Below are 543373 nucleotides of genomic sequence, written 5' to 3' on the forward strand. Positions count from 1 at the left end.
AGAGTACTCCTTCATGAAAGTGAATTAATAATTAAATGGAAGATGTCCAATGCTTTATCACAATTTATGTCCATACTTTTGTAAGAAGAGGGGCATTAGTTTATTTTAAAGAAAAAAAGGGTAGCTTAACACTGTTTAGGAGCTTTAAGATGAGAAACAAAGCCTCCACAGAATGCAGTCCCAGTTCCAAAATAATAATTCCTTCCACAGCACATTTTGAAGACGTGTTTATTTTTAAATGTAGATAATGATACATCTTTCATAGCGTACAGACTTCCTGCTTAACTGTCAATTATTACAACTGGAATATTAGTTACTTTCATACAAATAGCTAAATATATTGACAAAGAAAAATGAAGTCCTAAAAAGAAATTACTGAACATCTGCTATTGTGAATGAGTTTATCATCCGTGACTATACTCAGACTGTGTCAATACAAACTTTCAGGCACAGCATACTCCCTGGAGATGGTTCCTTTTTATCTGCACAATAACTGCATTCGTAATTAAATATATGGATTCTTAAAATTTTGATTGTCTAGTTCTGCAAATGGTTCATAAAACAGAAGGTTAAGAATGACCAAATCTGATGTTTATGCTGACAATCAATTTGATTAATACCATATGTTGGGGTTTTACACCTTTTTCCTTTTATAAGTGTTCTTAGCATTCTGATATAAACTAAATGAAAGAGAAAGCTTATTTGAAAGTATAAATTACTATGAGTTCCAACCTACTACAACATGAGCAACAAGAAGATAGCACATCCCAATGGTACAGGATACAATCATCATGGGGAAACCTAACCTGAAAGAACAAGAAAATAAAGATTAACAAGGCTACAATAGTCTGCTCTCCAACCAATTTACAAAAAGGAAATTTAACTTATCCTACACATTCCAAGTGACAAATATGCTTACAGCAATGCCAAAAGCATAGATGTACTGAGCATATGACAGTCTAATATTCAAGATTATATTTCTATTTTCAGCCTATTTTAGAGGTACAAGGTCAAAATTCACATAATTTCATAGTTTTCAGGATATCTCTTCCAATGTACACTGTCTCAGAATCTGGTGTGCTTTGTTGTTTTATTGTTGTGTGTTTTTTCTTCAAATTCAACATGCAACATACCAACAAAATAGTGATTCTTACAAATTATGCATCATTAGAATAGATTTTCAAAGGTGTATCACTTCAGATTAGTTGTGTAATGCTGGTATGGCACTTTGTAACTTAATATGGACAAAACTCTTTAAATGGTTTCCCTGTTGATCTGTCAGCTATCATTCTTCTGACATACATACCTCTCAAGAAGTCTAACAGACTTGAGTACTAACAGACTGTTGGAAATCAACCCCAGGCACCTGTAAAAATGTTAAAACTCTGCTATTCTATTAAAACAACTATTTCTTTTTCCCCACAGAATAAGATTTTATAGCTTTCTTTAGACTGACAAACAGAGACAGCAGAGACAGACAAGTGGAAAGGATGTTGTGGAGTTGGCCAAGTCCTGCTCTCCTAAATTTGTAGGTCTTTCAGCTGTGTGAAAAGAAAGAAGTTTTCTGAAACTCAAAAGCATTATTGTATGATACTTGGGATCTGTGAAGAACCACTGCTGTGATCACACTCATTTCTTTATACTACTAAAATCACAAGGAGAACTGAGATGAGAAATGGTCATGCCACTAATGACCCTCCTTATATACTTTCTTTTGTCAAGTTCAGACAAGAGTTTCCATAAAACTCTGTGGAAAGTATTACAGAAACATGGTTGATAGAAAGAGGACATGAGAGAGAAGTTTTAGCTCTGGTCCCATGGTAAGAAAAAACTATTAGAAGGTCACAGTATTTGAGAAACTGGGTACGTGACAGAAGAATAGAATATAGTGGATGGGAAAGCAGAGCAAATAGCAAACAAGTAACCATAAGAAGGTGAAAGAAATAGCATTTGCGCAAATATAACTTAGGCAATTAGAAGCCAATGATGAGCTTAGCTTTTGTAATATGTATGAAGCTAATTAGTAACCTTTATAAGCACAAAGCCTGCAGCAATAAAGTTGGATAAGCCATGATCAATTCTGTGGTCGTGTAAATTGATATCCCGTCGTCTACAACAAAACTCAGCAAAGCATGGCAAGGGTCTCTGAAGTACAGCATTTCATTTATTCTTTTCCTTAAACTAAGACCAACTTACTCCATGTGGCTATATTAACTGTGCCTTTTTGCCTTACTTATTAGGAGCCCTTAGGAAGGTTCCTCAAGCCTGTTGCCCTCTAACAAAGCACTAACAAAGATGCCCATTTTTGTAGCAGACAGGAGGACACCATTCTCTGAGTTTGGTTGAATGAATAGCTCCTTCCTTTAGGAATCTACAGCTAGAAGGGACCATTTGGGGCATTAAGTCTGGTCCCCACTTCCTCAGACTATGAAACCACCTGCATAAAATGAAAATCAAACTTCTCAATCTGTCATTGATGTCTGGTTTCTGCCTGCAGCTGTAACATTACTCTAAACCTTGAGATCCTCAAGAGACAGTTTCCTTCATTGGTGTTTTTCTGAAAAGCTGACTGGCAGAAGCATAGATGAGACCAGCAGATCGGAAGTGCTATCACCTTTAACAATCATTGGTTCGAGTTACTAACAAGGGAATTTTACCAGGGGTGAAAGTCACTGCTAACACAAAAATAATCAGCTCTACTATAAAGTTTGCAGAATAACTAGGAAATTAATAACACAAACACTCTAAAAAATACATTGAAATTATTTAGGAAAGAACAAGTTTGTCCATAATGGCCACTCTTCATGGCTACTCTTGGCCCAGCATCAAAGTGAGCCAATCTCACATACTGGTAGAAATACATGGAAACCAAGAACAAAAGGAAATCCTTGCAAGATAGGAAATGTACAAAGAGAAAACTGACAGGGCTGACAGATCATCTCATTTCTGTCTCCTTGACATTCATTGGAAGAAGTTGGACTGTCTCCATGTGTCCAAAAGTGTTCCTGTGTCCATCACCCAAAATTGCCTGCAAGATCTGCCCAGAAGGACAGCTCCCACCATGCCTGGCTCCAGAGGTTTTCTCCTTCCTCTCTCTTGGGTTTTGGACCTGGTATGCTGGCCTCTTCCACAATTTTGGTATCGGGCATCATTATTGCTGTTCTGGCTCCAAAGACATTAATGTTAAGCTGCTATTTGAACTTGGGAAAAGAGAAAGCGAGAGTAGAGAGAAGGGCCAGCCGTGTCCAACAGGTGAATGGTGAAAGGAGAGAAAAATTATTAGAAAGGGTCACAGAATTGTCACAACTTTCAAATATTTCCTGTAAAGTCTGAAATGTGTTTAGAGGATTTATTTTTCTTCTTTTTGTTCATATGAACATGCATAATACTGCAGAGAAGTGTTATTTTTTTTCCAGTCTGACTGGTCAGGTCCTTGCTTTTGAACGACTAGTTTCTTGAAAGAGCCGAATCACTATTCAGTCACTAAACTATGATAGAGCTGATAATATTGTAAAACAGCTGAGCTGAAGCATCTCCTGAAGTTATTTTAATTTAAAAAGAATGGCAAAAAGTTAATTGGCTGGCTAGCAAACTGCTTCTCAGACTCTTTGCTTTTTTCTCTCAGCAAATCTGATCTGTAGCATTTCCTAATCTCACTTAGACAAAAGTGTCCTAATAGGACAAAAAAAGTAAAATCAGCAACAACTACAAAAATAAAATAGAGTGGCTAAAAAAACCTGCTACATCCTACAGTATATCTAATGAATGCTCTTCACAGCTCTGTCTGTATGACAGGCTGGTGAGCCGGAGATTGCTACAACTCTCATAAAAACACTGGCTGTTGTTTGACAGAAAACATAAATCTATTGACCTCACAGTTAGCAAACAATGAGTTGTCACTGGGAGGAGCGGGGACAGAGCAGATCTTAATCTGTATTAATGCAACCTAACAAATCTCCCTGGAGAATGGACAGTAGTTCAGCAGCAAATGGCAATACGTCTTTGTGAAGACTGGCAAGGGGAGGGAAGGACCCAGAAAGACTGAAAGTCTAATTGACCACTGAAAACAAAACAAAAAAGCTCTCTCGAGCTTGGAGGAACTGCATGAAAGAGAATGGATTAATTATACAAGGCCACATACAGGAACTATGATCATACCCCCACCATCACAGTGCCGGTCAGATGTGTAGCTGGAGCCAGAAACAGACAGTTTATGGAGGAACCTCATTTCACTTAGTGTGGATGTTTGCACAGGGCACAACTGGGAAACTGTTATTCTCATTGCATGGACAATTACCCCTCAACTTGAGGTCTGAATTTCAGACATGCTGGCCTGAGCACTAATGTAATCGGATCAAATTCAATGTGGAATTTGTGTACCAGAGAGAGAGGAGATAAACTCAGTCAGTAAGTATTAGTTACTGCAGAGTTAGTCAATTACTTGAGTTGGTTCAGTGCCCTGTTATGCTATTTACACTAACCATTGCTCCCAAGGAACATAAAATTCATGTCTCAGGCCACATACAACACAATGTATAGCTGCAAATGTTTTCTTTAGTTAAATATTAAGTCTAAGAATTCATTTTAAACAATGAAAAATTACTTCCAGGAACTCTAATTTCCAGCATACTTCTTGGAGTCAAAAAGTACCATGTCATTCAGTTGCTCCTGTCCAGCAGAAAGGATCAGTAGAGTTTAGAAGTCATAGAAACCTTTCTTGTACTAAAACTTCAGATTCATAAGAAACAGTAAGGATATTTGGCATAAAAATACATTTTTGTGTCCTGCACTGGGCAGGCTTTCCTTGCCTCTCCCTCTCTGCAGACAGGGATATACACATAGCTGGCATGGTTTAAAAGGTACATCCTGACTCTCCACAGCCAGCTGAGGGAGTTTTTACCACTGCAGAGAGGAAGCAAGGTCAGATACAAGGAGGGGAAGGATGGGTGGATCTAGCATTCACCCCACTTTTCCCCTCCACCTCTTCATGATAGAAGCTTACATGTAAAACTGCTATCTAAATGAAATCGACCAGCTTAAATATACACAAAAAACAGATGTTAGCTCTGTGTGAGATAGAGTATTTCTAGTGAGAGCCCCGGGGATTTGTCTTGGACAAAGTTTTACTTATTAATAACTTCAGCGAACAAGTAACAAAGAGCTTGCAAATCGTCCCAGCACAGGACTAATGTCAGACTCCGTGTAGACCAGAATTCAGCATGTTCTTAACAAATCAAAATGAGAATTTGAAATTAAGAAAATGAAACTCTGTGAAGGTAAGTGTGAAATATGTATTAGAAGTCAACCGTGGGCACAAGAACAGCAAGGAAAGTGAAGCTTTTCACTGGAAGTGACCTAAATATTTCTAATTCTGCCTCACTGCAAGATTTCTGGCCCTGTATTTACTTAGAGAAAAGAAAACCTGTGTATGATTATGCTGGGAATAAATTCCATTTTTAATAAGTTTCTACAGAAGTGAATATTACAGTTTTCTTAGGTTATAAGTTATCCAATATTATTTGCTAAATAATAATAGTGAAGCCTTTGGGGTTGGAATTGAGTTTTCTTGGACAAACTGATCTCCTACGTTACCTTAAAGTTCTATTTTGTGATGCTTCAAGAGCCAGTAAGACCCAGTATTACAAGACCCAGGTTCAGTGCCCTGTTCTGCCTGATTTGGGACATGAAATATAAGATGTTCTCATGCATGCAAACCTTGCCTATAGGCACTGCCTTCACAGACAGCTCATAACTTGCACAGCCTGTACATCCATGGGGAAATCTGTGGAAGGAGCACACCTCCAAGGAAATGGGGAACCTTCAGTGGATTCTCAGTGGAAAAGCAACAGCAGAAATCTCCCAAGACCAAACCACCTGCAGTGAAAGAACTTTGGTGGTAGACAGGGGTAAGAGTTAAAAAGAGTTAAAGCTAATTTCTACTCCTATTTGTGTTTGCAATTTAATGCACAGTTTAAATTCAACTGATGGAGTTTGAATCAGGCTTAAAATTTTGCTTTTCTTGCTTCATCTCAGTTTCATACTATAAGTTATGTAGAAGGTATAATGTCAGCTTTGCAGAAAAGGACACAGGGTTCATAGTGGACACCAAGTTGAACATGAGCCAGTTATGTGTCTTTACAGCAAAGAAGGCTAATGGTATCTTGGGCTGCATTAGGAAAAGTATTGCCATCAGATCAAGGGAGGTGATCCTTCCCTCTATTCAGCACGGATGTGGCTACGCCTGGAGTGCTGCATCCAATTCTGGGATTGCCAGTACAAGAGGCATGGGCATAATGGAGAGAGTCCAGTGAAGGGCCACAAAGATGATGATTAAGGGACCGGAGTATCAGTAACACAAGGGAAGGCGTGGGATCTGGGACTGTGCAGCCCGGAGAAGAGAAAGCTCAGAGAGAAACTCATCAATGTGTTTAAGTTCTTGAAAGGATGGTGTAAAGAATACAGTGCCAGGCCCTCTTCAGTGATGCCCAGTAAAAGGACCAGAGACAGTGGGTACAAACTGAAACACCAGAAGTTCTGTCTGGACATCAGGAAACACTTTTTTACTGTATTGTTGACAAAGCACTGGCACAGGTTGCCCAGGGAGATTGCGGAGTCTCCATCCTTGGAAGTATTCAAAAGTCACGTGGATGTGGGTCTGGGAAATAGGCTCTAGGTCATCCTGTTTGAGAGGGACCTCCAGAAGTCCCTTTCAACCTCAGTCAGTCAGTGATTCTCACTCACCTACTTGTTCCTCTGTTATTCAACACAGGATAAGTAAGTACCATCTGCACACCTGAAGACTGACATCTCACCAGAAAATATTTAACAAAGAACAAAAGACATATAATTCTTCTCAATCTTGGACAGTCTCTCATTGTATGCAGTACTTTGCTCTGGAATTATGATAATCATAAGCTCATTTTAAAAGAACATCTAAAAGTTTATGAAAACAGCCTCAAAAAAGAGACGTGGGTGTGGGTATAGTTAGGACATACATAAGGTTAGTTCTGAATGAAAGTTACACGTTTTAATGAAGTTACACCTTTTAATTGAATTTGCAAAGTAGTGTTCTTTTCAACAAAAGGACATAACCGCAGTACTCATCCTATTTCTTTTCCTTTCTTTCAGTGCAGAGTACCTTATGAGTCTCCTATCATTTCAGTTGTATTAACATTTCCATCATTCCTAGTCTTTGACATACTGATCCATTTCTTCTGAAAGGAAAATATGGACTATAATAACAGCTTAAAGGAAACATATTCAAAATGTTTATCACATGCCCATGACTCCTTCAAATCCAGACACCTGTTGTAGCTCAGAAACAGGTGGCTAAAACTAAAGTGATCATTAATTTAACATTAAATTGCTCTGAATTTCATATAGTCTGTAATTACATAAAAATTACAGTGTGGTTACCTGCTAGTTACCATACACAGGAGTTCCTGTGTCATTTAAATCACAGAACAAAACCTATAATTCTATTTTCTTCTGCTTGCTGAAATTATAATAATTTCTCATGATATTCTATCTCTTTTGAGTCTATGCCAAGATTTCCCATAGAATTACTGCCAGGAATGAAACTTAAGATAGGGAAAATCATATCCTGAGTGAGAAAACATAAAGGTTAGATTGTGCCTCCTACAGTCTAGAACATCCTCCTAAAGGTGTTTTGCTGTAACCTCAACATACTTACATGCAGAACAAGCAATGGGCCTTTCCTTGGTCTCCCAAAATTCTGATTACCAAAAGAAAAAAAGTGCAGGGAACTACAGGCCTGTCAGCCTGACTTCAGTGTCAGGGAAGGTCACGGAGCAGATCATCTTGAATGCCATCACACAGCACTTGCAGGACAACCAGGACAAGCAAGGGCAGGTTTATTAAAGGCAAGTCCTGCTTAACCAACCTCATCTCCTTCTATGACAAGGTGACACGCTTAGTGGATGAGCAAAAGGGTATGGATGTTTTTTGCCTGGACTTTAGTAGAGCCTGTGACACTGCTTCCCACAACATTCTCCTGGAGAAACTGGCTGCTCATGGCTTAGACAGATGCACTGTTTCTTGGGCAAAAAAATGGCTGGATGTCCAAGTTCAGAGAGTGGTGGTCAATGAAGTTACATGCAGCTGGTGGCCAGTCACTAGTGATGTTCTCCAGGGCTCAGTACTGGGGTTAGTCCTGTTTAATATCTTTACCAATGATCTGGAGGTGGGGATTGAGTGCACTCTCAGTTTGTAGATGGCACCAAGCTGGGCAGGAGTGTTGATCTGCTGCAGGATAGGAAAGCTTTGCAGAGGGATCTGGACAGGCTGGATTGATGGGCCGAGGCCAATTGTATGGGGTTCAACAAGGCAAAGTACCATGTCCTGTACTTGGGTCACAACAACCCCATGCATTTCTATAAGCTTGGGAAAGAGTGACTGGAAAGCTGCCCTATCAAAAAGAACCTGGGGGTGCTGGCAGACAGCCACTGAACATGAGCCAGCAGTGTACCCAGGTGGCCAAGAAGTCCAGTGGCATCCAGGCTTGTATCAGAAATAGTGTGGCCAGAAGGACTAGGGAAGTGACTGGAAGTGCCCTGTACTCAGCACTGGTGAGGCCACATCTTGAGTGTCCAGTTCTGGGTCTCTCACTTCAAAAAAGACATTGAGGTGCTGAAGCACGTGTAGAGAAGGGCAACAGAGCTGGTGAAGGGTTTAGTGACAAAGTCCTATGAGGAGCGGAGAAGGGAGCTGGGGATGTTTAGCCTGGAGAAAAGGAGGCTCGGGGGGACCTTATCACTCTCTGCAACCACCTGAAAGGAGGTTGTGTCAAGGTGGGGGTCAGCCTCTTCTCCCAAGTAACTAGAGACAGAACAAGAGGAAATGGCCTCAAGTTGCACCAGGGCAGGATCAGGTTTGATATTCAAAAAAATTTCTTCACTTCAAGGGTGGTTAGGCATTGGAACAGGCTGCTCAGGGAAGTGTGGATTCACTATCCCTGGAGGTAGACTCTGCAGTGTTAGGCTAATGGTTGGATTTGATAATATTAAGGGTCTATTACAACATAAATAATTCTAAAATTCTATGATCATCAGGGAACCATCTTCTATATAGACAGAGTAGTTCACTTCATACCCTACTAAAGTAGAACATGCCATGATAAAGTGCGGCATAAAGATTCAGGATGATCTGTTAGTGATTTTTCTATTTTATCAACCCTTCATGTCATCCTTGGATCTCTTGTCATATCTTAGCAATGTATTTGTTCTCCACATCCTCTAGGCAGACTCCAAAACAAGTTTAGTCCTCAACTTGTTGCTTTGTTATGAAACCTTCATGCCATTATAAAGTCTAGGAAATGCAAATATATGTAATTGGTTCAGCTTCTTGGGAAAGCCATACTTATTCCTCTCCCACATATCTGTGTAGTGAGATGTAGTTGTGAGTCTGAGTTTAAGAAGATTAAAATAATTATGGCCAACTAGAAGAGAAAATCAATGAAGTATGTCTTCTCTCACAGTACTTGTTTTCATTAACTGTTTGAATGGTTCTGATACAAATATTCTACTAATGAGACAGATTTATACAAAACTGTATAAGGTTTACTGTGCAAAAAATGAATACATTAGGACTGCTGAAATAGGTTTTGCAATGTTTACAGTTATAGTTTCTGCATTTTATGAAACATTTAACATATTGTAAACTCACTTCTGACAATCATATGCTTTTTTGCCTTGCAAAAAGCAAATTTGAGGCTTAAGGACATTTTCATTAAAATACCTTTTTATAGCTCAAATCTCTCTGCTATAGAAATGTCTCATAAAATAAAATGTTTTGTGTATTTTTGAAACAAACTGTATCCACAAATTTTTAGACTAAACTGTATTTCTATGTAGTCTAAACAAATCAAAGGTAATGGATATGGCAGAAATTAACTGTGATTTATTTTAGTTCCAAAATGTTTCAAATTAAATAACCTTGTCAGACTCTATATTATCTTGCATTTTCTCATGAATTCAGGAATGGAAGTTGCCTGAATGTTACTTCCATTAATGCCCTTAATCCCTACCCTCACAAATGGTATCTTGGGGCACTTTTCTTAGGTTTTATTTTCTTCCAAATGTACTCTTTCATTTTGATTAAAGCACAAGATAAAAGGAAATTACATTTTTACAGAAGAGACTAATCAGTCAATTCTTTAATAATTTCATCAGAGCACTCTCAACTATTTTAAAAGCCCTGGACTTTGCTAAAAAGCTAGATGTTGTATAAGAAAGAGTATGTTCCACCCTGTTCCCCTTTTCTCTTTCTCTCCACTTCGAGATTCCCATTCACGTGCCACACAATGTGATGTTAGAGAGCTCACGTACAGCAGTTCACCAGGACAAAGGAGCAATGCAATTGCATTTTGAATCAAGAAGTAGAAGGATGTTTCTTGTGCACTAATGATGATTTTTCATTATGAACTCAGCAGATGCCTACTGCTAAAAGGCTGTTGATGATGTAAGGCCAGTAAACTTTTCACCACAAACCACATGCTATAGGCCACACAGTCTAAGCGAAGAGCAGAGTGGAGATTTTCATTCCAGCAGTGTGTACTTGAAGGGTTCTCTCCCACCCACCATGAAATGTCAATCAAAGGCAAATAAGGGGGCAGATGGAGCCTCAAAGCCTTCACTGCCATCACGGTGAACTACACTGTACAGGTCTTCCTCCCAGAAAAGCCACAGATATGAGCTCACTACAAGGAAAACTTCTATAAACTACAGGTCTAATTTTAAGTGCACTAGCAAACTAAGATTAAATAAAGTGAATGCTACTCTAAGTGTATCCATTCCACAGCATGTTAAAGTTCCCAGATACAAAGCACTAAAAAAATAAGTAATATATTAATATATCCCTCTGGATTGTCACAGATATATACCAACATTTCCAATGAGATGAAAGACAATCATAGAATAGCCTGGGTTGGAAGAGACCTTAAAGACCATCCAGTTACAACACCTTCCACTAGAACAGGCTGCTCAGAGTTCCATCCAACCTGGACTTGAACACTTTCAGGGATGGGGCATCCATACCTTCTCTGGGCAACCTGTTCCAGTGCGTCACCATCCTCACAGTAAACAATTTCTTCCTTATATCTTATCTAAAGATACTCTCTTTCAATTTGAAGTCACTACCCCTTGTCCTGCCACTACATGTTCTTGTAAATAGTCTTTTCCCACCTGTCTTGTAGGCTCTCTTCAGGTACTGGAAAGCCACAACTAGATTACGCTGAGGAGACTTAACAGATGGACAAAATAGAAAAAATATAGTATAGAGAGGCAGGTAAGTACCACTAACAGGATGTTTTAATGTGGGCTTAACTACATAGCCAGCTCACAGATGTTGCAAGTCAATCAGAATCATCACTGTCTAACTGTTACAGATGTCACTCAGGCCTGCCTTGGGAATAGGAGTTAGAGTGACTGAAATGAGGGAAAACCAAGAATAAAATAATTAGATTTTTTTTTTTAAATTATGAAGATAATTAACTATGTTCATATTTCCCCCAAATGGGTGAAAACTAAGATGGTTGCTACACTAGTTTCTCCTTCCCTCCTCCTATCTCCACCTCTGCAGTGGAAAAGATGGATTGCTACTCCAGGAACACAAGCATGGAGTATAAACCCATATGGGCATTTTTTCATGGGCCTACACTGAACTGGTAACAGAACACAAGAGTGTCATAGAAATTTGCCAGCAAGTGAGTTATGTAGAGATCATCTGGGCCAACCATTTACACTCAGGCTACATGCACCCTAGTCTTTGTCCTTTTTCTGTTTTAGTCTTTTGAACAATTAAACAGTTGGTTTAAGTGTCATCAAGTAATTCTGTACCATCCTTAATCCCACCACAGAAACACACTATTAACTTTCTTAAATAGCAGTATTATTTTTTCAGATATGTTTAAGACATTTTCTATTTTAGTTTATTTCTCTGAATTTGGCCTTTCCAGCGAAGGTCAATACACTTTTGAATTTCCTGTCTTAGATACAGAAGGTACAGTGATGCATTTTAATGCATTTCAGCTGTAGCATTATGAAACAAAATCTGAAACAAAACCATGGTATTAATATCCTTACAGTGCCAGAGATGGAATATGAGTATTTCTTCACTGGAATAATTAGATGAGGTTTTTTTTCCCTTTTGTCTTTAGAAATTCTATTCTTTAAATAATTTCCATAGTACTAGGAAAGCAATTTACCTGTATGACACTTGGTTTTGAATCTCTAATAGTTTTTGTTTAGCCTTCATTATCAGCAAATAGTAATGGAAATAATAACTGGCTTAACAACAAATGAACCCAGAAAAAGACACAAATATTTTTTAAATTGTTTAGTAACATTTAGTAATATATGTCAAACAGTACTACAAAGACAAAAAAACATAAACATGAAAAACCTCCAACCCAGCACTGGCCTTCAAACTTTCCTAGAATGAATACTTTCCTTTTTCTTTAGTGACTTTTTCAAGGTTCGTAGAATAAAATTGACATGTTGCAATAAAAAAACCCCAACAACTCAAACAAACAAACCCCCCTCAAAAAAACTCCAAAACCCAAAAAACCTTATCTATTTTTCAGGAACAAGTTTGGTATCTGCTCCCATAAAAGTGGGTTTTAATCACTATCAATTTAAAACCACTATCATTACCTAAGCATTATAATTTTAGCCTATTAAATTGCTTTATATCTGTTTTAAAATTTAGAGTAGCCCTTTTTAAGTAACCTTCATCGAAGATAAACAACTACAAGTGTTGAACAGGAAGTTATTATTCAAAGGGTTTACTAGTGCTGTTTACATTAAAGCAATACCCTGAGTGTAAATATAATCAGGAAGATAATTATTTTTTTTAAGTTGTCAAAATTCACTGCTAAATTCAAGCAGTAAAAAGCAAAGAATACAGTAAATACTACTACATCTGTTATGTGACAAATAATATCTAGTTTACACAAGAAGATAAGAATCTATTTACTATTGCATTAAAAGCACTACTTCCTTCAAGCAGATCTAATTTCAAATGCATTCCAATGAAAATAACGTAAACAGTAAATCCTCCTTTCTTCTGATTGTATTGGGAGACATCAGAATAGTCTGTCTGACACATTATCTAGTAACAGAGGGGAAAATCACTTTGCCAGTTCTATTAAAAATATCAAATTATTTGAGAAAATGAAATGCTCTGTAAAACCATGATTATGATGTAACTCCAAATATCTGTATGATGCTTTGGCAGGCAAACATGAAGCATGTAATAAAACAAGCTCAAGCTGAGAACTAATATTTTCTCTTAAGAACACTTGTTAGTCAACATACATATAGCAAATGTGTATAAGCTTCATACTGACAATGTACTCTTGAGTTTCCCAGACTTATGTCTCTTTCTGCCATCTAGTTTACCTTTTTGTTTGGATCTCCTCCAAACTGTTTTGTAAAACAGTGTTTAGAGATACATAATTTCTCCAAGTAAGTATTCTCAATCCAGCATTTTCTGTCTAGTTCTGGTAATTGCCAAAATACCTTATTTAATTAGAAAATTACTTTCTAATTTCAGTAATATTTGAATAAGACTCTTGTTCAGCAACTATAGTGACTGTCTAATCAAATTTAGCATGTTATAATTAACTGGAAACTTGGCAACTGATGAATCTGAATGAAGCTGAAAAAAGTAGGAATTTTTTGGAAAACAAAGCCGATTTGTATCAGCACATAAGACATTACATGTAAGAATTCAAATATGTGTTGATCAATACAAACAACTTTGTACGAAATTTATATCATCTCCCAGGTGGAATAGAAACTGAAACTGAGTTCAGGAAGTTTGTTTTTTTATCTTCCCGAGTCAAATTACAAAGAGTGTGGAAATGAGCAAGCACTTCATCAATTCTTCTCTTCTTACAATCATCTCTACTTGGCTGAACTTGTTCCCTTCCCAAGTTCCCTTTCCTCTCTTCTCCCACCAACTCACTTATCCCCAGCTTATGACACACATTTTGTCAGAACAGGACTATCTTCCACCCAATTTGTTTAGGAGCTCAAACCCTGTTTCTGGGCATATAACTGAAATGAATTACCTTCTAGGAGCTGTTCCTTCACATTAACTGCAATGACAGCCAAGTGTGGAAATAAAGATATCAACACTGTAGAATGGAAAAGTGAGGTGAGATAAATCTTTCTGTTACTGACAAGAAGCTCCATGAACACAAGAAAATAGTGAAACCCTATTTTGTACCAATTTGTGTCTTAAGCTTGATTGACTTTCTGTCTAAGTAGAAATCTTACTACTGTAACTTATAATGATGCTCACCTGCATGGATTTTTTCAATGTGTAAAGAAGTATAGCCTCAGACTGCTCTTTCTTTCAGAGGAAATATTAATAGGGTTTCTTTTCCTCTTCCCAGCCACTGACTTTGATGACATTTCAGAGATTTTAATTATATTTGAGAAATGAAGCCCCCTTTACCCACCATTCTCCCCCCTCTCAAAAGTGTTTGAAGTTGATAAGCATATTCAGAAGTTATTAGGTGGAAAACACAACGACATATTCACAGCAAGATGATTGCACAGGAAAGCAGATGAAAAGTTAGGCTTTGATGGAAAGAGAGGAACAAAAAGCTTTTCAAAGGCATTCTTTTCTGAAACATACTTGTTACAAGGAGATAACTTGATATAACTCAGGAAGGATTAGACAGAAATACCTAGTTTTGCATGCGCTTACATTATATATAGTTCTAGTCTCAGAGTGCTCTGTATTATCAGAGTGCTCATAGGTGTGCAAAGATAACAGGGAAGACAAAGAAATGTGGATTTAAAATTCAGAATGAACTAGCATACATTTTGATTTGAAATTTCATGTAATCCCTAAGGAGTTGTTAAATTAAATAGAAAAACTAGAATTCCATTATTAAGTTATAAAAAAAGAAAAATTATTATCACAATTTCATTTTAAATTTCAAGATGATTTAATTAGTGTGCTGCTGTTGACACCTCCATGTTATATATCTCAGACTTTAATAAGGAATAGAAAAGTGAAATTCCACTTACCAAAATATTGTAAAACAGCGGTATGACTTAATGAATGATCTCTAACAAAATGCAAATGTAATGAGCTTTTTAATCAGTTTACTACTCGGATGTATATTTATTGAACATGAAAACATTACTAAAGTAGGGAATAACATATGATTATGGCTCAAACTGATAATACTTCTGCATGCAGTTTGTATTCTGAACTGTTACATATTCTGAATACTGTTCAGAAATCTCACAAAGCCAAAAATTAATATTCCAGCAGTGCATCTCTTAACTGAAAACTCCAATTATTCTTACAATGGAGAATAATATCTACCAAAATACAAAGAACAAGTGAACTGCTTGTACGCATTGGTTAAAATTATTAAAGATGAAAAATGTATTTGAAGACTTTTTCTAAATGCAACTACATTATTAGTTTGCACCAAATATACTGTGCTCTGATAGATACAGTGGAAATAAACAACTTGTACAAATGTCCCTGAAGTAATTTATTTAATGATAAGCTTCAGCACATATTTAGTATTTCAAATTTTTCTATGCATTGACATACTAATTGCTTGCACTTCAGAATATACACTAACTAAATATACTTTGCGTCAGAAGAATGTACTCACTAGATTTGCTATACAATATTGAAAACGTGGGATAATCTTAGTAACCCTTTAAGTGAAATGCTTATTCTGCAGTCTAAAGAGAACAACAAGAGAACACCAAAGTCCATGTAAACATGTGAAGCGATTGCAGATTTAACCATTGGCTTTTTGAATGTCAGTATACCAGACATAAAGCGCTTTTTTCTTGGTATGTATGTACATACATTTGTGGCAGGGAAAGGAAATTATTTTATGCTGTAAGTCAAAAAGCCCTGCAGGGGCAATGAAAAAGATACACATTACCTTCTGCCTATTTCTCCTTGTAAAGAGCATAAATCTTGTGCAATGCTCACAGCATCTGGTGGGATCAGCTCTACAATCTAATGCAGGTCATGTAGTTCTCCTCCGTGTTAGTGTGTGTGTGTGAGTGTGTGTATATACATATATATATACATATATATAAAAATAGAATTTTCCTCAACTAAGCTGTAATGTAAACTACTACAACCAAGAGGAGATTTCATTTCAAGCCTCAGCTTGGCTCTCAATCCATTTTTTTTTCAATTCTGTCAGGGACAGAAACTTTAAAAATCCTTTATAATAACAGAGCATTTCATTTTATTGCCAACAAAATCACTCTTACTGCAGAACCCTCCACTGACCTCTTAAGTGAAACTAGAAGCAATGCTCCTCCCAGCAGTCACTGGTTTTGCCATGGCTGCCTGTACTACTCTTGGCTTTGGAGGCCACTTTATCTTCCAGCTCTTCACTGATCTCTCTTCACACTGTGTCTTCTTGCCCAAGAGATGTTGTCCTTGATCCTCTTCTCCCACTTCTCCCACCTCTCATCTCTGGATGATTTCACCACAGACTACATGAAACTCAGCAATGTCCCCTCTGGCAACAATTCACTGATCCTGTTCCCTCCAATTAATCTAAACTTACTCTCTTCAAATCAAAGTTCACTGCACTCCTCTGCAAGGTCTTTACTGATGTCTAGCTATCAATTTACATGACAGCCAGCACCATTCTCTTTTTTCCCCCCCTGTAAATCTTTCCATTTATTTCCTTTCTGCATAGCACTTTCATTGTACTCTTTACCCTCACATGTCATTTATCAGTTTGGACTCACACTTCAAGCTTCATCTAAAGCACTTGTAGATTAGCCCTGTGTGTAAATGTTCTTTCCTGACCATTCACATAACTAAAACACTAACTTATGACTCTTCAGCTTCTCAATGTCGTTTTCTTTGACTTCAAGAAATACTAAGCTCCAAAAGTTCAATCATTGCAGGATTGTCTTTGCATCTCTCCACTAGTTCTCTTCTTACAAAAGCAGAAGCTTTGTCAACTTCTGTAGACTAGCATCTCACTGTTTATTCACAATGCAATGTTTTCAGCTGCATCTTGGTGTCAGCCTTCATCACAATTTGTTATTTTTCAAGTTGGTGCCTTACGCCCATAATGCTTCCTAACACTGATAGGGAACCCCTAAACTGCCTGTAAAGTCATCTTGTCAGTATTCTGCCACTTCATTTTGTCCTGGCATAACTACACGGACATCTACTTTGTGGTTCCATATTATATTTCTTTGTGTTTCTCTCTCAGTTGGACTAATGTCACCTAACGTGGGGTGTCCAGAACTGAGGCACTCTGAAATAGGCAGAAGTCTGTCCAACTATCAGAAAGAGATAGGCACACAAATGAGCAGTGAGGTCCTTATCTATCTTCAGATCAATTTGCACATTTTTCCCCTATAGTTAGTAAGTCTCATAAAAGAGTTTGCTTCTTTCTACAAACGCGCTTGTTATGTCTGTAAAATGTAGCAATATCTGTGCTCTAAAGAGTACAAGCACAGGATGACAGTGCAGTTCTCACACATACAGACACAAATTGCAAAACGTCAATTATTCATGACTGAGGTGAAGCCATCTGCAGGGCCAAGCAGAACTCATTTCAAAGCATAGTAAAGAGAATAAAAAAAGATTTCCAGATATCCAATGTATGTAAAAGACTTTATGTATGAGGAGATAAGAAGAAGGTATAAAAAGAGCTACAGCTCAATATGATCAATAGCAAATGAAGAGCAGAAAGAAAACTGTTCCAGCATGGGATCCCCCATTTCTGACCAGTGTCACTACTCATCTGTACATCCTTCCTCACCTTTTTTAGAGAAAGAGATCTGTTTTTCTGTTTGTCATTCACAAATTTTTTCTTGCACATCTCCATAATGATTTGTCGTGTATTATCTTTTGCTATATAACTGGGTGTTGTGGTTTAGGAATTATACTCCCCAATTCAGTGCCTCCATCAAGACTTTCCAAACCACACACTGCTCGATCACTCCCTCCCTGCTGCAGCAGATTGGAGAGGAGATATGGAGGAACAAAAGGCAAAGATCATGGGTTGACATAAGACCAATTTACTGGAAACAGCAATGACATAAGAAAACTAACAGTAACACCAATAATATAAATAACAAAAGTGTACAAAAGAGAGGGTGATTTACTTGCAAATTGCTCACTGCAGAGCCCTACTCAACCCAATTGCAGCCATGTTTTCTTGACTAGAAGTAATCCCTCCTCCCTGGAAGAGAGTCCCTTCCCCCAACTCACAGCAATGAGGCCTTAGCCAGACCCACTCTCAGCTACTGCAAAGTTACTGGCCAAAACCAGGACACTGGGATAAATAAATTACTATTCTAAGGAATCATAGAATCATAGAATCGATTGGGTTGGAAAAGACCTCCGAGATCATCGAGTCCAACCCTTGGTCCAAATCCAGTCCATTTACTAGATCATGGCACTCAGTGCCACGTCCAATCTGCGTTTAAAAATCTCCAGGGATGGCGAATCCACCACCTCTCTGGGCAGCCCATTCCAATGCCTGATTACTCTCTCTGTAAAGAATTTTCTCCTGATATCCAACTTAAATTTCCCCTGGCGGAGCTTAAGCCCGTGCCCCCTTGTCCTATTGCTGAGTGCCTGAGAGAAGAGACCAACCCCCACCTGGCTAGAACTGCCCTTCAGGTAGTTATAGACGGTGATGAGGTCACCTCTGAGCCTCCTCTTCTCCAGGCTAAACAACCCCAGCTCCCTCAGCCTCTCCCCATAGGACTTATGCTCCAGTCCCTTCACCAGCCTTGTTGCTCTTCTCTGGACCCGCTCCAGCACCTCAATATCCTTTCTGAACTGAGGGGCCCAGAGCTGAACACAATACTCAAGGTGTGGCCTCACCAACGCAGAGTACAGGGGAAGGATCACTTCCCTGCTCCTGCTGGCCACGCTGTTTTTGATACAGGACAAGATCCCATTGGCCTTCTTGGCCACCTGGGCACACTGTTGGCTCATGTTGAGCTTCCTGTCAATTAGTACCCCCAGGTCCCTTCCTGCCTGGCTGCTTTCCAGCCACTCTGTGCCCAGCCTGTAGCGCTGCAGGGGGTTGTTGTGGCCAAAGTGCAGGACCCGGCACTTGGCTTTATTGAACTTCATCCCATTGGAATCAGCCCATCTCTCAAGTCTATCCAGATCCCTCTGCAGAGCCCTCCTGCCTTCCAGTAGGTCAACACTCCCTCCCAATTTGGTATCATCAGCAAATTTGCTGATGATGGACTCAATCCCCTCATCTAAATCATCAATAAAGATGTTAAACAGGACTGGACCCAACACAGACCCCTGGGGAACACCACTGGTGACCGGCTGCCAGCTGGATGCAGCTCCATTCACCAGCACTCTCTGGGCCCGACCCTCCAGCCAGCTCCTAATCCAGGAGAGGGTACACTTGTCCAAGCCATGGGCTACCAGCTTTTCTAGGAGTATATTATGGGAGACAATGTCAAAGGCCTTGCTGAAGTCTAGATAGACCACATCCACAGCCTTCCCCTCATCCACCAAGAGGAGATGAGTTTTCTGTTCCAACTTTCCAAAAGAGTAATGAGGCCTTAGCCAGACCCACTCTCAGCTACTGTAAAGTTACTGGTCAAAACCAGGACACTGGGATAAATAAATTACTATTCTAAGGAGATGAGTTTTCTGTTCCAACTTTCCAATTCAATACAGTTACCGATATTTTTGTGCTAACCCAACATCCATCCAGATACAGTATGACATCTATGATAATCTTCTATTTATATTGACCACATGGGAAGTACAGGGCAGGTTAAACACCTCACCTTGGCAGCCTAAATTAGCCTTCTCTTTGTATTCATTATTACTGAACAACCTTATATCCATGACTACAAGTTGGCTGGAGAGGTACCATGTTTTTGGTCAGTGCTTTTACTCTGTCTTGCCTTTTAACTGTACTGGGCCTTGGCAATAACTGTGGTAACAGCAAGTACATGACTCAGCACAACAAATCTCGGTGGAGTAGGCAGCTTGGGGCTGAGAATATGCAATCCTCATGAAACTACCTGCACAATAACTGTGCCTTTTACTAGCATGGCATAAACCAAATGAAGTGCTTACAAGAAGAAACACACCAGACTTCACAAACTGAAAACTCAATTAGTATCAAAAGAACAATGAAATATTCTGCAAGACTGAAAGATTTGGCCTTGACATTTTAAGTTCACAAACCTGGCAATCGAGCAACTTAGCTACTAAACGTCATGCCAGCCTCAGGAACTGATAGATAGCTCTTGCAGTCCGGGAATATGATCTTCTACTACACAAATTTATACACCTGCAACTTCTATGGTAATGTATGTTTCTGTGAATTCCATTTGAATTAAACAAGCATTGAAAGAAAAAAATGCAGTATCAGCAACCAACAGATGCAGATGTTGCTAAATTAACCAGGTCATTTTGCTCCCAAAGCTAGACAAAAGGCCCAAGAGCTATTTGCTGTTCTAGAAGAAGCCTTGCAATCACCTATTTGCAAGGTACAGCTCCATCTGGAAGAAGATAATTTCTTACATTAGAATTCTTGTATTACATCCTGGCTTACACCACATTACTGAACCATCTCACAAGCTCTGTACATAATCCAAAAGTGCCTACTGTGACAGCACACAGTTTGAATGTTTGCATTAAGCAAAAATGTGCCCTTTCTCAGGAAGAGATAAAACAAATGTACAAGAGATTCTGGAAATATCATTAAAATGCATAGAAAATATTTTTCCTTGTTCAACACTATCATTAGCAGGACTCGTGTTTTCTCCATACATGCCTAACCTTTAAAGAGACATGAGCAACAGCAGAGTTTACCAAAACTGTCCCAGTTCTGCCCTCCCCCAAAATATTTGAAGAATGCCCAACTGAGACATATCACACCACCAAAGTATACTTTTCAACAACCACAGTCCTCACTGTTTTGTTTTTAAAAATGAGACAGGATCAGCCTTTGCCATAACAACGACAAAACAAAAGCAGTTCAGCCTCTGATATTCCCACCTAACTCAGAAACAAGGTTAAGAGCAATGATGTGGACCTCAGCACAATGAATGAATTGGGGATCCCTCATCCAGAGCATCCACCTCTGTGCTTCAGCCAGTCCAGCTCATGGGCCATTGTCCCCATCATTTATCAGTCCAGTTAGAGTCTGAGGCTTACTGGGAATGGTAACAGCTGTTTCTTAAACACCTGTTTAACACTTAAATACTTAACTCTGCCACCTCCCACACCAAGAGCTCATGAAAACAACAGGTATTCTGTCAGTCTGAGGATTTGTTCTGTTTTCTCTGAAGGTGCTTAGAGTGTAGGCATGTGGTCAGTTTGGGTTTTCCAGTGTTTGGAACAGAGGCTTGATGGTTTTCCATATTCTGCTGTGGTTGCTTTTAGTGATGGGATTTTATTTTTTACAGCAAAATAGCTTTCTTGGGGTGCATGTCACCAGTTACACTACAGATCAGAGTGCAATGTCGATGGTGTGGACAAGGCTGAGCTAGTATTAATTCTGCAAGCACAGGTACCAGCATCAATCTAGTCCCAGCATCATGGAGCCCAGTGCATTCTGCTTCATTAGCCATGTAATTATGATTACATTGCTACAACTCCTCAAGGTCAGGAACATCTGTGTTACACCAAAGTTCCCTGACATGTCCCAGACAGTGGTATGCAGCTCCAGACTCATCTACCTAAACTCAGATGCCTATTATGTAGACATCTCATGGAAGATGGCTAAGTTCTCACTGCAGTCAGTGGAAATCCAGTCAATACAACAAATAGAATCTGCAGAGCTGTCTGTATTATCCTGCTCTGATACCTGTGTTTGCTAAGATATGGAGAATTTTAGAGACAGAAAAAAATCTTGAGGAGGAAGAGATTTTTTTTTTAGTTGTTTAAATAGACCGATAAAGTTAAACTTCAGGGTACTTACACCAATTTACCCAATTTTTCAATAGTTAAATCGTGCTCTCCTTCCACTGTGAGTTTGCATAAAGATGCAACAAGCACAGGAGACCTCTTTGTAAAAAATCACCTTTTTATGGCAGAGAAATTGAAAGATAAACCAGACCAATATACTCTCTCCCATTGCCACCACACAGAAGTGCCCCTATTATTATCTAAGACTTACTTGCAAAGTAATCTCATTCATCACTCATCTCTAGAATAAAGAACCCTTTTAACCCTTTTAAACTTAGATATTTGGACTCCTCTTTAAGCAAGGATGTCTTTATTTTATAATTCTACATAGTTCCAATCTTAACCACTTTGGCATTACACTTTCTGAATCAAATGATCATGAAAAATAATATTTAAAAAATATTTAAATCTTTTTTTGATAAATTCTCTTCTATAATAAAAGTTAAAAAATATTTAATTTCTTGCTAGCAAAATAGTCTTGTTTTATTTCTAGCTAATGAACTATAAATATAGACTTTCCCTTTAATTAGATACAATGTTTTAAGAAATGAGATTCCAAACTGAAATAATAAAACAAAGTCGATATATTAATGTCTCCATTGCATTATCTATGGATATTTCCTCATTTAAAGCTGGTCATGTAAGCAGAAGTTATTGTTAGAGATTCTAGAAAGAACAGATGTTTTCCTTTCAGATTACCATTTTTGTAACCCAAAATAACACAGCAGCTAGACAGCAAAACACACTTTGTGGACACTAGTATGTGGAAACCTTTCCAGCTGAAGCAAATTTTAAGGAAATTTTTAAAAAACAAACATCGTAAATTATATATGCAAAACTGCAAATTCTAGGGATACTTGTTAAGAGTCAGCACTAGCAGGTGCAACAATGACATACAAAGAAACTACTACATGATGAAAGAAAATTCTCCTCTTATTGACTAAAAGTTTCCTTTTCTTACAGAACATTTTAAGAGGCTATTTGTAGAGGCTACAAAGCTGAAATATTGCTGCAAGAATCATTAGACAATTTTTATGCAAAAGCCACCAAACGAAATATCTCACTGATGCGGCCAGCACACTGTGTAGGGAACAACATTTTTAAAATCCATGTACTTATATTTTTGGTCCCAGTCTAGCAAAGTACTTAAACCATCTGTATATTTTTGATTTTATGGACTATTCCCATGCTTAAAATTAGGCATATTAGTGGACAGCCATGGGATCTGGTATTTTTCTTATTTTTGTGAATCAATATGAATTTGAGTTATGAAGACAAATGACGTCATGCAATCTATATGACTAAGGTTATGAGAACAGAAGAAAAGACTTCAGATTTACCTTTCAGTTAGCAGAGCTTGTGTTGAGTGGACTTGCTGGTAATTTTGAATTCTTCCAATTTGAGCTTCAGACTTTTTTTCATCAATTTTCAAAATTTATGGAAATATTTCTAGTTGTCCTGGGTTTAATAACAGCAAATTTCATCATAGTCACACTCCTGTAAACCTTAACTATCTGTAACAAGTCTTGGCAGTAGTAAAAGTAAAGAAAAATCATAGTTTACATCATAAAGACCCCGAGAAATAATTGGATAGCACTTGATTTACTATTATTGCACAAAAAAACCTGTTTTATAACTTCTATGAATTCTGTTGTTTATGAAAGATATTAGTATATACATAGCAATGTATATTTTGAAATGCTTTTCTTTCAAAATAGTCTCATTTTCAATAGGAATTTATTTCTGCTAACAGAAAAATTTCAGCTGCTTTCAATCAAATAAGTTATACATAAATAATCATATTTAATGATGAAATCTGTGAACAATAGGTTCCTATCTGGGGTTTAACTACCTAGAGGATCCTAATCTAAGGAAAACTATAGACCTATAGATTCCTAAAGACTATAGATTCTTTAGGAATCTAAGAAAGGATGTAGCAAGCCAGACACAGAAAAATTCAAAGGGAAAGTCAGGATAAACTGTGTAAGATTATTATGAATCTCATTGAGAAGAATTCTTCTGGGACCCCAGTGTCTCCATGAGCTATAAACATAAACAGCTGATCTTGCATTTCTTATGCAGCAAAAATTCACCCTAGTCAATAAAACTTTGAGGTTTCCATTTCAACAATTCAACGATTACACTTGAAGATTGTACTGATTGTGTCTATCAACAACAAATGGTTCTTACCAAAGTTATTCTCATTGAGTTTGAATTTTGCAGTAGGTATGCAGCATGAGCTTTTTATTTTAATAAATAATAAATTATAAATGCAGAACTGAAATAAAAATCTGTCTGTTATGTGACAACAAAAGTGTGAAAATATATTCAGAATTTTCCCTGGAATGAGAATTTTAGGGTGACGCAAACACAGCTTTTGCTATGGGTTATTTCCAACAGACTGAATAACTGACTGGTAAAGAATTGTAAGTTGTTAACTAAACATACTTTACATCTGCGAATGCCAAAACAAATCAGTGTCCCTCCAGTTTTGTCTCCTAAATACACTGGACAAATGATACCTGCTTCCTGCATATATATTTTGTTATGTAAAGTGAAATACAATGACTGACACTGGCTACCTAAATTTCCATGCACAACCTTCACTCAGAATGCACTAATAAGGCACAGCAGAAGAATCCCTTTCAAGACCCCGTATTCCCAGGGAATCAGAACTTGGTCAGCATATGGCTACACTTCACTGTGAACTGCCCTTTTATGTTCATTCCAGGGTGGGGAAAAAAAAGTGTTTTTTCTGCCTGGAGTTAAAAAAATGGTACCCCCGAGGGGGTGGTGTCTCTCTTGGTGTTGACCCAATCAGTGCTCCTGCAAAATTAAAACATATCACACTAGACTGGAAAAGAAGGATGATGAGGTAGTTGAGGAGGAGAGTGGTCATGTTCTAAAGCCACGAGGAGAAGGGGCAGGAGCCCCGCTGGGGGACCACGGCCCCCCAGCCCCCAGCTGGCAGTTGCAGAAACTCGGAAACAGTGTTAAACTGGACCGAGGTCTGTAACTGAGAAGCTGGGAGTCTTTCTCCATTGTGAGTGGGTAGCAGGAGCAGTGGCAGAGCAGCAGTGAACAAAGAATTGTGGCAGAAAGCCGAGAGATAAGAGGGAAGCAGCAAAGAGGGCATGCAGCAACGCAGAGAGATATCCTGCAAGGAGAGAGAGAGAGCTGGTGACAGAGCAGAGAAAGCTCAACAAAGACAGTTTTGGGGGTAAGAACTGAACCAAAAAACCCCCCAAACCCCTTTTGAGACACCTCCTAGAGAGGAGGGGTGGTGGACTCCCACTTGAGGGGAGTTTTGGAATGCAGCAGTACCGGAGAGAGGAGCTGAGAAGCTCAAAATGTCCTGGAAGCTGGACCGGGATGGCCAGACGGAATGCAGAGGGGGGTGACCTTGGCTTCCCCGCTGCTGCTGCCAAGATGGCAGTCTGAGACAGAGCACAGGAACTCTGGTAGAACTCTTGAGGCAAAGGCTTTCAACTGAAAGCTGCCCGAGATGTTCTGACTCAAGGGTAAACCCCCTGAGGAAAGGGATCATCACAAAGACCCCTACACTTCATGATATGACATGGTGAAGCCAGCCTGTCCCTGCAACTGCAGTCCACGTAAGAGAAACCTTCACTTGGAGTCAAAGGACTGAGAGGGGTGAGAGGAGACCCCCTTGTGTGTAATGGAAAAAGATCCAGCTACAGCTGCTGCATGGAAGAAGAGACACTGCTGCTCATAAGTGGAAAGGATCTTTTCCTTCTTCCCTTCTGGACTTTTATTGGAGGGAGAAGAGATTTGATCCAATGTAAATACTGATTTATCATAGGAGAGATAGTTAAGATTGTATATATAATGAACAATAATATTTATTTGTGTAGTGATTGTAATATAATTCCCTTCCCCCCATACTGAGTCTTGTGTTTTGTCTGGAAAACCCATCTCACACTAGGGTGAGTTGTGGGAGGGGGGCTTGGACTTGGGAATTGATTTTTGGGGTCTCAAACTACCACAGGAGGGAAAGTGTAAATGGGGAGAAAGCAATACAAGAGAAAGAGAGCCACCCAGTCCTGCTGAAACCATGGTCCCATCCCATCCTCACCCTGCATGCCTAAGGACAGAGCCCTTACCTCTGTCCTCTGCTCACCAGTGCATCTGGCTCTGCCACATGACATCTGATATGAAAAAATCATAACAAGACCATCATCAGCCCCAAAACAGCACGTGGTTGGCTGAAGAATGAGGTTACCATTTAGAGTCCCTTTCATTTCTGTATCCAGATGAATCATAGATTTTAATCTGGCTTGGTCAGATCCCCCTGAAAAGTCCTGACCACTGACCTAATAGCTGCTCGGTCGTTGCCTCTGCCATCCTTGTTATTCTCACACATCTGCATGGGAGAGGAAAAGCCTACATGCTACTGGGCAGGAAATAACAAGGGAAGAGATATAAACAGAGGGACAGAAAAAGACAAGAAAAAAGAGTAGAGTGCAAAATGAATGTAGATGAATGTGCTGCAGTATCTTAAATTTTCAGTGTATATATTTTTTCAGTGTACATAGTTTCATTGCTCTGTTTCTGTCCTAGTTATCGATTATTTTCTCTTTTGCATTTTCATTTGAAGAACTTTTGCACAATATCAGTGTATGCCTGATGAGAAACTTATGCTGGGAGTCAACTCCAGATTCAGGCACATGTAGATGGGAAGTGTACATGAAAGAGTTTCTTTATTCAAGTTCCATAGTGGAAGGTGGAAAATCTAGGCAATACAGTAAGCAGCATGTACAACAGATGTGTCTACTGCAGGTTGAGACAAATCATACATTAGATTCCTTTGATTCTGAGGAATGATGCTGCAGTCAGTTGCCTGTATGAAGGCACGCAGCACCATTGGAGATGTGAAGACTGTCCCACTCAACTTCCACCTGCCATTTCAGGATGGCATGGTTCTTTGTATCTCATGTCGTATCTATCAGACTGATGATGTCCTGGATACAGGACTAGATAACTATGTGTGGCTAGGCCTTACATCCCCACCAGGAGCTTAGATGGGAGCTTAGAAAATTAGCTGTTATCAAATCATGTATTGTAATTGAAGCTTAAACCCATATTCTGGTAAACTACTGTACTGAGAATCAAGATACTTTTGTTACATGAAAAAGTATATAGTCAGAATAAACTTACAGTCAGAATAAAAATTGTATTAAAATAGTGTATTCATTCACTCTTTTGTTCTACATTTTTCTGGACTAAAAATAACAGAAAAGTTTGTGCTCGAATTGGTCAATAATATTTGACGATTACATTAGGATGTTTTGAAGACTAAATTACTTCAAAATTTATGTGGGTTTAATCTACTTGTTTTTCAACTGAAGTGTTAATTAAAAACTTGAAATATTAACTTTTTAATTAAATACACTATATTAATGTAGAATTACTCTCAGTTACTGTGGCTTTCATAGACATACCAATATTGATGCATAAATTCCACTAAAATTGATCAAGATAAATTAACAGTTTTACCCTTTAGCTCTCATGAATTAGGAAGTAGTAAAATTAATGTCATGTATCAGTATTCTTTTGTATATGTGCTATGGGGCAGCTTTTATTTAAGAGCTGATCAATATTAACTATATCTCTATCTGCATTACCTAAGGTACAATCTGCATTATTTAGCTTTAAGATGCAACGGCATAGGGTTGGTTTTAGTCAGCTTCAAGAAGGTAATTCTCTCCATCTCAGGACATCCTTTAAAGATGTCAGGACAAGTCTTCCCTTTCCTCTCCACTGAATGTAGAAGGAATACAAATTAATAGGCTGAATTAAATGGATGAACTCAGATGCGATGGATGAGTCACATTTCAAGTCAAGTATCCAAAAAGCCACTAATGAGGCTAAGCTCCTTTTAAAATAATATCATATAATTCATACTTATGAATTTAGGTATGCAGGCTTTTGTGCTGTGTCTTATGAATCCATATATATCAGACAGAACAGCCTGCAGACACTGCTTATGTTGGGAAATCATCTGATTTTCAATTACACTTCAAACTGCCATGGTCCCAAGGGCACCCACAGACCACACTGTCCCTATGCAACCTCCCTGGAGTTACCCTCCACTCATGGCCCACGATCCCACTTCACCCCTCTCCAGGGCTCCTCCAACCAGACGTTCTTAATGTCAGAAAACCATCTTGCAAATAAGACAGCAGTGTATTTTAGCGAACAGTGAAAATTTTTTAATAGTCATCTGTATTAAAAAAAAGAAATTTAATTATTTTTCTACAGTAAAATAGTTCAGAAATTAGCTGCTTTTCTGAAATTTCTACTTTTTTTTTGAAATTTCTACATAATCAAAAAACTTAGAAATTTAAAAACCTATAATTCTACCCCACCTGCAACAGTAATTATGACAAGCACTGGCTTATCATGCTTTTCTTAATTATTTCAATAATGGTTGTTTATTGTATTTATTAATAGAATCCTACTCGCTGTCTCAAAACTTACAGAAAAGTTGACCACTCATTTTGAATTTGTTTCTATCTCTTCCTATCTGAATAGTCATAGAAATTAATATTTTTATGGCAGTTTATTCTGTGCATACAAGTGTGTCAATTATTTTTAACCTCTTAACTAAGAGAAGACATTTTATCTGTCACTGAACTTCTGAGTTTGACATCAGTTAAAGTTCTCCCATTAAAAAGGAGTTATTAGAGTAACACAAAGGTTTACACAATCAATCTGTCAAAAAATGTTACTGCAAAACCTTCAAAAAGAAAACCTTTCTTGTCAAACAGGTACAATCTGTAGGTGACAGGCTACAAAATTACAGACCCACAAATAAGAGCAATTTAAAAAAAAAAAACCCTGCACTTAAGTAATAAAATATGACAGACTATGTACTATAGAAGAGAATACTACTATGTTTCTTATCATATTAGCACCTAGACCAAATAATCCATATAGTGATAGGTCTAAAAATGAGACATAATCTAAACTGCTTTTGTTCTCATAAAGTTTATTTATGAAAATGTAGAAAGTACTATATTTTATTAATATACTAATGACCATATGCTGTTTGCAATAATCAGTGGAAATAGAGCATGGAAATATCACTATCAATAACAATCCAAAGTCTTCTAAATTTAAATAAAAGAGACCATTGATTACAATGAGCTCTCACTGAAGCAGCAAGAGCAGAGGAAAAGACCTGTATTTGACTGTTCTCCCAGACACTGCAAATAGCCTCTACTATAAACACTCTTCATTGATACATTACATTTAAGAAATACAAAAGAATTCTTTGGGGTTTTTTGGAATTTTTTAAAATTTAGTGGGTTTTGCCCTTTGCTGTTTTGGAGTGGTCTCAATTTTCTCTTCTCTCTCCCTAGTTGGATCATTCATAGCTATATTGCTCACCTTCTTTCTTTAACATTTCATTTATCACTATCTCTACAGACAAACCTATACTCTTGTTGAGAAAAGTATACTTTTCATTCTTAAAAAGCTCCTCATTACCCCAGGAGAAGCAAAAATGTAATCCAGTAGATTTCAAAGAGAATCCTCTTCAAGACACATTAGGTCTTGGTCACAATGAAACAAATCAGTAAACAAAGTTTCCATGAATAGAAGGGAGAGCAATCAAATTAACTTTTTCAAACAGTTCAGCCAGCATCTCAGTAAGTTGATTTTTCACAGCTATTTAACAAACTAAATAAGAGTGTTTCAACACTCAAGAGGGCACGGTCTCAAGACAAGAGGGCATGGTCTCAAGTTGTGCCAGGGGAGGTTTAGGTTAGATATTAGAAAGAATTTCTTTACAGAGAGGGTGATCAGACATTGGAATGGGCTGCCCAGGGAAGTAGTGGATTCTCCGTCCCTGGAAATTTTTAAAAAGAGACTGGATGTGGCACTCAGTCCCATAGCCTGGTAACCACGATGGTAGTGGACCAAGGTTTGGACTTGATGATCTCAGACGTCCCTTCCAACCCAGCTGATTCTATGATTCTATGAACACAACTTCTGAATTTGCTTTTCAAAAGGCAAGGAAGACAGCAACTTAGAACCTCTTAGGAAGGCCCAGGAGGAATTAAACAAAAAGGGTAAGATCAAGAGAAGCATATGTAGAAGCCACTGTCTTTCTGACAGAGAAATTGGTAAACAAAAAATTCTTAAACATGTAAAAGCAATTAAATACAAACAGCTGTGAAGCTAGTGTAAAAAGACAAAAAACCCTTCCAGCAAGTCCTGTTCCATGCACAAGTCAATACACAGAAAACTTGTAATATTTAGCAGGATTATTATTAGCTCATATTTTTCTTCTTCATAGATTGGCTACTCGCACTGGCCTAAACGGCCGTCTGACCTGACCACCAGAGCAACAGAAAACACAGCTCTTATACTTTGCAACCCCACAGCCAACCTCAGTATGATTAACTACTTTTGAACCAGGTACCACCCAAGACCAAGTAACAAGACACCAACAGCCAAATGGTTTAGTTGTCTGTGGGCATATCTTTTAACCTACAGGACGGTATTGCCTATAAGGCCTCAACAAGGATGGATTTCTTCACTGAAAGTCATAGGGAGAGGAAAGGGCTTCGTACATCACCAAAACACTTATTTAGTGTTGCATCAAACACAGGAAATGAATGAGTCCTAGACTAACAAATACCATGGAAAGAAAACAACTTGTACCCTTATCACAGGCAAAACAAGATTATCTCCTGCCACAGTGAATTTCCAGTGAAAAAGAAAGCCAGTTTTGACCAGTCGAACCCTGATGGTCACAGTGAGAAGGGGAGAGGTACGACATCTGATGTGATTTCATCACAGAAACACATCACAGAAGTAATTTGCACATTTCAGGAAACTATACTTGTTAAGAGCATGGACTTTTTTTTTAAGGTAGCCATTCCATTTCTTATCACGTTTTACCTCTGTAATTTAAAATCCATCAGAAGCTTTCCCCATTTGTGGCAAACATCTCCTTTCTATAAATATTTTCTAAAAAAATGAACTAAAATTAAGACTCTGCATTGTTAGACTTTTTTACCCCTTGTATAACATACAGCTACTACATAACATCCAGGCCAATTGGGCACCACATCTGTCAAAAGCAGACCCTTTCCTTTTCCATGTACTACATATAATAATATGGTAACAAAAAGAAATCCAAGCCAGTTGTTAGCTCCAAAACATGGTAGGAGAAGTCAGCAAAGACTATTTCAGTCCTACTTCTCTTCTCGCCAGAAATATACCTCTAATCCTAGCTAGCAAAACAAGTTGTCAATAAGAGATGACCAGGATCATCAGTGAGTGGAGTCACTTGAGAGACTGTAGACACTCCTCTCTTCTCACACCAACTTACTCATGGTCCAGGTAAGGCACCATTAAACCTTTCATTTAAAGTTCTGCAATAAAACACAAGCGCTAGACCCCAATGGCAGCAGAGACGTGGACACAATAACTCCTGACACATGGCCCACACTCTCACTAGCACTGCTGACATTGATGAATGATCTTGGAAAATAATGCACTGACCTCTTTTAACTGCTCTCTGATTTAACAGGTTCCATTAAAAAAAAAGATTAAATCACAGTCATACAAAACTAACAGCATAATGGTATATATGACCTCCAGTTTGCACCTTTTAGCATTTAACAAAAGCATATTTACCTCAATGTAAAAGCAGAAAGGCTGCAAATTAACTCTTGCCTTCATGCTGCATAAGTTTAATCCACTATAGAGCCTAACTATTTTCACTCCTGAAGCCCTAGAACTGCATAACACCTATTTGAATCATATCTTCTATCTAATCGTGAAATTCTGTGCATTTAGATACAGTACCACTTGAGCTAGTTTTACAGGATCTGATGGAAATTAAATGCAGTAAAATGAAAAATGAGGTAATTTACTTGCTTTTCAAAAGCTTGGTAGAAAGGTGAATATTCTCAGCTATGATTTCAGTCCATACTAATAGTGTGAAATACGAATCCTCATGGCCAAACATGTCAGCAAAGAAAGAGGTTTTTATTTAAACTCCATCATCTCTCAGTGAAACACTGTTTCATGCAAATTTTTCTAGTAATTAATTTTTTAAGTTTTTACATTACTTTTTAAAGAGACACTGAAGAACCACTATACTGTTCTTTGGAGCAGACATTCTGATTTTCAAATCCGCCTTTCAGCACAGATCATAATCTGCTACTAAAATCCTGGACTTTGGAGATACTTCAAGAACTTTTTCATAAAAATACTATTCTGTTCATTTTAAAATAAAATTATTTTTGTGAAAGTTTCACAAAGCACTTCCCAAAACCTATTTATCTCACCTACCCATATGTAGTAAAACTTCTCTTTCGTCCTCTTTAGATTATTAAAGAAATGCAAAAATATTTGAGCAGTCTAAACAAAAAGCTACAAAAAAATAATACCTTTCTTACTACGATATTCACTCATAATGATCATCATAACTCTGTAACTTGAAAGTTACAGAAAGAGAAACTTATTTTAGAAAATTTGTACATCTTCATCACATGCAAAAAGTCAGCTACGGAAACAACAGCATTAAACTAGAGTCTACAGAAATACAAGATTTTAAATATTTCACAAATGTCAAGCCAAGGCAAGAATGAGCTTGCCTTTCACAGATATAGTTTAAATCTCCATTCCAGAAAAGATCATTTTTTATTCAAAACCACTCTAATAAAAAGACAATAAATGAGATCTCTTAAGTATGTTAAAATACAAACCCACAGAGTGCGCTGACTGTGGTTTAGCTACAGGAATCATTCCATCTCGATGCACATCTCATTTGATTCACGTTTCAATATTCAACTATATGTAAAAAAATCATTAAATTTAACACAAAGGCAGTAGAGTAGATGGTGAAGAAGTATACAGGTGAAGAATGAGAAGTTAGTTGTTGATAGCAGTGCAAAAAGCTTTGCTCTAAGAACGTGAGCAGTGTGAGTCTAATCAGGCTATGTTCTAGCCAAGTACCAGCTTCACTCTGAAATAAGACCTGGGTGCATGACGGCCTCTCTCATCCTTCCTTCTCTCTTCACTTCTTCTTCCCCTATCCCCACCCTGCTCCTATAAGAAAGAAATGCAGATAGGAATACTAGATCAGAAATATAGCACATACCAACCCATTAATCAAACTGGAAGATTCAGGGTCAAGAACCCAGGGGGGACAAACCATATTACATCACATCTGCACCACTGACCTTTAAGTCACTTCTAGTATAGCCAAGGGGTTTTTTTAGAACTCAAAAAAATTAAAATTTTATTCTTCATTCTAGCTTTGCAGTTGGCCTATCATTTCACAATATGAATCAGAGAAGTTCATAAGAGTTGTCTGTGAAACCAGTTTCAGAGTTTGTTTGCTATAAGCAGACATAAGTCAAAGTTCACGATTGGAATGCATCTTTTTCTGTTTGCAAGGAGCCTGGTGATAGGTTCTGGTAATGGGGGTAACATAGAGTAGTGAAGAAGACAGAACACGAAGAAATTAGTCATTAACTGTGTTGGAATTTAAGGAAAGCCTATACATATTTGTAAGTTGATAATATTGGCCAGAAGTTGGCTAAGCAGATGAATATATTGTTCTATTATTAAAAATGTGATAACATTTCTTCAAAATACTTTAAAGCAGTGTCTGTTAGGAGAAGCCAAACATTGGTTTATGTCTTTGCCTTTTCTACTCTTGGAAAAAAAAGGACTAGTGTTTTCAAAACGGACTGCATGAAAGCTATCCCTTCATGTTTCCAGAATGCTTCAGCATAGCTCCCAATTTCTTTAATCTAAATTTTCCCTTCCTGTTCTCTAGCTTCCCCTTGCCATCTGTCCTGAACATGAAGTAAAATTAGAAAATGTTGGTTAGAATAGACATGAAAGGGATTCATTTTGCCAGACATTACCTGTGTAGGAGTTCCAGGCTCCCTCTGTACTCAGTACAGCTATATGTACATAGAGAAAAATCCATCCTGTGTATTTTAAATACAGAGTTTGGAAAGTAATACTGTCCAGGTGTACTTAGGCAAATTTGTTCAATGTAGATTAACATTGTAAAATACTATAGATTAATATTAAGTCTTAAAAGATTGCTCCTATCCCAACAGGTTATATCAGCTTAATGACTTCTACAGCACAGATGTAATAGGGGAGTATTTTACGCCTAATTCTTCCCTCCATACTGGATGCAATTATGTTTTCTAGAATAAACTACAATCAATATCCTGCCTTTCATCTTAACAAAAAAATTAAATTGTCATCAGATTTCAGTGTAATCCGAAACAGTCGTTCACTCTATGCTCTATTTTTATGTGTCTATTTGTTTCCTTTAATTAATTTAATGGCATGTAATGTCAGTAAACTAAAAATATCTACAAGAATCAGATGGATACCCTTATGCATATTATGTACACATATAATATTGCAAAAGAGGAAAAAAGGCATACCTGGAAATACACCAGAAATATGAAGAGTAAGAATCTATGCAACATTTAGGGAAGAGCCTTTAGAATAACATTCATTACTCACTTGCATGAAGACCAACATTCTTTAGAACATGTCCTGTATTCCTACTGAACTTAAACATTCAAATTTAGGAATTTCTGAATACTTCAAAGATTCTGAGTTCCAAAGAACCACTGAGTTGCAAAAAAACCTCAACCTTTTGCACAGATTGTCATCATCCCACTCGGTAAATTTTCCCCAGTTTACACCTTCTTGAAATCCATACAAGTAAAGTTTTGGAGAGTCAGTACATATGTAAAATAGCAGATTTTGGAATGCAAGGGGTGGTTTGGATTGTTCTCTATTTTTTCATAACCATTTATATCAGGAGATAGTCTGGATTTCATGTCTAATATTTTATATTCATAGGAGTCTAGAAACAGTAGCTTTATAGTAGTGGAACAGAAAGATATTCTGAAGTCCTACAAGGCAGTTCAGAAACTCTGTATCAGACATACTAAATGGCAAGCAACACTTCAGAATTTAGAATAAGAATATTTTTCAGCATCAATAAAGTTGATATGGCTCTTAAATTTATATGGTTTGTGTTTACTCTTCAGTTTGTTGCCTTTTTTTTTGCCTCTGAAAAACTGAATCTTTCTGTCTGATAGTAATTCCATAGTCAAGTATCTTGATGATATGGGGTTACAATGATTTTATTCACTTGAGGTACTAGCATTCATGCTTTGCTACTACTGTCCCATACTCAAAATTTACGTCAATAACATTTTAATTCAATTTCTTTGTATGTTTCATGGATACATACACGAATGAACTGTACAATTTATAATCACTTTTAAACCAACCTGGAAATCTTCAGCATGAAAGACTCAAAACTGAGGACTGTATGAGACAGTGTTCAATTAACAATGTTTTGAACAGGAAGTATTTTACAAAATGAACATTGTACTTTTTTTCTATTTATACCTTGAGCTATATAAATTTGTTGCATATGTCCCATTTTACTATTATTTGTTTCCTTGCTCGAAACCTTATCTAATTAACTGATGTCAATATTTTGTAGTCAGATCTATTATCTGAGAACTAGGTGGGGCATATTTAGGGTTTTGGTTTTTTTAATTATTCAAATAATTTAAATAAGGTCAACACAGAGGATCAAATAAGAAGACCTACATATGAGGCTGAATCAAAATCCCATTTCAAATGGATATTTCCAGGGGTTTTTTTTCTTATATTGGCACCATTTTGAATACTAATATTACCCCAACAGCTGAACAAAGTTGCACTGGAATTACTAGGCTATAATCTCACATTGGTTGGAAAGGTAGAAGGCAGGTCCACCATCCTGCAGAACTTGGACAAACCGAAGCACTGGAACAGACAGAATCTTATAAAATTCAACAAGAATAAATGCCAAATTGCTGCCTAGGGTGAAGAAGAGTCCCCGGAACAACAGCATCTGGAGACAGAGCAACCAGGGAACAGCACAGCAAGAAAGGTTCTGATGTGGTGATCTTCATGTGAGCCTGCGGGAAGCCCAGCAGCAAAGGTAGCCAACCACCTGTGGCTGCATGGAAAAGGGAATGGGCCTTAGATCTAGGGAAGGGATTGTTCCCTTCTATGTAGTGGGTTTCTGTGGATAAGTTTTGATAGTGGGGGGGGAGGGGCTACAGTGGTGACTTCTGTTAGAAGCTGCCAGAAGCTTCCTCTGTCTGGTGTAACCAATGCCAGCTGGCTCCAGGACATGCTTCTTGCTGCTGGCCAAGGCTGAGCCAATCAAGAGTGGTAGTAATGCCTCTGTGATAACATATTTAAGAACAGAAGCCATTGCACAGAAAGAATTCCAGCCAGGGAAGAGAGGAGTGAGAACATGGGAACAACAATGCAGACACCAAGGTCAGTGCAGAAGGAGGGGCAGGAGGTGCTCCAGGCACCGGAGCTGAGGCCCCTGCAGCCCGTGGTGCAGACCATGGTGGAGCAGCTGTGCCCCTGCAGCCCATGGAGGACCATTGGGGTGCAGAGACCCACCTGCAGCCCATGGAGGAGCCCATGCTGGAGAAGGTGAATATCCGAAGGAGGCTGTGACCCTGTGGATGGCCCAAGACGGAGCAGGGTCCTGCCAGGGACCTGAAGCCCATGGAGAGAGGAGCCCACACTACAGCAGGTTTTTCCTGGGTAGGACTTGTGGCCCCTGGGGGGGACCCACCTTGGTATAGCTCATTTGAATTGGACTGCCCTCCATGGAGAAGTGACCCACGGGACAGCATTTTGGGAAGAACTGCCCGAGGGATGGGCTCATGACGGAGAGGTCCATCAAGGACTGTCTCCCATGGGAGGGACCCCAAAGGAGCAGGGGAAGGACTCCTCTCCCGGAGCAGCACAGCAGAAACAACAACTGACTGTAACCCCCATTTTCTGTCCCCCTGCACCACTGGGGGAGGGAGGGAAGAGAGGGGAGGAGGGAGAACATGAAAGGAAGGAGGAGAGGGGGGAAGGTGTTTTTAAGATTATTTTACTTCTCACTCTTTTGCTCTGATCCTATTTGTAATAAATTTAATTAATATCCCCACTTTGAGACTTTTGCCTGTGATGGTGATCAGTAAGTGGCCTCTCTTAGCTCTTATCTCAACTCATCAATCCTTAGCTGTTTTTTTTTTCTCCTCTGTCCAGTTGCAGAGGGGAGTGAGAGAGCTACTGTAGTGAATACCTGGCATCCAGCCAGGGCCAACCCACTACAACCTGTTAGACTATATCCAGACACTGTGTTCAGTTTGGGGTCCTCTAAAATAGGAAAGACATGGACCAGCTGGAGGTACCTCACAGAGGATCACCAAGGCAGTGGGGGGTGCTGCATTTGGCCCATGAGGAGAAGCTGGGGGAGGAAGGCTGGGTCAACCTGGAGAAGAGGCAGCTGCAGGGGCACTTAGCAATGTGCCAAGCACCTGCAAGGGGTGACTGAGAAGCTGAAGCTGTGCTCTTTGTGGTGGTGTGTGGCAGGACAGTGAGAGAAAACCGGCACAAGTTAAAACAAGAGAGGAGAAACATTTTCCCCACAGAGAAGGCCAGGCAGGGGAGCAGGTTGCCCTAAGAGGGTGTGCTGTTTCTATGCAGCCCATAGCTGACACTGCTTTGAACCCAAGATAGGATAAAAGATCTCCTAAAGTCCATTCCAACCTGAATCTTTCAATGATTTATCTTTGATCCTATGATAAGATACTACTTCCATAAGCCTATCCCACAATATTAAAGTGATATATGTCTGGAGGATCAGTGCTTCCCATGGAGCCAAATGAAACTCTGGATCGTTGCAACTACATTTTAAATGCCCTTTTTCAAAATCTTGCAGGACAAAACATGTACATTTCACAGAATTTAAAAGATAAAATCACAATAAAATATTAATACCTGAATCAAATAGCCTTATTTTAAGATGAGTGAGATGACGAGTATTTAAATCCCATCATTCTTCACTGGAAACTAATTTGCTAATCCAAAAGACTTCACAGCAATAAGAGAAGAAAAAAGTAATACTTGTATGTCCACAGGCCAAACAATTCAAAGTTAAGCTTTACTTAGAAGACAGGAACATTTTAAGCTCCATGAAAACTTCCCAGTGCAGATAAATCATGTTTAAAGTTGGAAAATAAATATCCTCTTACTTTAGGGCTCAAAATACTACTTTTCTCCCTTTTTCCTGAAAATAGAAAAGGTAAATCCACATTCAATTACATTTCCACTTACACTGTTTGTTGACTTTGAATAAAATCAAAACGAACATTAAAAATTCCAAACCACCCTTAACTCAAGAAGTATTCTTAAAATGGTGTGCACTGCACTGTTTCAGGAATACCTATTGCCATGCAATTTCAATCAAGCTATGCAAGTATTTAAAATAAGCAGCATTCACTGTATTCAACTGCCACAGATGTCGACATAATGTTTGTTTGAGAGCAGTTGAATCAGCTAGGTCAACACTGACACCTTAAAATATGGCACTGATTGCTGGTGGATATCCCAGAGAAAACCGCCATTCTTCTTAAAAAAACCAGATTAGAACCTAATAATTAAAGACGAATACATACTGAACTACCTTTCTTGCTCTGTTGAGTAAACAGCTGAAAGTTGTTTATAGCTTTGCCCTTTCTAGCGTAATAGTAAACAGGATGTTAAAATCTAGATCACATTTGTGAAATGCAGTTCCCCAAGTCTGATAATTAGAGATTTTCATATGTAATTGCATTTGAAATTTAGGATTAAAATGAGCTATTAAAAAACCCTTATATTTTTCTTACACATGTAAAGAAATCAAAATAAAGATAAAAACAAGCTTTATTAAACCTAAGAGATCCAGATTTTTAAAGATAGAAATTTTCTGAAGAAAAAGTTGTGAAAGGCTAAAACTTGCTCATGTGTTAATGCATGTTTTTTGAGAGTGCTTTGTCAAGTGCTGCATTTGCACTTATTTTAAAAGAAGAAATCTGTTATCATGTCAAGTATTAATATTTAAACCATGACCAGTTAGTCTTCCTTATTGATCAGAAAAGTAGTTGGAAGTGCGATTGAGATAACTTTAGTATCATGATCATTAAAACTTTACTCAGCAGTTCACTGAATCTTCCTCAGTTACTTCGAACAGCCCCAAATTCTACCTTCTGGAGCTGCACAGTTGATCAGAAAGCTCACAGGTGAATTGTGTTCAGGTGTTTGGATACCACATTGCTCAACCAAAGTCTCCATCACCAAAATTCATACCCAAAATGCAGGGTTGGTTTTATTCTGGTCAGAATAAGCCTTAGAAGAGCAACAGCATATTTGTGGCACAGAGTGGTGTTAATAGCAAGAAAATAGGAGAAAAAGTCACTAAATTATCAGGAATTAAAAGGAGACAGCTGTTTAAACACATAATCCAGTAGAGACATTTAAATGGCTTTACAAGTCCCAATGTTTTTTTAAAAAACAGTTATTTTCAATAAATTGTGTAAACGGGATACACAGATGGTAGCAAAGAACGTGACATTTGTCCTCCCACATCCATGAATGACAGTTCGTATGGGAAGCACTGTTTCACAGTCTTTATGTCCGAATGCTCTCAAGCATGGATAAATAGGATATCCTGCTGAAAATATTTTTGCTGTGAATACCCCCCAAAACTAATTCTATGACAAAACCAAATTCTTTCCTAAGATATTATCAGGAACCAATATTTTTTGACACTTCCAAATTATTGTTACTCCCAGAGAAGACAGAGAATATTAGTTCCTCTCTGCAGACGGCATATGAAGGGAGAGCAATGAGAGAAAAACACAAAACCTGAAAATATGCACAGTGCCTTCAGGAACATGCCCAGCTGACCTTAGAGCTGTACTCTAAATTAGGATTTTAGGCTCATACCCTGGTCCTCTGGGCAGACTAATTTCCTCATGTATCAAGTCATCTCTCCCATATTCTTATCCCTTTACATAGAGTTATCCAATCCATCCTTCCCTTACCAATATATCCGGCACCACGACAGAGTCACAGTCAGTCAAAATTTGCTTGAAATAAAATTAGAGTATTTCCCATAATACTCACTTTATTTTTTTTGTCAGATAGAAAAAAAGAATAACAGATAAATGATGAACCTATCACATTATGTATCATGGACACAGAGGGGTGATTGGTACTGAATTGCAGTAAGATGAAGGAACATAACTTATTTTATATTTGAAGTACTATGTATCTTTATAAGCTTATAAATGCCATTCTTACAGAGAAAATTAAAATCAAGCTGTCAAATTTATTAGCAAGTAGAAAAAAGATAATTAAGGCCCCTACAGCAATGAGAACTTGTTATGATATGGAGCTGGAAAAAAAATTTTCATTGGTAACAAGAAGACTTCTATGCATTGTTTTCATATTCCACAGGGTGATCTGACCTAGTAGAATACCATATTGCAACAAACTCAGACATATGTTAGTAAAAATTAAAAAAATTGTCATGAAATGAAGCATCTAGATTAGCAGAGACATCTGCAATGCTATTTATTTTTTCTTATTCCTTGAGAAAAACAAAGCCCTGTAGGTTATTCTATAGTCTTAATTGATATTAAAATCATTATGTTAACCTCCAGAAGTCATCCAGGCAACAAGACTGTAATGGCCTTATCTGACCATTTGCCAAGTGAAAGGGTTCTGTCCTAAATTTGGGTGTTTCCTTTATGTTAAGCTCTTATTTATGTTTAATGTTTCTTTGATAACTAGACTAAAATCATAATAGGCATATTATCTTTCCCTGCCTTCTGCTTACTCATATATGCTGCCTCTGAGCAATTATCTTCATATTATTAACACATCTGATGTTTTCTACAGGGTCAAGACTACAAAAAAAGTTGTGCTTTTCTCCAGAGGCATAACAATCATTTGTTTCCTCTGATGTTTGCTCTGATGTTTGCTTGTTCTGATGCTTACCCTTGACCACGTACAGCAAATATCCCACTGCTTTCTATCTCCTTTTCCAAACTCCACTGATTCACAATTCCTTCCATTTCTGCCACTTAAATATTTGTCTTTGTGTCCACAGTGTAGGAAAACTAAAAGAATTTGAGGGGAGAACAGATATACTCACACTCATGTAAGTAAAATGAAAACTGAAAGAGACTTGCATTTAACAGTGAGTAGCAAATTGAACAGGAATTTGAGACTGCCTAGTTTAATAAAGAAAAGATAAATAGCTCTACAGTTTGTATTAAATCTTATCTTTTTTAAATGTGAAAAAATAAGAAGACTGTGCCTGGAATGTCATGTTCAGCTCTGCTTTATGAATTACTAGAAGGATAATGAAATATTAGGGTACATCTAAGATTTTCTTTTTCAGGAGGAAAGATTAGAACACATAAATACAGTTTGGTGATGAAGTTTACAAGGTGGAAAAAGAGCGTAATTTGGCTGGACTAATTACAAAAATGCAAGAGCATCTTTAAGTTAATTGCTATTCTGAGCTTGATCTTCCTAGGAGTCTCAATTTTCTTTTTGTCATAATCTATTTTTCTTTACTTTTGAATTTGAATTATTCCAAATGAATCATCCAGTGGCAGTCATTCATTATCTGCCTTCAGATTTCTGGGGCTGGTTAAAAGCTGAATCCCTAAGCGGCTGAGCTTGGAAGGCACCACTGGGGATCACAAGAACTTTGGGGAGCGCTAGTGACTGGTCTCCAGCAGGACTTTGTGCTGCTGGTCATAGCACTGATAGCTTCTGCCTTCTCCACATTCTTTGTCGGCATGTCATTTTCTGATCAGTGAGGCTCACATGTCCCCTATTCTTCCTTTTGCTGCTGATTTACCAGTAGAAGATCCTTTTAGTTTCCCTACCACCATGTCTAACAGATTTAAAGGTAAAAAGACTTTCACGGTGTAAGTCTGTTACAGTATGGTATATTCTAAGGGGCACGTGAATCTTTTTATTTCGGTGGAACATAATGAAAAAAACTCACAAGGTCCAGAAACAGCAAGTTGAATTCATAGCAACCGAGAGATCTTTTCTCATAGGCAATAGTGCTCTTCCTCTTGGGAGCACTGTTCAGACAGAAATGATTTTTACATGTGTTGATGGGTAATGTCTCTTATACCTTCATTTTTCCCCTCCCTTACTTTGTCTTGCCAAAGTACAGCTATCATACTCTACCCTATACTCCGTACTGAAGTTTGTTGTGGGAGTTGGGAGCTCATTGAAGTGTGCTGTACAAGGGCTTCTTAAGCCAGAGTTAAGACAATTATAGAATAAAGCATAAGAGTTCCTTGACATGTGGACTGGTGTCTTTGTCCAGCCTGACAAGAATTTATAATGAACAGCACCCCCAAATGGGTCATGACACCAGTCATGTCCAGCAGTCTGGGAGATAAGTGCACTCAGGTCCTAGAGCAGATAGGACTCTTGATCTAGGGAAAGAAGCAATTAGATGTTGTTTTGAAGGGGGAGCTTCCCCAGGAGGCTAGAGAGATTTTTGAAAGACTGTAGCATTCATGGTCATGCAGTCACGTGTCCCCCTAGCACAAGATTTCTTCTGATGAAGGCACTCCAGAGAGAAGTACATCAAGCTTGTAAGACCACAGCATTTCCTGTACAGAAATTTGAGAGGGACAGAACACTACCAGCACAGGTTGCAATAAAGATATCTTAGCAAAAGTCAGTCAAGAGAGGGTCATCATCTCCCAACACACATAATATCCATGATTTTTCTCTGGTGGCTCAAAAGGTTTTGCAAGATGAGAGAGTAACAATGTGTGTCTATACTGGGAGAAGCGCTGCAGAGGACCCTCAATGGGTATGTGAAACCCATTGAGTCATCCTGGGCAAACAGGGAAGAAATGCAGAAAATTCACTTAATGCTTTGAGACATCCTTCATAAATAAAAGTAAGAAAGATCAAAATCCTCAAAGGATATGTGTAATACCTCTTAACGTCAAAAGAAGCGTCAAAAAAATAGTGAATTTGGAGACATCTGACTGAAACAAATATTTTCTAACACAAACAGTGAAGGAGCTCATGATCTGCCTGCTCGGTGATTGAGAGGCAGCCAGCAAAAGTGGGCTCATCTTCTTTCTTCTAATTAACATCCATTGCTATCTTCCTGAGACCACTATGGATTCAGTTCTCACATCTTTATTCACAATGTCTACAGCATTTCCATGTAATCGTTTCCACTAAAAGCAATTTCAGAACATCTGTGTACTGTCATCAGTCTTCCCAAAGAAGAAACAGTAAACAGTTCTGAAGAGACTAGCCAGGCTTTACATCCTTGTTCCTTCAGTCACTGCCACAGAAGCCTTAAGAACATTTCATTACAAAATCTAAATAGGAGAGACATTGTTAATGCTACATACAAGTTAAATCCCCAAATGACAAGCTAAACATCTGTGAAATAGAAACAGAACAATCCACAAGTCCATTATTGCTGTATCATAATCTTTTTTTGTGCAAGGGGTTGACTTCCAAGAAGTTTGTTAGCTATCACTATGTACCACATAAGACTGCCTTTCTAAAACGTCATCAGAGGACTGTGGGTGAAGATATATGAGTAGCACATGCTCATAGCAAGAATTTTAGCAACAGTAGTTCAGAGTACTTCTCTTTTTAGGGTTACCATTGGATCAGCTCCAGACAATAGTGTATGACCACTCATATTAATAATACAGGTTTGAAGGCTTTGAGATAAATAATATAGAGGAAGGCTGATAAAGCCGAGAAACTAAAACAAACAATGTAAAGAAAAAAGGAGGAAAAAAAATTTGTGTGAACTCAACAGTATCCTTTGTCCTAAATATGCTGAAAAATAAGCAAGAAATTATGTTTTAGTTAAATCAACTACATTTTAAAATTGAACTTCATGGTTAGTACTCTGTTTGCTAGTTTCCACTTACAGCTTTCAACCACAGTCTCAAAAACTGGAGTTTGAAAAAATATTAACCTGTTGTATGCATTAAGTACACCATGTGCCTTAAAAATTTGCTGATGAATGATCTGCAAATAAAATCCCATTATTAAACAACAGCTATCAATTATTAAATAATTAATAATTAAGCAAAAACTTGAGCCATTACTATCTGCTCAGCACACTTTCACTCATAGTTGCTTAGCAGCTGCTCAAAAGAATTGCTTTTAGATAAATAGGTTTACTCACAGGATCATGAAATAAAAATTGACTCAGTCTAAATTAGGACATTCCAGTTTTGCTTGATGATAGAACACCCACAAAAATGTGCAGATAAGAAAATAGGTTTAAACTGTATTTAGCAGTAAAGCAACAATTTACTATTGATACAAAGCTGAAGATTGAGGGCGATCAAAGCAGGAATTTCTGAGGCTTTATTTCTCCTGGAGTTACACTATGCTCTCACCACCTTCATGCATTCTATCAACATTACCTGAAAATACAGTAATCTGACCTCCACCTGCACTTCAGTCGCCAAAACCAAATTAGGAACACAAGTCTGTTTTGTAGACCCTTTCTCCAAATTTTTCCCCTTAGAAGATTCATGGTTTGCCTAGAGAAAAAACCCATCAGATTTAAGGTGAGGAGTTTAAAATTGTACCTGAAAAACTCCATGAAAGAGAAGCCATAACCATGCTGTTCAGCAATTCCCGCACAAACAACATTTGCAGATGCTCCAATCAGTGTTCCATTACCTGCAGTTCAGAAAACAAATACCAGTTTATAGTTGTGCTCTGTTTCTTACTCTTCCTCTGTTTATTCTGTGCTAAAGTCTTAAGATGCTAGAAATGAGAAATCAATTTCTTTTGTATAGACTTGGAAAGAAACTTACTGACAATATCTCCACATCCTATAAATAGCTTCATGCCTTGAAATATAAAGCTGGTATTAATCCCTGATTCTACATAAGCCAGAAAAATAGGGAAGGAACATAACACCAAAGGAGTTGTCAAAATGACACCAGAGACTTGCATTCAGATAAACTTCTTGATTTTTAGTTTTGCATACAAGAAGGTACCATCTGATGAGTTGGAAAGAAAAGATGAGATAGTTTGAGGATGCTAAGAAAAATTGATGCCTTTTTTGTTTATACAAACTTGACATTGATAAATTAGTGCCTTTTTTATAGACAAACTAACAAATTCATGAGATTTATTTGGGGGTTTTTTTTACAGAAATTTAGAACAAAATAAGTGAGACAATGGAGGGGAATGGATCGGTTTGAATCTCTCTGCTAAGGCAAAAGGATTACGAACTTTGCTTACCTAATCACTATGGTGCTTTAATATATAATGGAACATAATTTCATTCAGTAAACTTCACCAAATTATTGTATACAAGTCCCCATAAGAGAGGAACACACCAAAAAAAATAATTTGCCACATTTACAATGTGCATCTATCCTCTTGGAAGAATGATACACCTCTCTTCTCCTAAGCCTTTTCCAGTAATTAATTTATTTCTGTGTTTCCTTTAAACTTTCAAGAATCTAGCAATGTAGAGAAGTCAGTTATTCAGAGCTCAGAAAGACTGACCCATTTTTCTATATCTTTGCTATGAGTCATACCTCAGACTTAAGACATGCTGCAGAATTGACTTCTACAAAGCAGATGGCTTCAGCAAATGTTTCTGATCTAAGGCACGACTCAGGAAGTGATAGTGACTCCTCCATTCTGCTGATTGATATTTTGAACAAAGGAGGTAACAATCTAGGAGATTTTTTTTTTATATTGCGACAAGTCATCTCTTTTGCCATACATCACTACATTAACAATCCATTATTCTAAGCACAAGCCTTCCTTTGCTCCCATTGGCATACAGTTACTCTTCTCACTTTGGTTCTGTTAAAAATTTCAGCTCCGTGGAAACTCTTCTGGTCTAACTTTGAGAGAAATAGATGCAATTAATGTCCCAGTTAATTGTTTTGACTTAGTAAATGCTTCAGGTCACTCAGAGATCAGTTTACTGAAGAGTATCTCAGAATAAAGGCAGAAGTATTATTGCCCCAAGTATTTGCACATGGTACCCATACGGCCTTCTGCACCTGAAAATGCACACAAAATGAGTAGTTGTCCAAAAATATTCTTAAAAAATAATAGAAAACTCTTAAATTCTAATAAAATGACGTGCTATAGTTCAGATATTTTTGATTTGTCATTCTAGGGACAAAGAAACAACTTTAAGAAAAAACCTAGACTCCCAAAAGTTACTCAGGACTTTATTATTATTATTATTATTATTATTATTATTATTATTATCATTATTATTTTTAGTTGATTTCCTGAGAGCCAAAGCTTTCCAATAAAAGGCCGCAGTATGGCCAAGATTTTTCCAACTGACTCTGAAGAGAAAGCATGACTCTTATTTACTCCAAGTTGACCAATTATCAACACAAAATAGGAAGCAAACTGAGATTTTCATCCTAGAGTAGAGATCTAAATAAGGGTATCTGTTGTCTCAGCTGAGTGACCTTAGCAACACCTATTAAGAACAAGAGACTGGTTTTATTTTCTCAGCAGCAGCCTAAAACAGCTCTTGAGCAGATGCCACTACGGAAGAAGAAAGAAGCTGAAAATTTCTTGAGATGAGAAAAGCCTTCCACTCCACTCCCTGCAATCCCAAATAGACATTTTATTCCATATATTTAATTGACCCTTTATTTTTTTATTCCTATTTATTTCTGTTCTACCAGGAGCTATGCTAGGTGAGGTGCTTCCTAGTTGCTGTGTTTTTAAGACTTTGACATTGCAAAGGATCTGGAGCTCAGTGCAGAGGTCTTGTCTGTCTATGAGGAATTCTGCTGATGTTGGTGAAACTGCACATCAATACAAGGGTGTATCCTTAGTGATCATAAAAGCAGTATGATCATTCTTGTGAGACATCAAGGACTATTCGTGAGCTCGGCTTCTTATCATACACAGTGAATCACCCCCACACACATGCACATGTGCTTCAGGTGTGCAGAAAAAAGGATGACTAAGCTTACTAGAGGAACAGAAACCTTTAAAAAACAGTGTCTAGCACTGGTCATTAGGAATGGCACAGCTCGTTTCCCTTGCCCTCTCTTTGTCTCAAAGTGTATCTTAATTATTTTAATGTGTGATCAAAAATATTAAATTGAACGTGGAACAACAGTGCTCCTGGTAGTTACTAGCATGAGAAAGCCAAGCCACAAAGCATGTGGCTTAATGCAAAAACAGAACGAACAAATGCAGCTGATGTTATTAGAGGAGTCAGGTAGGAACACTTTAGGAATTTTCAATTCCAAAGTAATCACTAGTCTACAGCCTCCAAACATTTCATAAGAGGTTTCTGCTCTATGTGTAGCAAAATCAGTCATCACTCTCAGACTATTATTACTGTAGACAAGGAATATAGCTCTGGCTTCAAATTAAAGAAAGGGAACCGAAACTGCACTCGTCCCATGGCTGTGAGTAGATACAGTTGAGATCTCCGATCAGCATGCACTCTCCCATACTGTGTATGAGCTATAGTAATACCTTCACATAATGAAGTATTATGGAAAGAGTTTCTACTTCAGCAGTGAATTGATTTCCCCAAGTAGATTTCACTTGAGAAGAAGTCGTCACCTTAAATGTTATCTGAGAGGAGCAGCATTTCTTTTTCATTTGTTTGGAGCGTGTGTGCAGTTTAATTAGGTACCGGCTCAGCAGGCTTCAAAGAACAACACTGAAATTAACAACAGAGGCAAACTTTTGTTTCGCCTCCCAAGAACATCTGTCTCCACAGCACAGGTTTAAGTCAGTAGTGAAACAGCAACACTGTGACCTCAGAATCACGCAAAACTAAAGACTAGGTTAATGTACACAGAAATCTACACATGTTAGATTCATTCAAATTGATGCAAATTAAGAATAAGCATTTTTTAGGACTTTACCCAATCTTGACTTCATCTTCACATCATCTGCAATCTTAAGAATAATTCAGCTTAGAAAGACTCCTCCTTGCTTGTTTGTATTATCAAAACAAAATAACACATGGGTGAAACAATAATATTGCAATAACCAATCTGTTTTGATGACTCCTGTTGTAACTTTTTGTTGACTCCTACTGTAACTCATCCTTTATTGCAAAGCAGATGGTTATTAAGAACCTGGTTTCACCACAATGAATTATATGTTATTTTTGTAATATCAATGGCTTGTGATACATATGAGGTAAGCAACACATTTTATCCTGAATATCTATTCTGCCTTTTATTCTTGACAGACTATGAGCACTGATGTCAATACTAACTATGTTTAATAATTTATAAGCATGAAATCAAGAGATATCTTTTTCTTAATGAAAAAAATAATAATTCTCACTTTGAAGTGTGGTCATAGAATGACCACACATGCTGCTGCCTAAGCTACAGAGAAGAAAATGACAGAGGAATCCTCACAGATCATATGCATTTTTCCATGGAACTGCTCTAGCTTTGCTCAATCATTGCAGAAACACAATAGGAGGTTCTGCTTCTGTCTAGAAAAGGTGATATAAAAGTTTCTTTCTGGTATTTCTCAAGGTAAATTACTTCAAATATATTTAGGGAATGTGAAATCAATTGCAAGTATAAGGCAGCATTCAACAGTTTTAGTTAAGAATAAATCTATCAAGAAATATCTAAGCCTCACACACAAAAACGTGCCTTTGCATCCCCAGCTAACTTAGAACTACAAGCAGGAAGATGTTGACAAGGTTTGATAAGGTGATTTGATACCTGCACTATCCACCAGCCCTGCCTCTTCTAGCCTTCTGCTTCCACTTGTAGCTACTTCTTTGCAACCCAGTGCTCAGCTATTACCCTCTACTGCATCACTACTTCAGAGACTGCCAAACGCAAACCCAAAGCCTGCACACGACACAGAATGCATTTCCCTTGGGCCCAGACAGCCTCTCTCCCAGTACCCAGAGTTTACCCAAGTCGCTATAACCTGCAATGCACTGAAAATCAATGCTAGGAGAACCAATGAGGCTTACTGAAGAAAAGGGCAGGGAAATCAGATTAGAATCATACAATAAAAGGGAGAGAGTTTGCAGCAATAACTTGCTTCCTCTCACTTTAAGCCTCATTCTCAGCTGTTTATTTTTACTTGTCAGCAGCACATTTATTATATCTAAATATTGTTAGTTCTCAGAAGTCCCTTTGGTATTGCCTCTGTCAAGAGCAAGCCTAACCCTTGTGTTTGCTGCATTAATATGTTTGCCTGGAGAATCACCTCAAAGTGCCTGGCAGGATTAGTATTTATTGCTCAAAGCACTGAGAAATCAAAGGGAAGGGATTATCACTAATAAAGCTGTTTAACCTAGTGTGAGCAGCCTTCATAAACAGTAACTTTCTTGAATATAAAGGAGATAATACCTTGGGTAACAGCAAGCAAAAAAGTGGATGGCTTACAGAAAAGTTTTGGTTTGCTGTGAGAATCACAGACCGCTTCCCTTCCACACGCTCTGATGGCAGAGAACAAGCTATACCTGTGCTCAGCTGGGAGACTTTCTGCATTTTCTCCTCCCTGTATCTCTGGCCAGCTAGCTTAGAAGCAAAAAGACTACCCTATTTTCATGCCAACAAAAGCCCTGAAAAGAGCTTTTCCCTGGCCTTTGGAAAATATCTGTGACAGGCCCAGTTTTACATAGCACAGCTGTTCTCACTGCTCTGTCCAGACAAGTGTTCTCTTTCTGAAACCAGGAGTTTGCTATAGTCATGAACAATTTTAGGGTGAGGATTCTCAGCCCTGCTTTTTGTCGTAATCAAGCCATCTCATTACAGCATCATAGCAAAACTTACTGAAGGAAGCCAACTCCTTCCTTCCAATCAATTTTTAAAAGAAAATTCTATGCAATCTCCCATCATTAAATAAAGGTAGAATGATGTGACTGGCTTCCTTTCCATAGCATTTGCCATTTCTCTACTTAAAGCATAGACTGAGCAAATGGAGCAAGTCTGCCAAAGCGAACACTGACCAGTTCTGGTTTTGATTAGCCTTACAGGAGACAGCCTTCATAGCCTTCACAAATTTTCAGTTTCACAGAAAAGTAATCCAGATTTGCCTCATTAAAAAAAAGCCATTTATATTCATCTGTTAAATGTCCACAAGTCTTTAATATGTTCTAATAATATGCAAGTCTTGAATATCTTAATATTTTTTATATGTTAAAATTAACAAGCCCTGGATAATCAAACTTTGCAGTCAATAAAGAACAGAATCAAGACCAATTAAACCATTAGCAGTCCCTAGAAGTCCCAGTCAGGACACAGGCATGGATGAACTCATTCCATACTGTTATTCATGATAGCCTGCAGTCTTAGGATACCAGTATCGTTTTCTTTTGCTGATTTGGAAACTTTTTGAATGGTATGTTTCTACATAAATGCATAAACGTGTACATTATAAAAAAAAAAGATTAAAGAATGCAAATGAAAATTTTGGGTTAACTTACCCAAAAAGTTCATTGAACTGCATTCAACACAATGCTTTTAATGAAGTGAAATTTACCATTTTTTATCACCACTACAACATCACCAGCAAGAGTGGTGTTAGTTAGATAGTTACTGGAAGTATTGCACTAGTCAATGCTCATTGCTTCTTTTTTGCTATGAGAGGAAAAGGTGAAATTTAAATTTTTCATTTTTCTAGCAGAAGTGTGAAATAAATAAGGTGAGTTGTTGAACATCCTGCACTTGTTACTTTAATGACATGAATAAATCAATAAGCTTCTATCAAATCCAGACATCTGTAAAAGATACGTAAGACCTGAGGTGATCACTAAAGCCCCTTCTCAAAGTCAACCTACCCAGGACAAGTGTAAAACAAACTAGTACAATGATGGATAATACAGCAGTATACTCTGACATGCCATTCCCCCACGCCCTGAGACACATATTCAAATAGGTTCCATTTAAAGCTTTTAATGCTGCACACAAGTCCCAGTTTGCACATATTTTATCTCGGACTTTTAGATTCAGAGACTAAAACTATGTCAACTCACATTCACAGCTTTGCCACTTGTGACACTATTAGAGAGCAAATATTGAAAAATTGTTTTATGTGTAGAAACCTGGCATAAAAGTACATTATCCAACTTTATCATGACTTACTTTGAAGTTAAGCAGCACAGAAAAAATATTCCTAAAATAAAAAAATGTGTCCCTCCATTAAGTTATTTTCAAATATCTAGCTACTCTAAATTCAGATTCTACCTTGAATCACATTGACTTTCAGTCAGAGCCTACCTGTTATGTTTTGCTATAGTTCAAGTGCCTTGTTTAAAACAGTTTCACAACTTCTGCTTCTCTTCACAACACCAATGCTTTAGGTGTGCTAACTGCAACTGTGCTGGAGAGATTTATTAATATATACATAAATAATATCTGGAGCATGATTATAACTTTCCTTAGTGTCATACAGAATGTCTGATTCCTCAATATAAATCAATATGAATATTGCAAACCAAGATTTTTTTTCACCTCAAGGTGCAGAAGAGAGGTACCTGGAAAGCATCTGCAGAAGAAGGAAAGTAGATGGTCCAGTATTATCTTCTGCACTTAAGTGTTTTGAAGCTTGCAATAGTTTCCCTGCCTTGTTCTGTCTGATAGCCCAAGTGTTACCTTCTAACTGAATATACCTCTTCTGCTGACAGCTATTCAGAGTCTGTGTTCTCATACTGCAGCAACTCACCAATACAACATAATGAGATCGTCTGTTCCACATAATTCTGAAAGCAGAAGTGGCCAAGGCTTCTGGAAAGAATTTTCTGTCATTTATGATAAAGAAATGTACAAAGGAAGTAAAGAAAATTAAACACATCTCCACATATACTGTGTGGGAGCTTCCAATGCTAGCTCTGATCACTAGCCTATCTCTACTTTGGAGAACGTTACAGCTTGCAGTTATTTTACACAGATTTAAAACCATTAATAGAAGTGTTTCAAATTTATCAGTAATGCTAGCACTATAATCAAGTGATTTTGATGTTTGTTATAATTTTTTTCTAAATTAGTATCACATATAGATCTCTTTATTTGCATTTTAAAATATAAGATTTACCATCCAAACTATAAATCCTCATCAGTACAGCTGAAACAGGATCTCTTAGCTCATATACTAAATATTTCATGCTTAATGACATATGTACATCTATATATGCATGTCTGCCAAGGTAACTCTTTCTAAGCTTAGAAAAATGTCCTTGCTGAGAAAAATCTACTAGTTTCAGTATGGGGGTTATTTCCCATATTAATTCAGTGTTTTAAACCCAAACAGGTCTTTGATATTGCCTTCATACAGACAAACATAAGTCTGTCAAATGAACACACTCAGTTTTAGCTGGTTTTACATTTTAAGTTCACAACTTTCTTCTGTATATCTTCCATGTCAAAGAGGATAATCTTTGGTAATCTTAAACATTAAAGAACATCCTTCAGCTGCAGCGACTCTGGTAACTAGCCTGGATCTCACACCAAGGACTTTTCAGCACTGCTGGGCTTTAAGAAGCTCACGCTGTAAAAGCATGAAGATAGCTCAGAGTTTCAATGTCATGAGGGAGCTAAGGAAAGCAGCAGCTGGATTTTTATAGAACGTTACAGATTCTGACTGTTACAGAAAACAGCAAGAGGACAGTTTGGGCTCTCAAGTATAAATAGAGTGAAAAGATTCCTCATGCTTATATCCGATGACGCTGTTTTTCAGATTACAACAAAACTCAAAAACTTTCAGCTAACATATGAATGACTTTTTTGTTAAGAATAAGCATGTAGTACTGCCATTTAATGGACAGCAATCACAGTTAAATCATTCTCATCATTGCAAACATCACAGAAACAATGCAAAGTATACTCAGAAAGTAAACTAGACATCAGTGGAAGACATCCAAAACACATGCTTCTAGATGTGTACAATTTAGAGACATAATGCTGTTAAAGATTGCCCTGAGGTCTTTAAGGAAAAACTTTGAGAGATTTCCTAAATTTCCTTATTTAATTTGCCTGCCTTTCAAAGTCAAGAGCAATGAGGTCCCTTTCCTTTTGAAAGATTGTTCTAATTCCTTATAACACCACCCTTTGATTTGGATTGAGTTTTATATTCATGAAAAAAATACCTAAATCAGGACTATCTCACCCATAAGACAGGAAACTAAGCCCTGGGATTTCTGGTCATTAAAAGACTCCTTTAGAAACAACAGCAACTTTCAACATCCATGTCCTGATTAAAATCAAGCTCAGGTATGTAGATTGCCTCCACCAAATGATTTTCCTACAGTTTCAATTACACATTTTATACAACAGTTAAATTCAAAACCAAAGATGAACAGTGCTCCTCTTAAATAATGGCTGTATTTTTATACCATTTTTTATAGATTTCTTTAATCTTTCAACTTGAAAAGTGTTATACAAACTTCATCTATTGTAACTATAAAAGAACTTCAAAGTAGCTACATTTTTTCATAATATTAATTATCATATATTTAATACATTTTATGGTTTATTGAAGGATATCACTTTTTCCTCATATTGCAAAGAAAGAGGGTTTGTTTATGAATATAAACAATATTTCTAGCTTTATACCTTTAGTGTGTCTGAAGCTTTAAAACTTCAGTTTTAAAGTTTAGGATTTTATTGAGCAGAATCAGCAGGGAATAATGAATCAGTGACACTCGACTGTGCAAGGCCCCATCTGCACCAGGGACCTAAGGAGGGGTGCTGAGAGGCAGAATAGCTACAGCAGTGGACCACTGAGAGAAATCCCACTGTTTAGCTACACTGTGGGATAGCTGTAATAGCTGTAATTAGCACATGTCCTGTGGATAATGAATTTTACTCACACCTGTGTTTTGACCCTGTAAGGTTAGAAGAAAAGTTCCAGCAATCCTCTCTTCCTACCTCCTGTCTTGATGCAGAGCCTATAGACAAGTCATGGGGACAGAACAGCACAGCTGTATGCATCCTAGAGAGTGCCTATTTCTGCAGAATTGTGAAAATGATGACTTTCAGGTGTTGTCCTTCAAGAAAATACACAGAGAAGGAAAATAGAGCAAAAACTATACACTGTAGAAAATACTCCCTCTGGACCATAGAACAGGGTTTGCAGTAGTTTTTGCACTTTTCTATGCTAGCACCTGAGATCTCAGAAGGTACGCACTTCCAAATTTAATTTGATTTTTTTTTTCAAAAGCATACTGTTTATAAATCAAAGAAAGAGATAAAAAGCCAATTAAATGCCAGCTCTTTAAATGTCAAATGTAGAAAAACCCTTCAAATAATATTTTAGCTATAACCTCTTCAGCTCAGTACATAATCTAGTTCTACACAATTGAACAATCTTAACAGGTGAATTTCTGTCTGTACACTTACTCAATTTAGGTTGAATCCTTATTTCATGCTATTTTAAAACTCATGAGTCAATAGAAAAAGTGCAATTAAAGTTCCTCTTGTTCTGAAATTGCTGTAGCTAGCAACCTTCATTTGCTCTCCAGAATTTCAGGGCACCATTCCCTAGACATTATTGGAAGGTCTACATAACATTCAGTCTCCGAAGTGTCATAATTCTATCATGTACTAAAATAGGAAGCATTAATGAACGAAGCTTTATCCAGTGTCCTCTCGTGCAAAAGAAATACAGATACAGATTCATCAGAAAACCACAGAAGTTCCTTCCTTGTTTGTTTCCTTTAGTACCTTTTAGATTTCCTATTTTCTTTCTCTTCATTGTCAAAATGTAATTGAAATACTGGCATATCACACATAAAAAAACCTCACGAGCAACACAAGTTTTCAAGATACTTAGTCAGCCTGGCCACTAATGCCCAGACAGATGTGAATTAATAGGGTTGTTCAGCATTCAGAAGATTTGACCAATCAAAGGGCCTAAAAGTCTGAATGCATTTGACCTGTCTTTGGGAACACCTCTCAGTCACATGAGCGGCTCCAATGTGCTCAACAGAGAGCATCTGGCAGTTTCAGTGGATGAATAAACATCTTGAACATTCTAGTATCTCCATCATCAAACAGGGAGGCTGGGGTAAACAAAAATCTAAATTTCTAGAACCAGATCCCCCGGAAAATTATTATGTTTATTTCTTAACCTTGTAAGATTGACCTGACCTGAACAAGAAAACTTCTGCCAAAGACAACAGGCAAACTCCAAGGAATATCCAAAGAGTTCAAAACTGTGACTCTCACCAGGAACTGCTCACAGTTATCACTGTGCTCGGCTTCCTTGATTAAGAGTCAGAATTTTTCATCCCTTCTCACCTTCAGAGACACATTTTACAGAACAAGGAGCACCTACATGGTATTCCATTAGTCCTTGTGTCTGAGCCCAATGCCATGAAAGACAGAAATTTAACAGCAGCAGCTCTCTTTAGGGAGACAATGACAACAATGTGGCAGTTATACCATCAAAGGTCTTTTCATCTTATTTGAAACTGACTCCATCCTTCCAGGACAACAGCTAAAGCAATGAAGGAAAATTACTGTCTTTTCTCATCCTATTATCTACCAAACCTGTAGCAGCCTGTGCACTTTGTGACAATAGGAGAAAAGTAATTGCAACCACTGGAAATTTTTTAGGAGAAAATGCCGCGTGGCATTTTCCAAGACAGACGCTAATGCTGACACTCCTTTTACAGATACATAAGCAGTGTTTACCCTCAACTCCAGAAATGGTATCAAATTACCAGAAAATAAGCACTGCATTATGTAGGAAACAGCTAGCCCTAAAATATGTAGTTATAATGTGTTGTTATTACATCAGACTCTTCTACAAGATGTCTTGTTTATCCAAGTTCCTTTGGTTGCATAAACAGTGATAAGACCCAATTTTTGCCCTGAGCGCCAGGCAGCAATGATATCATTTCCATCTACTCCTTCCACAGTGGGATTAGTCTTCCTTGAGGATTCTTTCACATTACTTCAGGGCTGATAAGAATTCTCTTTTGGAAATAGTTTTTAAAAGCTATCAACACTTCCTTTTTAGGAAAAATAAAAGCCCCTTTTCCCCTACTTTTCAGGGCTACATCTTCTAAATCTAAAGCTTTTCCACACTTTTTATTCTCCAACAATAAGCTCCTGTCCATTAGCTTTTGTTTTGACAATGGAAAATCAGAAGCATATTAAATTTCAGTCTAACACAGCAAATGCTCAGCTTTATCCTAATAGATCACAGTCTGGAGAGTTTAAGCTTTTGCTGATAATGATATAACTTTTTATGCAAATATTTGTATGGAGCATACCTAGTCACCTCCTATGGATCTCTAATATCTTTAATTCAAATAATTCTCATGGTAATGTTTACATTTTTACTTTTGTCTCATACTGCATACACACAGAAGTCTCTTAAAATCCAGGCACCCCTTCAACAAATCAAATTAAGGGAATCTGGGTTAAGATGATAACAGATATTGGAGGAATATCAGTTGAGACTTGTTAAGGCTCCAAGGCTGGTGAAGTGCCTCCCACTGAGAATATGTCAGCGGAATCTGGCTAACTTTATGCTCCTTATGCTTTTTTTTTAATCTGAAAATTTAACAAAATGATAGTATGTTCAGTGATCAACAAATTCACAGAAACATAGTGTCATTTAGGTTGCAAAAGACCTCTAAGAATTTTGAGTCCAATCAAAATGCGAAGAAAGACAATATTTTTATGGCAAACATCTATATAAAGATATGCTGATTATTCAAATAACTGGTTTTAAAGAGGAACAGATTAAAGTCACAATATAATGATGAGTATTGATAAGCACAAAGAGATATTCCTCAAATGAATAACTGTGGTTTGGTATAAATTGTCCTGGAATTGTAACATGCTCTTAAAATTCAATCTGTAAATTATATCACTATAATCTTTGTTAGGTATTAAGGTCACTTGTACTAGCAATCACTTAGCTAAATAAACAAACCAGAACTTGTATTATACCCCAAACTGGTTTCAGTTTTAATTCCTGAAAATCAAGGAAACTGTTTGGAGGGGTATGGAGGGGAAGAAGGCATGGATCCAGGGTGATACAACATTTTATCCATTTTAACTTTATATAAACTAACTACCTAAATATTTAGAGATCAAAACACAGCCCAACACAATGCAATTAGCATTAAAATTCTAAGTAGTAAAAAAAATAATACTAACTTTATTTCTCATTAAAAACTTATACACTTTAATTGTACTTAGTGAACTTGCTATTTGGAAATGTTGAGTTGTAACACCTTCATAAACCATTAGCAGAATGTAAAAAAAACCCTGCAAATATTAATTTAAAAATTGTTATAACAATTAGAGAGGAAATCCTGGGCCTATAACACATAAATGCCGTATTTTTAATTAAAAAACCCCAACATGATGAAACCAACTAATGCACTGACAGTACACAAAACCCCAGTTTACACAAAGATGAGTGCTAGAAGAATGGTTGTTAATTTCATTATTAGAACTGCATTTCCCAAAGACTTCAAAAGGACTTTGCTTTGAATGAGGAGTGAAAAAGGTTAGAAAATGGATACTCAAATCATTTCCGTAAGCCAGCCAGAAAACCTCTCAGTAACTTCAGCAGACTTTAAAGCAAGCATTCAGATCTCAGCTATTATATAGTTTCTGCATCTTTTCAATGAGCAATGATGGCTGTAAATGTATCTTTGTCTTTTCTCTTCACAAAAGATCAGAACCCTATAAGCACCATCTGGACTGCTTTTTTGTGTGTCTGTAGATTATGCAGATATAGACTCCAAAAACAGACTGCAAAAATCCTATTGTAGCAGCAGTAACTGGGATCCTTATCAAGGAGTGCTTTGAAGTCAAAAGGAGCTGGATCAGGCACTCCATATGCTTTGCACAGTAAAATGACTGAACCTATTGTGCCAGTTTATCCATGTCATAGTTGCATAGCTATTACCTTATGTCAGCTTTCTCACATAAACTCTTACCTCCAAGGCACGCACCCATGGCCAATGAGAAGATTAATGGTTTCATAGGTAGGTTAACATCTGGATCTTTACTCAGGTTGAGAAGTACAGGAATCTGTAGTTTAAGAAGAAAAGAGGGAGAGAATCAGGAGACATTATCCAACCACCAACACAATATAAATAAAGTTCATTAAAGGAAACAGCTTAAACTACCAGTAATTCCAAAGACTAACTTGGGGGGGAGGAGTTGTTGGAGTTTTTTTCAGGAGGGTTTTTGTAGTTGATGTTGTTTTTCTTTATTAGTATCTTTGCATCATATGCTTGATCTAAACTCACTTTTCCCCACTGATTGTGCTAGTCCCACAAGCTAAGAAGAAGGTATCAACATTAAGCCAAGCCTAGCACAAGTACTGCTACCAAAACTGAGGCTGTCTTAAGATTTTGAGTGCCTTCCATTAGATCCTTCTAGTTCTACAGGGAACTGACAGCAACTATAAATCAATTCCCCTTTCATTTCTTGCTGGAGAGGGTGGTAAAAGATGCCCAAACCTTCAGTCAAAATGGCTGTAGATCATGTGTCACTAACCAAAATAATTCTGAATCCTTGTTATAATCAAAAGTATTTGATGTGTTAGGGAGAAAAGGAGAAAGGTCCATGTGGCAGGCTTCTAAATTCATAAGTAGATATGAGTTATTTTACTTCTTATTCTAACATTATATTTACCAGAGAATGTAGATTTAGTTCACCGTAAAATATTTGCAAGTGGTTTAAAGCCAGCCAGCAACTAAGCACCATGCAGCTTCCATCTTGTACTCCCCCAACCACCTTAGGTGGGGAGGAGAATCAGAAAAAAAAACCATTAAATCTTGTGGATTGAGATGAAAAACAGCTTAATAATTGAAAAAAAAAGAAAATATAATAATAATTAATTATAATAATAGTAAACAATTATTATAATAACCATATTAACAATAGTAATTAAAAAGGGAGATGCAGAAAGAGAAAGGAATGAGACCCAAGACAAATAAGTGCTGCACAATACAATTGCTCACTACCTGCTGACTGATACCCAGCCCGCCTCCTGGCAGCAATCAGTGACACCTCGTCAATCTCCACAGTTGTCATACTGAGCATGACATTCTATGGTATGGAATATCCCTTTGGCCAGTTGGGGGTCAATTGTCCTGCCTATCCCCCCTCACCCACCCCCCAGCTTTTTGTGCACTTGCTCCCTGTCAGAGTAGGGGAAACTGAACCGTCCTTCACTTGGAATAAGCACTACTTAACAACAACCAAAACATCAGTGTGTTATCAACATTATTGTTATAGTAAATCCAAAGCACAACACTGAAGCAGCTATTACTAAGAAGAAAACTAATTCTATGCCAGCCAAAGCCAGAAGAGCAAGTTTTATGAATTTCATTTAAACGCTTTAGCAAACAAAATAAAATAAACTTCCTGAAAAGTGAAATGAGGTTTGCAGAGAGACATAATAGACTTCATTAGGCAACTGGTATAGAGCCCAAAAATACAGCAGGCAGGCTTTCTAGTAGCACCAGATCTCAGCCAGTAACATCCTTCAAAGTTAAACAACTTTCACCTTAGTTGGGAAAAACTGGTTTGAGTTCAAGGTAATTTTGTAACCACTTGATTTGAAAGAAAAGTGTAATTAGTACCTATAGAGAGAAGATTATTAGCAAGGGGAGAGATGACAATGTTATTCTCCTGTTTTTAACATGTACAGAAGCCCATGGAACCAAAAGGGAAAGAGAAAGAGTAAGTAAATGTGGAATAGCAAGAGATCAAGCAGGAAGAGATTTGTGGAAATAAACTGTGATATACCTTGAAATTAATGCCTTCTAAGAGTCCAGGAGTTTCAGTAGTGAATAGACTTATGACTTTTAATCCTCTAATTTGTCTTTTTAATGTATTTCACAGGTCCCCCTCAAGGGGTATGATCTCAGAGATGGAACAGCTGCTTCCTGGAAAATCCTTTCACTTTGATAGCTGAATGATGCTCACCTTTATTGACTGCGCATGTTCTTTTGGTATGGAGCAATATATAGGCTTTATAAAGAATTCCAACCCTTTACCCATTCCTCCCACTGATGGTGTTACTCATCCCTCTTAAATCCTTTAATTGATCAACCCTGATAAGTTAATGTCTAAACAAGTATTCTTGAATTTTACATTGCCTGAAGATGTCTATTTCTATTTTAAGGCCTAAAGAAGGCTCAGCGTGCCCAACAACTTGTCTGGGTTTTTTTCCATGAAACAGTAATGAAAGATGACATTTCTCCCCACAAACTTTATTTCTCCTGAACCATCACTGCTCAAACATGACATGCAATCCAAAATGAAGTTATATTTATTTCAAAGCAATTTTGTGTTTCAACATCTAAAAAAACAATTAACAACAAATACTAAAATCACAGGATATGTCATCTTGCTCAACTAATTAAAGAATTTTCCCCTACTATATAATTTTAAGCAGAGAACCAAATCAAACTATTTAGTTTCTCAGATTTATTTGCAAGTATCCTGATGTACTATAGTAACTTACTTGTTGCAGGACACAATCCCCAACTGTGCAGACTAGCAACACCTTTTTAATTTAGACTCCTCCTTGTGTATGTCCCAAGCTGCATAGAGAAGGTGACTACGCAGAGGAGATTAAAATGATAAACCATTTTCTTGCTGTTGAGGTCAGTCTTAAAGCTGTTGCCAGACAGCTCCGAAGTGCAGAGCAAGTAATGCCATTTTCACACCTGACCAATGAGAGCTTTCAGAAAGCAGAGCCCTCAAAGAGCAGCACTGTGAAGGACAGGGGAAGCAATATGCTAAACAGATATCCTAGACATAAAGTCTGGAAGGTAATTCCCTGCTAGGGAATTTGCAGCCACATGTGCATAATAGTACCATCAGAAAATCTGGTTCTCTAATGAAGGAATTCGGCATCAGGAGCTCTCAGTGTCCTGTAAATGTCTATTGACTGAAGACACAGAAACCCTCTTGAAGAAAATCACTGAACAAAGGTTTCAACTCACTGTGTGTTCTTTCAAAGATACATTGCAATATATCAAGAGAAAGTGCACTTGTGTACTGTGTTTGAATCTCCATTTCCTAATTTTTTTCTTTAAACCCAACAAAGTATTTTAGGAGCCCAAATATGCACTTAATCCACATTGGTTTTTTGTTCTCTCTTTGCCATAACATTGCTTTCCTTCCACTTGGAAATACTGTGAATTCTTTTTGAAAGACTTCGTAATAATCATCTGTAAAAATTATCATCAGTGATGTTATGCTCCTAAGTGCATCAACAGGCAGTAGGGCTAGATCAAGAATCTCTGCTCCCATGAATGTACATTTCTCCAGTAAGGGACAAACACTGAAACTTGCCTTGGCAATATACATTTGTGTGCACTTAAATTTGAACATTTACCCTGTCTAAAGGAATTAATCTCTACCAGTGCATAACAGCTACAAGATATAAAGGGAATGGAAGTCACTTTTAACAGGGATATATCCTTTGTAAATATAAGGTACTTATAACAAGGAATGCTGCACCATAAGTTTCAGTTTTGAATAGCCAGATGAAAGGTCAACACAAAACATTCAATGCCCATTTGCAGTGTCTCAGATAGAAATATTTAATTAATCCATAATGTATACTAATTTTTTGCCAGCATTATGGAATCTCCTGTGTAGCAACTTCATGCCACAGGTCTCCAAAAGTCACTGGCATCTAATTCTTTTGATCTAAAAGTAGGTATAATGAAAAGAGTTCGTCCATCCCAAGAATTTTCCTGCTCAAAAAAAAAAAAAAAAATTAAGAAAATGCATCTAATCATCAAGAACTCTTGAAGACGTTGCAAAGCAATTAAAGCCAATGGACATTTCTCATTGGTTCAGTGTTTGCATTTTATATAGATAAGGGTCGTGCACAGGGTCACAAACCTGCCGTTCTGTTTTCTCCCAAAATTACCTTTAACACTTTTTGCCACATTCATTCACGCAATTATGTGTTAGACAACATTTCTGCACTATTAGAATCTCAAAACTCAGTTTAATCTACTGCTTTAATTAATCCAAGCACTAAAAACAGAAATGCAAAATATAAAAGGGTTAGAAGGAATCTTTTCACTGTAGGTTTCAATAGTTTTGAAAACATTAATTATTTCTACAACTTTTTCCAATTCAGGTCGTAACAATAGCTAGGATACTTTGCAAATGGGGATATGGTTGGCTGTGATACATGCAAATATCTTTCTCATATTGATTTAACTTATTTGGGATGCAGATTTTTTCATGGTCTTATGAAGTGCTACCTCTCAACAGAGAGGAAGCCTCATGTTTCCTTCATTATTCCCTTTTCAGAGTATGTAAACAGCAACCTTATCAATACTAGAAGGAGAAAAATAATGTCTTACCAGGAAAATATTGTCTTATTCACTTTTTTTCAATAGTCTTACCACAATACATCTCTGTTTGACTAGCTTCTTGAAAACTTGATAATTTTGCTGGAAAGTTTGATATTGAAACATGTGTCAGTGCAACTTGATTGGCAAGATTTAGGTAAAATGAGTGATGTAGCTCAATAGAGCAAAGCCAAATTCCCTCACTCACGCTTTGGAAGACTATCTTCCTCCAGGAAGATAGTTTTCTTTAAAACTTTCTTTCTTTCTTTTTCTTTAAAACAGAAAACTGCAACTGTAAGAAATAATGATTGTACTTGAAAAAAGGAGAGTGTCCTCAAACACTTGATACAGAAAGGAGATAGCCATTAATCTTGATTCTATATCAGGTATCATGTGTATGATATACATAACATATGAGCTGATCAACAAAAACAGTGCTAGTTCTACAGATGTTGGCACATTTGTCTATACAAATATCCTGATCAAAATCAACCTTTGTGAAGAAAATGTTTGTTTATACTACATACCATGGAAGTACATAGGGTATGTTACAAACATAAAAAGAATAAAAATGGAAATGTATGTATTTTTATCTTTCACACCATTTAATCTTAAATCAGTATTACAAGCTTCTAAAAATGGAACAAGATTTTGTTACTGTTATAAATTATCCACCTTCCCTAGAAAATATAATTTATTAGTAATTAATTCAGAATAAAAAATATGATTCTACAGGACAGTGTATTTCTCTGTATCCTGCTCAGCTCTCTAACATCCTGAAAATTTAAGCTAGATGAAACAATCAAAAAGAAAGGAAGCTCAATTTTAACTTTAAATGAATATCATGAAAAAGAGAAAACTACAACATTTTAGACCGGAATTATGTACAGCAATTACTACAAGGTCATTTCATAAAATACTGTTCGTTTTCTCATAAAAATCTTTGCTTTTATATGGTGGTACGCAGTCCTTTTTTGTAAAAGGAGACTGATGGTGAAGTTTGTACATCTCAGTTCTGTTGTCTCCCCAACAGAGACATTTCACACCTTGCTGTCACAGACTCTTTTCCAAGACTCCGAAATACCAAGGAAAAAGTTGAATCAAGACCTTTATCCTATTCACTTATCCTTATGATAAAACCTTGTCATGAGAATGGCATTCCATCAGTCAAGAAGATGAAGAAGAACCTATAAAGACCTTCTGAAATACAAGCAGAAATTCTGATTTATCTTTACTAGCTGGACCCTAGATCTGCAGAGAGGAGACCGAAGAGGAGTCTATTAGAGTCTACTATTAGAGTCTACTCTTTTAGAGAGCCTCTCCTCCTGGGCTGATGGCAGACTCATAGAGAGTGAAGCCTTTTCAGCTATTTCTGCTTCCCAAACATAACACTTGTACAAGTAATCACACTCACCCTCCTTGTGCAAGACTAACTTAAACAAGTTACAAGGTCCTATACCTGCACAGTGCAGTAGAAGGCATCAGGACAAGGGGGGCTCAAAAAAGCTGATTAATATTCAAGGATCATCTCCTCCAAGTTCAGGAGCACATCCTGACACAGAGGAAATCAGGCAAAAATTCCAGGAGGCCTACATGAATGAAAAAGGAGCTCCTGGACAAACTCAAACACAAAAAAAGAAACCCAAGGGTGGAAGCAAGGATAGGCAAATACAGAGAGATTGTACAAGCAGCCAGGGATCAGATCAGGAAAACTAAAGCCCTGACAGAATTAAATCTGGCCAGGGACACCAAGGGCAACAGTAAAAGCTGCTATAGGTACATCAGTGATAAAGAGAAAACTAGGGAAAATTTGGGCCCTTTCCAGAAGGAAATAGGAGACCTGTTTATCCAGGTCATGGAAATCACTGAGGTACTCAACAACTTTTCTGCCTTGATCTTCACCAGCAAGTGTTCCAGCCACGCTGCTCAAGCAGCGGAAGGCAAAGGTAGGGACTGGGAGAATTAAGAACCACCCACTGTAGGAAAAAATTGCTTGATACCATCTAAGGAACTAGAAGATGGCCAAGTCCATGGGATCTGATGAAATGTATCTGCAGCTCCTGAGAGAACTGGCCAAAGAAGTGACTAAGGCACTATCCTTAGAATTTGAGAAGTCATGGCAGTGCAGTGAAGTTCCCACTGATTTTAAAAGGGGAAACATAAGCCCCATTTTAAAAAAGGGAAAGAAAGGAGATCTGGAGAACTACAGGCGAGTCAGTCTCACCTTGGAACCTGGCAAGGTCATGGAGCAAATCCTCCTGGAACGTATGCTAAGGCAAAGGGAAAACAAGGAAGTGACTGATGACATCCAACATGGCTTCACTAACTGCAAATGGTGCTTGGCAGATTTGGTGGCCTTCTCCCAAATTGAAGAGGTGTCGATTTGATGAACAGACCACTTGGTGGATAAGGATTTGACTGGATTGTCACACTTAAAGAGTTGTGGTCAATGGCTCAATGTCCAAGTGGAATCCACTGACAAGTGTCATTCCTCAGGGGTCAGTATTGGGACTGGTGCTATTTAACATCTTTGTCAGCAACACGTACAAAGTGTTCAAGACCAGGTTAGACAAGTCTTTGAGTGACTTGGTCTAGTGGAAGGTGTCCCTGCCCATGGCTGGAGGGTTGGAACTAGATGGTCTTTAAGGTCCCTTCCAACCCAAACCATTCCACACTTCTATGATATTGCCCATTTTGTCTATTTGTGCAAAATCACAATGAAACAGCAATTCACACTTTTATTTTAGGGATTTGTTGCTTCTCTACAACATGATACTTCTCAACACATTCTTTGCTAAGAACTGCATGTGGCAAAGATGTCTGCTGTGAAAACTGCAGAGAATATGCATTCATGGAAAACAAACCATTCATAGCTTTCCAAATTGTTTGTTATTGCTCTGTCTCTGCTGATAGCTACAGCCCAGTCTTACACTTTTATCAAGTGGTGAAATAAAAGACGTCATAGAAAACTCTGGTAGGGCAGAAGGCAAGGAAGATTCAAAAATAAAGCTGGCACTAAGAACAGGAAATACATTAGAAACATTCAGCACTGCAAGTGAAAACTGTCTGATACTTTAGAGGCAATAAAGAGCGCGCCCAAAATGACTTTCTAACAAAGACCTGTCAGAGATTAAGTAACCTTGTCAACCAAATGGTTAACAGAAATTGTTTGTTACACTATATTGAAGAAATAGTATTTAAACTCGGCTAAAATGAGGATTTACTGTGCTTGTATTTTTACTTCTGGTAACAAAAGAAAAATATAAACAGATGGCTCCAGCATATATAGCTGATAAAACATATCAATTAAACTAAGGAGCATACTGGTAATGAAATCATGTCACCTAGAGTTCTAAGGGTAGAAATTCGTGGCTATTTAAATGACAATACTAGGAAAACCCAGGCCTTAAAAATTTATAAGTCTACCTCTCAAGGAATGTCCCTGTGAATTTAGCCTGTTATAAAAGGAGGAGAAATATCGGAGGTTTAATAGAATGACATATTGAGCATCAATACATCACTCACCACATTTATTCTGCAGACAAATGAAGCTGGATATGCAACATGAAAAAAAGAACCCTTGTCATTCAAAAATTAAAATGTGTGAAACATAATAACTGAGCTCCTGATTTATGAATTTTTTATGTACAGAACATTTTCTGGGTGGTTTTAAGAAACTCCCAGATGTATCTATATGTATTAGATTTGCAGCTGGCAACACAGATTAGATTTGCTGTTGGCAACATAGCCTTTTACATACAGAGTTCACAGAGTTTACCACAAAATATTTCTCAAACTCAAAATCTGGGACACTGAAACTGTAAAAGGACCATTTGTATCAGCTGAACATTCACAAGTCCATAGGGCCTGATGGGATTCATCTCAGAGTACTGAAGTTATGGTAGAACCCCTCTTGGTCTTCTACCAGAGGTCTTGGGAATCTGGGTAAGTCCCTGCTGACTCACAAGCTTGCCGGTGTTATTCCAGTCTACAGAAAGGGCATGAAAGGAAGAAACAGAGAACTACAGAACCTCAGCTCCTGGAAAAAATATAGAGATTATTATACTGGGTACTATTGAAAGGCATTCAAAGAACAATGCAATCATGAGGCAGAGTCAACGTGTTCATAAAGGGAAGTCTTGTTTAACTACTTTGATATCCTTCTATGATAAAGTCATCCACTTAGTGGATGAAGGGAAGGTAAGAAATGCAGTTTTTCTGGATTCTAGTAAAGCTTTTGATACTGTCCCTCATAGCATACTTCTGGACAAGTTGTCCAGGTGTGGGACAAGCAAGTTCACAGTGCACTGGGTGAAGAAAAGGCTGAAGGACAGAGCCTAAAGGCTTACAGTGAATGGGGTTACATCTGACTGGTGACAGGACAACAGCGATGTTCCTCAGTCTTCAGTTCTAGGGCCAGTTCTGTTCAAAATATTTATCAGTGATCTGGATGCAGGGGTTGAATGCACCATTAGCAAGTCTGCTGATGACATTGAACTGAGAGGTGCTGTTGACTCTCTTGAGGGACAGGAAGTTCTACAGGGGGATCTAGATAGATTGGAATATTGGGCTACGATTAATGGGATCAAATTTAACAAGTCCAAATTCCAGATTCTGCACCTAGGATGGAGTAGTGCCAGACACAAGTATAAACTGAGAGAGGAGTAGCTGGAGAGCAGCCATGCAGAAAGGGATTTGGGGGTGCTGGTTAGCATGATCAAGCTCACTGTGACACAGGAGGAAGCCTTGGGAGCTGAGAGGGAAAACCGCATCCTGGGGTACACCAAACAGCACAACCAGTCATTCAAAGTAGGCAAATATCCTGATGTATTCAGCATTGGTATGGCCTCACTTGGAGTGCTTGTGTGCAGTTCTGGGCCCCACAATGCAAGAAGGATGTGAAAGTCCTTGAATGCGTCCAGAGGAGGGCAACAAAGCTGGTGACAAGGTTGGAAGGCATATGCTGAGAGGAGCAGTTGAGGACTTAGGGTTGTTCTAGTTTGGAGGGAAGGAGGTTGAGAGGTGACCCAACTGGCCTCTACAGCATTCTGAGGAGGGGAAGTGGAGAGGGAGATGCTGAGCTCTTTTCCCTTGGATCCAGTGACAGGACAGATAGGAATGGCTCACAGCTGCATCAGGGAAGGTTCAAACTGAATATTAGGAAACATTTCTTTACTGAGAGAGTGGTCGAACCTGGAACAGGCTTCCTAGAGAGATGGTCAGTGCCCCAAGCCTGTCAGTGTTTAAGAGTCTTTTGGACAATGCCCTTAACAACATGCTTTAACTCTTGGTCAGTCCTGAATTGGTCAGATGGTTAAACTAGATGATTGTTGTAGGTCCCTTCCAACTGAAATAGTCTGTTGTATAATTCTAAAAGGCTTTGCTGTAGTACATTTTTTACACGGTGACAAGAAATTATTAATTTCCCTATCATTTGAAGATAGCTATCACAATTGCCAGTCATGCTTATGCAAAGAAGTGCAATAAACACTCACTCATAAAAACATCTATTTAATTAGAAGGTTGGATCTTCACTTTTCAATCTTAAAGGGAAGGGAAAAGTCCTGGGATTACAGTTCAGGCAATTTTCAATCCCCTCATCTTATTTTGGAGCAGTTCATGATCTTTGCATGCAGGATAAATTATATGAAACAAGCAATTAGAAGATATTCTGAAGAATTATGGCAAGACAGAAACAGTAAAAGTACTCAACCTATGACGAGCTAAGTGCCCTCAGAAACTCATTCCAATGTTTCATGTAAGCAATTATTTTTCTACAGCATCCTCTGCAGCAAAAAATACTTGCTGTGTTCTGACCTCATTGCAGAGATTTCAGTTTAGCAACTTCTGTACATGAATTCCATATGGTACTGACATTTTTAGTAGTGGGGTTACACCAGATTTACTCTTGTCTAGAGCAAAGACGAATTTGACCAACAACAGTGTTGCAGTGAAAAGGTATTTTCAGGGTAAGGTGTTTCAAATATAAACTGATCTTATTTTTGTCATTTCAGAATTTTTTAGTAAGAGAGAAGCCTTCTCTATGACGTTGGTGCTGAAGACTGCTGAAAATCATCAATATGGTCACTGTTTAAACACATGAATATTTTGCACTTTAAAATATATCCATCTTAAAATAACCCAAAATATTTATGTTTTGTTCTTAAGACTGCAGATAATGTGTTGTATTCTAGGATAAGAAATAATCTTAATTTGTCTACTTAGATACTTAGAGACTATTGAAAATGCCTAGAATTTCTTCTAGGAAACCATTTTCCTTATCTGTTTTCATTTAATTCATAAAATAGTTTATTTCCTAGAATTCTTGGTAATGCTGGCTCAGATATACACCTATTCTAATTCTCTTTTTAAAATACTGATCTACATCCTGTTAAGGTAAATTAACTACCTGTTAAGCCACAAATTTTAACGCTGTCAAATCTGAAACTTTAAATGAAGCAGTTAACTTTATCCAAACACAGACAAAGTGAAATTTTTAGTGTCAAGGTCCATTAATTGGGTGTTCACATTTTTTTCATTTTTATTTTTTATCTCTATACAAAAGAAGTCATTATGAATTTGATTATCTTGTTAGTACAAACACAGAAACTCAGAGGAAATTTTGGACAACCATACATTAAGTTGATTTTTTTCAAGGAAAATTTGGACAGCCCCACTTAAATCCTGATTATCTTTTTTTCAAGGAAACACAGTATCACACTTACAGAGCTATCTGCAGGTTTTTCTGTTTTTCTTCCCTTCACCTATGCACCTAAGTCAAGGCTCAGGCTCTAATGGAATTTCATATTTCTTCCCTTTCTCAGGGAGTTCCTCAGTCAAAACACTCTACGTATCAATTGTATGGGTTACTCCTACATAAGCAAGTAATGTGGTGTAACAGGAGCTGAGCCTCTTCACATCTATGGTGCCTTCAGCCCAGGGGGATCATTCACATCACATAGAAGAGCCTTACTCCTGTCCATTCTTGCTCCATTTCTGAGTTATTACCCTGATTTTTTACAGTGCATCCCCTCTCCCTGTTCCAATTCTGGACAACATGTACTGCACAGTGTTGTAGGGGATGAACCGAAGACCTTATCTAACAACACAAAGGCAGTGTTGGGGTCATCCCATGAATGCACTGAAGCCTGTTTTCCTTGAACCTTCCCATCCGTGAAGGAACAAAACAGTATAACTTTCCAGACGCCCTTGCCATCACAGTAGTTTTTTCCACAGTCAAGTGGACGCTCACAACCAGAAGAACTGGGATGGCAAGGTTGCCTCATTCCTGGAATATGGTAAAAAAGTCATGGTATGTTCACCTTTCTAATGCAGAAAAGACATCATTGGTGTCCTTGACTGTGACCTACCACCAGGCCTTTCATCATCTCTGCATGATACTTAAGGAATTCATGTACAAGTCAAACAAGATGTCACCCTGTGAGACTGATTTCCCTTAACTCCTCCTGGTCATTGGCAAATCCACTATAGGCAGAGGTCTGTGAGGCCATCCGCCAAACACTCTTTCTTCAGTCAGAGCATACAGCTGATATCTATTAAACCATCCAGATATTTTATATCTCTGGGTTCAAAAAAATTGAAGGAACTTGATGCGTTCCACATCCCTATGCAGTACCTGGTCCATCAAGCCTATTACTAATGAAAAACACAATAGAGACTGACCCATTGTCATGACATTTGTTCACCACTGAAGGAGATTTATGGAGATCTGGAGGGATTCGTACTTCTGATTTTCATTATTATAAGTGCAGGTTCCTCTATGAACCTAGAACCTTTAGCCAGGAAAGGACAGAATCATTCATGGCTACATCATAGCAGGTGCCCCATTACTCCTGTATCACTAGGGAATGTCAAACCAAACTCACATATAAAAGTCCCTGATTAGTGAAAAGTCATTCTACAAAAGGGCTACGTTCCATACATTTAATACCACTCATCAGAATTTCATAACTTTGACACACATACTGACAAATAGCCTTTCAAAACCAAATACTGCTTATTTTAACAGTAGGAACAAAGTGCCAAAGAAACAAAAAGAATTTTAAATGAAAGTTTATACAATCTTACGTAAGAACTTGGGACTTAGTTACTTAGGAATTTTCTGTAAGTATTTTCTAATGTAGAATGATAAAGACTGAAGGGCAAGCCTATTCACTGAACTAGATGAATCTAGGCCTCACCTTCAGTTTGCCACATAATACATTAATGTCTTAACTCTTCAGCTACTGACTGCTTTTACATAGGTGAGAATATGCCTGCATTTTTCTTCCTGTCTCTTATCTCTGCCTATTAAAAAAAAAAAAAAAAAAAAAAAAAAAGAAAAAAATCATAGCAGTCTCTTAGGTTCATGTCAGAACAGACTGAGAAAGATATAAATTTGAAATGTTTAAAACATTGGTAAATATTCTTTCCTTTCTGTCAGCATTTCTCACCCTCAAAGATACAAAAGAAATGGTCTTCAGGCATCCTAAAGGATTCCTGCATTTCTGTCTCATTCCCCAAAACACACCTGAAAACCCTTTAAAAGAGGGTTCCTTTCAAAATGCATGGAAGACCCTTTGTTCGATGTGCATGTAGATGCTGTTTGGTATTGCTCCAAGCCAATTTTCATAGACTAGCTGGATAAGAGGGAAAATCTCCTACACTAAGATTTCTGTATTACTGCTTGAGAGTCCTTAGGCATGTGCTGGGAGGTGACTCATCCTGAACCAGTCTTTCCCTTCGTGCCTGTTGCTTGCGGTCTGTTGTTGTTAAATCAATATGATTTTACAGGAAACACCATGATAATCAAAGCAAAATGCCATATTAATATGTATTTATAGAGCAGTTGCAAATCTGCCCAATTTGTCATATGCTCTATAAGCAATGTCTTAAACCTTGACACAGGTTAAGGGTGGACATGACCATTCAACAATGGAAGAAAAAGATACAGGAAAAGTATACTTAGCTGAGAATGAGCTGCAACAATGAAACATTCCTACAGAATGAATGGATTATCTCACTTTAAACAGAGAACTTCATTGAATAAACCTATCTGAGCATGCCCTAATTTGTTATAATTTGATAATTTTCTGATATTAAAGCTCAGCTTCTGACAAGCATTTGCTATGCTCAACATAATTTGCTGTTTTTTAAACTAATTACATTAGTAAGGTAGCAATAAAAGCTTCAGGTGTTAAAAAAGCATTAGCATAACTACACAGCACAGAGAGGGAAAAGATTGACAGCAGAGGATGGATAGTTTGCATCAAAAAGACAAATTTACTTTTCAACAACTCATGTAGATATAAAAGGGAAAGTGCAAAAATGCAGCCAAAACAGTGCCTCTAGTCCCACAGCTAACTGCAGCGGCTGGCAGCAATGGCCAGCTGGATACCTTAAGAGTATGAGTAAGTTCCTAATAACAAAAAAAGCAGAAAGAGCAAATGGTAAGCAGTAAGCTCAGTCCCTTGCCAGCATCAGAAGGAGCATGTGCAGTACTGCACAGACCCTACCATTGTAGCCGTGAAGGGGATATTGTCAATCACAGAAGAGGCCAAAGCAGACACCCAGAGCACTAAAATGATGGCCACTGCCAAACGCTGGTCCTCAGGAACCACCTGGAGTTGAGAGAGAGAGAGAAAATTATAACTTTGAGATCAGTGTTGCTCTGTGTCCCCCCATGTGGCATAATTGCACATTCATCACAGTTTTAATATATCGACACTTATTATTCCTTTAGGCTCTGAGATGGGATAGGTTTTCTTAGAGAAAATGCATTTAGTAACGCAATTACTGTTCTTTTTCCAAGAAACTCTGAACAAATAAAAATACAAAGATTGATATTTCCAATACTCAAATTTCATACAAGAAATACACTGTGCAACTGTGAATTTTGACCTTCAACTGTTCATACTTTTTTTACGTTTGTATTTTTGGAGTTTTTAGACTAGAGAAAAAGCTTCCCTATTGCATTTATGGCTATATTTATTGTGGCTGTGGACATATATATATATATCTCTTAAATATCATCCATACCAAAATATGACATGCTTTCTTGATATTGCTGATGCAGGAATGTCATCATAAACATTAATTCAAAATCAAACTATTATTCATTACTCTATTGAACTAAAATGATTTTCCTGGCCTGTTAAAAAATTATTAATATTTTGAACTCCCAAATCTTCTTTCACGAAGCCTAGCCATGACAATATTTTGAACACACCTTTATTAACAAAGCTGTCTGCTCTCCTATATAGTCTATTAAGTGCAGATGAGCCAAAGCCTAAAAAAAAGAAAGACATTGATATCAATTAGTGAAGTACATGATGTAGTTACAATCTTTTTCAGTGGATGTAAGAAAATGCAGCAATTCCTTTCCATTTACAAGATATTGATATTCAACTCATGTAGCTTCTACAGCAACTTTGTAATTGGAGGCAAGAAAAGACACAGTAAAAATTGTTAGCTGGTTTTGTGGAAGTGGGTTGGTTGTACTGAAAAAAATGGTAGGATTACTTAAAAGCATGGGACACAGGATGAGAGAATGGCTGAAATTTAAAGATGACATTATTCATTAGATACATGTTTTCTGAATACCTGAACACAACTGATTTTAAAACGTCTTTCCAAAACCACAATACAGGTAGAAATACATCATTGGTTTAAAAGATCAGATAAAATCAGGCATCTTGTGCTCAGTCTCAGATGAAGAAGCAGGAAAACAAATTATGTTTCTGTTATACAGATTTTTCAGACCTGTCAAAAAAAAAGCAGCAACAAAAGCCAACCAACCAAACAAATAAAACCAACAGAAACTACCCAAAAACAGTACCCATCTGCTAAAACCAGGAGAGAGATCTTGGGTGAATGGAAATTGGCACAGAGGCAGCAGTGCCTGAAAAGCAGGAAATACAGCTTTCCAGTGCCCAGGTTAGGCACCTGAACCAAGGTGGTAAGGCCTGTAAACACTGGACCCCAGGACAGCCTGGAGCAGAGTGCTCTGTCCTTCTTGTGAGAACAATTTCCATTTGTACAGGATACTGAGATAGCATCCCATACAACCACAGTTGCTACCAGGGATGAAAAGACACAGGAGGACTCCAACTCAGTGGTGCCGACTCTGATTTCTCCTTGGGCAGACAGAGTACAAACTGAGTCTTCACACCCAAGGACAATGACCTATTCCCTTAACCCACACGGTAAAAGGCTGATTTTTAACTCATGAGACCTAGCCTTTAATTCACTCTGGTTTTGTTTTCTTTTCTTACAGGTGAGCAGAATGAAGAACTATTTTCAGCTTGAATAAGGTGTATCTATTTTATGACTTCTCAGTTTCTCAGGGGAGAAGATAACATCATTTTTGGTTCAGCCTAGACTGAGCTGGTTGGCTTGCTTTCGTTTTTTTTTCTGTCAAGTAAAAGAATCATTCAGCTGCAGTGCCTAACTTACTGACTGCATTCCGTCACAGAGCTGCTGAAGTTAGCACTCACACAACACAACTCCACATAACCCCCACATGTGGTGGTCAGATAGAGCCCCACAGAGATATCAGTGATAAAAAAAAGCATTCAACTCACATGCTGTCAAATTCCATGACAAAGATGGACAAATACCCTAACAGGCACCAAGTGGTGTGGTATACAACACTGTAAAGTCAGTTACTATGGTGCTTTCATTCAGACTGGCAACTCCTGTACCTGCAGCCCGATTGGACTTCAGCTGAACACTTGCAGTTTGTATGTCACCACATAAATTTGGCCCAGAAATATTATTTGGTTTAACAATACACTGAAAAATAAAAGGTTTATCTACAATTAAAGACACAGCATGCAGAAAACAAGCAACAAAACTTTTAAATACATACACATACCCTTTACATTAAAAAAGGACATTTTTTCACTAACTTCCCAGAAGAAAGTTTCCTGAGAAATTAATTCTTGTTGGTAATTTTAAGTTACCATTTTCTTCCTAAGCTATCTGTGTTGCTTTATTAACTTGAAGGTTATGACAGTGACTTTTAAAATGTATGTAAAAGTAATATTCTTAGTGAATGGCAATAGTTTTTCTACAACTGTTTTGTGTTCACACTTCAAAATAAACTTTTTAACACGTAGTTATCATCAATTATAGCCCAGAGTTACATTCAGTTAATATTGCTGCCTTATTAATTATCTATTAACAGAACATATTACTTTTCAGTAACATTCAAAATTTCTTCTGGAACTCAGAAAAAGAGATGTTCAGAAAAGATGGAAGAGAGTGATGAACACACACATCACTCCTGCAAGTCAGTCTGCAGGTAGCCCATCTCTAAAGAGATGATGACAATACTAATCACATAACCAATTTTAGGATGTCTCTATGATTTCCAGGCCAATCTCCTGCAGGCAACTAAATGAAAGGCAGCAATTAGCACCCTACTACTGGCCTCCCCTGCATGTAAAATGCACAGAGAGTCTTCTAGATATTCCTGTGTCTTCTAAGAGAAATAAGTATTTTTGCACTGATTGGTGTCTTCGGGCAAAATTGGTGTATTCAGTTCAAAATAGAGTTTTACTGCCATTATAAAACAAATTTTAATATATGCAAAAAATTTACATTAATCCCTCTTGTGGACAGTATGTCATGATGACTGTTGTAAATAAACTCTGTCTGAAGGGACTAAGGTAAAATGTCAATCTCTACTATAAAAGTGAACAAAGAATCACTGTAATCCTGAGAGGCATAGGAATTTATGCTACAGAGACAGAAGAAGCAGGATTTTGTAGCCTGTAACAGCCACTTATGGACAAAGACTAAAAAGACAGTTGTAAAGATTAATTACGCAAAGGACACAATAGAAAACATGAGAGTTGCAAAGGATTTCCATTTTTCATTGTAAAAGAGGCACTACACTGGATGAGCCCCCAAAGGCAGAACCACCATGAGTTCCTGTTGCTCAGGAACTCAAATCACATTTTCCAAAATTACTTTCAGCCTAAGTCCCACACAGGTTTTTAAATGTGCCTTGTAACAGAAAAGGGAACACTTATAGCAGTAGGAAACAGCCTCAGACTGGGAACCATCCAAGCCGAAGGATCACCAAGGGTGAACAATATGAGCTCACAACTGCTAAATGCCTAGATCATGAAAGATTTCCTATACTTCACAAATATCTTTGTTTTGACTTGTTTCTTCTTGACATTGGTAACTTAAGGAAAAGAAAAATACCTTGGCAAGGACTGTCATGTACTAATCCAAAGAGCAACAGATTCAGATCAAAATTGGCAGTGATGACACATAGAACATTTTTATCATTCATTATGGGGAAGAATTTAATGTCTCCCTGTTTTTTTTCTTGATTATCTCTACAAATTTCTTTCATGACCTTAGAATAACAGTAGAATAACTACTGTTGTTCTAGACAGCCAGGAAAAATATTCTTTCATTAGCAAACTATTCACTGGTGACCTGAGAAGCCATAAAAATGAAGTTCAGTGAATCACAACAGTTGTATAAAAAATCTTGCAGTAAATGGCAAATAACTTCCTGCATGTTTTATGACGTTATTGTGCAGTCACACAGCACTCAAATCAAAACCATTCAATCCAAGTTAAAACAATAAATACCTCAGGGAACGCAACTAATAAACTCTTATAGTAGCAGCAGACAAAATAAATATGACTTCAGTATGGATTCCCTATAAGAGCTAGAAAATGCAAGGGTATATAGAGTCTGTTAAAACAGACAACTAAAAATTGCTGTACTAATGGGCATACAATAAATCAACATTTCCTCAATTTTATATCTAGTAGCTCACAAACAAGCCTGATAATGATAATCAGTTTCCATTCATCTTCTTGGTGGTTACCAGATTTTGAATTCCAGTTTGGCAATAATTAGAGTTAGTTGGATTGGGTTTTGTTTCTATTTGCTTCAAATATTGTCCCTTTTACTGCTGGTGGTTTTTTTTTTTTTCACTAGATCCCAATTTACAAATTCTTGATATCTTTCCCATTATTGGGAGGGGAGCGGGGAGAAAAGAGATTATGTGAGCAAATTTGTTCTCATGGGCTTTTCCCAAGGCTAATCACTCAGACAATTCACTAGCTATGGGCTTGTCAGTAGTCACCGTGGTTTTGTTAGTCATGTTTCTACAACATTATTACATCATTTAAACCCAGTTAATAACAACTGAAAAATAGTCAGCCTTTTGGAGGCCTAATTGACAAGTTAATGAGAATAGTCACTGAAAAAATTATTCAAATATATGGGGTAAAAATAACTCCTCAGGGTATACAAAATTATCAAGTAGGGAATAAAATGGGATACAAACATGGATGGACTGTTGTCAAGCAGATAAGCAAAAAAACTACACAGTAAAATATCCAGGCATTTTAAGAGCTGAATATCTTTTTAAATTAGCATTTCAAACTGAAATTCACTGAAATTGTGTCAGGGGAGGTTTAGGTCAGGTATTAGAAAAAGGTTCTTCACCCAGAGGGTGGATGAGGACTGGAACAGGTTCTGCAGAGAAGTGGTCACAGCACCAAGCCTGACAGAATTCAAGAAGCATTTGGACAACGCACTCAGGCTCATAGTGTGACTCCTGGGGATGGTCCTGTGCACAGTTAAAGGGTTGGATTTGATGATCCTTGTGGGTCCCTTCCAACTCATCATATTCTGTGATTCTGTGATCTTAGGCCATTTGGTAGCCAGCATGTAGCACACAACATTAGGCACAGTTTTCAACTCCAGTTAAATCTTGATCTGTTATTTTTCCTATCACTTGTATAAATGATTGCAAAACAAACACATAAATTCATATAAAACATCTGCATATATAGACCACTGACAAACCCAGAAACTAAAATTCAATTTATATGAAAATCATTGTGTCAGATATATTTAGCAAATGCAGAATAAGTAGAGAGAGAGAGACCAAGTTTATCGTGAAATATTAAATATCATAGAGGTCCAATCAACTTTGACCACATTCCTCTCTGTAGTACCTGCAATCTGAAATTCCTCTCTGTCCTACCCTAACTATACTTGATCAACAATATTACAGAGAGATTGAAAAAGCAGGAGGCCTCTGCCCAGGAACATAATTCACATTTGAAATTATTTGTAACTCTTCAGGTTTTAGAATCAGAGAATATTACCTCCATGAGAACAAACAATGCTGCAAAGAAAAGGAGGGTTGCCCACTCAACTCTGTTCAATATCATCTCAAAATCATGGATGTCTGCTAGCACTAGCAGCCAAATGGCTCCCAACATGGCAATCCAGCCTGCATGAGAGAAAGAGAGAACAAAACTTTACACTTCACAAACTTGTAATGTGCTACCAACATATAAATTACAGTATTGTCAAAGTTTTTGCCACACTTTTTTCTCTGACTCTGGAACAGGGAACGTTTACAGATACCACACAATGAATGGTTTCTGCTTTCAAATTAAACTAAAATATAAAAAAAAAAAGGTAAATAAGGTAGAGTTGGGTTACCCCAATAATCAATGGCTTTGAATAACAGAGAAACCTTTAGGTGTTTAGGAATACTGAAGGATTCTGCAGCTTCTGAAAGGGGACTGCATCCTTGGCTTCCTGCTCTAGAAGATAAACAGAAAAGTTAAGTGTCCTTAGAACCGATGAGGGACCTAGAGCAAAAGGGACTCTCTTCAGACAGGATCTCTCTATACATCCTGAAGTGTTTAATAATACGCATATTTAGGTAACTCAATGAGAGAAAATACAAATCAAATGCACATTCAGCCAGAGAACAGCGAATCTCCTGTCCGAGCAAGGCCCACTTTCTCTCTGCACAGTTAAAATGCCTTCTAGAGCTGTTTGATCCCTCTGGTATATTTATCTTAAAAAACAGAACGGGATTTCAGACAGGAAACAAAAGCAGGTTGGGTGGGTTTTTTCCTCAGAATTATGCTCTTCTTTCTGCCTTTCTTATCTATTTTTTCCCTAAATAGCAGATTTATTTTTTCATACAAATTAATAAGATACATAATTTAAGGGGTTTTATAATGGCATAGATATAATGCCTTCTACCTTTTCAAGTTACTGCTCTTTTTGTTGTGAGTGTTTCATGCACCTCACCCTATTTGATATATTCATAGTCAGAAAGTGATGGATTCACAGAATTGCAGAAAAAGTGAGGAAGAAGAATCCTTGCTGGCAAAGGACTTTATCTCGCAAACTTATAATCAAATACCAAATGTGACATAGGGAGAATAGGCCCCTGCTACTAAGTAGATAGAGGAATAAAGTGAGCCGTCTCCAAAAGCCTTCAACAGCTGTAAGGAAATTCAGAGCCATAGACTGATTCATAAAATTTTAGGCCATTCAGCTTACATCTTATGCATAAGTGGTTTTCCATTAAGTTAAAATAAGAACATACATTTTAAAATTAAGATATATTCCACTTAAATACTATCTAAATATAAAAGAAATAAAGACACCAAAGGTTCAGGAAGCTGTAAACATTAACTATTTTCAAAAAAAATCCTATACAGTGTCACATCGTGTTCACTAATCAAAGAATGCATTATACTCTCTCAAGTACATTTTAGGAGTTTTCAGTGACACACTACACTCTTTAAATGAGAATTTCAGGTTAAGTGTGATCAGTAAGGATCAGTGCAGGCAACTAGACCTGAACTATTTGAAACCATCTGAAAACTGAAACCAGCAGCACAGGAGTGAGTCACTGTGGCTGGTCATTTTGGTGAGGAGAGCTAAACCAGCTAGTTTGACACTATCTCCGGCTGTCATGTGTACAGACTTTGCAAAAACAGTTGCAAATGACAGGGACAGGAGTGCTTCCAGAGTTCCCAAAGCAGCAGACGAAAGTGAGAACTATCAGTTTCTGTCTACCATGTCTCTTTGATAGCAAAGTTGATTTGCTGTTTTATGAAACAAAGGGAATCTGTTCATGAAAATTAAATAGCTATTTGCTCTGAACACAAAGAAAGGGGTTATGGAAATGCAATGCCTAGTTTTCTTCTGATTGTTGTCTTGGCTGATTTCTGAATTCCAGTAAAGAACAGTGGGCTCAACTCTGTCTTAAATAAATAAAGAGGATGGCAATTCCTGTTAGTGGAATACTGCAAGGGGAAGTAGGTATGTGCAGATTTGAAGTTAAGTAGTAGAATTTTACTGCTATTTTATAAAAGTGTGACATTACATTTTCTCACACATATTTTGTATATAAGTACAATGACATGAAGAATTAAAGAATTACTCAATAGTTCTACAGCCATCTGTGGTAATATCTTGGTATTTTTTCTATGCTTCTATCTCCAATGAAAAAAAATCATCTTGAACAAGCTATATGTAGATAACAATTAATCACTAAAATTAATGAAATATAATTGAATTGCAGGAGAGGTGGACGGAGCCAGGCATTTTCTGGCACCATGAGTGTTACCAGCATGCATTAGCTTCATGCAAGCAGCTTTGCATGAGGAACAGCAGCAGGCTTTACAATATTGTTCTCTGGGGTTACAGAGGGAGGTGTCCTCCTGCAGCACTTCAACAAGTACAGCCCTCCAGAGGGAAGTTCAAACACATCAGCTGCCAGTTCTGGCTGTCCAGAGCTTATTTCAGTCTACACACATGGTCTGTTCAGAGTGCATTTGCTCTCCTTGCTGTGTGTGCAAAGAGGAGATACAGTCACTCATCTCTCTGAGGGAGTGTAGAGGAGAGGAGGAGGAGGAGGAAGTCTCTTGAGGAACCTGGGGGACTTCATGCGAGATTTTTCTTCACAAGACTGTTTAGTACCACAGTTGGACTTCAAGCATCCCACAGCTGGACAAGAGTAAAGCCTTCTTCTGAAGCCTGGAGGCCACAGTAGTTCACGTGTGCTATGATTGCTTGGTTACCTGCTCTCAGCTGAACTGCTTGTCAAAGTAAGCTACAAAATTAGGGACAGCATGCCTTTGTAAGTTGGCAGGTTTGCTAAAGCTATTCCAGGGCCTTTCTAAGTATGTTCATGACAGTGAACATACTGTATCGGTGTTCTATGCATTTGGGTAGCTTTGCATTTGTCCTGGATCCAATCTGAAGCATTTTTCTTCACTTTGAAGAACTGAAAGTACTAGACTGCATTAAAGATTGGTCATTTCCTTCTAACTTCCTGGGTCACAAAAGAGAGCCATGAGGAAGAGAAACAGAAATGATTTTTAAAAATAACTTCTCATTACTATAGTGAAAGCAAAGCCCATTTACAGTTCCACAGACCGCTTTCTTTACTGCCTTTTAGTGCCCTGGTTTCACAAAAATTGATTTACTGGAAATAGAACTTGGAGAGAAACTGAATCTAAATTCCATTTCTACCTGTTGAAGAGGGTGACAGTTTCTATTTATTTTAGGAAAAAGAAAATGAAATTTTATTGTAAAAGGCACCTTGCAAATTTATAATCCATTCTTCATAAGAAAAGATTTCCATGTCTTCTGCTTGGTGCCAGAAAAAAAGTACAGTGGAAATAGCTTGAGTGCTTTGCTGTCCTCATATTCAGTAGGAAAAACCACCTTTGGAACAATAAATAGCTCATGATCAACAGAACACAATTGCAATCCTACTCAAAAACCCCTTATTTTAAAATAATCAAGCAGAAGAACTTGCAAACATAAAACAATCTAATAGAATCAAATAGAAATCTAGAATTTGGAGGTAGGCAGGAGAAAGAGAAAGAAATGAAAGAAAAATTACTGTGCAATTTGTAGGCCTTTCAAATGCTCATTAAGAATAATTTCTATTCCTCAGCAAAAGTAATTTTGTCTGACTTACTGCCAGCTGAAAAGCATAACAAGCTTCCTCCAAACAAAGTGAAAATGTGGACTCTGTAAGTTCACCTTACATGCACAGAATTTGGGGTAATGTATTTATGAACACTGAGGGTACTTTTTCTTTTCTTGACTTTTCCGGAATATTTCACTTTTTTGGAAACTGAAATGACACTTGAGACATTTGCACTGAAAACCAAAGTCACTCAGTGAGATCATTGCATGATCAGTGCTGGCCTGGGCAAAACAGCATGCTGTTCAAGACGGTGCAGGATAATACCTTTGGTAGGAAGAGATAAAACTGTAAAAATCCAGAGTGGGAAGCAACTGGGTGCCAAATAGTCCTGCAGAAAAGACTCAAGAAATGCAGACAATCACAACTGAACCTAATGGTCCACTGAAATACAGAACCAGGACTAAGAATAATAAATTCTGTGAAGCAACCTCTGTTCTCCTCATCCCTGGTAAGCTCTGAGAATATATACTGTAAGATGCATACCCATTAAGAAACCTAAGGCAGAGAAGTAAGCACAGTCTGAAAAGTTGACTTTTGAGGAAAAAGTTAAAGAATCCAGGATATTTAGCTCAAAGATAAGATGATTAAAAGGGTCCTGGTAAGTCTTTAGGTGAATGCCAGGCTGCTCCGAAGGGCAGAGAGCAACCTGTTTGTGGCAAGCAGTAGTGGGTAGGACAAGACAGAGTGAGAAGGAGCTGTAACAGCAGCAAGGAAGATTCAGGCAAAACAATATTCAGCGTCAAATATTTATAGTGGCTTAGAAATAAGTGGAGTGTTTTGGTTTTTTTAAATCAGCTTGACCAGCTTCTGCCAAATGAAAATATAATGCTCCTCTCTGCAAACAATGGGAGGGGAGGGATACACTGATTTTTTCTACATTTGTCCCTGAGAAAAGTATGATTTTCATTTTCTGTACTCTTTAAAATTTTATATTTGTCAAAAAAGCCACAGCCACTTTTTGTGAACTGCAAAAACCATTTTAAGTCCACAATGGTTTACAGGCTTAAGAGCTAAAACATATTTGGCACTTACCTTTGAATAATTATTTACACAGCATGGTAATGAATATATGAGTAACATCTATAACTGTGTCCCAACAGCTTAGTCAGAAGATACCTAATTAGCTCCACAACCCCTCAAAATGTAGCCTAAGGATGTATGCCAGTTCTGAATATACCATGGTGTAATTGTGATGTTATGCAAAGTATATGCTCAATCATTCTCTTTTAAAAGCATATAAAAATATTGAGGTGAAAAAGTTAAATCAAAGACATATTTCCAGTAGTGCTTGCTCTACTCAAAAAATATGTATCATCTGGAGTTCTGAATGTAAAAGAAAATGTTCCGTATTTTGGTTTATTTTATCAAGCATCCCTGAAAACATGCATTTTGAAATTTTGCTGAATGTTTAGAAGTAGTACTTGCTGTCCACAGATGAGCACTGTTTTATCTTTATTATTCTTTTTTTTTTAATAAACTTAGCTTCTCACAAAGCAACTTCCTAGTCTTTTGAGCAGCCTCTTTTCACAGGCTTAGCTTCATAGAAATCATTTTCTGTTCTGTGTTATTTTTAGCACCACAGTTTAAGGCTGCTCCTTGGAGACAGAACTGTGATGGTGACAGAACTGTGATGATGACAGTCTAAGACTTGCACCACACCAGTAAATGCTTGGTACAAGAGTAATAAAAGAATACATAAAAAATTAGTGGAAACTATAACCCCATGCAAGGTAAAAGAAGCAGAAACCTATTCTGCAATTGCAGCAATAAAAAACAGAAGTGTAGCATAAAACAAGAAGGCACAGGACTGGCTGCTCTGTAATCCCAGATCAGCACATGTGGTGCGTTAGGAAGGGATGCTCTGGAGTTTGTTGCATAGCTGTAATATTATGAAGTCAGAGTGCAGAAATCATATTCACCATTGTATTGTAATGTCAAGACCTAACTTCATTAAGTCTTCAAACACAATTTCATAGATAAGATAGAATGGCATTCAAAATAGAGCACTGTAAGAAAGAAACCCTGGGTTAGAGATTGCTGTTAGCTAGGCACTGCATCTACAGGGAAGATGTACTGACAGATGTATACCTGTGTATACCGCACCAACCCATGAGTCTAAGAAAGTACAGAATTATCTCGGTAAAGGTCACTACAAACAAACACACTCTATTGCCACAGATTGTTGACTCTTTGAACCTAAAATAGAGAAGCTGAAAATATCAAGATAAAGGAAAGGTCAGCTTTTCTAGAAGTGAGTAATAAAGATCGAAGGCTGCGATGGCAGACACAAATGATACTGGTTCTTAATTTTTCTCAAGTGTACAGGCAGCTGCATGGACAGGGGATATTCTCCATACATAACTACATGTTTATAAAGAAAACTGAGCTATTTCAAGGCAGATTTTTTTGAAAACTACCCTAAAATAAATTAAAACTGTAAGGACCATGAAAAGCAGATTTCTCTTATTTTCAGAAGCAAAGTGTTCTGCTGACAGGGATGAGTAACTAACATCTGGACCAGTCTTTCTAAATCCAAGTCAATGCTGACTGCACTGATTTAGCTCCATTCCAACATTTTCATTAGATTAATTGTCAAATTTACTTTTAACTCTTATTCATGTACACTATATCAGGAATCTATTCAACATGACTGTGAATCAAAGATGTACGAAATCTCTCAAACACAATTATGTCCATTCTCATTTTAAAACAACAATTCGCACCTTCACAGAGCAATCAAGTCTCTATACTACATACTCAGAGGCCAGAAGGTCAGTCCCATGCAGAGTTGTTCTGGACCTCAGTGTAGAAGTGCTAGCCAACCTAAACCAACATCACTGCATGCCAGAACAGTGAACAGTAAACAAATGAAGCACAAGCAGGGAGTTCAAGAGCACTGAACGAGGGCAGATATATCTAACTACACTGACAATAGGAGCTGATACCACCTGGGGGAAAGGGCTGCAGAGCAGCCCCTGCAAGCACAACTGCAAGGACCCAGAAGAGTCTCCAGAAAGGGTTGAGGACTTTCAAAGAGGACTACCTAAACCCATGTGTTACACTCTGGTCCAGAAGCTACTTGCTTTTACCAGCTGTACACTTTAATTTTGGACTTCAAGAGATTTTATCCACATGAACCCTTGCAAAGTCTTTGATTCTTTGATACCTTGAGTTCACATCGAGAGAAAAACTACATATTTTTCTCTAAGAGATTTCTTTTAATTTGGTGAGAAAAAAGGTGTTTTGTCAAGAAGGGTCTTATAGACATAACATGCAAACCAAGGAAAAGCATTTCACTATAACAGTACAAAGAACTCAATTCACAGAAGCACTGCACTTAATAGCAAACTATAAACTATTACTAGACAACCACCGACCCAAACTTAAGTGAATTACCACAATTTGACTACAGACAACAGGTGTTTAAATTTCCCACAGGAGTAAAGGAAGAGAGATTAAAAGGAGAAAGAATAAAAAGAGAAAGAGAGGAAACATATTTACCACTCTGGAGGTCACATATTGACAGGTCAGGAGGGCAGAGGCCAAGAGGATGATGGAGACCATGTGCATGTCTATTTATAGACTCTGGCTATTGTGGCCATTCCCTCTAAGCAGGACCTTTGGTTCACTGCCACTCACTGTCCCCCTAGCCAAAGTGAGGGGTGCCACAGCCAATTGGAGGCTCCAGGGGGTGTGTTGTGGGCAGGCCACCAGGCAGACCTTATTGACAACCCAGCCACATGGCTTTCTCTACCATGTGCTCTGCATGGACTCGGCCATGTTGGCTCCAGGCCCAGACCTAGCCCTTCCCTCACCCCTCACCCCCCTGCCCCGGTGGTTTATTTGACCCATCAAACAATCCAGTGAGATATGAATCCAGTCTCTGACACCGTGGCTCTAATCTTACTATGTCTTAGTACATTAGGCTGAATGGTCTTGCAGATGCTACAATTCATTGCTCTATTTACCACTGTCAGATCAGGAAGTAAAGAAACTACTTTAGTAACAGAAAGCAGCATCATAGCTTTGTGTAGATGGAATGTTAATGGAAAACAGTAAGGAAAGAATGAAATTGCCACAGATAAGAGTCCACAGGGTGAATAACTGCAGTTAAAAGGGATACATAAGATAATAAAGAGCAAAGGTTTATCAGTAACTCAAAAGTGGTTAGTGACCACAGAATCACAGAATATGATGAGTTGGAAGGGACCCACAAGGATCATCAAGTCCACCTCTTAGCCCTGCACAGGACCATCCCCAAAAATCACACCATGTCCCTGAGAGTATTGTCCAAACACTTCTTGAAATCTGTCAGGCTTGGTACTGTGACCACTTCCCTGCAGAGCCTGTTCCAGTGCCCAGTCACCCTCTGGATGAAGAATCTTTTTCTAATACTTACCCTAAACATAAAATAAAAGAAAAAGGAGCTCTGCATAACATGGCCTACCAAACAAAGAGAAGTCAGTTTAAATTAAATGTAAACAATTATTTTCCCACTTTTCCAGTATTTCAGTCACCATTTTAAAATGTTTCAATAATGCACGATACAGCTAGTTACCATAAACTGCAAAAAGAGAGCTTCAGACCCTCAAAAGTAGCTGCAGACTAAGTCTAAAGTCAGAAGATAAACCAAGTGAATTTAGAGGACAAGAGGAAGTTTTGCAAGAGAAATTAGATTTAACTACATAAAAAATTGTCATCAAACAAGATAAACTTTGTCTGTAAATATTGAGGGATTTTAGATTTAGAGTAAGAATGATGTGGAAAATTTTAGTCTTGGATGTTTACTTGACAGATGTGGCATCGAGTGCTGGTTATAGAACTTGTCCTGCTACCCAGAAAGGTCTTAGTGATCATGTTAGCTAAATGAATAAAACTATAATTTTTTCTAAGTTCCTAAGTTTGAGATTTTTGCTAACACTGCTTTAATCATACCAAAGCTGAAACCTAGCTGAATTACAGCTGTTGATCAGCTCTACTGATTATTGATCAGCCCCAAAGATTATTTTATGGGCAGATGAAGGAAATTAGCTTGAATATTGATATCTAAAGGATCACAGACATCTTTGTCACCAAAGACACCAGAATGGACTTAGACTGTAGCATTAAGATATTAACCCCTCTGCAGAAACAAAAAAATCCAAGACAGCTCCCTCAGGCAAGCAAACGGCAGTCCTAAATTATGGAAGAATTCAGTGAGTCCAAAAAGTCTCTCCCTGTCTCCTTGCTTAAATAATTCATCAAAGGAACATGAGAAAAGCCATGGATGGTAACACAATAGGTTCACCTATGCAAGAGTAATGCCTTCAACAGGGAAAATGGTGGCAATAAGGTGGGAATTAATATGCAAATAAGACAAAAACACAGTTGTATTTCTCCTGGCATACTGTCCCAGCTTCCAGCAGTCTGCAGACAAAATAGAGACAGTATCTTTTCTCTGAAACAGGCAACATCTCTTTTCCCTTGGTCTTGAAGCTTGTTCCTTGAATATGAGAGCAACAGAATCTGCTGCAACCATATAAAAGGAGGAGATGACCTTCCCCTTTAACGGAAACTACTGAGCCTGGACCTGGAAAAGAGATGTCCAGAGGTGGAAGGGAGAAAGAGCAAGGGCATCTGCACAGAGCAGGCTGCCCACCTTGCATGCAGAGATCACTGAGAGGGGCAGACAAAAGCAGGGCCACAGAGGCAATGGATCCCTCTTCATGGATACTAGAAGGAACTGCACATAATTCATAGCCACTCAACTACTCATTTAACTGACTGAAATCAAACAAAGAGGAAGGATCTGCCCCACAGAAGGAGAAGGAATTGGGCTACAGATTGATTTTGGTATTCTTTCTGGCCCAGTCACTTTGAGCATCCCCCATTAAAACAAACAAACAAACAAACAGCAACGACAACAAAAAGTAGCTTAAATTTCAACAAAATTTTGCTTTATATTACTTTTAAAATCTTTTGTCTCTTTTGGGGGATCTCAATATAGTTCAAAGCTAGACATACCTGCCTAACAGTTAAAGTCAAAACTGGAGTCTGGTAGAATCCTCAAAGGGGCTTTACTTTCATCCTTTGTCATCTTTTCTCAGATGTTTTATCAATGCTCTATCAATAGAGTTCCATAGGGCCAAAAGAAAGCTCTCTAGAAATCTGAAGATTTGCAGTATCTGTTTATTTAAAGTCTCAGTACTAATTTTTTAATAACACAGATATTTCATAGAATTAGACTAAGTAAATTGATGAACAGGTACAAGAAAACTGAACAAGAAAGAGTTCTGCATTTTAAAAGGCAGCTAAGTATGGAAGTTTTATTATTTAAATTAAATGTCAGTACCTTCAAATTATATTAATGATTCAAAGTTCATAATGAAAAAATTGTATCAATGCGGGGGACTGATAAAGAATTCTAAAATCTTTCTAATTCACTCTACCAAATGCAATTTAAAGTTATTAAATTTCCAACACTTCACCCTCTATAAATCATTATTCTAGTAGAAAGTTAAACACTGAACTAGAATCTACTTTCATTGTTATGAGAAAAACATGTTGAACAAATTTACCCGAACCAACAGAGCAAAGATTTAGTGTATATTAGGAAATTCATTTCCATGCACTGGAGAACTAAAATCCAGAGACTCAGAGTGGTACTACTTCAGTAATGATAAATAAGTGACAGCTATCACCAAGATAGTGGAACTGGGGAATCAACAATAAGAATCCATAAACCTGTAAATTAATGGAACTTGTAAACTTCTCAGTAGAAGTTTACGGGTTTCATTAAATGTTAGTAGAAATTATGTGTATGCTTTAGTAACACTTATTCATTAATCTAACAGTTTGCCATGAATGCAGAACAGGGAGAAATTATACAGAACACATACAGTCCTATTTACTTTCAAGGTTGTTACTCAGCTACTGAATAACAGAAACCCATGCTGCCAAACATTCCATTTGTTTTCATTTATTTTACTGGCATAACATAGGACAAAAAATGATCACTAGTTGTTATGTTTCTTCTAGCATTGACTCCAACTGCTTTGCAGTTTTGAAAAAATATCTTACCAAGAGCATATGCAAGCAGGGCTGTTTGATCTTTACTGACTCTCTGTGGCTTTTCAAAAGTACTTAGAGATGTTAGGTTTAATTCAAGAAATCCTTTATGGTTCAGTGCCACTTATCTGAGGCAGAAAAGTAGGGGTATAAATTGGTTTCTTAAATTGTCGATGTGAGAGCCTTATGTTCTCAGCCACCATGATTTCAAATGCCCTCAAATATCTTCAATTTCTGCATTTTCCTATACCTTATTAATACAGCACTTTTGCTGTTATAATATGTCAGTACCCCTTTTAACTTCTTAACAGCCAATAATCTTTATGGGCTAACATTGCCCATTTCCATGACAAATAGTCTGTCAGCAGCAGATGTGGAAGGTCTTGTTTACAACCTGATTACCATTGTAGAGCTCTAACTGGCTGTGTATTTTGCACAGAAAAAATAAATGTCAATATATTGCCTGTGTATATGAATATCCAGTCAATGATTTATTGATTATGAGCTATTCCTCTTCAAGACTGTTCCATCTTTCAGCCACTGAGGTGGATGTACCTAGTGGGGAAATTCAGATTGCATGAAGAACATAAATCTGAAATTCCATAACTTTGAAGTGCTTAGCAGCCAAGCAGACAAAAAGATCAACTTTTTATTGGTCAATGCACAGGTAGGTTTTATTACTGTCCTTCAGTTAAATGTGAGATTTGATTTGGTTCTCTTTTCAGGATATGCAGATCTTGTCCTCATACACATATACAACTATCTGTATAAAAACTTCCGCATATGTCTATATATAGAAAGTATGCATACAACTACTTTTATTTCACACAAATACAGTGTCTTCCTGGTTTTATGTTGGCAAGTGATTTATTATGGTGATAAAGTATTGGAGACCAGAAGCTACACAAAGAGCTCTCTATACATAAGTATTAATTATAATACTTAATACACTTAATAAGCTCTTTATACTTCTTTGTTCTTCCATGAAGTGATTATTTCCTGATCTCTCTAATGCATCTTGGTCATTCACTCAAATGTACAGTGCAATGATGCCAAGGTCAAATTTGCTCATTCAGTAATGTTTAGCCAGCTTATTAGTATCAGAAGGTCTGGAAAATGAAGTCATGAGCACTCTATGTTATTCATCCTGGGGTAACTGGGATGTGACTGCATTTTGAAAACCTTTTGAGAAACTGAATTTGAAAACCTGTTCTGAGAAATTACCGTTCTGATTAACCTGGTGGAATTGTGAGGCCAGAAACATATGAAAAATGGCTTTCTGAAAAGATCTAGAAGGCCCAGACTCAGAAAAATACATCTGTGCTTTTTTCAGAGAGGTTGCTTCTTTTACTTACATAGAATAAAACTATGAAACTTACCAAGATCTAGGTAGATCCCTGGAACAAATGAGTTGAGAAAAAACATAAGGATAACACATCCCAGCACAGTCAGGCATTTGATAAGGAGAATTTTGTCTGTTATTCTGTGCTGTAGACAGACAGAAAGGAAAATAAAATTAATAACTGCTTTAAAGAAGGAGCTATCTATTATGCACAGAGTTCACAAAAGCATGTGTGAAGTGCAAACTCCTAATCCTGTATTGTATACTCCTCTTCAGTATAAAATAACAGAACTACTTAAATAGTTTTTGCAAGTATGCATCTTATGCATACCTATGAAAAACAAATATGTGCCCCAATGTATTTTAAGAGATACAAGTATCTAGCACCTGCTGTATACATTCAGTTGTGTTCAGCCACCCCCAATCACAACCTCATTTCACTAGAAATGCAATTCCTACCTCAGAAGGCATTCTAAGCACTCTGTGGTATCATGGCCCTGCACAAAACCATCCTTTTTTTGTGTGTGTTTTGAAAACCTATAAACTACCCTAGAGGTCAAATCTTTCATGCCCCCTGTACAACTCTTACAGACATGCCAAGCCCATCATCGCTATGGAGTTTCTACACCTCTGTGGCCAGCTTCTGCTTCCCTGTGCTAATCCTCTTGTGGCCTCAACTGTCAGACTCAGTGCTTCCCATTGTGTCTCTACTTCTGTGCTCTGATCTCACTTTCATCACCAACCCAGGGAATCACCTTCTCCCAGACTGAGTTCCTCCACTGTTTAGAGTTTAAAGCTCTGCTAAAATCTCTGTGCTTTTAAAAAATTGTCTCTTATGCAATGCCTTGAAAAAGGTGTAAAACTTTGTAAGAAAATCTGTTGGTTTTGCTGTGGTTTGGTATGACACCTAGGACGGGGGTCTCCCAGTCAAGGACTTGAGCTCTCAGAAACAGGTCTGGATTCATTAGTGATGCCAGTGATGTAGAGAGATTGTGACATTTACACAGTTAAAGTTAGGAGACATTAATCCCACTGCAGAGTTTACATCTCCTCAGTTTCATCATAAAGACTTAGGTGATATGAATGTGTGCTCAGCCAAAAGAACAGGATTTATCCAAGTCATTTATCCCTTCTCGAATAATAAAAGCAGTAATGTCACACACAGTGTAGTAAATTAGAGTCAGCACTGAGTACATTAGGAGGAGTGTAGTCTATCATCATTCATCATCACCTTAAACAACCTATTGACACTTTCTGAACCTTTCTGGACACAGATGAAAAATTTAAGAAAACAGTGATGAATCATTTATTGATTCCTTAAGTTTTATTTTTCTAAGGAACAAAAGTATAAAACCTAACAAAACCTCACTAGCAACAACCTTGTCCCACTGAGAAGCCAGCCCACCCTGCCCGCCAACTTTTCTGCTACCATGAGAGTTATTAAATTTCCATTAGATTCAAAGCACTATCTCTATATAAAGGCATAACTTCATTTACGTGAATACTGAGAAAAACTGCCATCTACTTACTTTTTTCTGAAGTTCCTGAATATTTGTTTCCCAGTTTTTATCTTCTTGTGAAATTTGTCTGAAAGAAAATGACACCTGCTTTTTTCCAGAGTGCCAAGAGTGTTGGAATAAATCCCTCTTATAACATATACATCACCTCTTTCCTTATGGAGTTACTCATATTACAAAGGAGTCACAGCCTTCCTACAACCAGCATCAAAATTCCCATGAGCATTCAGTTAAGACTCCACTCTGTAACAAGCTCCACTAATACACAAACCCTTCTGTTCATGGAGAGCCACAGGCTGGGAAAGAGCTAGACTCCAGGGTATGGACCTTAGCATAGGATCTGGCTATCTGCAATATGTAGTTCCCTTAGTAGTTTCAGGAGCTGATGTGTGTCACTTTGCAGTAAAACAAGGGTCATGTGCTAACATTAACAAGTCAGAACACATATGTTTCGCATTTGCATTTTATAATGAAGTTTTTTAAGATCCAAATAACTTCATTGCGTTATCAGCATAGTCAAGCCCTCCAGCAAAAAGCCTTGGGGTTTGCAGTTCAGGAGCACTGTTGTTAATGCTAATGAATTTTCACATTGCTGTAAATGTGCTGTGCTGGAGGAATCCCGATTTTCAAGATTGAATACAAAATTTTTATTTATATTTCAGAAGTGTCTTCTTTAGAGTATTGTAAAGTCTAATAATCTGCTACAACCTTTTGAAAAGGAGGCAATTTTAACAGCCTTTTTTATCCTTAAGTATTAATACTGTCACTCAATTCAAAGTACACAATATCATAAAAAATAATGTAAACTATCTTATTACTGGAATAGTTTAAAAAATAATATTTACATTTTCTTGCTCATATTAACATGTTTATTAATTAAAAGTAATTATTACAGTTTCACTTTAGTCAATTCATATGCACGATATTTATCACTGCTATTCTCAGTAATCGAATTCCATGGCATAACACCTGGTTTTATCAGAATGTAAACAAAACAAGGTTATAATTTTTATTAGTCCTAGTTCATATAGTCTTCTTTTCTATACATAAACAGATAATTATATCCACACTCAAGTGCACACTAAAAATTTGATTATGAAATAATTTTAAAACACAGCAATTCACTGGTGACGTTTTTCAAACTCAACCATTCATTAAAGAACACTTGAATTTTTCAGTAAAAAAAAACAAATTACAACATTTTACTGCACTGAAGCCACAACTGCAGAGAAAAGTGTAATGACATACTTGTGATCTTTTTAAACCAAAATCTACCTGAAAATTCTAAGTCTTTAAATTGGGGTTACATTGATATATATTTTCTGGGCCTTACACATCGGTTTTGTCCTAAAATACTTTGGGTTTTACTGAGGCTGAAGGTGGCTTCATATCTGCCCCAACATCCATATGACCAAGACAGCTAAGAATATAGGTCTCATCCCAGTGAGGATGCCTGGTCAGATATTACTGAAGTTACTAGGTATGAGCCCTGGGCTGGTCGAAGCAAACAGAAATGTTACCCCTGATGTTAGCAAAGCCACACTATCATTGCTGGCTGTAGACTGAGATAAGCAGGAGATAAGCATTCGTTGCCAATGCAACGAATGGCCTGTGCCTGCAGCTTGTCCCCTCCGAGGATTGGAGTAGGAGAGGTGGGACATGTTTGCCCTTGCTTACCTGTGAAATGTCCTCAGCTTTTTCCTCAGGAGCATCTCCAGAGTCAGCACCTTCTGCATCAAGAGGCATTTCACAGCAGTCTCCTCTCTGCTGGCTGGGTTAATGCGCAGTGCAGTCAGTCTCCAAACATAGATCTCGTGTTTCAACTCTGAAAAGAAATAAAATTCCTTCAATGTATGAGACCAGAGATGCACGAAATATGTGCCATGTGCCCCGGACTCAAAGCTGTTTCCCAAAAATTTTCCACTTAGGAAGCTGTTTTGTCATTTTTTTTGTAGAGCTAAAGGGAATGAAAAATAAATACAAATTTTTAAAAATTTTAAATAAATTAATCACTAAGTCCTTTCTCAAAAAGAATAAGTATTGTCTTCAAATGTCTGCAAATGCCTTCAACAAGCTTTAGGATTAAAATCGTAGCACATTCATTTTTCATCAGAAAATAAACTGTCAGTATACATTAACATACTGCTAGCAAGATACTAGTTCACTTTGTAGTTAGGCATTACAGCAAAAGCTCCTTCACTGCATTCAGAAAAGACAGCATGCTTGTATGTTCATACAAGCAATTTTATCGATGTAAGGCAAAAGTGAAATTTGGCAGTGTCTAAAGGAATATTGTTTAATAATATTTTATTGGTTTCCTAAGAGGATCTAATTCTTCGGCACTGAAAATATGTGTTAACACAGCTACCATCACCTTTGTGCTGACCTGGATGGTCTCTGATCCTGGGTAAGTTCAGGCAGACTGATTAACACTTTGAAATCAGACTCCAAAATCTTGTTGGGATTTTCAGTCCTTTTTGATTATTTTTTTTCACAGAATGATCAAAAAACATGCATTCATGTTCAAAAGAATGTTAAACTGGGCAGGCTGAAAAAAAAGCTTTAAATTTTACAGGAAATCACTAAAGAAACAAAAGCAGAATATTCATTCAGAAACTGTCTGCACAAGTGCTTCCTGTTGAAGCAAGAAGATGTTTCCTCACCCTTCTTTTCTATTCCACTCAAATTTCATGTTGTTGAAGACAATGTGTCAAGAATTCAAGGCTTTATATTTTAAGATCCATATTCAATCAGCAAATTGCTGTTATCCTAAAATATCACAGAATCAAGCAGGTTGGAAGAGACCTCTGAGATCATCAAGTCCAACACCGCTGTGGTTACTAGACCATGGCACTAAGTGCCACATCCAGTCTTACCTTAGAAACCTCCAGGGACAGTGAATCCACCACTTCCCTGGGCAGCCCATTCCAATGGCTGATTATTCTCTCCGTAAGAAATTTTTCCTAATGTTCAACCTAAACCTCCCCTGGCACAGCTTAAGACCATACCCTCTTGTCCTACTGCTGGTTGACTGGGAGAAGATGGATGTGGAAGTCATGTAAACAAACTATAGGTGTTATTTATAAAAAAAATAAATGGTGTAATAACAAGACAAATTTAAACATGTTTTGATGTAGGCAGTGATGTTAATATTTTCTGCTGCAAATCCCTAGTGGTTCATGGTATCTGTTATCAAAACGAGTACTAAATATGTTTAATTCCCCACCTTCATGACTAAGTATTTATAATGATAATACAGAGTGAATCATGTAAAGATTGACCATGAGAAGGAATTATACCTGACAGAGCTCAAACATTTAAAAGCAAAAGTGTGCCCAGAGTCTGCATAGTTGAAAAAAAAAAAGGTATCTGAACAAGAATTAACTTACATTTTGTATGGTACGTATCTATAGATGAGCACACATCAGTCAAAGTGGTAATGTTTGCCTAAGTTTTACAGTGCAAGAGCAGAAATATAAATTCACAGTATTGAAAACCCAATGACTATCCTAGGTTATTAAACAACTACTGCTCAGCTTCTTCCCAGAAGAGATTAATAGCTGAACCACAGATATCAAAAAGGTACAGAATCTACCACTTTCCTTCATAATATGTTTGGTGATCCTTGACAGGAGCATAATCTGACACAAAATTATATTAAAACATGGATAGGTCCTGCTTATCAAAGGATCTATGTCACTGTGTGGAGATGCTCTCCTGTCACCATTTACTTTTGCATCAACATTTGTGACACACACAAATATATAAGCAGTAATTTTCCACTCTCTCCCAGAGGAAAAAAAAGTCCTTTCTGTACCTCTTTCTTATGTTGTTTTTGAGTCAGTTGGACTATAGCTTTGAAACTGTCCTCAGTCCAAGAGAAAAAGTGTAGTTTTGTCTTTTTCTCTGTCAAACACTCATGAAGCATGATCATCCAGTTTGCTATTCTGCTTCCCTATAGCTTGTCTTTGCTGCAACAACTTTTCTGATGACATCTGTTCATCCTGCCATAGCATTTCTCCCCATCCTTTCCAAGTGAAATTTCACCAAGGGTTTTGCTGATAAAAGGAAGTTGAGTCATTCACCATCTCACTGAGGTGCAAATCCCCAACAATTATTTTCATATAAAGTATCTTTATCTTCTCTCCTTTAGAAAGAGGCAGCTATCATCACTGTATCTGTGCCACAAAAAACCAGATGGAGTAGAAAGCAGCATGACTTGGCATTGGAAATTCCTGTTCCACATCTGAAGTGCCCTGGGGCTAATCTCTAAATTGAGCGACATTGGCCTGGTGCTTCCTGGTCTGTGTTAAAAACTATACTTGTGGCATATATACATGGCTTTGATCATGCCTTTATGTACACTATGCTTGATTTTTTAGTCATTAGTTTTCTAAACATCCCGAGTATGTGAACAACTGACCTTCTATGGAATTTACTTCAGCGCAGACTATACTTTGAAAATGAGAACAGTTGATACATCTTTTATGCTACAATTCCTGTTGCAGTAATAATTTGTGAAGAGATTTTCTAGGTCATTCCATGGAATGTTTCTCATATTTCTCTTTCATGCACACTCTTATTGTAATAGCTCATTGTGGCATCAGGCGATACATATTTATTAGCAGTAGTTTTTGATTTGAAGGAAATATAATGCAGTATCTTGAAGTCAGCATCAACACTGAACATGGATAAAATCCTCTGAGTCCTCTTGCTATACTTTTCCCATTTTATGTCTGCAAAACCACTTAGGCAGCAACCCCCAGAGTTTTGGAACATCTGATATTTTATGACATACTATGTTACACATGGACAAGGGCCTAATGTAGCTACAGAGTCTTATCAATCGCTTTGAAATTATGGCTAAAACAGCACAAGGGCAGTATTTGGTTGCCACTGAATAGGAAGGTCTCACACCCTGTTTATCCATGTCCTGGATAAACAAGTTCCCGTACTCTCCTTGTATGAGAACTAATCATAGAATCATAGAATTCAATGGGGTTGGAAAAGACCTCCGAGGTCTACATGGTCATGTTAAGGGTGAGCTCTCTCCACTTGTCCAACAAAGCCAATCTGCAGTATTTTCACAGGGTTAGCTTTATGGTGGAACAGCCTACTATCAAATTTATCCTACCACTGCTAGGTCTGTTGCTAGTAACTGAAATGGTACATGTGTAGCATGGCACTTTATCATTAGAGCAGCTAAATTAACTGCAATTGCAGTAGCAGTAGTCAAAGTCATAGAAGTAAAGCTAAGTTTAGTATGCAGTGTTTGGAGTACAAGAAGACAGGAGAGATGCAGCTCAGTCAGCACACTCAGCCCATTATGATACTAAAATCTTTGTGGATATGTTACATTCATAAAGCTCACAGAGCACCACAGCAATATACCTAGCATTATTATTTCACAAAAATTATTTCTTTTATTCTTTTCTGTCTCTTTTTTTTTCCCACAGAAAATCCATTTACAACTAGAAAATAATATTTTTTGGCTTAGTTACAGGATCAAATAAAGGATCATCAGACATGTAAACTCTATGCTGCAAATCTGTTCTGGTTTTGTCATTTAACATATTTTGCCATGGAGACCACAAATATGACATCCTGAATCCATTGAAATTAATGGAGTTTGAGCTGCTGATCTGGACTATGACATTTTAGAAAATATTTTCTGCATTTTCAAAAATATTAAATTTAATTTAAAAACACATATTATTTCTGAAGTCTGACAATCAATAGTCAGATTTATGTTCACTCGAGTAATCACACATTCCCTCCCACCTGACTGCCAATAACAAAGAAGACATCCTCAAAAACTGAGTGTAATTAATTTCTAATCTCAGAATCTGAAAAGGCCAGTTTTGTTAATTGAATATACTCAGAAGAGCGTGACCAACCTTGATGAGATGATAAGAATTATCATTAAACAGCAAGTTTTAACTTGCACGTGCATAAATACATTAACTATCCTTTTGCAAGCAACACAAGTTTACACTGCTGGGTTGTGACTAATAACATGCTAAGCATGTTCCTCTACATGTTTTGGTTAGTTTTTTTCTCCACATGCTACTGTGGCCGAACTATTTTCAGTAAAGCAATTATTTTTCTTAGATAACTTCTCAGAATAAGAATATTTCTGTTTAAATGTTAACTGCAAAGCAAATTAATATCATGAATTCTAGTTTAATCTAGTAATAGTAATATCTATAACTTTTAGTAATTTTTAAATCCCTGGTATTATGTAATCAATCCTCTAAGCATTATTAGACTGTAAGTGTCATTTTCGTTTTAAAAGTGCAGAAACCAAATCCAAAAGGTGAAACCCAAGAATAGAAAAAATTCACCTCGAGGGATATTTCAGCTCAATAGCTCATGCCTCTCTTCTAGAGGCAGCACCCCTCAACAGACACAAGAGTAAGGCTCTAATTCGGGGAGAAGGGCAAGGGGGGGAGGCAGCGAAAAATCCTGAACTGAAATGTTCTTCTCTTTATTCCTTTGCATAGTCCAGTTCATCAATAGTGGATAAAGGTAAGCAGAGCATAAACATTGCAAGGACTTCAAAACTACAACAAAACATGCTTTGCCTTATTTAGCTAAATACTTGCAATGGAATGCAAGAAATCTGCACAGTGGTGCATAAAGCAACACAGGACATTTATTTAAGCTTTTCAATTCAGTTCAACATCTGGGGCCCCATGTGGCAATGAAGGTATCTAATGCCAGCTCTGTTACCCAGCATGGGATTGCATCCATTGCACAGGAATTACAGGATGCCCTCACCTCTGCAGCAGAGCAGTTGGAGCCTGGGCAGAAAATTGCAAAGCTCGGAGGGTGCCACACACCTAAGTCACCTCCCAGGAGTCATCCTCTGGGCAAGCTGGGGCAGGCTGCAGCAGGCCCAGGATTAGGCTGTTCAGAAAGCTGCCATACAGCAAGTATCCTTCTCCTTCAAAAAAACAACTGGAGTTTTATCCTCACTGTGCTTCGAGTTTCCCTCTGTAATTTTATCTGCTGAAAGAAGGTACAACAAGGCCTACCCTCGCATCTTATAAGGCAATAGTCAATTTAACGCATCTATGATGGTCACATAAGACTCAGATGGAATAATCCACAGATATTAAAGAGGGTTAGACTTCTCATAACATTCCAGGATGGTTGATAAAGACACACATCGGTTTTGTCCCTGAATGACAGGTGGGATCTCCCTCTCTCAGGGGATATGGGCTCGAGTAAATCAGATTGACAGCCACAAACTTATGTCAGTCCTTGTGGTTTTGTCCTTAGTTTCATCTACTGCAATTCCCTGTCTTTTAACAGCAGGAATCTGAATGTATTTAGGTTCCATGTGTGCTCATTAGCACTTGCTTAACTGCCCCTGTTGCCCACACAGAAGCAGCCCTGCAGCGTTTAACATCCTGCTTTGCAGATGCTGCTGAGCTCTTTGGTCTGGAAGTCAGCTTAAAGAAGACAGAGATCCTCCATCAACCTGCACCTCAGGAAGTCCCCCATCATCCCCACATCACCATTGACCAATCAGAGCTCAAATCAGTCCAACAGTTTAATTACCTCGGTAGCCTCATCTCCTCAGATGGTAAGATCGACGGAGAGATAGACAACAGGTTAGCTAAGGCATATAGTGCTTTTGGAAAACTCCACAAAAGAGTATGGCGTAATAAACATTTGAAGAAAAGCACCAAGATCAGTGTTTACAGAGCCATAGTGTTGTCTACTCTCTTATATGGCTCCGAATCATGGGTCATCTACCGCCACCACCTGCGTCTCCTAGAACGCTTCCATCAACGCTGCCTCCGCACAATCCTAAACATCCACTGGTCAGACTATGTGACCAACACATCTGTTCTAGAGCAAGCAGCAGTCACAAGTATTGAGGCCATGTTGATGAGAACGCAGCTGCGATGGGCAGGGCACGTCTCCAGGATGAAGGACCACCGCCTCCCTAAGATCTTGTTTTATGGTGAACTTGCCACTGGCTGCCACAAGAGAGGAGCCCCGAAGAAAAGATATAAGGACTCCCTGAAACAACATCTCAGCCTCGGCCATATTGATCATCATAACTGGTCTACTCTGGCCTCAAATCGGGAGGCCTGGAGACACACCATCTATAACGCAGCTGTCTCCTTTGAGAACACACGCAGGATCACTCTTGAGGAAAAAAGGCAACGCAGAAAGAACAGTATATTGCAGAATACACCATCTAAGGAGTCTTTCTGCTGTGCCTTTTGCAATCGGATTTGTCTGTCACGTATTGGCCTCATAAGCCACCAGCGTGCCTGTAGCAAATGTGGATAGAGCCTTCCCAAATCTTCGTTCACGAAGCCTAGCCGTGATGATAAATGTGCTCACAGTGCTCTGTTCTGTTACACTGAGAATGGCACAGGGTCATGGGAAGTCAAGAGTCAAGTATTTTGAGCATTCATTTATCTAAAATTCCACTGCAGTTTGTTTCAGAAAATTTTCCTCAGGTGTGAAATCTAGAAAAATAATTCTGGTTTACTCACTATCAAAAGATTTTAATTCAGACTGCCAGACTTAAGAATGAAAATCAATTTTGCTGATATTTTCCATTAAAGTACAAGTCTCAATTAAAAAAAATCTCCAACTCACTATACTCTGCTCAAAAGTCAATAGATACAATCCAGTTATAAAACATTTCCACAAAGCATGACTACTTCTGATGTCTTTTCAATACCAGGAAAAGCAGAAGTGGTGCCAGATGGTATTAGTGAGAAAAAGAATCATGAAAAGATACAGCCACAAGAGGACAACTCTCTTTTAGATTATTCCAAAAGATAGTGCCTCCTCTAATGCTTTTAATAGGACAAAGTGAGGACCAAAATAATGAAGCACACTTCAGAGTAATAATAACTTTCATCAATGGTTTAAATGTAAAAATGGTGACTAATATGTTCAACATATTTTGATAAATAAAAATGGCAGGAGTAATTAATAACCTGTCAAGATTACAATTGTATTTCAAACATCATCCCAGTGAAATATTTCTACAACAAACAGATACAGACCTAGTGTTAACCAAAAGAGTTCTTTTAAGCTCTGTATATTAGAAAGATCTTATGAACTTTGGAGCCATCACAATAAAGTGAAAAAATTTGTCATAGCTTCGCCAAAACACTGTTAGTGGGAAGGCTGGGTCTTTCCAACCGGTGTATATCTGTACAATTGTTTCACAGTTGAGGTTCCTGTACAAAAACAGAGGGGCATAAGTGCTGTAAAAGAAACAGGAGGTATCACTGTCTAATTTTTTACCTCCCATCAGTGTTTCTTCTGTACTCATTCCTTCCATGAAAAATGTGTGTAATAAATTGTGAAGTGCTGCTCTGTTGATTCAAAATGACACTATATTATACTTTCTGCATAAGACAGGTAAAGTAATATTCCAGCTGCCTTCCTGTGATGGCTACATTATCGATGCACTAAGCAAATAGTAAGAGATTGTCATATTCTCCTTGTTCTGCAATGTCAGAATACTATTTTTATCATCCGAAGACAAGAAAAGACAGATCAATGTTTTTCTCTTTCCAAGGGGAATACTCCATTAGCTCTAAAGCAATTCAAAGAATATATATAGGAATTTAAGCATAAAATTATCTAAAATATTTAAAATATAGAAAGTTTCAATGTGTGGCAAGTAAAAAACTACACTTATTTTCATCATTGAGAGAGCTATTGAAGGTGCAAATAATAAAAGACAGCTTTTAGTTTACATTTTCGAACATAAAGGCATGGCCCTGGTGGATCCTGATATGTTATCTGAAAAGAAGTATACAAAATGTCAGAAGGCACATTAAGACTGCCTAGTTCCTTTGAGACTTAAAGTCTTACAGTCCTTTCAAATTAAAGATACAATATGTGCCAGAAAGTTGTTATATTAGATACCAATATAATTAATAAGAAAGCTGAATCTTTTAGTTTAGCAGGCTAACATCCACAGTAGGAGAGTGAGAATGTTAACTATTCGCTAATCATTTTTAATATATACAACTGGATTGCAGAGAAGGGGGGGAAGTAAAAAAAACCCAGCCCACATTTTACTTCCATATAATTCTTCAAAATTTAAAAATGCTTCTCTTTATTCCAATGAAATTAGCACCCTGAGCAAAGACAGCAGAGTGCAGTGCATATTGCAAAACTGCCACTCAGATTGAGCTGAATGCTTGAAAACATCTTGAAATATTCCTTTCTTTGGGCGTTATTCTCTTCAAAATCTGCTTACTGGTTTCCTCACTTGAACCAGCTTCCAAGTGAGTACAGCCCACTACTTTCAACATCATATTAAATACCAATAATGTTTTACTGGTAGTTATTGAAGTACCTCCATAGGTACAGACACACCTCAGGACTGAGATTTGTCAACGTACTTAATTCAGCTACATAATTGATATACCTCTCACTGATTCCAGATGGTCCCTGCAGTTACAAATATGTAACTAACTAAAAGAGGACTAAGGACTGTTCTCTGACCCCGAGCAGCATATGTACTGATGCCACATAACACCTTATCCTGGGTTCTCTCTGTGTCCCTGCAGTGTTTTTGTGGCCCTGGACATTACTATTCTTTTATGTGGGCTTTTTTCAGTTCAGAGTGTCTGAAGCAGTATTGGGTTTTCTTGCAAGTCATCACAGTAGTTCTTCCCCAGCAGTAAACCTAAGGGTTTCACATCACACTGCAGGGTATAGTGTGAGGACATAGCATGCACCACCACTGCTAGAGAATGCAGAGGCCACCCAGATACCCTATTCCCTACGATAACAACAAAGCTCTTAACTCATTAACTAGAGCCACCTGTCCCAGGGAACCATTCCCCCAGGCAGGCACAGCAGAGCTATGACAGGCAAGAGGGTTCACAAGGACAAAATAATAATGACTGGGGCTATACCACCTATATACCAGGCTATAGCACTGGGCTATACCATCTCTTCAGCTATAACCACAGTTGATGATACCTGTGCTTGATCAATCACCTGCAGCACAAAGCACTACAGCAGACATTTGTAATCACTATGGCACACAGAGGGGAAAACTCACCAGACATTATTGTTAAATGAGTTTTTCAGTTTTGCCTTTTTTCTCTCCTGACCATCCTCCTAGCTCTGCCGCTGTTTGCACAGATTCCCACAAAATGAGTCCTGATGCAAGCAGTACGTATTTTAAATTCAGGAACAATGCCTGGACATCTTTCAGGCAGCAGAGTCCTGTCAATCGAACAACTGACAACCCTTAATTATCATTGCCCTACTTCTTTCCTCTTCTAGATTTCTACATTTTCAGTGCATTTGGTACTTCTTTTTTCCCTTCCTCCTCTCCCTTTTCTTCTCTTTGAGAAGCATCTGTAAGGCTCCACATGGAAGAAAGAAAAAGATTTGCTCACTCATCTGGTTACCACATTTCACGTTGTGGGAAACAGCGCTTTGTTTTTCACACATTAAGCACTTTACACATGACTATGATTAATTAGAAAGTTCCTTCTGTTGTTGGCTTTACATGCTGACTCTCATACTACCATCAGTATTTTCCCAGCTGCTGCAGACCATGAGCTACACCAGGGAGAATAATGTGCCCCCCCCCCTTGGCATCACCACTTCAAGGGTGGATCTCTCTTTCAGCCAGCAAAACAATAGGAAACAAGAGCAAGCAACAGAGGAGAAATGGGGAGCTGGTGCCAAAGAAGTTGTTGTGTTAGGAGAAAACTCTTCTTTGGCAAAAATGGCAATAATAATACTTGTCACTAGACCATGTGCCACCCACTCTCCTGGGGACAGCGACCTTCCCAAACACTGAGGTCCACATCTCCACAGTTTAATAGTGGAGACATAATAGTGTATTGTTATGCTTCCCAGGAACTAAATAATGTATTGTTAACCCTTAAGGGAACAAAAAACTTTGGTTTCAGGTTTTCAGAGGGAGAGTGGGAACAGTAAGCTTAATTCCTCTCAGACTCATATATTATTATTTCCGCTTACATATCCTTTTGGGAAAGTGTAGATATATATACTTTTTAAACCTTCTCAGTTTACTCTTCTAATCCTAGCATCTTTTCCTGAATCACATAGAATAAGGAACAAATTTGTCACCTGAAAGACACACTCAAAAAAGTCCTCAAAATATCCCTTCATTCTTAAAAAACATCAGATTTTCTCTCTCATGGCTGAGTTCTTCAGATTCTTTTTTTCCTTTGTAATATGCCCTGCTTAAAGCCACTGCAAGCAGATAGTGGTTTCTGGGGAATAAACATGCATTTTTACTGCTGCAGACGTGCTCCAGTTCAGTCTGGAAGCCAAAAGAGACACTGGTAACATGCAGCATTGAAATTAAGCTAACAATGTATATTCAGAATATGAGCATTGTCTGTTTTTAAAATTAGTGCTAATCCATTCTCAGCAATCTGTGTAGCCTAAAGCAACAGAAAAAATCTTAAAGCACATGGCTCACATGGAAAAAAAAATCTGTGGAAAATAATATACTAATTAAATCTCACATATCTTGTTTAATTGCTGACTGGGGGCAGGGTGAGAGAAGGCTACTGTTTAGTTGATTAAAACAGCTGCTTCAAACGAGCCATTTGAAGTTATCACAGAACCATTGCAACCTGAGATGAAAGGACCCCTGAAAGCAACTCTGAACCCATTCTGCAAATCCAAACCATGACAGCTATCTCCTAATGGAGCTCTGTTGGTCTCTTTCTCTTCCCCTTTCCCAGAAATTTTCAGTAGAAAGAGTGGCTCTTCAGCATTTGCTCTAATTGAACAGCTACCGATTAGGGTTGCAGCAAAGGACAAGCAGCTGATTATAAGAACACATGGTACACTGATTAGGAGACTGCTATATCTGAACAGACTAAGCTGCAAATAACAAAGATATTAAGAAATGAAATGAGGGAAATATGCTAACCAGTGTTTCACTGGCAAAAATACCATGTTATTGAATAAAGTGTACTATTCAAATTAATCTAAAAAATTGTCATGCAGACTTTATTTCTTAAAAATCCAAAACATAAGCTTTAAAAGTTTATAGCCAAAAGCAAAAAGTAACAATCCTATTTTCTAAAATATATATTCACAGAATAACGCTATTATGTCAGGATCAACCATTAGAGTTGGCAGAAATAATTTTCTTGCTCCTTAGGTATTACTTATCTCGAGGCACCTTGCAAGCTAGTACTTTTAAAGATAGTGTAAGTATATAATAGCTCTAGTTATTCATGGGAATGTTCATGAAGCCATGACTTTCATAGAAAATAAGAAATTAATAAAAGTAGATTAATTTTTTTAAAATAAGAAAGTTGGGAAGTTATAAAAAAATGCTGAATACCAAGAACTTAATAATGCGTTTCCAGGCAATGAAGAAAAGTAATAATTTTATATAATGATGCATAATTGCACAGGATTTTATCTGGGAATTTGCAAAGGTTCCTCTCCTCCCCAAGAAAAAGATTCTCCTGAATTCTCTTAGAAAACAGCTAGGTAGTATAACCTCTAGAACACCTCAAAAACGTTTTGGATCTTAATACTGAGAAAGACTCTGGCCCCTAGAGATATACAGGTAAGCTGAGAACACTTTGTGCTGAATGGGTGCTGAAGTCCCTCAAAATAAAATGCCTTCACAAGAAATTCCTAAGCAGTGAAATCTCTTCTCTGACCTTTTTATGAGAACAGGTTCAAGAGATATGGTATAATCCACTACAGAGAAGACTGTCACTTCTGCCTTTTTAATACAGTCTTAATCCTAAAGCAAATTTCCCCTGGAACAAGGCAAGGCACTATAAGTGGTACTCATTTTGCCTAAATGAGTTACCTATCATGAAGGTCTGTGACACCCAGAGTTGGTCACCTTGGACTCTCCTTATACTTGAAAGAAGCAGGCTTTTGGGGGCTGCAATATAACTGTTCTATTACAGACAGCTACATTAGTTTTTAAGAGCACTTATCTTTCTCCACAGATTACAAATGAAGCCAAGACAGATCAATCCTATTAAAAGTTGCCCTCCCCATGCTAAAGAGATGCCACAGACCCAGGTTCAGAGATGTCATATGGCACTTTAAAACATCTGTTGCATGGTCAATGGAGGCCTGAATCCTAAGTCTTCTGCAGCCAAAAGTAAAAAAAGCATCAATCTCATGGAAGAAACTGTTATACTCTACTATCCTTGTACAAAGATTGCTAAGAAATTATACTTAGTGAATTACTTCTTACCTCAAAAAGACATTGGGAACATTTTGGAGTTATTATTAAACTTCGTCACTGAAAGAGAAGCCCTAGAACAATGATGAAAACTTCAAAATGACTGAATAGAAAGACATAAAAGCATGAAGACAAAAAGGGACCGACATAGGCAACAGTCATTGAAACTACTTTAACAGCTTCAGAGACTACTGAGGTGCAGGACATAAAAAGACATAGATTAGTTCTCCTGAACTGTAGAAATTATGTACCAGGGAAACTTAGGATTGGAAGAGCCACAGAGGCAAGCTGGAAAGAATTTGGAAAGTTCTACTTTGATGAAATGTCTTTCACTGAACATAAATCAGGGAAAAAACTGCTGAAAAATCCAATGGAAGAAAACCAGCAGCAGGGGAACGCATCAGTGCCTGTCACAAGGGAAACTGGGGTTATTTCTAAAGCTATGTTGTGAACTCAGCACCTTGAGCAGATGTTTTATGATGCAATACAGAACATTCTGGTATTCAAGCCTATGGCTATAATAAATGATGCAAAATATCCATGGAAATTTTGAAATATATTTAATAATTCATGTCAAAGCCTCAATTTGAGCACCAGAAAAGCATCAATTTCTAAAAATCAGAAAATATCACCACTGAAAATAAAAACTTATTAGTTGAAAAATTAATGTTCAGAGACTGAAGGAGAATGGGTACTTCCATTTGAAGACTGCATTGTGTTCAGTTTCCATTTAGTACATATCAGGTGTAACAATAATAACTTTTTTTCACGCTCACACTTACCAACAATTTCACTTGGCTCCTTATTGTAAAGTTTTTTGTTCCAATAAAGAAGTCTGAGAAAAGGAAAGGAGACCAGAACAACAAGGCAGATACCCACAAACATATGCCCCGTGAAGGCTGCAAAATCCAAACCCTGAAAATAAAAATGAAAAACTAAATTAAAAATCACTTATTTTTCTATATTACCTGCAGGGAAAACTATTCAGCTATATGTACTTTAGCAATCAAAAATAAATATAAAGCAATAAAGTAAGTTCCATGTACAGTATCTACTGTATTTCATCTGTTTTGAGGAGACAAGTCATATAATTCACAGTACTAAAACAAAACATTACAAGTTATTCTGAAACACATTTAGTGTTCCTGACACAGATAGTAAAAATAAACCCAAACGGAATCATTAACTTTCATTTCTCACTTAAATCACTGAAAATTAATTTTAAATCACACTAACTCTGAAACACTTACATTTTAATGACCTGGTTTTGTGGTAAAGTGTTGACAATAATTCTATCAATTATATTTTAACAATAATTCTATCTGAACCATTCTTCTACAATAAAAATATATGTCAATATTCTGTTTCTTTTTCCACCTTGTCAGTAAATCAACACACTTCTAAAGATTTTGCGCAATGGATCCCTTTAATGATAGGGGTTCTCAAAAAGATTAAGCTGAACATATTATAAAGCTACTGCTTTCAAACAATAAGAATGAATACTGACAACTTGCCCTAAAACTTTGAAGTTATCCGTGCTTTGAGCAGAACATTGGACTAGATGAACTCTAGGGTACCTTTCAAATGAACTATTCTGTTGTTCCATATTAAACACACTGTAATGGATCAGGGTTAGCCTTTGGGCTGGAATTCTCTGTAGTCATGGCTTCCCTGTCCAAGAGCAGTTATCCATGGAGCTCCAAGGGAGATCACTTCCAAGTACTCTGGTAGTAAGGAACTATCTTACATTCACAGAGCAGAGGTTGTCTGAACCACTGATCCCAACAGAGCAGCTCTGTGGCACATGTCAGAAAGCATAGTCCAAGCCCTGGATAGCTCAGGTTGCCCAAACTGAATTTTCAGAGCATCTACTGATTTCACAGAAACTCTAGAAATTTAGTGTGTCTCCCTGAGACACACCTCTATATCTTTATTGTCCATTGCTTTTTCACTATGAGCTCCCTACAGATCCTTCCGTAATTCCAATGTATATTAAAAACAGTTTCTTTTGCAGCATCAGCTGATACTACCTCCGGTGTGTTAAGACTATTGGGAACTTACTATCTTAAATGTGTGTTCTTCTATATTGTCTCCTACCAAAAGAATTTTTGTGGAAACTTCCTAGCTGAAATGTCTCTGGTTCAAAAAAGGGGAAAAAAAGTTTCTCTATTGTACCACAGGGCATAATAAAAAGACACATGACATGAGAAACTGATTACAGTCGTAAAGAACTTTCATAGCCAGATAAAGATTGGTGCTCTTTGGCAAAAAAAATCCATAGCTTGCAGACAGTTAAATAAATCTCAAACCATAAATATGCAGACCTAGGGTTAGAATTTGATCCTATTAAAAATACAGATTTAAGCTTCATGAGCTAAAGAAAGTCATTCTTAGTTGCTATATAATAGATTCCTTGACTCTTCTACTCTCCAGACACTAAAAGGTGAAACTCTACATCTGCTCATTTGCTGACCTTTTGCTATAACTCACTACAGCCATTGCTTTTATGGAAGCAGAAGGAAGACCCTTCAGGAATTGGAATGAGATTATTTTAAGAATTGGACAGAAGACTGTGACACCACAATGGAACATAATGTACCTTCATTCGGTTTGCCTACATAATAGGTCAGCTAGTAAGGTGTCTGACATCTCTGTAAGATATATTTTACAAGTCAATTTTTATAAATGCTTGGAAAGATTGGCCTCTGGGCATCAAGTCAAGATTCAGAGCTACAGAAGACATTTCTGTGAGGGATGAAATCAACATTCATAACTCTAGGAAATTTACAAATAACAATAAATAACAAAAAGAAATCCTGCAAAGGCTCAGTGTTTGTAAGACCTGCCCCCAAAGTATATCTCCCATGTTTATTTCCTTAATTAAAGTCATTTAACATTGACAATAAATGTACTTTTTATATGAGTTGCATCTAAGATTATAGCCAAAAAGAAAGATCAGAAAATTTTGGCCAGAAAAATAAGAGTCTTAAAAGCAAGGTGAATTGGCCTTGGTTCAGAAATTTCTCAACTGTTGACAATGTGCCATTAAACAGTTCAGAAAATATGCAAAAATTAGCATTCAGTTTTATACGTCTCTAAAGTGGCACAAAGCAAGGTAGGAAACTGAAGGGAATTAAGCTGTAAAAATACTGAAGCTACACCAGGTAAAATAATAATGCCTAAATCTGACTGGAGAAAAAAATTATCCTGTGAAAGAAAAAATGACTGGGAAACTGGCTGAGGAGCAATAAAGTAATTAGGAGTGGTCAGAATATGCTCAATACAGAATTACCGGAATGAGGAAAATTATTTTTGCACTCAAATTAGTCTTATTAAAAAAAAAAACAAAAACAGTGAAGATGAAGCTTATCATAAGTTGGCAGCAATGTGCCCACATCATGAAGAAGTCAGCTATGGGGCCAGGTATGATAGTAGAAATTCTCTGTGAAGATATACAGGCTTAAAGATACAAGCTAAAGCAGGAAATAAAAACCATAAATAGGAACCCAAAGAATTGGTAACTCTCAAGTTTAAATATGTGGTGTCTCCATCACATGTTAAAGGACCTTGAATTTAAGGAAGTGGCCCATTGCAAAGAAATGCAGATATAGAAATTCACTTGCCTTTACTTTTTTGTTATCGCACCAACTTCAGAGAAAAATAAAACAAAACTGTGCTTTGTTACTGCAATGCCACAATGCAGAAGCTTCTGAAAAAATACAGCACAAGAAATGTGTCACTTGAAATCCACAAAACTAATTTCTTGATGAAGAAAATCACATTAGCCTAGAAGGTAAACTAAAATGCTGAGGTTAGGAAGGAAGTCTCAGATCCGACTGATAGTTGAAAGAATTGAAATGAGATAGAGATCAAATACTCCTAAAAAAAATCAGGATTAGCACAGCTTTATGACAAAAGAACTGACGTAGATAAGCCTTAACAATGATTTGCAGACATGAACACAAGAGGAAAAAAAAAGTCTACTAGATTTTTTGGCATCATATCCAAGGGCTTACACTAACTTTTCAAAGAGAGTAGCTGGGCTGAGATTCAGGATTTTGTTAAACTTCATAATATCACCCCATTGATCTTTCTTATCTCTGAGATCCCTGAGGAAATAGAAAACATGCTACCCTGCTCTTTCCAATTCAGTTGAAACAAATAGTTTTCTAACATGAGTGTGCTTATTTCAGAAAAGGGCTTGCATTACTGCATTGCCTGTGATAATCCAAGACTGGAGTTAATTCTCTTCCCATCCCTTGCTCCCGGCTTTCATCTCCGTTATTCATCTCTCCTTGTATTGATCCACAAGAGACAGTGAGTGAAAATGAATCCTGATGATCACTAGCCTTGGACAACTGACACCCTGTAGCCATGAGGAGGCTGAGGACTACCAAGTGCACTACTTTTTATGGCTGATACTTTTTAAGGCTTACAGTGAAATACAGACAACTGCCTACCCTGATGCTTTGGGCTGGGTGTTTAGCACCAGCCTCTCTGCAGCACAGAGAATGTGCTTTCAGGGAAAAAGAAGGCCAATTTCACACCAGACATGGTAGCTAGTAGCCAACTGGCAACCTCTTGGAGAACTTTAAGAGGCTAAAGGGTTTTCACTGCACCACAGACACAAATGATGCAGTAAAGGATACCAAGATGGTGGTAAAGTAGCTTTATCAGTTGCTCCTGCTCCCCTTTCCAAACCCCAGGAAGGGCATGCAACATTTCCACAGAGCCTACGTTCATACCCTTTGTGGTTGTTAATAGCACACTTTGTACCTCCAGAGTCCTCCGCACTGCTGGGGCCAGGATTCAGCGTTGTAAAAACACATTAAAGTGCTCTACATGTCTGCTGCATACAACAAAATGTCATTTTCACAAAGATTTTCTTTTCCTGCACAGTAGACTGGAATAGAATTGACATGCACAATAGGCAAGAAATATTTTTCTTCTGGGAGATTTCAATCTATCAGATAAATACAAAACATGCTTTAAATGTCCCTTACTTGAGGCTATGCTGATTGCATCAAATATCTCCTGTTCCCCAGCAGATAGAAAATCTAAAGATTTTGTTTTAGCAAGACAACAGCCTAAAGGTTCCACTGCCTAGAGATTCAGAGTTGAAACAAAGTAGGCATCTTTCCTTGGTTTATAGTTTAAAATGCAAAGTCAAATATATCAATTTCATATTAGGAGGAAGTATCATACTGTTTTTCTAAAAGGTTAGCTTTAATCAAAATGCTCTTGATTATTATTTTTTATTGCTTTTGGAGATGTGAAGTTAAATTCTAGTCATTCAGACCCTTCCAGAAGAAAACTGCCATTTTAGAGCAAAGAGAAAGCAAAAATTATAGTTGGGTGCAGCAATTCAGGGAGCAGCAAAATCTGTGCTTCTAGCCACAATACCCTTTACTTAGTATTCTAAAACTAATAAAATGAGGAAGAGCAATTTCTACACTGGTTTAAACAACCCTTTCAGCTGAGTGACTGAGATCTACATTGTCTTGGGGGAGCCGCTCATGGTGTCACTAAGTCAGAAATCACTTACGGTCTAACCCAGCTACATGAGGATAATGTTTATCTGAGACACTGATGAACCTCCTTTTTTGTTTTGCATTATACTCTTTAATGATTACTACATGCAGAAATGGGAAAAAATCTGAAATCAGATGTAAACCCATAAATTTTATTTCATGTACTTTACCTACGACTTAATTTTTTTTTTTTGAGAAAAGGGATCACTGAAACATTGAAAGGGTAGAGTTCTACAAACTGATTAAAAGTTTTAACAAGCTTGTATACAGCAGACTTAACAATAATAGCCTAGTAAACTACAGGAATCCATTTCACTAGGATTTTCTCTTCTATTTTTTAGAAGTACCTACTTTTATTCATAAATTTTTGGTACCACGATTTTTCATTAAATACAATCAACTAATATCACATGATGCTAAATTTCAGCATGAAGGCTGAAAGTCCCTTAAAAGGCAGAACAGGAAAACCTGATATCTGTGAGTTTTCCAGGGATTTCCTGTTAAATGGCAGGAATAACTCTGAGTGGGATGCTGAAACCCCTAAATCCTCAGCAAATATCAGATTAGTAGCACAAGCTTTATCACATGCTAACAAAAATAGTAAATAAAAGGATGTAATCCACTGGCTAGTACATGCTAAAACTGCCTTTGCCCTTATCATTACCTCTTTTAGGTAGATTAGGGCTAGATAGGCTAGTGCACACGTTCACCATCGCTATGTTCACACCGTCATTTTGCTCTGGAGACCTATTCCCAATCCACTATTTAAAGAACTTGTAATCGCAGCCTATGCTTAGAGCACAAGCAATTTCTGATTTCAAAGGTGTGATTATAGATACTTGTGAAGTTCCAAAATATAGAGGATTTGATGTTCAACCTTTCTGAAAGCAATGACCATATCCAACTGGTTTGTGCTCTATTGTGCATATAAAAATGGAGTTCCCAAAGTCTGAAGCACATATCTCTTCAAGATAAAAATATAATTTTGTTAACAATAGCCACTCAGTAGCAGCACTCTGAAGATAATAAAACACTAAGAAAAAGTTTTATATTTACTAAACAAGTTTTCCATTTGCTCTTACTGAGAAGTCTTATTTTCCTTCCCTAAAATCTCAACATAAATGCTATTTTGTGAAAATTATTCCCACTCCAAGTAAGAACAAGCAAGAATACAACAAATGTTCTTCTCCTATTATGCAAATGTTCCACTGATTCCAGTCATGATGGTAGGGAATATGTCAGGATTATAAATTTAGCACAGCTACAAAGGAAGAATTCTTTTGACATTCATTTGCATCTCAAGATAAATAAAAAGACTTATTCCCACATTTTAATGAGCAAAATGTTACAAAAACCTCATTTATTAAAATATAGTTTAAATAAAGTATTTTTAATATGATGTGAGTTTTGCCCTGAACCTAGGGAGAAAAATCTGTCCAGCATTACAGTAAACAAAGAATAAAGCATTTTTAACATTTTCTAACCCAATAAGAGCACCCAAAGTAACAAGGCTGCACTTCCTTTCATACTGATTTAAAAGTCAAGGTTTCCTAAAAAAGTTTAAGCTTGCCTAATATTTTACATGGCTGCTTTTAGAGGTTGCTGTACAGCAGTAAAAGTTCAGGAAGACTGGTAAAATCTGACTCCTGATAGCACCTAATAAAGCAGAAAACCCAATCATCTACATAGTGCAATTCACTATTCAGCTTCTTGCAGGGGTAGTTGTCCAAGTACTCTCGTACTTACTGTGCAAAGATAACACTGAAAAGGAAGAGAAAGAGTACGAAAAAGGGAATTTCAATGACAATATCAAGGGGAAGAAATTCCTAAAATTGCTAGAATGTCCAAAAACATGACTATAATGCTAAAAGGAGGTGAAAATTAGATATTTTCCATAGAAAAAAATCATAATAGACACTATTAAAAAATACTGCATGAAGAACTGTTTCCATAATGTAATTGTTGCATTCAAGAACTTTTACCTCTGGAACAGTTAAAAAAAAAATTTTTACTTGGTACTAATGTAGCAGGCTTCCCATGCATTTTAGACACAGATTTGTGGTTGATCGTATAACCCTTCTTCACAGCAGTTTTTGCTAAAACTAGTTTTAGAAACAAGACAACAATGTCTATGTTTCTCCTTCTGATTAAAAGACAGTGTGCTGGAGCAGGTGGACAAAATCAAGCTATTAGTTGAACAGCTCAGACTGTAAGAGGCCAGATGGTCCAGCTCCCTCCCTGCCCTCACTCTTGGCTTTATCCAGTTACTCCTGCCAGCACTCTCCCAAGCAAATCTCCTTTAGAAGGGGTGAACCCTAAGCAGTGAGGACATAAGCCAAACCATGCCACTCTGCCTCAGATCCGAGGACAGGTCTTTGATCCTCTTTTATTTATATACAAAAATATAACAATTGAAAATATAGAAAAGATGCAGCACAAGGACTATGGTCCTGTGTTGAACCTGATCTGTTTTATTACGTTCTTATTTCTGTGATGGAACAAAAAATAAGTCAGAGTGAAAACATCTGGAAAGTTTTCTGTGCTTGTTTCAGATATAGAATTTGCTATAATGTCATATTTGCCAGCGTATTTACACATCTGAGTCCTCCTAAAAATTCAAGAGAAATGTAAAATTGTTCCTTTTCAATATGATTGCTTAATTATTTCCCATGTTTATAGCTGCTTCTCAAAGTTCTACAGGGATGACGAGTTTCCGAGTATTTAGGAAAATGACCTGCATGGCAGGTGCTAATTATTCTCCTTTAGATCAGATGTTTTAAAGAGTTGCATGGATTTCATATTTAAAATGTAAAATGTAGCTATCAAATCCTCAGCTGGGAATATTACAGTCTTCAAAGTCACCCTCCAAACAAGCCAATTGCAGTACATTTCAAATATTTTGATGGTAAACGTTCAGTTTATTAAATACTATGAACTTTCAGACATTTGCGAATCTGGACAGTACTTAATTTGAGTGTATTCAGTTAATTAGAAGAGATGTTTCTTTCGTAGGGCAATAGATACATAAGTTACTCCAAATAAAAAAAAATTTAAAAACCCCTAAGTTTTTATACTACAACTCCCTTGTTCCAATCACACAGTTATTTTCACACTAGGAAACTTCACACTAAATTACTTTAGGTTGATTTACTTATTTTGGGGGTTTATGACACCTGATCAAACCAGAAAACATACTCCTGGTGTCCTTGTAGATGTGCACATCACATAAATGCCGCTTCCATCACACTCCATGTTGGTGGTGATGCAGAGCCAGGAGGAGGACAGAGCTGGCCCAACCCAGGAGGGGTTGCCTTTTGCATCCTGAGCAGAATGCCTCCCTGATGCCCCACAGCACACCAGGAAGAGGTGACTGGGAGTGCCAGAGGCAGAAGGGAGACTTGATGCCCTTGTGTTCAGGGATAGCAGGGATAGCTGAGAGCACAGTAAACTCGTGCAAACACCAGCTCCATGCAGATGCTGAAAGCTGCAAATGTAAACACCCGCCAGCAGCAACTCTGCCTATCCACAGGGCAGAGAGGGCCATGTGGGTGGGAAAAGATGGAACTGGGATGCTCCTTCTGGCAGGTGTCTTGTGTTCTGCAGTCCCACTCAGCACCAGCCACTATAGCCCTCCCTTTGGCACCAGACGCCCAGCAAACAATGGAAGAGCCAAGTGGTGGAAGTTAAAATCTGTCACTGCAGCCTGGAGATACCAAAACTTCGGCAGGAGGTGGGAGCCAGCTGTGGCCCATGCTGCATGGGAGGAGCCTCCACCCTCCTCCCACCCCTCATGTCCCCTTGGACTGTGGTTGAAGGATAAAGTGCCTCATGTCTGACGTGGGCAATGCAGCCTTTCATATTATGAGGTCTTGCATATAGACAATTCTTTCTGGAATTGCTGTAAAGGAATAGAATTGTCTCATTATATTTAACTTTTGAGAAAATCCTCTTCTAAAAAAATGGATGGGTTTTAATTTCATTTTCATTTTTCTTTTTTTCCAACTTGTTGCCCCTCTGCAGCTCTCTGTTGCTTTACTTCTTTCCTTACTTTGTCATTGATAAGGAAATCCTCACCAACAACAACACAAAAAGGAAACAGGTATTCTCAGTTTATATCAAAAATTCTATTCTTCATCACTATTTTGTCCCCAGAAGATCACTCTCTTCTGCCTGATCATCCTACTAAGAAAGAAATAGCATGGCAGAAAAAGTGGATTATGTTCTGTTTATATGACTGTCTGGGGAAGAGAAGTATCAACACCGAATAAGTCAGTATCACCACTTAATTTTAGTAGCCAAACAGACTGCAGTATGTACCTTCTTTCTCAGCTCCTGCTTTGAAACAATAATCACATTTGGAGGATCCCCAACAGCGGTGGAAGCCCCTCCAATATTTGTGAAGATTACTTCTGCAATCAGGACGTGCCTAGGATCAAGATTAAGTACTTCACAGAGCCTGTGGTATAAAGACAATGAAATTAACTTCTTACGCTATGCATAAATTTCCTTGAATCTTAAAACTTACACATAGCAGTCTTCACAGAGTTACTTCAACTCACACAAATTACATTTACGCACAAACCCACATAACCCACTCATTTCTAAGTAGACGTTTGAGTTTAGACATGGGCTGTGGCAATAAAGGCTGAAAGTTAAAATCACACCTAAGCACTTTAGAATAAAGAATCCTCCTCACAACTTATCAAGACATGCTCCAGAACATAAAGATGGAGGTCACACTGAAATTATTACCCCCTCTACCTAATAGGGGATGAGGGAAAGAGTGGGTAGCAAGAATGCTCTCTCAGTATTGCTCTCACTGCAGTGCTGTCACACAATTCCCTGAAGGAAGGGTTGAGCTTCGCTGTTCAGTCTAAGTCTGTATTATTAAAACCTATATTTCAAAGAGAAGAGTGTATTGCACAAAAGCTTAATTTGATTCACTTGTGTTATCACCAAGTGTCAATTTAAAACCCAGAAAAAACACTGTCAGATGACATATATATCAACACATAAAAACTCCAGAAAATAATAACTCTGCAAAAATACACTCTTTTCCCAACAGTTTGAAATCATTCAGTTAAAAGATACTTTGTAATACAACTGGCCCAAATATACTGATTGTGGTACAAGACCACAACTGTACTTGTATTTTAACTCCGTTGCTCCTTGATTTCCAAATATTTAAAAATATAACCTTAACTTTCCTTTAATGATTCTTTCTTTCTGATGGACTTGAAATGAGAACTCTGACGTAAGTCAGGAAAGACTAAACCCAAAGTATAAAACCATCAGACTGTGTTACCTATATGTCAGGGTCACAATTTTCAGCTTGCTTGCCCTGGTTATATAACTCCTCATGTGTACAATCGTTAGCCTTTTCTAGTTCCCAATAATAAAGTATCTTGAAAATAAATTACAGCTAAAAGGGGGTAAATATTATCTTTTTTTTTCAGCTTACTACAAAATGCAGAGTGAAACAAGCATCATGGTTTATGCCTTATTAAAGGAAATAGAAAGCCTTATATTCATAAGTCGGTAAGATTTTCTGCGAGCTTTATCTCCATGGCAATGACTGCACAGTGCAACACAGTGAAGCTGTAGACAATGGCAGTAATATAAAAACAAAAAATGATGCCCAGCATGAAGCTTCTTGAACTAGGCAATTGTTTGGTTTTAGTAGGTGAGTTAAAACTTTATTTTAGCTTTGATAGTGATACAAATACAAATGTTTCCCACATACTGAGTTTCCCCTCCTTCAGTGTCACAAGCTCATTTAGTATAAAACTAAAGTACTTAGTATACATTTAGTATGAAAGTCCATTACATAAAGTGAGGCTACAAAGAGGCTCTCACTTCACAAGGATCCACATGGAGAAGGCAAGGGGCAACAAGTACAAGGGAGAGATTTCATCTTAACATAAGAAAAAAAGAATTTGCGGTTAACCACTGAAACCTTCCCAGGAATGTAGTGGAGTCCCATTGCTGATGGTTTTCAAGATTTGACTGAAGAGTGCCAGATAATCTCATCTAGGCTTCCTTTCCCATGAAAGCTCGGACCAGAAGGTCTTTTGAGGTCCTGTCAACCTGGGCTACTCTATGATTCTTCAAAAACACAATTAAAGATACAGTAGCTCTGCCTCTGAAAACCTTTTTATGCTACATTAATCTCTGGATTTCAAACTATTTCCAATTATAGAGCATGGTGCTGTTAACACCAAGTTTGCAGGTTCAATCCCCTGTATGGGCCATTCACTTAAGACTCGATGATCCTTGTGGGTCCCTTCTAACTATTTCTGTGAAATAGCTTATTCAAAATATTCTGCAACACAGCTAAAGAAAACTTAGTGTTCAGTAGCTCCAGTGCTGCTTACTGCTAGAGGTGCAATAATTGATTGGGGTATGGCAAAGTGATCTCTTGAAAAGGTAATCAGACAGAAGACAAATGAAGCTTTCATCCACCAGCTGTTTCCCAATCTAGAATAAACTAAACTTGCAAAATTTTTTGTTGCTGTTTTACATTGCATTTTAAAGTAGGAGCATATCTTAATAGAATTTTGTGTACTTTAACATGATAATGACTGCAAGCATTACATCACTTAGGATCATTTTAAAAACTCACTAGATCTTTCCAAAACTGAATTGGATTAAACAGATTTGCCAGACCAGACACAGGTTAAATTCAGGTTAAAGAGTAATTTATAATCTCACATTGATTAACTGTAGTTGGAAATCAGGTGTTATCAATTTACAGAAATCTGAAATAATTAAATTCACCATTCTCTTTTCAAAGTTCCAAATATCTAATCTCAAACTGTGAGATTAACCGAGTCTGTTCCAATTACATGATCACCAACAGGAAGAAAATTCGGAGTTCCGTATTCCAAAACAGTTGAAATCTGGATTTTTTTTTAATATATTTGTCACTAGTATTAGAAGGGATAGCGATTTCACTAAAACATCTAAAATTGTATGTAGATATTAGCCAGCAAAGGATAAGACAGCTTTAACTAAAAAATTCACTCTGCTTTACAGGAAAAGAATTTAGTCTACTAGGGAGTATATGGTCCAATATGCTATTGCAGTTCAGATATGAAGACGAACCAGAAAAACCAGCTGCCAAAGCACCATAACAAGATTGATATGTGCTCAATATTAATGCAATGGGAAAAGGCAACACTTCCCTTTGAAAGTGCCATCCTTTTATTCTACTACAGTAAGAGTATTTGAAGTTTTGATTTCCATGTAGTTGATCAAAAAAAAGTCCAAACAAGAATTTTGCACACATGTTTACTATTGATTGCTGGCTATAAAAGACCAAGTCCAAAACCGTAGCAATAAAATACCTTATGGTTACTGGAGTAAAGAGCAGCATAGTGGTAACATTGTCCAAAAACGCAGAAAGAATTGCAGCAATGAGGCACAGAAGCGTAATCATGGCCCATACCTTGCCTCTAGAGAACCGATAAGCCTAGTAAAAAAAAAAGAGACAAAATTAAGGGACTAGATCATTCCAGCTTAGTTTTCAAAAAACAATAGATAAAACGACTTGATCAAAGTTGAGCAACAGTGAGCTCAGAGCATTTACTATTCCGTGTACCTCCAACAGCACCCTCTCCAGTATTAATTAATTTAGCAAAAAAACATTTCATGGAAGTGGGCAAACATTCCCATCACGCAAATGAAGAAACAAGTCTGAAGAAACATCATGCTCTGCTGCCAGCCATGAATGGGGTCTGTGGCAGCAGCAGGGCTGAGCCCCCATCTTCTCCCTGCATGCCCAGGTAGACTAACATGGCTCAGATCTCTTATCCCCTCCACAAGCTGGCACACATTCCCCATCCTCAGAGCAGCACTGCCAGGGCTACACAGACTGGGCATCTGTATAGGCAGGGGTTGTGTCCACATGTGGTTTGTTTAGGGGTTTTGTTCAAAGCAGTCCTCCTTGTCACATTTGATTTCTTTCTTTCCACACTTCTGAAGAAAATGAAGCTTTGCAGCAGATGAAAGTGTTCCTCATCCTGGGCAATATTTACCCTACAAACAATCCTTCAGAACAGGCCAAGTGGAGAGAATTGAAGTCCCCATAACCCAGCAACCAGGAACCATTCTTTGAACAGCTGGCACAGGCCAAGGGCCCTCATCCTTCCTGACCCTCAAGGCAGAATAGTGGGTGTTCTGAGAGCAAACTGACAGCCAGTGATACAGCCAGGACCTGCCCGAAGAGTATCAAGGAGGGTTACAGAGCCCTGGGAGTGGTGATGAGGAACTCCTGAGCTCAGGTAGTTTTTTCATCAATCCTCCCATCAAAGAGAAGGGGTTTGAAAGGGCTAGTCAGATCTCATGAATCAACAAATGGTAACAGGACTGGTGCCGCAGCCAGGGATTCAGTTACTTAGCCCACAAGACTTCCTTTGAGAAACAGTCTACTGGGGGCTGATGGGGTCCTTCTATCAGAGAAGAGGAACAGCACCTTTGATCGTAGGTTTGCCAAGCTGGTGAAAATGACTTTAAACCAAAGTTGCCAGAGAAGGGGGCCTCAATCCTCTTAATCTCACTCCTACCAGTTTGATGGCAGTGCTAGCAAGACATGGTCAGAGTTTGAAGAGAGATCACAGGTCAACAGGAGAGCACCTGGAGATCACCACAAAGGAATTCCAGCCACTCCAGACACTAAATCAGCTTCATCAGGAGCACAGTTTAAGTCCCCCCTATGCAAACAGCACATAGCATGGGTAATAAATAAATTATAGACATGTGCATGCTGCAGGGCTATAATCTTATTGGCGTCACAGAGACATGATGAGATGGCTCCTGTGACTGCAGTTTTGGAATGGAAGGAAACAGCCTTTTTAGGAAGGACAGGCAGGGCAGGTGAGGAGAGGGTGTTACCTTCTATGTCAATGACCAGCTGGAGTGCATGGAACTCTGCCTGGGGATGGATGAGGAACTGACCAAGAGTTTATGGATCAGGACTGAACGGATGGCAGGGACAGGTGACATGATAGTGGGGGTCTGCTACAGGCCACCCAACCAGGAAGACCGAGCAGATGACGAGGCGTTCTATACACAGGTAGGAGCAGCCTCAGGTTCACAAGCCCCAGTGGGGGGACTTCAATGTCCCCAGTATCTGTTGGAGGGACAACACGGCAGGGCATAAGTAATCCAGGAGTTTCCTGAACTGCATTGCTAATAACTTCCTCCTGTAAGCGAAAGAGGAGACAACGAGATATTATTCTGGACCTCGTTCTCACCAACAAGGAGGGACTTCTGGGGAATATGAACTTCAAAGGCAGCTTTGGCTGCAGTGACCATGAACTGGTGGAGTTCAAGATCATTATTGTAAACAGGAGGGTGCATAGCAAGCTCACTAACCTGGCCTTATAAAGAGCAGACTTTGGCCTCTTCAGAGATCTGCTTGGCGGAGTACCATAGGATAAAGCCCTGGAGGGGTCAATGGAAAACTCATGAAGTTCAACAAGGCCAAGTGCAAGGTCCTGCCTGGAGATCAGGGCAATCCCAGGCACAAGAACAGGCTGGGGAGAGAGACTGAGAGTAGCCTTGAGGAGAAAAACTTGGGTCTGTTGGTGGATGAGAAGCTCAACATCAATGTGTACTAGCAGCCCAGAAAGCCAACTGAGTGCTGGGCTGCATATAAAGGGAGGTGATTCTGCCCCTCTACTCTGCTCTTGTGAGACCCTACCTGGAGTACTGCATCCAGCCCTGGGGTCCCCAACATAAGAAGGTCGTGGACCGGCTGGAGTGAGTCCAAAGGAGAGCCACAAAGATGGTCAGAAGGCTGCAGCATATCTCCTGGGAGAACAGGCTGAAAGAGATCTGGGTTGTTCAGTTTGGAGAAGAGCAGGCTCTAGGGTGACCTTACAGCACCTTCCAGTACCTAGGGAGGGCCTACAGGAGAGCTGGGGAGGGTCTTTTGACAAAGGCGTGTAATGATAGGATAAGAGGAAGTCCTTTAAACTGAAAGAGGGTAGGTTTACTGTGAGGATGGTGAAGCACCAGAACAGGTTTTGCACAGAAGTTGTGGATGCCCCATCCCAGTAAGTGTTCAAGGTCAGGTTGGATGGGGCTTTAAGCAACCTGGCCCACTGGAAGATGTCCCTGTTCATGGCAGGGGGGTTGGAACTAGATGATGAAGGTTCCTTCCAACCCAAACCGTTTAATGAATCTATGACTATGATTCAATGAATTACCCTTTTCATGTAATCTTTTGTTCTGCTACTGTAAAAAGGTCTGTGGCCATATTTCATGTGTGATCATAAAGCTAATGATAGTTCCCATATTTCTTCTCTCCCATTGCCAGGCATAAGTAGAGATTTCAGTTACAGTAGAACTGTGATCCAGTAGAACTGTTAGTGAAATAACTCAGCTTTATACTGTCCATATATTTGTGTACCCTACTGGGGGCCTTTAACTTTCTCCTCTAGAAACAGAATTGCATTAAGGGCTTCCTTTCATCCTTAAAAGATTTTTCCAATATTACAAGTTGACCACTGTCATTTCTAGTGTGATAAGTATACATTACCCTAAGCAAGGTTCTTCAAAGATAGTGCTTGGCGTAACATATTAGAAGAAATACTAACTTGATTAATCCAGAAATAATTACAAGCACCAAAACAAGCCTACCTTTACTGCACAGTAATCAAAGAATCCAGTCTCTGAAAATATGGCCACCAAAACCATCTACCAAAAGAAGAAGAAAAATATAATAACTTGCAACAGAATTATTACTCAAAAACAAAGTGAAGCAGTTTGTAATACTGAAAAATGTACTTCTTATCTGACACAGCTCTGAGCATCTGATCATCTTCATATTAGAATATCCACTACAGCTGCCAGACATCTCTAGTTAATACATCACATAGTGAAATTTACTTCTCAACATAAGCAGTCTGTAAATGTCATACTAGTCTGGTTGAATTTTATTCATAGTGACCAAGTAGGCATCATACATTAACTACTCAATGTATTTCCCTTATGTCATTAATCAAGAAAAACCAATAAGTGTGTTTGCTTTCTGCAGTATTTCTCTACAGAGTACAGAAGATAGTGGCTTCAAGAATTACTTGCATTTTCCCACATGTCTGGGAGGTTTCCTGTCCTTCTATCTTTGCTCCCATCAGAATATTTTTTTTGCTTTCTTTTTCTGTGGGGAAGGTGGGGAGCAGGGACCAGTGTCAGGAAATAAGAAAAGCTCAGAATGGCAACAGATAGTTGTAATTTTGTCTCTGTATATTTTATATTTTGTGCTAGAGTTCAATAGCACTTGGACAACTCTTTTTACCACAAATAGCTCTGGGCAAAGTGATTAAAATAGTACATGATTATAATCTAATCAGATATTTCTTCTCCATTTCTGGCTTGCTTTTTTGTCGCTCCAAACATAGCAATGACTAAGATAAAGAAAACCAGTTTTCCAGTAGAGTGTGTTTGAGGAAGTTTTTGAGTAAACAAAATTAAAAAGATAAATGAGAGTGATAATACTTGCCCCTTGAATGGGTCTTTCCATTTATAGATCCTGAGGATGTTTTTAGCATGTTATCAACACAATTTCACAGATTACAAAAAAAAATAGAAAAGTAACAGCATTTCAAAAGACTCATTCAGAGGTTTGATCATCCTCCATTTTGGTAAATTCCTTAAGGCCCAAATTTTCATTGTAAGTTATCTCAGTAAAGTGCAATTAACAAAATGTTTTAAAAGAAAACATCTCTGTACTGAATTTCATTCTTCAGCACATTTAGAGCATGTTTGTTACCATTCCAAACAGCAATGCCAGGGTGTCATAGTCAATCCACTCCACCACTTTGACCATACTTGGCCTCTGCAATCAAAAAATACAATTACCAGTGAATGCTACAAAACACCTAACTTGTGATTAGCTATGAAATACAAACTCCACTTAATTGATGAACCATTTAAATAAGCTGTGATGGAAATTAATAAGTGTTCTTACAAGGTACACAAAAGGACTCTGTATTATTGCCATTACTACTGTATTATTACTAATTCAAAGTACTGCTGGCATTCTAAGTGGGTCATTAGCAAAAGCCTACGTTAGGCTATAGGTTGGTCTAGTTGTTCCTTACATGGCATTACAGAAATAAAAAATAACTAAATTATATGGTACACTCCAGTTTCCTTTTGCTAAGGGAACAAAAGCATACCGCTTCACCTGTGAACAAACTGGAGGGAATTTAAGGGAACATAGCAATGATGTGGCTATGAGAAAAACAGAGAACATCAATCTGAATTTTCACTATGTATCAGCTAGGAGCAAGCAGCGAGGAAACAAAGGGTTGGAACATGCAAGCATGAAGTGTAATTATTTGGGGTAGTATAAAGCAATGTATTTCCATTTTGGTTTGCTTGGTAGCCTAACATTACTGAAAATAACAGTATTAAACAAACTCTGAATTAAGCTGAAAATGGTTGTACTCCACTTCCTTGAAATCAAAACAAAAAAGCATTTACCGACTTTTTTGTACCCTCCTTGTCTATACAGTAGTCTGTCTGACTTGTTTTCCCATCCCCGTATCTGTCCTACCATCTCTCCTTCTTAAAAAACACTGCTCTGTCATGTGCCCAATCACAAAGGGGCAAACATGAAAGTTTATGATACCTGACACCATACCCAAAACCAAAGTGAGCACTTAACAGTTTGGTAACTTACCTCCCCAACAATAGCTAAGGCGGCTAAAGCTGCCAAAGAGCCCAACATCGCCGCAAGGGTCCTGTGAACAATCTGCAACAAAGGGTAAGAATTGACCACAGACTCCTCTAAATATCTCTTTGCTATCAAAAAGGAGGAGGGAAAAGGATAGAAATTGCTGTAGTCAATTCTTTTCTTGGTTTGTCCGGGCTTTTTTTCTGACCAGAGAATGGTTAATTACCTTGCCTTACTATGGGATGTTATTAAAATCAAACCAAACCAAAAACCAAACGAACAAAAAAACCCTAAAAACCATAAAAACCCAAAACAACAGCAACAACAAGAAAAAACAAACAAAAAACCAGCCAAACAAAAAGAAACCCACAAAAAAAAAACACTATGCCTGTGCAAACCCTGCTAGGAAGTCTCAGCTCTAATCTCCAGGTAGAGAAGGGACTTCAGCACCAGTTTCTTATGTTTGCCAGCAGTTCACCCAAGAAAGAAAGCAATTCATCTTCCCTAACTTAAGGATCAAAAAGCATAGTCCTGTTGGCTTTCCTTCACAGCCCATGGGAAGAAGATGCATGCCTAGGAGGTGCTCCACCTGATTCTTTATAGGTGCTTGTTAAGCAAGAATGCCCTTAAAATGTGTTGTTTTCTCCAAGTGCTCATTTGTAGTTATGTCTGGAGATCATAGATTGTGTAAAATAAGTCAGTTAAAGTAAGAATGTAATTAATGAAAATCACACTACAAAAGACCAAATCTAATAAACAGCTTTTACTATTAATGTATTTAAATATTACTCTGGCACAAGTTAGAGTTATTCTTAGAAAGAAATAAGACAGTCTAGAAATATTTCATTTGCTGCCAACTTCATAAGAAGTATTTTGCTGAAAAGAAATAGTAGGATGAGGGCATCTCAAGACCCTCCTGCCTGCTTGTAAAGGAAAAGCAAAATTTGATTTTGTTTTTCCTCCATGAAAATAGATTTTTAACAGAAATCGTAAATAACTACACAATTTACCAAATTCATCATCACGGCTAGGCTTCATGAACGAAGATTTGGGAAGGGCTCTACCCGCATTTGCTACAAGCGCGCTGGTGGCTAAAAAGGCCAATGCGAGATAGACACATCTGGTTGCAAAAGGCACAGCAGAAAGACTCCTTAGGTGGTATATTCTGCAAGACATGATTCTTTCTGTGCTGTCTTTTCTCCTCAAGAGTGATCCTGCGTGCTTTCTCAAAAGCATCGGCAGCGTTATAGATGGTGTGTCTCCAGACCTCCCAATTGGAGGCCAGAGTAGACCAGTTATGGTGATCAATATGGCCAAGGCTGAGATGTTGTTTCAGGGAGTCCATGTATCTTCTCTTTAGGACTTGGGAGTAAAGAAAAAATATGTCTCATTCCCTGTTTTTCTTCAAAATTCACTGAAGAATAACCAACTTACATGATAAAGCAGGAGATTGGACCAAGGGTTTTATGTCCTAATGACCTAAAAGTACATAGCATAGATTTCAGCTCCCCCAGAAAATGTGCGTGATAAATCACAGATTCATTTTTAATTTCCAGTTTCAGAGGATTACATGTACATACACATATGGTCCTTCTGATTCTGCAAAGGTGGGGAGCATTTGATAGTGGTTGATAGTCCTTGTGTCTGATGATCGGGTGCAGTAATTAGACCTTACAGCTCTCTCCAATAAAAGATGCCAAGTAGAGATGTCTATTAGGGAAGGGGATCAGCTTCTTACCAGAGCAAAGGAAGTTCAAGTGTAAGCTACTGGGAAATCCTCAGGCTGAAGGTTTTCTCCTCATCTAATCACCACCCACATTAGATAGCTCTTTTGCAGTTCTCAGAAAGATATCATAGGTTTCCTGAGACTTGTTTGGCTATGGATTTTTTGCATGTTTCCACATAAGCATTTTTGCTGTCACTTCTGTATACTTAATTGCATACACTGGGTTGACTGCATTTTCAGTTTCCAAGAGTTTGCTGTCACCTATGTGTGAAGTTTGTTTTAATTTCTGGAGAAAGATGGAGAGAGGGAAACTGTACAAATGGAGCCATCTGTCAGTTCCTTCATTCTGTATATCCAAGAAGGATATACAAAAATATATCCTGAAGAATGAACAAAGAATATTAAGGTGCAAAGCTCTATTACAAAAAAGTTGTTAAATGTACAACTCTTCACTCCAGCAACTTAACAAGTGAAAGTTCTAAAGTAACAAAAAGCCTTGAAAGCACACCTATGTAAACTCTAACATGTAAATATTCAAAGTTAAGATTTGGGAAGGTTTAGGAAAGAGTGGATTATTCTCCAACTTTTTTTTCATATAAAATAAACCCCAAACAAATAATATATTTGCGAAGGCATTTTTTAAAGTCTACAAATGGAGAAATTAAGAGATGGGTGTTATAAACTGTCACACTCTTTGAACCACAGTTCCATCTAGTACACATTTGGAGGTCATTACGTTAGGTAACGTTCCATTATTATTCTTTTGGAAAACAGTGCAGATCTGATCCAAACCCTTTAGAAGCTTGGCAGGAGGATGAGTATCTTTTCAGGTTGAATCTCAAAGCGTATCCATAAACAACAGCTCAGGTAGAGAATTGAAAGAACTCAGAAATAAATTAACGCAAGAGATTTAATCGCAGAAAAGATGAGAGATTTAGTGGACTTCTGAATCTAAAGATATTTTTAAAGATTAAGTGAGAAATCATCTGTACTCATCTGATCCTTCTCATGCCTGAGAAAGTACATACCCTCGTGCATTCTTTTAAAAAACAAGCAATGAGCATTGAGATGAGAAAGAACAGACAAGAAACATACACAGTTTTTGGTATATCAGTTTGCATGTTAGAGCTCCTCACCTCCCAATCCAACTGCAAACCTTATAGATATGTATAAATATGATATATATGTTAATACAGACTCTTAGATTATATATCATATTAAAATATTAATATATAGTATATAAAAATAATACCTATAAATATATATACAAAGAGTTCATACTTTTTGTAGAAAGAGCATCTTCACCATGAACATCATTTTTTTCTGAAGAATGCCTAGCAGTGCTCACTTACTGCAACAGCAAAGGACAGTGCCTGACTTTTACAAAGGGACAGTTCTTCCAATACAAACTGCTACTGTAAACAATGCAGTCCAGATTTCACTCTTTACAATGCACAACTCGGTTGTAGAGCTCACTGATACAGGACATTACTAGGCTACGAGATGAAGAAATTGCAAAAACAGGAATGGATATTTACAGAATTTTATATAAGTAATGAAAATACCCAAAGCTGCAACAATTATGGTTCTTAAAAGCAGCATCAACAGTGTAGGTGTGTTGATAGCAACATCCTAGGGTCAATGCTACAGCGTCAATTCAGAATAAGTGAAGAATAGGAAAAACTTCTACAGTGATTTTGTTTCATAATTTTCTGTAGAAATTTGTCTCATGGTTGCCTGCTGTGTGATAAACACAATCTGCTGAATGCTCGTTTTGTATAACAGTTTCCATACTATTAGTTCAGGAGTTTATTTTAAAGTAAGAAATTAAAGCAACCCAAATAATTTATTCCACAAGTTCTTGTACTCGATATTAATTAAAAATATATAATTCCAGAGATATAATGCAGTTTGGATTTAGACAACCTAGGCTTTGCCCAGATTTAAATTTCTTTATCTATCTGAAACTGCTCTGGAATCTTTACACTGAATACATCAAATCATTTGGTAGACTACAAAAGCATCATTGTAAAAATGATTCAAAGTTCCAAACACTAAATCGTGTATAGTGCTCCAGGAGGTAAAAGGAAATTATTTAGAAGCCAATTGATGGTGACCTGTATGCCATTTCAGAGCATACATTTCCCAGCTGAAATCCAGGGCAGGCATATTTCCAAAATATGCTTCTGAAGATATTTGATAAATTTTCTTTCCACAAGTCCTTCATTATAAGTGATAAACAGCAGATGAAAGATGACTGCCAGTAATTTTGATATAAAGTTTCAAATGCAGCCTCAATTCACTTCTTATGCATTTTTTCTCCAGAGAAGCCTGTTGCATTAAACTACTTATTTTACTGATAAATTAATTTACATTTGATAGAGTGGCAGCATTGCTGCATTTCAACAAGGATGCAGTTATTACCAAGCCTATATCCACACAGAGGTTTTATGCAATTTTCACCAACCTCCAGAGTAACTCAGATCTTCGTTATAAAATCAACTGCCAAATCCCTCTTAGACTTTATAAAGTCTCTAGTTCAATTCTTTATTCTCAGGGGAAGAGGAGGGAGAGAAGGGGAGTAAGATTTGCTCTAGGATATCTTTTTTCCTGACTTAATGTTTTGTATCTCTTCCTTTTTATGTTTTAATAACGGTTTGTTTGGTTAAAAAAGATATCCTTAGCAGTGGAAGATTTTTTTCAGACAGTTTGTTTTTCCTATAGATAATCAAGACAGTATTAGCCTGAATGCCTCTGAAAATGTGTTCCTCAGTCAGATCCCTTGATGGTGTTTATCTTATAATTTGCTATCACGTACCTTATAAATTTTGGTAGTCTGCTTTGCCTTCGAGCTATTTTAGCAGGATACAGATGAAACTTTAGTATTTCATGTGTACACATATTTGATTCACTCATGAGCGGATCAAAAAATCCCATAGTTTGGAAAATTAACTCCAAAGACTAAAACTAGCATCGGAAGTTGAAATCAAAACTGAAAATCACAGAAAAACAATGGTAATTCAGCTAAATAATTTAGGTAATTTTTCCTAACTGTCAAGCAACATAACTGAAAATTTGGGCTTATGTTAGAAAACAAGTATAAAAAAAACCTTACAGTACTTTGAACTCTGTCCTGCTGTAGATGGACTTCAAAGCTGAATGGTATCAAATTCTCAATTCACAGAAATTTGCTTTATTTCTGGCAAATTGCACAATTTAGACAGAATGTAGAGCAACAGATTAGAAATACAGGATATAGTCAGATACACATGAGGTCAGAGCAGCAGCAAAGGTCTGTGGTCCCAGATATATTTACTTGACTTTCTACATGCCACCTACAGTAAAGAGACTGTCTGACCAGCACCAGTTAGTGAAAGCAGAGCAACATACCTCCTGTATCCCCCTTGCAGGGGATGTGTCTTAACAGCAAGTGCTAAATGAATGATAGCGTGAAATTAATTGTCTTAGGATTACTTAGTTAAGCAGTAGCATTTGTAGGGATTTTAATGAGGCAAAAGGGACCTGCTTGACATAGTTTAGAGAGTACGACTTATGCTGATGCAGTATTCAGGGATGGGCTAAAGCAGATATTAAAGCAAGCATGTAGGGTACAGCTGCTGATAGATGATCACAGAAATCAGTGACAGCAAGAACAGCTATTTTTAGCTTCGTCTGCAGATTAGGACTATCCATATGTATTCTATACATGCAGACATACGAATTCTATAATAACACTTCACATTTGGTTAGATATTTAGAAAATTTTGTTATTAATCTCACTTTTGTAAGTCAAAATACATCAAAAACACATCACTTTACATAATTATGCCTTGCTTGGAAAAAAAATAAAATCCTGACCAAAAGCTTACTCATTTTTACAAGAAATCAATGGTGATTCAGTATAATAGTACTACCATACACATGAAATATGTGACCAAGACCAGTTTAGAGCAGACTGGAGAAATCTGTGGATTTAGAAACATTAGCTGCGTATTTTAGTACTAAAATGCATTCTTATTAATTGCACAATAAATGGCTGATGTCTGTAACTATGAAAATAATATTCCTTATACATTCAATAAGCTCTTTTAAAGACAAATTCCCAACCCCAAAACACTTATTTTTTTTAGTGGAAACATTAGATTCTGTAGCAAACTTTGTAACTCCTGAAGAACATCTACACAACCCCAAGGTAAGAAAGTACCCATCTATAGCATTCTGCTATAATACCCATTTCTACTAAGATAGTATGCCAAATCACTTGTTCTGATTCAATGTCAGTGGAGGAAGTCCTGATATAAACAGTCCTGCCTTAAGGAAAGTCATAGAAGGCATCAATCTACCACTTCCTAATGCAATGCTTCACAATGTAGTAGGACACTAGACAAGATTATCTAAAATAGAAAGTTATTAAAAGTAGTACTATATGGTGTCCAAGACAACGCCTGTATTAGTTCACTTTTATCCCTCTGGTACATTAACTGAACTGGCTAAGAAATACAAGGTATATTAGGAGTTTTGTCTAGGAAAGATGGCCCTGAAATTCTACGATTAGGTAACTACATAAATTTTCATCAACTGCCATCAATTCTATATATGTGTAAAACATAGTGCATAGAAGAGAGAGAGACAAATTTCAGAAGATCAAATTATTTTCTGTGAAAAAATAATCTGATTACAGAATCACAGAATATGAGTTGGAAGGGACCTACAAGGATCAATGACTCCAAATCCTGGCGCTGCACAAGAACATCCCCAAGAGTCACACCGTGTGCCTGAGATTATTGTCCAAATGTTTCTTGAACTCTATCAGGCTTGGTGCTGTGACCACTTCCCTGCAGAGCCTGTTCCAGTGCCCAACCACCCTCTGGGTGAAGAATCTTTTTCTAATACTTACCCTAAACCTCCCCAGATGCAACTTCAGGCCATTCCCTTGGTTTCAGTCACTGGTCACTGCAGAGAGGAGACCAGTGTTTGCTCCTGCTCTTACCTTCACAAGGAAGTTGTAGACTGGGATGAGGTCTCCCCTCAGTCTCTCTTCTCCAGGCTGAATACAAGTGACCTCAGTCACTCCTCATACGGCTTCCCCTCAAGCCCCTTCACCATCTTTGTTGCCCTCCTTTGGACACTGTCTAATGGCTTAATATCTTTCTTATATTATGGTGCCCAAAACTGCACAGAGTATTCAAGGTGAGGCCTCACCAGTGCAGAACAAAGCAGGACAATTCCCTCCCTCAACCGGCTGGTGATGCCTTTCCTGATGGCCCCCAGGACAAGGTGACCCTCCTGGCTATCAGGGCACTGCTGACTCAGATTCAACTTGCCATCGACCAGGACCCCCCGATCCCTTTCCATGGCACTGCTTTCCAGTATCTCATTGCCAGTCTGTACGGACATCCTGGATTGCCCCATCCAAGGTGCAAAATTTGACATTTCCCCTTGTTGAACTTCATATGGTTGGTGATTGCCCAGTCCTCTAATTTGTCAAGGTGTCCCTGCGTTCGAGGGAGTCAGCAGCTCCTCCCAGTTTTGTGTCATCTGCAAACTGCCTTGAATATCCCCTCCAGTCCTGCATCCAAGTAATTTATGAAGATGTTGAAGAGCACAGGGCCTAAGATGGAGCCCTGTGGAACCCCACTAGTGACAGATCACCAGTCTGATGTTATCCCATTCACTATTACCATCCATGAGCCAATTGCTCACCCACCACATGATGTGTTTATCCAGCAGCGTGCTGGACATTTTGTCCGGAAGGACCCTGTGAGAGACAATATCGAAAGCTTCACTAAAATCCAGAAAGATTACATCAACCGGTTTCCCTTGTTCAACTAGGTGGGTTATCCTGTCATAAAAGGAAATCAGATTTGATAAGCAAACAATTCCTTTCCCTCTTCTATACAGAAAATCTGTAAGTCAATTCTATACTCTTCAAAGGTATTTTCTATTCCATAGCTCTATAAAAAGCATTGAATGAACAAGGTGCACAATTTGCATTTTCAGTGTCTGTGAGCTTTCTTCCTCAGTGATATCACTGCTTGCTCTTTGTAGAGAAAACCAGATGGACTAAAGCTTCATGCTGATATGGAACATTGAATTAACAGGTTCAAAGCAGCCCTTTAACAATGCAGGGACAAACGTATCCTTAGTGTATGAAATGAACAAGACTGTTGAAACCCTTATGTTTTCCTACCTTAGAAATCGGGGGGGGGGGAAACCAAAGCTGGAAAAAAGAGTGTAGAGCTAGGAAGGAAGGAGGGCATTAGTATTTGTATAGATATTGGAGAAAGGATCCAGAAGGGGGTTTAATTCTATATGATGAGGGTTAAAATGGCTGCTTGACTGCTAAATTAAGTCTGGTTTTGAAATAACTTCCCACTTCAGAATATTAAAGTAAAAAGGGATAAAAAGGTTCAGCATCATACCTAGTCAATATTTCTATTGGATTCATACAGAAGAGAGGAGGCTGCCATATCTATATCACTTCAGTCACAAGTGAATATTTTCCAACCTCTACCTGTTGTGATGGCTCTGATGTAAGAAAAAGACACACGCTCCTGTAATATTTTAGCTACATAAAACATTTGCTATATGACTTAAGTAAAGAGTTCTGGTCATGAGCTAGTGAGGGACCTAGAAGATGATAAACCAGACTGCTACTGTGGGCTGACATGACCAAAGCCATTGTGTATCAACAGAATGGCCTAGCAATGAGCTTTCAGTCTTGCAGACCCTTTTGCAAGGATCAATCCAGTCCTCCAGCACCTATCTCAGCAGGCTTAGCTGACTCCATTCACTCCACTCCATGCTTTGATACCATTCCCAATATACACCCTCATTTTTTGTGTCCTAAAAACATCATTTGTGAGGACTGAAGGACCCTCATCACATTTGCAGTTTCAGGATATTTTTTGAAACTGAAGAGGTTGCCACCATTTGTATTTCCCTAGTTTCCTTGGCATTCTGAAGACTAATGAGATTGTGAATTTCTAGTAAAGCAATTTCATAGAGCAAATCACCAAACTGTGGGGGAAATATGCTTTATTTTCCCTGAGTGAATCTTTGTCAGCCTCCTTTAGAGAGTAGGATAATATAACCATATAGAATTATATCCATGCACTAAGAACAATGGTATGGCAAACCACAGTACTTGCATTACCTTTACAGGAAACTTTCTGCTCTAGCTAGCATTTCCTCTGGAGAGCCTTTCATCCCTGCTATCTCCTCTCTTCTTCACATCACTTTTCTACTCAGAATTTTTTTCCTCTTTAAATCATGCCATAACACCTCCCTTCAAGCCTGCCCCCTACACTTTCATGTTTTTTCATTCATTTTGGCCTTGCTTTTGCTGAAAAAAGACACCATTTGAGGCCTCAAAAAGAACTGAGTGGTTCTCATTCTTGTTTGTGTGCATTACAAGTGTATGTGTGTTCTAACAACTTGTTAAAATTTTAAGACTTCATGGCTCTCTACCCCTCTGGTTGCCGTAGGCAGGGTAGAAGCTGAACAGCAGCATTCAATTAAGCTAATTTAATGTTCTATTGCATCTCTCAAACAGAAAAGAAAGACATCAATCCACAAAATACATAGTATGCAAGGCAGGGAAAAACATTTGTGTTTGTCAGTCTTTCACGAATTGAACAAAATACAGTTCAAAATTAGGTTTAAAAGGCAATTGAAAATAGAAAATGGACATTCGGGAATTAGTTTTTTGCATTTACTGTTGAAAATATGATTCCCATTTTTCAAAAAATCACATTCTGTGAAAAGTGGAGCCTGGGTAACAACATCTTTTAAAATAGACAATCCTACCTAGTCCTTAGAATGGCAAGCAGCACCATCCAGTGGCAATTTTTTCCTATTAAGTTCTTAATTAGGGACAATTTACATACTTCAGAAGTATCATAGCACCCAAAATAAGGTATTTTTCTTTAAAGTAGACATATTTAGAGCACAGCTGGACTTCTACCAAGACAGATCTAACAATTAGACAGGCAATAGTCAGCATAAAGTCAATATTCATATTGGATTAATACAAAATTGTTATTATAACATATCAAGCTGCAATCCAGCTGAGAATTTTGTTTGCTATTATACTGCATTTTTGTTTCAATTGAAACTCAACCCTTCCTCATCTTTCAGCATTTTGCTTCCTTTACACTTCCTTTGCTGCAGTTAGGGCAGGTAAAAATGACTAGTTTATCTTACTGATGCTAGTTCTGTCCTTTTGTAGTCTTCCTTCTTGGTGGCAGTGGCTCTACTCTACACAAGCAGTAGAAATCCTGGCACCTCAGAGTTACTGATTCAATGCTCCACATAAGAAACAACTTGTAATGCTCCTGCACAGCTGCTTTAAAGTAACTTTGAGCCTCTCAAAATGCACAGAGGTCACAGCCTCCTCCTAAATTAGAGAAAGGCATTAAGTAATGACAGAAAATCTTGACTGTCTGTACCACTTAATTGGTAGCTCAGTGACAGACTGCTCTTTCTAGGGTATCACTGCAATATCTAGGGTACCACTTGGTGAGTATTACACTCTGGACAGAGGGATCTGCCCTATGTCTGGATCTCCTTGTTCAATCCAGTCCTCCAGCATCTAACTCACCAGGCTTTGCTGCATCTATCTGCTTGACGTGCCTTGATATCATTCCCAATGCACACCCTCAGTTTATGTCCTAAAAGCATTACTCACGTGGACATCAAGAGTGCCCTCATTATAGTGCACCGTTTCAGATAAGGGGGAGGGGAAAGTAGACTTTTGAACGGTAATCATGCTTTAGGGTTATGGGGACTCCAAATTGGATCCAAAACCACTTGCTGCCCAGGACAGATTGCAACTAGACTGCTCCAGAAGCTAGATTTCTATTCAAGATAAGTTTTACTACTGGATTTTATGGTTTGGGTTTCCCTACTCTGGATGTAGGTTCTGTGCAACCCCCCAGAGTTACAGCATTTATGACTTTTGGGCTCTTTTACTCCCTACCATCCCCAGACCGGAGGGCAGATGAGGGGAAACTTTTGTTCTTGCCCAGGGATGTATCACTTAGACTTACCAAAGAGAGTAGATGGTTTGTTCCAATAATCACACCCTAATTTTCTGCCAAGTCCTACAACAGTGTTTTAATTCCTCTTCACAATTTTTTCGTCCTAGAACAAACGAAATCAATAGCAGTAGGAATATCTTCTCTCCCACAAGGGCTAGGGAGTGCAGCAACTACTCTTTTCTTTTTTTACGCCATCTTTTCCAATAATGACTATAGATTTTCTTCTGTTCCTTTGCTACCAATCTTTTGGGAGGATATATGTGGAGGTGGGAACATTCTAATCTACACTCTTCTCAGTCTATATTTAAAGACAGATCAATACAAGAATGGATGGGAACTGAGAAACCATGCTGAGTAAGCTGATCACTTCTGTGATCAGTCACAGTTTCTGTGACTTTCCTTATCAGGAAAAATCTCCCTTAAGATTAGCCTATTGCCATCACTTAGTATTATACTTCATATAACCAATGAATATTCTTTCCTTTGCCTATTCCCTCTCTAGAGCATAATTTTCTGATGTTATAACCTCATTACTGGAAATAGGCAAAAACTGGACTGCGTGAGCATAAACTGCAGTAATAACATCTTATTTCATTTGTAAAAGTGTTTCCTGCAAGGAAACAGTGGTTCAACCAGCCCACAATGCTAGAAAAATAGTCAGACTAAACCACATAAAAGTTTTGTTCTCTGAAGCTAATTTCTGCTGCTTAGACACTATTAAAAATCACTCTGCTTTGAGTTAAAGAAATTAGCTTAGGGGATGTTTATTCATAATTTAAGCTAGTTAATAATAGAAAAGTAATATGGAGAGAAACTGACATACCCCGTTTCCATTAAAGTAATAAAAATTGTGATTATAAGCCCATACTTCATGCTAGTAAGAATCTAGAGCTTTTAAGGCCAGGTCTTGCACTTTTAAATATTTGTGTTTTAAGAAGAAATACAGACATGTAAATGTTATTCAAGATGACAGATCATTAAAATGCTATTTAAAAGATCCTGTAAGATCTTTTTTAGGAATACTTACAAGACAGGATATGAAGCTAAATAATAACACCTGTGATAAAAAAACAGACCTATGGAGGCTGTCACAGAATTTCTGATACTTGCTTGTATCACTTTTCTGCTATTTGCTATGCTATTTCTATCTCCTATTTTTTCTTATTTTCTTAATAATTTAATGTAATAAATTTCATTCTGCCTTTTTTCCTGATTAAATGAAATGTTTTATAAAATAGCTTTTAAAAGGCCATTACTTTCATATTTGCTTCTGCTAGTTCATTTAAGTAGCATAAACAGCTAACACTCCATTCTAACACACGACACAAAACAAATACATTATTAAAGGAAAATATTGGACAAGAGCACACATTCATTCATTTCAATTAATGAATTAATGAGCTATAACTGATGTCTAACAGTCCTCCTTACATATTTCAAATTAATAAAGCCTCAACATAGCTGTGAATAAGCAGTTAATGATTACTAATAAGAGCTTTAGCAATTCAAGGAACTTTTCTGAATACCAGTAACACTTTAACATTTTAACAGATATTTTAAGATAGAGGTAGACAGACAGATCTCTTTTTAGTGTAACCGATGTATTATACAATGTATTATACAGGGAAAATGGGACACATCAAAGATATCTAACTGTATCTAATATCTAACAATAGATTTTACCTTCACTACTTTTTCTTGACCATGCTGTATGACCAGAAACAACCATACACCACTGCTTATTGAATCTGAATGAATAGTCACTTTAGTTATACACAAAGAAAAATGCTTTTCTGGAAAAAAGAACAGAAATCAAAGAAGGGAAAAGATAAAATACACTTTTAGCTGAAAGAACAAAGATATTTGGAGCAGAAAAGTAAAAAAAGTATAAAAATTAAATTTTCTAAATTTTTCTTTGTTTGATTTTTTCAAGTTCTCAATCAAAAGAGGCTACACATTTTGAGGATCAACACTAGAAAAAACCTATCCGAAAATACATTGTGAACTAATTTAGTAGAGCAATATAATGGTAGAACTCAGTACATCAGCACTTTACATCAGATGTCCCTGTGGACCAACATGAAAACATACTTATAGCCCGCCTAACCTGTGCTCCTCAAGTCAGGCAGTAGAGCTGAGATCAAAAAAGGTAAACCTCTCTCTCTCTCTCTCTCTCTTTCTTTCTTTTTTTCTATTTCTTCCACTTTCTTCCTTTCTCTCTAACATGCACCTGTTTGAAATTCTTGCATAGTGGATGCTTTCAAGAACAACATTAAATACATTGTTGTATTCATCAAGTCGATAAAATAGTAGAGATTAGATTTAAGCAAAAACACCACAAAAATCAGAATGTTTTTCTCCTTTGGGAGAAGGGAAGGGATTAGAAGACTGAAATGCAAAGAGAGAACTGATTGATATTTGAAGATAAATCGATTTCAAGAGAATTAATATCTAGTTGCCGAAGGAAAGGACGATTGCATAAGAGAAAAAAAAAGAAAAAAGGCCTCAGATTTCAAACAGAAAATGTAACTAAGATATGATCATCTAAAGAGAATTAAAAGCAATATGCAAAAATTTCAAGAGATAGAGTAGTAGAATTGCAAAGTAAGGAGTTATTCATGTTTATGGTAAGCATGAAAATAAAAATCATTAGAAATTAAGGAGGAAAAGAGGCATCTTCTTTTACCGGACACATATTTGTATTTTACGAATTTTTGTATTTTACACATATATATTTTATGTAATCAGTTTCAAAGAAACAATACTTTAAATAAATGCCTGAAGAAATTAAATTCAACAGTTTAGGATGTTTTCTGAAGAACAGCACTTTCTGAAACTTCTTCACTAACAAAGAATGATGCTGAATATAGAAATTTCATGCTAACATAGAGACAAACAGCTGCTTCAAAGCAGAATTTACCCTGTGTCTTTACAGTGATAAAAGTTTGGAGATGACTGTTTACAATAAATGCACTTCAGTTTCCAACTGGAACCTCTTACTTCAGCTTCTCCCATCATCTGTATCTGCAGGATGCAGAAGCTCTTGCAGCCTGTTCTGCACAGTCCTTGGTGACTAAGGTAGCAAAGACTACAGGGAGAAGGGGAAGGAAGGATTAAAAGATAAGGACAGTGTGGCTGAGCAGCTTGTGGGCACAAGATCTATGATTCATGTTTGGGGAAAAGGGCTGCGCTGAAGGAACAGAAGGTATGCCTTTGTGTGGCTCTCATGATTTGAAAAGATAAAATGTTTCATCTTTCTTCATCTTTAAAGAAAGTATGTGAACATGCAGCTCTAAAACTGGTTTGAGTGTCAACACTGTCTGAATTTGAAGCTATATTGCAAATAATAATTAATAAAATACAGGAAACTAATAAAGACTGATAAAAGATGGGGAGCAGCAACACTGAAAATGAAAATCCATTAAAAATTGCTCCCACAGTAACACCCATTGATTTCTGTAACAGTGATAACAGCTAATGGGATAGAGAATGAAATGTGTTGAGAAAGCAGGACTTCAGTCACCGAAGTTATAAATACTGAATATAAGGAAAGCGACTATTACATATTCTAACAATATTAACATCCATTGCTTGCAAGAAATCCACGAGAGAACCATATAACACTCCAGTTTTTTTCTGTAATAGTTATTTCCAGCTTAAAAACTTATAGTTTAAAACTTACTCTGGTTGTAGCATTTGTCATTCCTACAGATGTTATGGAGAAAATAGCTAACATCATGACAAAAGACACGACTTTCCACACCTTAAATTTCAAAGAAGTTTACTTCTAAGTATTCATTTCTATCTTTGAATTTGCAGAAATAATTTTTCTGCCCACAACAGAAATCTTTCCTTGATATTTTCACAGAAACAATAAGTTAACAAGCTGTTTTAAAGCTTTTTCTTAAAAACAACAGGAAAACGAATGCTTTCCCTATCTCTGCTTTTCAGTTTCAAATCTTTATTTCCTTTTCCCCATGCATTGTTCCAAAGCAGCTTTCCAGGAAGCAAACACAAAACCGCCCTTTACATACATTTAAAACCTGATGCTTTTGCAATTGTTAAAGAGTTGCATAGTTGGGGTTTTTTGGAATCTAAAAGCTGCATTTAAAAGTATTAAGATTACTTTGATGCTGTGCTGCATGTCTACATATCTTTACAGTAAAATCTAGTCCAATCCCACTCCACACTTAATATTATATCTCATTCCTCATTTATAAGGTACATAGAGGCATTTTTCGGTCCATAAAGAAATCACCATTGCTGAACAACATAATCTAAATGTCTGAAGCATCTGTCGTGTTGTGTGCATCCATTATTGATATTTGATTAGGTGGTGTTCAACTACCTTACCATTTTAATGGGTAACAAGATGAAAAACTTAAAAATATGCAAGATGTGGAAGAAAAATGAGGGTGTGGGCATATTTACTATGGAGCACCTTGTAGACTTGATTTGATTCATTTCTTTGTTTCATACTAATGTAAATCAGATATGATTCAACTCAGAGAATTCATTGACAGTGTGAATGCTCATATGAATTAAAAACAAATTTTTAAAAAACGTTCCTCCCCATCTGCTATTTTTTTAAGTTAACCAGACAGTAAGTGTTTTCAGTTCAAATAAACCAGCTGGACTTCTGTGTGATTTCTGACTTTTTTTCCATTCTTATTGTGATACAATGCATTTTCATTGGATTTGGTACCTCAAGGTTTTGGGATGACGTTGCAATGTATGTTTAAAGTTCCCTGTCCCTTGACTTCATCTTAACTCAGACTTCATTTTTCTTCAAATAATACAGTGAAAGAATGCCTAAATGTTACTTAATAAAAAGTGTGTTCATTTAACCTTTTAAAATTACACTAAATTCATAGCTTTAGGTACCTTAGAGAAGGCAAATAACCAAAGGGTTTTTTTCTTTTACCTTACCTTAAAAAATAATTAACTTTAAAACAAATTTTTCACACCTTTTACAAGATAATACAGACGTATTATCACTCTAATGGCCAAACTATAATTCTCTTGAAATGTTAAAAAACTTCTAGAACCTAATAGAAAAATGTACAAGATCACTGTAACTTGCCAAAATCAGTTACAATTCAGAACAATTTCCTCACACGTATCTTATTCATGTCATTAGCAATACTGATGGTACATGAAGAAGTAGCATACACATTTTAAAATCATATCAAAATCTAAGAATGAAACCCTTCCTTGTGATCCATTTACAATGCAGGGGAAAAAATAAGATTGGCTTACTTCAAATATGATCAGCACGTAGACACCTACTAAGATGACGGATGCAACTGTTACTTGTGCCTCTATATTTGCGTGAAGGTATTGATGCTTCATGGAGAGAGGAACACTTCCAGACTCCCGTAGGAAAGCTTGAATGTTTACGAAGATGGTGCCTCTGGTGAAAGGGAAAAAAGTTTTGCTTATTCCTGGAATGAAATACCATTATGCTTTTTTGTGCATTAATTTTATCTTGAGTGCCTGTAAATATATATGTTATATCTTTACAATTGCAAGCAACTCCTCAAACATTTTCACTGTATCCCTCCAAATAGTTTGGAAAGTAACTTAAGTACAAACCAGCCTTGTAAATCCTTTTAAAAAGGAAGCAAGAAGTCATCCTTTCCTGCCCCTCTGAATCAGGCAGCGATAGACTATTTTTAAAACATTTTCTGTTCCTTCATAATCAAGTCTATGTAAACTACTACTTCAGTGGATCATTTTTCAGTCTCTTAGCCAACCTGTTTGGTATCTGAAAGGTTCTAGTTGTGATGATTTGCTGATTTCTTCTTGAACTTAAGGGTAGAGACCAGTTGTATGCCACCTGCAAGAGAGTCACATTTGGCAATATTAACAGAAGTCAGTGATAATGATATGCCTCTGATCTAAGGTTTTATTCCTCCTTTTCTCTCTCCTGACTATTTAGGAGAATTTTTTATGGGTCAGGCATAATACATATCAGTCTAAATTAGTTCCTCCTGACTAGGTATGTTACAGATGTTGAGATCGGAGCAAACTCATCCTCATACCTTCACTCAACCAATGAAATGACAGACACCTCTTGGAGGTCCTCCAGAGGAGGGATGCCAAATCACACATTGCATTGACTACAAGGAGCATCTAGGGCAGACAGGGTCAATGACTACAACATAGTTCACTTCTAAAACTGACTGGGAGGAAAACTAACATCCATGAGGCAGAGGCAATGAAAAGTACAGAAATGACATCATGAACCCAAGACATCACAAAGAGGACTTAGTAGAAACTCAGTGAATAAAATGTTCCTTTAGTCATGGATCACCACTGGTGTGCCAGTAGAGGTGGGCTGCTGCAGCCAGCTGTGCTCTGGCTGCCCCACAGCAGCACAAAGGGATCACTTGGGGATCACTGCCAGCAGCACAGGTTGCAGCAACCTCCTCATCACAGGGTTGGGTGGTTTAAGAGGGTGATTGCTGTTGTGGTATTGTTCCCCACACTGAGGCAGTGGGACTAGTCTTTTGCTGTAGACTGTGAGATGGAGTGTAAGTGGGAATACTGATGGCATTGTTCAGCTGTGCTGGCCCTGGTGGAGGCAGGTCAGCCTGTCGTATACAGAATGAGAGGCAGTTGTTTTTATGTCAGTGCTATTTATTAAATGATGAGGCTTATTTTTATTTTTCAGTGATATCCAATGACAGGCTGTAAAAAATCCTCTTTTACCAAATTGTCTGGGAAGAGCAGAAGGAACTTGTTACAAACAACATCAACAATGAGAAAGCCTTAAGAGAAACAAAGCCAATAAATGTGACACATTTGAGAAAATAATTTGCAATGAAATGTGAAAATGTAATTCACTGAGCACAAAAAGGCACTTTGCAATCATTTTTGCCTTCAAAGACAACTTTTTAAATATTGGTAGTTTTAAACACGTGAATTTCCATGCTCTGTGTCAGCCAAGAGGCATAAGTTTTGTGAAATTTTAATATAGAAAGCCAGGGGAAGTCTTATAAAGGCAAAAGAAAATGTAACTTTACTCTTACTACAATAAGTTTTCTAATGCTGAAGTTGATACACTTCGCAGCAGGAAAAAGCACAACCACTTAATTCACACAGTGGTGATGGAAATATAACTGATAAAACACACCTCAGAAAAAGTGAAAGAAAGTTTAGACACCATCACCTGCTGCTGGCGCCTCCTCCTTGATCCTGTGTCTTCATTCTGGCTGATTTGTACTATGATGTATTCTTCTGTTTGCTCATCAACTACATGTGCTCCAAATGGGCCTCCTATGTCTAATTTCAACAGAGCAGAATCACTAAAGTCAGTCAGATTCATAGCTGTTAATAAAGTTAAGGTGTAACATTTCCAGTAAAGATTAGTATAGGCTGTACAAACTCTAGGAAAAAAAATAGATTGGTCAATTTATATTGAAAAACACACTCTTCAGCTGAAATGCTTCAGAAACTGTGAAAAGAACAGAATAAATGTCTACTTCTTCACCAAGCAGTACTGTTTTGACCAAGTTTCTTAAGAAAACAGGAGTTGCAAGTTCAAAACAAATACACCTCTCTGGTGACTTTTGGGATCACCAGTCCTTTCAGAAGCTATTACAGATATAGCAAAGCTTCAAAATAGCATACGGAACTACACAGAGAGACAGAGAAGTACGGCTCTTTAAGCGCTTGTACTAGTTGAAAGGCTGCACCGTTAGCTCAGCAATTTAACATCACAGAATTTGTACCAGTGAAAACACTGTAGAAATTGTAGAAACTCCAACCACAGGGAAAACTAAATCAATATCCTATTAGTGCCAGAGGATTTGTTTCTTCGGCAAAGTTTTGCTCACAATGTTTCAAACATCCGAAAGACGTATTTTCAAGCTCCTCTTAGTTGTTCTCACAGACTCCTTCACCTCCAGCTCCCTCATCTACTTTTTCTTTTTTTTCCTCCTTAGATATCTCATATGACATGTGGTCAAATTACATTCCTAGTCTAATATAATTGAGAAATCAGCCAATCATAACCCACAAACCCACTGAAAATTCTCATTCTATTAGTCCCAAAGCATCTAGGACTATTTAAACCTAGTATTGTAGTAGTCCACTTCTGGCATGGTTGAAAAAGAAGCATCCCTGTGGGTTGGAGAAGGTAGGGGTTGGGGGGAGGAAAGTCAGAGCTTTTAAACAGTTCACAGTTCATTTGTTACTATACTAGAGCTATACTGTAATTGTTTTGTGCCCATCTGTGACAGACGGAGGAAAGTTAAGGCATCACACAAAACAAAAAAAACCCAAACAAACGAACAAACAAAACCCCCTTGATTTTACACATATATGTTCTGTTTAAATCTTAATCACGTGCTTGAGTATTTTAATGGTTTTAACACCTAACATTTAACTGAGCTTACTACAAAGAGTGAACCTGTAAAAAAAAAATTGTATACCTATCAAAATAATTTTCCCAAAAGATATGTTGCCCACAGAACTCAGAGACTTTAACAAGAGAAGAAAAAATACAGCATAGTTAGAGGGACCCAGAGCAGTGCTCTGCCCTACCTCCAGTGAGCCTCATTAAGGCCACCCATTTTAGATCACTGTCTAATGGATAAAGCTTTGTGACATTATGCAGAGATCCTTCTGGATCTAGTAAAGAGTAATCTCTCACAGTAATCCAAAAAAGACCCTAGCAGATCTAGTGGCAGGTGGGCAGCCAATGCATTGAAAGTAATATAAATGTCACCCTGCTTAGCAAGGCAAGCGGAGCAATCACCACCAGTGACACCCACATGCCATTCATTAAAAAAATTAACCTCCCACACATCTATTTGCTTAAAGAAATCACAAAAGAAAGGATAAAAAGATAACCTCACATGCAACAAATCAGGAGATCAAGTCCAATTGGAAGAATTTACACACGTAGCCCTTAGCAAACATAAACAGAAATTACAACAGTTCCCTTTTGTTTCTGAAAGTTTTAAGTGTCATTTGGTATTACAGTCTTTCTGTCCTGATTGATACATAATAATAGTATCAACTGGAACTATATCTATACCTTTAACTAGAGATGTTAATTATGACTTCTAAAAGATCTGCTGACCTGAAGTCATTAACCCAATGGTTTGGGACAACTTTTGACAGTCTACCTTTTACTAGGAGTGTAGCGATTTATGTCTTGAAAATCTTCAGGTGCACATAATTATGGCAGCTTCCTTTTAAGAAATACTTCTAAAATAAATCCTGTAATTACCTAGATGACACATTCAGGAGCTATTAGAAAGGATGCTTAAAATTAAAGGGGGGGAAATTAAACCTTATTTTCAAGAAGAGTGGCTTCTTCCTTCTTTTCCTCTAAAGATAAGGATACTTTTTCCATTCCATTCTGTGCACTTATAAAACCATCAGAATGATCTATAGCAAAAAAAAAAAAGGTTCTCCTTTGATTGCAAGTGCGACAGAACATCATTCACCAGTCTGCACCGAGGGTCTGAAATCCCATCAGAATTATCTTTTTCCAAACAATATTTAGAGATGCTGTCATAATTCCATTGTTAGACTGCAGGAGATAGCAGCCTTTATGAAAGGTGGAATCAAAATAAACCAGAAGAAAACTTCAGACATGCTTATATGAATCCAAATGCAACTTTTTTTTAGCAAGCTGATCTTCAGAATATTTTTGTTCTGCTTTACTTTGGTTTTATATTTCCCTTAAATTGCCAGAACGTGATTTTCTCTAAATTTTAATCATTCAAATATGACCAACTTTTGGGGAAACTATCTTTTTATTTTTAATATCTCCTTTTATTCTGCAGCTTAAGCATGCTTTCTCTCTTCTGAACTTTTTCTTTGTAATGTGTCCTCCAGTGTGTTCCTTTAAAGCAAAAAATCCCCCTGACATGATTTACAGCCAGAGCTCTTCTTTTTTATTTCACTTCCGCTAAACTGCCTCATTTTGATGTAGTTCTATTCTTGAAACTCCATTACTGCTGTGAGTTAGCCTGTTAAGGGATTTGGGTTTGTGTTTGCTTTGTGAAGCATTACACAGTGGCTGTCTTTGTTTACACCTGGCACCAAACTGGGTCCACTGCTCACAGCTAAACCAAGAACCATTTTTTTTTCTGATCTTGGTGTTCTGACTAGTTGGTGTTAGAAGGTATTGAAGAGTGTGTGAGAGTCAACTCATATTACTTCGTTTTTATGTGGCTCGTGTAGACAACATGATAGAATGGGATGCAGTATCTAAACATTTAAATTGGTATTCATTCACCATAGTTTACGCATATGTACTGTGGACATCTGCATCTGAGTTTGTTACTTCCTTAAAAACAGTGAAAAGAGCGTGTTTTTAAGATGGAATTCATTGCTTCATTTTAGACTACTAGGCAAAGATGAGAGGAATTGCTCACGAGAAACGTCAGTTCTATTAACTATAAAGAGAGCCTACGATGACTAATTCAGGTGTAGCTGAGATGAGTCACTCCACAAAATATCTAGTTCCTGTTTTACCCTTCATCATGTAATTAATTCAATGTACAGAGGCAGCCAAAAAGCCACGTTTGACAGAGATTCTCTCTTATATTTGTATGCACATGGCTGACTTTAGGCTTTCTTTAACATCTACTTGTATATCCTCTTCTGTCCACTGTAAAATGTACCTTGAGAATGCTATATGTATTGATTATTTTTCACCAAGTTTTTGAGGTAGTTATATATTATTTGTCCTGATTTATGACCAGGTCACTTATACTAGCTTCTCTAGGATACTACCATTTCAAAGAAGACCTTTTCCCTGGGTCTTAGCATCCATTTTTGCATAATGTCCTTAACTGTGTTTTTTTCTGCGTTAGTATTTGTAGTCTTCTCTTTTGATTTCCTATTCCTGTTTGTAGCTTATGAGGTTGTTTCTACATCATTGCCTCATGGTATAACAAGCTTAGCCACTTGTAACCCAAGTAATCACTCTGTCCCTACTGGTTTCCCCACTGGAAGAGTGCTGTATAACTTTTCTCCCCCCCTTTTTGGAGTTTTAGCAATCCAGTTCAATTTTTGTCTATGTTGGATCCATCCTATCTCTCTGTGCTCCATCAGTTTTAGAAGTTCCGTGAGTCCCTAACAAACTCTTTTCTATAGCATTTTGTCAATTGTGCCTTGAGGTTCTGCTCCTTTGCCTGTCTCTGCACGTGGTCCTGGTCTTCATCCATCTATTTAACAGCTTGAACATTGCCTGCAGCCAAAATGCTTAGTACATTTCTAACAACATCAACAAACAGAATTATTTTTAAATGTTTTCTGTAAGGAAAAATGATGGAGGAGTGCAGTAGAGAACTAGAGTTACAAAATAAAAAATATTCAAAGGGGAAAAAGAATTAGAGAGGTTGTTTCATTCATTAAGTTAATTTATGCTCTGTGGAAGAAAAACCCATTTTTAGGACCTCTAAGGAAGATGAAAAGTTTGCTAAAATCTGACTATATTCTTTGCCTCACAGTCTTTTTTTCTATATATACATCTGGTTCAAGGAGGAAAAAAAAATTGATGTAAACACTATATTGATGGGAGTTTACAGTTGAAGTTGTCACCAATCCTACTAAAAGTCCCTTTATTTCCTCCGAAAAGCAACCTCAACTTTTAATTATAAATTGCCCTCAGGCACTAACATTTTCTTCCTCATTTACCCTACTAATTAGCACATTATATAGTGTCATTATTGGCCACAATGAGAATGCTAATAATCAAATCTATTTAAAATGGACTCTCCCTGCTCAAAATCATGGAGCTGACCAGTTAAATAGGGGAACTCGGCATTTCCAAAATTAAACTCTACTGCAGCTTTTCAAAACAAGAAACCTTCCAGCAGTTTGTGAAATATATCTACAGGTGAATCTTCTTTCAACATTAGTGAAATAAAAGTCAAGCAGATTGTGGATCAGACTGATTAAACTAAAAACATAGTGGGAACAAGAAACATAATTGATTACAATTTATTGTAATTTTTGGTTGTTTGTTTGTTTACTAACTGAATGTTCATCCCTCAGAGACTTTTCACATTCAGATCTCTATTCACCTGTGATGAATCATTTTTATTTGTGGTTATTCTATTGCTTGTTCTTCTGAACAGTTTCTTGGTCCCAACAGGTGCCATTCAGTAAGACTTGGACAGGGAGCATGGCTGTGGCCTCTGTCAAAGGACAAGCCTAAGCGCAGCCAAGGCTCTGAGGACACCCAGTCCTCCCAGGGTATAAGACAGAAAACACCCACCCTTTCAACCAGTTTATCAATAAAACTTCAGATCAGGGTTGTTTTCAATGAAAGAAGGATACAGAAGCTTTCCAGAGGTGATACAGCCAACATCTGCCATGGAACACCTTGATCTGGATAAATGCCAAATAAAATCTAGGGCAAGTATAAAACCCAAACATTCATTAGTGACACAAAAACTGAAAAATACCTGCTAAACTTATCTCAAATAGCTAAAAAAGACTCTCTCAAACTGTACATTCAATTGTGAGACTGATTCAATATTTTTAAGTGTTTCCACCACAGCTGTAAAGCACCTCTGGGGTACTTAACGAAGGGCAAGTAATATTCCTCCTGTTAACTTACTACCAAAGTCACATATTTGATGTATTTTACCCAAATGTCTCTTTGGACAAAATTTGTCTGGAAAACAACATCCATACCTTAGGAAATGCAGCGTGTCATATATTTTCCCCCAATACAGAAGCCCTGCTACCCAAAAAGGAATTCCTAACAACAGCTAAAAGAATAAACTCCAACTTTTTGAAATTTTTCTGAAATCTTGCAGTCTAAGATTTCTCTAATTTTGAAGATTTTGTTAAGAGAGGGCAGCACTTTGGCCACCCCAGTTAAGAGAGGCCCATCTCCCCATGACCTTCTGGCTTTGACGCTGTAAGGCACTGCCATTGCTGGTGCATCCTCCCCAGCACATCTTTTCCTAGGAGCATTCCTCAGGTGCCAGTATGAAAAGACTCATGCTAAATTCAACAAGCATCCATAAGGGACAGATTTGAGTGTAAGCTGCCTCCTCCTCCAACTCAACTGCTTACCCAACCACATTGCCCTGAGTGGTGACTAATTCACCGAACAGGACATGAAGTCCTGTACAGTATTGTCTTCTTTTGGCATCTTGCCCCCAACCTCAAGACATTTTTTATGAGCTAAGAGAAAATATCACGGCCCATTTTGAACTAATTCTAAGGCAATGTGGGCCAGGAGAGGATTGCAAATTCAATACTTACAGAGCAGACAACTACAAAGATAAAAAGGCCTGAAACTTTTAGGAATTTTAGACAGCATCTGAAACACAAGAAACATATATTTACTAATTGTTTATTTTAAAACAAATCTTTCTGTTCTCTTAGTAGCTCTGACATTTCAGAAACATCATGGTAAGAACTTTTGAATGATAATATCACATCTGAGTATGGACATCAGGATGCAGGGCCAGCAGAGGCTTAGGAAACCTTGGTGACTAAAAAGGCTCCTGCCCCAGGTCTGCTGCCAGCTGGATCTCAATGCACAGGAAAGAAGGCTTTACCCACTGGGAAAGCTAAGGGAAGGCTGCAGCATGAGCTGGTGCTGGATCCTGGAGCCACTTCTCCACTACTACTGCTGGCTCCTGACAAATCCAGAGACCCATCAGCTCTTTCTGGTCTCTCCCAGAGAGGCAAAGGAGCATTGACATCACAGGGAAGTGTCATGACTGTGCAGAAAGCACAGCTTATTGCATACAGGGATGGTGTCATGAATGACTTCCTCAAAACTGGACTTTTAATATATGCCCTGAAAGGTATTGGAAAAAAAACACCTGAAGACAAGAACAAGCTTTAAGAATCTTCTGGATTTAACAGTGTCTCTTTAAATCAAATATACTACATGAGCATAAATCAACTAGCAAAACCAGGTATTTTTTCCATAGCACATCTGTGCCCTTTGAAAAAATGCCCTGTTCTGGAAATGTGATGCCATAAAATCTTCTGAAGTGTCAGAGCTTACTGTTGAGTGGGTTAAGCAAGAATAACTCTAAATTAAAATATAGATGTTGAAAATGCATGCTCTTGAGCAACAAATCTCAAGATTCAGCACTTTTAAATTACTTTTTTTTAATCACACCCTGAAATACAACTCAACTAATAATTTTCTGACTGCCCATCAATATGTCATGCAGATGTCTTAATTTACAGAAATCTTTCTATTGATTTGCCCTCACTACGTATTTTCACTAATTGAAAGCATTTATGTTCTTAATCCATTTTTTTCAAAAGTAAACATCCAAACATTGCTTTTCCGACAGAATGACAAATGTAAGGTTTGATTTAAATCTGATGACAAGCAAGAAGGAGAAGATTTCAAGTTACCGGGATAATTAGTTGAAAAAGGAATAGTGCAAAAAAAAGCTGCATTGACAGATGCTATAGGACAAAATATTAAAGCAGAGTAGTCTGAAGAGTGTTAGAAATAATTTTTAATCACAGTGGAAATAAGTCCCTAAATCAATTCATTAACTGAAAGTAATGTAAATGACTGGACACCCATTTTTGGAAAACATTGTTTTCTAAAGTTCTCCTCCTCCTTAGAATTTTCCAAACAGAGGCTAATAAAAAACAGCAGCTAATAAAAATATGTTGCCACAGACAAACTGGTACAAAGGGGCTACAGTACTCTATGAAATACAAGTGGTAACAACTTTACACAAACTTTGCATAGCATAAAAATCTAGAGAAGGCAGAGGAAGCCAGGAAGGAAGCCAGTTAGGTGGCTTCTAGAAATTCCAAGTAGCCCTGCTCTACTGAAAAACAAGATGGCAGTGAGGGGAAAAAGATAATAATGGCTTGAAAATAAAGGAATGACAACAAAAGCCATTATCAGCACTTCATAACTGATAACTTCTGTTGGTATTGTGTGATTTATGGAAAATACCTAGTGCCATCTTAGTCATGAAGCCTCCATCCTGCTTGTCTATTCTCCCCATCTCTACATTACAGTTTTATTCTGGTGTTTTTGAGAATTTATTATGTTATTAATTAATAAATCCTGGTCCAGACTGGTTTAATTTTAATGTACTTGATTTTTTTTTTTGCACTTAGGAATTATAATTTACAATAATAATTCAAATTATTATTGAAACAAAAAACATAATAACTTGATTTTAAGACATAAGAGAAAAAAAACTTGAATTAAGCATTTATAAATTCATAACCACTTGTCTGTAAATATCAGAAACTCATCTAAAGACACTGGCAAGGTATAATAAGTTTTTTGAAATGGTTATTTTATTAAATGTAGAATTTAGAACGATCTTTTCCCCCCATCTGTTTGTTTTTATGGCATTTTTTATTAGGGAAGCAGCACTTCTAACCGCTTAGAGTTGAGATGTGATTAGCTTTTGACTCACCTGTGATTTGCAATCTGTCTCTTCCATTCTACAGTGCTAATCTGGCACAGCAGTGCAAGTACAAACGCTGTGCCAAATCCTATGCTGATACATGCCTCTGGTACAATCCTATTTGACTTCAGTTGGAAATGCACAAAGTGTAAATCTATGAAGGATTTCACCCCCCTGTTCTAAACCAAATGATTTTTAGTCTAATCCACATATTGTGTCGGGCAGTTTAACTTCATTTGTTATCTCAGCAGAGTTATGCAGATTTATGACAGCCAAGGAGTTGATCCCATATGTACAACCCACACTAAAGCAACGAAAATGCTTCAAGGGAAGTTCTGTCAGAAGAATGTGCTCCTCCCCAGATTATAAAGCTATGCTGTACTGGAAACGATGGAGTCCACACTCATGATCAATACCTTTGTTCCATCAAATGCCAGGGAAATCTACCATAAATGTGAAGAAAGACACCTGCCATACTCCTTTGCATATGCTCATTTTACACTAATTGCAGTCGTTGAAGTTCTATAGTACTATAATGACTACAAAAAACTTTTAGATACGTATTTTAATTAAAATGAAGGAACAAAACACTGAAGAAAAAAAGCTGTGGAATCAAACCAAAGGGCTTTTAAGAAATGGTTTTAAAGAAATGTTAAAAGCAATACAGAAAGTATTTAATTACAGTTTAGAATAGGTGCTATGACTGATGCTCGTAAGAACAAGGGGTTATTAATCATTAGGTAGAGACTGTAACCAGTTTCACCAGGGTTTATTTTTAAACTGTCAGTGGCAAGATATGGTCTAAATATGGAGTGCTATTTTATTAATTTGGGTAAATAAATCATTTTCTAGACATCTCTGCTTATAAACTAATACCTTCAGAAATTAATATATATATATATATATAAAAGAAAACAGAAATAAATGAATGTTTGAAGTCAGACCTCATTTTTGATAAATTGAACTTGACATGGAGGTTGTCCAAGATTTCATATTTCTCAGAAGAAGCAGATCTGGAAAAACTTGTCATTTCACTTTCCAATTGAAACCTTTGCTCAAATTCTGCTGAGCTGTTGTCCCATGAATCATCATCTGTGGTAAAATCTGGATTATGAAGAGCCATACACTGCAACCTGTCACACATTTTCAGTAAACATAATAAAACAAAACAGTGCTTTATTTCAACAAGTAGTAGATGCAACTGACCTTGCAAAACCTTATGTTCAATGTGATAGATTTTAATGGAAAAATTAATAGAAAAAGAATTATTCAGTACGGACTGAGCTCCCCTTGGTGATACCGCTGGGTAGATGGCAGAGCAAGAACAAGGAACCCACGAATTTAGGTGCACCCGAGACAACCAGTTCTCTGATACACCAGGCAGATGTGCTTCAAGATTTGGTGTGCAAATTGTGTTATAAGGATCTTTCCTACAGCTCTGCTGTGTCTTTCAATGCACCTGATATAACACCTCATGGAGGAGATAAGAGCACAAAACCTGCAGTTCCCTATCAGGTTCTTTAATCATTCTGACCTCAGATCCTACATCCTTCCCTTTTTACAGCCTCTTCTCTCCTCCCAAGGTCCTCCAGAGTAATTCTTTGCTTACAACCCCTGTCATTCACTTTATTTCCCAGCAGTTTTTGTGTCAGGATATAAGAAAGAACCACATACAATTAAATAGAAGAGAGCTTACGAAAAAATATTTTGAGTAAAATGAAAGTAACTCACCCATTTTCCTCTGAGAAAACCTTCAGTAGTGGTGTCTTCTCTGTAAAGCCAGTGTTTTTTGACCTCGAGCTGAATAGTTTTGAAAAATTGAAGTGATATCTTTGGAGGGAAAAAAAACCAAAACAGAATAATAAGTCTAAAGTAAAATGATTCACTACAGTTCTACAGAACATTTTGCTACAAGTCCATCTAATTAGTTAAATATTCTCTAAGAATGATGCTCACCTAAATTTGGGTTTTCATTAAGTTTGAACTAGACATGGTAGTTACCTCCTTATGCTCGTGGGGTACTCATTCATATAAGTTTACACTAACATACTTCTGAAAATATAAAACAAAAGGATAATTTATTTCTCATAAATGTTATTTCAGACATGAATCACCATCTATAAATCCACTAATCTCTACAGTAACCTTGGCACTCTTGGTATTAGGGAAGAAAACTTTATCTCGATACAAGTATGTTGTTCCTGCAGCACAATTCCTTCCAAACAGTTTCTGTCAAGTCTTGGTCCTAGTACTGCAGATAATGAAACAGAGAGCAAGCTACTTCTTGCCGTATTGCAGCTGAGCATTGTTAAAAAGCCTTTTGCTAAAGCATAAATCCCAAAGCTTGAGAAATATCTGAAGACAATCAAGGACAATCACAGTCATTTTAAAACATCTTCCCAAGACCTGGCTCTTTCAGAGACATTTCCTGTCAAAATCAGTGTTATTTGGACACACCCTGATTTATTCCATTCAAAACTGCAGCCACCCACCACCAGAAGGTCTCGAAGAAATCTCCTAGACATACAGTAAAAATGTCTGTACCTAGAAGTAGACACCTAGAGGAAAACTGAAATTTCTTTTACTGTTGCTGGACTGCAAGAGAAAAGAAATTATAAAATCTTAGACAATCAAATAAGTACACAGAGGTGACTGCTAATTCAATCTTCTAAATATAAGGTCAGTCCAAAAAGAAGGATTCGTGTATTTGACTTTATACCACAATGGAGGACAGAAATTCCTTGCAATTTGTGAAGATTCAAAATTCAAAATTAAAAAATTAAAACCTCCAATTAATGCTTCAGCTTGCTTGTTCAGTAGTGTTTTCATTCAGAAGATGTGCTAGGTGTTGAGCAACTGGATATGGTTATTTCAATCTTGAGTGGTCACAACACTCATTCAAACTCTGCTGTAAGCCCGTATTTTCAGTCTCAACAGAAGAGAATGAATGAGTTAGAAAGATTGAATTATTCACTACCTCGGGTCAAATGTTGGGCAGATTACAACTCAGGTTGTCAGTGTCATTGCACTGACGCTTAATCTGTGAAGAGATGATCGCATACTCTGAAGCACATCTTTTAAATAGGAGAATATCATTCACACAAAGATGTTCAAGTGGAGAAACTTCCATTTTGAAGCAAGCGCTATTCTAACCTTATCATGGTCCTAGATGTGAATGGCTGCCTAGAGCTTTTACAAGAGGGAATCCATAAGGATAGCAAGAATGCTATCAGGACTTTAAAGGTGTGCTCACTGAGAGCTGCTGATATGCTCCTGGCTAATCCCAGCATTCTACTATACTCAGTCTGCATCCAAAGGGTACAATTGCAATAACAATTCTGATGGTGGACCTTAAATTTGTGCATTCAGAAGTTTAACTCATGCAAAGATCAATTAGCTGTTTCTGCTTTTAAACAAAATGATGTGACTTGTTCCACTGGAAAAAAACAGGCTTCAAATAATATATACTCTGTGCTGTTCTGATCTAATCTCGCATTGTGTACACCATTAACCTTTCCACACTGACTTGTCTACTTTTCTTCCTAGGACGTGCAAATTCCAAGACTATTAACCAGAACACTTTCTACAAAAACTTCCCTTTTCTTCTACTTGTTAGGAGTCGGTACCAACACTGCTTTGTGTTACTCAGGCATACATATCCACTGACAATCCTCACCTCAGCAACTCTTCACGACTACTGTGAATGACCAGTATGCAGAAAGTGCTGAAGTCAAAGCAACCACAGGAACGGCAACCAGAAAGAGAGGACAAAGGTTTGGTGAAAGGTGGTTTAAGTGACAAAACCTGACTTGAAGAATCCAGAAGGCTAGTTAAAGACATCACTTTCTTTTTGCACTTCCGTTACCCCCACTTGCTGGTATGTTATCTGCCACTTTTAAATGGAACTGCGGAGCTGAACAGATGTCCAAGAATGACGAAGACAGTAAAAATGGAAAAGGTCTTCAGATAAAGTGAAAACAATTAGTGCATGACAACATCAATTTGCAGAGAATAAAAACACATAGACAAGAATAAGCAGCAGGAAACAGCCAGGCTTGACAAAACAAAAATAATTAGAGAAAAAGCAGAAGAGCCTTAACTCCCCCATGACGTGATTACCCTAATTAAAGAATGAGAGCAATATAAACAATAAAGCTAATTAGGGCATAAAAGAATCTTGAAGTCTGAAAGTTCTAGAAAGAAAAGTTGGAAAAACATCACTAAAAAATAGCATGGATTATAAAAATGAAAGTCATCCCTGAACAGAGAGCCTAATGCAAGCCCCTCTGCGCCCCTCATACTTCTGCAGAGATGCTATTGGTGCAATTTGATCACCGACTTAATCAAAAGATAACAGAGATCATCTGTAAGCAAAGCCCAAGGAAGGCCCAAGGATCCCCCGCTAATAGAGGAACAAGTCTACAGTGCTCAAAAACCCTCTTAACATCATTCTTGGTGCCCCTCAACACTGCAAGTAGCTGGTAATTGTGACACTGTGTAAATAAGGAAAAAAAACAACGTGACACATTTCAAAATCAGTTTACATTTTGGATGTTTCTTCACAATCAAATACCTGGAAAATTTGGTTATACCCACAGGCAATCCATGTCTACTGAGCAATTCAACAGCACTACCAAGAGACTAATCACCAGATCAGCTCATTAACCCATTGTGGGTAGGACTGTTAATAGGATGAGAAGACTGCTCTGGATTTATACTCTGTAGGGGTGAGGAGCTGGTTAGCTGGACAATTGTGTTCACCATTCTTCTCTCATGGTTCAGACCCAAAAGTCATTAGCATGTTTTACATCAGATATGAGAATCATAGAATAGTTTGAGTTGGTCAAACTATTCTATGATTAGGTGACTAGAGGTCATTTAGTCAATCCCACCTACAATAAGCGAGGACATCCTCAACTAGATCAGGCTGCTCAGAAGAAACATGAAATAATTGCATTTACACAGGTATACATTTATATTTAGATATGCATACAGATCTTCACACAAAAAAAATTAACATTCTCATTTCCCTTTCATTCAAAATGATGGGAGAAAACTAAAACCAAACCCTGTGAAAAAAGTATTTTACAAGGACTTCTTCAAAGACTTGTAAAACGTTACTCACAAAGAAAGATCCATGTAGAACTGACATCAGAAAAAGAAGAGCATGTCCTGCCTGCTGTATAACCACTGCTGGGAGCATATTCATTCTCACATTTGCTGCTGCTGGGCATGGGTTGTTTTTTAATTTAGAGGAATCTTTCTAACAGAAGATTGTGTTCTTAACTACATGGCTGCTACTGTGACAGCTATATATACAGATTTTGGCTCTCTCTGCAGGAGTACAAGTTTGTTCCAAGGAAGCATGTCTTCTGAGCTGGTTACTTGCAGTCCAAGACATACTTTCCCATGCCTAATCTTTCAAGAAATTGCAATTTCTGTCTCCATAGTAACCCAGAGTAAGAACCAGCATTGTAGGAGGGCTGTCCCACCCCAGATGATACAGCATATTCTGCCAAGTCATGGAGATGTCCACAGGTGAAGTTCCAATTGCCTGACAGCACCTCTAGAAGGACCTCACCCACAGCATTAAATGAGGGTCCAATTGCAAGCCTTGGACAACTATTGCAGAAGCCCTGAAAACCTGTGGCTGTGCCACTGCTCCCATGGATGAACAAGGGTCACACTCTTTTGGTGGCATTTTGTACTTCTCTACAGCTGTACACCAGAGACATGATCTTCAATCTCCTATACCCTTTTGAGCAGCTTAAGGAGAAGCAGTTTCCCCCTGCCCTCCTGGACCTATGGAGAGGTAAAGGGAGAACAGGAGAGGAAGGGAATGTGGGCAACTCCAGTTGCTCCCACTGATGGGCTGATGACTCATTAGATATTAGTCAGAGGGCTGCAATTTTCACCTACAACACACTACTGTTTCCCATTACATGTAGGTGATAACTTGCAAAATCTTCAGGGACTTTGGATGAAGTGCAAAGAGGGAACTTAATTCCAGCCATTGAGCCCTAGATCTGTCCTCTAACCACATTTTCAAGCATTTGCTAATGTGATTACACCTGCTACTTTAAACCAAAGGAAAAGGAAGACTTTGTGGTGGCACTGATGTTCAACCATAAGCAAACTTTCAATCACAAATACATTACAGCAAAGGACACCCAAAAAAAAAAACATCCTACAAGAACCTGAGAAAGAAAAAGACCATACTCATCCTAGTTAGGCTGCAAACACTTAAAATAATCACAGGGTTTGACTGGAACCTATTATTTGCCTTGTATTGAAAAGATAAATCATGCCACATAATGCTTTAAGTTTTCACTCTCTATAACAAAAGGCATACATTTTAAATATCGGCTAATACAATGCTTCATCTCCCGTATGCCTCGTTATGCACACAACTATCAGTAAGAGAGCTATTTCTATGACAACAGAAACCAATAATTCTCACTTCTATGGAAAAGATTTAGTCAGAATTGAAGAAGATGTGAGTATGGAAGCATAGGTATTGTGCAAGAACATCAGTAGTTTTGAACACAACTTATTAAAAATTTCACTAAATAAAAAATTTAAAAGCACAATCTCTTCAGGGAAAAAAAGTTAGCATGCTTCCCTGAATTAGTAATCACTAAAACGATTATAAGCGTGAGGTTGCCTCTTACACAAAAGCTGAGAAACACTACTGAGCCAAGAGTTTGTAACAAGTACAACAACAATTTAAGCAAAATTTCCTAGAAGAGAAGTCCAGAGTAAGAATATGAGAGCTAATTAATCATGCAGGAGACTAGTCATAGAATCATAGAATCATAGAATCGATTGGGTTGGAAAAGACCTCCGAGATCATCGAGTCCAACCCTTGGTCCAAATCCAGTCCATTTACTAGATCATGGCACTCAGTGCCACATCCAATCTGCGTTTAAAAATCTCCAGGGATGGTGAATCCACCACCTCTCTGGGCAGCCCATTCCAATGCCTGATCACTCTCTCTGTAAAGAATTTTCTCCTGATATCCAACTTAAATTTCCCCTGGCTGAGCTTAAGCCCGTGCCCCCTTGTCCTATTGTTGAGTGCCTGAGAGAAGAGACCAACCCCCACCTGGCTAGAACTTCCCTTCAGGTAGTTATAGTCACAACAGTATGATTTTAATTTATCATTTCTACATTCTTTTAGGCTAAAGTTTTGTTTCAGAATCTTCCTATTCCCTGAATAGAGAACATTTATATTAAATCATATGTACTGAACTAATTACTCTTATCATATCTGTAAACAAGCATAATGCACAAATAAATTGAAAAATAGAATTGAAAGAAAAAAAACAAACCAATCCAATCAATCAAACAAACAAACAAACAAAACACACACAAAAAAAAAAAACACACCACCTTTTGACTGCACTTGAAACACATTCTCCCACCAGATTTGGTTATTTGTCAGTTTCTAATAAAGTCTACTTTTGAAGTTACATGGTACAAACTGTGCTGACCAACATCACAGCACTCAGCTCTTAAACATTTACATGGACTGTGTGCTAAGCAGCTGTATGCACGCATACATCCATCAACATTATGATATATATGTGCCCACACGGAGACACATCACTCCGTGATGTTTTCTCCTCAGTGGTAGGATGTCAGGGGAAATTGTTATGACTACCCATCGCAAATGAAACATGGTCAACTGATACGCTCAGAGCCAAGGGAAGGATCAAAGACTCCCGAGTTCACGTCTCTAAACAGGCTCCAGATGTTTTCTGATGACTGCTTTATGCAGCTTCACTTAAATCAAAAAATAACCTCCAGACCCTTTAAAAGCATGCACCATTAAGATGTCAGGAAAATTTAGCAATGAAAGCATTACCTAATACAGACTCATTTTCTCTTAGACTTTCCTTTCTATTAGACAGGACTGTACAGGATCCCCCAGAGGGATCCCCAAAGGTGGATCATGTGAGCTAGCACTGGCATTACCTGACAGCAAGAGGTACAGTACTGTGAGAGGTACAGCCTACAGGCAGGTGTCGTGTTGAAAGACACTGGGGTGCCGGAGAGTGTCCAAAGAGCAAATAAGCTGATTAAGGATCTGGAGCACAAGTCTTATGAAGAGCAGCTGAGGGAATTGGGGTTGTTTAGCCTGGAGAAAAGGAGGCTCGGGGGAGACCTTACCTCTCTCTACAGCAACCTGAAAGGTGGTTATAGTGAGGTAGGGATTGACCTCTTCTCCCAGGCAACAAGTGACAGAACATGAGGTAATGGCCTCAGGTTGTTTCAAGGGAGGTCTAGACTGGATATTTGGAAAAAATTTTTCACAGGAAAGCTTGTTAAGCATTGGAACAGACTGCCGGCGGAAGTTGCCGAGTTACCACCACTAGAGATATTTAGAAGGCATGTAGATGTGGCACTTAGGGATAGGGTTTGGTGGTGGATTTGGCAGGGTTGGATTAGTGGTTGGACTCAATGATCTTAAAAGTCTTTTCCAACCTAAATAATTCTATGATTCCAAATTAATAAGTGTATACCGTGGTAAGACCGCAAGCAATTAAAGAACTTGTTTAAGGAAGATGTAGTGAAATGTGTGCTGAGCTTATCCTAGATGGAAATGGTTCCTTATATAGGGCACACACAATGTGATTGCTTCATTCACTTCTGATGGATTTGGAGAGTGAACATGTTCTGCAAGGGCAATTGTAAGTTCAGAAACAGCTTGAAAAATAGAGTGCTTCCAATGGTTCCTTTTTTAAATCAAATCGGGCTTTGTAGGGTTATAGTACTTTCCTGGAAAAAATAAAATTAAATTTTCAGATATCTCCATGACTTGGTAGCATACCTCAAGAGTCTTTGTCTGCCTCTGTCAAGGAATGTCTTCATCAAGAAGACATTGGGAGGTAGTTAACAGACTAGGACCTCATTGCAGTGGGTGAAGATAAAAGAAAGAACACTTAAGCTACCCTGCAGCTTCTCTGACTCTACCTAAGAGGACTAAGTTGTTCTCCACAAATTTTCTGCTCTCATGTCAGGGTACCATGAGGTCTGGCTGCCCTATGGGAGGGAGCCAGGTCCAGAGGGTGGATGTGGGTCTGGCAGGGCCGTGATCTTCCCAGCCTGAGTCTGTCCCACAACACTCAACGAGGGGTCAGGGACAGGATGGGGACCCAGGCCAACCCAGACCTTCATGACTAACCAGCAAGACCACAGTGACAGAGCAGATCAAAAGGGTCTACCATTTGAAGGAGTGAGCAGTTTCACTGAAAAGTGTGTCTGCTGTTTCCTCCTCTACATTTTCTGCTTCAGCAAAGAAAATTGGAAAGCTGCAGGAAACCACACGTAAAACTGCAGACAGTCTGAAGGAGAAAATACTTTTCGAGAGCAGGTGCTGCCAAAAGAGTTTAGCTGTTAGCAACTGCCAGCAAGCTGCAAATTTGAAAAAGGCAGCAGTAGCCAGTTTGGGTAGTGGTCCAAATTCCAAACCCCCAGTTACTCTGTGGATTAAACAGATAACCTTTTAAGAGGTATTATCTGCAAATGCTGCAAGTCATATTGAAAAATGAGTCTACAACAGGGAAGCAATTTATCAACACTTAAAGCATGACTGCACTTGTAATTCTTTAGCATATTCTGCAGGCTTTGCTTTTAAATGCCAGCATTTTTCCTTGGCATTCATGATGGGGTTTAGCTCAACCAGCTCTGTTGCTAACTTAATTATGACAAATAAAGGGGGATCAAATTTTTTTTCTAGCCCTTGAGGTAATTTAAAGAATGTCAAACATTAAGGAAGTGGTTACAACTTAATATTTTGAATTTATATCTGAACAGACTCTCTTAAAGATGCAATGTGGGGCACTTGGATGATGGACACATGAACAGAGGGATGGGTCTGAGAAAAAAATGGATTATGTGACCATCTTGTGGGGTTATTCTTCAAGAATTACAGTGATAAGATGTCATAGTCTCAAAGGTTTGGGGTAACATGTTCAAGCTTTACTGACAGACTAGCTGCATTGAAGAATGATACAAGAAAAGAAAGCACTATTAAAGCAAGATCACAGACCACTTCTGAGATGAGGGAACACTTTCATGCACAATGGTAAAACAGGATTATTTTGATAAAATTTTCCTTAATCCAATTAATGTACTGACAAGCTGTCACATGTAATTATGCTTCTGGCCTTGTATAGTCTTGTAATATATTCTTATGCCACTCACCCCAGTTTTGGAGATTGAAAAGAGTAATTTGTAAGCTATGAAGTAATGAAGACTCTATTTTTCATTTTTTTTAAACACTTTGAAAATTGAAGTTCTATGTGTTTCATTCCAGGAATTTGGATAAAACATTACTGATAATTGCAATTTTTAGATAAAAAAGTAACTTTGCCACTAAAAAAAATTGTCTCCCTTGCTTAGAGTTAAAAAAAAAAAAAAAGCCAGACATCTACAAAAAAAGGCTTATTAACACGAAAAAATAGGGTTGATTTCTGTGCCTGGAGATGTGTTAGAGAGAGAAGATGAAGGCAAGCAACAGGTCACCACACATCTTAAAAATAACAAGTAGTCATCAAATTAAGCTTTGTTTTAAAAAAAAACACATGATGGATCCAAACTATTGTAAGCTTCCTGGGACTTGTATTTTGTCCTTTAGTCACAATGAAAGGAAACAAGGAAAGTTCAAGCATATTAATTGCTGCTAAATAGTCAGGTTCTCATGAGGTATTTCAATATAACTAGGACAACTTACGTAGTCTTTATGTAGATCCTGATCTCAGTGGACTAGACCCAGCAAAAATGCTAAAATTTGCTTCAAAGCTAGGGCATGAGATACTCAGAGTAGACAGAGAAGAAAGAGCAGTAAAATTTTAGATAAATAATTTGTAGGGGGAGATATACCTTCCAAATTTTGAATTAACGTTATAAAGCTGATAAAATAATAGGTATTTTTTTAACTGTATTGGAAGTCCTTCCATTATATTTACTTTTTAAATTATTTTAGTTATTAATGGAGGTATTAAGAATTCCTTTTCAGGTTCTGGCTGAGCATAAGACACTGAGGTTATTCATATAACCTTTGTCATCTAAAAGTCTGGTCTAGGATAATTACAGTCACTGGCAAGAGAAAGATCTCTTCAAATAATTTTCATCCTCCCCATCTCTCATGTTAACTATACAAGGAACCTGGGGAATTAACTTTGAGATAACAGACTTCTTCACTAAATAATATATAAGCCTTACACAAACAATGTCTATATTACAGTATACTAAAAATTACTTTTTTTCATGTACTTTTTATTTTCTCTTAAATTAAATCTCTTCTTCATACAGAAGACTTTTCATCAAAAAGTCAATGTTGAATTAGGTATACAAAAAAAATCAAGTCTTTCCAAACATGACTTATTCATAACTTCCTAACAAGAAACTTCCAAAACAAAATAATTCCACATCATTGGTCACTGCTTTCCATCTTGATTTATATCAAAGACAAAAATTTTTAAAGCACTGAAAATCTCAGAGGAACAAATTAAAGAAACCAAACTGAATGAAAAGGTATCTTATAACAATACAATATTTTCTCATGCATTTGCAGAATATTCAGTGAAACCATTCAAGAATAAATGCAGTTTTATCTCACAAAGATCATGCTCTTCCCTGCCATAGCCCTTCACTAAGATCATTGTAACATTTAACATGCATTACAAGCTTCAGGAAACTCGTTCCACAGTACTGGGTTCTGTTCTGCTACCAGACATCTTTTTCTGCCTTGAAAGGCCTTGAGTATCTGTAGGACCTTAAGGCTAAAATGCCAGAGAAGAAACTATCTAATCTATGTTAACAAACAGCTTTAAAACATAGATTTTTGATTCAGTGCTGATGTGAGACAAATTTGAAATAGAAAATTTGAGTCCATAAGCATATTCAACTGAAATTCTCAAATTAAAAAGAAGGGGGGAAAAAGCAACAGCTAAACAAACAAATCAAGCCAAAACCCAAGGATTATAAATAATGCATTCCAAAGAAACTCTGAGAATTTTATTGTCTCATGAAAAGTAGCATGCAAATTGCATTCGGCAAGCCTCCCCTCGAGTGGTGAGACTGACAACAAAAACAAAGAATAATAATGACATTTCAGCCTTCCTTCCTCCTGATTTAAGCTCTGCCTTCCTCCAGGTAAGAACATACTCCTGTGCACTAAAAAGACAAAAAAACCCAAAATTATGTCTCTCAGAATTTAGAAGGAAATTCCTTTTCCTACATGGCAGATGGCTTTGTTCCAGCAACATGGTTAAACTGTACATCATACTTCTTGATAGCACTTCTTTCCCCCCAGTCACACAGATGCCACTCTTTCCTCTCAAACACTACATTCCCTTTGGCCCTATACAGAATGGAGTAACTTTGATTACTCCATAGTCTCACAGAAGTGATTTCTTTCCATGTTGCTCCCAAAATAGCATATTCTTGACGATAAATGCCATATTACTAGCTATGTATATTCTAAAAATCAGCACTGTACCAAACCTAAATAAATCCTGGACATTGATCATAAAAAAAAAATAGATAGTATTTTGCTTAGTAACCATGTGGACAATAACTCTTCACATGCACATGAAAATTCCTGGCCATCCAGGAATGAGGTTACATCAATAAAACTTCAGTCTGTGCTCCCAAACAAAGAGAAAGTAGAAAAGGGAAAGTGTCAGTGCCCATGACTTATAAAGAAAATTCTTCAGCAAGGGATTATCTGCAGAAAAGGGGAAAGCCCATCCTGACATGGTTATGTCAGCAGCTTCTGTACCAGCAGCTTCTGTATGAGCAGAGATGCTGTGGAGCACAGCTAATATAGAGATTTAAAGACAGAGAAAATTTTACATGTGTTTTGATTCCTCAAGTAAATACAGTGCCTGAATAATTTACTAATTTTTCATTCGAAAACACCTGTTAGCATTTTTTAAAGGGTGAAAAAAAATATTTAAATTTAAAAAAACAAGTCTTGTCATTTCCCATGTGTTGGACCAGACAGTTATGTAGCTATTTGATTATCAACTCAAATGGATCAAAAAGGTTTAGTGTTCTTGAACAAACAGCTCCTCTGAATAAGAGAAATCTGAAATGTAAGAAAAAGTACTAACAAAACACGGCATCTCACATATATTTTTTCAATAAGACAACTCCAGAAACTGTTGTCAACAGTCACTGCATCAAAAAATGTCTTTTTTAATACAGTCTTCATGGGCGCTTTGCAAAAAGAAATTATCCACAGAGTGTGATATAAGGAAAAGTGAAGCATATTCTGACCATATGGAAGTGCAAAGGAAAAAGTGGATATTCAAACAGCAGAACAATAAACAAAGTAACAAAACAAGACAAAAACAAAAGGAACAACAACAAAAGAAGACACTAAAATGCCCGTAATCAGATATTTTTATTAAAAGTTACTGTAGAGGTACCCCTTCTGCACCTCAAGAATCAACACGGAATAATGGTTTTTCCTCTACATGAAAAAAACAGTTTAAAGCCCAAATAATGGAATCATGTTTGAGTCATGGCACTTAAAAGTAGGTTACAATTGCAAAGCAACATTTTAAAAACAAACAGAAATGCTTATGAGAAAGCAGAGGTCCATAGCACATTTTCACGGAGAAAAGTATAATTTTGTACTATTTTAATATTATGGAATGTGAAAGTTAATTAGAATAGTGGAAGAACTAACACTATAGGAATTATCTCCTTCAGTTGCATTAGGAAAAAGTATGGCTGGAGAGAAAAAATATGACACACAGCAGAGCTGAAAGAATAGATTTTAATTTGAGACAAAAGCATATAGACAAAATTTTAAGAGGACATTGATTTAGAAAGAGTGGTCTCCATCAACATTTTATTCTCATGGCAAGAGGTATGTTACAGTCTCATCTCTGAAGTGTTACTCCGGTTTATATGTTAATTTATTTTGGTCCATAACCAAATACTGTAACCACAATAGGACAAAGTATGCTCCTACTTGCAACTTTCTTGTTAACGAAGACTAAATGTGATGTAGACCATAACACCCTGAAGACTTCATTTCTGAAGAGACACATATGCAGCATGGGTAGGATCCTGATGATTAACTTTGAGTACAAGTAAATAAATTCCATCACATATAAGGAAACCGGTGTCAATACTTAATTTTGATGATCTCAAAGCATTATATGTATGACCTCAATCTTCCCAGGTTCATACAGAGTTTAGCAAGCACAAAGAGACAGAATTCTCTATTCTCCATCCTACCTGCTTGAGCAAAGAAAACATATGCTGCCAATGGATGCAACAGAAAAATGCATATTTATATAATATTACAACATAGCCCTTCTCTTTTAGCTTGGGAGATTAAAGACACATCAGAGAAAACAGAAGGGTATTCCTTGTTACCCTCATTCTGGTTTTACTATTCTTTTTAGCAGACAGATTCACTAAATTCAGGTTTATGCTTTTCACTGTAAGAGGTTTACATGATGAACCAGCTGTCAATAGATTCCTAAAGAGGATTGCAGGTCACATGTCACTGGTATGAGTGAAGACGTAGAGATACTCCTATCACTTCTAGAAAGATTAAAAACAAAATAATATTGGAAACTACTTTTACTTTTTATTTTCTCAGCGGCAGAGAAAATAAATTACTTAAGAACACAAGAGTGAGTGGAAAAGTCCCTGCAAAATATTTACCTACCCTTCTCAAGAAAGTACTGTGTTAAACCAGGATTAGACTTCTTACAATAAATTCCTCAAAAGCCTAGTCCTTCCTCCGCAAACGTCAAGTGCAAAGCCCTGCCAGACATATCGGTTCAATGTAGCTGCCAGCATGGCCATCTGAGAGAAATGCTTTCATAATCTCCCACTGCCAGAGCTCCATGTTGGGCAAGGGAGTCCTTACAGAAACTCTGCTCAAGGATACCAGGGAGTGAATGGTAGATGGACTGTGTTTACTGTCCTTACTGACTAGCACGGAAAAGGGAGTGGCTCTGAAAGTGGGAGCAAAAGCCTTCAGACTTTCACAGCTGCTTCTGGATGCTGCTAATTCACAGACAAGACTAACTCAGTAGCTTCAGCTGAGCTTCTGAAAACTGTGAGTGGCTGTAACTGCCAACCTGTTTCCTATTTCACCCTGCTCAAAAGAAATCATATAAAAATGTGCAAGGGAAAAAAATAAAACTAAAAAACCAAATCCAAGTGCTTTACTTCTGAACCTACCCAGTTCTGACAGCCCTGGCTCCAGCTCACGGTGCTGTCCTTGATTTAGCTTCAACCTGCTGTGGACAGAGCTCTGTGTGGTCTCTGTGTGCTGCTGGTACATTAGGACAATTATTGCACGTTGCCCCTGTAGCTCCATTAGCCCCTATGAAGCAGAAAATTGCTTGCTTGGTCACTGTCTGTAAGGATTTTGGTGACTCATTTATCAGCTTTTTCTGTATTTCAGAGAGTAAATCACTTGAGCTCCTTATGAATAGCAGGTTTTTAAAAGAGCCATCTGATTTGCCAGACTACAGAATGTGACCCTATTTTTATTTTTTTTTACTTTACTGGCTAATTTATTCCATCTACATTAATCTATTTTTCCATCAACTACATTCAATTTAACGTGAACTTCAGTTCTTAAATGCATGACCATCGTTATCCGGGAAATTTTTGCTGCAGTTGAGGAATGATTTCCAGTGCTCCTAAAACAAGAGGACAAAACACTCTGATGTTAATTAGTTCTAACAGGAGAGACATTTAAAATTTTGGGCAGACTGAAACATCCCTATCGCCAGCAGAACTATGTTCTAAAACATCTACTCCTAACAGTAAGCTACGAAAAGAAAAAAAAGAAAGGAAGAAAAGGTTTCTTTCTGTACCGCTTGCAAGGTGAGATTGTTTTACTCTATGAGGAATCATAGCCTTCCATGGTTTTATCTTGTTAACATGTCTTTTTTTTTGTTTGGAAGACCAAACTGTAAGTACTCACTACTAGAAGATATTCAGGGTAAGCAAGGAATGCTGCTAACTTGGCTGTCCGGCTTCCAGGTTTGGGACTCACAGGTTCATACTCTTTTTTTAACTGCAGCTCTGGGTGGAGTTGAGGATTTTTTATCATATCCCAGGACTGATTGTATCAGAGTCTGGCTTACAACAACAAGCATTAACTTGCTTTTAACTGATTCAGTCCGTAGCTCACTACACCATGCTCTCACTCTGTATTTCACACTATATTTCACCTTCACCCAATATCTTTTTGTAGCTGCATGGAAGGGTTTCCATTCATCCTTCCCAGTATTCCTACTGTCTCTGCATTTTATTGATATCTTTTCTTTCAAATGCTTCTTCTTACACCTGTATCTCAGAGTCCTCTCTCTTCCCTCAGCAGTAGCTCTCCAGCAGTTTGGGCAGAGGCTGAAGCATTTTTTTTGGTCAAATGCTCAATATGAGCTGAGCTAACCAAGCTCTCACCTGATCAGCCTGTTAGGAAAGACAGCAAACCCTTCCCGTGTTCTTCCTTCAGGCCCTTATATTTTCAACAGAATAATAAAAACAAAAAAATAATCCAAAAAGCTGATTATCAAGAAATTTTCTTAGAAAATAGAATACCTAAGTTACAGTTGCTGTTTCAATTGATGTTTTATTATATATTTCAAATGTTATACTGAAAAAAGGAAAAAAATATGATTGTCTTGGAGTCTGGTGGCCCATACACTTACTCAAGAGTTAGGAGGTGTGTGTTTAATACCCCTCAGAGCAGAGTGGAGGTTGCACATCCATCCCCTGTGGAACATTCACAGTAAGGGAGCCGCAGTGGCATTACTTCTTTTTTTGACTGTACCATAAAATAAAGCTGCTCTTGTCCTGTATTCTCTCCCTCTATGGTCTGCAAAGTTCATGGGCTTCTGCTCTACCTCAGGCTCATTGAAGTTCATGGCTTAAATTTAAATGACACAATCTTACTGCATCAGTCCATTTCTCAACTATTTTTGGCTTCACTTTCAGGTCTTGTCTTGTTCTATCCTTCAGCCTCAGAGCCTGGGCCCACAGAAAATTTTCCATGTTATCATGCAGACCATTTGCTGTCCAACAACAGCTCCGCAGGGGCTGGCTATCCCCTTGGCCACCTGATGCAGTGGTATATGTAAGGACCATGGATCTCCAATGCTTTATTTTCCTTCTTCCTAGTCTCTGTCAGCAAAGACTCAATTGTTCTTCCTAACATAGTAGAAAAATTGGGACAAAGTGGAAATCTCATTAATTATTAATTAATATTATTAATTAGTATAATTTGACCACCTGCAAATGTGAAGTTATGATTTCTGCAAATTATTTAATATGTCAGAGCTGCCACCTGCACACATGCACATCGTCCAGGAACGAAGCACACAAAACAATTTTTCAATGAAAAACCTTCATGGAGAGATACTGAGTGTCTGAGTTATTTGCTTCATCTTACATGGCTAGCTGCTCCTCACATCAGCTATTTATGCCCCAGGCATTCCATCCTGCTCAACTGTGACTGTCCACGTGCAACACATTTCTTTTCAAAGTCTGACTGACTGGTTGGCTTAACCCTTCAATGTAAAAGAATTATTACTGACATTAAAAGCCTTTCCTTGTTTAAACAGCAGTTTACATGAGGAAAGAACTGTCCATCCCCAAAGAGGATTGCATCTTGTATGTCGCTGGCATTTTTCCACACCTGACCTAAGAGGTCTCACAATGACAAACCCCACATAACCATATTATTAGGAAAAGAGCAGCTGCTTGCAAAATTTAACAGTTCTGTGCAATGTCACAGGGACTCAATTGAAACATTGGATCTTTGGAGATTAGTACACTGCAAGTTTTTCACTGAGTCCTGAGTTCAGTTTTTAGCCTGACAATTAGAAAAATGGGAAGCAGCTAATTAGTACCTCCTATTTCTTTCAACGGAGCACTTAGACAAAACATTAAAAACGGTGGGTTTTTTTACAAAATGTTCCGTCAGAATCAAAAAGCATTTGAGTGGCTGCGTGGCAGCTCTATGATTATAGTTTGTCAGTGGCAAAACAGAAATTGTATTACATGACCAATGTCTGATACCATGAATAATTATAATAAATAAGCACTGAGATGGTGAATAATACACAGTAACAAAGCAATTAAATAACTTTGAACTCAGGGAAACTTACTATGAGTGAGGACTGTTTCTGTAGGTTTCATTAAAAGAAAAACTATGTTAAAATAGTTTTTGCTGAACACAGCTGCTTTACTCAAATGAAGTCAAATCCTCTCCTTAAGTTGCACTGTATAACCAGATTTCAGTCTTCCTTCTGTTACCACTGCAAGATGCCTTTTTCCCAGGAAATGGGGAACAGTAAATTAGAATAGGGCAGCAGAATCTTGCAATACCTTATTTGTTGGCCCACTGTGCTTAATGTGATCTTTCTGTTATACTTCCAACCATTCAATCTAAAGTTTTGCTACAGCTGCTTATTGCTTCTTTTGAGCTTTTTAGGTTTTGAATGGTATTTTATGATACAGTAGGGACAACAGCAGGGAGCTCTAACCCAAGCTAAGAGTGTCTCAGCAGTCCCATGCCCCTACACAGTTTGCTCAGGACAAGCTCTGTTGTAGCCACATGCCTCCATGTAAGCAACAAATATTTGAGAGATTGTATCTAAAACCAAATGAACCAAACTAAATGAATTAGCAAAGTTGTGACTTTAAAACTTCTTCAATATTTTCATTGTCATAGCATTTAAAGATCCTCATGGAGAATCCAAACTCAGAAACATTCACCATTGACAAGAAATGGAAAGAAAGTTAGAAGTGCCATCGTTTAGGCAGCAAGAAAGATCACCAGGAGTCACATGAGAATGACGATGAAGGTGGCAGTTTGCTGTGAAGTCATCTCTCTCTCCTGAACTCTTATCTAATGTTTGTGTGGTTGACATGAAAAGTCAGAATAGTTCCTACACAAACATGCAATTATGATGTGAAAATGATGCTTTCCCTGTTTGACTGTTGAACAGAGAATGATCCCAATTTGCTCTAATAGCCAGAGATCAAAATTAATCTTAAGATACACAAGAAAATGTAGTTTTATTGGTTTTGAGGGTTTTTTTCCTTCAGCCTTTTCCCCTGTCTGAAGAAGCTTTTAAATTGTCACATAAATTTTACTTATTTAGACAGAAACCGTGTCTTCTTGACATCTAATTCTAAATCTCATAAACATCTTTTAAAAGTAGTAATACATCAACATAATTAAAAATCAAAATTGAGATTTATAATCCCTCAAGGCTAAAGGCGTAACTTCACTCTCATATTGACTTTTCACCATACATATCGTATCCTCTCTCAGTTTCTCCAACTAACAGGAAATAAAATTACAATCTTTCCATTGTATTGCTACAAACCAAGAATTCAATAGACATTTTTAAGGCACTGATCTTCTCATTGCAGACCAGTCTCCCTACTGATTCTGGATCCACAGATTCAGGACAAAGGAAGAGTTGGATTTGGTTGATTTTTTAAACTTTTTCTTACATAAGTGAGCATTACATAAGTGAAACTGAGGAACAGGAGAAATGCTGAGACAAATAGTTTTGCTTGATTAAAAACAAATTCAAGTAGATTCAAAAAAACCCCAGAGATTAATTTCCATTATCCCATAGATAAATCTTCTTAATCGTAGAATCAGAGAATATGCTGAGTTGGAAGGCACTCATCAGGACCATCAAGTCTAACTCCTGGCCCTGCACAGATCATCCCAAGAGTCACACCATGTGCCTGAGAGCATTGTCCAAACACTTCGTGAACTCTGTCAGGTTTGGTGCTGTGACCACTTCCCTGGGGATCCTTGTAGCAGTGAATCTGATGAGAAACTGGTTTAAACATGTTTCAAAATGGCTTTTTGTATTTTCTGCAGTGTCATTGCTCCCTCTTCCCGACACCCTCTGTGAAGGACTATTGTCTCTCATACAAAGTGTCCTGGGAAGGTGTCCCGAGGTGTTTCTCATTGGTCCTTGGTTAACCCCTTCCTATCGGCTGTTGACCCTTTACCTGATGGTTTTTTCTGTGTGACCCTGAACTTGTGATTGGTTTCCCTTTGACCCTCCTGAAAGCTTTATAAACCCCTTCCCAACAATAAACTCTCTCTTGCCTCCTCTCCACGCCGGTGTGCTGTCTCTGTGCCTGCCATGGAGCCACGTGGGTGCTGGGGGGAGGGGAGGGCACCTCTCCCCTCCAGACTCGGGGCCTGAAAAACCCTGTCGCTGGAGTCCCCTTTCCTCGTCCCTCAAGACGTCGGAATGGTTCTTCAGATGGAGAAGGAACTAGAACTGGGCTCCCCCACGTCGTGGGTGGGGAAAGGGATCCAGAGGTCCTGTTACAGTGCTCAACCACCTTTTCTAGATATCTAACCTAAACCTCCTCTCAGTCCGTTTCGTGCTGTTTTCCTCGACTCCTGTCACTGATCACAATAGTGAAGAGCACATTTAATACCAGCCAACAATTATGTTCAAATTTACTCTTTGAAGGAAAGAGAACAAGTACTTTGAAGGTTGATTTTTAGCTCTCAAGGTATTTAAATATCATATTAACACAGAACACGTCTAAAAAATGTTGGAGCATAGAAATTCTTTATGACACAGCAGACATAAGAAATTATCTTAGCCATAACCCTTGGGTAACAGAGGCTGACAAAAGTCCTGTGATCCGAAGGAGCTGGACCCTTCTCACAAGACCTGTAAAAGTTCTGCCTTGTGGATTAAGCCTGGCTCCAGCAGAAATCAGAAAGGACTCTTGAGATAATTGTATCAGACCATGTCTAAACCCCTTTAATCCCTCTCCTCCTATGTAATCTTGGTTGAGAAAAATATTAACCTATTGGCTAAACTGCAGCAAAACTTGTGTAACTCCCTAATTAATATAGCTCATCCTCCTCGTTAACATGTCCTGCCCCCAAGACCCTTATATTGCGAGGCACATGTTCAATAAAGTATTCCAGTTATACCCCATACTGGGATTGCATAGTTTTTGGACTCCCACTAAAAAATACTCAGATATAGATTTAAAGACAGCAAGACATACCTATCTTTGTTTAAATGAGGCACAAAGAATAAAGAAAAAAACTTCCAAGGAATATCATATTAAATGACCAGCAAATTCCAGGGCCAAATTCATCTAAATTCATCACAAAGGAGTGAATTGCTTATATGGGATTAAGAATTCCTATTCATCTCGTTTCTATAGAGGTCTTTGATGCTCACGAACTCATAAGCAAAAATATCTGATTTCACCCCTTCCTGTGGATCACAAAGGAGGATTTCAGATTTTCTTAATATAAAGCTACGCTGTTAAGTTTTTCCCACCGATGATGATGAGACCAAAGGGGCTTTTTGGGGGCCACATCCCGCACATACAAGAGACATGATGGAAGGAAGCAGCCTGTGTCTTTGGAGACGTAAGTGCTGAGCTGAAGAGCATTACCCATGCTGCCACAAAGCAGCGTGGAATCTTCCTGCAAGGTAAGGGACTCAGGAATTTGGCTTATACTAATGTCCATTGACTACAAAAGTCACTTTTGTGCAGCTGCAATAAAAAAGAGCCTGGTCAAGCCGTTGTTTAAAGGCTGAGGAAAATGAGATAAGTGAAAAATCAAAATACAGATTTCACTGCCATTTTTCAGTACTTTAAAACCTTCATTTTTGATAGTCCAAACTACACCACAATTCAGTGCAAACATACACCTAGGCCAGGTGCATTCCCACAGAACCGAACGCCACTGGAGCTCATTCATAGTCCACTTCAGAGAAGCATGCCTACATTTCCCACAGTGAGCAGGACTGAAGGAAGTATGTTGCTCAAAAGAAGGCAGACAGGCTTATTTCTGGGGGAAGAATACCCTGGAAAGACAAGATCATTGAAGTGACACAATGTGAATGGTCCAGACCTCCTCACACAGAGCCATGGGAGCCTAAGGCAATGCAGTCAAAGCTGGAGTCAGAAGGTACTGCGCTTCAATATGCAAAGTAAATAAGAAGGCATTTTGACAGGCAGGCAGCCTGAGATAATATGGACTGACCACAAAATACCTGCAGGATTATGCTGCAGTCAAATGGAAATGTTCAGTCCAGGATGGGGTGGACACCTATGTCCCCGGAAAAAGGGCCCCATTTAACTCAAGAACACTTTTTTTAAGGGTAATTTTAGAGACCAAGATAAATCCCTTGTTCTGTTAAATAGTTTCTTTGGGAAGTCTTGTCTCAGTGTACATTTGAACAATTTAGAGAACCTAGTAATCTTATACCTGGAAGATAATTCAGCAATTTACACCAAGTAGATACATTAAAACAAACCATACAGATGTGCCAATTTAGCGAACCACTTAATGGGGAAAAAAAAAAGGATTTGGTGTCCTCTTTTTAAATCATTAAAAGTTTCCTTTGCAAGCAAAAGAATAATTTACATTAAAAGCTAATTCTCATTCTAATGAAACTAATCAAACGACTCATCAGTGTGCTAAGGTTCATCCGTGTTTTTATCTGCATTGTGTTGAGTAGTTCCAATGACCTAAGGGTCATACTAGAGGGGTCATACACGTCACATCAGTATTTTAACTGCACCTAATGTATATTGGTTAAAATACATGCTAAGAAGAGCCTGGTAAGTGTCATCTCTATGAAAAAGAAAAAGAAAAACAAACAAAACAAAAAAAAAAAAAAAAAAAAAAAAAAAAAAAACAACAACAAGAAAAATCAATATTGGAGGAGCAAGAGCTAAGGATCAACAAGAAGAAATTTCAAAAGATCCTTTCCTGAGCCCTAATATATTGCAGTAGAAGATTAGATATAGATTTGTCTGCAAGGGAACATGGGGATGGCTATTTAATTGTACATCTATTCCTAAATCACACACACTGACTACAGTTTACTCAACAGGAAAACAGTGTTAGCATAAGACCTGGAGTTACTTCCTGCACTCGCAGGAAAGTGGGCTCCCCCATGATCTTGTATTTTCCATCTCTGGAACCTGTGACCATGACTACCAAACCGTGGCTCATGGGCTCACAGTAAGTTGTGTATGGCTGGTACACAAATTCATATCACTCACTGAAAAATAACAGAAAGAAGTTTAACCAGAAGGGTGAGAGCTGGTCCTGTGCCAGGATAGTAAACAGCACTGGCAAACACAGCTGTAGCAAGACATAGATGTGAATTTAATAAAAAAATCTGGTTTCCAGATGCACTCGGTTCTTCCCTTCCCTGCTTTCCTCCCATCCTCACATATATGTGGTAGTTACCATGCTCTTTCAGAACAAGACATTAGCTCTTTCCCCCCATATGCTGAACTGAAGAACTTTTACGAGATTTAATTCTTAGTAAAATTCTTAGTCAATACAACAAATACTCAAACGCTGAAAAAAATTAATTTCTAAAGTATATATAGGGGTTTTGTGGTAAAGCTGATAATTTGATTATTTTTTTAAATATTTGGAAGCACAGTTATAATGATTTCCAGTTCTCACTCTGACAGAAACACTCTCAGATCTGCATACTGGGTTTGCTGTAGATAAGTAAGAACCACAGCAAAACTCACCCAGCTAGCCTTGCCCAAATCAGGGAACTTACCAAAATGCCCCAAACTCCCTTTCTTCCCAGTATAAGCACGTTTCTTTCTAACTGAGATGCAGAGGCATCAGATGCAGACAGATCACAGCCCTTCTCAGCAAAGCAGAGATGTGACCAGCCTGCCCAGAACTGGGGGGAGCCCCAGGTCTACACCTCCCACATGAACATGAACAGCTATGGAGAACCATGTGATGAGGAGGGAGGGAAGGAAAGAAAGAAATAAAAGAAAATTCTGGGTTTTGGATAAAAATTCTAGCTGACTACAGTTAAGACCAAGGATTCTTATCTGTATTACGCTTCTAATTCACTTTAATTATGCCATTAAATAAATCGTATTTTTGTGTTTGTTTTATTTTAATTAGTTAAAAAAAATCAGATTTAAATATTAAACTGCTTTGAAATCTACCTTGTTTTTTCCTAATTTGTAGCCATGCAACAAAGTTCTCCAGCATCAGGTTCCAGAAATTGTGCTGGCACTCTACTCACCACTGCAACGTAAGCCATATTGCTTGATGCAGATATCCCCAGGCAGCATTTCAAGGCCTGTGCTCTACAGGAGCTTGGGAGTAGGTACAACACTTCTCTCACTTTAGGCTCTCTCAAGTCACCTCCAAAAATTCTCAAAACTACTTGACAAAGTTGACAGTCCACCCTGGCTGCCTTCCACTCACTGTGGTTTCTTCTGGTGCAAAGCTTGCTCCATCCTGCTACCAAAAGTGTTTAACAAAGTGAACAGGTGAAAAAGAAATGTTTAAAAAGCCACCTGAAATATTTTGGGGTCTAAGAAATATTTCTAAATGTTTACAAATAGAATTGCTGATGTTGTATCTGTCACAATAGGAAAGATTAACACCTCTTCCCACCAACCTGCACCTTTGCTGATGCAGGAGAGGATACATGAGGAGCACACACACCTTGTACACTTGATAGGTGGTGTGTCAGCTGTCACAGTTGATGCCATTAGTGGCTGTTAGTGTCACTTTAGTGTTCACAGCCTTAGCTGTAGTGATTCTGTTTATGGCTTTATGATGCATTTTTCTGAAACAGGTAAAGAGGTGGGATGTGAAAAATGTCTCTGCGTTTTCTGACACCAAGTAGGGAAGAAAAGCCAACTGTCTGATCTTGAAAACAGAAAACATTTGCCCATGTCTGCTATTAAAGCTGAGATTAGTTTAGAAACCCAGTGATCCACAACCCCTCCGTGGCAATTACAACTGCTCTGATATCCCATTAAGCTTCCAGTTCTCTATGTAGGTGAGAGAAACAGTACTCACTTAATGAACGTACATATCTGCTCTACAAGGAAATAAAAATTAATTTGGATTTGGAGAAAAAATATTCTGTTTGTCCTTATTCTTACCTTCCCTGCATGGGCACAGGAGTGAATTCCTTCCCCAGAGCAATGCAGCCATCCTCCCCTGTAGCCGATTTTTCACAAAGGTTCTGTGGTTCTCCAAAACTCGCTACCATGCCATGATACTCTTTTAGTAGATGCAGCTCATTGCAACTTCTGGTCACCGGTTTGGCTGCCACCTTTGCAGATAAACTGGTTTGATGTGAAGACGTCTGATTCAGCTCCATCTCTTGTTGTCTAGAAATTGTACTGTCATCTTTGTTATCCAAGTACATCTGTCCCTGGTGGGCGTTCTCCTAAAGAAAGTGAAAACAAATATATTAGGATTAAATTGAATTGACTCAATGTTTACTTCAGTGCAAGCGTGTTAAAAATGCCAAGGAGAAGATGTTTTGAGTGCATCTTTGGATATTTCTCCTGTTGGTTTATTTCCACCAGGAACATTTCCAATGTTTTAAACATCTTTGCAACTTCAAAATTAACCATCATAAGAAGCATTGAAACAAATACAGACATGGGTCTTCTACATTTTTCTTGTCTACCCACAAATTTCCCATCGACTTGCACTGACTTGTCCCATAAAATAAGCCAAAATCATCTCTGCATCTGTGGCACAATAGTCACCACTGCCGAACATTTTCCCAGCTTACACCAGCACTGCTTCACCACCACAATGCAGCTTTTCTCCAGCAGCTGCAGTGACAGCAGTCTCATGGAAGACACCACTCTCCTCCCAGCCCCCGAGTTCCCTGGGAAAAGCCCTGTCATACTGCCAAACTTCTTCGGATGATGGCCCCTCATTAAGCAGAGTGCAGGTACTTGAGTTTTATGAAGACAGTATGCTGCTCCAGCAGTTGCCAGGAGCATTCATGAATTGTGAATCAAACCTTGATGAAAATTAGGTTTTATTATATGATTATTAATGGTGATTATAACAACAAAAAACAGTGCATAACAGTCAAAAAGCTTTTATGTTCTCATAATTAAAATTCAGTGTGAAAACTTATAAAAAACACTTCAGAATCTGACAAAATGCACAAATCCAACATGATAACTGAGTTAAAGATCAGTCTGTCTTAAACACACACTGTGGAGTTTAATCATGGGAATATTTCAGCATAAAGTACCAAAACCACTGCAGGGGACAGCAAGAGCTTAGGAAACAGGCCCGTCAGCCTCCAACATCCCTATGGCAGGGGAGCACAGCCTTGTCAGAGCACATACCTGCTCCTCCTTGTGGAGATCTCAGCACAGGACACACAGGTAGACCTGCAGGGCCGTGGGGCAAAAATAGCACAGTAACAGGCTCTGCTTCAGTCCCAGTAGGAGAAATCACTTGAAACAGAAATAACAAAAAGCTAATTATGATTTTGTGCAGATTTACGCTCTCATGACCTTGCAGAAGGTAACAGAGGCTACTGAAAAAAGACTGCACGTGCAAGCCACCACAAACACAGGTCTTGGCTCCAAGCAAAGGCAGGCTTGCTAGCCAAATCTGAATCAGAAATTCTCCAGGTGACGTTTCCTTCCCCAGTCCTGCATTTCTTTTTCTTTCTATTCTCCATGCCCTTAGTTCATGTATCCTAGTCTTTTTCATCTGTCCTTACAAGTAGATTGGCAAACTTGACTCTTCCCATAATTGCACAGTAGTTGGAGTACTATGTCCAGTCCTAGTCCCCGCAATTCAAAAAAGATGTGGACATACTGGAGGAGTCCAAAGGAGGGCCACAAAGATGATCAAAGGGCTGGATAAAAGACTAAAGGATTTAAGTATTTTCCCCCTACAGCAGTGAAGGCTCAAGAGAACCTCATTGTACTATTCCAGTAGTTAAAAAGCGATTAAAAGAGTACAGGTTTTCTCTTCACAAGGAACCACATGAAAAAGAGGCAAAGAGTACAAGCTGCATGAGGATAGATTTCATCTCAATATGAGAAAGACACTTTTTACAGTAATAATAACAGCAACAACCTTCCCAAGGACAGCACAGAGCTCTCATTGCTGGAGGTTTTCAAGATGTGACTGAACAGGGTGCTAAATTATCTCATTTAGGCTCCCTTTCCCACAAAAGATTGGACCAGATTGTCAACTTGAGCTGCTCTACAAGTCTATGTTTAACAGTCTGGAAATGATCAACATAAATAAGCCTTTGCTGACTTGTGCTTTCTTGTTTTTCTTGAAAGGGAGAAAAATGAAAGGGAAGGTAGGGACAGTGTGGTGAATTACTGAAATTAAGAAGGTAGCAGCTATTGGCTTCACAGAGTTCCCATTTTTAGACATGGCTAACATATATCAAGAAACACTAAAGACAGTACAATTTTCAATGGATAATACCTCTCCTCTAGATATATCCATAAGGGGACAAGCCCTTTTCTCACCTGGTGTAAGGAGCACAGACATGGATGAAGTAATACCAGATGCTGTCACTGAACCAGTCTAGGGCTTCTCTATGGGCTGAAAATCATAGATCTTTTGTAATCCAAGACAAAATCCTGAGTGAAAGTCCTGTGGAATCTAAAGCTGGAGGTGTTGGGAGGGCCAACACAGAGGCCACCACTGCCTCACCAACACTTTCTCAGCATCTCTGGTAGCCTGCTGCCCTGTCAGGCAGCAGTTTTGCCTGTTCTAAAATTGCAAACTGCCTTCCTTCCTAATAAATAACTCTGAAATGCAAATACTTCTTCCAGCTCCAAGTATAAGAGATAATTGGTTTTGTCTTCAATATCACTTTATATATTTACATATTTGTTTTATTAAGATACTCTGTAAATCATAATAGAGATATCTGCCTACTTATTCCATTTTTTTCATAACATTTGGTTTGTCTGAGTGCCTGCTGTGAAAATACACAGTTTTTTTTTAATTATGTCATGCTGTGGAAACATTAAACCTACAGCAACTCAGGCTGTACTAGTTTTTAAAAGATGAAAACCTGAACACAACCTTTAAAATTGATTGTTTCTCACCCCATAAGTGGGATTTCTTTTTATCTTAAGGTGAACAGGGACTAAATCAGTCAGGCTGTCATACATACAAAGCCTTAGCATGAAAGACATTTATTTTCAGAATTAACATCACTGAAAAAATAAATAATGACAAAGAAAAGAAGCTTGAGAGAAAATCTTTTATCTAGATAAAAACTCATAAACTGCATTACTGCACATTCACAAAACCTTTGCAAAAGGATAAAATAATGCAGCATCATTTTGCCACAAGGGAGAGGTTTGATTGTGATTATCTATGTGGCTAAAACATTGCTAAGGCAACTATCTCCATGGTATCCTAGCTTCTAAGACATCAGTGCATTTACCATTCAAGAAATTCTCAAATGATCAAATTTGTTTGTAGTTACAAAACTTCACTGTTATTTCTTCTTTCTTTTTCTCATCTTGCAATGCCTGCATCAGCAATTAGACATAGGTGAGATATTATCATGGGAAAGGACAGAGAGGTTTTAGCCAGGAAAAGTTCATTTTGGGTACATTTCGGAGCTATGCATCGGCAAGGGTTTTTTAGCCACAACTACATATTGATCCAGCAACCATCCATCTTGTGTTGGTATAATACAGGGCTAATAAATAAATAAAACAAATAAAAGGGCTAATACAGTATTTAAGCCATCTTTGTCATCCCTTTCATCCCAACCCAAGTTGAGCATCCACTTTAAAAGTATTCATGGAGAAGTAACTTTTCCTTCAACTTTTTAGGTGCAAATAAGGTCAACAGGGTATGTTATTTTATTAAAGAGGCTGTATGCTGCCTGCTTTTTGGTTGCAAAACAAAATGCTGCAGGTGAACTATGTGTCTGGTAATATATCATCATTTAAAACATTATTTTCTGGGGTATGAATAAGCACAACATAGCATTTTTGCAATCAAAAATTAAGAAGAATTGAATCTTAAGGTCCATGAGGCTATGAGATATCACAGCTGCTCCAGGTAATGCCCAGGAATAACATGTCTCCTGTCTTGCCCATCTTTTTATTTAGTAAAGCACTTCTCCCACTAAGACTGGAAAAAAAATATTTCCTCTGCACTAAGTCACCTTCCCATTATCAGGCATAAACTCAATTTCTAAAAACTACTAGCTGAGAAGGGATGCATATATCCTACATATACATCTCCCTCCAGGTATGCATCTCCCAAAATCCTGTTTTCACAAGTCAGACAGTTGATGACATACTGGCTTCCCGTGGCAAAGACACCTGTAAGTGGTCACAGCAGCACAGAGGTGAGTTGTTATTCTTAGCCTGAGGCCTGGAGAAAGAGAGCAAGACTTCAGTACCACAGCTCAGAAATCCTCCATCACAGGCTTGTCCTTGCATGGCCATTGACACCCGTATCCCTGGCCCTGCCATCCTGGGGACGGGTAGATGAAAACTCAGCTGAAAACCTATCCCTAGAGTCACAATCTAAAATCAAACACACACACGCACACACACACGCTACCACTGCCAAAACACACTTATTCATATTTATTTATTTTGGGTAAAGGAAGGGTACTGAAGTGTCTAATGTTGCAACATGCAAAAAAGAATTCTTTGTATTTCTTAATTGGTGTATTTTCTCTTATAAATTGGAAGTGTTTCTAACTGTAGGAAGGCAGCAAGACTGGTTTGGCCATATAAATCCCTTTGATATCCAGGATTTCACAGTACCTTCTAGTAATGCTGCTTTACAAAAAGCCCTGCCTATCCTACATATATGATCCCCATTATCCCATAAGGTAGCATTAGGGATTGCACAGAATAATGCTGCACAGAGCAGCCCTCTTGCACGACCACCTGGGAAGGCAACAGAATATGGTGTACAGAGTGGGGCTGCAGGACAGGCCATAGCAGGTTAGCACTTCTGACACTTCCATGGTTTTTGGGATTGTCTTTTCTTGCCATCCATCAGCGGCAAAAGGAATGATAGCGGTAGACCTTTATCATTATACACCAAATATACAAATAAGACTACCTGAAGCTCATGTCTAAGATGATTAGGACTCCTCACTTAAGTTCCCCATTAATTCTTGGCCCAGAGTTGTGGGGAAGGTTATTTAGCAGGTGGAAATAGAGTGATGGGCTATAAGAAGCTTTGTCTCCATTGGTCTGCCCAAGAAGAAATTGCTTCAAATTGTCCCCAGAAGAGCTGTTCCCAGATGGTGGCTCCTAGGCACACCAAACAAGTCCAGATACCTTATATTCTCTCTCATCTCATTGTAAAGTGTTTAAAATACCACAATTACAAACTGGAAGAACTTAACAGCTTTCAGCAAGTTGCTGCATTTCCTTGGCAAGGGTTCCTTAGGTGGGTGTTTGCCTGAGAGCATTTTCCTAATCCATGTACTACAGGGCCAGACCTGCTGGATGTGGGGCAGCATGGAGCCATCTTCTATGGCCTCACATTTTATGCTGTTGATCTGGCACAGACATTCGTGTGTCTGGGAAAGTGAGAAAAGGATCCAGCTACAGTACCTTGCAGGAATTTAAGACCCTAAATCTTGAGGCAAGATGGTCTTTGTTGCACTTTATTGCCTTCCTGCAGCTGGGAGGCAGCCTGTGCTGGAACAAGGCTCTTGCGGACTTCCCAACTCAGCAAGAATTCTGACACCTTGCTGTTCAGATCTTGTTGTTCAGACCCTACTGCTTTGATCCTGATGCTCAAAGCCAGAAGCTCAGACCTTACCACTGTGTTAAGGCAGCAGCCCCTGATACACACAAAAGACCTTGACTTTGCTAGTGTCTGGGCTGCTTGCCTCTCTTTCTGCTCACAGAGCTCAACAGGGCTATGGGGATCCAGCACCACAGTTTCACCTGAGGACTCTGAGCATAACAAGACACGGGAGAAAACTTGCTGCACTCAGAGTCAAAACCTGGCCCCTGAAAGTGGTGAAGTTCCCAATCTCCTCTACACTCAGCTGATGATGCTGCAATCCAGCAGCTGCTGTGCCTGGAGACATGGCCTTGCCTCCTGGGAACTGGCTTTCACAGAAAGCCTCCTGGGAACTGACTCCCACAGAACTCAGAGGAGATACAGGAACGGAGGCCTTGCAGGATGGAGGTCCCTCACTGCAGTGAGGTGGTGGCTGGGGTAGAAAGTCCTGGGTGGGAAAGGGAATGCGCAAATTGTGATGGAGAGTCAGAATGAGTAAGTGGGAGGTCTGCACCAGAGGGGTGCTGAGAAAAGCTGAGGGCTTTGGACTTGGCTGGTAACAGGGTGCGTGGAGGTAGTTCAGGGGTTTATTGTACAGACATGATTCGAACAGATTAGGAGGGGGCACAATGTGCAAGGCCACAAGGGGGAAAAAAAAGAAAAAAGGAAAAAAAAGTAACATTGTGGAGAAACCCCTCTGAAGGTCATACACGAGCACAGGCTGCCCGCCTGTCAGCTGCCTGACTGCTGGCCAGGAACAAGTTTTCCCTGGAAAAAAAACCTCCTTTACTAGCGAGTCCCATTTTTAAAGCCGAGTGTCAGAGGAGGGGCCAGGGAGAGCTGCAGCACTTGCCTAATTGTACGTGGATAAAACATCTGTAATTACTCATCAGAAGCTGTTTCTGCAGATGCAGGATTGGTTTGACAGGGCGTCCGTTCGTGTGCAGGTGTGGTAGGAGGTGGTTTGTCAGTATCTTACAAGGAAGTGACAGCAGTGGTTCACTCACAGACTACAGCAGTCAAGCCAGATGGACCTTAAGAATGTCATAGATAGAATCAAAGAATGGTTTGGGTTGGAAGCGACCTTAAAGACCATCTAGATCCAACCCACCTCCCTGCCATTGGCAGGGACACCTTCCAGAAGACCACGCTGTTCAAAGCCCTATCCAACCTGGCCTTGAACACTTCCAAGGATGGTGCATCCACAACTTCTTGTGGCAATCTATTCCAGTGCTTCACCATCCTCACAGTAAAGAATTTCTTCCTTATATCTAATCTAAACTACTCTCAGCTTAAAGCTTGTCCTATCACTGCATGCCCGCATACGAAAGTCCCTCTCCAGCTCTCTTGTAGCTCCTTTAGGTACTGGAAGGTGCTGTAAGGTTTCCTCAGAGCCTTCTCTTCTCCTGGCTGAACAACCCCAGCTCTCTCAGCCTGTCTTCATAGGCAGAGTGCTGCAGCCTCCTGATCACATTTATGGCCAACTGGGAACATGAAACCTGTAGCACCAAGTAATGCTATACAGTTACTGGGACCAGCTCAGAGGCTTGGACCTTGGAAGCCTTACTGAATGCTGTCTTGCTGAATGCTGTCACTGAAGTAGATTTCTTGCTGGTAAGCTGAGCAAGTAAAGGAGAAGGGAGGGTGAACATCAATTTTAACTCAACAAGCCGCTGAACAACTTATTCTGCCAACGCTATTCAAGTGTGATAGTTGCATGATCCGCGCACAGGACCTGTGAGGTACCTTCACTGGAACCAAAACAGTGCCCGCAACTTAGACAAACAGGAGAGAAAAGCAGCTAAATACTATCTACATTTATAAGCCTGGAGATTCAGGGGCCTGTGTTAGAAGTAGGCTGTAGCAGAAGGAGGATGGTGCAACTTTGAAAGACTCTTTTGGATTTAGGTCTTGCTTTGAAAAAAAAGAAGGAAACCCTAGAAGACACTTGCAAAATATAGCTAGAGACCCTTCAGCATGTGCAGCTTACTCTGATTAAAAGATGATGAGAAATCAGGCAGATCTGAAAGGAAAAAGTCTCCTTCCTGTCACGATCAAAGTGTAAACCCAGAGACAGTTTTCTTCTCTCCTTAAGCCTTGAGGGTTGCTTTTTATGACATAAAGTTAATGTTTCTGTATTCTCTTAAAAATGAGATCAGCAGCAAATACCTTGTCTCAGGAAAGATAAATAGCTTGTTGAGATGACCAGGGCCTTTCATGGCACTTCTGTGCAAGAACATGAAATTATTTACATCAATGAGTAAAATTTTAGCACTTTAGCTCTGCTAGAGGACTTTTGAGAGCTGATACTTGTCTTTTGCACTTCATAACCTTTCCTTACACGATCATGGGAAGACAATGAGATCTCAGTTTCTCGGCTCACGCTGAAGAGCTTCTGTGGGTAACTGCAGAGGTCTCGAGGTAGGAAAGGGCAAAAAACACCCATCCCAGCAGCCTCTGTAAGGGTCTACAGTCTTTCCAGCTGCCATAAGCAAACACAGCACAGGACGAAGATAACCCAGACAGGAAAGGCTTCGAGGAAGGACTACTCTGAAATCTAAATTTTTTTCCAACAGATTTTTATTGATTATTACAGACTGGTGATGTTACTTTACTTCAGGTTCTTTATCCTTCAGGCACATCAGACTAACTATATAGCAGTGCTCTATCCTGTTATTGGGTGCAAATGAAGGATTTTATAGCTTCCTTTTTAGTAATGAGCAAGACAGTAGGAAGGGGTTGATTAGGTGACACTATTTTTAAATCATTAAAATAAGCCTGGTTAGTTTCAGCTTTTTTTTCGGAAATAAATAAATAAATCAGGGAGTCAAGTGAAAAAAGAGTACCTATATCAAGGGTTAGGGTTTTTATTAGTTTTATGTCCATATTCTACTAATAAATGTTACAGATCTCTGACAAATTATTCTACAGACTTTCAAGCTGAACACCAAGTTCCTTAAAACAAAGTGCAGGAAAAAAATGCGTTATTGCCTCCTGAATGACATGTCTAGATGATTGTTATTCCCACAGTGTCAATCGTTCTTATGTTTAACTTGATAAACTGCAGGTGCGGCCAGAATACTGATACACAATAAGCGAAAGCTCGTGTCACATTTCTCCTGTCTGCTGTTAGCCTAAATTTATTTCTTGGAAAAGATGATGATAAGGAATCTCTTTGCACAAAGGAACTAGAGCCTCCATATGCCTTGGCAGCTGTACCATGGAAAAAAGATAATACCAACAGGTGCAGAAGAGTAGAGTTCACGATATCACTGGTTTCTCCTTTATTGCAAACATGCAGCAAAGCAGAATAAATCATATTCCTGGAGACCCAAGTGCAAATGGAGGTAACAGTGAGATAGACCTGAAGTTCTCAGCTGGTCTCTTTGCCCTAGTATTATCAGACTGGAGTTGGGTTTGTGAAATGCCCATTGGTGCAGCAACTACTTCAAGTGGTAAACAAAGCAGTATACTACTTTTGACTATATAATTATACATTCAAAAATGAATGCAAAATTTTCATAGCCTGAAAATATGACTGGAGTTTTTACTTAACTAGTTCCCATAATGTCCCCTCTTTGGTTTAATTATCTTGGATGTATTATGGCCAGTGTAAACAAATCATGTTATTTTTCCCTGCAGTGAAGTATTTTGTATAGATTCATTTCCATATTCAATGCTCAAAAAAGTTGCAAAAAAAGTTTTTGTTTACTTTTTAAAAATATTTTTTTATTTATTAAAAGAACTGTTTCCTTCCTGTACTAAACAGTTTCATGGTTATATTCAGAAGTTAATCATCACCACAGGACAAAACTATTCCCTGTTTTACATTTATTTTTGCTATGAATGCAAAAATTTTACTCTTCTGAGGCAGTCATGGCAAATAGCAAAGCATTCCAGGAGCCAGACAGGGACCCTGTAAATGGATGTAGCTGTACTGATTTCAGGCATCATTAGTATTTCTTCTTTCCAGACAGCCAAAGGGATTTGGTTCTGTTCCTATCAAAGTTTTGCTTTGATTTTAGCTGGGACAGGGTCAGAACTGATTGAGCTAATAAGTCTCAGTTTGGATTAGAAATTTCAGTGCTATTCTAATAATCTGCTCTGGGATATGAATTAAAAACAGACTGAGCCTACATTGAGTAAGCAAGAGTGAAAATGAAAGCAGATACATTCAGAACTTTTTTTTCTGGATTTGGGTGCACCATTAGCACCCTCCTGCTGTACATATCTTTTTACCTCCTTCATTGCAAAAGAGCCTGCTATTATGTACATTCATATTTCTTATGTGCAAATGTTCATGCACTAGAAGTACACACAGTATCTTCAGTGAAAACTGGTGTTTCTGTGCTGTTGAGTTCACTGATTCATGTCATAGTCCTGACAAATTAACTGTTCTCTCATCTTTAAAGCATTCTTACAAAACCAAGAAGCTGAAAACACATACTATGGGATGTAGATTTGTGAAGCTGGCAGCTTCCTGGAGTGTTAAAGCTTATGAAAATCCAAATCCAAGCTAAAATGTATGGAATGTGAGCTGCACTTTAGGGCTTTATCCAAAATACACTGAGGCTAGTGAGAGTCCTTCCATTGACTTCACTCAGCTTTGGATCACACCTTTCAAAGAGGTAAAGCAGAGGCTTGAAATGCTTAGCTTGCAGGAGAGGTTTGGTTACAAAAAGAAGTTGTCCAAGTTCATGACTCCAAGGGGAAACCTAAGTGATGCAATCTCAGGGCCAGAAGGTCAAAATTACACAAAGAAATTGCACCCTTTGTGTTGTCAAGTTGGCAGCACAAGCAGAGAAAACGTGGAAAGGGAAGGACGCTAGACCAGCCCCAACCCACATCAGAAGTGGAGGTCTATGAGTAGCAATGCCGACACTGGTGCATTCCTATTTTATCAGACTGCTCTCTGCAGGCCACAGTGTTTTCCTCCTCCCTCACCCATGGCCAACGCTTTTCTCACACTGGTGGGAATGGGATTATTTTACTTGGGTGAATTGTGAATTATTGTATTCAGGTGTCCCTGGGAAGAAGATATTTAAAATATAGCACAGAAACAGAACTTTCATACCACAGTAAATGGGAAGAGCAAGAAAATCTCTAAAGTGTTCAAGCAATTTAAGTGTTCTAGCAACCGGGGATTGCTTTAAGCATCTGAGGGGGCGAAGCCACAGCCTAGCATCTGCTGGAGACAAGATGGAATTTTCTGTTCCCTGCTTTACTATGCATTTAAGCTTGTCTCAGAGCTAAGGTGAGCATTGTCAGCTAAATAACATTAGTCCATCAGGTTTCATTCGGCAAAGCTGTAATTATTTTGATCCTTCGAGAAAGTACATTACAGTAATAACAGTAACAGTCTTTGTTCATCAACATCTTCAGCCTATGTGTCAGAGTACACCCGACTGTGTTTCCCTGAAAGGGGAACAAGGGTGGCCTCTCTGTTCAGATTATCTTAAGCAAACTGCCCCCAATGAGCAACTGTGTTTTTTGGCACTCATGGAAGACAGTGCATTCCTGGGCACAAAGTTCACTGCACAGAAGAGTCATTAGTGAGCCCTTACGTGAATCCCTTCAAGTCTCCAGAAGGTCTGCAGCAAGAATGCATTTCTGAAGCAGCTACTTAAAGATCTGAAGGAAACTTGGCTGGAAGAATAGCCACATGATCCTCCAGCCCCTCGAGTATTTTTGGCTTTCAGATGCTAAGTCCAACGTGACATGACAGCCTTACACAACCAAAAAGTCACAACCAACCAACAGAGTAAGTGAAAATTAAACAGAGCGGGGGAAGGAGATGTGCACCCACCTTTCCCTTTCTTCTGAGTTTTTTAGCTTCTAACAGTTCAGATGAGAGTGAAAATATCCCACAGTGACTCTGGCTGTGGTGCAGGGCAGCACAACAGCTGCAAGCAAGTTGTGCTGAGCATGCGTGAGCACTGTGAACTTTTGTGTCAGGGTAGACCCCTGGGCACAGCCAGCTCCAGGCTTTCAAAAAGTTTGGGTGAGTTTTTATCTCTAGCTTTAGCTCTCCAACATCATGCTATCACTTTAAAAATCCCTATTGAAATATAGCCCCTGAAAAATATCATTTGCAGGTCATAGAGCTCAACAGAGGGCTAGAAGAAACTATCACTTTGTTGTGTGACAATTGTTGTCACTCTGCTCTTTGTCCCTATCCTTATATTCGGGAGATGTCACCCTATTCTCACTGTAAAACATAGGTACAAATAAGGGGAAAGGAGACAAAACGGTAGGGGCTGACACTCACGCTAATTGCTCTATTCCCAACCATATAGCTAGAGCAAGATACATTTGCACTTACCCTAAATCCTATTTTCACTGTCAAAGTGGTGTAAATGAATGGTAGTGTTGGTGGGAATAAGGACTATTTTCTTCAAAGAGATAAATTTATCTCTCTGAAGTTCACAGATTTTTCTTTTCCTGATGAAATTTGGAAATTTTAACCTAGCAGTCATAAGAAAGTGAAAGACAATGACTAGATAATTTTGTGCATCCTAAAGTCTTTAATTTAATCATGGATCATACTTCATGAGATCTGAAGATATTATGTACTATTCAAAGATATGCAAACTGCAGACGCCTGTCTCTTCTGCTTCAAACAAGATAATCGCTAGATTATGGACAACCATTAGATAAAAGAGTCGTCTTCTGATTTATCAAAGTTTGCAAAAGCTTCCTCACAGCAGAAATAATTCTGAGTTAACAGAGTAACAAAAAATTTTAAATAATTAGCTTTCCCTGAGAGCCAAGTAGTCTGTATTTTAAAGCTAAATATCAGTTATTTGAAAGTAAATCAAGTCTCTGATGCTCAGAATTTTAGCTCAGCTAATGTATTGCTCAGTAAAGTCCAAAATTTTTTGAAACTGTTCATGAATATGTTACATCCAAAATTATGACTTTTTTTTTAATGGTACTTAAAAGCAGTCTGTAGGTACAGGCAGAATAATCTGATTACCAAAAAATTAATTAGTTTCTTCTCTGTTGCATTAAAGACAAAGTGTTGGAGCTCTGGGTTGATTTACAGAGCAGAGAATAATATATGGCTAAACAAAACCAATTCACATGAAGGGGGGAAAAGCTGCCTACAGTCTGTGAATGACTGATAAACACATATAAAGCATTTGTAAAAGAACATGTAGCTTTGTTCCTTTCAAAATTTAAGGATAAACAGTAACAACTGGTTAGCCCAAGTGTTGCTGGAACTGGTGTGAGAAGTTTCTCTTAGAAAACACAGACATCTTTAGTTTAGGTTTATATGCTCAAAAATTATTGAGATATCTTTACTTAATGGACAGCATTGTCATTTGAATTTTTTATACCTGTGAACTGTTTTTAAGGCAGTGATCTGGGCCCATTCTGAGCAAACAGCTCTGTAAACAGACCTATGCAAATAATAGGTCTAGGAATGAGGGATGCAGTCTATTTACAGAAAAAAAAAAATGAAGCTATATAGCAAAGAGCTGTGGCCCTAAAAAATGCTTCAGCATTTAACAGACAAAGCAAGCCTACAATCACCTGCACTATGTAGCAAAAGAACAAATACAATCCTTGAAAGCAAGTCCAAATAATGGGCAGCAATTGAGATTGTTTTTTTCCCTCCATGCAAGAATTTGTTACCCACCAAGTGCTGGGTACAGTTCTGGGGCTCCACTTTTGGAATACAGTTTGAAAGGAGGGAGGCAGTACAGAAAAAAAAAAACTCAATGAAAATAATTCAAGGGCTGGAGAATTGTCTTACCACAAGAGAGATCAAAGCTATTTCATCTATCCCATTTTTAAAAGAAAAAAAAAAAGATGGAGCAATGACTCATTTGCTTTGCCACCTTCACAGGTGCTTGAACTTAGGGGAAAAGGCATAACAAAAAGTGAAGGCTGGAAGCTGAAGCTAGATCAATTCAAAGAAGAAATACAGCCTGAATTTATTTTTTTAAGTCATCACATTAAGTACTGAAACAAACTACCGAGGACAGCAGCCTGGCAATGTCTTCTTGACTAGAGCTATCAGGGGGACATCTACTTAGACAAGGCGCACTGCTCAGTCTAAATCTTGGAAAAGTGGCTGAAATGTGCAAATGTGTGATAACAATGTGAGAGATCGAGTCAAGATTCCCCCTCAAGCCCCAAAGGTTATCAAAATCTGGCTGTAAAAATTTCCTTTTGGTCCATGACCTCAAATTCATTTGAGGTTAGTTTTTCACCCCAGGAAATAAATCAGTCTCAGTATCAACTGGAATTTGGTTTTTCAGACCTTGGCTTTGCAGATCTTTGATAACAACTGAGGAAAACAGAAATGGCTATCACAGTAGAAAAAAGTTGTTTCAAAAATCCTTACAGTAATCTGTTCCTTTTGGACCTATAAAGCCTCTAGGAGGCCTAGGTGAAAAAAAGCATCTAGTTATGGAGATTTTTTAGTACATTTTCATGCTTTAAAAGCAATGCTTCTGCCAGTAATTTTCATTGAATACTGTTATTTATAGAGCCACTTCAGCAATGAAATAGGAAGCTGTAATCACATTCTACATGCTTTGGTAGCCCTTGATATGGGCAGGATATCTGAGAGGTACTGTATTCAGACTATCTTTTTTTTCCTTTCTAATAATAATGAAAAAGATAATAAAAATCTGTCTTCAGAGCTTCTCTATAAAAGGGGAGAACTCATTAGCTGAAAGACACACAAAATGAAAAGAGCTTATTACTCTTTTGTGATGAAGATATCAAGTTTAGCAAGACATTGTATTTTAATTGGATTTTCCAGCAATAAAAGAAGAAGACTCTCAAAACAAACCCTCCAAGGGAGGAGAGGAATAACTCTGCTCTTTCCCTTTGAGCCCCTGCAGCCAACGGGATGTCTCTGTCTCTTTGACCCCATGATTCCAGCCTCAGTGGAACAGCTCACTCACCCTCCCTGCAGAGGAGGAAGCTGCTGCTGATGATGACTGCTGGTGTCTGAAGCCTCCCCTCCCAGTCCCAAGCTGCTGAACCTGTAGAAACGCCGTCCAATAGGCCATGCCAAACAGGAACTTAGTTATCTCTGTTCCTCTCATCAGCCCAGCTCTTGTTTCAAACCTGAAAGGCCTCAGCCCCTGCTTCTTGGGAAGCTGCTAAAAGGAACCCTTCTGCCCAAGAAGAGCTCACTGGATTCGGGCTCCTGCCCTCAGCACCAACACGTGCATAGATGCTCTACTGCAGCACAAACAGGGATAGTCCAATAGCCTTGCAGAAGAGAATTAAAATCACGCTGTGGTTTTAATTCTCTGTGTGGCATAATAAGGGATTCTGGAAAATTAATGTAGAGTGGCTTTTCTTCCTTTTAACAGTCAGAGTATGGGTAAAAAGCTCATGGCAAGCTGCTTTCTCACATAACTTTTTATCATTTGTTTTTTAATATCTTTTTTAATGACAAAGACAATGAGATCGACTGCTCCCTCAGCAAGTTTGCAGATGACACAAAGCTGAGTGGTGCAGTTGACACAACAGAAGGAAAGGATGTCATCCAGGGAGACCTGGACAAGCTTGAAAAATGGGCCCACGAGAACCCCATGAAGTTCAACAAGTCCAAGTAAGGTGCTGCACCTGGCTCAAAGCAATCCCAGACATGAACACAGACTGGGAGAAGCAGTCATTGAGAGAAGCCCTGAAGAGAAGGACTTGGATGGAGGTTTTGATGAACAAAAAGCTGGGCATCAGACAGCAACGTGCTATTGCAGCACAGAAGGCAAACCACATCAGAAGGAGCATGACCAGCAGGTCGAGGAGGCGATTCTGTCCTCCTTGTATTCTGCTCTTGTGAGATCGCACATTGAGTACTGCATCCAGCTCTGGGACCCCCAGTGTAAGATAAGCATGGACCTGTTGAAGTGAGTCCAGAGGAGGGCCACAAAGACTGCCAGATGGCTGGAGCATCTCTCCTCTGAAGACAGACTTAGGGAGTTGGGATTTGAGTCCAGAGAAGAGAAGGCTCTGTGGAGACTTTATAGCAGCCTTTCAGTACTTAAAGGGTGTTTATAAAATAGATGGAGAGAGACTTTTTACACAAGCAGATAGTGATAGAACAAGAGGGAATGTTTTTAAACTAAAACGACCAAGCTTCATTGTGTTTTCCACATGCGTGCAAATGAACTATTTATTATTATCTCATTTGGACCATTTAAGTTAGTGAAGTTGAAGCGTGTGTGACGTGGCAGTTGAGCCCAATTAAGCAATAAGCAAAAAGATAAGAAAGAGATGCAAAAAGGTGCTATGAGGAACAGTGAGAGGGAATGGAGAAAACAGCATGACTGCTAACATCCTCAGTCATATAATCTTCAGTAAATGCAAGAGTTTAATCAGGATCTTATCAGACATCACTTAGAATGATTCCTTACCACTTACCAAACACACTGGGTTCTAGTGCTTGAACAGCCTGTATATCCAAGACAAGAAAAGCGCTATGTATGAAATCTGATGCACAGAAAATTATATTCTCCGGGCTTTATGACCACACGGCCTTTATAAAGATATACCCTCTGAAGTTATAACCTTCATGTATTTGGCACATGTGAGTGCTAGAGTGTACACAACACCAAAGATGTCCCATGATGGCTGAAGACAAGTGACCAAGTGATGCATAAATTAGTACTTACCTGTTGAGAATCTCCTTAAAAACAGAAAAAGGAGTGTACGAGGAGTGTCTCCAGATACATTAGGTCCATACTCAACACCAGATGAAGTTATGTGTGATTGTATGTAAAGTTATTCTATTTTTTTGATTGCCAGTTGCCATTTAGAATATTGAGAGACGTTCTGGCCCCTAGCTGAATTCATCCAATGCCACTGCAAAGTGAAGTTTGCCTGGCACAGACTTTCAGAGAGTTTGTTTTTTGATTAGGAGTTGAAACATTAGCTGCATTTGAGTGCATCACACACAGACAGTGTAGAAGGGAAGGAAAAACTGCTGTCAACATGGTCAAAGAGAAATATTAAAGAACTGACTTAGTAAAGATTACCCTGCCCTGGTTCTATTGTTCCATAGTAATAAAAGAAGACAAAAGTACTCCCCATAGTGTCTGTGGCTACATCTGTATTGGTAGCCACGTCTGTATTGTGGCAAAATAGGCATGAACCTATAGGTGAAGGGTTGGTGCTGAGGACCTAAATTTCATTTATGTCTAAGAAAGCGTTCGTGTAGACTATGCCTTGTCTGGTCCTGTGGACCCAGCAGCAGTGAGAGCGCATTTCTTGGTTTAATTTGAGCTGGAGGTAAAGTTTGTGCGTTCGGAGGTTCGGCTCAGACATCCACTTCTGTTCCACCTTAAAATGTACCCAGTAAGACTGGAATCAGCACCTACAAATAGTCACATGAAACGGAGGAAAGGAAAATGCGTGAAAGATTAGCCCCACATGTCAAAGAAAAAATATACAGACTTGCAACTACAGCCACCACTAGTTAAGAACACCTGAATAATTGTCCTCAAGGACGAACTGAAACAAGTCATCCTCTCTACCAGGGCAGATCCAGAAAAAACTATCATGGATAGTCTGAAAATGTTCACTGCTTAGTGGGTCTTGGGAACTAACAAGGACAACGCACAGAAAAAATCAAGGGGAAAAAGAAGAAAATTCCTTACCACATGGTACTCAAAAAAAAAAACCACATTAGGTTATTAATTGATATCAAAGCCCATATTGTTCACTGAAATTACTCAGCTTCCTTCTTCAGAAGAAAAATGTTACAGCACTGTACGATGCTCAGAAGGGAAAGAATGCTCTCTAACAGCCTGACAGTCCTTCTCTGAGAAATGCTAACACATCACAGGTCACTGTGGTTACAAAGAGCAACAGCCCTCAGATTCTTAAAACAAATAAGAGTTCTAATTGTAAGGGGCTGTGTATGTGTGACTGTTATATCTGATTTTTCAAAGAAGATGTTTCTCTCATTCTAAATTCACATTTACTTGTTTTAAACTCCATTCGTTTCCTGTTTTTCATTTTTACTCGTCTAGGAACATTGCTTGGAGACAGGCACAATGCACTAACTGTTGCCCAAACTTGCATTTGAAATGAAAAGCCTGCAGCCTCACAAAACAGCAAATACACAATGACACAAGAAACTCTCCTTTCATTCCCTTCCTCAGTTAAAGTCAGGGATATAGAAATTTTTGCAAAAATATTTCTACTGCAAAACACATACATTAGGTTGTAAGACTGTCATTAGGATACAAGATTATGTGAGGATGTGGTGTGTGGAGTAAGAACCACAGCACTGCTGCTGAAATGCAGCAAGATTAAAGTTAAGGCACAAGTCAGTGATCATCCCAGGATAGCTCAGATGCCCTCTACCCTAAGTCCCACATCCTGCCTTCCCCAGTCTACAAAGACTTGCAGGTCCTGAGCAGGTGATGGTAGTTTTGCTCTCCACAGCCCTTCTTGGACTTCGTGGTATGAACCTGTCCAGACACCTGTTGAACCCAAGAGAATACCAAGTATTCACAAATTCCTGCTTCAGAGAGCTCCTGGCCCATGACACTTCATTGTAAGTGTTAATTTATTAGAAGAAGGTTTTCCTGGACAACTGGGGACGTTCTAGTTAAAAACAGACTGAAAGAGGCACCCTATAGTATCAGGAAGACCAAGGGCTCATTGGGGATACAGGCAAGCTGAGTTCAAATCTGTGGTCCAAAACTATCTGCATCTGAATATTTTACCAGATCAGTATTTGACCTGACTTTTGATAGTCTACTGTTAATATCTACCAATGCAAGCTATTGGAGCTATACCAGTTTCTATAAACTGGTTGACCACACCAGTTTCTGTGTATCTCATGATTCAGGAAAAAGAACACTGGTCAGCCTGTGGTCAGGGCACTAATCTCCTGTGGGTAAGATACCAAAACCCAGCCACAGAAACCCACTACAGGTACCCAAAGCAGCCCAATCTTTTGACCAGGAGCTTGCTGAGTATGTGAACCCAATATAAGAAGGGAATGGGCTCCCAATAGCTGGTAGGTTACGGTTCCTGGGAGGCACAGATATGGAGTTTGTGTACCTCGGGGCCAAGCTCAGCACAACCACCAAACTGTCCTTCAGGAAGTCTTCATCTGCCTCCTATTCCTGAATTCTTTATTTCACCTCAATGCCAATCATAAATTTTTGTGAAACATCACAGTGTCTAAGGACCACTCCCCTAATCCACTTTCCTGAAGGGTTTAGGCAGAACTGGGTATCTCCTTATCAATTCACAAGGTCAGTTTTCAAAGCTAATGTAGGTCCTTATTTTATCAAGACGCTTCTGAAAGGTTTATCATCCACCCCATATCTGCAAGCCACCACCTGAGACTACACATAGGCATGCCACGCGAGGGCCAGACCCCAAGGCACATGACAGCGGCCAGAGCAGCTTGGCTGACTGACGCTCATCCCTCAGCTGACTAACCAGACAGACCATTATGTAAAATTCCTCAGAGAGCAGTGAGGCATTCCTGGTCAGACACCAACAGTCTGAGGAGCAGCTGGACACAAAACCCAAAACTCACTGCAGGAGGAAGTGAGGATGTATGAACAGATTCCCTGTTTTCCCACACACTTAGAGAAACTCACTCCGGTTCTCTGCTCTGCCAGAGTCTTGTCTGAGCTGCTGCAGGAAGAGCCATTAATGAGCTTAGTCTCTCCTGTGCTTCTGAGCTTCCTAGTGTAACACACCACGAAAAAGAATTTCAACAAGAAATTGTATCTGCAGGGTGAGACATGGGTTTATATATTAAATTAGCCCCTTTCAGTGCATTATGAAATTTTAAAATAAATGAAGCAAGAGCATACAAGACTGCCAATTTTGAAAAAAAAAGTATTAGAAGTTATGAAAAAAAGTATAAAGCATCAGCACAAGAAAAAAATAACCAAATACTTAAGGGGTTCTTGCTTTCAACAGATTGTAACGGGTCTATTGTTGAAAAAGTCAGGTCTGTGACTGAAGCTCGAGCCATGTTTGAGGGTATTTAAGGCTCTTCCTTAAAGAAAATAAAATTTCTTTACCTATTAGTGAGTGTGTTCAGCTGCCTCATTTCCTACAGAAGTGCTGCCAAAGTGTCTCTGCCTCTCTCCCCCTTACCAATTTCCAGAAGCTTTAGCTTTGAAGCACACAGCTGTCTATCCACATATATTCCATGGCTTACTCTGGGGTTTTTTCCAATTGCAGTGGTATCTGTATTCAACGCCCTGTAATTAGCCCATGGCTCTTCACAACTGCCAAGTAAAATTCTCCCTGCTATTGGTGAGACAGAGCAAGAAAAATTAATTACTTAATCAGGAAATTAGAATATAATTAGCAGAGATTTATAAAGATAAATTTTGTCTTTGAAAAGGTAAAAAAAAATATTGCCAGAGCTACCAAACAGGTAGAAACTATTCTTGCTTTAAACAATCCCCCTAACCACAAGCCCTCCTGCATACATTCCTAAATACAAATGGCAAATATTCAGAAGTGCTTTATGGTATGAACATTACTGATGATAAGTGATACCATTTGGACAAATATTTCTGCCTTCAGAACTCCAATTAGTTTTGTTAAAGCAAATTCCTAAATTACCCATCTATCGTGAGATCTCCACAGTGTTGTGAAATCTGTGGTGGCTTCTATAGCATGAACTATACTAGGAACTATAACTAAATGTCCCTGTAAAGAGCCACAAAGATCAAAATTAACAGACACAGTTTGTAAAGATAAACCACTAGACACAGGCGTGCAAACACTAAAATGGCTCCTTCAAAATCATACAATTATTAGATGATGTCTCTATAGATGAAGTTACTGCCTCAACTACACTCATGCCTATAGGCTATGATTAATGTCTGACTTAGAAGAAGCTGCAGTTTAAGAGCAGTAATAGTTTGACAGTAGTCTGTAGTGCTAGATCCTGAACAGTTACATCATCATAGGTTGGACTCAGTGATCTCAGAGGTCTTTTCCAACACAGTTGATTCTGTGATCTCTCCAATTTGTACTTAAAGAATCACAGAATCAGTTAGACTGGAAAAGACCTCCGAGATCATCGAGTCCAAATGACCCAACACCACCTTATCAACTAGATCATGGCACTAAGTGCTACACCCAGCCTTTTCTTAAACACCTCCAGAGACAGTGACTCCACCACCTCCCTGAGCAGCCCATTCCAATACCCAGTCACCCTTTCTGTGAAGAATTTCTTTCCAACCTAAACCTCCCCCAGTGCAGCTTAAGACTATGTCCTCTTGTCCTATTGCTAGTTGCCTGTGAGGAGAGACCGACCCCCACCTGGCTAGAACCTTCTTTCAGGTACTTGTAGAGAGTGATAAGATCATCCCTAAGTCTTCTCCTCTCCAGGCTAAACAACCCCAGCTCCCTTAGCCACTCTCCACAGGACTTGTGCTTCAGTCCCTTCACCAGCCTTGTTGCCTTTCTTTGGACAGACTCCAGCACCTCAATATCCTTCCTAAATTGAGGGGCCCAGAATCGGACACAGTACTCAAGGTGTGGCCTCATCAGTACCAAGTACAGGGGAAGAATCACTTCCCTGGTCCTGCTGGCCACCCTGTTCCTGATACAGGCCAGGATGCCACTGGCCTTCTTGGCCACCTGGGCACACTGCTGGGTCATGTTCAGCTTCCTGTCAATCAGTACCCCCAGGACTCTTTCTGCCTGGCCACTGTCCAGCCACTCTGTCCCCAGCCTGTAGTGCTGCAGGGGGTTGTTGTGGCCAAAGTGCAGGACCCGGCACTTTTTCTTGTTGAACCTCATGCCGTTTGTCTCAGCTCATCTATCCAGCCTGTCCAGGTCCCTCTGCAGAGCCTTCCTACCCTCCAGCAGATTGACACTCCAGCCCAATTTGGTGTCATCTGCAAATTTGCTAATGGTGGACTCAATCCCCTCATCCAGATCCTCAATGCCCAACACTGATCCCTGGGGGACACCACTGGTGACCGGCTGCCGACTGGATGCAGCACCGTTCACCACCACTCTCTGGGCCCGGCCCTCCAGCCAGTTCTTACCCAGCACAGAGTGCCCCTGTCCAAGCCGTGGGCTGCCAGCTTTTCCAGGTGTGCCATGAGAGACAGTGTCAAAGGCTTTGCTGAAGTCAGGTAGACTACATCCACAGCCTTCCCCTCATCCACCAGGTGGGTCACCCGGTCATAAAACGAGATCAGGTTGGTCAGACAGGACCTGCCCTTCCTAAATACGTGCTGGCTGGGCCTCATCCCCCATCCATCCTGCAGGTGCCATGTGATCACCAAAGATGATTTGCTCCATAACCTTGCCAGGCACTGAGGTCAGGCTGACAGGCCCACAAATTCCCAGACCCTCCTTCCAGCCCTTCTTATGGATGGGCCAACTTCCAGTCATCTGGGACCTCCCTGGTGAGCCAGGACTGTTGATAAATGATGAAGAGCAGCTTGGCGAGCTCTTCTGCCAGCTCCCTCATCACCCTAGGATGAATCCCATCTGGTCCCATAGACTTGTGAGGATTCAAGTGGCTCTGCAGGTCACTAACTGCTTCCTCTTGGATTACAGGGGGGCTATTTGGTTCCCCATCCCTGTCTACCAGCTCAGGAGGCCAGTTGACCTGGGAACAACCTGTTTTATTATTGAAAACTGAGGCAAAGAAGTTAGTAAGTACCTCTGCCTTTTCCTTATCTTTGGTAACTATATTTATATTCCCCACCACATCCAATAAAGAATGGAAGTTTTCCCTGCCCCTTCTTTTGCAATTAATGTATTTATGAAAACACTTTTTATTATCCTTTACTAAAGTGACCAGATTAAGTTCTAACTGAGCTTTCACCTTTCTAATTTTCATTCTGCATGACCTAATAACATCCTTTAAAACTTTGTGAGTTGCCTGCCCCTATTTCTAAAGATGATATACCCTCTTTTGTTCCCTGAGTTCCTTAAAAAGCTCCCTCCCCAGCCAGGCCGGTTGTCTTCCCCACCAGCTCATCTTTTGGCACATAGAGACAGCCTGCTCCTGTGTCTTCAAGATTTCTTTCTTGAAGTATGTTCATCTTACTTAGTGTATCTTTTGGCATTTTTCACCTTGTACCTGCCCTATTTCCAAGAAAATGGAAAAATCTTACATATTTGTGATGTTTGTGTTATGAATTAAACATAGTATTCACAAAGCAGTTTAACCAATCCAGCTGTTCTGCTCAAAAATCTAATTGTGAATTTATAAACATATAAAGCCATAGCAAAAAATGTATTTCTAGAACAAGCAATTACAAAATGCTGCATTCCACTACTTCCCTGAAAGAGGACCTCTTTTAGAGGAAAAATCATCCATAAAATCCCTTTATGACACTTTAAGAAACAGGATCTGGCATCACATGTCAGACTTTGATTTCTGCTTTGATTTTGTTTCAAACCAGTAAAATTCCCAGCACCCCCACTGAAGCAGCTCCCACATCATGCAACTGGAACTACACTCTCCTGCACTCACTGCCCTCATCCTGCTGCTGCTCCTTGCAGAACACAAAATACATCCCAGCTGTGCCTCACACCATATGGGACAGCTGCTTCCCTGCACAGTAATTAACAAATTCATGCTAATCACAAATCCACAAATCCAAAAGAAGTCATGTAACTGTACTGGCTTCCTGCCACTGGACTGAGATGAAAACGTGTGCTTCAAGTCTCCCAGTCTAATGACAGGCAAAAAAAATGAGATTTTTAACAAATTATCCCATAAACAATGGAAAAGAAAATACTATACAGACTGATACAATGTCTGAGACCAGAGCAAGCCTCTGGATTTGGGGCAACCTGGGAGCACCCCAGCATGAGCAAGTCTCTCTCCTTTATAGTTGACTAAACATTTCTCAGGGGTCATTATATCAGTCAGGGGAAAACAATGGCACCACTTCTAATCCTGCTGGAGAAGAGCTCCATGTAAGCCACTTCCATGAGGCTGCTGAGAACTGCAGCACAGCTATGGCAGTAGATGAATGATGCTCTACGTCATTCCCCAAATCCAAATCTCTGGTGGCTGACCTACAAGCTGCAAGACCACAGCAATAATAGCAGAAAGCAGTTTCATTGGAGCTGAGCTGAATTCAATAGCTGGGAACTAGTGCAAAAAAAAAAAAAAAAAAAAAAAAAAAACACCCAAAAACAATGAAACATGAAAAAAACCCCTGCTGTCCCTTTGTGTGAAGCAAGAAGAGACCATAGCCCAGTCTAATCAATGCTGTTGTCAATTTAGAAATTACAAGTTATAAGACTTATGCCAAGATGCTTTATTAATTAACACAGAAATGCAGTAGATTGATTTTCTATGTTACATTAAACCAATAATTGTAATGATATGGGTAAAAAAGGTGAAGTTCTCTGCTACAAGCAGTTGATGTCAGAGAAGAGAAATGGTTAGAGACAAATTCAAGCACAGCATCCACAGGGTGTGCTGGAAGTGTCATATATCAAATAAATGCAACAATAATTAGCCCTCCCAAGAGAGTAAAAAAAAGTCATGAGTTTATGCAAATCAGTAAAAGGCAATGAGCATCAAACGAGACCTCTACAGCGTTGAGCTGACTGACCCTGCAAGCCTCTGAAGTGACATATGACCATGAAAGAAGGATATCTGCTGTTGAGGAATGGAGCCTGGGGTGTGGAGGAGGGAAGGGGTTCTGTGTGGAGATGGCTAGGAAATGGCAAGCAGACTAAAAAAACCTGTAGAGGACAGATGCTCTCAAGCCCTCCTTTATCCTGTGCCATGTAACTAATGAGAGGCTTTTATGACACTTCAATAGCCCCTGGATTGGGTACCTTTTGCACTTACTGATGGTCCATTTTAAAAACCATCTTCTCTGAGAAGTCCAAAGCCCCACAAATCCCCACTATCAATTAGCAAAGTCCTATCCTCTGTACTTGTTTTACTCTTTTTTATAGGCTCCTGAAATACTACAGACTTGGTACCTAAACACGTTGAATGTTGTAGAAGGATTTCTGAAGTCTAAGACTCCTTCTGATTGGTGTCATGAAGATGACTTCAAAACAAGGAAATGCATGCAATAAAAAGTCATTACTCAGCCAGAAGATATTGTACCCTGCATAGAATCAGGTTCATCCCTTCATTTGCTGAACAGGAACACAATTTTTATTTTATTTTGGGCTTTTTTATCTTTTCTCATCTAAAGACACCCCTTTTTCTGCTCTTTTTGACAGGAGAATGCTGAGTGCAGTCATATTCCTGCAGAGATCAAGAAATTCAGTCTTTTCAACAAGATCACAGGATCAGGGCTAAGGCATGGAAATCAGAGGAGTATGAAAACCGAAATGTTGATTTATGGTTGAATTTTTATGTTCAGTGTACCTTGGAGTGAATGGATGCTTTTGGCAGCACTATGCAGCTTTTCTAATGGACACAGAATGTTTTTTAATTCTTCCAGGCAAATTAAAATGTCAGTGGATTCATTTCTTTTTCCTATTTGATCTGTTTCTAGCTGGACACACAGATTTTAAAGCAACTGATGATACTACAGTGACCACATTAAAAAAAGCAAACATCTGCCAATCATTACCACACAGCTTTCTGAGGTTTCTGAGATAATGCTTCATTTGTCCCTGCTCAGAGCAGTGACACGCAGTGTGCCTGTTGGAAACAGTAGGATTATTGTAGTATTCTGTCTCCTTTGCCCAAAAACTGTAGGAAAGGTCATCTAACCTTTGCTACAGAGATTTCAGCAATTTTCTTTTCTAAGTAGGACAGGCTGACAGGGTTCTCTAAAGCTCTTGAAGAAGAAACCGGGTCATCACTGTATCAATAGGCAAACTTTATTGCACTGTTAACACTGTGGTTATATTTGCTCAATTTTTTCCCCTTTATTTTTAATGGAATGAAATAAGCTGAAATTAATATGGTTCCAATTGTTTCCCTTAAAAAATATACTGGCTATGTGGCTATTTAACAAAATGTACAAAATTACAAAAGCAAATTACCAAAATCCCAGCAGTTTAATCTATACTGTGAAAGAGCAATGGCTAAATCTTAACTGTATGAACCCTAAGGCTTTCTGCTGTAACAGGATTTAGTAATAACTTTTAATTGGCAGTTCAAAGTTAATCCTCAGGGTAAAATGTGATCTGGCAAAAGCAACCAGTCACAAAATGAAGGAAAAAAAAAAAGAAACAAACTATATTAGTCTGTGGAGTTTTTTCTCAGTATTTTTACAGCTATTGTTACTGGGAAACATTATAGGAATAGTTGTTGCATTGTCTCAGACTAATAGGCTCTTCTGTGATACATTTTATCTCTTTTGTACTTTATTTCTCTACCAGTGAAAAAGAGGGCAAAAGTTTAAATTTCTCAGCTCTAGTAGGCTATAGTTTTATTTAACACACCTTCTGAAGGCAAAATAATAGGCAAATCCCTTAGACTAATACTCTCCTCTACCCTTTTTGTCCCTTGACATTATGCCACAAGCCTGAATTTTTCCTGTTTCTACGTAAACAGCATCTGAAAGTTTTGCAGTGAGAAATCATTTCTTCCTCTAGATTTAGCTGTAGGAAAAACCTGTAATACAGGCAATTCTTCTGGATTGGACTCACTAGGATCTAAATTTCAGCAATTCTGTCATCCACAGTTTCTCTTCTTTTTTTCCAGTGATGTTTAAGACTAACTCACGGTGGTCTGCTTAACTTAGAAGAAAGCATACGGATGCCTCAAGAGAGAACTGATGAGGTCCAAATTCGCCTTCTACCAATAGATCAAATTCTGCATTCAAAGCTAAGCTTTCAGCAGCAATTCAGGAGTTGCCCTCTTAACTATTAAGAATTCTGATGGCAGCATGTGAGAAGACCAACACTTCCTGTGAGAGTTCAGGTAGAAATTGTCTGTTTTTCATCTATGATTGTATTAAGAAAAATAAAAAGATTATATGTTAGCTGAAGCACAACTCTTGAAAGTCACAGCTCTTCAACACCTAATTCATATAAGTAATAGATTTTATTCTAAAAAAATATATACATATAAATATTCCCCATTAAAAAATTATGTAACTACATTTAAAGGACTAATCCGCTGGCCTCCTGTTCTAAGTTTCATTGAAAACCAAACATTTGTAGCTAACTTATAAAACCTCAGGCTCTTGGGCAGTGGGGCAGGTTTACCCTCTTCCTCATTTAGCAAAAACAGGGCTGAGCAGAACAGACCAGCCCATTGTTGGTCTGCAGACTGCTCTCTTGCTGGCAGACTACTACAGCAAAGTGACTGAAAAAATCACAACAGCTTGTTACAAATAGAGCCAACATGAGTAAAATCCATGAAAAGGAATGCTTCAGAAAAGTCATTCATTTTTTATTAAATCATTTTACTTGAGAGATGTATTCACTCCAAAACATCAATGTGTTATCTCTGAACGCAGATATAAACATACTTTTTAAACATGCAGCTTCATGTTTTACAGAACATCTAGTCCAAAAAGACTGAACTACTTCCCTTACACATAAATTGAATATGAGGTGCAAAAAAAAAAAAAAAAAAACATTAACAATTGCAATAAGTTTGAGTCCCTAAAGAATCTACAATCTAAAATAAGGTAAAACAATCTCTAAAATATTAAATACTCTAGGAAAGGTTAATTTTTGAGACAATGTAAAGGTAAAAGGGAACATAACTAAAAAAAAAGATTATTATAATATATATTCCATGTGTCTCACTGATATTTTAAAATGCTGAACACTCAGGGACACATAAACGCTGTCCAGAGACCCTGCACTAATTGCAAAGTTTTACCAACTTTTAATATGTAATATTTTATTGCACATATTAAAATATATCCTCACAAAATAACAGAAGTGCATTAAACTATTGAAGAAAAACATTTCTTGTAGAAAAATTGCATTTTACCTGCTCTTTTGAAGAATTCTTGAAACGGTTCTTTTGTTTGAAAATAAAAACCTACAAAATGGAAACAAAACAAGGAGGTGCACAGATGTTAAAAATAAAAGACCTGCTTCAACTGAGGGAGCCGCAAGATCCTGGTGCTTTCTGATGAGAGAGTTTATTTGGGTAAATGACTTTGTCGCTGTGGAATTCAGTTCAGTTCTTTGTAGTAAGCATCTCTGGATGGGGAGAGAGTGACATTGCATTCTGTGCACACTCATAAATGAAGCAGGAATTCCCAGATTTGCCATCATGTGATTTCAGTGAGGAACTCTACTTACTCCCAACACCCATTACTTTCTGCCCAAACACAGCTCTTCTGAAGCCTGAGATGGTTGTAAAAAGTGTCAAAGAGAGAAAGAGTACACAGATCACGATTAGCTTCACTGAGCAGGCACTTCAGGCAGTTCAGCAGGAGGCAGGAGGAGAACAGAGTAGAAGTACCATTGTTAAACTGCCATAGAAGTTATAAAAGAGCAGATAAGTTCTGTTATAAGAAGTTATAAAAGAACACTTCTCACTACGAAAATCTGGTGACATTTTTGGGGGTTGGGAGGTGGGAAATTCACTTTTTCTGCCATCAGAAATTACTAACAATATTATCCTGACAAACACTCATTCTCTTCTTTATCCTGGAATTTCAAAGATTTACAAATTCCACTGCAGTACTCAATGTGATGATAATTAAGCACCACATCAGCCAAACTCTTCTTGTCTGTATCAGACAAAAAAAATTTATAAAAGATAATATAAACTACACTCTACATACAGTATATGCCACTAGAGAAACAAATGCAACATTAATTTCAGAGCTACAAGCAGAGTAACACAATGGAAAAATTATACAACAATCATTCCTCACAAAGAGAACGGCGCTATTGACATTTTGCCTTGAAGAAATGCATGTTATTAAATAGCAATGATGGTTTCTGCTAGCTGAACCTTCCTAAAGAAGAAATTGTTCTTGAAAGATGAGTAACCATTTTTGACCTTCTAAGATTCAAATCAGAGATCAACAGTTCCAGCTTCCTCAGGATTATCCATGATGCCATGAATACTTATATCCAATGTTCTCATCTGATGTGCATCGTGGATGTACATCTATGGTTTGTCTCCCTTATTGTTAGGGAGAGGTGCTTACTAGAGGAGTCTGGTGATGAAATGGAATAAGGTGGACCATTGTGCAATTTCTATTAAATTGTACCATTTGTGCTATTGCTGGAGGTACTTAATTGTACAAAAGTGTGTTTTTCAAAGCTTGTTTTGTTTTGTTTTTTTCTCCATAGGCTGTAGAGCACACGTAATAGATGTTCTTTTATTGTAAAACAGGTTCCAGTTTAATCTGATTGTCTACAAACACCAAGGTGACAATAGCTTAAGATACAGGAAGTTATTTACTCCCCCATAACTCAAGAAGTGCCTGTTCATGTTTTGTGAAGGCAAATACCTTTGTATGTATCTCCAGTATCACAGTATACTCCCCGAGTGCTGCAGTGTGGCAATAGATCTGTCAGCATGAGACAGATCTTTTTAATCACAGAAAATATAAATTCCATGAAAATATTTACAGGTAGATTACAAACCTACAGTTGTTCTTTCATCCAATTTTATGCACACGAGTAAAACCAGTTCTTATTTCAAAGATTATTCTGATAAGAAAAAAAATGCAATCCCTTTATTAAGATAAATTATTCACCTTCAGCTTTATAATACATTTGTGTGTCTACTGCTTAGATGCTTCAGCCATGGCTGAGGACCCCAAAGCTGGAGATGCTGTAAAAGCTCAGAAAAAGATGAAGTTTCCCTCCTTACAGATGATGTAAAATGTAGAAGAGAGTAAACAGAATAAAGAGCAAGTAAGACATCACTGATCTGTATAGAAATTGCAGTATTTGCAGGGGACACACATCAAGGGGATGTAGACTATTCTGTTTACTGTAGGGGTTCACCAAACACCCATTACCTCATTTAACCTACATTTCCATGAAGACTTGAGCTACATCACTGAGATAGTCATATTAACAGTGGAAGGCCAGGCAGAAATCCAGAGAATTAGTTAAAGGAAATTAATTGGAGAAAATTAGAGTCATGCATTTGCATCTGTTTCCTATAAACCTTTAACTTGCCATAGAAGTGAGGGCATTTCCTGGCAATCATAGAACCAACCTAAAATCGACATATAAATTTGCAACACATTGGAGGCCATTGGGCACACAGAAGCTACAAACTCTTGCTGATGCCATGGACTTGCTGTGCTCTTCCAGGCTTACTGCAGCTGCATACATTACCAAGCTGGAAGAAGCTACAGCATTTCCCTCCCAGGTTCTAAAAACCCTGGAAGACTCAAGTCTATCCAGATGAGTGTACTGAAGAAATTAAATGAAGTGATTCTCACCAGTCTGCAGCAGCAGAAGAAGGTTGTCCAGCATCAAAAATAGAACCTAAAGTATCCTTAGGCAGTACAGATAAAGCTGAACTTAGGATGCATGGGACAAAAAAAAAAGGGAAAGAGATGAGCACCTTTTGATAGAAAGGGGTTTCCAAAGTAGGCTAGCTGCAGATCCTGTGCAAAGAGCAGCTGAGCAGCTGAAAGACTCCTTGCTTAGGAAGGAGAAGACACCGGATGCACTTCAGTACCCTGAGTTATATACTGAGAAACTGAGGCTGAGGTCTGAGCAAGATGAGAAATGGGAGGAAAAGTGCATCTAGAATTTATTATTATTCTCCCAGATCCATGAAGTAAGAGCAATAGGAACTTCACCAAAAGTGTGCAAAACTAGGCAGGACTTGTCTCCTGGAGCTGCAGAACCAGCAACCAGGTCTTTACAAAAACTGTGGCAGAAACACAAAGTAAGAGAATAACTTTACGGGTTACAGACAAGCAGGTATCAGTGCAGAGGCTGGAGTATAGTGGCTGAATCAATACAGTAAGTCCAGTCAGTTGTTTAAAAAGTCTGTGCCTACCAAGGCAATCAAAGGATGGGTGAGGGGCAGAGGCAGAGGGGAAAATACAGTCAGTGGAGAGCTGGGACCAACAGGCTTACAAATTAACATTGGAAAGCAGAAAGAGAGGTGCCAACAGAAAAGATCCTGATGAAAGGATCTGGCTGGAGAAGGCTCAGACTCTCAGGAGTGAACCTGACATTGAAGACCATACTCCAGTACACACATGGACAATGGAGTTGGCAGAAACACTCCAAATTAGTGGCAGGCTATTGGCATGTGGAATTCTGTGGCCTTTGCCACACTGGTACCAAACATTTGTCACATTTTCATTCATTTCAGGAATACGATGGAATCGTGAAAGCTGGAGACACAATGTTGTTGAATGTGCTCATACTAGCAGTAAAAATATTTTTCTTCCCTAATTCTATTAGTAAATTTAAGGAAAAAAGCAAAGAAGCATTATATATTTGCACTAGAGAAAGTGGTATTTAGCATATGCTTCGAGTCTCTGATAATAATGCATTGAACATGCTGCTGATGTACCATGTGGAAGATCGTGCCTTGCACTCGCAGAAGAATCTGTAATGGCAACAAAAAGATATGCAAACAATACTAGTTATTTATGAAATCACATCTAGAAAAAACTGCAAAGAGAAAGCTGTGATGTTGCTCAGTTTGATTTAGGACTTCATGTCTATAAGCCTGTACAGAGAAATAGGAGCTAACTGAGGTTTGGATTTGAGCTTATTATTTTTGTAATACAGAGTTTTTAAACTTCTTGGTTTCCACAAGACTCACCAGAGCTGGGTAGCAAACTGGGCTTGGTTCCGGTTGTCTGTGTTTTCAGACCAAAAATGGGGATTCCAACACCTCCTGTCAAGGTTTTTATGGAGACACTATGGGTTTGAAGTTAAGATAAACAAATAAGTAGATAGGTAAATAGATAAGATTATAGCCCATGTAAACAAGTCCCTGCTGTGGAGGTGGAGGAAAGACTCATTTCTCAGTCCGCAGTAACGTGCCTGTCAGCAGCCTGGCTGTTGTGTGAAACCTACATAGCTCAGTCCAACAGAAAGGGGCTTTTGCATTCCTGATGGGCTTTCCAGGCAGGCAAGCACTGCCTGCCCAGCCCCGGGGGCTGGGGACAGAGGGGCTGGCAGGGAAGCCCACTAGCAGTGCCCTCCACTGGTGGAAGGGGCGACTCCTCCACCCACTGTCTCATCCCAAATAGGGATAGTAATAGTAAATAGGCCTCCACATCCCAAAATGGAGAGAACAGGCTCTGTGTTCACAGGTGGAGACCTTCAGCTTAGACACCTATATTTAGTGGGGATGAAGCCTTAGGTGACATAGTTGAGCATTCTTCTAGAGGGAGAGGTCTACCTCTTGTGCACAATGTATGGGAAGAGGGAGATGCCTTTGCAAGGGGTCTTTCTAAGCAGGAACAATTTGTTCCCCTTAAGGCAGGCGTCCGCACACGCCACCCTGAGGCCATTCTTCTTTTTCTCCATGTTTTCCAGAGCAGCACTGGGCAAATGCACACCAGGCTCAGACGAGCCTGAGTCCAGCTGTGGCTGGGCTCCTTCTTTATCTGTCTCTTCTGTTCCTTTCTCCTTCAATTACCTGTTTTCTATTTGTTTGTTCCTGGCTCCTCCTCTTGTGTCCTACCCCTGTGAGGGCCTGTCCGCATGGATGGTTAGAGAAGCAGGAGTGAGCAGAGCCAGTGAAAACACAGAGGTTAAACCATCCATTTGCTGAACACCAACATGAACCAGCATAATTTTTGTCAGGGGATGGGGAAATCTGGTCTATAGCTTATATCTACAAATCATCTAGCTGCAGTAAGGGTGACAACTGGCAGACTTCCTCTGCAGTTGGTGAACAGGAACAGTACCATTATCCAGCACCAATGGCCATTCAGTGGCAAGCTAGCTGTTCGATGTTGATTTGCCATCTTGAACTGACCATCTGAGAAGCCTGTGCCAGTGTATGCCAGAGCTGAACAAACCAAACTTGATTAACAAGTCCAGGTTGTATGGGGCTTTGAGCAAGGTGTCCTTGCCCATGGCAGGAGGACTGGAACTAGATGATATCTAAAGTCCCTTCCAACCCAAAACATTCTATGATTCTATGAACCAGCAAACTTTCATTAAAGATTCAGTTTTCAAAGCACATAGTAACAAGCAACCCCTCCAAGCAGGGCTGCAGCAAGGAAAAAGAAAGGAAAATTCTGGCAGGCAAACCCATGATTTTTTCTTTCAGTTTGAGGCTAAGACAGAACTAGTGGTTCATTCAGTCCCCAGTGCTATTAAACAAACCTACCCCACACTCTATATGGCTACTATTGGAGGTCTCTGAGTGTTTCATATCACGCTACAGTTGTCATCACACTAGTCAGCCCAGCACCTAGTGTGTCTCACCAGCAGTGGGACAGCCCACAGGAAGAGTAGAGCATCCATGAACTTTTGTTCCTTGCTCACAGTGCACCGCTGTCAAGGAGACAGATGCACATCCCAGCCCTGCTGTCTGGATCCACGCAATAGGTCATGGGATGTGGCCAGGGAGGGATGCAGATAACAACAGTACCCTTTTAGCTCTGGGCCCTGAAGGGTGGCATTCACTGCCCGCCCGACACTGCTCCCACTCCTGGCCATAGCCCCCGGCAGTTGCCGTTGCTTCACATGCCAAATGCTGCCCATCTGCACGGGCCAGGGAGCCACTGGACATCTATACCTTGCTTCAGGGGCACAAGGACAGCAGTGTCTAGGTGATACTGAGAGGTCTACCAGGGCCATCACGTTACTCTCTGTATAAGAAGATGCAAATACAAGAGCAAATGCCCTTTTATGCAGGAGCACCGACGTCAAAAGAAGCATGAGACAGTACTTATTTCACAAAAGGAGTTTCATGTTTAGAAGTCATCCCATGTCCTTAGGGTTAATCATAACTCAGCTGAGGCAATTACAAAAGTAAACCTTTATCTGTGTGGATTTCCCATTTACATACAGAAACAAATACCGAATGGCACCAAATTCCACATCTCTCTGCACCTATGTCAGCCTCCACATGTGTTCCAGAGTAACCACATATGCCCCCTCTACACTTTCCCACCCTGCACTGGTGTGGTCTGGAGTGGTACCAGAAAAAGAATTACTCCAGGACAGTTACGCTGGTGCCCACACAGATACAAACCTCAGTCTTAAATGGGGTTATGGAGTCATTATTTCTGTGTACAAGGCAGAGCAGAGAATGACATCTCTAGTGGAGATGAAACTAATTTACTCAAACTGGGAAGTTTTCTGAATTTTTCATAAAAGAAGGTATTTGACTACTATGATTTTCCAGTAAAGTTTAATAGTGGTTCACAAGGTTTTTTCTTCCCATCAAAGTTAAATATTTCTCTCCCATTTTTTCTCATATATGTGTATAATTAATGGCAATATGGAATTATAATTAATGATACACACTTACTTGATATATGGTTCTGCTAGGAAAATTATATTACACATTACCTAACATGTCTCAGTTCCATTTCACAGACTCCGTTTGTTGGTTTGGTTGAGCAGAAACATCTCCACCTCTACAGCGTTTAACTCAGCATTTGCCAAACTGGTAAAAAGAATTTTCTTTCCAGACTCTTTAAAGCAGAGCTGGCTCCCATAAGCTCACCTATAAGAACATCTCATCATAAATCCTTTTCTCCACATTGGACTTGAACAGAGAAGAGGTGTATTTCACAAGACACTCACTTTTATCTCACTTTACAGTTTTTGTTTCTGCCCTTTTACTCTCCACTGATGTAACTCCATTAGACTAAAGGCCATACCAAAAGGAAAACAACTCTGCACCATCACCAGGGACGATCTCCAGGGACCATGGCCAACCTTGCATTTCTGAGTTACATGCAAACATTTATCTCTGAAGGGTGAATCTGGTCACACAAGGTGCTGAGGACTGCTCAACGCTGACAATGCTAAGTCCATCTCAGGGGTAGGAAAGCATTATTTCACTTCATGACAATTCATAACTCACCAGTTGAAAGATTTCTGTCATGCCAAAATCCCACCCCTACATAGTATAGTTCCTTCTCAGAGCAGACAGTCATCCCCAGGGTGGCTTTTCAGGCTAGTTAATGGTTAAAGCAGAGCTGATACTTTGCAATCCCTCCCAACACAGCAGTACCATCATTATGATATTATTATTAGGAACTGCTGTCTTCATCAGGCAACAGACAAGTAAATGAAAACTCAATAAATGACCCCAAACTAGCCACGTCAGTAAATGAGTGCTCAGTATGTTCAATTCACCTCTTTCCCAAAAGCACCAGGAAAAGTAGATCTAGGCTAGGTAGAAGGGGCACTGACTACTCCTGCAAATGCTACTGCCTCAGGGTTGTTTTGACACCATTAGTAACCCAAATCTCCCAGAGGTACCACAGAGAGTTGTTTTACCATCTCCCCCAATTTAGCAGCAATTGTTACCACTCTATAAGGGATGAGAAGGTGATACAGAGCGCAAGAATGAAGCCTTGGTTGCATCAAAGAACTGTTTCTAGCAGTCCTAGATCATCAATGCAGTCTATGTGTTGAAATACAGAAACTTTGATCTCTTGACTCCTGGTCCTGTGCCTTAACCACAGAGCAAGCTTGAAAATCTCCCACAGGCTTCTCCTCTCTGGTCATGCCTATACACGGGTATTTTATTCGTACTGCAAACTGCCTGGGACCATGCAAGACCATCCTGGAAACAAATATCAATATGGTACTGACATCCTGGAGCATGCAGGCAGTTTCATTTGTGGAATCCAGACAGGGAAGCAAACCCAGGACTGAAGTCAAAACTAATTTCACTGCAGTTTGTCCTGTCTTCTTACATCTTCTTATGTAATCTTTTATTACCTATCTCTCTGCATGGCAACACTGCTATCCCACATGCCCATGTGCCACAAGGACTGAATGCCAGCTACCAGTGAGATCTGTGTGTGTGTGTGTGTGACAAGTGGTGTTGGCTGCTGGCACAAGTGGGGTCCTGGCATCAGCTGCCAGAACAGGTGGGGTTTTTAACTCCTGGATGGGACTGGCTGTGTCAGTGTCCTGTGAGTGTCTATGCCCACATGTGTGTGCCTCTGGGACACATGCACAGCTTCACCACTGGTTGAACCTGCAAAGGGGAAACAGGCAGCCACGTCACTGCCCCAGGGTCCCTTGGACAGATTTCAGGCAGGAGGGTGCTGGGCCAGGATGGCAGGAAGAGATGCCCACACTCTTAACCATCCCTTAACAATACTGTAAGAGACAAAATATGCCACCACATTCCTGTCACTCTGTCAAGGTCACATGCACCCAGGGAGACCAACATCCTCCCAGGTATCTGGCTTCTAGACCATACCAGCCACTGTACGGTGTAATCCTCTAGGGATGGTAGTTTGCTCCGTCATACAACAGGTTTGTGCTATTAAATTGTCACTTTATTGCAGGGACAGAGGCAACATGACTGTTCCTTGGGTACCATCAGCCTAAATCCCCCATCTCCCCTACTCCTATCGACCACTCATTGTCCACAGGTGCAATTAAAATGTCTTCCTTTGTTCCAAAATGAAAAATTCTAAAGGTTGCTGGGCAGTATTCCACATGGGTTACTCGTACCACAAGTACAACAGATTGGAGCCTGGTCGGTGTCTCTGCAAGGAAGCAGCAGCCTCAAGGAGCACAGAAAAGAATGTGCCTCATTTGCACTCCACAGTTCATTTCCTTCATGGTTTTGTCCAGCCAGTTTTCCCCCAGGAATTCCTTGTCCTCTGCAGAAGCATGGAGGAAGAGCAACTCACTCAAGCCAGCCTAAATCTCACTTGGCTTCCCAACACAGGTATTTCATGCATTTGATTTCTTTCTCCTGCTGTGCACAGCACTTCATAACCTTCTGTATTGCTCAGGTCAGACAGGCCTTTTCCTATCAACTTCATTTTGGACATGGACCCTCTTCTCCACAGTGTTTCGAGGTCAATGTGATGAAATCAATGAAAAACATTAGAAGCAGCAGAACCAGAAACAACATGTGTGGGAGTCTTGCTCAAAAAAATCTTTCCAGTTTAGGAGGGACCTTAATGCTTTTCCTGAAGCTTTACCTGTAAAATTTTGATTTTACACTTTTTTTTTTCCCTATGAGTTGCTGCCAAACAGGATAACAAAGCTCAGCCTACCACTGAGACCAAAAAACATTGGCACATTTTGCCCTCCCACACTGATAAAGTTGTCACGAGGAAACAAGAAAGTTTATACTCCTATCTTGGACTTTATTTTCTAGAAGTGCTGTACCCCATCCCTATTAAGGTTTATCATCAGTACTAAGAAGATGCAAGTGCCCATTCAGTTTCTTTTCACTTAACACTGACCATTTACAAAAGAGAATCCCAGAGTATTTTATATCATGTCCTCCATTTGACATTATATCATGTCCTCCTTTATATTATATCCATGTCCTCCAAAGAGACTTCTCAAAATGCTTCTGCTGAAACCTTTTACAGGTCATGCTGCTAGTCCACCACATGCAAACTCACTGGAGAGAGCTGATCAAGGATGACCACAGTCAGGAAACAACTGAGACAATTCTACTCTGTGTTTCTGAGAATCTTTGCACAATCATACTCACTGGCCATCAGATGACTAAATTCAAAGCTGAAGAACCTGACAGATATAACCATCTGCATTCAAATTTGAGACAGACACATAAATCAGTACAAATTTTTCCAAGTATCAGGAGCATCAATTCATAAATAGTTTGTGTGTCACATTCACAGTTCTGTTGCTTTACTGCAATTTTCACTTAAGATAGGGACATGACACCACGATAGAATATTTTTTCCCACCAATTTCACACCTTTCAACCCCAGTTAGGCAAAAGAAACTACAGTGACATGTTTTAGTTCACACCAAAATTTTAAAGGATAAGGTTCATCAGGAGATTAACCTTGAAAGGCAACATCTATAGGAAACTCTACATCTGTACATTTTCTTTAAACTGAAAAGGGAAAATATTTTGTCAACGAGATCTCTCTTTCCACTTTTTCTAGAAGAGTACTGAACGATTTAGTTTTGCACATAGTCTGTTGATTAAGATGCTTGCAGGGAGGGCAAGTACCTATACATGCTGGCCTGAAGACTTCTCTAACATGTTAAGGAACAAAAATCATGATAAATGGTTCATGTCCCCTAAACTCCTTGATGAGGGTTAAGCCCTTTTCCTTCTTAGACTAGGAATTTGCATGTAAAAGCCCATTAATAGCAAATCCTATTTTTTGACCACTTGAAACAATGTTTTTTTCAAGACCAGTAGCTGGTTACTCAGAAATACTATAGCCTATTAAGGAGGGATGGGATCCACCTGTCTAGAAAAGGCAAAGGAATCTTTGGCAGCAGGCTGGGCAGCTTGGTGAAGCAGGCTTTAAACTGAAGGACCTGGGTGGTAAAGTCCAAAGTGGCAACACTCAAATCATCACAACCAAGTCGGGAATAAGCCAGGCCAACCAGAGCAGTGACAAATACTCCTTAGGATCAATCACTTCAAGTGTATGTATACCACTGCATGCAGCCTGGGGTACAAACACAAGGAACTGGAGCTCCACACCCAGTCAGAAATTTATTATGTCATAGGAATAACTGAAACATGACAGGATAACTCACATGCCTGAAGATTAAAATGGATGGTTATAGGCTATAGGAAATGTGGGTGGATACCCACTGAGAACTACAAGGGTATTGTCAGGGTTTGCAAAGGTACGGTCAGAAACACAAAAGCTCTGTTTGAACTGAAACTGGCCATAGATATCAAAAACCACAAGAAAGGGTTCTTCAGGTATGTAAACAAGCAGAAACAGAAGGAAAACACTGGCTTGCTGTTTAACCAGAGAGGTGAATTAGTCACTAGCAATGCTCAAAAGGCAGAGGTTCTCAACACTTTCTTCATCTCAGTATTTACCAGCACTGTTGGGCCTCTTGGCCTTGGAAACAAAAGTCCAGGTTGATGCAAACACAGACTCACCACCATCAGTGAAGGAAGAGTTGGGCGTGAACTGTTACAGTTCGACCCCTACAAATTGATGGGCCCTGACATTATCCACTCAAGGCTGTTTAAGAGAGCTGGCTGACGTTGTGGGTTCACTCTCCATAATCTTGGAGAAATTGTGGAGATCAGGGGATATCCAGAAGACTGCAAGAAGGCTAATGTCACCCATCTAAAAGAAGGGCTTAAAAAATGATCCAGGAAATTACAGGATGAGCAGTCTTACTTCAGTCCCTGGGGAAATTATGAAACAATGCTCCCAGGGGCTATCACAAATCAGATGAGGCCCATGAGTGAGAAAAGTCAGCACAGATTCACCAAGGGCAAATCGTGCTTGACAAACCTGATCACCTTTTATGACAAAATAACTTCTTGGTTGATGTGGGTCGAGTGAAGGACATTGTCTACCTGGATCTCTCAAAAGCTTTCAGTATGGTTTCCCATAGCCTCTTCCCAGAAAAAGTGATGGGTCTAGAGAAGTGGTCCATGTGGTAGGTGGGGAACTGTGTGGCTGAGAGGCTGCACCCAGAGGGTGGGCTAACAAGAACCGTATGAAGTTCAACAAGGACAAGCATAAGGTCTTGCACCTGGGAAAACAACCCAGGAGTGCAGTGCAGGTTCAGATCTACCCAGCTGGGGAGTGGCTCCATGAAAATGGACTTGGGGGTCTAGGTGGACAGCAAGCTCAATACGAGTGAACAGTGTGCTGCTGCAGCAAAGAAAGCCAACGAGATGCTGGGTTGCATCAACACAGACGTCAACAGCAGAGATAAAAGTAGTCTTTACCCCACTCAACACCTATGAGGGCACACCTGGAATACTGTGCTGTTTTGGTCCCTACTATGCAAAAAGATGTGAGCAGGCTGGAGATGATCCAGAGAAGGGCCACAAAAATGATCAGAGGGCTGGGAGGCCTGCCATGTGAGGAAAGGCTGAGAGAACTTTGTTCAGCCTTGAGAAAAGAAGGCTTAGGGGAGACCTTATCACCATGTTCCAGTATACAAAGGGTGACTACAAAGAAGACACAGACTCCTTCTTACAAGGAGTCACATGGAAAAGACAAGCAGTAATGGATACAAGATAACCCTGTGGAGATTCATATTAGACGGAAGAGGAAAATTATTCATGGAACAATCTCCACAGAGAAATGACAGATTCCCCAACACTGACAGTTTTAAGATTCAGTTGGACAGGATGCTTAACCATCTTGTCTAGATTGTGTTTTTGCCAATAAAGGTTGGAGCAGATGATCCTTGAAGTCCCTTCCAACACGATGATCTATGCAATGCTGTAAGTCAGGCCACAGACGACAAGCATCACACTGTAAAAAGGTGTCTTGAGACTCTTCTGTTAGGATGGGAAAGAAAAGAAGGCAGCTTAAGAAACTTCTTTTATGCAGTTCACGGATTCCTTATATAAACGATACTTCCTTTTAACTTTTCTTGGGAGAAAAACTCTGACATTCTTTTGCTTTCCTAGAAGCAAGTTATAAACTTCTCCATCTTATTAGTAGTCCATATGCTCCTGAAATGGGATTTGAAATTTAAGAATGGCAATTGAACTTGGACTGAGATTTGGGCATGACTCATTCATTGCATCTCCTGAAAAGCTGACTACAGAATCTCTTTGATCAAGCTAGATGCCTACAGGGCTCCAGTGTTACCACAGCGAAGGGCAACAGATGACCTCACGAGCACTTCTGTACTAGCTTCTCCACTCTTTACCCCCAGGAGAAACTCAATTCAGCAGCAAAGATAAAAGAGGTTGCTTAAGGTTTTTTTGAGTTTTGCATCTTTAAGACTCAAAAAAGATACAGCATTTTTCATCAGCAGACAGAGTAAATCTGGAGGACAGAGCACAGGCCTGACTCTGGAATCTCCAACGAGACAGAGGATCAGGACAGTAGCAAAAGATCTTCAGCACTAAACAGAGGTGTCTAAAGCTAACAGATTTCAAAACTCTGACATCTTAAGAACAAACAGATAGTTTCACCACTATTTTGGAATATCAACTTTGTCTCATGAGAATTTTGAAATAATGTTAACCGACATTTAATATTTAAATCTACTTGGAAGAGAAGTCAAAAAATTAATTAATCCCCTCAGAATAGTAAAATATTAAATACTCACATATACCTATCCTGATAATTAGTGAAGCAATGGTATGACATCACCTACTATTGGATTTTAAAGTAAAATATTAGTGCCTTGGTACAACTAAATCTTATTCTCCTACTCCAAAAAACCAGCGCATACACCATGTGGTCAACACATAATACCTGCCCAAAGGCGCTTGACTTCGATCACTTATTCAAACAGGCCATTCTGGATGCACAATGTGTCAGGATCAAGCCTTGTAAGATGACCTAATCTCCACGACAGTATTTTGTACAAGCATCATCATAGTCTTCTACTCACATTCAGGTACCTGATGACACCTGCCCCTTAAACTTCCTCAAAATTTTTTTCCAGGTGTCCAAGAAGAAATTCACCATTTACTGACAACAGTTGCCTTAGGAACAACTGCAAAAACACGGTGTTTTGCTACCATTAACACATCGCATAGACTTCCTCAAGTTTACTGTAGCTGACATTCTGTCTCTGGCAATGCACCTACTATTGGTGGAGCAGCACCAACAACGTTTGCTCAGCAGCTGTAAATTACAGAAACGTTTCTTAGTAGAACCGTTTCAATGTTTGTCCCTTGTAGCAGCTGCATTACCATGGAAAAACACATACTGTTTTTCAATGTGGCAGAACTTTTATTTGGAAGGAAATTATAACTTCTGCATTTACATGGCACCAATTATATACAGTACACTTTCCATGATAAGAATTATGATGCTGTTCACAGAAAGTATCAAATTTGAGATAAATAACACATAAGCTAAAATATACAAACCAGGGGTGGAGGTGAAACTATTGGCCATTTTTAATTATCTATAGAAGAATTTCAAGGAATAATGTTTATTCAATGTTCAAAAACTTTTAACAAACTTCTAGTAAAGTTAAATGAAATATTTATAATACTATTCAGTTGTTGCACAGTATTTCCAATATACAATCAAGAAGATGCACAGAACACAACACTTAATATGAAAAAAAACCTATTGCACCCACAATTTAAAGGTTTCACTGCCTTTTGGATGCTGCACTACCATATTTATATAAACATTTACAACACTTCAGTAAACGCAAAGGTTCTAAATGCAGTGCAGCATTATGGGGGGCCACTTTCAGCTCTTAAAATAAATGTTAAATGCCCATATACTGTGCCATTTATTTTAAGCTGATGGTTTAAGCTGTAACCCTTAACTCCTACTGTGAGTAGCAAACACACTTTCCCCATGTTCAGAAGATTACCATCCCTCTGACTATATAGTCTATATTCTGAAACCTAAACTGTCCTTGGCTTCATTGTCATTTTGGCATTTTGCCTCAGTGCTTGTGACAACTATTTCTTATGTTACTTTTCAATGTCCTGTTAGGTAGTCCTGTGTAGAATCTGAAGCAAAAGAGTCTGCATCTTCATTATCAGAATCATCACTACTGTCATCAGCTGCTGGCTCTCCTGTCAGTGCTATCCGGGCATAATCATCAGTGTCTATAGACTTGCAGAAGTGAATGGCATACTTCAGTTTTTCCTCTAGTACTTGCTTACAGGAATACCTGGGCAGCTTCAGGAGAAAGAAGCATGTGTACGACTCAGGAAGGAAGTGGTCTGGAGGATTGTATTTATCCAATACCTGTTGAAAAAAAAAAGTATAATATTTTTAATTCACTGTCCAAACCACAAATTAGTATCAAAATAATAATTGGGATTTGTTTTTAAACAGGATATTATATTTTTGATTCTGATGCTGATGTTTCTTAAAAGAAAATTAAAAGGCAAAATCCATTTTCCCTACTCTAAGTAAATAAATAAAAACAGACATGTATGAGTTGCTTTGATTATGAACGTGTGGTGTATTACTTCAGCAAATATCAAAACATGATTTGAAGATCACGGGGGTTTAATTTAGCTGAAATTACTAACTAAGTTGAATGAACTGCTAAATACAGGCCAGCAAAAACAGTTGAATGACAGTGGAAAACTATCAAAATCCAGAGAAATAAGTGGTTGGGCAATTAAATGAATTTTTCAAGTCAAGAGAGAATATTTATATACATTAACAGTCTCTGTTGCACTGTCAAATCTACAATGTAATGTTGCAAAACAGTTTAATGAAATCAGCCTGTTCTCTTGTTATGCCACGCTACTACTTCTCCAGTAGTAGCTTTTTTAAATACCCCCCTACATCCTCTCCATCCCATACACCTTACCTGAATAACAAAGTCCCTCCCCCTAAAGTCTGCAATAGTCCTGGGCAGCCTTGTTCTGCCCCACACAAAACGCAGGAAGAGAGATCGCTCTGTATTGGAGAAGGACTCCATCACTTCCCAGAACCACTGTATCAAGGAAGCAGTTGGTTCAATGCCTTTATAAGTCGCTACAGATTTCAGGAGATGAAGTGGAATATCTGGGCTTCCACATACCTGAAAAATAAGATCCAGTGATAGGCTATACAAGTCTGATAAAATCAATTAGAGGTGATTTGTTCCCTCTATTCCTTTAAAATATTTAATCATCTTTTACACTGACAAACTGAACATTCAAATATTTGAAGTGTCATGAATAGTCTCCTATTACAATAGTACTAAATACACATCTTCCCATCAGGGGACAGTAATGAACCTTCTTTCACATTCCTGGATCACATAACAAATTAAACATTTTACTTGGGACAAATATCTCCAATCCACCTCCTAGATCCCTGTCATGTGGGGTTCTTTGGTTTTGTTTGTTTCTTACTGAAAAAATTCATTACATCACTGCTCAGCTATATCAAAATAATCTTACTAACACTAATAGGGCAATTAAACATTTTCTAGTCTTTTCTTGAACTGAATGTTTTCAACCACAGAGCAATCATTGTAAACAGTATTTAATGTGGAGTTTGGATTAGTAAAATGAATGAGCGAATAGTCTCACTTCAAATTAGTCTGACAGAAGTAATAAAGCAGAAATTGATACCATAGTTTCCAGTTCGTATCCTGTAAAGAGCGAAAGTAGAGGAACTGGAACAACACGGGCCATGCCCTCACGAACTGCTGCAACCTGTTCATCAAATTCATGAAGCCTGCAAAGAAACATTTTTGGAGTTTCTGTGAATGTTATTTCTAGCAATTATTTATAGCAATTACCGTGACATCAAAGCAAGTTTAACCACTCTCCTCAAGTCTCCAGTTATAAACCAAGGAACATTAACATTTATCACAAAATACTTGACTTTATACACCAATTCATATTGCACAGCAAACTCAATATGGAGAGATACCTCCCAATGTTTAGGATATTTTATTCCCAGTATTATTCCTGTGCTATGCCTGGCAAAACCAAACCAATACCCAATTTGGAAACAACATACTTGTCATGAGTTAAGACTGGCCCCCCCTGAGAGTCGGGGGGCTCAGAGGTGATTGGGTGCCAGGGCAGTGTTCCCTGGAGAGCCAGTCACCACTTGTCTTGTTCGTTTCTGCTGAAAAATCATATATACAGAGCCACTGGAAGCTGCTGGCAGTTTCTGTTGGTGTCTGCTGCGTGTAGGTGTAGGAGGCCAGGGGGTGGCTGGGCTCCTTCTTGCCCCCTCCAGCGGGGAGAGGGGAGCCCTGTGGCCCCCCAACTCTGCCTAGGGCAGAGTTAGAGACAGCATTGGAGTGAGTGTGTGTTTGTGAGGGACACGACTCACAAACAACTGGTAAGCGGGAGAGAAAGAAGGCAGGCCTTGCAGCCAAGCCTTCTTCCCCCCCCCCCCCTTTTGCAGTTAAGGTGTGGAGGGGGGCCTTTTCTTTCCCTCCACTGTAAAGTGGAGGAGAGGTTCAGCATTGAAGCAGAGCCAAGTGGACGAGCTGATAATGAAGCAGCTCGGTACTAGGGAGAAGAATCCCAGGCGAAATCGGAGAAGGGCCAGAGAGAGAGAGCCTCGGGAGTTGCCCTGCCGAGGTTTGACCAGGGGCAGCCGAAAACTGACTTGGAGGACGTGTACGTTGATAAGCTACACTACAGCAGCCTACAAAACCGAGGTATGAGACTGAGAGAGAGAGATCACACAGCAGAAATGACACAGGACCAAAGAGAAAGGACTCAGAGCTACCTTCTTGGACTTTGTGAGGAAGGAAGGACTTCCACAAACAGCTGGAGCTTGGTGAGGGGGGAGTGTTCGGGTCCCCGAACACTCCCACGAGAGAGAGACTGGTTACCTATCAGCCTGGAAAGGCTTTTCCTGGACTTAAAAGGAGAAGCTTTGAAGAGACTGATAGAAGTGTAATATATATATATATATATATAGTTGCTTTTAGTTTGTACAGTATATTTATTTGCGTAAATAAATGTAAATACTTCCCCCTTCCCCTAAAAAAGCCTCTTGCCTGAAAGTTTTTCCTTCGGTGTTGAGATAAATTGCGGGAAGGGGTGGGGGAAGCCTGGTAATTGGATTTTGGATTTCTAATGTGGCTCAAACTGCCACAATACTCTTGGGAAAAGAGAGGTTGTGTCTTGAAACCTTAAACATTCTCAATATGTGATAGACATTACAGTAAAAGAAAAATGGGTCTAAACTAAAACATGGTTTCTGTGGGGACAGGAGGTTTTCTGATTTCAGGGCAGATACCGATAAGTAACATTTTGCCGCTTCTGATGCCACACATGATTTGTATTTTGGGGTTTTTTTCCCTATCAAATAATTTCTGAGATGTTTTACAGAGCTCTCCAGAGCACAGATTCACATGTTTCATAAGTCCTGTCTTCAGGCTTATGAAGTCATCACCAAAATAAACAAAGATGTCAGGACAAGTTTGGTCTTTTGAATCCACTTTTCCCTATGGATTCTACTCAGGTGCTAGTTTTCCCTCTCAAGGGCTTCATATAGTAAAAACCTGATACTTAATCTAAACCTTTAAACGTTTCCCCCAAAGGCCTTTTGACTGCAAAATGCTTTAGAATTGCTTGTGTCCTTTGAGAATAGCCAGAACTGGCAATAAAACAAAGCCATTTCTTCAAAGGAATATCCACTCCAAAAGAAATCCCTCTCTCTACTGTCAAAATCAAGTTTAAGTATTTGTTCATAACCATTTATAGAGTAAAAAAAAAAAAAAAAAGAAAAACAAAGACTAATTCAGTAGTTGTTGCCAGACACTAACTAGAAACTAATAAGCAAGTATATAGTGACAACACAGTCTTGCTCAAGCACTCTCTGAAGCAGATAACTATGGTGGAGTGAATAAAACAGCCATGAATCAGTTTCTCACCCAAATTACCTAAATTTCCATATTTCAGTAGGCACTAGACTTACTACTTCACATAGATGCTTATGGTTGCTTCTTAGCTGTGCTCATCTAGATTAGCTACCTGGCTACACAAGCAACCAAAGGCCTGTCTTTTCAAATACTAAACACTATTTGCATTTCAGTGCAATGTTTGTGCAATCGGATATGTCTGTCTCGTATTGGCCTCATAAGCCACCAGCATGCCCGTAACAAATGTGGATAGAGCCTTCCTAAATCTTCGTTCACGAAGCCTAGCCATGATGATGATGCAATGTTGGGCTCTTGGCCCTTTTCGGCTTTCACCTTTTTTGGTGCGTGTGCATAAGTGTCATATCCAAGGAACGAACATTTTGTTTTGTCTATTCCAACTTAGATAAGAATAAAGTAAGAACTCAGCTGATACTGCCTTTGACTGCAATTGATGATATGAAAAACTATGAGTGCAGCAGTACTACATCTATGTTCTCTTCACAAGATCAAGCCTATTACTTTAGTGCATAGGAAGAACTAGATGCATGGGACATTTCTACACCTGTAAAACTGGCTGCCAAAACTGCTCTGTCAGGTCATACCTCTGTCTAGAGCCATACCTGCTTGTTTGTTTTGTTTCCTAAAAACTAAATTTAATCTTTCTCTCCTTGGAGAGATAAGTGAAATCAGAAATTCAACACTGCAATCCTGTGAAAATATTAAAATATTTGTGCATAAGAGGTTGAAGTAGTACACTGTTTAAAAGCTGTTGCATACTTTTTGAAAGAAAATGTGTATTCATGTCAATAATTTTAATGATTTCTTCAACAAACCTGTAGTTTATTGCCAGCCTCACATATTCTGCTCTGTTATCCAGTGTAATATGGGTGTACTTAGAACTCAGCTGAATATCTTGACCACTTGCATTAGGCACAGTGAACGGGAGGCTCATAGCTTCAAACTCTTCTGAAGTAGCTTCATTATCTCGAATGTACATAAGCCCAGGAATAAAATCCTTATCAACCTTTTGAAAGTAAAAAACCCGAGTTAAACTCAGTTTATTAGCATTACACAACAGTGTCTCTTGTATACCAAAAGCAGTGCATCACATGTTATCTGCCAAAAGCTTTGATGAATGTCTGACCAGAATTCATCGAACTTAATTTCAAAAACATAAAACGGCTTAGTATTTTACATAAAATTTCATTATGTTGGATGTTGGAAAGTGTATGTGGTTCCAGATTTCAACCTTTTTGGAGAGCATTTCCCAAGAAGCTGTATTTTATGAGAAAATGGATTTAAAGCTTAAAAAAATAATTATCTCTACCAATGCTGAGTTTGGTACAAAAGGAATCCCCTTAGTGACAAGTGAATGACTCAATGCTTTTACAGTAAGTACATTTCTACATGACAGGATTTGAGAAGAAGCTCTTCTTTGTACTGAAGATCTAAGTCTTATCCTACATTTACTGAGCTCATTAAACAGACATTGAAAGTTTGGGATATTCAGTATGTGAGCACAAAGTAGTAGTAGTTTGCACTCATTTTCTTTTACTTCAAAACAGTGCAGGCATGTGCACTCAAATCAGTTGGCACAACAGACAGTAAGAGCTACAGAAAGGTCTACTGGAAGTAGGAATTCCACCACAAAGATTTGTCTAGTCAAACCCATGAGATTTAAGAATGCTCTAGAATTCAAATAGATTAAACACTTTTGAACAACTCACATTTACAGTTTTAACAGTCAGTACAAATCATCCTTGTATACTGGCTCAAAATGTAAAAGGCCAGTCAAAATACAAGCATATGGAAAATATGGGAAACTAATCACTCGAGAAAAACTTATGCTAGAATCTGCTTGTCTGCTGTAAGCTATATCCTACTCAGGAACTTCATCATACTTACCTCACTGAGATCAGCAATTGTTAGATTCATTCCTGCAAGCTGTTTCCACACTGGCTCAGCCAGGTTGAGGCTCAGAGGGCTGCCAGTCCGGATAGCAATGCCCAAAAGTACACCTGTAAGTTTAAACACTTTTTTTTAGATTCCCAATATTCTGATCATGTAATGCCAGTAGCATATCACAAAGTAGCTAAGAAATTACCAAGAAAACGAAACATGTTCATATGCAGGAGTGACTTGGCAGCAGGATTTAATAGGAAGCAATCTCTGTTTGCTCCAGATTCATCTCTTCCATTTGGTGTCACAATTAACAGAGGGGTCAGCCCATTCTGAAGCTCTTCACACATTTCTGCTATTGATTCACTATAACCTCCACCACAATCATCCACAGATTCACCTTGAAGAAAAAAGGCTCAAAATTAAATGTTCTTTCAAAAATAACTGAAGTATTGAAACAAACTGTATTTCATTCCACAGGGATAACTGAGTAAACAAAAGTTCACTAAAAGCTGCGCTGTCTTATCTCTTCGTATGAAAACACTTGAAGTTTTGCTCTCTGGATGTTTCCAGCTCATTGTAAAATGCATTATTTAGAAGATTATATGACATATCACAGTGACAAAAATACTATTTTGACAGAATGTAACTAATTTTTTTTATCGCTATCCACTAATCAAAATAAAATAAAACAGAGCTAGAAAAGGAAGTGTAGCTTTGAATTTCACGAGTGGCATTTTAAAGTAGATATATTTTATTGAGCCCATATTCCGTAGATAGAACGGCTCTTCGATTTCAAATATTTTTCATTAAAAAGCTCAAAGTGATATGGTGATTTGTAGAAACAACCTTACCAGTAAGACTAGCTAGTCAGGATTAATTACCAATTCAGACAGCTCAAAAACCGGTTTAGGTTTTGCAGAGTGTTTGCAGCAAGCAGAATAGCTGCCCCTGGAATTTGAGGAGAATCACAGACACATTTCCAATAAACTTGAGGGGTTTTATAGAATAATTTAAAAAGGTTTTTTACTTCCTAACATTTTAAGCACTTTGTCTACACACATACATTGTTTTCTGTATCACTTCCTTCCTTCAGGTTCTCCAAGAGTTAACTGCAACGTAGAAGGGTGGGGTGAGAAGAATTCTCTTACCAACAAACTTGACTTTCCAAACACGATGAGGAAGCAGAAGGCTATCAGGGCTAAAGGAACTCATTTTAGCACACATCTGTCCAAACACTGACTTTGTACCATCAGGTCCAGCCAGTCCTCCTTTACTTCTGGAACGCTTTACCTATTGAGTAAGCATATTATAAAAGTCACAGTAAGAACATATTTCAACTGGCATTACTGTGCATATAGATAAGGAATTCTCAGTACCCTCAACCACCAACACCTTACTTATCTTTCATTTCAAACAGTTCTTTGTTCATCTGTCACTACTCAGCACTATATCTGTTTATCTTTAAAAGAAAATGAAAAGACAGAGGGATGTCAATGATAAAGTCTGATGATAAAGACTTCTCTCCTTATTTCTGAAGAAGCAGCCAATGCATCAGCAAATTCAGTTTTTCTGATTGTAATTTTCATCCTGTCTCTATTCACGCAGTCAATTGACAAATCTGGGTAAGTTTTTCATATGAGACAGATGAGAGGCTGTGTTGTTGGCCAGTAAACTGAATATGTGTTAGTCTTATATAGTTAATGTTAGTCTATAGTTAATGATAAGAACTAAATATGTATCTATGATACTTACTAGGAGTCTCTAACAATGAGTAAGTGCTACCAAAATACATATGCATATAGACACAAAGGTAATGTGTTCTAAGGCACCTACAGAAAAAGTGTATTTTAAGAGCTGATGAAGATTCATAAGAATTGGCATGCAAGGAAAATCCCACGGATTCTGCTGCAAGAGATGCACACAAAGATGGTAAGAATATAAAAAGCATTTCACCAGTATAGAAAGGAAAGAAATCGAAAGTAAATAGAGGGCTGGAGAAACACAAGGTATTTTTTTCCCCTTGTTGTTCTGCAGGTTATATTCTCAACCTGTTCTGACTGCAAAGGAACTCCTACAGTGCACACAGTTCACCAATATCTGTGAGAGTGTTCATTCAGAAATAAATCAGACTCATCCCACTAACCTGTATTTAGTTCCACTACAAGCTATAGTGCATCTCAAAATCCAGTTGTTCTGATGGTTTTGGATAAAACAACCATCATGTTTCTTTCAGGTTTTATTGAAAGACTGACATACCCAAATCTGCCTCATGTATAAGATGTTCTGTATCAACACAAGCTGGTTTTATTTCAGTGGACTTCTGAGAAATTTGTATGCCCAAGAAGTTTTACGTTGAGAACTAAGTCACTGAGTCTTCTCTTAAAAGGAAGAAAGTATGAATAGGTCTATGAAAGCACTAGTTAATTCACTGTTTTTTCAAATCTCACACTTAACAAATTAATCAAGTGACAATAAAAACGGAAGAAAACCTGCCTGAACTGAATAGGATGGAATGCACATTCCATTTAGTATTTATTTCCTAACACTTAAATTTCACTTGATTGATAATTTAGATGCAGGAATGATTAAAATGTGACTTTTAACAAAGCAATTTAAGAATGCCATGAGGGATTATAGGCATTTCTGCCAGCATCTTACTATAATGCTTGTTGACAGATGCCCATAATAAGTTATTTTAGGTTACTAGCAAAGAGTAAAACACTTCACTGAAAAACGGCAAAAATTCATACAAATACATTTAGGTCACAATCCACCACAGATATTTTTCCTTTTATTGTACAAGTCTAGAGCACAGTATCTTGCTCAGGTTTCAAAATCATCCCTTATTAAACACAGATTGTACAACATCTCAATTTTTTAAAATACAGTTCCAGCCTTCTTGCAGATCAGATAATTTTTAGCGTAAAACAAGTTAATAAGTTAATTAGAACCCAAGAAGGATTTTCATAAAACAGTCTTCCATCAGAAGATACCAACCTATGGAAAACTGTCCATTCTTGCAACAGAGGAAATGAGGCAGCTCAGAAGCAGCATTCAGTAAAGTGTGGAAGAACCAAATTCAAGAACTTGCCCTAATGAATAATCACTTATTGTGAGCAGCACTATTGCAACAAAGGGGGAGAGTCACTCAAGTCAATCTGTAAGCTGGTTAAAGTGTTTTCAAGTGATGAAGAACAAAATTTAAGTTCTTTTTCTGAATCACAAAACTTTGTATTTGTCTAAAACAGCCTGAAATTACCCATCAAAATATTGGCCATTCTATGAGACTCTCTTCAACCCATAGAAGCTGGGAGAAATGTAGTACATAAAGCCATGCAACTGTACACTAACAAAAAAAGTTTACAAAAAGATGATGGCTTCTCAGTAGGAATCAGCCAAGAAAAAGAAATATATACAGTTCACGGACAAGACAGATCTATGAAGAAAACGAACACAATTCAAGGATATGTCACGAAATCAATCTCCAGAAGAGCCAGTGAAGTATCAGTGTAATAATTATAAGAGCACAGACATAGTCTCACCCGTACATTGAGTTTCAGTTACCTATGTTCAAAATGAAATGCTACAGAAAAAATAAGAGTATAAAAAGGCAAGGAGTAAAGAAAAGACTACTCTACACAAGCAAACAAAAAACCTTAGCTTGATCAGTGTAGTAAAATGAAGGCTGTCATGAAGTGAGAGTTCTTTAAAAATACATTTTATAAGGTAGAAGACGAAACCAGGACAGAAGAATGATATTCAAACTGAAATATAACCCTCAAAAAAGAACAAATCATTCATTCATATGCTGTGCCTACTTTAAGATCAGATCATTTTTACTCATGTTATTGAGATTTCTATAACCCACGTTTAATAAGGAGAGACAGTAGAGAACATTAAACCAGGGGATTCCTCGCAGTATTACATTAATGAAAGCAGACAATCTCCTTCATAACTGAAATTTTTTTCCTTTTGAAAAGGAAGGAATTCCTTTCAACTGCGACGGAAAGATACATTTTATCAGCATTCTGAAAGTGTCTGTCTATAGGTCATAACACACTGTCCTTTCGACACCACACGAGCTACAAGCTACACCCGTACTTAAACACTGGATAAATCTGATCTGCTAGTAAGAGGGTCAGTAAGCAAACCTGAGCACTGGAACCCTGTCTAGACATATAACTGCTAGTTCATTTTCTGGACTACTTCTATTACACCTTTCCAGAACAAGGCTCAGATGCTGTTTTGGAACATTTCACTTAATGACTATTCCCAGAAATTACTATGGATAAAACTGCATCAAATTTGGTTTTTATGCCCTGTGCAGTCCTCCAACAGCATCCCAAACTGTCTCTGTGCATTCAAGCTACACTCCTTTATGCTACACCTCAAAGCATAAAATATCTACACTCAATTTTATGCTACAGAAACACCAGGCTGGCACTTGGCTGAGTTACAGTACGGCCATCACATGGTATTTCACACACTCTACATAAAACTGTGATGTCCCACCTTTACGAGACTCCCAACAGAAAAAAAACAGGGTCAAGCTGTATGTAAGGTGAATGTGATCTACTCTAAAGGAATCTGGTCCATGTAATAACCCTTGATCTCAGGACAAGGGAGTGGTGTTTTGCCTGGTTTTACACTGTAAGTTAGACAGCTGTTATGTCCAGTTATGGTACTTCCAAAGAAACCACTGAACAGCAAGGGATGCTAAGGAAGTATTTTAAAAAACAAGTTAATATCTGGAAAACAGCTTTAAATTAAAAACTCATCTGTTTATTTTATACAACTGAAGATGAAGTGAATTGACTGCACCATATATCTATAAACTGCAAGAACAGTTTTCTGAAAGCAAAGGCATTTTAAGGCCTACTTGCACTTTTAACTTACAACTGCAAATAAGATGAACATTTTTAAACTGACAATTAGGTTTTTTGTAACTATGTAAGGCAGCTTTGAATCGTCAATTAAATATTATAAAGGATCGAATCCACATTCTCATTCTCAGCAAAAGATAACTCAAGAAATTGTGAGCCATTCTTTGTACACTGTAATCAGGCTAGATATGTAATCAGGTCCTTTTTAGCCTTCACTTGGCTAAATCTAGGAAAGACTTGTGTTAAAGCAGTACTTCATTTCCCACAGAAGAAGGGAAGCTACCAATTCATTTCTAGAGTTCAAAAGACAGATTTAAGTAACAAACATGCAAAAATACATGAGAAAGCCTATCTCAATTAATGAACTCAACAGTTCATTAAGGAGGACAATAGCAAACGAGCCCAAAACTTACTCACTAGTTTCCTGCCTAAAATGGTTGCACTCACTAATTTATTGAACTTTCTGAATACGAACACAAAAAGTAATCAGAAAATCTCTGGCACTATAAACTAAAATACCACATTTTTATCACAGAACATTACTACAAAAAATTTTTAAGTGCACATAGAAAATGGCAAAGAAGCAGAAACAGCCACAACAGTGTGTATTTCTGTTCACTAAAAGAAAACTAATCAGTCAAAATTTTCACAGTCTCTCCACTTTAACCTTACAAATAGATGTTCTTACTTTTTCCAATATACCAGGAAAAAAAGAAAGAAAAAAGAAAGCAGCACTAAAGAAAAGAAATGCATGAGGACTCTGTAAGATCAGGCTTCAGTCCATTTAAATGAAAACAATGGTTTACTATTCTATGTTACAGAAATATCTATGGAAAAAAGACACATCTGGCCTAAGGCACAACATTACATTTTCTAACGTCAATGACAAGGAAAAAAGCACTTTTGTATCAAAGAGTTCTGCAATCAATATGACCACATGTGATGACCAGCAACAGACAAGAGTTTATCAGCCTGATACTTAATTATATTCAAAAGGTTTTTTCCTTTGCTTTTTTTTTTTGCCCTTCCTGTTCTCTGTTATGAAAGCAACAGCTGAGTAATTCAGCTGATCATCTGGAAAGGTAAGAAAAGCATCAGAATCTCTGTTCTCTTAAATTATCTAATATAGTGAGTTTTGAAAAAGCAGTCCTTTGTCAAGCAGGACATACTTTGCTCATTAGAGTCTAAATCATTCACTTAACATTTCACAAAGTGCCCCCCTCTCTCCAAATAACTACAGTGTGGATGAAAACATACTAAAAATAAGTAGGCCTTACATTAAGTTATTCATTGTTTGATTCACTGATAAAAATTAAACTCTTCAGTACTCAGATACCAAACAGCTGAAAAAAGGGGTTTGATCAACACAGCACTGCAGGCTAAACATATAGATAGTCCATGGAAACTTCAGCATCAGATACCTGTATCCTGTTGAGCTCTACAACTGGCCCATGCTGACGATCTCTCACCATAGTTGCTTGCACAACTTTTCTGAAAGCTGCTTCCTAAAAAAAGGAAAGTACAAAAAGTTAAGATAGTGGTAAAATTGCAATCAAATAAGAATGCTGAACATATTTCACAGATCAACACATACTCAGTTCAACTCAGAAAAAAAAAGACTCAACAGAATAGAGAAACTATCTATGCTATCCTTCAGCAATTTCTTTCTGAGTACACAACAAAACACTAGAAAAGGCATAACACATCTGAGTCTTCTTTAGAAGAAATAAAACAAGCAAATATGTCAAAACAAGTTTTGACTTATTAAAAACAAACAAAATCAACAGAAGATAAAGCTGTGAGATGTTAGTCAAGGATCATGTTATTTGCACTAATAGGATTCACGTCTATTAGTGAATAGTGGGGATACTAAAAAAGTAAAGAAGAAAGTCCCTCTTGTATAACTCAAAATCATGGCTTGAAAGGTTGCCCTGCCCCCAGATTCACTTATTATTAAGCAACCAACATACTGATGAGTACAGGTATAAATTAGTTTATACCAGAATTATATATGTATATGGAGAATAATTAATGTCACAGAACAACAACCACGAAAGCAAAAAAAAGCTTTTTATGCAAATTCAAATATCTTAGGTTCTCTCACTAAATATTTGGATCTGATTTTACAGCCAGTTTCAAGCAAGATTAAGAAGATTTTTAAGTCTTTAGAATCTCTGACAGTAAGCCTGACTTAGACGTCTAGATATGAATATGGCATTGCAACTGCTGTTGTCTCTGTTGAATGTTTCTGACGTAAAATATACCTGATATCACATTTTATCTTATATGTGGAACCTTTCTGTAACTATTCTGCAGACTGAAAGTAAATGAGGTTGAATTTGCCTCCTGCACACCCATTCTTATACGTAACGTCATATACATAAGGACTGCAAATTAATAGCACTAACATGTCATGAACAGAACAGCTAGGATTTCTGTTTCCTTTTTCTCTAGTGTAGGTTTTGATGAAAAATGTGTTGCCTTCCCTTGATCTGTGAAGTACGTATACAGCTTGATTGTTCCACTACAAAATTTTACTGGAGTCTAGAAAAAGAGACCTTGAGACAACACATGCGCTAAGGAGTCTAGTTACAGGCCGTGTGTCTTGTTTAAGGACATAGAACAGCACTGCAGGGGGAAACTTAACTGCTTCTCTTTTCAAAGATATCTCCCAGCAGGTTTTTTCTTTTTATATAACGTTTTCTTTTTCAGTTAGACAAATTACTATGACACAGAAAATTCAGATCCAAACCTAATGATTATACTGAAGGCAAGTCATGTTTTCACAGGCTTACCATATCTAAAGTTTTGAGTAAGTCTTGCAGCTTCAAAGCATTATAATTATCTACATTTTCTCATGACTGACTTTACTTACAACCATAAAAATCCACTTTCATTACCAATTTTGGATTGAACTCTTGGGTATTCTATTCTCATTTTTAGCTCAGTCTAATAAAACAAGTTTGTACCTGCACACAGCTTTGGATCAACTAGTATATCACCTGATCTTGACAGAGGAATGCAAACAGGTATGAACTGGTAGTTGTCTACTATCTCACATTTTTTCCAGGAAACCATCTACTGAATTTTCTAGAAGAATTCAACTATACTACAAACTAAAGATTTACAGTGTAAAGTTATTGTCAAGATCAACGCACAAAAACACTATGTTGAACTGTGAAAAACACAGTAGAAAGAACACAAAGAAGTTTGCATCATCAGAATGCAAATATTTGAGATACAACTTACAGAACAAATTGAGATATATCGTCTTTCTTCAGAAAGTTCAAACAGTACATTAGACTTACAGTTACAAATCTCTCCCTAAAAAACACTCTGATAAAATACCTTTCCCTGTGATATCAGTATTCCCCGTAATGTGTCAAACCCAACCGAGGGTCCTTGGCCAGTTTCATCAAGTCTTCCTTCAAGATCAAACATTGGAATGCAAGGACAGAAAAGTTCTGAAATGTGGTGCAAGAGCAGAAGCCTGTTTCTTAATGAAATGATGGGAATTTCCTGCAGATGATTGTACTCCATAGGAACCTATGATAAAGCAATGATATCTAAATGTAATTTAGAATTATTATATAATTTATTTTATTAAATGTAACAACAACCTTTACATTTGTAGATAAATTTGTAATAGAAATTCGGATATTTGCTTATTCATACTGTCAAAATTTAATACGTGGAGTTCAGTTGTTTCTAAAAGATACCAATAATATCCATCTAAACTGAAACAAGTATTAAAAATATGACGGTTAGAATATAAGTGCTATTCCATATTTTACAATTTATCCAAGAACAAACACATTTTACATCCTGTCATCACTACACCCAGGTCTTATAGCTGAAATACAAAATATTCAAAAAACAATCCTCTCAACATAAATCAAGCAACAAAGAACTCCACTGAAAGGTATAACATTTTCATAGCTGCGATACAGAATTAAATTCCTGCCAATGTACAAACTCAGATACTGTTCTGCATTTGGATTAAAACCTGAATGAAGATGCTTTTTCAGCTCAGAAAAGCAGAATCCTTTGAAAATACAAAAGTAAAACAAAGTAACTGGCTCAAACATGAAGCCAAATCAAAGCACACTAAGCTTATGCAGGGATTTAAAAGGAAATGCGTCAACTGAAAGAGCATATAAGCATACGAAGTACATTTAAATCTGAATTCAATAAGCCGAATGTATTACCTGTGTAGGGAGCTTGCCAGCATTAGCAGGTTTACTGGTTGACCAAGCTAAAGTATGTGCTGAGCCACAGGCTACTCTGTTGATCTTTTTACCCTGAAGTGCTGCAACCAAGCGTGGTCTTTGGATGGCATTAGTTGTTCCATCTCCAAGCTGCCCTTCATCATTATCTCCCCATGTATACACTTCCCCTAAATCAATAAAAATAATTGATCATTCTGAAGCTAATACACAAGCTTTTTGCTCTTTTTTTTTAAATTAGTATTTATAAAACATCTAACTGAATGAGGTCTTGGGCTGTAATGAAGACTTCTAGGACTGATGGTCATCCTGAAATCCACTATCTAGTACAGATAAATCTTCAGTGACATATCTAGGTCTGCAGTCTACGTACAGCAGCTAGCACAAGATGCATTTCTCTCCTAGTAGTTTGTATAATTAAAGAGTTCTGTTCAGAATAAGAGAAAACGGTGGAGCAGAAGAACAACAGAACACCAGAAACATAATTTCACAGAAAAAAACAAAGCCAATATTAAAAAAAAATAATTTAAAAAGGCTTAACATTTTATATGAGACAAAAGATCCTATAAGTTATATTACTAGAAAGGACATTAAAATAGGTGCTCACAGTTGCAAGATAATTGGAAAATACTTTTAAAGTAACAACCTTGATCCTGAGCATTCATTTTCTGCTGCTATATTCACTATTCACATTCATTTTCTGCAGTTATATTTCACTAGCACCCATAAAACACTCAGCTATTGTGTAGATTTGTTAATTAAATGGGGGAGTGAGTCCGCTACAAAGGATATTCAGTATCTCAGCCTGCTCTGTAAGAAGCAATATTGTTTGTGAAATGCTTCATTTAGCAAGTTAAATGCTTCAGCAGGTCCACAAGACTCTGCAAAAAATAAAAAAAGCCGAATGCATTCAGTGCTACTGCTTGATCATTCTGTAATTACTTTTAGAGTTCCATATTTTTCTTTGACCATCAATGTTTATGCAACTTGAATTCTTTAATTTTCATCAATTTAGTTTTATGTGATCACTTTAAATCAACATCATGCTTGCTGCTTAAGAAACACGCAACATCTGCAAACATAAAATGTATCCATGCACACAGAGAACCAGTGTTTTTTACAAGGACAACCTACCAACACCTGACTAAAAGATAAAGTTTCATTTTATTCTAATTCAGTGCTAAGAACTAAATAAATTATTTGATTATTATACCATCTTCAGTGCAGCAAACACAGTGCAAAGACCCTGTAGCAATTGCAATGACTTTCTTTCCTTGCAGTCCCTGCACTTGTCGTGGTCTTCTAACATGGTCATCAGATCCATGGCCTAAGCGATGATAATCTCCTTTGCCCCTGCACAGAGAAGAGTAAAAAAGTTCAAAATTGTGTTTTAATTGTGGAAAAAATGTAACGACAGACCATGTCTGACATTTGCTCTGCAGATGTACTTATAAAGTCCAATATCAAAATATTCTCCAAATATTCAACTTAATCATCTCTATTTTGTATCAATGTGATTCTGCTGACACAGTACAAATTCTTGTGCTGTTCCTACTTATTCTGCATAGGTCCTTTTAACACTTTTGCAGGGGGTGGTTTATTTTTTTCTTCTTAAAGGGTCAAGTATTAGAACCATTTATCTGCAAAAACAGTACGTTTACTGATCTCAGAAACTTGAACTTCGTACAGTTTAAGGATATCTAACGTCACGCAAACAAGGTGGCAGAGGCAAGTTGGGAAGGTATTTTGCTTAGTCTTTTTAAACATTTTAGTCTAGTAGTTTAAATGACAAAATTCGGAGTGGTGTAGGAAGATTAAAACAATGAACTCTAAAATTAAATTCTCACATTGCAGCCACCACAAGCTAGACACAATTCTGATAATACATGAGAATGTCATTTATGCTATCATCTTCCACCCTGCATGACACTTCATGCTTATAAATTCTACTATCTCCAAAACAAAATACTTGGATTTTTCATTCACAGCACTACAAAATGTTCCCCAAAGAACATTAGTGGATTACTAATCAAGATAGAGGAACTCAGAAAATTTTTGATGGGGTAGATCAAAACAGTGAAGGCAGTGTATTACTAATATCTGTTACAGACAAGGTTACATCTAATACTGTCAAAATAACTAATACAGAATACTTACCATGTATATACTGCTCCAGATTTGGTAAGGGCCACAGAAAATTGTGATCCACATTCTACTTTAACCACTCCAAGACCTGTGAGGGAATCAATCTAGAAAAATAATACCAAATCAAATCAGAGTTAATTAAGGAGACTATAAATCCATAGATTGCAGTCTTAAGTAAAATATAACGTCCAAATGTATGTATATTTACAAATCAAAATGTTTATGTAGATAATTTAGAAGAATTTACTCCCTTCATGTTTCTACTGTTTACCACAAACACTAAAAAGAAGCTCAAATTTCACAAACTGTTGAAGATCCATCTCTGGTATGTTTTTCCAATAGTTACTTGGCAATTGCCCCAAGTAGCAATGATAAGACTTTGTCTGCAAACACTCAACATTAATCATCCCCAGCTGGTATGACAAGGATGTGATTCTGCTGACATAATAAAAATATTTATACCTCCAGTAGACTCTTCCTATTTATTATTATCCTTATGCTGCTTTACCATCAATCCTATGGGACTGATGACTGATGAAAGATAAACAAACTATTTTCACATTATGTTACATCATGCTGGAAACATTTGAAGACTGAATGGGGATACCTCTATCCAAGTAATAAAGTGTGATTCTGGATTTAGAATCTAAAATCCATTGTGCGTAGGCATACACAATGAAACACACATTTCTCACACACAAGCAAACATTCGTCTTCATAGTAAGTACTGGAATTCAAATTTGATTGCTACACTGATTTCATTTGTAACATGAAGAAATTCCAAGTCAGCCATGCATTCACAGGAAGGGTTTAATATAAAGTTTAATGTAAGTTTAATATAAGTAAGGTTATTTTTCAACTAATTGATACCCATTTCTGGAATGAACTTATGGTTTCAGGAGTATTATAGAAATTTATTAACACAAATGAACATGAAGATTTCTTGGTAAAATGTAATGTTTTGACAGGAACCAAAATTAAAATGATAAATACTGCTCAAACCAGCAATGCCCTCCAAAGAAAAACCTTCAAGTGCAACTTCATCAGTCAGCACAAAACTCAAAGACTTGTTATTGGAACCTATAAACTTCATCTTAATGACAGGCAGCAGAATCCTGATGTCCCAAGATGGGTCAAAGTTTGCACATATTGGCAAATCTGTCTTCAGTGTTCTCCACCAACATCCTGATTTCTAAAGCAATGAAAAAAATTACACTGAAATACCTTCATTGGTACTTTACAGCCATCACTACCTCCTCTCCCAAGTTTTCCATAGTCTCCATCACCCCAGGACCAGACTGTATCATCATCAGTCAGGCACAACGTCTGTGCATCTCCACTGCCACAGGCTATATCAATCACACGGTAACCCTGGAGAGCTTCCACCTGTAACAAAATCACCCATTTTTGTTCACAATAAAAGACTCACTCATTTAGTTTCAGAAAAGATGACAAACCCAACTTGCAGAAGTGGTTCAGTGGAACTACAAGTCTGAAACAGCACAGGCATAAGCAAATAAAGGCAACTCAAAGAGCTTTGCTCTTTTCAAAACAGCAAAATGAAAACTAACTATGCATTTTAAATATAGGATTTATTTATTTTAACTGGTGAACTAGTTAAATTTTTTGACCTAAAATGTCAGGGAAAACAATTAATACAAAATACCTAAGGTTATTAAAGACTATATTCTGTTCAAATAATTTCAGGCTCTCTGGGCAAATACAGTAAGAGGAAAAAGAAAAAGCCTTGTTTTCAAATAGTCTTTTACTAGTTTTCAATTTTTGAGCACTTGCATCATAACCTGAATGTAATCAACGTCTTTTGAAATGGTGCCATCTAGTGACGAAGTATGGGATTTGGAATCACAAAGTAAAAGCTTAGTGACCCACATATACATCACATCCTTCCCATCCTCACAACTACTTGAAATAGATTATAGGTGGCACTACCCAAAGCAGGATGGAACTTCACATACTTCAACTCATCTACAGGTTATCTATTTTTGTACTACCAAAGAACACAGAGGGGGGAAAAGGAAAGGTGGGCAAACCTTGCTTTTTTGGGGCCAGGGGAACAAGAACATCTGAATACAGGTGGTAAGGTCCCAAAGAGGACTAAGAATGTATGATACCTCATCTCACGAATTAAAACACTGGAAAAAGTTAATGCTCATATGAATAGAAATATATACACAGAGCTATGAATAAAAATAACAAACTAACATTCAGTTTGAGTCAAAAAACACAATCTTAGCCTTTGCTGTATTTTCAGCAAGAGAATGCAGGTAGCAAAATGAACTCTCATTTAAAAGGCAGGGAAATTTTCTTAATATCACTATTTCTGGCTAAAAGCTCCTAGTTCACGAGTACAAGTCTGAATTTATCAGTATACTCATTCTTCTTACATTCCATACTGTCCAAGTTCTTATATTTACTACTTAATCTTCTTCATCAAAAACTGCTTAACTCAACTTACTTTAGCAAATAGCAATTAAATACTTCATAATTACTTTATTAAATTCTTATTAACTTAGTGTATACTTCTGTAACATGTCAGTATTCAATCATGAGAATCAAGAGTATCATTATTATGTCAGGAGAAAAAAGTAGTTTGTAAGTGACTAAGTGGCTATCACTGTAAACACTGTTGTATTTTCCAGGAAGTAAACAATGAGAAGACCCAGAAGACAAGGAACTCATTTTCAGTGCAAACTACATCTGGGAAAGGGTGAAATTTACTTACTGAGAGGTGGGGTGTTTGATTTGGGGTTTTCTTTAAACCTCTCTAAAAGAAATTCCCTGTAAGCTGTTTAGTGAACACTAAAAGCCACAAAGTTTGGAGCTCCTCTTTCATTTTATGCTCCCAGGTGTGGGAATTTGTTAATTTCTTATAGATACATGTCACTGTTTTGCCTTTTCATTCTCTATATGCAGAAATGCAAAAAGTTACTAATCAGAAGGTATGAACTGGACTAAGACTGTAATACTCCAAAGGTTTCTTACCAGTTTAGGTTTTAGTTGGTCCTCACTATCTCCATGCCCAAGGCGTCCATATCTTCCCTTTCCCCATGTAAAAAGGTCTCCTGCAGCTGTAATACAAGCGCTGTGTGCTCCCCCAGCAGCAATATCAACCACTTCTATACCTCTCAGAGACTCAATTACACGAGGACGATCACAAGGGCTGAAATAAAAACATTTGTCTGGACAAAACTTTCAGAACAGACCATTTCTACTACAAAACATACTAGTATAAAACACATAATGTTGCCCCCATGGACTTGAGCATTCCTTTTACTTTTTGGATCAGAACACTTATCTCTAACACAACCAAACTTCTCACTTAATGTAGGTAACAGTGCATGTGGAAAACAGGACAATGGCAGTTTTGCTCCCAAAAGGTTCCACATACCTACCTACAAGACAGATCTCAAAGGAAAGCCACTGAACTTTAGCATCCACAGATATGTTTGTTAGAAGATGATATCTAAATACAGAAATCAGAGGAACTGCTTATCTGAAAAATACTTTGTGGTTCTCCAATTTTAAAATATATGTTTCCACATCACTACTTAACCTGAATTCTGCACGTAGGCAGTACTCACTTTTAATACATAGTAACTATAATAAGTATCCATTAATAGTTTCTTTTAAAATAACATATCGGAGCGTTACTTACCTTCGGTTTCCATGACCCAGTTTACCATCTTCTGCTTCACCCCAAGAATAAACTTCTCCCTCAAAAGACAATGCCAGACAATGCTTTCCTCCTGAGTTCACTGCAACTTTCTTTATGAACACATGTTGAATGGATTCCAGTAAAGTTGGAGTAGAAACTGACTCTGTTCCTCCAATTCCAAGCCTACCACCTGCTCCATATCCAGTGGCATACAGCTTTAGAGTAAAGAATAAAATTTAATTTTATTTGCCTCATGCAGAACATTGACTGGAGATGTAGAGAATTCTTTAAGTATGTATGCCAGAATACAGCTAAAGGAAAGTCTGGAAAAAACAGTTTCTTACAGGACTTTTATTTTCTATCTTCTGGAATATAAGAAATATTTTGAAATATTTCACAAAAGCTTTCAGAAAATATGGCTACATTCAAGCCAAGAAGTCTCACTCACTTAACAGATTTCATTTGAAATCCTAAAGCTTGTTTTGTAAAACTATCAAGAAACCATAGCTTTGCAATATAACATCACAAAATCATCTATCACTATCACCTGTAGCTCTCTTTCCAACAGCACTATTCTAATGTTCTTTCTTCAGCAGAATACATACACCTAAACACAATTGCTACTTTCCCTTCCATCCCGTAAATACTGTTCTAAGTAGTGCTTTTCACTCTTTTTGTCTCTCTGACAATAATTTCTTTCAACAGAATGTCAATAAATATATTTAATCTACCCTTTACCATTCTCTGAATGATTAACAAGGACAATACTGACCCCAAGGAATCATTATAGTACTTCACTAGACGAATGTAACTGTTACACAAAGCTCCAGCTAAAATTCTCCATCATGTCCTAAACAGAGAGCTGCCATCTGTATAAAAATAAAGACTTTTCGAATTCATTAACTTATTTTTTTCTCCTATACCTTACACTAAACTTCTGCACTGTGATTCCTTTTTGCTCAGGATTTAAGCATCTGCAAACTGGATCCTGCAATATCTAATTTACATTTAGCCAAATGTGAATAATCTGAGATTATACCTCTCCCCTGTTAGAGAGATATAATCATCATTACATTTTACTGTCTGTCCTGTTTCATGGAACTCTGTGAGCACATTGCTTGTGCCCAGCTTTGTTTTCCAAAATCTGATCACATTTTTGAACCAAGAACTAAAATATGCATCTTGTTTCACGCATTTAATGCCACAGTACACTGCATTCTTAGAACGCACAGGTGGAGTTGGTACAGTTCAGATTCTTTAAAATAATAAAACAAAACTACTACTACCAATACTAATAATAAACCTGTACTATGCACATTATTTTTCATTTAGTCAAACCCATTCTGACTGATGATGAAATATTTCAAGGGAATCAAACAAACAACCATTTGTTGCATCCTTACTTTCCCATCAGCGGTCACTGCAAACAGAGTCTGTTCACCACCAATTAACTGCACTGGTCTAAGGGTAGCAAGAGCTTCACATGGAGTTGGGACTTTGACTTTTGCCCCTTCAATTCCACCAAGTTGTCCTCTGTGATTATGACCCCAACCATAAATTGTTCCACTGCCTCCAGCTGAAAGTGTCCAATCATCAGGTCGCCTGCAGAAAATGCAAAACAAACAAAATCATAAACGAGCTTTTTTAAAAGTCACAGAAAATACAGTTTATCATTGTACAATAAAAAAGCATCACAAGACCAAACCAGTGACAGCTGAAAGAAATAACCTGTTCATCCACTGGACAAGCTGCTCATCCTGTTCCCTCTTGAAGACATCATGGCACTCATGAAGAACATCCATATTTTCATTATCTGCCATTAATTCTCGGATTTTCTTTGCCACCTGTAAAATATTTTGTATTAAACAACTTTATTCAAATTATCAGTTACTCCTATTGCAGTTGGCATAAAATACTTCAATCTCAGTGTATCTTCTTACATGAAACACTTTCACATGTTCCATTAACCATTTAAAGTATTCCCACAGTACCTCATCAAGGAAAAGGCGAGGTAATGGTGTCCTTTTATCAAGAGCCACAGCAACCCTGGATGCCATACAGTATCTCCTGAACCAGGCCCATTTGTGTGTCTCTGCGCAGCAAGGGAGTGTGTCCAACTCCAGATCACAAGCCAGAGCCACAAGCACCTGCAGACAATCAAAAAACATTTTAGGGATGGATCAAAAATGTGCAATAAAAATTAATATGCATTTGATACAGTTGAACAGTGCATAGACCAGTAGGGCCTGAACATGGTCTCAAAGACACATAAAGTGCAAGGGACACTAAGAGTCATCTTCCTTACCCTCACTGATGGGGCAACATCAAGTGTACCCACACTATGTCATGTACCTAATTTCCTCTTCCAATCCAGAAGTTTTCATAACCTCCCAGGGAAAAACACTCCTAGATTAATTAACTTTTTTATATCAAATACCATGTGCTGAACTTTTTACCTTCCATTTCTAAACTAAGTCCCCTTCCTACAATTAAATGAATTTTCAACTGATTTTCAATGTGATTCGATTTCAAATCAATGTTACTGATGAATATTGTGAACAATGGATTACTTCTTCCTTGTATAAACTTTTGAGAATTTCTTTTTGTTAAGATAGGTAAGCTATCTTTAATTTCACTTTACTACATGGGAGGCTTCTTCAGCCTTATATTCTTCTTGCTCTTCTCTACATCTCCTCAACTAGTTTATTTTTATTTTGAAGTATAGGGTCCAAAACAGAATAGCCTTCCACTTAAGACACTTATTTGTTCCAACTGGATGTAAATAAAGCCTTCAGAGTATTTAACTAACTAAATAGAAATATACAACACTCCTATTAGGACAACTCGGAAATCACTTATCGAAAAGTGTAGCCTACTGTACTTCCAAGATGTTTTTCTGACCTACCTACCTCTGCCTAGCTAGCTACTTCTTATCCTTTATTTGTATATTTGATTCTCCTTTTAGAAGTATTCTGGGTTTGTCAGAAAACATTTCTGATATAGGACTAGGTGTGCTTACCATGTCTTACAAAAAAAATCCCAGAACTGTTCTAACAAATTCTTTAATGATTGCATTTCATTACCTTAAAGAAAGGACTATGGAGCAATTGTTTGCCACCTCTCACAATGGGGTCTTCATAGTCAAACTGTCGTTGCAAAGCTTCTGGAAGACCTTTAACCAAAGCAGCTAAAGCACTCCCTGTGAAACTCTAGAACATCACAGAACCAGAGAGTTAGTCTTACTGTATTCATTACAGAAAGTACATTATTTAGAAATAAAACCACAAATAACGTCCCAAACTACAGGAAGCTGTGTTAAGTATTATTTCCATCTGCTTCTTAACATAAAAGTATTTCTACCACTTTCTGGCAATTCCAAAAGCACATCTACAGAGTCTTGGAATTAGCCATTTTTTTACTAAAATAAAGTACCTTTATGGACTTGCAGACCTGTGAAAGACAACTATTCATTTGCCTATTTCCTATTTTGCCATTGATAGAAAAAACATACATCAGGGCTAGCATTTAATGCTTCACATACATCTTAATGTGAAAATTATGAAGAGGAGAGCATCACTGCCTTCTTACCAAAGCTCGTGTCTCTCCCTCGTTATCCCCTAAGATCCGGTTGATGTTAATGGACTGGCCAAACTCGGTTGTGAGCAGTTTCCGTAGTCTCTGCAAGGCCCACATTCTGTGGCCAGCAGCTAAAGAGAAATAAGTACACAAATAATGTAATTACTTAAAACAATAATTTTAACTTCAAACAAGCAGACTTAATTTTAAGACTATACCTACCTAAGGCACTCAGTTGAGCACAGGCTGCAAGAGAAGCTGCCAAGCGAGGAACTATACTCCTGTTGGAAGCAAAATTTAAGCGAAAATCCAACAAACACGTAACCAGATCCATTGAGGGACACGAAAGAATGCAACGATCTGAGAGAAGGTCTTTAGGGCCTGCAAGAAACAAAAAGCAACAAAAAAAAAAAAGCTGAGGAAAGTTTGTCCTCAGACTGAAATAAGAACAGAACATAGGTAGGATTTAGCTGACCAAATACATTACTGTAGAGTGCTAATCTGCATGCGAGTTGATCCATTCCACCTCCCTTTGAAGGGACTGAAGAAAGAGGCACTTTCGTTACCTAATTCACCTAATTCCAAAGCAAATGAATTGAAAAAAATAAAGGCATTTCAGATGAATTGTGCCCCAAAAGTATCCTCTCTTCACCAATGAAGAGGCAAACTAGAGTGATTACAAAATATTTTTATCTCTTCCCTATGAACAAGTGCACCTTCTCAGGACTTAGTTGAAAATGTTTCCTAAGTATGAAAGTATATTTTTCTTAGTATAAATGTAAATGAACTATTGAACTCTGGCATGTAAATACCATGCAATAAATGCAACTGTAAAAAGCAGACAAGAAAATCTACTCTCTTACCTGTCTGTAAATGCCATATGTGACACCTTACCTGCAGCTGGCATGATCGGGTAAACAGTGAATCGCCATCCCCATCCATTCACAGACCCATCGCTGATGAACTTCCACTTTAACTCATCCCCTGGAATTCTCAATTCACTAGACCAATCTGACCACTCACGACCTGTTATGGTAGGTAATATGAACATATTCATCTATACTGTCTGAGCCAATATGCAAGCCATTCATCCATAGCAACTTCTCTCCATGGTTACGCATTATAAACATTACATAAATGCTTTTAAGAAAAAAAGCTATGCAAAGCACATAAACGTAACTATAAAGATGTTACATGACCAAAACTGAAGTCTTTAACAGTTCTGTTAGCACTGCTAGTAGATAGCCTCAGTGCTTTTATTAGCACATTTAAGAGGCATTACAAAAGCTTACTAAAATCCACTGTCCTATTTTTAATTATCTTTCATATTACAAAAATATATAACAACATATACATTAAATTAAGCTTTACAGCTTCCAACCAGGAATCCAGTCAGAAATATCTCAGTAATGAAACGTGCATCTGAAACAGTCTGGGGAAAAATGGGTCAACACTAAAAGCCCACATCACGATTGTCCAGAGATATTAAGCACAGGCAGTAACTACTGCGACCTTTGCACATGATGTAGTGTATGGGCAGGCTCAACATAAAATTTGATGAGATTAAAAATGTTCTTCTAAAATCTACTACAAATTAATAGTTCTTAAAAATTAAATCAGAGATATCAAGATTAAAGATGTGAAGAATTCATGTAGTGTCACATATATAGGCCAGAGCAGAAAACAGAGAGAGCATCAAACTATTATTTTGGACATTTGACTATTATACAGAAATTCACACATGTTGGCAGGGGTGCTAAACACTGATTTTTACACCCTTAACTGCTCTTAGGAAGAAGAGGATAGTACAACATGCTTTTCTGAGAGATTCTCTATAATTAAAGATGCAAGATCACTCTGTGTGTCTAGATCAGATATCATTTTTAGTTTAAAAGAGAATTTGCATATCCCTCGCAAGAAGTCCGTCACAGGGAGTGGTACATTTCATTCAACATTTAACAGTAAACCACACAAAAAATTTTGGAAAAGCACTAGATCTCATAACCTGATCGGACGGAAACAATTCTGTTGACACCATCCATTATGGTGAGTGGGTCATGGCGCCGCTCTGTAGAACACTGGCGATCAAATTCTACCCTCAGTCCCTCGGCACCTAAACAGCAACAAAGAGTTTACAAATTTTTACAGAGCAATCAATACCGCAAATAAATGCAGTATTTTAGAAATCCACATGAAATCAAACAGAGTTGTTTGGAAGTCATAGCACTCATTAATAAAAACAACCTCCTTAAGTTTAATGACATTATTTGTCTGTAATTTCTTTTCTTTGCAAGGCTTAGATCACAGCAAGCTCATGTGAGTAGGGGCTAGCAGACAAAAGACCATATCAGAACATTCAAAATTAAAGTTGCAAAAGACAAAAAATGCCTATTAAAGTTAAGGCAAACAGCTCTTTATTGTCTGTAACTCTTCATAAGTACTAGGTAACTTACCGAAGGAACTACTACTGAAGGAAGTGTTAAAACAAAGTATTTTTCTTGCTCAAGACTAGAAAATAAGTGTTCAATTACTGACCCTGAAAAAGACTCAGTCCTTTTCAGTTCCGTAAATGAACAGAAAACAGAAATGATATACAAGTGCAATCACAGCCAGTGAACCCAAAAATGCACATTTCATCTGATCAAGATGCTCATGCAGTATGTAAGTGCATCAAAAAATACTTTTTTTATAGCAATATGATATGCAACATTTCAAAGCTCAATAAACATTTTTGCAAGCTAAGGAACAACTTAAGGCATGCAAGCTGGAAAATAACTGAATCTTAGCAATGTAACTCTAAGAACTCTGTACCTGGTATTTTAACTGTGCCACTAGAAGAGGTATCATCAGTATATGGATGGCTGCTTTCTACCACAACTGGTTGTGAAGAGAGGCGACCACTTTGTGAATCAGTTGCTACATCTTCTAGTTCAGTAACACAGAGCTCCAACAACATATCAGCAACCTAAGAAAAGAAAAATATACACTTTACACACAGTATGTTTGATTAGTCCAAGAAATCTAAGCCAACTACCATTCTCCTCAAATTTAAAATAACTTTTTTTCTGAATTCTGCTTCATAGACCGCGGTATTAATTCAAAAATACTCCTTTTGGTAAAGCTAGAAAAACTCCTGGAACTAAAAGCCAAACTATGTAAGTTTTCAGTAAGTAAATGACAACACATATAATTGTTTTTCCTTACAGAAAAAGCAAACTATTAAATCTAAGCTGTAAAGCATAGAGCAAGAGATTAATGAAAGGTATAAATATTTAACCAGTATGTAATATTGCAAATCACTGCTTAGGGAGAAAATTCCAATAGTACTAATTTTAAAAGAGCAGTTTCAAATAAAAATTCTGACTGCAAAATACAAAAACCCCACGCAAACAAGAGCTGTTCTGTTACTCACTATTAATGCTAGAAGCAAAAACCCCAGAACTAATGTATAAGTGCACATATAGCATGTATCTAATTGGACTGGGAAAACTACATCTCAAACCCAACATAAATACACTTAGCTAATCAATGAAAATTAAGGGGGTGGGGAGTAACAGTTTTAGAAATCTTAAAAGAAATTAATTGTTACTACTATTTGAAGGGTAAAGCTACAAGAAATATTAAACAACTTTCAGTTCATTACTGTACACAGATTCTATAAATAATTTATCATTTGCAACATTCTTTTTGTCAGCTATGCCAAAAAAAACCCCACACCCACGGATACTTTGTAAACAATTAGAAAGTCCAATGCATCAACTGTAAATCTTAACAATTAAGAAAAATTATTAAATCTTTTAAAATTTATTAACAGAACTTTTAGCCAGCAATAATGACTGCATCAATCTGAGAAATAAACTCAGATGGAAAGCAAAACCACCGTGGAAGTTTTTAAAGTAACATTCTACAGATCCAGCAAATAGGGCTTGGTTAATTCAGCTTCATTCCAATAACCACAGCCAATATATAAATACGCTAATTATGCTTCTATTTTAATGCCTAACTGCAGCATGACAAATTGAGAAATTAGTCTATTACTGACATCTGTAACACATGCATATATTCATGTAGTATTTCCATTAAAATTATTAAAGCTTACATGCATTTAAGTTCAACTCAAATTTTCACGTTTATTAAGTTTCTCAGTGTGTTGAGCTGTACTTCCAATAAAAGAAAATATTCTAGAAAGCTACTAATAGAAAGGACATAGTTAAAATGCAACAGAAACAAAGCCTGACCTGTGGGTAAGCTGTGCCCATGCCAGACAGCACAGCTGAAAGAACATCTCTTCCCTTTTCACCTGCTCGGTTGGACACAGCAAGCTTTAGCAGGTCAACCATGACTCGCGTGTCATCTGGAACCAGAAGACTCGTAAACTCATCCAAGTACTGCGGTTCTGGGCCAGATACCTTACTTTGACTTTCTACATCCTACGAAACAAAGAATAAACATCCCTCTGTCTTTAGATAGATTTAAAAATATGCAGTCACTTACAGAATAATTTTTAAAGCACACAAGCACAAAAAAACCCTGCTTGATAAAAGCATGGTAAGGACTTAAGTTTTAAGGAAGGTATTGACAACATTACTTCTTTGGTTTTTGTCATGGTTTCTGCAATGATACTGGCAGCTCCAGGATCATCTGTGACTGGAATGAAAGGACGGGAAGAGGCAGCAGCAGCTGAGGGAGTTACAGCAGACGGTGTCACAGCATCTTCTGAAGGAACAACCTAGCCAAAACAAATAATAACTAATAAAAGCTTCAACAATACACTGTAAAACCTTTAAGAGTTTAATTATTCATTAGAAGGGCTAGTGTTCAAAGACAGTGGCAATCTAAAAAGAGTCGTAAGCTCAGATTCACTGCTTGTATTTTTAGCTTCTATTTTATGTTCCTAAGACAGAAAAACAGCCAACACACCCCTCCAATGCCAGCTGCTACAAAAACATACAATAAAACACCAGTGCCTACAGAAGTAGGCACAAAGTACAACACAACCCTTAATAATACATGTCAAATTCCTAGTTTGTTAGAGCAAAAGATCTCTTCAGTAGCAAGCCTTTTCTTTTTTCTGTTTCTGTTAGCAGTTGGGAATCAGAGTAGAATTTCATTTAGGGCCTCATGTCTACATTAATTGATCTAAGTTTATAATTTCATTTCATTCAATAATGGTCAAATATCCTCTCATTCTTGACTTTGTTTTTTAATATCACTCCTATAAAAAATTCAATACCTCTAAAATATTACTACAAATCATCATAATTGCATTTAAGTGACACAATGCTTTCTGCAAGTTCAAAATTGAATTCACACTAAAATTTTAGCTTTTCCAAATCTGACATACACAGAGAACCCAGTCCTGAAATTAGAGCATGAAAGATTTTTTCATTCTCTGCTATTATCAAACTAATGGAGATCATATTTTTCAGCTTTACTGTTAAAAACTGATGGAAAAATAATAATTTGACACTTTACCTCCCCTCTCCTGTCCTGCCATGGGTTTGGGCTCAGCCTCTCTTCTATATCTCCTACAAGCATGCATTCATCTCCATTTGCAGGGCTTCCTGCAGACGTAGCATCTGATGGGGGGGCTGGCGATGAAGAGGGACATTCTACTGGCGCAATCATACTTGCAGGCATCAACGCTCCAACAACTGCATCCCTGAAATCATTTAGGACAGATTAACATAAACTTAACTATACTCCCTTGCTGAACTTGAAAAATTATATTAGCTTGTCTTAACAAAAAAAGGTAAGGCTTCCAAGCTCTATTTAGAGAGTAGTTTATCACTCTTCTCCTTTGGGCCTGATGATTAAATACATGTTTTAAGGCCACTATTTTAACCTGAGTTTCTCTTCATAAATTTTAGCACAAATACTCTGTTGTCTACTAACAATGAGGGCACTGTAAAGTTCTATTGTTCTTTCCAACCTGCCCCCAACTACTTCCTCCCTATTATCTATCATGACTGACTTAAACTGCTTCTACATTGTTCACTTGAGCATTCTTAAATAAACATTTTTTCCCCCAGACAATTTAAACTTTTGGAAACAAAAGCATAGAGGTAACATCAACATAAAAAAAAAAATTAAAGGAAGCTTAAGCCCATCCTGAGGAGTCCAAACTTGTTAAGCAATTTATACCTGACTCAAGAGACCCTAATACATGGTAAACTGTGTCATCTTTTGCTCTGCAACAGACAAAAACGTTTCCTACCTGGCATACATGATTTGTAACGCCATCAGTATATGAGATAATGCCTGCTGTTTGGCAACATTCCCATCAAGTGACAGGAGAATCTTAGCAAGAGAAGGGCGATTCGGCTTAGAACTGTTTGCCCCACTGATTTTGTTACTGGCAGCAGAAGAATCTGCATCTGAAGGAACACCTGGAGGGTGGGCGGAAGAGAAAGTGAGCATTTTTTAATGGTGTAATACATCATTAGAACTGATTTATCTAATTTCTTGTCAAATCAGAAAGATGACTAATCTACAGTAGATTCTTAAACTGCAGTGCCTACAGCTACAATATTAAAGTCAATATTGAGGCTTTGCAGCAAGAGTTTTTGTAAAATAAGTGTTTGAACTTGTTACTTACTTACAAAGATTAAGTAATACAAACAAAATATTTTGGTAATCAGCACCTAAAACAAGGTTTACTTACACAAACATTCCCAAATAACAAGAATATATATTAGATACACATTGCCTTGGTCATCAAAAAGCTTAATTAGCAAAATGTTTGGTGCTTTCATATGCAACACAAAACATTGCTGTTTTGACTCCTTAATTCTTAAGTCTCTTACCTTAGAAACAAAAGGTAACAGGTGAAAAGATTAATATTACAGTAGCATTCATCTATCATTACCACCATAAAGACAAAGTCTTTGGGGTGTTTGAGAAACCATGCTGCATTTTAATCTTCTGAACAACAATTAAAGTTCAAACCAATATGACTTCTGGACAAGTCCTTTACAAGTTCAACTCTCAGGAAGAGGTTTTGTTGGCTTTTTTTTTTAAAGGTGTATTTTGTTGTTTTGTGATTTTATTTTTTTAAGACTTTTTTTTTTTTTTTTGCATTCTTCTATCACCTATTTAACCACACACAAAACAAACACTCCAATGGCATTAAAAGAAAAAACAATGTAAGGCAACAAATACCAACCAAGATAAGAAGCACCTAAAGGGTCCCTTGCTGTCTGGAAAAGTACTGGCTCATGAACAGATGGTGTAGCTACATCCACCGTTGTCCATGCTACACTGTGGGAAGACCCACAAGCAACCCGAGTGATTTTCTGGCCTTCCAAGCCCTGGACAAGAGTGGGTTTTCTGTTGACTGTAGTAGTTCCGTTGCCTTGTTGCCCATGGTCATTGTCACCCCAAGCGTAAACCTGCCAGTAAACATTTCCACATATGATTTCACTGCATATCTCATTTAAGTGTTTTCTTAAAAATTCCTACAAAGGAATGTTAGTAGCTTGTACTGTTACTCTAGGACACTACTAGAACCTACTGTCGTAACTTCTTCCCACCCTATTCATTAATGCAGGCATTATCATACATTGAAGAAAAAAATCAAAGCACTTTATCAGATGATTCATAAATTACTGCCAATTCATAAATGATCAGTTGATTCATAAATTACTGAATGTTCACAGTGAACAGTAAGTTAGAAGAATTAATTGCTTAGTAATTACATTGGAGATCTGAACCAATACTGTGATAATGCTGAATCACAGCAGAGAAATCTCTCCAGAATCCTATGACTGCTTCTGCATTTCCAGAGTAAGAAGCAGGAAACTGATAATGAGATAATACAAGGAAAGCATTACAAAAGCTACTACGACAAAAAAATATTTAAACTCCAGTACCAATATGAAAGCTAACATATTTTAAATTATAATCATGCTTTTATTTATGCAGGACTTTAAAAAGTAAATAAATATAATTAGAAATATTTATTTCATTTAATCAGCACCAATACTGTTACACTTTTTTCTTCATCACCATTTTACTTTATTCCTTTCTGGATCAAGGAATGAGGGGAACGGAGGGCGAGACACAACGTACCTGTCCAGTGTCAGTAACCGCTAGACAATGAAGTGCGCCTACGGCCACGTGCACAATCTTTTTACCCCTCAGTCCTTCCACAACCTGTGGCTTTCGTACATGTACGTCTGTGCCATGGCCTAGCCTGAAGTAGTCACCCTTACCCCTGCAACAGACAATAAATGTAACATTCAGAACAACTACACTGTTTACACATTCCTCTGTCAGTGCAGCTTCCCGAATGAAAATATTTCAGTTTATCACTGCATTAAACACAAACAGCAAGGAGCAAATTCTTCAAAACTGAATTACAAAGGCCTAAGAATGAGGATAACTGCAGTTCTATGACTCCATAACTTCTCACCTCAATATAGAACAGGCATGAGTATGACTTTTTTGTATGCAAAGTAATTGGGATTACCTTTAATTTCCTCTTGCAGAAACACTGCAATTATAAACACTTGCAAGTTCATGTGTTTTGATAAGACCTGGATAGATTTATACTACTGAGGATAAACCTAATAACAACAGATCCTTTAAGAAGTCACATAAGAAAATACATAGGAATTAACAGGTTTTCAGAATTGAGTTTTTTCACACTACTGGAAGCGTCAATATAGGTTCTCAAGTCTCCATAATTTAAATTCTACTAAAATTATGATACACAAAGTGCACTAAAAAAATAGTCTACACAAAACTAATGTAAATACCTTAAAATGCCTCTACCAAGAACGTCAGTAAAGAAAAAACCCTGAGATTTCTTCCACTGCATTTTTAGTAACTGTTCACTCAGTTCTGTTGCTCACCACCACCACCACCACTTTTTCTCAAAAAAGGCTACATTATTCTGGAGACAATACTGTTATCTACCTGAAGTTATAACCCAGAAGTTGTGATTTTTTTCCTCAAACCATTACAAATTCAAGAAGAATAAAAGTTTAGAAGCAACTCAGCCATCCTAAAGCACAAACATGCTCAGCTGAAACAGACACAAAAAAAATCTCCTTGTAGACATGTAATGTCATGAAACAGCTGTAGATTTTTGACTAGACGTAAGTGTTAAGACAAACTGGGACAAAGAAGGAATATGAACAAGCATTTTGCAGAGTTCTTAAAGACTGCCAAATTCCCTTTCCTCTTACCCCTTTTGTCACTACAAAAAAAAAAAAATTAAGAGGAGGAAGGGCAAGAAAGAAATAGTTTCCAATGACCACTCTGAGAAACAACATCTCTGCTAAAAACTTTTCTCCCCTTTAACAACAGCAGTAACTTATACGAATAAAAGTTTTGTGGGTTTCTGTTCATATCATTTAGCAACGACTGACAAATTACATAACAAAAATGACTGTTTTAAGTCTATTTAGCTTTGATAAACATAAAATGGGTCATAGTCTTAATAACAAAGATGGGGTAAGACCTTGATCTGGTTAGAAGTCTGAAGTTGATCTGCCATGCTGTAAGCTCTGAAGTTTTACAGAAAGGTTTATAATTTCAAAAATCCAGAACTGTGTTCAAAACAAAGCAGAAGCAAGCACACAAATAGAAGAAAAATAAAAATGTTTCTGACTAACTCTATGATCATCTCCTACCAATTCTTCCTTCAAGGCACCATTACTGACAACTCAGTAGCCTTCTGAGCAGCAACTAGCTCCACAGAGACCCTGTGTTTCCATGGAAGCTCTTCCCATCTGCCCTGAACTTCAGTTTACTTCCTTACTCTACTGTATGCTTACTCTCAGACTCTGCTTTAGCTGGAGACTACATACTCCATGCTATAGTTCTCAGGTTCTCTTTTCCTCATTCCACTCCAAAGTCTTGAATTAACATTCCTTTACATGTTCCACTGCAACGAAGAGAGGGAATGATCTCTCCCTTCTCCACTAATTCTGTAAGACTCAGGCGCTCTAACAGAATACAACACACAACTAAACACACTACAGGACAGTGTTAGAGTAATTGAACAGATACAGCTTGTCTTGAAGAGCTGCCAATTTAAAAATCAGAGTGCACAGATAAGGCACAAAGGGAGTTAAGACAGTTGAATAGCAGTAAATCCCACACATACTTAGCAACTGCTTTGTTAGCAGTTCCTGGCAAATGTAACATACCATGTCCATACCACTCCTGACTTGGTCAGTGCCAAGGAGAACTGTGCACCGCACTCAATCTGACAAACGCCTTGGCCGTTCAGTCTTTCAATGTTCTGAGGAATGTTGCATCCTTCACTTCCTCCTCGGCCCAGTTTTCCAAAATCACCATCACCCCAGGAAAACACCAAACCTAACAAACACCAAATTTCAGGTCAAACAATGATCACAGTATTCCCATGTGCTAGAAAGCTTCTGGAACATGATACTCCTACCTTCATCTGTCAAAGCAAGAGTCTGAGCATCCCTGCTTCCACAAGCAACCTGAATGACTCGGTGGCCAAGCAGCACTTTAACCTACAAAAAACAAGGAGTAAGCAAGAAGTTTTAAAAAAACTGTGTTTTAAAGCCTTACAAACATTTCCAAGGTCTTATGACTAACCTTGTTCATTGTGCCCAGCCTGATCAAAGAACTATCAAGCCACGCTCCCTCAGAATCCTACAGTGCTACAGTAACAGCTTCCAGTTACACATCAAAGAAGATGCAGGACATGAATGTTCAAAACAGCACTAGTCATTTTGTATCGTTTCTCAAGAAAGAGACTGGATCTTTTTGGCTTTTCTGAAATAGCTTTACTGTTATTAGAGGTAGGTGTACCAAAATCTAATTCAGATCACTCCAAAACAATGTCTTCATACTGCTTTCATGTTTTTTGTTGCTTTAGCTTTATGTTATCATTTATTAAACACATTTGCATTTCATCAGAGACAAGAAACATTTATTTTACCATCTTAGGCTTCAGTTGTGTGGTATTATCTCCATGTCCTAGTCTTCCATATTCTCCAAGACCCCACGTATACAGTTCACCACTAGAGGTAATAGCAGCACTATGGGAACTGCCACAGGCAATATCACGGATGCGTTTGGTTTTCAGTGCTTCTATCAACCTGGGTTTATCACAGTTCCTAGAGAAAATGAACAACAAATTCATTGAATTAATTATGAAACAGTCACACAATGCAATCCAACCTTCATAATCCAAAAAATTCTGTGCAATAACCAATAGCAATCTCAAGATAAAATAAGATGCAACACTGTGATTCCAAGATGTACTCTTTAGTGGCACCATAAATATAAAGTTAACACTATTTTAACATGTTTAATTCAAGAAGTTTTTTATATATATGCTGCAAAACTTAGGTGACAAAGTCAAAATATCAAAGTGATGAATCAGTTAAACAGCATATAATATGAAGTGAAAACCAATATCCTGTCATTGCCCAAAGTGAGTGATTTGTTAGTAGCAGACACAGACAGATAGATGACGCTCCCATCCCAACTTTGCTCTTTGCGAGAAATCAGAACTAGAATTTACTGTTAGGCTTCTTTGTAAGTACTGGAAACTTTTACTATTCATATGTTTACAATATTCTCTTAATTCAGGGAAAAGATTTAACTCAAGATTTTCTAATACTGACTGTATATCAGAGCAACTTTTAAGGTTCTACATAATTATGCATGGTCTCTGGAAAATTTGCTCCCATGAAATGCTCCAGAGTTCCAAATCTCACTTCTAATAAAATTACAGAAAACATGAGACACTTGAACAATAAACAAAAATACTGCTCTCATCTGACCTTCCCTTTTCATTAGTCTGACACACCCCCTTATGAATATGTATTTGTTTTAATATATTAACCATCTGAGTGGGGTACTGTAATTTTTTATGTATTATGAGCAGGTCCTCAAAATATATTAGAATGACAAACAAAGATTCCCCCACAGGTTTTGTTTATCAGTTTTTTTTCTTTCAAAATATTGTTCTGTGAGTGCATACAGAGTAAAATCCTGAGAAAATTCAAATTTTCCTCAAAGCTGTCTTGTGGAGGATTAAACTCTGAATTACTGAAAAGTGCAAGAAATTTATTTCTGGCTAACAAGTCTGTGAACCAAAGTCGAAAGAAAAGTGCTATAAAATACTCTGACAGGTTCACATTATGAACTGTTACAGCTCAGGAATGTAAAACTGCAATGGTTTTACTCCTCAAGGCACCTCTGAAAACCTTACCTTACAAAAACAACCAAAAACTGTGTGTCCAAAAGCATGCAATTTCATCAGTGATATTCCAAAATACTACTCAAGACTTTATCCAATAAGTATGTTTCTAAGTATATTAATTGAATACCTCCCTTTTAAATGACTGAAGAGTGGCACATGGTGCTGAAAAAAAAGAAAGTCTTCTTACACGACTTTTTTTTTTTTACTCCTATTGTATTAAAAATCCTGTTACTGTCTATAGTGGTGGTCAGCTGTGCTGTAACACGAAACAGAAATCTCTTCTTACTGAAATACACACAAATTTGACATCCTTACATTCTACTGAAGTGACCAAGTTTTCCATCATCTCCTTCACCCCACGAAAATACCTTTCCATCAACAGTTAATGCCATAGCATGTCGGCCACCTGAAAATGTAAACAAAATAATTAAATTCGAGTTTTCAAGTAGGCAGCAGGTCTAGCTACAATCTGACATTGATGTACAATGCAACTGTACGAGTCTTCCAACTCCATACACAGTTTATTTTCTTCAAAGTTTTTATGTGATTTAATTTAAAATATATAACTTTTGTAACAGTAGGTTTCCTGGCACATTACAAAAAAAAAAAAATAATCACTCGATTTTCTATTTTCAGTGTTGCAAGAAAAACGGGAAAAAACAAACCTGTCATTTAGCAATATTAAAAAGGAAAACACTCTCTGAATTAGACAGAAAAAAATTACCAAAGTTAAGTTCCAGCAGATAAGAAAAAATGTATGGTCTAAATTCATAGATTTTAATAACAGAACCATTAGATTTAATCTGACATTGTTTGCAACAGCCAGAATTTAATAACCTGTATTTATTTAAAAACCAAAAAATCTGATATGTGATGCTGGGGCATCACAGCACCCAAGATAATTGCAAAGCAACTATTTTCAGGTTTATGTTATGTTTGCATATATAAGCATAGCAATAGTCAGTACCTGAGTGAACAGCCACCTTCTTTACCACATAGTTACTGAGAGCTGTAATTTGGCGGGGAATAGGCACAGTTCCGCTAGATATTCCTAAACCCAGCCTTCCATTTGTGGCTTCTCCACAGGCATATACTTTACCCTCCACAGTCACTAAAATGAAGAAGAAAGTTTGAAACACCATTAGCGTTTCACAACTGGAAATCTGCTTCTGGCCTTAGATAATTATACTTATTTCAAACTTACATTACCTGCAAAAAGGCTTTTGGATCCTCCAGCTACTTGTACAACATTCAAAGCAGACAAGGTTTCAGAAAATGAAGGGACCTTTATCTACAGCAGACAGAAAATAAAAAATTCCACTTTAATGTTTTACACTTTAAAAAGAAGAGCTTTTACACGATAAACCAGTTAATCTAACAGGTACTTTCAGATGCCTTACACATACCCGTTAATATACACCAGGGATAAGACAAAAACCAAGAAAATGCATTTAATACTAGAACTACGACAAATACAAAACCTGAGAAAAAATGAACTGTGACATAAACAAGGACTTTCTTTTAGTAAAGTTTTCTTGAGAAAATCAAAGAATAAAGGAAAGGTTAATATTTTTTTTCTTGAAAGACACTCTATGGATACAATAGTATATATTCACAACATAAATTATGAAGAATTGAATTACAACATAAATTGAAGAAATGCTCTCAACATAACTTTCATATTAATCATATCTTAAATTGTTTAAGCATTTGCCTTGTATCTCCTATCTTGGATTGTACTAAAAATTATGTCTAAATGGCTGCACACAGGGCTGAAATTCCTCCTGAATTACACCGAATAGCAATCAAGTTAAACCAATCATTAGATCAGAATTCAGCTTTTTTTCCTGATGACTGTACCATTTCCAGGAACAAGTAATACATAGAAAAGTTCACCAATATCTTCATTTTATGCAGGAAAACTCAAAAGGAACTGGATATATACAGAGTGCTACAAATTTTTAGAAAAATTAGTTCACTATCATCTAAAATGAATGATTAGGTGGCTGCTAAAAATCAAACCAGATTTCAGAGTAACACATCTACTCTTCATAGCTTTTGGCAATAAACCGTAAAAATCTGACTAAATTTGAATTAATTTTAGTTGTGTGAGACTTGTACATTTTTATTTTTCTCGGTTTCTTTTCTGTACTGATGTATGAAAACAACAAACATACCTTGGAGCCTTTTAGCCCTCCCAATTGGTCTTTGTCATTCAGTCCCCAAACAAAAACTTTGGTTCTTATTGTAGCTGCTGATTCAAGCCCAGCTGCCTTCTTTCTGACAAGACTGAACATATTCAGAAAAGAAAATAAAGTCAGTTTAGCAAACAGCATGTTTAGCATAGGCAACTTTTTACTGTATTTCCTGATTTTTTTCAGTTTGGAACAGTTTCAGGACTCAGACTACACTACTACAGTTAAAAAAAACCCCAGAATATTTTGCTGAGCACACGTGCTACATACCAAATATAAGCACATCAAGTTTTTAGGTCAGTTTACAACTCCAAGCATACTGCAGAAGCATACGAGATGTACAAAATGCTACCACCTAATCAGTGTGACAATCTTAAAAAACTAACTTATTGACAAAGGATCTACTTACAGTTCTGATAAAACTGATTTCTCTTTACTAGCATTCAAGCTAATAAAGTTACTTTTACAATAATCTCCTGATTATAAGAATGTGTAGGTTCTTTATCATTACCCCCTGCCCCCACCACTGTAGTTACCTACCTCCCAGTGTTAGCTTTATCATCATCCTCTTCCTCATTATCAGAAGCCAGGAAAGGGACTGCAGCCAAATCTTCATCCTCTGCCCGTATACGTCCCAGTATGCTGAGGCCATGTATTTTGCAATCAATCCCAGAGCTTCTGCACTGCTTGATTGCAATCTCAATATACCTGTGGTACTAAGAAGAAAAAAAAAATATATTGCCATCTTTTGGGTTCTACGTAACTTCATAAAACATAGGAAAGAATTAGAACTTTTCCTTGACTTTATCACCTTAACAAAATGAATCTGTAACTTTAAAGACTTGGCTTTTGAGGTCTAAATTCATACTTTATGATAAACACATGGCCTCATTCAAGAAAAATTTTGCTTACAATCCCGTAAAAGTTTATTACGCATTTCTCCTTGCTGTTAGTCAAAAATATCAGAACTGCTGTCCAAAATTATCCCCAAATTTAAGTTTACTGCAATGTCTTCTTGAGTTCATAGATATACTGATTTTCATGAAAATTCCCTAAAATATCATTACTACTGTGTTTACAATAGAGTTACACCATGATTATGGTGAAACTTATCAGAATAATTAACTGCACTAAACTGCCAGAAATACCGCTAATTTAGAGGAAAAATAAATACCATGCATTAATAATCACAACAGTGCTTTTCATCCATCCCTTGCAGCACAATATTTTTCTGTTGCACCTGAGGAATTCTCACACAAACTTTACTTACTTCAGTACAATCACTGAGTAGAGGCACTGTGGTGTCTGTAGGATTTATATTGATTGTCTTTAGCTCTATAAGGTTATTTAAGGAATTACCCCCTAGAAAACATGGAAAGAAAAACATTTTAGATATGATGTTTGTTTCACAAACAAGCACTAAGCATGTTGAACAGCTGATTATGTTAACTGAAACCAGGTAAATATCTACTATTAAGCACAAAAAAAAAAAGGGTTTGGACTTCTCAGAGAACAAACATACCTGAAACTACAACTAAGGAGGGCATGTAGCTGCTGTCTGCAGGGTCCACGATCATCTTTAGTCTGTGAACAAGAACATCTGGAAAAATCTCCAAGCGAATCCAGTGCTAGGGGAAACATACAGAATTTCATTTTTAGATGGTACTGTTAGGACCATATGGTTAACAAGAATATAGGTGTAATGCTTTTGAAGAAAACATGAAAAACAGATACAATATATGGCCAAAGGAAAATGACCTTATGAACTTCTCGCTTGTCCGACCTCTAAATACAAGCAAAACAGTTGCAGCAAAAGATTTATTTCAGCCAAGAACAACACCACTGGGAAGACAGAGAGCACAATACCAATGGAGGTCAAGAAATGAGATATAATATAAATCTTAGGTTTAAGACAGACAACTAGCAGCAAAATCCCAGTGCCTATGCTGCCCACAGAGCATTACTGCAGGCCAATGAAACTGATAAACCATGAAATAAGGAACAAGGTTTTTAATAAATACCTAGACACAGAAGTCAAATTTACACTAAACAACTTTGCCGATGACATTAAACTAGGAGAAGCTGTTGACTCCCTCGAAGGCAGAGAGGCCTTACAGAGCGACCTGGGCAGACCAGACAGCTGAACAATCACCAACTGTATGGAATTTAACTAGGGCAAGTGTGGCATTCTCCATCTGGGATGGGGTAATCCTGCTTATACCTACAAAATGGGGGATGAGAGGCTGCAGAGCAGCCTCACAAAAAGAGAGCTGGGCGTCTCAGTGGATGAATAATTGAATATGAGTCCCCAGTGTGTACCCACAGTCCAGACAGCCAACCTCATGCTGGGCTGCATCAAAATAGGAGTGGCTGGCAGGTCAAGGGAGGTGATTCTCTCTCTCTACTCTGCTCTTCTGAGATCCCACCTGGGGGACTGCATCCAGCTCTGGGATCTCCAGCACTGGATGTGGACTTGTTAGAGCAGGTAGGTCCAGAGGAGGGCCACAAATGCAATCAAAGGGATAGAGCATCTCTCCCACAAAGACAGGCCGAGAGAGCTGGGGTTGTTCGGACTGGTGAAGAGAAGGGTCTGGGGAAACCCCACCATGGTCTTCCAGTACCTAATGGGGGATTATAAAATGGAGGGAGAGGGACTCTTTACAGGCAGACACTGCCAGGACAAGTGGCAATGGTTTTGAACTGAAAGAAGACAGGTTTAGATTAGATGTTAGGAAGAAATTCATTACTCAGAGGGTGGTAAAGCACTGGAAGAGGTTGCCTAGAGAAGTTGTGGATGCCCCATCCCTGGAAGTGTTCAAGACAAGTTTGGATGGGGCTCTGAGCAACCTGATCTAGTAAATGGCATCCCTGCCCATGGCAGTGGGCTTGGAATTAAATAATCTTTAAGGTCCCTTCCAACCCTGCCATTCTATGATTCTATAACTAGAAAGATGAAGCACAGCTTAAAAAAAAATAGACACATTTATTATGAAGAAACATAGTTTTGTACTTCAGATGTCTGGTTTTACTACTCTTCTACCTTACACAAAGGTAACAAATAAATATATTTCACTAACGTAAATCCCTTTCCTCTGAAGAAGAAAGTATGCCACAATAAACCAGTCAGGGCTTAAACTTACCTTTCCTTGTGAACCAGAAGACTGCCAGCACTGCTCACTACCATCAATAAGACGTGAAGCCTGATTCACAGAGGATGAGACATTCAAATTCTTAACTATCCTTGACCAATCATCCAATAACATTCCCCGCTGACTACTGTGCCGTCTCTTCAGCTGCTTTCCAGAACGTCCACAGAATACAGGAGACTGACCTGCATGGTTAAGTGAAACATTACGCATGTATCACTCAAAGAAAATGGCTTTTATGAGACCATAAGCAATGTGAAAGGTAATATAACAAATCAAAGATTTCAGGTATGTAGTCTCAATTTAGAACAGAGAAGGATATCCCATCAGTACTCAAAGAGCATGGTCTTTTCTTTAAAGGAGTTTCACGTCTACAAGTTCTTGACTAGATAAATTCAAAAGACATTTAAAAGTTGTTTTTAAAAAAACAGTTTTAAATTTCAGCTCCTTAACACAATGAAATTACAGTTCAGACTGACTCCATAGACAACAAAACATTTTTAGCAGATCACAGCACTGCTAAAAATGCAAGTGGTGGATTACAACAAAACATTGACCTTTAAACCTTTTTTGTAATGTTAAGAAGTTTAAAAAATACGTCATTTAGATTGTGAAACTTACCTGGCTCGTTTATTCTGCCAAAAGTATGTCTGGTATTATGCTTCCTGGTTTTAAAACAGGTTTCACAAAAGTCGAAATCATCACAGTTCCTGCATTTGAATCTAGGCCCATTGATAGGAAACATCTGACAGCCATCACACCTGATTTGACAGCAGAATAACAAGGAAATATATACGGTACAGGTTAACTGTAACATGAGACAAGATAATAGAATCAAGACAATAACGTAAAGGATAACCCATATTCATTAAGAAAAAAGTAAATCATCACTTACGTGACTCCAGGATGAACGCTGGGGACCAATTCCATTTCCGACAATAAGCCAGTCCAATGAGACTGTTGAGGAAAGTCCACAATAACATCTTTTCCATTGGCACTAAATGCTGTGACAAAAACATGGAGAAAACACATGTTGCAAATCTCTATAAAATAAAGCCTAAAGTGCTTAGAATAGTATTCTATTTGAATTCCTCTACTCTTATTTCTTCATTTATTTTTTCAGAAACAGTTCCCAAGCGAGAGTGTACTTCTAAGCACAAATACAGTACGATCAAAATCTGCACCTCTTCAAAGAACCTATGCCTCACCGATTACTTCAATAACATCCCTTAGAGCTTGACACTAGTGCATCCCACTTTCTCTTCACTTCTTTAGGAAGACTTCAAGTTAGAATTACTTCTTAAAAGAAAACTATTGATTCTTCCAAAGCATAAATGAGAACAGACTGCATAGATGCTTGAAGACTTTTACTGTATATGAATGAAGTGGCTCAAAAGTAGATGAACATGCTAAGAAAATGTGCTGCCCCAGAGTACATGTCTAAATTTGTCACAGACTTCAAATGCATTCTATATTCTTTATCATCTGCAATATTCCACAAAACAGTATGATTTTTACATGTGTCTAGAAGGAAGTCTGTGTGGTTTTGAGTTTTATTACCTCCCCATACATTTTGAATATACATTACCTTTCACAATCCCCACACTTCGGTGAGTAACTGATCCCCATTTGTACTTGGGTGTGGTAACAGTGCTTTTCACACGCACTTTGTCACCTATCTTGATATGAGAGGCAGAACTCTGTGGTGGGAATCCTAGTAGATGAAAGAATAAATGTACAGAGTGGGTTTCCCCACTCCAAAAATAAATTTTCCTCAGTCTATCATTCACTTTTTTAATTAAAAAGCAGTCAGCAGTGAACTTACCTAAAAGCTCAACATGGATATATCTGACCCAGTATGTACCACCCTTTTGTTGCCAATCACACTGTACGTTCAGGTCATGCAATCCATCTCGATCCAGTTTAATAACTTTGCCTACATCTCCTTCACAGACCTCCTCATAGGTTCTGCAGCACCTAACCATCATCCCCACCTAGGGAAAAAATGACAACAGAATGCAATAGCTATGCAAAGACTTTTGTACCAAAAGGAAAGTAGTTTCAATACAGCTTTTGATCACCATACTTACCTGAATATTCTCCCTCACGTACACAGCATAGTCATCATTACTTAAGAAATCAGCTCGTTTCTTATAGGTCTGGCTCTCTGTTACAACAGCACCACTTGACTGAAAAAAATCCAAAATAAATATGTAAGAATTACAAAATTGTTTTCAATTCAGATAAATAAAACTGTTAGCAAAGACTGAAGATAACCCAACAAAAATAAACACATATAATACCCAAGTTGCATGCCAAAATGGGAAAAAACTTCAACAGGTTCAACTCACTATAGGGGTGACATTTATGATCTACTTCACTTTAATTTAAAGTTACTCTCTAAAATTACTTGTCTAGGAATGCAGATGCAGATTTTCAAAAAGGTGTGAAACGAGCTGCAAATTGCTTTTATGAAACCTGATTGCCAAGAAAAATCTGAACAAAGTGGATTTGTCAGTACTCTACTCAGCCTTGAAGATATACATCCACTTCTTGGGCTACTTGTTGGGAAAAGGAAAAAAACAAAAAAACCAGTGGTAAATGGTAATCTCTAACCTAAAGCACACTATTTTTTTTTATATAATACAATGAGATCTAAAGTATGCCTTTAGAAAAACAAGCTAAAAAAAATAACATGGTAGTTATCAGAAATTATTTCTTTCAAGATTTGATTAAATTCTTTAAGAGAATCAGAATGTCAAGTTAATTTCATTGAAACTATAATGTACTTCTTTCAATTACAAAATCCCACATGTGCAAGAAAACTCAACATAACTCCTTCAAGAATAAACAGAAATATGGAACCCATTTCATTTTATTAAAAAATCGTTACTGAAACAGTTCCTGAAAGTCAACAGAAGAATAATACAAATTCACATTAAAGCTATCACACTCAATAGGCATTGTAAAGGTAATTTTATCACCAATAAGTGAAAAACGTTTTTATAAGGAAAAGGCTAAGTTATTTAACAAACTTTTTGGCTATTTATTCACCAATTTCTCAGTCATTCCTTGTAGCTAACACACGTTTGTTTTTCAGACCAAAGGAAAGGAGAGGGGGGAACTCCTTTACAAAACACTGCACTATAGCATCAACTACTTTTGAAGAAACTAAGAGCATCTATCAGGGGTACTTACAGCTACCACCAGTGAAACATCTACCTGCATTCCGTTCTCCCCTGTGCTACTCACATATAAAGTATTTATAGATTATTCTCAGTTGTTTTATGACATGCCTTAGAAACACAGGGCAGCCACGATCCTTGTTACTGTTCTGAAACTTTGGGACAACAGAATGTCCCTGTACTCTCCCCATTTTCACAAAAAGGAAAGAATTACAAAATTTGCAGCTAGCTAGCATAACTTAGGTTTAATACGTTGATACTTACCACAGGACAAGCAGCTTCAGCTTCTTCCACCTCCTCTGTTATTTCCTCATCTGAATATTCGTCAGAGATAGTATCAGCATCAGAGAGATCCGTAATTTGAACATCGGGGTGATCCAACAACCAGCCAACTAAGGCTTCCACTCCTAATACAGAAAACAAACTCAGCCTCCAAAGAATTCTCTGACATTCTTAAGAAAGCATCCAAAAAAAGAATAACAACTGCTACCTGCTAAGAACTATTTTAATCTGCTTGTAACTTTCCTTCTCCTTCTAATATTAATTTAACTAAATAAAATACCTGGTAATCCAGAAGCACTTCCAGAGGTTCCTGACAGAGATTTTAGTGCAAATTCTATGTTTTTCCTAGGAAATCCCATTTCCATAAGTTGAACTACAATGGGGAGGGGTGGAATTGGAGATTGTTTGCGTTTCTTCACTTTTGTGGGTCGGATATGCTGTACTGTGATGGGTGTTGTAGATTCACTAGAGCTGCAGTCTTCAAATAACGGAGTTGAAGGATGTGTAGACTCTACAGCCAGATACTGGCATACTGCCAAAGCAGCAGCCTAAATGGGAACAGATAAATCAGTCCAAGTAAAGCAAGCATATTTAGTATGTCTGTGTGTGTGTACACCTAAAATTAAAGGTTATTTGCCAAAAAGGGTTCAGTGTCACTTTTTTAAACCTATAGTCTAAAATGTTTCAATTAGGACGTGAATTATAAAGGGTTATTTATTAGGTTACTTAGCAGAAAACACAAACTCTACCTCAAGCTCCTGTTTGTCAAATATTGCTTTCACAGGTGATGGTTGTGTAGCAGATGACAGAAGTTGCTGTAAAAGGATCATGGGAGGCTGAGGTCCTTCAGGAGACATATCTCCTATGTCGGGAGAGGCAACTGCTCCATCCTCTTGAAATAAAAAACATTATTTTAACCAAAACTATGCAACATGAGTCAATCAGGAGACTTACTCTGAGGCCTACTGGTTGATGAAATATACTGTTATTTTTCACATATTTCTTCTTCATAGGAATCATGTGTTTAAGATTAAACCATGTGTCACAATCTCCATACCAAAAAAAGCAAGTAAAAAATACGTAGATAAACAGTAAATTTACCAAAATACACCTAGAACACGTCTAGCAGAAACTACTCAGTGGAGAGTTAATTTGCATAGGTATCTTCTGAGTCCAACCTTTTTGCAATAAGATTATTACCAAGAGATCCTTCTGGGATAAACCATTTTTTGTAGAAAACCAACAGTCTCAATGATCCCAAACCCATGGTACATACTTCCTGGATTGGGTTATTTCCCCCATGATACACCCCCTGGGAAGAGCTCCCTATGGGAGCCCACAGTCCTTTCAAAAGAGGATACTTCTTTTGGATCCGCTTGCTCACAATTCTGCAACTTTCTTATTTAATGTCGTATCCTTGTTGGCATAAACGTTCATATTTCCTAGATATTTTCTGTGATTATCTCAAGAAAGCGTTCTCACTTTTTATTAACTCCAACAAAAGAAAGCCTTATTTGAAACAATAATAAAACAGTTACTAGTCCTCATGTAGTTATGCTCTTCTGATTGAAAAAAAAAGTGTTAGGGTTTTTTCCCCTTAAAAAATGATGGCAGAAGTAAAATCACGTTGCATTCCTAAAAAAACCTTGATGATTCTGTTGACTTAAAATTGAGCAATTGACAAAATCCCACAGAAATATAGGAATAAAGCAAATATATCATAATATTTAAAGACAGCACATGTTTCACAAATGCCCAAAGAATTAATATAAACTTTAAAGTTCTCAAATAGCTATCCTGAAAGCTGACAGAGTTATTGTATTTATTTTTATATGTAAAATGCATCTATAGAAGATCTAATTCAAATTATTAGAACTGCAGTTCCTTAAAGTCCTTTTGAGATTATTCTTAGGGCACTGTATCCCAATACTTGTTTGACTGGAAACTGCAAAACATTTGAAGTAAAAGCAATAGCCAACTGAGAATTCATACTTTAAGCTTTGAAGTAGAAAAAGAAACCACTGCAAAAAACTTTCAAGTATTTTAAAATTACTTACAAAGCTTATTAACTACAGAAGACCTACAAATTTAGCTAATGCCAGTATTTCAAGCTTCAAATAAGCTTCAAAACCAAAGTTAAAAAGTCAAAATGCTTTTAAACATACAATTTTAATTTAACATTCACAGATTTTAATTTTTTTGTCTTTAAAGGGCACTGAAATTTCTACCCTCCAAATGCCATTAGCAAGGGTTATAGTCATACACTGTGTCTACCATCTAACCAAACAGCAGCACAGTCAGGTTGCATTTCAGAATACCTGCAGGATTTAATGCACACTCCTGAACAGCCGGCTGAGATAAGATCTGCCTTAGTGTATCCTGGTGAGAAAGCAGGGCTCGGCCTGCTTTCAGTATGTACAGCTTTAATTGCTGGCATCGCAGTAGATCCAGATCAACTTGACCTATCAGAAATATTAAGCAGCCATTAGTGCTAGGAATCTCTTGTATTAGATTAGAGAAGTAATCATTCATACAACCTCAGTCCAAACATCAGTTTATATCTTAACTCACTGTGCAGAAGTTTGTGAAATACCGATGATATGACAGTTTTAACAGCTCATGGACTGAAGGTCTGCACACATTGTACGACCCATGATATAAAAACAGTGCCCTCCTACTTTTCACACCCAGGACAATCATGCGGCTGATCGACAGCACAGTAAGTGCAGTTAAAATGTTATATGGATTCAATGTTTTAAACAATTCAGTACAAGCAGTTCAGCCCCTAAACTTACTTACATTTTCTCATCAAAGTAAAAAAAGATACTCCACTTACAACGCAGAGCAATTCATCTCCTAGCTAAACTTGTCTCCTAAGTGTGTATTATTCAATGTTGACTAGGAAAAAACATAAGGTTGGAGGAAAATCTTTTTCTTATGTATGTTTGCTGTTACCAGTATTTTTCCCTGAGTATATCCATCTACTTCCAAACAAAACAAATCGTAAAAAGTCCCCAGTTGTACCTGAAAGACCCTGATTGGGAGATTTCATTCTTTGTTTTTCTATTTTACTTCCAGCCAGATTTACTAGTTGAGCCCAAATGGACAGCATAGGTTCAGTGAAAGGCAAGTTGTTCACATTAAAAGCCACAACTGGAAGCTAAACAGCGAGGGAAGAAACAGACAAAACAAAAAAAATGCAGGTAAGCATTTTCCTAAAATCCTACAAAATCATTCAAAAGTTTCAACGGTTATTAACTGAAGAATAAAAGTAGTATTTGTCTTACTGCTCTTGCCATTCCCTACACAGCTTCTAAGCCTGTATTTGTACCACACAATTGCAGGTCTACATGATGAAAAGGCAGGACAGTGTCAGAACAAGGAAGAACTGTGGTCTCTGAAGCAGATCAAGCACTTGGCCCGTGCTTTCACTAATGGCATATCAATCAAATCAAGATTCGTATGAAAACACCCAAGACTTTCTGCATTGATTAGCAAATCAAGTTAAACGCAAATAAGCTCCTCTCATGTAAGAGCTATAAATCACATTGTAATGACTTGGGATTTTACCTCAAGTCAAAGAATTTTAGCCGTCCCTCCTCCTTTCATCTCCTCAACAAGTGAGGATGAGATTTAAAAGGCCCTACAGAGGTTTGCATGAGGACCATTTTAGATGTGCATTCTAGCATCGTATGTGTTCAGTGTCAATGTATTTATCCAATGAAGAATGTCCTCTTTGCACTATATTAAAGATTTAAACCTTACCCTTCCCAGTATTAAAGCCTCAATAAAACAAACTTACTGGTTTCAGCTGATTCAGAGGGCACACTCTACATGTCCGCATGTCATAGAACTGTACAGTGATTCTCCCTTTTGGGGTGATGCGTGTCACTGTGCCTTCTCCAAATTCATCATGAACTACTTGTCCACCCAGTCTCAAGCGACTGTCTATGCCACCAATCACAGCCAAGACTGCCATTAGAGCTCCCACCTCTGGATTCTCAGTGTCAGGAAAGTAGTCATCCAACACAGCCTAACAAAGAACAATAAAATTTAACTGTAGGGAGAAAATATATACTTCTATCTGCTTTAAAATACAAAGTTAATCACAAATAGTTCAACTTAAAAATTATAACACAAATATATATAAAAATAGAAAAATGGTTTCAAAATTAAGCTTAATATTGTTTACAAATATTTAGTGTTTATAATTTCAAAATAAATATTGCTATAAAAATGAGCTTATTTTAAAACGTGGAAACTACCCCTTCTGACTGTTTTCCTGCAAAGATGTGGGTGATGGAGGTTAGCTGAGAGTTGATGTACTTGTTTATGAGTCCATTCCATTGGCTGAGCGAATGGAGCGTCCTCAGCAGTGCCACTATCTCTTCTGCTAAAGTACTACTATGAGTGGCAGTTAGAGATGCTTGGGGCCTGGCCTTTCTCCTTCTCAGAGTAGATTCTGGAAAGACAAAGTAATTGCACAACAGTTACCGTTTAATGCACACATTTTCCATACGTAAGAATAAATCACTGAGAGAAAATTCCTCTACCTCTGAGTAGTGGGATATCTGAAGAACAAGTACTAAGTAGGCTCCCTAAAAATCCAAACAGTTTTTCCACAAGAAATTTCATGTCTCTTGATCTTTCATTTTTATCCCAGGATGGAAGTACTGCTTTCAATAAATGTACAGCAAGGATCTAAAAAGAGAACAAAATTAGTGTTATTCTATTCTAAGTCACCACATATTAAAGAAACTTTCAAATATATTGAGTATAGAAGAATGACATTTTTAAAGTTAGCTTTCCTTTGTAGTTCTTTCTACAAGACTGATTTCTTTCCAGCCGTGGAAATTACAGAGCTACTGATCTTCAGTTTACTAAGGGATATTTTAAAAGAAGTTGTGACAGTTCAGAGTCAGTAACAATTTTATTGGCACGTTTTATTAGTGAATCCAACCTGTTCAATACTTGGGGCATGAGACAAACACAACGCTGGAAAACAATGTAAATGACTAAAACACATAGGAAAAATCCGAATACAAAATGGGAAGGTTTGTTCAGATTCCAGACTCAGAAATTAGTACTAAGATATATTTCAGAATGAAAGTTTCCAAGTGTTCTGCAATGAGGGTATAATAGTTAAAATTCATGAGATATAAAGCTGAATGGTAGAAGGCGACAGTGACACTCAAAAGTAGTCCCTGTGAAACTAGGGCCTCTGACACAGTACAGAGGAACAGGCTGGCATCTCTATACCTAGACATTGCAGGACTAACAAGGAACAGGGGAAGGTGCAGCACTTCAGTATCAAAGAGCAGAAGGGGTTCCATATTCTGAATAGAAGCATTTCAGGTTTTGAGCTTCATCATTTTCTACCCAGAAGACCAATACAAGTGACTAACAGTGAAGAGAACTAACTTCTTCTAAAATTCGGTCAATAACACATCTTTCTAGAACTTCAAGGTCTCATCTTTTCGTTGTTATTAAGTTAGGTGCTGGTACACGAGGAATGGTCATTTCTCTGAAGTATTCCCTGAACAGAACAGATGACTCTACTGCACTAAATCCTGGGTGATGACAGAAGTCCCAGCATATGAAAAATACTGGCGAGAATTTGCTGGAAGATCACACAAAAATGAACAGGCCTTGATGATACAAGGTTTCAGTTAAAAAATGCTGATGCCTTATCAAGGAAAAGATTAAGACTATCTTTAGATCCCCAAGCCTTGAAACTTGGCAGAGTTATTCCATAATAAAGTTGCTTCTCAGTCTCATGAAAAAGGCACTAACAAGATGTTAAGGAATGAAAAAGAAAAAAGAAAGAAAAAAAGAAAAAGAAAAGAAGAAATAAGGGGAAGAGGACAAGGGAAATACAATACCAAAATAAGATGCAAAGATGTAGCTTCTTAAGAGAGATTATAATTAAAATAATATTAGCCGTTTATTATGGAAGGAGGGACAGTAGTTAATACACAATCGCATAACTTTTATTAAAATTGCACATTTTTCCAAGCCATCTTCTCATTATTTTCTTTATTCACCATCTAGGAAACGTTACATGGGAGTTTCTGGAACACACTTTCAGAACACTGTTTTGACCTTTTATCTCCTTTCAACAGAACAAGGGAGTCTGTAGTACCCTGAAGGATCAAAACTTATGAGTGTATATTTTAAACAATGAATCCTCAACATAAAAAAATGTTATTTCTTTTAATTAACTAAAAACTGATTTAAGGACATTTCCCACCTGTTCTTTTAAAATACACCTTTTTTTTTAAGACAACTAAAGTCTACTAATTTTATTGCCTATCAAAGTAATTTGGAAATACACACATTACCTGTCTCTGTAGTGAAGCAGCAGTGAAAGATTCATGCCCCTCAACAATTTTCATTAGCAAAGTTATCCACTGAGATGTACTAAGAGTGCTGCACATCTGAGGCATGAGTGCTATGCTTCGAATGAATCCCAACGTGCACCAACTCCTATGCTGTTCTTTATAAACTAATTTATTTGGCAAGGAAGCTAAAAACAAAAAGATATACATGTAACAGTTGACTTTTCCACCAGCTACATCTATACACTACATGGGGCTCTCTTGGACAAATCAGAACACTGCGCTACTCCACTGTCTTTACATGAACTATTAACTTCAGTTTTAGAGCCTGTACTTAATTTTATTAAATATGTCTTTAAAACAATTCTCATCATTATACTGTTTTTTCACTTGAAAGCAGTTAACAGCATTACTTCTGAAATTACAAAGAAGCTACAAAAACGAATATGACATAGTCATATTGTTGTGTCAAACAGAAAAAGGCTGCTAAGAAATTAATTGTCTAAGCCAACAATTCATATCTCATGCATTTTTTTCTGCCTTTACTGTTTATGTTCTACAAATGCTCAAGATCACTTACATTATCTTTAACAATTAAGATTTTTAAAGCTCTGAAAACGCATTTTCTAGCCTTTGGCCTTAAAGGATTAAAAACTAGTAACAAAAGATTTACAAACTTACAAGACAACAAAGTACAAAACAGAAGCACACAGCTGAATCAGACTGCTTCTATATAAAATACCTGATTTATCTATTGTTCCACTCTCAACAAGCATACGGAGTAGACCACACAACGTCCTAGTAGCATCACTTTGCATGACTTCAGCATGGACACCAGCAGAGAGACATAGTGTCTGCAACAGGTTCACAGTACTTGTCAGCATCATGGCAGTAGGGTGCAGATTCCTTTCAACTTGTTCTCCTTCTGAAGAGAGACACAAAAGGCAAAGGAATACATTAATACTGAGTTATTTTATTTCACAAAGGTTCTGAAACAAACATGATGTGAATCATTTGTTGTAAATATTTTCTCTGAGATGACTTGATAGGAAGAAGACCCTTTATTTCCAACTGCAAGAGCAAAATCTAAGCCAGATATTTTGTGCATACATTTTCAAGTTCTTGTCTAGCAATACACAGTTTAAAAGAAATTGCAAGGGCAGTGTCAGGAATAGGGAAACAGTGTGACTAGATGTATAATTAGGTCATATAAAAAAATCAACTTTAGAATGGCATTAATATATGTTAAAATGTATACGTCCTGGTATCTGTAACTGAAACTATTTCAATTTAATAAGACTATTCTCTTTGGCCCATGAACATGCAACAAATCTGATACCATCCTTTCTATCCTCCTTTATCATAGAAAAGTTACATTAGGAAAAATTCTGGTCAGAAGTGTACACCTATTAAATGAATCTTCATTGATGAAGCATTTGCTCCTGGTGAAAGAAATATTTTCATATTACAAGATATCAATTTTGAAATTTAACTAAAACTGTGCCTCCTTTTATTAAAAAAAAAAACCTGTGTTTTTTTTTACCAGAATCATCCTCGGTGTCTGAATCTTCTGTTGTGGGTTGCGTTGCAGGTGGTGGTTCAGCTAATTTGAGATCGTATTTTCCCTCCTTTCCCATTCTGTAAGAATTTGTACTTCCAGTGTCCCACTGCACTCTAATCCAGCCATCTTCTCCCAATTCTCCAATCACACGACCCAAACCTGGTGTGGGTCCATCCTGACAGAACAGAAAGGTTCAATTTGCACAATCAACAACACTAATTTGTATCCAAAGTGCAGAAAATAATAATGCTGTTTCTTGTTGTTAACCTAAGGATTAGGTAGCAAACATTCAGTAATGTTTCAACATCTGCATGAAGTTGGAAAGCATTTCACAATCTTCAAAAGAAATCACACCAGTAAACTGTGTGTTTAGACACTCATATTTAGATCTATTTTATCTATCACTTACATCTTACATAAGTAGTAATATGTCCTACAGAGTTGGAAATGTATAATATTGTAGTAAACAAATAATCTAATTTCCTTGTAATCAGAACAGTCTCCGTAAAGGGAATTTTCATCTCCAAAAATGAAGCTAAACAAATAATTAATATATTTTATGTCAATTCTACAAGTCTTTTGTGGTAAATGGTCAGAATTGCACAGTGTTGCTTTAAGATGGTGTAGAATGAGGTTGGTTGGGAAAAACACGAGCTGGGCCTCTTGCTTCTCCTACACCTGGCTCAAGCAAGGCCTAACAACTGAATGATCTCCGGAGCAAAGCAGAGGTTTCATGGCCCAATGTTGTTTCAGTGAGGCACAGAGCACCCACAACTCTGTACCAGCCAATAGCCACACTCCCTTCTCCGTGAAAAACAAGCCTTGTTATAACTCTGGTTCACTAAGGAGATGCACACAAAGATCCTCTGATGAAGGTCAGATTCCCTGCTGCCACTTCAGTAACATGGAGGAGGACCAAAGTGCTTATTCTACCTCTTTTGTCAACTATAAATTCTGAGCAAAAGTAACAAAGACCTTCATTAAGCCCTATTAACATATTAACTTACACACCCCATGGGATGCAGGTGAAGGAGAACATGGGACATGTAACACACGTATGACCAAAGTCACCAAACCCCATCTATAATGGAACTGGTTCCATTCCACTGGGACAGGACAACATTTTTAGTATAAAAGGGGGGCTTCAGAGGCAGAAGGGTGAACACAACTCTGCCTCCTCAAGATATGCTGACAGACTGTGTCTCTTCTCCTGAAAGGAAGCCTTTAGGTGAGCTCTGTGCTTCCAACTGTGTTGGAGCACACCCGGGCATATTCATGTTTTTTATATATATATGTGTGTGTGTGTATATGTATTAGATCTCTCTTACTATACTTTCTGTCTCAACACATACTAACACTCTGTAGTTAGTGCATTTATCACCAACAATCCTGAATCTGCTTTTCTGGTGCTTCAATTTTTTTTTTTCTGGATCATGCAAGTCCTTACTGAAACAATCAGACCTACAGTATTGCTTTGGTAAACTGCACTATTTGTGCATCTGTGCTTGTGCAAGTTCTTTTAAACTCAACCAGACTTATAATGCTGAATTGGCTATAACCAGAAATTAAGTCCAGGTGCACCCAACCCCTCTGATCTCTAAGGAATGCAAGGGGGCTTATTTTCTGCTAAATTCCCATACCCTTAATTCAACATTTTTGAAATGTAAAATGACTCTAAAGTTTGAATTACCAGAAACTTCACAGACAGCCCACTGAACAGAGATTTTAGATTATAACGCACCCAAACCTGTACGAAAGAAGTTGTACCTGATCACCCCATTTCCAGTCTACCCCTCTCACCACTCGGGTACCAATTTTCATCATGGCTGCCAGCTCTGGTCCAGAAACAGGGAGCTGAACAGGTGTAGTTTCCTTTCTTGACTCTTCAAGGACCGTGGCAGAAGCCCCATGAGAAGAGGCAATCATATCCTCTTCAATGTTGTCAGAACTGGGTCCTAAAGAGGCAAAAAACATAAAAAAAATTAAAACCTGTTACAAGTTTTCAGATGTACCTTTGTCACGCACAAATGTTCAGACACATAAACTTTATAATGTAAAAGCAGTAATAAACAGGAAAAGCTGACTGAAGAGGTGATAAGTCAAACGACCTTTTAGAAAACCAGGTTTTGAATGCACAGGAATTTAAATACTTGAGCTTGAACAAAAAAATAAGTGACAAATAAGAGAGACATGAATAACGATGATTCAATTGGCTCAACGGGTCTACAAACAGATTGTTTTGTTTTTTAAATCTGCGAGCACTCCAGTTAAGTATAAGTCACAGGAACAAATATTTGCTATTATCTAAGCAAACCAAAAGAGAAAAAGCACAGCAATGAAAACCACAGCAAAACACCCCACAGAACTTCCTATAGTAGAAAAAAGAAAGTTGAAAGCTTAAATATCCAGACTGGGAATGTTTTTTAATGAGTAGAACAAATGAAACAGAGTGAGTAGAGAGCAGGTAGTTTTTAATGTTTTCATTTTAAATTTTCATTTTCAGTTTATTCGTAATGTTTCCACCAAAACTACTCTCTAACTCAAATTTTAGCAAGGGATGGCCAAAGCAAAGGCTTAATAGAAAAAAAACTGTGACTGAATAAAGGCTACAGTTGAATTAACTTTCTCAATCACACTCACAGATGTGGCTTTTATATAACGGTAAAGGTAAATAGCATTAAGCACTATCTGTAAGCAGCAAAATCATTCTGTAATTTGGGTACACCAACAAGTAAAAAACAAAGGAGATTTATAAAGCACATGCTTTCTTCCAAGAAAGAAACAAGAAGATCCTGTACCTATCAGCCGCAGTGTTGTTTGCGTCAACGCCAGCATGCCAGAATTCAGGAGGAGGCTCAAGGTATTTGCACCATGCTGCAGTGTCAACATGTTGAGCATGACCAGCAGAAAACGTGCCTGCGGAATAGTCCCAAGACTTGGTCCTGCTGGATTCTCATTAGTAATTGTTTGCAGAGGAACAGGCTGTAGACCTAATTCAAAAGTAACATAAATAACAAAGTCAGCTCATATTTGGGAGCTACAGTAGAATAGGTTATTGATTCATTTGATTGATGGTCTAAAACATTTTTTATTCCCTGCCTGACTTTAAGAACTTACAAACTGAAGTTCCAAGGAAGCTTTTATAATTTACATTTTAATGGTAAAATATTACTAATGAGTATTCAATCACCTACTGCCAGGAAATCATCAACATACTCTTAAACACTGAATAATGAGTTAACATGGGGTCAAGGTGAGGGGGTTGGAACAACACACAAACAGAAAGTCAAAGTAATTTTCAGCACAAAACAAAGGAAGTGATTTTCACATTCCAATTATTGGGAACTTTAAAAAAAAACCCAAACAGCAATATTAATTTAAAACAGTTTTCTCCCCAGATGAGAGCAACAAAATGAGATTCACCTAGTTCTTTAAATTTTGCATTAGCATCTAGCAGGATGTTCCGGACATTCTGAATGGCCCACGCATACAACTTTCCAAAAGTTACTTCTAACAGCATTCTGTTAAATGGTGGGATCAGATCGACATCCTTCAAGCAGTCAGTAAGAGGTTCCCTTCATAGAAAAACAACAACAACAACAAAAATAAGCATTTTTTTTCTTATTGAAGAATTGGGAAAGCAAAAGCAACAAGAAGTTTTACCCTATATTGGCTCCTTCTGGAATAAGCCTCTGCCATCCACAGAACATAGCATACTGCACAGAGGGCAGCAAAAAATTTTTAGCTGCCAGTTTCAGAATAGTATCTATTCCCTCCAGACGAACTTCTGCTCTTTCCAACTGTGAAAGAGAAGAAATAAATTATCATACTTAGGTAAACTGTTAATATGTGCAAGCCCATTTTCATCCAGTTTACCTGTTTTAATAAACATTTTCTCATTTTTTCTACATCCACCGGCTCTTCTTTAAGTGCAAATTCAACAATGGTGTTAAGGAGGGCAGACTGTGGATACAAGCCTTGGACATTTTGCTTCAGCCACTTGTATTTGTGGACACCTGTAACTGTACTCAAAAGTGGCTGCCACTTATCCTGCAAAACAGGAAGGTAGCATGTTTAAAATTAAATTGTTTGAAAAGTTTTAATTACTGAAAATATAAGTTATTTCATGTAAAACCATGTCCAAACTTAAAATAATAGAAAGGGGGGGGGAAAAACAGGAAACGTCTTCAGACCTCAGAAAAGAGTTTGGTATTATTTGGAACTCATTATCTAGTTTACAATTGCTACATAAAATTTCAAACGCATTAATAATCAAAAAAAGACAAAGTAACCCATCACATTTTATTTTGAAATGAAGTTTTATCCAAGATTACCAATAATCTAAAAATTAGAGAAGGTATCTTTATATATGCTAAATACACAGTACAAGCTTATTTTTAAAAATTATTCCACGTTTCACTGAAACAACATGTCACACTTAATTATACATTCCAAACACCATTACCAGAATATTAAGTGCCAAGTTATACCAATCATGCTATTTTTTCTTCTTGTTATTTTTATTCATGGGGTTGATTTAAAATCTGATATCCTACCTTGGGTGATTTGATTGGTATGGGCTTTTTATCTATAGGTACAGGACTGTGAGGCACCACACAGGATTCTTCTAAATCACTTTCTTCGTTTCCAATTTTGGATTCTTCTACATCAGCAGATTCAGATTTTTTTGGCACTATAAAAAAAAAAGAGTATTATTCTTTCATGTAATTTGATAAGATTTTCCACTGTCACATTTTTAGGTATTCAAGATAACCTAAGCACACAGAATTTTTAAGATCTGCCTGTAATAAAATGGAAATGCACTCTTGGTGAACTCCGTGTCCAACTATTACCAAATTAACTCTGGTATTACCTGCAATATGCTTTTAACTTTAAAGACCAACTTCAAAAGCACTTCGTTGTCCACCACATTAATTTATTTCCAGTTGAACAGTTCTCTGACTACACTGCTTTAATAAAACACGATTTCTAAAAAGATGTCACTTCCACTTAAACTTCATGAAAACCAATTCAGAGGGACTGATACTGAAGGATCATTTTTAATATACTGGAACACAAAAAAACATACCTCAAATAAACTTGACACTCTTGTTTGCCAGTTCCTGCTGTAGGAACTGTCATGCAACCATTGGTTTAGAAAACTTCAAGAAAATGCAGCAGAAAGCAAATGGCTTCAGTGCTTTAACTAACTAGAGCCGCAAACAGCAGCAAACCTTGAAATAAGGTAGATTTTCATTTTGTCAAAGAGAATACAACATTAATGCTGCCTTACCTCTTTTTTTCCTTTTTTCTCTAATGATTTTCTGAGCTACCCTTCGCCATCGGGGCAAGGAACTAAGAAGTTTAAATTTAGACATTATAGAGAGATCATTGCAAACTGCAGGACGTAGTTCATTGAATAAGAATCTCAAACGCTCAATGACAGGAGCACAGACTTCCTTGTAAGAACGACCTTGTTCTTGATGGGTCTAGAAAAGACATTGAAAGATAAGGTTATTGTCTAATACACAATAAAATGAACAGTATATAACTTTTTAATAAAACATTTCAAGTGGAAATTAATCTAAACTTCAGCAGCTAAAAGGCTTACCTTAATCAGTGAGCACTTTGCTTGGTAGACAACACGACACACATCCACTACAGATTTTGGTAAGGTTTTGTGCTTTACTTGGTCAACTCCAAGGGTACCAGGATGAACAAGAGTCAGTGCTACGTGACCTTAATAGGAAAAGATAGTCTCTGAATATGCATTTCCACAATCATCCATAGCAGAGTTTAAACTGATCCTAAAAAATACACCACAAGCCTACCTACCCAAATCTTCATGCTTTAGAAGACAACATAGTAACAGACGTCCTACTTCTTCCACAGGATGCTCAGGAGGGAATGTGATTGGTGTTGTTAAGTGACACTGTTTACAGTATCTTTCTATTTGACACAAGAAGTCCTACAAAAACACACAACAGCCTCTATTTAAATTTGTTTTTAAAATGCAATCAAAGGACTCAAAATACTACAGACAGCATTTCAGTAACACCAAATAATCTCCACCATCTGAACTAATATTCATAAGTGAGATACAACACAGTATGCACTATTTAACACACAGTAATTACAACCCAGTACTACAAATACCCTTTATCCTTCTTCCTATATGAAGAGCAACATGGGTCAAGGAACAAAGCTACTACTGCTTTTATCTCTTTGTGAGACAGTCAGGTCACCTAAAACAATTTTCAATTGTCTTCTGATTCATTATCATTATCCTATGCTCCCAAGGACTTATTTGGGGTTTTTTGATAAAGTAGATGAACTCAAAGGGTTAGAAAATCTGACAGTATTACCGAAGACAGTGATCAATGAAAATCTTAGAGGTTTTCATATTATCCACGGTTCCAACTATGTGAAACCTGAACCCCAAGGCACAGAGGGATTTCTAAGACAAAGGCATACATGCACCTGATACAAAAAATACATTTGCACCTTGACAAAGAAAATTCCATCTTAGTTTAACTGGACATGAGTGCGATCTGTCAATGCTACTGAAACTTGACATGGAAAGTAATGCACTGCCAATTTTTTTTTAGTTATCCCTTGCAAAAAATCTGAAGAAAAAAAATGTACTGTTACACTAAGTGAAACATACAAATTTTATCCATTAGTAGTACTCAACCACTCCTTTCATATAAAGTAATTCTGAAAGAACTTTTTCAATTGTTTTGCTATAACTTTTGGAGAATTTTCACCAGCACTATCATCCTTCAGCAACACTTTTTGTGCACAGAACTACTGAGGGCTTACCTTCACGGTGTGATCCTGAATATTATTATCCGCAATAGCTTGGAGGAAAGGTTGTGAATGGTCACTCAAAGTTAATCGATGTGTATATAGTTTTGATTTATTTGGGGTAGTGTTACCAGGTGAACTGCAATGGTCTTCATCTTTTTCCTCATTGTAACTGTAATGAATCTGACTAGTTTGCAAGCCTCCAGAAAAGATAGATGACTTCAACCATTCTGAAATAAAGAAAATAGAAGTGTATATTCTGATCAAAGACTAAGCTATCAACAATTTCCTCTAATAAAATGAATTCACAGCTTCAAATAAGGTTTAGCAGCTCTTCCATTTGCTGAAACAAATTAGTGAGATAACTGTGCTATACAGTCTCTTTTCTCTTCCAATATTCTATGTTGTATATTATGAAATTCTGGATATTTAACGGTTAGAAAGTATGTAATCCCCATCTAAATCTTGTAAATTATTGGATCTTGATGACTGTGGTAATTAATGTTAAGAATAAAAAACTTCTGCAGAAGACAGCAAGACTAAAGAAGATTTTCAGTTAATTTATTTGTCCTTTGTCGTCTTCTTGCATGCTTTCACATGTATTTATCACTTATTTAAGCTCAAAACGAAGTTCTGCTTACTGGCACATTCAATTTCCAGAGGAGAAAGCGGTGTGCTCATTGCCAGGTAGGAAGCGTGCAGTCCAAGGAGAAGACCCAAATTCCGTTCTGTGTCTATTAGAGGTGATGACAAAGTACTGAGATCTGGTGTTGTAATCACCTCCTGGTCAGGCTAAGTAAAAGAAATCAGAGTTGAAGGTAGAACTGAGCTCCAACAAGAATTTTGAAAGCAAAGTAATACTTTACTTTAGAAAGGATTTACCCATTAATAACATTTTTACCTCTATATATTGGCCAACACAGAAAGCATGCATGGATTCCCGTGTGTCCTCAAATTGCAGAGCAGCTTCCAAAGCAACAACTGGGTCCTCACCTGCAAACTGAGCTAATGAAAGAATGAGACAGTCAATATAATAACTAAAGATCTAATATAATAACTAAAAATCTGTTCATTTCATCCAGTCTTGAAACAGAAGTAATCTGTGTCTTCAAGTCAGATGAAAATTCTCACCAAGTATGCTACTTCCAGTTAAAGACTGGGTTTGGAAGTCCTTTATATCATACACTTTCCCATCGATCACTGTCCAAAATCCTCCATCTTTGTTATGGTTCTCTAGATCAGCCTTACGTATAAGTGTCACCTCCTCATTATTTCTGCAACTCTGGCCAGTAAAAAATGAACCTACAGGTATAAAAGAGAGAATTTATCAACAGAAAACCAGAAAGTAAGTTTTTTTGTGAACATTCTTTTAATAAGTGCCTAATTGAATTCTTCACTTCTCTTTAAAGGCTGCTTAGTTTTTGATATGCTCAAAAGTCAAAATGGCTATTAATATGTTCCTGTCTACATATTATGCAATTAAATTGTCTGTATACTGTGTTCTTTTATGCACTAATCTCTAATGTCACACTGCCAAAGACCTAGCGTTGCCCAATTATATGGCTGTTTTGTGTGGAGGTGGAGCAGAACAATCAGTGTTCTGGCAAATCACTGCTCTAATCAGTTCTTCCCCCAAATCCCTTCAGTTTTATTACTCACTTGCCTGCAAGGCATTTGCTGTATATTTAGTTTCAGTCTAAATGCAGATTTTTTTAATATAAAAGAAGCTTCTCTTTTAACCACAGACACAGTTCATATTATAAAGCGTACTGAGAAAATAAAAATTCCTTATTTCAAAGCTTTCATATTACTCACCCTTTATGTTACAGATGGAATTTAGTAACAAAATGTCTAGATGTACTACTCATGTTTTCACTGCAACTTTTCACACTCAAAATGCAAAATTATGTGAACTACTTCTTGAAAAAGTTGCATCTGTACTCTGTTTATCCTACCTCTCTATATGTAACTTCCTTAAGAATGTACTGACAGAAATAAATACTACCATATGACTGCCATATGACTTGGTTAATAAAAATTGGCAAAGTAGAATTCCCTTCCTGAGAATAGTTCATGAACAGTCACCATTTTTATGTAGCTACTTTATGAAAACATAAATAAACACCCCAGATGCTACTGGTACACACCCATTATTCCTGGCCATGCTAGATCCTCATTGTCATCCCTTTCCTTTCCAGGGGCTAAATGGTTAAATCTGTCCAGATGTTCTAGCAAGCCAGCCAACAGAGGGATAGCACCAGCTTCCTGCATTAATCCAGCATTTTTACTGAGGAGAAGCACTATAGAAACCACCAATTCTGGAAGAAGAATGCCTAAAACAGAAAACACAGAAGATACATTTAGTTCAAGATTTATGTTTAGTGCATCACAGAAGTAAATCACCATCAATATATTCTGCCTTCTATTACTCTTTAGCACAAAGCTCTTGCCTTCCTTCTCTCCCATCAATCAAAACATTAAACTGCCTCTTTTTTAGTCATTTAGAACTTTCAAGAATGTCTGCAATATAACTTTAAAATTCCACGGAAGGGAAGAAAAGAAGGACAACAAAACCCACCTGTTAAATCTCCATCCACAACACGAGATACTTCTGCAAAATGCCTATGACTAGTAGAAGCAATGCTGGTTGCCACAGGAAGTATATCACCAATGTGTGTGCACAGAAGAGCAGCGTATTTCTTCAGTAACGAACCTACACCTAAGAGGTCGGGACCTACATAAAAGGAGGAAGAGCACGGAAAACCATCACATAGTCATATATAAGTAACAGGCTTCAAAAACTTTCAAACTCTTCTGAAACGATGCCACTCAGTACTAGCACTAATTTAAGAAACCACATATTTTTAAAAATTTATGGCAAGTTTATTATCTAGACCCTTTTATCTAACAGAAAACAATTTAAATAAACTACTTTCCAACACTGTTCAGACAGACTCAGCAACTAGGCCGATAAATGAGACAAGAAGATAAATTAAAGTAACAAACTGGTATCCTGTAAAAGTTATTACAGAAATCTGTGGGGAGAGGGCAGGGTTTTTTGGTTTGGTTTGGGTTTTTTTAAACAATAACTTACTGTATGTATTAGGGACCTGTCCAACACAATCTGCTGGGTAAAGTTTACTAACAAGCAGACGCTGAAAACGGAGTAACAGATCCAGAGAAGCAGATCTCTCCTTGCTATAAAGTTCTTGGTCCATGCAGGAAGAAATGCGACGAGCAACATCTTTTAGTTTGGCTATCGTCTGTGAAGCAATGTTCCTAAGTGGTATAAGAGTATCATAAAGGGAGCTCAGAGTGAAGACAGTCCACAGAAACATAGGTTAAGCTTTTGCTAAAATTTCACACAAATATGTAAGAAATCTATGCAAAGTTTCTTCATAGAATGTCCACTTCTTCACACTGTAGCACTCAAAAAGTCAGTGGTTTTGTGGATACAATTTGTTTAACAGGATTCGTAAAATACCAAGTTTGTGTATTTTGTCATCACCCACTACAAAACACAGTCTGACAATTTTCACTGAAAGGCTGCAATGAAAGCCATGACAATACATAACTCAAAACAGTCTCAGTATTGATTAAATTACATGGTTGCCATCACAATTAAGTGAAAAAGCACAATAAATTTCTTGGTAAACTCATAATTACTTCCTGCTTATACATGCTACATGTTAAATACTCCTCTAGCTGACATAAAGAAGCTTTGTTCTCAGCACACTATTGGTTATGCATTCACAACTCTGAGTCAAGAATTTAAAATTCAGGTTTCTTCCCCACTTACAGCTCCAGATACAGTCTCCTTGAAGCAAAATATTCAGTTCTAAACAAATAGGGCAAAACATTCAGTTCTAAATAAATTCATGGTGATTCTCCTACTTTGTAAGGACAGGCTTTTGAACATTTGTCCTATATTTGGTACAAAAACTTTCAGACTAAAGGAATAAGTACTAAAATCCATTAAAGCACGGCAGTAAGTCTTTCTAAAATTGGGTAATTAAGTATAGAACATTGCTTCTTAGCAAACATAAAACAGCAGAACTACAGACAAGTTAGGAGAATGTTCAATATTTTGAATTCTGAGGAGTTAAAAATGCTAACAGGAGACCTTATTTGTTAGCCAAATAAGGTGGACTAGTTCATAAAACATCTAAATACATCTTCTGTACAAAAGTCAAAGAAAACTTCCAAGCAATTACCTTAGTAACTGCTGAATTAACTGAACTAATGGTAAACTCTGTTTTCCTGCAGATTCATAGATTCCAGTATTAATAAGGTCTTTGTCCAATGGAGTTCTGCTCCTATGAAGCGTTGATGCATTTGCTTCTTGTTCATCAATTTCTTTTTCTTTCTGTGCTTCTTTTTTTGCTTCAATATCCTAAAAAACCAAATCAAGTTAAAGAAAACATACAAACTTCCACTGTGATTACAAAACATTTTCCTAACAAGTATCCATGGTAGAAAGATCAAGTTACTTTTACCTATGCCAGAAATGAAACACTTCCTAACAGACAAAATGTGTATTGTATATTCCGTAACAACCACATGGGCACAGTTTTTTCAAAGCAATTGTAATATAAAAAGAAAGGGGAAGGGAGGAATGAGAGGTTGTAAAGGCAAAGAAGAGTAGAAAAACTCCACAAAACCGTGATGAAACCATGCCAGTAGCTGCTGCACAGTTCACAACTGAAGGCATATTTACTCTGTATTTAAAAGAGTAACAAATCCAGTACGCCACAAAAGAACCTGAACTACAAAGCTGCTGAAACGCACCTGAATTTCTGCAGTGATCGCAGCATTTAGCGCAGACTCTAAGCCTCCATCAGCCATCAAGCTGCCCACCAAGAGGTCAATCATAAATCTACGTCCTGGGCTTACGTTCATTTCATTTCCTGAAACTAAGAGCAGGAGAAGCTATTAATGAACTCAAAATGCAAGCACCAAACGAATAAGTTTAAATCTCAGGACCAACCTGCACTGGGTAAGAGTGCTGAGAGCGCCCTAGCCCGCTCTTCCGCTGTTGGCAGTAACACAGACCATCCACTCTGCAGCACTGCTTGAGCAGCCGATTGCACTGTATTAAGGACCCCAGCATTGCTTGCCAACGTTACCACAGTCTGCTTCAGGCTATTGAGCAGGATACTGCCCAAACCTAAGCCAAGGCATTCTGGATCCACCTGATGACTAATGGCAGCATGAAGCTGAAAAAAAAAATGGGGGGGGGGAGGAAATTTTAATTAAGAAAAGATATGAACTTGGCAAGGGTGGGGGAAAAGTCAATCCTGGAGCAATTGAGTAAGTTCACTGACCAAGATACAAATTTTCATCTACAAATCTAACGGGTTTGGCTTCCCAATGCATAGTAAATTTAAACCAATACTCATAAATCATGAACAGTAGCTGTGAACCCTGAAGTTCTGAACTAAACCTAAAGAATAACCTAACTTGTTTCTACCTTACTACAACTATGTTAGAAAAAGCAGCACATTTTCAGTGACTGTCAGACACCAATTGAAGAGAACATTCACTCTTAGAAATGCTATTTAAAAGTCATAGAAATGCTCAAAATCTCTGAGTGGGTATACAAGGCCTAATCCATTTAGATACTGTTTTTATAGTTCATTTTTAATGAAACCCAAAAGCTGTCAACAAGAAAAAAACCACAAGCACTAGATGCCAAATTTCAGAGTAAAAGCAATGCTGTAATTATTTCACTTTTTAAAATCAATAGAAGTGTTTTAAAGCACATTAAATTTACTATTTTCATCCAAGCAATTTACTGAAAACATTTAGCTCAATGACTGCTCAATGCGTAAGAAACTGAAGGTACCTGAAGCCTCAGAAGATTTAATGTTGCCACAGCCATACACTCCTTTTCCTGAGGAGGGGGCCAGTCAGAGGATCCATCCATTCCCTCTGTCACTTGTCTTAGCAGCAGATCTAATTGCTCAAATGTCATGGGGCAAACATCCACCACAAAAGGCACCCGCAAGCCTATTGACCATTCTGAACATGATGACCAAGCAAAACTCTATAATTGAAACAATATACAGAGTTCCACAGTCAGTTATTTCCTAAATACAAGATGGCACTGATTAGAGATAAGAGCGTAAAGCTAACATCTGCCTTCAAACAGCAAGAGACAATGCAGAAATAATACCAGCACATCTGCTGAAGAGAACCCTCCACTTGCATCCTTGGAAACATACATAAAACCCTACCAATCCAGAACTCTCTTATCATATTTTCCAAAGTGCTGTCATGCCAGTCCAGATACCTCACTATCTTTGCTGCAGGAAACAGTCTGGTTGACAACTCCTCAACTGCTGTACCAGACAGAACAAAGCAGGTAAATAGCTACTTGTCAGAATACCCAACAGAGGGAAGCTAGTCACCCCTTTTTGGCAGAAGAACTGCGCAAGATTTTTTTTTTTCCAAGTCTTCATTTATTCGGAATAAGAGTGAAAATAAGAAAAGTCATGCAAGCACAGAAAAAGGGATTGGGATTAGAGTACAGAACTAATCTCAGTGGGAGACAAAACCAAATAATTCAAAAATAAAACCTACCTGAGCAGGCCCACAAGCAATTCCAACTATATGCTTTGTGTCTAATCCCGGGAGAGCTGCAGGCTCTGGCTTGGTGATACGCAAAGTATCAAAATGTTGACACTGATCATTGCTCCCCCAGCTATGCACTTCACTATCTTCAGTCAGTGCTAAACAATGGGTAGATCCAGCTGCCACATCTATCACTTTTTTTCCTGAAAGTCAAATATTGAAAATATAACTTAAACATTACAATTATTGACAGAAAAATATCAGAGATAAGGAAAACTGCTAATTGCAACCATACTTAACATATTATGGATGTCAAGAGCCTCACCTTTCCTCTAATAGTGGATTGGAAGAGTACAGCAAAGGATAAACCAAAGAAATATTTTAAGATTCATAAGAGATAGCTTAAGTACAAAAGTTAACAAGTTTAAAGAAAAAAAAAAACAACAAAAGATCAACTCTGTATCCCTTCTACTTCAAAACCTTTTCAGGAAAGATTTATTAAAAGATCTCCCCATCTATGATGAGACTGTAAAGTTATTCGTAGTCATTAGTTCAGAAGCTATTTTCAATTAGATCATTCAACACCTATGAATAACAATTTTAGGAAAGACAGAAATAAAAAACGTTTCTTCCTCATCCTCCCCCTACAGAACCCAGGTTTCTCACAAATGAAAGAAATACTCTTCATTCTGCTACAAACTAGTCAAAAATACACAACTTTAACACTACTTGTTGTCTGTAATTTTCATTGATTCCATTCACATGCCCTAATCTAAGCATATGATATATATTTATTTGCATGACAGTACAAAAATACATGCTTTAAGTAAGCATTTCGGTGAACCTAGTAAAAGAAAACCAGTAAGAATAAAGAGAACACAAGACAAGCAACATTTAAAGTAGTCATAACAGTGTCTCTAGGTCTGCTAAAATCTTAAAGGCATAAATGCAGAAATGATGGGAAACGTGCACTATTACCTTTTCCAGTGCAACCAGCATCAAATACAACCGAGTACATGGTACCATCACACTTAAGTTTGGTTCATTTGTGTCCAGTAAAAAACTCCACCAACAGCAAAAAGAACTTTGGAATATTCCCAGCTCTGATAATTACCCTTCAAGCCTTCCAGCAGTTTGGGATAACGAACATGCTCTTCTGTCCCATGCCCAAGTCTCTGACTGTCACCTTTTCCCCAGGTGTAGACCTGGCCATCTTTGGTTAATGCAATAGAAAACTGACTTCCACAGCGAACTTTCACAATGTCCAGATCTTGAAGTTTTTCTATCAACTTGGGAGTCTTGCAACCATCACTGCCTCCCCTTCCCAGTTTTCCATAATCTCCATCACCCCAAGACCACACTTGACCTTTAAATCAAGAGAAAGAAAACAAAAAATATTGCACTGCTTTTATGTAATGACATTATCTGTTTTGACAAGTAAGTTCTTAAAAATCTGAGATTCTGTAATAAGCACAATTTTTAAATTGTTTTTCAAGAATAGCAGTTAGTAGTTAATTTCTAATTTTTTTGATAAGAAGCTAGAATAAGATTTGAAAAGTTTTCATGTCGATAAAACTAAACATAAAAAGTGTAAGATATAATATGCACTGCAAATTCGTCAGTGTACTGAAAGTCCTTCTTAAAAACATATGAAGCATAGGATTTACTGTATATCAAGCAAGTTAAAAACTGCTTTATTATTTATAAGAACTTGCAAAATCTTTTCCATATTAAATGGCCAAATTGTCTGCAAAACCTGTTTTAATTTTCATTCAAGCATTTCTCAAAATGAAACAAAGAGTGCCATTGTCTACCATGTTTTTTGAAATACACTACTAAATCTAAGTCCTGATGTAGAAATAATCACGCCATTTTGTATCTGCATTAAATAAAATTACGGTCCAAAAATTGAAAGCCACACATGTCCAAAAGGAAAGCCTTGTTTTACATTGTGATGCATTGTGTTCTCTACCTGCATAAGCAAGTCCCTAAGGTATTCTGATAAGCAATGGAAGCATGCAAGGCAGAGACCAAAAGGAAAAAAACTGGACAAAATCTGGGTTTCCATTTCCTTTATGAGCAAACGTTTCAGTTTTTAAATATTGCACATCATATTAACCAGCTATATTTTGAAAGAAGAACTAGCTTCTGAGAACTATCTTCTTTCTAAGGGATTACTTTGGGTATAACCTCACGTAATGAAATTTGGGCTTCGAAGCTGTCTCACCCTAGACAGTTTGCTCAGGGATGTTGGGAAGCAGAATTTCAATACAGCCTCTCTTTGGCACTTTCAATGGGCCAACACAGGCAGCTCTCCTACTCATAATTCTGGCTGTTGTGACAACATGAGTTATTTACATTTATACAGTAATAAATAGAATGTAGACACATAAGTACATAGATGTAATATTTGTGTGTCCATTTTATATTTACATGGATATTTTAAATATATATCTCATAAAATATATATACCATTGCATACTCATAATGAACATACTGCATATCTGTGCCCAGAAATATATGTGCATACACTGTATGCAAAATGTACAAATGTATACATATATATCTCCCCAAAAAGAATTTCAGCTTTAAATTCTTACCAAGTTCAAGCCATTAGAAATAAGTGTATCCGCAGTACAAGTATCTTCAGAATGAAAGGAAGAAAAGGTAAGCTTACTCAAAACTTTTAGTTTCGCTTTGCTACTAACCATTTTCAGTAACTGCAAGGGTCTGAGCATCTCCACTCCCACAGGACACATCAATAACTTTGAGTCCTTTTAACCCTGTGACCAGCATTGGGATGGTCTGATCTTCACTGGAACCTGCAAAAACAAAGTAGTTCTATGAGAAGCAAAATCGAGAAGGCCTAGTATGTTCTTTTCTTTGGTTTTTTGTTTGTTTGTTTGCTTTTGGATGTTTTGTTATGTGGGTGTGGGGGGTGTTGGTATGGTTTTATTTTCAGATCTGAGCATCATGATTAAGTTTCCATATGGTTTCTTAGGTATCTAATACGAATTTAGGTAAGTCATAGAAATTTAGTGGGTTTCAATTCATACGAAGCCCCCTAAGGTTCTCAAATCAGTCTCAGGTAAGTTAGATGAAAGATCATTTGACACAGGCACTAAACAATTCTTTAACAACTTATTTGAAGATATCAACTAACTTACCATGGCCAAGTCTGCCATAGTTTCCTCGTCCCCATGTATACAGCTCTCCTTCAGCAGTTATGGCCGCACTATAGGTACTTCCACATGCAATATGAACAACATGTTTTCCAGCTTGCTTCCCAGATAGAGCAGATATCATCTTAGGTTCCTCCAGGGGGCTATTAAAAGAGAAGGTGACATATTTCCATAAAGGTGATCTGATGAGTAGTTAATAAAAGGAGTGGCGTACTTGTTAGAAACAATTGCTACAGTTCTACCTGCAATTCTACTTATTCTACTTATTACTACAATTCTACTTATTACTAGTCTGAAGTACCAAGATATAAACAGAGCTACAAGCCAAAATTAAGTTCAGATTGTTCGACAATATCTAAACCACTGAAGGAATGTCTAACAGCTGTGAATTTTGTTTCCAATTGAACTAATGAAATCCTTTTAAAAAATATTTCATCATTAAAAACATTATCTTTAATTACTGTATCTGAACAATTAGTTTCATGACACTGACAACCCTCGTGTAGTATCTCCCTTGCTTTATAGGGAATTCAGCATTGAGGGAAGACACTTAAAATCTCTAAAATTTATTGATGCACATCCCCTACACACCACTGTTGCTGAAGACTGCTTCTACGCAGAAGCAGGACAGTAATGTCATTGTCTGACACATAAGAAAAATGGAATGATATACAACAGGACTGCATAGGAAATGACAACCCCACTCCAACATGTGAGTCAATGTTTCAGGGAAAATATGCTGTGTATTCATAAAACCATTAATAAAAGGCCTAATAAAAGTACAAGCACTACTACACCCTCTGTCTACAAGTATTTCAGAAAGTAGCATTAATACAGAACTGGGAATATTACAGACAGAAAACATGTAGGGAGAATGCAACTTCTGTTCATAAAACAAATGTCAAATGCTGAGAATGCTTATATACACAACAAAGTAATTTTTACTATGAATTCAAAACACTGGTAAATAAATGTTATGATTATTTTTAATACATACACTGTATCCCCATGACCTAGTCTTCCACCATCTCCACAACCCCAAGAGAAAACTTCCCCATTTGCTGACAAAGCCAGATAGTGATGCCCATCTGAATGTGCTGCTATCTTCACAATATTCCTGGAAGCTAAACTCTGCACCAGCTGTGGTCCCTGTGAACCAAGTAAAAGAAATATGGTTACGAAAACTGCTGAAGATTTCCTTCACTTGCCTATATACAGAATAACTAGGTACAGTTTTCCTATGGCTTTATCAAAACTCTGAACCCAAATTAATGAGGTGACAGTATAAAGCAAAAAACAAAAGGTCAAATCTGACAAAAGCAATGCTTTGAAATTATTTTGTTCCCATTTTTATAATGTCTTCAGTACATATGAAAATGGTGTTTCTCTTAACGTTACAGGCTATCTTAGTGACAAATGCTTCTGTTACAGTATATTTTTGTTTGAGAAACTACTCACCTTGGGCACAGTTACATCACCAAAGTAAAATTCATTTCATATCTGCCACTTTCTGAAGTTGTTACCAAAGCAGCATACCAATAAAAGCAATTATTGTATCCATAACCTCTAGCCTGATAGAAATTACAGAAACAGTATGGATTTCATCAAATCAATACAAGAGACAAAACACACTATTTCTGAAAGTTCAATACAACACCATAAAAGCTCACAAAAATCAGCATGTCTCCACCTAGTCTTCCAAAAAACTGTAAATAGTTAAAGGAGCAGACTTATGCTATGAAGTAATACAGAAGAGAACAAATTTTTAAAACCATGTAAAAAACTCTCACCAGAGTATCGCTGTTGTACGCTTGTGTATAAACTCTTCCATTTCTAGATAATATCAGAAAGCGTTTCTCTGCACAGGCAACCTGTACAACACCAAGGTTGGCCAGTCCTTCACACTGAATTGGACCACTCACATTAGCATAATATTTCCAACCTATTAATCCCCAAGCAATGACCTCTTGCAGTGATCCCTAGAAAATAAGAAATTCTCTTAAGTACTAATTTTGAAGTACACAACTTAATAACAGGCATAGAGAAGATCATTTTTTAAACCTAATTCAATCTGAGACAGTCATTCCTGCCAGTAGTCAGTAAAACCTACTTAATTAGAAGATGTCAAAAATAAAGACTTGCATGCATCATATTCAGTTCAGTCTGATACTGAATGAGCTATAAATATCTACAGAAACTGTTCAGAGATTTTTCAAGTTGGGAAGTTTAGCATTTACTTTTTTCTTTATTTTTTTAATATGTCAGACCCCCAACATTTATAAAGTCTGGTCTTGAGAATTTACTCTGATAAACACAGGGAACAGCCCAAAATATGGCAGAATTAGTCAGTGTGTGATAAGAAAGAATGGTTCACAAACCAAAAGTAAAATTTGTACTCTAAGGCTGACTGAAAAAGGGATGATGAAATAAAAAATACCCAAGTAAGACAGATTTCAGCAACTCTGAGTTATCCTGTGAAAATCAAAAATTTGAATAATCTTAGGAGTCATTTTCCTTACATTCTGAAAAATCAGTTATGCTTTCAGAGAAAAGATCTTACTAAATCTGACATTGCAAACAGTTACCTTATGAGATGTAGGAGAGCTACACTGAGGAGGCATACATGGGGTGGCTAAACGATCTAAATGGGCCATGATCACCACAGCTGTTTGTCTCAGATCAATCGCCAGCTCATTGTCCTGTGGCAAAGTCAGATACCTTAGAAAACTTTCATTTGGACTTAGAGGGTAAGTGAGGAGCTAGAAAAGAAAAAAGGCCAGTCAGAAGAATTCAAGGTGTATCTATGTCACTACACATACACAATATTACTTAGACATGATGAGTATCTGCACAAGTTTAAAAGAAAATGAATTAACTCTGTACATCCTTTTTTTTTACAGTAAAGAAAAATTCAAAACATGCATGTTCGGAAAATGGATTGTGAATATAATATAAAGTTTTAAGCATAATAAAATTGATTTACTATGTTTTATTAACCTCAGTAATTTGCACGAAGAGTCACAGTTCAAGTAACTTCAAACACAACTAAATAAAAACAATCTAAATAGCAGAGAAGTTACCTGGCCACATCTCAGATAATTATCACAACAGTATTAACTATGAAACATAACATTTACCTCTAACCATACTGTGACATTCTTCGTCCTACCTAAAGAAACTCCAACGTACACATGAAAACCAAACAACAGTGGTGTATACACACCTTACATGGAAAACACCACCACCAGTTTTGGTTGGATAATTTTATAATCATTTTAGCCAGGCAAGTGAAATTTGATTCCAACATAATTAATATCCCCTTCAAATAACCCAAGGATAAATACCTGAATCTCTTCCTCTGTATTGGGCATGTCTTTGTTACATATTATACTCTGAAATCTTTGTAGCAAAGGTAGAAGTGGTGCACTCGTTCCCTGCGCAGATCGCTCATTATCTGTTTCCCTTGCTCCATTATCCCAAAGTTGAAGCAACAACATCACTGCAGACAACATTTGGCTGAAAGAGCGAGTTAACACCATCTATTAATATGTATTCCTAAAAACATTGGTTTAGGTTATCCATATAATTCACTTTCTACAATTAAAAGTTTTGCAATATCAGACGTCAGTGCTTACCATTTTAAACAGATTATCAGAATATGAAAAACTGATTTTGCAATCTAGAGAATATTAGATCTCAATCACCACTGCGTTACAGAAAAGGTTCATATGCTTTGAACCACAATTATTACATTAAACCCAAATCCATGAAATGGAAGACAGGCACTGCTCAGGCCATTCCAACAGACAATGATGGTTAAAAATTAAGAGTGCTCCTGCTTCTCACCTTAGTGTACCCCTCTGCACTGCCAGTTCAAGCAATATGGCAAGTGCCAAGTGCTGGTCTTGTAAAGGAATGTTTCCTGGCCCTTTGGTACTGGGAGCTCCATGCACATCTCTATTTAAAAGTCAAACAGTATACATTAAGTAATAGGAGATAATACGTAATTGCTTACCAAAAGATCTACAACACCCCAAGAACCACTAAACTTACAGGAAACTATAAAACTGGTGATGAAAGCAGCTGAGAAAAAAAGCCCAAACACTCCAAAGGAGATCAAGTTTTAGAGTGGCAGCTAGGCTTTAAAATTACCCTAAGCTTCAGTGTCTGTAGCTCTGTTAAACATGTCAAGAACAGGAAAAACATTTTTCAAGGTGAAATTCCGGTATGCTTCATCATAGGTACTGTAAGAATGTAATTCCAGTATTCAAAAGACAAGTAATTTCGAGTAACTAATGTTAAAAGGTAACTCTAAGCCTACTTAAATAAAAGAAAAAAGCAGTGGAGGGCTTCAAGTCCAATATGACTGTATTTTCCCTCATGCACACATGAGGGATCTTTGGATAAACTACATTCAGTGATTCAGAATACTCAAATTCAGATTTTTCTTAAACAGCTAAAATAATTCAATCATATTTAAAAAGTATCATTTCAACAGTTCATTAATGTTTTGCTTGCCTGTATAACAACATCAGAAAAGGAATGCAATCTTTATAGTTTTCCGAAAGCTACTATCTTTATACCACCAGCTACTAAGAGATGCAAATTTGCTGTTTAACAGCTACTCCAGCAATGCTCAAGAAAAGAAACTTACCCAGTCACAACAGACCTTAGGAATTTAGTAGCTCTTTCTACCACTTCCAGCCATACAGAAGATACAGTCCCTTCATCAAAAAGGGACGCCTCCGGAAGAGCTCGCAGCGCATCAAGTGATTCCTGTAACAATTCACTGCACAGGTCTGCATCTTCACCTAAGGAACACAGCAATAATGGTTACATTCCCATCTTCAAATTGCTGTACACAATATTTTGTGGGGGGTTTTTTCAACCACAAGATTACAAGTTATTTAACATATACAAAGTTCTTGATTTTCACATGAACATTTTAACTGCAAGATCTTGAAGAAATTTTCACCAAAAAAAAACATTCAGTAAGATAACTCTTAAACCAACTCATCCCACTATGTACCCACTGAGGAAATCAGAAGAAGAACTAGGGCTGGCTGGGCAAAGATTAAGCCAACCACCTGCCATCTGAACAAACACTGCAGACTGAGACAAACAGGCAGGTTAAAGTGGCACAGGTGACAATTCTGTCAACCTCTGCAATTTGACAATCGCTGACAAGCACACAAACTAAACACAAGTTTCATACTTCACACTCTTTTTAAGCTGCCACTATCATGCCGTAATACAGTGGATTGACCCTGCCTGAAGAATAAATCTAACTTTTCTGAAATCTGGCACTAAAAATACATTCCCCTTCATGAAATCCCAATTTGCTCTCATAAGTATAAAATATCCCAGCACAACACAGCATTGGTACAGGCCTGGATGACTTCGATCAGCAACAGCATTGTTGGGCATAGCACCACATGAACATAAATGCAATTATGCAAATCTATCACTTATAAATGTATAGTTCGATGCAAATACTTAACACACACAAATGCTTGAATGAGCAAACAAAAAATATATGCAACATGCTCAAGTGTAGACCTACCTGACCTCCAGGCTCTACGAAGGAAAGCGAATGCAAACGAAAGTGCTGCCCGGGATCCAACTCGTGCAAGTCCTTCTACACCTTTACCTACAGGTCTTGGGCTAAATAAAATTATATAAGCATTTTTTCAATATCATTTATATTATAATAATATATTTATGTTAGTAAAATTTTGTATAAAATATATTCAACAACTTTATAATTCACTTATATGCATGCATATGTGATTACACAATTTTTATTTATAAAGAATTGCAATTGTCTCCAGAATGAAGGTGAACAACATCAAAATATCAGCAGCCAACATTCAACTTCAACTGCTTCAAAGCACCAATTCAACGCCCAACATCAAAAAGTTCCACATAGAAAAAAATAAACCAGACTGGTATAATTGACTGCAATCAGAAAAATGCCCATAGTTACTGAGAGTGAAATTCAAAACACACAGACGTAAGATACTTCATGTACTCATTATTTACTCATTAAGCTTATATTTTTCATTTGGACTGCATAAACTATGCTTAAAGATTTTTATGAAACTTTAATTATTGATAATTAATTCCACCCATTTTGTCTTTCCTTTTTTTTCCATTCAGGTGTCAATGTTACAAATCCCTCTTTGCAGCTTCTGTATCAGTGTGTGTATGGAAGAGAGACAGCTTCAACTTTTGTTAATATCCACTGGACTTACATACATTGCTGTTAACTTTTCTTTTCATTGAGACAATCGCATTAATTTAAGTACACTCCCCTTTGTACTTAACAACAGGAGATACCCTACAGCTTCCACTACTGAACCAACAATTCTACTTCCTTTTGATGTGAGATTACAAAGACAGTGAATTGCTTAAGACTCTTCCAAAAGAGAAAAAAATTATACTCTCATTTTTAGCAATCCGATAACTTAAACACATCAGTGTTCTTTTTAATCAGAACTGAAAAAAAAATTCTAGAGAATTCTATTTAGAGAAATATATCATTGTCAGAACTCTAATCCCATAATAACTAGTCGTGATATCTACTTACACTCTCCCTTCATATCTGAAGCTAGAGATAATGTAACATAAAAACTTTCCTAGCTGAATTGCTTGTTCTGCCAGAGAGCAATCTTGTTCAGCTACTGAACAGATCCTTTAATGCCCCATCTGAGAGATTTTTCTATTTTTAGGTCTAGATAGCTATCTAGTCATGGAAAGTAATCAGACAATTTCTTATTCCATTACTTCTCTTGAAATTGTTGCATATAAAATGTATAATTACATCATTTTTCAACCACACTACAGAAAATTATGTTCAGCTTTTATATATTTGCATTTTAAAATTTACACGCCTTAACTGAGCAAATATTGACAAAAACATATCAGCATTATTCAAACTACGTAACTTCCATCAGCACCATTTCTGAAACACACTTCTTCACACTTTCTAGTTGAGTAGAACAAAAGGAATACTTCGATAAAAGTATGCGTATAGCTAAAAGAATAGTATCTACAGAAATGTATTACAACCAAAACCTACCAGTACAGAGACACTATAAGAAAGCATCAGGCAAGAAAGAAAACTGCATGGCAGATAACACCACTTTTTACTTAATATGGTAAAACCATCTCAAGAAATAAGTTTCTTTACTGCTAATGTCTCTCAAGGAGGAATACATCACATCAAGTGCTGACACACAGGTTGATAACCGTGCTGTGAGTTTTCTAATGTATTAACTTGTTCGTGTATTACCTTTTCTTATCCATAGCAGGCAGAGAAACACTACTGCTTTTCCACTTTACTTTGACATTCTCCTGAAGAACTGTTCTGTTCAAAGCAATGAAATATCGTTCCAGGATAACTAGCCGCTGTTTTAGCCTCATAGCTGATAGAGCTGTTGTAGCAGTTTGTGTGGCCAGACTTTGCTGTTCCTTCACTAGTACATGAAGGCACTCCTTCAATTCATTCACATCTGAGAATCAGAGAAAGATATTCTTTTATGGCTGTTCATCTTTGTTACATATAGTATCAAGAAAAATCAAGACAAATTGAAAACTGTAAACCAACCAGGAGTCTGAACTTCAAAACCCAGTGAAACTCCCTGTTCCCATACATAATGTGCACATTTCTAATCCACAGTATGATATAATCACAATCACACTTAAACAGGTGTTTCAACAAAGGTTATTATCAAAACTGGTTTTGTATACATATCTAGCCCTTCATATTTCATGTCTGAAATTAAAACATCACAGGAAATATTTATGCATTTCAAAAAAACAAGTTAGACAGCAAATTCTTATCACCATCCAACCTCAGTCAGACTTCTCCTGAGTGCAGGCAAGTCCCCTGCATGTCCCCACAAGGATATGCTTTTATTTTTCAACTATACTCATTAAATTTCTCAAAAGTTATAAAACTACTCTCAGAAGTGCTAGGATCACTGCCAAGAGCTGCTACACTTCTGAAACAAATAATGTCAGAAATTTAAGATGCTTGCAAGTACTATTAGCAAATAAAAGATCTGACTTATGTACCAATGTTAGAGAATTAATTGTTCACTAATCAAAGAAAATACTCAACAGCCCAAAGTCCTAGTAATATAATAACTGATGATAAGAAGTACAGTGTCAACAATAACAAAACCACTTTAAAATAGAGATTTGGAAACTATTTTTATATTCTCTGTAGCTTTAATTCACAGGATAAATATCAATGAAGTGCGTTCTTAGAGGGGTTCTTTTCTGTCCTGTCATTAACAGTCTGATCACTGGGCGACTCCACTCTGCTTTGCGCTGAATTACCGCACTTGTCCCTAAGCCAACCACATTTGTTGCCTGGTTGCTCCACAGAAGTACCTTTGTTTTAACTGACACCTGACTAAGGGGTATGGGAAAAAAAACCCCATATGTCTGCATATATGTAACAGGGCTTATGAGAAGATGGACAAACTTTAAAAAAAAAAAAAATAACAACCACAAAACCATACAAACCCAATATATTTTTTGGAACAGCTGCCTCCGAGCTATATACATTTATGGTAGTCTTTAGAGTTGAAAATTTTATCTAATGAGGCATAACTTTTTTTGCAGCTGTAACTGCATAAACTATTTCAGTGTTTGTCCCCACTCTGCAACACATCATTGTGTACCCAGCAGAGAATTCAAGCAGCCTTTTCTGCCACGGGATCACATTGCACAGTCACTTATGGTTTGCCGTCAGCCTGTTTTCAACACTGCTACTCACATTTCACCATTTCATAATGTGTTAGATTCCTTTCCCTGAGGCAATTCACATCTTTCCACCTGACTATGAGGAATAACTTATTTTTTCACCAAGCAAAAATAGATTAAAATGTGTTCCTTGCAGTCTAGACCTCACAGATGAAAGTAATTGCAGCAATTATACACATTGACTCAAACAACATGAAATACAACAAAATGAACAAATTTGACAAAAAGCCACACTGTATTAGTGTGGTATTAGCTCTCCTAAATCTCCCAAGAACTCTGTGGCACAGGTGAATATCAGGAAGTTACGTACATAAGGCTCCTCCAGATCACAGTGTAAAGTAACACATAAATAAAATAGATGCCTGTCAAAGGCATGTTTGATTTCTTTGGTTTGGCTTTTATACTGTCCCTTAACATTATGGCCATATAGAAGTTAACTCGACAGCTTTAATAGATGACTATCAGTACCTAGCCTGAAGCTTCCTTATACCTCCAGGCTTATGTAACAAATTTTGTTTCATTTAATACAATTTTGAGGGAAAAAAATCTCAGTTGCAGCGTTAGCATTACTTAGAATAGCAAAATAAAACATTCCACAAAATATAAACTACATGTTCTGAGACTGCTGCTGTTACCATAGGTGTGTCTTAACTTTTATTTTGTAAGCAAAAAAAACCCATTTTGCAGTATATACTTCAGGAAGCATGGTCAATACTGGTAAGTAAACCATAGGAAGACATAAAAATCTGAGTTTTTTCCTTCTCTTTCTGAACACTAGAGTCCTACCTACCTCTAAATACCACCAGTCTATAAGAACAACGGATGAAATGACCATGCTCACTGCTTCACAAAGAGACTTTGCTTAACATCACCGAATCACAGAATATTCTGAGTTGGAAGGGACCCACAAGGATCATTGAGTCCAGTTCTAAGTGAATGACTGCTACAGGGATCAAACCAACAACGTTAGCATTACTAGTACCAGGCTCTAACCAACTGAGTGTTGGTTTTGGCAAATAATTTTATCCTGCCAATTCATTCCCCATATTATGGTCTCTTGTCTCTATAGGAAAAGTAAAGAAATAGTCAATGAAGAAAAAACAAGGGACTTTAACACTTATGTTTGGGGAAGAGAGTCTGTGTATGGTGCTACAGAAAACAAGCACTAGGTGCTAGACACAGCAGCCTGCCAAGTAATACAGAGATACAGCATTCATCCTTCCTTCCTGACTAGCAAGTTATCCAACTGTGGACACCCTCTAAAATTATTTCTGAGAGTTGAAGACTTAGAGGAAAAAGGTTTTCATTGTAAAATAACATGCTTATTACACATATGTCATGGTGACTACTGAAAGGAAACACTTGGGACAGGCAGAGACCACCTACAATCCTCCAGCAATTATTTTATGAGGAATTTTTCCTCAAAGTTTACAACTGCATACCTTTCACACCACTTTCAATCAGCCACAGTGATGTCCAGGTGTTAGAAAGATAAATTACTTGTTATTAAAACTGCCTTGTTAAGGTTTAGGGCTTGGCATGCTTCAACGATCTCAGACAGAGAGGGAGGTTAACAAAGCCTGGTGAGAAAGATGTGCCACTGAGAGTGGACAAAAAGAATGCAGAATTACAGGCCATGGGGACATGGGGCAGAACTCCCACGATAAGGAAGAAACTAAAAAGCTAACTCAGCAACTGTGCTGAAATCAACTCCAACTAGATAAAAGATAATTCTGGCAGGGGGAGATTGTGACCACCGACTCACGACCCACTGATTCAAGAAACCCATTGACTCAAATAAAGAGAAAGACCAAGCATGCAGACTAACTAGCATGAGAAATGAGACAAACATTTAACAAATAGAAGGTAGAACACTAATTAATAAGAGAACTATGTAACTTGTAGCCAGCGAACCGTGATTTCTGTTTGCCAAAACATATAGATGGCGTAAATTTTTGATGATTGGGGTGCCAGCCTTTTATGGGTTACCACCCAGCTCCCTACTTTGTGCAAACTAGAATAAAGAATTAGGAACACCTTGTCTTGGGGCTTAAACTGGTGCTGTGCATTGGGCAGCGAGCTCACATTCGGGGCAATAGCCCTGCCATTATCAGCATCCCAGCCATGCCGATGCAGTAGGTGACACAGTCTACTGTATGAACTCTGAATGAACAGAAACAGAATCCTACACTGCATACCACGTATGCACATCAAGCAGTGCCAGTCACAGAGCTGGGCCATTGTATACACACATGGTCCTGTGTGTCTGCAGGAAAAGTTTCATAGCAGCACCTACTGAATTAATTCCTAATGGTTCAGTAATACATACTAAAGATAACCTGTAAGATGCCCAACATCCTACTCAATGATCTGACAGAACAGCTGGCTCATTTGGCAAAAAAAAAAAAAGACAACATTACTGTACATTTTTAATACCTCAAAGGTTTAGTTCTGGTTTAATACAAAAACAGTCCATGGTTCCACAGACTTTGCAATGTCTCACAGAAAAAAACCTCACAAAAGCATTTCCTAAAGTTAAGGGATTTAAAAAGCAAGTTACTTTGCTTTCTTGTCAGTGAAGTCAATGTCCACAAATTAAGTCAAATGAAGACAATACAAAAGCTAGAAAAGGAATCAACTACAATTCTGTCTTGACTTTTTATGAAGACAAAAAGGGTTGGAAAAAAATTCATTTTTCAAGTGATTAGCCCTAAACCCCACAAGGTCTTTGCATTCAGAAACTAGCAATATGAAGAACTGTTCAGTTACAATACACTATTTTTCAAATACCGAAACATTGCATGAAAATTTTCTTAATGGAAAATATCATTTAGCCTCACCAAGATACAAGCCATATAAAAATAACCTGCATAAAGAATAAATTTAAGTTTACTGAATTTAGCTGTAATTAAATTATTTTCTTTACCCCTTCTTGCTTTGCCTTCAAAATCTCAAATGGCTACAATTTTAGGAAGGTTTTCTACTAGAAGTAAATAACTCTACTCTTAAATACAAACTCCTTTAGTATTTCAAGAATTTAAAATAAAGTTCATATACAAAGTGTAGTAAAGGCTGGAACAGGTCACAGTAGTCCTGTAACTCAGACAGCTAAGACTTGAACAAAGGACTGCCTTGTTTTATTAAAGTAATGCTATTTTTAAGTGAGATATATCTATACACTTCCTCGCTTTAAATTTTCTCTTGTGTCATAAGTAAATTTATCTTTACAAAAAATTCCGTTCATCTTTAGAAAGATTTAAATATATCTGAGAATCAACCCAGTGAAACTCATTTCAATAAACTCTCAAGTCTAAGCAACACTTATTACCAATGAACTAAATAGTCTAGTGAGAGAATAGCTTATTAATAGTAACGATTCAAGTTTCATCTGAGAAGGTTACAGGGAACTCTTTAAACAAAACTGTTCATATGTCACTACACCAGCCCTTGATGTTAACCATCCCTTGCAATGCTATGCTTTGCCAGTTATTCTATGAGGGTGGAGGCACATTATTTACCATACCAGTATAAATTCTCACAGTCATACCATACCAGTATAAATTCTCAAATCACCATTAGCAGAATACTTGTTAATTGACAACTATAGTTAGAGATGTTGCTGGCTGCAGTAGAGACAGGTAAGGGCTTTACCACCTTCTGTTAAAATTTATCACATCTCTCTCCCCTCAACAATTAACGTAATCACATGTCTGCACTTCTTAATTCTTCCTGCCCAAAGTTCTCTGCATTAGAAGGAAAAAACAGTGGAATTGTCTAACTGTGACTTTTTGGTAGAACAGTATTAAGAAGTGACACGTGATTTAGATATTTGAGCAAAACATGGAACAAAATAAGAAGACGGTGACTTCTTAAACCATCTTAGCCACAGCCAGAACACTAACCTGACCTGAGCCTAATATAAGTTTCCTGTCCTAAGGCATGTTTGCTCCTGCTTTAGCAGCTCAAGGAAACACCTTAACATGCTTCATACTTTAACACTCATTTCCTCAGCTCTTGTAGGGAACACCACAGGCTTCTGACTGGTAAATTAAGCACCTTAAAAATGCCAATATCAGACTGAAAAGTTTCAAGGACTTGGGTTGAGTCACAAGCTTTAGTAACAGCAAACATAGACGTTACAGTGTGGAGAGATTTCAGACCTGAAAACACATTTCAAAGAGAATTTGGCAGGAATCTACTGTTATAATGAGCACACATTCCTGTCATCAGCAGAACTAATGTGCTCTAATTTCCTAGAGAACTTTTTATTTTGTCTCTTCTTTCCCTTTCCACTATGTGCTATTTCCACTGGACAAAGAGGAGATAAAGGATGCAGCTGGCTTGGCTTAACGGGCTTCTAATGACCCTCTAAGCCTGTAGAATAAGTGAATTCAAAAGTTAGAGGGAAGGACAAAAATGCAGTCGCATACACATGATTTCCTTCAGAAACAAACCTAAATATGCTCCCAAAGTTATTTTATACCAACAAAGAATATAATGCCTAAAGGGCATTTAGCTTTTAGCTTTCTGAAGTCTGCTCCCCAATTAAAAACATGACCACCATCAGACTTGACTTTATTAGTATGCAGCAGGAGAAATAACGATTAGTTGCATGTGCATTCAAAATCCATCTCATTACGTGGCTGGACGCACAAGGATGGTGAAGGGTCTGGAAGGGAAGCCTTACGAGGAGCAGCTGAGGTCACTGGTTTGTTCAGCCTGGAGAGAGAAGAGGAGAGACCTCACTGCAGTCTACAACTTCCTCACAAGGGGAAGCAGAGGGGCAGGTACTGATCTCTTCACTCTCGTGATCAGTGAGAGGAGTTGAGAAAACGGCATGAAGCTGTGTCAGGAGAGGTTTAGGTTAGATATCAGGAAAAAGTTTTTCTCAGAGAGAAACAGGCTCCCCAGGGAAGTGGTCACAGCACCAAGCCTGACAGAGTTCAAGAAGCACCTGGTGTGACTCTTGGGGTGTCCTGTGCAGGGCTGGGAATTCAACTCCATCCTGATGGGTCCCTTCCAATTCAGCATATTGTATGATTCTATAATTTTCCAAGTTTTAAATCATCAGCAAAACTTGTTTAAATTGATGTTCAAATACTCATGACACACAGAACAAAACAGCAAGAACTGAAATTCCTGTGTGTATAAAAACATACACACATGCATACACTCCCCTTATAAGGGCATGAGGAGCAACCAAACAGTTACCTGGAGCTCAAAAAGTGGTTTCAAGCTGGGGCAGAGGAAACAGGGGCAGAGGGAATGGGATGCAATGATGATGTGAAGGCAAGTTAAAATCTGTTTCTAGTGGCAAGAAAGTAAAAGAAAAAAACAGGGATGGAGAAGTTCTAAGAAATGTAGAACGGGGAGGTCAAATTTCATCCTTTAGATTTAAAAATGCTGAGTCAAATGAGTATTGATCAAGAAATTTAATAAAAGCAGAAAATATCAAAATAAAGAAGGTTAAAAGCAAGTTTTTTCAGTGTCATGACTACTTTTTAATTCCTTCTGCACACAGTATAAATTTAGATTTAACCATGTAACTAGGAGCCCCTTACAGGATGGAAGTTCTGTGTATCACTTTCTCTTTCACAAAGCAAACACAGGAAGAGTCAACTGCAGTTGCTAATGACGGGTAACTCAACAATAGCCCACTGAAGTCACAGGGTTAATTTTAATCTTCCGTGTTTGGTGCTGACTCTAAATCATTTCTTTGTGCAATCAGCTGTACTAACAATATCGGAAAACAAGATGCAGCACTGTCTGTAAACAAGCCCTCACTCACATATGAGGAAACCCCAGAAGTGCAACACCATGACACTGATTTACCATCATAACAGATTAATGCACCATTAATACAAACCAGATCTGACTACACAAAAAAACTATATCCCCACTTCAACTGTACATTGCTTATTCATTTAAGGATGTTTGCATTAAGATTATTTCCTCATTTACTTTCTTGTCCTGAGGGGAAACAGAACAGTAGCACCCCTACTGAAACTTCTAAGTAGAAAGTGTCATTTTCTAGTCAGACAGCAATTAAGGTGACTTTAAACTAACTTTGTCTGTAAGTATGCAATATTTAGCATCTTAAACATAAGAAATGAGATCAGATTACAGTGAATTTGAATCACAATTTATTTGTTTGTAAAGCTCAGTTTTTAGACAAATAGTTGTTGCACCAGTGGAACTGTTTCTAATCTTTTCAAGAAATAAAAATTACCTTACATCAAGTGGTACTAAATACTCAACTATATCCACAGTTACCTGGCTCTACAATTCTAAACTTCGAGAAAGATTTAGCTAGTCCTCCTTTCAAGATGGGGTGAAGGGGGGGGGGACAAAAACAAAAAAAAAAAAACAACACCACACCAAACCACCACTGCCAAAACAAAAAACCAAAGAGGATTCATCTTAAGGGAATAAGGGAAAACTGCACTTTTGGATGGAAGTCAAAAATACTCAAATCTCTCAGATTTTATATCTACAACAGCATGGTGTGTACTGAAGACATTTCAAAACACCCAACAGTGACATATATTAGATGTTAAAAGTGCTAACCATTAGCACTGACAGAAATGCATATGGAAAATGAATAAATAGCCTACATACACTACAGGCAACAACAAGTCCCACAGAAATGTGTAAAATTGGGTGAAAATGGAGACAAATATTTGGGCCATGAAGTCTGTTGGTACTACATCAGTAAAGATGACAGCCAACTGCAAAAACATGTAGGCACTTAAATTAGTAAGCAGTAAAATGTTAGATATACACTGGCGAGGAAAGGAGACAAAAATCCCAGTTTTCCCTATAAAAAGGTCTCAAATCAACCTTCCACTGAGGGATAAAATCTTGGCACTGTAGTATGGTAAATTCAAGAAGAAATTGGTTTGCTGTACAACAGCAGCTGGAAAAACAGGTTATCAAGACAGACAAAACAAAAACCAGGGATCATTATACCACTTCAGGAAACCCATGAGGTACCCACAGCTGAAGAAGCACATACATTTCCCAACCTACCTTCTCTGGTACAAAAATATAGAAGAAAAAAAAAACAGAGGGAAGAACTAAGAGAATAGCTTCCGTATGCAAAGAAGTTGCATGAAATAAGATCTTTAGTGATGGACAAATACAACTCGGAGGTGATTATGCCAGAATTCTTAGAACACAAAGAACCCACCCCACCAGTGTTGGGGAAGTAAGGAACAACTACTCACTTTCTCTTCCACAACAGGGCATTAGGTGAAACCAGCAAATGCGAAAATCAAGTCAAGGACCAAAAGATGAATATTCACGAGATAAACAGATGAATTACAAAGCTCCTTGCTACATATAGATGTGGATGTTAAAAGTTCAGAATGTTCAAAAGGGATTAGACAAATTAATGGGGAAAAAAATCTACATAAAAAATATTAAACATAAATATATTAAAAATATTAAGTTATGCCATGCACACATATGTTCCAGGAAAATAAAAGGGGGAGGTGGATGGAATTCAAATGCACATTCTCACTGCCCCATACTACCACCTCCGTCTCAAGGAAAATAGGCTACAGACAATGTATTATAAACATGGAACCTCATTATTTGCTTGGTTACTGTTATTTATGCCACTGCTGTCAGGACATTGGACTAGGCTGTCCTTTCATTTGGTTCAATATAGCCAACTTTAAGCATATCACCACTAAGAAAAAGAAGCCCAAGAAGATGAAATACCACTCTGTTTTCTGTAGGCTTTGAACAACCACTTCAAAGGGTTTCCTCTCTTTCTCCCCTACTAGGGTTGAACACCTGGACTACTCTCCAGATCATATAAGATGTTAAAAATCAAGTATCTCCAGAAAAGAAAATTGATGAAAGTAGTTAAAAGAGATTTTTAGGAAGAACTGCTTTACGAACATACTCAACCTGGTACAAATACGACAGGGAGAAGACATTTTAAAGGAGAACTCACATCACAAATGAGGCCTGAATAGTTCAACATTAATATCAGAAAAGAGCTGAATAAGAAATCGAAGAACAGTAAGATGTAAAAGAGAAGGAAAAACACCTTCAAGTCAAATAATTACTTACCCATGTATTTATTACTATCTTACAGATTTTTACAGCACTTGGAATAGTAAGACCCTGGGGGAGGGATGTCACAAGGCCCACTGACCTAGATTAGCCTGCTGAAGATCAACAGCATGATCCTCCACGCTTGGCAAAAAAGGTTTTATTACAGCACTTCTAAAACATAGATATGCAGTGTTGAATACCTAATTGCTATTTCCATAATGTAGGACTGTAAATCATTAAACTCACTAGAAATACAACAGTGCATTGACCTGAAACACAGACTTTAAATGCCTCTTCAGTTCTTTTTGTAATGTAACTCCACATCTCACATCTCCAAATTATACCCTTCTTTTAAAGGAATACAAAACATAAATGAAAACATTAAATTAAAGACATAAAAGTCTTCAATTCTTACTTGATCAGCAATGATATATTTAAGAAACAATTCTTTTCAAAAGTTTCTTCATGGTTTTGACAGGCAAATACTTAAAAGTTTGGTTTTTTGAAGGAAGACAGAAGAAATGCTTAGAACAGTTTTTCTCATTTTATGAAACATTTATACAAAATATCAAAACTGAACTGATTCTCTGTCATTTTTTCAAAATTAATTATCAAGCCAAAAAAAAAGCTAGGATGGGTCAAAAAGGCAGCTATTACCTATACTTCTGACAAATGCAAACCAAAAATTAACAAGGTAACCCACCACCATGAACAAAAGCCACCCTTAACACTGTAGGAGCGTTTGCAGTATTTTTTAAGGATTTTTATGTCACAGTTAGATGATACAAACTTCAAGCACAAATGGTAAAAGAGACCAGGGAATACAAATTTATTTCTGACAAATTATAAAGTCTTCACAAGTTATCTCTAGAATGTGCGCCAATAAACCACACTATATATAAACACTAAAAGTAACTATAAGACAGCACGTTATTTCTTTCTGACAACTCCTAACACACATACATCCTTTTTTTTCTGAACAACTGCTTTTTCAAGAAATAGCTGGAGGGTGAGCTTAAAGGCCAGGTTTTGTCCCAAACACCTTGGTCAGCTGGAAGAAATTTGGTAAGACACTTAACATTTAGGCTACCATTTCGTAAATAGTTTTATTTTACTGTTCAGTAACAGACATTAAATAAGAATATAAAACATAAATAATGTGACCTTCTGCTTATATCTCTTCAACAGATTCAATTCTCACTCCCTTTCCACCGTAGTGGCAATTCTTTTCATTCCTCCTATACTGCAAAATTCTGTCCCACTACCAGAGTGACACCACATCCATCTGTCCTCCTGCCCTTAAGAAAAGGGAGCAAGCTGGCTGGCACAGAGCAGAGGACAGCAGACTGGCAGCTGACCTGTGGCTCAACAGAAACAAACAGCTTCCCTAGTAAACAGAGCTACACAGATGCAGATTCTGGCACGGAAGAGATAATACTTTTCCTGGGGACCTTCAAGTGTTTCTGGGTGAGGGGAAAGGACAAGTGGCACAACAGATGTCTCTGAAGTTTGTACATGCCAACATCTGAATCAGGCAACATCGTGCACCAGAACTGTAAAACAAACCACCAAAGTGAAGCTTCTTCTGATCTGCTATTTTTAAACATGGACTATTTTAGACAATGAACTGCTGATCTACAGTAACAAACAGCCATGAACTTTAACTGGCTTCTCTATCAAAATCAGTATTTTATAGACCCCCACATGAAGATGTGAACACACAAACTATTTTTCCACCAAAGGGTAAGTTTACTGTCAACAGAAGTCAATTTGGACTTTTGTCCAAAGGACAAACAATTAATTGAACTAACCATTTCAACCTTCCTTCCACGAATCACCTATTAAACCTATTAAACCTTTATTGCCTGCACAACATTCAGGCTTCAGAAACTAAGCCATTTCTTTTTAACGTCTTCACCTGAAAAGAAATATTCTGAAGACATTGGAACATTTCACTGTACAACTTCATTTGTTCCAAGTCAGTTTATCACTCCTTCAAGCAGCCAAAAGGTGCAAATTGACTCTTCAAGTTATGAGTCTAATTATATCTGAAATTAATTATAGTAAATGTTTATTTAAATCATAGTTAACCACTTATCCAACTTATTTCACTAACCTAACAGATCCATCTGTCAGCAAGTACATTTGATGCAAATACTTCCTGATGCTACAAAAGTAGTGATCAATAGAGAACACATAATGCTTCAGTGACAATAACCAAAACAGCTGTAATACCTGGTTGTTTGCCCCACACCCAACTCTCAACAATCGATTTGGCCCTGTAAGTGGGCAGTGGAGTCTCTTCTTCATCTTTCTTTTCTTTGTCGTTTTGCTCTTCTTTCTTTGATGCAGTTTGGCATTCAGTGCTGTCATCTAAAGGAAACAAAAAAAAGACCAGTTAAGCTACTTTCCCTTTGAATTCAGGTCTATATTAGACATGTAAAGGTGAAATACCCAGCCCACAAGCTTCGAGCAATACTGTCTACCATTCAGAGCACAGGGTGGGGGGAAGTAGTATTTCACCATATTAACTGTCACAGGTGCTAGGTCTCATCTTACATTTCGTAAGACAGTGACCTTAAAACCCAGAAATCCCCACTGTAATCTCCTTGGAGTGATGAACGTTTAATATCAATACCGTCATGTAAGACTTGCAACGGATTTGCAACACAGTACTGCAAAGGATGCACTTTAAGTCAGATTTTGCTCCCAACTATCAGCATTTCCCTAGAATTTACTTGTTTCTATATTCCATTTCCAACACAGGAAAAAGATAGTAATTGCCTTAATTTCAAAATCATGAAGAGCTCTATATTGCCATTTACACTACTTTTATGCAGCAGTATTTCAACATCTGTAATGTATCCAGCATCTTAGTAATTACCAGTAAGTAATGAAAATAATACCACCATTTTCTGCCCAAGCAATAAAACAGCATTTCCAATCCTTTTGAGACTACTTTCATAAAGACAGAACACAGACATTAGTCACTTATCTCTGTAATCAAAGGCTCCATGAAAGTCCTAATTTTCTGAACACAGTAGAATTAGAGAACTGGACATCTGTCCTTATTCATACAGGGAATATGGATTTCCATATCCATGCTCCAAGTCAGTTCAATGCATAAGTCTGCCTTGCAATTAAGGGACATGTGGGCAACAGCCTTCCTCGCCCTGCTCTTCTTTTCAAACAATACCATTCAAAATTACTCCAGTCCAGCATTTGAAACTTATCCCTGAAGAGTTTAGTTCCAGCCATTTTCACCTGGCTCTTACACAACTGGCCAGTCTTCCATTCCAATCTGCCCATCTAGTGTAGAGAGACTCCCTCCCTAAATGTCCCAGCCACAGCATGTCAGATAAGCACTAGTATTTTGTCTGTTTTCCTATCTCACCCCACACATCCCCAGAAAAAACGCATTTGTACCAGCATTATTTCAGAAGATAATAATGAGGGGTTTACAGCTGTAGCCAGACACAGAACATCTGACTGCAGCCTGCCTCACTCTGACAGAGAGTTCAAAGGCTCAGAACAAATAAAATACACCTATCAAATGTACAAAACCATTCAACTACTCTTTCCATCTGGCCTGACAGAAAATTAATGCTTAATCTGGTTGTAACTGGATCTGTGATTACCTCTTTGTGTAAAATTTGTTAGGCTATAGACAATAGCACATCCCAAATAAACCTTTTTGGGGTGCCTTAATTATACAAGTTTTAAATTAAAGCCAGCATTTCCTAACCTGTCAGACAGAAGTACTCAGGAGGTGGAAGATCAAGACTGAAGAGCAGGAAAAAAGGAAGAAGAGACATAACTGCAGTATCCATGCTAGAGCTGAGATTGTGAGCTAAAGAGATAACAAAGTCACTTGAGAATAAGAAAATGCAGCTTGGATATCCCTCTTTTAAGTGGTAATCATAGAGGGTACAACTGTCTCCCTCAAACACTGAGGAACAGCCTATGAGTCATCAGCATGATAACAATGTCCAAAATGTGATTCAATCCAGCTGCTTCTATTCAAAGGCACAAGTAAATAATACTAAAGGTACAGAATCCATTATAACTAAGGACACTGTTCAGCCCCAGTGGTTCAGAATATTTCCACAGTAACACCATAATCTGTGTTTTGCCACTCACCCACACAGCTAGTGACACACTTCACAAGGTCTGGAATTTTAGTTAGTGGGTAGAAGGGTGCTGTGCCAAGACACTGTTTTGCAGGCAGCTGTACGAGAACTTCTAAATAGATCCTTGGCAAAGGATGACAACCAAGGGCTACAAACTTAGTCATTTAGTCCAGCTCCTCACTGCAAATACAGAAGGTCCCAATCCAGGTGAGAACTCAAGCTTTGTACTGTAAACAACATGTAAATCCACAGGAGAATTTTTTGTTTGCATGAACAGGAAAGGGGAGCAATGAGAGAAAAAGTGGGAAGGAGCTGAGCTAAAAATCTCATTAAAAGACAGTTCACTATACTTGCAAAAAACCACTTGCCCTCTAAGGGACAAAGCTGGTATCAGTCTAAATCAAAAGCAGCAAAACAGACATCATAATTATGGAAGCTCAGTTACACTTATGAAAGAGATTTGTAAAAAGGGAGACCCAAAGATATTTCAGAAAGAGGGGCAGGAAGAATGAAATCTTGAGCAAAGCCAGAATGGGTCAAAGTAACAAGTTATAAGACAGTTTTCAAAACAATGCATGCAAAAACACAGTGCAGTGTGACAACCTGATTTAACTTAATTTTTCTCAAAGTGTGAATATTGTGGTGGGGGAAAACAACTGTGTAACATTTCCCCGAAAGAACTTTCTCTTAACTATGTTTTGGTTTAAGCTGAGGCAGGTAGGCATACCCAGTCAAAATCGAGCAACTGTAGTAACCATCCTCAACTAGAAATTAGCTCCCAAATCAGAGAGCAGTAGTTTACCATGTCTGCATTATCTTAGACAGCCATAGCCCAATCCAGTATAAATGGAGGATGAAAAGGAAGCACTAGAAGTGAAACATTTCATAATCAATGACTAAAAAAAGACAATACCACATAGTTGCCTCCACTACATATTGCAGTATGGTCTTATGCTGGTCTGAAATGCCAATGAATGGGTATCATTAGGAATCTCTCAGCAGAAAGAGAAAGCCTGCAACACTTTTCTCCACAGATGTTGCCATTCACAAGGCAAAAAGTCACACAGGGTGCTTAGGCAAGGGCTGTATTTCACAACTACTCTAAATCAGCATTTGGCAGTCCCAGATTCAGGAAGTATTTCAGCTGCAATACGAAATAGTTATTTGTTTTCTGTAAAAGTGTTCTCTTATACGTATATATATATGTGTGTGTGTGTAAGCTTCAATTGATAGTTATTTGTGAGGGAAGAACGCATGCCTATACATTTGCAAGCCATGTTTACACACCCTTCCCGATATAGAAGTCAGGATGATACAAGATTCTGACCTCCTAACTCTAATCAGAAATAAAGTTTCTTTTCTTCCCTAGTGTACTATTTTTTTAAATGCGTTCTTTAAATTATCTGTTGAATTTGCAATAGAGCATTTTACTCTTATGAAGTCAAACTGTCCAACAGGGTGATTACAGGTTTCCCTCTGTCCTGCAGAGAGAATATAATAATCCCCAGCTGAGCACTGAATTCTTGAGCCACTGGGTACAGCCCATAGCTGGGTCAGGGAAAGCAGAAGAGAGGGTGTGCAAAGCAACACTTCTCACTTCTAACAAGTTCTTTCTTACACAAAAGAGGAAGCTCAAAGCAGGAGCCAGCCTACATGCCTGCATACTACTATGGTTTGATACACACATGGTCTGAACAGCAGCCACCATCACCAATTCCACATGCTGTTATTCTTACCATAAAGATTTCATTTCTGCCAGCCTCTCTGGAATTGCTTGTGGCATTTGACTTTATTTAATTTGCTTGCAGGTGCAACACTGAATGAGGTTTGTGGATTCAATGGCATCAGGCTGACAAAGGTCCAACTTTCAGTAATGGGGGAATAGAAGAGGAAGCCACAGTATTTACCAAAGGCAGGACAGAGGTATGAGGCTAATAATTTCATGGGTTTGCCCTGAAACTTAGAATAGCTAATTGAAACAGAAATTCCCACCTATAAAGTCTGAGGAATCAAAAATAAATAAAAAATAGTAACCCATAAAAGGGACCTGTGTACTTCACTGGTATGTCTTAAGAATTTACAGTAAGAGTTCTCTAACTTCAAAATTTAGTAAGAATAATATTATTTAATACTTTTTATTATTTTCAGTACATAGTTTCCAGTATACAAGATATTAATCTAATCCAAATTTCCCAAGGGCAGCCTGATTATCCTTTAAGTACATGCCACGCTGCAAGTGCACCTGTATTTGGACATCAGTACTGTCACAGCTGTGTCCTCAGATGATACTTGGAAACATGCAAACACATTCTGTTTAACACATTTATCAAACATGTTTTTCTGAAAGTGCCATGAAGAAAAAACAAAAAGAGGTTATTCCTAACCAAATGTTCTTGCTAATGGAAGAGAAAAAACACACTACTTGCATCTTCTTCCTAGAGAGAAACAAACTGGTTTTTGCTATCAATAGCATATCTATTGCCACTGCTAATATCCACTGAAAAAATGAAGTGCCTGTTTTGAGCAGTCCAGATAGCATCAGAGAGCGACAGCATCGGGGGAAAAAGAGTTACCATGGAGTAAAGTACGAAGTCAACACTTCTTAAAACAGACTGAATAAAAGGGACTACTTACAGCAGTCTCTCTTGTTTATCTCCAAATTAGTCAATTTAGTATCTAAGTCTGAATATTGAGATGAATATATATTCCTTTTTTTATAAAACCACTGGGTTTTTCATAACTCTCATTACTCGTATGTACTTTTCCCACTCCTTGAATTACATTTGTAGATCATTTAAGCAAAAAACTAAGCACAAACTAAACAGACCAATACCTAGATCTCGATTTCACGAAACTCAATTCAAGCAAGTTCAGAGGTGCAAACTGACCGTCACTTTTTCTGCTTCTGTGATCCACTACTGCCTAACAGAATCAAATATACAATCTGATTGACACTGACCAAAAATAGCCTTGATTAGCTCTTTCTTCTTAAAGCTCCAGTCTAGTAAGCAAGATCGTTGCATTTTACAATCCTGTAGGGCCCAGCACAGTGGCGCTTATGAAGGCTAACTTCACTATAATAGAATTCACACATTGATGCTAAGCATTAAGAGCCTGAAAAAGCTCTTATTTAAAGTTCTAAATTACTGCAGCATTTAGAGTAGTAGATGTTTTAGAAGTACCTATGTCGAAGAACATACACTCTCCAGCTGTGGAAAGGAACAGGTGTGACCTGTGCCATGTGGTACCCACGCTTAACTCCTGTAGAAGCAAGGGCAAGGGGAAGGTGGTGTTTTCATCTTTGTTACTCACATCCAATTCTATCTTAACTGGCACTAAAATAAACTAAATTAATTTTTCTCAACACTATTTTACCCATGACAGTAACTGGTAAGTGATTTCCTTGGCTTTACCTCAATCCCCAAGCTTTTCCTTTTTGAAGTCCTATTGAGGAAGGGCAGCAAGTGAGGACCTGAAAGGGTGGGCAGCTGGTTAAGGTCAAACCATCACAATACAGTACTGGAAACAAGTGGCAGTCTCCCTTCAACAACATCACCACCACCACTATGGATATAAGAAAGCTTTCAAAAGCCTGATTGCAGCTTGGATGCTTTAAGGTAATATAAAAGACTTTACTGTATAAAGTAAACTGTCAGAAATTCTGTATTTTTAAGTAACAGTATCCTACAGCCTTTAACACCTTATACCTTTTTGATCCTTTGAAGTCACACATACACACATACAGCATTTTTTAAAAAATCACATCATTATTCAGAACAAATGTCCCCATGTGGATGAACATGTGAAGTCACAGAAGACTGACTTACCTAACACTTCTGGTTTTTTACTTTACACTGCTCTCTACATTTTGCATCAGAAGTGACAGACTGCAATTTCCTACTTGATATTTCAATGATTCCCCTGAAAACTAAAACCTATTATACTATGACACCTTTCTATAAGCTTTCTCAGAATTATTGAAAACAGTACAGCACCATAACTAACAAAAGTATCAATTCAACTGCAGCTTCTTAGCTATAAAGTCAGTGGAAGAATAGTTTTCTCTCAAAGACCAGCACAGGTACAACTCTAAAAACAAGGTGTAAGTATCTGGTACAAAAATATGAATTAATCAATTTCACTGGTAAAGTAGTTATTTGCTTTATTATAGTCTTCCTTATTATAGATGCTATCTTCTCGCTACATGAAAGCAGCGTGTGTGGAATTGTTATGCTACGACCATCACAACTCCTCTCTCATGAGCTTTCGGTGAACAGGAAAGCATTTTCCATAGTTCACTTAGGGGGTGATCCTTCCCTGCACTGCATCAAGTTTACAAGGCCTTTTAGTAATACACACAGAACTGGCCAATCCAAAGAAAAAAGAAGTATTACACTACCTTACCTTCACTCATTTCATAGGAAGCTATTGTAGTAGCCTTTCTGATAAGATCAGCTGTATTTTTGTCCAGCGTCAGCAATAATATTCAAAAAGGCCAGCAGCAGAAGAAAGACAAAAGATTTCTAACTCTGAAACAGCTAGGAGCATAACTCTAGTCCTTACTACAGCACACAGCCACTCATAACCTACAAAGCTTGTACTCTTGATAAAAATAACACAGAATTCACCCTCCTCTCATAAACTATTACAGCTTCTTTCCTGTAGGAATAACTTCCTCTAGTCAAAAACACATTCCTCTCCCTCCTATTTTTAAAGAAGGTATACTATAGTTACAAAAAAATTGTCTACATAAGGAATTGAGCAGAAGTAGTCTGAAATACCATGTCTATCCAACAGTACAGTTCAGGAAGTAACAGATGCTGAAATAATAGTTCACTGATACCAAAGGCAGTATTTCCACCCTTCTCATTTATTTGGGGGTCTTATAAATTACTGACAAAACTTATCTCACCATTTGGTAAATCCATTTCAGCCAGATTAAGAAACAAATCTTTTCTTTTTTTGAACAGTTTAATTTCCTCTTCAATAAGGAGTCAAAAAAGCACCATAATATGAAGATGGAAAAAAGGCAAGAGCAGAATCCCTCCATTCTGGCATAGCCCATCACAAAACAAAATCCACCTCTACCAAAGTAATCTTTCTAAATGGATGTATTTCTTTGCCATTTGCAGGAGTTGCAATGCTTGAACGGCTCTCAAGTACACTGAAAGGCACACACACACAGAAAAAAGCACTACATTCTCAGTCAGATTGTGGACAGTTTTTTAGGTGACCTTTCAGTTACTTTATGAAGATTGTAAACAGTATTTGAAATAGCAGTATCGGCTTTATCCCATTCCTCAACCCACTTCCTTAAAAACAAAGGCTTCAGCTGTAAACGCACCAAGCATACCAAACAAAAAGACACTGCCAAGCTGTAGTGGGTTTCTGTGGCTGGGTTTTGGTAGCGGGAGGGGGTGGCTTCTGTTAGAAGCTGCCAGAAGCTTCCCCTGTCCCATGGAGCCAATGCCAGCCAGCTCCAGGACAGACTTCCTGCCGCTGGTCAAGGCCGAGCCAATTAGGAGTGATAGTAACGCCTCTGTGATAACATATTTAAGAAAAGAAGACTGTTGCACAGAAGAAATTCCAGCCAGGGAAGAGCGAAGTGAGAACATGAGAATAACAAAGTAGACACCAAGGTCAGTGCAGAAGGAGGGGCAGGAGGTGCTCCAGGCACCAGAGCTGAGGCCCCTGCAGCCCGTGGTGCAGACCATGGTGGAGCAGCTGTGGCCCTGCAGCCCATGGAGGACCATCGGGGTGCAGAGACCCACCTGCAGCCCATGGAGGAGCCCATGCTGGAGCAGGTGGATGCATGAAGGAGGCTGTAACCCCGTAGGAGGCCCAAGATGGAGCGGGGTCCTGCCGGAGACCTGCAGCCCGTGGAGAGGGAAGCCCACGCTGGAGCAGGTTTTTCCCAGGTAGGACTTGTGGCCCCTGTGGAGGACCCACACCGGTACAGCTCATTCATGAAGGACTGCACCCCATGGAGAAGTGACCCATGGGACAGCAGTTTGGGAAGAACTGTTGCCCGAGGGATGGACTCATGCCGGAGAGGTCCATCAAGGACTGTCTCCTCCAAGGAGGGACCCCACAGGAGCAGGGGAAGGACTCCTCTCCCTGAGCAGCGGCAGAAACAACAACTGACTGTATCCCCCATTCCCCGTCCCCCTGCACCGCTGGGGGGTAGGAGGGAGAACATGGAAAGAAGGAGGCATGGGGATAAGGTAGTTTTTAAGACTGTTTTATTTCTCACTCTTTGGCTCTGACCCTGTTACTAATAAATATAAGTACTATCCCCAGTTTGAGTCTTGTTTTGCCCATGAAGGTAATCAGTCACTGACCTCTCCCAGCTCTTATCTCTACTCATGAATTCTTAGCTGTTTTTTTGATCTCCCCTCTTTCCAGTTGCAGAGGGAGAGTGAGAGAGCAGCTTTAGTGGTATCTGGCCACGGTCAACCCACTACACAAGCCTCTCTCATAATAACATGCCTAATTATGAAGTTAAATTTCAGAAGGCTGGAACAGATTTAAGCCTTCATTTGAAGTACACTTTTAAGAAATCACTTTCAATTGTATTTCATTCAAAACATGAACACCTGCAAATCATATAGATAGGTGATGATAAACCAAAGTTCTGTCACAGTATGGAGTTTGAAGTCCAATTTCATCATCACAAGAAAAAATGAATAAATAAAAAAAAAATTAAAATGCATACCTTTTCTTGGAGGTAGTTCACCACTTTGTATTAATTCTGTTCCAGGATATACAATCTCCCCATCTTTTACCATTTCGTTCCACAAGCCACATAGTCCATCTCGTGTAAAAGCAAGCTGTTAAAAATAATACATTATATATAGTTACACATAACAATTTTCTCTCAAGGCAACTCAAGCTAACATTTAAAACACATCTGATTTTATATTTTGTCGCAGAAGAAAGAAAACACACATATCACCTCACTAGAATATTTATTGTGTCTGTGTGTATGATTGGGATTTAAATGATTTCTAGGATCTCTGATTCTCTAGCTATGCTATTTTCAAATTAAAAGTGTGTGAAACAGATAGGCTCAAAGACAGCAAAATTAACTTTCTTTTGGTGACAAATTCTCATCAAAAGCGTGGATTTGGTCACTCAGAACTATCCACACATTCAATAGCGGGTGGGGGCAAAGGCACGGGGTCTCATTTTTCCCTTCAGGAAGAGTTATTCGAAGTCAAGCTGCATAAAGTCACAAAACAGAGAAGTATAAAGTCAACAGCCCCCTCACCAAACCAGCAACTGAAAAGTAAGTTATCTTAACCAGAACATACGATGACATCAAGGCACTGATTAATAAATTAATTTAACCAGTTCAAACTGGTCCTCCTGTGCAAGGCATCTCTCACAGCCCCTCCTTCTTCCCTCCAACTGCTACAATGCCTCCTCTCAGATGCAGAACCAGACTATGGAACTGATCAAGACTAAAATCAGCTGCACATGGTAGAAGAGCAAAGAGCTGCCTCAGCCCAGGTCAGTTCCCAATAAGCTTAGTGTTCAAGAGGACAAATACTCGCAATAGAATAAACGGCAGGACTCTGGTAGCTGGAACCGCTCACAAAAGCACTGGCTGTAACACAAGTCTCCTGATGATTTAGTAATTTGGATCTCCCTTGGAGAATTCTAATGACCAGGATAACTTCTCTTCTGTGGATGTTGTTCTCTGCTTCATAAAATGCTGCAAAACAGGTATCAACATCCCTAGGGAATTCGAGGCTATAACTTGCAACAGTAAGGGAGGAGAGCAATACATGAAATTGAAAAACAAAATATTTTTGCATACCAAAGTCATGAGTGAATACATTACAAAAAAAAAAGCCCTGCTGAATACTTATTCAGAAGCATCTTTGTGTTATGTAACTACTATTCAAATCCAAAGCTGAGAAGTAATACACAGATGCTGCTTACACAACTGCCGTAAAATATTTACCATTACACACAGAACTCCACTTATCTTTAGGAAATAGCTCAAAATAAAATCTATTTTATCGATTATAAAGATTAAAAGTTTTAAGAGACACAATCACCAGCAGGAAAGACATTTGCTAATCCAGTTTATCTCAGTTAACATGAAGAATTAAAGTCAAGTTGCATGCTTTGTAACACACTAAATGACCCTAGTAGTTTCTTGACTTCATATTGCATACTTCAGAAATTCACTCAGACATTGATAATTTAGTAGTTTTTCTTTCAGCTGACATTGTACATGTAGGCTGACATTGTACATATCTGTCACTTACTATGCCCTGATCTCAGAGATATAAGAGGGGAAAAAAATGATGCAGTGTGAGCTAGACATTATTCAACTTATGTGTGATTAATCAACTGTGTAGCACTAGAATTATAGTGACCATGCTTTACGGAAAGGTACTGGCCCTGTTCTTCAGGGTTTGACAGCATAAAGACCTTTTGCAAAGATTTGTGTTTTGCTAAAAGCTTCACATTTGGCTTAATTTAAAAAAAAAATTGAAATAATCTTATAGTTCATTTCAACAATGAAAAAATCATTCACCATTAAGTGATTTTCTTGCATTGTTCTCAGTCTAGAAATATTTCAACAATATATGGGTTTTCCTTCTTCAGATGTGGTCTTTAGAGGGGCACCTAAGGAATTCATTTATCATAGTTTTTTTCTTGTGAAAATAGCAAAACACAACTGTTTCATTAATTTTGGCTCATATGTGATAGATTAAAAAAAAAACAACTTTTGCCTGTTAAATGCTAACCTATGCTAAAATACAAGCTTGAAAAACAGCAAGTGAGGTAACCCTCCAGATGGGTTGCATAATAAGCTACAGTTCTCAAAAACTAAAGTTCTTTCTCTCATAAATTGTCTTTTCACACATTTTCTTTTACATTCAGATCACCTTGGTATGGAAACGATTCTCACAGTTTATAATCTAAAGGCCTACAGGTTTTGAATTCAAGCACTGTTTTATTTCAGAAAATTTACTACTTTTGAAAGCATTCCTGCAAAGTAGAATTGAGAACTGTTTTCTCCATTTTACCTCTAATCCTTTTACACAGCAAAAAGTTCACTCAACTCTTTCACACAACTAAAAACTGGAAAAGTAAACAAAATTTCTTCTGCCTTGGGTTTGGTGTTCAAATTCTTATCAAAGTAATTTTCTTGGTATGTTGCATAAAGATAGAGGAACCACCAAGACTACAGGTCACAGAGAGTTCCACCTCCTTTTCCAAATACTTCGTGGAAGCTTATCCCATAAGCAGCCTTCAGATAAACAATTTTGCCTTTACTCAGGTTGTAGTTAACATTTTGTCAGCAGTATGTGTGTTGGGGGAAGGGAAAAAGGAGACATGCTTGAAAGTAAAGGAACACTGGACTTATTTTGCAGCAACAATCAAGGGAACCAACTGAAAGGATCACTAAGAAACAGTTCTTACAACCAATTCATCTGTCATAACTGAGGACAACTTAATAATCTACTCAACATTCAGCAAATAGATGCTATATGCTATACGTGATAGTCAAAAATGAAAGAAAAGACTAAGTTCTAAAGTGATAAATTATTTAAGCAATTTTATTTTCATGATCTCAAAAATACATAATCATAAGATTCACCACTCTCTTGAGAGAAACATGTCATTTAACCTACAGAAATGGGGAGGCCAGAGGCTCATGCTGGCATCCAGAGGGACCTCAACAAGCTGGAGAAATGGGCTGAGAAGAACCTCATCAAGCTGAACAACAAGTGTGAAGTCCCACACTTGGGGAGAAACTGCCCCAGGTACCAGTACAGGCTGGAGGTAACTCAGGTGGAAAATGGCTTTGCAGACTAGACCCCAAGGGTCCTGGTGGGGACTGAGTTGAACATGAGCCACCAATGTGCCCTTGCCACAAAGAAGGCTAATGGGTATCATGGGCTGCATTCGGAAGAGTATTACCAGCAGATTTGGGGAGGTGATCCTTCCCCCACACTCAGCACTGGTGAGGCCACATCTGGAGTGCTGGATCCAGTGCTGGGCTCCTTAGTGTGAGAAAACATGGACATACAGAAGGGAGTGCAACAAAAGGCCACAAAGATAATTAAGGGCATGGAACATCTTTCTCATGAGAAAAGGCAGAGACAGCTGAGACTGTTTAGGCTTGAGAAGTCTTATGGGGAAAAAAAACTCATCAATATATATAAACATCTGAAGGGAAGGTGTAAACAAGAGGGAGCTAAGCTTTGCCCAGTGGCACCCAGTGACAAGGACCAGTGGGAGTGGGCATACGCTGAAACACAGGAGGTTCCCTCTGACCACCAGGAAACACTTTCACATTGTGAGGGTGACCAAGTACTGGCACAGAGGGCCCAGGGAGGTTGTTTTAATATCCTGGAGATAGTCAAAAGACATTAGGACCTGGTCCTGGGCAATGGGCTCTAGGTGGCCCTGCTTGAGCAGGGGAGTTAGGCCAGCTGACCTACCGAAGTCCCTTCCAACCTCAACCATTTGTGATCCTATGAAACTAGCAGTTGAAGATAACAGTAAGTCAAATGTATGGTAGAAAACTCGAATATCAGCTTTGACTACATAATCCTGCTTTTCTTTCTTTCTACAGTATTTTATGACTATCTTAGCCAGAACAAGTATATATTACTTTCTTTTTTTGCTCTCATCGATACCTCTTGCATTCAGTAATTTGTAAGGAGTCTATCAACACATCCAAGCAGTCAGAGAGAACTAGAAGTTTGTTCAGAACAAATTTAGAAAGTATCTCTCTGCCTTCTGTTTTGAAAAAAAAAAAAAAATATGGCACTTCTTCCACTAAATTCTTTATTTAAAGTTCACAAGGTAATCCGCAGTGAAATGGAAGAGACAAAAAACGCATCTGGTGTCTTCACTGTTTCTGACATACTTGAGTTGCAAGCACAAGAGCAGCAATCTGTGTTTTGTAAAGTCTAATACTCACTAGATTGCTTGATTTATGTGGACATCTTTCCCTCTAATACCTTAGTAACTTTATTTGTGAATGTTTAAAGGGATGAACTTGACAAACTCAGTAAGCTAACATTAAAAATAATTAAGTTTCATCAAACTTTTGCAACTGGCAACAGTACCAGAGATGTACTTTATGTAAATCTCTCTCTTAAGTCCCTGCTTGCCCTACCACCTACACGCTGGACAAGAGCAGTTCCATGCTCCACTACTACTATCCATTGCCTTGCAACTTTAGCCCATGTTCCTAATCCTCCTACTCATTCCCCATGCTCAAAATCTCCCTCATCCTTCCCATGGCATCTGTTGACCTCCTCTCAATCCCCATCTCCTATGCACCTCACTTTCACAAACCCCAAGCCTCTTCCACCATTTGTTGCACTTTCTCATTCCCAGAGCACATCTTGATCTCTGCACTTGAAAGCCATGTATCTCACCAAATCCATACTTCCCACACAAACCTAAGGCTCAGCCCTAGTTATCCCAAACCAAAAAGGTAAGGCCTTAAATAGACTTTAAAGTGAATTTCTACTGTAAACTGGGCAGCCCCCACTCTAATCTTTTGTTAATCTCATCTCTGCAGTTAAACAGTAATTTATTCTGTCTAGTACAACATTTGATTAAGTCCAAGGGGTATCTAGTTTGGCTGCTGGTATATGCTGCTGCCATTCTCCAACAGGGCTGGCAGTGAAATTCCTGTCCATTCCCATCAACTCTAGACAATAAGACACCGGCATCGACATGGTATTTTAAAGAGTCCATTAAAAAACATTTCTCTTTAGAAATATAATAAAATTAAAAACAGCCCAGTAATAGCAAAGAAAATCACAGAACAGTACGTCCTTTCCCAAGTCTTTCGTTTTTGCTTTTTTGAATCCATTCAACTCATGCTTCCTTTTTCATTGTTGTCTTTGTCAGTATTGTGTCCTAGCTTCCTTCCCTGCTGAATGAAGCATGTCCTGAAACCACAGCTGCTTATCACACCTATGCAAAGCACAGTGAACCATCGTTAGATCTAAACATACTGCTCCAAAGCTCTGAGAGCAAAGACAGAAAAGTTCAGCAGCCCCACATTTCTTCAATGGATTTGAGGGTTAAACTAGAAAAGTCCCCGTAGTAAGTCTGCTGGTCTTCCAGTTCAAAGAGTAGGATTTTCATAAAAATCAAAATGCTGAATGTAATTTTGAAGGGAAAGTAACAAGATTTCAAACCAACGCAACTCTTAAAGGTGGATTTTTCATCTTAAAAAGCTCACTTTCATCATGGCAGAAGATGATGATAGAAATAGTCTGCCAACAATGAACTCAATGAAAACTGATGAAAATGCATCATGTTCCACTTGTAGACAGCTCTTGCACCTTCACTGTTGCCTAAAGTTTTTCTCCACACTACAGGAAAATGAAAGGTTTTCCCTCTAACTCCTACTAGTAAGCACAATAGTTCTCCACAGGATCCAGAATAAGCAGCCTAATTAAACACCATTTGAACACACACATGCATCCCCTTAGCTCACAGCAATTCTAGTTTTCAGTTATTCATCCATCACTAATTAAAGGTCTCTGCATAAGATTCTAAATTAGTACAGTACATCTATTTAATCAGAATTATTTTAAGCACAGTTTGATTCTACAAATTGAGTATCTAGGTTTAAATAAACAACTTTAACCTCCCCTCTTTAAAATAAAAGGATGTCTTCCTTAGAAACAGTCATTAAAACAAAATCTCCTATTTCACACAGATTTTGCTATAAATATGATGGTTTCTACTAGAAATAGTCATAATTAGGTAGGTGATTTTAAATGTATTAATTCAAATCTAAATAAATAAATCAGAAATTGAAATTATATGCTGACTTTCCTAGTGACGTTAAACATGACACATGATAAAGTGACCTGTAGTAAAATCCACCTGTTTTGTGACTTCACAGGATTATTTTATTAAGAACGATGTTATACACACATATACACATCATCGAAGGCCGGATTACATATTGTACTACTGATGTTATCTTATATTCAGCTGATTTAATTTTTCAGCTGCTGTAACAGTTTGTGTTTTTTTCAGACAACACAGGACATCTTATTTTGCTCCACCAGGAAATTCAGAATTTCTAGTAAAACAATTGTTTCTAAGCATTTCAAAATTATACTAGTAACTGTAAATCATACAATCACAGGTCAAAAATCACAAAGTTAATAAAACGACACAGAATAGTCACGGGATAGGGTGGGTCTGGGTCTTTGTAGAGTATTTTGGCTTCCTAAAATAGTATTATTTAGTTTCAGATAAATTAATATAAGCAAAAAGCGTATTGTCAAGATACACTTCTATTAACATTTTGCACCACTTCAGTAAATCCTGCAGGCCAGAGGCTCACTGCTACTACAAAAGGGCTTGCACCTTTAACATTCTCTTAAGAACAGTAATAACATGCTACATCACACTGCCTTTGTTTCTTAGCAGTAACATCCCAAAACTGAGTAAGAACATTTAAATTTGGCCCGGACGCCAGCTGCAACAGTGACGCACACAGGTGATTAAACACAATCCATGCTACAATCCACGTATCATTCTTTCCTTATTATATTAATACCACTATATTACAGACTTATTAATGCACATAGTACTAGAATATAGTGTATTACATTGTTAATGCAACAGCATCTTCAACTGAAACAAAAAGGAATACAATGATTTTCAGAGACATTTCACTGGCTTAATCCACAATAACTGCCAGTGAAGTCGAAAGAGCAAACTGTCCAGCAGCAGTGACAAAGAAAAAGGGTAAGTCAGACTTTGGAGACCACCAGGCCACCAAGTGAAACATTTTACTTCCAATTCTAGATATACACCCCAAATCTTGCTACAGCAAAGGTTAGTTTTAAAGACTTTGTATGTCTCCTAAGTATAATTCTGTTTCTCCAAGAACTTTCACCTACTCATTCTTGGAATGATTTACAGTGAAAAGTTAAAAAAGCTGCAAACTGAAGAGTTTCAGGGTCCCATTCTAAACAATAATTTGTAGTCATTTAGTGTGTCTTCTTCAAACCCCTCATAGTACTGTGTTCATCTTTTCAACTCCTGCTGACTGAACACCAGTAAGGCCCTTCTATGGTTGAGATGGCAAAAACATGAATGGTAGGAGATCTGCATATTCAGTACACATTGAACTCAAAGAATTAAGAGACAGGATTTATACCTATTAAAAAAATTCATATGCAGCTAGGTCATGCTAGTCAACCAGTAGCTAAAATAGCCAATCATGTAATAGAAAAATTTTCCAGAGCCCAAAACCCCTTGACAGAAGACATCTGCCATTTAATACATTAAAAAGATGCAATTCAAGGCTCACATGCAGATTTTTCAAAATACCAAATACATACATCCAAGTAAGAGTTCTGTGATAAGGACCTGTGTAATACCAAAAAACAGTTAATCTAGTAAGAAAATTATATTATACCCAGGCAGCCTGGGTAGTCTTCAGATTCCAGAAAAGTGATGTTTGTGTCCAGCAGATTACAAACAATTACTGTTATTTCATTAATCTCATTATTTTGATTACAGCTTGATTAGAAGAAAACAAAGGGAGTACCCTGACAATTAGAGTCTAACTTGTAATTACTCATAAAAAACTCTTATAAATAAGAGCATTTATTCATAGAACTGTGTTACAAATTAAGACTTTTATTATTAAAATGCATTATTACAACACATTAACTACAGTCTCATTAAAAACAAATATTTCATTGCATTTATACACACAACTAAAAATAACTGTTAGAAGTTTGAATGACAATTGAAAAAGTTTACATGACAAAGGGATGCAGAAAAAAGATACTATGAATAAGAGGGAAAATCTGACAAATCACATGAATAGTCACATTTTTCACCCCATATAATACAGAAGAAAAACAAGCAACACATAGTCAGCAGCTGTTACAAACAAAGGTTGTCACTTTTTCAACTAAAATTTTCCTGTATTCAACAATCATTGAAGCAATATATTTGTAATCTAGAAGCTACCCTCTTGGAAGCAAAAAAATATTTCCATATTTCTTAATAAGCTTATCTCCAAAACATCTTTTACTGTGCTTATTTACCACATTAGACAAAACATCTGACTTTAGATCAAAACTTTTACTTTTGTAAGAACAGAAGATGAAAATAGAACCAATCTAGCCAAATCAAGAGCAAGCCCTGTCATTTTATAGCATTTACATACAAGACCTAGTAAATAATGTAACCTCTTAGGCTATATCTGTCACTTCTGATTCCAATTTAGCTTCTTTGATGTAAAATACTGGAGAAAGACTGCTTTCAAATCACAACTGCATGGGGAAAAATCCTTGTCTAACCACATGAACTGCTCAACTCAACCATTCAGACTATCAGCACATATCTGGGATAAAGTCACAAAGACAGAATTTTTGAGAAATTTTCAGTAGCATTATTATTAACTGTAACAAAGGAATAACACTGGCTGGCACATCCCAACAAGAATTTCAGAGTTTTGAGCAGGAACTTGCACAGTTATTCAAGGTAAGGGATCTATATGCAACATCTGGGGAAAGGAAGATGGGGAGACAAGGACTTAATCTAGTTACTCATTTCATCTAAAACAAATATAACTGATCCAAACCATTCTATTTCTCTGTATTTTCCACTTGTCAAACCCGATTTTGGAAAACATGATGGTATTCTCCTCCCTTATACAAGTTGTATGATACAATGAACAGATCATCTTCTAAGACAAAAGAAAACTTTCACCAAACACTGGTACATTTCAAAGACCACTTCCATTTCAGCCACATATCTTTGACAAAAAATTAACTCCCTTCAAAAGGAGCAAATTCAAAAGGATGCCTCTACCCATCATATAAACAGAGCTACAGTTAAAGCTAATTTGAATTCTTGAAAACGTAAATTAGATTTCCATCACCTTTCGCTTCAGTTCTCCCGTGCATTAAAGCTGCTATGCAGGCAAGACATTTAGCAACAGCCTAAATGAAGAATTTATAGTTCTAGCAGAAATGCCACATACTTAACTAAGGGTTTTGACACTGTGCAAAGATAACAAACATATGTAGCCCAGCTTGTTTCAAAGCAGAAGGGACTGAACAGACAATGATCTATTTGCAGCTCAAAATAAGTTCTTCAAAATGTTTCTTCAAAACCAGCTTTAAATCTGTGTAGTCAGAAAACCCCATACACTAACTCAAGAGCAATCTTCTATTCGTCAGCTTTTCAGACTAAAAGCATCCTTGATCTGCACCTGAAAGGTCACGATGCAATACGACCATCAAACTTCTTACCTGCAAGTCTGTCTTCAACCATTTGGAGTCAAATCTTGCTTGAGCAGACAGACAAAAAGAATCAGAAGACATGTTTCCTTCTTCAGCCTTCTCTCCAGGCTGGCTGAGCAGCCCAACCGGCCACAGAATAAGGGGGGGGAAAAAAAAAAACAATCTAGCACATGAAGTAAACCACACAAGGTTATTTTTGTCCAGACTAGGATGGCTTCCACTTGATCTTTAAAAATGTATCACGAAGAAGGACCTCCCTCGCTTACATCCCCTGAATTTGCACGGGGAGAGGAACACGCATTAAGAACACTATCTGAACCCAGAAAAACGCCTTCACTTCCCTTCCCTATCACACCCGTGGGAAGAAAGCCTCCCTTCTGCTGCACTGAGCCACACCAGAGGCCTTAACGCTGCCCCTCAGCCCCGTAAGTGGTGCATGAAATAAATAATTGATCGCAGATTACGCAAGCCGCAGGCCAACATAAAGCGATTATCAGGGTCACCCGCACCCCCTCCTCCCCGCTGGCAGCCCAGGCCCGGGGGCTGTCCCTCTCCCGGGAGCATCCCATCCCAAACCACCCCCTGCGCTCACGTCCCGCTATCACCGCCCCTGACGGGGCCAGCCGCTGCTTTCCCCCACCTCGGCCAGCCCGGGGAGGGGGCGGCGGGGCGGGGGTCGCCGGGAACTCGAGCGGGAGGAGCGGGGAAAGCCCCGCCCGGGCAGGGGTCGCCGCACACGGCGCGGGGGCCGCTCCTCCCCTTCCCTCCCCTCCTGGGATGGGGAGCGGAGGCCGCTCTCCCCGCGCCGCCCGCCCGCCCACCACCGCTCCGCGGGGCGGGGGCACTGCCGCCCTCTCCTCCCCGCTCCCCGCTCCCCGCCGAGCCCGAACGAGCTGTCGGGGCTCTCACACTCACCGGGCAGCTGCGGCGATGGCGACGGCTCCTCGCGTCGCTACACCGCCGCCCGCTCGGCCCCGGGTAATCCTCGCCCCTCCTTCCCTCGCCCGCCCGCCCCCCACCCCTCCGCCGGCGGAGCCGCTCGCCGGTCCCTCCTTCGCTACTGGAGACGGGCTAAGCTCGGCTCCTGGTACGCCCGCGGAGCGCTCTACCAATCGGGAGAGCAGCGGGAGGCGGGACATCCTGTCCCGCAGCGGGGAGGGGAGGGGAACGGGGCAGGGGCGGGCGGAGCCGCGCCGGTAATAACGGAGACCAAAAGCTACTCGTAGCTGGAATGCTATAAGAGATTAAACAAACAAACAAAAAAAACACACAAAAAAGATGTTTTGGGTTGCTTAAGTAATTGAGGGGCCATCTGCAAACTGTACTGTTGACTGTTGATTTCTCAAAGAAGGAAGCTTTCAAGTAGGTCAGAGGAGTAAGGTCATTAACGAGGAGTAGCTCGGAGGCAAACAAAATGACAGAATCACAGAGTGGGTAAGGTTGGAAGGGACCACAGTGGGGCATCTGGTCCAACCTCCCTGCTCAAGCAGGGTCATCCTAGAGCACATGACACAGGATTCTCTTTCTCTGGGGACATTCAAAACCCACCTGGATGTGTTCCTGTGTAACCTTCTCTAGGTGACCCTGCCTTGGCAGGGTGGTTGGACTAGATGATCACTAGAGGTCTCTTCCAACCCTTCCAGTTCTGTGATTCTGTGATTCTGTGTCCAGATGGTTCTTGAATATCTCCAGGGAGGGAGAATTCACTGCCTCTCTGGGTGATCTGTTCCAGTGCTCGACCACCCACACAGTAAAGAAATTCTTCCTCATATTCAGGTGGAACTCCTGTGCATCAGTTTCTGCCCATTTCCTCTTGTCCTATTGCTTGGCAAATCCAAGAAGAGCCTGGCTCCATCCTCTTGGCACCCTCCCTTCAGATACTTATATCTGTTGATGATGTTCCCTCTCAGTTGTCTCTTCTTGAGAGACAACACAGCACTCTCAATCCAGCCTCAGAGGGTTGAGTAGAGGGGCAGGATCACCTCACTCAACCTGCTGGCAATTCTCTTCCTGGTGTACCCCAGGATACCATTGGCCTTGGCTCCAAGGACACACTGCTGGGTCACGGATAGCTTTGTTGTCCAGCAGGACCCTCAGGTCTTTCTCCACGGATCTGCTTTCCAGCAGGTCAGCCTGTACAGGTGCCAGGGGTTATTCTTCCTCAGGTGCAGGACCATGCACTTGCCTTTGTTGAATTTCAGACAGTTCTCTGCCCATCTCTCCAATCTGTTGAGGTCCTTCTGAAGGGCTGCACAGTACTCTGAGGTATTGGCCCCTTCTCCCAACTTTGTATTGTCAGCAAACTTACAGAGGAAGCATCTGCCCCTTCATCCAAGTCACTGATGAATAAATTAAACAATACTGAGCCCAACATTGAACTTTGGGGGACACCACTAATGACAGGCCTCCAACCATGCCACTGGGATGCCCTCTGGGATCTGCCAGTTCTCAGTCAACTTCACTGTCCACTCATTCTGGACACAGGACACAATTCCTGAGTTTGCCTATGAGGATGATGCAAGAGACAGTGCTGAAAGCCTTGTTGAAGTCGAGGTAGACAACAACCACTGTCGTCCCCTCATCCATCCAGGTAGTTGTTTCATCATAAAAGGCAATCAGGTTGGTCAAGCATGATTTACCTTTAGTGAATCCATGGTGAGTACTCCTGATCTCCCATTTGTCATCCATGTGGATAGAGATGACCTCCAGAATGAGATGCTCTATCACCTTTCCAGGGATTGAGGTGAATCTGACTGGCCAGTAGTTCCATGGGTCCTCCTTCTTGTCCATTTTGAAGACCAATGTGATATTTCCTTTCTTCCAGTCCTCAGGCACCTCTCCTGATTGCCATGACCTTTCAAAGATGATTGTGAGCTGATGTGCCAGCTCCCTCAGCACTTGTGGATGCATCCCCTCAGAGCCCATGGATTTGTGGATGTCAAGATTGCCTAAGTGTTCTCTAACTCAATCCTCCCTGAGCAAGGGCAAGTCTTCCTTCCAACACTCCTTTGCCCTGGTCCTTTATCCTTCCAACATTCCTGATCTCTTGGGCCAGAGATTCTTGAGGGCTGATTTTGTCAGTGAAAACCAATGCAAAGAAGGCATTCTGTAACTCTGCCTTCTTTGCATCTTCTGTTATCAGGGAAAGAGTAGAGGCTGGAAACAGTAAAGTGATGCCACTACTTGTGAAGGAAGAAGGATTCTGGGAAATAAAGCAGGGACTTGCTAATAGCAGGCAGTGACAGGAATTTGGAGGCAAATGCTGACTGATTACCTAAGGGAGAAACTGCTCTGAGGCAAATAATCATCCTTCAGCATAACTTTGTTGGGGATGTATATCAGTAGCTTGAAATTCAAATTAAACAAAAGTCAAGCTTCTCACAATACTTAGACTCCTGTTCTCTTGCTGCTAACGAATTAGGAATGTAGGAGCAAGACTTGGCAGATGGGACCATTATTGGGTTTGGCCAACATGAAGCCACAGACTGAATGTCAATGAAATGCTAACAGAACTGAGACCATTTGCTGTCATTTAGGCAAAGGTACACAACATTTAGTTGTTCTTATGTAAGAAGCATTGTAATAAAACAGTGGATTTGATTCTCCAGCGTTCATTTTCAAAGTAACAAATGCAACCGTGACCTAACTGGTTAGCTTGTTACTTACCACAGACCTCTCTTGGATCAAGATATAGTAGGCACTTGAAGTAAAATACTGTACAAAATTTCTGAAGTGCCTGAAAATTTATATAAAAATACAGAAATACAAAATTTCCTAAAGTTACTCCTAGAAACTTTAAAATATGAGCCTTCAAAACCAAAAGTAGTTCCCTTTGAAAAATTTTCCCAAATGCCTACACGTTAAAAGCTTTAAGTTGAGGAGACTGGAAATATTGTCATGCGTATCATGTTGTGTCTATTCTGACTAGTGCATGGCTGAGCAAGAACTAGCATGCCAGGATGGGAAATATTTAGTCTTTGCTTACCTGGCAGACTGAAAATATAAGAAAGTAGTCATATTGACATATTCTATATAGGGATAAAGACTGCTTTGACATGTAAGGATTAAGGGACAAACAAATAAAGTGGATATTGTAATGCAAGTCTACTATAGACCAACCATCCAGGATGACTACACTAATGAATTATTCTTTAAGGAACTAAGGGACACCTCTAAATCAACCACCCTTGTCCTTAGGAGGAACTTCAACTTGCCAGATGTTAACTGGACTACCACAGAGCTGATACAAACAGGTCCAGAAGATTCCTAAAGCACTTTTTGTTACAGGTACTAAGGGAGCCGAATAGGAAAGGTGCTCTCCTTGATCTTTTTGCTTGTTAACTAAGAGGGTATTGTGAGTGGAGTGATGAATGGTGGCCATCTTGGCCAACCTCAAAACAATTGAGTTTAAAATCTCTGTTGACAGGAGGAAGAGGACCAGAAAAACTTCAACTCCTGATATGAGGAGAGCAGGCTTCAGGCTGCTCAGGGAACTAGTTAGCAAGGTCCCCTGGGAAAATGCTTTTCAAGGTGCAGAGGTCCATCAGTGTTCTCCCAATTTTCAAGAAAGGTAAGAGGGATGGCCCTGGTAACTACGGGCCTGTCAATTTCTTCTGTGTCTGCGCATCATTCAGCTGGATAAACACATGCAATGGGTGAGCAACTGGCTCATGGGTCAGGCACAAAGGGTTATAGTAAATGGGGTTGCAGCAGGCTGGTGACTGGTCACTAGTGGCGTTTGGCATGACTTCATTTTAGGGCCAGTGCTCTTCACAATCTTCATAAAGGACTTGGAGCTGTTGGCTCCTTCAGAGAGGTCCCACAGAGAGGCCTAGACAAATCAGAGCGCTGGGCAATCACCAACCATATTAGGTTGAACAAGGGAAAGTGCTGGATTCTGCACCTGGGATGGGGCAACCCTGGGTGTACAGTGCAAACTGAGGAATGAGACACTGGACAGCAGCACCACAGAAAGGGACCTGGGGGTTGATGGCAAGTAGAACATGAGTCAGCAGTGCCCTGGCATCCAGGAGGGCCAATCAGGCAAAGCACTGCCAGTTGTTCGAGGGAGATGATTGTCCCATTCTACTCTGCCTCACCTCAAGTCCTGTGTGCAGTTGTGAGATCCTGGATCCGAATCTCACTGAATTATTGATATGGGTCAGAACTAAATCACTATGTGTGTGTGTTTGTGTGTTTGTGTGTGTGTGTGTGCATGTGGGGAAGGGCTGGGCCCAGACCTGCAGGTCCATAGTAACACCTGCACATAAGGCCTGTGCTGAGGGCACAGGACAGAGCCAGAAGGCAAGGCCTGCTGCCCACGCAGAGCACACGGCATCACTGAAGGCCCTGCAGCTGGGCTGTCAGTCAAGTCAGATCTGCCTGGTAGCCCAGCCACACCACACCCCTGCAGCCTGTGACTGCTACAGCCCAACTCACTCCGGCCTGGAAGGCACTGACTGGATATCCTGCCTGGGAGGGAAAACTGAACTCTATAAATACACGAGATTCCATGTGGTCTCTTCTCTCTCTTCTCCCTCTCCGGCCAGCACCATGTGAATTATTGAATCTTGTTGGTAACTATTCTCTCCTTTTTCTCCTTCTTTCTTTATTCCTTTTCATCTGTTTTCTTTTACTCTTTTCCTTCTCTTGTGATTAACTTAAAATTAATGAACTGTGTTTTACTAAAGCTGCTGTATGGATTGGTTTAGTGGGTGTTTCCTGTGGAATGGGTCTTTTTGCTGAATGTTTTAGTGAAATGCTTTTTTCTTGGTTGTATTTTACTCCTGTAAAAACCTTTTGCCAAAATATCTTATTTTTCTCACTAAATTAAAAAGAATTCTTTTAGAGAAGAGTGTGTGACTCTTTCTCCAGACACTAATTAGAGGTTATAACGAACCAAAAGGCTTTTAAAAAGTCTTAAATAAAAATGTAACTGCTCTGGGCAGTTTACAGCTTAATCCGGAGCGCAACAGCAGTCCTGTGTGCAGTTTTGGGCACCACAATACAAGAAAGATATGAAGCTGTTAGAGAGTGTCCAAAGGAGGGCAAGAAACATGGTGAAGAGCCTTGAGGGGAAACCATATGAGGAGCGGCTGAGGGCACTTGGTCTGTTCAACCTGGAGGAGACTGAGGGGAGACCTCATTGCAGTTACAACTTCCTCATGAGTGAAAACAGAGGGGCAGGCACTGATCTCTTTTCTTTGGTGACCAGTGACAGGACCCAAGGAAATGGCATGAAGCTGTGTGGGGGAGCTTATGTTGGATATTAGGAAAAGATTCTTCACCCAAAGAATGGTTGGATTCCAAGCGTGATAGAGTTCAAGAAGCATTTGAAGGACACTCTCAGGCACATGGTGTGATTCTTGGGCTGTCCTGTGCAGGGCCAGGGATTGGACTTGATAATGCATGTGGGTCCCGTCCAACTCAGGATATTTTATGTTTCTATATTCCATGTATGAAGCCCAAACCAGAAGGAATTATGAAAACTTGGTTGAAACCACAGTGCCCACTGGTTGTGCCTACTGCTTGTTTAAGTGATTTGCAAGTCATATCTGAATGAGATACTTTGCATGTGTAACATTCACCACCATTTTTGGTTTGGCTCTCCAAGAAGATCATCTTTAGACAGTCTACATTTATGTGCAGAAGTTTTTTTAATTTTATTAAATAGCAAATGGCAATAGCCTTTGCTGGCACTCTTGATGTGAATAATTTGAAAAGTACCTAACTACCTAATTTGTTAGATTTGAATCACTGGTCCAATTAGCAGGTATGCACTCGCTCCAACAAAAATCATATTTGGGTGCTGTAACCATGGAAATTCAAAGTTAGAGATACTTGTGAAGAATTTATGGATTATTCTGTATTTCCAGATTTAGATTTCACTTCTGATGAATATTTTTTTTCCATTTGAAATGCACTGTAATAGCATGGTGCAATCTCAAATGGCATTCTCAATTATAAAAATATGTACCCAGCACATTTTCCCAAGAGAATGTATGTCTGGTCCAACAACATGAATAAATACTTCGGTAACATTATTAAAAATAATTTTATTTTTACAAATAATCATAAAATTTGAAAGCTCAGGAACCTGAAGTTTGTCTTCATATACAGCATTTGCAGTATTAAATCCACCAATAGTTGTTATTCTGATGTTATTTAAATAACAATGGCATGTCACTTTAGACCAACCAAGGTAATAATGAAGGTGATGTACGGGTCTGACAGACTTCAGAAGGCAAGTTCAAGCCAAACAGTTGAAGAGTTACCACTCCAAGCCTTGTGCTCCACTCGTCTGATGATATTTCCATCTTAAAGCAGGGTTATATCATCCTGTGAATCAGTTCTCCAGCCTTTATCTTTTTTGCCCCAGCTTGCTCAAGTAACCTACTTTACACCCAAGATAATCATTAAGTGGATCTGATGGATTTTCAAATGCACACCCTAATTAGATATTAGAAAGAAATTCTTTCCTGTGAGGGTGGTGAGGCACTGGAACAGGTTGCCCAGAGAAGCTGTGGCTGCCCCATCCCTGGAATTGTTCAAGGCCAGGTTGGACAGGGCCTGGAGCAACCTGTCTAGTAGAAGGTGTCCCTGCCCATGGCAGGGAGCTTGGAACAAGATGATCTTTAAGATCCCTTCCAACCCAAATTATTCTATGATGGCCCTGTTTTAGAGACACCAACATCCTCAGGAGCTGCAGGGCAGACTTCTAGTGACATGGAAGGAACTTCAGTTCTCTGCTTTCACTGCAAGTCTGCCAAAATCTGTGCACCTCTTTCTTACTTCCTCCACAGAAATGGTTGGACATGAAAAATCTAGTTTCTGTGGTCAGACACAGTCACTCATTTACTTGTATACACTTCTAGGCATGTTCTAGGTCTATTCACTCTATTAGATTAAATCAAAAAGTAAATACATCAGAATGAAAGGTACACTAAAACTAAGGGGTCACATTTTCTAGTCTACTTCTTAGAACACCTTCAAACAATACAGAGTACTTTAAAATGTCTGCTTCTGGGCAGGAGACCATTCTTTTGTTGTAAATGTGGCAGAGTCGTCACACTGGCTTCTACAAGAGGCAAGGCACTGTAAAGGTGCAGGATGCAGAGGAAAAGAAGGATGTCGATGCACATGGGAACTGTGTAAACCACAGAAGGCTGAAGAACATAGGGTTGGTGGCATGAATGGGACCTTCAACCCCATGCAGTCAGTGCCAATTTATAGCACTGTCAGGCAGGCCTACGGAGATGGGGAAGGACAGATACTAATTGAATAAGGTAAATCTTTTCACAGCAATCTAAAGCAGAACAGGCAGAAGAAAGAGAAGTATCTTTGGACAATGTGGGCAGTACCATATTTCTCTTCATTTCATTTGTGACAATGGGTTCATAAGTATTGCTAAGATCAGTGTCAAAAATTGAGGCAATTGCATTCTCAAGTAACTAAATGCAAAACCTTAAAAGCCAATGAACAAATGGTAAGAACAACTTTTTTTTTCATCAAAAAGAGCCAAAAATAAGCAAGTATATGTTTACATAAAAATAGTATGTAGTCCTACCTGCAGGTCTTCTCAGTGTCAGCATGAAATCTTTACTAATTAGTAATTATTTTAAATGTGTGAGCTCTAGGGAATCCATTCTAGTTATAACAGCAGTGGAATGTGGGGCATTTTTTTCTCTCATTAGTGAATATCAATAACTGTTATGCATGCAAATGGGAAACAAAACCATCTCTGTAAGAGCAGTGTGTAGCTGTTCCCTGCAAGACAATGCCTGTTTTGTTTGTAATTCTTTTTTCAAGAGCCATTTGTGTTGAGCTGTCCCACTGAGTTTGGAAGCCTTTGTGTATTATTATCCACAAAATGCAAAATCTAGTCCACTCTGGGCTTAAAACAAGTCTCAAAGAATTCCCTGGCTTAATCCTGAGGGATGAAGGCTGTCTCAATGAAAGTGAGAAATTTCTACAATTAGCCTTTATTAATTTAATACTCTCTGAACTGAACTGTTGGCCAAAATTTCAGTTTTATACAATTAAAAGCTCATGATGAGGCCCATTACGTCTTTATTGTATTATTTGCAAAGAATGCCATTGGTTCAAATTGGTTCAAATATGTATTATTATGCCACACCAGTGCTTTCTGCAGGGGGAAAACAGGACAGTAAGGATATAAAGGATTTTCCTCCTTTACCATATACACTAGTATTTCTAAATTGTCACAATAGTACTTTCTACTAGCCATTTTCATTACTGAATAAATAATATTTACCTTAGGAGAAGAATAACCAAAACAAAGGAAGCAGCTTCCATGTTCAGGAACCCAAGCCCCTTGCAATCAGTATCCTGTCTTTCCTCACACCTCTTCAGGACAATGAAAGATCCTCCATCTCTGTGCGTGCCTTTCTGCTCCTTTCTCGTTTTCAGTGGTAACAGCCCTGCTGCTTCTCTTCTATTCCTCTGATAGATCTTCCTTGCAACCTATATCCTTCACATTCATCCACACTTCCAAGGTGATTTCACTCCTACCTTTACTGGGTAGTAATGCAAGTTCTAGTGTGGAAACTGTATTGCTCCTCCATTAAACAGAATTAGGTTAACCCTTTCCCTCTTTTTTCACTCTGATTTTAAATGACAAATATTGCTTACACCCCAAATTTCAACAAGTTCTCTTGGGACAATTTTTTTTTGCAAAAACAGTCTTGTGTGAATCACAGTATATTGTACAGCTGATACAGCTCAATTGCAGAGGTGGTGTTGGAAAAGCAATTCAAAGTACAGAGGAGTGAAAAAAAAAAGAAAAACCCATCACAATAAAGCCACAATTTCCACGGGTAGCTAATTAGAATTCATTGTTAATTACATTCTGCATAGTTAATTATTTTTAATATTACAGTGAATCCTGTCCTTGTTCAAGCAGTAACATTTTCATCAACTTCATTAACTTCAGAAATTCAGCCTCATATATCACTTATTTTACTCACCCAATGCCAACCATGCTAGCTTTTAGTCTTTCAGAAAAACACAAGCCCAGAAACCTGCTTTCCAGGTTATATCTTTCATTAGAGAGAATAAAGGTTGTTTTGCTTCCCTTGGGCCAGGCCTAGTGTTTATATCTAGGGAGTCTCTTGCTTTACAGCCCAAACCAGTCTGATCTGATTTCATCTTACACCTCTGAACTCAGCAATAGTAATGAATTCTCTGTGGCTCTTCCTGTTATTTCTTTAAATTATCAATTCAAAATAATCACTTCATAAAATATTCAAGATGCATGTTGTTCTCTGACTGGCAAAGTAGCTTTGGAAATTCCAGCTTGAGTATGCCCACTAGACAGATCTTCATGAGCCTTTGTAAGTAAATACTACATAGGTATTCAGATATCCATTACAGACCTGTTGAAATTAAAAGCATTTGGCATACAGTAATGGATATGTCAGCAATTTAGATGGAAAATATATGTAATTTCATATATTAAAAAGGAGGAACCTCCACATACTAGAAAATAGCAACTTCCATAGGCTCTCTATCATTTTCTAATTGAATACAATTCTTAACTTAAAGCCAAGCAGAAAATACTTGCATTTAAAAGGCCTTTTCAATTACAGGAACATTTTGTATAAGATTAGCTCATAATACCATCTAAAAATATATTACAGTACTAAACTATATTCATATTACAGTACTAAACTATATTCATAAAACTGTTCACCTACAAATATTAGATTTGCAAAATGATCGAGATGTAATTTAAAAATCCACCAAAACATCAAGGCAATTCTAAGGGTGGTAAAAATCGACATGTATTACACTGAAAATTGAAATATACCATCACTGTTACATTAACCTATTTATTTGGGACAGAATGATTCTGTATTATTCTATTACCATGCAAATAGATTATCAGTATTTGAATAGCAGTATTTAAATTTACAAATTAACCCTTCAATGGACAGTGCAACCTGCTTCACAATCACTTAAAATGAGGGAGGGGTGTTCAGCAGGCACTTTCAGCAGCAAGAACATTTCAAATTTTGAGTTTAAGCACATAAACAAGAATGTTGCATTTTTTTGATAAGTTAGTATGCAAAGCATAGGTCATTGCAGAAGACTTAAAAACAAAATGGAAGTGATTCACCAAAATGAGAAAAAGCATTACATTCATTAGATCTTAAAAATAAAAAATTCTCATGCCCTTTAGTTAGGGTAGGTGGATGCAATACAAGGAAACTTTACTAGATAGAGATGAGAACAGTATCCTTCAGCTAAGAATCAGAGCATAAGAAAAATCTCGTAATATATAAGAAGGAAGCATGATGCTAATTTTAATTCTTTCAATTTAAAACCTACTGAGTATTGAGTTTCTCCTAAAGCCTGAAAGGTGGCCAAAACTACTTTGGCTTTTATACATTGCTTACTATATAGGGAAACCCTTTATGAATGTTGGTAGGAGCTTTTATTCATTTAAGCAGGAAAGGAAGCAGTACTTCTATAAAGGATTTGTTAACCTAGAGCCATATGGTATCCTTTCATACAAAAATGCTTCATGGGGAAAAAACCCCCAAACTTACTTTAAAACTAAAAAAAGTTAGAACACGTTGAGCTTATGCCATGGTTTGTCCTGGCTGCAGGGTGTTGGGAGGGGCATTAGCAGCGGAATAGAAAGGTCAAGGGCAGGTTGATGAAAGCACAAGCCCAGGAAAAATGGCCCGGGTGGGGGGAGGAGGAAAGGGAATCAAGACAAATTGTTAGGTCTGTCATTTAATATTTTAAATGAATACTAGCCCAAAATATTATCAGGCTACTTGTCTAAATGAATCAGGCAACTGTTCACAGCTCCCTTTCCACAGAGGTGCAAAAACTGTTGTGGAGAATCCCTGCTGGGTTTCTCCAACATGCCCATTTATAAAGGGATTTTTTTGCAGCTCTTCTGTCTTGCCAACTCCCACCCTATTTAATACAATTTCAAGAACTGTTTTATCATCAAGGGAGAATCGTGTGGCATTTCAGACATGATGATGTGTATTGCGCTCTTAAAGTTTGGGGAGGGGACACTAACAACATTAGTGATCTAAAATTAATGAGTTCAAACAGGAAGGAAAACAACCTCCCCGGGACAATGTGTGCTTTGGCTTGCTCCAGCTCTAGATCTTCTCTTGATTTCGTGTTGTGTTGGCTGCAAGCACAATAAACTGTTGCAACCAACAGCATTCACACCTGTTATCTTTTCCACTTTCAGTACAAGAGTACTAACACCACTAAACACTGCAGAGGACTTGGACCCATCTTCTAATGCTTTCTTCAGAGCCATAGTTTTGCATCACCTCTCAATTAGATCACAGATGTGTCTCTATCCACACCATTTCAACATGCCAGTTATCATCATTTTTGAAAAATCAGACCTTCAGTATCCTTTTCACCATATTCATATTCTTTTGAGGAAAATCGGAGCCTGGGAAATTGCTGCTATGAATCTTCTCTTCCGTATGAATTTCAAATTACTGCTGTATTTGCAGACAGTGTAGAAGATTTTAACAAACATTTATGAAACCTCTGCTATAAGATTGACTCAGTACTCCTCCGTGATAGAAAGCTGTAATGTCTGTGCTATGATGGTAGGACTCCAGCTTTGTCACTAAGTTCAGGGTTCTTCTTCTACAGGTTCCCCGCCTCTCACACAATGACCCGCAGTAATTGTGTGCACTTTTGGCTCTATATACACATGTATTTCAAAGCACCAAATACATATCTTCATTCCACCACCTGGAGAGTGATTTCTGCTTCTACTTCTTTTCCAGATGGACTCTAACTTTCAACATCATACATTTGAGACAATTTATGATTTTTAGTTTTTAGTCTTTGTCACTCATATAATCAACCCTCTTAATTACTGATGGCATTTTAAGTTCTTTCCAGTTGCTTGTTTTTTCTCTTTTCTCTTTGATACTATTATTTATTAACATAGCCTCAAGAGAACCTGAGAAAATCAAAACTGGCTTTGAAGGTCATATACTACATTTGAAAGCAGAGCCAAAAGGTAAATCTAGTTTTACAGCCTGTCACACTTATAATGAAATAGTTCTGAGTCTGACATTAATGATGTTATTATTGTATTAATGAACAATACTTTATAGGTAAGAGGATCCCTTTACTGTTATGAGTTACTCAAATTGTAAACAGCTTCCTTCCTGTTTTGAGGACAAACAGCTGAAATCCCATTTGAAATGTGCAGTTGTATTTACTTCTTGTCTGAGAAATACAATTGCAGATACAAAGTTTGATGTAGAGTAAATCAGATATAACTGATTTACAGTGGTATAAACTAGATGTAACTGGAGGTGTGTCACCAGGATTATATATATAAAATACAAAAATATCAGATATCATCCTCTAGAAACATACAATTTTTATTATAATCAGTGATCTTCAATTCTTCTCCCACTTATACTGTAGTAAAATATGGGTAGGATTGATTTTAGCTAGTATTATTCACTCGAAGTTAGTTATTTGGATTACTTCTAGTGTCAGTGACAAGGGATAGACACAAATGCAACTAGTTCTACCCCAAAGCAGGATGGAGGAATTGCACTCAGAAGTACATTGACCTCTCTACTCATTATACAAAAAAGAAAGACAGTGAAGTGAATTTTAAAGCAAGATAATAAGGATGAAAAAATGGACACACACAGATGGTGCTGAGAGTAAAATCTTGTCTTGGCTCCTTCAGTGATCTTTAAAAAAAAATATGCAATACCTTTTTTTTTAATTAGAAGATCACAGGACTCCCACCTCATTTCTAAATTCAATTCTGATAATAAGTTAACTGCAGTCACCCCAGTTATGTCAGTCCTGTTACATTACATTAGAGCTGGTTAGCAATTTATGTGTTGATGGTAAAATTCTCTGTTCAGAAAATGCTAGTTCGAAATTGTCACTACAGCTTCCCTGAAGTATCAGAATACTTTTGCAGCAGAGAATTATGCTGCCCAAGTTTAAACAAATTTATTAACCTTAGTCACCTCAACAAAAATATCACTACAAATGCAATGCATCTTGTCACATTAACTTGTCATTGTTTAATAGTAAATAACAAGCTAGGATAATGTATTTCACATGTACATAAAAAAATTAGGAGAAGAGTTTAATTCCAAAATATAAGATGACAATATATTTAACAAAAGAGTTACTGAAACCACTTGGGAACTTGCTAGGCAAAAAGCACATCCCTTAAGCCTATAGAACCATAGAATATCAAGATATTCCATGTTATTTTAAAGTTGGAATGGACCCATAATCAAATCCAACTCCCTTCTCACAGGACTACCTAAAACTAAGCCATATGACTAAGAGCATTGTTGAGATACTTCCTCAGCTCTGACAGGCTTGGTGCCATGACCACTTCCCTGGGGAACCAGGAGTTCCAGTAGACAACCAGCCTCTCTGTTGTAAACCTCTCTGTGAAGAACATTTTCTTAATGTCTAATCTAAACTTCCCCTGACAGTGCTTCATTCACTTTCCTTCTGTGCTGTCACTGGTCACCAGAGAGAGATCATCACCTGCCCGTCGGCTGCCCCCCCATCATCTCTTTTCTCAGACCTTCAAGCCAACATGAGTTTCACTAGGATATACCTTTTACCTAAGACTGTTCTACAGTGGGATTTTTCTCCAACACTCCAGCCCTGAGGAGAAACTCCAGGAACCTCTGTTTTACAAATTATTTTAGAACATTCTGACCTTTAACCCTGGCATGAAACCACGCTGGATTGAGGCATTAGAGCAGATTGTTCTCTGGAGTCTTCCTGCTTGCTTACTTCATTTAGTCTTTGAATACAAAGGAGGCTGCATTGTCTGCTTTCATTATTAATTGTCTGGTTAATTAATAGTAATTTGCTTCTATCTCTCCTTTTGAGTAGCAGATATGGGAGTTATCCAGATCACAGTTCAAAAAAGTTCAGGGAGTTCCTCCACCATTTAATGCAGTGATGTCACAAGAATAAACACAGATTAGATGAGAAAAACTTGACTATCATAGGGTGAAGGCAAACTGAATTGGAAACAAAAGAGAGGAGCTAAAAGGGCTTGCCCATGCAAATCTTATTGCCCATCAATCAACTTGTGCCCTAATTTTTCACTTTTTACCAATTGTCCAGAGTATTAGAGACAATGCTGAGGTAACGTCCTCACCACTATGTCAATCCCTTGCCTATAAGTACAGTAAGGTAGGCGATGGTGCATGTACATGGTTTTATGTATTCTGGAAGATTTTTCACATACTCAGAAATTAGTGTAAGCTGTACTTGTCTTCAAAGTTTTGCATAAACATATGTTACAGCTGATCTTAGCACCTTTTGCTGTTCTGTGGAAGAGTTGCACACTGTCTTAGCTGCAAGTTGGCTTCCCTAACAGAGGCCAAAGGAGGCAAAATTAGCCAGTGCATTAACTCTTTATAAAATGAGCAACAAACGGACTTCCAACTACTTTACATAACTGTCATAAGTGGCTTCACGTATGATACTTTGAGTGGTCAAAACCACTTACGGACGGAAGTTTTGCATTTATACAAACAGCTATCATTTCAGTAGCTAACACAGCACTAATTCCTCTGCATGTAACAAAAGCTTGCTGACTGCTGACTCTAGTCAAGTGACATTTCAGTAGCAATGAGGGCATCAATATAACTTTAATATTTCACCGTCTAATTCAAAAACTAAATCATTTTAGTCCCAGTTCTTTTACAGCTGCTTGGTAAATTGGATGCTATTAAATCTACATGGCAGTCTTGTTAGATTAGTTTAGCTGGAAAGGGCTGCTACTGGACTAAATTAAGCTAGAATTTGAACCTTAAAGCATTAATGACCATCAAATGGACAATAAAAACTAATTCTAGTATGTCTAAAATATTAGTACAACAAAGTAAAGAATGATAATAAAGGGAAAAGTACAAAACAAGCAACTCTACCAATGAAAATTACTTTGCATGTATTAATTCAGCTTTGCTGTTTAGCTTTTCAGAGTTTTGTTTCAGAACTGTGCTGGTGATACAGAGTAAATATGATTTTGCACTGTAAGACATTTTTGCCTTTTATACAAATATTACATTAAAATTTAGCTCTCAGCAGCATCCCATGTATTTCCTTGACACATCCACCCTGGACATGAGAAGAAATAACAAATGGTGTACAGTTAGTCTTCCTTAACAACCCAATTGGTAAAAAAAGAAACAATCAATTTTTTCAGTGATCGGTGCCTTTTGTAATGAAAGTATCCTGTAGAGCCATCTTTAGTACTTAACAGAATTCATCATCTAAGTTAAAGATTACAACTCTTGGGTCCTGATTTTCCTCAAGACTATTAGAAATCCATACAGACCACACAGATTCTACTATTTTCATCACTTTAATGTATAGTAATTTGTTATGGACTTCAATAATAATATATCAACCAATTTTGCTTTATTTTTGTATTTCCCCTCTCTTCAAGTTGCAATTCTGAACTAATATTATATTCCCAGACTTCTCCAATGTGTTATGGACATTAATGTAAACATCTATTTTGAAACAGATTCCAAAGCCAATATATAACCAGAGAGCACCAACAAGGCTAAGTAAAGTACAGAAAAGATTGTACAGAAGAGAAAGTGCTTAGATAAGATTTTATAGATTCTGCCTTCACAAGTCATATCATTCAAACTCTGCAAACATTTTCTGTCCTACTGTACTGCTATGTCATGGATAAGTCTGGAAAAATTTTATTTTTGCATCTTTTGATTAGAACCTCTCATAAATTACTTACTTCGCTAAAAATATTCACCAGGATTTACCGTATACTGCATCAGCAGATGAATGACCTCCAGAGTATTTTGTAAAAAACAATTAAAATTTTCTGAGTTCCAGCAATCAAATGGCTGACATGGAGACCAATTCCAGACTACTAAAAGTTTTAAGCAAACCCTGTAATCTCAGTGTGTAAAAATATTACAAGAAAAATATCAGATTATCTCAATGAATTTGAAAATCTCCTCTCCAGTTTTATAATAGGTTTATTGTAGTACAGGAACAAAGCCTGGGAGAAAAGCCAGAGATTTATGCAACCGTTGCATTTGAAACTGTACAACAATTAAGGTTAACAGTTTTGCATCTTTTGGAACTCATCCACTTTACAATGGTGACATTGTGGAGATCAAGGACAGGAGAGGGTGATTTTTATCCACCCTTTCTTCTGTAATTGGACAGAAGAAAGCTTTTAGGAGCTGTGGCACTGGCTGTGTGCCTTACAGATAATCAGATTTTTATTGTCAGTACTCTACCCTTATATTTAGAGGTGGAATTACACTGCATCAGTTTTTTTTAAAAAATGCACTAAATAAATATACATTGCAAAAGACCTGTTAATTTCTAGGACACTTAGAGATATCTCATCATGATGAAACCAGGATATTTCCTCTATAATTACCAAAACATTCCTTAGCTTCAAGAAGGTAAGAGGTATGGTGACTAGAACCCCATTTAAGTGGTTAATTAAATGTCTTTTTTGTACAAGAGGTCTTCTGCCTCTCCATGCAAAAAGAGCAGCTGAAGTGCTCATCTTATGTATTTTTATTAGAAAATAAGTTTCCTGGAATTCAAGTACGGCCACTTTTACCTCTCTATCCAAGGCACGTTTATACAATTTAAGGGATGCTGGACTAGCCTAAGCCCTGGCTCAGAGACTGTATCACGTAATGCACCTGAGTCTGTCACGAGCAAATTCCCACTGGCCTGGAGTACAGCCAGTGGGGTGAATAAATGTCACCTGAGAGCAGTCTGGAAGATGCACACGCTGGGGGCCTGAGTGTTCATTCACACCCTAGGAGAGGTTTGAGGGCCAGTGAGCTTCTCTGCAGCAGAGGACGAAGGGAGACACTTGCCAGCATTTCAGGGAAGCTGTAAAGTGGCCACAATGCTGGGAGTTGAGATGGAGTGACTCAGGTGCTCTAGTCCATGAGAACAAAGCTACTGAAAACAGTGGAGCAGGAAGGAATAACATAAACTAAGAAATGGCAACGAACTAGAGGCCTTAGAACCAGAAAAGGTCTAAGCAGAAAAGCCTAACATTGCTGGTTCTAAAAGGATATGAATAAAATACTTTAGTGCAATTACAGATTAAAAGGAAACTGGCTGTAATTACTGTACTACCCACTTGCATAGGTCAACAACAAAAAGCTGGCCAGATACAAGAGTTCTTCTTCACTAAATGTTTTCTGATCAGCTTCCAGAGTGTTACATTATTACCTTCCACATCTTAAACAAATATAACTTCTACAAGTTGATCATGTAGACCTTAGACCTTAATTTCCAAATTATTACATCATCCAGTCTATTTTTTCAGTATAGCATAAGCTGTAAAAATCTGTGCTTTGATATGGCAGAGCAAAAAAGACTTATGGAAATAGGCAATGTAACAAGAACAGGATTTCAGTATGAGGTACTCTTTACAGCATACTGAAACAGGAAGTGCAGCTCATGTTAAACTTTTAACATGTTTTAAAAGCATGTTAAAAAGCTAGTGATGTAGAAAAGAGCTTGTAAATTATTTGAGAGATAAAAGAATATGTCTGAGAGGTGAACAACTTTAAGATCTTGCTTTACATCTCAACAGGCAATCAAAGGGTGATTTGATCAAAACATGTAATCCCTTCCTCATGGCAAGGGGGCATTGATGTTCTTCAGTTCAATGGGAAAAGCATCAAGAATAAGTAGGTACTAGTTAGAAAGGGATGTATTTCTTTGATTTTGTTTAGGAGTGGTGATGACCTGCTGGAGCATATTCCCAAGAGAAGTAATGAAAGATCTGGTCCAACCATGATCCGCCCAGCAAAGGGAGAGAGTTGTGCCAACAGGACAGGTAGAGGCAGTGACCTCACTGACAAAGGGTGCATTCCCATAGGAGGGTGAGTGTAACCAGGTTCATTCAACAGTCCTCTCTGAGGACCAGCTGGAATACAAGGGGGTTTAAATTCTGCTAAATTCCTGTATCCTTAACACAACAGTGTGTCATCTACCAGGTTCATTATCTTCGTGTTCGGAATAGTGCAGAGCCCCACTGGATCATGTCTATTCAGTGACACAATGACATCTATATTATTGTATGTTCATGATCTTGGTATCAGTTACACCCCAACTATTTTGTCTGTTATGTACTTGTCTAATGCTGTACAAAACTAATTTGCGGTCAAAACAAAGTCTAATGTCTTAAGAAAATTATGTCTATTAAATAGATACAATTACTCTTATCAAATTTGTCATCTCAGCAAAGATGAAGAACCAATTCTAAAGGAAGCTTTCCAAATCTCCTCCCATCAACCTCTTCTCTTTTAACTCTTTTGTCTTGTAATGCTATACCAGTTTTTCCCCTATTATTTTGCCTAGGATCAATGTCAGTCCAACAAACCTTGTTATCCAAAAAGGGTAGATGAGATGTCCTAAGGCCAGACCAACATTAATGCCCCATCTTTCTTTACTTTCCAAAGTATTCCCAGATGTATTTGTATAATCAGTGCAGAGATCATCTCAAATAACTCTGTGAGAAGTTACTTAGACCTGCTGAATCCGAAGTGTCCATGAAAAGTTGATTGTGAAGACAGCCTAATTTCACATTCTTTGACTCCTGAAAGAGAAGAACAGGGATTTTAATGATAACATGAGGTCAGAGGAGCACTGGAAAGGGCAACAGCACAATGGGACACACACTGCTATTGGACGGAACTGCTCACACAGGCTCAACATAGTTAACAGACTGGAATTTAAGTCTTCAGCCCCAAAGTGCTGACCTTTATTAAGCCTGTAAGGCAATTGCTTCACATAATCATTATGCACCTCTGTCTGCACCACTAACAGGCTGACACCATGGGGCTTGGGCACAAAGTCTTCAAAAGCTATAGGCAGAAGACTGCCAGAAAATGTGCTCCCTTTCCTACATACATTTTGAACTTATTATACAAAGATAAATAGTTTGTGTAGTATATAAAGAGATCTCAGGGTAGCTCATAAGAGTTTCTTCTTCTTTGTGCCAGAGAAGATGGAAATGGTGCTGCTGCACTAGCTCCTCATCCATGGTATAGCAGGAAAGTACTTACTGGATAGATAGCCCCTATAGGGCTAACAGAATTATCCACACCTGTTGCCCAATAGGACTTTGATTTCAGTCTCAATCATAATAAAAAATAGGTTTAAATTTTTCTTCATAATATCAGAAGCTCAGACTATTTCCCCCACCTTCTGGATCTTTCCAGAATCCCTTTAACTTTATCAAAACACCCACACATTTATGCTTCAGACTGGTTTATTCCTTAATTTTTCTTTCAGCCTCTTTAAGCTGCATTTCTGGATCAAAGCCAGTACTAGCTGCCTCTCTAAGGAAATTAATTTAAGTCGCATCATATCCTGTCCTGCTGCTTTTATTTCTCTATCATGCTTTTGAGAAATATATATTTGTTTGTGACTCTTTTGGGAGCTCAGTGCTCTCTGATTTTAAATCTAGCTATTGTTTATCTTACCCTGATCTTGTAACTGTAGCTGTTCCTGCAACAGCCTTTAAGAGTTAATCAAAAAAGAACAGCCATTTATAATTGCAAAATTCATGTTGAACATTATCCTAACGTTTGTTAGCCTCAGCCTAAAATCATGTTTTATGTAGTTGAAGTATTCTTAATTACTGCCAAAATTATCTTGAGTCCCTGAACAGGTGAAGGGCTGGATCCACTTTTGGCATGAAAGGCAAAAAAATCAAAATCTTGCCTGCTGGTGCTCTGGTTATCTGGCTGTGTAAGATGACTCTAATAGTGACAAACATTTGCCGCAAAACCACTCTGGAGCTGACTGGCCAACTTTTTTCCCAGAAGAAGCCTGAGAGAGGGAAGGTACCTAGTCCTCTGACTTGAGGAAGCTATTGTGCTTTATCCTCACCTTTCATGAAGGGGCAGAGCAGAGAGCAGCACGTGGCCAGTGTTAATCTCAGCCAAGCCGCTGCTCTGGGCACCTCTCCTGCACAGTTCATGCTCCTTCACTCGATAGTTGTTACTGTTCTGCAGTGCATTTTCAGCTGCATCAGATATTACTCCTGCTTCATCACAGTAGAGATTGAGCCAAGAAATGTAATTAATATATAAGATACCACTGTGAGCAAGAAAACAAATGATTCAGTGCCTCTGTCAGCATTAGTCTTACTAAAATTGTTGGATGAGTTCATTTTTTACCTCCAGACCTCTCAGAGACAACCGGCTCCTTTTCTAGTACAAAAAAAAAAAAAAAAAGGAGATAATTATTCTAGTTGGAAAAAAAAAATCAACTTCTGTTTGTACTTGAAATTTGAGATGGAAAAAGGGGGGAGGGGGGAAGGAATTATACAAATGGAAAGCATTTCTCCCTTTTTACCTACTGTTTTAGAGCCAACTAAGTCTCATTTCCATATCATCTACTCATACAATAATTTCACAGGAACTGTATTTTGGGGTGGAATAGGGAATAGGGAAAGGACTTTTGCCTGTGTTAATAGTAATTATCCTAAAGCTTTATTTTTCCAAGGGAGGAAGAGGCTATTAGAGACATGTGCTAACACCATCTACCAGTAAGAAGCTGCAAGTGCCGTAACTGGCTGCCCTTCTAGACACCACTGTTCTCCCACATTTTGCTCTCAGTGACTCACCTGCTTGTGCTGTTTTTAGCTTCTGCTATAGATAGCACTATCCACTCAAAGACACAACTGTTCTTCCCCAGCAGCATTCATTCATTTACTAAAAGCAAACCTCCTGCAAATCCTGCTCCTCAATAGGCAAGTAAATGCTCCAGAAGAAAATTCAACCATGGACAGCAGAGTCCTTGAGCAGCAAGGGGATGATTAACTGCCATCTAACCCTGCCTGCCTTAAGCCTCTAGTCTCCTTCCTGCTGCCTGTGCTTTGCACTTCAGGGAAGGGCCTGAAGGGAACCTGGACAAATGGAAATTCCCACTTGACACTCCCTTTCCTTAAAACTTTTCCCCTTAGGCACATAGGTTAATACTACAAGGAATCATATATATTTGATTCTGTCTCAGTGTTTGATGCATTACTTTTTTAAGCCTTAGCTTTGTAACCACACAGATCTTCTGTAAAGTTTTCTTTAAGGCAGAAATAGCATAACATGAATTATACAGTTAAATTCTCAGTACAGGAATCTGAATCAAAAAAATAAGCCCCTCTAACTTTAACTTATTGTTCTTTGGGTTGAGACATCATTCAAAGTCACAAGAAAGTGAAAACAACTGTATGAAAAATTGCATAGCTGATTAATTTTTTTTAAGCACAGACTAGACCAGAAACATCTTGCACACTAGTGAGCACTTACACTCAATATCAAAAAGTACCAGTTAAGAGAGACAGCCTACCCATCCTCTCCTTGAAACAGCAAAAGCCCCAAAGGCAGCAGGCACTGTAAAGCCCTGAAGGTCTTTCAGTAGAGGAACAAGTAAGTCTTTTGTTCTCTTCCAGATCTTTTTCTTCTCACAGATATAGCTAAGGGTTTATCCCACCTGAACTTCAACTATGTTTGCAATACTATAATTTCACCAGTGACAACTTACAGTGGAGCAATCCTGGAGTAAACGTACCACACAGCTCCTGTATGAATCTTGTGTGATCACCCAGCCTCAGATCTGCCAGGTGAACCACATTAAAAAGACTTGAAAACGTGTCCTTTGAACTGTGGGATCACCCCCACATCTCTGAAATCTAAAAGCACCTCACAGTCAAATTTTTTTCTAACCAAGTGCAGGGAGACCAGAGAAGAGTATATGGGAACTCACTTTTCCATGACTTCAGAAGCATGGTTATGGGACTACCTTTTGTGGAGACAGGCTCCCTGTTTCGACCAGAGTTTCTTGCCCCTCTCCATACTTCCTCCCCTCTTGTTGACGCCCTTTCTCCACAGTTTGCCCATAAGTTCATTCTGCTGGTCCTTCCATAGGAACCATGGTCACTCCTCCTCCTCCACAAGGACCAGCATGACAAACTCAGCAGCTGGGGAAGAGGTAAACAGGCAGCTTTTCTCCCTGCTGCCTACTGATATGACTTTCTCATAGATATACAACATGCAATATCCCCACATTGAAGTACAGGTAAGTTAAAAATAATTCTGTCATGGGGATACTACTTCATACTCATTGTGGCGTTCTCCATTTTTGTAGTCACATAGCACAGAGTTAAAATATATCAAGATTTGTACGACAGTCAAAAATGTTTCAGACACCTTTTCCCTCTTTCACCATAAAGGAGGAAAAGAAACCTATACACTGGTGTAATCAGTCTATACAGGTACAGTAAACCATGTAGTGCAGATACAGCTGCTGGCCTAAGGAAGCTATTCTGAAGTGGCTTTAAATTCAATTCGTCAGGGCTTGGGGTCAGCTGTTGCCTTTATATGAGTTTTAAGTGAATTATCTCTCTGAAAGGAACATAAAGTGTTTCTTTGAGATATGCATTCGAGAACCTATTTTTTGCATATATCACAAGAGCTATCTGTGTATTTGAATTTTCAAATATCTTGACCTTGAGTGAGCCACAATTTATGAAAATTCAGATCTGTGCTAAGCAAGAAAGGGAAGGGAACCCAGAGAACCAAGGCTTGCAACCCTGAGCACTGGAAGTATTTGGGTGACAATTTGCAACACATCACTTATTTTAAACAATAGATTTCCTTCACTAAGTGTATAGAAATTAATTTAAGGCATTAGAACAAGATGTTAAATATAGCACTGATGCTCTCTTCTTTAATAACCCTCTTTCCCTCTGAAATGATGGCCTACCATTCAAGAATTTAGCATAGTGCTGCTCTTCAGTGGAAGTTTAGGATTTATCAACCCATCCTCCCATTTCCCCTGTGAGAGAGCTCCACAGTGTGGGAGGAACATGCACAGTGAGCAACAAAAATAAAGGATGCTGAAAAGAGAAAGCATTACACAAAATTTACTCTGCTATTTCACTAATCAGTTTTTCATGGTAGGATTGTCAGACAAAAACTCTAATCTCTCTTTTTTTCCAAAGCGTATAGAGTTATTATAACAACATTGCTTTACCATAGTCTTCCCAAGCATGTTAAATGCAGCAGAGAAGTGGAGAGAGTCATCCCAGTTCAGCCAGGTATTTAAATACACACCCAGCTAAGATGATGGTTAGTTTAGAGGTCTCAGATTCATAGGCATAGAGCAGCATACAGAAACAATTTGAAGCTAGTAAATGTTTTCATCTTGCTGAAGCGATGATTTATTTAGAAAGTGCACTAGAATTTTCTATGCTGTCATTTCATACCTATTTAGTTTCTTAATCCGTTTTAGACTTTAAAATCTAAACTGCATGCTTACCCCTATTATTTTTAAGAAAAGATAATAAAGGAAGCACTATTAGTTACCTAAAATGCAGGCTATGAGAATCAGAATGCCATGACCTTTAAAAATGGAGTTGCTCAGTACCATACAATTTTTTTTGTATGCCATAATTGGGTGACATTTTGTTGTGCAAATTTTGTACCTGCCAAAAACTTTAATTAAAAAAAAATAAACTCTTCCGCCCTGGTAGTGACAGTGATCAGCCTATTCCCTGTAATAATTTTTTTCTCTTGAGGCCAAATTCTGCAACCCCTGGGTGGTATGCAATTTTTAATGTCAGAATCACCCCCTCCCAGTGCTGACCTACACATTTTCTTTCTGGTTTTGAGTCTTGCTTCTTTGCAGTTGCCAATCTAATGACCTTTTTCCTGCTCACAGTATTTTCCTTCCTTTACCACTGACAGCCAGCCATCATCTTTTTCACTACCTTTTAGTCTTCTACGTTTATTCTCCATTGAAATTGAGAGCAAGTGATAACCCTCTCCCTCCTTCCTACTCTGACACTGCAGCTTGGGCCCATCTCCTTGTCCCTTCATAGCATGTTTAGGTGCTGAAAAACAGAAACTGAGGCAGCATCTTACAAATAAGATGAAGCTTTAACTACAGAAAAAGTTTGTATGAGGAAGATTTGCCTCTTAGGCTGCTTAAACCAGAAATTCAGTATAATATTGTGTTTTCTCCCAAAACTCTTAAAGGATGAGAGCTTTAAAACTATCCACAAATCAGTTGACTTTCCCAGCTATTCAATTTAGCCTAGTACTATAGACGAGCAGCAATCTACACAGAGATGAAGACCCCATCCTTCCCACCCTGGCAATGGAGTGGTAGAGTTTCTACCAACACAGTGGCCTTTCTCACTCCTTCTTTCTATGTGCATCCTGTCACTGGGATGAGGAGCAAAGTTGGGTGACACCTGCCTTTGTAGACTCCCTCTGTTGGGGATTAGCAAAGTAGGACATGGCAGAGGTCCTTCAGGGGTCCAAGTACGTTCCTTTCTGGTGCAGCAACTGCCACTGTGAGCAGTGGTATCTGTTAAATGGGACCCTAGGCAGGCAGTAAAAATTAGCTGTATTTGACTAGTAAATTTCTGTATGCTTAGGTTTTGCACCAGATGCCAGTCCATGATGATATGAGTAAGAAAGTCACTCAGACTCTGTAAAGTGTCATATAAAATCGAACACTATAATAAAGAGAGAATAGTATAGATAATCTTATGCCCCTTTAGATGCTGGAAACTCCAAGTCATGCAGCATCAAATGGAACACTGATCCACACACAGCATACTGTGCAGCCCCTGTCCATGGAAAAGGTTACACCATTTTGATCATTCAAGTTACTATGGGATTTCTTGACAAGAAAATAACTATATTCATCATTTCTACTGTCAAACAGAAAGGATGCTCACACGAGAACTTGCTACACTACTAGATAAGGACAAGGATAAACAGATGGTATAGTCACCAGTACCGAGTGGGAGCTGTTGCAGTGAGGTGGTTGAGATTGTCCAGCAGCCAAGGGGCCATGTGCCACATGGCACAAGCCTGAAGGCCAACCTGTACATGCAGCAAAGCACAGACCTGGTCCTGTTCAGGTTCACTGTTACGTGGATCACTAACTCCTTGTTCTACAATGGTCTACTGTTAGTACCAGTACATCTTGGCCAACTCCAGCTGAAGGATTCAAGGAGCTGGGGGCAAAGGTGGCTCTAGGTGTAGGAGATGTGAAGGAAAAACAAACCTGTTAGGCTGCTGCTGTCTGCCTTTGCATGCTGACCACAGCTTCCTGCAGGCTTCAGAGGTCAGCCAGAAGCAGCAGGGGGAAACACAGGGGCAAGCCCCTGTGCACAGCCTGGGAGCCAGTGGGCAAGCTGTTGGGGACAGAGAACCTGGGGGAACAGGCTCCATGGTACTCAGCTCCAGGCTCTGGAAGACCTGTGCTAACTGTCCCGGAATAGCAGCAGCAGTAGCAGTAGCAGCAGCAGAGCTACTCTATAAGGGAAGGCAAGATGAGGGTGACCACAGTGCAGGTAGTGACTTCACCAACAGGGCACAGTCCCTGAGCTGGGCAAGCAGGGCAGGGTGGTGACAAGCAAAGGCAATGTGACAAGTCGGGTCTGAGGTGAGTCTTGGAGATACAAACAACAGTTCAGGCATGTCAGGGAGCTGCCTGGGAGTACATGCTGCTATGACATAAATTATACCTGGGCCTGAGCTGCACAGGAGCTCCTGCATCAATGGGCAGAGAGTGTGGGTGGGGGTCTCAGACAGTGGAGGCCAGTCAGGGCAAGTCATACCTACAGGGACCTTCATGGCCCTGACACAACACAGTCCAGCCACCCACACGATATTCTGTTGTTGAAGAAAATTACAGTCCCATCCATCTGGACCCCTAAGTCACATGACATCTTTCAGCTTCTCCAAGAAGCAGAGGACTTCTGCCTCATAGTCTCCTTCCTGACTCCTACTGTTCTTGTGCGAGTTCAGTGACTCATACCTTTATGATACAATATTGCTATATCAGCATATACTTTCACTAGAGGGCCATATTAAAATTGCATGGGAAGGCTGAATTTGGGCATTTCTTGTTTGAACCACCATTTTAAACATAATTTATGTTTAACCGACATGGGCCATCTGAACTATCCAGATTGCCAAACTAACTGACTATAAAAATACACATGCTACGGTTAAGTTGCTGGTTCAGTTTGCAAGTATTTCTTATACTGAAGAAAAATAGTTTAACAGCAAGAACTTTGTTAATTAAATTCTAGCATATAGGCAGGGGGTCAAAGATAATGATTACTGCTAAATAAAAGTTCAATAAACTGTCTTCATCTCCCATTTTTCCTACATTTCAGTGTAGGAGACCTATTGCAATAATATTTAAATGTCTGACTAGAAAGGAAATAGAAAGCAGAAAGTTTCATCCCTTCAAAAATTGAAACACAGGTAAGCAACCAGAAAATACTTAAAAGAGTAGAACAGGAGAAGAGTTTGAAGTCTGAAAAAGAATCCAAGAACAAAAATCCATTAAAAACAGCAGAGAGCGAGCTTTGAAAAAGGAGAGGGACTTTGTCAACACTTGAATAACAAGTGAAGATCAGCAGCCAAAATGACAGTTTTCCCAGCTGTTAGGTTTTGTATGAATGATGCAGATTGTAGTCCCTGTCATGTGATGACAGGAGATAAACCTAAAGCTCCCTCTGATGGAGGGAGCACCTCTGAGCACCACACCAAAGGACAGTGGGAGCTTATCAGTAACAGTGCACTGCAATTTTTACACCTAAGCCACTGCTAGGCAAGTCTGACAGGCTGGACAACCACCTAGAAGAGACAGAGAAGGTGGGTGGATGATAGCTGTAATTTCTTCAGAATGAACATCTGTTCCCACAGATTCCCTAGCTTTTTCCCTGGGAGCCATACAGGTACTAGCATGACTTGGCCCCTACAGAGCTATTTCCTGTAACAAAGGAGAAACCCTTGTCATATATGTGCACAGTGACATTTGGGCATTCACATGTTGTCATGCTATTTTGGAACACAGAGAAGTGCCACTTCCTCCTCGGCAGTGTGGGAGAAGATGCACTGAGCCAACAGTCCTCAGATTGCTTTTCTACATCCCCCTCACCATAAGTATGTTCTGGATTTTGGGTGCTCTTCCCACATAGGAGTTGCTTTTGGTCTGGATGGGTGCAGGATGAGTGCTGGCTGCAGTGTAGCAGGGGAGATGGCAAGCAGAGGGGAAAGGGGACAAAGTAGCTCCTGACAGCCAGGCTGAGAAAGGACTCAGGAGAAGGCTGTAACTGCTGCAAGCCACAGAGCCGAAACAGTGTCCCTGAGCAGCGACACCAGAACCAGAGACAATAGAAGATTTTTCCCTGCAGCTCTCAAAATCTACAGGTTGCCTCAGACACACTTTTTTGTGCTGCCTGTCTCCTCACACAGAGGGAATCTTTTAAGCACTCTGCTTCCAGGCCATTTTCTTGTTTTATTCCCTCCCCTGCTCACCTCCCAGCAGCTCCCTAGGGCCAGGCCACCTTCCCTCACCAGGAGATGTATTCCCTAGACCCCTAATGGAGCAACCATTATCAGTTTGACAATAGCTGTGCTAAAATGCCATGTCCTCTCCAAATATCATAAACAGTAGCTCACAGCCCAGTGTCAAATTAATTAATTAAGATGTGTGGCTTTACTGAAGAAAATTGTTGTCAGGCAGTGAAAGAGCCAGGCAAGGTAAGAAAAGCATACATAAAACAAACAAAAAAACCACTAAAAAAGAAAAGTGAAAGTGTTGACTCATATTCCTCATTAACTCAAGGCCTCAGGAGAAAAGAGCTAGAAAACTGAGGAAACAAATCAGAAAGTGGGTAGAAGACAGCAGCTCAGCAAGACAGAGGATCATCCTGTTCCAAGGAGCAACAAAGACCGATGCTTTCTCACTTGACTGACAACTTTGTGGCCAAGAAGAACGTTGCCCTGGGAGGCTGAGGTTTGCATGCCAGGCATGTTAGACCTATTTATCCCCATGAGCTAGATCTAGCTATCTTCTTTCACCAATGAACAGTCACTGTGTACTCAAAAACCTGTATACTCCTGCTTGCAATCCTCTGTGCATGGAAAAGGATGGCCAACTAGTGAACCAGCGGAAAAGAAGGCTCACGGTCCAGACACTCAGGTGGCATTTACATGTGCCAATTTCTTCTCACCATGCTGCTGTTAGTAGATCTGCTTGCCCAACCTTAAATACTGAGAAGAGCTCAGTACTGAATCTCAGAGCCTAAGTGTAATGCATTCATTTCACAGTTCAGATCAGCAAGTGTTCGCATGTATTTACTTTAAACGCTACCGCAAATAGCAGGCTGTTTTCTTACTCGATAGAAAGAAATTTTCCATCCACTTTATCTCAGCACCTCAGCATGAGGGTCATTTCCTCAAGCTACTGCATGGCTGTAGCCTACCTTCTAGCAGCAAAGCAAGCCATGGCTTTGTTTCTGCTACTATTGTTTTTCTCATTTAGATCTTCTTATTTGATAAGAGTTTGTGTTTTATGATATAGGTGCCCAGGCTCTAAAGGGAAGAGAACCTTTACATCCCTCTATATTGTCAGCAACAACTTGGCCACACTCATCACAAAGGCGGAAGCCAGAATGGGCTAATACTTGGTGCCCGCTGCCCCCACCATGATTTGTGCAGGACAGCTTATATGCTCCTCAGCCATTCCCACAGCAGAAGAATTAGCATGAGTATAGGAACCTGCGCAAAGAAGCTGCCCAAAATGTGTCTCCCTCCTAAATCAGGTAGAAGTCCTGGGTGCGGTGCAGGATTAGTGAAGCATGCTTCTGGTTCCTGAGCTAAGATCTCTGTTTGCCTACTTGAAACTGCTGCTGGCATATTTCCTTCTCCGTACACATCTGACTAATGACCATCTTAAAATCCAGTTGGCTTTTTGCTTTTTCAGGAGAGGAAACACTAACAACCGTGGTTGAATGCCTTCCATGCTATAACCTGGCAGGTGTTTCTGCACCTGTTATTGTCCCTGAGTTCAGAGTGGGGCAAAAGACATTAAAAGGGAAAAAAAAAAAAAGAACAAAATAAACAGACAAACCCATGATTTATTTAAGGTCCCAAAGAGGGAAGTCTCCCAAATATTAATTTTGGGGGTTGGGAAAACTGAAGTCAGGCAAACAGAGTCCAAAAGAAACATTAAGGTAGAGAATTATTCTGTTTCAGCTACTGTCTAAATCACAGACAGGAAGGAGCTTCAGGCACTCCTGCTGTTCTATTGCTGAAGTAGCAATTATCTTATCTCCTTTTCACAGTGCTATTATGTGGCAGCCTCATTGGAAGGAAAGATGTCCTGAAACAAAAGATTTAAAAATACTCTTTTATTCACAGGTTCCTTTTAAAAAGTGTTGTTTTGTTCAGTTTCCTTTTTTAAGTGACATTTATTGGACAAAGGAACCTCATAATTTCATTGAAGATTAGATTATTATACCTGAAACACTATTATTTGTTACAGTCATCTATGACTCTCTACCACAAGATCTCATTTCAGCAGTTGATATCATTAAAATCATCATTAAAATACTCTTAATCAGTAAAACCAGAGATAGTATGATGTACATCAAAGACCACTTTATCTCTCTGCAGTCTATACATAGGAAGATTTTGCCCTGAAGACTGATGCTACCTACAATATTTGCTGGACATCTCACATAGCCAGTAAAATATTTTTAAGCACTTCAGATTTAGTGACAGCTAAGCACAGGGATTCCAGTTCTCATATCTCATTCTGACAGTTAAGCACCTAATGCCTTTTGTGCACAAGTCAGTTGCTGTGAGGGTGCCAGTAATCATGATCTTCATATATCCAGGATAAACATAACACTGTGACAACTAGCAGTAGAACTGTGAGAGGGACCGAACCCTTTGGAGGAAGTATTTGAGGACAAAACAGTATCAAAGGAATCTTTAAGACAGATGTATATAGCTTATGAAATAAGAAGAAACTCAGTAATTTAGTCTAATAATTGTCCCGCATCCCCAGTACCTCATCTGCTAAGGACCAGAAACATGACTTCCAATTTCACTTAAGTTAGTTAGCATTCCTGTCAGCTGCTTTGCATGAACTCAGACCAAATTCAACTCAAGCATTTTAGTTGTCACTAAATCCCCCTTTATGTTAGTGTCCATGATATACAACAGGGCATTAATATTGACGTAGCACCTAACAGGTCCTCTAACTATTCTGAAAAAAGACTTTTCAGTGTAGACATTGCCAGCATTCAGAGAAGATAAATAAAATTCCCTAGAAGGTGACAATAGCATTCTGACATTGCCTAAGATCTTAATGTCATATTTAATGCAAATATAGCCTTGTTTTATTAAAAGGTGCAGATCAGCATGTGCGATCATTGTGGCATAACACTGAACATCTGCTGAACAAAGTGAGACTAACCTCATGCCAACGGGTTTCCTTCCAGCAAAGATAAATAACTACCACCGCTGCCTTTCATTGCAACTCTCAAAACAGCTGTTTTAAATATTAAACTCAGTTTTAAATATTACATACTGTCCTGGTTTCAGCTGGGATAGAGTTAATTTTCTTCCTAGAAGCTGGTATAGTCTTGTGTTTTGGATTTAGTATAAGAATAATGTTGATAACACACAGGTTTTTTAGTTCTTGATAACTAATTTTTGACGCTAAGTCAAGGAATTTTCAGCTTCTCATGCACTGCAAGTGAGAAGGATGGAGGGGCACAAGAAGTTGGGTGGGGACATAGCTTGGGACAGCTGACCTAAACTGGCCAAAGGGATATCCCATACCATAAGGCATCATGCTCAGCATATAAATTGGTGGGGAAAGCTGGCCAGGGGTCACTGCTCAGGAACATAGCTGGCTTTGCAGCTGCCCTGATCTGAAGCAGACGAACTTTATAGAAAGCCTCCTATCACGCAGTGTCTGGTAGAATCTCCCTAGAAACAGTTTGCATCAGCCCATCACTTTTGCATTAGCCTACCATCGTTTCTCCAGCTAGAACCCTGTATAAGCTTATTAGCTGGGAACCCCAGCATCTCAGCATTGTTCTCTCAGAGCAGACAGATTGCTTCTTTGTGCTCTCAGGAGCAATGGTGAGGGAGGTTGGAGATGTAGCTTTGCTGCAGAAAAGGCACATATTTAGTAAACAGAACATATTACTATGGTGGCTTATTGTAAACACCTCAAACTGAATACCCGGGTCCCAGGAGCTCAGTGGCTTACAGTTTACAAATGTATGGTCAGCTGAAAGTGAAGCTTTGAGAGGAAAGAAGTTAAATATAGGCCATTCTCATGATGAAACTGGTACCCTATTGTTTAGTTTGAAGACAAAAAATTCCAGTTCAGATACACAGCAATGCATTTGCAGCCTTCCAACAATATTGCCTTGAAACCCCATACAAAAGCACCCCTATCAAAATAAACTTTATCATGAAATTTGGAGCTTTGGAGTACAGGAGGCACTCAAGTGTACAAAGATTGATCTCTGAGCAGGCAGCTGACTGCTATATTCTCTGAGGTGTCTGCTAGAAAAGATGTTTTGCTGAGGAACAGTGCAGTAGAAAATCCATATATATATTGTTGGAACTACCCAGCAAGTCTTACAAGTGAGTTTACTGGATGAGTAGGAGTGCCTCCAATGTTCTTCACTTGAGAGAATTTTATTTGTCCAAGACTCCAAGGTATACCCTAAAACTTGGTCTTTTCTGATGGAATTCAGCAGCTGATCAGCTTCACAGGAAGAGACTTTCATCATAGGTGATGCAATGATTACTACACACTATTTTGATATGTAGCTTATGAAGTGATGAAGATCACCATGTCAAGGCTTACAATAGCATACAGATAACATCCGGAAGTCTGAAACAAGGGCCAGAACTCCCTTTAGCTCAAACAGAACAGTAATGCCATTAACTAAGACAAGGTACGGGAAAGACAGGCAAACTCTTCTCATGCAAGACTGTGATAGAGGCCAGAGATTTTTTAAGATGATAGTGACGATCACACCTTGGAAGCCTAGTTCTAAAGGTTTGTGCTAAAACAGTTGCATGTGCTAGGCTTTTACCACACTCCTAATATAGGAGGACAAGGAGCTGAATATATATGTACTATATTCATCACATTAAGATTGTGTATTCAACTTCCAGAAATCAACGTAGAAAAATATGTCCTGGTCAGAGTTTGCAACTAATGTAGGTGGACTATAGCATCTGCTACAAGATTAACTGGGAAATCTGTGCTTTTTCCTGTGTTCCCTAGTAACAGAGGATTCTAGAAGTGATTTCTGCAGAGCAAATGTGAATAGGTATGATGTCAGTTAACAAGGATTCTCCACACTGTGATCATGAACATACATCAGAACTAGCTGTGTAGCTTCTGCCTGCTGCACGAGGGGCAGGTTCTCTCTGAAGAGATCTGTTTTCCTCACAGAAGAGCTGAAATGGTGTGGTCTGTCTGCAGTACACCTGCTATGCTTTCTGTGTCAGTAACCTAACATCAGTCTTGCACCGTCTCTTCAGGAAGGATGCCAAAATTCTCCCGAAATCCCAGGAATACTGACAGTGGCCACTGTCATTTAACAGAGAATTTGTTTTCCATGTGCAAAAGTGGCAGCAAGCCTCTATTACTCATTTAGACTAGACTTTAGGAATTGCACATCAATAACAAGCTCCAAAGACTCTACACTGTCTTCTCTGGCCCAGTTCAACAAAGTCCTTATTAATGGAATAGAGAGCCAAAGAGCTTACAGAACCCATCAGTGCAGAGCAGTTCCTTTGAGGTTTCCATACATTCTCCCATCAACAGATATGGATGCCCATAGCAAATCAAGAGCTGGACTACAACCAAGATTCAAGTGACTTCCTTGACAAAGCAGGACCCACTCATACCAGTGATGGCCCACTTATACCAAAGTCACTTTTTATACTCCAGGTAACTGATCAAGGCTCCTTAGAAAGGATTTTTAGGTCACCTTCAGGCCTAGGTTCAGTGGAACATTACAGAAGCCTTCATATAACTGCCCTTATTGTGGTCTTTGGTTCTCAAGAGCTGGAAAAAGTAGGATTGTCTCTGTCTTCTTGCTGTTTAGTTTACAGTCTCAGTTCATACTGCTTCAATTACTGCCACAGTGGATCTCTAGTTCTTCTGCCAAGGATATTTACTGCTCTTGCCTCAGGGTCTGATACAGCTGTTGGTAAACTTCCACCTTGTTCTCCCAGCTGATTTGTAAGGAGTTTCACATTATCTTCTTGTCCATTGCCCCTGCAAAAAAATGGTGTAACCTCTACCAACTTTGCTCACTTGCTTCGAACAGATGTACCTCAATCACATCCCCTCCTCTGGGTAGGAGCCCTACAAATGTCTTATAAATACGCTTCTACCTCTCAACTGATCCTGAACACCCATACTCTATCAGGGCAGTGTTAGCTACTTGGCTAAAGCAACCTGTACACTCTTTATACCAGCTCTTACATATTGCTTGAATTAGCAATAAGTGGCCAACAAGTGTGGAACTAAAAGTACTATGAGTGCTTAGACTGGAGTTGGATAAGACTGATGGAGGGGAGCAGAGTTTGTTGGAGGAAATGCCACACAAATACGAGGTTCCTCCTATGCAATTTGTATGTTCATGAGACATCAGACTGCTGTGACATCAGTAATACTGCAACATTGGAATGCACAAGCCAAACTAACTCAAGGCATTTTGTTCTGCTGTATTACAAACATAATGACACAACTTGGGCAGGAGGAATGCTATCACAATGAAACTCAGTCTCAGAAGACCAGATAGACCTCAGGAGTTTATACATATATACAGGATTATATATGTAATAGTTTAAGAAAGGCTATCTAATTTCCATTCAACTAATGACAACAACTGTTTTCTTCAAGGTACCTTTATGGTTTGGTCCAAATTACTTGTAAGCTATATAATACAGATATTATTAGTGAATTCAGGCTCTGTTTTTCAAGTTATTTTCAAATTTAATATTTACAGCACTGTGTTTATTATTTTAGCCTCTGGCTGATCCTTACGAACACTACATGTATTGTATGGCAAGTGTAATAGTAACTAATCGAATAAGGCAGATTAAGCATATTTAGAATAACTTATCCAAATACATACTTTAGAAAGGCATATATAAATTTTACAAGTAGAATATTAAAATTACATGGCTAAAGAGAAATAAACTGTTTTCTTGGGATCTCTGGTACTGTTTTTTTCTTGGTTCAACCACACCAGAAAGAGACTTTTGAGTATAAAAACTGGTCAGGTTTGGGCTTTGTTTAGAAACTTGCCTGATAATTAGAAGCAAAGGCTGTTAAATATATATCATTTTTCCACTGTGCAAGCATAAATTATTTCCTGTAACAAATTTTCCTGTGCGTGTTACTAGGCTGTATATAGATCAGAAGCGGATATTTATAATTAGCCTGTATTTGTCTTCACCTCTATCTTTGTTTCCAAGGGTTGCTACGGATAACTGTTCTTCCACCTCCTGTGTTCTCATTTTGCAGGTCTTGTGCATCTCACAAGGATGAATCCTTTGTTCCATAGCATGAAGTATAGATACAAAGACCTGATGAAGCAATCTAGGTGAAAATATGGGTGCTACTGCAGTCAGTATTACTTATCTTGTCACTAAACCTTAACAAAAGCCCTCCTGTGCCTTCCTAGGAGAACTGCCTTGAGCAGTGTAGGCAAACTGAGAAATATGCTGACAAGAGCAACATTTTCAGGAGTTTGCCTCTTCTCTAAACTCGTATTTCCTGGGAATGCTAAAATGTATGCTAAGAACCATGCCCAATAGTTAAAAAAGTCAAAAATGTCCATTTTCACTTACGTTAAGCCAAGATACCATAACCCATTTCCCTAAATGGATGTTGCCGCAGAAATCCATTATGGATTGATTTATTTCAACATATATCTGGAAATTATAAGAACTGCAATGAGATACCTGCTACAAAATATTTCTGCTGAGCAAGGAAGATTGCTTTCAGCTCAGCACTTCATTTTTGAGAGACTGAGTTCTCTCAAAGAGAGATCCGTGGCCCCATGATGGCCCACCTGTATTGCTACCAGAGAGATCTCTGGCCTTTCTCCATTACAGCAGAATGGCTTATGTTCTGCCTTCCCAGAACCTGGAAGATACTGAATGATAGCTGAGAGGGGAGGTTCTTGACTTTGAGCATCTCACCTTGCCTGTGCCATTAGGAGAGAGTGAACTTTTTCCTGGAAATAAATGTAGACTCTGGGATTTACTGCTGGACAAAATTGGAGTGATTATGGATCCCATAGTTTTCAGGCAATGTGTATGACTCCTGCCAGTTGGCCGAGGTTTCTCAGTCCGTAGCCACACAGTCCCTCTGAGCTGATTCCCCAGCTCTGCCCAGCACACTGACCTGGACGGTGGCAGAGCGGATCGAGCCGCAGCTCCGGCTCCCAGCGGCGGCTGTAGCGGCGGCCTTGAGCCCCCGCCTGGCCCTCGGCTCGCTGCCGCTCTGCCGCCGCAACACCTCGTGCTTTGGCCGGACCGGGGACCAGACATGAATTTTAAAAAACCCGAAGGAAAGCGAGAGCGCTGGAAAGCAGCGCTGCTCCCATACCGGCGGGACTCCTCTGTCCTGCAGACCACATCCGTCTGCTCATCTCGCATCCCTTCGTCTCCCCGTATCCTTTCGCCCTGCTGCCATCCCCCTCTCCTCCCACATCCCTCTGCACATCTTCCCACATCCTTCTCGTCTCCCGCATCCCCCTGCATATCCTCCCGCAGCCCTCTGTCCACGGACGCTCGCAGCTCCGAGCTTCTGCTCGGTATGTCCCCACGCCGGCTCCCCGCACCGCCAGCAGCAGCAGCGGCGCCGGCCCGGCCCAGCCCGGCGGCAGCTCCCTGCCCCGCGGTGCCATCGCGGGGAGGGCGGCCGGAGCCGTGATGTCAGACCTGCCGTCGGGGCAGCACTGCCGAGGCCATGACGTCACCCTGTGCCGTCCCCGCGCGGGACGGGCGCCAGGAGCCGCCGCTCCCGCCCGGAGCCGCCCCCGGCGCAGCGCAGCGCAGGGCGGGTCCCGGCGCAGAGCCGCTGCCGGGAGTGCTGGGCCCGGGCAGCCGCCGCGCCTGCAGCTCTCGGCGGGGCGATGCGGATGGCGGTCGGTGCGGCAGCGGGCGAGGGGGCAGCGCAGAGCCCCGGCCCCGCCGCCGTGTCGCTGGGCTTGAGCGTAGCCGTGGTCTCCAGCTTGGTGAACGGCTCCACCTTCGTCCTGCAGAAGAAGGGGATCGTGCGGGCCCGCGGGAGAGGTAGGGGCCCGGCGACGCGGTGGCGGCGGGCGGGAGCGCCCCTTCCCGGGCTTTCCAGGCTCCCCTCGGCACCCCCGGTAACCCCCCGGTGCGCGGGGCACCGCCCCCGGCCCCGTGCGGGACGGGTTCTCCCTCCCCGGGGCAGCCCGGCCGCCCGCGGGGCCGCTCCCTCCCCTCGCCCCCGCGCAGCCCTTCCCGCGCTGCGGCGGCGGCCGGACCGGAGGGGAAGGGGGAGGATGCGGGAGGGCTGCCGCGGGACACGGGCACCCCCGGCCCCTGACACAGCCTCTTCCGAGGGGGTGGCGGTGTCGCCTGGAGGGGGGGACACCCTTCTGGTGGCTGGACCGAGGGAGCCGGCCTCAGTTTGTCAGCCTGAGCGTGTTTGACATCAGAGGTCCATGACTGGATCGCGGCGCCGGGGAGGTGATAAATGACCGGAGAGACGGCAGGTGGGGATCAGTCAGGATGTATTACGGGTGGAGAGCAATGAGAGTGGGTGAAGGTGGGCACCAGCAACAGTTTTCTGAGGTATGGTCAGCTCGCTGGTCTTATGTCTCGCTGTAACACAACACTGAGGACTTGTGTCCTCAGTATATGCACGCGCGTGCATACATAGGTTGCTCTTTTTCATGTACTTGTGGGATTTTCCAACCAGTTTCTGTGGCTTTGCTACTTTCTTACCATGAACAGCATCCGCACATCTTGTCACTTGTTTATTCTAGCCCTTCCAAGTTGCATCGTTGCATCAGTCATAGTGGTTTTCTCTTGTTGAGAAGAAAGATGCACCAGTAACATGAAATAATTTATTTCTTTTATTTTTCATATTGAAATCCCATGCCTCATTATTGTTGTCTGAGGTGAACGTATTCAGGAACTGACTGTGCTGTCTAGGCAGTCTGGCCAAAACAAAACTATATATTCAGAGTGTGAAGATCTTCTGTATTTTATTTTGAAATTGGAGCTCCCCAAAGCATGCAGCTGAACAGCACTTGCTAGTTGCATCATCATACTTTGAATATAGGAGAATGCAATGTATTTGTTCTTAGTATCATGCTTTTATGTAAGGGGAAAGTTATAAACACAGGTTGCATGAGCCCTTTGGATTCTATTACTGTAGTCAATAGCCATTTGTTTTTGTAGGTGATGGTGTCTATGTATGAGCAGGTGTCCATAGGTTCTGGGAACTCTTTCTTATGAAAAATCTTTTTTGGTGACCAGGAGAGGCAAGTTATTTTCTTTGTATGCATCTGTGTACGTAAATATATATATATTTGTACTTGAGATGGTTCATATTAGAGCAGCAGTTTATTTCCCGTGCCTGCTGCATTTAGCATGTTAATAGTGGATGCAGTGGAGTAAAGCAGGGTTTGGAACTATGTCACTACCAGCTGCCAGCATGATCTAAAAAGTTTGTTTTGCGTTTTCTGCAATGACCTTACAGTTAAAGGCCTCAGACAAACTTTGATTTTGCAAGTATAGTCTCCCTTTCTCTCCAAGATGGCTGTAATACATTTTTGTTGTCCACAGAGAGATCACGTTTACATCATAAATACAAATTATTTCTTTTTTTGTGAAGGAAACAGTGAGAAGATACAAGAGAAAGGAATAACTTTTCATCCCAAGGCAGCTGGAGAAAGTTTCCATTTTGCAGTATAGTCGGGTCTAATTACTCCTGAAGAGCTTTCAGTGGAGCACTGAGTTAAGTGTGATGGGCACGTGCCTACTTTCTCAGTGCTAGCAGCTGTAAAACATCCTGTTTTGAAGATAGTAGTGATGTTTATTTGTGTATCTTGCTGAGCAGTTTGTAGTACTTTCTACTGCTGTGCTCAGTGTGGAGGCATACAGGAAAATACTTCAGGTTTCTCTCTATTTAATGTTATGAAGCAGTGGGGTTCTGCCTTGAATCTAGCAGTTGGAGCTGTGCGTCTGAGATCGTCCGTGTCAGATGATGTCTTTTTTCCATTGGCTTCAGCAGGTGTTATATAATTAACAAGGAGGCACCTCAAGTCTTTTCTGCCCTCTCTATTCAATCAATAATATAGTATCAATTCAATTAGTAATATTTGCCTGGTTAGAAACAGCAGTAAGTGACAAATATTTTTCAAAGTTACCTTACTTGAGTCAATATTTTCTATAATTTCTGCCTCCAACAGTGTTTTTATTTTATATGCAATAACAAAAGCCTAAAAACTTATTACACCCACTCAAAAGCTGGCCATTTCCATTAGTCATTTTTCATCTCATTTCAATTATATAGTTTGATTTCCAGAGTTATAGATTACTGTATTTTTCTTTCATTTGGGATTTCAGAGTAGGTACAATATTGACTACTGCTCCAGTGGCTTTTGAGAGAGCACCTTCCCAAATAAATGCAGAGCTGTATTGCTAGGAAAAGGAGCAAAACGTAGAAGCATAATGTGATGTGAAGGTTGTGCTTGGAGGAGGCCATGCTTTAGTGTAGAAAGCCTTGATGTTCTACAGAAGCAGAACTTATAAAATATGGTACGCAGGCTCCACATGTGCATGTCCCAAGGCCTATAATCTGACAGTGAAAAATAATCATCCTTAAACTTGGGATGTACTAAGGGACAATCTGGAGTTTTTACTCCTCTCTCTGAAACAGAGCAGGATATCAGGAATTCGGAGGCTTCAGTCATAATACTTCCCAGTGCTTAAATGCAGGAGGATTGGTCCACACTACAATCCTGCCAACCTGTGCACCAAAACAATTTCTCTGCTACAATTTTTCTGAAACAATTTCACTGAAGTTATATTAGCAAACTAATTGATCCAAATCATGTTCTGTTTCCATAGGTTTCCCATTCTCCTAGTAAAGGTTTTAATCTGTATGTTTAAGTGTCACCCTCAGAAGCATTTGGTGACATTTTGGATGCTTTTCTACACAATACTATGTTAGCATCAGATAGGTACTTCAGACTGGAAATCAGAACTTCTGACTATTACATTGTCTTAAGAAGGTCTCACTTGGACACATAAGCCAAATCCGAGAACCTTCTCTCTTTTTTCCCCCCTCATGCTCAGTTGCCTTGAAGAATTGGGTTAAGATGAAGGTCCTTAATAACTATATTTTCCTGTACTTCCTCTTCCAGGTACTTCATACTTAACAGATATAGTATGGTGGTCTGGCACTATTGCAAGTAAGTATCTTAGAAGGTTTGAATTTATTTTTTTTAAGAGGACTTGGGGTTAGATGGTGATACAAGACATCAGGAAATCTGGGTTTTCATATTGAATCTCATACTCACTTGTCATGAAATTCCCATCACCAGAAATATCCCACCATTAGTAATCTCCCACTCTGGCTACCATGCCTGCTGGTGTTTGAGAAAGCAACACAAGTCACACATCTTTCACACTTCCAAACCACTGGGTACTCGCAGCCCTTGGCAGCCACGCACTGCTCTGACTCTGGGTTCCTGCATGGTTTTGTCTCTGGATTGTGGTGGCCTGCTCAGTTTTTAATAAAAGTCAAAGATGAATTAAAAATTGTCGCTCTGCACAAAAGGGCTCATTGAGAACATGTTATTTTTTAGATCAGAAAGCACTTAACCAGCCTCAATTAAAAAAAAAATCCTTTTTGAGTTCTAGTTCAACAGATATAGTTTCAGTTTTGCTTTTAATCTGCAAGATTAATATGAAGCCTTGTGTGGTGCTGATATGAGATCAGTGTAATTTTACCCTTAATTTCTTTTTAAACTCTGCTCACACCAAGTTCATTCTCTGATGTGAATGTGGAGCATGGGGAGCAGCTGGCTTTCTCCTCTTGCAGGTCAGCCCTAGTTCTACCCACAAGCTTAAAATTATACCCACTTTTAGACTCTAATCCAGCCTTTTGTGAATTATTTGGAAATGTTCTGATGCTGTTTCTGAGAAGTATGAGTCCAGTTGTGCCTCTGGTTTTGTGGCAGCAAGGTAAGTCTCTGTTTTTTGTTTTTGTTGTCTTAAAGCTATGCAAAAGGAACAAAAACTGATAGATCCCTTTGAAGGACGAAGTTCACAAGTGTAAAAGCCAACAGAGCTTCAGAAGGAAGTCTTCAGCTAATTTAACTTGAGTTTAAGTAGTTCTTTGTCAGCTTCCTCCTCTGCCAAGATCACTACTGCCTAAGTAGAAATAAATCTATGTATCAATCTCATTGTTTATCACTCATGAGGCTCCCATCTGCAATCTCTGAGCAGAAGGAGTTAAAATAAGAGAGGTTTTATTACAGGACTTATCCTGGTGAATTGGAGAAAACAATTTCATGCTTAAAAGAGCTGACTGAATTGAATGAAGGCAAAACAGCTGAAGGGAATGGTATCAGTTGGCTTTTTTCCCAGCAGCTAGATGCAGGTATTTCAAAACAAAGCCTTAGTAGCTTTACAGAGGAACCAAGAAGAACTGTTATCGATATTATGGACTCAGAATGGCAACAGAGTCACAAACAGCAATAGCAAGGGCCAGGTATGCAGAGATGGGTGCAGAGAAGGGTGATATTTGGGGAATTAGCAAAATCCCCAGTTATCTTGATGAAATTATAGCAGCTGATATAATTTTATCAAGCAGAGAATTTGGAGTTTGGATGACTAACAAAACCCACAGAAACTCTGTCAACTTGTTTTCATGGTGTTTGTTGAGACGGTGAACAAGCATTTCTGTGTTGGCATGCTGACTCAGCATAACGCTGCCTAACTGTTTTGGGGCCCTGGGATCCACTGGATTACTGAGGACTTCAAAGGAAGGGCTGCAGATTCTGCTAAGGGACTTTTTCTTTCACTGTAGTCAAAAGAGTGATTGCAGCATGCGTACAGGTATTTCAATGAGCATTAAATTAATTAATTGGCTAATTAATTACAGTGCAGGTTTTGATAGCAGCATAGAGGCAGCTGGTTCTTATAGTGGATATGTCTATGTTAGTATTTTATTGCAGATGGGGAATACACTTGTGAAGCCAATCTCCTGTTTGTCACCATGGATTGGCCTTTATTTCACATTTCATAGCAGAGTTGGAGCTCCTGAACTGGATGTTAAAATGAAACTGCTGGAAGATGCACTCTAGGAACATGCTTAATGCATACAAGCTGCAAATAGATTTCCAGTTCATGGGAGCAGGCAGAAGTTAGCCTGAAATAAAGCCCCTGACATGCCTAGAGCAGATACCTTTTTCTGTACTCCCAGTCTGCTCCTGGTCTCCTTGCTAATGTAGACAGGTCAGTGTGCATCGAGTTTTATGTTGCAATAACTTTGGGGATACTGGTACTTCTTTACCAAGGTTAAACCTTGTTGTGCCTTCAAGAACTGAAGTCATGTTTTGACTTACAGCACTGATGTGTCTGGAGAGGAATTTTTGTCCAGAGAGAACTGGATAGGTTGGCAGCAAAGGTCCTCATCATCAGGTAGATGGTAACAATGAGATTCTTTTTTTATTTGGTCTTAATTAGTCCTGGTCTGTTATTCATGGTGGTAAGGGACTGTTAATATTACCCATGGTGATACGGAAAAGCTCCAGTAAGTTCAGTTGCCTTACAATATGTTTGGTTTGACTGAAACTTCAGAGACCTAATTTGTGGATTGTTGTTGATGCCGTCTGTTAGGAGTTCTTCCAACAGAAAGTTAAGACACCTGACCTCCAAAAAAGCAACCTTTTGTCAGAGTTATTTGGAAATGTCTGTAATCTGCAGAAACGCAGCATGCCAACTGTGCTCCATCCCCCATCCAAGATCTGCCCCAGTGCCTTCAGATGCCTTGAAGATAATGCCAGAAGTTGCCACATATATCTGAAAACTAAGCCTGAGGCTGATAGCAGAGTTACTCTGTTCCCAGGGGCAGGGAGACCACCACTGTCTCATCTGCTTTAGAAATGCTGCTCATCAACTTCTCTGGCTCACTCCTGCATGTAGAGAAAACCTCAGTGAATTTAATTAGTGTGATTTTGCCACACTCTGCAGTTTTGCAAGTTTGTTTGTCTCCTTCATGTTTCCTGTAGGTTACACAGGTCTTCAGCTCTACTGATAATGTGAGCTAAATTGGTAAATTAATTAATGTTTGCACAATGCTGTGCAGGTGTAAAAACCAGGATGATGGGAATAATAGTTGATAGTTGAGGGCAATGCCAGCCTGAGCATAAAGACATCTTGGATTCTTGAAATGTTTTTAAATGCTGATAATGGCTTTTAAGAGCAGCTGGAAATTTGAGCTGTATGTAATTTGTGCTCAGTCTCAAGCTTCTTTCCAGTTACCACAGACCCTGTAACTATGCAAGTACATTGATCTATTATAAACTTGCCAGCACTTGCAAAACCATCCAGCTTTTATTTTTTAACTGAAAGCTTGAACACATGAACTGTTATCACAGCTGTGATATGCAATAGTGTGGTACATCTTGGAATTTACTTGAATTGGAGGAAAGAAAAATAAGGTTTGAGGCTGTTTCTATGACTTGTCAGGGATCTCTTTACAGTGGTCAGGAATGACTTTTGATGCTATATAGTGTTATTTGATGTAGTGTATTGAGGAGTCCTTATGCTTGTGCTTAGGATTTCTTCAGAAGATTCCTCAGTACTGTCCTTTTTTTCTCCCAAAAAAGTAGCACTACTGTCAGGAACTATAATCAAGTGCATTTTTTTATGTACATGCACGTTCTAAAGATGAAAACATGGGTCATATGTACTTTTAGCCTTCCTTATATAAATATTTAAGTTTAATACTGAGATATTTGAATGTCATCTATGAGTGCTTCTAATTTATAATCTTGTCTTTTGTTCAACTAAGAGAAGTTACAAAAGAGATTATTTACTGTGCCCACTTGGATACTCTTGTGTGGCAAATATAAATCCTATATTAAGAAATAATAAAATATAAAAAAACCCCAGCCATTTTGTTTAAGTGCAAAATTAACAGAGCTAAGCAAATCTGCAACATCTGTTTTCCAGTTAGCTCAGTCTTTCCCAAACAATATTGGGTAAGTTTTGATTACTTCTTTTTACAAAGGGGTTTAAAGGCTTATTTCTGGTTCTTTTCTCAGTGGCTCTGGGTCAAATAGGGAATTTCTTGGCCTACACTGCAGTCCCAACTGTGCTAGTGACGCCCTTGGGAGCTCTTGGCGTTCCATTTGGGTAAGAGTTTGCTTTTCTCGTTCTTATCTGGATGTTGTCACTACTTAATAAAATGTCAGATGGACTCAGTGCTCACTGGAGGACCATGGCTGTTAATGATGTGTTATAATGCCACTTATTCCTGTTTTCCCTGGCAAAGCTGGGGCTAGGGGAAGACAGTGGTGAAGAAGGGTTTTCCTGAGTATCTTTTGCTTTAGCTATCACTATGATTCGGAACAGATAAACATTTTTTTGTCCCTTCACTGTGGTTATTCTGGACTCTTCTGCCTATTCTCTTATTCACAGTCCCTTACTAAGTAGATCTTTCCTTTTGTCTCACAGTCTTTCTCTGCCCTGCTATGCACAGCCCACATGTATTTATTAATGCTGATTTTTGTTTCATTAGATTTAGCCCCTGTCCTGAAGCAAGGGAGTTCTTTGCATATGCATGCCCTCAGCTTCTTAAACATTGTGTTTGTGGGCGGCACAGAAAAGGCAGTGAGTTTAAGGACTTTAATAAGCAACTAAATGTTTTGTGAATAAGTAAACTACAGTCGTGGAACTAATGCAGTGAAAAAGCACAACTCTTTAAAAACAAAGCTGTACATTGCCTCAAGATTTTTCTGCTGACTGCACTGGCCATCTGCTTCAGAGTGTAGATTGCTTTGCATCAGCTTCATGGCTGACTTTAGTTTTATACACTATGAAGCACACTGATGGTGCTCTACTTACCACCTATTATTTTCTCCTAGGCCACATAATTTTGTGTACTTTGGTCAGCTACTTCTCTGAGCTGAGCCCTGTGATCTTTGTAACCAAAGGTCACTTTTATCTCCTGACTGCTTAGCACCTATAAAATGGGGCTTTGTCATAGCTCACCAATTTAGAAATGGGTAGATAACTGCCTTTGGGGGCCAGATGTCTGATTTGGGGGGTTGGGTTTTTGGGGATTTTTTTTTTTGATGGGGTGGTGTGGTGTTGTTTTTTGATGTGTTGTGGTTAGGAGTTTTGTTGGAGTTTGGGTTTTGTTTTGTTGTGTTGGTTTTTTTCCTGAGATGAGATGTCAAGGATTGAGTAAAACTGCGAATGGATGAATCTTTCCTAAGATAAGTCAGAAATACCTTCTGAGGATTCACCAACATTTGGTTGAAGATCCACTGACATTTGATAATAATCCTTTAAGAAGGAAATTCATGTGGCACAACACTGTTAGAACATTATTAACAGGATGTAGTCAAACTTTTATTTTTCTTCCTCTTTATGAAAGGTCCATCTTAGCTTCTTACTTACTGAAAGAGAAACTGAACATTCTTGGCAAGCTGGGATGTTTGCTGAGCTGCGCCGGGTCTGTTGTTCTCATCATCCATTCCCCAAAGTCCGAGAGTGTAACGACTCAGGCTGAGCTTGAAGAGAAGCTTACAAATCCAGGTACTGTGGTTTCTTATTAACTCATAACAATTTTGTGACGCTGAGCAAGAGTACGCAGGAGGAAGAGGCTTAACACTTCTATCAGGTAGGAAAATTGACTTTTGAAGAAAACATGATGTGACAGTGAGAACCAGTACAGGTTTTGTATAGGAAAACTATGCCTTATTGTACGTAGAACTTGTCATATTTATTGAGATATGTGTGCAGAAAGAAAACGTGGATACTTTTGAAAACACTGTCCTGCACAGCAAGCTCAGAACAATGACACAATAAAGCAAAAAATAGGCTGTTGTATAGAAATAGGCTGTTGAGACATATGTTGAAGTGCCTTTTCTTTCTCACTAGCTGCTGGAGGACACATACTGGTGCTAATATGTTCCAGGCCCAGTTTTATTTTTCTTGCTTAAGAGCTAAACGGACAACTATTGTTTTTCCTTTATTTGCTTTAAGTGAAAGTCAACCCTAATAACACCAGCTATTCAAAAAATCTGCAAACAAAGAAAAGAAAACAAATACCCTGGTCAAAATTTACAGTTTAAGTCTGAACAAAATGAATTGGCAATATATTTCTTTAAAACTGTAAAGCATGAGATGTTTTTCACTGATCTAATCTGTGTACTGATGCTATAATGTTAGTGATATGGCTTCACGTTTCTTCCAACTGTCCCTACTCCACTTGCTCACCTTAATGGGATCTAACTTTATGTTTAAGCTCTTTGCTGGATCCACACACCATGCCCTATTGAACTGGTTATGAAGGAGGTGTTGTCCCTGCTGTCTGTCATAGGAGGAGACTTTAAGGAGTACAGTCCTGCTGGAAGAGAGAATAAAATAAAAATAGCAATCCAAAATCCATTTCAAATGTGCAACAGTGTCATTTACTACATGATGATTTGTTTTACCCAAAGAACATGACATCATCAGTTGCGGATGCCAACAACATCTCTAGAAGCTCAGTGGTTTGGATCTATATTGAATAGCAAATCTTAAGCATGATGTATACTGAAGTTCACTGGTATGACATGATTTGCCTGCTAAAATTTTTAGAAGACCAGGAGTTCTCACCTTGCTATTATCTTGTTTCCTTTTTGTTTTCCAGTTTTCGTGGGTTATCTCTGCATAGTGCTGCTAATGCTTCTCCTGCTTATCTTCTGGATAGCTCCAGCTCATGGACCTACTAATATCATGGTTTACATCAGTATTTGCTCTCTGTTGGGCAGTTTCACTGTTCCTAGTACAAAAGGCATTGGGCTGGCTGCTCAAGATATCTTTCACAATAATCCGTCGAGTCAAAGGGCTCTGTACCTCTGTCTGGTACTTCTGGCAGTATTAGGATGTAGCATTATCATTCAGTTCAGATACATCAATAAGGCACTGGAATGTTTTGACTCCTCTGTGTTTGGTGCCATCTACTACGTTGTGTTTACCACCCTAGTCTTGCTGGCTTCCGCCATCCTTTTCAGGGAATGGAGTAATGTAGGAGTGGTAGATTTTTTGGGAATGGCTTGCGGATTCACCACAGTATCTATTGGAATTGTTCTTATACAAGTCTTCAAGGAATTCAATTTCAATATTGGAGATCTAAATAAACCTAACATGAAAACAGATTAAAATATTTTTTGAGGGGAAACTGGATGGCTCAGGGAAGGATGCAGAGTCCTTAATTTCTAGGTCACTGATTCAGGCAGGTAACTACCCTCTGATGATTTGGTGGCCTATATGAAATGAATTGGAAGCCTCCATCCAGTTTCAAAGGAACAGTTGTCCATGTACCCCAGTTGACACAATAAATGAACTTAATTGCAACCACTGATTGAGTCAGCATAGAGACCGATGTCTTTCTTTACTGTAAAAGGTAGTCCCTCAGAAAAGGTCTGTGGATGTTCTGACAGACCTGCATGTGAAAGCTTGTGTTGTGACTTCTGAGGTACCGTTTCTGTGGGCAGAGAACATCAGTTTCTAACTCACTCAATCTGATACCTTCCATCATGAGTGATGTGCACCTTTAAAATAAGGGGGAATAAAAGTGGAACAATTTGTTAATTTCAGTATAGCAATGTGTTCACCGTCAAGGCTCTGAATTCTGAGATAAATGTTGGTTGAACCATGAACTGCAGATTTGTCCTTTTTAATGACTGTCTTGGCAACTTTGTCTGCCATGTGGTGAAGACACTGGGGAGTTTTAAATTAAATTCTTTATACAGAGCAGTGGACCCTTAAATTTTTTCACTAATTACTTATCAGCTGATGGTTGTGTCCAGGTATGCACTTTTCTTTGTAACTTATGTGCATTAAGACATACTGCATTCATCTGAGAGTTTTTAATTGGGAGCAGACAAAAAGCCTGTGAAGGATATGGAAATGATGCACAGACTCATTGCCTACATGGTGGCTTATTTGTAAGCAGCTCAGAACTGTTTCAGTGCCTTTGCAATCCAAAAATACTGCATAATTGTGAATGTATTTGTTTCAGCTGGCCTATACTGGTTTAATAATTCAATTTCACTGTCTACAATATTGGACTATATTCAGATTCTAAACACATAAAGCATCTAGAAGGACCCATGTATTTTTGGAAGAATTGACAAACCTGAACTGAAATCCCCAGATGCCTTGACAGTTTCTGAAAAACTCATAGGCCTAATGAGAAGAGGTAATCTACAGGAGTGTTGAAAACAGTCCAGCATACCTTTATTTTAGTTCAGTGACTAAATGCAGGAGACCATTTTGTGAAGCAGCTAATAAATAGAGACCACAAACAAATTTAAGAGGGAGAAGAGCATGAGATTTCTCCTAGCTCAAAAAAGATGGTCTGATTTCTCTTGTAATGTGGGCAAATGAAGGTAAAGACCGAAAAAGCTTAGGCATGCCAAGAGCTGAGTTTTAGATAACTGACAGGGACACACATTCAGCTCCAGTAATTTATAGACCTATGTGAATGGTTCAGCCATAATATTTTGACAAGTACTACAGATAGCTTAAGCTATGATGGGGATGACTCTGAACAGTTCTGTTTAAACCATTTAGAGGATATTGATATGTCAAAGAAAGAAATAGTTAATGTTCGTGTTCTACTTATATTTGGTAGCTAACATCATGAGTCAAAAACTTGAAAGCTTGCAAAGCAGTGAATGTTTTTTTCCATGTAAGTACAAAACTAGAAGAGTACCATGGAACTCAACACCTCTAGATCAGGACATCTTCTGAGAAAAACAAGAAAACCCAACGTGGTTACAAGACAGTATTCGAGAAAGTTCATGACACTTTATCCAGAAATCGTGAATGTAGCTTTATGGCTGCCTGACAAGAACATGGACTGTGATTAGCAGGGTGTAATACTGTCTGCTCTCGTGATCGTTTTTGTTGACCTGAACTAATGTTTTCTTAAAACTCAGCCTCCACTTTAGTTTAAAATGAATGCTATAAGCCCTACTAATGGCAGCAATAATCGTGAAAGTGAATCCTAAAGATTTAGTATTCTGAAGGGACTGTTCTGAGGGAGTAAGAGTCCTACTGTGTTATTTTCAAGCTTGTTTTTTATAACTCCAAATTGCAGGGGAGTGACTCTGAGTTGGCAAAAATGTATGTCGTTATAGGCCAGCGCAGTAACTGGGTATCTTAATGAAATAGAGTAGCACTAGCAGAGAAAAGACCATCTACATGGATTTTCAGATATTGTGCAACAACTTGAAGCAGTCAAGTTGTCTTCTCAAAATTCAAATTCAGAGTTCCTGAGTTGCATGTTGGTTTTGTATTAGCCTTTAATCTCTGAAGACTTTGGTTAAAAATCTTTAGGTCAGAATTGAAATTATTGTGGTCTCATCTTATTCCTCCTTTGGCCATCTTTGTTTGTCTTGGTTTGTTTTAAAATTAATTATTTATAAAGTGCCTGTCCTATTATGTTAGGTGCATATGCAAATTATTAGTTAATACTAGATTTAAAATAACTTGACTGCCCTGTCTAAACTTTGCCACTTTCTGCTCCACACAAAGTTTACTTGATAAGTGCTCACTATGCAGAGGAAGAATAAAGTAGCAGCCGTGTTCTGTGGTTCTCTGACTATCCTTAAAACTGATAAATGTTTGCATAGTTCTCTTCTCCCCAGATGCTCCTCATCTGTGATGATCTTTCTAGAAATGTCTAGTTACCCTTGATGTTTAAAATAGAGATGTCAAAAGCCAGCACATAAGGTGAAAGAAATTCTTGTGGCCTTGCACATCACTTGTATCTGCAGCCTTTTACATCTTGAATGCTAAGTAATGGAAACCTTTATTTTTGCTATTTTGTTCAGTGTGTAGCAGTTTTCCTTTGAGTTCTGCTGTACCTGGATCTGATTCAGTTCTAACTTTAGAAATGTATTAGCATTTCCTGTTGTCACTGTTGATAAGGTTCTCCCCCACTCCATCCCACACCCTCCTCTTTCTAGGTGTCCTACCTTTTTTAGTCCCATTGCTTTTCTGATTTAAAAGAAGGCAATGTTGAAGTTGAATTTTAGCTGTTCACTCTTTTTGTTTTTATTTCACCCCTTTAATAAGTAAGCACTTTGAATAAGACAGATATCTGAGTTTCATCATCTCAGGGAGCAAATGTGCATAGTTGTCTCCTGAGCTTTGGTGTCCCTTATGGGTCTGCCCTTTTCCCGTTCTCTTGTGTTATGTCTGTTGATAGCTGGGAGCCAGATGACTTCAGTTCTGATTCCAAAGTAGAAGTGGGAGAGGCTATGCATACAAAAAGTGGACTTGTTGCAGTAGTGGAATGCATTTGAATTCAATTCAAATCCGTGCAAAAGGCGCTTCACTCTGTATGTCTGACTTCTGATATACTTGTCAAACATATTTACTTGGTACTCACTTGAGGATAGCTCTTTGATCATTATCCCTTCAGTGTATGGAGGATTTGCATATGTCAGTCACAATCTTTATTAGGTGTCAAACACAAAAATCCCTCAGATGTCCAATAGGAGAATAGAAACCTTTTTGATACAACCAAAAAAAAAATTTGTTACACCTTAAGTACTTCTGTAAAAAAGAAAAATGTCTAAACAAGTTATCTGCTGTACTGACTTTCCAGGACTCTGTATGTGTAAATAGAGCCTACTTATTAGTGAGCTGCAACTAACATAAGAACCTGTCATATCACAGTTTGACAAGTGAAGCTTCCTATTAATAATACTGATTTATATTGGAACATATGTATTTTTCTGAAGTAATTAGCACTGAAAAATGGAAACACTGGATTAATTTTTTGAATCACTAGAAAGTGAGGTTTACCTTTCCTCTTTATTTAAAAAATAGAGGGTTTGTATTTGAAGAAGTTTAGGGTTAATAAATAGGGGGTGCTTTAAATGGGCAGTTGTTTGCATGTTATACCCCTCTCACATTCTTGTTTCACAAATATAAAACATCAAGGATTCTACAGATCTTCCTTCATTGTCTTGAGATGGTGTAACTGCTGAAGTTTTACTGTTAAATCAAGCATTATCAAATGTTTATCTATTACCTGTTATCTTTGTAATAATTTTTGGTGCTAATATGGCTTAAAGAATGCAGAATTTTGGTCTGTGTTAGGCACCAATGTGGTCAACAGTTATTACTAGTGCCCAAGTGTTTCAGACAGCAGTGTTGAAATGTTATGGATTAAGAAATCTTTTTTTAAAAGCTGAAAATAATTTTGGGGTTTTTTTATTATTTGTTCTTGTGTTGGGTCCTCCCATGTCCCCCCCCCTTCCTGATAAAGTTGCTCTACAGAGTGGAAAATATTACGCAAAGTGGTATTTTTAAGTTAAATCCTTTTTCAACTGTGGAACTTTCTCTTCTTTTTGTTTTCCCCCTACTTTTTTTTTTTCCAAAATGTAAAAAATAGTTCTATTGGGATATGGGGAAAAGGTGGATGGCAACAAACATACAGTGTCAGGTTTGGTTGCTTCAATGCTCTTGCAATATAGTTACTACAGATTACATAAAAATGGTTTATTTTATTAGCTTCCGAATAATGTATATATAGATTTGTTAACAGCTTACAAGTCAAGCTTACTCTCTTTGCTTTTTAAAAAATAGTTATAGGCATGTTGTATTTGCCTTGTGTAAATTATTAAAGGCTATTTATTAAGTTTTCTGATAACTAATCTATTTATTAACCTGTATTGTTTTAAAATAAATGATTTATTTCTAGCTCAATGTTTTGTTTTGTGATTCCTCTTTATCCCAGGGGGAGAAAAAAATCAAGTTTCCCACACACTTAGCTGCTTTACAGCCTAATCCCAATTCATAAGCCTAAACTATTTTCATTTACCTTTCATAAAACAGCCATTTTGCGTTTACACAGAACAGCAGGTTCTTGTGTGGGTACAGATCAGTTGCCACACGAAGGGCTCAATTGTCCTATACTGGAGTCTACTAGCAGGCTATAGTCTTAATGTCTTCCTTAGACTGAAGTTTGCTCACAGGTAGAATGAACACTTCTCTGGAGAAATGTTTGCTGAGGCCTGAGTGCCTTTAACTGTGTCTTTGGGGTTAACATGTGCTCTGTTCCTGCATTGCTGTACACTGGCTACTTGCTAGTGCTTTTATTTCAAGATCTGCTGCTTCACAGTGGGTGTGCATGGAGTGGCAACAGCTGTAAGGAAGTCACCAGTCTTAATTTATTGTCTCTCACAAGAACTTCCTGTGGAATCACTTGGAAAATTACAGTGACTGCCCATCTAATCCTTCATCTGAAATTCCTAGCTCCTTGTATCAGGTACTGGCAAATACATGGCTTACAATCTCTGTGTGTGTGTGTGTTAAGTTTTAGGTGGTTGGTTTTTTTTTTAATGGTGGGATTTATGATTAAGAATTGTTTCAGTCTGTGATTCAGGCATTTGTGGTTTAGGGGATGCATTAGTATTACTGCTGGTCAAAATTTAAAGTTATTTTTAAACAAATTATCTACCTCCAATATTAAACATACCCAGTGGAAAAGACTGGCATAGATTCTTTACTGTAATTTTATTTTTAGAGGTGCTGATGATATTAATGCAACATACAAAGATAGTCCAAAAAACTAGAGAGGCTTTTTCTTCTGCATGCAGCATATCTGATTTTTAAGTAGGTAGCATAGAGGAGTGTGTATTTTGAGAACATGTTTTATCAGGAGAATTCAACTTTTTATTTTCCTCTTGTTCATCTCTGGAGTTAGGCCTCTAAGGCAGCAGCATTGTGGTAAAGGCAAATATGCCATTTACACCACTGGTATTGTTGAAAGTCTGGGACATAATCAATCCTGAACATATTTATCTCACCAACACAGTTCGTATAGGAAGAGTGTTAGAGACCAAAATCTGATAGTGCCAAAAGAAAAAACAGTTCCATTGATTTTTTTGTGAGGTTTGTTCTAAGAGTTTAAGTCTTAAGCCGAGTCCCTGAAGTTATTTGTATGTGACAGTGCACCTGTTGTATGAGTAGACTCACAGACATGACTTCATTGTTCTGCTCAGCTGTCTTCGTGAATGCAACATGATGTGGACATCAGAGACCCTGTTAGAGCTTCCTGATTGCCTAATCAGTTTTCTGTCAGGTACTGACCTGACTAGATTCAGCATCCTGGTGGGATGCTTTAAAACTCTGCCAGCTGGCACCATTCTGCCCAGGGACCATGTATCAGAAAGCAGCTGGGTGTGGATGGCACAAAGTGCCGTTCATCGCAACCCCTTTGCTGTGTCTACACCATCAGAAATCACTGCACAAGAGTCAGTCGGTACACAACACAAACTAGACTATCTGCTAACTTGGTCATGCTCCCCGAGGTTGTATGGGTGGTATTTTTGCTCTCTGTCCTTTTAATACGAGTTGTTTTTACACATAAGAGATACTAAGCCCTGAAAAACGATGTTCATAGCACCTATGCTAGCTCACCTCCTTTGTGAAATCCATGGGGCACAAAGATGGCTTGTGTGGCTGAGCTTCCCTACAAGAATGGGTCAAGTTAGGCAGGTTACCAGCATTCTCATGTTTGGAGTTCTTTCCAGATACTCAGCAGACGTGCCTGAAGTACCATGCTGTTGTAAATTACTCAGAGATGGTCTGAGTATTTTCTGTTACTGAGCACAACCCCTGGCTTTGGAGTAAATATTTAAAGATTTGTGACAAATTGAGAGCACTTGAATTTCTATTTTGTGTGAACAGATGACAGTATGTTAAGCAGAACTAGCAGTTGAAGAAACATGAGGAAGAGGATTAACAGAGAATGACTGAAGTTTCATAAGGGTCTATAATGCTTAGAGGAGTCCAGTTAATATTTTCAGGTGTTCACTCATTGCTTTAGGTTGGTTGAGAGGTGTTTTTGAAAAGAGGAGAGCAGGAGAGGAGACTGGAAAGGGAAGTTTAAATTGACTAGCTTCAGACATCACTGTTGTTTAACTCAGGAATATGTATGTGTATGCTTTACCAACATTTGGCATGATCACAGGCACATTAATTTCTTTAGCTCTTTTAAACTTTGAACTTAGCTATCAGTACTTAGATGCTTCTGTTTATACTGTACCAGTTTAGGTGGTACAGGTGTTAATTTTTTTAATCCATTCGAGAAACCGTTTTCACCAGCTGTTGAACTTTTTTTCAAAGACTTCACAGTTTTGGTATCTTTGGTATCTGTTAAACACAGAAAAGCTAGCCTCCTACTGTGTAATTATGTAGGTAATGACTGCAAATTGCTTAGCAGTTTTATATGTTAAAATATATTTTTATATATACACACATATATATAATTGCAAAGTTCATGTCAAGAATACTAGATTAGTTTTACATTGGGGAATGGAACGTTGCCTTAGATAATAAAATTTATCCATATGCTTTGACTGCTGTAGAAATTTAATTTTTGTGACAGACTGAGGGACCATTTTTAATGAGAAAAAACACAGCAGGCAATGTGACACGGAACGGCTTTGTTATGAGTATCCTGTGAGAGAAAGCCAAGATTGGTTCTCTGGTTTTGTTTCCAGGTTTTTCCAGGTTTAGCAAAAATAAAGCAGCTGTTTGTGCAGACTAGGATAATGTCAACACAAATCCTGAGAAGCCTAAAAAAGTAGGAACTGCTGTCACTAAGAGCTGTGACAAAACTGTCTCGTGTTGAAGAGGCAGAGCTGCATCTTCCATGTGGAGCTACCACAGGTATTTTGGCAGTGTTGTTTGTCCAGACTTAATGTTACAAGGCAGCTGCATAAAGCCTACTCAGATAGTCCTGAAGAAACCCAACAGCCCTCTGAGCCTGAAGTCCAACTATTTGAAAGACTCCATGCTGTAAGCCAAGGACAAATATTTGTCTAACTGTATTTACCAATTTATTTAGTATGAGATTAAAGCAGTTGGGGTTGTAAAGCATGCAGCGAGAGTGCGGGACCTGAATTAAATTGATTACTTAACCATGCCCTTTACCCAACCCTGTAAAATGCCTCTCTCATTTCCTGCACGTGGCTTCTAAGTGTTTATTTCAGCCTGGAAAAGAGAAGGCTTCGGGGTGACCTAACTGCCCCTTCCAGTACCCAAAGGGAATTTACGGGAAAGATGGGGCAAGACTATTTACAAGAGCATGTAGTGACAGGACAACGGGAAATGGATTAAAAGTGAAAGAGAGTAAGTTTAGACTGGATATTAGGAAGAAATTCTTTGTTGTCGGGGTGGTGAGGCACTGGAACAGGTTGCCCAGAGAAGTTGTGGATGCCCCATCTCTGGAGCTGTTTAAGGCCAGCTTGGACGGGGCTCTGAGCAACCCGGTCTAGTGGAAGGTGCCCCTGCCCATGGCAGGGGAGTTGGAAGTGGATGATCTTCAAGGTCCCCTGCCAACCCAAACCGTTCAGTGATTCTGTGCTTTTCCGTGAGAGTGTAAAAGCTGGGTAGCGCGGGTGCTGGCCGGAGCACCCGGGGCGGGAGGCGGGAATGGCCGGGCGCGGCTGCAGGTGCACAGCGGCGCTGCGGGTCCGTCGCAGGGGGGTTCGCGGGCCGGAGCTGACGCTGGGTAAGGCACAGCTGTGCCCCTGAGCAGTCTATCGCCGTCTCGGGAGTAGGCGGCGCTGCAGGAGGAAGGCCGTGACCCGCGGCAGGCGGGGCCGGGGCCGGGGCCGCGCCCCTTCCGGCGGGCGCTGCCGGAACCCGTGGAAGCGGAGCGGGCGGCCGGGGTTGGGACGCCGTTTCGCCCTCGCTGCTGTTGCCGCCCGCGCTCCCGCTGCCGGTCCCTCTTCCCTCCCGTCCCGTCCCCTCATGGCGGTGGAGCGCGCGGCCACCGGCCCCTCCCGCCGCCCGCTCCGGCCTCCCCCGCCCCCGTCTCCTCCTCTTCGTTCGCCGCTGCCTGCGGGGATGTGAGGGGGCCGTGACCGCAGGTACCGGCGGGGAGAGGCGTGCAGGGGGCCCGGCCGGCCCCGCGGGAGGCGGGGGGAGGCAGGGCTCCCTGCCCGCGGAGCGCTCGGCGCAAGGCCCTGGGCGCGGGCGCTGCGGGTGAGGAGCGGGCGGGCCGGGGGCGGCTGTTGCGGGGCTCCGGGTCTTGGACCTGCCTGTAGCAGCCCAGGGTGGGTTTCTCCGTAGTGGGAAGCTTGCTGTGGTTTGGGCGGAGAAGGCTGGAATTAAAAACCCTAAATCTGGGTGTTTGCGGGGCTCTCCCGCCGGGCAGAAGTGGCCGGGTACGGTGTGCTGGGTCTGCCAGAGCTCTGGAGCCGCTGTGCCTCGTACTGGAGTGTTGCTAACCAGGGAGCTAAACCGGTTCGTCTTCAGGGTTGAGTTACCCGAGGTTGAGGGTTGAGCAGAGCAGCTTCGGTAGAACTTCAGAGCCCTGACGGTGCTTTAGTTTAACATGGAAAACAGTAATCTTAACTTTGCATTGTAGTTCATTGTAGGCTTAAGCAGCACCAGGGGAGGTTTAGGCTGGACATGAGAAAAAATTTCTTCACAGAAAGGGTGACTAGACATTGGAATGGGCTGCCCAGGGAGGTGATGGAGTCAGCATCCCTGGAAGTGTTCAAGGAAATAGAGGACGTTGCACTTAGTGCCATGATCTAGTTGACATGGTGGTCTTGGGCCATAGGTTGGACACTGTGATCTCAGAGGTCTTTTCCAACCTAATTGACTCTGTGATTCAGAATGATGATTTCTGTTTGTTCATACACTGTGAAGATGTTGCCTGGATCTGACTCTTTTGTCCCTGTTTTATTCCCCTGATCTTTTCTGTTTTAAGCAGTCAACTTTCTCCACTTCACCTCAACGTCTTTAATGTTGTTTTTAATTAAAACATAATAAATGTAAGTCATCATAGCTCTTTCTTAATGCTTTTGACGTGCCTTGTATAGAGTTAGAGTTTTTCCCTGGAAGATAACAGCTTCATCAATAGGAAATTATTGCATAGGTATTTGTCAGTATCGATGTATTTAGAATTCAGTGTCACACTAGTTCTGCTTTTGTTAAAGTGGTTGATTCTTAGGATAAAATCCTGGCAAAAAGAAGGCAGGTTGTAACAGGTTATATCAGTCATGTCAAAGGAGTAGCAGTGACTAATGTCTAGATTTGACTTTAACATCCTGAGTTATCTTAAATTTGAAACTGCCCATCTGAAATACTAAAGGTGGAAGTTCAGTGGCCCTGTGCTGGTGACTCTTCCCACTGAGAGTAGAGGTAACGTGTCAGGTACAGCAAAAGTGAAGCAACTCTTATCTTGAGTCTATTTTGATAGATTTCCCAGAAAACAGTTAATACAACATCATCTGTCTGTAGCACTGTCTGTAGTCTGCATTCAGTTAATAAATAACACTCTTTTAGTGAAGGTATTTGTAGCTTTATGTGAAAATGCTTTAATTAAAGGTCATTCTTTTCATAGAAGTGAATAACTACAAATAGAATATGCAAAGAAGAAGTTTTTAGTGTGGCATTTTTTTTTATTTCCTCCTGGTTTCATAAAATGGAATAGTTGTTGCTTTTGTTTTATTAATGGAAATCTGCTGTAAAGAATAAATTTCACCATGGTTTAACTGAACCTTTTAAAATAGGCAACTTTAGAATGGTTAAGGTATGTTTTGCTTTTTGAGCACGTGCTAGTATATATGCAGATATATAACAGTATAAACAAATATCTTTTTAGCTTGCCTACGAAATATGTAAATAATTATAAGTTTGAGCAGTTGTTTAACTTTAACAGAGCTGGAAAACTGTATCTGTATTGGGGCAGATTTACAAAGTTGCAAAATTGAATAAAGTGTTTCCTAAACAGTGTATACAGAATCTTTGGGTACTGTGTGCATGCATCTTGGCCTTTTAAAGATGCACTCAGTTTTGAACTGGCAGCTCTTTTGTCCAAATGCTGTGTTACATCTGTCCCTTCAATGTTCTGTCTATACCTGTGCTTAAAAGATACGTTCATGAGTGGACAGAACACAACTGAGGAGGACTTGGATTAAAGAGTTAGGTATATTTGGGGGATTTTAGTAACTTTACTGAGACTATTTCTGTGTTCATAATCCCCACTGCTCCTGAGTTCTGTATATCCAAAGGAGAGCTACAAAGATGATGAAGGCCCTAGAGGGGAAGCCATACAAGGAGTAGCTGAGGTCACTTTGCTTTGTTCAGCCTGGAGGAGACTGAGAGGAGACATCATTGCAATCTACAACTTGCTCACGAGGGGAAGCGGGGAAGCGGAGGGACAGACACTGATCTCTTCTCTCTGGTGACCAGTGACAGGACCCAAGGCATGAAGCTGTGTCAGGGGAGATTTAGGCTGAATGTTAGGAAAATGTTTTTCACCAAGAGAGTGGTTGGGCACTGGAACGAGCTCCCCAGGCAAGTGGTCAAAGCACCAAGCCTGACAGAGTTCAGACCGGCGTGTGATTTTTTGGGCTGTCCTGTGCAGGATCAGGAGATAGACTTGGCCCTTGGGCATCCCTTCCAACTCAGCATATTCTGTCATTTTTGAGTTATATAAACATCCTCTGAAAGCTCACCATACTGAAGTCAGTAATTAAAACTATATTAGTTATTTTGTAAGAAAAGTGCCTTACAGAAAAAACCAGAAAGGACTAGGATAGTATTTCAGTTCAACTTTAACATGGTGCCTTCTAAAGAATAGCTTAGATCACAAGTTAGTTTCTTTGATTTGTGAAGTGAAAAGCAAAGGGATGAAATAATACTGCAGGCAAGACATACCTAAGGAAGATCAAATTTAAAATCACATTGCTTTGTGTTTTTAAACAAAAATCCTGTCCCTTTTTAAAGCATAGATGAGACATTGTAAAGTCTTGTGTGTCATGCATGAAAATGAAATCACCTTGAAATTATGGACAGTTTTTTTGCTGAATTCTTAAAATGCCACTTAATACTATTTAAAACTTCTGTTTTAGAAACCTAACCTCGAAATATTTAAGAAGTGAATGCCTCTGGATTTTGGAACAAAATTGGTATGTATAATGAGCCTTCTAAAGGCTCATCACCGAACATTTGGATTTTTATTTTGTTAGGGAGTGTTTCTTTCTGTTTCCTGTAGTTTTATGCCTGTGGAAAGGAAGAAGTGAACACATAATAGCCAGTGTGACACATAATAGTCAATGTTTATTTATTAAAGCAACTTGTTGATTCAACCCCTTTTTCTTCCATGGAAAGCTTTATGACTAAAGGGCATTAAGTAGGTGCTTTATTCCAGTGTTAGAAACATAAAACTTTTCATGGAGCTCTTGTAAAAGAGCAGAATTTACAATAAAATACCACAGAACAGCTCAAAAGATGCGGAATGACTGTACCTGGAGTAACTATTGTTTTGCCTGAACAGGCCTTTGTTTTAAAATCTTCTGTGTGAGTCATGTCTGAATGAATTACATCCAGGCAGGAATAATTTGCTATACAAGTGCAGGAGGTTATACTAATAGAGAAGCTGAATATGAGTCAACAGTAAGTGACTTTCTCAGTAAGCCCTTTCTCAGTAGAAAGGGCTATGAAAACCACCTGGTTTTAGTGTATAAGAAGAAATATAGTTTTCCACTGATTTGTGGAAGTAATAACTCAAGCTAAAGTACTGTATGCAGCTTTGGGAGTTGCATTTAAAAAAAGCTATTCGGAAGGAACCCAGAGGGTGACACAGCAGGAGGTGCCAAGCACCTAACTTACAGAGTAATCTTAATATGTGGGTGCAAAGATAAAGGGACTTGTATCTTTTCCAAATCCAGAATGGACAAACACAGTGGGCTTTGGTAGTGAAAGTGAAGATCTAGGTGAAGGTCATTAGATAGTGAGAATTCCTAATGGCATCAAAGCATGGCTGCTGTGTTTGTGAAGTTTCTTTTTCAAGTATTTCTTGGGAGAAGCTTGGCTGACTTATTTGTGATGAGAAGCAGCAGTGGATGACGCAGTACGTGGCAAAAGGTTGAAGTAAATGGCCTGTTAAAGTCATTTTTTGCTTACTTACATCATCCTGTTCACAGTTTAAAAGATCAGGTTTTGATAAGAAAAATGTGAATTCTGGTATTTAAATAATTTAGCATATATTTAGATTACTTCTTGTAAGTCTTGTAAGACTGTCTACTGAACTCTAGAGGGACTGTGGCCAAGTAAGTAAAGTTGGAACAATCTACTATGTCTGCCTTTCCCAAGTCTAATTCTTGCTTCTGTACAATGTACAGCTTGTGGAATTGATACTGATTTTCTTTGGCTGATATCTCCTACATACTTACTTAAGCTGACTTGATTTTGAATGTAAACTATTATTTCATCTCATTACACCTCTTTTAGTGTTTCTGCATATTTAGAGAACTTACTTGCTACAATAAATGTAACATCTTTAAGTGCTGTGTTTGTGCTGCTTTTTTGAGGCAAAGAAACATTACCTTGTATTTTAGACAAGAGAGTCTGTATCTTGCCAGCATTTGTCATGCTTTTTGGTTACACCTTGAAAACAAGCAAACAAGCTTTGTGGCTAATCTGGACTTGCTTATGTTCCGCAGTTTCTTTTTTACATTCAAAGTTTTTCCGTCTCTCCCTGTCTGTTAACCTTCCAACCCTGTGTAATCTGCCATTGCCCTGTTGCGTGCTGAGAGTTATGACTCAGGATACCAGCAGATCCACAGGTAGTTCATTAGCGAGTGGGTTTTGGAGCATTGTAAATGTTGTAGCTTCTGTGGATAGGAGAGTCTCATCCCCTCATTACTCCTCTGAGATCAGAGCAGTCAACTAGTATTTCTCCATGACACTGCTGGTCTTGAGTGGATGAAATGTTCTTTGTGTTAAAATCAGCTGTGAACTTGATTACAGAACCTTTGCAGAACTCCACTACTGCTGGTTTTATTTAACTCCTACATTTTCTGGTTTCTCTCCTGTTTATAACCCAGTAGTGGCCCTGGCTGTTGAGATGCAGTGGTTTTGCATGTCCCAAAGCAGAAACATGAGAGGCATATTTCAGAAACTGCTTGTTTCATGGCATTTTCTTTTCTTATTTCCAAAGATAATTTTTCTTGATAATATATTTGAGGACGCATTAGTTCTTCTTTACTGAGTCTTAGGGTTAAACTACTGATTTCCTGAAGTGGAAAGCTTCCGGTGCCTGGTATTGCTTTGACCTTGCAGCTGTACGTATCAGTTCTACCTGTGCAAATTATATCTGTGCTGTATGCAAAGGGAACCAAATCTCTTCAGAGAGAACTTGGGTTCACCATGACTATGTGACATTTGTCTGCAATTGTACACATCTGTATAAACAGGGGAAAAGTATGGCAGTCCAGCCCAAGCAGAAATGGGACTGGACATGTCTGTGAGGACAAATAAACTTGATGAGAAGAGTTAGCAGTAATTTACCTGAATTTATGTAATTTAAGTGATGAAGATGTGAGTCATTTACAAGTTTAACAAAGTGGCTGACAGGGCATCAAAAACTCTTTAGTGTATTTGGGACATGGGGTAAAGTAGAACTACTAGTTTTGAAGTGTCGTCATCATGGCTGGGCTTCACGAACAAAGATTTGGGAAGACTCTATCCACATTTGTTACAGGCACGCTGGTGGCTTATGAGGCCAATACGAGACAGACATATCCGATTGCAAAAGGCACAGCAGAAAGACTCCTTAGATGGTGTATTCTGCGAAACATGGTTCTTTCTGCATTGCCTTTTCTCCTCAAGAGTGATCCTGCGTGCGTTCTCAAAGGAGACAGCTGCGTTATAGATGGTGTGTCTCCAGGCCTCCCGATTGGAGGCCAGAGTAGACCAGTTATGGTGATCAATATGGCCAAGGCTGAGATGTTGTTTCAGGGAGTCCTTGTATCTTTTCTTCGGGGCTCCTCTCATGCAGCAGCCGGTGGCAAGTTCACCATAAAGTAAGATCTTAGGAAGGCGGTGGTCCTTCATCCTGGAGACGTGCCCTGCCCATCGCAGCTGCATTCTCATTAACATGGCCTCTAAACATCTGTTCTAGAGCAAGCAGCAGTCACAAGTATAGAGGCTATAGGGTTTTGAAGTGTAGCATCCTTTTAAAGTATAAATTCATAAAATTACCTGTTAGCTCACAAGTTTCCTCATTCTTCTGCAATCAGATTCTTTTGCTGCTGCAAAGAAAAGCCACCTGTGCTTCTCCCTTGTCTCTGAAAAGCAGTGGGTGGAAGATGTCAGGATGGGACTAACTGATGCTCTTTCCCTCTGTTAGTGTAGGTGAAGATATGCAAGCCAGAGAGAGAAGAAAAAGGAAAAAAAAGTATGGAGAATTCTCTTTTAGTAAAAAGCTATACTAGTAAAAATATTCCCTTTAGTAATATAACTAAAGTAGCAACTGTTGAAAAAAGTGGTAGAGTATAAAAGCTTATCAAAAGCAGCCCCTCCTCCCCCAGGTGATGCTATACCAGTGTCACATTTTGCACCAGCTGGAGCTGGAAGAACATTCATAGCTCGATTACCTGAACGGTGTGCCTTACACCTGCTAGAAAAGATGGCAGAGAGAACAGTTGCAAAAGCCTGTTGATGTCTTTTCCTTGCATTAAAAAATCCCTTTATCCTTCAGGGGACTGAAAGTCTTGTTGGAATTCAAAACCAGGGGAATGTTTTATGTGGTAGGTGAGGCTGCTGGGTCTGGTCTATCTCATGCGTTGTGATTTGTTTTTCTTGGTTTTGTTCCATAGGTGATTTTGTATCATGCAAGAATCTAGTTTAGTTTTAAAAGTTACTAGAAAATGAAAGCACTCTCATGTAGATCATTTACTTCATTTCTCCTACAAAATAAGATATTAAAAATTACTATTCAAGGATTAAGGGAAGAGGATTTGAGAATTTTCAACCGTGGCTCTTGCAGCATTTTGAATAGTGCCACGTTGAGTGCTTATTAAATGAGACTCTTTTCCTCTACTTCTTCACAGCCTCACTGGATGCAGGTAGGAGGATCTGTGTTCAGTTTTAACATTAACCTACTTGTAGCTCTCTGCTAGGTTTTTCCTAGGGGTATAGAAAATTAATCAAAATTGGAAGCACAAAAATACAGGGAAAAGTAGTACTGAAAGAAGGCAGGTTTTGAAGAAACAGGTGCTTCATACAGGTATGGGAAACTCTGTAATATAAATCAACAAACAAATGCCTTATTTCTTGCCAGATTTCCCTGGTTGTTAAAGAATAATTGCATGTGCATGCATGTCAGGCTTGTTTGTGTTATGGAGATGACTATATGATTAAACACCCTTCTGATATTCTCTTTCATTTTTCTAGGGAGTTTATGTGGAAGAAATGCTGTGACTGTTCTCAAACTCTCTTACAGACTGATTTTAACGTAAGTAATTGTTTGATCAGTATCATCAGTTACATGGTGTGCCAGCCACAGATCTGTGTACTCAATGAAAAGAAAAATAAATCACATATTTGTAAGCTTTGCTTAACGTTTCTCAAAGAACTTTTATTTGTTTGGGTATCAGTTTTTATATGCCAGGTATATAACCATTCCTTTGCTGTGTTCAGACTTGTTAGTTAGTCAACCATGGTGCAAGCTCTCACATGCTTCAAAGATTGCCTTTTTTTTTTTAACACTGTTAGTAGAGACCATTTGTAGGAGAACCAGTCACATGAGCTGTTGAGGATTTTCCTGTGCAGCAGCTATTTCTACCAGTTTAATTCTGATGTGTTTATTTTGCTCAGGTTTCGGTGTTGCATCATTTTGTGTTGAGTAACAGAAGTTCTACTCCTCATTGATCAATGTGACAGTGTTTAGTAGTTTACGAAATGAGCCAAACTCGTGGGAGATATGACTTCTGTATTGGTCTGGTGTTGGCTATGAGTTCCAGCATTTTCATTGGAGGAAGTTTCATCCTGAAAAAGAAAGGTCTCCTCCGGTTAGCCAGGAAAGGCTCCATGAGAGCAGGTAAATAAATAAATAAATTGTAATAAATTGCCGATGTTTAGATTTTGCTGTTTAACAGATTACTAAACCAATGATCTTGTTTTGACTTTGAGGTTTTTTTGTTTGTTAAATGTATATGAAAACTAAAACATAGGGCTGATGTTTTTCCTCTGGTGTCAGATACCCCTAACTCTGTGTGTGATATGTGCTATTTGATTTGTATGTAATACCCTCTGGGGACACTTGTCAAAGGATTCCTTTACATGTCAGTTAAGTCTAAATTGTACTTGCAAATTGAACTTGGAAGCAGCACTCTTAACTACATCTGTGCTCCTGAATGAGTGAATTTAGGAGACTTAACAATGTTTGAGTGTCAGGAGATTGTTTTCTAAAGCTAAAAATCACATGTGGTAATTGAGTGTAACCAGCAGTGTCCCTTGAGGATTCATACTGAAAAAAATACTATTAAATATCTTCATCAGTGATATAGACAGTGGGATTGAGTGCTCTGCCACTGAGTGGATGACACCAAGCTGAGTGGGGCAGCTGATGATGCACTAGAGGGAAAGGATGGCATCCAGAGGGACCTGGATGGGCTTGAGGAGTGAGTCTGTGCAAACCTCATGAAGTTAAACAAGAACAAGCTCAAGGCGCTACGCTTGGGTTAGGGCAACCCACAGTATCAATAGCAGCTGGAGATGAACAGATGGAAAGCAGCCCTGCTGAGAAGGACTTGGGGGTGCTGCTGGATGAACAGCTGACAATGACCTGGCAATTTGTGCACTCGAAGCCCAGAAAGCCAATTGTATCCAAATGAGGTGTGGCCAGCAGGTGGAGGGAGGTGATTCTGCTCCTCTGCTCTGCTCTGCTCTGATAAGACCCCGCCTGGAGTCCTGCATCCAGCTCTGGGGTCCTCAGCACAGGAAGGACATGGACCTGTTGGAGCAAGTCCAGAGAAGGGCCATGAAAATGATCAGAGGGATAGAACACTTTCCTATGCAGACAGGCTAACAGAGTTAGAGTTGGGGTTGTTCAAAGAGAAGGCTCTGGGGAGAACTTTCAGCACCTTCCAGTACCTAAAGGGGGCTTATAAGAAAGACAGAGATAATTTTTTTTTACCAGGGCCTGTAGTGACAGGACAAGGGGCAGTGGTTTTAAACTGAAGAGGATAGATTTAAATAGAATAGTTGCAGCATCCTCAGATCATTCAGAAGGTTGACTCTGAATATTTTTGATTCAGTACCTGTCATCTTTGCTTCTAAAAGATGGTTGATCTTGATATACCATAGTTCATGCTCCCTGGTTTGGAACGAGAAAGTGTGGTGTTTTCACATGTAATCAACCACATAAACCATGTATGATTTCCACAGAGTAGCACTCTTAGTCAGAGACACATAACCCGGCTTTTCATGTCATTACAGTGAATTGAAAGAACTGTTTCTCACAGTAATGCATATATGGTCATCAGCCATTTCTAACACAAAAGAAATAAGTGGTTTTCAAAGTAGGCTGTAGGAGGCAGATGCATGTCAGAAATTGAAGATGCTCTACCTAGAAAGCCTAAGTATCAAAAGGTTGCCCATGTTTTTAAAGGCAGGGGCTACAAAAATTATTTTATGTCATGGCAGCGTTACTAGTGATGGAGTGTTGATGTATGTTTTTAGTGGAGCAGCAAACATTCTTTCAATTTTAGGTCAAGGTGGTCATGCATACCTTAAGGAGTGGCTGTGGTGGGCTGGACTTCTTTCAAGTAAGTATCAAAAATATATTCATCTAAGTGTCACAAATACAATCTGCATGATATACTTTTAATAAATAACTCTGCCACAGATGGCAGCAATGATTACAAAAAAAGGAATGAGATTGGGATTCTACAATGTATGGTAATGCTATCTGGAGATTGATGAGTGCAGTTCTAAGGATTTTAATATAACTTCTCTCATACCAGAAGTTCTTCCTTTAATTTAACTGCCCTCTTTGTGCAGTGGAGCTAGACTATGTCTTTGCTACCATATGCATTCTGTTTTTTGTCTTAGCAGAGAAGTGCTTAGATATATTGGATTCCTTAGAGGGAAGCATATTTTGCGATTATGTCTATTTTCTGAACTTTTTTCATTGCTTAAGCTCTCAAATTACTGGCTGTATTCAGGTAACTGGCTTATTGTATGTGCTGTGCTGTATCCTGCTATTGCAGATTTCTCCATGGAGAAGTTCATGAGTCAAGTAGGCAGGCTGAGCAGCTAGAACACAGACGCTAGAGGAAAACACCTTGTGATTTGGTAGAATTAATTCTAATACCTGTTGCAGTTCCACAGCCTGTTTTTAAAATAGTGGGGCAGAGGGGCAAGGGTGTGCTCTGCTAGTACTGCTGGTTGAATGCTGTAATTAGAATTTCCATTGTTCCTTACTGCATGTCTGTGGCTACACAAACACTTGCACTGAATCTCAGGTTTGTTGTGTGACAGTCTAACTCCTGTTTTTTAATTACTGTTCTTCTGCAGTGGGAGCTGGCGAAGTAGCTAATTTTGCTGCCTATGCTTTTGCACCAGCTACGTTAGTGACTCCTTTAGGAGCTCTCAGTGTTCTTGTAAGGTAAGAAACACTAATAGAAATCAGTGTGATTTGAGAGAGAGAAGTAAAACATTTCTTTAGAAATTTGTCACTGAACTATGCTGTAATAAATGGGGTTTGTTTTTAACAATAAAGAGTGCTTATAAACATCAGGAGTAACTTCTAAGTTTCTCCAAATACCCAGTGACTGTGATATGAAAGGGCTCTAGCAATGCATCTACACTTCCATGTCTGAAGAGTATTGTCTTCTGCATTTCAAGAACCTGGTATGTACAACAGAGCAGTATTTTCATTCCTAAGTAAAGATTTTTGTCTTTCTAAAATTATTTTTGCAAGTTCTTAGAGCATTTTTTTGCTGACAGCATAAAAAGGGGGTTCTGGGGAGAGATGCCAAATATTAACAGGTAGTTGTGTCCATAGCAAGTATCTCGAGATAGCTATTTTTAAGCTGCACTCTGTGTATGCAAGTGACCTTTACAGTCAAAGCAACCTGTAAGTTGATGAGAAAATTAATATTACTAATTCCATGTTTGTTGGTGCATTTTTTTCTTCTTAGTGCCATTCTGTCATCCTTCTTTTTAAATGAAAAACTTAATTTACATGGAAAAATAGGGTGTTTGCTAAGTATACTGGGATCAACTGTGATGGTAATTCATGCTCCACAAGAGGAGGAAGTAGAAACTTTGGATGAAATGTCCCACAAACTAGGTGATCCAGGTAAGAAAAATGCTGGCTTGATATGTACACAGCCCATCATTTCTTTATTATAGTTTTCTTACTGCTGCTCTCAAGTTTCGGGAAGATAGCCTGTGTCTGCTTCATTTTGTCTGAATGAATTAGAGATTTGAATTCTGTAACATAATTCTATAGGGAACTTTGTGTGATGCCAGTGAACTTGTCTGGCCTTGAACAAAGAGTCTTGCTGTGAAGCACTGAGATGACCGTTTATATAAATGCAGCAGCACAGGCAGATAAACAAAACTTCTATAAATGTTGATTGAAGTGTCAGTCTCCAAGCCCAACTTTGAGCCATGCTTTAAAATGAAAAAGTAGGTGTCATGATAAGTGTCTGCTGAGAAGTGAAATTCTGAAGATGAGCTGTTGTGCTTACATGGAAGATGAGGCACTCACAAATGTATATCTGCAAAATACTAATTATACAAAGGCAATCCCCATTTTAAACATGAGGAAATGGACAGCACAGATTAAAAAGCTGTTCTTAATTTTGGAAATGTGCAATGAATGAAGCCGCCTGCCAAAACCTAACCTCCTAAAGAGTCAGTCCAGACTCAAGCCTGTATCCAGTGGCATCTACACATCAGTGAGTCTGTGTGTAAGGCAATTTAGCAATCTGATCCTGGAGACGTCTTGCCAATAGACTGGTAAAGGTAATACAACATGCCTGGGGTTCATTGTTTTGGCTAGCTCGCTCTGAAATAATTTTAACTGTGATGTTGGAGGGCTAATGAGAAACATCCTGAACTCTTCTGTTTAAGCTGAGTCGGTCAAATTGTTAATGAGTATTTTCTCTTTAAGATGCTTTTGGTAGTGTCTACAACTAACACGATTTTTTCCCCCCAACCACAGGTTTTGTGGTCTTCGCAACACTTGTTGTCATTGTGTCTTTAATTTTGATATGTGTGGTGGGACCTCGCCATGGACAGACCAACATTCTCGTGTACATAACAATTTGCTCTGTAATTGGAGCCTTATCAGTCTCCTGTGTAAAAGGTTTGGGCATCGCTATAAAGGAACTTTTTGCAGGAAAACCAGTGCTGAAACATCCCTTGTCTTGGATTCTGCTGCTAAGCCTTACTGTCTGTGTGAGCACGCAGATCAACTATTTAAACAGGGCTCTGGATATATTCAACACTTCGATAGTGACTCCGATATATTATGTAATCTTTACAACATCTGTTTTAACTTGTTCTGCCATCCTTTTCAAGGAATGGCAACACATGGCGGCCGATGACATTATTGGCACCTTCAGTGGCTTCCTGACTATTATTGTGGGGATCTTTTTATTGCATGCCTTCAAAGATGTTAATTTCACCCTGGCAAATCTGCCTCTCTCTTTGCGGAAGGATGATAGAGCAGCAAATGGCACTTTGCTGAGCACATACGACAGCTTTCATGATGATGAAGAAAGTTCTGCCTGTCTAGGTGAAATGCAGTCCACTGAGAGTCTCTCAGCCAGGAGAAATGGAAGTCTGTCAGCCTTCTGAAAATAGCTACGTGTTACTTAAGAAAAGAACAATTCTGTAACTCTGGAAATTTTTTTTCTGCTGTGAAATGTCCGATCTTGTCTGGAAATTCATGTACTTTTTAACAGTATGTGTAGACAATCGTTGATTTTTAAGTTTGATTAATTTGGATAAGAACACTGAAACTGTTTTTATTTGCCTTATTTTTACTTTAAAAAATACTAAAATGACCTCAGACCACAACTGGTTTTGTTGCTTAAGTTATGTGTAAATACTTTCATTTCATTCTTCTGTTTTTAAGATGTATTGCACTAATGACAATTTTATCAAAAATAAATGGCTTTATTTCTGCATTGGTGGTAAAAAGGTTGCAGTGAACCTGGATCCTTTGTACTTGTGCCCTGAGACCACAGAGTGACTGTAACCGTAATGAAACAGGAGCTGCAGCAACTACTTCCATCCTAGTTTGTGAAAGAGGAAAGGGAAAGCTACAACCAAGCACAACTGATCCTTTGAACATACTGCTGTATGCTAAATTTGCTGCATTTGCATCAAAACCCCCCAACTTTACCAAATCAGATTTACTGGCAGCAACAAGAAGGCAGGAGCTTCTACTTTGCTTGGATAGGGAGGCCATGCCATTTTATGCAGGAAGAAGGATTTGAGTCATTAATAGTAGCCAAGAAAAGCAATTCCCCCTTCTGTAAAAGCAGGTTCTGTCTGTGCTGCACCATGCTGCCCTGGCTCTGCAGAGCTGCTCTGTGTTCTTGGTGTTGCAGCTTGAACTCAGAATTGCTTGAATAGAATTACTGTTTTGTTTGCAGTAACACAGTTACTGGCTGTAACACTGAGTTTTTCAAAAAGGGCCAGAAAAATTGGAACTCAATGTCACTGCTTAGAAAAGGGTTAAGGCAGGTAGGTGGTAATTTAAGTTTGCAAAGGCAGAAAATAAAAATTAGTGATAGAGGTTTTATAAAAACATTTCTACCATGCATATGAAGGTTGGAAATGCTTGGAACAGAGACTGCTAGTTACTGCTGGTTGTTGTCAGTTTTAGTGCTACTGTTTAAGAGTATTTAAGATTTTTCCCAGAACAGAAAAAAACCCTCAGCAGTCCCCACCTATGAAACAAATTCTGCTGCCTTCCTTCGGTGCATGTCTTAACATACAGGAACAGCGACCGTGTCGAACAAGAAAAAGGTTCTTTCAATTCTGGCTGAAGAACAGGATTTGAACTTGCACCTCACTGTAAGGAACATCACGTCAGCAGCGCTCAGTCAGGGGAGCACAGAAACAGGGAGGGGCAGGGAGGACATCAAACACCAAAGAATTGCTGAACTTGGTTGCCACTTCTAGTATCAAAGCACCAGCCTACCTACCGCAAGAGCAGGTTATTTCACACAGTAGAGTCTGTTACTTTCTGTGGTGATGGGCACTTTGGCCTCCAGACCCACTGGTTTTGATGAGAACTAATGAAAAATGAAAAAGTTACACAAGTTACACCTTTTATGCACCTTCCTCCATTTTTCCTTTTAGGTAGGAGAAGAAGTTATACCAGGTGAAGAGGATTGAGTTGCTATCAAGTCTATTGCTGCTGAAAATTCCTAGGACTAATGTCTGAATTCTCTTGAACTTTTTAGTGATCAGAAAGTATGTAAAAAGTAGTTTTAAGATGTTAGAGACCAGTCCTCTTACGGCTGAAAGTTAGGTGGTGAGAATTAGAACTTATTTTACTAATATCATGACTAGTTATTTTTATTTTAAATAGTTCTTAAACATACAGGCTTTATTAATTAACCATCTCTGCACCATAGTGCCAAGCCAAAGCCTCATGTGTGCAAGACATCCCTAAACCAATGATTATCTCAACAAATTAGGAAAGTTGTTCATGTACGTAATTAAAGCCTGAAGCACATGGAAGAATCTGGTTGACCAGAATTCTTCTGAGACCTAAAAATGTTTCTTAAAGAAAACTGTTCAACACCTTGTACAAGAAATCCTGCAACAAGCTGGTGTTACAAAGCACAAGTGCTTCTTACTTGTGTCTCCCACGCAGTGGGCAGCCTTGTGTGTGCTCTCAAAACAGACACTGCTCCAGAATGGCAGCTCTCAAGCACAGATGTCCTGGAAAAACCTCTGACAGTGGAAACTTGCTTATAGATTGCTGGGCAAATCTCCATCCTCTGTTAGCTGAGGAAATCTAAGTTGATTTCATTCCTCAGAATCCAGTTCCCTGCCACCCCAGTACCTACACACTGCTCACCTCCTGCATACTTCCTCTGTCAGAGGCTCATTTCTACCCATTACTGGACTCAATCCCATGGCTGTGAAGCATCTGGAAAGAGCTGAGCAGGAGAAAAGATGTGCTGTAACCTAATCATGAACTGGTAAGAGGGAAGGGGGAAGAACAGGTTCTCAAAGGGATGCATTCTTGATCTCACACTATGGGTTAGAAACACTAACCAAGTAACATCTCCAGATATCCATATCCTGGGTAAAACATGTAATTATCTGTCTGTGTCTGTTCTGGCCATCCTTTACTCATGTTTGGTTTGGGCTGATCCCAACAGCCAGCTGAGGAACTCTGCTAGGACCTTGGAGTAAGCAAGCAGGAGTTACTACTTTTGGCTGAATGAGTTGCTTTAAAATTCAACTTTTACAGTTGTAAAGTTTTACAAACAATTTTACTGATGCAGTGTTTGCATAATACAGCAAGTGTAATTAAACAAATATTTTCCATAAGTAAATCATGATTAACATCATTAGAATTTATGTACTGGGAAAGATTACACCTGATTGCTGTAGTCAGCAATTCCTTATCACTTGTAAAGGTGTTTGAGTACACACTTATGTATCCAACCAAAATATAAACTCTGTTAGAAGCTCTCATTAGGAAAAAGTAAACAGTCCCCATTCTAATCAATCAAACTACTGCCTTTTGGAAAGATCAGAATACTCTCGGTCACCCCCATGTCAAATAACTTTGAAACAAACACTTTAATTAGTCCATAATAACCTCAGAGAATAGTTTTGCCAACAGGAAAAATAATCAGTAACTGACTACAAAAATTATTCACAAAGCACCAGCAGAGTTTGTTTCGTTGTTTTTTAATTTTTTTTAATAAAGGCAAATTAAGCAGTTAAGGCTCTAATACAAACAATTATGCATTGATTTCTAAAAATTTTTTTCTACAGAACCCAGTTTTTTATCCTCCACAGCCATTATTTTGATAACTTCAGGGAAAAATTATGCCAGTCCAGTCTAAAATGGCCACCTCAGGACAGGAATGCAAAGAGATTTCAAAAATCTTACAGGCTTTTAATCAAAGTGTATAAAATTTTAGTCTAGAAAAATAAGTATGGATTGTATACAGTTACTGTGCTTGGAGACTGGAGAGGACAGTGCACCACTCAAATGGCACAGACATACTGAAAAATGCAGATGAGAGTATTCCTTACAACTGTTGGTGTGGGTTTTGTTTCTTGGGGTTTTTTTCTTAAACTTTTAGCCTAAATAGGTGCAAAAAGTATCATCAGGTGGGAAGTCTAGTTGCTGGCAAGGGACTGATGGATAGGTGGCTGGAAGCAGCGCACGTGTTCCACAGGAGTGCTCTCTCCATCGCCGGACTTCAAATACTTATCCAAAATAGCAATTATTTCATCATTTAGAATCTGGAACTTGCGAATTCTCTCAACCATTTTCTTCAAAGGCTGCACACATCAAAAAACCAGACACACAGGAATTAGTTTTGGAGATAAAAAGCCTTAGACAGAAAAGCAGCAAATGCTGTTACCTCACTTCTCTGAGCAATGTTACCAATGTTTCCCTTTCACTGCTAAGCCAATGGAAATCCAAGGCTTGTTTTGGTTTTTGACAGTGCTGCTTTTGGTACAAAGAAGTTCAGTTTACAGCAGCTTTATCATTATCTGAATGCACATAGATGAGATGGAAGGCATTAAGAAAATCTCACATATGCGGAACATCAGAATTCTACTTGATCAGTCTTCACACTCCAGTACTGATGCCTTAATCTTTTGTTTTGAAAGTTCTGGTGCCCTCATTTTCAGCAATTCATTCTAAAAGCGATTGCTACATCTACACTGCATTTGAGCACAAACAGCTCTGAGTTGTTGCTGTCTTTCTTACTGCAGTGAATCCAGAACAGATGTTTTCAACTCACCACATTCTTTATAACCTCATCTTTGCCATCGTGCTTTTGGACTTTCAACAGGTGGTAGCAGAAATCCAACACATCGAAGCGACGCTGCTGCCCCAAAAGCACGATGATCATACAGCCAGCCCAGTGCAGGCCATCTCCAAAGCACTGCCTGAAACAAGAAACACATCACACAGAGCAGGTTTCACCTAAATCTATTTACAGTAAACACTTGGTAATCAGCCATTACGCTGAATAATAAATATGCTAGACATTAATCTAGAAAGCAAAAGTTCTGGTATATTAATTTTCTTTGCAGATATCACAAGCGATTCAAATGGATGCTTAAAAAAAAAAAATACCAGAAGCCCCCCCCCTCCACAAATTTTACATAACGTAGAGTTACTCCAAAAACTTTTACTCCCCATTAGACTCCTGTGTCATTACATTTCATTTTCAATGGAAACAATGCTTTCCAAGAAAACAAAGTGGGAATTCAACACCACTCTGTTCCTTTAGGCTGCAGGCATGAAAGGAAGCAAATGTCCTATGCTGTTTTCTAATTGCTCAGTGAAAAGCACGTTACAGCTCAACAGTTTTTCAAAATAAGGATATTCTCAAATTCAACAAAACCAAGAACAAACAACAGTTCCTGGTTAACTCATGTTAATCATGTTAAATTCCAAGTGCTCATTCTTGCTTTTAATTCAGAGAAGAAATACTTGTTAGAAATAGATGCACAAATGTTCTGCTATTTTATTTAAGCTGAGCATCCATAGGGCTATGAGCCCTATTGAAAGACACGTGCTAGGGCCTGTTTGTCATGGGATCACTCATTGTACACTGGCAATACTTAAAATAGAGGGCTATTTTCATTAAAGATACAATAGTATCTGTGTTCATGGATTATGAGCCCCTCCCAGTGATGGCAGCACTTTTCCTTGTTTTTGTGCTAAGCTCTTGCAGGCAGGCAGACAAACGCCTCTGTCCGGCCCCACTGCCACTGACAGGGAGGACAAGCTAAGCACTGTTGCCGCAGGTGAACCGCAGGCAGCTGGCAGTACGTACTCCACAGTGAACTCGTGTGTTCCCACAGGGATGCAGTAGACGAACTGCATCGCGCTCCAGAGGCGATGGAATTCCACGCACTCATCCACGTGCATCACCCCATTGCTGGGCAGGGGCCCGCGCCAGATGGGATCATCCAGGAAGGAGCGGATCCTTGTCAGGATAACCTCAAACATGGACAGGCCGCAGCAGAGGCGTTCTTTGGTCAGGAGGTCCCCTTCCCTTGCAATGGCTATTTGCTAAGGTGGAGAGAAACAAAGAGCAAAATCCTTGTAAAAGCCACTTGACCACAAGATCTTAGTTTAAAAAATAAATACATTTTCCATTTTCACTTGGTTTATTCTAGGAGAAATATCTCCTGATCCGAGTGAGATCAGCGACTGCTAACCTGGGGCTTAGATGAGTGGAAAAAACATTTCACAGAAAATTGTCAATGTAGACAGGCTTGAAAGTAAGTGACACTAACTCCAGTAATACTAGTCCTGGACTTGTCTCGGGGAAGTTTAAAGAATCTGTGTCTGAATGGAAAGCAAAACCAAAGACTTCTGTGCTCTCCTGCTAGTGTGAGCAGTACCTCTTGCCTGTGCTCTCCTACACGTCTCCTTTACTGCTGCTGTTCAAGATGGGAAAGTTCAGAAGAGAGCACAAACAGGCTCAGACAAAATCCATAGGGAGGCAATGCTGTTTAGGGCTTGTCCCATCTTGTGCCATCGCACCAAGAACCCTCCTACTGCGACGGCACCTACTGAACTGCAGCACCTATGATGACAAAAGCAGTCTGAAGTTGCTTCAGACCACTATGTGCTTAGTTTCTCCTATTCACATCTCACCCACTTGTAAACTTCTACAGGGAATTAATGCAGCCCTCACACTGAGAGAAAGGGAAATAGTGCTGAAGCTGCAAAGGCAGTTAAAAAATGTTCTCTTTGGTCATTGTTTCCAGGAGCACTCAACTCAAATGACAGCTCATTTTCCAAGAGTTTCTAAATGAGTGGCTGAAAGAGTAAAAGAATGTTTTAAAAATATATATACAGGTGCACAAGAAAATGGATTGTTTTTGCTGAAATTTGCACAAGTAGCTCCCAGGCTGGACTTTACACTGGGAGGGTATCACATAGCAACATACATGCCAATTAGCATTTTCCCCCAAAACGTGTCACCTTCACCCCCATCTCAAATGTTTTAAACTTCAGAGTTTTATATCTGAGTTTTAACAGATTACCAAATTCATGGATCTAAAAAAAAATCCTGTTGTACGAACAAGCTGGATGTGCAGGTTGAAGTTCTGACAGAGCTATCAGGACAGGCTTTCTGGTGCCCAGAGATTTCTTGAATTGCCTCTGACACAAATGAGAGAGATTACCTGGGGTGTGCCAAGTCTTTCAATGAGAGGAACCAAATGTAGTGAAGCATATTTTGATTCCAGTCTCTTCATTTTAGCATCAAGTCTTTCACCCTCTGAAAGAAAATAAAAAAAAAAGAGCACTAATAAATTGCAGTTAATCAAGAAAATTCTTATTTTCACCCAATCTTTATTCAGTGAGGAAGAAAACTCTGTGTGTCATTTTTATAGGTAATTTCAGTTCTAAAGAGTGTGTTAATCTTCAACACGCTTTTAGAAAAATATACATTTATATTTTAAAATGTTACATTACTTGTGCATACAGAAAGAAGGATTTGTAGTAAAATATATTTAATTAACTAAATTCAAGGAAGAATAGAAGGCTCTATTATGCTGCTGCTGACATACTTGACCCCTACTTGTACTAAGACAACTAAATTGTCCTTATGCATAAAACGCTTTTCTCTAGAAGGTGAAGTATACTTCACCTATGCGGATGGAATCTTGTGTATAGCAAGGTTGAAAAAGCAGCTGGCACCCCAACACTGGCAAATAGGAAATGTACTCTGGCAAATGGGAAAATACCATTTACAATGGTCTGGTTAGTTTTATGCAGAAATGCAAGTAGCTGCTGTGAACCTGGAAACATTCTCACAGATTTCTAGCTGATGGGATTTCTCCAAGCAGAACAAATCAGCTGCTCTGGCAGCAAGAAATGGAGAAGAAAGGAGACAGAGGAGCAACACAGAAAGAAGAAAAGGTGGGGGAGCAGGGGGGGACAGCTCACTTTCTGTTGATGAAAGAGGAGAACAGATACCAAAGGAAGTAATATTGCAAATATTCACTACTGCATACTCAGTTTAGTAAAAAGGATGTGAAAAATCTACTGGGACCAGGAACCATTGATATTTACTTATTTGCTGACAGATTTCCTACGCCCCGTGTGATCAAACCTACTCCATCTGACAGACAATCCTATAATCTGAACTGCAGCTTCAGAAAAGCCTCTCACCATATCCACAAAGCAGGATAATACTGCCCTGGGCATCCATCCTGCTTTTCCATATCACAGCATTCCTCTTCTTCCTCTTGTAATTTGCACAGAGCCTTGCCAAAAAACACTTGTTTTTTCAGCCAGGCAAACAGACCTCAATCTGTTACCTTTGTCCTGCAACTATCAGTGGTGTTGTAAAGGGTGTCTGGGGACAGTTACCAAAACTGCAGCAGCAGCAAGGGAAGTGGAAAACATTACCCAAAGAAAGTATTTTCACTTAACCCTTACCTTTGACGTGAACCCTGGGCAGGATATTTTGGAATGGTGCCGCATGCAACAGGTCGCACACTTCCTCTAGGGACTGGAACAAAAAGAAAATGAGAAGCATTCAGGACCAAAGAATCAATCCCCAAACCACACCAGACCCCACAACAGAATTCCAAATGCAGGTCGATGCCATTGTAGAAACACAAGAGGGCAGCCGGCCTCCGTCACCACCACAGGGAGCCTGCTCCCTCCTCATGGATCACTCCAAAAGAGGATTTGATTTCATCAGGTTACCCTGAATTCCCAAACTCCAGCAACTCTCCTCCCTCCCTCAGCTACCAGTTCATAAAGGGCAGGGTAATTATTAAATAAACTGATGCAGAATAAGTAATTTCGTTGGGAAAGTGGCAGACGACTCCTGCGCAGACAAAGAGGGGAAGAAGATGACTCACTGCTTGGTTATTTTTACCAAAGCCACAACCCATTATCCTAGTGGGAGCTTATCGTTGTGGGAGCATCTCCCTGCCAGGCAGGCTGAGACACATAGCAGCAGTGAACCATGTCTTAGGAAGTATTTTACATCTTTAGGGACAGAGAAAAAGGGAAGCAGATGTCTCCTGTTTCTTGGCTGCTGTATGTACGTGCAGAGAAAATGCAGAGATGACCAGAAGCAGATGCATGACTTTGCTAAGACACTCTCCTCATTTTTGAAGCAGAGGCCCTACTAATTTGTAATCCCTCAACACTAATATTAGAAGAGTTGTTCATCAGCTATACTCTCGGCAAGGCCAGGGTACTGGGGCTCATGTGCCTTTTCCAGGTCTAATTCCTTGATGTCAATACCAGGAAAATGCACGTGTTAGGCAGTCAAGATGAACAAGACCCACCCACTAGCAGAGATGTACTCAGAATTACACTTTGCACTGTGGTAAAGTCTAGATTAGTTATGATGGATGACCAGAATGGAATAAATATGGAATTTCATGACAGGACATTGGGGCATGACTGAGGGCAAAATCAAGAAGACAGGCAGTGAATACAGGTGTATGACTAGCAAGTGTAACCTAGGCAGTGTCCCAAAGGCAGCACCTCCACACTTGTGTCACTTTGGTACACCATCAAGCAATCCTCTCAGGAGGGAGTTAGGGCCCTCACCTGCCTGGCCTTTTACCACATACTCATTCAGCCTGAATCCAAAGTAATACAGTTTCTCATTCTGTTTCAGTCATGCCATTACTGAATAGAGGTTTGCTGCTTGTCACCTAGCCCTCAAATTACTCTTCCCCATGAGGGAGGGATCCTTCTAACATCACGAGCTGGACTCTGAGGAACAGCATGTCTCCATTACATCATCTAACATCAACAGCTTTAACAGACCCTAGAGAAGTCATCTTCCATGAGGATCTATTTTTGTACAACGGCAGGCCCCCATCCAGCCTGCTGAGGAAATGACGTGGCTGGTTTGCAGTCAGCAAAGATCTCTGTGTGATGTCCAACCTCGGCAGCACTGTGAGCCTGCACAGCCTGGGCAGGGTGCCTGTATGCACAGCAGGAAGAGACTCCCCACCCAAATCTCAACAGCACAAGGTAGATAAAGAAAGGGAAGGCAGCACACCTGTTGCCATTCTGGTGCATTATCAATGCCCACCTTTCTCTCTGTAAGCACCCAAAAGCATTGAAGACAAAGAAATTACAGGGGGTGGACATTTTGTTTGAACAGTAAAAAATAATAATGTGGAAGAAGAGTGGGAAAAGAAAACTAGAGGTAGGAATAAACAGCAACTGTAGCACTGTGCCTTCAGCAGTGGGCAGGTTTGCACAGTGCGAGGTATAATCAAGATATATCAGAACCAGCTGAAAGACTGGACACATTTCACAGCTTCATTCGCACTGGGACAGATGAAAGTCTGCCAGAGCGGGCACCACTGTCAGCCATCAAAGCAACAAGGGGGATGTCCAAGGATGTCCACATTAACTTTGTGATGACAACAGGAATGGCATGCAGGAAAGGAATATAACAGTACCAGACGCACAACTCACTGACATAAAGAGAGTGTGACTCTCTCTGTTGTGACTGAATGCAGCAGTACTATAATATGTGATTATAATTTATGGTGAAGATCACAATATTAGATCCTCAGGTACTATACAAGAGGCAATGTCTCTCACCCAGCAAGGTCAGGCATCACTGCTGTCTCACAGATATGAAAGCCCCTGCAAGATTGTAAGAGATTAGCACAGGGAACTGTTTCTACCCATCTGCACATCAGCAATAGCAAACTCGCAGATTTCAACCTTGTTATTGATGACGTCAGTAACAAAAATATGAGAGTACATTTTGAGAGACAGATGGATTTTAAACTAGCACAGCAGGCACCTACCAGACTCTGTTCAATGAGGAGGCAAAACAGGACAGCATTTCCCACTTCCCGCAAATTCTGGAAGCAAACAGTCTTCAGTTCTGCATATTCAACAATGTCCTTCAATTGATGGTGAAAAAACTCTAAGATACCTGAAATCAAAAGAAAAGCAAAAAAATAAATAAATCTCAGGAACTAGAATGAAATCTAGTGACAGACACACTTGTTACCTCAGGAAAGCAGACAAAGGATACCAGGCAGGTGGATAAGTCACAGGGACCAGGACTAATTTTTCTTTCTGCTTCAAAACCACTCTGATTTTCTAACCAATTTGCCTATTCAAAGGTTGCACAAATGTGTGTACATATACTGTATAGAGCAAAACTAACCAAGGGTGCAGGTTTAGAGTTCTATCTCCATGTATCAGCACATGAGATTTTATCACCAGATGTGCAACCTAGAGGAAACTGAAAGAAGCAGCACTTAAATGCATTAAAAATCAGAGGTTATGAAGTGTTAAGCCAGTAGTGCACTGACCTTTTTAACTGCACACATCATGCAAAATGGAGCCAGTGTAAGAGGTAAGAAAAAAATACCCAGGAGCAGGAAAAGAGACTAGGCTCTTGTCTGCTATTAGTCCTGTTCTAGCCTCTGTTCCCCAACCTGCTGCATCACCTGAAACGCTCAATTCGCAGCTGCTATTTTCATGGATGACAGGGCCAGCAAGGAGCAGAGAGTTAAAGATACAGGGAATAGGAGTAGTGTCAGGGTATGACTGACAGTGCCACAGGGCCAGAGGCGATCTGCAACCTCACAAAGCAATTAAATACAGAGATCACAAGTAAAGCTCTGCTGGCTTAGATCCTACTGACAAGCATAATCAGAACAATTTCTGTCAAAGTTTTGCCAAAAGCTGATAAAAACCAGCTAAAATTATGATTTTCAAAACCACGTAATTTCCACAAACATATATCTTTTCCACCAAACCTCTCCCAAACGACAGTGATACCTAACACATTGGTGGACTTCCAGCTCCTTACCCTCCAGCCCCAGAAAGGCTGTGCAGTCCCTTGGTTAGAGATAAGCCCAGGAAACCATGGGCTCAGCAGCTTCTGCAGAGACCCGACCTGGTTAGCACCACAGAGATTAAAGTGATGTGCGGGATGGGAGAGGAAGAGCAGAGAACTTCAGTAGGTCAGACAGCTCTTCAGCTTTTTACAAGTTAATTTTTATCAGCATTTGTCCATCTGTCTGCACAAGCCTGCCCCTTTTAAAAAGCCACCAAAACCCCTCAGCTGATAACAGAAGAAAATGCATCATACAAAGCTTTCCAGTTGAATGCTGCATATGGCAGTTCATTTCCATTACACTGAATTAAGTCAGATAAATCTCCACCCAATTGCATCTAAAGCAATTGAAAGAAGACAAGGAAAGAGAACACAGATGCCCTTCATCACCTTCCCATGTGCTTCTTCAACACAAATGATGAACACTTCTCATGCAGGAGATTAGACTTTGTTATCTACCCAGTAAGGCAACAGTTGAGCAGAGCACACAAATATAAAATACAGCCGGCATCCTATCTATTCCAAGGAAATCCCTCAAATTCAGCAGAGGAAATTGAAAACATACAGTGAAGGAGAGAACCATGTAGCTAACTCCCACACTTCTACAGAAAGTCTTATGTGATCAAAATTAGTAACACGAAACATCAGTAAAGTACATGACGAGGTGATGCAGGGTTGGCTCTGTTACATCTCAAAGAAGTGTTTGTCAATAGAAAATTAGCAGTAAATGAGTGTTCCCACATATATTCAGTGAAGATAAATTTCAGACCTAACTTTAGTACTCTGGTGACTTGACAGAAAAACAGATCTGAAAAACTAATGGAGAAAGGTCAGATGTAGCAAGTGCTTGCTGAACTTAATTTATTCAAAAAAACCCACATTTACATGTAGCTAAAAAGCAAACAAGTCATGCCAGCACATCACCAACTCCCTCCTCCCCATAACACAGGGAGGTACTGTGTAATGAAAAAGCTCTGGAAAAGGCTGTTGGTGTTCTTTCAACGCTGCAGAATACAGGCCAGTCACAACTGGTGTATGAGGAGCAGTGAACACTTGTGTTTGTCATTTAAATACACCTGCCCACCATGGCAATGGGATGCTAGAGTACTGAGTACTGGGACTCCTGTTTTAAAGATGAAGTTGAAAAGGCAGGAAACTTCTCACAAAAAATTTTTTGATGCCAGGAAAACCATGCAAAGTTAGGGAAGCTATACCACAAGTGTACAGCGTGTTCTAGTTACACTAGTATTTCCTTTGTATTTGCTCATGAAAGGGTTTCCACAATTAGAAAGAAAGACCTTCTGAGGATCAACTGCAGAAGTCAAGTCAAATACTATCCTTATACCAAGATGTTTTGGAAACAAAAGTCTATTGTGTTATCCTGAACTTACGTCTGTGCCACAAAGAAAATCAAACTAGAACACCTACCAATGTTTCTGGTCTTAGTATTTGCGTCACGTACACAGAGATTGATGATGGGTGAACAGAAGTGCTGGAAGACTCCCTGAAACACAGTGAGTAGACTTCTCCACAGGGTTACCATGGCAATAAAGCACTATCTGAGCAAACAGGACATTGGTGACATGGACAGTCATGGAGATGTTTTTCCTTTTAGCTTGTATGGTGAGTGGAGAGCAACGTGGTGAGAAACAGAAGCTGAGCAGAACAGCAAGGACAATTCTGCTACCACAACATGGAAACAATCATTGGTCATGACAAGGATGGAAAGGGGTAGGGTTTTCAGATTCCACTCAATTCCCTGTCCAGCCTGTGGATTTTGTGGGGAGTTTCAGAAAAAGATTGATGTCTGGAAAGACGATGAGAAATTTTTTTCATGGGCAGTGAAATTCTGAGAATAACCCGTGTCACCTACAGCAAATATAAAGAACCAGGATGGCACAGAGAGAAACCAGGAACAGCAAAAAGAAACTCATATTGAAAGTGTGACTGACACCAAAGTGAGCCATTAAGTCCACCCAAAAGCAGCAGGATAGTAGAAGTCAGAGAGGCTTGAGGTTCATACCATAAAAATTACATATTCTCTTTTACAGTCAGCCCAAGTGGCAGAGCTCCTCTCAAAATCCTTAGCAAAGTTCCTTATTTCTTCACCCAAAGCCCTAGTCTCCATATACAGATATGCAAATATGCACACCCACACAGATGCATTCATGAACAAATTGTGACATTATTTTGAAAAGCTGACAGCCAGTATTTAGCATGCATTTAGCATTGTTTCAAATGCTGCCATTATCTGTGTACTACTTCCCTTTAGATCAAGGGCTTGATTTACCAGCAAAACAGAAAAAAGTTTACAGAGTTACATAGGCTATTTTTGATGAAAGCACAATCTGCTCCCCAATGGAGTCCTGTGGCAGAAATACGTCATCATGTCTTCATTAATGTTCAAGCAATGGCATTCCCAATTACACTTCTGCGTACAGTACACAGAATTGTATTTTTATGAAATACTATGCATGCCTACAGAAGCCCTGGAAAAAGAAAAAGTGTCTTAGGAAAGTTAATTTCACTTAACTGCATGTAACCTTCCTCCTTCCCCTAAGGTGCAATCATAAGTTACTGAGTTAGTTATATAGACACCGAATGAATCAAGGTTTTTGCTTCTCCTCTCCCAGAAAGCAATTTTAATTAAATCCCTCTATTCCTGCAGATGGGGTGACATTAGGTGTCATAATAATTGATCTTATAATCCCAGTTTCTGATTTACACAGATCTCAACAGAAGCAAAGACTGTTGATATAAAATAGATCCAGTAAAGTACAGAAGATTAGTAAAGGATTAGTTTCCTTCTCTGCTTCCAAAATCCTATCCCAACAGCACTCAAACAGCAGATGCCAAGTTTCAGCTGTGCAGTCTGTACACTAATTCATTTAGGAAGTTTGAGCAAATCAACATATGCAACACAAAGCTGGTTGGAGTCCTTCACTTTGGTCACCTTTCATTTCTCAGTTCACACCTACAGACTGAAATCAAACATGTTCCAGAGCTCGAACAATTCTGGTACCTAAAAGATTAGGACAAAAATGAGCTGCTAATTTCTGACTAATGACAAGTGAACTGAATTTCTGACTAAAAACAAACTGGATCTTTAATATAATTGTTGGCCTAGTGTGTTTTGGGTTATTTTCTGCAAAGAACTGACTTGACTATTATGAAATAAAATCTAATAATCTGCAATAGCAAAACTGCTCCCAAGAAATCAGGTGCTATAATGACCCTTAGTCTATGTTCACTTTCATACATTTCAATACACTCATACTTTTCAATACTAGCTCCAAATACTTCTTTGGCTCACAAGAGACATCATTAACTCTGCATATCACTGGTCCTGCCATTCCTTGGCATAGAAATATTCGTAAGGTTTAAGCACTTCCATGTATCCAGGAATTGTGACCATGGAGCCTGTGCACTGTGTTTATTTTGCTAGAAAGAAATACCCCATTGTTCTGCATATTTAACGAGTCCTTACTGCCCTTTTGCAGTCAACCAGGTGATTTAGGTCTTTCAAATAGTCTGTGATGCTCTCACAAATCCTTCTCCAATGGACAGATTTCAGAAAGACCTATGAATACATTCCCTTCATCCAGTGAGCACTTAAGCCATTGTGCCTCCACTTAACTTATTCTCCTACTCGTCTGAGTTTGATCAAAAACCTGGGATAACAGGAAGCATTACTTAACCCTTCTGCTACGCCCCAAGTGATGCTTCCCCAGCAGCCTTCAGCCACTACTGGTCTCCCCCATGCTTCCCAGTGCAGGCTTGCTCCAGTTCCTATTACAGTCTGACCTGAAATATTCTAGAAAAAGAAGCCATGGAAGACTGCTTTCTTGCCAGACTGCTGTGCTGAAGCAGCTCACAAGGTGTTGCCAGCTGTACAATCAGCCCAGGCGAGATGGGAACACAGCAGCCAGCAGCACAGGGCATTGGGAGACTTCCCCAAATTGTGGTGTTAACACATGGGATTTCAAGAGATCATGGCCTGGGGTAACAAGTGTTTTGTCCTGCACCAGTTTGAGTGTTTTGTTTCTTTGGTTTGGTTTTGTGTGGTTTTTTGGTTTGGTTTTGTTGGGGCTTTTTTAAAGAATATGGAAATGCTATACTTACGAAAAAATACACAATTAGGCTACTTTCTCTTCAAGTTTATGTCTTGCTAAACTCATCAGTTTTTAAAAAAACTTTCTTTTGGAGACGTAGTATACCAGTGACAAAAGCCTCATCTCACAGCAGAGATGACAAATTACTTTCCTCATGGTATTCAACAACACTTCAGAGCGGCACGATACTCATTCATCAAAAGCAGGAATGCCATGTTCAAATACTCAAAAATAGCAGAAGAAAATGTTACCTCCAAGATAAAATTTCAAGTTTAAACTCTTATAAGGCAAATACTCCTTTAAGAGCTTCAGCAACTTTAAAAGGTCCCTTTAAAAATCTTTATGCTTAATGTATTTTTAGACAAATATTTTTATGACTACAAGATGAGCAAGTTCCCCACTGCTTTAGACTGTTCCTATGGAAACAAACCCATTGGCAAAGAGGAGTCCTGAACAACTCTGATGCCACTGTCTGTACTCTGCTCCTTTTAGCAGGAATAAACCATCATTTAGAAATCCACAAGTCTAGAAGGCTGATTATGTATGGTTCAAGGAATTGCAATCAGCAGAGACCAAACAAAGCTCTCCAAATAAAAAGTCCAAAGCGTATGAAAGAGCAAGAGGTTTATTTACTGAGCATACTTAAATCGCTTTGCTTGTGGAGAATGGACTCAGGAAATTAATTCTGAATTGATAAATGCATGTTATATCAAGAGAGATGAGAATCTACATATTTAATCTAGGGATTGGAATCACAGTTCTGGTCTGTGTATGTAGGTAGTGCCAGTTAAGTGATTGAACAATTTGTTATAAAAGAACAGAGGCAGCACACAGATATATCCCATAGCACTCAGGCTTACTACTACAACCAGTAATTTCTGAGAAAGCTTCTGGAGGCAGAGGAGAGAACAGTCAACAGTTGGCATGTATTGGCTTGCATTTTCTGTTGCAAAACACATCAACAAGGTGTGGCAAAGACTGCTACGGAGGAGAATTTAGCACAGAAAGGTGAGGACAGTGACTGAAATCAAGCACACTTTGAGCCCCCCCTTCTATAATCTGGCAGTTCCTCTCCAGATATCAGATGAGGGCTAAAATTTACAGCACATCCTCATCACAGAGAACATTTTGCTTTATGAGTCAGAGCTGTTCCAAGGACAGACAGCTCCATGATGGGTAGGTGTCAGAGAGCACAATGCAATGCTCCCGTGATGTGAGAGAGGGATAGAGGGGCCCTGAGCTTCCACAAGTCTTTTCTGTCTGATGTCTTTGAGAGGAAAGGGAGAAGTGGCAAGACAGTGTGATAAAGGCTTCTTTGAGGTAAGACTTTAATGAATGGATAAAAGCCTCAGATACATTATTTTTATATTGCTAACTACCATGATTCATCCATTTCTATGCTCTAGGGAGAAAAATAGGAAGGAAACACTTAGTAAGGCCTCAGTTTCATTTAATATTGGTAATGAACGTCAAGAAAACTGTGGGAAGCAGAAAAAAACCAACCTCATTCCAGTTGGAGTGGCATTTAATAAAACTAAGCAACTCTGGAAAAATAAACTCAGGAGGTGGGTGGCACATGGAAGGATTAATTTGTGTTAATTAGAAGTTGTGGAGGAGGAATATTTTGAAGGGGGGAAGCAGATTCAAAATTTCAGTGAACAATGTGATAAATACTAATTAGCCAATTATTTCTCCATAGTGGCAAGTGGCTTTCAAAGCCATTTCTTCTCCTGCAACTGTCACTCCTCCTGTTGAGCAGCTAAGATGCACCCCACACAAGCCTCAGACATAACTATTCTGGCAGGACCAGTTTGCCTCTCAGGGCAAAGGAAGAGGGAATAGAGGCTGTTCCAGAGAATCAAGGTTATCTAAATTAGACATTTAAAAAGAAAAAATGTGAGAGGTTAACTTGCAGAGGAAAAGCTCAACACACTTATGAGAAAGACTAGAAATAGAAACTATTGTGAACATCCCAGCTCAAGATCAATTATATCTTAAGACTGTCTATATACAGATTGCCATCCTTCTGCCCTATGCACAGAAGACTTTAAACTTTATTATGTAATTTCAGAAAGCCCAGCATTCAATGATTCATGTTGTGGGAATAAACAAAATAAAACACCAAAGCCTAACACAGACTAACTGCTGATTATCAGGAGACAAAAGAGGAAGGGAAAGACAGACATATACAAGATCTAGAAGACAGTGGTTAGTATCATCTTATTAAGGCTGCTGTGATAACACCAAACATGAACTAACCTGGAGAGCCGTACTCATGTCTTGGTAGCCTACAGATCTTAGGCATCACTTCCATTAGGGTCTTGACATACTGAAGAATTGTCCCTTGTAACTAAGAGAAAACAAATGTATGCAAACATGTCAGTGTTATTGAACGAAGAAACTTTACAAGGAATTGCATTCAAACTACACATGAATTAAAGCAGTTTTAAAAATTTTGCGTTTAATTCCACCAGTCATCATATTTAAAAAGGCAACTTTTTAAGATGAATAGAACTTCACTTTCCTTCATGTGGCATTAGACACCTTTTGCTACAAGAAGAGTGGCACAACAGCTAAGGCCAGGAAGGTAAAAAAGATGAAAACATGCTCTTGTCTTGCACACTGTCTCTACTGTCCAACTAACTTTTAGGTTTTTGGTAAAAAAGTTACATTTGAATACTTTCAAAACTATTCAAAAAGCATTTGAATATTTTCAAAAGCAACAAGAGAGAAAAGTTGATGATCAGATATGACTGTAACTGCCCAAACTGGCTCTTCTGGACATACCAGTTGAGACACAGCAGTTCCCAGCCTACAGTCAAGTCTGTCTTCCTCCCACTAGATACCTATCTCTTATCTATCTCCCCACATCCGAGCACCTGCATCAGGCATTGGCAGGATACCTTCCCCCAGGCCTTTTAACTTTCTTTGTAAATGACTAAGTGTTCAATGCCACCTTTAATGAATTGAGAAGATTTACCACTAAGTTATTTAAAAAAAAATCCCCCATAAAACACAACAAACCAACACTCAACACCCAAACCCTGAAAAATATATGTGATTTCCTCTTTCCTTGAAGATTAGACTACATCACTTCTTCAAGCATCCTACAGCCTTTCTAGAACACCAAAAATGTAATTAGAACATTTTGGGAATTACTGTAAACAAACTGCCAAATGTGTCAAGTGCCTGAAGTGTGATTATGAATGCCACAGTTTTCCCCAGCCAGATTTTTTGGCAGGAAGCTTCTTACAGGCAACAGGGACAGGGCAGAAAAGACAATTTCTTTGGCTTAAATTAACTGCAGTACATTATGGCTGTATATATAGATACTAATAATATAGCAAACAGTCAGTCCCTCAACCTCCTCCTAGTTACAGAAAAGGTCCTTTCCAATACAAGGTACCCAGGCTGTATGGGTAACATCTTCAACATCTGGTCCAAGCACCACTGCTACATCAAACATGAAGATCAAACCTGGCTTGTTATTAAGGAGTCATCTACTAATGATGTCCTTAGTGACAGCCCTGAAGTTAGGCTCAAGGCAGAAAGCACACTCCAGCTGTTGTCAAAAACATATCAAGAAAGAAAATTTACAGTATGGTCTTTAAGTTGAAATCAACTAATTTGAAATATTCACACTTTTCCAGAGTCTACCTAGGCCCTAACATCATAGGTCTCCACAAATTAAATTAAACTCTAATGAAGAATCTCAGGTTTTCAAAACACTGCTCAGGGTACCAAGGCATATCTATTGCTTGCACAAGACTGTCAAGTCCAGCTTATATTGAACCTCAATGGAAGTTATTTTAATTATTTTTATCCAAGATCTTATTTTCACTTTGTTTTCCCTGAGACATTTCCTACCAGAAACCCTTTGGAATAGCAGAAAATTAAAGACAATTAGCATACCAGGCTCTTGACAACTTTCAGCAATTCCTCCATCACCACAGCAATGCCCTGATATCCAAGAAGTCTACAGATGACTTTAAAGTGAGGGGGACCAACAAAATTCCTGTAGTTGCTGTAGATGCTGGAATATGCCAGATTCAATGCCTAAAATGAGAGAACACATATGATTAATGGAAACTTCGTCTGCTTGTATCTTTATAATAATATAATTTAAACAGTGTTTTAAAGTATAATAAAACTAAAATAACATTGTATCCCACTGTCACTCTGGAAAGTTTAATTACAGAGTTTCCTTTTTATAAGGCAGGAACTTCAACCAAAATCTCTGTATTAGCAAGACAAAGTTGCAAACACTTTTTTTTCCCACCAGACATCTTCCACTTACCATTTATAAAGCCATGAACATTTCCTCTTTTGTATTTTTTTATTTACATGAGTATAAAAGGCTTAAGAGCAGTCAAAGCTAACATTCAGACCCCTGAATTTAAAGCACAGCTTCTATTCCTATATCATCCATTTTATGCACAAAACATCTTGAAAGAAGTTACTTCAATTTTCTGTTTTAAGTCTCTGAGTACTCACCTCCAAGAAAAAGCCTTCTGCAGTTACTGCTCTCTGCAACTAATTAATAAGGATCTTTCTTCTTCAAACCCCTTAGCTGTACACAAGATCAAAGCAAATCTAAGTTTGGGATGTAACCTCATGGAAATTCTTCAAGAGCTGTATAAATAGGACAAGGTGCTTTGCCATATTATCATTTATTTCTATGAAAGTGAACACAACTGTACAGACTGGTGCTGTATGGGGATTTAAGAACTGTTTGCTGAAGCCACAGATCAGAGAGGAGTCAGATAACTTGACATCCTCCATTTCTGCAACTGAGTTGTTCTCCTAATATCCTGAAATTCAATTTTAAGAGGGAATCCTGCTCTTTCTTTCTCCTTTCTTACAGAAGGCACTGTCGTGTTTCCTTTTATTTTCTGCAGTTTCATTCTCTCTAATACATACATGGAAAACAGCATACTATTAGACTTTTAACTTCACACACAGCTGTTACAGAAAATTTTCCAGGGAGAACATTCCCTTCAATGCAGATCCTGCCCTAATTACCTATGCAAGTCAACACCAGATACTAGAATTCAAGTAATGAAATTCTACCAAGCTCCTGAAGGATTTTAGTCTCATAACAGAAAAAGACTTAAAAACCATCTTTAGAAGCAATCAGGATCGAAAATGCATATTTTTATTTATGTTATAAATCTCTATATAAACACTAGTTTCCAACTGTGGTCTTAGAAATTTAAAAATTGCATTCTAGATGCAAACTAAAACAGACACTTGAATAAGTATTAGAATCCTAATACATAGCAGAGTCCTGCTATTACATCAGAGCTGGCTAAAAGGCCAAACTCCAAATATGTCCCACCAGGGGGACAGTCTAAAGCAGCATCCCTCTAGTGCAACCTGTGCATTTCCATAGCTTTCCGCAAATGGAAAAGGGCTCCGGGGCAAAGACAGTGGAGAGAACTGGGGAAACTTTAAGAACAGATGTGCAGATCAACGTCCTGGTACACTAAGCATTTACACAACTGCCCCTAAAAGATGAGATTTCCTCTTTTGCTTTTGATGTTTCCAATCAGGTAGGTCTCCACAACAAACACGTCCAAACTATCTATTTTGACTATAGCACAAGGAGAATTTTACTTCAGTAGGTTAAAGTCTTTTACTGCTGTGAGGCTTAGGGGAGGGAACTTCTCTTCAGACAGCAAAAATTTGTCATAGACAAGCAAGCCCTAAACCCATGATTTCAGTATTTAAAAAACTTCACAATAAGAAGCCAGTCAATCTAAAAATACACCTTTCTTTAATGTAAACCTCATAGGAGAGTACCTAAAATGGTCCACTGTAAATGCTGGATTATTGAAGCTTTATGAACTGTGAGAAGGGATTTAGAAAACACCATTACACACCACCACCACTTCCCCCCCCATGATGCACAAAAGCATAAAATCCTTAGAGAAGAAGCCACTAACAAAAGGGGAGTGGGGGTGGAGAGGGAGGGAAGACAAGTTGTTGTTCATTATTTTTTAATCTATACTTACTCCCTCCCCTACTTAAATTAAAAAAAAAAAAAAAAAAGAGTTGTTAGTTGCTGATGTCATCTAAGTGCTAACATTAATCACTCACAGCATCACTGGTCCACGCACAAGAGCATATAACAGGGATGCTCAAGCAGTACACTGTCCAAGGGGAGGCAAGCAAGAGAGGGGGGGAAAAGACATTATTTTTTTTCTCCTGTATAGTCTTTGAAAAGCCAGGCAACAGCATCTTTAGACAAGATGTGCTCTTGCATGAATTTAAGTGGAAGAGACAAAGAAACCATGTCACTAGCAGCATCGGAGAAAAAAACTGAAATCACCAAGCAATGAGAATTCAATCCAGGGAATCTGAGGGGAAGAAAAAGCAAACTGGCAAACAGGGGATCAGTCAGGAAATAATTCGTGTGGAAAGGGATACAGAAAACTTGGTATCTAAATCATTTTCACAGCATCATCATCATATGAAAATTCTGTTCTGAAATTTCCATCAGGAAGTGACGGTAAGTACTGACTTTACAATCCATAAAACATCAAATGGTTTTTCCAAACATTTACATGTCAGTAACTATGTGTCTTCTAATAACTGATGTTTTGTAACATTAGAAACGTATCATTGTTTTTTAATTACAGTCCAAACATTCTACTTACAAAATGCTGTGAGGATTAAATTGGTGAAACTATTGTTTCTAGGCTGTGTTAGGAAGTGTTCTAAAAAAAAAAAATTATAATTTTAAGTGCTAGGGATATACCAGCTAAAGAGAAGACAGTCGAGAAAGTAAAAGCTCTGATCTTACTAATGCACCCAATTTCAGTATCTGCAGTAGCTGGGTAGATGCCAAAATGTGTCTGTCTGATAAGTTTATTTGATAGCAAACTCAGTTCCTTTATATTGTTTCTGTATTAAAAGGGTGCACTTACCACATAATTAGAACAGTGGCATCTACTCAGATCATTCATATCCATGGTTTTACATCATAATGAAAATTAAGATACATATTTTTTCTTCTCACTTCCCAATAAGTATAATCCAAAAGCCTTGAGCAACAATTTTCATACATAAATAGGCATAGAATTCTTACTGTTAATGTAATGTCACTATTAAAATCCCACTAAAATAATATATACTTTTCCAGTCTTCTATATAGTATAAAATATAATTATTACAGCATAATTTCAGAACATGTTATGAGCAAATCTTACAAGATTTCTTCCTCAGAGAATTTTCAATACTTAATTGCTATTTAGCCAGGAGATGTAACATTTTAAATCTGATCATAACAAATTCATTTTTATAATTAAGTCATAAACAATTAAATACGGTGTTATTGTCATGGCCATTTATCTTCATTAAAAAAGTAAGAAACTTTCCAAGTGGAAGAAAAACTTTCACACGAGTGCCACTGGAAACAGACAATTAAATGAAGAGATAAGCTCTTTTTCAAAAGTTACACTTACAACAGTAAAAGCAAAACCAAATGAAAATACCCACTGGCTGGTATTATATATTCTTTCATAGATGTGTTTAGAAAATTGCACAAAATAGATGCTTTCCTTTCACTATTTACAGTGGTAACATATACTGAGAATCTCAAAATACTGGCAGGTTTTCTATTTTGAATTTTATTATGAGGAGGAGAAGTTCAGGGCAGACAGACTATGGGATTACACGAAATCATTTAGAACAGAAAAGACTATCAGTAATTTTAAAAAAAAACCCACTACTTTTCCAAGAGGTATGCTACAGTGAAAGCTGTATTTCACTAAGCTTAACTTGAGAAAGCTTTTCCAAGAGGCTGACTAGCATCAAGACTAGATATTGTGATACTGATACCACCAATGTACAGTCATCACAGCCACTGTCGCAGTGGAGCCGCAGTAGCTACAGATGTGCTAATCCACCAGCAAAAAATGGAGTGTATCATAGAACCACAGAATGGTTTGGGCTGGAATGGACCTTAAAGATCATCTAGTTCTAACACCCCTGTGATGGGCATAGACACCTTCCACAGCTTCTCTGGGCAACCTGTTTCAGTGCCTCACTGCCCTCACAGTAAAGAATTTCTTCTTAATATCTAATTTAAATCTATCCTCTTTCAGCTTAAAGTCATTTCTCCTTGTCATATCACTATCTGCCCATGTAAAAAGTCCCTCTCCAGCTGTTCTGTCAGCCCCCCTTAGGTACTGGAAAGTGCTGTAAGGTCTCCCTGGAGCCTTCTCCTCTCCAGGTTGAACAGTACCAACTCTCTCACATGGTCTTTATAGGAGAGGTGCTCATATTCATATTCGTGAATAAGAAACTAATGTAAAATACTGGAGACAAAATAATATCTGGTGATGTTTCCAAATACTATTTTGTTCTTCAATTGAATGTGACTGGCAAAAATGAAGACTTGTGGATGGTAGAGGCATTTATTCCTCAATATCCACTCCTGCCAACACTCTTTTTCCACTTAACATAAAATGCAAGATACTCAGACTAGAGAAAAAACAACTGCTGCATTTTTCCATTATCACCTGGAAAAAAAAATGTAAAAGGAAGTTATTCCCTGATTGCAAATTCTGCAAAAATTCACCGTCTCTCATGGAGAAAAGGTAAAACTGGTCACTTGTACAGGCAGCAACTCTGAATTTCTCTAAGTTTATGTTTATCCTTTCACTTGGAAGAGAAATACACATTTTAAAATACCCCAAACTCTATGAACTTTAATCTCACAGTTTTACATTGCAGTACCAAAGATGAGAGCATACTTTCCTAATAAACTCCATTCCTAAATTACAGAGCACTACGATTAAGATCCACACAACATCCTCAGTGCCACAGATTCTCAGTTACCTCCAAAGAAGGTCTTCCCTTTCCACAGAGAGATCAGCATCAAGAGAGAAAAAAAAAACACACGCGCAACATACTGATGGGAATAACCATCCAAAACATCACAGGAAACACGGCAGTGGTAATTTGGCCAAAAATGGCCGGCTGTGTTGACAGCTTTTACAGCATCATGTACCACCCTAACTGGAACAACATGCTATCCAGCTACTCGAGAAAAAGCTTTCAGAAGGAAGAGAGGGTGCCCACCAGTCGCTCCTCCTTTGTTGTTGAAAACCTAACTCCACTAACCACATACATCATGTGCGTGACCTGCCAGTCCGCAAACCCCTCCAGTGACCAGTGCAGAGTGTTTAACACACTGGAACGAGACCCGGCATCTGCGAGCAACACCAAGAAAGAGCTGGCACTGGGCATCTGGCTCACCAGCAGCATCCTGCTCCTCATCATTGCTGCAATCCTCCTCTACGGCTGCCTGCATCTCCTGTGCCGCAGGAGACACGAGCGCTTGCAAGAACAAAACAGGACCTCCAAACAAGACCACGAGGAGGCATGGACCAAAAGCGTGGCTTACACCTCAGAGGAGTTCAGCAGACAGAGACAACAGATGCAGGACACTGAAGAAAAGCATCCAGGTGGCATCCAGCTGGCCACAATCATAGAGAATCCCTGTGCATGCAACGAGCCTGTCAGGTCGACTTCCCAAAGTCGGGAACAAGTCCCAATAACGGGACAGTGCTCTGCTATAAATTAGAAACCCTTTGTCAGGGAGAAGATTTTTACTACGTATGATATCCCAACTGCTTCCAACACATCACATGCATTGCCAGTGCTCACAACAGGGAGCTCTGACTTCTCACCCCAGCGCTCTCAGCTGTACCTCTGGTGTCATATCCCTTTCCAACAACCTATACGCATCCAGAAGTACTCAGAAGCAAAGGTTCACATTCCCAAGAAGTGAGCGCTTCAGTTACACTCCATTGTTTTAAAATGAAGCATGTAGCAAATAATTGGTTTACATTTCAAGGGGATTTTTGGTTGCTTTTCTTTAGTCTAAAACAGCAAGCAAATAGAAAAATTCATCAAAAGTGACCATGAGAATTTTTGTAGGTTTCTGGGGTTTTGTGTGCTTTTTTTTTTTTAACTGGAGTGAATAAGACTGAGTAGAAGTTTTCAGATGGTAACTCAGACTGCTACACTACAGGCAACTGGAACCTACACACAGAGTGCAGTGGTTTGACAGTGTGAGTTTTACTCATACAAATTTAACTGCTTCCCAAACCACACACTGCAAACTACTACATTCAGATTATATACTTCACTGTCCATGGTGCTCTCCATAGCTCCCATGTGCATTGAGGTCAGTCTCAGTATGTAAGCTTAACTCACCAGGATTTTTGTGGTATCCTTTCATCTGTCTTTGAAATTTTCCCTCGGTCTAAATACATGCAGCACAGTGACTTTGTAAGGACACTTCTAATTAAGGAAACATCCTGAGTTATCATATTTTGCATTCTTCTGCTCCCACCACAAGCTACCTTCTGCTCCACGGGCCAGTGACTCCCTGTAGAGGAAATGGAATTCAGAGAAGCAGCTCCCGGCCCTTCCTTCTCTCTTTCCCTTTCAGTTTCAATGATAAAACTCACTAATCAGCTGCAAATTTCTTTCTGATTGCACAGTACATTTTGAGTAATGAAGGAGGGCAAGATAGTAAAAATACATTTTATTTTTGTAAGAAGAAAACCTGTCGATTATCTTACTCTGCCTCGAGCTTCATGGCAAAGTGCCAAGGTCCTTTAGACAGAAACCTGTTCACCCTCACAACATTACAACTCTTGTCTGACTTGCATGCATAAGTCACCCTGTTTTAAATCTCTTAAGTGCATTTGTGTTCCATAAAAACATAATAAATCTTAGTATTGCTATATAGTACATACAAAATACAGGATATTTTGCCTAGAAAACAAAGGTACACTGTGACTGCAGGCATTTTAAATTGTTATTGGTATGAATGTATGTGTGAATTCAGCTCTCACCGACGCAGTTCAGTTGTACCAGTAAAGGCTGGAGAACTGTTAGCTGGGCAGATGCCATCCCTTTCCACCATGCCCTAGAAGTTAGGGGAGCCTACAATTTTGGCAAGAGAGTGTCCAATTTCACAGCAGGTAGCAGATCTCTTCAGCTACTCTATTTTGACAACAATTCCCACGACTTGTGAAAGGCATCAACTCTCATAGTGGTAGGAAGACAGAAGTTGGCATAAGTTTGATGCATCTTCTTTTTTTTTTTTTACTAGGATAAGCATGGCACACAGAAATGTGTGCTGATGGGGGCAAGTATTACTTTTAGAAATCAGTTCAAAAGGCATCTGTATTGTGTGAAGTTAGCCATAACGTTTTGTCCACCTGCTACAGAGCATTTCCTCCAGCTGACATGTTTTTCTTTGTCTTGCACATCAGTCTCAAATAAACTTGAGAATGATAACAGTGTACCGCTGTTTCAAATGATGGTCTTTCATGAAATAGACACTGAAAAACCCTCTTCAGACAATGAAGCCAACACTACAGGTTAACTTCCGAAAAGGGGTGGCTGGGTACTGGGGACAGAAAAAATGCTTTAATATCTTTCTGTAATCAAATTAATGGTAACACTCCTGTGATTGGGTTTTCATCAAAGAAAAGATGATTTTAATGTTAAAGGGATGGAGCCAAGACACATATTCTTATCTCTGCCAACATCTTGGGCCCTTGAAAACCTGTTTACTTCTCTGCATCTCTGTTTCTTTATGTGGGTTTTAAGGCAGTCCAATACACATATTGCCATACATTTATGTTATATACACATGTATATATCCTACTGATAACAAGAAGCAGTTCAGTCTTAAAGCAGTTAAGAGGCAATTCACCTACTGAATTTTGTTATTTGTATATAAACACATATATCCAAAAAGACACGTCTGTATCAGACTGAGACGACAAAGTGGTACCATAGAAGTGCTCCCAAAGGGATTTACCTCATCTAAGTATAACACCATTCCACCCACAGAGTTTACTGTGCACTACTTAGATAAACATTTATATTATCTTACAATCAATGAACCATCTCGCACCCACTGCAAATGAGCCATGTATACAGAGTGTCATCTGTGTTCTCCACTAGCTTTAAACAACTCATGTCATCACACGCTCATAAAACTACATGATTCTTCCTCTCTTGCTCAGAAAGTTTTATTACAGATTCATTCAGGTTCATTCTAGCAGTTCTGTGTTTTAGTAGTTCACTGTCCAGTTTTAACCGTCATCTAGTAAGGGGCAAACATTCTAAACTCATATACCAAACTCATAACAAGTTACAACATAGTGCAGATTGATGTTAATTACCAGCAGTAGATAAAAACCATTATATTCACATTGAAAAGTACCTTCCAAAAGGGGTGTTTTTCAGAAAACAAATGAGTTAGCACCTACAAAATGCAGGAGACATGCAAACATGAAACTCTTTGGAAAATACTGAATAAGAAAGCAAGTTCTTAAATGTTGGTCTACACAACCTCTATAAAACCAGGCATTTCATCAACATGCCAAGTTAGTTCAAATCCCCAGAGGAGACTCTTTTTTATATGTACATTATAAATATTTTATGCATCCACTCCTTGTTGCCAAATTCCAACCTGTTAACATTAATTTCATTAATCCTACACTCACCTTACCTGGAAGGAATTTCAATGACCATGCTCAACAATCTTTTAAAACATTCCAGCTCACTTAAAAGCCTGAGGAGCTTTTGCAGGTCAGCCCCTTCCCACCTGACAGCTCTGCTTCCGTCTCAGCCAGCAGAAATAAGTTTTATCTGCAGGGTTTTGTTTTGCTAATTGGATGAAGATACCACTCAGGAAAGTTTAGATGCAAAAGAGAATGTTGCTACAACTGTCTATGCTAAGCATCACTACACATTAGCATAGACCAAATGCTTTGATTAATTTAGAAATATCTGAGAATATGTGAACACTTGGAGATCCAAACTAAAACCTTCTTTAATTACACTTATACAAACATATTGCTCGTGCAAAGCTTCTGCACAGAAAGTGTTTAGCCATTACAAGTGCAATACATGCATGTATGAGTGTACATATGCACGAGAAATCAAAATACTCTTGACTTGACCTAAATAGACACATGCATTGCTAAAGAAACCTAAAAACTCCAAAATGCCAAAAAACTCCAAACCAACCAGCAACAAAAAAATCCAATATGGAAAAGACATTTCTTCACTATGAAGGCAAAATGATCAATGTGAAGCACTCACCTGAATATCTTAAACAGTTCAAGAAGTCAAAAAAGACAAAATTAAAAAAAAAACCCAAACCCACAGCTACTCCATATATCATTATTATCCAGTCAGGAGGCAATTCAACAACATAATAGTTAAAGGACCCAAACAGTGATGTGCTCTGTAACAAGCCTGGTCTATACTACACAGAATAATATCATGTAGTCATATTCCACACTAGAACGTGCAGCCTCCATCCTGTAAGAATTCCTATCTGTTACTGGCTATATACAGTAGAAGTGTAAAAAATTCCATTCAGGTATCCTCAATTTCGAACCACACTAGATTCAAGAATAAAAACATACCCCTGTAAAAATTTAAAATTACAGAGAGTCAGGAATATTTGCTAATATAGGCATATTTAGTTATGAAATTTGCTCCAGAAATGCAAGTAATTGCATTTGCTCAATTGCTTCTGTTCATAGATAAAAATAATCAAGATTTCTGAAAATGTAGAGCTCTCAGAGTAAAGATTACTAAACTCATTTTAATAATGTAACCTGACTGATAAAAAAGTGTTCCTCAGTTAATCCTCTGTCACTCATCCCACTGTATCATCACTCAAATAAATTGAGTTAGCAATCTCTATGAAATTCAGTGGGTTTTTTGCTCTACGCTGCATCTGGTCAGCTCCTAAAATAGTAAGGAACACAATAACTCTAATGTAAGAAAATCCCACTTTCCTATAATTTACTGTTCCCTGTTGGCAAATAATTATATAAAACACTATTCACAGGACCAAACAATCAGCTGTTACATTCCACATTAAGACATGTGAATCATTTTCTACTTCCTTTACATTTTAAAAGCATGAAAGTTTTACAAATACAACAGATATTTTAGGACTGAAATCTGTAACTTCTGAGCTATCTCTTCAGCTCTCAAAAACTAGATTGCTGGGCAGAGATTGCACCACATAACTAGGATATGATGTACAGAAAATAACAGTAATACACAGACTAATTATGTTCATGTTTAAGCAGGAGGTAGATAATGAAAGTAGCCTGACATGATACTTAGAGTACACCTGTATAAATTAAAAGTATAACTGAATACATATTTTTAAATAATGTTAAATAATAATAAATAATTTTAAAGCTTTTTTATTGTCAATTCTCTAATTTGATCCTTATATTTTCATTTATCTTTTCCATACTTAAAATTTGCCTCCCAGGTATTCAGAAAAACAATGCAAAATATAGAACAACAGCTTGTTAAATATTCTCAAATGATTTGTTGAAGATATCACTGCTGATTTTTACTGCTGTTGGAAGTAGGTTAATATTTCTGACTGGATATTAAAAATGCAGATATCTGTTAATACATTATGCCTTTAACTGTCATTAAGACTCAGGTAATAATTCTGAAGCATAAGAAAATAGATCTGCAGTGATCAGGGAGAACAAACCTATTACACATGAGCATAGCATTGGTCCTCTGAACACAGGTTAACTTTCCTCACTCGGGTAGCCTCATAAAAACCACAACTATTCTCTTGTGTCAAGTGCTCTTTCAACTTGTCACCCACATAAGCTCCTTTCCAACCTTAGTGTCAGGGATTGCCTTAAGGCAGAGACTACGTGAGTGCATATCATGTACACTTCTACTGAAAACTTGCATAAATCTTCCAGGCCCTCCTAATCTGCAAAGCAAGAAACATGACGCTAATGCAGGAGATGAGATGACCTGAATTCCAATTTCATCCAATGACTTTGAGGTCCTTGGTTGGAATGTTACATTTAAAAAAAATAATTTAAGCAGTTTGGTATCTGATAGTTTGTGATGGTCAGAATCTATATTCCTTTTAAGTCAGATAACATCTGAAGCAATTTTTCCTATATTTTCCCTTTACTTCAGTCTTGCTCACTGTAACAAGGGAGCAGCTGCACCCAAGATGGGCTCTCATTCTCACTTCACCAGATGAGTAATTAATCTTTTCTTTAAGTCTGCTCTGCCACGATAAGCAACTGTGCAATGCAAGGTGGTTGAGAGAAGGAATTATTTTTAGCTATGTCAAATAAGACTAACCATCAGACTAATCACTTGCACTTTGGCTGAAACATATGGTGAGCTTCACAGCAAAGCCTGAAAAAAAGTGTACGTTCAATTTAAAATACACACAGAATGTATTTCAGGCTATTTAATAACTTTCATATACCATACTTTCTATAATTAAAAAGAGATACCTTTAAACATTAGCAAACCATAAACGTAACAGGAATTAAATCCAACCTTTGATCCATAGAGATACTGTGGCTGTGCATTAGGCTGCTTATCTCGCTGAAACTCCTGAGAAAATGGTAGCACGGTCCGAACAAATCTATAAAAAATAGTAAAGAATTAATTAATTATACTTAGGTTAGTCAGTGTGCACCTGATCCACCTTCCCTGTATAATACTGCTTTCATCTGCATATAAAATCAAAGCTGGAATGGTAGCCTTTCAGCCCTAGTAGAAACTGGGGAAGCACATAGCCTGCATTGCCCGAAAGCATGGACACAAATCATAATGCAGTTCAACTGTTACTGTTCTTCCAGTGGTGTGCACAGTCCCAAAATAGCCCTCACCTCTACTCTAGCCCAGTCCAGCAAATAAGGAAGCAATTAACAAAGTAGCAATAACCTCTCATGGGGAGTAAGGAAGCTTCCTTGTGCTCACAAAATTAAACTCTTGAGAAAGAAGTACACCTTCAAAGAAGAACATGACATTTCTATTTAATGTTTTGGAGCTTTGTTCCCCCCAAACTCACAGCAGGAGAAGTATGTTAGATTGTTACCTTTAAAAACATGAGGAAGGGTATAGTCCTTGTAGCAAAATTAATGCTTCCAAAGTTTGATTAGACTTTAGTGTGAGCAAATACCAATACAAACCACGTTTAGCTTTACCTTTGTATACTGTTAAGAGGACTGCAAGAGAACTACAAAGACATGGAGCAGTGCAAAAGATAGGATCAAACAGCCAACTGAGTGCCCAACTGAGGGCACCAAAGTCAGAAGGATTACTCACAAGTCCTCTTGTGAACAAGCAGCACAGACTTTCCCCCCAATGTTCCCTGTTAATAGTGTAATGAACATTTGGCAGCACTACAGTTTTAGTGCAGAAAGAAGCTAATCAATATCCACAGCAATTCTGATTCTGCTTAACTTCACTAAACAGAGGAAAATTATTGAGGGGGTTGTTTATGAGTTGGATGGCCACTTTATTTTTTTAACTTGATTAAAAAGGATTTCTTGCTAAGTGGTGCAAAGCTGTATATGCACGGCAAAAAGCGAAAACAGCTATTTAAGGAGTGCACATCAAATGATTGTATCGAATCAGGCTGATCTGAGTGATAACCAAGCAAAATAAATGCATCTAGGACAAGGTTTCAGGAAAGGAAGTTTGCAATATGCTACAATATCATAAAGTAGAATTTTATCTTGATCTGATTTTGTTTAAAATGTATTTTAATTTAAACCAGCATACAAAATCAATTTTTCATTAATAATTTTTCCTAGAAATAACAGACATTCTATTTTTAATACATCCATTTTCTAGCAGAAAACAAAAACAGCTATGCTATCCCAAAATTGTTTCATCCAGACAAGTATAAATTGCACCATGTTGCTTTCAATTATTTCCACTATGTTTTATTTCTGAGAAATCTGAATCATTTTTGTGAGACTCTGTAACTTCAGGACAACGTTTTCTATTTTTTTTTATCCTGATCAAAAATAGGTACAGCTACTTGTTCAGACATAGTTTATCCCATCTTCCCAAAAATACTTGTATTTGCTGCAGTCCAGAAAGTGTTTGCATTTAGAACTTTTGAGGAAAAATACATCCTTTATGTGTATTATTTTTGATACTATATATATTATTGAAATCTCTTTACGTTTATATTTCCTCAGTTTACAAGTTTCCCCCCTTCTCTCTCACTTACATAGAAATTGAAAACTTTCCTTTGAGATCACTGGAATCTGTTTTCTGCAGTTACTTCACTAATGAGTTTATCAGAGATGATATAAACATTTGATGGAATTCAAAGTAATCTGCAACATACGACAGTCCCGGAGATTATTCCCCTTTATCTCTCCAAATCCCATTCCTTTTGAAACTGACACAACTTTGAAGCCCTAAGAAAATTTCTAAAATGAAAGAAATCATAAGAGAGATGTCATTTGATAAAAGACTGGGTTTCAGCGTGTGGGCACATTGGGCAAGAGCTGATTTCTTATCACTAAACTCACAAGGAAAACAGTATTTCAAAATATAAGTGGGGGCACCCCATAACTTCGGAAGTTGCAACTGTAATTCTTAAACTTTTCAAAAGGTTTTGTGAATATATCTCAATGACAACATCATTAAGAGTCTGGGAGTAAACCAGTTAGTACAAGTACAAGTAACTCGTGTGTGTTTCCCAGTGTTCCTCTGCATTCTTGGGGGTTTCTCCAACTCTAATGCTTCAGAGCAGTAGCAAAACAGTCTTAAAGCTGTCTTGGAAGACTTGAAGCAAGCACTCATTTTATACTTTCTTGGGTGAAAGAGGTCAAGAGAGGAAGAAAAAGAGTAAGGAAGTAGCAGTAAGAGATACAGTCACATTATGTTATGGAGAGGCAATGTCTAAGGCTAAGGATACAACAGGCTAAAGAGACTGCATCATTCTAGGAGGCATGTGACTAATCCCAGTATATAATTCAGATAAGTATTAGAAATTTCTTCCCTCAAAACTAAGGGTTACATAGAAACCTTTGCAGTTCAGCATCATCTACTGTTCTTCAAACTTTTTCTCTGTGTGTGTATGTGTTTTCTTTCTGACGTTCTGCTGGTTGGCTTCCTCCTGCTCCTCCTCAAACATCTCTTTGAAGGACTGAAGTTCTTTGAGTGTCAGTTCTAAAGCTAAGTAAATTTTTACTTCCCCTTGGATACTATCCCTTGGATACTGATTGGATGCAGGTTTCGGCATACTCCAAGATAATCAGTTTCATTTTTAATCAGTGTTGATGATCTCATAGCAATTTATCCATTTTAATCAGTACAGGTTGTAAGCAGTCCAAGTAGATTAAGCAGATGAAAAGCCTTCTGGCTTACCAAAGCTATGCAACAGTGATTGCTAAAGGAAAACATGAGCCTCTAAAGTAAGTATTTTAGGGATCACATCATTTAATATTGGTGTTTGTGTGATACCTGCCAGGAAGCAGTTCATAGTGAGCACTTCACAAACTAATCTAAATGATTCTATGATTCTAATTACCATAATATATTTAAGGAGATATCTGAAAGAGACCACTTTTGGTCAATGAACCTGCTGCCTTGCTACTGCAGGCACCAGGTCAGACAATCTCATTCACAGAATTCCTGAGCTTCATCTCAGAAGTAGTAAGATCACTATCCTCCCTCCCTGCTTCTACAGAAACTGTCCCTTTGCACTCTCCTATCTAATTGGTATGAACACTTTTAACTTCCAGCCTTCTCAAGTCAGTTTGTCCCATCTACCAGATCTAAGAGTAGCCCTACACCTTCTCTCTAAGTGAATGTTAGATCCAACTCATCCTTCTTTAACATAGATGTCAAGATGGAGACAACAGAGGAAACAGCAGGCAAAACACCACATGAAAGAGTAATAGATATCAACCAATCCATTGCTATCACTTTTCCTTTTGGCAGAAAGACTTTTTGTTTGCTTGGTTGCTTTCTTAGGTTGGGAAAGGTAGTTGACTACAGTCACCTCAACTTTGCATGCGTCTGTACCTCTGCACCATTTGGCTCTTCATAGCAGAAACTAGGTAATTTTCACTGCCAGTGCTTCTTTTCAGGTTTGCTCCAGCAGTGTCTGAAAGGGCTGAACATTTTTCTGAAGAGTGACTGTCAGAGTATATGCAACACAAGAAGACACAGCTGTTCTCTTGTGAATGCTAGTCTCAAAAGTAGCATGAGAGACAGAGAGCTTGCAAAAGGAACAGGGAGAGGCAGGCAGGCAGGAAGAGTGAAAAATAAAAAGCTGGTCTTTTTGTTCATTCTGTGACAAATCTGTATCCTTGGAAGAAACATGTCACACTGCATTTGGAAGACTGCTATACGAGTGAATTTATACCAGAGAACACAGATTTGGGTAATGTGTTGAGAGGAGATGGAGCTACTAGTCTGACTACTGTGTCCAAAAGCTTGTATCATTTGTGTCAAGAAAGCACAGAAAATCTTCTATTTAAATAAATATAAGACTGTCTCACACTTGCTCCTCTGTTAGTCCTTAACACAAAACAAGCTGTCATGGAAGGAAAAGACAAGCTTAGAATTAGTAAAGAACATAAGGCAGGAAAAGGGACACTACAGATAGTGGAAAAGGAACAAAGAACAAAAATGTGTATGTCATCTTTGTGTCATTTGAATCTGCTGGACAGCCCTAGACCTCCTAATTGCACAAAGGGAGGTACAGGGGAATGAAAAAGTACAGATGCAGACATAAGCATGACAAAGATTCCTGGTGTGGAAAGACCTCTGGTTTGGGAAGACATGCGACCGAGGGCCAACATGAGAGCAAACAAGAAGAGATACTTGCAGCACACAGCTTCACTGCAGCACATCATGAGTGCCAAAATCTCATGTAGCTTTATAAAAAGGACAGGACAAAGCAATGGGGGGAAAAAATTATACCTGTAAAGGGTCAGAAATACACTAACATCCCAACATTTTTATTTTACAGAAACACCTAATCTTTGCTAGAGGCTGGCATGTCTCCTGGGAAGAAAAATCACCTTAAGCCCCCCTTGTTTTCACACTCGGCCCCTTTGTGGCTGCTGACAGCAGCAGGACACTGGACTAGACATAGCTTTGACCTCACCTGCCTTTGACTGCCTTTGCACTGAACCTGCAATTCATATGTTTGCGCATTATCCAAAGGTTTGTTATCTTTCTTTCATGATCGTCAACTGTTGGATTAAAAACACCCTTGAATTTTACCGCTAAGGCCCATCCACAGAGGCCCCCTCACTCATCTCCCCACTGCTTCTCCACAAACTGCTGCCCCTGAATCTGGCCACAGCTGTACAGCTGGCCAGCATTAATAAGACTAAATTTCAGATAAATGGCAACTGCAATTACTAAATTATTAAATCTTTTAATAGCAGCCTCACTGCTTAATCTCAGTACGTTATCAGACATAAAAGAATTCCTAAGTCCCAAATAATTAAACGTGCAACATGTTTCAGCACTTCTGCATGAAAAGCCTTAGCTTTGAACTAATATGCAGGGTTTCTAAACGCTTGAACTCTTCTACAGATATCTGAAATTGTAACATTCCAGCATTCTTCGGAAAAGAGCTTCAAAAGGTACTGGATACAAAAAACCACCAACTTTAAAAGAAGGACCCTTACACTGAAGCTGCAGACAAATTAATATCAGGCAAGCCATAGGTATTACACATTTCCTGGGAACTCTGTCTCCAACCCCTCACACCACCCAGTAACCTCTCTGCTTTTCATCATGATTATTTCTCTTTCTTCCAACCTTTCATTGCTACTTTTCTTCCCTTGTTTACATGTAGCCTTCATACAAGACATTATGTATCAGGAGTCAAGAATTAGGCCAGCAGCTCTCACACAGCTCCTCACTGTATCCTCCTGTATTTACACACAATAACCTGTACAGTTCAATGCAGAGAGCTCACCAATTGAAAATTCATACTAACAAGTAAAGTAGCAACAAACATCATGAACGTGCTTAAGAACTATAAAATCGCTAAAACCTTCCTGTTCCCTCCCTCACCAAAAATATCAAAGGGCACCATATAGCACGTGCAACACACACATTAATTCTCTCCACACTGCTGCTTTTGACCGAAATCAAAGCAATTTTGCGATGAAATCAGACAACACGGTACACAGATTGCCTAAGATCTGGCTCCCTTTATCATCTCTTAAATTAATTACCCTGAATTAATTACCCAACAAGCTTGAGGATCAGCTTAACTCAATTCTTGTGTACAGTTTTTAAACAGACAAGCAACTACAAGACTCTGTTGGTGTCCTTTGGCACTTCACTTTGGCTTTCCAAGTGCTGTGGTCTGCAGTACGTCAGTCCTTACAGCCAGGATGAACACAGACTAAACTGTATAGGAGCTATTGAATGTCTTTCAATAAAGCTGACAGGTGAAGCAGCAGCATTTCATCAGCATTTTCTTTTAATATTATGCTTATATGATTCTTAATGCAGTGCACTGAATATTCCAATATTGATCTCCAGATACATCAACTGCACAGCAGCTCCCTCGGAAATATATTCAACTTCCCTATGCAAACAGATTCACTTAACAGAAGTTAGCCACAAAAAAAACCACTCCTCTTTTTTTTTCTTTGCAGACAGAATCTTGGATCTAAAATACAACATAACCATCATAGAACATGTCAGACAGGGAAAGCTTTTGAAGGAGACAGTGAAAGATGAGAACAGGCTTCCTCCTCTTCCTACATCTCAATATTCAATATCACTTTACTGTCACTTCACGAGGCTTTAATCAAAACCTGAGTAAAGACTAAAAGCAACACAAATCCTAAAAACAGCACACAAGCAGGAAGCCCATAAATGAAAAATCTTTAACATTGCACCTTCCCCCTCATTCAAACCTTAGATCCCACCTTCCTCTTCCTATTTCCATTACTCACTCAAGGCTGCAACTGTAGTTGCAGTGAACACTGAACTCTTCCGTTCTCCAGTAAGCAATCCTTTTCTTCACATTAACACAGAACCAGGAATATAATTTTATTTCCATTGTCTCACAGTTGAAGATCATGTTTACCAAAATATCTTCCTGATACGCACTTTGCAGTGGTTTTGGACACACTTTAGTTTTCAGCATATCATAACTAAGTCATTAAAATGATGAATTTGGATGCTGTGGTTACATTTGACTTCTATTGTGGACAAATAAGAGGCTTTCATACATTTAACAGTAATGAGTAAAATGACTCATGCCACTTCATTTGAAATGGAAAATACTCAATGAACGGAGATGGACTTGTCAGCACTTGCTAAGAAGGAAGTTGCAGGAGGATGGTAGAATAACAGCTGCAAACAAAAAAGCTGCCTTGCTAACCTGTTAGTGGATCCATTGTAGCAGTAGTTTGGCAGGAAATCATAATTGAGTTCCCAAAAGACATGAAGAGTGATTCTCCCATAAGGGGCTGAAACGTTGTGATTGGCTTCTCTGAACATGGCATCAAAGCTGTCCAAGGTCATATATCTACTCAGAAGCTTGTGAGTCATTTTGTTTATCTCTATCAAGCCATCCAGCTCCTACAAAAAAACAGGAGGACAGAAAGTGACGCATTTAGTAAAGTGGAGAAACTGCACAAAGTATATCAATAACCTTGACCGAACAGAAGATTAGAAAGAAATCAAAATGAACAACTCTTTCCTAGTCTCTTACTTTAATGATAACAGCTGGAAAGAAACAGTGCTCTTGGACTGTTTTGTAACCAAAGAAACACCAAAACCCTCAGAGAACTTCAGATTATTCAACAAAATCATCCACGCTGCAGATGTGTCTCATGTACAGATCTGTGCCAACTCTTCCTCTACTGAGCAAAAGTTAAAACTCCAACATTTAAATGGGGTCAGACACAAGCCAAAAGCATTTTTGTGATACCTTATGAAGTAGGAAATACAGAAAGTAATTTCTGCTAAGTAGGGTAACTGGTAAATTAGCTGTTGTAGTGCTACTGGTAGGAATAACATCACATTTACCACAAATCCTTCTCATCGTTTACTCCAGTGAAGGAGGTTACTAAGATGCAATGAAAGACCAGATCAGATATTTACAAATGGTGTGAAGATATCCACAGAATCACTAGCTGCAGGCTACATAACTATGTATAAGCACTGCCTTTCATAATGCTTTCCCTCTTGATAAGAAATTTCTAGTATAACTTCTGACACTTTCTTTAAACTAAACTAACCCCATATCTGACATCAGACACTGCAAACACCAAACAGAAAGAACACCACCTCTTCTTCCAAAATATCCAAGCACTGCTTTTAAAGATTGTTGTTATTACAGTATTAAGTCCAATTTGAGGGGAAAAAATAGCTCAGTCTTGTAAATACCTTAATTCAATTTATTTAACTTGAAAAACAGTAGAAATTATAGATTACTTAAGTTATTAGTATCAGTTTCTCACTGAGGAAACCAAGTAGTTTTCAGTGGAAATTATTTTGCATCAAACAAACAAATAAAAAACCCAAAACACACTTACCCCCCCCAAAAAAAAAGAAAAAAAAAAAGAAAAAGAAAAGAGGAGCATGGTGAAGGGACAACGCCTTAGTTCTGTCACTTTCTAACTCAAAGAATGAGAAGAATGAGAACCTGTGACGTAAGAAACACATCATCAACAGTTTCTGTTCACCTAGCCACTAAGAAAATTCTGCACATAAGGAAGAAAAACTACATTTCAATAATTCAAAGGTTATAAAACCAAGCACTGAAAAGTCAAGATGCTCTACGGCCTCACTATTTGATTTCTCTTCAGTAAAGAATGAAATTAAATCAAGGTAGTTAACTGCATGACAAAATGTCACTGGTAAAAAACTTATTACAGAATGACCAACTGTAAACTTCCTTGTGTAAATTTTAACTTATTTTTCATTGCAGCAGAACTGAATGTGCCTGATATATTTCTTGCTGACTGCATATTTACTTGTCAAATTCATGCCGTCTGGAAATAAAATTTGTTTTTTAGCATTTTAATCAGGAAATTAACTCAAAAAGACACCTCAATATTGCACAGATGCTCTTCTTCCCCAGGCACAAGTCAGATCTCGTTCTTCCACAAAGAAATTATTTTTGTCATGCTACAAAACCAAGCTGCCTGGATAAATAAACTAATTTTGATTCTACCAGGCACAAGGCTGTTCTGTTTTGATTTGCAATTATCTACAAGCAGGAACAGAAGTGGGCGTTTACAGAGGTTTAAATCAGAAGAATGCTGTTTTCTTTGTTTCCTCATGGCTCCTAGTATACTTCTCCTCTATACTTTACTGCTAGGGTCCTCAGTTGCAGTAGGTTTGGGTTTTTTTCTGGGCAAGGAAAGAACAAAATTCTCTATCTCAACAGGACTGGGACTTGCACAGTCCCATGTACAGCAGCACACTTCAGAGGACTGCATCAGCTCAGGTCAAAGCACTTTTTGAACAGAGATGCAGGGTAAGGCATGGTGAGATAAAAATCATGGCACTTCAGAATTAATGAAGTCCACAATACACATACTACAATGGTAACAGAGTGTTTGCCAGTATAATTTATGACATAGATGAAGGTAACTAAGAAAATGCCTTTTGTATGACCAAGCTGCTTCTCTGGCAAGAGGTTTTGTTGACCTAGACTTAGTAAACCAGACAAACTTCAACCATTGCATTGTATGATCTCACACTTATAGGACAATGAAAACAAAACATCAGAATGAAGAGTTTTGTTATTCTTCTAATGACACTGCTTAAATTATTTCCCATTTATATATACGTAATTAAGGTTTAGGATAAACAAGTTTGCCTGTTTGTCATTCAGCCTCTTCTTATTTCAGGAGTGACTGTCCAGCTATTTGTTTAGTGTATACTTAGAGGATTTCCAGTAAAAGCCTGAAGTCCTAATGCTTCTGCCATTAAAACACAAATAATGAAGAAAAAAATATTTTAAAAAGCACTCAATATTTATGATTCTCAATGCAAATAAAGGAAATAAACATTTAATTAAAATAAATTACATTAAAACAAAACAAAACTAGCACCTAGACCACAACTGACGTGTCAGTGACCTGGCAAAACTGCAACACAACACTTACCACTATAGAAGTCAAATCCTCACTTTCAAATCTGCCAATTGCCAGTTCCATTGACCTGTACATGGCTGCTGAAATGCGCTGAGTGATCAGTCGATTCAGGTCGATCGATCTACCAAGAAGCTAAAGAAAAACATGCTGTGAAGTTTTGAACTGAAAGTCAGACTATGAGACAAACTCTGCAAGGACTATGAGACTCCACAGATTAACAGACTCTCGTGTTGCGAACTTGCATTTCAAAACACATTGAAACAAAGCAGATGGACAAAATTTATAAACTCATGAACAAATGAAGTACTAAAATTTACATCCCAACTCTCACAAAAGGCAGCAAAATTACATGTTGCATTTACACTTAAGTATTTATATCCGCATTTTATGCTTCCATGACATTGTGCCAACAACATATTGAAAACCGGTGAAAGACATTACTAGGAAGACAATGCTACCACCTGTGACGTTCCTATTTGGCTTGTGTTTGCTTAACTGCAACAGACATCTGCATTAAAACAGGATCTTTTAAGGTGTTTTTTTTTCTTAACTTACTCCTTCATATGACAAAAAAGCAGATCTCAAATGTTCAGTTATGCCACTCAGATGACAGAACATAAAGCACATAATGAATTTGGTTTACCTACATAAATCAACACCATCGGAAAAGTGCCAAGCAACTCCAACACAACATAGTAGGAGTTAACTCACTTGAACATGCCTCTGTTTCAGCAGTGTCTCGTAGCGGTTGGACTGCAGCAGCTGAATGGTTGCTCCCTGATTCTTGCATTCTGAACGCAATCGCTTATCCAGAAGCAGGCTATTGAGAAAAGAAGAAAATGCTTAAAGTACATTAAACAGCAAAGCAGAGCCGAAACGTGTGAAGAAAAGTTCTCATTACTGGAATAGCTACCTGCCAGCCATTGCCTTGTAGTATGCAAATATCTGGTCTGCCAGCTTGTAGACGAACTGGTCAAAACATAGGTTTACCTTGAGGGGAAAAAAATGTGCATTTAGAGGTACTTAAAATTAAAAGAAGGGAGCTTATCCAAGACCTCCCACTGTTTATCAAACAGAATCGAGAAAGTTAATACATCCAAATTTCCCAGTACAAGAGAATATGACATTCAGCTTTCGGCATTTATGTGAGGCACTTCGCACAGGTCTGCAGGTTTTCTCACAACATATCATCCAACCAGTTACCCATCTTCTGGTCGGTTTTCTCAGTTTTTTTATTATCTCCAACTGAATCTCTTATATAGGTCTCCGCCTTTGCCATCATTTTCACATTCAGGTACAGGTTACTTTTGTCTAGTAGGTAAGGTTACTTTACCTCTGCCTCAATTTCATCATAGAGGAACTGCTTCTTAAATTTAGTAAGTGCATAATGAGCACTGTCATTATAAAGGTCCAAAGAATACAGAACATACCTGAACGAAAAAGAATAAAAAAACCAGAGTTACACGTGTATAAAAGTTATGATTCTTTAGGATGGAGTAGTCAAGATGTTGCAAGCCAGTCAATACTGTAATCTACATGTGGTTCATGCAAACAGGATATTTTTCTTTTTTAGTTTATATAAAAAAAGTATCACAATTTTTCCTTTAAGAAAGTATTCAAGAAAAGGTGTAGATAAGTTTTTGCTGTCTAAAACTTGTTTTCTAGATGTAGCTTTCCATCAAAATGGAACTAGGCTTTTACCACTATACATTATATTTGATATCTTTGAAGGGTAAGTAAGGAGAACTCACTCAGGGAACAAAATGTGTGGCTAGTGCAATGATACTTATATGAAAGGTTCAGCATTTCAATTACTTCAAGAAGAAAACTTAAGAGAATCTGGAAATGGGAAAATGTAAGTGGAAAATTTTACAAACGTGTAGAATACCTTCTCAATGGCCACTTGTTAAAACCACTGAAAGTAGTAACATTATAATAAGGAATGGCAATTGTTAAGAATAAACATTCAGTGGAAGAGCACAAGTGGGTCTTACTCCATCATCGATGCCTCTTTTGTCTCCAAAATATGATCTGTCAAAATCCAAGGCATGGACATCTCAATGGGAAACTGGATTCTTCTGCCCATGGTCAGCTCTAAGAAGAATTCCCTGAACCACAGCTGGGACAGATCACAGCATTGCTGCAGGGTTTCTTTCAGAATAAATAAGGGAGAATTACACTTCTTATAAAAATACATCGGGCACAATACAACTGCAATTCTGATGATGCAATGTGAAACAAAAAAAGCAGGTGTGAGTCACTAGAGCTATACAGAGGCCAAATATGTAAACCAAATTCAGAACATAAAGTCTATGACTTTTTAAAAGAGTTTTGAGCTCCACATTGGTCCCCAAAATGGTGCTTTATTACAGAAAAAAAAGAGTGGAAGTGGACCAGACTATCAGTTAAACAGAAAAAACTACGTACACCAGTAAAGGAGGATTTCTAGTTCAATTTCTCAGCTGGGGGTTGAGAAAGCCATACACTGAACTTGGGAAGCAGCAGGTGAAGGAGACAAAATTGCACTGGATCCGCCAGTACCATCTCTGCCTATGGAGGACTGAATCACTCCACATGTTCCTGTTGATTAGATGGGCAGGAAGTGACAGACACATGAAGTAGGGATTAAACCAACAGGTTCCTAAGGACGCCGTCAAGGGCAAAGAGGTGTGCTTCCCATCTCTGCAGCAAATACTTGACACAATCCTTCTTTTGCAGAAGGCTTGAAAACTAAAACAGGAATGAAGTTTTTACACTAAGACCTTCTGAAGACCTTTTGCAGTGCTGTTCCCCAGTAGCATTATGACTGACATTAACAGGCTCCCCCTTCTCTGAAGGTAAAGGAGACCAGTAGCAAAACAAAAATAAAAGACAACACAGCATGGTGATGACAAAGACTAGATACACTCAATGTCAGTAGGTGAATTCTTTAGGACAGCATGTTTCCGATTACAATTAACTGAATAGTAAGAGTAGTGAAATGACATCAAATTTACCACAACAGAGAATTTTTCCCTCTGTACTTGAAACAAAAACAAAAACCTTCCGAAACACAAAAACTACGTCCTTTTAAAAATTTCCATGTGTATAGGCTTATCTGTCCCTTGTTTAAATAAATACATATATAAAGAAAATAGAAAAAGGAGTAACAATACAAAATTTGACACATTATAAACAAACGTATAACAAGTCAAAATAAAAACCCCACCACAATACTAAATACCATGTCTCAGAAAAAGTTTGGACAGACCAAGGCTTTTGATAAACAACCCAAAGGTAAGTTGACTTAGGCAATCGGAAACATTTTCCAGGTCGTGTTAGAGGTGTTAGGACATGCTAAGCTGGACACTGATCATCTACGTATCTTACCACTGAAATTTATCAAATGAGTGTAGAAGAAAGACTCGCGATGGAATTTTTCTATGTCCAATATGGTGGGCCCCTCAAGGCTACTTCTCAAGGTTTTCTTGGAACCACTTTTGTCAGCAATGAGGGACTCTAACATAGTTCTCACCATGTAAAGCTGTATCATTAAAGGAAACAATTATGGTGGAAAGGGGGGGAAAAAAGGAAAATACACATGGTACATTAGTTGAGCAACACTGAGAATTACTATCAGTAAGCGACTGCTCCACTTCAAATTGAAAACTGACACAGTGTGGATAAAAGCCTTTCAGGCAAGAGGAACTGATGCAACACTAGCCTATGCACCAGCACAAATGCCTACCCATGCGAAGGGGACCTCCACTGACACTCAGCAGCAGGACCATTTGCAGTGGAACAGTTCACCACAAAAAGTAAAAGTAATAAGTAATGTCTTACCACCAAAGTTTAAAAGAGGCGGATAGATGTAGGACTGCCTCAGAAACTTGTGTGTCACATGCAATAGCTTTTCCAATCCCAGAGACTTGAGCTGCTTCAACAGCTCAGCAGAGTTTAAGGACTCTGTCATAGTGCGAACCATGAAGAGCTAAAAACCAACAGAGGGCAGGCAGGGGAAAGAGAATCCGTTAATAAAAACACATGGGTAAATAAGGAAGGGGAAACAGAAGCAGAGAAAACGTGTTAGTTTGTTAATAATGAAAAACAGCACAGTAAGCATGCAGAGGAGGTCATACAGAAAGGTTGTTCAGAATAATCACTGCAATATGGTGCTCCCTCGAGCAAAGGGAAAAATTCCCATTCACTTCAGAGGACGCTCACAGAGCCATCATCTTATCAAATGATTTCACAAAGATTTCCAGTTATTACCAATTACCAATTCATACACAGCCATTTTAGAACTGCATGAAACAGAGAAAAAAACCTATCTAAAAATCGATATATTTGACCCCTCTTCCTCCTGTCAGCCAAAACAGACAAGTGTGCCAGCCCAAGAGCAGAAAAAGCAGATAGAACCACACACTCTAAGCAGTCTATTGCAGCAGGTGAAGCAAAGCCCTTAAAGCACCGGAAAGCACACTGGTGGTAATATTAAACTTTTTTTTTCCCCAGGAAATTAGAAATCAAAACAATTTTTTCCAATTATCAAAACAAAATCTTCATTAAACCCATCTTATCACAAATTAAGCAACTTTTTATTACCCAAGATTATTCTCCATACATGCTCTCCTTCCCACAGACTTTAGGTATTAAAAGATTCTCTGCACAAACCACAGTTGCCTTTAATTTGTCACCCAAAGTGCTCACTTTCTCAGATGAGCTCCGAATATCAGACCATACACTTTCCAAACAAATCCATAAATAAAACAAAAAAGAGAATTATATGGAGGTAACAAGAACAAGCATCTAGTATGGGATTTCAATGACTACCACAGTTAAAACTTGAAATACCTCTTGTTTTAGTGGCAGCAGCAGACTAGATAGATTTTAGGGACCAGCTTTATCATTCATTACTGAACACTAAGAGAGATCTTGCAAGAAGTCAAATACTCTCCCATATTTTCCAGGCATTCATTTATATTTTAAACATATTTTAAAACTACAAGACATCTACTGAATAATAGGATTTAAAGAAAAAAAGTTCATCAGCCATAGCAGAGATGGCAGTCAGTCAATAAATAATTCAAATAGTTAAAAAATATTATTTAAAAAACACTAGGAGCTCAATGAGAAAATATTTTTTCCCAGGAAATCAAATCGAAGAAATTGAACACTTGGAAAAATCATGCATCAGAGCAGAAAATTACAGTAAACCAGAGGATCTTGGTTAAGGATATATAATTTTGTAAATATAAATCAGAGTAGATTTTTAGCATTTATAAAAAACACAGTAAAACCTGTAATTTTAAAATAGTTCAGGACAGAGAGAAAACATTTCATGCAATAATTATTGACAGATATCACAACCACTAGACAGGAAAATACCTGAGTGCTGGAGGGTCCCACTGCACGTCTTGGGACTTTGATGTCAAAACCACTTTTTGGGTCCTTCTCTCCCCTAAGAGCTGGGTCATTGAATGGCTCATGACCCGCTTCCCAGTCACAGACTGTCTTCCTTATGGCCTGCAAAACACTGAACACAATTCACACGACTTTAGACCAGTGTGCATCCAAGTGCGCTGATGAGAACACTTTACTTTTTTTAAGCACTCTTCCACAAGCACAAAAAGTTTGCAACAAGTTTAGGAGCTCAAGGTAACTCAAAGCAATAACAAACGATTTCACTAACAACTTCAAGAATGACACATCCACAAAATAATCCCTCCATGCTGTTTATCAAAAAAGGGATAGTCCAGAGCCCTTAAAGACCATCTAATTCCAACCTCCATGCCATGGGCAGAGACACCTTCCACTAGATCAGGTTGCTCAGACACCCATCCAACCTGGCCTTGAACACTTCCTGGGATGGGTTATCCACAACTTCACTGGACAACTTGTTCCAGTGTCTCACCACTCTCAGAGGAAACAATTAGGGACAAAAAAACAAGACTGGGAAATGTCACCAATCAGTGTTGGCAGATGGAGCGCTGGAAGAGAGGTGTAAGGCAAAAGCAGCAGAAGCTGAGAAACGAAGCAGAATGGTAAGAGAGGTAGGGAATAGATCGAGTGGGATAAACATGAGACACAAGGAGAGGAAACACCGGAATTATAAAGTGGACAGTGAAACCTTTCTTCAAAATAAAAACACTAATCTTGCTTTCAGAATCACTATATTCATATTTTAAAATAAAAAGAAACAACAGGGAACACGAGACTTTCAGAAGTAGTCCTAAGAGGCTCAAGACAGCCTGGATGCTTATTTTAGCCATGCTGGCAGCCATTTATTTTTAACTTCAGGCTTCTTCAACTTTCAGTATGTATCCAACCGAGCTAATTACAAATGCCAAACAGACTAGTAGGGGGATACAGATTAAACAGGTAGAATTTAACAGCTGTGCAGTTCTGCAACAAATTTACTAAGGCTTGGGGGAAAGAATATAGAAGGAGAATATAGGAGATGAAAACAAGAATGCTACCTCTGAATGACATTTTTCTTCTTTTTAATGGCTTGTCTTAACGGCTCCCTAAGTGTGACCTGGGCAAAGTCCTGAAGAGCTGCATAAATAGTGTGACGAATGGCATGATTGAAAACACTTTCCATCCGTCCCATCAGCACCTGAAGACCTTTGATCATGGCAATCACCTGCAAAAAAAAAACAACCCAAACAACTGTATTTTTCTTATTTTTTTTTAAATTGTTCAAAAATCCCTTTTTTAAATACAGAAAATTAGAAAAAAGGAATTAAGTTACAAAAGATAAAGGATAGTTTTGCTGTGCTCATATATATTGAATGGAGGAACACATGGTGTTTCAGAGTCAGCACAGGGTAGGCTGTCTTTTTGCACTGGGTAGAGAAAATGCTTAGAGAGAATGTTCTCCTTTGTATAGAATTAATCTTTGGAAAATCCCTAAAAAAAAAAAGACATTTATCTTACCTCAACCAAAGCAAACTTCTCCTCACTAGTATAATTGTATCTTGTTGCTCTTTCATACTCTTCTGCATTGTCAGGACAATCTTTATTAGAGTATTTGTCAGTTGGGTGTACCAGCTTCCATGAATACTGCAGTTTGCAGAGCAGAAGGGGGAGAAAAAAAGATGGTGGAACAAAAAATTTTAAAAAATGCCTGAGAAATACAAAAAAGCCAGCTGGACACAAATAACATGCTTTGAGAAATACTGTAATGTTTTCATGAATATCTGAAAAACAGTATCAAACTCTGCATAAATTCCAAAACTACTATCTAGCAGAAGTACCAAACAATAATTTCCCTAAACAATTTTCCTGAAAACCAGCGATTCTATATTAGCTTAAAAAATGCAATTCAAACTCATCAGGTAATGCACTTCAGGGTATTTTTTTCTGAGCAAATGTTGGCATAGGCAGAAGTTTCTTTTCTGTTTCAAGCACAAGAAACACAGAAACACCTCAGAGCATAAGAAAAAAAAGAAATCCATCACACCTACACACAGAGTAGCTTCCTACTTGGCCAAATAGTCACATTTAGATTTCAAAAAACAACTGGAAAACTACAGGGTTTTTTTTTTTTTTTGGGGGGGGGAGTTTTAAGTTTAATAGACTGAAATGTGTGGAAATACCTGTATTATCTGGGACAATATGACCTGCACAGCATGCATTTCTCTTAAATACTGCCTTTTCAGTTACTGCAAACACAGTTCAAAATATCCCTGAGCATTGTTAGGCTGGTCTAATATCCATTGGGGTACATGAAGTGTAAAATCCTAGTCACATTTAAATACAATTTTTCACAGTTTGAGTTCAGGGAATAGTAAGATCTGGTTGACATCATCTTTGCATAAGTGTTAGATTACGCAGCAATATAAATTTGCCTACTATAAAGGATTAATAGTACCAATTTACCTATGGCAAAAGAGAGCATCACACCCTGCAACCTAAGTGCTAAAAAGAGGACACTGAGGAAATGATTAAACAAAGATGAAGTATTTTGGGAGGCATTAAGTTAAGATGGACAACAAACATAAGCTGAAACTTTTTATCTGAACATGATGCATGTAACTAGGTTCATGGATACTGAGTGAATGTGAAGACAGATAAATAATTAGGATACTCCATATCAGAATGAATTCTCAGTAGGAGGATAGGGAGAAGGTGAACACGAATTTGAACTTACATAAGAAGTGCTTATGGGAATCCATACAAATTAGAAAGACAAAGAAAAGCAGTAAGAATACTCAAAAAAACCCTCCTGTGATGCTCAGAGAAAGTTTGTTCTGGAATGAGGGGAATAAAAACAGAGCTAAGAATGAGAGACTTTCTTCAGTGATAAAATAGGAAGATTGTCACTTTGAAGAGACCCTGGATGCAGCAATTTTTGATGACAGAAATAAAGGGAGCAAGTCTGGGAGCTGCAGAGGTCAGGAATAGGTGACAGCAACCTCTCTTAAGAGGAGAAAGGGAGAACAAGATTTTCAACATAAAATACACTGTTGATTTAAATAGGAATAGAATAATACAGGAAAAAGCATGAGTCCTACTACCTTTTAAAAGAGGCAGTTAAAAATGCAGAAGAGAAAGAAAACTGGGTCTCTAGCTATGCCCACTGTGACTGCACTGCATAAATTCACATAGTGCAAATTACTTGATGCCCCCTGAGACATCAGAGGCAGAAGTGGAGCAAGTCTGGCTTCTCTCATATAGTAAATCATGTTTCAACCCTTCCTAGCACATATTTTGGTGCAGCTAAGGCATGCAACTTTTATCTAAGCCTGCAGCATAAAAAGGACTCCTGCATCTTCCTCTTCAATTTCTGCCTTAAGCAGCTTCTTATTGGAAAAAAACCCAAAAAAACCAGTCACTTTTTTAACTGGTATCTGTTTTTAAAATAAAGTATTACAATATAGAGAAACAACTCTGCAGGTTCTTTATTTCCCCTCCTTCATCTCCTCTCAAATTTTCCTTTCCCTGCATTTACTTTCCTTCTGACTAAAAGCCTAATCTAAAGCCAATGGGAGCCATTCCATCCATTTTTGTGTTTTAAGACTGTACATGCTTCAATTTACTAAGTGTAAAGTGATGTCTAAACATAGCCAGTTGGAGCCATTCTACCTGTCAGTGTGGATAGTTCTCACAATATAATTTTTAACAATGTTTAGAAGAAAACGATGAAGTCTTAGTCTACAAAATGTACATATCAAGAGCAACATTAAAATGCCTGCTGAAGGTTCACAGGTGACAGCCTATCCTTTGAATATAACAAGTTGAATGTACTATGTGAGATTGTACAAACTACTGGATCTTCCAAGTAGCAACATTACTCCTAAACTCTGAGAACTTCATGTGCCTTCCTCTAAAAGTGGAGTTTGGAGCAGAAGGAGAAAAGCTGTGAAGGAAGAGGGGGATTAAGGGAACAAGATTCTTGTGGGTCCTTACAACTCAGAATATTATGTGATTCTGTGAAAACACAACATGAATTTTTCATTCCATTAAAGAAAAGCTGTTTTATTCTATCTAACCTCACCAAGTCACCTCTTTTTCATCTGGTTATATTTCCAGATAACATACCACTTCCATGACATGTGCACTCCACTGAGAGAGAAGCTGCAGGCCTTGGAGAGAGAGATCAAAGAGCTTCCGATACTCCGCATCCGTTTTTTGAGCTTCCTGCCGACCAGACCCAGTCACCACCTAGAACATTATTAAACAGAAAAAAGCCCAACAAACCCACATCAGAACATGCTGTATCCAGCATCAACAGCCAAATTTCCACCTAGGTTTCTTTTAAGCATTAAAATAGCATCACATATACCAACATCTGCATTAATATCAGCTTTTGCCTCCAGAGATTTACGTAGCTAAACTTCACAGATTTTGGTCAAGAGATGGAAATCACTGGTATCCCCAGTGACCAAAATACTACTGCAGATGAACTCAAGACATCAATTATATACAATATACATAGTTATATGTTCTATACAGATTATATATACAAGTATGTGTATACATGTGGACTTCAGTTTTCCTTTACTAATCCCTTAACTTTTAGTTTCATTTAAATTGTTACAAGCACCTGTTTGGAGTAAGGGCTAGACAGTATATTCTAAAAAAGACATAGTAAAAGTTTTAGGGTATTTATCCTAGAAATATAGAGGGAAAGAGGTAGAAGGAGATTGCACTTTGTATGATGTGTCATTATCACTTTAAATTTAAATAGTGCAAATATAATGCAGAGAATGGATACTAGCCCTGCAGCCAGCTCCTGGCTCAGGGAGTTTTGTCATTTTCCTAGCATGTTTTCCTGCTCTTCAGACATTTAACAATAACTGCTAGTGAGTGATGTGAAATATGCACACATAGCTCTAAACCCACACACCTCACTGTTGCTGTAACGAGCCAGTTCTGATATAAAACGCATGTGGTCTTCTCTGATCTGGATCATCTGCTCACATATATTGTACTGGGGACTGCTGCTGGAAGATGTGCATGTCCATCTGTTTCAAAAGACAAAAAAACCACCACATAAATCAGTTTTGGCAATAAACAGCACAACTGATACTGCAAAGAAAGATCCACAATGCATTACTTTTTGGTTTGTTTTTTTTTTTACATCTTCCATCTCTGCTATTTGAGGCCTTTGCTCTCTTCACACCTCTACCTCTAACCCCGCACAATCCATCAGTGATGAACAGCCCTGCTGAGTTCAAATAGCATTTCTTCCAAGTCTGAAAAAAAAGACCCCAAAATTTTTCTTTTCTGTTTTGGGGGTTTTTCTTTTTGTTTTTTAAAGGCTGTTGCTATGAAATACAAACCAGCATCTCTCTTCAGGTGCATACACTTAGGAACAAGACCTAAAAGGTTTGAAAGGTCGGGCAGAAGTATAGGTATAGGCTGTAAGACATATCTAGCTACCTTTGGATGTTTTTTCTTGTTTAACTATGAAGAGAGTACAGTATGCTCCCAACTATAAAAAAGGCATTATTAAATACTATTAACATTAAGAGGTAAGAAAACATGCTACCAAGGACATCATGTTAAGTAGCCTCATATTTTTAGTAGCTCAGTAGGCCCATTGCTGTTGATTTTCTCTTAGCAATTACATGCAGGTTATATATTTTTTTTCTGCAGGAATTAAAATGCAAAGCACAACATTCTGAATTCATGTAACTGCATAGAGGAAAGGTCTCGGAGAAGCATAGAAACGTTCACTAAAACAAAGCAATAACCATAAACCATGGAACCATTTATGCAAAAACTGGCTGCATTTTCCAAACATTTTGCTGTGCTGCACACCTAGCCAAAAAAAAAATAAAATCAAAAAGAGTGGGGAGACAAGCTAAGTTGCTGCTCCACGTACAATGTACACATGCCTATTTACCCATGCACTACTACTGCTCACCTTGCTTAGTAAAATCCTTCATTTCTTTTAAAGAAAGTTTCATATTTAAGGAAAAAATAAAAATTAAATTAGTACAAGATAAAATTAATTTCTTCCAACTCAGGCGATAAGAAATGTCACAGATACAAGAATAAGCTCAGCAGCAGAGAAATGCTTTTAAACAATCTGTTTCTTCAGTTGTATCTATTACATGAATTACATTAATAGCAAAATACCCACACCAAAAAAATGACCAGGTGAAAATCCCATTAATTACTACAGACCTACAGACTACAAGGTGATTATGGAAATAATCAAGGGTTATGACTTTCCCCAGCCCAGATGCTCCACTCTGCCTCCTTCTCCCTCTTACCTGGATTTATTTTCCTCATAATGGGCACTGGTCTTAATGTATCTTGCAAGTTCAATCTGCATGTCACCAAACAGCGGGACAACCTGCAACTGCTGTACACAGGGAATAAATCAGATTAGATAAATTATTAACACAAATCTTAGTGAAAGGAAACCATTATTTACCCATAGTATAATCCAAAGTGATCTTTATTTTATTTAATTATATTTAAAATGCAAGCAGAATTACCTTTAAAATCACATACTAAGATCACATCTTAACCAACCTTAAAGTACTTGTCTATCTTGGCTAAATTTATCCTTTTCTTTGCATCCAATTTATAGATGTTACTGACACTTCCATCCATCAGGTATAATCCAAAACCCATCACCTGAAAAAGAAAAAAATCAATCCTTTTTACAAAAGGACTTCCAGAGGTAAAAACCTGCTGGTAACATTTTAAAAACAATCTTGAAACAACCAACCTCCTTCAAACAGAATATATTTTCAAAGACATACATTTATGAGTATTCTTTTATTATATGTATATTAGTAGTTTTTACATTAACATTAGCCTGATCAGTTATCCTTAGAAGTTGCTATTCATTTGTACAAAAAAACCCCACCTCACTGAAACTAGGGCCTGGCTAATTTCAGACTTTTTTTTTTTCATTTGTATTTACTATAACTCTGTATGTGCAAACCGATCTGTAACAGAAATTTAGATCTAACATCTCTGAGTGATTGCTTTTTCTGGCTTTCAGCGCAACTCAGAAGTATACACATAAGAGCTCCAATGCATCTAAAAAAGATCTAATTACATTTCATCCAAGTTATTCATTAACATAGAGTTATAATCTGGTATTTACAGGAGCCAAGCATAGCCACTCACTGTTTTCTAAGTAAGCATTTACCAGACAAAAGGCCTAAATATGAAAGTCACACTGGACATTCCTGCAGACAGAAAGCAAATGCTCTAGAGTTTGTGTATGGTTTCAGGATGCTTTCACTTGGTCCTAACAAACAGAGCTCTTCAGAAGTTAAATGCTGAAGTGACTCAAATATTTGAGGCATATTTTACATTCTTACTCTCTATCTTTTCTTCCACAGCAAGACATGGAGCTAAGATCAACCACACTTCATATTGCTTACCACCCTCTTACTCATGTACATATTCAAGCTAACAAAATTTACTTCTAAATCCTAATTTTAAACTACTTGTTCCCTGAAACATTTCATATGCAGCCTCACTTCCAAAAGCTTTTTATACAAACTTGCCACATATCTAAACTAAAATGCAGCAGTTCCTTTCTGCTGTCATACTTCATAGAAACACAATTCCACAGAACTGGATGTAGGTTCAATTGGGTCAATTTCAATTTATGAAAAAGAAAAATGGATTAGAAACTTTATAAATACATTTAGCATGTAATATAATAAAGACAATGTGTGGGGGAAAGGAGTAATTTGAGTTATTTGGTTAATCTGGTTTCTTAAAAAAAAAACCAAAACACAAACAATCGGGAATTCAGACATCTGTGTCCTGTCTCAACATTCCTTTTTAATTTTGTACCCAAAAGAAACCTACTTTCAAAAGCATATGTTTCTCACTGGGTGTTAGATACATTTTGTTTTCATAGTAGTCCACACACAAATTCACAATATCTGCAAGCAGCTCTTCATAGCCAACAATCACCTCCAACTGCTGCTGCAAAGACTGGAAAAAAAAGAAGAAAGGATATTAGTCAACTAGTTATACTTCTTGGTGAACAATAATTACTACCAAACTGGAAGAGTTTTATTTTAATAGTTCTGTAAAGCACTAGGTAATTTGCAAAAAGACAGTTAAAGCTTACTTGTGTTATCTTGTTGTGGTTGGCAAGGAACATGGAGAGATTCTGGGACTCTTGAATGGACTGAGGATCTGCCATTTTCCGCAAGAACTGAGCAGCTCTTTAAAAACAGAAGAAAAACAGTATTTCCCCTAGCCAGGACTGTTTGTAAGCAAATCCATCCCCACTCAACAGAAACACATCCATTCCCACATATGTCAGTGAAACTGTAAGTCATCAGCACACCTTTAAGTGCCAGTACAATAGCGTATCATTCACTGATCCTAAAGGATTGTCAACCTCAGTGTATCTTCCACCTCCAAACTCCTGAATGAAGCAGAAAGAAAACTGGACAGACACAACCAGTACTTCTTTTGCCACGGCTTTATAACAGTGAGTTATTCAAACACAGGCTACGGATTCAAAACTGACAAGACCCTATTTCATAAAGGAGAAGGTTTTTTAAGGAAATGGTAAAAAAAAAAAAGGACTTAATTTATCCAAAATATACTGGTTTTCCATCCCAAATCCTCCACTACACCCTAGTTAAAAGGTCCAATAAAACCCAAACCAAAAAACATTGGGTATATCCTTCAACTGATGCGTGCAGCTGTGGTTCTATAGATCCAAGCCACACAACCCAGGAAAAGTCAGCCTTCCAGAAAACAAGAGTTTGGCCTCTAGAAGCATACCTCTAAACAAAAAGAAAGGCAAACCAGGTAAGTTTAGGAGGTCTCCAGGCACAACAACAACTACAACAGGTGGAGGTAGAAACTAAGTCTCATGTAAGTAGAAACAGCATAGGCAAAATTGGCTAGTCATTGCCTGAATAGTTTTCTTTATGAAAGGCCACAGATGCTGCAGCTGGCATAAAGGCTGTCTTCCCCTATTGCTCTGACCACTGTGTTCAACAGAAAATATCTGATACCATCTGGCAGCTCAAGTACAAAACTTGGCTACTGATATCCACACCCTACCCTCCATGCTACACCCATGGTCACAATGCTCTTAAACAGCAAAGCTGAAACGTCTTAAGAACAAGTGTAACAACTCTCAGCTACAAATGTCAAAAGTGGATGCCAAGAATAAAATAGAATAGAATGAGAGTAGCACAAGTGACCAGAAAAAAAGTTGAAGAAAAAACTGTCATAAAAAGAGCAACTGCTGCCATCTCGTGGGAGGCCTGTATCCTGACAGCAGAAACCCAGGTCCTGTTGCTCCTTTCCACTTACCGCTTGTAGGCTGAATGGTCATTCTTCACGCTGCACTTCATATTCTTCAACTCATCCAATACCGCAAACATATTGATGAATTTGCCCAGTGTGATCAGATATGCTTCGGACACAAAGTCCTTCCTTCTCTCCGCATGGCACAAGCGCCTCACCTCCCCACAAAATCTTTCAATTGCGTTTCTCTGTTGGGGGAAAAAGAGAGAAGAAACGGGGAGTAAAAGCCATGACGTTTCCAGGGAAAAAGTTTCATCATGTACCTAGAGCTGGTCCAGTGAAAAGCTCCACTGAAGCGGAAAAATGTTTAAAGCATGCAGAACCAGCAAGGCATCAGCACAGGCCTTCCAACTCCATCTGTGAACTTGATGTGTGCTACAAGTGACACCAGTAATTTTTGCCACAGAGCTTGCTTGACACAAGAGTCAAGGTTCTTCTTTGCAGATAAAGGTAATAAAAGTATAAATAAAAAATAGAACAAGGGACAATGGTTTAAAATTGAAAGAGGGTCAATTTAGATTGGGTACAAGGAAGAAATTTTTTAAAATGAGAGTGGTGAGGCACTGGTTGATCAGAGGTCATGCATACCCCATCCCTGGAATTGTTCAAGAGAAGGTTAGATGAGGCTCTGAGTAACCTGGTCTGGTTAAAAATACCCCTAATCACTGCAGGGAGGTTGGACTAAATGATCTTTCAAGATTCCTTCCAACCCAAACTGTTCTGCAATTCTACAAAGTTCAAAATCCCTTCAAGACAAGTAATTTGATGCTCTTTAGTGAGGAAGTGTATATACATTACAAGGCAGATTATAGGTATGTTCCCTTCAAACAAACAAAAAAAAAAATCCACAGCACACCGTACATGCTAACTCTCAAAGTCATCCTGGCACATGTTTATTTGAGAGCTTATTTCCAAGCACACAGCAGAGCCATTTCAGATGAAAATTACAAATACAAAAGAGACAACGACTTCAAATGTAAAGAAGAATCTGTTCTGACTTTAGAGTACTAATCTGCTTGAATGAAAAGAGATTGACTGTACTCAGTAAGACCCCTCCGGCTGGGGAAGACGACAGGAAATATTACATTTCATTCAGTCTCCTCTTCCTGTGTGCTCTGACCCTCACAGGCTCTAGCTGCTCCAGCTCTGAATAATGCCTGGAAACATCCTCAGTCCATTGAAATAAATGGCAAGCTGCCAGGAGGGAGGAGAAAGCAAGACAGACTGCTATTCTCCAGCTCGGGTGGCTGGCAGGTCACAGCAACTGGGTTCGCTTGCCCCAGTTATAAATTGCCATAGCCAAGTTGCACCTGCTGCTCTGTTGTCCAGTCTTGTGGATCCCTCATTCTCCAGCAAATGGTTTCTGTGCTGAGATGTTTTTATGTGTACATATGACATGCATTATATTTCTATTTCCTTTCTTCCTAAAGTGCCAGATCTCTGTCCTCATGTGCTGCACAGGGACTATACACAATTACCTTTGATTTTATGTTGAAAGTCTTACAGGAGATTGCCTAGTGTTTAGGATAGGCACTAGAAATTCTCCCCTTCTGGGAGAGTATATGGTGGGTTTTTTCTGAAGTATAATGACTAGGTTCAGTATCTGGGCACACAATATCAAGTATACAAAATATGAATATAGAATTACAAGCCTACTGACAAATTTTGTTTCCATTTCTTTTACCTGAAAATACATAAAATTCATCAGTTTTGTGACTTCTGGCTCCAGAACTTCCACAGTTTTCTCATAAATTTCTACTCTGTTAGGCTGCTCATTGCACTTGACCTGAGGATAATTAAAGACATCATTACACTTAGAACTTTCCATGCACTACCATCCTAAAGAGACAAACTTAAGACAAAAATTTCCAGTTTTGGTAATCTTACGCTTAAGCCTTCTAAGCTTAATTGTGTTTAAAAAAAAACAACATTTTAAGATTTTTCTATTACTTCACAGCAAGTAATTGTCAAACACCTCTGCATGGTTAGAACAACATTCTTTCCACATTAAGCCACTTGCTCAAAATCATGCACTAAAATAGGGCCAGAACTAGAAATTAAAACAGATTACCTGACTTCCGCTTTAAATTTTTAAACTACAGGATATGTCTTCCTTGCATTTCATAACAAAAATGATTGCATTACAAATTCCTTGTAAAGGAAGGAGTCAGCTCATGAATAATTTTGTTTGGTTTTCTAATACATCTTAATATTCTTCCTACCCCCTGCCTGTACAACCACTCCCAGACACTTTAAGCTGACTTATCACCTATTCTCAGTGCTTTATTTTTGTATACAGATCAAGAAAACACTACATAGCTCTGACATTTAGAAAGTGACTAAGTTGTCTAGAAACTTTAATGTTTAATCTGAATGTTAATTTTTACATGCTGTGCTAGTTGTTAAACCTAAGTATTAAGCTGGGGAGTGGGAAGGGTCCATTCTCTTGAATGAAATTTTGACCCCAAACAGATCCCACAATCAAAATTTCCCTTCTAAAGCATATTACCCCTATACTACTCTTGAACAAAGATTGACACAAAACCCATGAGGTATTACTATAGGTACCTTATTAAAAAAAAAAAAAAATCCAACTGGTCCCCAGGTGCTAAAAGACTCCATGCTATAGCATGCCCAGTTTCATGATTCAGGAATCAAAGTAGACTCCATTTTGGAGCTCATTGGCAAAGCTCTATCTGTGCAGCTCCACGCTAAAACAAGACATGCATGACAGTACAATTTTCATCCTTTACCTGAGGAATGGCTCTTGAGCAGCTTCTCCATGTGTATAACATGACTGCATATTCCTGACCTTCTTCTAGCATTTCATTCTGTAGGAAAGAATATAATTAGGCATTGTAATAAAAAAGGGTCAAATCCATGTGTCTTCCGTCATTCCAAATCCTTGTCCAAACAAACCTATTTCTCTTGTCAGACTGTTTATGTACAAACACACATATATTGTAAGCAGAATGATACATCATAATGTATGTATGTAAAACAGTATTACCATAATTCATAGGCTCATCTGACATATTACGTGTATAAGAGCTGATCCGCTATGGATGTGCAGCTTGCCTATAATCCAGCAGCTAAAAAAATTCCATTTATTCTCAGTCATCTGTTTTAGCATCCACCTAATTCTGGGAGAATTCACATCATCATCATCACCCCACTTAAACAACAAGTATTTATCAGATCACTAATCAACAACTGCAACAATTGTGCTTATCTAATGACAAAAATTATCATCTCCCCAGATGAGATTGGTTTTTGTGTTGTTCCTTCTTCCCAAAAATAAAGACACTGTGGTCTATAAGTATAAATAAAAAGGCCAGTCTGAGGGGAGAGGGTGATGGGATGGTGTTTATTTTTCTTTTTAAATTTAGGGACTCCAGATGGAATGGTCAAGGATAAAAGAGTCCACACATGCAGAGCAATATCCTTTATTACATGGCAAAGGAGAGATACAACAATATCCATACAATCAAAACAGGCTAAGGAGTCACCAAATAATTTTATAAGTAGATTGGTGTAAACACACATAATTTGCAGTAGCATGTAACCAGATGCTTTATCTGTCCACTTCACCATTTGTAAACTGGCCTCTAGAATCACAAGACATATTATTCCTCATTTTCCAGGAATGCCATGAAAAGAGAACAAGTTCAGTACAGACCAGCAGTGGCAGCCAGTAAGTTTTTTTGTATCCCAAAAAAGTTACACCGTCAGCAGAGATGGAATTACTAGCATGAATTCTTACTGTCTATTGTGGAACTGTTAAAACCACAGAATACCTTACACAAAAGAACGCCAATAAACCACTAACATACATACTACTCCTCAGTGAGGAAGCCAACAAAAACCTTTCAACACCATTAAACTGACAGAAATAGTGGAAATTTGGGTGGATGGAAGGTAATTTTTCACTCAAGTTACAGCAGCTAGCTGTCAATAGAACTAACTAGCCTCAGAATACTGGGAAAATGCACAATGAAAGCAGGGAACCTTTGAACACCATTGGTTGATTAAGAAGAAAGGTAATTTAAAAAAATTTTAAATACATTGGGGAAAAAAAAGAAAAGCTGCACACTTCTTCATCTTACCAGAACATCTACTTACCATGCTAGAATGGACTGTAGCTTGCTCAATGTATCTTGCAATGCCTGTGACAAATGCATTTCTGTCTTCAAAATTAGTGTTGAAGTTTGGCTGCAGCGAAAGGAAAATACAGAATTAAATCTTTGGTAGCAGCATCATTCCTATGAAGAAAACCTGAGAGACCTGGCATTGTTGAGCCTGGAGAAGAGGAGGTTCCGGGAGACCTTATAGCACCTTCCTGAACCTAAAGGGGGCCTGCAAGAGAGCTGGAGAGGGACTTTTTACAAGGACATGTAGTAATAGAACAAGCGGGAATGAATTCAAACTCAAAGAGAGCAGGTTTAGATTAGATATTAGCAAGAAATTCTTGACTGTGAGGGTGGTAAGGCACTGGAACAGGTTTCCCAGAAAGGTTGTGGAAGTCCCATCCCTAGAATTGTTCAAGGCCAGGCTGGACGGGGCTTTGAGCAACCTGGTCTAGTCGAAGGTGTCCCTGCCCATGGCACAGGGGTTGGAACTAGATGATTGTTAAGATCCCTTTCAACCCAAACCATTCTATGAAAAGAATTTATATATATATAGTCGATATTAAGACACTTTGGGTTTGGGCAGTTGTTTGGTTTTTTTTTTGAAAAGCAGGTACTCTTTCCTAACAATGGAGAAACTCTTTTTCCTGCAATGACAATATACCTGGTAAAGAAGAGATGATGGTGGGGGTTCAATACACGGTTGCTGATCTGGCAATGGTAATTCTTCCAAGAGATCCACATTGGACAAGGCATCCTCCAGTGTTACTTGAGCAGTCATTTTGCACCTGGTTAGAAAATACATACATACAGATATGTATATGCACATACATATAACTTTGTGTGTGTTACTACATACACAGTAAACATATGAGTAATATGAAGAGCAGGGAACTACTTATACTGTGGGAAATGGGAAGTTTCCCTTCAACCACAATGGCAGAGAAATAGTCAAACAGAAACTCAGTCAGTTTTAGTATACAAGTTTAAAAAAGACTTTTGGAACTAACAGTCTCATTCCTTACTTTTAGGAGTTGAGAAATGTTTCTCTTCCCCCACTGCTGCACACCAGAAACACACCAAAAATAGAAGAAAGGATGACCTCTAATACTCAGTTTGAGCCAATGTGCTATCAAAATCTTATGCACAACTACTACACCCAGACCATCTTCAGGAGACTAGCCTGTCAAAAGGTGCCAGCAGTCTCCAGTGTTTCATTTCCTAGGACATCTGGTTCTGCTTTGGGTAGTTAGTGATAGAGAAGTCCAAAACCCCTCAGGGTCATGGCAATCTCCATACACCTTCAACTGCTGTCACTGCATGGGGTTTTGAACCAAGAACAGCAATGGGAAGAAATCTGGGCAATCTGTGACCGGTGACCATGCACTGGAACAGACTGCCCAGAGAGGCTGTGGAGTCACCTTCAACAGAGATGTTCAAGAACCATCTGGATGCAATCCTGTGCAATGTGCTCTAGGATGACCCGCTTGAGCAAGGAGGTTGGATCAGATGACCCACCGTGGTCCTTTCCAACCTTATCCACTCTGTGATTATGTGAAATTCTAGGAAGAAAGTGTGGGGTGGAACAATTTAATCACCCACTTTTGTATAATGATCTACCCATTCTCCTCAGTGGAGTAAAAAAGTTTAAGGTAACACCTCTAATCAAGCTGTTTCTCTTTTTCTGTAGGGCTTTGCAAGTTATTTTCCTTCACTTACCACAGCAAAACCAAGCACTTTGGGTAAAAGGATCAGCTGAGCACTGCCCCTGGCTCTAACCAGGAGGGAAGGAACACTGAAGCACCCATATCCCAGAGGAGCAGGACCCTGCTTGGCATGTGTCACCCCCGTGGAACCATGACGTCCCCAAATACAGGGAGGGTGCAAGCAGTTCCCAGTGCAGATTTAACAAAAGCTCACTGCAAGACAGCTGGCATGGGCTGGCAATGCCACCACTCACTGCACTTTTATTGCCCTGGCAGAAATATCTCCTCACTTTCTCTTGCCTAATTTTAGATTCCTGGGGGAAGGCTCCACTGAAACAGCAGCTTTACCTTCAAAGAAGGGCTCAGCTGACAAAGAAACAGAACCAAAACCCAAACCAAAGGAAAGGAAACAACCAGAAGTGATTACCTATCTACCTCCAGAGACCAATCCCGTGTCCCAAGCAATTGCTGCAAAGCTAATGTACTCCAGATGGAGAGAGCTCACCAACAGCTTTACAAACAATGAACAGAAAGATCAAGGGGCCTGTTTCTTGAAGCCCTGGCCCAAACCTTGCTTCCAGCCTGATCATATGAGTTTTTGTTAAAATAACGAAACAAACACCCATATTGTGCAATTTGTGATCCTTGTCAAAAAAAGGATGAAGAACTGGACTGACAGGAGTGCTGGCTGGCATTCCAGCACTAGGATGCTTGCACAACACCTGCCTACACCCAGATCGAGCTCCAATACAGGAGCCACAATTATTCTCAAATTAGAGACCAGCAAAAAACATGGCATCCTCCCTTCCATAAATGAGCACATGTCAAAAAAAATTCCATGGCTGGGCAAAAGTTCAGTGAGGAGGTCAGACTGAATAGTTTTACCCCAGAGGAAACAGGGAGAAGAAGTCAGAACATCTACAGATGAGTCTGAGTACCTATACGTACTCTATATATGAGTCTGAGTATCCATAAATTCAAACTTTCGCTAAAAAAAGATAAGAGCACAACACTTTACATAGGTTACTTTAACTGAGAGGCTCCTTCCAACTTGAAACTTTTCCTCCTCTTAGCCTCACTGTCAAAGCAGAAACACCCAATTGTGCAGCTGCTCCGGGATGTGCTGGTGGTGGGACCAATAGGCACATAGCCCTCCCTCCCCCTGGACAGGCAAATGGCCACAAAGCATTGGTTCCAAGAAAGCACAACATGCTCCAAAACCCATAGCAAAAAATGTCTGGCCATTCTACACCAAAAATTACTGCACCTATCAGTGTAAAGGGGAACTGTCATTGAAACCAAGGAAAGTATCAACACCCTTTCCTCAATCCACACATCTTCCTTCTCCTAAAACGTGGTCCATCAATGACTCAGGCCCCTGCTGCAGAACAGCGTCAGGCATTCACAAACGCCAGGCTCCTGACTTATGTTTCCTCAGCACTACAAGCAAATATTCTGAAGATGTGGCCCTTAATCCCCATACATCCTATTTCAGAAAGCATACCTGCACACTTTTGGCCTCAATATTTACAATTGTAATCCTCCAGCATCAGCTTTCTATGTTCAGACTATCTGTGGAATTTTTTTTAAATACTTGAAAAATAATTTAAAAATGGAAATCAAAGTCCCAGCTGACTTACACTACCACGTAATTAATAGCACAACTCTGGGAACGCCTCGCTATCAGACCAGAGGCCCAAGCAAGAAACAAAAGCTTCCTGCTGTCCTCTGGGTTGTGAAAAGAAATACGGGAAGGTACATTTTTCCAAGCCCTTCAGCATGATTTCCCAAAGACAGATCAGCATTTTTCAAACCAGGAACACATAAACCATTGGACACAAATGTTACAATACAGTTACAAACATCTTGTTTTGAGGTTGCTTGCTGACAGCTCCACTTCGCAATTTTGCCAAAGGTATCCACACATCTGGTGTTTCCTTGGCCAAGTGCAATGCTCCTGTTCTTCTAGCCCTTGTACTCTGTACCTAGCAAGACATGAAAGAGGAAGCAGCTCCTTCCCACCCATCTTTGACACTTTTGCAAACGTTGTGAGGGAGTGATTCATGCTTCCCTTCTGCCCCCTGAGAAGTGAGCAGCACAGGTTTGACAGTGGCAACAGTGGGGGGATGGCTGGAGCTCAGCTACACTCCCAACTGTGTTAGCCAGGAGACAATGTACCACAGCCAGGTGACGCCGCTCCACAGTCCACGCCACCTCCCTCTTTGATGTGGAAGACCTGGGATCAGGACAGAAAAGATTTCCTTGAAGTTCAGGGGTTTTTTTCTCCTTTCTTTGATGCTGCTGTTCTTGATAAAACAAGTTCTAAAAGACAACGGCTGTTTCTAATGTATAGTGATGAAGGGTTAGCAAAACCAGAACGTTTTTTCCCCTCTAAGATCAGAAAAATTAATTTAAGAAAGGTAAAATTCCCAATTCCTTAAGAGGCAAAACTCCTTTGCCTCATTCACTATGAGTTTTTAACAGCTGAAATTACTGGGAAGGAGAGCTAATACTTTAACAGACTCCTTTTTGGCAGAGAACATAAGAAACTTCAAAGACCTACTTAAAAAAAAAAAAAGTCAGATTAAGAGTTTACCTTAATGAGAACAGACTAAAATGGTGTAATCATACTGATCATTATAGATACACTATTAAAATTGCACAAGTTGTGAGAATTTCTTTCTTTCTAAATTCCTATAATGCCGTGTGTTTTCAGTTTAGTACCTACCTGAGATTATCCAGGACAGATTTTCTCAGGTAGAAGACATGTAAGTATTACTTCTGAAATAATCCTCTTTTTATTTTTGGTATCTTTGTACTATGACCCATCACTACAACAATAAAGTCAAAATGCACTCCAAGAACACAATTTCTTGGTTGTACACAACTTAATTAAAAAACGTTCAACATCTGAAATCCTCCCTTCAGAAGAGAGAATCACACAGATCAGCAACCTGTCTTGCTAAATTTTGGTATTAGATGAGCAGAGTCAGCTTTCTAAGCAGGAGAGAGAAACATCTGTGCTTTTTCTCAGTTCCTTTTTCTGGATTCCAAAGCAAAAAAATCCCTGTCTCTGAACAAGCTTCAGCCTTACAGTGCCAAGTCCCACCATGTCCAAGGATCAGAGGTATCAGTCTCAGGGTGTTTTGGGAAAACTTTAAGTACGTTAGTGGAAGTATGCTAAATTAAGATATCCTTCTTTTTCTTCAGTTCTGAAGGAGATAAGCACCAGGTGGGCCTGACCTGCTCAGAAGACCTTGTGAAGAAGCTCACTGAGCTGCCTCTGTCACACCTGGCCCACGAGAAAAATCCAGCCAAAAAAAGGCAACTGATCTTGAAGCTCCTCCAGCATTATTTACATTTTAATTTAACTTTCAGAATTGAAACATATTCACAAAAAAAGAGTTGCCAATCTTTTTTAAATGTCCTAATTCTGTACTGTTGCTCTCAGCCATGCAACTGTGTGGTAAGAAGCGCTCTGCTCACAACATTGCTTTGGTATTTAGAGGAGATGATTGTCAGTAGAGACACCATTTCCACATCTCCATCCTTACAGAATGTCAAAGCCTTTGCAGAAGATCTATATTCTTAATTCCAAGTATACCAGAAAACAGACAGCATGCATCTCCCAGCCCTGCTCTTTTGGGCTTCCTGAAGCTTCAGATTATCTGGAAGAAAATATGAACAGGAACAAATTAAGGAGAAAAGTGTTTTGGACCAAAAAAAATACAGAACTAACCAGAAGAAAAAATAAAAAATGCAGAAGGTAAGGACTGACAAAGGAGAGAATAGAGAAGAGAGCATTAAATTCAAAATCACTGGGAGAGAGAGGACTACTGTAACACTATTCTGCTTTCGAGCTTAAAGGTAAAAAATAATCCCCCGAATTCTAGAGAGTTAGGTAGCTATATGAAGAAGTTTTAAAGTTTTCTTTCAGTGAAAGAGCTAAGCAGGACAGATTATTTACTAAAGAAATGATAAAAACACAAGTCAGGCACTCAGCCTATAAATAGCTAAAACAGGAAAAAATACGCTTATGATACGAGATAGTTCTTACACATGTTCAGCAACGGTGCACACAGTCCAACAGATGTAACTTGTAGCCAGCAACCAAATTAAAAAATAAATAAATATGGGTAAAGCAAATGAACTGAAGTAACTATAGCCTTATTGAGACCTTGTTATAAGTGCAGAAATCACCACACAGTTCCTCTTTAGCCTTTGGCCAAGACTTCTCCAGAAATGTCCTCTAATCATCTTAAGAATCTATCCAGCTGAGCTTTAAAAGGACATTGATTCCCAACATAAAAGTTCAACCTCAGATAACTGGGTTTGATGATATCTACTTACTGGTGAAAAATAAAGCCCTTCACCACAAAAATTATCAGAAGTAACTTTATGGCTGCGTTAGACAAGATCGGGAGATGATGAGGATGCTATCATGTTATCACAAAACATTTTAAATAAAGCAAAAGATATAAAGCAATAGGTATATTGAGTATCTTGAAAACATACAGGGAAAGAATGGGAAATAAGTCCTTGCAGAGTACACATAACATATGTATTAAGATTGTCAAGTGAACATTCCCACAGAAATCAGAAAAACAGTATAATTCAGTCCTTTAGTTATAAAAAAAAGGTAGAGAATATCAAACAACAGTGAAAGCAACTTTTCTTCAGAAGATAAAGACACAGCAAGCAGAGGCATTTACTTCATAGCAATCCTTGCTCTACTTTTTGGAAATAGGACTAATAAAGTTAAACTTCCCTCAAATAAACAAAAATAATTAAAATCTAAATCCCATTGCTGACAGGCATTCTTTTCCTTTGCATCACTCACTCAATGGTTTGACACCCTGAGATCACCTAAGCACCCTCACCCTGAAATCTTTAAGGATTTATCCTCACATGACTATCAGAGTGGTAAGACAGCAGTCTTCCCACTTGAAACATGGTGGATTGCAGCAGGGAACAATCTGGAGACAGATTTCCAGGTGGTTTTTGCTGTCAGCTTCTTACAGCACATCTTTTGCCATACTGCTGCATACTGGAAAGATCTAGAGATGGATGCAACTGTGTCTATTCCTATCACATGCTCATCTGATGCTCTGAAAGTTGAACTTCCCTGGGAAATGAAAGAAGGGTTTTGCTGATACAAGATCTGAGGAGTGAGCAGTCAATGCTATGGATGATACCTCTCCCCAACACCAATATCACACATGGATGTGCAGCAACTAACCTCACCACCCAGGGCTGATAAGGTTCACCTCATTTAAGTAACAGCTCAGCTGTTCAGGGACAATGATTTTCTTCTATCATTAACCTCCAATAAAAATAAAAGTATAAAAGAGACAATGTCCTAGAGCAATACACTTTCTTCAGCTTAACTTCAGCTGAATTACCAGAATGTCCCTAACAGTCTGAGAGCAAAATAAGCATCTTTGTTCAGCTGGGTCCTTTCGCTGCCCTGGCATGAAGTGCTGCAGCAAGCTAGTAGGGATAGATGAAAAAAAGCAATGGATGAAATAACTTTCCTTGAATCATTCATCCCAATTTTCTCATTGACTGAAAAAGGGTGTTGAAAATCGAGGCATGTCCCATCTGCTCCTGAATGAATATCCCCACGGCAGTGAGAGCAGAGCACACATCTCAGAAAAAAGAAAAACAACAAACCAAAACAAAAATAAAAACAAAATTAAGAAATTTTCCAAAGTTTTTTCTTTCAGTCATTTAACCACAAGCTCCAAGAAAACTCAGACTTTAAATGAAGCACGAATCCATTCAAAATGCAGATAGTTACACTTCAAACAGCTTGAAACAGTTCAGGAAAAACACATCATATCACCATCACAACTGTAGGGCAAGTTCCCACCACTCGAGAGGAGAGTTTGGGGCCTCCAGTCCCAAAGGGCTGAATCAGCAGTTCTGGGCCACAGCTGAGAGCCAGGGGCCACACACCACACTCTGAGCTGGGATCAGCAAAGCCTGGCCCGCTCCAGCACAGTCTCTCTCTCTTTCCCCATTGTGGAAGAAGTTACCACAGCACGTTCAGCCACGTGTTCCTGCAATTGCCCAAGTGGGGCAAGCAAATGTGCTGCAGCACACCCCACCTCCCGCTGCACCCAGGAAAATGGGAGCTCTAGAAAGCAGCCTACGTCCAACACCAATACAACACATGCAAATATTAACTTGAGAACACAGCCCAAGAAAGTAGAGGGTTTGGGGACATTCGAGGAATTGGTTTTGGTAGGAGTATGCTCTACGTAATCCAAAAGGATCTCAAATGCTGAAATTTTAAGTGGAAAAAATTATTTCATATAAAAAAAATGGGGAAGGATCATGCCAAAGAGTGAGATAATTAAGGTGGAGTTTCAATGATTAACAAAAAATTGCTGGATTACAGAAATTTTAGAATATTTTCTGACTTTGCAGATGAGAACAATGTTTCATCTCACTGAAAAATTATGTTGGGAAGGGATGCCCTATACCTATTTGCAAACCACTGGTCACATTTTGCTTTTAAATAGACACATTTTATCTACAACTGCTTGTACATGTTCCCAGGCTCAAAATAAGACAAAGGGGAAGCATGTCTGCACTTCAAACAGCACTTCCTTTGACATTGCCTCTCTTCTTTCCTAAGTCTGTGAAAGCATCTTTGAATTTTAAATTAAAACATAGTCTCAAGCCTGGCATGGATACTGAAGATTGCAATTGTTGTGCAATCCATTAACTGAAATATGTATCCATATGATTTGTTCTGCCTTTTAAAAACAGGCATAAATAAATAAATAAATAATAAATAAGTCTTACCCTACTTAAGAGGACAGAATTCTATGAAGAAAATCAGGAAAATTTTATGTACAGCCGTTAAAGAGGAAGAAGAGAAGAATATAATTTTAAAAAGGAGAAACAAAGGTATTCCACAGTCCATGCATTGAAGGAAAGAAATTCAAATGGAGATATATTTAAAAAGCTGATTGAATGGTCTGCTGAATTGGGGTTTATGAGACCAACCCCAGTAAACTCCATGGAAACTAATGACAACATTCCCACAAGAATAGAATTGGTTTGCACGGCAGCACAATTTAAGTTTTATCCCTATAGCAACACAACATTTTCAGGTTTCTTCTGTCCCATTATCTCATTCTCCTATGCTACTGGCTTGCAGAAAACCAATTAAATCATTTTTCTATTAAGAAAATTTGATTCAATATTCTGTGTAATGTTTCTGCTCAAGTTAAACCATGAGACTCCAGTCACAAAGGACCCTTGTAAAGGGAAGAACTAACAAAAGGATCAGATTTCTTCTTCCAAGAACAGCATAGCAATTACTCTAATATTACATTTTATTTCAAACCTCCAAGATGTCCCTCAAAAATTCCCTTTTAGTTCTATTTTAATTAAATTTCAAACACCTTGGCTGTTCAACTGCTTACCTATCAATTCAGAGTGAGCAGAAAACATTTTAACAGCATGATAACTGAAGTGCTTCAGAGAACACCAACACACTGGATCTTCTCTGTTTGAATGCTCTTTTTCTGAGCTCTGGACAGCACAATCTGCCTTTTTGCCAAATGGATCAGCCTAAGATGTTCCTTTTGGGACTGGAGCTCCTTTTCGTTCCTAAGCAACAGATTTGCATAAGCTGAAGGAGCAAAGAAAAATGCTTTCCACATCATTTATTGCCTGCCTGATTAAAGTAAAAGACAGAAGAAAGCAAACAGCAGCTGACAGTCCTTTGTGCAACAGCTTTGACATACTGTTAAGCTTTCAGAAATACGTCTGTGATTGGAATAAAAAAAAAAAAAGGCTCAATAGGTGAAAAAGGGAAAACAAAAATTCCAGCACTGAATTATCGCAACTCAACATCACAGTCCCAGAAGAATGGCCACATAATGGAATCAATTAATTTAGTATTAGACTCCTACAGGGTGGTGTGGCTAATGTCAACTGTTTTGCCTTGCCATTGGATGGGTGCAGGGAAGAAAGTAGGCTTCCAAAAGCAGGCACAGATTGGAGGGAAAGCATGAGGCTAATAGTGAGGAAGTCTTCCTTTTTTTTTTTTTTGTATAAAATCTCAACTTCCCAAAAAGCTGTTTGTGTTCAGTCATGTGTGAATTTTTCATGTGACCCACATTACTACCTGTCCAGCTTCTGTCCCCTGCAGGGAAACATCACAACAAGCAATCCCATCTCTTTACACAAGCAGTACCTTCACTATGACTGTGCAAACAAGGTTCAAGCACTCAGTGATACACCAGTCTTGTCACCTGGAAAAGTGAATTCTGAGCAGTGTCAGTGAGCAAACAGTAGCACCATTTATGCAACCTAAAAGCCATGCTTTAATGAGTCAGTACTGTTCCTCCCTCCCACTCACATGATAACCAAGGTCAGGAGGACACTGCTGTAACAATGCTGTCACATAGCTGAAATGGCTTGCAGACACACTGACCACCAGGACGCAGATGACAATTGGTTACGCTTGTCAAGTAACTACAGCCATTCCCTTCCAACGTCCTGGATGAATCCAAGCACCTTTCCAATAACAGGAAGGTCTGACACTCTACTATCATCTCAATAGGTTATGAATGAGGAGTCTCAGGCTCTTCAGACAAAGCCTGTATCAAGACTGGTGAGTCATGAAAGGACAGAATTGCCTTTCCTGATGCTTAACACCAGGTGTAGGTCTGCTAGCTCCTCCTTTTTACAGCATCAATAAGACAACTCTCCCACAAGTAGAGAAAATAATGCAACCCTAGCACTCCCGTATCATAGCACAAGCCTGGAGTCACTGTGTCTTTGCTAGCAAGTCATCACAAGGCTGAGTTTATTTTTCCCTGCTGTTTTGGCAGCCAGCAGGAGCACACAGATGAGCATATATTAATTCTACAGCAGCAGCATCTGCACAATGCAGCAAGTAATGACCAGGTATGTTGAAGGGCAGCCAGGCCAGTACTGTGCACCTGCAGCATCATTCCACATCCTAAAGCTTTGGAGGAAAGATGAAACTTGCTGATGTTAAAATATAGGGTCAAATGCTATCCCCATGTAGGAATCTCAAGCACAAAATGCACACACCAAAAATGAGAACCTACTCGAGAATCCATTATGATGGTATGGGAGAGGCCTAAGCCTCTAAAATTTGCTCCAAAGGTATCCCACTCACATGAATAAGGAGGTAGGGCCTGTCACTGCAGCTTACTCTGCAGCATGCAACCCCCTCTGCAGCAGCACTAGTGCTACAAGAATTCAGAGGTGTTTCGCTTGGTTTGCTTTATCTGTGCATCTAAGTCTGACGTTCAAGATAAAAGTCACAAATAAAAAAATAAAATTCTAATGTTGGTGGGGCTAGATGGATGAGGGGATTTCTGCTGATTTACTAATTAATTCTTACAGAGCTGAGTTAGTTCTGAGTGAACCAATTAAACTTATGGACAAAATGAACCTCCTTCTGCAATATTTGGTCTCTCTTCAGGCTGAAATGAAGTTAAAGATTTAAGCACTGTCATTATAGATTAGGTGTGCTGAGATCCATTTTGCTACACTTACTTGCCTCACCCTCTTAATACTGATATTAAATCTTTGAGTTGCACCATTTCATCTTATTTCTTCTTGACTAACTCACTCTCCTTCTCTTTTTTGTGTTCTTTTCCTCTCACCCAGTTCACTCCTCCCCTCCCCTGTTTAATCTCTTCTGTTTGCTTCCAGTTTTGCTGTGCTGCTATCTCCTGCAGCTGTCCTCAATGAGCATTTCTTCCATACTTCTGTTCCTGGTTGTTCCTGCTGCTGCATGGGTGTGTTAGGAAGCAATGCTGCACAGTAGTGCTTTGGGGAAGACTGAAGTTTAGCACAGAAGCCAAGCACTGAAGCACAGCGCTTACAGCACGTTCAGCAGTTGTGAAAAGCTCTCTCATTTCTTAGCAAAGATAACATTGCCCATGTAAACAGCTTGCAAAGAATGAGAAAGGAAGTGACAAGAGCAATAACCACCCCATAAAAGAGAGAAGAAGCACGTGCACATGGAATTAGGCTGGCATGGCTCAGACACAGCACCTTTCATCCTGCAGGAAGATTTCTGTCACAGATTGCTCATGCCCGTTCAATTCAATGTGGGTTTGGTTGGCTGCCCTTTGTATGTTGTGTAAAGGGAGTGCAGTTACTTTAATCAAAAAGGGCACAGCTGTGGATGGTGGCTGTCATGTTACAGGTAAGAGAGATGAGCCACAAAGATAGGAAGGCAAAGGTCTGCAGTCTTTAGATTTCAATCTAAGCAACATCACAGCCCCTCAGCCTTAGACAAACTGTTTATTTAGAATCATAGAATGGCTTCAGTTGGAAGAGACTCTTCCTTAGCTCAGTTACAGAGAGGGTTGTAAGTTAGTCTTACAGCTTCTCAGTCGAGTCTGTTTGGCAACCCCCCCACCTTTGGGAAGGACACCCACTGCATCACTGCTGAGGGCAGCTGGCCGTGCAGGGGCAGCTCCATAAGTCTCCCATTCCACAATGCCTCCACATTATGCATCCAGCTCCATCTTACAGCATGTGCCCCCCAATGACACGGCAGGCGTTAATTATATCCAGTGGGGTTTTTTTTAAATGCAAGCCTGCAGCTGAAGCTCTGGCTTCAGCATTGCCTTATTTTGACTTTAAAAAGTGAACAAAGGCCGAAATAAAAATTACTGTTTAAAACACGAGCTGTCTGCTGTCATTCCCACTCCTTTCCTCTACCTGTAAGTACTTGGTAAATACAACTCTCTCCACTTTCAGTTAAAAAAAATTACATGGTTTTATCTGAAAAATAAGCTGGAAGATATTTTAGGTGAATTTGTATTCTCTCTGCTTAAAAGTAGCTTTTCTTTAACATCCAAATCAGTAAAAGTATAATGTACAATTTTCCAAAATTGTAGTATTAAAAAAAAAGAAAAACACAACAGGCTTCAGAAGCTGTTTAAAAAAATGTATCACTGTGTGCATTTCTGTGAGGTGAGTGTGAATCAGACAAGAAGCAAGTCATTATTTAATCATTTCCTTAAAAAAATAAAGGAAATCCTACAGGAGAGGATAGAAGGAAAAACAGAAATAAGTAAATAGCTCTTAGTTCTTAAGCTCTCTTTTTTCTCCAAAAAAGCTTATAATCTGTAACATTTTATACAAGCAAATAAGCCGTTTCAGTGAAAATTAATGCAAAGCTTTACTTCTGATATCACCTGATAGGCATCCACATCTATCTTGAGCTGTGTCATGACAGTTTGCCTGAACTTCACATTCAGAATGTATTATTCAGTATACTCCCCTTATTGATTTTATGTCACTGAACCCACTCAAAACAGTTAGAGTTATACTGAAAGAAGACTATAAATAAGTTCAGGTCAACAGCATTTTTAGTTCCTGCCAATAGTGTCCACATCTGTATCAGAATTAAAGTATTTTAAAGTGATGTACAGCACTACTGTACATCTAAATCCCAGAAATCTCTTCTACACCTGCAGTACATAAAGCAAGCATCTCCAAAAATATCTTCTACCATTTGCACACCTGGAATCACTACTTAGCATGTCAATTCTTAAGATTTGTGCCCTAACATAAACCCACAGTACTAGTTTTTAAATCTGATTATTTGTTTCTAAGACTAAAAGCACCATTTCATTTTTTTATTTTACTTAGTAATATATTCTATATTAATTCATAAGAATATTACTGAGACTCAACTCTGTTAATCATTTGTAGAGAGTGTCATCTAGTAAGCATAAGTCTATAAACTGCCTGAATACTTAAGATGCTTTTCAGTGCAAAGGAAGGGGAATGGCATTTGTTTTCTCTAAATGAGCAACTATTGTCTCTAAAAAGTTTCTTGGTCATCCTACTACCTCCTAACCAACATTCCTTGAAAGCAGACCTGCAGAAACCAGCCATGTGAGAGGCTTGGTGAGACTCGCCCTGTTAAACTGAGAAAATCTCCCAACATCTGGTTCAAGCAAGGAGAAATCATACAACTTTACTCCATGAGTAACTGCTTTGTAAACCAGGAGCACTCACGAACCAGGGAAAGGACAGCACCACAGACTGTTGCCCTGGCATTTACCTCTAGTGAAAGCAAGAACAGCAGTGCCAATTCCTCACATGTTACCTGATTATTTGAAATAAGAAAAGCTTTATTAAAGTCAACAGGTAGAATGTTCCCTCTTGTGGAGAACACTCACTTTCAGTTGTGCCTATGCCAGAGCAGCTGTCCCAGCAACGCACACACACAGAATCACAGAACAACCACACAACTGAAGGACCTCCACATTCGCCTTTACTTCTCTCTCGTCACTGAGTTTCATGGGAACCTCACAGCATAACTCAGAGGGTTGCAAATCCACATTTGGCAGACCACAGCTGGATATGTCCCACACAGGAGGTGCCCAGAAAGCAGGTCATTTAGCTGTGAAGGGATTCCCAGCCCAAGAGCCCTCTCTGAGTTCATCATGCCATTAGATTGATGCCCTGCTGCGGTCCCTGCCAGCAGGAGCAGAGGTCTGGCAGAATGAAACAGCTACAGAAGATGTGGAGAAGCGATATGGCAGCAGGGCATAAGTGCTGCTCCCAGCTATCCTTGGGAGCAGGGACCACCACCATCTATCAGCTAGGAAGGACTGGAGAGATGGGCTCTGTTTCCAACACACCCAGCCAGATCTGCTCTCAACCTTAAATCACCTCTCCCACAACGGTCTTTATGTAGAAAGGCTACATAGCTATAAATTCATGTGCCATCTTGCTGACAGTCAGCTTGAGGGAAGGGGCATTTCTGCCGAGATGGTAAATGCCTGACAATTATTTGTGCCATACTTTACCATAAGTCTGCTTTTTACAGTTAAAAGTCTAAGACTGTCACTTTTCTCACAAAACTGAACTGTGTGAAGACAGGAATTTCCCCCCAAATGCACACATTTATGAGTGCACATATATTTATAGACATAACAGAGGTAAAGATGAAACAGTGCATATTGAAAGAGAGAAAATCTTCTAAGTCTTATGAAGAAAACAAGCTTCAGGATTTTTGCCAGTGCGTTTACAAAAGATAAGTAGCTACCCAAAAGATCTAACATTTTTGGTGCCAAGAGATAGAAAGATTATCTGCTATTTTGCACCCTCTGTATTACTGTAGCAAGTCTCATCAATGCATCATACATTAATTTTATCACTAGAAAGGCAGTGATGTGGATTAATGGAATTACACTTAAACAAAGCAGATCAATACGCACTCTGTTATCAGTATTACACAGCAAAGCGTGCCCCCAAGCCCTACAAACATAAGCTTCTAAGGGCAGATGTGCAGTAGAGAATCCTGATGTCTGTAGCTTAAAACATAAAGCACTAAGTTCTCAGGTTTTGTAGGTATACAGTCATGTTGAAATGTCCTTCTTTCATGTTACTGTCTCAGTTCTGCACACATGCACAAAACCGACAAATACAGGGGGCTTTGATTTGTTGTGTATTCAAATAACAATGTAGTCAAAAAGTAACAAAATGTCCTTTAATAATAAGGTCTGTCAGAGGCTACTTGTAACAAGGTACATGTTCTAAATATCAATTGTTTCCAAATCTGTTACATTTACTACTCTCTGTCTTCATCCCTGAGAACATGTCCACAGGGAAGCCCTGTTTAAATGAATTACATTCCCAGGCACAGGGATGGATCCACCCGAACCACTTCACTGGTCATTCACGCTTGGGTTGTGCCAAGCTCCCGAAGCATCCCTAGGTAAACAAGCACTTAATTTGGTTCAAGCATAATTGCTTATTAAGTTGGGGCTTGCCATAGTAACTGCAGTTATTTAAAAATATATAAACAATAGAAATTTAGAAACTCACAGAGTCACTGTTTCAAGAGCAGCAAAGTCAATCACACAGGTGACTTCCAATTCACCAGGGTAAAACCTGCTGCCCAACATTCAAGTTTACTTTACAGCAAAGGAACCACTTCAAGGACTTGCCCTGAGAACACAGAGTAACAACTGTAAAATGAAACCCTCTTGATGTGCACATAAATAGGTGTGGAAATTATACTAAAATTAAATTTCTCTTCTATAGCATTGTAAGAAATTCAAGCAGCTTTCAGACCAGAGGATGAATAAAATCAAATCCACAAAAAAGAACTTTGTGGGGATTTTTTGTTCCATCTTTTTGTTACAACCTTGCAGCTCAATTCCAACCACCCTGAATTTTCCACCTCACCTCGAATATCTTGGAAATCTTTGAGAAACAAAATTAAAAATAAAACAATCAGATGATTCTGACAAGAGTTATGATAAAATTTTAAAATCTACTCATGGGAACAAGCCGTCTTCCAAGACAACTCTCTCACATCATGAATGAACAAGGTACTAGCCAAAACTTAAGGAGTATATCAGACAACATCTAACGTAAAACATGTAGCTGGAACAGATATCTGTTAATTATTTAATTACACTATAAAGTCTGTATAACCAATCAAGAGAATTTGTTGGTTTAAGCACAAATGGACAATTTCCATCTACGGCAAGCTGAAGAAACAAGAGTTTTGTTAATGAATGTGTTGGATATTACAGGTACATCACTAAGGGACTACCAGCTTTTTTGTAAGTCACACATTCAGGAGCTAAGAACTGAAAAGTCTGGATTGTTTGGGGAACACTCCCTTTCTTGTAACGGAGATTTATTTATTTTTTTTAAACAACTTTGGTAATTCAGCTCCACTTCAGTTTAAATATTGTGACACCTATTAAGGTAGAAATTTTAAGTTAACAGAGCTGACCACATTCCAAACACCACTCCGCTCTCCCCATCAGAACCCTCAAGAGAAACTGATAAACCCAAGACCTGTAAAGAAAACAAAGCCTTACCCATCTTCAGCAGGGCAGTTGTGGGGGAGGGCAGAGCTGGGAGTATTTGGGTATTTTTCTAAGACTCTGAGAGGTTTATTCTCAAAATAAATAAATTAGGTGTGACAATCTGAAAACCAAAGTATATTAGAGATATTTCACCAATTGCATAGTCCCTATTAAAAAAACCCGTAAAATTCTAAACTGCTGCAAAGAAAAACTGCTGCACATTTTCTAGAGAGCAAGCTTAGATCATATTGGGACTAAGTCTTCCTGCTATACTCCAATGCTGTACAGACTGCTTCCTCCTCCTCCTTCCTGGCCGCTACAGAGACAACTGGCTGCCTGCACCAGCCAGACTTCACAGACCCGGTTGCCTGGGAAAGCTTAAAGAGCCTTTTACACTAGATCAAGAGAAACTGTGTGTTTACAAATGTAAAAAAAAAAAAAAAAAAAAAAAAAAAGATAAAAAGTGGAACTTAAATGAAGTCAAGAATCAGAACTTTAGTAAGGACTAGCAAAGCATTTTCTAGCATATAGCTCATATATTCTCTGTCTGAGCATAAAACAGTTTAAGTACAAGTAATATAAACATAATTCAGAGATTGCAGAATTGCATTATAGTATTATTAGAAATTCCACTTTGAAAAACACACTAACCAACAACACTGCATGTGTATGTGTTCAGTAAGCTTATTAAAATAAAGTTATGCCAAATAAGTAACTGGAATGTAATAAGGACTGGAGTCACTCATTAGCCTAAGCTTTCCATTTCCCACAGTTTACAGCAAAGCCTGACATGACCTTCTAATTAAGAAGAAATTCCTCCAGCTAGCTTTCCTTCCCCTTCAATAACGCGCACTCTCCAGCCGGCACTTCAGGCAGACTGGCTACATCCCACAAAGACTACTTCCTCCCAACAGCCTTCCCGGCACAAACACCTATTTACATGTCTGAATGCTACTCCAACCTGTCATCAAACGGCGCGGGAATAAAAATCAAGGCAATAAGAGCCTACTGAAAGGCAAGAACTATTAGCAGAGATGTTGATGAACTACAGGAATGCTCACGCAGATGAAGTGCGCGTCTGTCTTTGCTCATCAGAGGGGAGAGATGGAGTACCAGACCATCCATCTGGGGATTTTCCAGCTTACATTGCTGCTTTCACTACAGCATAGTTACTTTAACTCGATAAATCTCAGCTTCCTCACGAGGAAGTTATTCCATGTCCTTAGACAGGCACTATAGATCACCTCCTTCCTCTGAAGAGCGGGATGAACTTGCACAGGGCTTTCTACTATTTTTTTTTTCCCCCTCTAACCCGCTCCAGGACAGCCTAGGAAGCACAACTCCGACCACCTTTGTGTTACAAACACAAGGGCTACGCGTGAGAGAGAACAAGACAAACCTTACACCCAAAAAATGAAACCAGAAATGGCTTTTAGGCGAGCACCCGCGAGGGACCCCTCCTGAGGAGGGGTCTGCCCGCTGCCCTCAATGCCGGCCGAGCCTCCGCACGACCCTCCCCGCCGCGCCCCCGAAGCGCCGCCCGGCCCCGCCCGAGCAGCGGGATCGCCCGCGGCGGCACCGGCACCTCCCAGCCGGCGGGGAGCACCGAACACCGAGCGGGGGGGGGATAAATAACCCGAAATATACGCATGGGACTCGCGGCCACCAGCGAGAGGGGGCGCGGCGCCGCCCGGCCCCGCAGGCGAAGCGCCCATGCTCGGGGAGGGGGTGAAGCCGTCCCGCGGCGGCAGAGGAGCGACACCCCCAGCTCGGCGGGCGGGCCGCTCCCGGCCCCGGCAAGCGCTGCTCACCCGCTCACCGCCGGTTCCCGGGAACGGCGCTGCCCGGCGGCGGGAGGGGCCCGTCTGTCCGCCCGCCCGGGGGCTCCGCTCGGCCCAGCCGCCGCCGAGGGTCGCGCCGGCCCGGCGGCTCCGCTCCTGGGCCGCGCCCAGCAGGGAGTTTCCTGTCTGAGTCACTTCAACCGGGAGTTGCGCAGGGAAACACCCTTCCTGCCGCTCCAGCTCCTCCTCCTCCCGCCTCATCCCAAACCTGCCGCCCCTTCCCGCCCCCGGCAGGCTCCGGCTTCGGCTCCTCCTCCTCCTGCCGGGGAGCCGGGAGTAATCCCAGGAATGCCGCAGGCGGCAGAGCTGCGTCCTGGACTGCCCCTTTGCTTTTCATGAAAGCGACGTTTTCTGTGCCCTACGCACCGGGAAATCTGTCACTAAGAACACAAAACCACGCCCAGGAGGACAGCGACCCCTCGTACTCGTAAACAAACCCGCCCCCGGCACCGCCCTGGCACCTCCGTAAGGAAACCAGCGCCCCGAGGGCACCGGGGGCGGCAGGACAGGGCACTGGGTTTTTTTCCCCCCGCTTCATAATTTTGGCAGCGTGGCAAAGAAAAGAGAGCAGCAGTAAGGATGAAAGACCTAACCTTAAAGAACCAAAGTGGATCCCGTGGGAAACCCCTTTAAATGTCCTGCAAAGGGTGCTCATACCTGTGGGGTTTATATCCAAAATAACCACACTTTGTTAAAATCAAAACCATAAAAAACTAGGCTGTTTGCTACTGTCTGTTGACAACCTCCCACTTTTCATCATCACGGCTAGGCTTTGCAAACGAACATTTGGGAAGGGCTCTACCCACATTTGCTACAGGCGCACTGGCTAAAAAGGCCAATGTGAGATAGACAAGTCCGGTTGCAAAAGGTACAGCAGAAAGACTCCTTAGGTGGTATCGGCAAGACACGATTCTTTCTGCATTGTCTTTTCTCCTCAAGAGCGATCCTGCATACCTTCTCAAAAGCGTCAGCAGCGCTATAGATGGTGTGTCTCCAGACCACCCAATTGCAGGCCAGAGTAGACCAGTTATAGTGATCAATATGGCCAAGGCTGAGATGATGTTTCAGGGAGTCCTTGTATCTCCTCTTCAGGGCTCCTCTCTTGTGGCAGCCAGTGGCAAGTTCACCATAAAGCAAGATCTTAGGGAGGCGGTGGTCCTTCATCCTGGAGACGTGCCCTGCCCAGCGCAGCTGTGTTCTCAGCAACATGGCCTCAATACTCGTAACTGCTGCTTGTTCTAGAACAGACGTGTTAGTCACATAATCTGACCAGTAAACCACAACAAACATACGTACTTTCTCATTTTAAAGTTTTCTTACCTTTTCTATGTAGTGTTGTCCCTTTTAAAGTTCATTTTTTTCATTTCTTCAAGATTCCATCTAAGAAACTGGATGCTGCACCACAAAAACAAACTGCCAGCTCTTCTTCATTAAGTTTGTCAAGATTGTTCTCTCCATCCACTATTTTATGGCAGACAGAATCCACAAACTACTCTATGTAGGGGATACATTCACCTGAGAGCATGGAGACTTCCAATTTTTTGTCAAAGTCTATTTGCTCGTATTTGTTTGCTAAACTTGCACCCAACATTTTATTTACTCTTGAAAAACCTCTCTGATCACCATTAAATTACACAGTATTGCTGTTACAAGCGATTTTAGGTCTCTGTTTTCAACAGCTCTTTGTGGGACACTGTGCTGTTAATGATCTTTGTGCTGACGACAGAATAATTAGTCCTTTACTTCAACTATTGTTTGTTGGGATTTTTTTCCAACAAGTTTGCACCGTATTAAGTTTCTTTAAATAATCTTTCTGAATAGCATCAACAAGAAAGCCTTTGAAGACTGGGGATAAGGTTTTAAACACCCCAGTTTTCATTATTTCAAGTGTGCTCTAATCCAATTATTCCACCCTTTCCTACCATCAAGAATTTCCACAGCTCGTGGAGAAGTTACACATTGTTGCAAGATGTTAATGTTACCAGTTCATCTTATCACAGGCACATCTTCACAGTCATGTTTTTCCCCAGTACAGCAATAGTCTTTTTATGAAACAATTAATTTTCTAGGACGTGGCTGCTATTCCTCTCTGTGTATTTTTGTAATCATTTCAAGTGTTTATATGAAATGAATTAATTTCAACCATCACAGTTCCTTAGCAGCCTAACTTCTTAAGCCAGCTCAGGCAAAACTGTAAAATACAACCACAGCTGGATGCTTCAGTTTCTAAAATGACAGCTGATTCTCTCCAGTGCAATCCATCCTGTGCCCTATTCCACAAACTCTGCTTGGGACAATGAGCTTATTATCAGAAAGAATAACTCACCTTCATAACATGGGATTGGTTTTGTTTCCTTGTCCTCAGCAAGTGCAAATTCAGAACAGCCTTGTCTTAATGAAACCACTCGGTCTACATCTGTTATCAGGCAACGAGACATCAGGCCACAATGGGGCAGCAAGGACAGCAGTTGAACACTCCCAGTGAGATCCATCAACAGCAGCTTGCCCCCAGATGGGCAACACTTCAGTCTGCCAGTCTCTTCCATGCAAGACTGCCCCTGCGGCTCCTGTACCTGCCAAAAGCCATCTGGTGCCAGAAGCAGCTGCTTTGCATGAAAACAAGCCGCTGCCAACCGGCATCATACTGTTGAGGCAGTAATAGCTTGTCCTGAGGTCTGGCTGATGCCCCAAGTCTTGCTATTTCCATCTAAAGTAACTGACTGGGCGAAGGAGCTGCTTCCCCACTGCTGGAGCAATCTGCTTTTCATCAGCATTCCATACTCCAGTTTATAACAACCCATAAGGTCATATAGAAAAGCACTGATGATGATATGCAGTTACTCAAGATTTGTGTTCTTTTCCTAATATTTGATATAGGAATTAGAGCACAATCACATTTTACCATCTGGATGTCTGTGTTCTCATGTAACATGTGGCACACCTATCATTCCAAATGAGCCCAACTAGCATCATTCCAGATGCCTGATTTAATTCTGTAATGCTCTCACGACCCCCTGCTCTTTCCACTTTAGTGGAACTTAAGTGCTGCAATAACAGTACTTGATTAACAATCATAGAATCATAGAATGAGCCAGGTTGGAAAAGACCTCTGTGAGAACATCAAGTCCAACCCCTGATCCACTACTGCTGCGGTTACTAGACCATGGCACTAAGTGCCACATCCAGTCTCATCTTAAAAACCTCCACGGATGGAGAATCCACCTCTTCCCTGGGCAGCCCATTCCAATGTCTGATTACCCTCTCTATAAAGAATTTCTTCCTAATATCTAACCTAAACCTCCCCTGGCAGAGCTTAAGACCATGTCCTCTTGTCTTCCTGATAGCTGCCTGGGAGAAGAGACCAACCCCCACCTGGCTACAACCTCCTTTGAGGGAGTCATAGAGTGATGAGGTCTCCCCTGAGCCTCCTCTTCTCCAGGCTGAAAAACCCCGGCTCCCTCAGCCTCTCCTCATAGGACTTGTGTTCAAGTCCCTTCACCAGCCTCGTTGCTCTTCTCTGGACCTGCTCCAGCACCTCAATATCCTTCCTGAACTGAGGGGCCCAGAACTAGACACAGTACTCCAGGTGTGGCCTCACCAGCGCTGAATACAGGGGAAGAATCACTTCCCTGGTCCTGCTGGCCACACTGTTCCTGATACAGGCCAGGATGCCATTGGCCTTCTTGGCCACGTGGGCACACTGCTGGCTCATGTTCAGAAGGACACTCAGCAAGTCTCCATGACCTGCTTCTCCCTCTACTGCATTCACCCATCTCAATTATCCTTGCTATACTGAACATAGGCCTTCTAGGTCTAGCTAAAGATATAATATCTACATATTCCCAGTCAAGCCATTAACTGATATCCTACCCACTGGAAGTTAGGTGTGGTTTTTATGAGGTCAATGGCTAGACTTAGGATCTCAAGCTGCCCTTTCTTGGGTGGAATTTATTTTAACCTGATTTTAACCCATGCCCGTCAACAATCTTTACCAAGATCTGTAACACTAATGTATCATGCTCCTGGCAATTATGTACACTACACCTAATCACATGAATATCAGATAATACAGTAGTTACAAGCTTAATGCAATTGTCTGAAGACTAGATAAAGCCTTTGTTCAGGGCACTATGCCAGCCACAGTCAGATGCTGAATTCCTGAATTCCAGCTATTTTTACTTTATTTTTAATTTCCTTCTTTCAGTAAATACCCAAGTATTTACCCAAAGGCAATGAAAATAAATCTTTTCCAGGAGCCCACAGGAATACACCGAAGAGTTTCATTCCACAGCAGCCCAAGGGCTTCAACAGGAATCACCACTGGGTGTCTTCTATAACTATGTTACTCTCTGGGTTTGCAGATATTTTGGTATTTAACACACATCTAGATATTCATTTATTTTTTTTTACCTGCTGAGTTCACAGATTTTTCCTCAGAAAGGAGGTAAGATAACACAGGAAACTGTCATGACCTGACACACAGAAAGATATTTATTTACAAAATCATGACAGGTAATGGTCACAATGACCCCAAGAATAGGACACCATGCAAAACTACAAGGAAAGAAAATAGGTAATTATCTATAAGCCAGTTTAAAAATTAAATCCAGCCTCTGGCAACCACCTGTCCATGCTGTAAAGAACTGGACAAGATTTTTCACACAAGGCGGCAGCACGGACTTCACATTATACATGGCAAAAAGGTTTAAAGTATAGCAAGGCTACAAAAACATCACATCCTTCCATGTTACATATAGCAAACCCATTTTTTCTCAGGAAATAGGCACCTATGCAAAGGGCACAGCACTTGGGAGAGCTTAAGCAGAAGAGGCCAAGTATAAAGCAGCAAAGAGGTCTCAATGAGCAGCCAGCTCAGAAAGTGAGAACCTGCCCGCAGCAGGAAGCTTGGCCAGCTACCTAAACACAGAACTCCTACCAGGAGCCCCCCACTTAGCCAGGCCTTACACAAAAGCAGTGATCTGGTCACCCCTACCTACCTTTAACTCCAGGAAAAGCCAGATCCCTGAGAGCACATGTGCTGCAAGGAGCACAGCTGACAACAGCAGGCGTGCTGCATATTCATAAATACTAATTAGCAAATGATGACGTGCAGTGCGCAGCTCTCTGGCTCCAGTTTCCCTCCTAGTGCTGAATGACACCATCTGAAGTGGATCTGAGCAAGCAGGGTTTCCTAGTTCTGCTTTCCAGCTCCCCGAAACACTACACAAGAGTTCTGTTGCTAAGTCTGTGGGATTTAACTCTTTATGTGTACAATGGGCCCATGTCCCCCACTCTGCTTTCCAAGCCTGCTGCACACTGTGCTGCCAAACCACACCAGAGTCCACCCACCAACTCCCAGACAAACATTAACATGCATTCCATCATTTCTTGATTCTTTTGTAAATAACATTCATTTTCCTCATGTAGGACATCAGTACAGGAATAAGGGCATGTATGTTAGGCAATTCAGCCCCCTCACTCTTCATCCCAGCCTCACCCCTCTAACTCAGGTAACCTGTGACCCCGTGCAGCCTTTCCGGCAATAAAGGCACAGGGCAGCAATAAGCCACTACACCGTCCAGTAAATACCAACTGAAGCAATGAGGAAAGGTTTTTCTTTAAGTGTGCAAAGGAGTACAGGAGGAAAGCTGAAAGATTTGCAAGTCTTTATAGTTAGTACGATTAAAAAGCACGTCAGAGGGATTTTCTTATATTTTTAATCAGCCTGCAATTTAGAGCTGCTATCTTTAATCTGTGCTACCACAGAAACCATGCAATCAACAACTGGTTGCTAACTTTTTTGATATCAAGAGCTTGACATAAGCAAAGGTCCTCAAGGACCTAGTAGTTAATTAGGGGTTATTAAAACTAAACAGCAAAGAAAGCATAGGAGAATTTACTAAATCTGCTAAAACATGAGCTAGAGATTACAGAAGCCCACAGGAAAAAAAAGGAGAAGGAACAAAAGTAGCAAGTCAGATAGATAAGGGCTTCTATGCTGCAACTTTGATAAGACGGCATCCAAAAGTTAAAGAGAACAAATAAAGGTGGAAATGAAGAACAGATGAAACTGTGACAGCATCCAATAATGCAGTGTGTTCTTTTCCAAAGAATTTTATACCTCCTTAGAAGCTTAGAAAGTTCCCTGCTTTGCCTGGTGTTATATATGTTTTCCTTTAGCTAGACTTGACAATTTACAAAACAATAGATGATGACAGAACTCCTTTAAATCTATACACATATGCAATAGATTAAACCTTTCCTAACATCTCTGAAGTTGCTTACTTGAAATTCCAGCATACTCAAATGCTATGTCTCCTCCAACAAAGAGGAAAAGTGTCCAAAAGATAAGATTCAAATCAATTCAGAAATAACTGATGAAAACAGGAATTTGAAAACAAGGTAAAAAAATGTCCAGAAAGAATGGATTCAGGTCAGAATACAAGTAACAAAACTGCTCTGTAAAGAAAGCAGAAAATGCTATAAGGAAATTTGAGTAAATAAATAGCTAAAATACCCCCAATCTCACAGAAACCCCTTATGTTTTTCCAAACAGGTAAACAGCCATTTTAACTGCTGCCAGGGGACTGATGAAAAGGTCCTGGTGGCATCACAGGACATGCACACTAAAAAACAGGACTCATTTTTCTATGGTTCTAAAGAAAAAGGAATGCCATTAGATGGACTCATTCAAGGGGATTTGTTGGTCAAGTACTACTGACACCCAAATGTTAAATGTGGAAGATGTCCCTGACTAGAATCAGTAAGCATTGCCAGAGCCAGATTTTCCATTGTGCTTTTTTGATGACAGATGTGCAAATATTGGAAGTTGCCTGAATAAATGGCATGCAGACATCACTTGTCTACAAAGTGCATAGAAGTCTCTCTGCAGAATGCGAGGTTAATTCCCAAGCAGGAAATTGGGTGAAACAGCAAAATCTTTCACTTGCACAGGGTCTTTCACATAAAATAAGTAAAATCTGAAAAAGGATTTACTGGGAATTACTATTTCAACAACATGAAGGATTGGAGGATTTTTTTTTCTCCCATATCTAGCCAATATTATCCAAGGTAAGGCTATGAAAAGCAGGAATTTCACTGAAGGTAACAACTGTATAGAAAGGAGAAATAAAGCCACCATGCTAGACTGTTTACGAGCAGAGAGTCCAAGACATACATATACTCAAAACGTAATGAACTAGTGCATGGAAGTGCTGAACTTCCAAGTAAAAGTATGCCTTTTAAAACTGTTAGCATGCTATTCAATTGTGCTCTCAGTGAGCAAGAAACAGTTAATGAAGGACATACTGTCTCTGCTAGCAATAAATAATACAGAATCTCAAATAAGAACCAGCCAGGGCAAACTGGAAGTACAAATTACTTTTAATAGGTGTCCACCTACCACAAAACAAATTCACTTGGAAAAGTGTGTCTTGTGGTAGTGAAGGACAATACAAACATAACATTCTCTAAAGCAAAACCTCCACTCAAACAAAAAAGAACATGTTACAGGGCAGCAGAAGGTTTCTCAGTGTTATACTTTTTCAAAAAATTATTTTCTTTTCCTGAAAACATTTCATGGCTATAACTCGGAAGATCCTTCTGAGATCTCCTGTTCAAACAAGAACCTAAATATTCACTTTCATATAAAGTAATTATTAGCTTAGAGCTGAAAAAATAGTTTTATAATGAGCCACACAGTCTCACAGTTGGTAGTAACATACTTCATTTACCTTGCAGACACGGCCCTCAACCTTAAGTTACTGATTGGATTTCAGCAGAAACACACACGACAGTGAAATTCTTATTATTAAATCTTCTATTTATTCAAATAAATCAATAGGCAAATAGCTATGATTGATTTTATCTTTTTTAATGCAGGTGTACCGATGCGAGAATTTAAATGAAACTTTAACGGGGAGGAGACAGGGCAAGTTGTCTTGTGCAGAACAAGTTCCACATTTACTTGTCTAGAAAAGTACCATTCTGTATCACAATCTACTACTTTACAAGAGATTAGCTATTAGATGTAAATTTTGTTTGCAAAAGGCTTAGAAGGAGGATAAAGGTCAAATCATATCTGACCACCTCTGAAACATCTCGACAATCCAACAGTTAAAATTAGGGTAACAGTGTAATCTTGATCCTACTTAAACTGACAAGAGTTACCACTCAAATTAGTAAGCATTTGAATTTTAATGTAAAAAATTCTGGTATTTTATGTTCTACTATAATCCATTTCGATAAATGAATCTTGTATTTTTTACATCAGCTTATTGTAACAGTTTTCTTAGAGAGTTCTTAATAACCACTAAGCAAATAAGATGCATGCTTCTTAGCCTTTTTAAAAAAGCCAATAATTAACTCGACCAACTTTCTGAACACTAAGATTTGAGTCACACCACTCCACACTACTCTGTGACCTATTCACACCTGAAAAAATAATGGAAAAAGTAAATTATAAATTACTCATAATTAAAGAAAAAATAAATCCTTTTTTCCAGCATGAAATATATTTAATGTATTTTCAAGTAAGATTGTTTACACAGAATGCATTTTACACTATACATGTTTTTTGATGTTGAAGCATATACAAACACTGCCACCACCAATACACTTACCTGTACATTATTTACATTTTAAAATATGTTACAGAGCTCCAAACCATTAGCATCATTTAGCTATACACATTTTAAACTGGAGTGCAAAATGCTTACAGTTTTTTACACATGGGAATTTCAACATAAATGGTGCTTTCAGTTCTTCATTAATTCAACAGACCTGGGTATTAACTTTGTTCCATGCCAGCCATCAGTGACAAAGCTAAAGATTCCACTGTGAAACAAACAATAAAAAAGTATTTAATATTTGCATTTGCAGCAGCCTGCAAATACTTATTGCAATATTCAATTCAGTCATTTAAAAGGAAGATACTGGTTTGTTTTTTAAATTGTAATACTTCAGGACTTAAGATGGTAAGACAATTTATTAGTCTGACAGTTTAGACGATATTTCACCACATTTGCCACCAGTTATCCATTAGTTATTTCATGTGGTAAGAACCAGAAAGAAATTAGCTCCTTTGTTTGAAATACTGTTGTACACAAAAGAAAAATAAAGGTTGTGGGGAGTTATATACAGCAAGCTGATCTCACAGATAGTTCTTGTAGACTGAGTAGCAGCAATGTCAGATATTACCTGTTTTAGAATCATAGACTCGTTTTGGTTGGAAAAGACCTTTAAAATCATCAAGTTCGACCATTAACCTAACACTACCAAGTCCACCACTAAGTCATGTCTCCTACACTATCTGTAGATTTGGTTAGAAAATACATATACATACCAACAAACCTCATTGAGCAGTCCCCCCCAACTCAAACTGGCACTGATTAACAATTTAAGCTATTATCAGGTTGTAAGTAGAAACATAGACATACCATTTTCTGCTGTTTCTACTACCAAGGAAGTAATTTCCAACAGATAGGCAGAGCCAACAGCTCAGTGCAGTTGTAACTGAGGCACCATAATACTAAAATCTTATCTGCTCAAGATATATTGAAGCTGTCATTCAATAAGAACAAAAAGAATGCTCTTCTATGACCCCAGAACTTAGTTTCATTAGTTTAGAAAACTGCTTGTCACTTGCTTGGCTACATCAGCTTCCTCTCATCAAGAAGGCAGATAAACTGAAGAAAGCTGTCATGAAAAAGCTAGGCACAAATACTCTAAAAAAAATGACTTTATCTTAGTAAGAAGTAAGTCTTCATGTCCCTCTGTGAATAACTGACAAAATAACATATAAGATGTACTGACAAACATTAATACAGATTAAAATATAAACACATTCTTAGCAAACTTGTGTAAGTGCAGGTATGTAAAAAGCTTCATGTACTTACAGTGAGGAAAAGAGCCTCGACAGACAGCTTTGTTGAGAACAGTTACAAGAAACATGTGACAGTTTTTAAAATCAGATTCCATCTTCTCTATGGATTCCATCCTACAAAACAGTTATGCAGGAATGCTTAACAGACCAGCCACTATGTATCTTCAAAATATGACCAAAATTTCACAGTAAATGACAAAAGTACTCTTTATACAGAATTCTGGCTTGAACTTAGAATATTTCAGTTATGCCTGAGTATGATACTCCTAGAAAACAGAGAAAATTCTCACAGGAGCATCTGAGCACTATCACTATGGCACTAATAATTTCCTCATTGTCTCAGAAATCTCTGCAGTGATTTGGAGGAACTCTATGGTTCCAACTGACAATTTTTATTACTACATATGTTTGTATATCAAGACAGCCTTCCCTGGTCCCTACTGCTTCAGAGCAACCTGGGGTAAACCTACACTGCCAGTAAAACAGGGACAGCCACACTGCTTTACTATCAGTCATCTCTTGAATTCCACTTTGGACTCTGTCAGCTAGCACTCACCAGTCAAGGGAGAAGACATAGTTCACAATAGTCACTCCCTTTCCTTTTTCCCCTCTCCCAAGATGATACAGATGACACTACACCAGCTATGACTTTCTCCTGTGACATCCAAGAGCACGTAATCACATGCCCTGAGTTTCAGTCTTTATTAACAGCATTCACAAATTAGTTCTGACACACTGAATGAGAAAAGCGCTCCAAAAATAGCAACTTCCTAATGCCACAGGAGTGGGATCCAAATTCTAGGTAGCATCTGTGCCAAAGAGAATTAGTCCTGAAAAACACGAAGTGAGCCGGTCCACAACAGCTGGCTTCAGGACCATACATCAACTTCTGAGTGTCTGACACAGCCAGACAGTCAAAGGAGGTGATTATCCCATTGTATTCAGCATTGGTGTGGCCTCACCTGGAGTGCTGTGTGCAGTTCTGGGCACAAAATCATACTTAATTCAAAATCATACTCAAAAATATGACCATGTAGAATTGTAGGCATATGTACTTACTTCCAAGCCCCCAAACCGGCCTGCCAACGGTCTGCAAACATCAGTACTAAGTTTAACACCTTCATTATAGCTTCTTTCACAAAGCTCACCTAAAACAACAATTAAAACACAAGGAGTAAGTCAGAAATTCATTGTTCAGCATAATAATATGCATTATTATGCTGCAATGCAAAGGTATCACAGGCCATTTAATCTGATCTGTAAAAACAATCTCCTAAGTACAATGTGATTCTTCCAAATTTAAGATGTGTTTTGCATTTGTTCTCCAATTCATTTTGCAGCTGACTACTTCGATGTGGACTATGCACAGACAGTACGAGGGATAAAAGGTTTCAATGCTATATCCATGTACCTCCATTTCCTGCCATACCACTAAGTATAATCCTCCTTACATTGCCATGTCTCAACTTGTTCAAAACTTCCTATCTCTTAGAAACAAACGAGCCATGTAATATCCAATATAAAGGATTTAATTTTATCTTCTCTCCTTGACAGAATTGAAGTGAGACCAGCATGGGAAACTCAGTCTCTGTGTTAATTCTAGAAAAGTTACTACTTCCTCAAAAGTACCTATACATTGCTTAGGATGTATGAACTGCAAAATAGACTACTGAACTACTTTCTTGTACTGCTAAACTCAACATATCAAATTTGCTAAGTTTTTACCCACCTTTTCTCTCAGTAAGCAGCGATCATGAATTGTAGATAGGTATCTGTAATGAATCTTTATCAATTGATCTAAATCTTTGGCTTCTTCTACCTGATGTTGAAACTCCAAGCCTGTACTGTGAAGAATCTTAAAAAGATGACCATTATTAAATTCATTGTTGCACACATGTGATTATGACTCTCTTCCAATATATTTTTAAGAGTCTGAAACTGCATGATTAATTTGCTCTTCCCTCTCAAATTTTAGGATCAGCCTCCAAATTACTATCAATAGCAAACATTTCGAGCTCTTCTCACTACACAACAACATTCCTCATATAAATACGAATACTGCCACTACACAAGGACATACAGACTATCCTTGGAGAAGTGGAACTGGATCATATTAATTTTACTAAAGGCAAAAAAAGGCAATAGTAGAGCAGATATAAATCTATAGGCATTGCCTTTATATTCAAGAAGTCAAGTATACAATGTGTGCTAGAGATTTTTGAGAAGGATCCATTTAACTAAAATATCTGCAGTAACACTTTTATCAGCATAAACAGTTCTTAAGAGAGGAACAGCTTACTCAAACCTCTTTTTACATGACTATGCTTCAGTCATCTACCACTGGGACAAAGAGTCAAAAAGAACTAGTAATATCCAAAGATCAATCGTGTGCATGTAGAACTCCTAAAGCATTTTCAGAATTACTGAATCAAAATGGCCAAGTTAAAACTAAAACATGTCAAGCTCAAAATCATTTTGCAGGAAGGATATTATACTTAGATTTTGCACTTTTTAAAACATATTTTACGGAAAAATTAATACTGCATCTCCAGTTACAAGTTCTTAATATAAATGAAAGCATGATATAAGACAAACCCTTGTCATGATGTAGTTGTGCAGGCTGTTAACAAAATGCATAAGTTTCACTCTTAAGAGGAACATGCGATGTATTTGTTGTTTTATGCTTTCTGTTTGCGGTCCAAACAGAGGACGCGTTCCTTGTTCTAGTGAAGTTCCTTCCTTAACCTGTGGGTTTTCTGCAGCAGAGATTAGTTCTAAAAAAAAGGCAAGAGTATTGCTCTTTTTGGGAAAAGACTCAAGCAGTCACACCCATGAAGTTTAAACAGAAGAAAGCCACATGCTTTTGAGAAGATAATTACTTAAGTGATGGTCAAATCATAGATGAACCCACCAACTTTCTAATTTGTTTTTCTAAGACACGAAGTCCGTATCCACTTTACATGGGACAGGAAGAGAATACACATTAACCTGGTGAAGGAAATACTAAGAAATCTCTTTCTACAATCCCCAAACAGCTTACTGTTTCAATCTCAAATAGAGTATTTTTTTCATCTTTTCTTAACTTGTCTGCAAGGTATTACACATAAAAACTTGGACCATACATACAGCAAAACATTAGGGTGTGGTAAACAGACCTTTCAACTGCAAGGTCTGAAGAATGAAGTTACAAGTTTCCAATATAACTAACTAGACTTGAATCAAAAAGACCAAGGGAATGCTTGAATAGTGTTATCCCTGAGGCTGAAAAGAAGTGAAAAACATACCCATCTTAATATATCTAATTTGCAATGCTAACACAGATTAATATTTTATAGAATTAATCAAAATTCTAACTAGTTTATACTACTTACTCCAGAAAGCAGAACACTCTTAATGTCCTTACAATACAAACCAAGTTTATTTATAGAGCATCTCTCATTGAAGAAGTATCTTACCATCAAATCGTAAAACATCTAGACTATACTTGGCCCACTTTATTTGCAGTAAGAGCAGAAAAACTTGATTGTAAATTTTTTGGCACTCTAAACTTATAACTATATCCACAGGCCAAGGAACCTAAGAAGAAGAGAGGATAATCAGACAGAAAGTATAAGTAATTTTAATACAACATTTCAAATCTCTTCTAGAATAAGAACCACAGCCATATTAACTCATTACCTTATAACTCAATGTCAGACCATCTAAGGTGTGGACAGGGAGTTTCTTCTTTGCTGTATCAACACTTTCAAATGATATAGACAACCTATGCAAGGAAACAAGTGATGTCATTGATAAGAATCTGTTTTAAATTCGTAATTGGTTTTATTAGGTTTTATTTCTTATTGCTAAATACCAACTGTCTGACTTAATCTGGAGGACTTGGGTAGAAAAGATGACAACAGCTCAAAACTTCATTAAAACAGATTATTTCAATGAGTACACAATAATTAGTATTGTGCTATGCAAGTTAAGTACATTAATAGAGGTAAGTGTGAAAGAAATGTAACTAAAGCATGTTTTGCATTTTACCTTGCACTGTCCTCTGGATAGCGTTGTCCAACTGCTTCTTGTAGTTGAACATTTAAGAAAGCAACATTCTGCCAAGTTTCCTTTTCTCTAATTTTGTCAAAAATAGATGTATAGAAGTCATACATGGTATCTCCAGCTTCAAGTAAGAAAAAGTTTCTCATTGCTTGCAAATATTCTACAAGCCTAAACAGGAACAAACATATAACATTTCCTCAGTTTCCTCATACAAGTGAACCCAAAACACAAAACTCTTCACTACAAGAACTCAGTACTGGACACAAATGTAACAAGGTCCACAGTGAATCCTTTGTTTAACCCTCACAGAGCTTTCACATGCATTCAAATAAAACCAAATAACGAATGCGTTTTTCCCTGTAAGCCTAAACAGCCCCACTAACTTCAACAGGAGTGCTCATGATATTCAGCTATCTCACCAGCTAGGTAATTGCCAGAAACAGCATAGTTTGGAAATCTTTCCCTCTCCCTAAAATGAACTTCAAATGACAACATTATTAAGAAGAACTGTTTGAAACAATTTCCCCACTGAACATCTACTGAAGATAAATGATAGCTTTGCTGTTGATTTTAAGCTAGACCAAGTTTTTACCCAAGAGTCTTTAATGTTAGATCCCCCTTTTCTCCCTAATGATTTTATTGTTGGTTATCAAATTGAAATAGAAACACAAGATAAAATTGCTTCTTTTAGTGATGGCATACCACTGGTAATAAAAAAAAGGTAAGGAAAAACAAATCTATTTTCTTACCTATAATCCTTCTTTAAAGTTTGCATCAGATTCCCACAGCATTCCAAGTATTGCTTGTCTATGTGCGGATAAAGGCAAGACCTCAATGTCAGTTCAAAAGTCTGGCAGGTCACAGATTCTGAGGATCTATCCACAGAGACATCCTCACCAGTAAACTTCTCATGAAAGTCACTCTGTTCCAAATAGAGTCTTCAAAATAAAACAAACTGCTTAGGGAAGAAGGCTCATTACTGATACAATACATAAAACAATGCTGTACTTTTTATCAATATTGGATCCTCTGCTCTGAAATACATGGTGCAGGAGTACTAAAAGCTGATTCATAACAAGAGTACATATCAAGTCTATTAAGTCATCCATCATACTCTTTGTGTATCACCAGATACAAGAATATCAAAAAGGACAGCATTCTATAATCACAATTGCTTAAGGCATAATTCTGAAAAACATCAAGTTCAAACAGTGTACAGCTTAATAAGCAAACCCATTGTCACAGGAACTTTTAAAACTCTACTGTGCATATACAGCAGTTTTCTTTCCCAGGAAAGAAAAATAAAATTAAAGAAACAAAGTAAAAATTTGACCAACAACCACAAAACAACAAACAAAAAAAAACCCCAAACCACCCCACAGATGGAGAACTGGTTTGAGGCATCTTAATTATAGTGTCCCTGTATATTATCTGTAATATTATGTGATGGGAAGACGAGTATCTGTAGTCTACATTTGGTAAGTTTAATTGTTTTTGCACAGAAAGGATCAAATTCTTATAATATTTTGTAAAAAGCTACTTGCCAGCTGAACCCACTGTTAGAGGAAGTCTGGCTCATAACAGCTATTGCCTTGATAGACTGGATGAGTCAGACACGGAATTAATGTAGCAGTTTTGACAAAGAGAATAGTCTCAATGAACAAGGGAAATAATAAAGTCTTATCTACTATTAATTATGATTTCTTTACACCATGTTCCTCCTAGGACTGAGATGAAAACATGTATATTGACAATTTCATTTTTCATGGCTAGGCTTCGCGAACGAAGATTTGAGGAGGGTTCTACCCACGTTTGTCGCAAGCGCGCTGGTGGCTAAAAAAGCCAATACGAGACAGGCACAGCAGAAAGACTCCTTAGGTGGTATTGACAATTAGTATTTAGGAAAAACATAAAAAGCTATTTTCTTATTCGCAACCACAAAATAAATGAGATTTTCAGAGTTTGCCTTTCCTGTTAATTTCCAAGACATTTATAACCTCTACAGGACCTCCCTCATTACAAAGAATGAAGAATTGCTATGCAATTAACATGAATTTTGGTAAGTTTTTACAGTTATATGATTTAAACACAGCACAACTGAAGCTGCATTCTGCTAAGAATATCCATGGTGCAAATCAAGGATGTTGTGTACAAATTCCAATCAAACTAATTTAAAAGTTCAGATTTTACAGTGGCATTCCCTATTATTCCCTATTAAACCACTTATTTGCTAAAAGCCTGTTATGATAGAGACTACTCCAATTTTCTATGCTACCAATTGCGAATAGCACATTTTTCTTTAACCAAGCACAAGGGGAGTGCCTATTTAGCCTCTGTCACTGATTGTTGATGCTCCTCTTTGTTCTGCACTTGCTTGTTTCCAGGAGCAGCAGCAATGAAAATGTGGTCTACCAAAAGTCGCCAGGCAGAACATTGCTCTCAAATATGCAGCAGGAAGCTCATTCATTTACCTGGCAAAATTAATAGCCAGCAGTGGGTCATGGACATCATCCAGTTCCAAGTGTCTTTCCGCTATAGACTGCATCTTTATCAGGCTCTGCTTTGTGGCCTGCTGTTCTGTAATAGTATCAGGAACAGACTCTTCCCCATGCCGCAGGCGAGACTGCACCGATTCCAAGAACAGCGTGTATAAACTCTTTCGTTCAGCATCTGAATCGGGCAACACATTCCACAGTAAGATTTTCTTCAAAGAGAAAACATCATCTGAACTAAAAGAAGAACTCCATAGTCCAACATTCACTAGCTAACTTTTAAAATAGTAAATTTAGGCCACTATTCAGAAAAAAACCCAACCCCCAAATACATATTTGAAATGACAGGAGTAGTCCAATGCCTAAGGTCAGGCATATGTTCAAATGGATTGCAGAATGGGTATCTGAAATATGAAATATTTCTGAGACTGTTAAACAACTTCCTACTTCAGTTGCAAAGGCAGTTAATTTTTAGCACCTGAAACAACCCTTCACTATTCACTAGAATAGATGATACTCTCACATCAAAGGGGGAAATAAATAGAGTGAGTCTCTAAAATAATTTAACTATCTCTACTTTTAAACATCAAGGAACAGCAAAATGAAAAAAACTGTTTCCTTAAAAAAAAAAGGCCAAAAAAAGTTCCAACACTGGTTAAAATGTTGTATAATGCTTTACAATCATGCAGGATAAATATCCTAGATATCCAAATATCTTTCATCTACTTATGAGTAAGCTTTAAAAAAAAAAATTCCACATGCTACCTCAGAATTACTGAACCATTTAGCAATAGAGAACAATTATTTATTAAAAAAACCTTTACTATTAGAACATAAAAGCTGGTTTTGTCTCATAACAAGAAAAAAAATTGCTTTGCAAGCACATGAAAAGAAGTTTAAGAAAAAACTACAGAAATAAAAAGAAAATGGAACACTCAGCTTTATTTACTTTGCTCTTTTCACTTGCTTGCATTGGAAGAATGTTTTCCGTAAGACCTCAAGTTACCAACCACGATACTGACATTATTACCAAAAATACACCCATACTGTTAGATACCCTAAGGCACGATAGGGTATAAACTGACGGCTCACCTCTTGACGCAGCCTGCTGTGGAGAGCCATCTTTGCATTGAAGATTCTTCAACAGCTGCATGGATTTTCCAGCCATGATAATTTGCTTTAGCACAGGTTTCAGAAAAGAGACCATAGTGTGCTGTCTGCTTGAAGGGGCCTGATCACTGCCAGAACTGGCACTGGCATTATCACTCATCTTCTCTTCATTCTCAGTCTTTTCTGACACACTATATAATGTGTAGGTAGCATACCAGAAATCTCTGTGATTAACTGGAACATTTTTGTTTCTGCAAAGCAATAAAAAGCTGTTGAGTATTTCCCTCTTCAAAAGATGAAACTTCATTACTAGGAGATAAATAGAATCTTTGTTCTATGCTTTGCCTTTCTCTTAAAACAGTCATGAAGCACTTTAGAACTATATAAAATTAGCACATTTATATCACAAACTATCTAGACACTCTGAAATGGATGACTGCTTTGGCAGGATAAACAATCAGGTCAGAGGACACAAAACAACTGCACAACCAAATAAACCCCCAAAACAAGGCAAATAGAGTAATGATAATTAAATTTGTCCAGGAAGTTAACTATTCACAGTGGCATGCATCCTTAATGTCAAAATGATGAGTGACTGACTTGCAGATTTATTTAAAATACAACACTGAAGCAAATACTACTGGGAAAGCTGAAAAATTCTAGAGTAGGTGTTCACTTTGGTTTTTTGTGTTGCTTACATCAGATACTCAGTTTTTGTCTTTCAAGTCAGATGGGAAACAACCTAAACTAGATAACTAAAATGAAACACACATATAAATAAAAGTTGAGATCAGCCCTGTTGGTAGCACTGAAAACAAAACTATAAAACCCCAAAAAGAGCACATAAAAGGATTTTAAATATTATGTGTGTTTAGTATCAGCATCCCTACCTCTGAATAATAAATTCCTTTGCAGGATCAAATAAATTACCATGGACTATCCACTCATCCACTGTCTGTAAGTACGGCCTCACAGTTTCAACCCAGAGAGAGAACAAAAGGGATACCTGAATTCAAAGAAAAAAGATAAAAATGGTTGAATGTTTTTATACTAAGCATTGAAAGCAGTATGGGCAAAGCCTAACCTCTTATGTGCAATCACAGTTTATAAGATATACATAACTACTCTTAAGGCTTTTAAAGATAGAATGTTAAACTAACAACTACAGCTTTAGTAGTTTCAACGGAAGCCTGTATTGTTCATGCTTCCCCTTGTTACTTTTGTAATCACAGTTACACCCAAACAGCACTTTTCACTCTAACATCTCTCAAACAGGGGTAGTCATAAAACATTCTGTGGTTCCATAACATCGAAAACAGGAAAACAAAAAGACATAATGACATGGACTATATTTCCAGTAGTATAATCAGCAAGTTAATGTAAAAATCCAAACCCCCACATTTGAGCAGTAACTGAATTATGCAGCTGTAGAAATAGGAGGGAAACCTATTCCAAGGTTCCCTCTTTCAAAACAGTTTCCTGGCCTCTGATTCCCCACAGTTCCTCCCCTCAGTACAAAAAAACACCACTACTGATCTTCTCGTAAATCCAGTTTTGTCCAGGTTGAGTGGACTCATGTCAGAAAACAATAATGCATTAATTACTAAATCTTCTAGCGTGTTGTTCTATCAAGGAAGGAATTATTTCTCCTACCGTTTGCTCAGATGCCTCTCCAACACTGTCATACTCAAGAATAGATTTGTAGAGAGTATTAAGCAGATGAGATGCTCGTACAACATTTCTGGTGTCAGGTGGTACTTCCGCTACTCCTGTGCTGAAAACCTTGTGAAGTACTTTCAGCTGTGCCAGTCTGGGAGACAGCTTATCTATTACTATTGAAAGTGTGACTGTTTTATCTGGAAAAAAAACCAACAACAAAACAAGATGTATAAAAGGAACATCCAACAGAAAAGCAAATTTTGTCTGTTATTAAATTGTGTGTCCCCCTCTTGTAAAACTTCCCTCACACTGTACCTTTGTTGATTATGCACTTTTCAATTTCAGTAAGTTCTTCTTTAAAGCTAATAAAATATTTATACAAAGCCCACATAAAAGCTTGGTAGGTTCTGAATGGGGCTTCAGTAGTCTTCTTTGGAGTCGAAACTGTTCCATGCATTATGCTTTCTGGGCTGTGTCCCATCACTTCATCAATAAACTTCTGTAGTCTAAACACAACTTGACCATATGCTGCTATCTGCTCCAATACAGATCTCAGGCAATTCTAAAAAAAATCATACTTTTTAGAATCATCTAATAAGAATTGTATTTTATAAAGCCTAAAAACTGAATTACAATATTATCTTTATGAATTAAAATATTATAAAATTCTGCAATCGCTATTGCTTCATCACATTCTCAGATACAGCCCATTTGGTTTTATTAAGCCAGATGTCCTTACTTTAGAAAAAACACAGTTGTAGAAATGTGATTTTTCCACAAGTAGTTTAATTGCGTATTCCCCCAAATTACATCTTTCTAATGACAGATATATTCAGCTGAGATTCAGAAACAACTTACGTGGGTTAAATGAGTTACAATAATATCATTCCGAACAGTCACTTTTCCATCATTCAGCTGAAATATATAAAGCTTTTTCACTCCTGAAAGTAGCCTTGAAAAGAAATGAAAAGAGTAGTAATTTTCCCCCTTAATGCACTTATAATTATATAATTAATAAAAGAAGTAACTCTCGCTTGCCTGTAAGTTTTTCTTCGAGTAACAGGAGACCACAGATCAAGTAGGATGGTATTGGTAATGTAAGTTGTTGCTAGAACAACAACACTTAAATACAGGCACCAAGCAAACATTTCTTACAGTTTCTTTCCAGTTGAGATAATTCCCAGCTATAGGATAACTCTACCTACTTTCTAAAATTGGACACTGTATTAAAAATCCATAGGGGCAGGATAAGAACGAATTGGTTCTTTTTAACAATTAGAACTGAAGAACTGATGCAAACAAGAGGTAGTATACTACTTCCTTCTTTGTGAATCACAGAATGGAAGGGACCTTAAAGATCACCTAGTTCCAACCTTCCTGTCATGGACAGGGACATCTTTCACTAGACCAGGTTGCTCTCAGAGCTCCATCCAACCTGGCCTTAAACGCTTCCAGGGATGGGGCATCCAACTTCTCTGGGCAACCTGTTCCAGTGCCTCAAACATGAACGGTTAACACACATCTCTCTTTTCAGAAACAGTGCAAATTAAAAGCTCAGTAATAATTCTTCAAACATGTCTTCAAAGACAGATCTCTCATTTCCTTGAGAGAAATACTAAAAGTTAAAGCACAAGCTTTGTGATGTTGCTCTTACCAAAGAGTTTCACGTATAACCTGAGTTTCTGTGACTAGGGTTCTCTCTTCTGGCACGTACAAAGGATCACTGGTGTACAAGTGGTGATCCCTTAGAAAAATAGGAAATGAAAAAAATGTAATGGCTGAAATACAAGCTGAATCACCTGAAAATAAGAATGAAGAAATAATCCTAATGCTCAGTTTTGTTCTACTCGTATCTGAGCAGATTCGATGTTCATGGGAACATTTTAAACATATAAACAAAAGCACAGTTTGTTTTCATATTGTTAAGCATGATACTATGGAAAACATTCAAATATCATCAAGTCTTACACAGCAAGACAAGCAATTAAGTAGCAAATATCTGAAGTACTGGATTTTCACTGGTTTTTGGGGTTTGGTTGTTGGGTTTTTTTTAATTCTTGATCCTTGATTATTCAATTATTTTTCATTCAACGCTGTGAAAAACTATCGTTACCTTCTGGGAAAAATACTAAGCTAGAAAGTAAAATATCAATTGCCCTAATCCATATAAGGAAGTTCACACTTTAGCCCAAAAGTTTACTTAAGAAATGGAAATTTTCATAGCCACCTAAGAACTTTCTCTTATGATCCTGTCTTACACAATTCTTTGTAAACTTTCCACAGTACTTTTCATATTTTAGCAAAGTATAGAACAATTACTTACATTTTTAGTATTTTTACTCATTAATATCATCAGTGGCAAAGGTTATGTAAATGTGCTCAAAATTTAAAAGTCCAAGCTAAGTAATACTGGTTATTTATCACACATATATATAACATACATCTGCAGTGCTGCTTTATTCCTGTTACTGATTTTCTAATATTCATTGTAAATTTGGGTTATAACTGGCTAGATAATCAACTTACACTAAAACAGCTCCTTGATTAAGAAATTGATTAAATTAAGGAAACCAAAGACAAACCTAAGGAACTTTATTACTACAGTACTGATATGTCAGAATTTGGGACAGGAAAGAACCAGGCTTTTTTTCATTTTTTTTTAATTCTCATTTTCTTTCCAAGACCATGGCAGATCATGGCAATATACTGCTTCATATTCCTTCCCCACACAAAATCTGTGTTTAAGACTAACTTTGTAAAGGAGACACCAAAAACAAACAAACAAAAACTTTAGGGAACTCCTCACTTCCAGAACCACTTACAACCCACCAATATTAGTTCCTCAAGACCTTCGTAAGGGTCAAGCCAAACAAAATTCAATGGTAAGATTTACTTCTTTGAAAGCTGACACAAGAAACTTATTAAAAATTAAATAAAAGCATAGGAATTTATTAATAAAGTTCATTTATTTAATAAACAGCTCACTTGTTGATCTTATCCATTTGTACCCCTTTAATTCTGTTTTTAAGTTAATTGTAACAGCTATACTATCGTTATGATTCCAAGTAAAGATGCTTAATAAAGTCAATATTTAGCACTTTATGCCAGTAAGCAATATGTAAATGATACTATTTTTCTTACCAGACTGCAGCCAGATTGGAATGCAAGTGCAAACTATGTGAAAAACGAGGAGCTCTTCCTGTCCAGTACTGAGGAACTACATGCTGCTCCAGCCAGCTGCGGACATCAGGTTCACCGACTGTGAAAACATGGGATGGTCAGCAACATTTTTATTTACACAGGAAATGCTTATAAAACACAGGAAAAAGTTACTAATAAGCCTATCTGCTCAGCTGCAGATCTTTTCAAATTAATTACCATGTACAACTATTTACACTTTACTGCACTCATATATATGACACCATCATGCAGAAACTAATTTACAAAGAAATGCCACATCTCCTAAATATTGCAGAAGTCCTAAAAAATAAGCTCTACTGTGTGCTGGTGTGGCCTCACCTTGGGTACTGTGTGTAGTTTTGATCACCACAATATAAGAAAGATATTAAGCTATTAGAGAGGGTCCAAAGCACTGTTACAAAGATGGTGAAGGCTCTGGAGGGGAAGCCATATGAGAAGTTGGTCTGTTCAGCCTGGAGAGGAGGAGACTGAGTGGAGACCTCACCGCAGTCTACAACTTCCTCATGAGGGGAAGAGGAGGGGCAGGCACTGATCTCTTCTCTGTGGTGACCAGTGACAGAACCCAAGGGAATGGCCTGAAATTGTGTCAGGGGAGGTTTACGTTGGATATTAGGAAAAGGTTCTTCACCCAGAGGGTGGCTGGTCACTGGAACAGGTTCCCAAGGTAAGTGGCCAAAGCACCAGGCCTGACAGAGTTCAAGAAGTGTTTGGACAATGCTCTCAGGCACATGGTGTGATTCCAGGGGCTGTCATGTGAAGGGCCAGGAGCTGGACTTTGATGATTCTTGTAGGTCCCTTCCACCTCAGGATATACTATGATTCTATAAGCTTAGAAATTTATATGGTTTCCATTTTTTTTTCCAAAAATGTGCTTCTGTCTCAGGCAATTCTCAAGTGCTATATACAAAAACATGCTGATTTAAAAAGTAAACTACAAAATATCATCATCTTCATCACTATGTTCCTTTTCACTAGGCATTTCATCATCATGGCTAGGCTTCGCAAACGAAGATTTTGGAAGGCACTACCCACGCTTGTTGCAAGCGCGTTGGTGGCTAAAAAGGCCAATACGAGACAGGCATGTCTGGCTGCAAAAGGCACAGCAGAAAGACTCCTTAGGTGGTACACTCTGCAAGGCACGATTCTTTCTGCGCTGTCTTTTCTCCTCAAGAGTGATCCTGCATGCCTTCTCAAAAGTGTCAGCAGCGTTAGAGATAGTGTGTCTCCAGAGCTCCTGACTGGAGGCCAGAGTAGACCAGTTATGTTGGTCAATATGACCAAGGCTGAGATGTTGTTTCAGGGAGTCCTTGTATCTTCTCTTCAGGGCTCCTCTCCTGCAGTAGCCAGTGGCAAGTTCACCATAAAGCAAGATCTTAGGGAGGCGGTGGTCCTTCATCCTGGAGGCGTGCCCTGCCCAATGCAGCTGTGTTCTCAGCAACATGGTCTCAATACTTGTGACTGCTGCTTGTTCTAGAATAGATGTATTGGTCACATAATCTGACCAGTGGATGTTTAAGATCGTGCAGAGACAGCGTTGATGGAAGCGTTCTAGGAGACACAGGTGGTGGTAGTAGATGACCCATGATTCAGATCCGTATAAGAGAGCAGACAACACTATGGCTCTGTAAACACTGATCTTTGTACTTTTCTTCAAGTGTTTATTTCACCAAACTCTTTTATGGAGTTTTCCGAAAGCTCTATATGCCTTTGCTAACCTGTTGTCTATATCTCCGTCAGTCTTACCATCCGAGGAGATGAGGCTACCTAGGTAATTAAAATGCTGGACTGATTTGAGCTCTGATTGGCCAATGGTGATATGGGGATGACGGAAGACTTCCTGAGGTGCAGGTTGATAGAAAACTTCTGTCTTTTTTAAGCTGACTTCCAGCCCAAAGAGCTCAGCAGCATCTGCAAAGCAGGATGTTAAACACTGCAGAGCTGCTTCTGTGTGGGCGACAAGGGCGGCGTCATCAGCATAAAGCAGCTCCCGGACAAGATGGTTTAAGGTCTTGGTGTGGGCCTTCAGTCGCCTTAGGTTGAACAGACTTCCATCAGTACGGTATCGAATGTAGATACCATCCTGATCCTCGAGGTCTGCCATGGCCCTTTGGAGCATCATGCTGAAAAAGACTGTGAATAGGGTCGGTGCGAGAACGCAGCCTTGTTTCACACCATTAGATATTAGAAAGGGCTCAGAAACTGCATTGCCATATCTGACTTGGCCATGCTGATCCTCTTGGAGTGAGATGATCATTTTAAGGAACTTGGGGGGACAACCTAAGCGTTCCAAAATCTGCCATAGACCTTTTCTGCTCACAGTATCGAAAGCCTTGGTGAGGTCGACAAAGGTTACATAGAGAACTTTGTTCTGTTCCCTACACTTCTCTAGGCATTTAGTACACTACCTAAAATTATTTTCTTAAATGTGATTGTTAAGAGAACTTTACCTAATCCCAGTTAGATAGCTACTGCTTATATATTGTGCAGTTGTCATATAAAAGGTAACCTATATCCTACAATATTCTACAAAAAAATATACAGCTACATTTAATACTCCCTGAAGCTACTCAAGAGAAAGCCACTAGTGTTTTAATTACACAGAACTATTTTTTCAGAAACATTTAATACTCAGAACTGAGTCAACTATTTCCGTTCTCAACCAAATTTTGTTTCCGCATTCTCATACTTAAAAATAAAAACGTACATTATACAATTTTATACACTTTATTATACAACTACATGCTACGTTTACTATATAAGTTTTCACTTCTATATTGGAATATCCACATATATTTCCACAGAAACAGACTTCTTCTCCTTTAGCAATAACAAAAATCAGATCAAACCTTTCATATTGCTTCTTTACTGTAATAAAAGCCCATCAGGAGTGAACAGTAAGGTGCACCCTATAGAACAATTATAAATCGAAAACACAATACCTCATTAAAGAATAATAAATAAGCTGCACTAGCTTGCTAAATTTCAGTATGTATGACTGTATCAGAAGAATTACAGCTTATTCTAACCTTTCCAGGAAACATTAGGTACTGTTTTCTTATTTGGATCTTGGTCTTCTAAAGGTGTCCTGTCTACTTGAATACCCGAGTCCTCCCTGCTCAAGGGCTGAGTGTCTTCTTCCTCTTCGCTTTCTCCAGACCAATCCTATTAAGTACAACAAACCCCAGTACACTTCAGAACAATATGGCAGACAGATCTATATCCAGTTTCTATTCAAGTAAAACACAAACTATTCTCTTCTTTCTTCCACTATAAAGGACACTAACATAACCATCTAACAGAGACTGATTTAAGTTATGTATAACATGAATAACCAGACAAATGAGAGAACTGGAAAACATCACAGAACTGCAGAAATTTCTGATGAGGTGGAAGCAGGGGTCAGAAGAAGCAGCCAGTTTAATTGCAGGATTAAGTCAAAACATTGTGAAAAAGAAAAGTGTTTTTATTACTGTTCTTCTGCTTGGGTCTGTGTGTATTTCATGGTATTAAGCCATGTATTGGGGAATCCTACAGGAATCAACATGCAGAGCATACAAACCAGGACAACTCAACCAGGTCTCTAACATACTTCAAACGAGTTTATATAGTTTGGGTTTTTTACCTTAAGAAATTACTTACGGGTGTATCTACACCAGGACCAAAGTAAATTTCTTCTCCTTCCATCAGATACTTTCCCCAATCAAATTCTTCTTCCTTTTCTATGAGAAGTATAAATATAAAAATAGTAAATACCTCAAAACTCTGAATTTCTTTTCCTCTAAAAACACTTCCAAAGTTAAAATTACCTTGAAACCCTCAACCTAAAATAGAAGGCATTCCCTTCCACTTAAGGTTACACCACAGTTCCTTTAACAAGGTTATGCACTTCCAACACAACATGTACTGTGATGCATCCACTATGTATACCCCTTATTAATTCTCAATTTTTTTGCTTAAACACTCCAAATACGCAACACCATGTGCCATTGGCACATTTATCTGTATAATGTTACAGTACCCAACACTTCAATCTTGGAAAAACATGCAAGAATGCAACACATCACTTCTTGTGACTAGTCCCATTTAGCTCAATGGAAACATTCTAAATGTACAATTTACATATGCACATGGATCCTGGACTGTAAACAACATAAATCAAGGACCGTCTTACTCTCCAAAAAAGACACCACATGTGCAATACTGTGATGTGCAATACTTCAAAAGTAACAATCACACTTACAACATATTATATCTTAAACATGAAGCTTACTCAACTGTAATTAGTGTTGTTTGAGATAACCTCTTCATATTCACATTCCTGGAATGGGCTGAAAGTGCATTCAAAACACCGCCGAGGGAATGTGCAGAGATCATTCAAAAAGGAATCTTAAGATGCAAGATTTTCTTTAGGTTAGTCTGAAATACTCTTTCAGTCTATGATACAACACTGTAAACAAATGGGGGATGGTATCCTCTCAAACTTAAGCGCAAGCCTCATTTTCAGGCAGTGAGTGAAAAAGCCCTACTTTAGAAAGCACGCAGCTGGGATCTCCCTCTGGAAACCTTCGAATGTATCTCCCTTTCCTTGATTATATGGGGAACATAGGAATTTACGTCACCAAAGCTGTTTCAGCAGATCTGTTATTGAGGTGCAAGACAGAGACTCGGGATAGAAATCCACTGTCTGTCTTTGTGCATGTAAGCACCGTTGAACAGTTGGAGAACGTTTGTGATAGTGGCACAAGTCAAAGAGAGTTCCCAAGGTACTTTGATGGCTGGAAAACTTAACCAGGTGATGTAACATAAACAGGGGTAGGAAGGATTTGCAAGCTATTTTAAATGCATAAATTATAAAGAAGACAACCAATAAAGCAATGTGAAGTGAAGGAGATCATAAAATGGAGAGGAAAAATGTCCTTCTTATCAGATTGCGTTAACAGATTGTATCTCTCATTAGCAATATAAACATCTTGTAAACTTACCCACTTCTTTGACTCTTGGTTTTTCCACATAGGTGGTGTTGGATGGAGAATCAGACAAACACAATAGAAGAGACAGTATAGCATAGTGTGTATCTGTCTTTAAGACATAGTAAAAAAAAAAAAAAAAGGCAAGTCTGTAAGAGGACTAAAAGATTTTAGGAACAAACTCAGCCTATTATCTGCATGAATACTACCCATTAGTTCCCATTCCCCAGTCCTGAATTACAAAAATAACATCTGCCACATAATTCTTCTGCCTACTAATTAGCCAATCAGTATACAAATACCTCAAAAGTAGCCACAGCATAAGCTACCTCTTACTGAGCTGACAGTCAGAGAACATGGAAAAGATGCAAGTACTGTGAAAGTCACAGGACAAGGGATAATGGACAGCTACATTAACGTGGATGAGCTGGAAGAGCAAAGGTAATGGGCCTGCAGGAAATCAAGTCTTAGGTTCCCTTGTTCACACGGCCAATTATTTAAAACAGAGACTAAAGTGAAGTTAGCTAAAATCACTACATTTTAATATTATGTTCACATTATCTTCTCGCATCTGAAAATCTATACAGATTATTAAGGACAAATCTTAAACTCCAATATTGCACTAATGCAGTTGTGAAACAGGCCTTCAATCAGGTTAGAATACTGTGCCAACACTGTTAAGGTCCAAAGATTTGTATTACGCTATTCCCTAAAATCTGCTTACAATCTGCACAACCATTTCTTACTATAGAAAGATCTTTCTCTGGCCTGATTTCTACCTTTACAGAGCTGTTCAGCCAACCACTTCATATCTAGACACATGGAAATTCTTTGACACATACATAAACACACTTACAAAACTGTTTTGGAATGAGATCCACTCGCATTTTAGAAAAAATAAATGTCAGATAAAGCAGCATCATACTCATCTACTATATGTGGATTATACTATGTTCCTACTGAACACTGCTGACTTTACAAGTGTTTGTGACAATCACGTGTGAGCTGGTGTTTCACTTACCACTCAGAGAAACTGATAAATACTCAATCTTCCCAGTAATGTCACTGCTAAAAACTAAATGCTATTTAACTACCCAAATATGAGATATTATCTACCTCCAGCCATATCCAGTAGCATTTTTAAAAAGAAAAATAAAAGAAAAATCTTAGATACTTTCAACATTCAAGTATTAAGTGCTTGCTTGCGTGTTTGGGTTGGTTTGTTTGGATTTCATTTTATTCCAGTCTCAAAACAAGCACAACTTAAGGTACATTTTCAAAAATCTAGAGAGTACATTATAATAACTGAAAATATGTGTAAGCTATTGAGGGTTCCAGGGTTTTCCCCACAAATTAAAAGGAACCTAAAACAGTGCAAAGAAAGGTAATCATCAGTTCAATGAGAAGTAAAATCAAACTGCAACTCAGAACACACAGCTCTATTAAAGAATATCACTGTGTGGAGCACCACCTCTTGAATCATAAGCTTAAATTTCCCAACAGTGGGAACCTTCAGTTTTTGAAGATCAAATTCATTATTACACTGCTACACTGGAAAATGTCTAAGTGAGACAACTTTTGCTGTATTCATCCATTCCATATCCTAAACTGATTTGACAGAAAGTGTATCGATGGTTAAACACATACATAGTCTCAATAAGGAAGCTACAGGACAGGAGCACTCCAACAAGGAACACTACAACCAAAACATCCAGATGCATTACTTAAAGTTAAAAAAATTGAGCAAAGAATAAGAACTGCTCAGTTCTTTGTTGTTTTAGAACATAGAGGAATCTAGATTCACCTAGACTCCAGCTACAACATTTGCACAATGTTGACCCTAAAACATCTGCTCTGCAATGAGGTCATGTCCTTTTAAGTCACGAAACTGCATGTGTTGAAATCCTGAAAAGACAATAAATGCATTTGCATTTCTGGAAATCCATGACCTGAACAGCAACTGCAAAGTCCACTGCTAAGTCACCTGAAATTTCCAACACAACGTTACAACTGAAGCCCCATCGTCAGTACAAATGCAAGAGGGATGGGAAAAAAGAACACGGCCATTGCAACGCACATACCTTTGTTTCTTCAAGACTTGGGAGTGGCAAGTTCAGAAATTTTTCTGTTAGTCTTTTCCAGCTTGCAGCTTTTCCAAGGTCAGAATGAATTATCAGTTTCTCATGTATTCTAATAATAAAAATAGTATAAAAAATGCTTAAAAAAAAAAAAGAAGAACCAATGCATTATTAGCATACAGGCATAAAACTCACCCTTCTATTGTCCTCTCTACTTTATGACTGTTCACATCAAGAAAACGGTGAAATCTGTGTAAGAAATCTGCATTAGAATACGTTTAAAAGGAAGCTTAAGTAAGGAAGAAAATAAAGCTGATTTATATACATGAAGACAACATTATCTGTTTTAAAATGCACATTTAATGCAGCAACAGCATTAAGTGTTAACAAAAATAAATCTTGGTGTCTCTTAGCTCGAGAAGGATTAACTACAACTGACCTGAAAGACGGAAAAATTGAATGCAGGTTACATTTAACCAGCACTTTAAGCTGAATGGAAAATTACTACTGTATCAGCAACCTAAGGAATTAAAGTATGCTGTCTCCTAAGTCAAGAGGAGCAAGGAGATCAAGAACTGTGTTGTCAAAGGCACTGGTGTCAAAGGCACCAAAATTATCTGGGACTTGCATCACAGGCACAGGCAAAACAAACCCACATGGAAAGGCCTCTAAACCCAAAAGAAGTTCCTTTTATAAAGAGTAAAGGAGAGTGTCTAGGAGAAAAGAGAGCTTAATCAAAAATAAAAACAGATATATCAACAAAGGTATATATGAACAGGGACAAAATAAGAACTCATGAAAGGTAAGATGGACTTTGCAGAATAAATTAGGCTATGAATAGGTTCTTCAGATATAGACAGAAAAAGAACAGAAAGTAAGATGTGGCAGTAGTGAGCACAAGGTCAAGACACTCTATACGTGGGTCATCAATGTAATTTTTCCAGCAACAACTGTACAGAACACAAGGCTAAACTTCTTGTGATCACAAACAGAAATGAAAACTACTGGATTGGAATCATGAGCAAAAGTTAAACTAAACAAACTGAAACTGGAAAGACAATATAAAGTCATCTCAACAGCAAGGTAATGAACTAGAAAATGAAACTGTAGGCAGATCTCAAGTAGCACTGCAAGATGAAGATAGGCTAATATTAAAGAAAAAAATACTTTGTTAATTAGAGACCCATTAGTCTGATTTCAGCTGTGTTCGTATTAGGATTTAGAATAAAAGCATGATAAAACGTATCACTGATCAGGTAGCTGGCATTTAGGTTAAGAAAATACAGCTTATGTCATTTCTTACAGTACATTAGCTTAAATAGGAAATAATTAATTCAAATGGAAAAGGGTGGTAAGTATAAGAACTGGAAGATTTAGAACCTCACATCGGAAAGACAATAAAAAACCCAAACCAAGGATCTGCACTGAAAAGAAAAATTAAGCTGCAGGGAAGTTACTAGCGAAAATTCTTTAGTCTATTACTTAAAGTTTTAATTAATGACCCTAACAGACGCACACAAAAAATTATCAATTTTTTTTAGGCAAGTTGGGAACATCATGAATAAAAGAGGACTAGCATGCTGCATGGAAATAAACAGATGGCTCTGAGAACTACAGCACAGACACATCATCAGATTTAGCAGTACAAACCACAAGTTTCACAAACTTGAAACTAAAGAGAGTTTCTGCTACAACTTAAGGTCTCACTATTTGGAAATATGATACTAGACAATCTCAGGCTGATGTTGCAGGCAACATCATTTCTTGGACAACAATTCTGGCATTAAAAACCCTTCCTCTTCCCAACACTCTCTGTCAAAAGTTTGTTGTTCATTCTGCACGCTCTGTTTTCCTGATATATTGCTTTCAAACATAAAAAAACAAAACCAAAGAAACAATTCCTCAATCTAAAAACGAACACAGCTACACAAGCAACTGGGTAAGCAAAACAGAGGTGAGATTTGCATATTAAAACAGTTTTATTTGAGCCTATTAGTGGTTAGGATTCGCAGACGCAATGCAGTTATGCTATTGCTCCCCCAAAAACAGGCTTCATCAGCTTGAAAAATGTAAAGCAGCATCGATTTTACACCGATTAGGTATTTGCTGCATCAACTTATACAAGCACAGAAGATTCCGAAGAGGCAGCAGTTAGCAACAGTATGGGTAATTAGAAATATATAATGTAAAAGTTTCACAGATTTCGCAGAATATTCTGAGTTGGAAGGGACCCACATGGATCATCGAGTCCAACTCAAGTTGGCAGAAGACACTGAAACAATAACTGTGATAACTGAAGACAGTGTGTAAAACTTGAGTAAAGACACTTAAGGAGGCAGTGTAATTAAAGGGAAAGAGATAATATATATTACAGGTTAATAAAGACCACGTTTCTGACAAGCTCAAATAAACACCAAACACATTCTCTTCTGCAGACTGATAACGCCTCACATAAGCAGCACACCATTCTTGGCTGGAAGTTTTATCTCGATTTGGCAGTCCTCTTTACTTGCTCTACGTATAACCATAGCTTACCTCCCTCCAACAAACAAAAATTTGGAAGCCTACGTGAAAACGCCGGAAGGCGACTTTTTACAGGGCAGGAGAAAACCCCTAAAAGACTGAGATTCGAACGTGACGGAGTATCAGTCACTGACCGCTTGACAGACACTCGCGAACGCCCCGGTGCTCCCCCAGACACGGCGCACGGACACCCCGCAGGCACAGGGACCCTCCAGTGCTCCCGCTGACCTGAAGTTGGACCAGGCGAAATTGAGCGCCGCCTGGAAGCGCTCTCCGCCCAGCTCCTCCTCGGGCAGGCCGGTCACGCAGCGCACCAGGGCGCGGACGGCCCGGTCCTGCTCCTGCTCGAAGCGGCCACGGGGGCCGGGCGAGGCCGGCGGTGCCGCCATGGCCGCGATGGACGGAGGGATACGGAGGGGACAGAAGGGCGGCACCTCCGGTTGGCGACAGGGACCCACCGCCGCCTCCTCCTTCTTCTCGCGAGGCTTCCCTGCGCGGGGCATGCGCGTGGCGGGCAGCGCCGTGAGGGGAGAAGGGGTGGGCGCTGCCCGCACCCTCCGGATCGGTGCTGGGAAACGGTGTGAGGGACGCTGCGGGACCCTCCCTCGCCTGAAGAGGCACCGGCGATCCAGCCGCACTGCTGCGGCATCCCCCTGTCACGGCAATGCCACTTGTCTTCCGAAACGTCCCTACAGAGGCGGGATCACTCGGGATCAGTAATTGGCAATAACTGACAGATCACAGAATCAATTAGATTGGAAAAGACCTCTGAAATCATGGAGTCCAACCTATGACCGAACACCACCAAGGCACTAGGTGCACGCCCAGTTTTTCCTTAAACACCTCCAGAGACGGCAACTCCACCACCTCCCTGGGTAACCCATTCCATTCTTACGTGAAGAAATTCCTCCTTATGTCCAACCTAAACCTCCCCGGCACAACTGAAGACTATAATGTTTAAAGGACAATTACCCATCCAAATAAGGGCTTGTGTGTTCCTCCCTGGCTGAATTCCTGCTTTTGCACAGCTGGATAAGCCACCATTAGTGTATATTCAGCACACAGGACCTGAGCATCCAGTCAAGAGTGCAGTGGGAAACCAGTTTGTCTCAGTTCCATGTCAAACCTTTGCTAAGCAGCTTGAAACGCTTCTGTCCCTCCATGTGATTTTATAGGGCTGCAAGGACAACAGCCTGGCCATGAGATTCCTTCTGGAAAGAAACTAACCAGGTTGGTGGGAAATTATATTATTGACCAATTCCTGAAACAATCTCTCCATTGCTGCAGTTGTCCTGTCCTTCATTGTTGGGCTTTGTCCTGCTTGATCTCATCAACATAAGCCTAGCCATGATGATGATTGGGCTGTAATCCACCCCACCAAATTTTTTTATTCCTCTTCTCCATTAAGGAATATATTGGAACAATGAAAGGAGTAGCCAATAGACCAGGAGGTGTGGTAGGAAGAAGGCCTCAGAAGTGCCGTTTTGAAGCTAAAATATACCTAGTGTACCAATATAATGTGAATAATTATGTAAAAATATAGTGGTTAGTATAAAATAACATTGACATTCTTATAAGTTATGGCATATTAAGAAACACTAATAGGTTTTTACCCAGGTAGGCTACATCTTACCTTAGGGTTGAGATGCAGAACTGCAAGTGGTAGCCTCTGCACCTGCAGGCAGGATGCTCAGCATGAACATGAGGTCAGAGGGGCTCTGCTCCAGGGCCTTTCTTAAAAAGACTTAACTGGAAAAGCATTCAAAGGAAAAATCTATAAAACTTTACTGGTGTTCCTAAATCTTCTCTTCATGTTGTCTGTGTTTTCTACTTTAGATTAGCAGCAGTCTTTTTTTTTTATTTTTCAGTTGATGTAGCCAGTGTTTTGAGCCATACTTTGTTGTCCTTGGTGTTAACTGAAGGTCTGCACAGTCAGTAGACTCTCAAATGGTCTGTCCAACAGTAATTAATAGTTGGAATACAGTGGTTGCATTTAAACAAAATTTTTATATACTAAGACTTCAAGTGTTCTTTATACAATGTAACTGTGGTTATCACCCAACTCCTATATATTTAAGCATACCTCAGCTACCACTTTGATTTCAGTTCAGAGAGGAAGTTCCGGGCTTTGCAACACAACAAGAGCATGTGTGTGTCACCTGGGCTCTTTGTGATGAAAGGAGTCTGGCAGCCACCTATTTCAGCATCCCATCAGAAAAAAATAAAAACAAGAGAGATTTTTGCAATGAGAAAGATTCCACATCTTAACAGCTGCCTCGTGACAAGCTGAGTATCTTGAAACATGGGCTTTAACAACAGCACTGTCTGAAAGGTTTCCTGCTTCCCGACTGCCTCCTACGAGTCCATTTCCCCTCACACCACACCCTCAGCTGTGCAGTGAGCAACACAGTGAAACAAATCAGATCAAAAACAGTCTTGTTTCTCTTTTGCCAGGAGTTTTAACCCTGATCAATTCATTGAACCTTTCCTTTGGAGGTGTCAAGAAGTGAGGGAAGAACCACACTTCCAGGCACTGAAAACCCCCGGGCAGTGAAACTACACCCTCTGTAACTGGTGAATCAGAAATCTGTGGCTGGTTCTCAAAACAGGATACAAGGGCTTAGACAAATGTATAACATCTGTGCTGCCTTACTCATAAAAGGCTTTAATGCTACAAATGTTTTCCTTTTTTTCCCCTCATCATAAGCCTAATTTCTATTTTTGTTTTACCAGTTTACAGTAGCAAGGCTTGGTATTTGATTTCAGCTGGGGAAAGGAGTACTGGACGGGGAGAAGACATGAAGGCCTTCTCTAAAAGTAGGTTTAAACTGTTTTTGAAGTAAGATTTAATGCTAAGAAGCTTAATAGTTTACTTTATATTCTTTGATTTTCATGTGGTAACTGTCTCTTCCTGACCATCTGTCCTTCCAGGTCACACTGCTATGAACTACATGTATTTCAACTAAAGTCTTCCTTGCTCATAGTCTTAGGTCATATTTGGGAGATGTGTTCCTTTTTGTAATGTCATATAAACACCTGTATCTAGTTGCTTGTTGGAGGAGGAATTACAATGCAAATCTGTTTCCGAACTGTGTGTCCTTTAGAGAAACTGCTCTGAGCAGCTCTCGCCCACTTTTCAATCCCAATTGATGAGTCAATTTGTTGAGCAGGATTCTAAGGTAGGAGAAGGAATGCTTGGGGTGAAACACATCAAGCTGCAGGGGACCATTAAACAAGCAAGCTACCGGAGGGTCATGCTTCGTGCATGAGACCAGTCACGTCTCCCATCACTTTCATCAGTCATCTCTGTTATCAACAAAGCATTGGGAAAATTCCACAGAACAGGTGGACAGTATATTTAAAACTCTATGTTTAAAGAAGTACTTAAGATTTTAAGGTAGTTTTTTAAAAATTTTTTTGGTGTATCTATAGAAAGAATTTTTTAATAATTATCTGAAGGGGATTACAGAACACTGTTATTTATCATAAAAATGTTGCAGCTTTAACTTCCCCTTAACACCAGCTTTGGCATATATGAGACTGATATGCTGAACTATCAGTAAAGAGTAAGACCTACCTTTATATGATCATGCAAAAATTAATCCAGGTGACTGAATACCAGAGGAGGCTATAAGCTCATAATTTACAACAGAACTTACACAAAATTGCTTCTGAAAAGCAACAGGAAGATGATGTACCTAGTCTTCATCCTTAACAGGAAGGAGGTAATCTGATAACTTTCTACTACAGTAGTTTTTGAAGTGCACTATAGCTCATCACTCTCAATTCTTCATGTGATGGAGTTTCACAACTGAATATAACGTAGGACAGATTTAAAAAACTGCTGAAACTGATGTTAAGTCTGCTTTTTATAATGTTTCACACTTCCTGTTAGGTGAATGTGTGTTTAAATAGACATCTCAGGGCTTTAGTGAAGAGTATTGTTAACTGTGTGCAAGACCAATAAAGATTTGGTATGAGGTTCAGCTTAAGTCTGTGTGATCCATCCCATGAGGGCAGTAGGGGTAGAGCTGTAATACCTTGTGCTGTTTGGTTTCGTGGAAGACCCAGTCATAGGTTGTATCTCAGCTATCACTATCTCACCATGAACAGCAAATTGCTAGAACATGGAATTGTCTGCCAGAGTTGAAGAAGTGTTTGGACAATGCTCTTAAGTACATGGTGTGATTCTTGGGGCCATCCTCTGCAGGGCCAGAAGTTGGATTTTGATGATCCTTGTGGATCCCTTCCAACTCAGGATATTCTATGATTCTATGATCTCTAGTGTTACTGAATAGTTGCATTTCAACAGTCAGGCTGTAGCTTAGTGAAACTGGATCTTCTCCTCTTTGCTGAAATAATAGTGCTTTACTCTGACTTTTTAATTGGATATAGTACGTCTTCCTTCAGTAATATAGTTGCAAAGGGTGAATAGAGTTGCCCTGGCTGCAAGTTTTCTTACCTGTTTGCAAATTAAGCTGAGAAACCATTCTTTTAATCCTCCATGGGAAGTGAGCTTGACCTTCACAAATGCTAGTGAGTGTTTCAGCTTGTGGAGCTTATTACAGCCATTTATGTTCCGATTCCACTTTCTTCATTTTTCCCACCATTAAACTTCCTTAGACAGTTTTACCATATGCTGCTTTATTTTTTTTGAAAAAAAAAAAAAAAAAAAAAAAAAAAGAAGGTGCTTTCTTCTTTTATTGTACCCCTTCCAAGTAAAAATACATGATGCCATCCAGAGGGACCTCAACAAGCCAGAGAAATGGGATAACAGGAACCTCCTAAAATTCAGCTAGTGTGAAGGGGGGGAACAACCTCAGGCACCAGTACAGGCTGGGGGCTGCCCAGCTAGAAAACAGCTTTGCAGAATAAGCCCTGGGAGTCCTGGTGGGTACCAAGTTGAACATGAGCCACCAATGTGTCCTTGCCATGAAAAGGTTAATGGGTGTCCTGGGCTGCATTAGGAGGAGTGTTACCAGCAGGTTTGGGGGGGCAATCCTTCCCCTCTACCCAGCACCTGGTGTGCTGGGTCCAGTGCTGGGCTCCCCAGTATGAGCAAAGTATGGACACACTGGAGAGAGTCCAGCAAAGGGCCACAAAGATGATCAAGGGACAGGAGCATTTCTCCTATGAAGAAAAGCTGAGGTAGCTGGACTGATTAGCCTGGAGAAGTTTCAGGGGGATTTTAGCAATGTGGGTAAGTACCTGATGGAGGGAGGAAAGAAGATGGAGACAGGCTCCGCTTAGTAGTGCCCAGGACCAGAAGCAACAGGGACAAACCGAAACACATGAGGTTACTTCTGAACACCAGGAAACACTTTTTTACCGTGAAGGCAACCAAGCCATTGGCACAGTCTGCCCAGGGAGGTGGTGGAGTCTCCATCCTTTGAGATCTTCAGAAGTCATTCAGGCATGGTCCTGGCAAACTACCTCTTGGTGGCCCTGCTTGAGCAGCAGGGTTGGACCAGCTGACCTGCCGAAGTACCTTCAAACATCAGCCATCCTATGATTCTGTACCCATTATAACCTCTATCCATGACTGACCCCTTCCTATCTTCTAGCACTGTTCCACATTCACTAGGCTTTTTCCATGTCATTATAAGTTATACTTTCTCTGCTAGAACTGCAGCACAGCATGCCAGGGCGTGCACGAAAAAAACATCCAGTCATTCACCTGGGAACAAAAGAGCTCCAGAGAGATCCTTAACTCCTGTAAATTCCATAGCTCTGTGATCCTCACAGTTCACGTTAGCTGACACACTGATGTCAAGTCCTTGGCCACTGTTACAGTAGACTGCCCAGTCAGAAATGAAAAGCATGTGTTCGCTCCTGGACCTGTCTGCATTGAAGAATCTAATATGAATCAATAAAAGAGCTAGGATTTGATATTATGGTACTAGTGAGCACTCCTTGTCCTATTTGAAACAAATAAGCAGCAGTGGTGCTAGTACCCAAACACACCTCAGTCACCTGGTCCTGATTTTCTACTGCCTTCTACCTTCTGCAGTCATCTGCAACCATGCAAAGGGGAATGAAATAATACCCAGTTCTGTTTACTTGAACAGCCCTCAGAAGTTTCCAAGGGGTGCTTTTTGGAAAACATCTCTTTCTACCTCTCCAGAAAAGCCTACATAGTTCTCAATTCTTTCCAGGCATTATGCTTAAGGGAAGCTGTTTCTACCTCCTGGATGTACAAGTAATCAGCAAATCTGAAATAATTTCAGGTGTTACACTGGAATGAGCAATGCTTTGTCTATTAGACCAGAGAGCTTTCCCATTCTGAGCTGTGACAACATTAGTGTTGTTAAGGGCATTTCTTTCTATTCAGCTGAGTAATGGAATTACAGTGTGTAGCTGGGGCTCCAGTGGCGGCAGTTGGGACTGAATCCGGTTTCCAGGCAGAGAAGAAACAGTGTAAGGATGCCATTCAAGAAAAAATTAAGTACAAGAGAGTTAATTTGGCTTATCCTTGAGTTGCAGATTTCTATTGAACATAGAGTAAATTATGTAATTGATATATAATAGGCTAAATTGCAGGAAACCTGGTAATTTAATATGATTACAAACTGGATTAAAACAGGTTGAAATAATTAGAAGCAACCTTCATTTTTCATTTGAGATAATTGCAAGAAAACTGCAAGTTCCTTTATCTGTGCTGGTAGCAGAGATTAAGACAACTTTCTACCCAAAACACTGGTAATATCTTTGTCTAAAAGAAAAATGACAGCTGCTCAAAAGTTTCTCAGTAATTACCATGGGCATTCTAAGAACTGTTTTGATCCAGTGACCTTCAGAAGGATGAGAGATAGTCCAGGTGGTGAAAAAGGTAGGCAGACCTCAGAGCAGTCTAAGCAGACTTAGCCATACAACCCTGAGAAACGATATTTGTGGGGTGCTTGGTGAGAAGGAGTTTGGTGATGAAAACTGTATCAATTTGTTTGATTCTCTGTATGGTCAAGAAAGCAGAACTCTGTACTTTCTTTTTTGTACAAAGAACTGTGCTGGAGACTAAGATCCTTCATGAGTTTTCCTTTTAAAATCAAATAATCTGTTTCAAATCCCACACTTACATATTGCACAAACCTTTTGCCTCAGTGGGGATGAAATTGTGCCTGCATGCAGTTTAGTCCCACAGCTTGTGAACATCACTATAGAAAAAACACTGTTTCCATTAGATCATGACCGCAGTTTTACAGGAAAATTAGCATTTGCTTTATGCCTTGCAATACAGCTGGCTTACACATTTTGCTGAATTTAGCAAATACATCCCTCTGGAGATGCTAAGCTAGCATAAACTATAAATTATTAAGGTTTCACTAGCCCTTTTATCTAGGTGATCAGAGAACTAGGAATCTTCATCTATGTCACGATTTAACTCTACCCAGCAGCTAATCTCCACTTAGCAGCTCACTCACTTTCCCGTGGTGGAACTGGAAGAGAATAAAGTGAGAAAACTCGTGGGTTGAGATGAAGACAGTTTAATAAGTAAAGCAAAGTCCACACATGCAAGCAAAGCAAAACAAGGAATTCATTCACTGCTTCCTATCATCAGGCAGGTGTTCAGCCACCTTCAGGAAAACTGGAGTCCACCACACATAGCAGTGACTCAGGATGACAAACACTGTCACTGCAAAGAATCCCCTTTTCTTCTTCTTACCCCAGCTTTATATGCTGAGCATGACTTCATATAGTATGGGATATCCCAGTGGTCAGCTGGGGTGAGCTGTTCTGGCTCTGTTCCCTCCCAACTCCTTGTGCACTCTCATACTCCTCGCTGGCAGCGTGGGGGGCAAGGCAGAAGAGGCCTTGGCTCTGTGTAAGCACTGCTCAGTGATAATGAAAACATCCACGAGTAATCAACACTGTTTTCAGCACAAATCCAAAACACAGCCCCAAACTAGCTGCTCTGAAGCAAATTAACCATGTCCCAGCTAAACCCAGCAAAATCCAGCTGATCTATGACTGAGATACCACAAGTATGTACATTTGGGGAGCAGCAGGGGAGGATTGTTTATGTGGTTACTTATACAATTTTCCATGAGAGTTATGAGACTAACCAGAATTCGCCCACCATGACTTTTCAGAGCATTCCCAAAAAAGACACAATCAAGGAGGAAGGATTTGGGAATGGATAATAATGTTTTTTTAGCAGGTCATTCCCAAGTGATAAACCCCAGGTAGCTCTGTGGCTAGGGAAGATGTAATGCCACCTCCATGCTCAGAGGATTTCCCATTGCATAAAACAAGTCTCACTGCTTAAAAAAATACTGGGAGCCAAGGTGGCCTCAACAAGAAATCAACTTAATCTGAAGAATGCAGTGGCCTTTTGCAAAGCATGTAAGAAAGCCAGGTCCTGAAAAGTCCTGTAGATCACACCAGTAATGAAAATTGAAATGAAAATGTGAAATTAAGGTGAGAAACTGGCAAAATGTCTGGTAAAAAGAGAACTTTTAATATCCTTAAAATTACTATTAGCAGGTGGTCCAGTCTGAACAAATTATACATCAAAAATCACTGTTGTTAACTTCCAGAATTTTCATGACAGAAATCTGGCAGTGCTGTCTCAGTGATGTTGGAAGCAGAGCAAGCATTGACTCAGGGAGAACAACTCAGTGAAAGAACTACTGAAGCTTATTTGTAGACCAGAAAAAATAAAAAGCAAACATATGGTATTGAAAACTTATTTTAAAAACAGTAAAGGTGAAGGTTCTTTTGATAGCTTGCTACAGCATGTGTTCCTTGAGGCCTTTATAGATGACATATAGTGCCTAGGTAGCAATTTTAATGCAAAATTACAATTATATTAAAATCTTGTGCATATTTGGACTGGTTCTGAGTCTAATCAAAATGGTGAATGATTAAACCAGATTTTGCTCTGTGACTAATTGGTTCATAGAGCTCTACTTACTCTACTTGCATGTAAAATGCCTTGAAACTGTCCAGAGTGTGCTGCAGAAAGCCATTTCTGGAAAATCTAACAATGACTGTCAAATATACATTCCCTATTGGCTGCCAAACATAGTCGTAACACTGGCATGTCACTGGAATCTCACTGAAATGGAGAGGACCAACAGACACCTCTTCATTAGCCCACCAGTAAAAGACAGAAACACTCAATGTTTCAGCATAAAGACATGTTTCAGCATGTGAAGAGCTGCTTCAGTTTCAAAACAGCAGCTGTGAAAAGCAAAATAGGTAAAAACATGAGAGAACTACCGATAAAGCGGGGAGAATAACAGCAATAGCAAAACAGCTTAACAGGAAGCAGCAGCAGAAGACTGAAGCAAGCTTCATGAATGCAAAAGAACTGAAGAGACAAGCAGTTCCCAAAAAATATCCTGAGTTCTGTACCGAGCAGCTAAGCCTGCCACCAGCAGTGGCTGAAAGGTGCATAGTCTGCTTGCCACTTTCTACTGGTCTGACACAGGAGTGCTGCAGGTGCAGGGACATACAGGTTGGTTTCTTGCATGTCTTACTTAGAATCATAGAATCATAGGATCAACCAGGTTGGAAAAGACCTCCAAGATCATGAAGTCCAACCCTTAGCATGTAGCATGAATGGAGCTACACTGCTTTGGGGATCCAAGTCCAGAGACAAAATAGACATTTTACCATGACTCTGAACCTGAGTGAGTAACCTGAACCTGTCTGGTTCAAATAGGTTTCTACATCTAGCTCATGCAGGTATGTCTAGACCTGCGGCTGCACTAAGGAGCCCAGAAGTACAACACTAAAGTGCATCTTCATAGAGATGACATCCATAATTCCATTCCACTTATGGACTGCCTCCTTATGGACTAAGGTAGTGAGCTCTGTGTGGCAGTTTAATTGCTGCTAGGACTTCCTAGCTTGGACACAAGCTGTACTCACAGAGCTTGGCACTTGCCACTGCTCACTTTTCCAAAATTAGAAGTATGACACACCTCACCCTAACTGCAGTATTATTTCTGCACTCCTAGCCATGAAGAGGGTGACTATAGCGAGGAGCTGGATTTCTTTGGATTATCTTCATTATTATGAATGCCCATATCTGTAAAAGATATATTACTCAGTGCAAAAGACATTTCTTCTTCAAGTAAAGGACTCAAAATATATTGCTATATGCATTCCAAAACACCTGAAAGCACAGAGAAGTATTACAGGAAGAATAAGAAGAAAATAGTTTCACTTATCTATCTAGACAACGAACAGTGTATATCTAAGCAACAAACCACCTTCATAAATTAAGAACATCTCTCTCAGAAATACATGCTTTCAGTGCAGATTTCATAGCTTTTTGGTGAGGGGACATGGAAAACCTCTAGGGTGTCTATTAAAAAAGGTTGACTTATTCCAAAGTAAATGCTCCTAGAAAATCCTCAGAGAAGACACTTCTCACAACGTCAAGAATTCTAAGTAGGACAAGCCCACATCAGCATCAAGCACAGCAAGACAATTGAAAGACAGATTTAGGACACCATCAACATGACTTCCATAACAAGTGATAATATGGATGCCATCTGGAAATCACAGAAAAGGAGTTGGATATGGATGAGCTTCTGTCAAAGTTAATCTGTACTTTTTTTCTGCTATTTTTTGTGCAAAATTTTTCTAGCTGTGATTATTTTTATATAATAAAAATTCACTTACTCAGTTTCTGTCTTAGCATGCTTATGGGTGGAGGACTTCTGAGAATTAAGGGCTTTGGGGGAGCGAATGTTTAGTTCTGCAAGGTTTCAGAGAAAGGTTGTAAGCTGGCTGGCATTGCCATTGTTTGCCATGATGTATCCTGAGAATTTTGAAACAACTTTTTCTCTGCCATGAACAGCAGAAAAGCTGTAAAAGGTTTGCAGGTTCCAGAGTATATTGCAGGTTGTTCTTATGATCAGGTATACATTAGTAACTTGTACTCCTATAGGTCCCATAAGGCATACGAGTACTTAACATGTCTGAAGACAAGTCATTCCTGCCCTGCCTGGTTGCATGTGCATGAATTTCCTTCTGAGGCTGGCACACCTGGGTAATTTCATTGGGCTTAGTTCTGCTTCACTGGGATGACACTCTAATCCTTTTAAGGAAGAGCACCTCATTTTGTCACTTCCAAATTCACAAGCCCCTTCAAACTTGTCATCTTTCTGTCAGCAAAAACAGGAACCTACAAGCTACACTCAGAGGACTCCCCAGCTTATCATAGTTACTCGTTGTCTAAAGCTACTTATGAGCTATATTTCTTGTTCGCATTGGAACGGTCGTAAAATAAGTAGCTGTTGAGGCCTGCAATATAGAAACTTTATGTGCCCAGAGTCTCATAAATTCAAGTCCTAATTAAGCTCTTTGTCATAAGGGAGACATTTGCACGAGGTAATTGACCTGTCTATTGGTAAGCTGACACTAACAGAGGGCAGGCCAGGTGACCAGCCCGGGCTCTCCAAAGACCCGTGGCAGATCACAAGCTAATGTTATCTAAAATGGTGTTTCACAAACTGAGGAGTCATAAATTAGGACTGTGTTTAGAACTTAAGTGTCATGACTGTGGGATACAGGATGTCTCCAGAAGTGTGTTTATATTCAGCTGAATTGCCAGTGTGCCAAAGAAATTCATCAGAAAAGCTTTGCTGTAAACAGCAAGCTGTAGCTTGGGGGATAGTGCCAGGGCATACAGCTTGTCAAGGGAATCAGCTCGTGACTCCAGCCAGCTGCAGACATGTTCTGGCAGCTCTTGCCTGAACAAAATAAGGAGAGGACTTTGGGAATCACCCGGAACACAGCCAGCCAATAAAGATTGTGGTCGCTCTGTTACTGTTTGTTTGTTTTCTGTATCTACTTGCTAGTTTCTTAATTTGTATTACTTTTCATCTGGTCATGTAGCAACTGTCACATGGCTTGGTAAATACTTTCAGCAGGAGCTGGCAATAGCTCAGGTGGCCTGACTTCAGAGGAGACCAATATAACAAACATCCACTAATTCGCACCTATGTATTAAGTCACACATGCTTAAATTAGACTCTGTCCTGCTACTTTCTGAAAGGAAGTTGTGCTAGAAGCTGTGAAAGAAGCGTTACCTTCTAAGCAAGTCAAACTAGGAGAGAAGCCAGCCTAATAGTGGCTAGATAAAACATGAAATGTCAACACACAAAAGAAAAAAATAAGAGGAAAAGTGTTGGTAACAAAGAGCAAGAAAATCAAGAAAATTAGTCAGCAATGCAATGAAGTTGTTGACCAAGAAGCAGATGGCAATAAATTGGGGCACTTTCTGAGAATCATAGAACTAAGATAAGGAAGCTCACCACTGAGAAATATAATGATTTGATACCTGAGGGTAAATACAACTTTTTCCAGGTACTCAAAACTTGAAAAAGTTCTAATGAAAAAAACCGGAGTTGGTCATTTAAACAAATGCAGAAATTGAATTCTTGTGTACAAAACACAATAAAGTTAATGCTACAACAACACAAAAGCAGGGGCGAGGGAGAAGCAGGGAGCGGCTGAGGAGTGCTTTGCTTTACTGAAAGTGGGTCTCCAGCACAAACCAGCAGTAGCCCGGCCCACGCTGCACAGGCCCAGACATGGATCTCTCATATTGGATCTGCTCTCTGTGTAGGCAGGAGTCAGAGAGAGCCTGCCTGAGGGCAGGAAGAGAATCTTGCATCCTCCAGAGTAAGGGTATGAACCCAGTGGGACACTTACAGTTAAAAATACTGGACACTTCCTCACATGAACAGGAAATACGCTCTCTCTTGCCAGAGAGCAATTATTCAGGTTAAGTGCACAAGCTGCATCTGGGATGGAGATATTGCTCAGTGTATTTAGCAAATTAAGTTCTTTCAAGGACATACAAATTGAAACAGATTGCTCTTATTTAAAGGGTGATGAGAAAGGAAGAAGCACTGCACTCTGTTCTTCATCAGTCAGAAAAAAGTGACTTGGCTGGAAGAGGCAAGTAAATTACTGAAGGTATGCCTAACTTATGAGTGTAAGTAGGAATAGATATACCTGAAGTGTGATAGGATCCCATTTCCACTTTGCCCCCCAAGAGATTTCTTGGCCTGTGCTGTATATGGACAATACACAGAGGCCCTTTTGATTTCTTTAAGGACTCCCAGTAAGCAAACACTGGATTTGAAGATGCATGGGAAAAGTCTGCCATCATCACTTAGTTGCGTTTTCAAAACACTTATAAAACGTGAACTAGTTCAGACAGGGTAATGCAGATTCAACCCAGTCCTTATGGGTGAGATTTTCAAGTTCAGCAGTAAGCCAGGAGACAACAAAGAGCGTATAATAGAGCTGTGTCAGGAGAGTTTAAAAGATGAATACAAAGATGAGAGGTGAGGATAAATCTGCTCAGATTTGACATTCCCAGTGCAGACTTCTGCTTTGGCATTGGGCTCTCTTTGTAGTCAACTGAGAGCAACAGATGTTTCTGGGCATGACTCATCCCATTTGAAACCTGTTACTAGTGCTAGATTAAACAAACTGCACCTTGAGGTTGCCACTTTCTGTCCAGTGACTGAGGACGATAGACAGGGTGATCTGCTCAGTTGTAAATGCTTCCAACATAGATGTATAAAAGCAAGTTAGAAGATGAAGTGGCTCTTGGACTAGAAGACTTCCAGAGGTCCCTTCAGTCTCAACCATTCTGTAATTCTGTGAAGCCCAGGCCAAGTGCCAACATGTAAAAGCGGAGCAGTAAAAGGCTGCCCCTCAGGGCATGTACCCAAACTAGCTGCGTGTCCAGTCATTCACAGAATTTGAAATGAAAACAGGATAGTCATGATGGGTCAGTGATACTGTCACTTAATTTACTCATCTGGGTGAAAAAATGCTAATTTTGACAAGATAGGACATGCAGAGGTTCATTAAGTGATTTTCAGGAAAGCAAAACAAAACTTACTGAAGGGTCTGTCCGGTTACAGACAACCCTAGCTTTGTTAAGATATTGATCTGTGTGCCATTGGCCATTTTCAAGAAGAGATCAGCTTCTGAAACTGACTCTTGTGAACAGAATAAACAAGTTTTTATTTTCTGAGAGTTAGCCAATTACTGAATAATAATTTTTGTTATCCTTTTGTGACCAGAGCAACAGATGCCGAACTGATGTCCAAGCCACTAAGGAATATAAAGTGCCTTGGGCTGGGGGGAATAAACCTGCATCATGGCTGGGCTTCGCGAACGAAGATTTAGGAGGGCTCTAACCACATTTGTTACAAGCGCGCTGGTGGCTGATGAGGCCAATACGAGATAGACATGTCCGATTGCAAAAGGCACAGCAGAAAGACTCCTTAGGTGGTATATTCTGCAAGACACGATTCTTTCTGTGCTGTCTTTTCTCCTCGAGAGTGATCCTGCGTGCTTTCTCAAAGGAAACAGCAGCGTTGTAGATGGTGTGTCTCCAGGCCTCCCGATTGGAGGCCAGAGTAGACCAGTTAGACCAGTTAGACCAAACATGCAGCTGACATAGGAAAAGGGAAAGATGGAGGCCTGCAACAAAAATGGCATGTTTCTGAGGAGATTGTGATGGCCAAAGAAGCAACTTGGAAAAGATCACCTTATTTGCCTGAAAGCCTCATTCTGCCACTAGCTTCTGGGAATAGATTAACTCAAAGGAGTAAGTGTAGTCATCTCCAATCCATTTATGAGTCTGAGGTTAAAGTGGGCTGGTAGGGTGTGAAGAAATACAGAGGTGTGAGGAAAAGAAAGCGCTCCTCTCTGACTGCTGTCAGATACAGCATCTAACTGCCCATAGGTTGACTGCATTACAGAGGAAATGTAATACCCTTTGTAATCACCATAGGATTTGGGTTTCAGTATTCTTTAGGTTTGTGTTTTAATGCAGTTGGCTAGGTCTTCCAGGAACACCTTGACATATGATGGCCATAATTCCCTCCCCAAAAAAACACCCTTAAAATGTCCTCCATACTTTTAATGAACTTGGAAAAAAACCCTAGAAATAACCTTTATCATATCTCCAAAACACTGCTAAGCACCAGCAAGTGTCTTGAACAGGTGGATATCCATGGCAGCTGTCTTGGATTAAATGGCTACTCAAAAGAAGGAGAGTTTGTATTGCTTTATATGCCCTTTCTCTTTTTAGCACTTGCAGCCCTGAGGACTTTATGAGTAAACCCAAGGTAACTATTTGGGATTACAGTGACAATGAATAAAGAATTTGTTTACCTGATTCCCCCACCCCATCAAACCCACCTACCATGCTCAAGAGCTATAGCCCTCTCTGGGCTGCAAGGTGAGGTATGCATTCACCTCCTCAACACAGTTTTCCTTCTGGTGGTCAGCATTCCTTTCCAATTCATATATTAAAAATGTACATTTACTAAGGAAATAAATTTTGTAAACCAAGCCAGAAAAATGACTGAGAGAAAATTGAAAACAGAAAGAGAAGGAAAACCAAACATCAGCATTCTTGTTGACTATTGAAACTACTCCTTGTCTGACTCCAAAACAGGTAGAGAGAGAAAGATGGATGCCGTAGGTTGGCATTGGCAATTTTATATTCAACCTTGTTATTGCTTTCCTAATATAGTCAGTTCACAAGGGATCTGATTCTCCATTTTGCTATCCAGTTTCAAATCAGGTAATCATGGAAGGTAATACCTGTATATTTTACTGTGCTAAATGAAGCAAATTGGCTTATGTGACAAGAAAGTAGACGATCTAACAGGTGTATTTACTTTAATATTTTAGGATAGTCTTGCTTAATTTTTTAGTTCCTCACAGAAATATTTCCTCAAGTTCTGAGCCAAAGGAACATGCCATGTTCACGACAGCCAACAATCACTGAAGGAGCAGTCGGCATTTCCAAATCCCATGTGTGAGATGAGTTAAGGAGCAGAAGCAGATGTCACAGCATAACCGATGTGAACCAGGAGTAAGTCTTATAAATGGGCACTTCTGTGCAAAACATCAGCAGTCACTTTGAAGTACACTGTCCCATATCTTGCAATGCCTCCAGACTATCTGATCCTGCCCTGAACAAGCACAGTGTCTCCAGGTTTGTCCAGTGAATCTTCTGATGTTTGGTGCTCTCAACTCTAAAATCACTCATATACAGTGAGGAAAAAAAAACTCAAGAAAATCTTTGCTGGTAAAAGCATTGCAGGAGGAGCTCACAGCCCAGAAACTATAAAAGTAAAAATTTTGAAATTAACAGATGCTTTGTTTCAGCACACTTTTAGGGTCTCCATTATTTAGTTGGTTTTCCATCTCATCCCAAAGCATATCTACATGTTTGGTCGTTTCTTTCCCTCTGGGATTTGCTGTAATGCTGTCAGCAATTACGAGCATTATGGGTGCTAGGCCACATTTATGCATTCTCAGCATCTCAGCCCTTTTCACCTTCTGGAAGTGGGGCCTGTCCCCTTCTCCCCAGGAATTGTTGTGGACTCTCTCCTGGGCTTGCACAGCCACCAGCTTCCTCTTGGCTGAGCTCAGACTTACTACTCCATTCCCTCACTTCCATACATTACTCACTCTTTTAATTTTTTACTCTCTGCTTTCTGTGCTGCCTGCAGTTGCTTTGAGCAAATGAAAAATAAAAAAACAAGGATGGTAGGTACTTTAAATGGAGTGCCCCCAGATTTGCCCCTCAAGTGAATCCTGCAAAAGTTAGCCTGCATGACTGTTGTAAGTGCAGCTGCTGCCACAGGAGCCTGGAAGAGCCAGCCCTGTGACCCATTTTAAACACACAGTCCCTGATTCATGGCAGAAATCTCATTATAGACATTTATTTTTTTTAAGAACTGGTGAGCAGCAGGTAGCAGCATATCTTCAAATTAAATCCAGTTCAATAAATAGCACAAAATTAAATGATTCAAGGTCTGGTGTGCCTTGAGCTATACTTAAGCCCTGTGCATGATTAACAGATTAGAATGCAAAAAAAAAACAACCAGCTTAATCTGTCCGCTGCAGAGATACTTTTATTCCTCTGTGCTGCAAATTGTTTTATCTCTAGATACTACACCAGTCAAGCTCTGCCTGTAGGCCTGAGCAGATGGTGTGGCTAGAGGAGCACCGAATTTCCAATTTATCCTGAAACCTGGATATTTGTGTTGTGTCCTTTTAATGATAATACTCTTTTCAATTTTTGCAAAAAGCTATGTATTTGTCTGTATTTTATTCATTACAGTAGTATTCCCAATCAAGATCAACACAAACAAATGCTGAGAGGCTCAGACTGGTCCCAGGCCATGCAGTAATTCAGTATAAAAGAAAAGGTGATGGCATTCAGATAGCCCAAATCCTATTCTAATGCTTCATCTGTAACAACACACTATCTGCTATGTGGATGTCACTTACCATTCTTTGAATTAGCACTTTTAAATCGTAAATGTTCCTCATAATTAACTTCAATTAATTAACAAAGCTGGCATTCCCAACCTTTATTCTCTTAAATGGAGACCGCTTTTATTTTTTTATAAGGCTGCATAGCTGTATGACCACACCACTGCACTTAAAAGCAACTGAAATAGGTTAATATAAAACTCAATGCAAGAGAATACAAGTTCTTCTGGTGCAGCAGGACCATGTTTGCCTTTCAGCAGATACAGAGAGATGAACATGCTCAGTCTGTCTCAGGATGAAGCCGTTATATACTTGCAATATTACATATGCTGTGCATGGCACTGATGACAAAGAGTATCGGGCACACATTGAGACTATGCTCAGGTCTCAGTTAGGAATATCAGTGATATTCCAGGCTTAGGTGCTTGGAATATCACTGCAAAGTTTTTGGTACTTAAATAACCAGAAAATCACTATCATCATTTGCATTTCATAGCTGAAACTCACTTAAATGCTGGGGCATATCAGAATAGCAATGAGACACATTGGCATATTCATGTATTTTTAAATATGAAAAATCCCACCCTGCTGTAGCAGGTGATGTTTTGCAGCCTGCTCTGATACCCTCCTTCATTTATGCCAGCTACTTTTAGCAGATTTTTTTCTGCCAAAGTGCCTGAACGAATTAGAAAGCTGCTGGCACAGGGGATTTTTCAAATTGAGCAGTGGAATTTTAATTTAGTAATTCTCTTAAATGACCAATGTAACACCCTCAAAGCCCTATGTGGGCTTATAAGCTACATGACCAAGTCAGTCTTGCCTCAGGTACAAAATCCCAATGACAATCAGACTGCACCAGCTGTAAAAGCATTGTTGCCTAGTGAGTGCCACAGCAGGGGGATGGCAAGTCACCTGCAGCTGCTGAGGCACAGGCTTATATGAGAAGACAAAAGCTGTCCTAGGAGTAGGTTTATATGTAAAACAGTTTCCTTTCAGTAAGCCTTCGTGCAGATTTCCTCTATTAAGATTTCAGAAATGAGTCAGGTGATCCATGACCCAGTTTCAAAAAGGAAAGTTACCCCAACCTGCTAAGTTACCATGAGCAAGTATAGTCATCTGGCTTTAGGTACTACTAAAGAAAAGCAGAGCTGATTAAATAAATAATTTGTTCTTTGTGGTAAATTTTCAATGAATTGATGTTTGAGCAACTAGCTTTGTTGTGTGTTAGAGGTTTTTTCCTAACAGTGATTTCTGTAGTGACTTCTATTAAAACAAAGGCAATGTGGTTTTAAGATCATTCAGTGTGGTAAGGGTATGTTGAGAATTTAAAAACCTGTTTGTATGTGTAATACTACTTTTCTGAGGAAATATTTCAGAACAGCGGTGGTCTATAATGTTGAAAACTGTGGGCACTTTTTCTGTTGCTTCTATAAAAATAACGGCATTTTTAGTGCTCTTCGTCAAATTCAAGTGGCTATGACTCTTATATGTACCTGATTGATCTGTAAATCTTGGAGGTTGGATTGTGTAAAACTCCTAAAAAAGTAATCAAGCGAGTCTGAGAGATCGGATGTTTGAGGAAAGACTGATTTTCCAGACTCTCCAGAACAGAAAAACATGGGAAAACATCTCAGTGTCAACAGCTAAGCCTTTCAGATGCTCTCCAGTTCACCCTGAAGCAGCAAGAAAACATCATTTTATATGATGAGCTCACTGTCTGCAGTGCCAGACTCTGCCCTTCCAGAATCCTGAGGGCTGGGGAAAGAGTTGGTGAGCCCCCATCTTTTATTTTTAGTCATTTATTATCACTGCCAAAGGGATATCTATCCCCATGTTCTTACTCTTTTTTTGTTGCAACGAGGGTAGTGACAGCTCTGCGCATGTCAGGTCTGAGGCCCACGTCTGTACGCAGCCCAGCCAACATATCAGCAGCCAAAGAGACACGGCCAAAAAGATTAGCCACAAAAATCTCACAGATGTTCAGACCTGTCAAATTTGTTGTGAATATGCAGATCAGCTGGGCTCCTGCAATTGGTCTGCATATGTCCAGCAAGCATTAGCCCAACTAACCATTTTAGATTTATCCAGGATGCCTGGAGAGGCAACTGTGGGCCACCAGAAGTTCAAAGAGTGCAGAAGCTCCGAGTACATTGGCAGTGCTCCAGTCAGAGCTACAGGGAGGTCCTGAGTTGCACAGAACAATTTTTAGAGTTGAATGCTGTAGGACTGGGGGAGGAAAAAAAAAGCTGTCAGTAAGGCCAATGACAGGAAGGTGTAGATGAGAAAATTTTCCCCAGATTTAAGATGACCCTAAATATTTTTGTAGAGAGAGTCTCTGAACTATTATATGCACCTAAAATAAGCTAGAGATTTGAGACTGTAATTTGCTCTTGTTTAAGTAATGTTTGTTAAGACACCTGTTGAAACTATTTTGCTCATCTTCTTATTATAAAAGCTTTGTGATAGTAACGTAAGAATAATAGGAATAATCCCATCTTCACAACAAAGACTAAAGGGAGATTTGTAACTGATTTAATTTTATTGTGTTTCAACCTCTAAATACATCTTTTTATGTCAGAAATACATAACAAATCACATTTCTGTCAATAGGAAACACAGGTAACATGAGTACACCACTCTATCAAACTGAAACCATAGCTGTTTCCTGTTGATAAGCTTGCAGCTGCATCCAGACCTTGGATCCAGAAGTGCATCCTTCCAAGGATGTTGCTTCTGGACTGATTTAGGCTGACATAGAAAGGGATAAGAGCAGACAAAGTTAATATGAGCAGAACTGCAAGGTGCAGATGGGGAATACCCTTTCTGGTTTTAAGCAATTTGGTTTAGTCTGTCATAAAACTTGCATTATTCAAAGAGACACTGAGAAAATTAGTTCTTTTTTATTCCTAAACTTCAAAATTATGCATCTTAAAATGATAATAGAAAGACAGCAGTTGAGTTTGATTGGCAAATTAATTGAGATTGAAATATGAGCCATGTGCTGTTTAATTTGTCCTGTTTTTTTCCTAAACTGAAACAGAAAAACATACTTTTTATTTTAAAATCTGTTCCTGCTTTTCCTTTCCTTCAAATACTGTTCAAGATGTTTTGAATTACAGTGAAAATCTATGTATTTTTGCAGCTGAGGAGATTTTGATTTACCTACTGACTGCTGATGAGGGTACTGATGACTGACAAACATCCATCATTTGAAAATTTGAGACATCAATATAATCTATTAAACATATCAAATTATTTTAAATTTCTTGTCTGTCTTCTCATTTAATGGCAGCAGAAATTGAGACAGACAGCATTCAGCAAAGCCACAGTTTGGTGTTGACATCAGTTTTACTTTCATCATGAGACAGTTGGAGGTATCGCCATTTAAATCAGAAAAGATATTAAATGCTTTCTACTTGAGCATGTTGTTGGACAGAAGGAATTTGTGCCTGAGACAGTAACACTCCATCCTGCAACATGCTGAGCTGGAACTCAGATCACAGCTCTTATATGGGCCATGCAGAGAAGGAAAACAGGTTTCCTGAAACAAACCCAGATAATTTTAATTACTTTAATTGTTTTTGCAGGATTCTTTTAAAGAGAAGCTCAATTTTTAGGACTCCCACAGGATAAAGGTAAAGCAACAAAGTAAATAGACACAGGGCATCTTAGATCCAGACAAGATATTTAAGCAAAGTGATCTATTTGACTTCCTTGCAGAATAACTGTTGGACTTCCTCAGAGGAATAAGGATGGCACTGAGCAATCTCTAGGCATCATCTGAACCCTTGAAGTCAGTAAAGCCAAACTACTGTGAAAAGTGGTGATTTAGATTTCCCTGTGAAACCTTTTTGATGGTACTGTTAGGTGTGGTACATCAAAGCCCAAGATACTCTTGTATGAAGGTAGTTCATACTGGAAAGAAAAAAAACCAAACAGTTTTATAAGAGCAATAAACAAAATGGATCAAGAATGAAGCAAGTGACATTGAAGAGTTTCTCAAAGTATCAGGCATGGCTAGATTGACTGATATCCTTGAAGACTGCCAGTAAGTCAGGACACCAAGGTCCAGGACAGGTCGAGGAGGGCCACGTACTCCTTACAGAGTCTACGTTTCTAGGAGGTGTCTGTCAAGAGATGACTTAAACCACAGCCTCAAAGAAGGTCCCCAGTGCTCATCAAATGAAAATATGCTATGGCTGAGTTACTCTGCAGGAGAGGTGATACCACTGCTAAGAAACACCTTTATTTCAAGTCATTCTGTAGATATGAACTTGGGTAAAACCTGTTTCACTAAGACCAAGTGGATAAAAACCCCAAATACCTGAAATGTAAAGGGGCTGTTTAGCCCCATGGTTCTGCTCAGTTTGGAAGCAGGTGTGACTCTTCATGTGAAGTTGTTTGACTTAGACCCAATACTCAAGAAGACATCCCATCCACTTGGCAAAACAGCTGTGTGTGCATTGAAGAGACTCAGAGAAGATACCCCCTTGCCATGTTTGTGTTATGCTTACAAGGGGATATACAGACAATAATCCACTTGTATGTTTCTATTCTTTTACAACTATGAGTGAGTACAGGTGGGAAGGTCTGGTTGTTACATCAGCAAGTCAGCTCAGATGTAGGTGGGTGTCCAGCACGTTGCTCAAAGTGACTCTTGGCAGACATGAAAGCCAAAGGTGCAGAAAATTGTCAGTTACAAAGTGCTAAGGCCCTAAAGGAACCCACTGTCCTTTCCCAGTCCCACAGTGCTCCCCCCACCCTCCCATTGCCCAGAATCCCATTTCAGCCCAGTCCAGCCCCATCAGTCAGGAAAGGTCCAAATCAGAGTTACCTTGCTTGAGGTAACTTACCTTCATCAGAACTCAGATGGAGGCAGCCAGGGCAACAATTTCAAATACTTTAAATATTAGAAAATTTAGTAGAATTTTCTGCCTGTTTTACCAATAGTCTTAGTAGTCTTGCAGTGTTTTCAGGGGGTGCTTCCCAATGGCAGGTTGAAGGAGAAATCACACAAAAAAACTCCCCGCCCAGTCAAACCACAAAGTATGGCAATATGTAAAGTAGGGGCATTTCACCACAGTACCAAAACAAACATGAACAGTCCTCTGTAGCTCTTGTCTAGGCAGCTGCTTCAGCTTCAAATGGAACAATATTCTTCCCTAGAGGTTGGGTGACTAGATCATCCAGCAAGAGGATAAACAAAAAAAACCCCATAGGTAAGAGGACTGAATATAGTGAAGGAAGGACAAAAGAAATATCAAACAAGAACAAATACAGCAAAAGACACTACAACAAAGTTTCCTGTAAGCACAGCAGAGGTATAGGGAGTTTGAAGACATGCTCCAGCCTTGGCCATTCCTCACGTCCAGCAAGCTGGAGCAGCCTTATTAGACCTGCTCGGCCCTACCACCAGCAATGCCTACATGCTCTTCTCCACACAGCCAAGTCCAGCAGCTAATAAATTGTGTGTGAATTGTGTGGACAGAGGATAATTCCAGAAGGTGCGGAACTCAGGTTTTCCCAGAATATTTCCATAGTCAGCCCAAAGTCAATAGGTGGAATGAGCAGGAATTTCTTCTGGGAGAACCTGAGGAGTATTGCAAAAACTGTACTGAGATCCGCTTAAAGTTTTCAGGGTGCATTTAAATATTTTCTGTTTGAGCTATATGGTTGAAATAAATTTGTGCAGCAGCTCTGTAATCGCATGTAACATTTTTTATTGTTGTTCAGATAGAACTACCACAGGTGTGTAGTTGTGCTATGATTGCTTCGGACAGATTTTGTTAAACTTGCAGTGAGGACCCAAAGCAAGAGACTAACACCAATTTTGAAATCTGTTGCTCTCATTAGACAGTTGACAAAAGAAATTGTCAACTGCTGACTATCATTCCAGTTGGAAAACCCCAATTAACAGCATAACAAGCCCAGAGAAGACTTCCTCATTAATAACCAGTAATGACAGCCAGGGAGTTAAACTGGTTCCCAAAGGCTGCAGGAACCCAGGAGTTTCCCAGAATCACTATATTTTTGCCTGCTAACATTTTTCCTTATAAAAGGTAAATAATCTTGTGGAAGCATATACCAGATGAAATTTCAAGTGAATTATACATTCTGGCATTTGTCTTTCTTCCAAGGCACAGTAATGTCTTGTGGGAATAATTTGCATCAGAAATTCTGAACTTACAAAATTATCTTTAGAAAGCTTGATTGGACATATTTATTAAGTAGGTGCCGTGACTGAGCCCTCAGCATTTTCATTTGCACATGCCGATACAGATTTGCACATATGATTGAAGTGAATAAAAAGGCAGATAGATACTGAGTCCAAAAATTATATTCTATGCATGAAAGTGTTGCCTTAGGAAGGCACAGGAGACTTGCAAGTATTTTGCTACAATGGCTGTCTAAGAGGTTATTTTGAGGGGAAAAAAATCCCCAGTTAAAAATAGGTCTCAAATTTTCTAGTTCATTTCTTTGCTTGACTGAACTCTGAAAGATTTAGTTCCCTAATTATGCCGACACAATGGCTTAACTTGTTTAGTTGCGAAAGCTTGCTGTTATTCTTAATCAGCATCTCTAATTCAGCAATAGTAAGCCTGTGACAATGAGAGAAAACAGAAAACGATTCACAGTTTCTGCCACTAAACGCAATTATTTCCCACACATCTTGTACCATCGGAATAATTTTTCTTCGGCAGCTACTGTTAATTGCCAGGCAGGGGGAGGCTTGATGGAGGTGCTGGCTATTGGTGTAGCACAAGCCCATTTCTGGGCTGTGAGAGAAGTGATTCTCTGCTAATGGGACAACAGAGCCCACTCTGCAGGGGAGAGGCCTAAAGTCTTCAGATCAGAGTCATCCTTGGCATAACTTAGGAAGACTCAAGTTACATCAGCATGGACTTGGATCACAGAATAGATGCTTTCTTCTTTCATTGTTGATGATTCATCTGAATTTACATGTTTATAAATAATAACAGATTTTTCCTTCTGAGCTTCCTGTCAAACCTCAACTAATACATAAACCTGCTTTGCTCTGCCTTCCACCTCCTGCATTTTCTTGTTACATTTTCTAGTAGCATTTTCTATCATCTTCAACGATGGCATTAGCTTCCTTTCTTAGAGGAAGTTAGAGGAGCTCACAAGATCACTGATAGCATAAAAGTAGCCATGTTTCAAATTAAAAAATCACCTGCTTTCAATTTGTTTTTTCCATTTCAATGCTCATATCTCACATTTTTGGAAAAGCCACATATTGGAAAGCCACAGACAATTCCCACTCTGACACTTAGAGTATAGTATATTACTAATATCTTCATTTTTAAAAAATCAGAAGTGGAAATAAAATGCCTCTGCTTCTCTTGGGTGCAGAAGAGCTCCCCTAGCTGGGTACACATTAGGCTGATGCAGCTAGCTGGTCCAGTGATGCTGAATGATGAATCAAGCACCCGTTAGCCCAAAAACAAGCTGCAGGGCTGGATTTGGCTTCATCTGAACACCTCCTCAGCTCACGCTCTGTGCTCAGCTCTTATGTCAGGCAGCAGAGAGCAGCAGCATGCCTAACTTTACAACTTTACCAGTTCTCAGGAAGAGAAATCTGAGAGAGAAGGAAGCAATGCATCCCCTCCCTTCTGACTCCACATATGCTGCTGGTCCCCAAACTCAGCTGCCAGCTCCCTTCAGTCTGAAGGGCACAGAGGAGTCTCGTGCCTTCCTGCTGCCCCTGCTCTTTGGCAGAGCTGTTGGCTAGCGTGATCTGCACGAAGACTGTATGATTATATTAACCAAAACCTGAAGTTGTACACCTAGCTTCTCTCGAATCAGCCTAAAGAGAAACTCAAAGGTCTGGATTTGTGCCAGCCAAAACAAGCAAAAGGAGTACACAGACCAAGGTAGTTGTGAACACCACCATTTTCCTGCATCATTTCCTCGTCTTTCTTGCAAGTGCTGAAGAGTGACATTGGGTGTATGAGCAAAGTTGATTACTACCTTATGCATGTAGCTTTGCATCTGATGCCACTTCTACCCATCTGCTCACCAGTCTCCTGGTTTTGTCTCACTTTCCACTTTCTCTGGATCTGCTAAATTTCCATCGAGTCTCTCAGAACCTCTTGATATTTTTGACCTTTTACAGGCACGCAATCTCTGTTCCACCTTGGGTGAAACTCCACTGCAAAAAATCCCTTCTGCCCCAGCTACCTCGCCTGGACCGGCTTCCCCATCCTGTTATTCTCAACAAGTCCCTTCTAAAATGTAACCTGCTAAGTCTGGTCTCATATGTCAAACATGTGATGTTGCACATGTTGGAACATCTAATGACAAAGCAACTCCAAAAATAAAGACATCGTCCTAGCTTGTTGGCTTCTTGAAGGTTTTTAAGCTGCCATTAACCACAGACTTCCTCTTGGCTGAAGCCTGTGAGTGACAACATGTGCAAGCAGAGAGTTCATTAACAGTCAGGATGTTTGAGGGTGGTGCTCCCTGTGCAAAGCATATTTAATTTTATCAGCTAATCAAGCTATTTTTAATCACAAAGCACTCTTTGAAAATGACAAGAGCATGCGAGAGCTGAGAGATGGATGGCTCAATATAGAGGCAACTATTTCTATTTTGAAGCCTCTCCTGAGAAGATAAAAATTATTCTCAGGATGAAATGCTGTATTCCAGCATTTACTGTCTCTCTTGTCAGTAGAAGCACTGTGGGAGACAGAAGAGCAAAAATTAAGTTAGAGATAATACACAGGAAGCCAATGTTATGTTAGATATAAAACAGCCAGTACTTTCAGTGACAAGCTTGGAAACTAGAAAGGAAATACTGCAATACTAAAGTATGCAGAGCATGTTATGCCCATGTTATTTTTCCCCCTTTACAAAATAACATTAAGTACAGAATTATCATCAAGAAATGGCAGGAGCTAGATGCCAAATGGGCAGACTGCTTCGCAGGTCAGTGAAGAAGAACATGGCTGTCTCCTTCAGGAGACAGAACTGTCCTGATCTTGGAAGGAAGAACAGAAGATCATTTGTATATGTACATGTATATGTAAATAACGTCTTTATGGTTTATAAAAAAAGCCCAAATGGGAGAAAATTATCCTCCTTATCTGTGCTGAAGGGAGAACACATTAGTACAGGCTGAAAACCAAGCAAAGAAAACAGCTCTATTCAGACCAGCAATCTGCTCCTCAATGCTCAAATTAGGTACTTCTTGTGACCCCTCAGGAAGGCTGGAGCTCGGCAATTTCAAGCCTAGCTCAGGCACCTGCTGGGTGGCAGAATAAATACTGGCTTTCCTGGAATCTCCTCATGCCAAAAAAGCCCTAACCCAAAACAACTGAAGTAAACACAGCCTAATCCTCTTGCGGTAGAGGAACCGTTGTGAAGGTGCAGAACAAAACATTTACTGTCATTCTTTTTTGGTTTGATAATCTTTTAACAACTGTGATTTTATCTTTCCTAACAGATTTAACCTGTGGTAAAGTGATTTGCATCTTTCCCTTTTTCTAGAATAGTTGACACCGAAGTTTGTAGCTCCATTGTCTGGAAAAAAATCAGCATAATATGTACATAGTTTTATTTTCACGGTTGTTCATTTGTCTGACAGGCTGTCTTACTCTGAGATGTTTGATTCTTTTCAAGACAGCTTTACTTTAGTTAGGCAGCTTTAAGACCTTGATTTTAGTTCTTAGACAAGTATGTGTCATAGAAACCAATAGGAAATTAGTTTAAGGTAACACATATTGCACCATTGGTCAGAAATGGTGCTGATGCTACTGCCACCTCGGTGCTTTGTCTTACAAAGGGGAAACTCTGGCATCTCAGAGCTATCCATTCTCATCTGCACTTCTCAGAATCCCATCTTGGTAAATCTACCCGAATTACTATTCCGCGTGATGTCACAGAAGTCAACCACACCAGAGACACCTCTCAAAATACTAGATATGCCTGTTCTTTCTATATGGGAAGGGGTTTTCTGGCAAGACTGTGACCTAATTTTGGCAACTATGTTTTTTTTCTGTTGTCCTCCTTTAGTTGCTTGAGGGTCTGGATGACATCCTGGTATTTATTGAGTCAGAGGTGAAACTCACACTGGCAAGTACGAAGGCAGAATTTCCTTTCCAATGCTATAATTTCCACACTTTTCTGCTCAGGAGGTTACAAGTCTTTTTTGGCACCGTCTACTCACTCAGCACACTATTAAGGGCAAGAAGCCCAGTCTTTAACACTTATTTAACAGGGGGCAAATAAAGCATTAGCAGGCAGACTGCTGGCTCACCACCTGGACAGAAGCATGCTTTTTCTCTCACATTGATTTCTGCTTCTTGTACTTTGCCTGACAAATTCGGAATAGGATTATTCTTTAATAACTGGACATTAACACTATGTGCAGCAGCTTCAGACTGTGTATCTATATATCTGTACCATAGAAGGAGCATTTTTAGAACCCATGTAGCTAGTGGGTTGTTTCTGTTCTCCATTGCATGTGATATGGCTGACGAAGGTTGTGTCACGTGTCTAACCACAGGTGAATATATATACCACATAGACTCTTCTGGGAGTCAAAGCATCACGCACTGAGGGCAAGAACTGCGTTATCCTCTCTTAATTTCACTCTGCCCACCATACTTAAATATTAGTAGTATTTTACAGAGGATGCCACCTATTGCCTAGAGAACAGTCAGCAGCTCCCACTACACCATCAGCAGAATGGGGACCTCACTTTCCTGACAGCTGGATGCCTTTACCAGGAACCCAGGATCATGGTCCATCTCTTTCTGTGAGCAACTTTCAAGGTCAGGCAGGGGCTGGGCTGGAGATTTTGAGACTATACATTTGAATTTAAACACCTGAAATCAACATCTTGTTGACTTTCCATCCCGCAATAGGCTTACTTAAGCTAATCTTAGGTGTCTAAAAAACTAGAAGTCTAAGTTTGAGCTGGTAACTTTACGCTTCTACTAGTTAATCAAGAGGAAGGTTATCAGGAAGCTATCAGACATCCAAGCCAGGTTGAGTGTCCCTCTGTGGGTGCCCATTTCTTCCTACCAGCTGCAAAGGGTGACCAGTTCAGACAGACACAGAACTTTTAGGTGTATAAATTGGAGCAATGAGTCATGATCGAGATGTCCACATCCCATCAGCACACACACGTAGATAAAAGCGTGGCCGAGAAACCCCGCAGCTCGCTATAGCGCCAAACTGCAGCACTCCTGAAACTCACTGCAGATTTTAATAGCTGTCATCCATCCTAAAAATACTTTTGCACCGCTTCGTGCTACTGTAGCGTGTTGCGTGTTCTTTCTCTGGAGCTCCGGAGAATAGCAGGACCAACCGCTCCTCCTCGGGACACCCTCGGCTGCTCGGTACCTGTCCTGGCGAACATAACTCCTTTTCGGTGCGCCCCTTCCCGGGCCGGGGTGACTCCCGCCGTGCCGAGCCCGCCCCTCCGGCCCTGCCCGGGGGGGAGGGAGGGAGGGAGGCCGGGTGAAGGGCGGCCTGGAGCCCGGCGCAGCGGCGGCGGGAGCAGCGGGAGCAGCAGCAGCCCGCGCCCCGGCGGCGGCTGCTCTGGCGGCGGGGGCAGGTGCGGGCGCTTCCGCGTCGTGCTACGAGGAGGAGGAGAAGGAGGAGGCGGCGGCGAGAGCGGGCGGGCGGCGCGGCCAGCGGCCCCGAGCCGGGCCGGCGTGCCCGTGGGCGTGCTCCTTGGCGGGGAGGACCGCCCGCCGCCCACATCCCCGCCGCCGCCGCCGATAACTTTGCCTCTCTGCAAAAAGCCGCCCTCCGGCAGCCAGAGTCGGCGGAGCACCGGCGGTCCGAGCCGCCCGCCGCAATGAAGGGCCGGCGGCGGTGGCGGGGCGAACACCGTCGCTTCGCCGCGGTGCTGGTGCTGTACACGCTGCTGCTGCTCCTGCTGGTGCCCTATGCGCTGGACTACGGGGCCAGGCGCGGGCGGGCGGACGAGGAGCCGCTGCTACGGCGCTGCCCCAGCCTGGAGGAGGCGCTGAGCGAGTGGGGCTGGGAACAGCGGCCGCCGCTGGACGAAGAAGAGGAGGAGGAGGATGAGGCGGGCACGGCCGGGGCGGCGGGGAACGGCAGCGCCGGGGCGGCGGGGAAGCGGCACATTTACCTGCACGCTACCTGGCGCACGGGCTCCTCCTTCCTGGGGGAGCTCTTCAACCAGCACCCCGACGTCTTCTACCTCTACGAACCCATGTGGCACCTGTGGCAGGCGCTCTACCCGGGGGACGCGCTGAGCCTGCAGGGCGCCCTCCGCGACATGCTGCGCGCCCTCTTCCGATGCGACTTCTCCGTCCTGCGCCTCTACGCTGCCCCGCCCGCTCCCCGCGACCCGCTGGCCCCCGCCCCGCCCGCCGCCGACAACCTCACCACGGCCAGCATCTTCGGCTGGCGGACCAACAAGGTGATCTGCTCGTCGCCGCTCTGCCCCGCCGCCCCTCGGACCCGCGGGGAGATCGGCCTCGTCGACGGCGCCGCCTGCGAGGAGAAGTGCCCGCCGCGGGCACTGCGGGAGCTGGAGGCCGAGTGCCGCAAGTACCCGGTGGTGGTCATCAAGGACGTGCGGCTGCTGGAGCTGGGCGCGCTGCTGCCGCTGCTGCGGGAGCCGGGCCTCAACTTGCGGGTGGTGCAGCTTTTCCGCGACCCCCGCGCCGTCCACAACTCCCGCCTGAAGGCGCGGCAGGCGCTGCTGCGGGAGAGCGTCCAGGTGCTGCGGAGCCGCCACCGCGCCGAGCCGCGGGGGTCGCCCCGCCACCAGCAGCAGCATCTCCTGCTGCCGCCCGGGCTGCTGGGCGGCGGGCGGGCGTCGCAGCCGCAGCACCGCGCCGAGTTCTTCCTCGGCGGCGCGCTGGAGGTGATCTGCCAGGCTTGGCTCCGCGACCTGCTCCTGGCCCGCCGCGCCCCTGGCTGGCTCCGCCGCCGCTACACGCAGCTGCGCTACGAGGACCTGGTGCGGGAGCCCCGCGCCGAGCTGCGCCGCCTGCTGCGCTTCGCCGGGCTCACGGTGCCGCCCGCCCTGGAGGACTTCGTGCTCAACATGACCCGCGGAGCCGCCTACTCCTCCGACCGGCCCTTCCTCATCTCCGCCCGCGACGCACGGGAGGCCGTGCACGCTTGGCGGGAGCGCCTCAGCCGCCAGCAGGTGCGGCAGGTGGAGGCGGCGTGCGGCGAGGCCATGAGCATCCTCGCCTACCCTCTCAGCAGCGGCGACGCCCGGTAGCGCCCTCGCCCCGCGTCCCGGACGGGCCCGAGGGCAGGCGGGTGCTGTCGGGCAGAGCTGAGCGCGGGGGTTCTCTGCTGGCACGGTGGGCGCCCAATTCGTTGGCTGGGCGCTCCCTAGGGTCTGCTCCGGCTGAGGGGCACTTGCCTCGCCTCGGGTGCAGGCAGCGCGGCAGGGTCCAGGCCCACCGTCCCGCTGTAGTTTCAGTGGGGCTGTGCAGGGCAGAGGGGATGATTTATTTAAGAGAAGGTTTTGGTAAGAGTGTCCTCCGAGTACGGCATCAATCTTGGAGCCATTTCAACTTGAAGCTGTGATCGTGTACAAAGCACAAGTGTGCTTCAAAAAAACTGCATCAAAACTTAAAAATCCCCCAAATGAAGACTCTCAGCAAGGAACTAAGAGGGCCTGGAGGGTGCTGCTGTGAGAGAACTGCCCTCCCTGAGCGCTGAAGCACGCTCGGCTCTGTCCTTCCGCTACTGAAACACGTACAAGAGGCTTCTGTGAAGTCGCTGCAGGGGTCAGTGCAGGCCTGGGCGGGCAGGAGGGTGCCTGCTCCCAACCTGCTCCGTCCCTTCTGCGGGGACGGTCTCTGCCCCTACAGGTTGCTGATGCTGTGGGGAGGGGGCGCTTGCTAAGGGACAGGGAACCGTGTCCAACTCTGTCTACCAGCAGGGTAAGCGGTTGTGCAGAGAGGGTAAGCATTCTCCTGCTTACATGTTTCAGAGATGTTTGTGGCAGAAATCTTTGCTTTTCTGAAGAAATCTGTAATTCTTTTGGAAGTAGGATATTTTTTAATATATGCTGATACAGTTTGGTGATACTTATGTGAGATACAGGTGACTAATATGTTTCTTTGGGACATGTATAGGGTGACTGTAACTGGAAAACAAAAGCTTGATATTTCCATTTTGTTTTCTCAGTCAGATGAGAGAATCACTTTTCTTCCCTTGCTTCCGGGCTGACATATTGTGCTGTGCACGGGTTCCTCCTGGTCACATCCCTTCCGAACAATAACATCCTTTCAGCTGGCAACGCCTGGACAAAAGCAAATGTTTCCTAAGAGGCTAAGACAAATTAATCATGAAGTTCCCAAATAAAACCTTGTATTAAAGAATAAAAGGGAAAAAAGAAAACCCTCAAGTTTTATTTTAGGTTTTAAAATTACATTTTCCTGCAAATATCCTCTAGCTTATATGAGAAGGGTGTGCGTGTGTGTGTATCTGTGAGTACCTTTGTTTCTTAATTTCTTAATGTGGTTGTAGAAGGTTCAATTGTAATTTAGGGATGAAGTTTTTAACTTTATAGAGACTGCTTTTGAGTCCATTACAGTATGTCAGTGTTTAAATGGCCCCACGAGAGTGTACAGGATTATAGGGATGTTTACATGCAGTCCGCAAATACAACCCGAGAACATGAACTTCAAATCGAGGATGATCCAGGATCAGGAAGAAAGCAGTATTTGTATAAAGTGCTGGAAATAAAGGCAGTTCAAAGATGTTACATTACCTTGTAGTAAACATTTCAATTGCATTGTAGTTTTTTGTGCTGAGTGTTGTGCTGTAAAGCATGTCAGTGAGTTAGTATGAACATTTATTTTAGCTCTTTTTCTTTCTTGACCTTCCCACTTGAGAATATGTTGGCACAAGAAGCAGGTTTCTTTCATTATATAACAGAAAAATGTGTTTTAGCAAATCTATCCATTTCCCAGTAGTGTGCTTCATATGATTCTGCATCCTGGGGTTTCTGTTTGAAGTAAAAATTACAGGGGCTCATTTTGTGCTGGAACAACCCTGTGTATTATGTAAGAGATATTTCTGTATTTTCTAACAGTGCCTGTGACATCGAATTTGTCTCTGAGTGTTCTAGTGGCATTTAATAATGGTATTTGTGTAGATAGACAATACCTGTATTAATGCCTTGATAACCTGTGTCAGGTAACCTATTTTGGAAAGCTTTTCTGAGACTACACCCATCCTGGCCTGTACTGACAGGTTTGGGAAGAAAATAAGATTTTCATGCATGCCAAAAGATGATACGGTACTTATTTTCTTACACTGGATTTTAATCTCCCATTTAATGTATCTCGTTGATTTGTTCTTAGCTAGTTGCAGCCACAGAATTGTATGATGCATCTGCTAAACATTTTCTTCACCTTGGTAGGGAGTCTCATTTTGCTGTTTCGGGTGGTAAATGTCTTTCATAGATTTTTAGAAATCTACACTTAGTTTCACTTACAATCATTCATCATGATGAAGAAAGAAGTGTGGCCATCTAGCTTAACTTGATTCTTCTAGCTGGAAAGAAATCCACTAATTATTTAGTACTTTCTGAAGCAGTTTCCATATTTGAACTACAAAGATGGTGAAGAGTCTAGAGGGGAAGCCACATGAGGAGTGTCTGAGGCCAATTGGTTTGATCAGCCTGGAGAAGAAGAGACTGAGGGGAGACCTCATAGCAGCTTACAGCTCCTTCACCAGGAGAGGAAGAGGGGCAGAGACTGATCTCTTCTCTGTGGTGACAAGTTAAATGACCTGAGAGAACACCATGAAGCTGTGTCAGGGGGTTTTTGGATATTAGGAAAAGGTTTTTATCCAGAGAGGGGTTGGGCACTAGAACAGGATCCCCAGGGAAGTGGTCACACCACCAAGCCTGACAAAATTGAAGAAGCATTTGGACAATGCTCTTAGGCACATGGTGTGACTCTTGGGGATGGTCCTGGGAAGGACCAGGAATTGGACTTGGATGATCCCTGTGGGTCTCTTCCAACTCAGGATATTCTATGATTCTATGATAGATGCACTTTCTGTATCAAAAATTATTTCTATCAACAAAAGTTGTTCACTAGCCCAATTGCTCTTTATTAGTGATTAATTTAATTTTTTTTTCACTCCAAGCTGTCTTGTAGGGTTGTTTTTTCTTAATTTTTGTATAATGCAAAAAGGGCTCTGTTGGGCCAAGTGTACAAAATATAGCAAGTGCAATTTGTGGTTTGTATTCAGGGCACCTGAGTTCATTAGAAAACTCTTCTAAAAAATCCACAGGGATTTATCCAAAGCTGAAAAAGGAGTGAGTAGCCCAGAGTGGCATCTTAGAGTAGTATCTGCAAGAGCATGTAAGGCTGGATGACAGTTGCTTAATGACTGATGGTGTGACATGTGTGCTTCGATCATTAGAACGCTTTCTGAAATTCTCTACCCAAGGAGGGCAACTAGGGCTCTCCAACAAATGCATCCCATTTTTCTCTTAAGGGTGTTTTGATGGCATTAGAAAACATCGTTCAGGATGCTTACAGCATATACTTGTTGGTCCTGAAACTCAGACATTGAAGGAAAAACAAATGTACTGTCAAATGTCAATGTTGGTACTTACCTGAGAAGACAGAAAAAGGTCTGATTAGGATGACCAGCACGAAGTTTCACTGGCAGAGGTCTTTGGAAGTAAGCAGAACTTGCTGAAAGCAGGACACCCGTGGTTAGACTGCATTTTGAGAACAGCTGGACATTTATGGCTTGGCCATTTTGAAGTAAAGTCACACTTCTAGTAAATGATGTAGGAAACGGAACCCTAATGCTCTTTTAGAGCAGGGGATGGCATGGTAAGCAAGGGAACAGTAAACACATTTTTATAGCCAACCTGAACTTGGCAAACTTAGAATCAGAGGGCAGGACTTTGCCCTAGAGTTTTAGTAGTTCTGACTGAGATTTGTTAAAATTACCTACTTGTGCTACATTACATGTAACGGATTAACAACTTTAATGTATTAAAAAGTCATAGTGGGAAATGGGTGCAAAACTGACAACTCCTCACAAGACTTATTTCTGTCACCTGTTTTTACTTCTAGTTGTCACACGTTCTGCCTTAAGGGAGGTAGAAACTTGAGTACTGTAATTATTCATAAAAGGCTGTGATATTTCCACACTGGAATTGTTAACTGCTCTTTTACAACATCATCTATATATTTAAATTGTTTCTTTCGAGGAGGCAAACTGTACTGACATACTTGTGGGAAATGCTGAAAGTCCAGGGCCAAGAAATACTTGGCCCCTGCCTTAATTTTACTGCTTAGAACGTTACTGATGGAGTCCTTGTAGATATCCACAGTACATACTTGCATACTTCAGGTCCAATAGAAATAGTTTAGTATCAGTTGCAGTATTTAACAGAAGTGTTAAATACTTGTGGAGTTACTTATTTAACAATTTCAGTATTGCATGGGTCATTTTAGCCCCCACCCCCCCCATCAGTTTGTGCATGAAGAAAAGTCCTGAGTTTCTGCATTAGGTTCTCAATATCACCACTTTCAGTAAAGACCAATGATAAGAAATACGTGCAGAGTTTCTGGATTTATTATGATAATGCAAATAAACAACTAAAACCATGAGAGCCAGCAAGCCCAACAGCATGTTCTGTTCCTTTCTTGAACACAAAGAGCTGTCACTGAGACTCTCTGATGGTACATGTCATTTCTCAGAGTCACCATACAGTCCGTGCAGCACTGGGAGTATCTTAGATGTTACTTTGTCATTCCTATTTAACTTGACACGACACCTACTGCCATGGAGAATGATATGGGAAAAATACAATTGTCAAACCTGACACTAGCAGTTTTCAACACCCCATTGGTGGAGTGTGTGTGTGAGGGGACAGGGTCCAGATTGTCCTTGGCTGTGGTTTAAAGAGATGAATGTTAGATCCAAACTTGTTGAGGCGGTGGGTTTCAATGGTGAAGGGACCTGGTGTTTGTTGCTGAGACATATCTCTGGCAGTCTTAGCTCTGGACAACAAGCTGGAAGCAGATTTTAACATTTTAGGACTTGGAATCTGTCTGGGTATTAAGTACTGGGAAGTTCTTGCTTCCAGCACTGAGGTGTTAAGCTCTGCTGCTAACCTATGGCACCTGCAGCGCCATTTCTTGGTGTTGTTAAGTGGGAATCCAGCCTTTCCCTGGCACTTCCAAAGTTGTTGCCCTGTTTCTAATTGTCCAGCTTCAACTGTACATAGGCTGAAGCTTTTTGTCATGGGCTTCAGGTTTAAGTCTCTTAGGGGAATTTCAGTTGAAACAGTGCATATTCTTTTGGACTTAGGATGTGGTGGCCTTTTGCCTGTGTTCAAATACTCCTGAAGATACTTCTTTGAAATCATTTGTCACTTCAGTGCTTTGGGACAGGAACTCCCTTTTGGGTAGCAGAAATGATCTCTGTGAGGAGGATGTCCCCTTTGTTTTTTTTTTTCTTTACCTCTGCCTTCTATTCTGATTTGGCCAAATATATTAATGTTTGTATAAAATGGACAGCATGTGTTCAGTAAAAGTGGTTTTGGTATGTGTGTGTATCTTTATTTTATACCAAATAAAGTCTGCATTGGTTTTATCTCCACTGAGCATGCACAAAACTCGTTCTTTCCCATAGAACACTCGGTGTTGTACAAGACATACAGCAGTGGGAATCCAAAGCATGTAATATGGCAGGGCCTGCAGCACTGGGGCTGAGCAGGGAGGAGTCTGCCTTTCCTGGTTCCCACTGATGCCTTCTCCCCTAGCCCCTCTTTCCTTGTTGCTAGTATTCCTAAGGAAGGCTCCCAAAGCAAGTGCTCAGCTTTCTGGTGCTTAAATATTGTAAAGTACTGTAGATTAGAGAGAGAAGACACTGATGACAGATGGGGTAAACCTGAGGGGATGGGGAAAGGAATTACCTTTAAGTTGTAGAAAGAGTGCTTTTTTTGGCAGATAGCTTGGCTGTGAGAGGGACGAGGAACTGGGATTTGATCAGTAGGAGCAGCTGTAAATTGTGACTGGTTTAACTGGAAAAGGCAGCTAGGAGTATGCGTGAGGGAAGGAAGGAATACTGAGAGAGCAAGCTGGGAGGAGAAGTAGGGAACAAGAACTGCTGAACTGCAGTGAAGTGCTGGCAATTGCCTGAGGGTATTGCTTGGAGCAGACAGAGGGAGAAACCTCAGGGGGATGGAGGGTGAGTTTGAGTCTGAACTGCAGGGGGAAAACTGTCTCAGTTCAAATGGCTGTGCAGACAACTGGCACTGGACCAGCCCCCCGGGTGGAGTGCTGGTCCACAGGGCAACGGTGACTTGCCTTCTGCTACAACTTTTTCAGCCCACACAAACACATTTCTCCTGCAAACCAGATTCTTCCTTTTCCCTAAATTCCATAAGGAATTTATTAACTGCCCCCCTGCTCTCCTAGCAGCATCAGAGTGGGAGGCATGGGAAGAAGTGCTCTCTTGCAAAATGGAGGTTTTAAAGCTTAAACTTGTGAAAATAAAGTCTTTGCCCACCTCCTGCTGCTGTCAGGCTCAGTTTGGGAGCACAAGGGATGATGTGAGAGCTGTCTCATCCTGCTGCCTTTGCCTGAGCTGCATTTGGGAGTACCTTTGCAGTCACTTCAGTGGGCATTACCACCAGAACAGAGGAGTCTGGAGGAGATCCTTGTCCATGTCCTTGGTTCAAGTGACAGGTGTTTGCACACAGGATTTGAAAGTCCCAGTTCTAGCAGTGACTCATGTGCGTATCACTGATACCTATTGTTTTCAGTATGAGCTTTTCAAAAAATGCCAGGAAACCTCTTGTATACGCACACTGTTACAGAGACAATCAATGCCTGTGCTGCAAAGTCAAGCACTGAAGGAGTCGGTGCCTGCTGCCTCCTTTTTCATACTCCTTGTCAGTCATTGTGTTGTTTTTTTCTCCACTGTAGCACTTGGTCAACACTCAACGCTGGACACACCTGGGACAGGAATGGATCGTGCAACACGTCTGGCACAAGGAGCATTGCCCGGTCTGTGCCAGAAGTTAGAAAGCGTGCAGGAATCTGGTGGGAGACTGAAGGAGTTGAAAGGATGGAGGCAGTATCTCATGGCTGAGGTATTCAAAAGCTCTCAGAGGAACTGGGCTCAGTCCCTGGTGCCACACTGTCTGTGAGATGTTGGACAAATAAGTTAGCTTTTCTGAAGAGGCCAAGTCCATATCAGGCTGACCGAAGCTGAGCGACACCTCTGGTATGCTGGAGTTGGCTTTGCAGAACTGCTGTAGCAGCAGTGTGCAGGTGTGCCTGGTCAGGGGGCATCGGTGGCTCAGAGTGACTCTGAACCCCTGAGTGAGCTAATTGTGAAAAGGGCAAATGTGCAGTGGCATTAACATGTTCTCTGCCCTAGCCATCCAAGTCCCAAGTGAATGAATTCATATTTTTAAGAGATACAGAGAAATGTCAAGTGAAATAACAGCCCTCTGTCTTGGAGAAGACCAAGATGTGTGGTTTATTTAGTCTCAAAGTCAAGGTTGAAAGAGGACAGTGGTGCACAGCAGCATGAACAGCAGAGTGGGAGAGAGGTAATCAAGCTATGAACAATACTGGCATAAAAACAGGGTTTTGTACATCAGCAATGAATCACTTCAGCCTGGAAGCTGGAAGAAGATGGGGATTTTTTTAACCATGAGAACAGCATGGCAGGAAGGGATGGAAAAAAAGAGACAACTCATTTTAAAAGACAACTATAATTCAGAAACAGAGAGGAACTGATATGGTAGACTATCATGTTATGGCAAGATATGAAGCTATGTGGTCCAGGAGCCCTGTAATCTGTGTAAAGTTCTGTACAGAGTGCTGAAGTCTCCTGAAAAATCAGCTTTAATGTATAAAAAGACTTGAGCCCCAATTTAAAGATGCTTTGTACATTTTCGTTTTGCTCTGTGAAAAAGAGGCAGTGCTGACTTCCATGGAAACATTGGTAAATAGTTTGTTCTGGAGTACTCTGCAATAGATTAGTGTCTCATAACATTTTCTATGAGGAAATCTGGTAATTGTGCCTTTGCCAGTATTTGAATAACAAATATTGGAGCTGTAGAATAAATCAAGACAGCACAAACCCCACACCATTAACCCAGTAATTTTTGCCCCATTTTTTTAAGGTGAGAGGAGCTGAGGGGAAAGGAGAGGTGGGGTGTGTTTGTGTAAGCAAAGACTGTGTGGTTGTTTACTTGCAACGGGTAGAAATCCCAGCTGTGCCAGCAAGTGCAGGGTGTGGGACCACACAGCCCTAGCACTGCCCTCGCTGTGGTAGAGCTGTCTTTAATGCTTTGCCATACAGCTGTGAAATGAGTAGCCTCTTGTTTATTTATGGAGAGGCATGAAACTAGTTTCAGGTGTGCTATGGATAGCATTTAAAGTGCAGCACTTGTTAAAATAATGGGAAAGGGTTGTAGGAGATCAGGCCAAGTACAGCAGAGGTCTCTCTGATGGAAGGTTTAGAAATATTTTCTTGGCTTTTCACGCTCATTTAAGCTGCTGCTTGAGCAGGGATGACTTGAGTGAGTTGTTGTGGGTGTTCCTCCCCTCTTCTTTTTTCTCTTGTTTTTTAATAAAGCCAGTTTAAGAATAATTAGTGATACTTAGCTCTATCTCAAATAGATTTAGAGAGGACAGGATGGGACATTTGTTACCTGTCCCAAGCTGTTCTTAAGATAATTAATGATGAAGACTTCATATCCTGCATCAGTCATTTACTCCATTATGTCAGTATGTCCACTGTTAAAAACTGTTCTCAATCATCTGTTTGAATCATTCTTGATTCAGTTTAAACCCATTACTTCTCTTATTGGATGCAGAAAACAGCCTATTGCCATTGTTCTATGCTAACTTGTTCTTGTCACAAGCAAATAACTGTAGGATTCTTTTTTTAGACAATGAACCCTCCCAACTACTCAGCTTGTAAGCCCATTCGTTTCCAATTCAGGTCTCAACTTTACAATTTTTGTTTTGATAAAGCACTTTGATTTGTTCATCCTTTCATATTGATCAACTTCCATACACAAGTCCTAGTTCTGTCTTGATGCCACTAGACCAGATAACCAGATAAATATTTCAGTCATTCATATAACCTCAATTTCTTGCATGAAAAGAAGTGCTTTTGCTTACCTGAAAATTGGGTTTGGATGTTCACAAAGGTTTTTATGTCTAAGATGTGGAAACTGGTAGAAAGCAGGACCCAGCCTTAAATTGCTTATTTCTGATGAATTGAGTGATTGTGGTTTTATACTCTGTAGTAAATGAGAAGCTGCTTTAGCATAAATTTCATTTTGTATCTTAAGTTGTTAATTTGAGACCTTATCTTCCTATTGATTCTCTGAATTCTTTGTAAAGTACTTGTGCTAGTGGGGCTAGTTGGCTCTTCTCAGAACTTACAATTAAAGATTGGATGATGATAATAATAAAATCTAGCCATTATTTCTAAAACTGTGTTCCTTAATGGGAAAGGAGTGAAAATCTTGACTAGTAATAGAGGTTATATGTAGCTGCCTTGATACTTCTGCACTAGAAAATGGCCATCCTGGTGCTTTTAGCTCCCCACCATAGATGGGTTAATGTGTTGCTTGTAAACTGGAGATGCTAACTTTGAAGGAAGCAGCTAGTGCATAAACTTGACTTATCTCTAAACTGAGTTTCAGTTTTTTTGGAGCTGCCAAAGTGTGTCTGGTCATGTCTGTACCTACAGCTTCACAGATTCCTACCAGGAAGAATTCCAGTTTGGAGAAACAGAGTTCCTGAGGGCTGACCCCGGAGCATCCTTCAGCAGGCAGAGGCAGAGAGAAAAACTTCTTTACTGAGTACAGATCAGGTGAGTGATGCCCCAGTCCTCATGGCAAAAATCCTGTCCTTCAGAAGAGTTAGGTTGTGCCTTTAACAAACATTATTTTAAAAATCTTTACTATTGCATGGAAGAAAAGGTCCAGGGATAAGTGGGAGAGAAGTCTCTTGTGATCTGTTACAGAACAGCTAGAAAAATTTCAAGCTAGACATTTAATTAATAAAACTTTTCCATCTTCTAACGATGCTTTCATCTGGGGACTTATTTCTAAATGCCTGCAGGGCTTCATCACTGCTCTACCCATGAAATGTTCAATACAATATTGAGAGGTTTTAAACCTGTAAAGGTAAAAACCATCTAGTGAAGTTGCTCCTTAAACTAAACCAGCTGTGGTATCAAAAGTAGCTAACTGTAAGCAGTAATTTGAATACCTGTGATATCATAAGTGCAATTAATATGGAGCAAAGTTTGCATCCTTTGAATTCCTTTACATCCTGACTTGACAGTCAGGTTTTGGAATAACAGCCAAAAGGTAAAATTAGGTTGATATTATAACCAAGTGCTTTCATACATGCATAGTATTATTCTTCAAATAAAGTGTGAAATTTAACAAGGAAAAGAATTCACACCCAGCTTTGCAGATTTTGTGGATTAAAGGCCCAGTATGGACCACCTTCCTTTTTAGAAGCTTTTTGGATTTTTTTTTTTTTTTAATTTTTTTTTTTATTTTTTTTATTTACTGCTGCCTCTGCCTCACACAGCTGTAGCATCTGTATTGAAGTATGCAGCTAGGGATAGCTTTTAGTACCCTGAGGGTAGTCTTGTTTACATTTGACCATCACATTGCAACAACTAATTCCCTGCTAGTGCAGGGAGAACCATGGAAATTTGCTGGCATTCCCTTCTCTTCCCTTTCTAAATACCGGTAGCCAAGGTAAATCACATCTCGTCCTGTTTATTTTTCCAGTAGGGTTTTACCAACATGGATGTTACTTGTGCCTGAGGAGACCTTCTCCCATGATCAATTAGAAGAAACTGCACTATGCACCCTAGGCTCCCCTCTCTTTCACTGCCTGAAGCTGCTCAACACCACTGCTTCTCTGGGGTCTAAACATAAAGTCCTGCCGTTGGCTGAAGAGCCCAAATGAGCTGGTTTCAGCTGGGGTAGAGTTAATTTTCTTCAGAGCAGCTACTTTGGGGCTGTGTTTTGGATCTGTCCTGGAAACAGTGTTGATAACACTGCTATTGCTGAGCAGTGCTTGCACAGAGTCAAGGCCTTTTCTGCTCCTCACCCCACCAGTGAGGAGTCTGGGCGAGCTCAAGGAGTTGGGAGGGGACACAGCCAGGACAGTTGATCCCGACTGGCCACAGGGATATCCCAGATCATATGGT

General features: G+C 38.9%; 8 protein-coding genes and 2 long non-coding RNA genes across 22 annotated transcripts; 6 read left to right on the forward strand and 4 right to left on the reverse strand.

The window, feature by feature from the left end:
• Nucleotides 1–214: 214 nt before the first annotated feature.
• Nucleotides 215–202361, reverse strand: OCA2 (OCA2 melanosomal transmembrane protein). The gene is made up of 24 exons (XM_039388832.1): nt 201985–202361; nt 174482–174771; nt 151248–151346; nt 150461–150649; nt 147370–147427; nt 146431–146503; nt 141296–141453; nt 139878–139960; nt 139381–139534; nt 123361–123432; nt 122446–122511; nt 121314–121370; nt 118016–118140; nt 114987–115125; nt 105921–106053; nt 92598–92745; nt 90933–90990; nt 89441–89549; nt 77365–77492; nt 72444–72503; nt 71731–71835; nt 57818–57911; nt 44499–44592; nt 215–806 (listed from the first exon to the last, which is right to left on the reverse strand). The coding sequence occupies exons 2-24, from the start codon at nt 174748–174750 to the stop codon at nt 719–721; spliced, it is 2559 nt and encodes an 852-aa protein (XP_039244766.1). The 5' UTR covers nt 174751–174771; nt 201985–202361; the 3' UTR covers nt 215–718.
• A 13401-nt stretch (nt 202362–215762) lies between these two features.
• On the reverse strand, nt 215763–324491 carry HERC2 (HECT and RLD domain containing E3 ubiquitin protein ligase 2). Of its 2 annotated transcripts, none has more exons than XM_027726342.2 (93): nt 324402–324491; nt 323496–323598; nt 313919–314033; nt 305309–305446; nt 293526–293745; nt 291795–291895; nt 290886–291042; nt 290078–290188; nt 289576–289747; nt 288817–288990; nt 288022–288210; nt 287229–287380; nt 286217–286374; nt 285758–285871; nt 284164–284415; nt 283059–283252; nt 282322–282522; nt 281464–281692; nt 281265–281389; nt 280691–280869; nt 279571–279755; nt 279055–279210; nt 278624–278809; nt 277608–277778; nt 277378–277481; nt 277118–277268; nt 276492–276706; nt 275505–275637; nt 275281–275408; nt 274963–275158; nt 274226–274362; nt 273546–273719; nt 273333–273469; nt 273093–273244; nt 272468–272659; nt 271437–271624; nt 269652–269844; nt 268851–269033; nt 268112–268296; nt 266324–266471; nt 266036–266232; nt 265573–265803; nt 264795–264930; nt 264089–264232; nt 262520–262662; nt 262051–262318; nt 261753–261895; nt 260394–260492; nt 260129–260297; nt 259892–260017; nt 259199–259307; nt 258925–259064; nt 258298–258488; nt 256680–256785; nt 256428–256519; nt 255698–255873; nt 255140–255251; nt 254172–254253; nt 253930–254073; nt 253278–253368; nt 251691–251868; nt 251178–251259; nt 250924–251095; nt 248837–248981; nt 247932–248157; nt 246984–247155; nt 246242–246428; nt 245355–245495; nt 245005–245196; nt 243578–243731; nt 242772–242879; nt 241661–241792; nt 240989–241147; nt 240779–240897; nt 240274–240399; nt 239182–239337; nt 238919–239034; nt 238594–238792; nt 237191–237405; nt 236518–236695; nt 234739–234900; nt 233527–233618; nt 232583–232722; nt 231352–231539; nt 230492–230689; nt 228565–228648; nt 223409–223550; nt 222463–222657; nt 222264–222376; nt 221192–221382; nt 218098–218203; nt 217347–217559; nt 215763–216769 (listed from the first exon to the last, which is right to left on the reverse strand). In XM_027726342.2, the coding sequence occupies exons 2-93, from the start codon at nt 323565–323567 to the stop codon at nt 216497–216499; spliced, it is 14520 nt and encodes a 4839-aa protein (XP_027582143.1). In that variant the 5' UTR covers nt 323568–323598; nt 324402–324491; the 3' UTR covers nt 215763–216496. The 2 variants fall into 2 exon arrangements, with proteins under 2 accessions (XP_027582143.1, XP_027582144.1); XM_027726343.2 differs by having other exon boundaries at nt 215795–216769; nt 290901–291042.
• A 35793-nt stretch (nt 324492–360284) lies between these two features.
• NIPA1 (NIPA magnesium transporter 1) lies at nt 360285–375412 on the forward strand. 4 transcript variants are annotated; one of them, XM_027726356.2, is made up of 5 exons: nt 360285–360715; nt 363826–363873; nt 367738–367828; nt 369075–369235; nt 369948–370312. In XM_027726356.2, the coding sequence occupies exons 1-5, from the start codon at nt 360556–360558 to the stop codon at nt 370148–370150; spliced, it is 663 nt and encodes a 220-aa protein (XP_027582157.1). In that variant the 5' UTR covers nt 360285–360555; the 3' UTR covers nt 370151–370312. The 4 variants fall into 4 exon arrangements, with proteins under 4 accessions (XP_027582157.1, XP_039244747.1, XP_027582155.1 ...); XM_039388813.1 differs by having other exon boundaries at nt 360302–360715; nt 369897–369975; XM_027726354.2 differs by lacking the exon at nt 369948–370312 and adding an exon at nt 370335–375412 and having other exon boundaries at nt 360473–360715.
• Nucleotides 375413–379342: 3930 nt separating this feature from the next.
• On the forward strand, nt 379343–392677 carry NIPA2 (NIPA magnesium transporter 2). 3 transcript variants are annotated; one of them, XM_039388814.1, is made up of 9 exons: nt 379343–379587; nt 382585–382641; nt 386569–386583; nt 386912–386972; nt 387335–387557; nt 389230–389286; nt 390038–390128; nt 390664–390824; nt 391695–392677. In XM_039388814.1, exons 5-9 carry the CDS (start codon nt 387419–387421, stop codon nt 392330–392332), a joined length of 1086 nt encoding a protein of 361 aa, XP_039244748.1. In that variant the 5' UTR covers nt 379343–379587; nt 382585–382641; nt 386569–386583; nt 386912–386972; nt 387335–387418; the 3' UTR covers nt 392333–392677. The 3 variants fall into 3 exon arrangements, with proteins under 3 accessions (XP_039244748.1, XP_027582146.1, XP_027582151.1); XM_027726345.2 differs by lacking the exon at nt 386569–386583; XM_027726350.2 differs by lacking the exons at nt 382585–382641; nt 386569–386583.
• A 2726-nt stretch (nt 392678–395403) lies between these two features.
• CYFIP1 (cytoplasmic FMR1 interacting protein 1) lies at nt 395404–470047 on the reverse strand. 4 transcript variants are annotated; one of them, XM_027726372.2, is made up of 31 exons: nt 469888–470047; nt 452180–452303; nt 451511–451600; nt 450142–450219; nt 449073–449174; nt 447395–447576; nt 446187–446283; nt 445919–446047; nt 444617–444721; nt 444352–444443; nt 442977–443094; nt 442169–442291; nt 439562–439687; nt 439102–439268; nt 438011–438158; nt 436466–436613; nt 434638–434794; nt 433977–434073; nt 433557–433633; nt 433355–433463; nt 432656–432775; nt 429916–430115; nt 423078–423165; nt 411591–411734; nt 409938–410028; nt 402521–402651; nt 400161–400233; nt 398900–398994; nt 397537–397775; nt 396493–396640; nt 395404–396022 (listed from the first exon to the last, which is right to left on the reverse strand). In XM_027726372.2, exons 2-31 carry the CDS (start codon nt 452294–452296, stop codon nt 395858–395860), a joined length of 3756 nt encoding a protein of 1251 aa, XP_027582173.1. In that variant the 5' UTR covers nt 452297–452303; nt 469888–470047; the 3' UTR covers nt 395404–395857. The 4 variants fall into 4 exon arrangements, with proteins under 4 accessions (XP_027582173.1, XP_027582172.1, XP_039244732.1 ...); XM_027726371.2 differs by lacking the exon at nt 436466–436613 and adding an exon at nt 436013–436166 and having other exon boundaries at nt 469888–470045; XM_039388798.1 differs by lacking the exons at nt 436466–436613; nt 469888–470047 and adding exons at nt 436013–436166; nt 460035–460053.
• On the forward strand, nt 413804–419007 carry LOC113990709 (fibronectin type III domain-containing protein 9-like). The gene is made up of 2 exons (XM_027726373.2): nt 413804–414189; nt 416469–419007. Exon 2 carries the CDS (start codon nt 416599–416601, stop codon nt 417268–417270), a length of 672 nt encoding a protein of 223 aa, XP_027582174.1. The 5' UTR covers nt 413804–414189; nt 416469–416598; the 3' UTR covers nt 417271–419007.
• A 7671-nt stretch (nt 470048–477718) lies between the features above and the next one.
• Nucleotides 477719–502392, reverse strand: TUBGCP5 (tubulin gamma complex associated protein 5). Of its 3 annotated transcripts, XM_039388844.1 has the most exons (25): nt 502103–502392; nt 499547–499600; nt 499355–499463; nt 497289–497385; nt 496582–496692; nt 495946–496025; nt 495333–495468; nt 492247–492364; nt 490760–490849; nt 489964–490057; nt 489421–489667; nt 489100–489302; nt 488337–488452; nt 487429–487697; nt 486316–486514; nt 484594–484782; nt 483830–484012; nt 483479–483563; nt 483256–483376; nt 482396–482574; nt 481530–481655; nt 480860–480948; nt 479814–479914; nt 478699–478752; nt 477719–478350 (listed from the first exon to the last, which is right to left on the reverse strand). In XM_039388844.1, the coding sequence occupies exons 1-24, from the start codon at nt 502375–502377 to the stop codon at nt 478706–478708; spliced, it is 3318 nt and encodes a 1105-aa protein (XP_039244778.1). In that variant the 5' UTR covers nt 502378–502392; the 3' UTR covers nt 477719–478350; nt 478699–478705. The 3 variants fall into 3 exon arrangements, with proteins under 3 accessions (XP_039244778.1, XP_027582175.1, XP_027582176.1); XM_027726374.2 differs by lacking the exon at nt 477719–478350 and having other exon boundaries at nt 478409–478752; XM_027726375.2 differs by lacking the exons at nt 477719–478350; nt 496582–496692 and having other exon boundaries at nt 478409–478752.
• LOC120324759 lies at nt 502317–514804 on the forward strand. Of its 2 annotated transcripts, none has more exons than XR_005566292.1 (3): nt 502317–503104; nt 504608–504691; nt 504806–505330. It is a non-coding gene; the product is annotated as an uncharacterized LOC120324759 (long non-coding RNA). The 2 variants fall into 2 exon arrangements; XR_005566291.1 differs by lacking the exon at nt 504806–505330 and adding an exon at nt 514722–514804 and having other exon boundaries at nt 502319–503104.
• Nucleotides 514805–520140: 5336 nt separating this feature from the next.
• Nucleotides 520141–524857, forward strand: LOC120324760. The gene is made up of 2 exons (XR_005566293.1): nt 520141–522789; nt 522875–524857. It is a non-coding gene; the product is annotated as an uncharacterized LOC120324760 (long non-coding RNA).
• Nucleotides 524858–530896: 6039 nt separating this feature from the next.
• On the forward strand, nt 530897–537763 carry CHST7 (carbohydrate sulfotransferase 7). Its single transcript, XM_027726376.2, has one exon. The coding sequence runs from the start codon at nt 530982–530984 to the stop codon at nt 532386–532388; it is 1407 nt and encodes a 468-aa protein (XP_027582177.1). The 5' UTR covers nt 530897–530981; the 3' UTR covers nt 532389–537763.
• Nucleotides 537764–543373: the final 5610 nt, after the last annotated feature.

The sequence above is a fragment of the Pipra filicauda genome, unplaced genomic scaffold (genome assembly GCF_003945595.2).
Source record: "Pipra filicauda isolate LSUMZ 115617 unplaced genomic scaffold, ASM394559v2 scaffold68_size4259465_pilon, whole genome shotgun sequence".
Lineage (NCBI taxonomy): Eukaryota > Metazoa > Chordata > Aves > Passeriformes > Pipridae > Pipra > Pipra filicauda.

What these genes read in the sequence shown, in the direction of transcription:
- OCA2 (XM_039388832.1), bottom strand. Translation starts at nt 174,750, where the DNA reads ATGTACTTGGATAACAAAGATGACAGTACAATTTCTAGACAACAAGAG. An exon ending in ATCACCTCTGGAAAGCTTCT is followed by an intron (nt 141,454 to 146,430) that starts GTATCCTTCTTT and finishes CTTTATTAACAG; the next exon opens with CTATGAATCTGACTGACTTT. An exon ending in AAGCTGAGGACATTTCACAG is followed by an intron (nt 90,991 to 92,597) that starts GTAAGCAAGGGC and finishes ATTTTCTTTCAG; the next exon opens with ACAAATTTCACAAGAAGATA.
- HERC2 (XM_027726342.2), bottom strand. Translation starts at nt 323,567, where the DNA reads ATGTCTTCTGATTCTTTTTGTCTGTCTGCTCAAGCAAGATTTGACTCC. An exon ending in TTGCTTGTGGGCCTGCTCAG is followed by an intron (nt 282,523 to 283,058) that starts GTAGGTTTTATT and finishes TTTCAATTATAG; the next exon opens with AGTTTTGCTTGGTCATCATG. An exon ending in TGGAACAATAGATAAATCAG is followed by an intron (nt 268,297 to 268,850) that starts GTATTTTATATA and finishes TTTTGTTTTTAG; the next exon opens with CTTCCTTGCCAAATAAATTA.
- NIPA1 (XM_027726354.2), top strand. Translation starts at nt 360,556, where the DNA reads ATGCGGATGGCGGTCGGTGCGGCAGCGGGCGAGGGGGCAGCGCAGAGC. An exon ending in GTGGTCTGGCACTATTGCAA is followed by an intron (nt 363,874 to 367,737) that starts GTAAGTATCTTA and finishes TTCTTTTCTCAG; the next exon opens with TGGCTCTGGGTCAAATAGGG. An exon ending in GCTCTTGGCGTTCCATTTGG is followed by an intron (nt 367,829 to 369,074) that starts GTAAGAGTTTGC and finishes TCTTTATGAAAG; the next exon opens with GTCCATCTTAGCTTCTTACT.
- NIPA2 (XM_039388814.1), top strand. Translation starts at nt 387,419, where the DNA reads ATGAGCCAAACTCGTGGGAGATATGACTTCTGTATTGGTCTGGTGTTG. An exon ending in GAAAGGCTCCATGAGAGCAG is followed by an intron (nt 387,558 to 389,229) that starts GTAAATAAATAA and finishes TTTCAATTTTAG; the next exon opens with GTCAAGGTGGTCATGCATAC. An exon ending in GCTCTCAGTGTTCTTGTAAG is followed by an intron (nt 390,129 to 390,663) that starts GTAAGAAACACT and finishes TTTTCTTCTTAG; the next exon opens with TGCCATTCTGTCATCCTTCT.
- LOC113990709 (XM_027726373.2), top strand. Translation starts at nt 416,599, where the DNA reads ATGGGAATAACCATCCAAAACATCACAGGAAACACGGCAGTGGTAATT.
- CYFIP1 (XM_027726371.2), bottom strand. Translation starts at nt 452,296, where the DNA reads ATGACTGCTCAAGTAACACTGGAGGATGCCTTGTCCAATGTGGATCTC. An exon ending in AAGAAAAATGTCATTCAGAG is followed by an intron (nt 438,159 to 439,101) that starts GTAGCATTCTTG and finishes AATTGTGTTCAG; the next exon opens with TGTTTTGCAGGCCATAAGGA. An exon ending in TGGGACCCTCCAGCACTCAG is followed by an intron (nt 436,167 to 438,010) that starts GTATTTTCCTGT and finishes TTAATGATACAG; the next exon opens with CTTTACATGGTGAGAACTAT.
- TUBGCP5 (XM_039388844.1), bottom strand. Translation starts at nt 502,377, where the DNA reads ATGCCCCGCGCAGGGAAGCCTCGCGAGAAGAAGGAGGAGGCGGCGGTG. An exon ending in GTCCTGGTGTAGATACACCC is followed by an intron (nt 495,469 to 495,945) that starts GTAAGTAATTTC and finishes TGTACTTAATAG; the next exon opens with GATTGGTCTGGAGAAAGCGA. An exon ending in GTTATACGTGAAACTCTTTG is followed by an intron (nt 490,058 to 490,759) that starts GTAAGAGCAACA and finishes TTTCTTTTCAAG; the next exon opens with GCTACTTTCAGGAGTGAAAA.
- CHST7 (XM_027726376.2), top strand. Translation starts at nt 530,982, where the DNA reads ATGAAGGGCCGGCGGCGGTGGCGGGGCGAACACCGTCGCTTCGCCGCG.